Source organism: Zootoca vivipara, chromosome 1, assembly GCF_963506605.1.
Source record: "Zootoca vivipara chromosome 1, rZooViv1.1, whole genome shotgun sequence".
NCBI lineage: Eukaryota > Metazoa > Chordata > Lepidosauria > Squamata > Lacertidae > Zootoca > Zootoca vivipara.
This window is the reverse complement of record NC_083276.1, coordinates 29,575,173-30,100,074: the sequence shown is the minus strand read 5'-3', so window position 1 is coordinate 30,100,074 and position 524,902 is coordinate 29,575,173. Positions and strand designations below refer to the sequence as shown.

The following is a 524,902-nucleotide window of genomic DNA, read 5'->3' as shown; positions in this document are numbered from 1 at the left end:
GTCTCACCAAGGCATGCATTCTTTTTCTATTACATGGATGGTGAGCAATGGACAGAATATTCACTTAAACATGAAAGAATTCGTATCTGATGAAGTGTGCATGCACACGAAAGCTCATACCAAAATAAAAATTTAGTTGGTCTTTAAGGTGCTAGTGAAGGAATTTTTTTATGAAAGAATTTAGTGCTCATTATCCCTCACCACTGCACACCATTCATTAACATATACTACTGGTCGCCATTGAAGACAGGGCATTGAAGGTTATTAAAAACATGTTTTATTATACTATTCATATAAAAATAAGCACACACAAAGTACCTTTCATCACTATAAAAACAGAATGCAATGTTAACCTATTTCCACCAAGTTATATACCAGGAATGGGGAACCTGTAGGCCTTAAAATGTTGGCTGGCCTCCAGCCACAAGTCGAGGTGGATTTAGGGGAGCACAGCCAGTTCAGTCACACTGGGCACAGAGCCTTAGGGCACTGCAACTATGATATAGAATGGCAGGCAAGAGGCAGGGTGTGTGTGTGTGTATTTTGGCATCACACAGGGCACTGCTGAAATTTGAGACCAAGGTCCACCACTGCAGGTCAATTCTAGGAGCAACACACGAAATAAAATGAGATACTGACTGTAGGAATAAACACCAAGTTCTCAAAATATTTTATTACTGCCCAACACATTCTGAAAACAATAAATTTCTTCTGGGGCGGGGGGGGGGGCTTAGTTTTGAGCTATAAAGTCTTAAATGGCTCAGGACCACAACACCTCAAGAACCATCTCTCCCCTTATGAACCGACTCGTATCCTACAATCATAATCTGAGGCCCTTCATGTGCCTCCTCAGCGAGGTCTGGAGGGTGGCAACACTGAGAATTGGCCTTTTCTGCGGTGGCCCCCACTTGTTAAATGCCTTCTCCAGGGAGACTCCCCTGGTGTCTTTGTTACATATCTTTAGGCACCAGGCAAAAAAAATATCCTGTTCTCCCAGGGCTTCAGCTAATTAAACAATCCATGACTTTTTAAAATGTGGCGGCAGGGGACTGGTTTTTTGGTTTTGTTATTATAGTATGTATTTTTGTGTTTTTAATATTGTAAACTGCCCTGTGATGTTTGGATGAAGAGCAGTATAGAAATTAAATTAAAATTTATTATTTTCCTCCGATTTATTCCAGCTGTTATCCAGCAGCGTCTGGAGTACCACAGGCTCCCCACTCCTGTTCTAAGTGGTCAGGATTCACATCCTTTACCAGAACTAAAACTGAACTTTAATTACACGAACACGAGTCACTCAAAATTCAGTTTTTCATCAACACAACTTGCAGTAACAAAACATCCTGCATTTTAGACATTTGTTCACAGGACAGCTTGCTAAAAAAGATCTGATCTGATACAGCAGGGTTAACAATATAAAGCAGTTTCTTTAAAGGAAAGTTTGCCCACGCACAAGGTTAAATGGAACAAAAACTGAATTGAAGCATTTTCATGTAGCAATTTACTCCCATATCAACTAGCAGTAAAGTACTTCACCTTAATTAGCTGGCCCCACTACTTCAGTGGAGAGAAAAATTATTGCAAGTACTGTACTCTGTTTTGTTCACAACCTGACAGGAAGAGCAGAGGTTCCTGCTCATTGCAAAACAGCAGACCATAAAATTTAATAGCTGAGGAACTCCTACCTTTTTGTTTTCCATAGTTAGAATAAAAGCAATATACAGAAATCACATTCTCTGGAACTTTGTTGAGGGGGGATGACTGACTCAGCACCATTTGTGTCCAAAGCCTGCAGTGCATTTGGATACACTCACTCCAAATTACTCTCTCGTTTCTGTATCCAGCCCTGGGAAGAAAGATGGTCGGTAGAACATCTTATCCCTACAAGGCTGGTTGGGTGTTTTCAGTCCTGGGTCATTGGTGCCTCTGAGCACGCACAAAGTGCCTTTCTTAAACCACTTATCTGTGGAACCTGACATAGTTCTAGTTACAGGTAGGTAGCCGTGTTGGTCTGACGTAGTCGAAACAAAATTAAAAAATTCCTTCCAGCAGCACCTTAAAGACCAACTAAGTTTTTTATATATAAGCTCATACCAAAATAAAAAACTTAGTTGGTCTTTAAGGTGCTGCTGGAAGGAATTTTTTTATTCTGTGGAACTTGAGTCATACTCCTGTTTCAGAATATTAACTGTTAGAAAACAGCTTTGCAGCACTTACTTGTGGAGAGTGTGTGCCAACTTGGAAGATGCTGGGAATTTCCCTTTTAAAGATCTCACATTGTACTTTCAAACTAGTCTTCTTCACATCTGACTGAACAAGCCCTTGGCACTATTTGACTCAGCACTATTCAAATATGGTAGTCTAGAAAAGGTAGCTCTAAAGCAAGCTAGTTATGACCCGCAATGCAAGTTCTTTGTGCAATGAGACTAAACTTGATACACACAGAAGGATGGATTTCACTGACTTGCCTGTTAGCAGATTGCAAACTCCTTTGAAAACAACCTGCATTCAGATTCGTAATCTTTCACTTCAGTCAACTGTGATTGGGAGTCAGTTGAGTGCTGCGAGGGGAAAACACTTTATTACCATCCTCAACTGCCACTCCCAGTCAATGTACCCATGCAGTGCACCTTGGAATGTGGTTAAGTAACACTACTTCCAGCAAAAGGATTGAGTTCCTTCAAATGTAACTTTTTTCTCCCCAAAGCAAGTGCTCTAAGATAGCGTTAGAAGTGCCATGCAAGCTCTATTTTAAGGTTGTTGTTGTTGTCCACAGCTGGAACTAGGCAGCTTGGAAACCTGGTAAACATACACCATATACACATGGTACAGGGGGAAATGCACAATTGTGCTGAATTTCATACAATCCATACAGAATCAACTCCGGTTCCAAAGCAACAAGGATACTAATCAGTCCTCACTCCCTCATAAGACTTGCTGCTAGCATAAGCACACCCGACATCAAGCTGCTAGCATTCCTTCAGCTAATTTTATTAACTGACCAATCAGATGTGCTAATCGTGTGTGCAATGGCTCCATCCACCAAGGCCAAGAGCAATCAGGTTTGCCATCCCTGACTTAACACACACACATGCTGCTCTTCCTTCAGTAGAGAACATGCAGAAAGTGTTTGTTTTAGGCAGGGACTAGGCTGAGACCTAGGGACGCAGGTGGCGCTGTGGTCTAAACCACAGAGCCTAGGGCTTGCCGATCAGAAGGTCAGCGGTTTGAATCCCTGCGACAGGGTGACCTCCCGTTGTTCGGTCCCTGCTCCTGCCCACCTAGCAGTTCAAAAGCACGGCAAGTGCAGGTAGATAAATAGGTACTGCTCCAGCGGGAAGGTAAACGGCATTTCCGTGCGCTGCTCTGGTTCACCAGAAGCAGCTTAGTCATGACCCACATGACCTGGAAGCTGTCTGCGGACAAACGCCGGCTTCCTCGGCCTATAGAGCGAGATGAGCACTGCAACCCCAGAGTCGTCCGCGACTGGACCTAATGGTCAGGCGTACCTTTATCTTTAGGCTGAGACCTAGTAAACATGGTCTCCCGGTGGAGTACAGGGTCAGGTTTAAGGTGCTGGTTTTGACCTTTAAAGCCTTATGCGGCCTAGGACCCTCGTACCTGCGGGACCGCCTCTCCCGGTATGCCCCGCAGAGGATATTAAGGTCCACAAATAACATACTGGAGATCCTGAGTCACAAGGTGGTTAGACTGGCCTCAACCAGGACCAGGACCAGGGCCTTCTCAGTACTAGCCCCGACCTAGTGGAACGCTCTCTCAGGAGACTAGGGCCCAGTGGGAGTTGTCATCTTTTCGTAGGGTCTGCAAGACAGAGCTGTTCCGCTTGGCCTTCGGACTGACTCAGTCTGACCCCGGTGTTACCCTCCCCTAAGGTTTTATCCTACAGATATTTAAATGAGATTCCACTTGTAGATTCCCATTTTAAAATTGAATTTTAACATTGTATTTAATCTGTATTTTAATTGAATTGTTTCTTTTATGCTTGTTTTGATATTTTTGTTGTTAGCCGCCCTGAGTCTTGACTGGGAAGGGCGGGGTATAAATATGATGATGATGATGAAGAGTTTTATGCATTCTAATACGATTATCCAGAGAAGTATCTTTTAGTATCCTAAAGTTTTAATTAACCCTGATTTATGGGCAAAGGGGTTACCATGCTTTGCTCTACAACTTGAAAACCATTTAATGTTAAGAACTAGGGATTCTGGAGCTTGCTATTTGGGTCAGTATGATATTCTGGGTAAAGCTTTGAGTTTCGTTGTAGGGTTCTAGGTTCAAGTTCCTACTTAATCGTAAGCATCTCTTGGTGGGGATGATAAATGAGGTAAGAGTTATTATACCTGTACGCTGAAGCGCAGTACAGAAATGATTCTAGTCTTGTAAAGATAAGACTTTCACCCAGGCCTTTTTAATCCTGACCTATAAGACTTGATCCTGTTTTTACTAGATTTTTCTTTTATTGTTTTATGCTTGCATTTTTGTACACCGCTTCAAATTAACAGTTTAGAAATGCTTTTTAAAAAACAAACAAACAAATAAATAAAATAAATAATCTACTTAAGTAACAGATGCTAGAAGGAAATAACTGATTAAGTAAATTAATGTATAAGCTTTTGAAAGATTTACAGACACACTGGACTGGAGAGCATGTCTCCCCCCCCAAAAAGAAACTTTTATTGAGAAAACTTGACAAATCCCCAACTCTAGTTCAGATAAATCTGTACAGCTTTCCACTGCCCGTTCTACTCAGCTTCAGTTACACCACAAGAGTTAGGAGCGAAGCCATGTCAAGCTACCACTAAGGCTAAAGTTTAATGGCTCTCAAGACATCACATAACCCATCAAAAAAGGTCATTTCTCATTGGCAAAGAAGTGGCAAATTCAAAAGAAAGGCCAACAGGATACAAAAAAGATGCTTTTGCTTGGAACTGTAGAAAATTTGCTATGAGAGTCTAAAAAGAGGAGCCCAAAAGTACCCACTACATCTTCCCACTACAGTTTCTATTTATTAACTGTTTCCAAAGTGAAAAAAGATAAGCAAGAAAGGTCTTCAGCTCTGAATTTAAAAGCAGCACTGGACACTTGAAGGCAAAACTCACAACAGCAATTTTGGGCAGTGGGAGAAGAGACATTTTACAAGTTCCAGACTGTCTGATCAGTGTAGTTAGCTCTCAACATTTAGGCTTAAGGAAATTTGCAGAAGGACATTTTCCCTCCTCCTTCTCCACTGGCCACTACCAGTGTCCCCTGGTTTCTCAGTGTGGAATGGGGAGTGGGAGGGTGGCTGAGGGAGGGGAAACAAGGATAGAAAACTTCCCCTCCACAAACATCCTTAGAATTCAATTGATTCCCCGACTTCCCCTGTTCCCCTTGTGTATCATCCTGTGTTGTTCAAGAGGGGGGGCCCAACCCTACCAAGGGGCTTTTTAGGGGACATACCGGTAGGTGCCTGCAAGGGAAAGGAGGGGACATTAAGATTTATTTGTGAATTTAAGTTGGGACCCAAGACTTATCTTTTTTTTTGTGATACATTGATCTGAAACTTGCTATTTTTTTAGTCAGGGATGATATATTTGTTGCTGCTATAAGCCCTGAAACTTGTGGAGCACATAAAAGGCACAAATGTCTTAAAAATTGAAATGACACTACAGCTCATCTAAAGTTTCTCCCACTGACTCAGCTGCCTGCCCTTTTGCATCCAAATAACAATAACCATGGATGCTGGGTTATAAGCATCTGGATAGAACTTACAAGTTCATTAAAATGCAGGTCTAAGATTGCCCCAACTTCTATCTTTGGTAGAAGACAGGGTTTTATATCGCCCATGAGGGTGAGGGAGAAGAGACCTATCCCCCTCCCCTAAGGATTAACCCAACTGTGTATTCAAGTATTCAACAAGCTGGTGCCTCTTACTATTAAAAATGGCTTTTCACAGTATCCAAGATGCTTTTCAAGAACTGCTTCATTTTAGAACAAGGGAACCAATGACTTCAGAGAATGGGATAGGATGAAAACAAGAGCATTTGTAGATAAAGGCTTTCTTCTGTGATTTAAACAACACAGCTTTTTTATTTTCCAACTGTCCTTCCTGCTCCTACACATAAAAATATCAAATATTCTGACAGACAAATGCCACTGGCAGTTCCTTCTCCGCGCCAAAAGTGTAGCTACTGATCAATTTGCAACAATATCTGCTTCTGGGATGGTTGACTCCGAGTGGCTCCCTCTCAAAACTCTGTGGTAAGAGATAGAATGCTGCAAGTTTAACAAATTGCATGTATTCAAGTGGCTTAGAGGATCAATCTGGTGACATATGGGAAGAGGTCACCTGACCTCATTTGTAAGAGAGAGAAAAAGACAGCATAAGAGCCAACCACAGCTGTCATGACAGTTTTATTTCATCCCTGTCCAAGAGTCCCCAAAATCACAATTCCCACCGTCTTCCATGTCTATCCAATAATAGTTCAGAAGCATCCTGACCATGTTCTATACCAGCATTCCACCCCCCACCCCCCGGGGAGCCATTGCAGAAAAAGCTCCGTTTGGCAGGTCAACCCTGAGGTGGCTCGAAACAGCCATAGTTGGGTCTCTGTTGTTCTGATGGGGTTTAAAAGAGGGGAAATTGCCCCTATTCAATCAGCTTCTTGGCCTTGAAGAAACGACGCAGATAGAAGACCTGCCAGGTAGCCAGTCCAATGAGGCAGAACATCGAAAAAATGCTGAAATATAGTACCCGAATGTTGGTAGATTCTGGAACGAACAAAAAACAAACAAACCAAAAAGCTTGTTACTCAGAACAAATGGCAAGAATCCCTAAGCCAGCCCTCCAATGCCTTCAACCCCACAAACCACCTAGTATCTTTTCATCTGAACTATTCATATAAAACTAAGTACCAAAAAGATAAGCTCTTAGTACTGCGGGCCAAGTGGATCCAAAAAGGCTCAGCTTTCATTCAGTTTTTTAAAAAGGCAACTCAAGATCCTCTCTCATGGCTACTGAAATTTGAAAATTGTGCAGGCAGAAATTATTACTACCGTAATACTGTTCACAGATGGAGCCTGTCTGCCACACATAAATATTGGTTCCTTCACTATAGAATTTTTATACCTCTGCTGCCAACCTCTTGCCTATACCTCTCTTTCTGTATTACACTTTCCACTGGAAGGGGGGGGGGAGTCAAAATTCTACAAAAGCTAATAAGCGTAAAATACACACTGAAGTTGTTTATACAAATAAATACAAAATATAATTTTGCCCATTATATTCCGCACACAGAATTTGAATTTTCTTGGGGCCAGATAAGAACAGTCCTGGCTGCAGATGATAACAAGAAAATAACAGAATCCCACATGAGTGTAAAGAGAAGGGAGTGCCATGACTGTAGTAGATTTGGTGGAAAGGGGGCTTATGGGCACAGCAGCATTACAGTTATGGTGGTGAATATGTTTATAAGTTGATAGATGATGCATCAGACAGCCTTGTCTACACTATAAAGCAGGTATCAAGTAAGCATCATGGCAACATTATCCCCAACCATATGCATTAGTGAGACAAACATACCAACAATACTACTCCCTGAGTTGGAGTACGTACCATTGGTGTCCCGCATCTCCTCTTCCCGCTTCTTCATGTAGGCAAAGTCATTGACAATAGACTCTGAAAGATCCTCCAGGCGTCGCAGCTCCAGCTCCAGTGGCTTCAGCTTCTCTACTTTAGCAATCTGTAAAAAAGAGAGACAGAGAATGAAAATCACAGCCAGAATAAGACTGCGTTCACTTGAAAAGAGAATCCTGATGCAAACAGTCCTGTCTGTGGCATAGTCTCCAGCGACAAATTCAAAACCAAACTAACCAACCACTTGCACCACAGAGAATGCATATGAAAGAATGGGGAGGGCGGAGGCAGAGCCTTGAATAGACATCCTCATCTGCTGTTTGTAACCAGGAGGATGTCTTCTTGTTCATTTGCCTCTTTTTCAGTGCCTTGACATGCAACTCCCCTCCCGGGTAACCTGAAATAATAATCTAGAAGCCTTCACAGTAGATTTTTGAGGTTAACAAAACCATAGCTTTTCAGCCAACAGAATCTCCAATAACCTTAATTTCCCAGAGATATTAGGAACTTTTCCAGTCACAAAACCAGTGACAAAAACCACTTCGATAGTTTCTGGTTTTAAAACAAGCAGTATATAAATGCTATTAAATAAATAAACAAACAAACAAACAAACAAACAAACAAATAAATAAATAAATAAATATTGAAACACCCCCCAATCGATAATAATTAAGACACCCACATCTGCATTCCCAGGAGGAGAGATACATGCCCCAAACAACCTTTCAACAAGATGGTAGCCTCTCCATATAGCAAATATGGATGTCTACCCAAGTGTTTTCAGTTCTTTCATTTGCATTCTCTATGGTGCAAGTGTCAAATAGGTTTGCATTTTACACTATACTTCTTGACAAATTTCAAGAGGAGGTATTTTGGAGGAGCACAAAATGTTTGGTGAGAGGATTTTCATTTTGCTGCTCCAGGTGGACAGCACAAGAAACATTTAATAAATTTTGTAGATTAATTAAGAACAGAAATGCATGCATTGCTGATGAGGAGCACACCTTTTACTTATCAAACTACAAATGCCTGGGCAAATAAATCAGCATTTGAAACCTCACAATGTGGGACAGTTGCATCGCTAAGGGCCATTATTCCAGAGTAGGGGACCTACTACAGAAAAGGCCCATCTATACATCCTTTTACTCTAAACCCTGGTGGGGGCAGTGAGCAAGCCCTACCCTACCAATCTTAAGGACTGAATTGGCTTGCATTGAATGAGGAGCTCCTGCAGGTATCTGGGCCCCAAGCTTTGTAAACCAGCACCAGCACCTTGAATTGAGCCCAGGAGCATATAGGGAGCCACTGCAGTGCTTTACTCCCAGCTAAATGGGTACAGGACTGCAGCCAAAGATTAATTTAATCTGGTATCACCAGGCCCATGCAGAGCTTGTCTTAGGCCCGGGTCAGTCTTGGCATGACAGAGGCTCCTGTCAGGGCTCCCTGGCCCTCTTAGGCCTCCAAGGCCCAGGGCAAGCGTACCTGCCTGCCCCTGTGCCTCCCACATGGGCCTGGGTATAACCCCTAATTTAAAAATCCACAGTTTTGTTGCTACAACAGAAGTAGGAAACACATTGACCTGGCCTCCTTTGCCACTACAATACTGGGAAAGAAGAAAAATGGACATACATGGTAAAAAAAGAGAGAGCATTCTGTGTTACAGATGAGGATTAAGGATGGTGCCTGGCTTGAGAATGTTGAAGGCCACTATTCTGTATTTTTTCTATTTTATATTGTTTTTTAAATGGAGCAAAGTCTCTGAGGCTTACCTTACCCAAGTAACCTCCACTGCACACAGTTGGACTTACTTCTGAATAAGCATGGAAAACACATCTCTTTTAACTTTTTTGCTTACATATTTCTCCAAGTTGCACCATACATCCCTGTACAGGAAATATCCTACCAAAGGTTTGGTAAACCCGATCCCACCCTCTAATGTCTGGCCAGTGAGAGTAAAGGCGCTAGGATGATTCACAAGCAAGGGAAGCAGAGATTTCCTGTTTCATTTCCCTCCATTGCATATAATAACCATTTAAGGAGAAGGGCAATGTATCCGTACTTCCCTCCTTTGTCAATTATTTAAAAAATAATTTGTTCTACTTTGTCCTGATTTTTCTGACTTGTGAACAATAGCAGTGGGTGCACTGCATTCAGCTTGGTGGCCTCTAGGCACTTTTAAATTAATTTAAAAAATCTTTTAAAAAATTAAATTAATCAGCATACTCATCTGTAGCACAGAAAACAAGTCTCATGCGGCCAGAAAAGCTATTTGGGAAGAGCAGCATAGTTGGAGGGGCTATATCCTAATACAGTAATGGATTTAACATTTCCACAAGTTCAAACTGAAAGGGACAGGTAGGTAGCCGTGTTGGTCTGACGTAGTCGAAACAAAATTTAAAAATTCCTTCCAGCAGCACCTTAGAGACCAACCAAGTTGATGGACTTCCATTTCATGTGGCTCAATACTTAGTTGGTCTCTAAGGTGCTGCTGGAAGGAATTTTTTTTAACTGCAAGGGGTTTAATGTAGCTGCAGTGGAGCTGAGCAGTGACAGTACATCACAGCAGGACACAGGAGGAGTGGGTGGAGCTGAGGAGAGGGGCAGAACCTGAGAGGGCAGTGGGCCAGGTAGAGAAATGACATCAAGGTCACTCACCCCTGTAACAGAACAAACAATAGGACAGTAGATTTACTACAATGGTGACTGTTCATCGCAAGGCCACAAGGGGGCAATCAAACCCTGGGAGACAGCAAACAGCAGCTTTTCATAATTTAGCTAAATTACTGGATTAAGTAATCCTTTCACTTATGTTTTAGTTCTGAATGATAAAATCAAGGTTTAGGAAGCTACATGGCCATAGCTCTACCAAGCAGAATTTGACAATTCCAGGAGAACTTTACAAATTCTGTCAATTTTTTGTTTGGGTTTGGTTTTTCATAAGCAATGATGCAGAAAGGAAAAAAAACCCTAATGCTCTGTTTAGCAAGAGAAAAATACTGAAAAGCTGAGAACAGTTTTTGCACAAATCTCAACATCCTGAAAAGTACCTCAATTCATGAGGTCAGCTACTAGCCTCTGCCCTATCGCCCGTATACCTTGTCGCAGTTGCCTACTGGACTCCAATTGTCTGTTAAACCAACTCTCATTAAAGATATGTTTTAGGATTACGGTAAATGGCCGTGAAAAAAATCTACACTCCTAACATATGCAATCCATACACCAATTCTCCTGCTGTTTTCTGCTAGTCCAAATGGACCCCCAAATCAGCACAGTCCCAGACCTCTGCACTCATAATTTATTTTATTAAGTGCCCCCTCACTCCCATTTAAGTATACCAATACAGTGGTACCTCGACTTACGAATAACTCGACTAACGAATGTTTTGAGTTACGAATGGGGCTCTGCCCGCCATTTTGAATGTGGTTTAGATAGGATTTTTTTGACTTACGAATTTTTAGATAGGATTTTTCCGATTTACGGATCCCCCCCCAAATAGGCTTCTACTTACGATTTTTTCGACTTACGAAGGTCTGTTCGGAACGGATTAAATTCGTAAGTCGAGGGACCACTATACAAGGGAAAACAGCATTCAGAAGCACCTTTCATCTCCAACAACAAAAATGAAATAGGTTTCTGTTTTGACTCTCTTAACAAAGCATGCCAACAAGGCATGAGAGCAATGGCCCTTCCCTGATGCTGTCTATCCCAGTATACTGCCTCTGAAGATGGGAAACTTTATTTAGTGACCATATGTTATTAGCCATTGGTAGACCTATCCATGAATGCATTCAATCAGCTGTAAAAAGCTATATATGAAACAATAAATTGCTCCCTGCACCGAGATAATCTCTTTCTACATTGGGGGAAACTGTGAATACAGCAACCATGAAATGTTTATTTTAGACTGGTATCATGCTCCTATCCCAGTCTGCGCAGGAAAGGAACTGAAATTTAAGAAAAGGGTCCAGGGCCATCAAAAAGCAGTATAAAAAGGGAAAGGTCATACCTTAGTACTCTGAACATATGAGAGTTACTTTCGTCTGGATTGCATCAAATGAAACTGTCTTATCCAGTCAGATAGTACTGACCCATATAGTCCTGTATCAGGTCTCTGAGCTCTCAGGCAGGAGTCTTTCCTAGCACTTCCTGCCAGAGATCCTTTTAATTGGAGATACCAATTCAAGACCCTCTGTGTGCAAAGAAAATGCACTACTACTGAATTATGCATTACCCTTCGCATGCACAAGTTTCAATCCCTGGCATCCCTAGAAAGACCTTTTCTGAGCTTTTAAGAGAGCCATAAATACTTGGCTAGATGGATCCGTAGTCCAACAAAGTACAAGGTAGCTTCATGCAATGTCAGCAGTGTTAGGGGCAGTATTTTTCCGAATGCTAGTTGTTTGAAACTGCAAGCTGAGGGAGTTCTGTTCAACTTGGGTCCTGCTTGCAGGCCTGCCGAAGACATCTGGCTGGCCACTCTGAGAGAAAAAAATGCTAGATATCCTGTTTTCCGAATAAATTCAGCTTCATAGCTAATAAATTCCTTGCCAAGCAGCAGATTCCTCCCTAAAATGTGTTTAGCAACTTCAAAAAAACTGTTCTAGATGAGCGCTTTACTCAGGGAAGCCCTAGGAATCAGGGAAACTGGGAAAACAGCATTGAACTGTAAGCCTCAAGGCCACATACAATTGTCACGTGAGTGTCAGGAAGAGAATCAAGAGGCACAGGCAGCAAAAGCAGAGATGTACCTCCTCGTAGTTCTTTGCTTCTACTCCATGCTTCATGTTCAAGGTCACGAACTGGTCTGGCATCCGCCCTGTTCCTGGAACTGCAATGAAAGGATTCATTGTATGAAGTGCTCAGGCTGCCAGTAAATTCCCAGCCACCCGCTCCCCAATACACAGCAGGGAGGGATTTGCAGCTCTCCTCCTATACAAGCCTCGGGACAGCTAAAGAGGCAGTCCAACTATGCCCAAAATCACAGAAAAATCTACAGATAGCATTGGCTAAGGTAGGAACTCTGAGAAGTAATGAGAACAAGCTGCAATGAAGCATGTGGAGCGTGCAAAACACCAGGCACTCTGATTTCCTGCTCTTCGTTCCACTCTCTAGCAATAAAGAAACATGGGATCAGTTTAAACAAGCTGGTAAGAACTAAGTGCTAATTCTGGCCAAATAGAAAAGCGAGTATAAACCTGAAGTGGTGTATTAGACTGAACAGATGAAAAATAATAACACAATGAACAGATTTTTCTAAAGTTAAAGATCACCTAGCCAAATACTGTATAAAAACCACTGTGGAATGGAAAATCAGAAACAACCCTTCTGATTCCAATAATACCTGATTGACCCCTGCCCTCCTTCTTACCTCCCTTCTCCTTATTCAAATTATTCCTTCCCAACCCCAAACTTTAAAACTGCCACAAACCTGGTTATGAGTATAATAGTTCCCAAGCAACCAGGTCTGGTCTAGAGGGTCTCCCCTCTGCAGTTTACCACTTGATAATCCAGTTCAACCACTGCAAATGCAGGAAATCCAGTACTACAGTGACCTCAACAGGCAGTCATCCAGTTTCTAACTAAGGAAACCCCACCTTCCTCTCAAGCAGTTTGTTCCACTGCTGAAAGCTCTCCCCAGTGAGGTCCGCTTGGTGCCTCTACTGACATAGTTTTAGTACCAGGTAATAACATAAAAAATTTTCTCAGACATTTGATAGATTATGAAGATGATGTTGTGTCTGTTGTTTGTTTGCTGCCAAAGCTTCTGGAAGCTGTTATTTTTTTGGGGGGGGGGTTGTTGTCCATATTTTTCATGAAATGCATATGCTTATTTCTGAATGCATTAATATTACAATGTAATTTCATGTTTGTTTTTAAGTATGTTTCACTTTGTTTGGAAGCCTCTGTGTATTAAAAACAACTTACAATTCTACTATATTATTATGATAAAGATAGCAGTTTCTACTGTTTGGAAGTTCTTCCTAATGTTTAGACAGAATACTTTATATTGCCATTTTAGCTACCTGCTTTGGAGTCTGATCTCTGAAACACCACCAAATAGTTTTGCTCCATCATCTATGTCAGTGGTTCTCAAAGGGTGTAGTGCGCTACACTGGTGTGCAGGAGAGGATGGCAATTACAAAATAGTTGTGTCCTGTGTTATAAATCAAGCACTGCTAGGAGTTGTTTCTTTTTGTTTTCCAATGTATTTCTTATCAATAAAAAATTCAGTGTGATGTGAGCAAATTTATATTCAGGAAGTATGGCGCAGAAGAAAATTTGAGAAACACTGTACAATGTGATAGCCATCCTCAAGTATCTGAATGGCACAATCCTTCTTAATTATTTCTTCTCAAGGCTAAACATACCCTAGTCCTTCAACCTTCCCACAGAGGACTTTATCTCCAGGCCCCTCTTCACCTTTGCCATCCTCCTCTGGATAAATTCCAGTTTGCTGATATCCTTCTTAAACTGCAGTGCCCCAAACTGCAACTATTTATTTCTTAAGAAAAAAAAGGGGGGTAGAACTGCATGCATTTTCCCCTCAGGCTCTCAGTTCCTAGATAATTATGTTCTTAGCACTGATAATAGGTTCTGGACCTAGCAACATGCACCAGAGCTATACCCATGAGCCCATGATCTAGCCAATCAGTTTGTCATTCTGGTGTTCACATTCAGCATGACAGGCAATGAACACACTGTGGAGAAAATAGCATGAGGCTGTTCTCCTCCTCTCCCATTTTTTTAAATTAAGGAATATACTCTGTTTTGCAACATATGCAAACAGCCTGCCTTCCCCAGACTTTAAAAAAAGCTAGCTAACCAAACTCTCTATCCACCAAAGAGCCCCTAGCTAGTGCATTCACTTCTACTACCATGTTAGAAATTGGCCAGATACCAGGCCCATTTTGTGACTGGTGCAGGTCCAATTGTACCATGTGGAGATCTCTGGATGCCAGGTTGGCAACTGACATCTCCATCTGGCTTGCCCTTCCAGCTTTCTTAAGCGGGTAAGCAGAAAAGCTTATTTATTGCATTTATATCCCAACCTCTTTCTCCAAGGAGTATATGGTTCATCTCTCTCCTCAGTTAATCCCTACAACAACCCTGTGAGGTGGGTTAAGAGGCTGCGACTAGCTCAAGGTCACCTGGGGAGTTTAATGACTGGGTGGGGATTTGAACCCTGATCTCCCAGGTCCTAGTCCGACACTAACCACACCACCATACTGGCCTCCTAGAGTACTTCTGAAGGGTTGCCATATGTCTTGAATTTCCTGGACATAGTCAGAACACTGCAGCTGCAAGCAGTGTCCGGGCAGAAATCGGTGAAATGTCTGGGGAAATCGGCAGTGTCCTTTTTGCTGATTTCCCTCAGAAATAGCTCAAAAACATCCCATTTCTTTGTGATTTTGCTTAACAACTTTTCTGTCCGGATTTTCACTTTTTGAAATATGGCAATCCTAATTTCTGCTATGGGACAACTATATAAACTAAGCAGGTAAATAAATATGGAGAAAGCAAAATGCCACTTAGAGAAGGATCTGAAATATTTTCCTTGAAGCTTGAATTTGTTTTAATCAGGATTGTTTTATTTGATGTATTGTAAACTGCTTTGCTTTGAGATTCCCCCCCCCCTTTAAAATATGAAGTGGTATAGAAATTAAATAATAAGAATAAGACTAAATCCCACTGGGGGGAAATGGTGCCTAGACATTCTGCTGTGGCAACTGTGACCTAGGTTTAAGCTGCCATTTGGAGATGGCTTATACACCTGAGTTTCTAACACTGTTCTACTACTGGGATCAGATACATTAGGCTGTGGTCCCACCTGGAAGGTACCAGGTGTTGGCATTGCTACAGTATCTTTAAGGAATGGTCACCAGAAGTTTCTGGATCCTATCTGCCAACTTCATGCAGCCAGTCGGCAACTGCTGGTTACCACAGGAGGAGAGAGTACTTTGGGGCTTAGATCCTGCTTGCAGGTTTCCCACAGGCACCTGGTTGGCCAGAGTGAGAGCAGGAGGCTGGGCTAGATGGACTACTGGCCTAATCCAGCAGGCGCCTCTTATATTCTTACCATTCTTCTATGATTCTGCCAAGAAAGGTAGAATTATTTCAGTGTCCCAATTCACAGGCAGGTGGCAGCACAGCACAGTATATGAAACGCAATGTGGGGGTAGGGAAGAGAAATGCTCCTCTTCACTGGATAGAAACAGAAGAGTACTTTCCATGGTGCTGCTCCTGACAGCTTCCAAGATGTCATAAATATATATGTAGTTTTCATAATGGTAAATGAGCAAGGCATTCCCCTGCTACACATGCCACAAGAATCATTGTTTCCAGTTTTTATGCAAGCTTTGAATTTCTGCTATAGCCATGGAAACTAGTTTACATAGTGCATTTGAAAAATACTAATTTCAGTGACATAAGTGAACTCAGCACCAGACTATGAGGAACGTCCATAACTTGCAGAAACCCTGGTAAAGCTTTGGGTCCTTACACTGAGATGACAGGAAGATAGGAAGAACAGCATATGGACTATATACCTAACTCGTAACATAAAAGTAAGAATTGTCAGGATAATAAATTTTAAGTGCTTAGCACTCATATTGGATATGCACCATACAAACATTTTAAATAACAGAAATGACAAAGCACCCCAATTGACTTCAAAGGTAGAGAAAGTACAGAAATCAATACCACACTGACTTAAAAGTGATTATATATATACTTTGCTTAGGAAAACAAATTATGTTCATTATAAAAGTGAGAATAAGCAAGTAAAATATACTTGACTGGCTAGAATGCATAATAAAAAACCAAATGGTCACTTCCACTTTAGAAGATAAAGTGTTTTTCATGCTACTATTACACATTCTAGTCTCCCTTAAAACAATCTCCCTTCAAAACATAAAATCACACAACTGTAGATTCTACAATATCCCTTACAACCATAGAATCACATTACTGTAGAGTTAGAAGGGACCCCCAAGGATAATCTAAACTAATCTAATCTCCTGAAATGCAGGGATCACTGCCAATGCAGGTTTTATATGAAAAGTAGTTTACACATTATAGCCAAATGCTGCCCACAACAGTCTGGAATTTATGAACTATATAAACATCAATATGGGATAACTATTTACACTGCAACAAGGCAACCTACAGATCATGCAATTTTAATTGCAAAGTTGTTCCTCATATCAGAACCAAGAATCCACAGCATCTAGTCTCAGTATCTGCTTAGAGAATTGGACTGAATCCAAGCTCATAATAAAATTAGACTGTGTTGGTTAGACAATGTTATGAAATATGTCTTGACTCTCATTCAAAAAAGTCACTTAAATATACTTAAGGTTTGATGGTTAGAAAACAATTTCTGGTTATGGGTCCTGTGGGAAGGACCTTTTTAACAAAGTCTTCTACTTTTAACAGCAAAATAAATAGATACCAGTAAATAAAGGGTGAACAAGAGAATGAAATGAATGTTCCAGGTTAGACTTTCAACATGTGCTTGTTGTTAAAAAAAACTTAGATCATTAAAAGTCATTCTGGTGTGGAGGATACAAAATAGCAATAAGGCAAGTGTCTGGCACATGCTATATATTCCAAGCTTCCACATACAATACAAGAAACAGAGTGGCATATGAGGCATATAAATAATATTTTTATTTATTTTATTAATACAAGCATAGAATTACACAAGGACAACTTTGCTGCCCCCAAAGCAGAGTGTGTGACGCAAGGGAAGAGCTCTGGGATAACAATTTAGCACTCACAATGGGGATCTCCCTAAATCTTGCAAGCCAGCTCTTCCCTCTGCTGGGGTCCCTGCGCAAAAAGCTGTGCCTTTCGCTTCCTCTTCCTCATTTTTGTGGCCAAGTGCTTGAGAAATCACAGTTGCTCAGGCCTCACCTGGCCCAACTGCCCAAATGTTGCAGCTCTGCCTTCTCAAGGCAGCTAAAACCCTACAGCCATTGACCACCACAGGATCTTCAGCTACTCTGCAGACAACATGTCAAAACTTCTTGATGCCAATAATCTAATAATACAAAGAACTGTAGAGATTATTTCTTTATGGGCACTCTACTACACTGCATTGTGCTGGTATAGGAACTACCAAGGTTTGAGATGAACAGGATGCTGCCATTAGTTATCTTGGGACACAGACAATTCAACATCCTTCAAAAGGCAAAAACAGTCTGTAACAACCTCTTTTTAAACAACGTATTTAAAAAGCATTCTGATAAAATCCTATATTCACCTATATTCTTCTGTTCTCTCTCTTTCCTTTAGCCAAGGAAAATACTCTTCCCCTAAAAACAGCAGTGAATTTTACTCCAACAGACATACCAATGACAAACTTAGTTGGTCTCTAAGGTGTGGGTTAAACCACAGAGCCTAGAGCTTACCAATCAGGTCAGCAGTTCGAATCCCCATGACGGGGTGAGCTCCCATTGCTCGGTCCCAGCTCCTGCCAACCTAGCAGTTCAAAAGCACGTCAATGTGAAAGTAGATAAATAGGTACCGCTACAGTGGGAAGGTAAACGGCGTTTCCGTGTGCTGCTCTGGTTCGCCAAAAGTGGCTTTGTCATGCTGGCCACATGACCTGGAAGCTGTACGCCGGCTCCGTCGGCCAATAACACGAGATGAGCGCCACAACCCCAGAGTCGGTCACGACTGGACCTAATGGTCAGGGGTCTCTTTACCTTTACCTTTAAGGTGCTACTGGAAGGAATTTTTTTATTTTGTTTTGATATATGCTCACTGGTAAGTATGTTGTTAGCTGGTTTTAACAAGTCTTCTGATTTACCTGTTTGTTTTTATGTGTTTCTTTAAACTTTTATTGCTGTTCGTATTTTTAGTATTTTGTTGCACTTGTGTTACTGTTAACACAAATAAATAAATCTCTGCGATTCAGAACATTAAGTACATCATGGGCTCATAGCACAGAAGACATATATATGACCTAGAAGTTCCAACAGTGACAGTGGAAGCAGGAAGCTCCCTTGAACCTCAACAAGATGACCACTGTCCATTTGTGTTTAGAAGCAGCATTAAATATGCCTGGAGGTGTTGTGGACTATTTGCCCTAAAGTTCAACCCATATCTTCATGAGGAAGAGGGGCAAATGCGTCACTCCCAAAGGAAATGTCAGCTCTAAGACTTGTTAAGCAATTGCCCTCAAGATCTGGGTACATAATCAACGTCCTGCACACTTCCCCTTCTTCCTCTCGTGACAGAATATACCAATGCAATGGGCCCTCAGTCATTATAACTAAGTGCCACGTCTCTACAAGAAAAGGGTTTCTGGCTGGTTTAGAGATGCTAGTAACTGATTAACGAAGAAACTGAATTCCATCTCCAAGGAGTGGAAAGTGAACAAGCAGGGGTGCATGGACCAATAGAGCAGGGAGCAATAAGACTTAACAATGGCTTTGAGGACACACACAGCACAGAAAGAGTATTAGCTAAGTGAGGGAATGATAAAAGACGAAATGTAATATTCCCTTGCCTCTTGAACAGAAAAATCAGTGTACAGATGGTGGAATCCCTCTTGGGTGTCTCATATGAATAGGGAACAATGGTGTTAATTTTTACCTGAAGCAGAAAAGAGAATCAACTGCAGTGTCTGTGCTTCTTCCTTTCCCCTCTCTGTTTACTGGCTAGAAACAGTTGGTTGTGCCAGTGCCCTCTCAATGTCAAGTGTGTATAGGCTACAGTGGGGAGAATTTGGGCCCTCTCCTAAATAAAATTCCAGTTACTGCACATCTCTATCTGCTGTGGAAGACAGCAAAGCACTTCTTTCATGAAGAGACTCATAAGACTTCTGTCATAGCCAACCAGTCCTCTTCTATGATCCTGTTTTTCTTGTGTCTCATTCTGGATTATAAAATTTCCTTTGGGTGGGCAATTGTGATTTCAGCACTGCTCAAATGCAAACACTTCTGGGAAGAAATGCAACAACTGGCATTCATGAGTAATTTTAGGAACTGACTCCCTTGGGATTAAATGTTCTCTCTCAGTCCAGAAGACCTCAAAACACTTGGCAAAGCAGATACCCCTGGCCTGTGCTCAACGTTACCCTTTTAAATGGATCCTACAAGAGATGGATGAGAAAGTAGAGAAGGGGCATACCAGGAGCACCAAACAGGGACTATCAAACTTACCCACAGGGAGCTTGCTCTCAAAGCAGGCTTCAAACATGTCATAATCCTCCGTGGTGAAAGCAAATTTGCCCTTAGTTGCATCCTCCTTGACATAGAGAATATGACCAGCTGAGTCAGTAATCTGTAGGAAACACGAAAAATAAGAGAGGCAAAGTAGTTAACATCCAAGTTCTATGTTAAATTATATGGGGGGAGGAAGAGAAGACAAAGATCTTCCTAGAAAACTTAAGACTTCTGTGCTTTTCTTGTCCCCACCATAGGTGAAGAGATTTTTGCTAAATTTTTAATTTCAAATTCATTTATGCTGTCTCCATCATTAGCCTCTGGCATGTTAAGTTGAAGACATTCCCATAAAAGCATCCACTAAAAACGAAAGTCAGAAGATTATGTGGGAATAGGAAGGGGGGTGAACTCATTCACTTTACAAAACATACATTATCAGCAGCTCTGAGTAGACAGGTTTTGGGTTTACAGTGACCAGACAATAATTGCATAATTTATAATTGTGTAACTAACAGCTCTAGGAGACAGCACATTTGTATGCTCCCCCACTGCCAAAGGAGCAAAACATAAAATAAAGCAAGCTTTAAAGGCCCCATGAGAGCATGTTAAAAGTCATGCAAGGCCTTGTTTACCGCAGTAATAGCTTCTCCTCAAACATGGTTCTTCCATATAGAAGTGACTGATGCATGCACACACAAACTAGTTCCTTTCCACCATCAGATGGGCCATGTCCAAAAATATATCATGTCAGCTCTACTTTTCTCTTCATCTGGCACAACAAGATAGTTGCCTACATACTGCCAGGCACGTTGCCCTAAGTATACCTAGTATGGGCAAACTGCTTAAAAGTCAGCCTACACAATTGTGGGGGAGCAGCCATTCAGGGAGGGGGGAATGTTCTACCACAATACTCTGGCATTATGCACAGTAACATCATCATCCTTCACAAACACAGCTTTTCTCCCCATACTGCCAGCCTGAACAATAAGCACCCACACGAGACTGAGAGCAAGTAGGATGAGAGCCATTAAAGAACCTCCATCACGTAACCAACTAACACATTGGGTACATTCTTCCAGAACGGAAAGCCTAACTGTTAATTATCACCACAGTGATGAGCTATTGAAACACGTGAAAAAGGCATGACAAAGAATCACTGTTAACTACAAATGATAAATCCCAGTCAACAGCTGATCTGAGACTAAGATCTTCAAGCAGAATTTTGTCTCTGGAAAATAAACTAATGTGTGACCATTAATAACTTGTCTACCCTGACAAGTTAAGGTGCTAATGTGAGCAGCTGGTAAAAAAAAACACCCAGACTTTAAAACTTTTTATTCTGGATGAGCAGAGCAGGCCAGATGTGGGGGCAGCCAGGTACACTTGCCCCAGGTCTTGGAGGGGTATGCTAACTGTGGGTCCCCACCAGGGACCAACTGCTTTTTTGCTTGAATTTATAACTTTATTCTAACAAGACTCCCACCCCAGGCCTCAGAGAAAATCTGTACATGCCTGGAGCAGAGGATATTTGTTCTGTAGTTATTTCATCAATTGCCAAAGTCAGGACCCCAACAAAGGCTGCTGGCATATAACACCCTATTGAATCAGTGTGGCCTTGTGGGGGAAGGAATGCTTAATGTACAATCTCAAACTAAGTTAAGACTTCATTGACCAGCATGCTAGACCACTCCTGGATAATGAGTATTTGGGTGGGGGTGCAACACAGGCATCATTAACAGCAGTTTTAGGTAATTAATGCTAAGTCATGGTTTGTTTAGACAAATTGTGGTTTGTTTTGATGTCTGAACCCAGTCCAATGTATTAATTGTGGTTTGTTTGCTAGCCATAAACTATGTGAAGCCATGGTTTGTCACTGGCTTATGAAACATGATGTGTTTTAACTCCTTTGGCACAATGGGTTAGTGTGTCTGGCTGTTAACCAGAAGGATTGTGGTTCGGGCCTACCCAGGAACAGCTGTTGGGCAGAATTTCTGCATTGCAGGGGGTTGCACTAGATGGCCCTTGGGGTCCCTTCCAACTCTACAATTCTATGATTCTAACTATATTTTGGTCTATATTATGTCTAAACCCAACAGCTTTGTTTAACCATTATTGGTTTGCCAACCTCACTCCAAGCTACAGAGCCACAAGGCAAGAATAGTTGGAAAACAAACCAAGCTTTGGAGAAACAAGTCATGGCTGATTTGCTAATTTACAAAACAATTGATGCTTTGTGGCATTTATGGGTAAAAGCAGCCATTGTGTAGTAGCATCCAACTCCCTCCCACCCACCCGCAAGTACATGTATAGTGCTGCACTTCTGAAAAATGTACTTTCATAAGCATGCTGTTTAATTTTTATATGTTTACAATTTTTTGTTTCTAAGTCTCATGAAGGAAAGCATACACACGGAGAGAGGCACAGGAGCAAATGGACATCAGACAACATGGTGTAAAATGTACTTGTATAAAACTAACATCAGAACTGGGGCACGGGGGCAGAATCCACCCACCTATGAAGCAAGTGCCTTTTTACAAGAGATACAACTAATTTTTAAAAATACATTTTAACTCCCAGAATCTTTCTGACAGCTTAATAACTTCCACAGCAGGAAGCATTTGTCCAAAAGAAGATGGTGAAGAACCTGGAAACCAAGTCTTATGAGGAAGGGTTGAAAGAGCTAGGCCTAGGGTGTGTTTAGCCTAGAGAAGATGGAGGAGGAGGGAGGAGGAATGTGATGGTGGTCTTCAAATATATTGAAGGGCTGTCATGAAAAGATGGATACTTATTCTCTGTTGCTCCACAGGGCAGGATTAAAAACAACAGATGAAAATTCCATGGAAGCAAATTTCAGCTAACTTCCTAACACTAAGAGCTTTAAAAGAGTATTAGACAAATTCATGGAAAACAAGGCTAGCAACAACTATAAGCCATGATTGGCCATGTTTTACCTCTACTGTCAGAGGCATTATACCTCTGAATATCAGTTGCTGGGAATCATGGGTGAGTAGAGTGCTGTTGTGTTCGTGTCCAGCTTGCAGGTTTCTCACAGGCATCTGGTCAGCCACTGTGAGATAAGGATGCTGGACTAGCTGGGCCACTGCTCTGATCCAACAGGCTCATCTTATGTTATTATTTGTTCAAAAAGGGAACAGACTACCTCAGATGATGGGCTCTCTTTCACTGGGATATTTAAACAGAGGGTGGAGAGCTATCTGTCAGGGATGCTGTAGTTACACCTTATGTAACAGAACCTGCACTGAACAGGGGCTGGGTGAGATCACTTTCAGGGTGCCTTCCAAAACGTGTTTATTACATTTATATACCACCTTTATCTTCCAAGCTCAAGGTGGTATACATGGTTCTCCTCCCCATTTCATCCTCACAACAACCCTGTGAGGTAGGTTAGGCTAAGAGATGGTGATTGGCTCAAGGTTATCCACAGAGCTTCATGTCTGAATGGGGATTCGAACCCTGGTCTCCCAGGTCATAGTCTAACCCAGGCATCCCCAAACTTCGGCCCTCCAGATGTTTTAGACTACAATTCCCATGTTCCCCAACCACTGGTCCTGTTAGCTAGGGATCATGGGAGTTGTAGGCCAAAACATCTGGAGGGCCGCAGTTTGGGGATGCCTGGTCTAACCATTACGCTGAACTGACCCTAATTTCATCTAAATTAGACTACAGTACTACCGGTATGATGAAGGAAGGGAATATTAAAAACCAATAATGTTTTTGTGTGTGACAGAAATGCTGTGGAACAAAAACAAATTCCAGGGTTACATCCGCTTTGTTTGTTTCAAAAGTACATTGCCTCTTTAGCCACTATTTTGCACCTGGCTTTGGTTGGTGACCATTAGTATTCTAGTAATAAAGCAAAGTAGATCCTGCCAGCATGAAATCTACCCACCACTAATATACAGAAACCTGGGCCACAGGACTTTCTGCTTGGTTTTATGCATGCTGACTCAGACATAAATAAGTCCCAACTTCAATGTGATTTATTCCAGAGGAAGGGTGGTTAGGAATGCAGTCTCTGTTGCATGTAACAGACTGTGTATCCCAAAACTGACACGTCACTCTAGCAGTTGCAATTATTCTTCTCCAGACTGGTCATACTGCGTGGTATCCAAGACCAAAGCAAAATCCTTTTCTTGGTCAATTAGGACAGATCAACACAAGAACGAACCTGGGGATGCTGCTGAAAACCAACAGCCATATTTCAAGGGCCCTACATTATTGGCTACTATCTAACTCTATGGGAACACACAACGTACCAATAATTTAACATGGGCCAAGTTTAACTAAATTAGTACCAGGATTGCTCAAAATGGGGCTGCTCCATATGCTTTGTAACAAATTGTTTTGCACTTATTAGTTTTTGCAGCTGCTTTTGAATATATCAGAATGTCACAGCCGTGTTAGAAACTCAGATATAGAAGCTAGGCGCTAAATGGCACCTTAAGCCTAAGTTGTGGCCACCACAACAGAATGTCTATTTGCCAGCAGGTTGGACTAGATAACCCTCAAGGTCCATTTGAATGCTACAATTCTATGATCTCAACTACACTACTCTTACCACAATTCACTTGTCCCAGTATGTGAGGAGAAACACACACAGTGGAAATTGTATTAACTACCGGTATGTACTAAGGCAGAGGTTTTTTTTAACTGTGGTCATTGAGTTCCATTTGTGTGGCCTGTGGAAAAGCTGCGGGACAGTCAGCTATATCTGTACTCAGCCCTGCACTTACTTTCCTTGATGTGATGATGGAGGACTAAGATGCCCAGCACAGGGTCCATGATTCACGCAGCAGTGCAGAAGCACAAGACGTGTCTTTTGCTGTGCACGAGTCAGCAGGCTCAATGGAGATGCCAGTTGCCAACCTGGCAGCGCCCAGAAATCTCCACCACATGGTTGCAACTGGACTCCCGCCAATACCAAAACGCACCTGGCGCCCGGGGAATTTTGAACACCGTGTCTGAGAGCCCCCAATTTTCACAGCATGGGGATACACCTGTCTTGGTAGCATCACCGCTGTGGTGAAAGCTATAAACCCTTTCATCACTGAAATTCATCCTTCCTTCATCTGGCAGCCTAACAACAACTCTGTTTTCTGTTTCATGGTGTGGGGTGGGAATGCTTTCCTCCTCTTGAAACTTGGGCTGGAGTTCTTCAGTCCACTTCTTATTCTGAGGATGCAACAGCCCCCTCCGATTATGGGCTGCAAGCACGGCATGCTCAAAAGCAAAGGACTACTGTACTAAGGAGGGCAAAACTCAGCGAGGGCGGGGGGGGGGAAGAGAGAGAGATGGGAAGTTAAAAGAGCCGTCGTGGGTACGACGTGTCACAGAAGTGTTTCCTCAAGAGAGCAGGGGAGGCCTGCGAAACAGCCTGTTGCACGCGCACGGAGGAGCAGCCTCCGAGCCACCTTCCTCCCCCGGGAGGGCCCGGAGCTGAGGCCTAGTTCCTCCTTCCGCCTTTCGGCGTTATCAGGAGAGCCACGCAAAGCTGACGTGTCCTTACAAGGGAAGGGCCTGGAAGGCAGCGGAGCCGCCGGTAGCGCCCCGAGGCCTACGCAACGCCTCCGCCCGCGACTCCCCGCCCTCTCACGGCGCGCTGTGAATAACACGAGCGGGGGGTGGGGGTGCGGCCGGCCGGCCGGCCAGCCTACGCCTACTCTGGGTCAGCCGTCCGGTGTCCCACCCGCGCGAAGCCCCCGCTTTCCCTCTCCCGGGCTGCACCTTGAGGTTGGCGGACGGGCCGCTCGACGAGCCCGGCGGAGCGACGACCTCGTACTCGCCGGTGACGAGCATGTCTCGGTGGATCTCCTCGCGCAGGCATTTGCGGGCCTTGCCCGGCAGCTGGAAGGAGATGGGCCGCACGGGGCCCGGCAGCAGGGCGAGCAGGAGGAGGGCGAGCAGGGGCGGGAGGGAGGCCGGCCTCGGGGGAGAACGGCCGCCGGGGAGCGACAGCGGCAGCAGCAACGGCAGCAGCATGGCGCGAGTACGTCCGAGCAACACAAGGCCGGGCTTTCTGCCTCCGCCCCCCCCTCGCGCGCCGCTGCCGGCTCCAGGCACGTGACCCGCCGCCGCTTACGTGACGGGAGGGAAGAAGAGAAGGAGGCGGCCGCTTCGCGCCCAGCGAGGCATTTGGGAGAAGTCTTAGCGGCCCGGCCTGGAGAAGCAGGGGGCGCTACTGGCTCCAAGATAGTGGGGGTTAAATTGAGCCCCAGGAGCCCCGTTTTCACCGTCATTTCAGGGCTGGGGCGCGAAGAGTTACCCTGAGGAGGGGAGCTGCCTTTGAGTACACGTAGTGTACCTTATATGTGGCCTTTTCTTGCTACAGGATTAAGCCGAGGTTGGATGGCCATCTGCCATGCATGATTTAGCTGAGATTCCTTCCAGGCTTGGACTAGATGACCCAGGGGACCCCTTCCCAACTCTGTGATGCTATCTATGAACGTTGCCTCTGTATTTGGAGTATATGCCGCTAGATCAAAGCCAGTAGGTGGGCGGGTTGCCGAATCTGCCTGTGTTGGTGCTGTAAGATGGTGCTCCTTACTCACTTACCTGAAATAAAGTCTTACTTAAAGCAACAGGATTACTTTTTACTGGATGGGTTTAGGATCAGCATTGCCAACCAGACCTAGTTTGTCTCTGCATACCAGCTGCTGGCAAATCAAACGTGGGACGAGTGTTGTTATTGTTGCTGCTGCTGCTGCTGCTGCTGCTTCTTCTTTCTTCTTTGGTGATCACAAGTAAGATTGTCTTCCATAAACACGTGTAGAGGCCAATTCTGGATCCACACGGCTTGCCACAGAAGGGACATTGGTAGTACACACTATAGTTTGTGCCACCATTGGAAAGGAAATGGCATCTGTTGAAGTCAAGGGATTGCCAGTTTGTGATCTAGAAAAAGCAGCCCGTTTAACAACACCTGCCTAGTGTTGCAGTCCACTAACATACACAAACCTAGCTCTGAAGAGGAGCTGCAGTCCTGCCTGCCATAGCAGGCAGAAGGCTGTGTGAGAAGAGGACTCCATAACACCAAGACTGAAGTCAATAAGCTTGATTCGCATCTTCCTTAGCAATCTTTCTATGAAGAGCTTGTTCCATAAAGTAGGTGCTACACACTACTGATTCTTACTCACCATCTTATGTTTTTAATGTGTCATAGCATATCAATATACTTCTTTTGCATCTAGTAGCCTCTTTTTGCATAAGCAGTACCCACTCCTTGCATGTATGTAGTTTTTTTTTAAACTAAGTTAAGCCAACATTCAGAAGAAGAAAATTATTAAGATAGTGTTGGCAAACATATGTCTATAACTTTTATCAATAAAGTGTGAAATTCTGCATTGACCCTGGGACGATTAATATACAACCTAAGTTTGTGGATTATATATATGTAATAGAAGAACAAATTTCAGGCTTGTGAATGGCCTTTGACCGTGCATAGAACCTTTAATGTAAACCGAGAACTGGGATCTACCGTATGTGCCTAAATCCTTACAAGTCCAGGCCCTGCTCATAAAACCCAGGCACTTTTTCATGGCATATGAATATTGTGCAAGCCCAAATTTATGTACCCCACCATGTGTATAACCAGACACCAGGACTGCATGTGAACTACACTTTGCACTGGTTATTTGTTCTAGGCTTGGCACAAGGAGTTTAAAAAAGTCATAGTTGTCCAATCGTACAAAGTGTATGTGCATATGACAGGAGATATGTATACAGTATGTGCAGCCAGAAATCATCTTTGAAGTTTCTGTTCATAGCCAAACTGGCAAGTTGCTATTCGGCTTAAAATAAGCTTGCTTATTCAGCCATGTTAACTTCAAAGACATCACCAGCTGCATATGCACATGGCTTTGTAGGATGTTGGCCAAATCAACTAAAAGCAAACATGAAAATAATTTCTGTATTGAAGCAAACTATCATCAATCCATTTCCTGCACCTGGTGCAAGGTTAGATTGGTTTTGATAGGGAAATGAACATGGTAGTATCTGGTCTAAAAGATACATATTAGGTCAGAAAGAGAAGTGTAGAACTCGACACATCTGAGGATCGAATCTTCAGTCTCTCCACTGAAGATGCTGCAAATGACTGAATACCGGTAAGTAGCTAGTCATTCATGCTTTTGCTGCTCTTGAGCTAACAAAGGTCATGGTTTCATTTTTATAATAATTCGTGCTTTCAGGACTTGGGACAATCTTAATACAGCACGTGAAGAGAGATAACGTGTTCCAGCTATCATGCTCCCAGCTGTCAGTCTCCTCATTCAAGGCCTTTAATAAATTCTTACTTCTAGCCTTCAGCTTCTGAAAAGGAACACCCCAGTTCAGATGGGCTAGCTGCAGTAGTAGACAATTTGGGAGACTAAATTATTTCACTCTCAGGAACTGAGAAGAAATAATAAAATTGCCTCCCTAAGAAGGTAGGATCAGAATACAAGTGATTTATGACTTCATTACACACACACCCCAAAAAGCCACAAAAACTTCTCAAAACCTTTATACAGAAAATTTACAGGTTGAGAGAAAAGCAGGACCAAAATTTAACAGCTCCAATACACAGGTCTGTTGTTCCTTCAGGCCTGTTTCCAGAATCTTAACACAGAAGATCCCAAACTCACTTTTTCTAGCATTAACCTATAATTAGATTACTTCTGGGTATGTAAAGAACTGGTCCTCAACTGGTGGGTGGGGATTTATGATTGAGAATAAGCTCCACTGAACTCAGTAGGATTTACTTTGGAATGGACATGTCTGGGATTGTGCTGTCAGACATGTTGCTTGGCAATTACAGTGGTACCTTGGTTCTAAAAGAATCCGTTCTGGAAGTCCGTTCCAAAACCAAAGTGTTCCAAAACCAAGGTGCGCTCTCCCATGAAAAGTATTGCAAAATAGATTAATCTGTTCCAGACTTTTAAAAACAACCCCTAAAACAGCAATTTAACATGAATTTTACTATCTAACGAGACCATCGATCCATAAAATGAAAGCAATAAACAATGTACTGCAGTCACACAATCAATCAATCCATCAATCAATCAGTAGCTGAACGCAAAATAAATAGCAAAAACAGACCTCAGCGTAACACTCAAAACAGAAGTGTGGCACTCAAAACAGAAGCGTAACACTCAGAACGAAGCATGTTCAGCTTCCGAATTTTTTTTTACAAACTGGAACACTTACTTCCAGTTTGCAGTGTTTGCCACTGTTTGGGTTCCAAGTTGTTCAAGTACCAAGGCGTTTGAGAACCAAGGTACCACTGTACAATAAATGGAACCCCATCTCTCTTTTTTTTTAGAAAAAACTTTATGTCATTTAAAAATACATACATAAATGTTCAAAAGAAAACAAGACATTAAAGTAAAAATACACATAAACAAACTGAATAAAAATAACATCATACTCAAATCATAACTACATTAAATCATATCATAAACAAAATTTAATAATGTTTAAATCATATATAAACCAAAATTTTACAACATTAAAGAAAGAAAGAAAGAAAAGAGAACAGAAAAAGGGGAGGGAAGAAGAGGATCCCAATCGTTAAACTTATAAAGGTTTGGGACCATTATACAAGGAAAAGATAGGGGATCCTACGCCCTCTATTCCCCCCCACCCCCCTTCTAAAAAGAATTGACTTCCAATCACCCTGTACTCTGGTCTGCAGATGTTCTTTATCATTATTTACACACGCCTTCTTCCTATTATTATTATTTTTTTAATTTTGATTTCATGTGCCTTTTATATTTCTGCCAAGAGATTGCTTTTTTCTATCTGTCTTTTTTGATATTGCTTAAGCAAGCTCCAATTTTTTTCCAGACTCTCCTCCTTTATACCTGGTTACAGGTAGGTAGCCGTGTTGGTCTGGATCGAAGTAAAATAAAAAAATTCCTTCAGTAGCACCTTAAAGACCAACTAAGTTTTTATTTTGGTATGAGCTTTCGTGTGCATGCACACTTCTTCAGATACAGTGAAATGGAAGTTTCCAGGCACTTATGTAGAGAAGGGGTGGGGAGGGGTGGGGATGGGGAGGGGGGATCACTCAGAAGGGTGGTGGAAATGGGTGATTGACTGACTGATAGCTGTTGATGACCGCAAACGACTTTTACTCTACCTGCTCTTATTGATAGATTTTGATACATTATCATCTTTTCCACCCAATCTTCTTTTTTTGGTATTCTTTCGCTTTTCCAATTTATTGCGACAAGTAGTCTGCCAGCCACTGCCGCGTGCATAACTAAACATCTATCCTTTGCCATTATTTCTTTGCTCAATAAACCTAACAAAAACATTTCAGCTTCTTTTTTGAAAGGATATTTTAAGATTTTTTTCAGTTCATTGTATATGTCGTCCCAGAATTTTTTGATTTTTTTACATTGCCACCAGATGTGTATTTGTGTTCCCAATTATTCTTGGCATCTCCAACATGTACTACTTACTCAAATCTCCAACATGTACTACTTACTCAAATGGAACCCCATCTCTTGGATGTTTACTTGGCAGCAGTAAACTTGGCTGATCCATTGGGGCAAATGGAACACTGCCAAACCAGTATTGATTCCTCCAAGGCCACATGCCTGCCTTCTTACTTACAAGTAGTGGGAGAAAAGGTTTGGGAGCCACTGGCCTAGACAATGGAGCAAATACAATACTTCAAAATCAGGACATATTAATGCCTTGTATCTGAAAGATTCCCTAGTGCTATTATCCTTGTTGTGGGGCAGGGGTTGAAGGAAGGGGGAAGTTGGCTTGATAAAGACTGAGTCAGCACAAGACCAGTGTGCAAAAAGGTAGGAATGGGAAGCACTGAATGAGCACAGGAAGTCCCCTTTCCTCCCAGCACAAGAGGAAGGCACTTGTCCTGGTCCCCCACCCCACAAAAAAAAAAAGCAGACTGGCACATGGAGTGAGGCAGTATTAATATCTTTTCTAAAGTAAGACTTCTGCAGGATTTGGTGCCTCATCCAGACCACAGTAAGTGTGACTTAGACCAGATGTGGGTACTTCTGCATTCTGAAGTTCCGTAAGAAGGGCTAGACTCACCAGCTTGGTTGGTTTGAGGTTCAAAATGCCCTCAAGGACATGGAAAAAAAGGAACTTGCTATTAATATGGCACCATGGATTAAGGCCATCAAAAACATTTTGCAAAGGAGGCATGTTAGGCAATAAGGTGGTTTGACACAGGAAAATGGCCAGCATCCTTGGTTGACTTAGCATAGCCAGTCTTTTGATCTGTGGTGCTTTCCTGAAGAAGAGCTTCTGCTGATATGGGAAAATTTACATAGGTAAGTTGTTCCACTAATGCCTGTGAAGGGTCCCTGTGTTACCGGTAATAAGCACTTGCAGGAGTCAAATCGACTATCTAAACCAGGGGTCTCCAAGCTTTCCTTGCCTCGGGCCGGTGTCTCCAGCGATGATTGCGCGGAAGGCGGGGGAGCGTGTGCCTGTACGCACATGCACACACTATTTCCGGGTCGGAGGAGCACTGAAAATAGCTTGTGCACATGTGTACGGGCCTCCTCCGACCTGGATGTACACTGGAAATAGTGTTTGTGCCGTGCCAGTAAGAGCGGGCAGTGGCGGCGGTTGCCATGGGCTGGATAAACAAGTCCCTCGGGCCTTATCCAGCACCTGGGCCATAGGCTGGTGACCCCTCATCTAAACCCAGAAGACAAGTGTGATAAATGCAGCAGGCTGGACTCCACAGGCAGCCTAGGTGTGCGTGTGCAGTGCACACATTATTTTTATTCATGAACTAATCACCCGCTAACACAGCAAAATAAAAAATAAGTGAACAAAGCAGCAGATATAACTACAAAATAAAAGCTAGAAACAAATAAAGTCAAATAAAAAGCACAGGGTGGTCAGCCAAAGGCCTGCTGTAACATTAAGTGTGTTAATTACTGTTGGAATGCCATCAATTTAGGAGTCAGGGCTCGTCCACCATTCCGCCTGTCTTGTGCCTAGAAAGCATGGGCCAGAGCAGTTTTCCGCTTGACCGACACTTTCTAGGCATGAGTCTGAGCAGTTTCCCCTTGTCCCACTCCTTTCCTGGGGAAATCCCTCTCTTTAGTACTCAATCAGAGCAAATGTCAATATGGAGAAAGCCCAAATTGCCATCTGCTCCAAGAGGGAAAGCAGTTGAACAAGAGGAAGTGTGGATTCATGCTGGTGTGGTCTTTCCCATACACTTCCTAGGGCTGCCAGTGCCAGCTAACCAGAAATTGCTCTTTGAGTAATCCAGGAGCCAGAACTGTGATCATTCATAGCTTGTGTAGAGATCCACAATTTTGGTGTATGTGCAAAAGAAGCTACTGTATTTACTCGAAGGTAATGCACACCTTCTTTGGCCAAATTACGTCGCAAAAATTAGGGTGCACATTAGATTCGATGCAGTGTTAGATTCACATAAATACGATATATACATGCTTCTGGACAACAGCTCCTTTTCCATGCTGGAGGAAGACAACACCAGCCAGTCCATGGAACTTTAGCCTAAAAGCCCATAACTTCATGTTAAGTTGGCTCTGGACCGAAGTATACAACGGGGGGAGCTAGGATTGGGCAGTGTGTCCCTGAAAAATATCTATTTTAAGAACTGCAGAGAGAAGAAAATTCCACCAGCTGCTGAATTCTTAACACTGCAGCCCTGTAATGGGAAAAAGCACACCTTTCACCGCATGCAACTTCCACGGCAAGCATCTGTTAAGAGGACTTGTGTCATTTTAAAAGAGTCAGCACCCAGCAACCATGCACTGGTACTCCTCCTCCTTGGGTCATGGAACATTCCCTAGAGGTCACTACTACAGAGATACAAACCACAAATGGGCAGAGGGAAACAAAACTTAATTTACTCAGGGCTGCAAAAAAACACTGAGTGTTAAAAATCCTTTTTTTCCCTTAAAAACACACACAATAGCACTTAAATGAAAGAGTGTTATAGCACTGATTAAATGTTTTTATTATCCCAGCCTGTACTGGTATTGAATTTGAAATTGTTTTTACATGAGTTTTTATTGCTAAATTACTTTGGGAAGCAATAAATCAATCAATAAAGGGGCAGAGGAATCCAAAAAAGAGCTTTGTGCCATGCTGGATGTGGTGGCGACACATTGGGCTGAGGGGTTACTCTGCCCAGCTAAAGCAGCCTCCCATTGGCTGCCACTGGAGTGATGGCACAGGATGCCAGTCAGGCTGCCAAAAATCAATCCCACCCTTCCCCTTTATGTTGGAAGAACTGTGGAAAGCTTGGTTCATTTATTCATGTTTGGTGGGAATGCCCCCATGTTCAAAACTTTGGGAATAGAGTATTCTCCGTTATATCCTCAGTTACAGGCCAACCCCCTTCTCCAAATCCTTCCTTCCAAGAAATGTGGTTCCCCTTCTTTAACTACCGTATGTTAATGACCAAAATCAAGACCTTGTTATTCCAACAGCTCAATATTCTCAGTGGAGAGGTTACCTTAAGATGGAACACTGAATGTGTAAGTGTATGTCTAGAGTCTGAGACAATGGATAAAAGAAACACCAGTAGATGTATACTGTATCTGTTTAGATGTAGATGAGTGTTCAATGGTTATTGTATTTGTTTAAAAACCAACAAATATTGTTTTTCTGATTTTATTTTTTAAGATTCACTCCACCAGTGTGAAGTTTCTCCTTCTACCCTGCAAAAGTGCGGGCAGGGCATTCCAGAGGCGGCAAGGGTTTGAGGCAGAGGGACAGTATTTCTCAAAATTGGGGCAGGGGAGTAAATGGTTAAACCTCACCTTCCCCAAGCACAGTGTTCCAAAAACCCACACAAAATGCAGCAGGCCACACAGTTAATGTCATGTGCAGTTAAAGCCCTCAGTGACCATAACATTGCAAGGTGGTAGCCTTTGGTCTGGCTAGGGGAGACTTGGAAACCTCTCAAGTTACCATTGATACAGAACTTATGAAGAAGAGCTTGTGCCCTGATGGCAGGTAGCATACAGACATCCTGATGGCTGCTTTTTTCTTCAAATCTGAGTCAGCCAGACAGACCACTGAAGCTGTGGGGATTTCCAGGGCAATTATCAACACTGAATTCCCCTTGGATGCCAACATAGACAGGGTGCTGTTCATTCATATAATGGGCTTCTGCTTCCCCTTTGTGCAGAAAGTACCAGATGCCATAGAGAGTTTATTTTGGGGTTTAGGGATCAAATTGGCTAATAAGTTATGTGCAGAAGGCAATAGGACTGAACCATTCATATTCTCCAGTTCCTCTTTATAATATTGAAGGACCAAAGCTTATGCCACCGTCTAGTGAAAATAAACTAAAATAAATGAGAATCTCTACAGATTCTGCTTCTATTCCAGGGCTTTGTTGTTGCTGGTATGTTGTTTTTATGCTCTTAAAATTTTAAACTCTTGGCTACTTTTTATAGCGTGTGTGGTATTGTATTTTACTGCATCTCATGCTATCTGTAAGCTGCCTTGCATGTCGATAGAACCATGCAGTGGAGTATAGATTTTATAAATAAACAGGAACACCATCCTCACAGCAAAACAAACATGATATTCACACTTTCTCAAGCAGAAATAGCAGTTTCCCAGCAACTGCATTTAGTAGATTGAGTGCTGGGAAGCAGCAATTCCTTCACAATGGAAGAACTTGCTAGGTGACATTGTATGGGTGAATTAGTGATGGTCGTGAGGTCTGTTTTCTCCCCTTCCTCCGGGAAAAGTGTAGTGCCTGGAAAGACCCTTGGATAAATTAGGCAGTACTGTATGAATAATTCTATTGCTGCTTTTTTCCACCAGCAAATGTAACTGAACATTTGAAATCACAGGACCCAGTTGGTTGCAATTTTTTGTTTTTTTTAGCACTCTGACTGATACAGGCTGGGAGACAGACAATAGTTTTGTCAATACCACCCCTGCCAAAAATTGATGTTTTTTTGGGGGGGGGGGAGTCATTGCATGTGGGACTGACACTTATCTTACTTTCACCTGAAGTAAACAGATTTTGCAGGTATTATTATTTCAATCCCCACCCCCCTAAAAAAAAAAACACCTCTGTTTGACCAGAGATAAGAGACAGTTGCACAAAGAAATGTGCATATTCACCATGGGAAACGATTCCCTTCAAGGAAAGACTAAAAAGAAGTTGGGGCTTTCAGTTTAGAAAAAAAGATGACTAACTGGAGAACAGTTACAGGTAGGTAGCCGTGTTGGTCTGAGTCGAAGCAAAATAAAAAAATTCCTTTAGTAGCACTTTAAAGACCATGGAGCCACCTGGGATGAACAAAGACATTGGATTCTTATCTCATTATGCATGATCAAGCTTTCTTTAGCGCCTCAGCCCTTGCTTTTTCCCCCGCAGGACCAATTGCAGTCATCAGCAGTCGTTAACAGCCATCTACAGGTTTACCACTCCCATCAGCCCATCACCCATTCCCACCCACCCCACCTCCACCCTCTGTATATACATAAGGGACTGACTTCTGCTTCAAGTGTATCTGAAGAAGTGTGCATGCACACGAAAGCTCATACCAAAATAAAAACTTAGTTGGTCTTTAAGGTGCTACTGAAGGAATTTTTTTATTTAACTGGAGAACAGCAATGGACAGAGCAGCATGAAGAGTTAATAGGGAGTGTGTGTGTGCATGTGCTGGCACACACAAAAACACACAACTAGAGCCTGAGGTCATCTAACTCAGCACAAGAATTTCTATACCTTTATAAACAAACAAACAAAAAGGCAAATTCATGGGACTGTAGCTATTATCTGATACACAAGCTGCCAACAATGGTATGGGAACTTCTGTGCCATGCCTGCTGTCACACAACTGTCAGTAAAATATGAAGGATAGTAATTATGTGCTGCCTTGCTCTGGGAACCAGCAGTGTTAATATTGGAAGTAACAATATTGGAAGTAACTCCGTCATCTGACTGTTTCACTCCTTTAAACACCTGTGTGAAAAACTTCTCAATTTCACCAACTGTTGCCTCTATCATTTCACCCTCCTGTTCTGACAATCCTTCATCCATAATGTTCTTCAAAGTCTGTGTGTTCTCTTTAATTTCACTTTCCAGTTCATCCTTCTCTGGTCTGCTTTCATTCACCATTTCATCAAGCTCAGCTCTAATCTCTTTTATTTGCTCATCAAACAACTGCTGAAAAATGCCAAAAGTCAATGGAATGTCCAACGATGTATTTGCCGTACTGAGTATTCTTGATCTTATTAACAATTCAGTCTCTATCTTAAGATCTTCACAGTCTCCCCCTTAAGAATTTAACAGCAATGTCTAATAATAATAATAATAATAATAATAATAATATTTATACCCCACCCATCTGTTTGGATTGCCCTAGCCACTCTTATTAAACCACATTCCTTTCCCACAGAGGAAATGTGATGTAGAAGAATTACTTTCGGTTTAAAGGCAACACTTTTGTTGGGAAAACGGAATTAAAAATAAAATAAAAATGAAAATTCTTAGCATTAAGAACTCCCTTGATAATTGTTAACTTTCTTGGTTAAAACAATTAGAATATGCTCTTTGTTCTGAAGCCTTTAGTCTTTTAATGATCAACTCTTCTTAAAGCCAGAAAGTAGCTCACACACCAGATATAAATTTCAACCAGCAGACAGAGAAACCTCGCAGTTGTAAATTATACCCATCTCAAAGATTATTAAAGAAAGGGAGGCTTTTGCCGACCTTATGCTCTTCAGGACACTTATGTGGTTTTTGGGCATGATATTAATTCCTCTGCTCTAAGTCACTCACCCTGTCCAGATTCCAAGGAGTTGACAGTTTCTCAGTCTCCTGATGTAGTAAACAACTTTTTCAGAGCATCTGAATTTAATCTCCTGCTCATTCTTATCTCTAGAGTGAATTTGATAGCCAAGATTTATGCCTTGGCTATCATCAGTCATCATGTAATAATCTCCATTGGCCAGCTACCAACAGAAGATGTTCAGTCTGCCATGTTCCTCCCCTAGAAATCCCTATCCTATATTTTTAACTGACAGTGATGTGGGATTCACACGGCATCAGTAGTCATGCTGCTGCAGGTAAAATATGGTTTGGGTATGTCAGCTAAGAAATAAAATCTCTTATGATTTCAGGGGCTGCATGACTTTGCTAAGTGCTGGAACTATACAGCTGGGAATGGCTATCTCTATCATACTCGGCTTGTGAGTTTCTGAAGGGGCATTTAGTTGGCTACTTATGAAGATAGATCTTTTAGTCCAATTCAGTGAGACAATTATTGGGTTCTTATGACACTCTCAGTAGTAGACCCATACTGCTGAGAGGGCCCAGCCTCCCCACCTCCAAATTCCAAATACCACAGAGGCTGGCCCAGTCCAGGCAAGTATGGTTGCAGTAAACTCAGTCACCCAAAAACTTCATATATACTTACTGTTCAGAGAGAAAGCACTGATTTCAGTGGATGGAAAACAACTAACAAAAATAAGTAACTGACACCCAATATTAGAGGCAAGGAGTACTAATAATGTGGTAGGAACAGATGTAGACTGGTTGTACTGGTATTTGTTGGGTGTGTCTGATTCCTCTCTATATTTGGCTTCTAGATAATGCACAGCGTGTCTTTCTATGATTTTGCACTCAGTCATTCTGATCTTTTTCTGAAATAACACCTCAAATTAGAATCTGGGCCATAGGCTATTGAAAAGAAGCTAAAGTCAAAGTGTTCAGAGTACAAGCCTGACGTTAGATACACAGCCATATATAGGCCCTTAAATCAGCTTTGACCTGGTTTTCCAAAGCCTGATCATTGCTCCTTTGAAGGCATTGAGAATAGTGTCCAGCATATCTGAAAATCAGCTTCAAGCATATTTACATGCTTTAATGTGGATCTGAATATCTAATGCCATCTGTAACCTGGACATTTTCACCTCATTTTCTTGTGTAGTTATTCTGAGTTTTCAGCAAGATGTAATTTACAGCATTACCCCTTCAGCAAAAGGCATTTTTCCATTCCAAATAGGTGATATCTCAATTGCAGATAATCAGGGGACTACAATGATTAAAACTAGCCACTTCACCACTGTCATTGCCTCAGATTCCAGTAGCTTTGAAACCTGTTTTTATAGGTTTCAAGCTGTGTATTTAATAAAATTCTGATGTAGAGACAGGAAAAATCATATTAATTTGGAAACATTCTGTGTGCGTGAATCTGCAGTAGTCATTTTCCCCATTTGTATTTTATACAACTTGAGTTTATCTCCGGTGTTTATTAATCATAAATGGCTATGCACCATTTAGTTACCCTCCCCATCTCCTGGGTTCATGCACAATTGCCCTAGTGACAGATTGTGCTCGAATGCTCTGGCAGCCTGTGCTACTGATGGCAATGCCCTGAGCCTGGCTTTCTCTGTCTCCCTGGAGTCCCTATGCAGACGTAGGCGAACGTCACTGCCTGCTCTAATTTTATCCACGCTTGATGGAGGAGACTAGCTGAGCAGCAGGGAGGCAGCTATTTTGGTTTTCTCTGTGGTTCTGGGTTATATAAAGCATCTAGCCATGACCCACATTGCTTTGGAGCTGCCTTGTTTCCTCTCTGGCTCTAATGCAGCTAATCAGCACCATATATTTCCACACAATTTTCCTCACAGATGCTGAACAGTATTCTGTGCGTGTGTGGCACTTGAGTGCTATATGCGTATGACTTGGCTGATGCCACTCTTTTATGGAAAGCAAGGAAGCTTTATTTTTAAAACAAAAAACCCACACACAGATGGAATCCTTGTCCCAGCTATCTACTGGGCACAATTTGTGTGGTGAGTTACCAGCTGCCCATCCTGTGCTTTGGAAAAGGTAAGCTAACACATGCAATAAAATATCAGTTAACAGTAATCTAAACTGAGAGTATTTTTGCCATTTAATTTTCAGTTAATGTTTAAAAACACCAGACAAAGCTAGGTGTCACAAGATCAGACTCTCCAAAGTCTCAGTCTCCTTGGTTAGGCTAAAAGGTACATCGCCACTATCAAATTCTTTCAGCTATCTGATTATGGAAATAAGAAAGGTATATTGGGAAATGAATCCCAAGCCGGAATTAATGAATCCCAAGCCGGAATTAAGATGAATCCCAAGCCAGAATTAAGATTGCCGGAAGAAATATCAACAACCTCAGATATGCAGATGACACAACCTTGATGGCAGAAAGTGAGGAGGAATTAAAGAACCTTTTAATGAGGGTGAAAGAGGAGAGCGCAAAATATGGTCTGAAGCTCAACATCAAAAAAACCAAGATCATGGCCACTGGTCCCATCACATCCTGGCAAATAGAAGGGGAAGAAATGGAGGCAGTGAGAGATTTCACTTTCTTGGGCTCCTTGATCACTGCAGATGGTGACAGCAGTCACGAAATTAAAAGACGCCTGCTTCTTGGGAGAAAAGCAATGACAAACCTAGACAGCATCTTAAAAAGCAGAGACATCACCTTGCCTACAAAGGTCCGTATAGTTAAAGCTATGGTTTTCCCAGTAGTGATGTATGGAAGTGAGAGCTGGACCATCAAGAAGGCTGATCGCCGAAGAATTGATGCTTTTGAATTATGGTGCTGGATGAGACTCTTGACTCATCCCATGGACTGCAAGAAGATCAAACCTATCCATTCTGAAGGAAATCAGCCCTGAGTGCTCACTGGAAGGACAGATCGTGAAGCTGAGGCTCCAATACTTTGGCCACCTCATGAGAAGAGAAGAATCCTTGGAAAAGACCTTGATGTTGGGAAAGATGGAGGGCACTAGGAGAAGGGGACGACAGAGGACGAGATGGTTGGACAGTGTTCTCGAAGCTACGAACATGAGTTTGACCAAACTGCGGGAGGCAGTGGAAGACAGGAGTGCCTGGCGTGCTATGGTCCATGGGGCCACGAAGAGTCGGACATGACTAAACGACTAAACAACAACAACATTGGGAAATGGGTTTACCTGAGCCAATGTGTAACCATCAGGAGATTCAATACACATCTAATTACTACAACTAGTTTCCTGCTTGGACCGTTGTATTTTTGACTCACTCTGGGAAATCTGGACCCTCTCCATGGCATGGAGCTGCTATAGAGAGCATCAAAAGAACACATGAATTGTAGGATCAGACCAAATGTGTCCATGCAAAATATCGTAAGCTTTTCCAAGGAGGCAGGACAACAAATTTAACAGTAGGCACAGTAAAACAATTCTCACTTCCAAATGAAATCCCAGATAACATTTTAAATATAGAGAATGCACACATGGCTTTTTCACATCAGTTCATATTGAAATATCTTACTAATCTTCCAATGAAATTCAGATTTTAGCTTTCTTGTCTTTCTGGAAGACGGGAGAAGGGGAACACCAGTTACAAGCCATCATAAAACAAATGTATCACATTCACCAAAATGATTTCCAGGGCTTCAAAATAGCCTTTGCTTAAGAAAAAAAGTACTCCATTAACCAATAGTTACAGTATGTTTTTGTTATAAAAATAGAAATGAATGAGACATATGCTTTACATGTGAGTTGCAAATGTTATGTGTATTTATGAGCTTTGTTCCTGTCACATAACTCCCTGGGCCTAGGGGCTTCTTGGATTTCATCTCTGGCAAGGATCAGTCTTGTCCCAATTACAGTTCCAGTAATTTCCCTGGCAGAGCCTATATTCCCTCATGAGATATTTAAGAGTACATATGATAGTTCAATACCATTTGGGTGTTTTTAAAGGGGCAGCTACCGGAATATCACTTTCTCTGTTCATACTATGGTAAATTGGCATAAGGGCAATTTGTTATTGTCAAGCTCCTAGAATAAACAGAAAACCCTCATATCTGCTTATATGCTCACAAAATAAAACAATTGTATCCCAATCTGCCAGCAGCTAGGTGAGAAATGACCAGAGAATCAAGCTGTTTTCAGGTTAAGAAAGCTGGACCATTACCTTAAGTGGCAAAATAGTGAGTTGTGCTGTAAAAAATAAAAATCATTTCTGGACAGAACACAAAACTGCACAAGGCGGAGTGCAGAAATTTTAAAAATGCCTTCTGCGTATAAACAAATACAGCTCATCCCAGCACTTTTCATTACATGTATTGCCTATGTAAAAAACAAACAAAAAAACCAAATAGATATACAATAAAAGAAAGAAGGACAAGGACAAGGATTAAAGATTAGGCAAAAATAATCACTGATGGGAACAGAATGTGAAGAAAGACAAGACTATGTCCCAGACTGCCAGTGCCAGAGGCTATTTATCAAGGTCCTAACATGGTCCTAAATATTCAGTAAACTGCCTGGCCAGGTATCCTCTCTATTTTATGTTTGTGCATTGCGTGGTTCTTTAATGGGTGTGACTTTTCCAACTGCCAGTGTTGAATTTAATTTTCTTAGCACCATAGTACTCCAGTTTGATGAAATCATTTTTCTTTCATTTATTCTAATATTGAAAATGTCTAGTTCTTATCCAATTTAGATCTGACATGTATACACTAGGTATTGCAAACCTTTCGTTTAAAGATGAACATACCATATGTTGAACAACACCACATGCTTGTCAATCTACATTTATTACGTTTCTCCACTGTGATATAAATCTGCTAATAATCTGCTAATAATCAAGTAAAGGACTGAATGTGTATAGCCAGGCTTTTGTTCTTCTTATTATTATCAGCATAGCATAATATGGCACTTTATGTCATGCCACAACATACCATTCATTTCTTACATCCCCAAGATAGTTGTGTGCAGTGGGAGAAGGGGTGCACATTTATTGACCATCAATCTGACACAAATTAAATTAAAAGTTGCACTGAGTGCAACTTTTAAACCCTTATAGAAGAAACAGCTATATAGATCAGGCATCCCCAAACTTTGGCCCTCCAGATGTTTTGGACTACAATTCCCATCTTCCCCGACCACTGGTCCTGTTAGCTAGGGATCATGGGAGTTGTAGGCCAAAACATCAGGAGGGCCGTAGTTTGGGGATGCCTGGTATAGATTATCACTTTCATCAAGGCTTTATTTTCAATGTGGAACAAAAGTCATATTCATAAATGTTCTTTTTCTGGTTAACCTCTGTAAAATTCTAAAATGCTATTTGCTAGAGCATCAAAACATGCCACTTACTAAACTTCCACATGCATAAAAATGGGGGTGCATGAATGGAAAGTGGTTGATACCTAAACTGGATGTAATTATTTCACAAAAGGGAGCTTGCTCACAAGGGCCATCATATAATGCTACTGAATAATGTGATAATTAAATGCTGACTGCTACCCTCAAACCATCTAATTAAGGTATCTTTTACTAAAGTATGTGGTGCTTCTGAGGAAGAGATAGTCTGCAAGTGGCAACAACCGTATTTATAAATAAGAAAGAAAGGGGATGCGTATTTTTAAAACCACAAGGTAATACAGAATGCATTTTACAGAGTATCAGAGTCATATGATAATATTCATCCGGAAAACCAATTATCTCAAGAGAGCAAAAGAAATGAAGAATCACAACAATGAACAAATAATAAAACCTATAAAATCTACATACAGGTGGGAAAGAAGGAAACACCACAGAGCATATCAACACAGCAGTTATCTCTAAAGTAAACATGCAAAACAAATGGTGGCTTGTTATTTCAATCTATGGTTAAACCTTATTTCTTACACTCATCACAGACTGGGGGAAAAAATCAATTGCAGGTGTGACTTAAAGAGAAAAATCACTGAATTAAAATACATTTTTAAAAATTGTCAGAACCAACCCAAGACATTTTGCTGCCTGAAGCAAAGGAAAAGATGGCGCCTCCTCCCTTCCCCCTCCACATACAGAAGCCAATGGAGACCAGCAGCTCAATCATACTTCAGCACTAGCAATAGGACAGCATCCTCCACAGCACCAAAGGACAACAGGTTACGGTAAGCTAAATGGAAATGGAGAGCCTATCTTCCATTGCTGCTCCCTGCCCTTGAACACCTTCTGCCTAAGACAGCCTCCTCACTTTGTATAATGGTAGGGCCAACATGGCTACCTTTTATTTTTCCAAGTTCACATACCATCTCTGAAAGCCTAGGACGTAGGTACATCAAGAGTTCATTGCTGTAAGATCAATTGTAAAAAAGGTAAAGGTAAAGGTACCCCTGACCATTAGGTCCAGTCGTGACCAACTCTGGGGTTGCGCGCTCATCTCGCATTATTGGCCGAGGGAGCCGGTGTATAGCTTCCAGGTCATGTGGCCAGCATGACACAGCCGCTTCTGGCAAACCAGAGCAGCACATGGAAACGCCGTTTACCTTCCCGCTGTAGCAGTTCCTATTTATCTACTTGCATTCTGACGTGCTTTCGAACTGCTAGGTTGGCAGAAGCTGGGACCAAGCAACGGGAGCTCACCCCGTCACAGGGATTCGAAAGATCAATTGTATCATACACCAAATAAGAAATATTTATTTTTACCACCATTGGTTGTTTCTACGTGACTGAACCAGCAAAATGCCAGAGATTTAGCAAGTCTGGGAAAAGATTAGGAATTACGCAAGGAAATAATAGTGATGTCATATGAGTAATTCACTGTCTGCTCCAGTACATGCTTAAATCCACTGATGAACAAGATTAACAAACAAGATGACTGAGATGTTGGACAATATACAGTATACTGCATAAATAAGTGACTTATCACATATTTGCCTTATGGGAACCCTCTGTGAGAAGAGATTTAAAGACTGAAAACAAACACATGAAACTCTAGGAGCTTGGAATTTCATATGGAGCTAGGGTTAGCTAATAAACACAATAGCTAATAATCTGTAATCTTGAACAGAACAAAAACACGTAAGAGAAGACATTTGACTGGAAACAAATCAGCCTGGCCTACTTTCATAACTTTAGCAGAAATTTACAGACATCGCCTGGTAAAGTTTTTAACGGCATTGACCTAAGTGTTACCACCTGTTCATATCTGCAGATTAAAAGCACAACAGCAGGGAGCAGTAACAAAAACAAAAGTGACACCTCAGTAGGGAGAGATGAATGGGTTTTACCCAGTGAGAAACAATGAGTAGAAGTTGGTGGGCTAGTATATGATATCATACTATTAGGATAAGAGACACGATTTTACCCAGCTGTCTGTATTCTGCTAATGGCTTTTGTTTTTAAGTATTGCTACCTACCCAAAAACTTTAGGATAGGGCAAGCTGTCGGTCCAAAGAAATAAACTGGCTATAATGTGTTTAGGTGCATATCTAATATTTTGGAACATTTAATAGGTGCTTCCCTTTTCTAAGGCTGGATACTTCTCTAATTCAGCTCAGAATGCACAATTGTGTACCTGCACTTCTGGGTTTAAACTATATCCAGAATACAGCCACTATAATATTTCTGTCAACCTACTTCAAAAAGGATGGAAGTGATAGCTGAGATTTTTATTTATTTATTTAGATGCATTTGCATTGCCAGTGGAGGAAAGAGAAGTGCAGAGTAAGGTAACAAGCCCAGACTTGTCCCAAATAAGATAGGACAAAGGTGATCAATCAGTAATTTCTAGCCTTTGCATAAGAAAGAGAGGAACTAATGTCAGATGTTCAGACACCTGCATTTGATTAAAAGTGCAGCCTGATCCTATTCATGTTTGCTTAGAAGTAAGTACAATGGAGTTCAACAGAGTTCACACACACCCCAAGCTAGTGTTCAAGATTGTATTTCCCTATGTCAACAATCACTTCCTCTTTTTTTACAGCAACTTATCACTATTTCAGAATTGCTGCCTATCCTTCCACGTCACTCTCCTGAGGACATGCATTACAGACTATAGTTTTGTAACATATTCATTATGATGAAAGGGAGTTCATAGACTGCCGTGAGAAATTGCTGTTAATTCCCACCCCACCCCAGGTTCAAGGTGAGGGAATCCCCATATGTAAGTACTGGTACTATACTACTTATTAGCAGATAGGTGTGGTGCAAGAACAAGTCTGAACTGACCCTGCAGTCTTTTAGCAGGCAGATGATATAGACGTAAAGAAAAACTTAAAGCAACAATGACAACTGAAATCTGAGAGAATACAGTGGTATTTGACAGTTCAAGCAGGCATATGGTGCAGGGAATTACCCAAAATGGGCCAGTGCCCAGATGCCTGTACTTCAAAACCGATACGTTATCTCCCTTCCCAACAGACAGTATTCAGTCACTAGTTTATCAGTTGTCATAAATGCCTAAGTATATTTACAACAGCATTTGGAAACGCCATCCTAGTATTCTTGGGAATTACTTGTAGGTGGGTCTTCCGTAATCAGACTAATAAATTTAACTCCAATTCAAATATCATCATGAGTCAGCCCTTCAAAATCCAAAGTTCTGAGTTAAAAGGGAATGATATTGTAAAAATAATGAATATACACTCATATTATTTGCCACCTGCTATATAATCTTTTTTCCAGGGTCTAATTCAGAAGCATTTCTCCACACTCATGAGGGCTAGAAGCTTATATGAAGCAAACCTTGGATTTCAAGATTATCATAACTGTAAGGACTGGAGTGCTGAAGCTAACACAATTATTGTGTTTACAGATATAATCACAGCAAATAAAAATGTTCACTGGGATTTTAACTACTGGGCTCCGCAATGTTGATTAGACAAAGGCCATTATAAAACCAAAATACTGTTTTAAGAATTTTTAGGTCATATATAAAAAAATTAAATGTTCATAACTGTATATATAAACAACATGTCTGAAATCCCACAGATCAGGTCCTGAACAAATTGACCTCAAATATTTCTCTGCAAGGTCAAAGTGGGAAACCTCTCCATTGTCTCTTTCCTCACAAATCCTGTCTTAAGGGCACATTCAAGATATGAACAGTGTGTGAGCCTGTGACCTGGATTCAGGAATTAAATACAGTAGTTATAATAACAAAATATGGTCTGAAGCTCAACATCAAAAAAACCAAGATCATGGCCACTGGTCTCATCACCTCGTGGCAAATAGAAGGGGAAGAAATGGAGGCAGTGAGAGATTTTACTTTCTTGGGCTCCTTGATCACTGCAGATGGTGACAGCAGTCACGAAATTAAAAATGCTTCCTGGGAGAAAAGCAATGACAAACCTAGACAGCATCTTAAAAAGCAGAGTCATCACCTTGCCGACAAAGGTCCGTATAGTTAAAGCTATGGTTTTCCCAGTAGTGATGTATGGAAGTGAGAGCTGGACCATAAAGGCTGATCGCCAAAGAATTGATGCTTTTGAATTATGGTGCTGGAGGAGACTCTTGAGAGTCCCATGGACTGCAAGAAGATCAAACCTATCCATTCTGAAGGAAATCAGCCCTGAGTGCTCACGGGAAGGACAGATTGTGAAGCTGAGGCTCCAATACTTTGGCCACCTCATGAGAAGAGAAGACTCCCTGGAAAAGACCCTGATGTTGGGAAAGATTGAAGGCACAAGGGAGAAGGGGACGACAGAGGACGAGATGGTTGGACAGTGTTCTCGAAGCTACGAACATGAGTTTGACCAAGCTGCGGGAGGCAGTGGAAGATAGGAGGACATGACTAAACGACTAAACAACAACAACAACAACAAAAGAGTGGCCAAAACCCACATAATGCAATCAGGTAACATGCCAGACAGGAGATAAACAACACACTCAGATTTCTCTTATAGACCACCTTTTCTGTGATGTAGGTATGTTGTATCTGGGGGGTGGCCTTGGGCTACACCCCTTCTGTGATGTATGTATGATGTTTCTGGGGGTGGTATTGGACTCCAGGGCAGGCAATTTAAAATGTCTATATAAGGGCTTGCACGCATGGCTCTGGGTCCTCCTCCTCTCTCCTGCATGTGGGGGAGCACCCTGTTGCAACAGTTTGTAAAGATCAGGCTTACCAGCTGCTTTGCTTCTCAATATTCTGTGGTTGGTCTCTGTTATTTTCTCCTACCGATAGAGAACCTACAAACAGACTTTATATTGGCTCTTGGGTACCCCATAAGGAAAAAGGAGCAGTTTTTTTTTTTACTTATATCAACATTATACATACCAAGTGGGCATAGCTGCCAAGTTCTCCCTTTTTTTAAGGGAAATTCCCTCATGCTGAATAGGCTTCCTCGCAAGAAAAGGGAAAACTTGGCAGCTATGCAAGTGGGTGGCGTGATAATTTTTCATAGGTCCAGCTTTGACTGATTGGTATTTCTTAAACAGGCAGGCGGCAGAATTGACGGGTAGATATATCTCAGCTATATAAATATGGCAAAGTAACAAAGAGCGCTTTGTTACAAATAGTAATTTAATACTGCTTTTAAATTGTGCTGGATATGTCAATAGACACACCATACTGGCTGCTGCCATTGACAAATGCTCAGAAATTGGCTGCTTTAACCTCTTACTCTCTATTGCTGAATTGCTGATTGCTGATTGCTGAAACCGAGTTTGTAATGTATAGAATAATGCATTGACTCTGAACCATTGATTTAACCAGGAATTTCCAGCGGTGTGTGTGTGAAATAGGTATGTACCGGTATGCTTCAGGGCCATATAGTGAGTAAATTTTAAAGTAATTCTTGAGTCTCTTTAAAAAACCCACCTTGGCTCATGGATTTGCCATACAATTCCAAAGCAGCCGTGTGAGAATATAGAATATAGAACACTTGGACAGTGTCTCTCCTCCATACCCAAACCCAGTATTCTTTGATAACACTTTAAACTACTGGTTCAATTCAGAACTAAGCTGAGAGGAGCTGACCGATGGCTATGCATTCCAGCAAAGCAATGCAGATGTTAACATTTGTATTGTAATAAGCAAAACAGTATACACCCTCTTCATATACATAAGAAAAAATATATTAAATGGAATATAACAGAAATATCAGGTAAGCTGCCATTGCAGTGAGATATTGTTGGACTCCAGCTCCCAACATTACCTAACTTCTGGATATCCACCAACATCTGAAACTAAACAACAATTTTTTAAAAAATAATATGACTACTAATTATTTTGTCAGTTGGGGCACATGCTAAAGCCGGGTTTATTTATCTCTTATTTTTATAGATACGATTTGCTTTATCTTTTATTAAAGGCACGAGGACAACGCTGAATTATTATTTTTTGGGGGGGTGGGGGGATGGCAGGGATCACGGCTTGCGTTACGCAAGAAATAGCAGAAAAGACTTGAGTCGAGTGCCGCGGGGGTTGCTGTTGATCGGTGCTTCAGACTTGGGTTTCCCTTTTGGTGCGTGTGCGGCAGACAGCGCGAGTGCGCTTCCTCACGTTTCGCCGCTTGAGGCAGACACGACAGGATCCACCCCCTGTCCGTCCCCACAACGAACGTTTGCCGGGTTCGACCTCTGGTCCAGATCTCCGAATATTGTGAGGCGGACACACCATTCGCACACGCAAGGAGGGAATTCCGATTTCAACCCCCCACCTCCACCAGGCGCTCCCGGGGCGTCACTTCGAGACACCAAAGCCCCTGGGATCTTAAAAATCAAAACAAACCAGCTTCCCGCTCGGTCTCTCGCTGCGGGGCCGCCGGCACCTCGCCGCCCTCAGCCCTCGCTTTCTAATTACAGCTCCACCCCAAAACAAAACAGACCTTCCCGCTGCCATGGCAACCGAGCCCTACCTTCCCTGCTGCTTTGGCGACGGAGCCCCACCTCCCTGAGCTGCTATGACAACCGGGAGCCTCCCCTCAGCGGATGACGCCGCAGTCTGCGTGGCTAACGATTTCTGAAGGGGAAGGGAGAAAGAGCGATGACGTTGCGGGGCTCGTTTCCGTGGTTACTACGCGCTGACGTCGGTGTGTTTTGTGAGCGCCCAACGTTCTTGCCGTCGCCAGAGCAACGTCAGTTAGCCAGCCAAAGCCCGGCAACAGGGACGGGATTGGCCGATGCGCCGGAGAGGAGCTCTGCGATTGGTGGGGCGCTTTGCTCAGGCCTGAACAGGTGGGCCTACCTGGCCCTGAATCTGCAACTGGAGTCAGACGGGGACAGGAGAAGGAGGATGGAAACGTTCGCACGGAATCTCTGGGCTGTTGGGGGAAAGCTATTTACATACGGGGAGAAACAGACCTCATTTGCGTCTTGAGGTTGTGTGTATCATTGTGGTACCATGCACACGTGTTTATGCACCTCCAACTTTTCTATAAAATATCAATTTTATTCCCCCCCCAAAAAAAAACAACACACACACACACACACACACACACACACAGTTATGGTCATTAATTTTTATCAGTGCCATAAAATGTGGGACACATGTATAAGTACAACACTTGTGTGTTGAGGAATGGATCCTTAAGAATTAGCACCAAACCTGCAACTAGATTGTCATGTCTGATGATTTTGTATGATAGATTATTGCTACATCAATTGTTGTTTCCAACTGTATGTGTGTATACTGTGAACATCATGCTAATTGTCTGTGGGGGAATGGTGAACTTCTTTTAATATGGTAACATCTATATATTACGTTTAACATATTTTTTATGTGTCTGAAAAGGGTGTATACACATGTGAACATCTGCATCACTTTTATTGGTGTACATGTTTATGGCTGGTTACACGCCTAAAAGTCTTGCATGACATTCTGTGTGTATCTGTATTCATTCCTCAACACATAAGCGGACCTATGCAGTTTAAAATATTGCTTGAATAGCCATTTGTTTAAATTATTGTTCTGTATTGGTTTTGAATGTTTTATGTTATTGTACACCACCTTGAGGTTTTGCAAGAGGGCAGTATATAAATACTTTTGTAAATAATCAACAAACGTGCATCCATGTATATTCATGACCCTAAGGAGGAGATCATTTTGTGCTCTTAACTTGACCGTATCTTTTTCATGCTGAACCCTTGCTGTTTCTCCTCACTCGTTTCCACACACCTGTGCTGCCCAGTGCTTCCCTGCACTTTTAAGGAGCAGCTGTACATTGCTATTTCCTCTGTCCAATAACACCAATAATTTTGAACTATGACAGGTACTATGTGTAATCAATACTTTATCCCAGTAGCACAAATGCAGCTTTCAAAGGGTAGGTAAGTTTTACTGCATGTCCGGTTCCTTGCTGCTGTGCGGGTGGAGCGCCATTTGTGGGTAGCATATCTGTTTCCTGCTTGGCCTAGGGATGGGCACTTACCTGTATTTGATTGACGATCTTTCCAGACAAATAAATATTACTCAGGTGTTGTGCAAGATTGAGACAGGTTTTCTTCAAGTAGCACTTCCGTTGCTGGCTCATTACACTCCATTTGTGAATTTAGCACACGTGCAGATGCTATGCAGAAATTAGCTACACTTTTGGCTTGTGTATCTTGTAATATGTCTTTGATAGTGTATCCATTTAAGTGCAACACCACATCCAACTTTAATAAATATTACTATGTTTCTGAGGATACAAACGTGGCACTATTCTGTCTCTTTTTTATTCCCCCATTGCTCATACTTCCAAAACCTGACCTCTAGAGAGGGACATCAGACATGGTACTACTTAGAAATAATCCTACAGTTCACTTGTTATTCTAAAGACACAGGATTTATAGGCATATAACACAAGCTGTAGCCACAAGTTATACATCATCATTATGATAGCACATTTTCAAAGCTTAGCAGGGTCTGCTATGGTTTCAACTTGGAAGGGAGACCACATATTGAGATTCCTGCATTGCAGGGGGTTGGACTAGCTGTCCCTCAGAGTCCCTTCCAACTCTATAATGCTATGATTTTATAAGAAGACATTTAGATGTATTGTTAGAGACATTATGATCTGAATACCAATTGCTGGGAATTGCAAGTGGGGAGAATGCTCTTGTACACATTTCCAGCTTGTAGGCTTCCTCCAGGCATCTGATCAGATGCAAACTGGGCAGGCCATTGGCCTGATCCAGCAGGTTCATCCTACATTCTTACAGCAAAGTGTATACAGATCCACACCATAGGTTGAACTCAGCTGCAGGCTGCATTTGGGGAAATGAGATTTCATAATAAGGGATAACACTGTTTCCATAAGGCTAGCCATCTGTTATGGCAAAACCAACAAACCATCTTTGGGCATCTTAAAGTCTAACTAGTTTTTTTATGGCACATGTTTTCACAGACTGGAGTCAATGAAATATCACGCAACAACAAAACTGGCTAGTTTTTAAGGGCCATAAGACTCTTCATCATTTTGTTTTTTAGTAGAATGGCTTACAGCAGTATTTCTGTGCTTGAACACTCATATCATGACTTTAGAAAATAAAAAGTGATGAAACACTGAGGACACACCCTTATGTACAGAGAGAAGAACCCTTTTGTAATATTATTATGCTGGTGGGGAAGGCTATCAAGTTTCTGACACACATCTGTCTTTCCCAACTTTTGAGGGTCACCGTACTGGACCTGTTTGGAAAGGTATTCACAGTGAAGAAAACCTGCTTGAGGAGCTTGAAAAGCTGTTGGCAGAAAACAGGCATGTGACATCACAGGCAATTGTGATTCTTTGTCTTGCTGCAATGATGGAAATCAGAAATGGACAACTTGCTGGGGAGAAAAGATAACACTGTAAATTTTTCAATATCCGTTTCTGCTAAAAATTGCTCCTCTTCCCACCACCTTTTATTGCCATAGGAAAAGGATACAGTATTCCCATACAAACAAAACAAAACAAACCAGGTAAGATTGCAAGTAGTACGGTAGACTGGTGTTGCCATCACTGGGTTAGATGCCAGTTTAGGAAGTTAAGTGGTACAGCAGGTTTAACTTGCCTCATTACACACCTGGAAGTTTTTGAAGATCTGTGTGAGCTTTCCCTGAAAGTTAATCTCTGGGAACACCCAGCACGTGAAATACTGTAGTTACTCCCTTCTCAAAAGGGGTGCATTGTCAGTAAACCTGTGGACAAACGCCAGCTCCCTCGGCCTGAAGCGAGATGAGCGCCACAACCCCATAGTTGCCTTTGACTGGACTTAACCATCCAGGGGCCTTTTACCTTTTTTTACCTTTACCTACACATTAAATAGCTCTAAAGTTTCCTTAAGACAGGAGTAGCCATCACTTCAAATGTGAATGCTTAAGCCAGAACAAGCAGAAATAAACAAATGTTGTTTTGCTTCTGAACTGATAGAAAACTCCCTGTCTTACTCACTGCAGTAATGTTGCTAATGTGTCTGTCTGAAGTAACTGCAGAATGTCAAGGTCCATACATTAGGTGGTTCTAGTGAGTAGACAAGAATGTGGGTCTCGATATAGCCCACAACTTTTGTTTCTAGAGCCTTTGCAAAGGCAAGAGTGGGGGCAGTTCAAGATGACCAACAAATTTCATTTTGCCCCTTAGAAGGCAGATCCTCTATAGTAGATGCAGCTAGGTAATTACATCATGCTGCTTTTTGCTTGATAGCCCAGGCAAATAAAAGTATTTTCAATTGGCATCTGAAACCCAACAATGCAGGAGGGCAGACACACCTTGGAGGGGACATTCCAGAGCCAGGGCCCCACCATGGAGATGAACCTTCTATGTATCCTCTCACCCTGAATCCCGGGGGGGGCAGGGGGGGACTATGAACATGTTGGTGTTAGAATTGATTGTGGTGGTGGGGTCCATTTGCTGTTCTGTCTCAGACAACAAAATGTCTTGACCAGGCTCTGTTGCTTATAATATCCCAGATAATCCCGAGTATAATGATAACTTGTCAAATTTGAGACTTCTGGTGCTTTGAAAATAGGTTGACTAACTCACTAATTTAGCTATCCCATGCAAGGCTACTGTATTGAATGGGCCTGGGGCTTCTTCTCAGTGTGGTAGATGGAAACAGCCTTCAGAGCTTCCAGTGTCCCATGGGACAGCTGAAAGGAACAATGTATCTATGACTTCCTTTCTGGGCATACGGATGTTCCTGGAAGTACTGTACAGTTATGTTGTGCATGAACTCATGACTGGCACTCAAACATTAGCTCTCTTATAGTGAAGCATCATTCCAAGACTGTAGAGCAGGGACTGGGAATCCATGGCCCTCCATATGTTTTTTTCAACTACATCTCCCACCCCCTCAGACCATTGTCCATGCTTACTGGGGCTGATGGGAGTTGGAGTCCAACAATGTCTGGTCTCGAGGGCCACAGTTTTCCCAAACGCTGCTGAAGAGGGCTGAAGACAGTTTGCATCTAGTTGTTTTAAGTTGGCTTCTGTGTCAGCAAACAGCTCTTCCAATTATGAAGCAGAATAATTATTTCTGGATGTGGCAAAATAAAAGAAGCTTTTCTGAAACAGAATAAATAGGGACATCTGAATTGAGGACTATGACCTATATTTTGCCGGAAATACAGACACCAAAGAACTAAGAGACTGCTTGATAGCATGTCATAATGCATTTTTATCGTTAAATATTAGCTTTAGATAAATAACAGCAGCCCTCAGCATCAAATCTACAGGAAATGTTAACAGCAGCTAAGCCTTATCTTAACAGTCACAACTTTTAAGTTGGCTATTTATGGCAGGAAATAACAAAGCAAGCAATAGCTCAGGAAACGTATCAAAGCTGCACAGTAGTTTAAACTGGTTATTGATTATTGGTAAGGTACTTCATCTTAATTTTTTAACTGCTAAATATTTTCATAACTCGATTCAGTGCTGTGATTAAGAGTAAAATAACCTGGGAATAAGAGGTCTTATGTAAAGTAAGATAAATTTCATTCTTGGATAGCTGTGACTAAGCTGACATAGGTTTTGGATGCAACTTATTTGATTATTAGACTGGATCCACTTAGAACCGTCTTCTAAGTTTGATATAATAGTAGTACCATTGCATTTATCTTCCTGATTGGAAGGTGAGGAATGACACATGGATTTGCAAAAAGTGGAGCCCTCAAATGACCTTTGTCCATTAAAAATAAATGGACTGTAAGCACATTAGGAACATGCAGTCTCATCATACAGCCCTAGTGCTGTAAATTACACTGAATACCTCTGTGTGTAATAATGGGCTGGGGTTTACAGTTTGATCCTATGGGATTGTGTTTCAAGTTCCTATTGTGGTTCTAGAAAGTACAGTACTCCTGCTGTTTCCTGTATTTGGAACAAGAAACTATCATCTTACAAGCATCAATCAATTTCTGTAGCATGGGTAGCATTTTATTCATGGGAATATTCCAAACATGCTCAGTGCCCTTGAGTTCCATGGGATTTGCACCTAAGCAAAGGTACATAGGTTTGCAGCTTTAATGTACAGGTATTTGAAAATCCCACCGATTCTTGCTTCCTGGTCATTTGTTTCACTTGCCATTTGGGAGGACCATAGTCAGAAATAGTGGAAACATACCTAGGGCACTGGCTTGAGAAACACGGTGGTCAGTTGCCAAGAAAAAAAGTATGAAAAGCTACTGGAGGCAGGAAGGATAGTTTCCTGATATCTCCCCTGGTGGCTGGAGGGCATGTGATATGTTTTGTGATATGTGATATGTTTTGCAGGGCAGAGCCATGTTATGCTTTGGGCACACTATCATTTTTTGAAATCTTTAAAGACTGATTTCTGCGTCATAAATATGATGCTTGTGATAGCCTCTTGTGATAGCTTTATGGTACAGCCACTTTAACATGAAGAGTTGGTCCTAATGTTGTAATTCTGCATCATGATATTCCACAGCAGTGCACACATTCCTGATGGTGACAGCTGTCAAATGTCTTCACATGCTGTGGAAATATAATGTGGTGTCTGTAATATGACAATGAAGAGGACAAGTCATTACACACAGAGAGGCTGTTTCAAGTGGTTTTATCTGACAATCATAGCGTACAGAATAGGCCTTGCTGGTTACAAATATGGACTTTGCGCAAAACAGCAGCAGTTACCCACACATGCACACACAAACATATTTCCATTTCTTTCTTGTCTGTTATGAAAAGGAAACCTGTTTATATGTAATTGGACTGCCCACGTCCTGCTTTCCTACTGTGTATGAGCAGCACAAGTAAATGACACAATACGGTACTACCTATTGTCCTTGGCTAGAAGGTTTTAAAGACACTGCTTCTAATATTTATTTATTTTGGCAGTTCACAGGAAGAGGGGGCAAAACACATCTTGTCTGAGTACTGTATCAAGATAAATGGTAAATAATGTGTGACTCCTTTTAATTCCTTAGGCTATGAAAGTACTGAAAGATGTCACTGGAACATGGTACAATCCATTTGCTTTAATAATGGCTATTCCAAGCTGAAGCACCATTTAGTTTCAGGACACTACAGGAAGGAACTGAGAACTGAGAAAATAATAAGGCAACAGACCAAGTAACTTGAAATCCATGTTGTCTTATTCCTGTGCCAAGTGGCAGAGATTTTGGACTGGGGGAAGTCTTGGGCAAAGCACTACCAATGGCTTCCCTTAACCTAGAAAAGGCAGAGTGGGTAAAATTATCGCAGAATGCTCTGCTCATTTCATAGTGAGAAAATGGCACTGAGGTTGTGCTGGTCTTACCAAATCTCTAACTTCGCCACCCTCCACAGCTACCTCTGCCAAGTATAGTTTTGCTATGATAAGAAGCCTACCTCCTTAATGAATGCTCGAGCTTCAGAATTAAGCTAGCTGGCAAAGTGTAGGCAGGTATAGCCAGACAACTTTAAATGTTTTAATTGCCTGGTGAGTGACATTTGTACACATCAGCAGGCATTTATAAAGTATCTCTGTGTGCAAAGGTTTACCTCCCTAGAGAGCATCAGTCACTCACTCCACCTTCACTTTTGCTTTTAATTGTTATTTATGCCACATCATAACAGGTCTCCTTTGCTCTCTGCTTAAACAAAATGTCAGACTCGGGCAAGCTTCCAGCCAAGGCTACAAATGATGTAACCTGTAGCCCTTTGAGAACTTTTTAAGGGGAAGAAGAATACTAGAGGGCCAGGGGGGGGGGCTTTGGCTACTTAAGGGGCTTTTTGATCAATTTGTATGTCTCACAAGTTTGTTGTTTAGTCGTTTAGTCGTGTCCGACTCTTCGTGACCCCATGGACCATAGCACGCCAGGCACTCCTGTCTTCCACTGCCTCCTGCAGTTTGGTCAAACTCATGTTCGTAGCTTCGAGAACACTGTCCAACCATCTCATCCTCTGTCGTCCCCTTCTCCTAGTGCCCTCCATCTTTCCCAACATCAAGGTCTTTTCCAAGGATTCTTCTCTTCTCATGAGGTGGCCAAAGTATTGGAGCCTCAGCTACACGATCTGTCCTTCCAGTGAGCACTCAGGGCTGATTTCCTTCAGAATGGATAGGTTTGATCTTCTTGCAGTCCATGGGACTCTCAAGAGTCTCCTCCAGCACCATAATTCAAAAGCATCAATTCTTCGGCGATCAGCCTTCTTTATGGTCCAGCTCTCACTTCCATACATCACTACTGAGAAAACCATAGCTTTAACTATACGGACCTTTGTAGGCAAGGTGATGTCTCTGCTGTTTAAGATGCTGTCTAGGTTTGTCATTGCTTTTCTCCCAAGAAGCAGGCGTCTTTTAATTTCGTGACTGCTGTCACCATCTGCAGTGATCAAGGAGCCCAAGAAAGTAAAATATCTCACTGTCTCCATTTCTTCTCCTTCTATTTGCCAGGAGGTGATGGGACCAGTGGCCATGATCTTGCTTTTTTTGATGTTGAGCTTCAGACCATATTTTGCGCTCTCCTCTTTCACCCTCATTAAAAGGTTCTTTAATTCCTCCTCACTTTCTGCCATCAAGGTTGTGCCATCTGCATATCTGAGGTTGTTGATATTTCTTCCGGCAATCTTAATTCTGGCTTGGGATTCATCCAGTCCAGCCTTTCGCATGATGAATTCTGCATATAAGTTAAATAAGCAGGGAGACAATATACAACCTTATCGTACTCCTTTCCCAATTTCTCACAAGTTTAACAGTAAGCTTTTATCAGGTTAACTAGACCACAGAGCAGCATTTGAGTGAATGTCATGATGATAGTGATCGTAATACCACCTGCACAGATAATTTATTGTGATATAGTAGAAAATTTTTATAGAGTGGGACATCTTTGGAGAGACTGATGATGGATTTATTGTTCTGCCTCTGACGTTTTATGCAGCTCAGGGGTCTTGCTTTAGGCTCATATATACAAACACCAGTCAGATTTGCACAGTATGCATACAGCCATATTCAAACACTCTCCTGTTTCCCCTAAAAGCTTTGCAGAAGGGTGGGAGAGACTACAAAGGGGACTGTTTTGTTTTTTTAGCTTCTCCTGCATCTGGGCAGAGGAGATTGGAAACAAAAAGGTGTGCAGCTTCCCCATCTTTCCTGAAGTCTGAGCAGGACACAGTGCAGCTGGAGAGTCAAGAATGGTGAAGGTGCTATGGGAGACACAGGGAGGGCATGGTGGGGTGGGTGGGAATATGTCTTGTTAGGCAGTAGTAAACATATTTCTATCCTTGTTTTCATTGTCAACGTATATCACGGAGGGGATTTTTCTGCTTCCTGCTCCATCACCTGTGCTTTCTCTGTCATCTGAGGTCACGCAACTGCAGCTGATGCTCGCAATGTATGCAATGCTGTGACGAAACCACAAACTCATAATATGTACATCAAGTATTCCTGATATTAGAAATATATACTGGATAGGTGTAATCCTTTTAACGTTTCTTATTTATAGAATCATTCAATGGTAGAAGGTCTCCAAGGGTCATCTGGTCCAACAAAACTATACAAGCACAATTTAGTAACCTGTTCTAGTGGAACTGTTTCTTTCCTCCTGCACTATTTTACCAAATTACCACCCATAGCTGCCAAGTTATCCCTTTTTTAAAGGGATTTTCCCTTATGCTGAATAGGCTTCCTCGCAAGAAAAGGGAAAACTTGGCAGCTATGTTACCACCAAGCAAGCAAAACAAAACAAAACTTCCACTCAGCTCTGAAGCTCACTGGGTGACTAGCGGTCAGTCACTTATCTCTTATCCTAGCCTTGCTCACAGGATTGTTGTGATGACAAGATGGGCAAGGGAAGAAGTACGCATGCTGTCTTAATAAAATTAAGTAGATTAGGGCTTTATTTTGACTACTATGCACTTTGAGTTGATCTAGTTTGCAGACAGCAATGAAACACATGGAGCTGATGAACTGAATAAGAAGTATTTTAATGGCTTGTACAAATATTTATTTACAAATTAGTTTTGTCCTCAGACCATTCCCATCCGTGTCCAAACTGAAGGCTGCTACTGTTAGTTATTCCCAGCAATGAGCACATTTGGCAAAGGTCTGAAAAATCAAGACAGCTGTGAGATTTGGAATGTGGTCATTTTACTATGTGAATTATTCTCCTTCACAGTCCAACTGGGTGAGCAACTGCTTAAACACTCAAGGCTTGGATCTAACCTTATCATGCTCACTGTCCATTGCTGCCCTAGCTGATTCTGTTTTAGTCTACTGAAGCTATTTATGTTCACACACCTCTTTGAAATAGTTTTGTAGTGCAGGGGTTACTGCAGAGTTGTCTGTTGGTGCTTACATGATTGGGATTACCATATGTCTCTTATTTTAGAAGACACTTTATTTTACAAAAAATGTAATTGGCAATATAAAATTGTCATGTTATTGCTCATCTGCTCAGCCCCATTCTCAGGTCTGTTTCTTGGTCACAGGAAACTGTGGCACTGTAGTATGATGGAACTTTGAGAACTAGCTTTTATAAACCAAAACATTTATATTATACTAGCTGGCCCGGCCACGCGTTGCTGTGGCTTAGTCTGTTAAATGGGTCCTCAGGGTCCCCCTTCAGACTCCTCTGTTGGCTCCACTGTGGATTAGTATATTAAATGGGCCCTCAGAGTCCCCCTTCAGACTCCTCCCCCATCCCCCATGGCTCATCCCTGTGATTGGCCCCACCCTGTCCCAATCCATTACCTTTTCCGCTCCCTCCTCCCCCACACCCCACCCAGGGGAGCCCCCACCTCTATTCGGCCTGGTTTGCAAACCTCTACTTGGCCTAGTCAGTTCTCCTGGCTGGACAATGCTGGGCCTTGTTGCTGCAAAAGGCCTGTTTTCAGTTGGTTGCCGTAGAATTTTGAGATGTGACCGATTGTCTGCAGCCAATGGAGACGCTGCTTCTCCGTTCTATTTCCCAGCATGCACTTTCGTCTGAGTGGGGAGGTTTTGAACATGGGGTTTGGGGTTTTTACGTGGCCCAGGTGTGACATTTGTCTTTGAAAACGGTCTGAGCTTGCTATTCCAGTCACACTTGACTTTGTGTTAGAATTTGAACGCAATCGGTCCAGCGGTTTTGTTGAACAATGGAGAGGAACACACACGCCAGTTTACATTTATATATATATATATATATATATATATATATATAATATTATTATATTATATTATTATAATCCAGTGAGCATCTCTTTTACCTCAGCAAAGCTTGAGATAATATTTCAGCCATGTACTGTATCTATTTTTGATATGTTGATAGCATTACATACCTACTTTAAAGGCTGCTTTCAACATGGCTTTTTTGCAGTCTTAAGATACATCACAATGCAGCTTTAGACTGGAGGTTATATGAGTGCCTCTTTAATTGCTGACCAGAGTTCAACTGACTGGCTGACTGGATTCTTCCAGATTTGTTCATCTCTGTACATCCCTGTACAGCTTGATGCCAGAGATCCTTTGACGTAACAGGAATTGTGATTTTAAATGTGGAGTATGCTGATTGGTGTGGTGTATACATTTCTGAGAATTGCTCTACCTAGCGCTTGGGACTTAAGAAAAAGTTATAGAACTGAAGTCTGTGTGATGACTTGTTCGTCATGTTGGACAAGTTACTTTCTCTTGGCCTCAGTTGCCCATTTGTGTAATGGCAATAATAAGGCCAGACCTTCCTAGTCTGGAGCAAAGGCCATGTGACAAACCATTTATGATTTCAAAGGAAACAACTAACAACGTGAGGTCAAAGATTAACCGATGAGCTATTTGAACAACAAAATCATATACCGTACTGTATTTGCTTTACAAAAGGATCCTTTGTCCTTAGACTAGATTTAACCTGGGAAAGGAGCTTGTCCTCCTGTTTTGCTCATGATGTGGTCTTGATGGGTGAGCTGGCAACAAACACCAGCAGGCCTTAAGCAATTTCTAGCTGGTGCAAGAGGAGGGCTGCGTTTCGTCCTGAGTTTGGGCTTCTATCTCTCGGGGGCCTGAGCCGATTTATGTAATCCGGGGAGACAGAAATCGCCCCCACGGACCTGTCTCGCCCCACCCAGGAGAAGAACCGCTCCACTCCCCGGGGCGAGGCGCCTAAGCTGCTGTCCCTGGAGCTGACGGGGACACCTCGAAATAGCAGCTGGCCTGATTTCCCCGCCTCGCCTCCAGGGCCCAGATCCCTCCCCGCATGGCTGCCTTTCTGGCCTATGAGCTCAATCGGCAGGATCGGGCTGGGCGAAGCTCCTCCCTTGCCTAGAAACTGCGCCGGGGAGAGAGAGCGCTTCTGTTTGTTGTGACCAACGCGCCACCCGGCTCGCCTTGCTGCGGCGGCGGCGGCCACGCCAGCTCCTCCCCGTTGGCTCCGGCGGCGGGCGAGTGCGGTCTGGCTGGCTGCCTTGCCGCCTCGCTCCCTCCCTCCCTCCTCGCCGGCTCTCTGGGCTTCCCTGCAGAGGACAAGCGCGGATCATAACAAATCCCAGCTCCGGGAAAGGAGAGAGCCTCCTCTACCTGTTACCGCAGCTCCCTGGCAGCCTCCCAAGAGCCCCTACCAGCCGCCAGGGACGGGCTGGGCGCATCCCAGCAGTCCCGGCCGGGTCCCTCCTCCCTCCTGGCAAAGCACTCTGTTTCTGGGACATTCCAGTAATGGTGAATAGCCGGAACCCCCCGCGCAATTTTCACCATTATCCTGGAGAGAGACTTTTGCATCAGCCAGTCACTTCTTCTAGTGAGAGCCCCCGGGGAATTAAGTCAGTGTCTCGTGATCGCGGCAATAGAGAACGTGCAGAATATTCCATAGCTCCGTGCTCTCTCTCTCTGACTCTCTCTCTTTCTTCAGGAAGGACGTTAGGTTATATTTTCCATACATAGGCGCACGTGCGGTATTCCTTCCCAATCCAAAACTGCACGCAGAAACCATTCGGAATCTCGGAGACAGGAATTTTATTTGCAGGAGCAGTAAATATAGGTTCCCATGGTAATAACTGCGCGGTTTAGGTTGCATACCATAAACATCACTTTATTTGCTTAGTTTTTGCTGCATAGAAGCGGCTAAAAGAAATGTTGAGTGAAAGTGAGGCCCCACTATGGGAAGAAAAGCCTCATGCGGGGATTGCTTTGTGAGATGTAGCCTCCAGTCCGAAAGAGTGTTCTGTCTGGGTAACTTAAAACCTTGCTATCTTATCAACACAGCTGTTTCAGTAAAAAAAGGGGGGCTTCTGAACCTCTTAGTGGTTAATCTGGTGGTATTTCCAGGTTAAACTGGAAGTCTGGGTATCCTACTGTGATAAATCCAGTGCCTGCAAGGGGAGCCTGAGTCTATTATCTCTTGCTTTAGTCTGTTTTATCGGTTAAAGTATATAGTAGTTGAGAGGATGAGATGAGTTATGAGCTGCATATAGATTATTAGTTCAAATCGTAGCACTGCTATGAATTTGATGGGCTGCCTTAGATCACTGGCTATGTTTGATCCTCTGCACTATCTATATTATTATTTTAATTCATTAATTAAAGTATTTTAAGCCACTTTCTAGAACTACTTTCTCACAAAGTAATGAGCAAAGGAGTGAGAGACAAATTACAATACAGTATAAAAATATAGTCAAACATGGGTGTAGCCAAGGGGGTGGGGCGGATAAAAATCAATACAAATACTTAACTGAGGTTCACCTCCCCAACAAAAGCCTGCCCCTGCCACAAAAATCCTGATTATGCCCATGTAGTCAAACAAATGAGAAGCTGCTCTGGAGACCCAAGCTGTTTATCATAAGTTGAAGGCAATTGTAAAGAGGAAGGTCTTTGGGAACAGAAGTTGAATGGTTTGGGGATCACCACTGAGAAGGCCCACTATTGCATACAGCAACCTAACTAATCTTGACTGTGGTAGATCTTAGCATACTGACAGGATTATATCAGTGAAGGTGATCTTTCATACAATCTGTCCCCAAGCCATTTAGGGCTTTAAATTGTAATATTATTATGTGGATAATAATTCTCAACTGTGTTTATAATGATATGCAAGAATCCTTGTGATCATCTATGTGAAGAGCTCTGAGCACAAGGAAAAGTATGAAATTCTTATTCCTGGAATTCAGCGGCAAGACATTTGCTTCATAAGGCCCATTAGAATACATTCTGGTGGTTCCAAGCAAGTCACAGGAGGAGTCCACCTGGAATGAACCTTTCTCTCATAAGCCCCTACGGTAGCACCTAACCTACAGTTGATGACCTCAATAATGACCTAAAACCATTCTAGAAACCCCTGAGCAGTACTGTGTTGAGTAAATGGTACATGAACTGAAGTGTTGGTTTCTTCACATGCATTTTTTTGCATGTAATTACTAGAAGGTAAAATGCTGACACAACTGAAATGAATGTAAGTTTTGTAACTGTCTGTAGTGGAGGCAAGGATCGTCCCTTGCATGAACTAGAACAACCTTTGTGAACTGGAATGGGAAAGCCTTTAATTAGGGCTGCCTATCATGTTACAAATTCCAAAGATAATGAACAAGCGATAACAATTATGGAAGGCTAAGACAGATTTATATAATACATGGGTTTGCAGTCCACATGATAATATTTTCTAAAATTTCACAATGAAAAGTTACCTTAAAATGTCCTTAATGTGTGTACCAGTCTGAGCATATGCATGTTTACTTGGAAGTAAGTTCCAATAAATTCAGTGAGACACTTGTGGGTAAGTATACATAGAATTGCAGCTTGAAATACCGGTACTGAATTCAGGGTACAGGTAGGTAGCCGTGTTGGTCTGCCGTAGTCAAAACAAAATAAAAAAATTCCTTCCAGTAGCACCTTAGAGACCAACTAAGTTTGTTATTGCTATGAGCTTTTGTGTGCATGCACACTTCTTCAGATACCAAATTCAGGGGAATATAATTTTCTATAACAACGCTTCTAAAGATGAATAAAGTTTGAAAGCACATCCAAGTGCAAGTAGATAAAAAGGTACCGCTCCGGCGGGAAGGTAAACGGCGTTTTCGTGTTCTGCTCTGGTTCACCAGAAGCGGCTTAGTCATGCTGGCCACATGACATGTACGCCGGCTCCCTCGGCCAGTAAAGCGAGATGAGCACCACAACCCCAGAGTCGTCCACGACTGGAGCTAACGGTCAGGGGTCTCTTTACCTTAAAGCAATATTGAATTCTCTTGATCCTAATAAGTGAAAGGGCAATAATGAACAGTTATGTGCACTTAGAAGTTAATCCTATTAAGTTCTGTGGGGTTTACTCCCAGATAAGTGGGTATAGGATTTCATTCTCACTAAATTTTATTCCTGTAGTGTGATGAGTAATATTGATATTAGAAAAGTTTTGTTTGGTTGTAAATGTAACTTTCTTAAACGTGAATAAACATAAAATAGAGATTTGATGGTAGTGCCAATATTAACATTTTTAAATCCTTATAAGAAGAACTCACCAGGCCCAGAGATGTGGGTAACTTAAGGCAACAGGAAGGCAAAGGGCATTATGGGCAAGACTGCTCATCTCATTTCTGAGACAGTAATGTGAGAATAATGACATGCTGCATGTGTGAATATGATGAGGACTGCATTGTCTGTATCCAGAAGAACAAACCTTGTCCAGAATAAATAAATATTATTCTCATATGATCACTGCACTCTTTGGACAGCAGAAAGGTAATTATGTACCTGTAGTCCAATGCAATTAAAAACTAACCTGTGAGTAAAAATCTGTTCTGTATCGGATTTAATCACCTTGGCTTTATGCTGCATATCATCACCCCTGTTTCAGAGTGGGCAGGCAGAGGACATACTTTTGAATGCCATATCATCTAAAATTTAGAAATTCCAGATTCTCCTTGTGGAGATGGTGGGCAAAATTGCATCTCTGTCTCTTTAAGCTGTCACTTCAGTGTCTGGTCAGCAGTTAATGGGCAGAATCTGCATGCAGAAGCCTTTGCTGCGGCTCTTGCTGCTTTTACTCTCCACTCCCCCTGCCGTTGCTACCACAGGCACGCACCATCCCTTGGCCTCAGCCCTGAAGCGTTCCCGTCAGTTACGCCCCCTTTGCACAGGATGTATGCCATATAAGGATATTTACGTCAGGGGTTCCCGAGCTTAGAGCAAACCATTTTGGGAGAGGGAACCGACAGCCCCTTTCCCTGACTTTTAAAGGCTGAGACCCGCCGCCAAACTTCCTCATAATCTCCGCGACGCTTTGGAGACGACCTTCAGCTTGTTTTCAGAGAGATTCTGCTAGTGCCCAGGCACTTCGGGCCGTCTCAGAGGTCGTTCGTGACCGCCGCTGCTCCCCTCCCATGAGGGTTGGTTTCGCCCGTGACGTCGTCTCATTCACAAGTCCTGGCCGTAGCGAATAAAAGGCGGAGGTGCCGCGCTTTACTCCAGCAGCAGTGTGGCTGAAGCAGGCAGAAGCATAGAAGCGGCTGGGGTTTCTAAATAACCCATTCGCCTAGCCGAGGACTCGCTCAATTCGGATACTCATCTGGGAAAGATATACCACCCTGAAGGGCTTTTACACCCCCAGATTAGCCGACATGATGTATCAGGGTTTCACAGCTGACTACGACGCGTCTTCCTCCCGCTGCAGCAGCGCTTCTCCGGCTGGGGACAGCCTCACATACTATCCCTCACCAGCGGACTCTTTCTCCAGCATGGGCTCGCCTGTCAACTCACAGGTGAGGAATCGGGGAGCTGCTTCGGGCTCACGGGGTGTCGGGTTGGGAGAATAGCTGCCTATGTCTGCTTCTCTGTCGCTATAGGGTTCAATGACAGGACCCGAGCAGTTCCTAATGTTGATAGCCGAGGCTTGGGAGAGCTCCCCTGGCCCGTATAAGATGCATGCTTTTCTCTTTACTTTTCGATATATGCTACATTGTATGGTGTGTTTCCAACACCTCTGCGCAGGGAAGGCAGTATTGGCCATACAGTATAGAAAAAGAGAAATGGGGTGGTGGTGGACGAATCTAGCTCCTGTTTGGTGATATAAATGATGATGGGGTTGGGGGGGTGGAATGGATCTTCGCCCGGGAGGTGTTCTGCAGCGGGTGCGTAAAGCGGTTTCATTGATAAATCGCGGCTTCATTCAGGAGACTCCGGAGCGGCGCTTGCGTCAGCGCAGACGTCAGAGATATTTATAACAAGCCCCTGTTCATGTGTAGTCTGATGATGGCAGCAGCAGCGTCCGAGCCAATCTGGCCCCAGGGACTGCAGGCCCAGCTCAAAATAGCGCACCGGCCTCTGGGGCTTAGAGCTGTCATAGCGTGCATCGCATTTCTCTGACCCCCTCCCTCCCAACTTGGTAACTAACAGGGTCTCTTTTTGTGGTTTTCCAGGACTTCTGCACGGACCTAGCCGCCTCCAGTGCCAACTTCGTCCCCACCGTGACTGCTATTTCCACAAGTCCAGACTTGCAGTGGATGGTGCAACCGACTCTGATCTCCTCAGTGGCCCCTTCCCAGAACCGAAGCCACCCCTACGGGCTCCCTGCTCATCAGACCGGTGCCTACTCCAGGGCTGGGATCGTCAAGACGACAGGAAGCAGAGGGCAAAGCATCGGCAGGAGGGGCAAAGTTGAGCAGGTGTGTGTTCAGCTTTTGGCTGCAATGAAGCCCCTAGAAACCAGGAGAAGAGGGAGAACGCGAGAGAGGGCTATAGTTTAATTTACCAACAATATCGCCTTAAAGACCAACTAAGTTTATATTTTGGTATGAGCTTTCGTGTGCATGCACACTTCTTCAGATACGAAAGCTCATACCAAAATATAAACTTAGTTGGTCTTTAAGGTGCTACTGAAGGAATTTTTTTTATTTTGCTTCGACTCAGACCAACACGGCTACCTACCTGTTACCAACAATATATTATTATAGTTCAAAGCCTATTTCTGGATAAACGGGGTGGACATTTGGGACATCAGATAGCTGTTCCCTTTAAAGGAAAAGGGGCATAAAGGCAGTTTTGCAAGCGGGTGGAGATCCTTCCCCCCCTTTCAGATCCGTAGCAGTATCTGGGTCGTTTGCTCCATGCAAGCGCAAGAGTTGCTCCTGTGATCCGAAGTTAGGGAGCGCACTTTCTTGTCTCAGGCACTGTATACTGACGGCCGCCCTTGTTCTCTCTCCGTAGCTGACACCAGAAGAGGAGGAAAAAAGGAGGATCCGTCGGGAAAGGAACAAGATGGCAGCTGCTAAATGCCGCAACCGGAGGAGGGAGCTGACGGACACGCTTCAAGCGGTGAGTATCTCCGACCTGGGCTAGCCGGCGGGACCTCCCTGGCCGGCGATCCTGCCCTGCCCTGCCCTGTCCTTTTGCTTTCTCTCCCGCCCGGAGGAGACTTTGGCTGACTCGCCCCTCCCCTTGTGTGTGTCCCCAGGAGACCGACCAGTTGGAGGAGGAGAAATCCGAGCTGCAGACCGAGATCGCCAACCTGCTCAAAGAGAAAGAGAAGCTGGAGTTCATCCTGGCCGCCCACCGCCCCGCTTGCAAGATCCCGGAAGAGCTGCAGTTCTCCGAGGAGCTGGCCGTCTCCACGCTGGATCTGCTCGCCGAAGCCCCCGTGGCCAGCTCGCCCGAGTCCGAGGAGGACGCCTTCGCCCTCCCCATGCTGCACGAGCCGAGCCGAGCCGCGCCGGTCAAGGAGAGCAGCGGCCTGGAGCTGAAGGCCGAGCCTTTCGATGACTTCTTCGCGCGCTCCACCCGCGAGACTCCCCGCTCCGTGCCGGACATGGACCTGTCCGGCTCCTCTTCCTTCTACGCGGCGGACTGGGAGCCCCTGGGGGCCGCGGGCCACGTGGACCTGGAGCCGCTTTGCACCCCGGTGGTGACCTGCACGCCGTGCCCCAGCACCTACACCTCGTCCTTCGTCTTCACGTACCCCGAGACCGAGGCCTTCCCGAGCTGCGCCGCCGCGCACCGGAAGGGCAGCAGCAGCAACGAGCCGTCGTCCGACTCGCTCAGCTCGCCCACCCTGCTGGCCTTGTGAAGAAGGGACGCGAGATCCCCGAGCCGTCGCTGCGGGCCTAGGGGCATCACCACGGCGGAGACCGAGCCAACCCGCCCTTGCTGCTGCTGCATGGGGCTTTAGGCCGCAAAGGAGCCGCTCTCTCCTTCCTGTGGAGCTCCGAGATCCCACCCGAGGCCTAGGGAAAGACGAAGCCCTCCATTCCGGAGGTTTGGTACGGGCAGCCCACTTGGAGGGAAATGACTTTGCTGGAGGGGCTGCCTCGCAGCCTGACGCCAAGCCTGATACCTCTTCCAGAGATGTAGCAAAACCGCATGGAATCTGTCTTGTCCCCCATCAATGAGAACTAGTAGTTTCGTAGCATGTTCAACATGGCTGGGTTGGTGACTCCCTTCCCTCCTCTTTACTATTCACTAGCATTAACTAATCTGTTGGTTTAATGATTGGAATTCTTAATATGGTGCTGGGTATCTTCAACTCGTATCTAGTGCAGCTGACTAACAATAACTACTGTGTTCCTGGCAATATCGTGTTTTGATGACTTAGCAATGACCCAACTTAACTGCGAAAAGATACCGTTTTATTTTCTAGTAGATTAATAAATAGCTATGTTGTCCATGTACTAAAGTTCTCCTTGTACATCAATGTTCATTGTAACTTTAACTGATCATACATTGTTGAAGTGGTCTGAATGGTTTGACATAAGTTTTCCATGAAAACGTTTTTATTGTGTTTTTAATTTATTTATGGATATATTTAATTTTTTATTTTATTTTTTTCTACCTTGAGGTAATTGACATGTGGAAAGTGAATTTGGATGACATTTAAGCATTGTTTGCTTACTGTTCAAGACACTGTCAATAAAAGCATTTAAGTTGAATGCTATAAAGACTCTGGAGTCTCTTTACTGTAAAACCTCTCAAGTAGCAGGCTTCAATTAAGCACAATCCATGTCCAAATCTGCTGTGGTTTGCTGGAAGGGGTTAGATGCTGGTAAATGGGACTAGCATAATCCTTTGTTTAAACACACACTTACTGGTATACCCAACTTCTTAGTATATGGGTTTGTTGCACCTTTATTCATCAGTTTGTTTAAATAATTGTTGTTCAGCCCACTAGTATAGGCATACACCAAATTTTTAACACCCAAATTTACTAGGAAGTAAATCCTCACTTTGTTGAATTGGACTTGCTCCTAGGTAAATGTGCATAGGTTTGCCACCTCATACAAAGTTTCTATACATTTCAGGTGCACTCTTGAAAAGGAACGTGGGTTCAATTATCAGGAATTGGAGGCAGTGAAATATCTCAATCATACGGTGGAGAAATTACACTTCCTTTAGGCTTGTGATTATTTCTATTCTGATAATTGCTTTTTCGTCACATCAGACTTCCTGTTTCCTTCTCCTTGAGTATATCTGACTTTGTTCTTTTATCTTCATTGTTTCCTACATCTCTGCAATGTTTCATTTTCCTCTGCCTCATGTCCTTCATCACACACAAACACGTGAGAAAAGAGCTTTCTTCTGTTGCTTGTTGTGGAAAGGTGAAATGATGTTTTATTGAGTTTTGTTCAGGTGCCTACCACAAAATGGATAGCTGAGTGCTGACAGAACAGTTGCATCAGCCCAATAATCAGTTTAGATAAAGTTAACATGCCACCTAAAACTTCACTACTGAGAAACAAGAGGGGAGTCAGTTGCTTGAAACAGCAGGAGTGCTCTAGCCTATGGGAAGTCTGCAAACAGGACCCCAGTGCATCTAGTTGGCTGCTGTGAGAACAGGATGTTAGGCCACTGGCCTGATAGAGCAGGGCTTCTGTTAAGAGGTAGCAGCATGCTTGGGGAAAAGCCACATGCTTTGCAGAAATACACTTTGTTCTAAAGAACCTTTGTAAGGTGCCCTTCCAAGCAACCCAGTAGAATGTCTATAGAAGATGACTGGAAAAGAAAATGGGGCGTGAGAGGGCAGCATGGAATGGAATATCCTGGGGAAGGGGGATCGCTGGCTGTTTCTTGTTCTGAACAGGAATGCTATACTGAGTAGGTCTTCCTTGCATATTTGTGGCAAAAGCTCTTTTGTGGCAAACATTGCTTTCAGACACATGATCCCTGTGGATGTGAGGCATGCTCACTGAATTTACCCCAAGCCCAACAAAGGACGGCTCATTTTAAAGAGGCTGATATGGCAGACAGCACAATCCACACCTGCAACTGTAATGCTAACCCACTGTGCCAGCTGGTACTTCCTAGCCTGATATCGTGTCTACAACTCTGCTTTTGGCATGGAGAGAAACTGCTGGACACACAGTCGTAACAATTACTACTCACATACATATGTACTGCATTACATAACAGGTGTGCATCGAGTTTGCTGTGTGTTGTATCACAAGTAAGAAAAATTGGGTCTCACATGATGTGGAGATGAGCAAGTTTCATCCCACATCTAAAAGAGTTCAAAGTTGACAGCTGATGGTACACATTAAGGCTCTAGAAAAGGTGTTTTTAGTGATACAGTGCATATTCTCTAGAACAGATACTTGAAAAAAGATTAAGGGAACATGACAGACCCAGTAACATGTATGTGGAGCTAGAACTAACAGCATGCTAATAGTTGACAAATCATATGCAAAATGAAATCTGGTACCCTAACCACAAAAATGTTAAATGAAAGTCACATACTTATAATTTGCTCTGATATTACCATTATGGGGGAAAACCATATAGCTCAGTGGATAGAGCACATGCTATGTGAAGAAAATCAATGTGATACATGTACTCTACAATCAATTCCATGGCATCTGCAGCTTGAAATATTTGGTTGCAAGTGATGTGACAAAGTCTCTCCCTAATACTATGGAGTGCTGCTGCTAGTCAGGGAAGTTGGATCAAACAGCAGGTCTCCAGAGTCTTAGACACTCCGTCACATCACTTGAGACGGGGATGCCAGGGAATGAACTCAGTAACAACTGGGATGGATGAACATCTAGCCTCTTGACAAATAGTCTCTGGCATAAGAGAGCTTCCTATGTAGTACAGGAACTCTGATGCTTTCTTATTACAGTATTTCCAGAGGGATATATGCTTAGAGCTGTCCCTGAAAATGAATAGGGAAAATAATTTTGTGTACACATCAAAGATTCTGGAAGCTTGCACCTGTATACTGGGCCAGGTTAAGTGTTCTACAAATTTACAAGGCCCTTGTGTCCAGGGTATCTTAAGGACTGCTTGATGCCTTATATCCCAATCGCTAAGGTTTTGGAGGGAGTCAGTTATTTCCCTTGGCTCAGACACTTGACATAACCACCAGGAACTACGCCTTCAGGATTGTGGCTCCTGTTCTGTGGAACTACCTCCCAGCTGATAATAGGCAGGTTCACTTTTCTGAGGAACTTCCAGCGCTTAGTGAAGATTAAAAAAATAAAAATCAGAAACACAGGAATGTATCCAAGAGCAAGAAATGGTATGTGACGGAGCTGAAGGGGGGAGCGAGAACTTTATAATTCTGCTTTACTGTGTCTTACAATTTACTTAACAAAACTCTCTCCTGAAGAACCGTAAACAACATTTATAAAGCAAGTGAGATTGGAAAGTGGGAAATTTATTGAATTAATATGGTTTCTTAAATAAATAAACTGTGTGAGTTGAAAATATAAATAATCAAAGTATGTATTTTTGGATTCGCTTGGAATGTGGTTAAAGATTCCTTAAAATATGGACACCAAAGAGAAGCAATCTTATTAGTGGCTGGAAACTTGTCAAGAAACTTCTGAGTTATGACGCAGTTATAATTTATATTCCGCCATATTGGAGATAAAGCCAGCTATGATATTAGTCAAAGGGGGAAAGAGCCATAAATAAGACATTAGATGTGTGTTTATAGTTCTGACCTGGCAAAATCTCCCCTGAAAAGGCTATATTGAGGAGCGATCTGGAGAAATCATCACAGAGGCTTTAATATTTGATTTATGGGAACTGTTCGAAGATGGCGGCTGCTGGCTGTGAGAAGGATCTTTGGATCTCTGGACGGACTTGGCAAGATATCAGCGTGTGAAGAGACAGTGCTAATTCACAGAGGAAGCATAGGCATAAATTCACACAGAAACATATATGGTTTGGTCAAACTTGCTTGCTCAAATAACTCAGGGGCTTGAAAGAAGATTTTAATAGATTATTGGACAAGATCTGGACTATATTGATTAGAAATGCAGTGACTATAAGAGGACTAGGCTTTCTGAGTCTGAAGCATGGGAAGTCAAATTTAAATTTGTATAATTTGGCAGAAGATTTGGATTAATTGTTTAATTGATACTTGTGTAATTTGTGTAATTTGAAAATGGGTTAGATATTTAAATTGGAAAATCTAATAAAATAAATAAATAAATAAAACAAATCTAATAAAATATTTAAAAAGTAAAAATAAAAGTCAGAAGGCATTTCAAGCAAGCTTATTAAAAAATCTTCATTGATTTTATGCTGTATCCCTTTTTTACACCGCTTAGAAGCTGTGGTACTAAATGCTATCTAAAGATAAAATAGATAAATTAAAACAATTAGGGTGGGGAACCTTTTTCAGCCTGAGGGCTGCACTCCTTCCTGGGCAGCCTGCTCTGGGAGCTGCATGCCAATGGCGGGTGGAGGCAGTGGCAAAAGAGAATGGAGCAACAGTGGGTGGACTCTTATTCTTGTACAGCAGGCTGCACTCCAGCTATGCAAAAGTCAGAGACATCTGCACCCACATCTCTCCATCCACGCAAGCGTGATGCATTATCACAATTCATAAAATACACTCCAGTCAGGCAAAAGCACTTGAGGAGGGTGCAGAGGAAAGCCAATGGCAGGTGTAGTCTGGTGAGAGGGATGGGCAGGGCATAGTCCTGAAGGCTGGGCCCAGTGGCCCAGAGGGGTGCCTCTGGCCCCCAAGCTTAAGGTTCCTCATAGTAACCCCTGCCTATAGAAGTAATATTTGAGTGCAGATAAAACTGCTGTCTCCGTTCTGGTAGGTGATGGCTTCTCCATCAGCAAAAAAGAAAACCTCTTTCTAAGAACACTCAGAAACTCACCTCTTTGCCTGTGGAAATTGGTGGTGCTGCAAAACTCTTTTAAAGGTCTCGCTACATGCTTAGTTTGTACAAAGAGCTGAGTACCACTTTAAGAGCACTTTAAGTAGCACTTTAAGAGCAAAGTGCTAAAAAAATAGTATTATAGAAATATTTATTGACTGAAATATTTGTAGCACTAGCAAAATACCAATGAATACCAGTGAAAAGTACCAATGATTACTGTACATCTAAGTAACATGACAAAACCATTGTTAATTTTGCTTCCAAACTGGCAGGGAGTGAGAAATTATAGATGCCTACAGAAGAAATGACAATAAATGTTCCACATTTGTGTGGAACTGAGAACAAGTCTATTCCTGGCCTGGGGAGGGAAAGTTGGAAAAATGCTCTCCTCAGAGCAGATGCATCTAATAAACTATGATCATTGTGACAGAGGTTGTGGGCTGAGTTAGAATAGAATGTATTTTACAATAATTATATAGAATAATAATTAAAAAATCACATGCGCCTTGTACTCTAAGCATTTGAACCTGCTTATTTCTTTACAACTTCTCCATAACACATGTGCAACACTGGGAAATATTCTATCCAAACTATCAAGGATAACTGCATATCTTGGTATTTTTATATTGAGAATAGAAATACTTATCATGTAAACCTGTAAAAGTAGCTATGTATTTTGCATGGGACAAAGAATATGGTTATTGGATCAAAGCTAGATATGTTTGATTTTCCTGCTTGCAATCCTTGTGACTCTACTCCTATGTTTTAGGGAAATATAGCAAGCCAGGTACTACAGTAGCATTCATGTTTATTCTACTTCTAAGAAAATAACTACACAGTCCAAACACTGGTTAATAAAATGATCATTTATCTAAATCACACAGAAAGCTGAATAGAGCTGGAAGCAATTTTCCTGTCATGGAATTTTATCTTGGACCTTGAAAAGCCAATTTTCTAGATTATAATATTTTTCATTATCTTTTAGTGGCCCACAATGTAAGAAAATAGTGTAATCATATATAATTAACAATGAGAAATAAGGGCATAATAGAGTTCTCATTCATATAAATGCATTAAAATGAAACATGACCTTATGAAAATCCCATGAAGAATATCCTTATAAATTATATAAAAATATTTTAAAAACAAGAGTTTCTACATTCTTTGACATATGTATTATGGAACTATCATGTGGTTTTGCTTTTCTGACAGCAACCTTTCCATTCCTCTAACGTGCTTAAATGTGTATTTTGCTTGAAAGAATGGCTTTTGCAGTATTTCAAACAATTTAGGAACTTGACATGGAACAATAATTGCAGCTGGGTTAGACCTATTTCTAAATGACCAATTAAAACATTGGAAGCTGAATGTATCTCCAAAATGCCCAGGACAGGTTAATGCAGGGGTCAGCAAACTTTTTCAGCAGGGGGCCGGTCCACTGTCCCTCAGACCTTGTTGGGGGCCGGACTATATTTTGAAAAAAAATATGAACAAATTCCTGTGCCCCACAAATAACCTAGAGATGCATTTTAAATAAAAGGACACATTCTACTCATGTAAAAACACCAGACAGGCCCCACAAATAACCCAGAGATGCTTTTAAATAAAAGGACACATTCTACTCATGTAAAAACATGCTGATTCCCGGACTATCCGCGGGCCGGATTTAGAAGGTGATTGGGCCGCATCTGGCCCCCGGCCCTTAGTTTGGGGACCCCTGGGTTAATGGATCTTTGTCTATTGTGATGGATAAGAGAAAACTGCATCTGCTAAGCAAATAAAATTACTAGATTTGCATTTCTTTCTTGGACTGTTTTTGTGCATAATGGCTCTTCCTCCTCCACCCCACCTATTGGATTTCCTCTTAAGCTTAAACATACCAAGCAATGAAAAAGAAGGAACCCATGAGGTTTTTAAAAAGTCATTATTTGTTTATTTTATCTAACACATTTCATGCTGTGTTTTAAGTGTTTCCAGGACAGTCCCAGCTCTTCAAAAAATATACATATTAAATTATCTAAAACATTTGAATAAAATAATTCAAAAACAAGAGGAACAAGGTAAACAACCTGATCAATAAAAATGGTGCATTATTGATTAGATTTTAAAATATACATAATACATATAATAAAATATTAATTTAAAAGCCAATGCAATTCTGGGCTGCATCAATAGTAGTATAGCATCTAGATCAAGGGAAGTAATAGTATCACTGCATTCTGCTCTGGTCAGACCTCACCTGGAGTACTGTGTCCAGTTCTGGGCACCACATTTCAAGAAGGATACTGACAAGCTGGAATGTGTCCAGAAGAGGCCAACCAAAATGATCAAAGACCTGGAAACAATGCCTTATGAGGAATGGCTTAGGGAGCTGGGCATGTTTAGCCTGGAGAAGAGAAGGTTAAGGGGTGATATGATAGGCGTGTTCAAATATATTAAAGGATGCCATATAGAGGAGGGAGAAAGGTTGTTTTCTGCTGCTCCAGGGAAGTGGACACGGAGCAATGGATTCAAACTACAAGAAAGAAGATTCCACCTAAACATTAGGAAGAACTTCCTGACGGTAAGAGCTGTTTGACAGTGGAATTTGCTACCAAGGAGTGTGGTATGCTTTGATGGTGTTTTCTGCTTGGCAGGGGGTTGGACTGGATGGCCCTTGTGGTCTCTTCCAACTCTATGATTCTATGAAAAGTAAGCTCATCTTTTATGAGCATTGTTTTCTAGGAGGCATTTATCAGTAAAGAATTCTTTTTGACAAGTTTGGCATAAATCTACAGGTATATTTGTTGGTATAGCCACTTTATGTGGCTAAAAAGAGATATAAGGTAATTTTTCTCATGGAAGATATACTGTACTATGGGTGCAAATCCAGATGCAGCTGCATTAAAATCAGGTTTCACTTGCACATGATGCTGATTAAAGGGACAAGACAGCTTTCTACAGTCTGGATCTTGACAGGGAGTTTAGCTTGCAGAATTCTGTCCAAGGCAAACAGGAACAATGGTTTGTGGTATACAAGTGGGATCGCAATGTTGTTTATAGCACAGTGTGCAGATAGAGTGGCTCCTGAAAGCAAAGAAAGATGTATGGGGTTGGCAACTACCTACCTCATTCACAAAATAGCTTTATTTAAGAAGTTTTGCTGCTGGCATAAGAGTGCCTCCAACGTATCTAAATGTTAAGCTAGTGAAATTTTCATGGTGGGGCATATTGGGCATTTTTGAAGGCTTCTCATTTTGTTTATAAAGCTGGAGGGGGGATGAAAAGCATTTTCTAATGAGTGGTTTGTAGCAACATGAATTGCACAAAGAACAGATAGCAATGATCACCTGAAAGCAAAAAAAGTTACAGTTGATTTAATCCTTACTGTTCTATTTGTATTTCATTTCCCGCTGAACTCACTCCTCTATCCTACACCCCCCCCACCCTGTATGTATGCTTGCCAATTCAGAATTACAGTTCATACAGTTCATACGAAGCGGACTGTGGTTCATGAAAACTTATTATGCCATAATAAATATGTTAAACTTTAAGCCGGTGCCACAATATTCTTTGTTGCTCATGCTTCGCCGGACCAACAAAGCAGCCCTTCGGCGGAAGATGGAACATCGGAAGAGCCGTGGACCAGTACGTTTCCCAGGCCTGCCCTGCTCTTACAGCTGGGAAGCGATTGTAACCAAAAACCGGACACTGAAATTGTGACAGGAAGGTGCACAGGAGTTCCCTTGCCCCTTTGATCCAGAGCCGGGGGTGGGGAGGACCCCAACGAAGCCATTTCCCGAGCTCTCCGCAAGTTCCAAGAACGGAAGAGAAAAAGCAAAGCAAAACAAAAGGGAATTCCAAGCCGTGCTTAAAAAAGAACAGCGATTGATAGGCACTCCGCTTGACCCCGGCCCCGCGCGCCCCGCCTCCGCCCTCCGCAGCCACAGCGGGTTTCTCCGACTCCCACTCCGGCCCTCTGCCCCAGTTCCTAAGGCGCCCCGCTCTTGTTTACTGTTTGGTTTCTAGGGCGCTTCGCGAAGCACGTCACGCCGTGACGTCGGGGAGCCCGCAGAGACGCTGCGAGCCGACGGCATGACGGGGTGTCTTCCGGCCGCGACCATATATGGAAGTGGAGGCACGTTCCTTTGCCTATCCTCCACTCCCTCGCGCCGGCGGGCGCGAGTTGCTCGGTCCTGTTTCGGGAAGGTTCCAGAATGGAACGCATTGTTGCCCTGGTAACGAAGGAGCGGCGGCGCGCCGGAGTTAGCCGAGCTCTGCCGGCCTCCCCCGATGAAGAGAGTCGCTGTTACAGCCTTGCAGGCAAAGCCTCGCATTTGCTAGAACCAGCACAGTGGAGATTCAGACATAAGCAGAAGTGCTTTATTGAGTCCGGGAAGGGGGCGGGATGCTCGACGCAGGGATTAGGGTTTTGGATGTCTCAAAAGCAAATAGGTAAAGCCTTCCAACACAAGGGTGTCTCCCTTCCTGATGAGTGTGCTTACTCGCCGACATACGAACCAACCCGTAGGGGCTGAGGTCCATTCGCCCCCCCCTAAAATATTTGATGGGGCTCCCCCAACCTAATTGATGGGCAATGCCATTCAAATAGTTCGGGTGTCCTGCGTCTTGTGATCGATTATGTGGGTTGGGGGCTTACCTGCCCCCTCTTTATTTAAGTTGGCACCCATGCGCCACCAGTGCTCTTTCTTTCTTTCTTGTTTAGAAAAAAAGGTGCTGGCACTCGCCATGAAGTTGTTACCGTAAGTTCCACACTTTTAACATCTGAAGGAAAAAGGTGTCTCTACTGCATACCGAGTACCCCCAGAAATAAAAAGCACTGTGCACCGCTGAGGTCTTTGGGAGGAAGCAGCATTCTTCATCAACAGGCCCACATTTTGGAGCTGCAGTGCTATGAAATGCAGGTGGTTTCCACGTGCCATGAGGTGGACTGAGGCAGCTGTCTCTGGTGGCAGAATCCAAAGGGTGCCGTCGTCGTGGGAGCCCCCTGCCACCAGATGAATGGGCTCCAGCGAGATTCTTCAAGAGCCCCACAAGGTTTCCTATTTCTTTTGTTTGTTTGTTTTTTGTCTCATTTATAGAAATAATAAAAATAAACCTAGAAATAAACCTAGAAACTGTAAATATGGCTGCACCAGAGGCGGTACTTTCCTGTTTTGCCTCAGTTGGCATCATGGGACAGGCTGCCTCTGGCAAGTTCCCTACTTAATAAATGTACTTCTTTTTCCCATTTTCAGTGCCCTGTGTTTTTAGAAGTGCTAACCGTATTAGTGTTGATACATTTGCTGCCCTGGGCTCCTTTGGAGGAAGGTGTGGGATATAAAACTATCAAATAAATAAATGCCTCTGTCATCTTCTATTTGTTGGTTGCAGTTTACCTACAGCACCCACCCACGCTTCCTTTGCATTTCTACTCTGGTTACATATCTACTTCCTAGTAAAAGGTAAACTCCCTTGTTAACGTAGTCTGGTGACAATATCCCTAAGACGAGAACTTAAGCAAGGGAGATTGTTTCTGTGCACGTTGGCATGAATTGCATAACCTAATAACACATAATTCCCTGTTAGCCATGCAGGTGTGAGACGGAAGTGGTATATTCCTCTTGGATGCACACTTAATGGTTAATTACTTTGTGGAAGCCAACACCTCTCTGGTGTTTGGGCACGAGACTTTCAGCATTAGGAGACCTTGAAAACTTCTGTCATCTAGAAGGAATTGAAATCATTAACATTTCTCAGTATGAAATACCTAACATAGAAGTAAATCCCACTGGCATTACAGGTGAAACTCGGAAAATTAGAATATTGTCGAAAAGTGCATTTATTTCAGTAACGCAACTTAAAAGATGAAACCAATATAGGAGATAGATGCATGACATGCAAAGCAAGATATGTCAAGCCTTTTTTGTTGTTGTAATTGTAATTTATTTTTCGACAATATTCTAATTTTCCGAGGTTCAGCTGTACATGGGCTTTCCTCATTTGATCTGTGAGGTGGGTTAAGCTAAGTGACACTGAATGGCCCAAGGTTATTCAGAAAGTTGAACATAGGTCTCTGTTAATGGCATAGGAGCAGGGCCGTCTTAAGCATATACCTGTATGGCGCCGTGGTGCAAAGCTCCCTCCGGCGCCCTGCCCGTTTCCCAGAGTTTTTTTTAGGGAGGATGGCGCTGCAGCTGGGCTGGAGGAGGCGGGCAGCAGCTGGAGGGCGGCTCCTCTGGCGGGGAAGAGGCGGAGGCTGGATGCGGCGCCTCCCAGCTCAGCTGGCTGCTTTGTGCTGCGGTGGCCACGGCAGACAGAGGCTCCGGGTGCAGCGCTGCTTCGGTGTGGCATGGTGGAGGCCGGCAAGGCCGGCGAGCTGATGCCGGGAGGTGCTGCTTCCAGTCTCCACCTCTTCCCTGGCGCCCTCTAGAACTTGGTGCCTTGGTGCCCCGAGCCACTAGCCTCTATGGGAAAGATGCCCCCGCATAGGAGCCAACTCCTAGGGACCAAGGGGTTTTTACCACTCCAGTATTATATTTGAGGGGGCCAGGGCCCCCCAAAGTTGATGGGCATTGCCACTCAAATTATGTGTGTGCACTGTGTAATGTGATCGATTATGGGGGGTGGGGTGGAGCTTACCTGAGGGGACCCCCCACATATTTTATTCAAGTTGGCACTCCCTGGTTAATGACAAGAAATGTGTTATGGATCAGGGTATGATAAAATAGTTCTCCATATTTTCTCCTCCTGGAATGATTTTGTCTGTGTAGCTATTCCCTATTTACTATTTATTTCAGTTGAACCTAATCATTTTTCATGCTCAGTTAGGACTTCTGTGAAACACACTCAAAAAGTGTGTTATACATACAAAGCTGTATGCATAATCAATATAATAAATTTGGTTAAATATGACATGTATCAGTTACAAGCACTGAAAATTGCTCAGCCCTAACTCTAAAATGAAATTGTAATGTCTGAAAGCTCAAATGAGCTTTAATTCTTTTTCACACAGTATATACTTTGTAATTTCCAGATAGCTTATTATAGCTATAGGGAAGCCAAAATACTGCTCCCCCAAAGGGGCCACAGTCCAACAAAGAGCTAAACACACTTAAGACTATTGATCTCAGCTCTAGGATAGTGAACTCTGTTGGATTGTGCCCAGGGTATTTTCTCCCTTAAGATCATGGTGTTCACGTGGCTCAGAAATGCTGTGTGCTGAGCAGTTCACACACTATTTTTAGCATTGATGCTGACAGCAATTATACCGTAGGTACAAAATAGGAGGGAGAGTGTCCTGAGAATGACAGAGAATTTGTATCTCATGACAAGGCATGTGTGTGTTGTGATTATTCAATTAGAATAAATGTAATCCCCTGGGAATGTTGGAGCCTACCAAAAGAGGAAATGAGGTAATTGAAAGGGGCAAGGAGAGAGACAGAGAAATGAAGGTTGCTATACAGCAAGTGTGAGGAATCTTAACAACTTCCATCAGCCAGTGGCCAGGGATGATGGCAGCTGTAGTTCAGCAGCATCTGGAGAGGCAAAGATTCCCTGTACCTGACCTACAGTAATTATATTCAAAAATTTGAAAAATAAAGAGATATGATGAGTGGCTGAAAAATAGAGCCATCCAGGATTCCTACTTAAGGCTGCCACGTTCACAGCTAACAAAGACTGTGTACACATTACCACATATTCTGTCTTAACTACGCTCCAACTACTGCTGTTTGTACACATGGTCTTAGCCAAAATCCATAGGTATCCTGTATCTCCTTGAGAAATACTCCCGTTTCATAGGCGCCAACTCCTAGGGGCTGAGGCCCTTTCAGCCTGCTAAATATTTTTTTTGAGGGGGCTGGGCTCCCTCAACATTTAAAGGATTTCATTTGCACAACATCAGGACATCGTATGATGTTGTGTGGGGCACCACAATCTTCTGGAGAAGCTGGTGCCTCTGTTCTGTTTCATGTGCTTTCCCTCAAGCGAGCTTCCATCCAATTAGGAAATGGAAGACATAGTTGAGCTGAGATGTATACATTTCATTCAGCTGTTGTGCATGCATGGATGACCAGTGAATTGGAGTTCAGTGCAGGGAAACAGACTACTGGTAGTTGATGAGTATCTGGTGAAAACATCCTTGCCCTCTCTGTGGTGTGAAAAGCAACATAAAGAAACAACTTTAAATGAAATTGGGATGATTTTGCTGTGTTTCAAGGTGCTAATGTGCACATAAAAGTAAAGGTAAAGGGACCCCTGACCATTAGGTCCAGTCACGGACGACTCTGGGGTTGTGGCGCTCATCTCACTTTACTGGCTGAGGGAGCCGGCGTACAGCTTCCGGGTCATGTGACCAGCAGGACTAAGCAGCTTCTGGGAAACCAGATCAGTGCACACAAACACTGCTTACCTTCCTGCCGGAGCAGTACCTATTTATCTACTTGCACTTTGATGTGCTTTCGAACTGCTAGGTGGGCAGGAGCAGGGACCGAGCAACAGGAGTTCACCCCGAACCGCCGACCTTCTGATCGGCAAGCCCTAGGCTCCGTGGTTTTTAGACCACAGCACCACCCGCGTCCCTTAATGTGCACATAGCCGGAGTTAAAGTCCCTGTCAAGTCCCTTTCCCAAACTACTTTCCACATACAGCCAGCTTAACACAAGTACTTTTGTCTGTATTTGCCTCATAATTTATTGTTTCTGGGATGCTTGTTGCATCATGCAGTAGCCACTTCTTAACATTAATTTAGTCCCGTGCATTCTCAATTGTGCCATAATGAGTGTAGTTTAATTACTGTTTGCTTTGATAGCTGTTATGCCCTTAAGGCAATTTCACACATTCTGAGAAACATGATAATGACTAGCTTTGAGTACTAACCCTAAGCCTTGTTTAATGTTTTAAAAATTAAGTGAAACACAGCTATAAACATGTGAATTTGTAATAAATACTTTGCCTCTGATTAGCACTTTCTATCAGAGTGCCTTGGAGGGTTTGTGGGCATTAATGAAAAGCATAACATTCTCTGATCCTTCACAGAGATGAAAAGGTTTTAAGGCACATGCCATAAGTAATTAAAATTGTTCTGTTGCTTTCCCCTCCAACTGGGGCAGTGCCATGACTCTTGGCATGATCTCTGCATATTTGCTTTCTCCCCACCCCATGGCAGCTTGTATAACTTCAAAAATGTAAATATTTTAAAAATGGAAGAAGTACATGCACTCAAAACGGCATGTACATATACACACTTATTTGCTCAAATTCTCTCCATGCCCCATTGCTGGTTTGGATGAGCACACAGCAGCTTAAAAATGATTAATTATTATTATTTGTTGTTGATGGTGATTTTCTTGTACCTAGGGAAAGGAACATTGGAGTAGTGTGAGACTTCTTTCTGATGACAAAATCCTACAAGTGCACTGCTCTGTCTTGTTGGAGAAATGTGCACTGCCGTGCAGAACAGAATATAAAAGAACTATATTTGTGTGCTAAATCTTTAAATCCATGTTGCTTTTCCACCCCTGGCGGCGTTGGCAGGGAAGAATCACCATCTAGATATGTCTTTAGGCTGTGATCCTGAATGAAGTTAAATGTATATCAGTTAGCACTTTGTTTGTGAAGAGGGCAAGGTGCATTTGCAAACATTCAGCATTATTGTTGGATATTAACCCGACCAGAAGAGTAAGCCATAGTCCAGAGACAAGGAATTTTGCATGGGCGAGAGATGAATAAATAGGTACAGAGGGTCACTGAGTGATAAGTCCAGAAAAACCAAGCAAACTGAAAATGTGAAGAGGTGCAACAGAGGGATGCCTGCACGACATACATTAGAAATGACATATAAAGAAGCATGATTGCATAGATAAGGTGTGGTGAACCTTTGGCCCTCCAGGTGTCACTGAACTGCAACTCCCATCAACCTGGATCATTAGTCATGCTTGCTGGGGCTGATGGGAGTTGTCGTTCAGCAGCACCGGGAGGGGCAAAGCTTCTCCACACCTGGCATAAAGGTAAAGGTACCCCTGACCATTAGGTCCAGTCGCGGACGACTCTGGGGTTGCGCACTCATCTTGCTTTACTGGCCAAGGGAGCCGGCGTACAGCTTTTGGGTCATGTGGCCAGCATGACTAAGCCACTTCTGGCAAACCAGAGTAGTGCACGGAAACGCTGTTTACCTTTCCGCCGGAGCGGTACCTATTTATCTACTTGCACTTTGACATGCACTTTCGAACTGCTAGGTTGGCAGGAGCTGAGACCGAGCAATGGGAGCTCACCCCGTCGCAGGGATTCGAACCGCCGACCTTCGGATCAGCAAGGCTTAGGTTCTGTGGTTTAACCCACAGCGCCACCTGCGTCCCTACACCTGGCATAGATGATGCCTATTAGAATCATAGAGTTGGAAGAGACCACAAGGGCCATCCAGTCCAACCCCCTGCCAAGCGGGAAACACCATCAAAGCATTCTTGGCATATAGCTGTCAAGCCTCTGCTTAAAGACCTCCAAAGAAGGAGACTCCACCACACTCCTTGGTAGCAAATTCCGCTGTCGAACAGCTCTTACTGTCAGGAAGTTCTTCCTAATGTTTAGGTGGAATCTTCTTTCTTGTAGTTTGGATCCATTGCTCCGTGTCCGCTTCTCTGGAGCAGCAGAAAACAATCTCTCTCCCTCCTCTATATGACATCCTTTTATAGATTTGAACATGGCTATCATATCACCCCTTAACCTTCTCTTCTCCAGGCTAAACATACCCAGCTCCCTAAGCCATTCCTCATAAGGCATTGTTTCCAGGCCTTTGACCATTTTGGTTGCCCTCTTCTGGACATGTTCCAGCTTGTCAGTATCCTTCTTGAACTGTGGTGCCCAGAACTGGACACAGTACTCCAGGTGAGGTCTGACCAGAGCAGAATACAGTGGTACTATTACTTCCCTTGATCTAGATGCTATACTCCTATTGATGCAGCCCAGAATTGCATTGGCTTTTTTAGCTGCTGCATCACACTGTTGGCTCATGTCTAGTTTGTGGTCTACCAAGACTCCTAGATCCTTTTCACATGTACTGCTCTCAAGCCAGGTGTCTCCCATCCTGTATTTGTGCCTTTCATTTTTTTTTTGCCCAAGTGTAGTACTCTACATTTCTCCTTGTTAAAATTCATCTTGTTTGCTTTGGCCCAGTTGTCTAATCTGTTAAGGTCATTTTGAAGTGTGATCCTGTCCTCTGGGGTATTAGCCACCCCTCCCAATTTGGTGTCGTCTGCAAACTTGCTCAGGATGCCCTCAAGCCCATCATCCAAGTCATTGATAAAGATGTTGAATAAGACTGGGCCCAAGACAGAACCCTGTGGCACCCCACTAGTCACTACTCTCCAGGATGAGGAGGAGCCATTGATGAGCATCCTTTGGGTTCAGTCAGTAAGCCAGTTACAAATCCACTGAATGGTAGCATTGTCTAGCCCGCATTTTACCAGCTTCTTTACAAGAATATCATGGGGCACCTTGTCAAAGGCCTTGCTGAAATCAAGATAGGCTACATCAGGCATCCCCAAACTTCGGCCCTCCAGATGTTTTGGACTACAATTCCCATCACCCCTGACCACTGGTCCTCTTAACTAGGGATCATGGGAGTTGTAGGCCAAAACATCTGGAGGGCCGCAGTTTGGGGATGCCTGGGCTACATCCACAGCGTTCCCTTCATCTACCAGGCTTGTAATTCTATTAACGGATGTCAGACATATACTGCCTGCTCATGCATATGTCCAACCTACTAGTAGGCACAACTAGTGCCCTAAAGCATTTTTTGAAGCAGAACAGAGAAGTTCTTTCTCAGGAATATGCCGTGCCATGCCATATCATGCTTGCTTGTTTAACCCGTTTGTTTAAAACTTTCTTGTCCTACATTTCAATGAAATGTTTTCTAGGTGACCTATAACATACATTTAAACTAGTACAGTAATAAAATTATTATATAAAAACAAGTGTTTTCTACAAGTAGTGAACACCTTCAGAACTAACAGGAAGCTAGTTTTGAGACCATTAAACCCCTGGGGATAATACTGCTTCAGCCTGGTGCCTAAAGGACATCAAATTTGGTGCCAGGCAAACTGGTTATGTGAATGTGTTTGATAGCAGATGAGAAGGCCGTGCTCAATGGCATCCACTTTGCCTCAGAAACTGGGAACAGCCAGAGTCAGAATAGTCACAGAGCATTTCACCTCCTCTTGATGAAGAGGGCTGTTTTCACACTGACCCTCCTCTCTGGAATTGTCACACACACACTGATATCCAATAACAGTCAAGGGGCTGGGAAAGAACAGCAGGTGACCTCTGCTCCTGCCCTCCCAGCATCTGCTGCTTAAGGTGGTTGTCTCACTTGGCCTAATGAAGGCGAACCTTGAATGAAGAAGACACTGGGTTTGGCTGTGCAACCCCTCTGTTCAGATCTCTGCACAACCTTGATGCTTTCTCAGTGACGGCAAGAATAAAAACCTGATTCTAGAACAACATCTGAAAACAGATGACGATACCAGTGCAGGAAGTCTGGGAGCCACAAAGGGAATGTTAGGTTGAACAAAATAGGCCTACTTGGTGTTATACATAATAATTGTTTTAAATTCATTACGCCCCCTTTATGTTGGTCACAGATAGTACCACATTGGAGGGTATCTTTCAGAATCCTAATAATTTAGTCAAATAAACATGGGGATGGGTGAGATGAGAGGATGATAGGCTAATGGGAGAAGGAGAGATAAACTAGGGGAGAAGTGGCATGACCTCCAGTCATTATACGGTAGTACAGTCCAAAAGGACTGAAAGCTGCACTCTGACCACCTCCAAGATAGAACTAACTCTCTGTTCCTTGGCATGAGTCATGCTTTCCATCATTTGTCTTGGAATCTCATCCTTTTGGATTGGAAGCCCTGACTTCTGTCCCAGATAGCTGAGGGCAGAGTTTCCTACCTGTGCTGTTCTTTATATGATGAATGCTATGCACATGCCAAAGTGGAGGACTTTATTCTAGGGTCTATTTCTAATTTTAACTATGCTGTTGCTTTTGCATCCGATTCCTTAATTGTCTCAGCAAGTCTGCTTCCTGCTGACAGCAACATTTCTGTTTTCTCTTTTTGGGCTCCTTAAGGATTCTGATGAATTACAACAAAATCTCAGCTCCAGCAGAAAGCAAAGGGAAGTAGAAAACCCCTACTATCTATCCCATATATGGGCAGTCAGTGCTCTAAAAGAATCTCTAAAGTGCTTTGCAGGCAGATTCATTCACATCTGCTCTGTCCTTGATGCCAGATTTGATGCAACTGTCCAGAGCACCATGCTTCCATAAGAAAGGGTAGGTATTCATAAGAAAGACGAAATAGAATAGGATGCACAGAAGTTCCATATAACACCAGTCCTAAAGGATCTTCACTGGCTCCCGGTACATTTCCAAGCACAATTTGAAGTGTTGGTTGTTGTTGTTGTTTAGTCGTTTAGTCGTGTCCGACTCTTTGTGACCCCATGGACCATAGCACGCCAGGCACTCCTGTCTTGCACTGCCTCCCGCAGTTTGGTCAAACTCATGTTCGTAGCTTCGAGAACACTGTCCAACCATCTTGTCCTCTGACGTCCCCTTCTCCTAGTGCCCTCAATCTTTCCCAACATCAGGGTCTTTTCCAAGGATTCTTCTCTTCTCATGAGGTGGCCAAAGTATTGGAGCCTCAGCTTCAGGATCTGTCCTTCCAGGGAGCACTCCGGGCTGATTTCCTTAAGAATGGATAGGTTTGATCTTCTTGCAGTCCATGGAAAGTGTTGGTACTGACCTTTAAAGCCCTAAACAGCCTCAGTCCAATATACCTGAAGGAGCATCTCCACCCTCATCATTCACCCTGGACACTGAGGTCCTCCTCCAAGTATCTTCTGACATTTCCCTCACTGCAAGAAGTGAAGTTACAGGGAACCAGGCAGAGGGCCTTCTCAGTGGTGGCACCCTCCCTGTGGAACACCCATCAGATGTCAAGGAGATAAACAACTACACAACTTTTAGAAGACATCTGAAGGCAACCCTGTATCGGGAAGTTTTTTATTTTTGATGTTTTATTATGTTTTTATATTTTGCTGGAAGCTGCCCAGAGTGGCTGGGGAAACCCTGCCAGATGATAATGTTGATGGTGATTCCATTCATTCTCATAGGGGCAAACCTAGAAGCTGTTTCTGGGAGACTCCTGTTCAACACCTTGGTCATTGGTCTGTGGAGTCCTTCTGGGTTCTGTTCTCTCTCCCATGCTATTTAGCATTTATATGAAACTGCTGGGAGAGGTTGTCCAGAATTTCAGGGTTCGGTGTCACCAGTATGCTGATGACACCCAGCTCTATTTCTCCTTTCCACCTAAATCCAAGGAAGCTTTATAGGTTCTAAATCAACATCTGTCATCAGTAAAGGACTGGATGAGGACGAACAAGCTGAAACTTAATCCAGATAAGACAGAAGTGCTCTTGGTCAAGTAGGAAGGCAGAACAGGAAATAGGGATTCAGCCTGTGCTGGATGGGATAATGCTCCCCCTGGAGACACAGGTTTGCATTTTGGGAATGCTCCTGGACTCAACCCTGAACATGGATGCCCAGGCCTATGCGGTGGCCAGGTGTGCATTTGTTAGTGCACCAGCTGTGACCATTCCTTGAGATGTCTGATTTGACCACAGTTTCATGCCATTTGGAGTGGTGTAATGCACTCTATGTGGAGCTGCCTTTGAAAAGTGCTCAGAAACGTCAACTGGCTCAAAGAGCTGCAGCCAGATTGCTAACTGGGACTAGTTATAGGGAGCATATGACTCACTTCCTCTAACAGCTCTGCTAGGTACTGGTCTGTTTCTAGACACAATTCAAAGTGCTCACCAGCACCAACAAAGTCCTATATGACTTAGCTCCAAGCTATTTGATAGAGACTGTTTTCCCTCATATGAACGTGCCCAGATTTTGAGATCTTTGGGGGTTAATAGCAGCAGTCATAATGGGAGGAGACAATCTGTACCCCAAAGGGCTTATCATGTTGGTTTAAGGCAAGATTAAACAAGCGTAGGAAAGAAAAGGCATGTATTGTTTAGGTGAAAGCAAAAGGAGGATGTTTTGAATGGTAATCCATAGTTACTTGGCAATTTAGCAGACACTCTGGGAGGAATGATCTTTAAGAAGGAACTGTTAGAAAAGGTTTTAATAATGTGGCAACTTTATGAATTTCCTGGGAAGAGGTTTTCCCACACATAACACGGTAAGGAAAATGAGGAAAGCTTGTTGGGATAAGGAACTTGTGGCCCTGCAGATGTTGCTGGACTATCCAAATCCCATTATCCTTGCTCACTGGCCATGGTGCTTGGCAGAGGCGTAGCAAGCCCAGGTGGTACCCGGTGCAGTTTTTTTTTTTTTGTCACGCCCCCCCCCCCACGCAGCTCTGGCAAAAAGTGAAAAACATGAATTGCAAAAAAACTAGAGCTTACAGAACAAAACCAACTTCAGATATGAAATCAGCATTGAAAGAACATATAAGAACAGTTGAAAAATCTCATGCAACAGGAAAAAAAATGTTCCCCAGTGGGGGGCGCCACCGAGTGTCATCCCCCCTCCAGGGTGGCCCCCGGGGTGACCCGCCCCCATCGCCCCCCCCTGCTACGTCACTGGTGCTTGGGCCTGACCGGCGTCAAGAGTCCAACATTTGGAGGGCCCCAGGTTTCTCACTTCTATGAGGAAGGTTAGGCCAAGAGGCAGTGACTAGACTAAGGTCATTGGGCCAGGGATTTGAATTTCATGAGTGGGGATTTGAACCCTGGTCTCCCAGGTCCTAGTCCAGCATTCTAACCACTACACCTAGCTGACTTACTTTAGCATTACCGGTATGATTTTGATCTTGAATTATCAAAGCAGCACCTACCCACAGTCCAACATTCTACAGGCTGTGGCTATGTAAGAATAAATCAAATCAGTAACATAAAACAATACAATTATTGCTACCTTAGATCAGGGAGGCTCAGAGTACAGTACTTTGACACTGCAATGTGGGAAAGGCAGTCAGGTTTCTCCCTAGTTGGTAATCAAAGCTTTGTACCCAACTTCCAGGCAAAAAGAACATCAGTTCCCTTTAACCAGAAACGTCACTATAGGCATGTGCACATTAGCAGCTTAAAAACAACGAGATTGTTCCCCCACCCCAAACCAGAGGTGTAGTGGGGAGCTGGGGGCTGTGGTCCCAGGCACACAATTTTGAGGGGCCACGAACCAAACACCCCCCCCCCACAGGTGCTACTGCTGGCTTCCACGAGGATCCCTGTCTTGATGGGCTCCGCCCCCAGCTTCCCATCCTTCCCTGCCTGCCACCAGGGGTATCTTAGCCCCGGAGCGTGGCCTTGCCTTGCTGCCGTGCCCTCAGCTCCCTTGCTGAATGACCACCCAGCCAGCGCTCACTCACTCCTTGCTTGATGCACTCACCAGATGGTCAGCAGGCATGGAGGGAGGTGGGCAAGGGGTGACCCCAGCGCAGCACAGTCCAGCGTTCATCTTCACAGGCCTATTCCAGGTCTCTCACCACCAGATCAGACCCCATAAGTATATATATGACGTTAGGATTTCTTTTGCCCCATCGTGCATCATTTTACATTAATGAACAAACTATTTATTTATTTGTTGGTTTTTATACCATACAATAAGCAAAGTATTCAGGGGGGGGTGAACTTAATACATTCATAAAACAATATAAACATACTTAACATCTGGACAATGCTAGACAATAATTGATGGTTGAGCTATATGTAAGAGAAGAATCTCAAGTTTCTTAAAATTAATAGTGAAGGACTTGCTGAATCTAGGGAAAGACACACCAAGCACCCTATTTATTGTGGAAGGAAGGTGAACACTGTGTGGCACCCTTAAAACGTATCTCTGATGGAACATAAAGATTGGGGCAATATCATTCCACTTGTTTATGTTGCCTCAGATTTGCCATTTTAATACCCATTCCCAATTTTGAGAGGTCGTTTCGAAACTCCTTGCAATCCCTTAAAAGAGGGTTCAGGCTTTAGTGATCTCAAGCCTTAGAGGTTTCATGCTGTGGAGACCAAGGGGGTCCAGGACTGCTAGACCCCTGTGTCCCTAGCAGAGAGAATGATAGGTTCTGAAGTATCTTCCACCGTTAGGGCAAAACTTTGTCATTAGCATGTAACGTGTTCATTTCCCTTCTCCTGCATTGTGGATGAGATATGCTTGGATAGTTGGTTGCTTTGGGGCACAACCCCACAGGTTGGTATTTGCAAACGGAGTGATTTTACAGAAGCCACAAATGCTATGATGTCTGGCGTCAGGCAGTGCATAGGTGTGGTATTCCTTGTCACACAGAATGTGCTGACTCCAAACCAACTTGGCATTTTTATTGCTTTAGTGCTCTTAGAAAACGATTGTGGCCGAGTGCTGGAATGTGGCAGGGGCCTGTTACATAAAGGATGAAGCAACTTCTCTGATCCAGTGGTTGCCTCCAGCCAGCCCGATTAGTGGTCTGAATAACCTGTGTTTCAGAGAGAAGTGTGTGCAAATAGCACATGAACAATTCGCCCCTCCTTTCTTTCATTTTCCACGCCTTTCCTGAGTATTGCATCCACTGCTGTGAAGCTTCTCAAATTGACCCCTCACAGCAACTCTACTGCTGTAGTCCTTTACCTATAGCCATTATCTCAGTCTAGCCCAAAGTGTCAATTCTGTACAAATTCAGATCTTGCCAATTATGACGATTGGTTTAACCACCTTAACATTATAATGAGATTGGGTGTGTGCATGAACTTGATAACCTCACATTCTCTTCCAGCCCTGTGATTGAAACAGTGTAGTAGTCTGCCAAACTGGTTGAACTTGCAGGACTGCCAGCTATTATCTTTAATGGCTCTGAATCCTCATTGGCCTATCATTAAGGATCAATGAATAGAAGGTCCACCATAAGAAAATCTTGCTGAATGAGGCCAATGGCCCATCTAGTCTGACGTCCTGTTCTCACAGTGGCCAAGCAGATAGATGCCTGTGGGAAACCCGCAAGCAGGGCCCAAGCGCAAGAGCACTTTCCCTTCCTGTGCCTTCCAGCAACTGGTATTCAGAAGCATTGCTGCCTCTGCCCATGGAGGCAGAGTTTTCGACACATTTCAAGTCACCTGAACCATATAAAAGTTAGATCCTGTTATTAGTCACCTTAACTCAAACCTCCACAAGTAGGTAAACAAAGCAGCCCTTTGGAAACTAGCAGCTTAGCTGCTTCTTGGCAGACTGACAAGTGAGCCCACATACATGGTATCTTTTCTGGCCTCAGTCAAAAATGAACTCCCAGTTTATCTCCCCACATAGTTAATCCTTTACAAAACATAATGTGCTTGCAGCAGAATAACGTGGTTGCACTCACCTTTCCCCTTACATTGCAACCATTTCTGAAACAAATAAACTTGATTAAATCGCCAGCAATGTCATGCCCTCCAAGTGTCCCGATTTTCCAGGGACAGTCCCGGAATTACGAAAGCCATCTCGACTTCTGATTGGGTCCTGGAATGACCCTATATCTCCTCCCCCAGTACCCCCACTGCTGAGCTCGGACAGGAGGATGAGCCAGCGTTTGTCCTGAATGACGGTGGCTGTGAGAGAGCATCCCGTGGCCTTTCCATGACTGCTGCCAGCCTCCTCCCTTGGGCAGTTTGTAGCGGCTGCTGGAGAGTGGGTGAGGAGGAGGAGGAGAGACTCAACCCTGTGTGATGTGCTGGCTTTGAGGGATAGGCAGAGGGCAGGGCCCCCCTGGGTGAGAAGAGAGCAGAGTGCAAGGAATCTTGATTTATTTATTTTTTAAAATGCTTTGTGTGTCTGTGCCCCTTTCTAAAATTTATTTATTGGTGTGTGCTTTTCTTTTTGTAAATCTGCTAAAGAATAAAATAAAATTGGGATTAAGGGGTTTTCTCACGACGGTGGAGGGTGTTTGTGTGCTGTGTCCCATTGCTGTAGTGGTAGTGGTGACACGCGGCCTTCCTCTGATAGGAAATGCTCTGCGAGGGTGTGGGGACACACACACACACACCAAAAATAGTGAGTTGAGTAGGGTCAGTTGTTGGGGAATGGGAAATGTCCCTATTTTCACCTGAGGAATGTTGGAGGGTGTGCAATGTTAAAGAATAGAGAAAATTGCCAAGAATATTTACATAAACAGAGTCAGTTAACATCCTATATAAAAAGAGAATTGGATATATCAGGTCTTGGTGTGGACTATTTTGTGTTGAAAACTAAATTAAATAGGTAAAGAGGGCAGGGATAGAGAATGTGTGCCCCCTCAGATGTTATTGGACTACAGTTCCCATTGTCCATGACTATTGGTTGTGTTGACTGGGGCAGATGGGAGCTGGAGTTCAACCATATCTGGAGGGCCGCAGGTTTCCCATCCCTGCCCTCGAAGCATCACTATGCAGGCAAAACAGCAGCTTTCCTAGACGATCTCTGGGATTGCATCATTTCTCGTCCAGCTTTTAGACATGTACTTGACCTGCTTCAAAAGCAAACACAGCCTTGCTCAGAATAAACAGATTTGGGTGTTGGCATAGAACAGGCCAGGTTTATGCTTGATGGTGTCATTCCGGGCAACTGCCAACAGGTCACCATAGGAACAGCTGGATTATTTTACAATTCCGTTGTAAAGCCAATTCTCCTAAGGGCGGAGGGAGAAGGGAGGGGAAAAGGGAGCATGATTGCAGAAACCGTAAGGAGGAAATAGTGTGTGAGAGAGGTCAAAATCACTCTTTATCTGCTGAATAATGCTTACAAAACGCAGCCCTGTCACTTCCAAGCAAGAAACTGGGCATGGACCTCCTTGCTGCAATGGAAGGATTAGTTCCCATTACAGCCCACACATATCGTCTGAGCAGAAGGCTGCTTTCTGTCAGACATTCACATACCTTCCAACATTTCTCCAGTGAAAATAGGGACGTCCCATTCCATAATGTTACTTTTACGATTTATATCCCACACATCTTACCGGGTTGCCCCAGCACTCTGGGCAACTTCCAACATATATAAAAGCATAATAAAACATTAAACATTAAAAAAACTTACCTATGCAGGATTGTCTTCAGGTGGCTCGTGGGTTGGATAACTCCATACCCTCCAATATTTCTCCAATGAAAATAGGGATGTCCTAAGGAAAAATGGGACATTCCAGGATCAAATCTGAGCCTTATGAGGAGCGCTTGAAGGATCTGGGTATGTTTAGCCTGGAAAAGAGGAGACTGAGAGGAGATATGATAGCCATCTTGAAATATCTTAAGGGCTGTCACATGGAGGAGGAATTATGCTTGTTTTCTCCTGCTCTGGAGGGTAGGATTAGAACCAATGACTTCAAGTTGCAAGAAAGGAGATTCTGACTAAACATTTGGAAAAAAACTTTCTGACAGTAAGAGCTGTTCATCTGTGGAACAGACTCCCACGAGAGGTGGTGGACTCTCCTTCCTTGGAGGTTTTTATACAGAGTGTGGATGGCCATCTGTCGTGGATGCTTTAGCTGAGATTCCTGCATTGCAGGGGGTTGGACTAGATGACCCTTGGGTCCCTCCCAACTCTATGATTCTATGAATTCAAAAACAGGGATGGCTTCTCTAAATCAGGGACATCCCTGGAAAATAGGGAGACTTGGAGGGTCCATTCGCAAGCACATTTTTAAAGGGTGCCTCCCAATGAAATCCTGCCTTTAGGAGCTGCTGGTAAGTGGTTGTCCCCGAAGTAATGCTCTTCTGCAAGCATTCAACTTTCTTTCATAGTCTCCAGCCATCTTCTGACCTAATCAAAAGGCTTGGGATTATCTGGAGAATGCTTTTAGCACAACAGCTGGAGTTACTGCTTCACGTTGACAACAGAGAGTCTGACGAGGGCAAGTTACCCCTCTGGAAATTGCTTCACATTGATTGGAAATGGAACATGACACCAGAAGTTATGCTATTGCAAGTGCTTCCCCACCCACAACTTACTCTGGTCATAGTGACTTGAATCTTCCCAAGTTGAGAGGGGGGAATTGTTTGGGACTCCACAAATTTATTAGCACAAAGCAATCTGTTCAAATTTCCTCTTTCCAGCTAATTTCAGTTCACATTAATCCCTTTCCCAAAAAGTTCACATGCAGTTCGCAGTTCAATTCAAGTTCATTCAAATGATCCTTTGCATTTTTTTCTTTAAGCTTTTAGAATGTTGCAAACTGCTGTGCTAAAGTGTAAAATATAATTATGAAGACTAAGAAAACATCCAAACATGTACACAGCAGAATGCAAATGGTTTAATTTACTTCCCCCAACCATTACATTTTGTAACCTTAAAAGCCCAAAGAGTCTAAGGAGAAACAAGAGAATGAACATGAAAATGAACTAGAAATGATTCAGCGTTCCATCCCAGAATGAACTTAATTCATGTTCACTTTACTTGGCAATTATGGAACCACTCTCAGGCATGGCTCAGAGATTTTTAAAATAATTCACGGGACTTTGTTAAGGCGAACAAGTTCATTCCATGTACTGATTGTTGTTGTTGTTTAGTCGTTTAGTCGTGTCTGACTCTTTGTGACCCCATGGACCATAGCACGCCAGGCACTCCTGTCTTGCACTGCCTGCCGCAGTTTGGTCAAATTCATGTTCGTAGCTTCGAGAACACTGTCCAACCATCTCATCCTCTGTCGTCCCCTTCTCCTAGTGCCCTCAATCTTTCCCAACATCAGGGTCTTTTCCAAGGATTCTTATCTTCTCATGAGGTGGCCAAAGTATTGGAGCCTCAGCTTCACGATCTGTCCTTCCACGGAGCACTCAGGGCTGATTTCCTTAAGAATGGATAGGTTTGATCTTCTTGCAGTCCATGGGACTCTCAAGAGTCTCCTCCAGCACCACAATTCAAAAGCATCAATTCTTCGGCGATCAGCCTTCTTTATGGTCCAGCTCTCACTTCCATACATCACTACTGGGAAAACCATAGCTTTAACTATACGGACCTTTGTCGGCAAGGTGATGTCTCTGCTTTTTAAGATGCTGTCTAGGTTTGTCATTGCTTTTCTCCCAAGAAGCAGGCGTCTTTTAATTTCGTGACTGCTGTCACCATCTGCAGTGATCAAGGAGCCCAAGAAGGTGAAATCTCTCACTGCCTCCATTTCTTCCCCTTCTATTTGCCAGGAGGTGATGGGACCAGTGGCCATGATCTTGGTTTTTTTGATGTTGAGCTTCAGACCATATTTTGCGCTCTCCTCTTTCACCCTCATTAAAAGGTTCTTTAATTCCTCCTCGCTTTCTGCCATCAAGGTTGTGTCATCTGCATATCTGAGGTTGTTGATATTTCTTCCGGCAATCTTAATTCCAGCTAGGGATTCATCTAGTCCAGCCTTTCGCATGATGAATTCTGCATATAAGTTAAATAAGCAGGGAGACAATATACAACCTTGTCGTACTCCTTTCCCAATTTTGAACCACTCAGTTGTTCCATATCCAGTTCTAACTGTAGCTTCTTGTCCCACATAGAGATTTCTCAGGAGACAGATGAGGTGATCAGGCACTCCCATTTCTTTAAGAACTTGCCATAGTTTGCTGTGGTCGACACAGTCAAAGGCTTTTGCATAGTCAATGAAGCAGAAGTAGACGTTTTTCTGGAACTCTCTAGCTTTCTCCATAATCCAGCGCATGTTTGCTATTTGGTCTCTGGTTCCTCTGCCCTTTCGAAATCCAGCTTGCACTTCTGGGAGTTCTCGGTCCACATACTGCTTAAGCCTGCCTTGTAGAATTTTAAGCATAACCTTGCTAGCGTGTGAAATGAGCGCAATTGTGCGGTAGTTGGAGCATTCTTTGGCACTGCCCTTCTTTGGAATTGGGATGTAGACTGATCTTCTCCAATCCTCTGGCCATTGCTGAGTTTTCCAAACTTGCTGGCATATTGGGTGTAGCACCTTAACAGCACCATCTTTTAAAATTTTAAATAGTTCAGCTGGAATATCATCACTTCCACTGGCCTTGTTATTAGCAGTGCTTTCTAAGGCCCATTTGACTTCACTCTCCAAGATGTCTGGCTCAAGGTCAGCAACCACACTACCTGGGGTGTACAAGACCTCCATATCTTTCTGGTATAATTCCTCTGTGTATTCTTGCCACCTCTTCTTGATGTCTTTTGCTTCTGTTAGGTCCTTACCACTTTTGTCCTTGATTATGGTAATCTTTGTACGAAATGTTCCTTTCATATCTCCAATTTTCTTGAACAGATCTCTGGTTTTCCCCATTCTATTGTTTTCCTCTATTTCTTTGCATTGCTCATTTAAGAAGACCCTCTTGTCTCTCCTTGCTGTTTTTTGGAAATCTGCATTCAGTTTCCTGTATCTTTACCTATCTCCCTTGCATTTTGCTTGCCTCCTCTCCTCCGCTATTTGTAAGGCCTCGTTGGACAGCCATTTTGCTTTCTTGCATTTCCTTTTCCTTGGGATGGTTTTCGTTGCTGCCTCCTGTATAATGTTACGAGCCTCCATCCATAGTTCTTCAGGCACTCTGTCCACCAAATCTAAATCCTTAAACCTGTTCCTCACTTCCACTGTGTATTCATAAGGGATTTGATTCAGATTGTATCTTACTGGCCCAGTGGTTTTTCCTACTTTCTTCAGTTTAAGCTGGAATTTTGCTATAAGAAGCTGATGATCTGAGTTACAGTCAGCTCTAGGTCTTGTTTTTGCTGACTGTATAGAGCTTCTCCATCTTTGGCTGCAGAGAATATAATCAATCTGATTTCGATGCTGCCCATTTGGTGATATCCATGTGTAGAGTCGTCTCTTGTGTTGTTGGAAGAGAGTGTTTGTGATGACCAGCTTGTTCTCTTGACAGAACTCTATTAGCCTTTGCCCTACTTCATTTTGAACTCCCAGGCCAAACTTGCCAGTTGTTCCTTTTATCTCTTGATTCCCTACTTTAGCATTCCAATCCCCTGTAATGAGAAGAACATCCTTCTTTGGTGTCATTTCTAGAAGGTGTTGTAGGTCTTCATAGAATTGGTCAATTTCACTTTCTTCAGCTCCGGTAGTTGGTGCATAAACTTGTATTACTGTGATGTTAAAAGGTCTGCCTTGGATTCGTATCGAGATCATTCTGTCATTTTTGAGATTGCATCCCATTACAGCTTTTGCCACTCTTTTGTTGACTATGAGGGCCACTCCATTTCTACTACGGGATTCTTGCCCACAGTAGTAGATATGATAGTCACCCGAACTGAATTCGCCCATTCCCTTCCATTTTAGTTCACTGATGCCCAGGATGTCGATATTTATTCTTGTCATCTCATTTTTGACCACATCCAGCTTACCTCCATTCATGGTTCTTACATTCCAGGTTCCTATGCAATATTTTTCTTTACAGCATCGGACTTTCCTTTCGCTTCCAGGCATATCCGCAACTGAGCGTCCTTTCGGCTTTGGCCCAGCCACTTCATCAGCTCTGAATCTACTTGTACTTGTCCTCCGCTCTTCCTCAGTAGCATGTTGGACGCCTTCCGACCTGAGGGGCTCATCTTCCAGCGTCATAACTTTTATATGCCTATTGTCTTTGTCCATGGAGTTTTCTTGGCAGGGATACTGGAGTGGCTTGCCAGTTCCTTCTCCAGGTGGATCACGTTTAGTTAAAACTCTCCACTATGACCTGTCCATCTTGGGTGGCCCTGCATGGCATAGCTCATAGCTTCTCTGAGTTATTCAAGCCCCTTCGCCACGACAAGGCATTGATCCATGAAGGGGATGTACTGATTATTGTATTCTTATTTTAGAGAGGGGTGCTGGTGGGATTTTCTGCCTTAGGCGTCAAAATAATGCAGCCAGCCATAGTATGCATCTTTATTTGTTGGTGGTGTGTGTTTACTGTTCCATCTCAGTCAGGAAACGTCTTGAGCCAGTTCAAATGTAGTGTGCGATGCAAGCAAGCATTCTCCCCGTTTCTGCTTTGGGCAGGCTGAGGCAAGCCTTGGATGTTCTCGGAAAGATGTAAGGAAAATCACAAACAATGGGCGGAATCCAATGCCTTTGTTTTACGGGGATTTTTGTTTGTGCAGTGTGGCTTATCCTTCTCATGTGCCTCCGAGCCCTCCACAAATCTGCTCTGGAGGATTTGGGGGAACCCTCAGAACATATTGGGGGGTGTGGTGGGAGGAGAGGGGGAAGTTCCATTGTGTAAGGGTAAATCCTTGTGCTAACAGAAGATACTTGATTCTACTGTGGATACAACCCACAGGATATTTGGAATTCCTCCAGAGGGCCGCAAATAGGCTGGGCAGGACCTGCGGTTGGCTGGTGGGTCTTCTGTTCTGCAAGCTTTCTTTAGATATATACCAACAAGCGTCAAATGAAAACGTGCAGGGGAAACAGGTCTGCTTGTAGTCCTTTTACACACCGAACCAGTTCTGTGTTAGGCTGATTAGAACTGTAAAAGTTTTGCTATAAGATTTTTATCAATTCCCATTAGATGCTGGTGTACTTTCTTGAATCCTGCATTGAAGGGGGTTGAAGACCCTTGGGGTCCCTTCCAACTCTTATTATTCTCAGACCCTCCGATTCTTCGAATACAGTACTGGCTTCCTAGTAAAGGAGTAGTCTGCAAAACCATGCAGTGGTTAACATTGGCCAGTAGATGGTGCAGTGGGTTGAAGATAAACTTTTGACAGCAAGGCTCCCTGCCAAGTTCCTGTATAAAAGCTGAGAAACATTTGCTAAATGTTGCCTGTGGAGGGTGGTACTGGATATACGATGCGCCTCCAGATAGCTTGGGGTCTTGCATATCTTAGCTGCTGTTTCCCCTTGTATCACCTTTACCAACCCTGCCACCATACTTGTGGTTTACATTAGCAAGCAAGGAGTAGATTAACATGGAGATTGGCATAACGCTTGAATCAGCACGTCTGATTCGGAATTGGCCGCCAAGCAAATGATCTGATGTATTTATTAGATCACGTAGCCATTTGCCAACAGCTGGTTCCAAGATCCAGGGATCATCATGGCAGAGGACCCAATCCATGGCAAAGGATGAGGACACTCGCCATTCAAGGTTGCCAACCCCACACCCCCTCAAAGTCCTCTGGAGGGCATTTATGAAATCCAATTTTGCCAATCTGTGCTGGGAAGCCAGAATGGCTGAAGACAGCTTCTGAAGCACCAACTTTCCCTTAAGGAACAGCAAGAAATTCCACAGCAACTTTGGGAAGTTTATTCCACTGCGGAGCTGTTGTTATAGTTACCTCATGTTGCTTCTTGCCTTATATTCAGTTCTGCCTCCTTTTTTTAAGAAAAAAATTGTTTTTTTGTAATACACAAAGAAAAAGGAAAAACACCCATTACGCCTATACTGTACCATACAAAAAACAAATAGACTAAATACAAACCAACTCAAAGACACAAATGACTTCCCGTCTACTTAATTCAGGTACACAAACTTGTTGCCAATACAAACTGTTATCATAATTTGACTGCATCTTAATTTATCTTAAGTCTCACATCATTCTTAAAGCTACTACTGAAGTTAATCAATTCAAAATAGTTTTGCCTCCTCATACATCTTTAAATGTTTGAAAATCTACCTCCTTGATCATATTTTCTTTAGGGCCTAGGCTAAACATATTCCAAAGTCCTCAAAGGACTTTGCCCTCAGGAAGAAAATGGATGTACGGTAAATCTTTCTTGTTTACGGACTGTCTTCATGAAATGTGACCTGCAAGCTGAACACGAATGAGACCCTTACGTTGAAAATAATGGATACAGGGTTTTTGTTCATACAGCCTAAAGTGGTATTGGGATTGGGGTTTGTTTTTTGTATAATAGCACCACCATATTATGTCTTTCTGCCTTATCAGCCTACATTTTAGGTCATGGCTATGAGGGTCTGGGGCTGTCCCACTCCCATCAGCCCTGGCAGCGTAGCCAAGGGTCAGGGATGTGTGGAGTTGGAGCTGAATAGCATCCGGAGGACTAGAGCAGGCACCCCCAAACTTTGGCTCTCCAGATGTTTTGGACTACAATTCCCATCATCCCTGACCACTGGTCCTGTTAGCTAGGGATCATGGGAGTTGTAGGCGAAAACATCTGGAGGGCCGCAGTTTGGGGATGCCTGGACTAGAGGGTCCCCCACCCCTATTTTAGATGTCCTACAATACTATCAAATTTAACTTTTTGCAACAATAGTGTGGAATGTTTTCTACATCATCCTTGTAGCAGGCGAAGCAGGGTTGTTTCAGGGAAGGCAAGGGGAAAGGGAGTGAAGGACGTTCATACGGTAGTTCTTACTAGGATGATTGTGCTATCTGCAAGAACTGCTGTTCTAAATAACCACTTTGCTGATCCTGAATACAGTTAAGCTTTATATAGAATTATTGCAGGCAATCTCTCCTGCATTTCATGACCATTTGGGCTCACTGGCTGTTATTACTATGTTTTTAACAAACAAAAAAATATGCTGCTTACTAAAGCAAAAGATCTCTACGCAGTTTAAATAATAAAGCCATCAAAAGTACCAATAAAAACAAACATTAAAAAACAAATTGCATTTAAAATATAAAATAAAACCAGTAATTATAAGACACTTTCACTCATTTAAACCATGCATCAAGACAACATGCTAAAGTTACATGCCAGGGTAGGATTGCTGAAATAAAGAAGCTTTTTTTAAAAAAGCAGGGGCAGAAAATAATACAGTGAAGGTGCCTGCCTAATATCAGTGGGCAGGGAGTTCCAAAGTGTAGGTGCTGCCACAATGAAAGGACGAGTTTATTGCAAATGCAGAATGGACATTAACGTGTGGCACCTGTAAACGTGCCAGTTCTGCAGATCTAAGTGGTCAGGTGGGCATATATGAGGCGAGGTGATCCTTCAGGTAAACTGGCCCCAAGCTGTTGAGGGCTTTATATACTAATAGTAGCACTTTGAATCTGACCTGCTAATAAATCATCAACCAGTGCAGATCTCTGAGCTTGGGGGTTGTATGCTGACAGGGTCTGCACTGACTGAAGTCTCCAGACCAAGCAGAAGGGAAGCACCACATAGAAAGCATTCCATTAGTCCAGACTGTAAAGTTTCCCTTTATATCCACCACGTATATATGATTGCTGCCAGAAATTAATATAGCACTTCGTTGTGTGTCTGGTGTAGTCTATGAAAGCTTATGCCACAATGCATCTGATAAGACTCAAGGCTCTTTGTTGTTTTTCGAAGACAAAATCCAACATGAAATCGCTAAACCAGAAATATGTTTATTTCTGTTTCTCCATGGCTGAAACAAAACAATGGTTTCCTCTCCCACTGCAGGTGTTTAAAATAGCACAGCAAAGTTCGGAATATGGTTAGTCATTAAGGTGCCACAAGGTTGTTCAGTATTTTGTTCTTATGAGGGGCCTGTATGGCAGCATAGTTCCCACAATTGAGCCTTCTCCTCAGAAAGTCCATCGGTTCTCCATGCATTCCTCCTGCCCATTGAATTAGAAAGTTACCTGCATAAAGTGACTGCAGCGACATTTTTCCTTTCCTTTCTAGCCTCCTGGCAAAAAGGTAGCTGTGTTTGAGCTCCCAGGGAATTTGAGCCAATGTCTGCAGACAGCTCTGGAGATTGTGGCAATTGTTGATTCTCTCCTATCTGTTGTGTCATAGTAGTATACGGGGTGGCGGGGGTGGGTGGGGTGCTGTCGTCTTTTTTTATGGCAAGGACCTCCAAGGCACTACTGTATATTAAAACCTAATGCAAACAATACATGTTACATCACATTTGACCATTGCTAATTCTCAGCTGGTGCCTTGTACACATGGGTAATAATATCATGCTGAAGTTAGCCCAGACTCCATACGATCTGTCTCCCAAACCATGAAATTGAGGAAGTGTCACAAGAAATATGGCTCTGTTGCTACTTCCTTTGCTCTTCTTGGTAATACCTAGTACAGGGGTCAGCAACCTTTTTCAGCCATGGGCCGGTCCACCGTCCCTCAGACCATGTGGTGGGCTGGACTATATTTTGAAGAAAAAAATGAATGAATTCCTATGCCCCACAAATAACCCAGAGATGCATTTTAAATAAAAGCACACATTCTACTCATGTAAAAACACCAGGCAGGCCCCACAAATAACCCAGATATGCATTTTAAATAAAAGGGCACATTCTACTCATGTAAAAACACGCTGATTCCCAGACCGTCCACGGGCCGGATTGAGAAGGCGATTGGGCCACATCTGGCCCACGCACCTTAGGTTGCCTAACCCTGACCTAGTATAAGACAACATGTTATCACAGAACCCATGGTGTGTACATGCAATTCCCAGGTAGTCAGCAATTCATGCACTACTAGCCAGACCCAAACCAGCTTAATTCAACAAGATGGCGGCCTCATGTGCTTTCAAAGCATAATCTAGGATTTTATTGTATTGTGCTTTTAAAGGGTGATGTTAACAGTCCGGGTGGTTGGACTAAGACCTGGGTGACCAGGGTTCAAATTTCCACTCTTCCCATGGGCAGGGGAAGCAGCTTCCCCTCCCAATCAAGTAAATAAATAAAAATACTTAACTGACCAATTGTGTTGCAGATAACTCCATTCTGCCCCTCCTAACATAAAGTCTGCCTCCTCCCCCAATAAATCCTGGCTATGCCCATGCCATGACTCTGCCATTTGACTACCTGGGAATTGCATGTACACCACCATGGGTTCGGTGATGATAAAAAGCTGGAATGTAAGAAAACTAATTTTGAAAAATAAAAATAAACCAAGATAAAAGCAGGTTTATAAAACAGCACTTGGCTAAAATAAAACAAGCGAGTTAAAATAGCTCAGGAAGAGTGAGGAACCTAGGAAAATCATTTTTATTCTTTAAAGCAGGGATGGGGAACTTCTGGCTCTCGAGATGTCTGGACTCCAATTCCCATCAGCCACAGTGGTCAGGCTTGATGGGAACCGTAGTCCAGCAGCTGCTGGAGGGGCATAGGAGGAGTGGATGAAGAGTTGGAAGAAGATCAGAGAAGTGACTAGCTCCATCCAGATTCTATGCTACTTTATTTATTTCATAAGATTTATATACAGCTTGATTGTAAGCAACCTCAGAGCTGTTTACAAAAAGATAAAACCATAAAATTACCAATAAGAAGAAATAACAAAGGCTACGATAACAATGAACTAAAAACAGATTAAAACATGCTCAGCTTCCTAAATATCTGGGTAGGCTTGTCTAAAGAAATAAGTTTTTAGCAGGCACCAAAAAGAAAAGGAAAAAAAGTGTATAGTGAAGGTGCCTGTCTGATATCAAAAGGCAGGGAGTTCCGAAGTGTAGGTGCTGCCACACTTCAAGATCTAGTTCTTACAAATGCAGAATAGTTCCATCTCCCCGACCACTGCAGTACAGTATTATGCCAGCAACATAGCTATCAAAACTTAACGGACACCCCTCTCACTGCATTGGAATAAATGGAAACTTCCAGAAACTTTGATCTTGCAGTGCTCATCAATATATCTTCTTCTGGATTGCAAAATGCTTGTTCCCATTGCACAGACACCGGTGCAAATGTATTGTGTCCAGTTGTATGAACCCCGTTGTGTGGGAAGGTGTGAAATGGTTTCTGCTATCACTACCTGCTGACTGTTGTCTTCCGTGCATGACTAATGTGGGGTTGACATCAGTCATCATCAGCATGATTGGCAGGTGACAAGATAGTTTCCAAGGGCTCTGCGGGAGTGGCTGTTGTTGTTGTTGCTCTCAGCTCCCTCCTCCATTGCTATTACTGTGTTTTTGACTTAATTGCCCATAAATCTTACACCATGTAGGCCCCAGGGTTGTAGCAGCCATATTAGATGAACCCATAGGGCTTGATCAGGTTTGCCTAATTAACATTAATTTTTATTAGGTTTTAAATTATCAGCCAAGGACACCAGCAGTTCTCTGGCTATAGGAGAATACCACTTAACAAACCTTAATGAACATCTATTATAGGAGTTTTATTTATATCATTTCCAAGTACTTTTATTAATCACTTTTGGATACATATATCATTCTAGGGGGAAAGTATCAGCCCAACATTCCCTATGTATCCTTGGCATTTGTTGCATATATGGAAGCACTGGATACATATTTCGGTATTTAATCTTTTCCGGAGATTGCACACGTGTAATTGAAGTGGAATGCACTAGGCATGGAAGCCACAATCTGCACCCACAAGGCATCATTTTCAATACATCATCATGTTGCTGCTGTAATACAAGAACCAGGACACAGCTAGCTCCCTGTGTGAAAATGAGGTGGTAAAGTCACCTACTGAGGACTTTCCCACTTCAGTATAAAAGTGTAAATCAAGCTTCAGTTTAAATGTGGGCTGCAAATGGCTGTATCTGCTCAGAAACTAGCAAAACAGAATAACACCCCCAATCCAACCCACACCATTTCAAATGTCAAACCATTTAAAGTCACTGCACCCCTATTAATACATTCATTGGAAATAAAATTCTAGGCTGGGGTGGATCAATCCAGACACCTTGACATAACAAGCAAACTCTGTAACATTGTGCCAACGTGTCAGGTCCAGAAAAGACCCCAAAAATATAAACAAAAAGGAGACTAATTAGTCTACCAGTATCCCAGGTGAATGAAGTTGAGAAAGGAAATAAACATTAGGAAGGGAAAGCTAATTGGGGATAAGCAAGATCTTTTAGCTTTTGACATGTGGAATGCTGCTGTTACAAAACAAGAGCACTTACTTCTAAATAGCTAATTTTATCTTGACCCTTTAACTTGAACCCTACACAGCCATTCCACATGACCTGGGCCTAATTTTTGAAAAGAACAGAAGCTGTGAGTCATGGCATAGAGTCTGTATGTTGATTTTGAGCGTCCGTCTTGGAAACTCTTCTATCTTGGTAGGAAAGGCTGTTCCTAGCAGAGAGATCATCCAGCTTGGGCCTCTTGCCACTTGAAAATGAGACCAGTGCGATTCAAGTTTTTAGAAGTATTGTGCGTGCATCCCCATTAGCTTTGGGGCTGTCGTTTCTAGAAAGATCTGGTGACGAACACTGAGCGTTTCATACACTCTATACTTTGGCAACGCTGTGAAGAGAATTCAAGATAAGTCTGTCCTGCCAATTGCTGAATTCCTAGATTGCTCATCATTGCTTACAATTGATCTTCCACCAACAATGGTGCAAACAGCTACAATATCTTCAACTCTGTAACCAAGATAGTTGCAAGCTGATTCAAACACACACGCACACAAAAATGTGCTAAATCGTTCACCATTTCTATGTAGACAATCAGCTGCCTGAAACACAACCTTGATAAATACTGGGGGAGATTTCCAGATGGTACTGGATGGTATACCTTCCCCTCCATAATGTGGGGGCAGAATATTGTGTTGCTGGTGCAGGTTGCATTGAGTAGGGTAGCCACAGCAAACACAATCGCCATGTAAGGGGTGTGAAATGGCTGTCAGAGGTCACTCAAACACCAGCAGCCCTTACTGGATTGCTTTAGGAGCATGTGGATCCTCTTGGAGAGAGACATTATTATTATTATTATTATTATTATTATTATTATTATTATTATTATTATATTATATTTCATCTATGAATTGTTTCCTATGGGACATTTCAAAGTGATTTACAGTATAATAAAAACATATATGAAATTCTTACATATGCAGGAAACCCGCAACTTGCACACGTTTAACTCATGCACATTCGGGGTGGGGGGTGGAAAGAGGGTGGGCATCCAGGAAAAAGAACTTTGGCAATCCCACCCACCATTGAACCCAGTGTGTTTCAACTATTTTGGCTTTAGGCACTATTCCCAGAACTTAATCCCAGCATAAGTTAAGAGTCGCCTGTATAGCTAAAATAATGTCACGTGTAAATAAACAGCAACACCATACAATTATGTATTATAAAAAAGTTTACAACAACAACAGGCACAAACATAGGTAAAGGTAAAGGACCCCAGGACGGTTAAGTCCAGTCAAAGACGACTATGGGGTTGCGGCGCTCATCTCACTTCAGGTGGGGGAGTTAGTGTTTGTCCACAGACAGCTTTCTGGGTCGTGTGGCCAGCATGACTAAACTGCTTCTGGCGCAATGGAAACGGCATAAACATAAAATCTGTTCAACACAAATACCAACTGGGATCATTACTTCCATTGATAAGGCTTGTCGAAAGAAGAACGACTTTAACAGGTGCTGAAAAGATATCTGTATGAAGCAGTGACTCCTGTCTCCAGTGTCCTTGTAGCTTCCATGATGTGCGTGATTGTGGCAGGCCTTTTTATGTCACTGCAGTTGTGCAAATCAGAAGTCGAATAAACAGAGAACTTGGGCACTGAAAATGCTCTTTGCCTCCTCCAAGGTCAGGGTCCACATTCTTTTCCTTAAAATACTTTCCATCTCTTAGTTAGGTAACAAGTTATTTTTCAATGGAGTTTGATTTTCAGACTTGGATTGGTGAGCATTGCAGAACAATGCCAAACACCCAAGTGCCCACTTAGTAAATGCCAAGCATCTATTTTTCTGCTTTAGTATTTTTACAGAAACCAAGTGCTTCTTTTCACTTTTGGTCTCTTAATGATTTGACTATCTGAGTCTTTTGTCTCAGGAAACCAAAAGAGAAAAGAATGGACCTTCAGGCAGAGCTCAGCCCTAGAAACTGTTTTGAGTGATGAGACTCCATGAGTGCACGCAGCTGTGTTAATAATCATTTTTAAAGCTTGTTGCTTTGACTTTGCATAGAGAAACACACATGCTCCTCCAGCATAATGGGAAGAGACTTCAAAGGACATGGTTTCTATGTAGGCGAGGACCCTGGTACTTCTCTTTTTAGAAACTAACCACCAGAAGAGAGTTAAGAGAACTATTTTTGAAGGCAGCTCTGCTGGTGTGGGTACCGCATCCAGGGCTGAGGTCATGATGGGTTCATGGTTTCTTAGACATTAAATGGTGGTTTCGCGAGTCCGACAGTGGGAGTTTCTTTATACCACTTGAGTGTTTCGGGGAGGAGGACTAGAGAGCACAGTATGTCGCTTGTGCTATCTGCAGCAGCCAAAACCTGGTGCTGTAATGTCTGAGCCTGAGCTTGGAAAAGACCCCGATGATATCACCCTACAGAATTGCTAAGAGACAGAAAATGGGAAAGGAAATGTTCAAAAGTTCTTTCCAAGTTCTGCAAAGCAAGAAGATTAGCACAGCTTTCATCCATCTCATGATTCAAACTGAAGAATTATTTCAAGGCACAGCAACCAGAAGGGCTTTTCTTCTTTCACTCTCTTTTCTTTGTTCTGCCTCTCTGTTCTCAAGGTGATCACCTGCCTATTATTTTATGGTCATATGGACAAGAAAGAATGAACTGAACCACATGTTGTGGTCAGGCATGATATCTTGGCAGTGCCAAGGCAGTCAGCAACTGCTTCGCCATATTCAGTGCTGTAATGTGAGTTGAGCCAGCCCACATACCAAAGGGTTGTGAGAACCAGGCCCAAATAAAGTTTATTTTCATTGACCAGGTTAACAACAGTGGTTCAAAACAAAATGGGTGGAATTCAACACTGCACTTTTCCAATAATTCTGGCCCTGAAAGTAATGCAGCTTGTCAGGTAGAACTATGTTCACTGCTCATCTCAGTTGTGTGGGCATAGCTGCCAAGTTTTCCCTTTTCTCGCGAGGAAGCCTATTCAGCATAAGGGAAAATCCCTTTAAAAAAGGGATAACTTGGCAGCTATGTGTGTGGGGTCTATTGGTGAAAGAGCTTGTTCGCATCTCTTCACAGATACACTCTTACTGTTACCACCATCATTTATTGCCTCCTATGAATTCTGGCATTGCATCTGGGCAGAGCCCTGGCTCAATTTTAAGCCTTCCTCCATCTCTAAAACCAGAATCTGTTTGAGCATCTAGATCAGGATCATGGATCAAGCAACATGTGAACCATACAAAATTAAGTCAGTTCCAAATATAAGTCAATTAACCACCTGAGCAAACTGTGTGATGTTCTTTATTTTTTGCTTGGATGTAGACAGTCTTAAAAGTTCCACTGAATTTCACACCTGAAGCAAAAAGTCAGAATGTGGATTCTTGAATAATCCTAGTAGTCCCCAGTTTGTGCTGTTGGGGGAAGATTACGGTAGGACGCAGCAGGTGTTTACCTCCATGTAGCCCAGCCAAACTCCAGCCACCAACAGCACAAACTGTCGACAGGCTATCTGTGGTGGTATTCCTAAGCCAATCCAGGCCTTTCTGCTGTACTAGCCTAGAGCTGGCCCTGCACAAATCAAGAAAAAAATGCTGCCACCCACCTTCTTCCCTGGCCAGCAGTGCCTGGATCCAGCAATGGCTCCCCATTCTGTTCACCCAGTTGCTCCCCAGGTGGAAGTCAGGATTGCTCCCTGAGACTTCGCTTGCTAGAGCATTTTGAAATCTCAGGCCTTTGTCTTTAATTTACAGTTCCGGTAATGCAGTCTTAGGAGGAAAGACTTTGATCTGGTTAATTAACAGCTAAGCAGGCAACAAATTTCAGTGGCGCCATTAAAATGATGCCTTCTTTGTTGTTTAGTCATTTAGTCGTGTCCGACTCTTCGTGACCCCATGGACCAGAGCATGCCTTCTAGATGCCTTCTACTGAGGACTAAATTTTAGATCACACGTACCAAAAAAAAGTTACCCTTGGCCCCCCCCCCCAGATATTAAACATGACATTAAAAGTTATGATAATTTTTATTACAATTTGAGAACAGATATATATGCTTCAAGGGGGAAAATATTGTGCTAAAAATGTGCTTACCACTGAATTTTACTTATTTATTTATTTATAAAAGTGATTTCCCCTTATTTCCATCTAACAGAACTGCTCATCGTGGGCCCTGATACTTACTCATTTGCTTGGCCTCAGTCATCCCATCTCAGCCAACCACTGTTCAGTAACTAAAGATAGACCTTTTAAGTGGTCTGCAATGTAATCATGTTCCACTGCTTCACAATAAGCCTTTAAGGAAATGGAAAGTGAGGATATTCAGCCTGTTAACCCCCCCCCCATTGCCATTTTGGAATGGTCTGTTACAGGATCAGAGGGGAGGGGAGGGGAGGGAGGCAGACAGACTAACTGTCTTATCTTGTGAACACATTCATTTGCATGTCAAACCTGCGGCCCTCCAGATGTTTTGGACTACATTTCCCATCTTCCCCAAACACTGGTCCTGCTAGCTAGGGATCATGGGAGTTGTAGGCCAAAACATCTGGAGGGCCGCAGGTTTGACATGCCTGAATAAAGGTAAAACAGCCATATAGCCTTGGATCCTGAGTTTCCTTTCTGCAAATGGACTACTGGCAACATGAGAACGGGCCTTCTCTGCAGTGGCCCCCCGTCTGTGGAATGCCCTCCCCAGGGAAGTTTGCCTGGCGCCTTCATTATACACCTTTAGGCCTTTGATTGATTTGATTGGCATCCCATACCCTTTTAAAATGTGACTCTTTTTTTGGGGGGGGGTTGTTATTGGGTTGCTGTTTCTATGTTGATTATATATATTGTGGTTTTATGTTGATCTTTTCTGTGAACCGCTCTGAGACCTCCAGGTATAGGATGGTATATAAATTCAAATAATAATAATAATAATAATAATAATAATAATAATAATAATAATAATGGTTTTTACTGAAGGGAGTTGTGGGAGTCCAACAACATGCAAGAGGTCACAATTCCGACTGCAATGGCTATTGCGTAAAAAAGAATAAAGCGTGATTAAGAAAACTAAATGGGTAGGTATGCTTCACCTCAATGGAACATTTAAAGAAACAGTTCTTCTAGATATAGAACAATGGCAGAATTTGTGAGGCATGGTTTGGGGGATGAGTGGAGACCAGGGTGAAATCCTTCCCTTTTCAAGGCTGGAAAATGAGCTCTGGAATAGAAAAAAGTGTGTGTCACACTGATACAGTAGAACAGGAAGTGAAACATAAAAACCACCTTCCTTCCCTCTCCCCAGTCTGCTGAAGAATTCACATATTGCTCACAGCTGAAACAGGAACTTGGTTCTTATTGACAAATGCGGGGCCTTGTCCTTCTGTCTGAAGTTTAAAATTATATTTGTGGCTACTTATTCCTATTCAAAGGCAGCTTAAGAGTTCGGCTGTCTCTGTCTTCAGCTTCTTAAGGTATCTACCGGTAAGTACTGCAGCCTAGAGCAATTTCCCTGGGGAAGGCTGCCTAAGAGGAATTCTGCATGCTCACCTGGCCCGCCAGACCCTTTCAACTCAAAGCCTGGCCAACCACCATCTTCTAGCTCAGGAGACAAAGGTCTACGTAGCTGTCCTGCATTATGCTGTACAGTAGTGGAAAGGATCTCCAATGAGCAGGGGTCCCCAGGCCCCTTTGACTGACAGAACCACCTCCCACAATTCCTATTATTTTTGCGCATGTTCAAGATGCCCTTGAATGAATGCTTTTACCCCTTTGTAGCATTGACACTGTCTTGACCCTGTGGCTTCCCTGGATTCTTCTACATTTCTCTTAAGTATGAAGGGGATTGTACTTGAAATGCATGCTTTAGTAAAGTATTTTTCCAGTGAAGCATTGTGCCTGTTATTCTTTTTCTGTAGCTGCAAGCAGAAGTATATTTGACTAATGTTGCACTCTGGAAGTCACTGGGACATTGATGATGATGGGTTTCCTCCCCCCTCCCATTCATCTAATGGGAAGTTACGAAAGGAAAAAAAAAACATGAATGAGGGGATGATTTGAATGAACTGAGTGTTTCTGCTCAGTTCAGTGCTTGCCTGACTAAGGAGACAGAGCTGGTGACTCAAAGCCTGTGGAGAGCACTGCAGACAGGGCAGGTTCATTTGCAAAGCTTGACAGCACAATGGATAACCAGACACTCTGGGTGGCTTCCAGCACATATAAAACCATAATAAAATGTCAAACTTTAAAAACATCCCGATTCAGAACTGGGTTCAAATGTCTTCTAAAAGTTGTGAAGTTCTTTATCTCCTTGACATCTGGTGCAAGGGCATTCCACAGGGCGGGCATCACTGCCCAGAAGGCCCTCTGCCTGGTTCCCTGTAACTTCACTTCTCACAGTGAAGCTGGACCTCAGTGTCCAGGCTGAATGAAGGCACACTCCTACAGATCTCCTACAGTCCATGGGTCCTTTACCTTTTTTTTTTACCACTGTGCAGTGGCACAGAACTGTAGAACCACCTTCCTGACGTCACTGCAGCTTACCTAAATGGGGCTGGGGCAGGATGGTGACATGGCTGGGGTTACACGGGTGCCCCAGCAGAGCCAATGCAGCTCTCTTGCTGGGCCCACATAACCCTGGCGTTGCGTCCTCTCTGCTGAACCCCAGCACCATCCGGGTAAGCTGCAGTGATGCCAATTTTGGGAGAGCTGCTCCACCCCATCCTGCCTCAGGCTACAGCTGTACTTCTCTAATGTCAATTGAGGTAACAAAATAAAAAAAATTCCTTCAGTAGCACCTTAAAGACCTACTAAGTTTTTATTTTGGTATGAGCTTTTGTGTGCATGCACACTTCATCAGATACACTGAAACAGAAGTAGCCAGACCCTTATGTATATTCAGAGGGTGGGGGGTGGGGGTGATGGGAATGGGTGATGGGCTGATAGGAGTGGTAAACCCGTTGATGACTGTTAATGACTGTTAATGACTGCAATTGGTCTTGGGGGGGGGAAGCAAGGGCTGAGGTGCTAAGGAAAACTTGATCATGTATAATGAGATAAGAATCCTATGTCTCTGTTCATCCCAGGTGGCTCCATGGTTTTAAGCTTGCTAATGAGTTGCAATTCAGCAACTTCTCTTTCCAGTCTGTTTCTGAATTTTTTCTGTAATAAAACAGCTGCTTTGAGATCTTGTATAGAATGTCCTGGGAGATTGAAGTGTTCTCCTATTGGTTTCTCTGTCTTGTGATTCCTGATGTCAGATTTATGTCCATTTATCCTTTGGCGTAGGGTTTGGCCTGTTTGTCCAATATAGAGAGCTGAAGGGCACTGTTGGCATTTGATGGCATACACAATGTTAGAAGATGAGCAATTAAATAGTCCTGAGATGGTATGTTGGATGTTGTTGGGGCCAGTAATGGTGTTGTCCGGGTGTATGTGGCAGCAAAGTTGGCATCTGGGTTTATTGCAGGCTCTGGTACCAGTGTCCATGTTAAGTCTGGTGGTTGTATTATTGTGGGTGAGGAGTTGTTTAAGATTGGGTGGCTGTCTGTAGGCAATGAAAGGTCTTCCTCCCAGAGCTTGAGAAAGGGAGCTGTCATTGTCCAGGAGAGGTTGTAGATCTCTGATGATGCGTTGTACTGTTTTAACTTGGGAGCTGTATGTGATAACTAGTGGTGTTCTGTTATTTTCTTTTTTGGGTCTGTCTTGCAGCAGGTTCTCTCTAGGTATCAGTCTGGCTCTGTTGATCTGTTGTTTAACTTCATCAGGTGGATATTTTAGTTCTAAAAAGGTTTGCTGTAGATCTCTTAGGTGAGATTCTCTTGTCTATAGAGTTGGAACAGATGTGGTTGTAACGTAGGGCCTGGCTGTATACGATGGATTGTTTGGTATGTTTGGGATGGTAGCTAGAAGCATGTAGATATGGTTGTCGGTCAGTTGGTTTTCGGTATAAGGTGGTGTCTATACGTCCATCCTGTATTTTTAGTATTGTTAGGAAGATTATTCAAAGGTTGTATTTTCCTCAGAAAATCTGTGGTGTGACGTACGTAGCTGGGAGCACTGATGGCATGTGGTTTCAGAACAGAGTCCATATAGCCGGAAACACCCACTGTAATGGTGCCAATACCTGAGATGATGGGGCGTCCTGGATTTCCTGGTTTGTGTATTTCAGGTAGAAGATAGAAAGTTCCTGGTCGAGGTTCCGCTGGTGTGTTTGTGAGGATCTGTTCCTGGATGTGTGGGGGTAGCTCCTTAACAATCTTGTTCAGTTCTTTTTTGTATGCTTGTGTGGGGTCTGAGTCCAATTTCATGTAAAAAGCGGTGTTGGAAAGTTGTCTGTGAGCCTCCTGGATGTAATCAGTTTTGTTCATGATGACGACAGCTCCACCTTCGTCCGCCTCTTTAATTATAATGTCTGGGTTGTTCCTGAGATTATCTATGGCTCTCCTTTCAGCATGGTTTAGATTTTGTTGTAAGCGATGGTGTCTTCTGGTCACATCCGTTTGGATTCTGTGGTGGAAGCAGTCGATGTACAGATCTAGTGTGGTATTGCGTCCATCAGGAGGGGTCCACGTGGAGTCCCTTTTTGTGTTACATTCTTTTCGGTGGCAGTTGGTGGTCAATGTTCTGTTCATTAATGCGTTTGGAGGGTGGTGGTTGTTCCCCAGGAAGTTGAGAGGTGTTGTGTTGTGGGGATGTTTTTTGTTCTACTTTGTCTTGTTCTTGTGTGTGATGAAAGTACTCCTTCAGGCGTAAACGGCGGAAAAATGCTTCCAGGTCCCCGCAGAACTGAATCATGTGTGGGGATTTGGCAGGGCAGAATGATAGTCCCCGTGAAAGGACGGGTTCCTCAGCTGGGCTGAGTGTTTGCTGTGAAAGATTGGCAGTGTTGTTGATCTTGTTTTGATTAGTAGCTTGTAGGTTGGAAAGGTTGCAGAGTTTTTTATTTTTCTGGTTTTCCAGTTGAGGGTGGTAAATGGTTTGTTTTTCCTTGTGGAACTCCTGCCAGGCTGGGTGATTCCTGATAGAGTTGTCCAGTGCAGAGAGAGTTCTTCCTTTATTAGCTTCTGTTTAGAATACAGAACGCCGATAAGATGTTTGAGCAGCTTCTTTGATAAAGTGTGGCATAGTTTCTTAGCATATTCTGTAGGATAAGTTGATTGAAGAGGGTTCTTAATCCTAAGACCCTTAGGTACAATGTCCAGGTTCTTGCATTTAGTCAAAAAGAAGATGTCAGTTTGTACCTGTGCCTGTGTTTCTTGGTGAGGTTGATGGACTTCCATTTCAATTGAGGTTTAAAGACTGTCTCAAGGCAAATCTTAAAAAATGTAGTATAAACACTGACAACTGGGAAACACTGGCCTGTGAGCGCTCCAGTTGGAGAACAGCCTTTACCAAAGGTGTCATGGGCTTTGAAGACACTCAAACTCAGGATGCAAGGGAGAAACGTGCTGAGAGCAAGGCACGTTTGGCAAATCCACACCGTGATCAACTCCTGCCCGAAAACCAATATCCCCACTGTGGAAGGACGTGCGGATCCAGAATTGGCCTCCACAGTCATCTACACAGACTCATTGTTAAAACCGTGTTTATGGAAGACAATCTTACTCAGCTACGAGTGATCGCCAAAGAAGAAGACATCCATAGATGCTGTTATCTTACAGCTTCCAGATTTCCCTCCGACTCTTCTACCCTCTCATTCCAAGTGGCTTCTACCATTTCTCTCACAAATATCATCCTAAGTGGGCTGTGGAACACACCTGCCTCTGAGTCCCTTCAGACCTTTCAAGGAAGATCCAGCCATTTCTGGGGTATTGGGAGTGATTATCCAGCAAGCACTCTAGCAAAAGGTGCATCTGGCCTGCTTAGCCTCTGACCATTAATGACCAACAACAACCAATATAGCAGTCCTCCTGGTCCCATAAACACCTCTCCTGTCCAAAAGTCCCAATGTAGGGACCAATTAGAAGAGACATGTCTTTTGCTAAGCACAGAATGGGGAAATGGGAGCCCGAACAGCAGTCATTGGTGGCTATGAAAGCGGTCAGGCCTGTTCGACACTGAGTGAGAAATTCAGCCTGATAATCCTGCCAATCCCAGGTCAAATGCTAATGTCCCCTCTCCAAACTTCCCGGCAACCAGTCCAATAACAGTCTTCAAAATGTGCAGGTTCTGGGCTCTCGGTACCAGATTAGCTCTTCTGCTTCCTTTAATTTAGAAAGGTCCTGCAGAGCTGGACAGCTGCCAGTCAGTCTGTCAAGACGGGAACTATTTTGGGAATTTTTATGATGGAATAATATTTTTTCGGTAAACAAACGGAAAGCTGTTATACAGGGACCTTCACCTCTCAGCTCCCGGTTCACCTCCCTCACTGCTTCAAAGCCACAGTGGTTGCACTGTCCATCACGGAGAACTCCCCTCATAGCTCTCGTGGGGACAAAATAAACAGCAGCTTTTTGCTCTCTTTTCATTAACTCTTCAACACAAAAATGCGAGTAAGCCGGGGGGGGGGGGGGAGAGGAGGGAGCCTTTCTGGTTGAATGGGCAGAATTAAGCATTTGCCCACTGGATTTAATCTTTCAAAGTACCTCAAGACATAGTGGCATAGAGCCAGCAATGGGAACTCTGCAAATACACATGCAGCATGCTCTGTTTGCCATTTTAAAAATCACCACAACTCTTCTTTCCCACTTTGCCATTCAGCACTTTAGCTTTCAGTAGTGAAGCCTAGCCAAGAACAGACGGAACAAACAGGATAGAGAAGGGGAGTGTTCTGCTCTGTTGGCCCTGGTCATGTGATTAGCCAAATGGAATAGTCTGACAATTGGTTTCAGTGGGGGGGGGGGAGCGGGTGGACTGAACTGTTTGTACCATGATTTTAAGTCCATTCTGGTTCAAGTGGAAACCATCTTTTTGTACAGGTCTGGCTTGTTCCAAGATGTGTATATTTAATAATAATAATAATAATAATAATAATAATAATAATAATACCTTTATTGTCATTGTACAACCTGTGTACAATGAAATTAAATGAGCCTCCCTCCCCCCAACACTCAATCTCTTATCAAACAACACACCACCTCACAAGTTAATTTTGCTATGTTATTTTTCGTTCAACAGCCTAACAGCTCACAGATAGAAGCAATTTTTTTGCCTGTTGGTACGGCTGATTATACTTCTATATCCCCTGCCCAAGGGTAGAAGATTAAAGACGTGATATTTCATTCCCCCCCAAATTATACCTATTGGTAAAGGGCAAATCCAAATTATTTTGTCGGGAGGGGGGGGAGACCATGGCAGAACCCCCACTTCCTAAGTCCTGATGGATTCTTGCTGATAAGCCCAGGAGCCTGGGGTGATTCTCCCTCTCCCTCCTCCTCCTCCTCCTCCTCCTCCTTCTTCTTCTTCTTCTTCTTCTTCTTCTTCTTCTTCTTCTTCTTCTTCTTCTTCTTCTTCTTCTTCTTCTTCTTCTTCATTTCAGTTTTTAAAAAGCATTTTTATTTATTTTAAAATATTTATATACCATTACATATCAGAGAGGTTTACAACAATCATACAGTACATGAAACCATACAATGATTGAAAACCACATTAAAAAGTGACTCAGAAATCAGCTATTATGGAAAGATGCATTCTTAATTGTCTGCTTAATTCCCTCCCACTGGGAATTGATTGCCTTCTTAATTCCCTCTCACTGTTTTCTATGGAAATGAAAACAACTACTGGTGCATTGGCTACACAGGGCCAGCATTGGTTTTTTTCCCCTTGGGGGGGGGCTGTTATAGGAGAAAGCTTTGGATCTTGTGCACCCAATGCTTCTTTCATCCTGCCCCTTCAGTCCTCTTCCCAGTCCTACAACCACAAGAGCATTCATGGCAGAGGAAGGTCAATCAAATGTGCAATTTGAAGGTATCCATTATACAGCCATAAAAGGCAATATTTTATGCAATTGTTTGCACACATGGGTATCCACAGGGGAGGGCAAGAAGAGAATCATCCTCTCCCCTCTGGTGAACCGTAATTTTCGAATCCCCTGCTTTCCTGTCTTAAAAAGTGTAGAACCTGGTAAATGAAGGAAAATGTGCATGCTTATCTTGTTTATTGCTTTGAAATTTGAAAGCCATCCTGGGTATTTGACTGAAGGGCATTTGAAGAAGGGAGGGAATATTATTCTCACTTCTGTTTTATACAGAAGGCTTCAAAGTATAGTGAATATCTTAGCCAAGGTCTCAGACTAAAACTTACCGGTATGTGCAAAAACCTGCTGAATTCCTGCCCATCACCTTCTACACCTTCTACAAGTGATAACCCACCAGGGAACTTCATTTTCAGGGACTGCACAAAATTCCAATCATTTCAGGCTCTTCCTGCTTTTGTCCTCATTTTCCATCTCACTTCCCTCTCACCTCCTTGGCTTCTGTCCTCTTCATTTTAATTTGCAAGAGAGAAAATTCCAACCCCACCCAATTTTTCTGTCTCACCTGAGCTAGTCACATGCTCCCCTAATTATCTTCTCATAGATTCCCGTAAGACACATCTCACAAGACCGATATTCTTTTTCACTTTGCATGCCTCTGTACAATTCTTACATTTAGGGTTTCTCATGGGGACATGGAATGTGTGACCTTCTGGATCACAGTTTCCAAACGTGGCTCTCCAAATGTTTTTGGACTACAATTTCCATCATGGGCGTAGAAATAACTAACTGGCCAATCACTTCAGTTCTGCCCCTCCCTAACAAAAGTCCTGCCCCACCTCCACAAAAATCCTGGCTATGCCCAGGATTCCCATCATACCTGACCACTGGTCTTGCTAGCTAGGGATGATGGGGGTTGTAGTCCAATAACAGCTGAAGACCCAAGTTTGGGAGGCACTGCTCTGGATGTTGCTGAAGCACAAGACCCTTCAACCCTGACAAACTGGCATTGTTGTCTGGGACAGATGGTTGTTGGAATCCAACAACATCTGGAGGACCCCAAGTTGCCCATCCCTCGTGTAATGTGTGACAACTTTACATTGTGTGTCAAATCTCCATAGCCATGTATAGGATCATCATATTGCAACCCACGTTCAGGGATCACACAGCTTGTAACTTGCAAACGGCTAAGAGTTTCGTAACATGTGAAGCAGCCCTAGGGGTATCAAATTCAGTGTGTTCATATAGCTAAATAACTAGATTTCTTAGTCATGTCTTATGCCTGCAAAAAAACAGAGCAAAGCCATGGCATGTACTGCACCTTTAAAAAGTTATAATTCTGTGTTTTCCAGAAGATAAAACCAACTGTGTGAAACCAACTTATGATCCTTTCCCCCTTTTGCTGTGATAGTTAGCTGCACATAAAGAGAGAGGTTCCCCCGCCTCACAGACTTCGGCCTGCAATGACCCGTTAGTCCTGTGTTATTTATGACTTTATAAGCTGTTCCCTTGGAAATAATGGGTGTAGTATCCCAAATGTGGTCTATGATTTCATTGTAGGATCAGGACGGAGGAACAGATGGTTTCTTCCTCCCTCCAAGCTCCACCACCAAATCTATTCTTTCATATCGGCAGAGTTGTGGGCAGGTGGCCTGGAGTACCTTAGGTCCATGTGGCTCAACCGTGTAGTAAGGGACAAGAAGTTTTACAATCTAGAAAACTGTGTTGTATTATATTTTTTTGTAGGGTGGGGGGCAGCATTGTACACGAACACTTGTGCAGGGCTGCTTAACCCTCCCCCACATTGATCCCTTCCCCCACATATACACTGAAGTTAGTATTTTCCAATGAATCACTTTGAATAACAGTTATTGTCCTGGAGGCCTGTGCCTTTACATGAATGAGCAGAAAGCACACTTCTTAAAAGATACCAGGGGACCCTGACATCAGGCCGCAGGGAGTTAAGTAAGCTTGATGGGAGTTTGCTTACAAGCACAGAAGCCTGCGCTAACAGCCCTGCTTTGTGTCATTCGGAAGCACAGGCTCCAGCCCTTTCCGATTTCTCACCTGTCCAGACTGGTTGAGAGAGAAAATGTCTCTTTATTGAGGGCTGAGAAGAAAACCCGCACCTATTGCTTATTCCCCTGTGCAGTGTTAACCCTTCACTTCCAGGGAGTCTCAACAGGATATCCCTGGACCATTAACACTGTGTGTATTCAGCCAAGGATCTCTCTGGTGTTGTTTTATTTTTATTTATTTTTTAAAAAAACTGAGGTATAGTTAACCCTTCACTCACTAGCACAGAGCTTCCTTGGGAAGCTTTTCCTCAGGGGTCCTCAGGGGTATTATTCTTAACCTTCGGCTGATTTTCACCCAAGTACAAGTGGATCCAACAGTCAAGAAGGCGGTTTCTGCACATGCTGTAGAAGGAAGTGAGGGGCACGTGGGGCTTGTCAACCTGGGAAAGGTAGTCCATCTAGGAGATGGAAAACTCTTGATCCTAAACCTTGTGGGATATCTTCGGAAGATAAGGCTAAGAAGTAAACCCTATACAATCTGGAACAGCGTCCCTAAGACGGCCGGATAAATAGGGCCTTGTACACCTCTTTTCAGCAACTCCTGCAGCCAAGCTGGTGTATCACTGTGTTTTCCTTTGGACTACATCAGTGGGGCTGAGAGGGGCGTCTTGTTATCTAGGCAGCCCAGGACCTCTATACACGCTCCCCAGGCATGTGCCCCAGGTAGGTCACTTCAGTGCGGTTAATGCAGCAAAAACATGGGAGGCAGTACAGTGGTACCTCGGTTTACAAACACAATTGGTTCCGGAAGTCTCTACTTAACCTGAAGCGTACTTAACCTGAAGCGAACTTTCCCATTGAAAGTAATGGAAAGTGGATTAATACGTTCCAGACAGGTTCGCGGAGTACTTAAACTGAAAATACTCAAACTGAGGCATACTTAAACCAAGGTATGACTGTAGTTTTGATTAAGGCTGGTATATAAATATATTTTAAATAAAATAAAAATAAACCACCCTGCTCACTCACTTCCCCCACCCTTCCCTGGCTTTCCAGTAGCCATTTGCCCTTCCTTAAAATGGCTTTCTTTGAGAGTTCCTTAATGGCAGAAAACTAACCCAGTATACTCTTCTACAACCCAGCAATTAGCCAATATGGAAATGTAAAACTGAAAATTCAAAGTATGTTGCTGGTATCTTGTATTGGGCTTACAGAGGCTACAGTAGACATATGTCAACTTTTGGTTTCCACTGAGTTCTGCACTGAACTCCCTGCTGAAGACTTGACTTGAGTGAAATTTAAAAAGTTCCACAACTTAAGGAGACGTTTCAGCTTCCAGAGTAGCCTGTTGCTGTAAAAAACAAGAGTCCTGTGGCACCTTCAAAACAAACTGATTAAGGGGTAACTTTGTGTGTAATAAGAGTTCACCTGAGGCATCTCTTTATGGATGTTGGTCTTGGAAGATGCCACAACTCTGTTATTTCAGAGTGTTCATTTGGAGCTGATTCAGCGCATGCCCTGTGCCAGTACAGTGTGGTGTAGTGGTAAGAGCATCGGACAAAGACAAAGGAGACCAGAGTGCTAGTTCCCACTCAGCCACGAAATCTCCCTGGGTGGCCCTGGGCCAGTCACTGCCTCTCAGCCTCACCTACCTCCCAGGGTTGTTGTGAAGATAAAATGGGGAGAGGGAGAATCATATGCACCACCTTCCCTCATATAAATGTAATTTCAAAAATGAATCCCTAAGCAGCAAGCAAGGTTCACCACACTCCTTTCACTCCAAAACAATGGCTGTTGTCTAGGAATCCTGTGCTAGCTGTTCCCTCTTTCCTCCTTCCTCTCTCCCTCTCGCCTTTTTCAGTGTTTCAATATAAAACCAAGCGGCCGGTGCCAGCTGCACAGGAGGTCTCAGTTCCGATAAACAAGCACTGTCTTTTCTTTACCTGCTTTGTATCCTACTCTGAGAGAGACCAACAAGGCAAGCACCGCCTCGTGAACCCTTCCTTCTCCAAGAAGCCGGCGGCTTCCTCCGCCCTAGCTTATGCAACCTTGCGGGCTGCCACCTTTCGTCACCCAAACAAAAGGTGCTGCGCCTTGGCTTGAGCAACGCCTCCGCCACGTGGGAAAAACCTGCACCCATCACGGGGTCGCTGCCAGGCAGCTGCAGCTTTTGTTACCAAGAGGAAAACCTCCCCGTCCTAAATCCCCGAATAACTAGGTCCCCCCCCCCCCACCTCTGGAAGGGCGGAGGAGATATTATTATGGCCGCCTCTTCTTCCCTTCCTCCACGCCCCCTCGAGGGGGTTCGAGGCCCCCGCTTGGCTTCCGCGCTCCATTTCCCAGCCAGCTACAATTATAGAATTCTAAAGATGGAAGGGATCCGAGGGTCATCCAGCCCACCCCCCTACAAACTACAATGCAAGACTCGAACCCACAACCCGGGGATTAAGAGCCTCATACAGTACTAGCTCTACCAAGCGCGCTAGCCAGCCGGCCCTCTTCCCCGCTTCCCACCCTGCTCCCTCCCTGCCTGCTTTTCCTCTGATTTCTCGGAAGAATTCCCGCCTGCTGGCCTCCTTCGCCGCCGCTGCCCGAGTGTTGTGATGTTGTTTTCCCTTCGTCGCTATGGGCGGGGAGTTCCGACCGGGAGCGAAAAAGGGCGGGAGGGGGAAGGGGGCGTGATTCCGGCCCCGACGGGGTGGTGGAAGGGGAGCACCGGGGGACGGGGAGGCTGCTTCCTTTCCCGGGAACAGGCTCTGTGGGGTGAAGGGGCTTCTCCCCCCTTGTTTTTAACACTTTATTGTTTATGGAACTTAACGCTGTTTGCAGGAGCAGCTGGAGTGGGGGAATTAGGAGTAACCTTGTTCAGACCTTTGTCTGCAACACTATAGACCACCTGGCATGGATCTTGTATATAAGACATCTCTTATATACACTGGGGTTGTTGTTTTTTAGATTACTTTGGCGTTACCTATGGGTTTGTGCGTTTTTCTCTTTCCTCCTTTTGTACTTTGCAAACATAATTCAAGGAGGATAAAGCTATTAGTGGCTACTATTAGTCATGCCATCTGTCATGGATGCTTCAGTTGAGATTCCTGCATTGTAGGGGGTTGGGCTAAATGACCCTCGGGATCCCTTCCAACTCTGTGATGCCTATGCTCTGCCTCTAAGGTTGGAGGCAGAAATGCTTCTGCATCCCAGTTGCTGGAATCCATTGAAGGGGAGGGTGATCTTGTGCACAGACCCTGCTTGTAGGTTCAGCCATTGTGAGAACATTTTGCAATGATCTTTAGTGCTGATACACTGGGTTTCAACAGAAAGCCTCTTAATTCATTGGGCTTGTTGTTGTTATATTTTATTTTAATCCCACTTTTCCTCCAAGGCAGTCAAGGGGCTTAGATTATTTTCTCTCCCTATCCCCATTTTAACACACTGAGGCAGCATTCCCCATGTAGTGAGGGTGAAAGTGTATTTCTTGTGGGATTTCTGTTAAAGGCACAGCTGTTAAAGGCAAGGAAAATGGAACCAAATAGATTTGGCTGGTTTTAAGTGATAGGGCAACAGAGAGCAAATTATGGGCATGCATGCACATTTTATTATAGAATCAATGGAGACTGAATACTTGCTTTTTTCTATGTAGTCACTGGAGACACTGGCTTCTTTCTGAAAGTAAAAGCTCATTGCAGATTGATTCTGCATTGCCCACAATGTGTCCATTTGCAGACAGATGAAAACAGATGTAAGAAGTCCTAGCAAGCAGAGGTATATGTGCACCTGCTCAAGGATGTTGTAGGTACGGTAGATGCATACCAAGATTGCAATCACATCTTCCTTCTTCATTCCCCTGAGGCATGTGCCAGGAGGAAAAGGCATGGATAACCTAATCAAAGGGAGAGACTTCAAAGTCATATTAAGTAACCACACCCACTTTTGTGGACAGCATATTAGAGTTGTAAAATTTCTGGAAATTTTGAAGCCATGAGGAAACCCCCCCCCCAAGTGCCCAAGTGGGTTTACTGGGGGGGAGAATTTTTTGGGAAATTATATATATATATATATATATATATATATATATATATATATATATGCGCACCCCTTTGTGGGTGAAGTCAAAACTGTTGGAAGGTTACAGCGCCTGCTGTGGCAGTAGAGACTGATTCAGAAGAGACATGTTTCATTGCAGCTGGGGCAGATGAAGGCATCTGGTTGTGCTGCTGCAGATGCTCCTTGGCGTTTCTTCTGTCTGTGCTCCACTTAAGCAAGTCATTCCTTCTCTAGTCACTGCTGTGGATGCACAACCTGACTGTCTGTCTCCAGGCAGAGCTAGAACACTCTTTGTAGGTTGAAAGTCACTTTGTTGTTTTAGGAACATAAAAGGTATTATGTATACATAACTTGGTTTGCCATAAAAGTTATCACATTTGGTATATTAAAAGTATGCTTTTAAACCTCAGGCAGGTAGGACTGATAGTGTGAGGCTATAGACCTAGAGGGAGCTCCAGCTGAGAGCCCAATCTCTCCAGCTCTCAACTGCCATTGCTGAAGCCACCAGAGGGGAAAACAGCAGCAGACCTTCTTCCACAGTGCTCTAGGACGTGCTGAACTGAGGCATTGGAGCAGACCATTCAAGGAGAGAGGTGGAGCCAAAGAGGAAGAAGGCTTGGAACAACTTTGATGGACTGACATGGCCAAATGCACAGTTGAATGGATAGAAAGAAGGAAGATCGCCTGAAGTCTGGCCTGGAAGCACTGCAAGAGGACTGTTCTGCAAATGATTTGGCAGCCTAATGTTCCTCTGTGTACACTGCTTAGAGATGTACACTGCTTAGAGGTGTTTTAAGTATTAAACGGCATCTAAATGCTTTTAAATAAATAAATAAAAATGAAAGGCACATGAAGATAAATTCTCGTGCAATGCACATGAAATAATCTTTTCTAAACCACCTTCAGATGACTTTGTCCGGAAAGGATGCATATTAAGGGATTTAAAGAAAGAAGTTGTATTTATTATATGTTTACAATAAACCGATAAAGGAGGTAAGGCCGTCAGCATTTTAAGTCTTTATTAGCCATCATCACTATCTATGAATGAAGCAGACTCAATCACATGTGATGCTCATCCTAATTCCCACCTGACTTGCTGTCATAATTTTTCCAGTGGTGGTGGAAATCTTTCTTGGTCAGAATGCTGACATTGTCTAGACATTGTTTATAGTGCAATTGGATTCCAGGGGTTTTAGAACACTAATCGCCATTTGGAATCCTGCGTTGATCGTGGTTGGAATGGGTGGAGCTGAATCGCAATAACCGCAGTACCACTGGGGAAACGAAACTGGGTGGGAGGGCAGAGCTGCCATAGGTAGGTACATCATTCGGTCAAAGGATTTGCAATCTAACTGAAAGCAACGACATAACAAGTAATACGTATAACTAATACTTGGAGAGGAGCAGAATGAGCGGAACAAAGGCTTAAGAATACACACACATTATTTAGTCGTCAAGATATATAACCTAGCATTTCAGTTACAAAACTTATGTGTCCATCTGTCAAATACACGGGAAATACTCTGCTATGTCTCTTGATGATTTATGGTCCAATTCTATGCATGTGTACTTGGAGGGAAATTTGTTTTCAGTGGAATTTACTACAATTCAAATGTGTACGAATGAATTATTCCTATCGCTTACTGCCTATTTTAATATTCTCCCTCGTCCCCCATAAGCACTTTCCCCAATAACAAATAGGATCTTCATACATTCTTTATATCTTTTATTTCTTCAGGATGTTTCATCTCACTCCACCACTTAAGCTTTTTGTCATCCAGACAGAACAAAAATGCATTTAATAATAACAACACTGGAAAAGAAAAAGTCGATAAAATTTTGCTTTTGGTGATATTTTATGGAAGAGAGCTTTTGTCCCACTCCCAGCCTGTTGTTCACGCATTGAAACTCCTGGCTATTCCCAATTGGTTTGACCTTGGGCAAATGGTAATTTTTCTTTGTCAGTCGCTGTAAATGCAGCCACTGCAATCACAGACTTTTCTTTCCAAAGGAATAGTTTGTTTGCCCTCCAATTTCCCACCCTTTCATTGATGTTGCCTTTTAGTAAAGTTTCACCTGCTGGTGAAATGTTAGATAATTGATGGATCCTTACTACTCTTTTAAACCAAACAGAACGATGCCTATAAAATCGCCATGTTTCTTTCATGTTTGCATAAACCAAAACCTGAACTGGGAAGGAGAGCTTCCTGTCCCAAGAGAGAAAGAGCTAAAGATGTGGGAGCTAAAAACAACACTCAGTAAGGCAGGGATAGGGAACCTCTGACCCACCAGATGTTGTTGGATCACAACTCCCATCATCCCTGACCATTGGTCTGGAACTGATGGGAGTTGAAGTCCAACATCTGGAGAGCCCCATCCCTGTAGAAATGGACTCCAATACTCTCAACCACTCTCCTTATCACTTAGAATGATGCTGAAAATGAAGGGAATACAGTCAAGTCTATATTTTTATTTTTTAAAATAGTACTTCCTTGTTGAACTTTGGAGTAGTCTGGCCCCATTACTGTGCTATTGTAGGTGTCCATTGGGGCTGGTATGATGGAGATAGTTCCACATTACATGGAACCAGAGCCAATGACAGACAGAGCCAACTCTAGTTTTCTCCTCAACTTAAGAGACAGAGGAGGAAGAGGAAGAGGAGGAGGCTAGCAGCCAGGGCCACCCCATGGATTGGTTTTAAGTTAGGCAGTGAGGTGGGGCTGAGGGCAGAGGTTGGTGGGGCAGTAGCCCATCAGCTCCAATGGCCCAGCTGCTGATTATTGCTGGCAAGGGCAAGATGGCAGTGGAGGTGGGTTCGAAGGGGACTGATATGACCCTATTCCACAATTTGTAACATTTAGCGGCAAGATATCCCCCCCCCCAAAAAAAGCAGTACTGTATCTGTTAAGCATCTGCTCAAGTTCTGATCTTAACAAGTATTTGCATGATTTTCTGATCCTGGCCCTAAATGAGTGCTTGGGTGCCCATTTCTTTCAATTTCCTGTCACTTAACTGGCATTTTCCTCTCATGCTGCAGCCTTATTCTGCTCCTAGGATAGGGAGCATGCTCTTTGACCACCGTGCAAACAAACGAAGGCTGCAGATCACATACCCGTAGGAAGGCAGAATATTTATGCAAATTTCAGCAAGATGGCTTATGGAATATGCATATGACTGGGGTGCCTCTTGCTTCATATGAAAGGCGATTTGGGTAAGGGGATTATATTCAGGCTAAAAGCTACAGAACGAAGGGATTACCGTAACTAACCTATATGTGCATTTGTTTCCCATTCTGTAGAAACAGATTCCAGATTTCCACTGTCTTTTTTTAGTCTCTCTATGTCATTTTAAAAATGCATATATATGTTTTATATTTTTGAAATGTTAAGGTGCAATCCAATGCACAATTTATTGGGAAGAGGATTGGCCCTCAAATGTTCTAAAATGGTTATTTATGTGTTTTGTCTATTGTTTTCCTCAAATAAGAAATTTAACAAATATTTTTTTGCTGAGGCTGCATTTTTAATTATGATACCTATATCTTGATCCTGAATAAAAATGTAAACACTGGGCCTGCAGTGTCTGTTGATGGAGCCTAGCTGCACACTTCCTAGGTTGGAGCTGGTAAGGACGATGATGGGGGGGGGGATATGGAATGGAGATAAATGCATCTCAAATATAATCTGTCCTTTGCATATTTACACCCACACAGAAAGTGCTCTTCTACAATAAAGCAAAATTCCCCATTTCCTATTCAAGCCTGGCTACTGAAAACTGGCCCAAACAAAAGATGCTTAAAATGTGCCAGGAGGATACACCAGAGAGAGAGCTTGCTTTTTTTAAGGGTTTCAAGCCTCAAGTACACAAACCAATCAAGTTTATGACATGGGAACAGCTGCCTGTGTTAACTTCCTGAACTCTTCTCACTAGAAGATCCAAAGATGCGTTGTGCACATGGAATATTTCTGTCATGTTTCCAGGGGATCATTGGTGACATTCAGTGCTGTATATTTACTTGGAAATAGAGTGAAGGGGGGAAATCACTTAAACTAGACAGGAATGAGGTGAGATAGGTGAGTACTTGAGTACTGGAAAGTGGTGAATATAACACCAATTTTAAAAAAGGAATCCAGGGGGAGTCTGGGAAATTACAGGCCAGTTATCTGAATAACTGTTCTGAGGAAACTAGTGGAAAGCATTGCTAAAGGATTACCAAACATGCAGAAGAATAAGTCTTGCTGAAGCAGAACCAGTGTGGTTTCTGCAAGGGTATGTTTTGTCTCACTAATCTTTTTGAGGGTGTTTTTTTTTTAGCCTTAGAGCAGGCATCCTCAAACTGCGGCCCTCCAGATGTTTTGGCCTACAACTCCCATGACCCCTAGCTAACAGGACCAGTGGTTGGGGAAGATGGGAATTGTAGTCCAAAACATCTGGAGGGCCGAAGTTTGGGGATGCCTGCCTTAGAGGGTTGTTGTTTTTTAGAGTGTCAACAAACATACAGAGGTGATCCAGTTGACTATGTGTACTTAAGTTTCCTCTAGAATGCTAGTATTTTGGGGGAGGGATTCAAGTGCATGCCAGAAATTTAAATGTGTGCAATTAATTATCCATTTTTAAAAGTGCCTTTTGCAACTAGGAAAGTGACAGGGAAATGCATTGAAAGCTGTGGGGTGGATGAATGATTAATGGGAAGATGAACAAATATCACACAAGCAAATTGGGATAAATGTTGGTTGTTGTGTAACCTGCCCACAAACAAATCAGAAAAAATGCTCCATAAAGACTCACCATAGTCTAATCTTTGTGTAAGCTTTGTGCAAGCAAGTCAATATGAATGCTCAGTAGGCAGGCTGTCTGGGGAAGCCCATAGGCATTCAAAATGCTTCTGATAAAGTACCTCCAGCATCCTGTTCTCTTGAGTACTACTGAATATACTGAATAAGCTTAGCAGTCATGGTATAAGTAGAGGTCCTCTTATGGTTAAGGAACAGGAAGAAGAGAGGAAGAATAAATGGACTGTTCTGCTAATGGCTGGTAGAAAGTAGAGTCTCCTAAGGATCATTATTGGGATCCATGCTGGTAACCATCATCTAGAGAGTTAAGGGTGAGCAGTGAGGCAGCCAAGTTTACTGATGATACCAAGTTCTTCAAAGTGGTTAAATCTACAAGGGATTGTGAGGAACTCCACAGCATTTGGTGGGCCACTGTGAGAACAGGAGACTGGCCGAGGTGGGCCTTTGCCCTGATTCAGCAGGCTTGCTCTTGAGATAAGTCACCATAAATTTAAATACATTGCAAGTCCCCTATGCATGTAGATTGTTGGATATTAAAAGTGTGTTGAAAGGTGCAGGGACCTACCATAGCCTAGACCAGTGTTTCTCAACCTTTTTTGGGCCAAGGCACACTTGTTCCATGAAAAAAATCATGAGGCACACCACCATTAAAAAAGTTAAAAAATTTAACTCTGTGCCACCCTATATTGACTATATAATTATGACTGTAAGAAACACTTGCCAATTGCTGTGTTGGTTGCAATCTCCTGTAATAAGGCTTCACAAGCCGCTGATTTCTCTGCCAGCACAATCCTTTGCTCAGCAAGTTTCAGGTTGAGCTCATCCAGCCAGCTTCTTTAAGTTTGTCTAAAACCACCCTCCCGTGGTGGTGGCTGTTGAGAGCTGCGCTCACCCCGCGTCGTGACCCGGCCGGCTTCCTTTCCGGCGGGTCAGTGTTGTGTATTGGCGGCCGCCAGGCACGTGACAATGCAAATTGCCCTTCTCGTCGCCGCACGTCGCGGCACACCAGCCAGCGTCTCGCGGCACACTAGTGTGCCGCGGAACAGCGGTTGAGAAACGCTGGCCTAGACATGGAACCAGAACTGCATATTCCTATATTCAACTTTACATGGTTGTTCACATACGTGTTAGTTATTTGTTTAAAACTCAACAAAAACTTTTTTAAAAAAACAACAACTACTACTGCAGATTCCTGATCTCTTTGCTCTCAAAGCACACCAGGAGGCTGGTTATCATCTATAACAGGGTACAGAACCTCTGGCTGTTCAGACATTGAACTACAATTCTTAGGCAGTACTGGCAGGGGCTGATGGCAGTTGCCATCCAACAATAGATGGAAGGCGACAGGTTCCCTATCCCTGATCTGTGTAGCATCTTGCTTTGGACATGCCCTGTAGGACATATATCTTTTTTCTATCCCTTGGCTGCGCGTGTCTCCTGGCATCACACCGGCGCTCAGAACTGCGTGTTGTGCTTTCTGGTTGGATGGCGAACCACCTCCGTGCTGTCATCCATACCATGAAGACGAAGACTTGCGCTGCATCATCATCAAGAGCCACTAGTGAAGCTCCCCGGCCGCCCCTTCCCCAGCCCCGCGCTTTCTTTCTAAAAAAAAAAAAAAAAGGGAAGGAGATGCTGGGGTTGAAGCCCGCCTGGAAGTCACGCCCTCTGACCTGGAAGCCCTCTCGCAGCCTTTCCCCAGCTATGTTACGCAACGAAAAGTTGCAGGCAGGCATTCTGCACATGCTCAGAGTCGCCCACTCGCATTATGTATGCCTTGGCTTGCGTCTGCGCCGCTGATCCCCGGCTCTGAAAACGGGTTCCGGGGCTGAGATCCGGCCTCTTGCCTTCTGCAAAGAGGACAGTCGGAGGCGGCGGGAACAGGCGAGCGATCCTCCGCGCGCTGCCCGTGCAAGTGGTCCCGCCCCCCCCGGCCTGCGCTCTCCTCCTCTGCGGTCCCCTCTTCTCCTCCCACCTTGACGTCTGGAGCTGGCAGCCCGGCCGGTTCCGCATTCCCGACCCCTCCCCGCAGCCCAGGGGCCGCTATATAACTGGGGCTGATGCAACCCACCCAGCCGTCCGACAGAGCCTGCGGGAGGGACGGCGAGGGAGAGAGTCGACTGGCAGTGACGGCGGCGGGGGCTGCAGCCGCCCAGGCGTCCCCGGGGCCGCGGAGACACCTCCCGGGACCGGACTGCGCTCGGCACGACGGGCCTGCAGAGACAGGCCGACAGCCGCTCCCGGAGCTGGGCGGCTGCAGGGGAGCTGAGCGCGCAACCCGCCTCCCGCTGCAGCCGGGCCCCGGGGGCACCTTTGCCGTCAGCTCGGTGGGTACGGAGATGGAGCGGGCGGGCGGGCGGGCGGGCGCGGGGGTTGGGGACCGCGGGAGCTCTCTCTCGGAGGCGGCGCCTCGGACCTGACTTTGGGCAGATCCGGCTGGGCCTGCCTCTGCTCCGGAACGCAGCGCGCGTGGAGCGCAAGCTTCTCCCGGGGGTCGCAGCCCTTTACGCATCGGCCGGGGTCCTTTCGTTACCGGATTGCGCGAGCCTTACCGCAGCCTTTGGCCGTCCTGCCCTTCTGATAGTCCGGGTGACTAAAGAGCGGGACTTCCCTGCAGCTCCAGGGCATTCTGTGGGTCAATTGGGGAATTATTGTAACATGATCTGATGGCTTTCGTGATTGAAGGCAGAACCACGGGGCTGTAGTTACTCTGGATTAATTGATGCGGAGTTATTACAGCATGGATGCTTGTGTAGGAAGCGCAAGGATCCGTCGGAAGTTTTCTCCCTTGCTGGCTTCTCCTTCGGGTGCCCATGGGGTGCTCTCCTAGCACCTCATTGTGACCCAGAATCTTGGGCTGGAAAAGGACCTGAAGGTAGACTAATAAAACTTGAAGCACCAAGGCCTATGTAGGAGCATCTTAAAATAATCAGTTGGTAGATTGGAGCAGGCTTTCCCAACCCAGAGCCCTCCAGATGATGGGAGTTGCGGTCCAAAATGTATGGAGGCTACCAGGTTGGGAAAGGCTGGACTGGAGCATGGCTAGGGAAACTGGCCCTCCGCGTGTTATAGAATCATAGAATTGTAGAGTTGGAAGGGACCCCCATTCGACATCGAGTCCCAACCCTCTGCAGTGCAGGAATCTTTTTGCCCAATGTGGGGCTCGAACCCATAACCCAGAGATTAAGAATCACATGTTGTTTGACTCCCAAGTCTTATCAGCCCCAGCCAGTGTGGTCAGTGGCCAGGGATAAAGGGTGCTGTAGCCCAATCTGTGGAGGATCAAACTTCCTCATCCCTGGAATAGAGTGTGCTGCAAGAAGAGGGCATGGGGTGTGTGGGTGTGCATGCTTGATCATGTGTACATGCATGCATAAGGCGCCCCAGGTCAAAGGTGTCTGGTGGGTGCAACATGGCTTACTTCAAGAGCTGCTTGATGTTAACTAAGTGAAGACAGCCACACTGTAGAAAAAAGTATTTTTGGTGCAGTTTTAATGTTTCCTTTTTAACATAGTTGCTGTTAATCCCTTTTTTGTCTCCCCTGTCTCTCTTGCACCCTTAATGTGGGGAGCCCTCTCTTATTCTGCACAACCACAGTTTATTTGCTGTCACTTTCTGCTGCCCCTCCTCTTTTCCCCACCCATCTGCATCCCCACATCTCTCACCTCTCTCCTTCCTTCTGATTTTTTGCTCTGCTTTGTCTGCCCTGTCCCAAGCCACACTCTTTACTAAGATGCCAGAGAAGCACACCAGGCCCTCACTCCCCCAGCAGTTTCCCCAGGAGCCTTCGATAAAGGTGGGCTCTGTAGGCTGGCTCCAACAGGCAGGGAAAACAGACATGAGTGTGGACAGTTTTGATGGGCTTGGTGGCAGCTTTTCTGTTCCCACAACAGTATGGGAAAGACTTCAAACAATGAGCATGTTGAATTTGCCCAGGGGGCTGTAGATAGGGAAGGGTAAGCCAGGGACACTGGCCATATAATCAGGAGCAGTGTAGAAGTGCCTGCTGTCCTGTACAGTTCTGTTGTCACTGTTGTTGTGTGTTCCTATTATCGGCTTCTGCCATGAGGCACAGTCACCCCCCTCTATTCGCCTATCTGTGTGAAGCTGAATGGATAGTGTGAGTAGATGTTTTGCCTCTGGGGCTGGGCCATCCTTGGGTGCCCCGCTGTTACTTAATCTGAGGCAGTAGGATTAGGCCCTGCCTAGAGGAGCTACAAAAGCAATTTCTCAAGCTTGCAAGTTTCACAGCTTTGGGCACGTCTGTTACTTTAGCCACGCCTTCTCTGGCATGTTAAGGAGGGCATATAGGTTATGGTTTTGCAGACTTGCATGAGGCACATCTTCCTGGGACAGCCAGTTTTCAGTGTCAGTGTTTCACTGGCTGCTACAGAAAAACTGAATGAACTAGATGGACCTTTTGATATGACCCAGGAAATTGTTTCTTATGCTTTAAAGGAGATTCTGAGTCAGCAAGGTTTTTATGCACATAGAGCAGTCTTGCTGATGATTCTGAATGCATTGAGATGCATATAGGGCCCAGATCCACAAATGGGAAATAATAATAACAAGTGCATAATTTTGGCTTAGGACAACCTTCCCCAGCCTGCTGACTTGGACTTCCATCTCAGACCAGTATGACCAATAGTCAGAGGATGGGAGTGCAGTCGTTCCATCTGGAGGGCACCAGGTTGGAGAGAGGCTCTCTTAAGTACTGCAGTATGTTTTTTTGGTTGACGACTGGGACCAAGGGATTTTCATTCTGTTTTGCAACATGGAGTGATGGTTCTCTTCTGCAGACAGCTTGTTTTCTTCTTCACTTCATTGGTCTGTGCAATGTGATAATGCAAAATAAACTGATCTCCGCTCCATCTGAGCTCTTGTAGTTTTGCTACCCAGGGGATTGGTGTTGCAAATGTGCTTAGTCCATGGATGTTCCTTCTTCTTCCAGTTCTCTTAAACCTGCAAAGGAAAGGAGTCTCTTGCGTCTTAAACAAGCAGAGGCAGTCTTCAGCTCGCTTTAGCAGTTGGGCATAAAGTGGGAATTCAAGCCGCAATCCTCTGCTCCACTCCATACAGCAGCTCTCTCTTTCCTCCACTCCCTGCCTCTGGTTGTAGAGAAATAGGTTGGAGATCAAATTGAGAGGAAGGAGAAATACCAAGAGAGAAAGAGAGAGAGAAAAGAGCAAGCAAGAGCCACATTATGTTTCCATTTTCCTTTTAATGAAGGCCCTGTGGAGGTGTATTTGAAAACACAGGGTCTCCTATGCCCTCAAGGTGGGTGAGAACACTCTCTTGGCTGGTTCCAGGGCCATATGCAACGTATGGTGGCCAATGAAACGGGGCCTGGCTCATTCTGTTGCTTGTCTTGGCAGCTTGCTTCATGGCTTGTATTACCAGCCCTGGAACACAACCACTGCCAAACTCTCTCAGTGTGTGCGTGTGTGTGTTGGGGCTTGGAGAGCTTAGCAGAGACAAATGCTTCACTGAGTCAGGCTAGGAATTTTTCAACTTGTTTCTTGAAGCCTGCATGAAAATTATCTGCAGGCTTTTGCCAGAGATCTCCACTGGGACTCTGTGAGCCTGTGGGGGCGTCTGGGATACCAGTTGTTAGGATGTCAGATTCTTTGTGTAGTTTCTGACAGTTTAAAATGCCCATTTGCGTGGGTGGGGGAGACAGGACATAGGGCTTGCAGTCCAAATCCGCTCCCCCCCTTTTTTTTGCGAGGGGCAACAGTTGGCTGTCTGGGGATTACTTGGCGTGCACTGGAGGGTTTAACGAAATTCCTGGAGAAATGAAATGCAAATTGGCTGCCTTTTGCCCTGTAACCTCTGACATTTTATGCTGCTATTGCCCGCAGGGAATATCTCATCCCTTTCACAAATGCTTGCAACTTCCTCATTGCAATATGGTCCACATCACAATGGTCTTAGCTCAAGTAAGATGGCACTACCTGCAGAAGAGACAACCTGGTTCTCCACCCAGGATTTCGTCCTCCTTCCTCCTTTGCTGGCATCCTAGGCTGAGCTGGTATATTTGCTGATGCTTAAATAATGATGCTGAATGTTGGAAGTTTCAAGGCAGATGCGAGAAAGTACTTCTTTACACAGCACATGGTTAAACTATGGAACTCGCTTCTGCAGGAGCCTGTCATGGCCACCAACTTAGATGGCTTTAAAAGAGGATTAGACAAATTATTATTATTAATTATTATTTATACCCCACCCATCTGGCTGGGTCTCCCCCGCCACTCTGGGCGGCTTCCAACAAATACCAAAATACATTAAAATATCACAGATGAAAAACTTCCCTAAACAGGGCTGCCTTTAGGTGTTTTCTAAATGTCAGGTAGTTGTTTATCTCCTTGACCTCCGATTGGAGGGCATTCCACAGGGCGGGCGCCACTACCGAGAAGGCCCTCTGCCTGATTCCCTGTAGCTTTGCTTCTCGCAGTGAGGGAACCGCCAGAAGGCCCTCGGCTCTGGATCTCAGGGTCCGGGCTGAGCAATGGGGGTGGAGACGCTCCTTCAGGTATATAGGACCGAGGCCGTTTAGGGATTTAAAGGTCAGCACCAAAACTTTGAATTGTGCTCGGAAACGTACTGGGAGCCAATGTAGATCTCTTAGGACCGGTGTTATGTGGTCTCAGCGGCCGCTCCCAGTCACCAGTCTAGCTGCCACATTCTGGATTAATTGCAGTTTCCGGGTCACCTTCAAAGGTAGCGCCACGTAGAGCGCATTGCAGTAGTCCAAGCGGGAGATAACTAGAGCATGCACCACTCTTGTGATACAGCCTGCGTACCAGATGGAGCTGATAAACAGCCGCCCTGGATACAGAATTAACCTGTGCCTCCATGGACAGCTGTGAGTCTAAAATGACTCCCAGGCTGCGCACCTGGTCCTTCAAGGGCACATTCAGGACCAGGGAGTCCCCCACACCCGCCAGTACTTCTTTCTTGTCAGGATTCAAGAAGAAGGTGATTGATGGCAACTAGCTATGATGGCTGGACAGGGCAATCATGTAGTCATGCAATCATGCTTCTGAATACCAGTTCCTGGAAACCATAGGAGGGGAGAGTGCTCTTGCACTCAGGTCCTGCTTCCCACAGGCATCTAGTTGGCCACCGTGAGAAGAGGATGCTGGTTTAGATGGGCCATTGGCCTGATCTAGCAGGTTCTTCTTCTTCTGTTAATGTGTTCAACTTCAAGTAAGTCTAGTAAGTAAGTCTAGTAAGTCTAGAAGTAACTTGTTTCCAACCATTTAACTAAAAGGCTTTGAAGAAACGTCCTCTACATTACTTTTGACTCCAGGGTTCAGATGGCTCTTAGGGAAATGTCCCCAGATGCTTCCTTCTTGCCGGTATCACCACTGCCCACTTGCTTGCCCTCTCCAACTGGGCCCTTGCAGAGGCTGGGAAAGTGCAAGACAAGAGGAGAATGTAGTTGTTCCAGTTGCCTCACTCTTGTCCCTGCTTTCATTCTCGGAGATGCCAGATGAACAGGCAACCACAGCAAGGAAGACTAGGAGGCTCCAGGTGTTGGCAGTGAGACCTTGCGAGGGTTTAGGGAGCCTGGGAAGGTGTATGACAAGGACATTGTGCAATGCTGGCTGTGCTCTAGATACAAGGAATGGCCTTGGAGAACTCCTATAGGCAAGAAGACTGCATTAAGGTTTTGTATGTCATGGCAGCAATGGTGGTAGGATCTGAAACCTGGGGGCTTTCTGTACCTATGAGCATGTTTCCTTAAGTTGCAGTTGGGTCTGAAGCCTGTAAACCTTGGAGTGAATATTGGCTCCACCTCCTAATCTGCTATAAGTATCCACCCCTGCCTTAGCAATGAACAGAAAACCTCTGAGCCAGCCCCAGATTTATTTGGCATGAAGCTTGGTAGGCAAGGACCTCTTTCTTTGGATGCAGATGAGGTAGAAAGCAGTTGATGAACACTGAAAATTAAACTAAGGTCTATCAATATTTCTCAAACTTGGGTCCGCAGCTGTTGTTGGACTACAACTCCCATCATCCCTGACGACTGGTCCAGCTAGCTAGGGACGATGGGAGTTGTAGTCCAGCAACAGCCGAGGACCCCAGTTTGAAGAACACTCACAGTGCCTCTTTGCAGGCAGGCATGTTCTCCCCTCCATTGTACACATAGACCTGGCCAATGTGGAGGGCTGGTTCTGGTGGCTTCAGACATTTGTGCAACCATTCTCTCTTCCAATAGAGAAGAGGGGTGAGGTAGATCGTGCATGTGCTCTAATAGGAATGTGTGCTTGTTGCTCCAATGTGTGAAAATGTTCTACAGAAGGCATGGGGGAGCCTGTGGCCATCCAGATGATTTTGGACTCCCAACTTCCATCTAGAGGTCAACAGGTTCCTCAACTCAGAATTAGGCCTGAGTTAGCAAGGTGAGCAACAAAATCTTTTCTGAAACCTAGGCGACTTGGAAGTTCTGAGGTTCCATCTGCCCTGAGCTCAATTATGAGAAAGGGTGGCATAAAAATACCATTAATAATTCAGCAATAACAGAGGCCACTTAAAAATATATATGAGAGTATTTAAATTAAAATTTCCTTCTTGCACACTGGAAAAGTTACCATTCACTTCCAGAATAAATTCTAACCTGGAAAGGGGATACTCATATTTTTCTGCCTCCAGATGATTCTGTTTGTGGGCAATACTCTATTAAAAGACTTGTTGTCTCCAAAATGGGTTTTTCTATCAGAGGTGCGTGTGATGATCCTCTTGGGGCCAAAATAGACATGACAGCCACAGGTCCATGTGTCAGAAAGGAATCTGGTGCCAGATTGCTGTAAAGGTGGAGAGGGACACAACTGAAAGGAAGGCATGAGGTGAACCCGCCTCTCTATTTCCATTCCAAACCACTTTTTAAAATGGCATTTCCACAGCAGGAATGCATTCTGGAATCCAGGGCCTCATGAAGAGGTTTTAAAAGGCAGTTTTGGTAAGAAAAGCACAGGCAGACTTCTGATGTGTTTTAAATTAGCTGCCATCCCATAGGGATTGCGTAGAAAGCTGCCCTTATACCGAGTCCATCTAGTTCCATATCGTCAACACTGACTGGCAGTCGTTCTCAAGTCTTTCGCAATCTTACCCGGAGATGCTGGGGATTGAACTTTTGAGACATTTTGCATGCAAAGGAGGTGTTCTGTCACTGAATATGTGGTAGAGCACATGCCTTGCTGTTAGGAGACACCAGCTCCAATCCTGGGCATCACATTTGAAAGGATCGACTGGCAACAGAGCTGACCCACCCATGAGGCAAGGTAGATTTTTATTCCCTCCTTGTTCCCAATGTAGCTCTTCCCTTACTGCTTCTTCCCTGGCAGGGAGAGGGGCGCCATCTTGTGATTTGCTTCAGGCGACAAAATGTATTGAGCCGGCCCTGACTAGCAGGTGACGTGAAAGACCTTCTTTTCCTTCAGATCCTAGAGAGCTGTTGCCGGTCACAAGCAGGCAAGATGAACAGCTAGAATGGCCTGATATATGACACTTTCCTACTGTCCTTAGCAGGCTTCATGCTATACAAACCAAGATGTAAGTGGGCTAATATCAATAACTGCCTTCCATATGGCAGAAGCAATGTACTGTGAATTAACTCTGGACCACCTTTATGGCCAGATTTTCTTTTCCCCACACATTTTAATTACTTTTAAGTTATTTGAAATTGCCAGTATGGCAGGTTGTGAGATACTTTGTGTGTGTGTGTGTGTGTGTGTGTGTGTGTGTGTGTGTGTGTGTGTCTGTCTGTCTGTCTGTCTGTCTGTCTGTCTGTCTGTCTTGCCAACCTAGCGAAAGTGAACAGACAATCTGAGGCAAATCAAGATTCTCAGTTTCCCTCTACACTACAGGAAACAGGGCCTGCATTTCAGCTGGCAGGAAAGAGTCACACATGCATTCCACCCCCCTTCCGTGTTTTACCACATAATTAATTAAGGGCTTGATGTTTCTAGGCCATAGCTGTCAAGTTCTCCCTTTTTTAAAGTGAAATTCCCTTATGCTGAATAGGCTTCCTCGCGAGAAAAGGGAAAACTTGACAGCTATGTTCTAGGCAGATAACAAAAATGCCCTGAAACCTGGGGTGGGTCTACATACAGGTAAAGCCTGCTATAAGTCAGAAATTAAAGTGTTATAACAAAAGAAAAAAACATGCTGTCACAGAGGAGGCGCTGCGCTCACACATGCTATGGAAAACCACAGAGAATTATTATTTTTGCTCTCCAGCACCACCTGGTGTTGCATGTTTATAACGCATTCAAAACGCTGGGGTTTTTTTTAAAAAACTAATGTAGCTGAGACTCTGGTCATAATCATCCCCCCACCCCTGCAATTTTTTGCAAGTTTCTCTGTAAGAAACGTGAGATGTTAACAATATGTTTAAGGAGTTCTGAACAGGCCCAGAATTCAAGTACAGCGTTCTCTCCCCTTGCCTTACTTTAGTGGAAAGGTTAGCTTACTGCAAATCCTATCTCCTCCCGATTTCGCTAACGTGGCAAAACAGCACAATTCTATCCTGAGGGAGCATAAGGGAAGACTCCTCAATGGAGACGGGCCTATTGGGCAAGTGGGGCACTGCCCCACCAAGCTCAGCCAACCCCCGTCCACCATGGCTCCTTGGCCTCCATGTTGCTTTTGTAGAACTCTGCTGAGAGGAGGATTGGGACAAACCTAGTCAAATGCGGGCCCATCCAGACTTCCCTTTGTTTCTAGGCACAGGCCCGCACTTTAAAGCTCCGTATCTGATTTTCGGCTCGGTGCCTTCCCTGGGAAAAGCAACAGTTTCACTGCTAAATCGAAGGAAACAGCAAATAGGGTTTCCCGTGGATTGCCGTTTGCAATCCAGCGGTAAAACGTGGACTTTCCCAAGGAAAGTACCAGGAAACAACAACAACAACAAAGACACACGCTTGGACACATAGCTTTAGAGTGCGTACTTGTGCCTGGAAAGCACAGCGCAAAAGGAAATCTGAACGAGCCCTTTGGAACCAGAATTAGTTGACTTTGTCTGTCCTTGGGTTTAGGTCTGCTTGCCATTGGTTCTGGCTCCACCTACTGTCAACATCCCTGCCTTATGCCTCCACGCCCCCCTACTGCCATTGTTCTGGGGTTTTCCAACCCACCTACCTCGCCCCACCAACTTGGCAGGGGGCAGGAGGAGGAGAATTGGGGGAAAGCCCTGTTGCGAAATCCTTGTTTGGGCTTTAGCTAGCAGGACCCCACTAGCTGTATCCAGCCCATAACATCTTAATCCAGTCTGTGCCCTGTATGTGCGCTTAGCCTCCACAGAAGCGCAAATCTCATATATAGAGTTCAAAGAGAAACGGCGGGGTTTGTAAACTGCATGTAGTAGCACACAGGGGAGGGAGGAGATCACCTGCATGATTCTGGATAAATCATAGAATCATAGAGTTGGAAGAGATCACAAGGGCCATCCAGTCTAACCCCCTGCCAAGCAGGAAACACCATCAAAGCATTCCTGACAGATGGCTGTCAAGCCTCGGCTTAAAGACTTCCAAAGAAGGAGACTCCACCACCCTCCTTGGTAGCAAATTCCACTGCCAAACAGCTCTTACTGTCAGGAAGTTCTTCCTAATGTTTAGGTGGAATCTTCTTTCTTGTACTGTAGTTTGAATCCATTGCTCCGTGCCCGCTTCTCTGGAGCAGCAGAAAACAACCTTTCTCCCTCCTCTATATGACATCCTTTTATATATTTGAACATGGCTATCATATCACCCCTTAACCTTCTCTTCTCCAGGCTAAACATATCCAGCTCCCTAAGCCGTTCCTCATAAGGCATTGTTTCCAGGCCTTTGACCATTCTGGTTGCCCTCCTCTGGACACGTTCCAGCTTGTCAGTATCCTTCTTGAACTGTGGTGCCCAGAACTGGACACAGTACTCCAGGTGAGGTCTGACCAGAGCAGAATACAGTGGTACTATTACTTCCCTTGATCTAGATGCGATACTCCTATTGATGCAGCCCAGAATTGCATTGGCTTTTTTAGCTGCTGCATCACACTGTTGACTAAAGACAAGTTTGATTGCTATCAGAGAGGTAGCAGGTTTCCCCAAGTTAAAAAAGTTTTTTATTTTTTTTAAAAGGCTACAAGAACACAAATGTGAGGAAGTGGGGGAACCCCTCTCCTCCCAAAAAACCCTTCAAAAATGGCTAAACTTTGTGTTCTGGGGAATACGAAGATAATTCCAAAATATGAATGGCGGCAATATGACACCCATGGTGGTGTCTGTAGAATTAGTAATTGCCTGATTTCTAGACATAGCTGCCAAGTTATCCCTTTTTTTAAAGGGATTTTCCCTTATGCTGAATAGGCTTCCTCGCGAGAAAAGGGAAAACTTGGCAGCTATGTTTCTAGAGGGCAAAAGTGTATTTATCATGAACACAGTTGATAATAAGAAGAAGCTGAGGCTATAATCCTAAACTCAGGGCCAGCTTACCTATAAAGCAAGCAGAGGCAGCCTCCTCAGATAGCAGAATCCCACAGAATAGCACACTCATGGGTGCCCTTGCTGTGGCTGCTGGAGAAGCGAGGCAAAAACGGTGGCAGCAGCTTCTGGTGAGATCCTGCAAGATCTCCGGAAGATCTCATGCAATCTCATAGGAAGCCTGCCGCTGTTGCAGGACCCTAGAAAGTGAGGCTTTGGGGGGGGGGGCAGCACCTTCCCGTTCTGCCTCAGGTAGCAAAATGGGCCGGCCCACCTCTGCATGGGAGCAAGCTGTATTTGAACACCATGGAACGTGAATGCAGAGAATTGCGCTGAGACAGCTGCATTAGATCTAGTGACTGATAACAGCTTTTTAGTCAATAAAGTATTGATTTTAAATTATCTATGAATTAATCAACTTATTGTTATTCATTTGCACCCCTCCATCCTAAAGTAGCAGGGCACATTACAACAATGAAAACGCAATGTTAAAAACAATGTTTAAAACACCTTACAAGCATAGAAAGAAAGTGAGCCTTAAAAATTTACAACTTGCCGTGACCCTGGGAATAGTCTGTTAACTGACACTTCAGTTAATTATTTATTTAAAAAATGAGAAGGACCACCTCCACCTGGTGGCTGCCATCTTGAACCTCATCTCAGAGTAAGAAATCCCCCGCTCAAACAGAATTATACAATTGTTTTGTTTTATTTTGAATCTAATTAATAGGGTTAATGAAGATTGAATGGGGGTAATTAACTGTAGGGGAATTGATTGAATTTTGGAGTTGGATCTGTGTAAGTGATTAATTAGGGTTGGACATTCCCCCCCCCCCATTGGACCTTGGCTTATTTAACTTAGATTAGTGTGCTGTCAAATTTTTTGAATCTCCATTTTGGCGTAAAAGCCATTTTTAGACTAGCGTGTTTGTGAAGAGGCTTTGATTACTTCTATCATCCACCCTGCATTTTTCTCAAACCTGTTTGTAATCATTGTAAATTCTAATTGAAAAGGAGCTACTGATTTGGGGTGGAGGGTTGAAAATTCATTGATAAAAAAATACTTGATTTGAGGTTAATTGGGTGGACAGATTTGGTTTGCCTTCTGTGAAAATTTCAATTCCAGTAATCATTTCTAAATGGGCATATGCAATTTTGTACTTTATGGCCCTGTGCCCCAAATCTTTTAAGTACCTACGGTAGTTGCGCATTATTTCCAGTAAATAGGATTATGTTGTTTGTGTGCTTAACTCTGGAGGTATGTTGACCTGAGCTGTATTGAAACTAATGGCACATCAGTGTGCTTTGTGCTTAATTTTTTGCTGGATTCTGCCCGGTGTCCTGAGGTTCTATGAAATGCTATTTATATGTAGTGTCCAGTGGCAACCCTTAAAATTTGACTTTTCTTACCTCTTCTATGTTCTTTATAAAGTGTTGCATGTATTCTCAGTCACATCAAATGGCATTAATGGCAATTAATTTTTATCAAGTAGATCCTGTGATGCTTTCGGCCAGTCAGCAGGCCTCTTTCTTAATTTCAGACTAATTTTCTTCTTTCTAAAGAAGAAATACATCACTCTGTGTTTCTTATCTTTTACTCCATGTGGAAAGTTAGTTGTTCCCTTTCATTTTCTTATATGGAGATCTTTTCTCAGTCTCCACATAGAATCACTATTCCTAGCCATGAAGTTAATTTTTATTTCACTTCCTGTTTTCATTGTAGGTTTTTAGCCTAAGTTATCTAAGGTGGTATTTTGTGAGAAATGATCACTAATCTTCCTGTGGAGGGCTGCTCTCAGCAACGTAGCCAATTAGGATATATGGGAAAGATTTTTTTTGTTTCTGTGGTGACACCCTTATATTTACCATTTGCATTCAGGTTGATCATTTGTCTTACGGGTTTTATCTAGAGAGACACAGTACTTCCTAGTCTTAAGCAATCTGTGTAACTAACTGGCTAACTTCTTTCTTGCCATTCTGCCTTCCTCCTTAAGCTCATAATTATTGCTGAGTTCTGCATTAGACAATCATTGCCTCCTGTCTGTTAAAGCGTTAACTTCATAAAGCTGCTTTTATTGCCCTTTGGCATAGGAGTCAATAATTACCTCTTTTTTTCTGTCCACTGACCTTCTTCACCCTTTACTTAGCAGTGATAAAGGCTTCTTGCCTTACGTAAACATATGCAAATATCTAATTTTCCTGACATTGCATGTTAGATTACCTTGATAAAATGTTTTCTTTTTGTAGCTATTTCCCTGTGAGGCAGGTAGGAATTCTTCATGTTCCTCTAGATCAGGGGTGGGGAATCTTTGGTCCTCCAAAATGTTGCTGAGCTACAACTCCCACCAGCTCCAGCAAACATGGCCAATGGCTAGGGAGGATGGGAGTTGTAGTTCATCAACACCTGGAGTGCCAAAGGTTCTCTATCCTTGATTTTCCTCCAGAGTTTCTGGGTGACATTCTAGGAAGATGTCTCTGCCACATTGTGTGCAAGGATTCCAGTGTGGTATAGTTTGCATTTCCTGATACCAGATATTTAAGCAGAGACAGACAAATCATGCTGTTCCTCATCTACACTCTCTTTCCTTAAGATTTCAGAATTATTTGTTTTGCCTTTTTGGATTATCATTGCTCAGATTCCCATAGTGACGTGCGGTTTTCTCTTTCTCTTCTCCAGGCTGTGGGATTGCATAGCCTGCTATGATGCCCGGGCAGATTCCAGATCCATCCCTCACAGCTGGCGCTCTGCCTGGCCTTGGCCCCTTGACGGGGCTGCCTGGTACCACCTTGACAGCGGAAGAGCTGAAGTATGCTGACATTCGCAACATCGGGGCCATGATTTCGCCACTACATTTCCTGGAGGTGAAACTGGGCAAGAGGCCCCAGCCAGTGAAAAGTGAGGTGAGTTTCAAAAAGGGCCTGTTTCTGTATGCTAATTCCTTTGTGCTGTCCATAAGGAATGGTGTTCACAGGCCTTTCCACACACACACACACACACACACACACACACACAACAAAATTAGAATCGAAAAAGTCAGCTACCATGAACTGTAACTCTAGCTCCTAGTACAACTTTGAAAGCAAACATAGCTGCTGATTTTGCAAGTGTGTGTGCTGCACACCTCTAGTTTTGTTAAACCTTTCTTTTTTTCCCTTTTTCTTGTTATTGTTGAGGTGTCGGCCAATGGAAACTGGGGCACCACTGACTGCTGTTTTTATACTGACTGTTCTTTTTATACAAGAAGCTATGAATTTTATGATGTTTACTTTTTTAATTGTACTCATCTCAATCTCAAACCTTTATTGGCATATAGACAAAATTCCTAAAAGTTCAGTGCAATAAAATCACATGTGAAAATTGGCATTTAACATTTAAAATATTCTTGTATAACATTCATGGATCCTCATTCCGTGCTTCAGAAACCTGGCTACAATTTCCATCTTATCCCCGTCCTGGATAAACATTAGGAAGGCTACTGTACATTCATCTGACTACCACTCCCTGCTAACAACCAACTGATTAATGAACTTGTTGGTTTAACAATCAATCCCTCTTCCCAGAGAGCTCTGTGAATTGTAGCTCTGTGAGGAGAATAGGGGTCTCAGTACCTTTGCAAATTACAGCTCCCAGAATTCCTTGAGGGAAGCCATGACTGTTTAAAGTGGTGTCATAGTCATAGCTGCCAAGTCTCCCGTTTTTCGCGGGAAACCCCCGGATTTTAATTCGTTTCCCGCTATCATCCCAAATAGAGAAAAATCCCGGAAATCCCCCGGATTTCCTACCTGGCAGGGAGGCTCCATTTCGGGTGCCGCTCTGCCCATGTCTGGGCACTGGAAATCGGGCAGCGCCGGCACCGGAAGTTGCTCCTACTCATGTCCAGACATGCATAGAAGCAACTTCCGGTGCCGCAGCGCTGCTGATCCCGCATTTTTCAGTGGGAGACTTGGTGGCTATGGTCATAGTGCTTTAAATGTGTGGTATGAACATGGCCTTAAGTTTGTATGAAAAGCCACAGGGAACGTGGGGGTGTGGAGGTGGGGGCTTGTTCCAAAGGTACTTGTGAACCTATTTAATACAATCTTGCATTTCATGTTCAGTGTGTTTGGGTCCATACATTGGCTGCATTCAGAAGCCAGAAGTTGTGGTTAAGCAAATTAGTGTGTGCCCGAGCTGCAGGCTTGTGATTCAGTTCACACTTTACTTCTCCCTAAGTCGAGTGGGGAAACAAACCATCGATCAAGCAGGGAAACAAGCCCTGGATTGGCTGGCTTGGTGCCGCATCTTAATTGGCCATTATCCTTTGTTTCTTCCAGCAAAGCACCACCATGGAGCCAAGAACAAACCTTGGCCTCAGATTGTGGTTAGTTTGAAGATAATGCGGAGCCAGGCATGGTTTCTTTCTCTTCTAGAGAAAGGGAAGAGCAAGCAGAAGACCTCGAGCTGCATGCAGAGCCTAATTTGCTTAACTGTGATTTATGGTTTAATGTTGAATCCAAACATAGCCAGCCTCTTTCTCAAGATATTGCAAAACTGCTTTAAGGAAATATTGTTCCATCCTACCAGCTTTCTGCAATTAATTGTCAGATTGCTCAACAAATCCTTAATCAATAAAGAGCTAATGTCACAGCCAAGAGTATGAGCTGTGAGCCTGGAAGTCCCAATTTAAATCTCACCACCTCTACTAACTCCTCAGACAGCAAGCTAGTAGCACCGGAATAGCTCTAGAGCAGGCACCCCCAAACTGCGGCCCTCCAGATGTTTTGGCCTACAACTCCAATGATCCCTAGCTAGCAGGACCAATGGTCGGGGAAGATGGGAATTGTAGTTCAAAACATCTGGAGGGCCGAAGTTTGGGGATGCCTGCTCTAGAGGGAGCCAGCATGGCAGAATGATTAGTGGGTTGAACTTGAGCAACTGAGACCCACATTCTTTAGATGTGCTTCAGACCTATGTATTCCTCTCAGCTATTAAGTTCACTTGGTGAGCTTCAGCCAGTCATGTATATCTCAGCCTAACCTACCCTACAGGGTTGTTTTGAGGACAAAAGAGGGGAGAGGGAGACCATGCATGTTGCCATAAGCTTACTGGAGGTTGAGTAGCATGTGTATAATAAAATGGCCCTGTAGATAATCCCATGTATGTAATTCCTACGGCATTCAGTGGAATTTACTCGCAAGTAAGTGTGCATAGGCTTGCATCATTAGTCAAGCTTAACCATTTATTAGTCAAGCTAGGGGTATTTTTAGTTTCAGCCCCACCCCCAATCTCCCTCCTAACACCTGTAAGTTATTATAAAAAGATGAGGGTTGGTATTTCTTTCAAGTAATTAGTGATGGCTTTTACTTATGCAACTCAAGAGTTTTCTCACCCTCAAGAGAGCTATCATTTCTTCTGTTATCCTCAAAATGGCACATGCACTGAGGATTTGGGAAATGGTGTAGTTTGTATTTATCTTCTAAGCCAATTAAATTTAATCACTTAATCTTTTGATAGCCTTGGATACTTTCTGTTGCTTCTAAAGGCTCCATGCTCTAGTCTGGAGAGAGCATCCCTAAGCCAACAAGAAGCCCGGCTGATGCCACTCTTCACTGATGCCATTCAGGAAGCTTGGACTAGCCTGCTGGAGATGCAAAGAGTTTAAAATGAACAATATGAATATTATTTATTTTACAGTTAGTGTAATGTATGATTCTTTTGATTAGCAGAGGAAAAAGGTAGATTACTTTGCTCTTTCCTCAAGAGTTTGGATACCAAATAGACGTTTTGTTCAGGAGCGGAGGTTAAGACTTCTTTTTTGTACTTTACGAATTAGCAAGTGCCATAAGTACCAGTGTTGGAACTGAAATGAAAATGAATTTGCCGCTCCCAGTCACCAGTCTAGCTGCCGCATTCTGAATTAGTTGTAATTTCTGGGTCACCTTCAAAGGTAGCCCCACGGAGAGCGCATTGCAGTAATCCAAGTGAGAGATAACTAGAGCATGCACCACTCTGGTGAGACAGTCCGCGGGCAGGTAGGGTCTCAGCCTGCGTACCAGATGGAGCTGATAGACAGCTGCCCTGGACACAGAATTGATCTGCACCTCCATGGACAGCTGTGAGTCCAAAATGACTCCCAGGCTCTGCACCTGGTCCTTCAGGGACACAGTTACCCTATTCAGGACCAGGGAGTCCTCTACACCTGCCCTCCTCCTGTCCCCCACAAACAGTACCGTTACTTCTGTCTTGTCAGGATTCAACCTCAATCTGTTAGCCGCCATCCATCCTCCAACCGCCTCCAGGCACTCACACAGGACCTTCACCGCCTTCACTGGTTCTGATTTGAAAGAATGGTAGAGCTGGGTATCATCCACATACTGATGAACACCCAGCCCAAACGCCTTGATGATCTCTCCCAGCGGCTGCATGTAGATATTAAAAAGCATGAGGGAGAGGACAGAACCCTGAGGCTCCCCACAAGTGAGAGCCCAGGGGTCTGAACACTCATCCCCCACCACCACTTTCTGAACACGGCCCAGGAGGAAGGAGCGGAACCACTGTATGACAGTGCCCCCAGCTCCCAACCCCTCTAGACCAGGGGTTCCCAACAAAATTTTCTCGAGGACCCCTCATCGAGCCGCTATTGTGACAAGGACCCCCATTAATTCCTAATCCTAAAATTAAAAAGTGAGAGCCAAATTAAGAGTCTTTTCATATTTTATATTTATACGTTTTTTACAGTTACGATTTAGGTTCAATGGACACTGACAAGATCGGTTCGAGAGTCACTGACTTACTTGCTTGAACATCAAATGCACTATCTTCCTCTTCATCTGTAGGCCTTTGTCGTTTTAACAAACCACTTTTTAACCAATGGTCCATTTTTAACTACGCAAACTGTAGCTTCCGCGAAAAACAACGCTTTGGTTACACTACTGTTTTGCAAAGAGGCAGCGCGCGCCAGGGAGGAGGGAGGGGAATGGAGAAGACAGGGTACCTGCGCAGTAGCGCACAAATGAAGCTGACGCGCGCAAAGCATCTTGGGGAGGTGAGCGTTAGTAGAATGCGCGCGCTGCCTCTTTGCAAAACAGTAGTGTTTGTAAAGCGCCACCTAACGGCATACAGCAGAACTACTGCCTCTATCTAATTCTAGTTTTGCGCTAGACTCTGCTCATGCAGGAAGCGGCCAAAACAAAAAATCTGTTATCATACGAAATATATTTAATATATATTTTTTTCTAATAGCATCTTGCGGACCCCTCTGGCATAGCTCGCGGACCCCTGGGGGTCCGCGGACCACCTGTTGGGAACCACTGCTCTAGACGGTCCAGAAGGATGTTATGGTGGATGGTGTCAAAAGCCGCTGAGAGATCCAGCAGAACTAGGAAACAGCTCTCACCTTTGTCCCTAGCCCACCGGAGATCATCAACCAGTGCGACCAGGGCAGTTTCAGTCCCATGATGAGGCCTGAATCCCAACTGGAAGGGATCCAAATGGTCCACTTATTCCAGGCGTGCCTGGAGTTGTTCAGCAACCACTCGCTCAATCACCTTGCCCAAGAATGGAAGATTTGAGACTGGGTGATTGTTGGCCATATTGGCTGCATCTAAAGATGGTTTTTTCAGAAGCGGTTTAATAACCGTCTCTTTCAGTGGGTCTGGGAAGGCTCCCTCATAGAGAGAAGCATTCACCAACCCACGAAGCCCATCGCCCAGCCCTTCCCAGCTAGCTTTTATAAGCCCGGATGGGCAAGGATCAAGGAGACAGGTGGTTGGTTTCACTCGTCCAAGCAGCCTGTCCACATCCTCGGAGGTAACAGATTGGAATTGATCCCACGCAACTTGACTAGACAGAACCCTAGTACTCCCCTGCCCCGGCCCTGCTCCCATGGTGGAGTCTACCTCTTCCCAAATCTGAGCGACTTACATTGCAGGAGATCATGTGGCCTGTACTGGGCCCTGATGGAGCAGGTGGTTCCACTAAACTGCGAACCACCTGAAAAAGTCTCCTGCTGCTGTTTCCTGCAGATGCAATAGAGGCGGTGAAGACCTTGTCTTACTGTTTATAGCAGAGAATTCCCCCGGAGGCAGGTGACAAGAACAGTAGCCATAGTCAAAAGTCCTCAGTCAAAAGCTTCTTTATTTCTTGACTGGTCACGCAAGTATTTCTATTGCAAATATATACAAACTATTTACATGCCTTCTATATCTCTCCGGCTCAGTATAAACTCAGTGTGTGTGCTTTCCTCGTGCTGGAATTGCAGCCTGCAACTTCCTCCCTTTATTTGCACCTCCAGCTGACACCAATCAAGCCAAGAGTGCCACTTCCACACACTAAAGAAAACTCTGGAACCCTCTTTAAAGCTTCCAGGGACTTTCATTTGTCTCTTGAAGAATGTTTCCCTAACAAATAGTCCAGGGAAGACTACAGTGACCTGGTATCAAAAGAGGACCCTGTGGAAGAACAACCCCGTGGTTTTATAGCTAGGGTTCTGCAAGCCTGGACTGGGACTTAACCAAAGAGCTACATGCAAGAGGCATGTACCAAGGTTTTGTCCCGAGCTTCTTTCAAGGAGGCTGTTGCATTGCCTTTTCTACTTTTTTTGTCTGGTTGTAACGGTGTGCCTGTGCCTTTCCCTTTAGCTAGATGAAGAAGAAGAAAGGAGGAAAAGGCGCCGAGAGAAAAACAAAGTAGCAGCTGCTCGGTGTCGGAACAAGAAGAAGGAGAGGACAGAATTTCTGCAGCGGGTGAGTAGCTTCGTCCTCCTCTCCTCCCTCATTTTCTCACTGCCTCTCCATAGCTTCATTCTCTTGTCCAGAGCATGCTTTTAAGATGGGTAAAAATATCTTGAGGAAATCCCATTTCGTTGGAAGCCCTTGTTTTACTCCTCTGCGTGAGGTGTGAACAATTAGGGCACCAGTAAGGTAGACGTGGGTAGGGACGCGGGTGGCGCTGTGGGTTAAACCACAGAGCCCAGGACTTGCCGATCAGAAGGTCGGCGGTTCGAATCCTCGCGACGGGGGGAGCTCCCGTTGTTTGGTCCCAGCTCCTGCCAACCTAGCAGTTCGAAAGCATGTCAAGTGCAAGTAGATAAATAGGAACCATTACAGCGGGAAGGTAAACGGCGTTTCCATGTGCTGCTCTGGTTTGCCAGAAGTGGCTTTGTCATGCTGGCCACATGACCCGGAAGCTGTACGCCGGCTCCCTCGGCCAATAATGTGAGATAAGCGCGCAACCCCAGAGTCAGTCACGACTGGACCTAATGGTCAGGGGTCCCTTTACCTTTACCTTTAAGGCATGCATTCAACAATTTAAAATACTCATTTTACATCCTTAAGATATCAATGACTTCCCTCCTTCTCTTCCCATGGTTCATTTTACATATCATAAATCCCTGCATATTTTACAAGAACTATACCAATCAGTATTCCATTATTGCATCAATCAAAACTTATTTACACTGTTGAATTTATCTTAATGCTGCCAGCATTTTTAGCTGTACACAATTATTTCTCATACATTCAATGAACGTTTTCCAATCTTCTTTAAATGTATGTTGTTCTTGTTCTCTTATTCTATGTTAAGTCTTCAGGTTGTGCATATTCTGTCAACTTAAGTTACCATTCTTCTTTGGCTGGGACCTCACTCGTTTTCCATTTTTTGGCTAACGAAACACGGGCTGCAGTTGTAGCATACATAAATAACCTTTTTTTAACACCTGGGAATTTCAGTCTGAATTCCAACAGAAAGGACTCTGGGGTTGTTGTTGTTTTGGGGGGGGGAAGTACTTTTAAACATTTTTTCCCAATTCATTATGGATCATTTCTCTCTTTTTTTCAAATAAATTTTTATTCAATTTTCCAATTAACAAATTAAAATAAAAAAACAATATTTTATACAACACATCTTATATTTTCCTCTTACATCTTGCTCTGCCGAGCTGTGACTTCCCCCCTCCCTTCATGCGGGTTTCTTGTTAACTCCGTTTTTTGCAGTTCCTTTTTAGCTTTTTTAGTCAATTCGTAGGATTTATTTCAATCCTGCAAGTGTTTTTAAAGATCTACAGTTTTTCTCCATATAGTCCACATATTTACTCCAGTCCTTTTGAAACCTCGTCTCTCCTTGGTCTCGGATCTTGCAAGTCAGTCTAGCAAGTTCAGCATAGTCCATCATTTTCATCTGCCACTCATCGATTGTTGGTAATTCCTGTAGTTTCCATTTTTGGGCTAACAATGTCCTAGCCGCGGTTGTCGCATACATAAACAGTACTTGATCTTCTTTTCTAATCTCTCCTCCTATTATTCCTAACAAAAATGCTTCCGGTTTTTTTGGAAAGGTATATTTAAACATCTTTTTCAATTCATTATATAACATCTCCCAAAATCTTTTTACCTTATCGCATGTCCACCACATATGATAAAATTCACCATCTCTCTCTTTGCATTTCCAGCATGCTTTATCACTCATTCTATACATTTTAGCTAATTTAACTGGTGTTAAATACCATCTATACATCATTTTATATATATTTTCCTTCAAGGCAGTACATGCTGTAAATCTTAAAGTTTGGTTCCATAATTTCAACCACGCGTCATATTCAATATTATGCCCAAAATCCTTTGCCCACATTATGGATCATTTCTCAATACTGTTTTACCCTTTCACAAGTCCAGCCCTGCAGTCATTGTTGGACTACAACTCCCATCACCCGTGATCGTTGGTCATGCAGGCTGGTGCTGATGGGAACTGCAGTCCGACAATGTTGGCAGGGCCACCAGCTCCCCGTTGTTGCAGAAAGAAGCTGGAAAGGATCCCTGCATGTGACAGTTTCTGTGCTTTGTGTGTGTGTGTGTGTCAGGTGATGCTGGGGCTTCTGAACGCATCGGTCAAGCAACTTAACACCCCCCCCCCCCGTTTCTCTGCTTAGGAATCTGAACGCCTGGAGCTCATGAATGCTGAGCTGAAGGCCCAGATCGAGGAGCTGAAACAAGAGAGGCAGCAGCTGATCCTGATGCTGAACCGCCACCGCCCCACCTGCATTGTGCGGACAGACAGTGTCAAAACCCCAGAGAACGAGGCCAACCCGCTGCTCGAGCAGCTGGAGAAGAAGTGAGAGGGGCCTGGTGGGCCAAAAGAACGTAGGCGGCAAAAAAGACAAAAAACCCGGGACCTTGGAGTGTCTCTCTTCCATGTACTGTACGAAGGACTGCGCACCCGAGATGGGTGCAACCAGAACACAGTGAGCTTCCTTGGGGATTGCACACGCCAACCAAATAGAGGGGATGGAGGAGAACGACCACAACAGAAACGCTCAGAGGGGGAGCTGTAGTTGGCTGCAGTTGTAAGGCTCAACACAAGGGGGCGTGGCAGCTGCTGCTGAGGAGGAGGATTTCCCAGCGCCCCGTCAGCTACCCATTGCGGAGCATCTCAAATCTGGAATGTTTTGGGGGTAGGGATGATGGGAGGTGGCGCTGTGGCTTCCCCGCCATCCCTCTCCCTACAGCTCCTGGTTGGCAATCAACATGGACACAAGGTTTGAACACTAGTAAGAACTAGGGTAGGAGGAAGCTGGAAGTAGGCTAAGCTGCGCAAGCCTCTGCTCCTTTGGGACCCTCCCTCTGCCCTCTGTGCTCTCCCCAGAAAGAAACCAAGAACGGCAAACACTTGACACAAGTCCTGCCTCATCGCTGGGCCTGCCTGTGGCACTGTGGCGCTGGCGCCCCCCACAAGCACACCCTCAGTATAATGTTTACAGCCCAGCTGTCCAGGCCATGCTTTTTAAAAAATGCACATTTTTACACTTTTTTATATTTTTATAAAGTTTTGTTTTTTATACAGCAGTCTCTATATGGATTTATATAATCACTAGATGTGATCCCATAGAAATGTATGTTATTCTGGTCTCTTTGTTACAAAATACATATGCCACAGTTATCTCCATTGTGTTACTTGTTCGGCAACGGGCCTTCTTTTCCCTCGGCATGCTGGGAAATGGGCCTGTGCCCTCCCCGTGGGCTCCACTACCATGTCCATCCATGTATGTCCTCCTTCATAATAGTCCTGTATCTCTCAGTAAATGTTAACTTTTACTTATCCACCTTCCATCATGCCTTCTGCTTTGTTCTGGATCTTGCCCCGTTAAGTTTTATCGCGCGTGAGGGTTTTGTGTACACTTTGTGAAGTCGGCTGGTGGTGGCTGCTGGCGGGATGGCCTGACCCTAATCAGGTGGGGTTCATTTGCAGCAGTTCATTTGCAGACACCAAGAACTAGAGGCTTTCAAGGAGAGCAGGGTCATTCAATTGGGAGATAAGGAATGCTGAGCTGAAGAGGGAGCTGGCACTCTCTCAGACATCCCTTTGTCTCAAGTGCTCCCTTCAGATTCCCCCCCCCCCCCCCGGATATAGTGGGGAGGGATTTTGGCCACAGTCGCACCAGCTACTAAGGAAAAATCAGTGTCAGTCTCAATTGTTTACATATCTAAGTGGTGCTGTTGCATCCTTAAGCACATGTTAGCCAGGGGGTAGCCAGGGTAGTGCCCATCCACTCCCACCAGCCCCAATGGACAGGGGTGATGGGAGTTACACATTTGGCTATAACTATGCCTATATTTATACCTGCATACATAAATGTATTTGAATCCAGGGAAAGCTGAAAGTGACTGTGCATGGGAGTGGGGACTGCTTGACACACTTCAGCGGGAGGCAGACAGGAGGGCAGCTCACATGTCATACTTTCTTCCTAGGTAGGAAGGAAAGTGTACGCCTGTCATGTGTGTGAAAAGCACACTGGTGCCCATTTACTACAATTAAACAAGTTTGGAGGCTGCAGCGTGGAAGTGGCTTCCAGAATGTTAATTGTGGCAAAAGAAACCGTTCCTTAATTTCATTTTTCACACGGGATGGTGCATGTGGCTCTTTCTCCTCCTCCTGTGTAAATCTGCTTTATCGTATGCGAAGCAAAGCTGATGCTTATTTATTTTAAATATTTCTAGCCTGCTTTCCCAGCACTCGGCAAAACCATTCATATAACTTATATACGAAATGCAAGTTAAATTCCAGGAGGACACAAGCAACACAATGCCTTTTGCTTGCTACATTGTCAAGCGTTCCATTGTTCATAATAGTCCAAAAGGGAATCTTGTCGCCCTCTGGAAATCTGCACATTTACTATTGTGGACTAGAGTCTATGTCATCAGCTGAGTAGCAATTTTCAGTTAGTAGGTATATAAAAGGGGAAAGATAGCTTTAACCTGGTTCCAGGCTTGTTTTTTGTATTTCACTTCCGTCTGCCCTCACTGTCCAATGTTTTCTTACTCCCAGGTATGAGGAGCCAGTGGCCCCCCAACTCCCATCAGCCCTAGACCCTACAATAGATGGTCAGGCTGATAGGAGATGCAGTTAAGCAACACCTAGAAGGCCATGGTTCCCCATCTTTATGCCATAATAATTTTGTCTGTCTTTGAAGCTGCCGGAGACTCATACATTATTCCAGCAAGAAACTCATAACAGGGCAATTCCTCTGGAATTAATAAACCCAGAGAGCCTACTGACCCCTTTGCAAGGTCTTCATAAACACTTTGCTGAAGTGGAGGAGGCACCTGCAGAGAAGGCCCAAGCCTTTTTGCAGTAGCTGCTTAAACTTCCTGGAATGAGGGTCGTTGGACTAAAGCTCTGGAAGGTGAAAGGAAAGGTAAAGAACCCCTGGATAGTAAAAGTCCAGTCAAAGGCGACTATGGGGTGCAGCGCTCACCTCTCTGTTCAGGCTGAGGGAGCCGGCGTTTGTCCACAGACAGCTTTCCTGGTCATGTGGCCAGCATGACTAAACTGTTTCTTGCACAATGGGACACTGTGATGAGTGCCAGAGCGCACAGAAACGCCATTTACCTTCTCGCCGTAGCAGTACCTATTTATCTACTTGCACTGGTGTGCTTTCAAACTGCTAGGTTGGCAGAAGCTGGGACAAAGCAACGGGAGCTCACTCCGTCGCACGGATTCGAACCGCTGACCTTCCAATTGGCAAGAGGCTCAGTGGTACTTTAGACCACAGAGCCACCTGCGTTCCTCTGGAAGGTGAAATGGGATGCACGGCTATAAAGAGGCTTCAGCACCTCCATTGCCAGTCGAAGGAAGCCCTGTTCTGCCAAGCCGTCGGTAATTTTACTACTGTCGGAACAGGAACGAAAACATTAAAGCCAGTTGTTGTGTCCGTCTATACTTTTTTTAAAAAAAAGAACTTGTTGAACTATAGCTGTTGTTGCCCTCCTAATTCTTGCTAAAGCGCTGTGTGCGTGAGGCGCCTGTCCTTCCCAATTAGCAGCCCCTGCTGAGAGGGCAGGGCCTGGCATGTTCCTGAGCAGAGCTAGACATATCACAGGGCAAAGAACAGCTGCACTGGGCCCCTGCCAGTGCTGCCACTTTGGCACTCCTGCCCGGGCCAGTTGCTACAGTGCCAGGTGTTATGAGTGGGCAAACCACTAAGCTAGGTGCTCCTTGCTGCCCTCGGCACCAACTTGGCTCCCAACAATCCTTTTCTGGCAGCTCTGAAGCAGAGAGAACAAGGACGAGCTCTTGGGATGAGTCTTTGCCACTGGAATTAAATCAGAAAGAACTAACACCATCTCTGGGTGACTGTGTTCTCTCAACGACTAGCACAGAGGAGAACAAATGCAAGGAGGTCTCCTCCGCCTACCTGCTGTCTGCCAAATGCTTTGGACTACAACTCCCACCAGCCTCAGCTGAAACATTTAAAGCAATTCCCTTTCAGTTGCCCCATTCACGATATTTCAGATAGCCTGTCTCCTTGATTTATTTTCTCTGATATCCTAGCCAGATCACCCACCCAATTCATATTTCCCTGAATGAATTACCCAGCTAGAAAAAGACTGGGGGACTACGCCACATGGCCACACTTAGCAATGCTCCCTGAATCCAGAAGGCTGTTGCATTTCTGCTTGTAATAGAGCCTTTCCAGGAAAAAATGTGGCAACCCTACTTTTGGTTAGTTAGTGTGACTGACTATAGCTGGGATTCCAGGCACTGGTAGTATTACAGATGGTACAGCATGTTCGGGCATCAAGGGATGCTGGTGGCAACACTTCGCCCCCGCTACGTTCGGTCCCTGGCCAAAGTCACCAACTTCAGAAAGACACTCTCTCTTATTCTGCAGGCATCCAATAAGCATATAGATCTGGCTTTCCCTGGAGTCACATGCCCAGGTCCACAAGAGCTCTTGTTTTTGCAGTTGTGAAGTCACTCCCAAACAACAAAGCAGAGTCCTCATGCCTTTAAGTACTGTGTGGCAGGCGCAAACCCAACAGGTGTAGTGCTTTGTATAATTGGGTCTGAAAGACTGTGTGTGCCATTGCCATGGGTCATGAAGCAATCAAAGGCACAAAGGGGCTCTGCCGGGCCTTGCTAGTCTGGACTTGGCTGCTTTCATAAAAGGTAAAGGGACCCCTGACCATTAGGTCAAGTCGTGACCGACTCTGGGGTTGCGCGCTCATCTCGCATTATTGGCCGAGGGAGCCGGCGTATAGCTTCCAGGTCATGTGGCCAGCATGACGAAAGCCGCTTCTGGCAAACCAGAGCAGCACATGGAAATGCCGTTTACCTTCCCGCCGGAGCGGTCCCTATTTATCTACAGTACTTGCAATTTGATGTGCTTTCGAACTGCTAGGTTGGCAGGAGCTGGGACCAAGCAACGGGAGCTCACCCCGTCACAGGGATTCGAACCGCCGACCTTCTGATCAGCAAGCCCTAGGCTCAGTGGTTTAGCTTTCATATAGCCACATAAATAATGACAGGGAAGCTCAAAAGGGCTTTTCGTGTCATGTGTGAAAAAAACCTTAAAAGGTGCTTGATACAATACAGTACTTTATTTTTGCTTTCGTGTCTCTTAGTATGGGACTGAAAAGCCCCCTGTTCCCCCCACCCTGCTGACTCTTTTCAAACTGATTCCGACTAAACATCAGGAAGAACCTTTTGACAGTAAGAGCTGTTCAACAGTGGAACAGTCTCACTTGGACTCTCCTTCCTTGGAGGTTTTTAAGCAGAGGTTGGATGGCCATCTGCCATGGATGCTTTAGCTGAGATGCCTGCATTGCAGGGGGTTGGACTAGATGACCCTTGGGTTCCCTTCCAACTCTACAATTCTATGATTCTATGATCAATAGCCTACTTCAGTACAAGGCAGTTTCCTATGTTGATCCTGTGATTGCCCATTGCTCTCAAGAGTCTCAGGCAGAGGAATTTCCCATTACTTGTTGCCTGACCATTTAACTGGAGGTGCCAGGATTGAATCTGAAGCCATTGATACACAAATCATGTGCTCTACCGTTGAGCTATCTGCTAGTCCCATGCTTATTCAGTTTGGGGGCCTTTTTGTTAGCAGCATGTACTGTTATACAATATATGTATTCATCAGTATAATTATTTAGGTGGTGCACAATACAAATTAAAAATGCATTTATAGAATCATAGAATCATAGAGTTGGAAGAGACCACAAGGGCCATCCAGTCCAACCCCCTGCCGAGCAGGAAACACCATCAAAGCATTCTTGACATATCCAAAGAAGGAGACTCCACCACACTCCTTGGTAGCAAATTCCACTGCCGAACAGCTCTTACTGTCAGGAAGTTCTTCCTAATGTTTAGGTGGAATCTTCTTTCTTGTAGTTTGAATCCATTGCTCCGTGTCCGCTTCTCTGGAGCAGCAGAAAACAACCTTTCACCCTCCTCTATATGACATCCTTTTATATATTTGAACATGGCTATCATATCACCCCTTAACCTTCTCTTCTCCAGGCTAAACATACCCAGCTCCCTAAGCCATTCCTCATAAGGCATCGTTTCCAGGCCTTTGACCATTTTCATTGCCCTCTTCTGGACATGTTCCAGCTTGTCAGTATCCTTCTTGAACTGTGGTGCCCAGAACTGGACACAGTACTCCAGGTGAGGTCTGACCAGAGCAGAATACAGTGGTACTATTACTTCCCTAGATCTAGATGCTATACTCCTATTGATGCAGCCCAGAATTGCATTGGCTTTTTTAGCTGCTGCTAAAATTTAAAAATGCATCAAACCAGTTATATAATCAAAAATACAAACAATGAGCACTAGACCAGCAAATCAAACAATGCAAAGGTTATAAGCCAACCAACCTCCATTTATAGTAGAGAGACTCATAATGTCAGAGGTTGCTAAAAAAAATTCTTTCCTGGCATGCTCCTGTGCCTTTAGTACCAACCCAGAATGCAGGTGTTATTGTGGAGAATCTTTTCCCTATCTCTTCACATCCAGGCCATAAAAGGTATCACATGCTCAATTTTGGCATGTCATAAGGCTCTTAAAAGTGCAGGATCAGAACCAGTAAAACTGTTGGAAGCTTTAATTCTGAACCATAAGTATTAGCAGTTTTTGCCACATTGGTTCCAGAAAACAACAGATATCACCTTACCTTTTTTGTATCTCAGTCTAAGTACATGACTCTAATAATTTTCCTATAAATGTCAGATTATGACTCCCAGAATATGAAATGTAGCAAGTAAACATTTAAGAGATGCTGAATTGCCTAACTTGACTGGCAGGGCACATATTCCAGGAAATCCTTATCCTTCCCTATTGAATTGCTTGGTTACCAGAAAGTAAGCCTGACACTTAAATTCTCAAGCATAGCCAGTGATAGCTGTGGTTTCAAATGTTCCTACTGCCCTCTAGTGGTGTACATCCAGAAAGACACCCAATGACCGTCAATTTGCTAAGCCAGATTTGCTTCCTGGTTCACCCAAGGGCAATGGTTGCATAAATTGAGTGACCCTCGGGAATAAAACGGCGACAGAGCTCAAGTACTCTTTGAAGCATCAGACTCAAGGCATTCCCTCCCTTCTAATTTCACCACACTATATAAGAAGTAAAAGTAAGATGCCATTCTGGTAAATCCTGTAGCAAAACAATGAGTGGTATTCAACTAAGTTTTACTCAGAGTAGACATTAATGAACATGACTTAAGTTAGCGCCATCAATTTCAGTGAATTTACTCGGAGTAAAACTTAGTTGAATACCATCCAATGGACCTTTACTCCAGTAACGAACTAGTGGAGGATTGCTTCTCCTGCTCAACTTAGCATACCCGTAACAGGACAAATTCTTGCTTTAGACCAGGCATCCCCAAACCTCAGCCCTCCAGATGTTTTGGACTACAATTCCCATCTTCCCTGACCACTGGTCCTGCTAGCTAGGGATCATGGGAGTTGTAGGCCAAAACATCTGGAGGGCCGCAGTTTGGGGATGCCTGCTTTAGACCAAAGGAATGAGAAAACAAGTTTCCAAGCTTTGATTTAGGAGGATAATTTACATCGGTGGCAGGGAATCTGTGGTCTTCAGGACGTTGTTGAAGTCCCAAGTCCCATCAGGACAAACAGAGAGGATGGGACTTTCAGTCCAACAAGATCTGAAGTGCCACAGGCTCCTCACCCCTGATCTATATAATATATGATGATCTGCATATATAAATATATATATAAATATTTTGACCTTGGATAGAATGGAAATTGTGGCAAGGTGGAAAGTCAGCAATGTTGCAAATGTGATAGGGTTATGATGGAATATAGCTGATATAATAAACCTGACAACCATCCAGGAGAGTTATATCCATTTTAACATTATTATTATTATTTATTTGTATTTATATCACCCTTTACCTGGAGGTCTCAGGGCGGTATTAGTGTTTTCTTAATGTACTTGCTTTTTTTTGAAAAGGGAGACAAGCACAAAGGTGAAGACAGCAAGTGAACCATTATTGAGAATCAGCAACCTATGAGGGTAGCAATAACTAGAGGAAACTCTGCCGAAGATTAAAAGAGCCCAACAATGTTGAGGAAACTGAAGTGAAGCATTTTAAGCACTGTGTGAGCCACTGGAAACAAATGAGAGAATCTGTTTACAGGGCAGCAGCAACTTTTAGAAAAAAAGTCAGATGGTCATGTGAAAGATAAAGGAATATAGTCCAAGCCCTGTAAACACAAAATTTTGCAGATGGACAATCTTTCCCCTGAGATCAGCATATCACCTGCTTTTGAATAGGCACAGAACGGTATCCATGCCGAGATAGTGGCTGGTCCAAGGTCATCCATTGAGCTGCATGGCCATATGAGGATTCGAACCCTGGTCTCCCAAGTCCTAGTCTGACAACTGCTTCTTCCAGTTTAAGAGACACTGGGGCAGCATACTGGGGCAACATGGCCCTGATCATTTGGACTGAGGGATAGCTCAGCTGGTAGAGCATGAGACTCTTAATCTCAGAGTCATGGGTTCAAGTCCCACGATGGGTGAAAGATTCCTACATTGCAGTGGGTTGGGATATATGACCCCAGTGGCCTCTTCCAGCTCTACAATTCTGTGACCTGGCTGAGAAAATATGCTGGGAAAACTGCATGTATCTGAAAAAGCTGGAATGCACAGGATTGAAGTGATCCTAAACTGTTCTGCCGACTGCATGGATCAGTAGTTCTCTTCCGCCATCTACTGGCCGCTTTGAAATACTGTATTGTGTGGCATTTCTACAGAGCAGCTAGGGAGGTGTTTGCTGGCCTGATATTTTCCTTTGATTTGCTTATAAACAAAAGGCCATTTACTTTGGCTTGATACCGGTGACAGGAACACACAGAGTACCCCAGAACACAAAGGTAAAGATCAGTTTTGCTCTATTTGCTTATTGGGCTGGGTATGCGGATGACACCCAGCTCTACCTCTCTTTCAAATCAGAACCAGTGAAGGCGGTGAAGGTCCTGTGTGAGTGCCTGGAGGCGGTTGGAGGATGGATGGTGACTAACAGATTGAGGTTGAATCCTGACAAGACAGAAGTACTGTTTGTGGGGGGACAGGAGGTGGGCACGTTGGGGGGCACTCCCTGGTTCTGAATGGGGTAACTGTGCCCCTGAAGGACCAGGTGCGCAGCCTGGGAGTCATTTTGGACTCACAGCTGTCCATGGAGGTGCAGGTCAATTCTGTGTCCAGGGCAGCTGTCTATCAGCTCCATCTGGTACACAGGCTGAGACCCTACCTGCCTGTGGATTGTCTCGCCAGAGTAGTGCATGCTCTAGTTATCTCTCGCTTGGACTACTGCAATGCGCTGTATGTGGGGCTACCTTTGAAGGTGACCCAGAAACTACAACTAATTCAGAATGCGGCAGCTAGACTGGTGACTGGGAGCGGCTGCCGAGTCCACATAACACCGGTCTTGAAAGACCTACATTGGCTCCCAGTACGTTTCTGAGCACAATTCAAAGTGTTGGTGCTGACCTTTAAAGCCCTAAACGGCCTTGGTCCAGTATACCTGAAGGAGTATCTCCACCCCCATCGTTTTGCCTGGACACTGAGGTCCAGTGCCGAGGGCCTTCTGGCGGTTCCCTCGTTGTGAGAAGCCAAGTTGCAGGGAACCAGGCAGAGGGCCTTCTCGGTAGTGGCACCTGCCCTGTGGAATGCACTCCCATCAGATTTCAAAGAGAAAAACCACTACCAGATTTTTAGAAGACATCTTAAGGCAGCCCTGTTTAGGGAAGCTTTTAATATTTAATAGATTATTTTAATATTCTGTTGGAAGCCGCCCAGAGTGGCTGGGAAAACCCAGCCAGATGGGTGGGGTACAAATATATTATTATTATTATTATTATTATTATTATTATTATTATTATTATTTCGCAGGGCTGCATTGCGGAGACAGCCCATAACAAGGGGAAATGCCTGGCATGATAAACGTCTCAGGTAAAGTGCTTGGTGTCTCCAGTCAATGTATCTCAAGTATTCAGGCTGATAAAGGCCTATTTCTGAGACCCTAGAGAGTTACTGCCTGTCAGTCAGAACATACAACAATGGACTAATGACCAGGCGTAGCTTATTGCAGCTTCAGATGGAGAGTTTCTTGCTGTTAGTTCTGAAATGGACATGACTGCTGAAGCTGTGTTTCTTCTTGGTGTGTTACTGGGTTGGCTAACTTTACAGGAGGGGAATCAAACCCCTATGGCAGCAGGATGGGGGCAGGCATGTTACCCGGAGATGATCAGGAGAGATTAATGGCCAACAAGCACAGTATCTGAATGGGATCCCTCTCCCTAGTGCTAAAGAATGTTTCGAACCAGGTGTCTGTGTGGAAAAGTCTGCAGTTCTAGCATGAGACTGAAAAAGGCACGCAGAGAACAGAGCTGGGCTCTGCCAGGATCTTAAGGCAATAAACTTGGGGACACCCGGCAGAGACTTTAATACTGTGCCTCAATAATGTTATATCCTTGTTGGCACCCGGGCACGGGGGTGGCAAAAGTCCTGTAGGTGTGCACATACCTGGGCATCACACCTTGCCTCCATCACCTTGCTCCATCCTCATCCCAACGAAAAACAGCTCTACAGCTGCTGCTGAGAGGACCCCACTACCTCTGCCACACAGGCCCCTCACAAGCCAGCACTGCTGTGGAGTTCCTTGGAAGCTTCTCAGGAGGTAGTCAATAAGGCAAAGGAACAACGAATGAGCTTCCCTAGATGGTAGTTTGCTCACTGCCACGGAAGAGTCTCCTGTGATATCCTCACGGGTATGTTGGGTGTGCTCTTTGCTACTCGCTCGCTCGGTTAATGTGAGGCCACTGCGAAATTCCCCATGCACCTGGTGCCCTGAATGAACCGTGTTTTCTAGAATATGCTGCAGCAGCAATGTGCTGGAGGAGCTCAGCGGCAGATGAGTCAATGTGGGAAAGAGTCCCCTGGAGGCAGAAGCTGCGAAAAGCTGCTGGGCTTGGAGACTAATGGCGGGAAGCTTCGTACCACTTTAACCAAGGTACAGGTTCTGACCATGAAACTCGGGGGCGAACCAAACGTGGTGCAGATTACATGCAGGTAATTCACAGGCATGGCTTTTGTTCTTTAAATAGAAAGCTGCTGTGGGCATCCTTCCACCTCAAAAAGAACCATAGATGGTTGTACATGAGGAAGGGGCTAAACCTTTTTCTCATTGTCATATTCCAGACAAAAATTCCCTCTCTGAAGTTCCCATTGGCTCCAGAATGAAGGAATCCCTCATAAGAATTTAAGAAGAGTCTGCTGGATCTGCCCACTGGCCCATCTAGTCCAGCATCCTGTTCTTACAGTGGCAAGCGAGATGCCTAGAAAAACTCCTTTACTGTCAGGAGAAGGGATCCAGAAGTTTCCTCAGGACCACAGCGGGGGGAGGGTGTTAAAAAAAATGCCTCCCTGTGCACTGCAATCACAGTTCTGCATGGACAGTCCTGTGGCAGCTGTTTAAATAAAATATATAAAAAACCCACCAAGGAATGGGGGACAAATTTATTTTCACACTTCCTGAAACAATATGTGAACCGAACACAAATGTCCTTCAAGCTTCTCTGAATTTGCAATGCAGTCTACCCCCCCCCCAAATACATGCAGAAACGTGTATTTGAGGGGAAAGTGTGCATAAAAACTCATAGCTGGTTGACTGACCAAACTCAAAGAGCTTTGTGGCTGAGTGGGGATTTTAACCCTAGTCTCTCAGGTCGTAGTCCAATGCTCTAAATGCGGTGCCACACTGGCTGCTTACAGGTGTGGTTGGGTGAGGTGTTGAATGCAGGAGAGCATTCAAAGTTGCTATTCCTCATCTGAAGTGATATAGTTATGAGGATGTGGGTGGCACTGTGGTCTAAATCACTGAGCCTCTTGGGCTTGCCGATCAGAAGGTTGGCAGTTCAAATTCCCGCGATGGGGTGAGCTCCCTTTGCTCTGTCCCAGCTCCTGCCAACTTGGCAGTTCGAAAGCACATCAAAGTGCAAGTAGATAATTAGGTACCACTCCAGCGGGAAGGTAAACAGAGTTTCCATGCACTCTGGTTTCCGTCATGGTGTCACGTTGCGCCAGAAGCGGTTTAGTCATGCTGGCCATGACCTGGATAGCTTTCTGTGGACAAACACCGGCTCCCTTGGCCTGAAAGCAAGATGAGCGCCACAACCCCCTAGTCGCCTTTGACTGGACTTAACCTTCCAGGGGTCCATTACCTTTTTACCTAGTCATGAGGAGAGACTATAGCTCCTCATTCCAACCTCACTGTATTACAGGCCTCAATCCTTATCTTTTCAGCAGGGAAGGAATATACAGTATTTATACCTTGGCTGCTCTCAGCCATCCAGGAAGTTATCTTGTGAATGTCTCAGAAACAGGGGTCAAACACAGCCAGGACAGTCTGTTACCCTTTTGTAGAGAAACAGTTGGGCATGAATGAGGAAAGTAATTTACCTTGGGCTATCAAAGGTTTCACTGTGGCTTGTTGTCTCGGATGAAGCTTCGGGAACAAACTCTTTTGCCAGTAATACTCACCTTGCGCTGATGTTATCACTGTTCCACAGAATGAACTTGCTGAGCTGTTACTTGTGGTTCCTCTGGGGAAACACTCAAAGCTCCCTGACAGACCAGCCTTTGCCTGTTGTTTGGTAACTGCTTTCCCATTAAATATATAACCATATCAGCGTTGCTCCTGTCATGAGACGCCTGTATGTTGGTGAAAACTACAAACCTGCTGCTTCACAGGAGGTTTCCTTGCCCAACAGAGAACCACTCCTTGGTGGCCAAAGAGTTTGCAGGGGCATGGCCAAGGCCATTTTGGTTTTCTCCTCCAGTCTTCCTCCTTTTCCAATTAGACCAGGCATCCCCAAACAATGGCCCTCCAGATATTTTGGACTACAATTCCCATCATCCCTGACCACTGGTCCTGTTAGCTAGGGATCATGGGAGTTGTAGGACAAAATATCTGGAGGGCCACAGTTTGGGGATGCCTGAATTAGACCAATCTTCATGATGTTTGGAGGCTCCTGAACCCCTCAGGAAAAGGATCAAACTTCTGTTTCACATGCATGTGTCAAAATGACTTTCCCCCTTGACCGCTTCATAATTAGTTCCACGTTTCCTGAACCTATTAGCGACCTGCATTATTGGCTCTGTTGTTAGCTCAGATCACACATCATTACTTTTGTCTCTGGCCTTTGTCCTTCATCTGGTTAGATCCTTCTTTGGCCAGCCCCCACATTTCTAAAATCTAATTTTAAAAATTGGAGAGGAAGAAGGTCAAGCATATGGTGTGGTTAGAGCTGCCAGAGCAAAACTTCAGAAATCAAACAGCAGAAGTGTAACCCTCTCCCAGCAAAATCAATGTGGATTAAGAAGTGCTTAGCTTTCTTGCTCAGTTGCGCTGCTTGGTTTTTCTTCGTTTGAGGGATTTGCATGAAGCAGCCCAGGGCTCAGCGACCGGAGAAACAGAAGCCTCTCTCGACTATTTAAGATTGACATACCAGTGACGTTATGGTAAGGTAATCTTTAGACAAACAGAGAATGTGAATCACTGAGTCTGTTAATTTGTCGCTTGTCATGGAAGACTCGGCCCACACAATTTTCATTAACTGTTGTTTATGTTTCTATGCAAATCATTTGCTGTCACGCAGCCTAAACTACCTCATCAGCTAATTTGCATTAAATGTCAGGCATGAAAAGCTTCACACACAGAGAGGGGGGGAGAGGGGGGGTCTGGCTGCTATGGATTAAAGAATTAGTCTGGGTTTATAATACATTTTTAAAACCAGAATTTTGTCAGATGCTAATGAAGGTGGTTGGACATATTGGGGTGGCTGGAGTTTTTGGGGGGAGAGAAGATGTAAGGTTGCACTTATGCTCTTTGTAATAACATTAATAGTAATAATTTTATTATTTATACATCTGGCTGGGTTTCCCCAGCCACTCTGGGCAGCCTCCAGCAAAATATAAAAAATAATAAAATGTCAAACATAAGAAACTTCCTGTGACTGGGCTGCCTTCAGATGTCTTCTAAAAGTTGTGTAATTTTAGACTCACAAAGTTTCTGCAAAATTTACAGGGAGAAATGCCTGGGTGTAAGCTGTAGACGGACTGACCTTCCAAAATACGAAGTTGGACAAGGAACACAAGGAGAGGAGAGGAAAGTGTGTGAGAGAGAGACAGCAAGAAGAGAAGCCACATATTAATAACATATTTAGAAGGAGATGGGAAATAAGTCTTCTTGGATTCCCCCGAATGGTCTCCCAACTAGGATAACTGTGCACCACAGTGTTTATAACATGAAATCTTCTTTCCATTCTCCCATTATTCAGCAATATACTGAGCAGAGAAGCAAGTACTTGAACAATAATGCACAGCTGCTATGGCCTCCCTAAGAAAATCCTTGTTTCTTGCAGCTTGTACAGAGGTTGAAACCTAGGCTGTACCGTAGTTTTAATCTCTGTTATCCTAACACAGATAACAGCTTCACCGTTGCTGTGATTAAGATCATGAAACCCAGAAAGCCCCATGGGGAGAAATTGAATCCCACACCTGGGTCCTTCAAGCAATCTTGTGCCAAGCAGAAACAGACATTGTGGGGTAGGACCTGTGGTGATAAGCCTCTTGTATTTAAGAAATCGCTGAAGAGGATCATACCTCTAGCAAGTACCGAGAGCATTTAAAAATGGGCGAGTTCTGCTGGCATGTTATTAGTCAATGGAGGACCAGTGGTCTGGGGTCATAGGCCCCTTACTATTTCTGCAGCAGGGTGTCTACGTATCTCCAGCATCCTAAGTCGGCCAAATCCGCACGAAAGGTGTCATGGAAAAATTGGCTCCCCACCACTCATTCCCAGGTGGGAAATTGACCTGAAATAAATGGACAGAGACCAGGCTAAAATCAAAAACTCTTCAACAAAGGAGATCTTTTGCTGACTGCTAGCAGGACACATCTTACAGGCAAAGAAAGATAGCTGCATGTTACAGCCACACACCTGCCTCTTAAATACAGGTAAACGTCTTAAAACTGGGGTGCCACAGGCAACACTGGCCTCTGTCCCTCTTTCCTTCCCCTGATGATCACTCCCTTCCTCCTCTGATGCCCACTGTGTTATGTTGTTGTTGTTTAGTTGTTTAGTTGTGTCCAACTCTTCGTGACCCCATGGACCAGAGCACGCCAGGCACTCCTGTCTTCCACTGCCTCCCGCAGTTTGGTCAAACTCATGTTCGTAGCTTCGAGAACACTGTCCAACCATCTCGTCCTCTGTCGTCCCCTTTTCCTAGTGCCCTCAATCTTTCCCAACATCAGGGTCTTTTCCAGGGAGTCTTCTCTTCTCATGAGGTGGCCAAAGTATTGGAGCCTCAGCTTCACGATCTGTCCTTCCAGTGAGCACTCAGGGCCACTGTGTTATAATGGTTACCTAAGAACATAAGAAGAGTCTGCTGGTTCAGGCCAACGGCCCATCTAGTCCAACATCCTGTTTTCACAGGGACCACCCAGATGCCTGTGAGAAAGGCATCAAGCAGGATCCAACCAAATCAGCACTCTCCTCTCCTTTGGTTTCCAGCAACTGGTACTCAGTTCCCAACCACTATTCCACTCTTACTCATGAGGGCATTTCCAGATAGTAGCATTGGCTGATTGCTTTTCGGTTGCAGGGTTCCATATTATACCCAATGCTATTTAAAATCTGTATGAAACCATTGGGAGTGACCATTAGGGGATTTGGGGCATGATGTCACCTGTACATTGAAGACTCACTTCTCTGTTTTTTCTGTGACATCTGAATCAGATTTGGCTGTGCGAGTCCTTGGTCGGTATCTGGACTCAGTGGTGGGTGGGATGAGAGTCAATAGACGGAAACTGGATCCTTGTTAAGACAGAAGCTCTGTTTATGGGGGGTTTCCAGGTCCGGTAGCTTGCTCAGTAACTTATTTGTGATGGGGCTGCACTCCCAATGAAGGAGAAGGTACATAGCCTGGGAGTAGTACTAGATTCATCATGGTTGCTGGAGGCCCAGGTGTCTGCAGTGATGAGGAGGGCTTTTTACTGCCTGTAGCTGGCGCAGCCTTTCCTGGACAGGGACAAGTTGGTCACAGTGGTGTGTGCACTGGTAACTTCAAGGGTGGATAATTTCAAGGTGCTTGTGTTGGGCTACCTTCAAGGCTGGTCTGGAAGCTGCAGCTAGGGCAAAAGGCAGCAGCTAGATGACTTTGTGGAGCAGCCCATCCTCAGCATAGGTCACCAGTGCTGTTAGAACTGCTCTGGCTGATGAAGTGTTGCTGGGTCAGGTTTAAGGTCTTACTTTCAGTTTAGAAGACCCAGAACAACCCAGGACCAGGACCACTTTGCTCCCCGTTCAGCTGCTGCAGCCTTGTGGCATATGGAATGCTGGGGCTGGCTCACCTGTGTCATTTTTCAGCTGTCCTACTTTTCTTCTGGCCTGCTCTTAGCTTTCAGTCCTCATCCAATTAGCAATGCATATGCAGAGTCAGTGGGATTTTTTTTTCTTTTTCAAATGCGGACTGTCCCACATGATAGGTATGCAAATAAGGAGTCTACTTTTAGATTGAATTTAACACTAAAAAAATAATAATACAACTTAAGCTTGAAAAAACCAAGTAAGTGTGATAACAGGCTGTCCAGGCGTTGCATTTTAGAACAGCCTTTCAATTATTCTTCAAATGGGACTTCTTAGAAGCAGAGTGTGCTTGGCTTAGCTTCTTTAAAAAGTGTCAATTGATGCAAAGGATAGAGATATATAAATATCCAAATATCTTAAGTACTTGCTTCCAGGCAAAGACAAGAAATGGAATTTCTATACCAGGAAAGATTCTAGAGCAGATCATTAAGCAAACGGTCTGTGAGCACCTAGAAAGAAACAGTGTGATCACTAAAAGTCAGCATGGGTTTCTGAAAAATAAGTCATGTCAGACTAATCTGATCTCATTTTTTGACAGAATTACAAGCCTGGTAGATGAAGGGAACGCTGTGGATGTAGCCTATCTTGATTTCAGCAAGGCCTTTGACAAGGTGCCCCATGATATTCTTGTAAAGAAGCTGGTAAAATGCGGGCTAGACAATGCTACCATTCAGTGGATTTGTAACTGGCTTACTAACCGAACCCAAAGGGTGCTCACCAATGGCTCCTCCTCATCCTGGAGAGTAGTGACTAGTGGGGTGCCACAGGGTTCTGTCTTGGGCCCAGTCTTATTCAACATCTTTATCAATGACTTGGATGATGGGCTTGAGGGCATCCTGAGCAAGTTTGCAGACGACACCAAATTGGGAGGGGTGGTGAATACCCCAGAGGACAGGATCACACTTCAAAATGACCTTAACAGATTAGACAACTGGGCCAAAGCAAACAAGATGAATTTTAACAAGGAGAAATGTAAAGTACTACACTTGGGCAAAAAAAAAATGAAAGGCACAAATACAGGATGGGTGACACCTGGCTTGAGAGCAGTACATGTGAAAAGGATCTAGGAGTCTTGTTAGACCACAAACTTGACATGAGTCAGCAGTGTGATGCAGCAGCTAAAAAAGCCAATGCAATTCTGGGCTGCATCAATAGGAGTATAGCATCTTCTAGATCAAGGGAAGTAATAGTACCACTGTATTCTGCTCTGGTCAAACCTCACCTGGGGTACTGTGTCCAGTTCTGGGCACCGCAGTTCAAGAAGGATACTGACAAGCTGGAACATGTCCAGAAGAGGGCAACCAAAATGGTCAAAGGCCTGGAAACAATGCCTTATGAGGAACGGCTTAGGGAGCTGGGTATGTTTAGCCTGGAGAAGAGAAGGTTAAGGGGTGATATGATAGCCATGTTCAAATATATAAAAGGATGTCATATAGAGGAGGGAGAAAGGTTGTTTTCTGCTGCTCCAGAGAAGTGGACACGGAGCAATGGATTCAAACTACAAGAAAGAAGATTCCACCTAAACATTAGGAAGAACTTCCTGACAGTAAGAGCTGTTCGGCAGTGGAATTTGCTACCAAGGAGTGTGGTGGAGTCTCCTTCTTTGGAGGTCTTTAAGCAGAGGCTTGACAGGCATATGTCAAGAATGCTTTGATGGTGTTTCCAGCTCGGCAGGGGGTTGGACTGGATGGCCCTTGTGGTCTCTTCCAACTCTATGATTCTATGATTCTATGTTTCCCAATAATGTGAGAATTTTAATATCAAATATTGTCTCCTTTGCTTGCTTACTTGCAAATGTACAGCTTTTTTAAAAAAAATATTAAAAAATCAAACTGGTTTTTTTTTTACCAGTACTGAACATTGCATTTTATTATCATTTTACTTCATTTCTATAAATATTTATATTGTGCTGAATCATAAAGATACATCACAGCCATTTACAATTGTGATGGCCTCTACAAAACATATTTTTTCCTCCTCTCCTATCATACGGCTCCTTCACAATTCATCTTTATATAGGTTTCCGATATGTCAGGAAAATTCCTGGTTTGGGGATGTAAAAATGGCGTTGGGGGCAGTTTTGCCAAATTGGCATATGTCAGGCAAACCCTGGATGTATGGCAACGTGACAGAAAAAGTAGTGGAAACAGCAGGGGTGTAGCTAGCCGCTCTGGCACCTGGAGCGGCGGGGCGAGCCACCCATGGGGGTCCCTGTTCGGTTTCTGATAATTGGTTCTCATGAGAAACTTACAGATTCTTGCTTCACACAATTAACTCAAGGCAGTGTCAATTTACTCTTGGCAGAAAGCCAAGGTCTGCCTGGCCTGGCAACAGCTCTCTGATTGGTTAATGACCAGCACTGAACTCTGTTATCTAGGAATGCTAGCACAGTTGTTTCTTGTTGGGTGTTAGGAGTAAGAGTGCTGCGTATGGTTGGAGAGAGAGAGAGAGAGAGAGTAAGGATTTATTTTGCTTTGCTTTGTATGCAAGAAACTCTGCTGGTTTTATTTTCTTTTAATAAATCCTGTAAATAGTTATTCTGCGTCTTGCCGACTAGTCATTTCCACCTCAACTAGCTTCTGCGCTGTGCAGGAAAACTCTGCTACGTTTGGGCTAAAGCCACTAGAGCTATGCCTGACACTTCAAAATTCTAAGAGTCCCGTGGTGATCCGCCGAAGGCGGTGGCGTGGTTATCTGCTCACAGACTCCGCCTGGTGAACGCAAGCCCCACAATGCCGTTTTGGGCAGCATGGGCGTACCCAGGATCAAAACTAGGGGGGGGGGGCAAGGGGAGGGGCCAAGGCACGGAAGGGGAGGGGCCACAAAGTGGGCGGGAACAGCGAACTCGCGCTCCGCCGGGCTGTGCCCCTCCCTAGAAGCAGGGCTGGTGGGCGGAGGCGGAGCCCAGCTCAGCGGAGCGCGAGTTCAGCGTTCCTGCCCGCCGCGCCGCGCTCTCTGGTTCCCCGCCGCGCTTGGCCTTGCCAGAGGGCGCGACGGGGAGCTGGAGGGAGGGCGCAGCGCGGTGCGGCGGGAATGGCGAACTCGCGCTCCGCCGGGCTGTGCTCCGCCTCTGCCCACCAGCCCTGCTTCTAGAGTAGGGCAGCTGCCCTAACTTGCCGCATGGTGGGTACGCCCTTGTTGGGCAGTGTGGGGCTCCGTGCCACCGCGTCACTCCGTGCCACCCCCCCCCCCGTGGTGTGCCATTTTGTCACCTCTCTCAAGGATGACACCTGGGGCGGATCACACACCCCTTCCTGCATCCCTGGGAAATAGCTCCAAAAACTAAAAACACCACACTATTTTGTGGTGAAGTTTTCCCCCCAAAGCTCAAAAATTTGTGTCTCTTCCCCAAAAAGATTCTCAACAATTTGGTGGTTTCCTTAAAAAAAAAAGCTCAGCAATTTGGGGGTCTTCCAAATAAAAAGCCACCTTGTGGGTGTCAGGAATTTTACTTTTTGAAATATGGCAAGCCTATCTTTATACTTAATGGGCTTTATTGTTTCACCTCCGCTTCTGAAGTTTGCAATGTAGCCGAAACCACTCTTTCTCTTTTGCTAACTGCCTTAAGTTATGCGGGTTTTTTTTTCTTTTCAGACTATTTTGATTTTCCCAAAGGTTTTTTCTCTCTCTCTCATTACTTTTGATCTTCGGAGTTTCCGCCCACGTGACTTTCAGTTGAGTCCCTTGCAGCTTCCGAGAAACCACAGCAGCTAAGCTCTAAAGAGAGGGAACTATCAGAGTGAGCTGCAAACTCTTAAAGGACATGAATGTAGACACTGGGATAGTGTCAAAGAAAGTGACCAAGAAGTCAGAAGGAGAGAGAAAGGAGGAAAGAGGAAAAGTCAAAAGAAAAGGGGAGGGGGATCACTAAGGCCCCCCCAGGAAGCAAGGAAGGGAAGACCACAGGCAGGGGGAGCTGTAAGCCATGCCCCATAGCTCTGACAGCAGCGACTCCAGCAGCTACAGCCAGTCCTCTTCATCCAGCAAACAGGTACAGTTTGGGCAATTCCTTTTGAGTTAATTTCATGGCCGTCTCTCTCTCTCTCTCTCTCCCCCCCCCACCCCCAGCAGGGCTCCTGTGCCTTGAGCACAAAACACAGAAGTTCAACAGATGCGGGATCTCCTAGCATGGGGAAAAACTTTGCCTACAGGATTTCTGCCTGTTTATGCTTAAAAGCACCAGAACAACGCCAGAAATGAAATATGAACTCCAATTGATACCGTCTTGCCACTTTGCCAAACTCTTCGGTTCGTCTCGTGTCCTGAAATAGAGAGGAACAGAATGAATGAGAAACATTCAGGGCTGTGGGGATTTTTGCAGGACTTTGAAGGAACTGATGTAGGGACAAATGCAGGAAAATGCTATCCAGAAAAGCTAAACCAAAGATAAGAAGCTAGGCAATAGGGTAATACAGAACAGTTAAAGTTAAAGCAGTGCAGGGACAGAATGAGGGAGCTTGGTGATACTCTTGCAGAAAAGCATCACAAGTCTCATTGATGGCTATCGTAGTAGAATAACTGTTTACAGATAGGTGGCATAAAATGTCCTCATCTGCTTGCACTGCTCAAACCTCTGCTGGATTGTGCTATTCTCCATGGGGTGAAGTCACGGTCCCTAAAAGGAAGAAACTTTGGAGGAGAGGTCATAGAATCATAGAATTGTAGAGATGGAAGGGACCCTGAGGGTCATCTAGTCCAACCCCCTGCGATGCAGCAATCCTGCCCATAGCCATCCCTGGGTGGGCCTGAACTATCACCCTTCTGGTTAGCAGCCAGATGTGCTGATCCATTGCAGCCCTCTCAAGAAAACGTTGAAAGAGTTAAGATGCCTCCAGCACCACAACCACCCAAGATGCGATAAGTTTTAAAATCCTAAGATGGAGACCAGATATTTACTTTGCTAGGAACAGGTCCTTAAAACTTGAACAAATCTGTGCAAGGAGTTCATAGACTCATATACTAAAGGAAGTAGGAACCCTACAAGAATTATTAAACACAACACAGTAAGAGATTATCCAAGGAAGGCATGAAATTACATCATTGGACATGATGTAAAAAATTTTTTAAGTGAGGCAAAGGACAGAGACATGGGTGAATCGATTTTTTTTATCTTAACATTTAAGATAAATGTTAGGTTCATGGAACCTAAGGCAGCATATGTATGATTCCCAGGTAGTCCATCACCTATTGAGAGATACTAAGTAGGCCTAAACTGGCGTAGCTTTGTAAGCTGGTTGTCTCATGTGCCTTCACACTATATCCTAGGACCATAGCTAGGTTGGGATTGGTAGGTCGGGAGACTTTTACATAAAACCCAATACTGTAGTTCAGGGATGGGGAATTTGTGGCTCTTCAGATACTGTTGGACTACGGCTCCCATCAGCCCCAGCCAACATGGCCAATGGTAAGGAATGATAGGATTTGTAGTCCAGCAACATCTGGAGGTCAACCTTCCCTGCTCTAGAATGTAAGATGAACACCCCAACTGTATACTGATATGTATTTAGAGTTCCAAAAGGGTTGTTGCTCATCTCTGATGTCTCATGTAATTAACTTGCTTGTTTTCCTGATCCTTAGATGCACTTACTTCTCCTGCATTAGGAATTGGGGCAAATTTGGGGAGGGAGGGTCCTCCATCAAGCTGATACAGTACTGAATCTGCCATGGAGACAACGGAGGAGGAGAGATAATTGATGAGAAAAACGCTTCCTTCTGCTTTCTATCCCAACATTGGCATTCTACGCAACATCCTTACATGTATAGATGTTAAGATGGTGTTCCTGTTGTCATACCTTGTATTGCATGATTCCCCTCACCCAGGAATCTTCTGATGATATGAGAAAAGTACAAAGGAGAGAAAAGAATCGTATTGCAGCCCAGAAGAGCCGACAGAAACAGACACAGAAAGCAGATACCCTGCACATGGTAAGAACGTCCATCCGCTACCCACCTTGATTTCTCTGGTATTAGGCCTATTTCATGCAGGTGTGGTGATAAAATTGTTCCTGGACTGTACCACCACAGACTGCAGGCAGGCAATTGTGTGGCTGACTGTGCCTTGTTGCAAAAGCTCCTTTCATATACTGTATTGGTAATTCAATATTCATTTTTTCGTTGCTTTAGCAATCTGCCCTATACAGCCCTCACAGGGAAAGAAAGGCTCTCTCTTCTTGATTTATGGGAGTCTAGCAGGCATATCCTCCTGCCAACCTAGCAGTTCGAAAGCACCTCAAAGTGCAAGTAGATAAATAGGTACCGCTCCGCCGGGAAGGTAAACGGCGTTTCCATGTGCTGCTCTGGTTCGCCAGAAGCGGCTTTGTCATGCTGGCCACATGACCCGGAAGCTGTACGCCGGCTCTCTCGGCCAATAACGCGAGATGAGCGCTGCAACCCCAGAGTCGGTCACGACTGGACCTAATGGTCAGGGGTCCCTTTACCTTTAGCAGGTATATCACCAGAACCGTTCTCCTTAGTATAGTTCCCGCCTGCCCCCCTTGTTCCTATATCAGCAATGATGTCAACTGATTTCAATACTTTTATGCACTTAATAACACAGATACCACAAATTATCCATAGCATACACCCTGCATCCCATGGTATATTGTATATGCATTGAGGTGAGCTTATGTATCCCTATACCTTCCACAGTACTGCAATGCTAGTAAGCAGCAATCACACATATCAAACGCTATATCTGCATGTAGAAATCAAGATACAGTATAATGGAGAAAAATTCTCACCTAGCCTTCTCTCCGATATGCTAGTTTTATGTGGGCAAGTAGTTTTTCTTTTTCACCAGAAAGCATCCAAGCATGCAATTCCCCACCTGTTGTGGTACATTCCAAGTACAGATCTAGTCCACTCATTGCTCTTCTTTTCTGTCTGAACTAGGCCTGTGACTCAGCTCTGCACCAGATCACTCACATGTATGGCCAATGTCTTTTGTTTGTGGCTCCAGAACTGCTGAAACTGACCACAGTTGCAAACACACTGGCTTGGCCTAAGACAGCTTCCAACGGAACAATGGCAATTTCTCTCTTATCTCTCTCTCTCTTTCACACACACACACACACACACACACACACACACACACGGCTCAGATTGGCGGGAGCATTCAGTGAGATAAGGCAGAATCCAATGAGGCTGCCTTTGGAAAGATATTTTCAGCAGTGTGTCATGCCGCCAATCATAATTGCAAACAGGACTTTAAAGGAGAGCAGCCTTGTTCTCTGTACGAAATGTTTCCCAGTGTTTTTGCACCTACAAGGAGAGAGAGGCCCCCCTCCCCTTTATCGTCTGGTGAATTTCCCCATTGCGTTGTCGCTTTCCCCAGCTGCTGAAAGAAACAAGTGAGACTTTCCTTCTAGGGCAGTGGCAGGTTTCCTGTGGCAGGTGGTTTTTCTACTTCTAGATGACAGTTATTGACCCCCCCACCCACCCCCACTCTGTATCCTTGAGGCCTGAGCCCCGCTCTCTCTCTGGTCAGGATGTCTGTGGCCGAGGAAATACGAGTGTATGAAAAGGGCTTGGTGACAGGCAGTGGGAACCTACAGGCGGCGGAGGATACACTGCTGTCATTTCTCATAAGTCGCCGGCTGGGGAGAGAGTGCGGCCAAGGACTGAAAATGTCATCCGCTATCAGCGCGGGGCCGGGTTCTCTGCTTGGGTTTGCCCAGAACATGAGTTTACAGGAAGAAAACGTCAGTCAGTCAGCCTGGAAACTCTAGAGTAGCTAGCGAAAAAAGGCTACGAACCCCACCCACACAGACCCTTTCCCACTATCACTTCTTAGATACAGTACTGCAGTAAAAAACAGAGGCCCGCTCGTTTTTATTTTTATTTTTTAATCCTGCTGGGTTGCCCCAGCCACTCTGGGTGGCTTCCAACAAAATATAAAGGAATACGGCAAAACATCAAACATTAAAAGCTTCCTGCTTTTTGCTGTGGATCTCTTCTTTCTACAAATGTACCTATGGCCTATTTTGCATGTTTTAAAGGGCTCCAGGTGATGTACCTTGTAGAAAGCCATACTTTCTAATTTTCCTAGAATGTAATATTACATTTATATCCTGCCTTTTGTATAAGTAGCTCAAGGGGGCACACTTGGTCCTCCCCCCCCCATTTTTATCCTCATTTATCCTAATGAGGCTTATGTTAGGCTGAGAGACAGGGACTGGTGAATGGTCATCCAGTGAGTTTCATGGCTGAGTGGGAATCACCCGGTCTCCCAGGTCCAGATGGATGCTCTAAACTTGGCCCTCCAGCTGTTTTGGGACTACAGTTCCCATCATCCCTGACCACTGGTCCTGTTAGCTAGGGATGATGGGAGTTGTAGTTCCAAAACAGCTGGAGGGCCAAGTTTGGCCACCACTGCTCTAACCACTACACCAGAGGTTCCTATTCTGTGGTGCTCCCTTTAATGCCTCTTCCGAAACAGAAGCCTCCTTTCCTCCCCAACAGCCTGGATGTTCTCAACATGAGTGGTTGTTGAGAGGGCACCAAATAAGCAGGGCTATTGCAATTGGTACAGCAGGCACAAAAAATAATAATTAAGTGGCCTGCAAAGGCCCTCAGCAATTTTCAAGTGGTCTACAGAAAACAAAGTTGGGGAAACCACTGCCCTGTACCACACCAGCTCACCGGATGTACCAGTATGTATTCACATGGAAACCCATAGCATGGCCCAAGTTCTGTACACATCTGCATGGGCCGCAGTTCTCTGTTGCAATTCCTGTGACTTTGGTGACTGAAAAAAACAAGTGTCACTACAATTGTGGGAATTGGCAACCGCAAACCTCAGAGATAATCACTCATCTGTTGAGGATAAAATAATTACTGGATGCCCTCCCTCCTCCTTTTCAACTTCTAGCTCTGAAGAACAGAAGCAAACTGAGTTGCACAGGAGTAGCTGGGGATACACCTCCCTGCCAGGAAAGATGAAAGGAAACAATTCTGGTAATCTAGATAGGGCTGGAAGGCAGCTAAATCATTGCCGCCCCCCTCCCCTTTCTCTTTCAGGGCCAAACCAGACTTGACATTGCCTTTGCTTTTAGCGGATCAGGTTGTGTTTTCCCCCCCCCCCCCAGCAAAGACTTGTTTATTGAGCAGACATTTTACAATTAGAATTCCATTAAGAGTTTCACTTTTGCAGCTTTAAGCTGTCTGACAAAAGAGCACCCCGGCCTGTTCTTCAATTTTTTTTTAATGCAAATAACACTAGTTGGGGGAGGAAGTGATAATTATCTGGATCTTATGGGTGGTATTTAACCATTTCCTCCCCTGCTTCAGTTCTGAGGAAAAGCCCTCCTCTGAAGCTGCTATTTGCATTAAAAGGAAATTTCCCCATTGTGGCCTTAGAGATGAAGAAAGGGATTGCTTATCACAGGACACAGCAGGATGCAAGCTAAGAACCTCTTTCTCCCTTGAGCTGCAACTATCAACTTGTTTTTCATAATGCCCACTGTTACAGCTAGTTTCTCGAACTGTCCTAAACTCATAATTAACTAACCATCCTCCACCAGTGGCTGATCTCGGGGTCTCAGAATTTCAGCAGCACCCTGTACGGTGCAAAAATTCAGTGCCTCTCCGCCTCTCATGCTGCACTCTAAATCACCACCTCTGTCCAGCAGGGGCCCCCTGCTGAAAAAGTTTGCTGACCCCTGCTATAGGCCCACCGTGGAGAAAGAAAATGGGGCAGTCCAGTGGCCTAATTTTATGTAGGTGACATGGCGAGTCCACTGTCCCTCAGACGTTGTGGGGGGCCCAGACTATATTGGGGGGGGGAATGAACAAATTCCTATGCCCCACAAATAAACCAGAGATGCATTTTAAATAAATGGACACATTCTACTAATGTAAAAACATGCTGATTCCCGGACCATCCAGATTGAGACGGCGATTGGGCCGCATCTGGCCCCCAGGCCTTAGTTTGGGGACCCCTGGTCTATAGTTTCTAACTGATTCCCCCCCCCTTTTCTTTAAAGGAGAGTCAAGACTTGGAGAGGCAGAATGCTGCTTTGCGCCGGGAGATCAAGCAACTGTCAGATGAACTGAAACACTTCTCCGCCATGCTGACTTCCCACGAGACTCACTGCTCCATCCTCCATACACAGCCCCCAGCACCCTCCGAAGTGCTTTTCACGCCACTCCCCTTTCCCCAGGCCCACATCAGTGCCCCATGTTTCCAGCTCTGAGAGCAACTTCTAGGACTGGGAAAAGTTTGCAGACTTTGTGCCTGGACAGCAGGAGGAGGAGGAAGAGAGATGTACTTTACCACTATGGACCATTTGGGGGTGGTATTCCCATATATCTGTTGGCAGGTGCTGTCCTGAATAAGGAGTAAAGTGTCAGTAGGATTTGGCCTTTGTGAAGAACCTGTGACATGTGAGACTCCCCTGTAGGGTATTGACTGTGTGATTTAATCTACAGTAACCACTATCAGTACTGTTCTGTTGTTTGCACTGATCTTCTTATCACAGAGCCTTGTGTGATAACCCATGTTCTGTTGTAAAATGTATACTAGTGGTTCTGTGGACATAGAACGAGAACAAAAGGTGCTGTTCCATTATTTTTTTTAATAAAGATCTCTCTCTCTCTCTCTCTCTCTCTCTCTCTCTCTCTCTCTCTCTCTCTCTCTCCCTCTCCCTCTCCCTCTCTCTCGTTAGTTAAGCACTTCTATTGTTTTACTTGATGGATGGCGGCTGCCCCTCCCTGCCCCCCCTAGCTACACCCATGTTAGGGAAGGTGGGGTGAGAAGCCTGCTAAATTCCTGATGCCTGCTTGTGTGTATTAAGCAGCTGCTCCCATTCCCTATCTTACTAGTTTTCTCAGTGATTTTTGTGATCTGAGGAGGATTCGAGGCTGTGGAAATTCTGAGCCGCAGCATTCTTTGGTAGAATAACATCCACACTTGGTTTTTTTGTCCAGAAAGGGTCTTGTGTGAGAAGCTTTGATAAACAGAGAACATATTGTTCTCCTGCCGTGGAGCAAATACTATTGTTGCATAAAAAAAATGTCCTTGGGTTGCCATAATTCCCATATGGAATACGAAAATGGCAACTTTGGGCAAAACTAAAAAAAAAAGCTCTTATCACCAAGGTTTTCCCTCCACACCCAACCCAGTGATCTCTCATTTGCCTTGCATAGTAGATATGAAAAGCAGGGGTGGATCTCTCTAAGGCTCTCTAACTGGCCCTCAAAGACTCTCTCCAGGCCACACCCACTTCCCAGTTGCACCGCCTACCAAATTTGCTTTGCCCCCCCCCAGTGCTTTCTCTTATTTCGTCATTGAACTCTGATCGGTCCTCTTGCTTCCTTCGAAGGTGAAGAGAGAGGTGGTGTAGACACTGACTAGCCTACTGTAAAGGTAAAGGGACCCATGACCATTAGGTCCAGTCGTGACCGTCTCTGGGGTTGCGGCGCTCATCTCACGTTATTGGCCGAGGGAACCAGCGTACAGCTTCCAGGTAATGTGACCAGCATGACAAAGCCGCTTCTGGCGAACCAGAGCAGCGCATGGAAACGCCGTTTACCTTCCCGCTGTAGCGGTACCTATTTATCTACTTGCACTTTGATGTGCTTTCGAATTGCTACCGGTAGGTTGGCAGGAGCTGGGACTGAGCAACGGGAGCTCACCCCGTCGTGGGGATTCAAACCGCCGATCACGGCAAGCCCTAGGCTCTGTGGTTTAACCCACGGCAAAATTTGCATTCATTGCTCTGCCCTCTTGAGGCTCTGGCCCCACACATCCCTGGCATGTGGCCCGTAGAACATTGCCCAGAAGGGATTGTGGCCCCTAGCTATAAAATATACAGTATTCCCCGCATCTGCCCAGAATCATGGGGACAAGTGGGGATGGAAAGCCCCATGAAATGTCCCTTGGACCTTTGAAATACCCATTTATAGTAGAGGGAGGGGAACTATAAGGCACTCATACAAAAACTACTAGTGGGAAGCCCTGCCTAAAAATATTTTTTTAAAAAGCCACTTCAGGTGGGCATATTAGGAAGCTGCCCTATTTGGTCCATCTAGCAAAGTATTGTATACGGTAGGTACATTGACGGACAGCCAGTGACTCTCTAGGATTTCAGACAGGAGTCTTTCTCGGTCCTACCTGAAGTTTGTTTCTTTGCTTATTTATATATAAAAATAATTAAAATACCACTGTAGCAATGTAAGGATTGAATCTGGAACCTCTTACAGTGGTACCTCAGGTTACAAACGCTTCAAGTTACAAATGCTTCAGGTTACAAACTCTGCTAACCCAGAAATAGTACCTCAGGTTAAGAACTTTGCTTCAGGATGAGAATAGAAATTGTGCTCTGGCGGCGCGGCGGCAGCAGGAGGCCCCCATTAGCTAAAGTGGTACTTCAAGTTAAGAACAGTTTCAGGTTAAGAACGGACCTCCGGAACGAATCAAGTTCTTAACCAGAGGTACCACTGTATATTCAAAGTATGTGAATACACTATTAGTGATGGCCCTTCCCCCTATTCTGAGGCAAGTATTCCTTGTGGGATTAGAAGCCAGAGATCAGAGTTAAGAATTTAAGAAGAGCATGCTGTATCAGGCCTACGGCCCTTTTGGAATTCGTAAGGCGAGGCCTTGTATAGTAAGCAATGCTCATACTGAATGAAGAGGCTGTTGCGATGTCATTGTGTAATGCCAGGAGCCCAAGTATCAGGAGATCAGATGGATTTGAACTTCGAGTCAATGGAGTAAAGCAAGCAAGCAAGCATACAACGAGTTAAAAAACCCAGGAGACTGGTCAGTGTGAGAATAAAGGTAGAGGGAATGTAAAGAAGGTGCAAAACTAGGGGGTTAATTTCCCTGCTGGAGGAGCAAATTTGGAATCTGTGTCAATGGTGGAGGGAGGAGTTGAGGAGGACTAGAGGAAGACCCTACTGCAGATCTTATCCTAACCACATTCTCTAGACTAGAGAATAAGTTCCCCTGATGCCAGGATGGCCAGCTTTCAAGTAAGCATACAGTAGTACAAAATGCAGCCTTTGTTGCAAATGCTGACATCTATTGGCTCTAAGGAGAACTGCAGTATTAACAACCAGAGTGCTGAACTTTTAAACAATGGAATCCTACACTGTAAGTACACCTTAACTTAGAATCAAGTCTCACTGAGTTCAGTGGAGTTCACTCCAAAGGAAGTGTGTATTTTTGATTCAACACAATCTGTTTAGATAATGGTTACTTGCAATCACATGATTTTCATTTGTGACATTTGCTTTAAGTTTCAATTTCATTATAAAAAGGGGGGAGGGATCAGGTAATCCCAGATACGCAGAAGACCCATCTCACATATGTGCATGGGGAGATGAGCTTTTGGTCCTTCCTCCATCATGCAAATTAGAATGCCAGCTCAGCCTGTACAAACTGCAAATACAACAGCAGGATGAAGAGTAGTTAAGATAAGTAATTAGTAAATAGCCTGATTATTTGTTCACCCCCTAAAACATGGACATAAAACCACTTTCGGCAGCTAGATCATATGGGATTTTCCCTTTATTCTTTTTGAGCAGGGCAGGCCCTACCATTGGGTAGAGTCAGGCCACAGTGGGGCATAGATGGGGCCAGCAAGGTGTTGCAGAAGAGCGCTGTGGGTTGCCCTGCACTCCCTGCTGCCCCACCTCTGGTGCAGGATGCGGCCCTGTCACGAGTGTGGAAGTGAAACCCAACTGCAAGTCCAGCTGACTTCTGTACATGGAATGTGGGCCAATAATCATCTTGTCCTTCACCTCGAGCAGCAAAATGTCTTGGGTCAGCCTTGCTTATATACCTGCTTTCAAGTGTAAGAGAGAATTTCCCTAATCCTTGCAGCTCTAATGGAAGAGGAGTCTCTGCTGATCTCCTGCTAGCTCTCCCCATTGTCCTCTCCATAAAGAATCCCAATGTTTTGACTCATTTCTTCATAATCACTGACCACTGGGTTTCCTCACCTTTACAGAATGTTCCTGCACTAGGCAGCCTGACCTGAGGTAGAAAACAGAAAGATAAATCAGATTCGAAGTGGTAAAGGCAGACAGATAATTCTAACCCTCTAAATAGTTTATTGGTCTGAAACACAATAGATTTATCTGCCTTTATGGTATTCCATTTCTGAACACTCAAGGCAGCTCTCGGTACAACAACCATGTAATAAAATAATGCAGATGAAACTACTACTACTTTTTTTTTTACAATAATTAATTACCTTCTACACCACCACCAACTCCTTCTACATACCCTATTAGTGAAAGGTTTTGTAATAATCTGTCAGAATATTTGAAGAGCCCGTGCTGAAGAACAAAATGACATAATCGCAAAAAGCTGGAAGGCAATCAATCAGGTTTCTGCGGTAATTCTGGTCTAGAAAAAAAAGAGAGCAGCACTAAAGTGAATCCTTCATCTCACTTATCTTCAAAAAAATCCCCACTCCTCAGCTGCAAAGAATTTCTTGTTTTACAATATGTGGCTTGTTGGACTTTAATCACATTATGCTGCTTCCCAGCCTACTCCCACCTCTGGCCTTTTCCTTCCACTGAGCTCCCTTGGAATTTCCAACACATTCCATCACCACAAGAAGCTCAGATCACGCCAGACCAACAAACTACCTACCTGATTGGCAGTAGGTTCAGGAAAAAGGAAGCACATATAACGCATAGTGAATGTACCAATATAAGAACATAAGAAGATTCCCCTGCTGGGTTAGGTCCAAGGCCCTTCTAACCGAACATTGTATTCTCACAGTGGACTATCAAGTGTGACTCCAAGCAACTAGGATTCGGAGGTGTTGTGAAGAATGCAATGTCATGCTAAGATGATTGCTCCATCAAGGCAAGCATTTGGGCTTGCATGAAGGAATGACCAACCCCCTCTGTTCTCTTGCTATACACTGTTCCAGGGGTTCTCCTGAAACCCCACCCCCAGGAAATTGTGCGTGCTTGAGGAGGGAGAGGCAGGAAAGCCCTGTTGAGGAAGTGGAAGTCCTTGCACATAGCCACTGATAGCCTCCCCCACCCCTGTGAATTTGTCTAAAGTCCTTTTAGAGCCTTCAAATTTGGTAAGTCTTTGCCAAATTTAATGCCATGAGATGGTGATGAAGGCTGCTAACTTAGATGTGTTTGGAAATTGGGTTGGAGATGAATGAACACTGCATCAGTGGCTTAGAGTGAACCCTCCATGTTTGGAAGCAGTATACCTCCAGCTTCCAGAAAGTGGGATCAAAGACAATGGCTGTCATATTCACATATGTGTGCTTTCCTAAGGTAGGCCGCTGTTGGCGGCAGAATGCAAGATGGACCTTGACCTGAGCTAGTGAGGCAATGTTTATGTTCTTATCTTGAGTATGCACTCTTAATTATGTGCAGGGAAATAGGCTGACCACCTCACGAATGTTTTACAACCTTTACCCCTGCTTCATCACATCCTGCCACTTGGCTCAGAGTTTGTACTCTGCACAGCTGCTTAGCTCATCAGCATATGTATATAAGTTGTTTTCATTTAATGGGGCATCTACCCTATTTTTAACCTGGCCAGATGTGATCAAAGTCAGGGACACTCCCATCAATCACCCAATCACCTTCTTTCAAAGTTTGTAAGGAATTTATATCACTATTCACCAGCACTATTTTTCTAGAAAGAGGTGCTGGAACTTGCCATGAACACCACCCTTGTTCTCTTATAATGGCAATGGTGCCCACCTGAGAGGCGCCGGAATTGAGTTAAGCCAAGTTCTGGCTGAAAAAAAGCCCTGCTGCTCATGTTCTTTCAGGCTGTGTGCATCACACACGATGCCAGCATTTGCCCTATCTCTTTCTGAACATTTCTCTATTTTTTTCTGAACAAATAGTGATGTAATTCCTTTGAGCTGAAACTATTGTCAGGTATAAGCTACCTTCTAGGACATTCCCTACTGCATTCCTACTGCAGCAGGAGTGAGAAATGTGTGGTTGGAGAAGCCAGCCACTGAAGCCATGCCATGCTTGCCTCGTTGTTGTCGTTGCTGGTAGCCAGAGATTGGTTTTTTAACCCTTTCTGTGCTGTGCTGTTTTTTTCTGGTGCTTTGGCAGACTATGATTGGATGTAACAGCGTTCGTTTTTTAACCCGTTCTGTGCTGGGGTTTTTGGTGCTTTGGCAGACTACCGTATGTCGGTGCTGCATGTTAGTTCCAGCAAAGGTATTATTCATCATTTATTTCTGTTCTCTTTACCCCCCAAAAGCTCAGCAGCTTTGGGGCATCCCCCCAAAAGCAAAGCAACTTTTGCACCCCCCCAAAAAACCCTCCAAAACTTTGGTCAGCAGCTCCCCCCAAAAACTCTGGGCACTTTGTGATAAATAAGGGTTTTTTAGTTTGGTTTGGTTAAATAATTAGTTTTGGGTTCATTAAATACAGTTATATATTACAATTATACATTTTTGTTAATTAACTATAAATATCACGAAATTATGGTTTTTTTCTCAAAGTGACACACCAACCGAGTTACGCTCGGGGTTTTTTTCCGAATTTTGACACACCAAGCTCAAAAGGTTGCCCATCACTGCCCTAGGAGCTGGTGCCTCTGCTGGAGGGCATCAGGCTGGCGAAGAGTGTCATTAAGTTTCCAGTACAAGCGCTTCATGTCTTTATTCTAGAGGAGTGCCTGGATGAGCAGCTTACAGTTCATAATGCTCTGTTCTAATATTTCTTCCAAACAGCTTCAGCAAAACTCACAAGATCTGGGAAACCAACACAGATAACAGGGAAATATGTTTGCATGAGCATTCTCTAGCACAATCTACACTCATTTCTCCCTCTCATGGCAATGCCCTTGCAGGCTGAGCTGGGAGTCCTTTTGGCCTTGAGATGGTAGTGAGGGGAGAAGTGTACGCTTTTTCTTTATTCGTGGGCCTTAGAAGCAATATTTTGTTTACTTGCACAGGAGATCCTGATTAAAAGGTCTGCTACCCAGGGAAGCACAAGTGAGTTTTGTTTGTGCCAGTCCTCTGGAGCAGAAAGAGTGCTATTGACTTGTTGCATTTTCTCCTCATGCCCACCTGTCATTTTATATCTGTCTGAGCACAGGGTGCCCTGGAGTATATGGCTGAAAAACACTGGGTATGTGCATAGTGTTGATGATGCGCTCAAATTGCAAGCCTTTGGCATAAGACCCTTTCCTGAGTGTAGAACACAGTGCAATTTAGGGCATGAAAATAATAATAAATGTCTCTCCACTTAATTTGAAAGCACAAGGGGGAGAAGGAAGGCCATGGGCGCAGCTGTGTAGGGCACATCTGGTTTGGCTACAGGTCAAGAGTGAGGTGATTCTGTGCTGCAGGGGCCTACAATGTGTTTTCTTGGCTCTTGAGTGTGTTATTTGTCCTTAAAGTCACAAGAAGTGAATTTAAGTTCAAACATCTGACATGAAAACTAAATAATATCCTAGTTTAGGAATAGGAAATGATGCTTGTGGCCAAGCTAACCTATCTATGATGGTCACTGGACCTGCTATTGAGCATTCTGCCTGATTTTTTTGCTGAGAGGTTACACAACATTGGCTACATTCTGATTTCTTTGAGGGGAGGTCAGACACCCTCCAGTGCTTTCCTTACTCATCACTTTCCTTACTGCAAAAAGTGGGTTTGTTGCATAAGACTCAACCTTACATCCCAACAAAGCCAATAATAGGGATGGCTGGAGACAAAAGTAAGTGGGGCCATCGCTTGACACACAGTCTCTCCTTACCCAATGGGCTTTGGGGAGAGGGGAGGGACAGGCCACTTTTGCCAGAGGCCTGAATCATACAGTAGTAGAAGGCTTTCACTCACACCTCCTCCCATCACTCTGTCCATTTTGGCTCCCCCCCCATTCCCTCCATGCTTCTCCCACCTGCCTTCAGGCTTCAGGTTCTCAACCCCTGGACTAGGGAGTTAACCATGGGTGACCAAAGATTCCACACAACTGGGATTAAGTAACGAGTTTTCTGTCACAACTAGAAAGAGGGGTCTAATCTCACTAAAGTAAATCACACAAAGAACCAGGCCTAGAATTTTGCATTTGAAATATGCAACCCTAGACTTCAGTTCCAAGATGCAACACCTGCCCAAGATGCATGCAAACCAACCCAATATGCATGCAAAACCATTTTATAGACTTGTTACAGTAGAACATGTTAAACCTGTCCAGCTCATAAATCGTTCATATGCTATTATTGTGCTTGCATGCCAGATGAAGTTTGAACTGACTGTTTAATACTGGAAAGGTAATTGACCTTTCTTACCTGCAGAGCCTATTCCTCATGATGTTTATCCATTACAGCTAGTAAAATGCCTTTCCAAATTGGTTCTAGCCCATAAATGAGCTATAAACAGAGAATGCATCAAACTAATGCCATTGACATTAGTTAATGGTTTTTAGGGTCCGTAGTTGGCTTATCAACTCTGAATTTATATATTTTAATCCTTAACTTCTTGCAGAACCAGCTACCTACAAATCACAAATGCTTCTCTACAGTGGCGTGCACTGAAATGTTGCATAGGGGAACAGTTAGGGCCAGAGGCGCCAGCTTATCAGGGCGGTGGGGGGGAGGGAATGTCGCACACACAACATTGTGGTCTCAGACAGAATGCTGGAACCCTGCTGCCTCCTTCCCAAAACAAGGACTAGCTCAGTCCCCCTAGTCTAGCCTAATCTATTGGATAGCACTCTATGTTAGAGAAGCACTCTATGCCTCCAGCGACAGAGTTTGCTTCTAGATTACCTGTTCAATGAGCATTCAGCCTGATTTGTTTGCAGAGAGATTTGATTATGTGCTGGCTCTCTAATGAGCATTTATCCTGATTTATTTGTGTGGAGATTGGATGATGTGTTATCCTACACCTTCCAGTGCATTTTCTGTTTACTTTCCTTTTCAATATAAGTCTGATCTTTCGGGGAAGTGGGTTTGTTTTGCAAGCGCTCCCAAATCAGCTTTAATTGTGCAGTGAGAGTTGGCCAAGATGCGATTGAATCTCACCTGGCGGGGGAAAGAGACAGTCTGCAAGTGCCCAGACTATGTACTTTATTCATCTTTTATGTACCCCTTCCAGAACAAACTCAACACAATTTATCAGGGCAGATGAACCACCTACTAACCGTACCTCCATCTTCTCTGGATTCAGTTTGAACTTACAAGGCTGCAACCCTTACTTCCTAGATTGTGTATTAAGTTCCACTGAGATCAATGACACTTGCTTCCAAATAAATATGCTTAGGACCACAGTGTAAAAGATGCCGAAAATGTCCGCAGCTGCATTTGATGCTCCTCCTCCCCATCACAAGAGCGGGAGAACATGCTCTTTTGTTTGCATCAGAAGCCAAGTGTTATGTTTTGCAGTAGGAGCTGACCCAGTTCTCTGCTGAAGCTGTTATTGACTTGTCGGTTGCTGCTGCTCTCTTTGTACAGAGCCCTAGTCCCCCAACTGAAGGTGCTTGTATAGCATTTCACTCAGTTTTTATGAAACTCTGTTCTATGATATAATGCCCTTTTGCAAAAAGAGCAAGTGCTACCGACTTCAACTGAGGTCAGAAGGCTCTTTCCACCATTGCACTACAATGTTCTGCTTTATGCTGCTGAAAAGCTGTATCAATGGAATTTCTTTTCGGTGCATAACTTACTGCAGTGGTGCAGCTAGGGAATTTTAAACTCTGGACTCAATGGTCGGTGGGGGATATGGGTGGGGCTTTAAGACAGCCATGTTTATTACTTCACCGTGAGCATTTCTCTTCTCCGCCTCCTCACCATGCTTTACAAGTGCTTCTACATTTTTGATATGTTACAGCAAAAAGGAAACAAATAACAGTTTGCCAGCCCTGGTTAAAGGTAAATAAATACTCTCAGCATGTGCTGTTTTTCACTCTGTATTCACTTCCGTCAGAGCACCATCAGGACCACAAGAACAAGAGTTTGTTTCTGCTGTCCTGATGCGAACTGTATTAACTTGGGAATCAGCACCACATTGTTCTAGAAAGGGATAATATATTTTAAAACTAAAAATAATGCAATGAGCATCTGTTACTATCTACATGCACAGAGCCGGCTACCCTCTCCCTTAAAAGGTTCCCGCGCTCTGGGCGCGACGGTTGGAACGGAAGGTGGGAGAAGAGCTTGGCAGGCCCACCCCTACCCCCCTTTCCCGGAGGCTGCGGGATTCTCGCGCAGGGAGCAACGCTAACGACGCCGCGCGGCTGCAGACTCCCGGACGGGACCGTCGTGGGGCGCCTGCGCCACTTTCTGTGCCCCTCCCCAGGCTTTTTCGCGGGACTGAGAGAGTTTCCATAGCAATAGCAGGAAGCAGCGCAGAGGGGCGGGGGGCAGGCAGCCAATCCGCGCCCGGAGGGGCGTGGTGGTGGGCGTCCAGGTAGCTCCTTCCAACGCGGGCCGAGGTGGTTTCTGGCTGACGCGCCTCGGTGGGCGGGGCGTGGTGACGTGTGCCGTGGAGGCAAACCTTGAGCTGGCAACATGAGCCACGAAAGGTGAGCGTAAGAGAAAGTCCGGCGAGGCGTGCGCGTGGGGGGCGCTCTCTGCACCGGGGTTGTCGGTTGAGGGAAGAGCGAGGGATCCCCGAGCCCGCGCTGGTGGCGCTTGCTGCCGCTGGTGTCCCGCAGTCGGAGGAGGAACTTGTCGCTCAGCGCGCACTTCCTCGGCCGCTATGGTGAGCGGGGAGCCGGAGCTCGGGGAGAAGCGGCCGCCGGGGTACCGAGCCGAGCCCGACCTGCTGCAAGAGGCGAAGTCTGAGCTGGCGGACGCCGAGACGCCCAACGGGTCCGCGCCGGGGTCTCTGCCGGAGGTGCGCCTGACGCGGCGGCGCTGGGCGATCGTGTTCCTCTTCAGCGCCTATTCGTTCTGCAACGCTTTCCAGTGGATTCAGTACGGCAGCATCAGCGTCGTCTTCGCGCGCTTCTACGACGTGACCCCTTTCGCCATCGACTGGCTCTCCATGTGCTACATGATCGTCTACATCCCGCTGCTCTTCCCGGTCGCCTGGCTGCTCGACAAGAAGGGGCTGCGCCTCATAGCCCTGGTGGGCTCCGCTCTCAACTGCGTGGGCGCCTGGGTGAAGACGGGCAGCACGAAGCCCCACCTCTTCCCGGTCACCGTCCTGGGACAGGTCGTCTGCTCGCTGGCCCAAGTCTTCATCCTGGGCATGCCGTCCCACATCGCTTCCGTCTGGTTTGGGTCCCGGGAAGTCTCCAGTGCCTGCTCCATCGCTGTCTTTGGTAACCAGGTAGGTAGCAAAATATTCGGGTACGCATTAAGCCACGGGTTCCCAAGTTATGATCCACAGATCACCAGCTGTCCAGTCCACAAGCTTTACTCAGATCCTTCATAGTGTATCTGAAAATGGGAGATGGTGCATCCGTTGCCTTTTACTACAGTATTTGCATTGATTTTTAATTGCATTTGTATTGCATTTGTATTTCTTATATTGTACTTTGTTGTGTTGCAGGTTGAAGTTTATAGAATTCAAATTGTGTCTTTCAAAACTTAGCTACAGTTTTTTGTTTATAAATGTATGAATCTCAACGTGATTAAACTACTGTACAGCAGTTCAGCTGCAACAGCCACAACTAATATAAAACTCAAATATCTACAATCAGGTAATGCCAGGGTAAAAAGAAAGGGAAAGTGCCCTGTTGTCAGTGGTCACTTGATCTCTACAGGGATCTCTGGTCACACCCACACCTTCCATTTAAAGCACATTTAATGGGGGCCCGTTTTTGTATTAGTCATTCTGCATTCGCCACCAAAGCAGCCACTATGTGTCCAGGTGCCTCTTTCAGTCTTTCAGATCAATTGAGCAAGTTGTCATGTCATTGCAGTGACAACACCATCAAAATAAATAAATTAGGGGGGGCACAGAAGGGACAAAGTACGTTGAACCTTCTCCAACATATTGAAACGAAAGAAGCGATCAAAAATACAATTACAAATCATACAGCATCTAGCACCATTATAATTGCTACAACAGACAAGAATAATTGAGTGGTCCACCAATATTCTTAGCAGTGGTCCATGGGGAAACATGGTTTGAGGACCACCAAATTAAATAATACTAACAATTTCCATCTTGTTCAGTAGTGCAGGGTGGGAGAGAAATAGATGAGGGGGGTTAGAGGAAAGGAGGTAGTCATCTGATCTTGAGAGGGCTCATCCATGTTTTTGCTTGCCCCATGCCTAGAAAGGACATTCCAGAGCAAACCCAAATTGCTATTTGCCATTGACCCATCTGGAGTTCTTGTTCCCCTGCCAATCAGCTAGCATCACACTGATCGGTGGGTGTCAGCTGGTGGGCAGGGGTGGTGGTGTTCAATTATTCATTGGTGGTGTGCACTAGTTCCCTGCAGAGAACTGGTGTTCACAGATAATGCAACAGGATGGTACACTTAGTTCATCAGCTGGTCAGCAGGGTGGTGTTGGTGTTAAATCGTGGTTAGTTTGCCTGAAAAAGTCACTTTGCATTGAAACCTCTGTGATCAGGAAGGGGGTTGAATCGAAACTCCGGCAAAAATACCCCCCCCCCAATTTTACCAATGTGCTTTGATGTTCCGACTTTGGGACTTCAAAACACCAAATAACATGATGCCGTTGTGATATCAGATGATTTACAGGCAGGCCACCCATCTCTCAGATTTGGTTTGAGAGACCAATCCTGATGAGGACCTGGCCTGTGGAGCCAAACAGGTTCCCCACCTCTGATCTACTTTGTAGGCTAAAAGCTTGCTAGCATAAAGGATTCACTAACCAGTGGAAAGCAACAGTGGAGAGAGGGCACTGACTCCAGCTTCGTGGGGCAAGGTGTTCTGTGTTATTGGTGCATCCACTAAGAAGACCCTACCACTTACTCAGTGGTGACTGCTAATCCCTGGACCCATTTTCCTCCCCTTCCTCTCCATATCTGCAGAGAAACAGTGGAGGCTTACTTTAGAGGTAACATAAACTGCTACCCTATGAGCACTTACGTGGGAGCAAGTTCCTTTTAACTCATTGGGGCTTTTCTCTGATAAGAAATGTACAGTATACAAAATTCCACTGTCAGAGATGTACAATTTAGAGGAAAACAGAAAACACCTGTATCAAAAGTAAGCCAGCAGATAAAAAATTGCCTTCTCTTTTGCAATTAGAATTATGGTTTCATTTCTATGTATTGCAACAAACAATAGAAGTTACTTGTGAAACCTTAAAGATTATCAGGTTAGATTAATACAACTCCCATCCCTGCTCCACTGTTTCAAAATGTCCAGATAATTATGTGCCTCTTGTATCTGACAGCACATTCCTTTCAGTGGTAGAACTTAGTCTGCAATCTTATGCCCGTGCCCATTTAACTCAATGGAATTTCATTCTGAGTAGACATGTATAGGATCGCACTCAACCAGAATATATTGCAGAAGTTCTGGAACTTCACTTCAGTTCATTAATCAGTACACTAATCACAACAGCTTAGCAAACATGTTTTATTGTGACAAAATCTTATATGGGCAGGAGTGGGTTTATGTCACAGTAACTATACACCCTTTCCCATGTTTACTTAGAAGTAAAGCCCACTGAAATTACTTTCTGACTCTGGTAAGCAAGATTGCAGCAAAATGTGATTAGTTTTAAAGGTGCTACACATGACTGTTAATGAGAGGTTTAATAAACGCCCATCCCTGTTGGGGGAAGAGTATCTGGCCAGACCCTGACTTGTTGTATTCAAAGGTTGAAGTAAATCTAGATGTAAGACATGTGTTGCTATACTTCCTCAGGCATGTGCATAGCTGGTGCACCAGCCTAAATTAGGCATAAGTGCCTAAATTAGGCATAAGTGATCCTGGCACATCCTGGGCATCCTGGTGCGAGGCAGAACCCAGGAGGATGCTCAGGCTGTGAGTCTGATTCTTCAAGGTGAGTACTACCCCATCCAAAACAGGCTGAATCCCTATTCCAGAGTCTGCATCCTTCCTGACTGGGAGTGCCATAGCTGTCAAGTTCTCCCTTTTTAAAAGGGAAATTCCCTTATGCTGAATAGGCTTCCTTGCGAGAAAAGGGAAAACCTGACAGCTATGGGGAGTGCATGTATCTTGTTTAAGCTTCCATTTATTCATCCTCATCCAGCCCATTACTGTCCCTAGGGATGTGCTTCTGCTAAAGTTCAGTACAGTGATACCTTGGTTTACAACCATAATCCGTTCCAGAGGTCCGGTTGTAAACCAAAACAGGTTGTAACCCAAGGCACACTTTCACCAATGGGGCCTCAAAAGAAATAATGGTTGTAATCCCCAGAAATAGGTTGTAATCCAAAAAAAAGGGGCACACACTTCAGGGTTTGACGGGGTTGTAATCCAAAATGGTTGCAAACCAAGGTACCACTGTACCTTTCCTAGCAAACAGCAGAAGTCTAGAACAGTGTTTCACGCTCTTCGAACAGCATATGGTGGTTTTCCAGATTTTTATTGTTACTGAATTTTCAGAACTTTGTTATGAAGTTAAAATAACAATCCAGTTATTTTGTGCAGTCCCCCCTTTTATTTTACTTCATATGTCTTACTGGTTTCCAATATATATACTGTATATTTAAACCAACATTTATAATACTGCATGATTGTAGTAAAACCTCTACTCTGATAAATATTAAAATTATCAGTAAAGACAGTAAAAAACAATTAGTGGCTCTCTTGTGATACAGTACTGGCAACAGATCTGAGCTCTATACTTCCCCCTCCTTTCAAAATTGGCATTGTTATCAAAAAAGTGGCTTCCTGGGCAGGGGGAAATAAAGGAAATGTACGTGTACATCAAAGTACAATTGTCTCTGGTGAGTTTGTTTGTGCATGTGGCGGAAGTGTTCAATGTTCTCTATTCTTCCACGGGGTAGACATTGTGGAATCCAGCAGATGCTCTAGGCCAACAACTCTCATCATCTGCGACCACAGCATTGGCTACCCTTGCTCTCGTGATGTCTCCCTAAATGCTGATTCTGCTGCATCAAAGGGAATTCCCACACACGTTTGCCGCTTTTAAGAGGGAATCGCAGGTCTCTCCTGCCTTTGCATTTGTGGTTAGCCTCACTGTGAAACTAAGACCTTCAGTTTAAATATAAGATCATGCAAATATCCCTCCAACCCTCAAAGTCTATGGGTTGAATTCAGCAATATGCTCTTCTGATCCTTCTGTCAGTGCAAGTGTTTTAGCTAGCTAGCTAGTTGAAATGCTCTCCTCCCCTTCCTGCCCACAGCAAGCCAGTTTGAGTGGGTGCCTGAGAAGAGGAGATTTGGGGAAGCAGAAGTCCTTGCCAAGGGCTCATTAGGTGAATCACACTCTGTTAAACCATCTGTTGTTAAGATAGTGAGGACCACAAGGCAGTTTATACTAAAAAACACAAAAATTGCATAACATAATAACAAACAAAAGCAGTATGAAAGCCCATGTTTCTGTCAGAATAGGTAGAGGCAGGTAGGTTTTTAATGTTTGATATTTTACTGTTGTTTTATAATTTGTTGGAAGTGATGGTGAAGATTGCTGTACACATTTGAAAGGAGACAAGTGTGCTTCCAGTCAGGTGGGCAACAAAACAAACAAACAAACAAACAAACAAAGCTACTTTATAATCGCTTGTATTTGGAACATTTTCTTTGCAATGAATGGCCACCATAGGGGATGTATTAGTACTCCTGCAAACTTGATGGATCCTCTTACATGAAAATCTCTCTTTATTTTCCTACCAAGCTTGCTGCTCTCCAGTTGTTTGACCTAGACAGAATATTATTGATAGCATCTCCTGTGCTCAATCATTTTATTTTCTAAAATCAGGATATTACGGAGCTGAACAAGAGCAAATAAAATAAGTTTCCCTCCAGCTTCTGTATAAGAATGCTCTGTGTTCAGGTTCTCCCCCTTCACAGGTGTGGATTGCTGAAGGCAAAAGGGAAGTGCCTGATGCTGATATTGCACAATAAGAAGATGCCTTGGCTTTCAGGCAGTATTCCTGAGTTCTGCATATGCAGAAGATATATGCGTAATAATGGCTGTGATCATTAAAAGTCAGTGTCGTTGGAAGCAAATGTTTCCATATGAAGGTGATGGTGAAGATCGCTGTACACATTTGAAAGGAGATAAGTGTGCTTGTCTCACCGGACTGAAATTGCATGTCCTTAAGAATGATCTCTCACAACAAGTACCATTGATGCATTTTAAATGGCTCTTCATAGCAGAGACACTTAACTTTGTAAAACTGTTTGAGCTGTTAGAGACCTAAGCAGCTGAACAGTTCCTCTGTCAGAGTTGTCTTGAAATGCACACATGCAGAGAGAGAGAGAGGGAGGGAGGGAGGGAGAGGGAAACAAACAAACAAACAGGTCAAATAGAACTCAAAGATAGAACCTTTCTATGGGATTTGAGCAGGGGTCGGCAAACTAAGGCCCGCAGGCCAGATCAGGCCCAATTGCCTTCTAGATCTGGCCCATGGGCGGTCCAGGAATCCCTGCGTGGCTCGCCAGTACGCATGTTCTTTCCCTCTCCCTCCCTCCCTCTCCCTCACACTGCGGCGCTTTTCTCCTCGGGGACAGAGCAGTCTTGTCCCATGCTGGGCGCCATCTACGGCGGGAGTGAAGGGGGCATGTGATGCCAGCTGTTGCTGCATTTTCCTCCTCCTCCTCCCACCTCTTATCTCCCATTTTGCTCAATTCACTACATTATAATTGCAAAGCCCTGCAGCGTACTGTAGTGTTGGCACCAAGTGCACCAGAACCAGTCACCCTCCCTCCCCCAAATCCACTTCTGCTGATACTGAACTTGTAGAACATACAGTAAGTAAAGCCTGAAAGGAAGTGATCTTCTTTGCCAACAAGTAGTGACTGAAAGTGCTGGAGGAGATTCTTGAGAGTCCCATGGACTGCAAGAAGATCAAACCTATCCATTCTTAAGGAAATCAGCCCTGAGTGCTCCCTGGAAGGACAGATCGTGAAGCTGAGGCTCCAATACTTTGGCCACCTCATGAGAAGAGAAGACTCCCTGGAAAAGACCCTGATGTTGGGAAAGATTGAGGGCACAAGGAGAAGGGGACGACAGAGGATGAGATGGTTGCACAGTGTTCTCGAAGCTACGAACATGAGTTTGACCAAACTGCGGGAGGCAGTGGAAGATAGGAGTTCCTGGTGTGCTATGGTCCATGGGGTCACAAAGAGTCGGACACGACTAAACGACTAAACAACAACAAAGTTACTGAAAGAGAAGGAATCAGTGGATTGCCTTTCTATCTTTCACAATTTTCCCTGGTTCAGGTAGCCCAAGATACGCAAGATAACATCTAATTACCAACATTTATTCTAAAGGCTTGTCAGCTAGCATGTTTGCCCCATTCTAAATAATCCCCACTTGTGCTTTTTTCATTGTTTAAGTTATCACACGATTTCTTGGAACGCACCACACACGATGTTGCAAGAGGGATCTATGAGACTCCTTTTGCTTCCCTGCTCTCCAGCTAAGTATCTTGACCTTAAACCCAGAATGCAAACACTGAGATAGGGAGACAATGTGTTTGGGTTGCCATTGGGGACGTGGTATGTTAGACACATCTTTCAGACTTTGCTTTTGTTTCAAGGACAAAAGTCTGGATAGTATCTCTTATGAAATGTTTGATGCGATATCACAGAGTACTGTTCCTTGAGCTGTTCATAATGTTTTTAGTAGCCCTCTGCCTTTCAGCTACGCTGTCATTTTGTTTAGAATAATAATTTGTCTGGTACTGTAGTTTTTTCAAAGAGAAAGTTTGCTGTGACCTAACATGTTTGACTTATGTTTGGTGGCTATCCAAAGAGGGCTTTGGTGCCACATTAAACTAGATGTAATTTCTGCAAATGAAGCCATAAATGGTAATGGTGTTCGGCAGAGACTGCCTTTAAGTTCTTGCATATTATATTATATTATTTTATATGTTATTGAACTGATAAAATATACACGGGCTGGAAGGGTGGCCCTGGACATTTTGCCACTGTAGGCGAAATGTCCCGCCACCTGACATACACACCCCAATCCAGGCCCCCTCCCTACCCCCAGTGTTGTGCCCACACTGTTGCCGGCCTCACCACCACAATTGCACCCTTGTCTGCAGCTGCACCCTCACTGCCTGTACGATGCAGCGGCAGTGGTGAAGGTGCACCAATAGCAGTGAGGGCAAGGACGTTGTAGCAGCAGCATGGGCAGTGGGCTGGCAGTGGCACAATGGCAAAGCACAGGTTGGATCTACTGCCTGAGGCAAATTGCTTCACCTCCTCGCCGGCTTTGAGGGTTACCGTATATGCTGAGCCAAAGAAAAGTGCATTGGATAATTGCAATATGCTTTTCAGAACATTCACACATACATTTGTAGTGTCCTTATATTATGTCCCTCACATATTGTGACTATAAATTCCTGCTAGCCAGCTAGATTAACTCATCCTAAACGGCCTCGGTCCAGTATACCTGAAGGAGCGTCTCCACCTCCATCGCACTGCCCGGACACTGAGGTCCAGTGCCGAGGGCCTTCTGGCGGGTCCCTCGCTGCGAGAAGCCAAGTTACAGGGAACCAGGCAGAGGCCTTCTCAGTAGTGGCACCCGCCCTGTGGAACGCCCTCCCACCAGATATCAAAAAGAAAAATAACTACCAGACTTTTAGAGGACATCTGAAGGCAACCCTGTTTAGGGAGGCTTTTAATGTTTAATCGATTATTTTATTTTATTTTTCTGTTGGAAGCCGCCCAGAGTGGCTGGGGAAACCCAGCCAGATGGGTGGGGTATAAATAATAAAATAATTATTATTATTATTATTATTATTATTATTATTATTATTATTATTATTATTATTATTATTACCTTGCTGCTTTAACTTTGCCCTGAATGTGAGCCCAGGAGGGGCAAAAGTCTGCATATGAAAGACAAGTTTTATTTGAGTATTGAACTGAACTAGGATGTGCATTTGATTCTGGCAATGGAGGGAGACTGAAATGAGCTGGGCAAGGGTTTGGCAATGGAATTTTCCCAGGAAATACCAGAAAACATTTCAAAGAGAAATATATAATATAAATAAATGAAGGTGGCCAAGGAACAGTAATGCCTAATCTTTGCATAGTGTTCAAAGTGCTTCATGAGCACTATCGAGTTGCGAATGTTACAACAATCCTGCAAGGCAAGTCAGTTTTATAGTCAAATATTCTATTTCCAGAGTGCAAGGTGGCCACATCAGCACCCATGTGTGAGAGGAAAGTATCTACAGTATAGGCTTGTGGGACCCCTGAAATGCACAAAAATACAACAGATCTTAGTATTGGCATCCTCTTAGCATCAGTGGTACATTTCTTGATGTGCAATATACAGTACTTTTCCGTGTATAAGACTAGGTTTCTTAATTTAAAAACTAAGTTCAAAATTGTGGGTCATCTTATACACGAATACAATTTCCCCCCATTTTCTCAATTTGGAGTCCCCCAAAATAGGGGGTGTCTTATACATGGGGGCGTCTTATGCACAGGAAAATACGGTACATTCTAGCTGAGTTTCTCTTGTTGTGGATTTTAACAACTCCAAAGCATCCTGGAGAGCTTTGATCTTCTTTGCTTTCCCTTCTTACTCTTGCCGTGGTGGGTGTTAGAATCTGGATTCTTAGGTGAGAGCAAAAAGGAGATTTTATAGGACAACAAGGCCAACTAGGGCTCATTATAATATTCATTTGCCAAAGATGCCCGCTGTAGCATAAATGGAAGGTGAAGGGATTCATTTTTATGCTTTATTGCCTGTGAATGAGATGAAGATGAGATGGGAGGGGAAGATTGTTAGGAAGATAAGATGGGGAGGCAGAAACAAAAGCAGGGTGTTGGTCTGGATCTCCCACAAACCCTTAACCAAGAGGTGGCAAAGCTTTAATGTGAGGGGGGCAGGGGAGGCCATAGTGGTTTGTGGGACAAACCCCAATGCAACCATATGGCTGAATGAAGTGGAATGTTCTAATTACAGGAGGCACTCCAGATTTGCCATTGACCATTGAATTGCTTCTAAAGTCCAGGGGAGAAAGTGGAGTGTGTGTTTTATTCCAGCAGAGGTGTGGCTCCTGAAGAAATGACTGGGTTTGTAAAACTAGATGCCAGCCTGAGGGGGAATGAAGCAACACTGAGACACAAATAGACTGCATACCACTTTCTCTAGCACATCTGTTGGCGCTTAGCTTGGGCCTGACTGCAGTGCACTTATTTTTGGGATTGGTTGCATTTATGGCAATGACACATCCAATCCCCAGAACCCACATGTACCAGGGACTTCCTCTCCTCTGCTCAAGGCTGCTGTCCATACATATGGCTGACAGTGGGATTTGTGGAACAAGCACCGTTCTGGTAAGGCTTCATCACATAGCTGCAGGCATTACCATTTTGTATGAGTTTTACATGGCTGAAATATCTCCCTGGTGAGGAGGAAATAGAGTGTAGCCATGTGTCGTCTGCCCCTGTGGGTCTAGTAGTAGCCAGCAAAACAGGTGTGATTATTTATTTTACTATATCTTAATGCTGCTTTTCAGAAACGTCTTTGTTTCCCAAAGAAGTTCACATTAAAAAGAGAGGGAGGGAGGGGCATTGCTACCAGGCTTACAAAGACACAGCAGGGAAGGGGAGAGGATGGGAAAAGTAGAGGAAGGAAATAAGGTCTTTAAGGCCAGAACAAAGTGGTGAAGAATAAGCAGGCATTTCTCTCTAGTTGAGTTAAGGCCATTTTCTTTTTATTTATTTGCTTGTTGATATTTCCTTATTGAATAGTCTTTTGGGGGCTCTTGTTCCTTGGTTGATGTAAAGCAAGGTCCCAGTGCAGCTGGCATTTGGAATGGAGCATCCTTTCTGCTTGCAAGGGGATAGCAGGTGTTCTGCAACTGCTCCTTCTCTGACTGATGGATGGGACCCTCTTGGTCTCCCCTTGGCCATGACGCTGTTCCTGGGAGGCAGGAGGAGGAGCTTCACAGCATCTTCCCATGCTGCCTTCAGCTGACCCCGGGCAACTAATTTAAAAAAAAATGTTACTGCTATCCTTTGTTGGGGGTTTGATTCTCAAGTTCACTTTGGCAGGTTTCTGTGTCTTAGCAAATTGTGGAGAACTTTTGAAATTCAGGTGACTGGTATTGCTAAATGTGTTTGTTTGATATTCCAACTACATTGCTCTGTTCCTACCTTGCTCTGGAGTGTCCCTTTGATCTGAGTGGTGCTTACTCACGTATGGTTTCCCCACACTTGGAAACCTGTTTGGTTCCTGAGTCTCTCCTCCTAGACAGTAGCCATTAGAAATCAGACCCTGAGGCTGTACTTTTAGGTCCACTTACCGGTGAGTGAGCTTCATTGAACTCGGTGGGAATTTTCCATTTAAACATGGGTAAGATTGCACTGTTAAGGAAAAAGAGACTGTAGGATAAACATTAAGCCAGTTTGACTTAAAGGCCGCAGGTTGGACCTGCAACAATCCCTCCCTGCAACATGCTCCTTGTCCCAGTCAACCAGTTCCTTGTCCCAGTCAACCAGCCTTCTTCTCTTCCAGGTCTCTCCATTCCCTTCTTCCTCCCTTTTGGCTTTCCACCCTCCCCAACAGTGAGTCAGCACTTAATGTCCAGTGAACATGCTCAGCCCTCATTGGGATGCTTTTGAGTCCCATCTCTTTAGTCCCCACCCCCCTTTGTTTGTATTTGTGCAAACTTTGGTGCTTCCCCAAGTCGGCTAATATTTCCTTTTTAGTATGTGGTTGGTGCAATTTTGATGACAGAAGTGATGGCACACTTGCTTGAGTGCTGGAAATAAAGGAAGATGCTGCTCAGTGACTTGAACCTCCCAGATGAGTTGTGACCAGGTCAGAAGTCCTTTTTGAAAGTGCCATGTCATTGGCTATTTGGTCGCAAGACGTGTTCGCATTTCCAGCTGTGCTTTCTTATGTGTTGATACAGGAGTTATACCTGCCTTTCTTTTGTTACTCTGCAGATTTTTTTAGCTGATGACCATGCTCCCTGTGGTATTCTGCTTCCCCCCTGAATAGCTCCATGTTTATGCATTTCTGCATGTGGTTATTTCAGATGTTCAGTCCATAAAGGCTTACTACAAACTCTGCCAAAGCTGTTTTTTTCTTTCTTTTTTAAGGAAGTTCAGATTGCTTTTCTAAATGGAGTCCTTTGTGCTATATTAGAAAACAATATACATTATTTGTGTGTGGTGAGGTTGAGTAAGTCTACCGTATTTGTGTTTTGTGCAAACCAGCCTGGAAAGGAGGGTGGAGGATTGTGGTACTTGGAGGGTGTCCACGTATTGTGGACCCTGAGGGTGTCCATCAGTGGGTTTGCTTGTACCACTGGTCATATACTTCCTCCACTAAGGCAGTTCTTACATGGGAAAGGATCACGTGCCCACTTCCATGTTTATTCGAGGAAATGCATCCACTTAAACACACGAGCACTGTATTTTTGGTTGGGGTTGCCCTCTATCTATACTGTGGTCCACTGGAAATCACTCCCAACACCCCAACTCCAATGCCTATACAGTCATACCTCGGGTTAAGTACGCTTCAGGTTGAGTACTTTCAAGTTAAGTACTCCGCGGACCCGCCTGGAACGGATTAATCCACTTTCCATTACTTTCAATGGGAAAGTTCGCTTCAGGTTAAGTACACTTCAGGTTAAGTATGGACTTCCGGAACCAATTAAGTACTTAACCTGAGGTACCACTGTAATTAAATAAAGGGGGGGGGAGGATCACAGATATCTTACACTGGGTGTCTGGGGGAATAAACCAAATGAAAGTATAATATGTCTTTGTGTTTGAGTAGAGCTGAAGCATGACTGGAGAAAATGGGCCAAAGTGCAGTGGGGTGTCAAGTAAGGCTATATGCACCACTTGAAAAGAGAGGTGATGTCTCTTGCCTTTGCATTCATTTCCTTCCAAAAATCCTGAAAGGCCTGGCAGAGCTCACTAATTCTTTTTCTCACTGACAGACATTTCAGGCTCATTTTAATTGTAGACAAAAAGTTTTCTGGAATATCCTTCTGGGTTGCCAGGCTGTGTGAGTCTTTGGCTACTTTGAGGAAATAATGCTTAAACGTTTTCATTTTGCTTTTGCATTTAATAAAGGAATAAGTGAAAAAGTAAGGTTGACTTTAATGTATCCTCCACATGCAGCTGCTGGGTGACCTTGGGCTAGTCACACTTCTTTGAAGTCTCTCAGCCCCACTCACCTCACAGAGTGTTTGTTGTGGGGGAGGAAGGGAAAGGAGAATGTTAGCCGCTTTGAGACTCCTTCGGGTAGTGATGAAGCGGGATATCAAATCCAAACTCTTATTTAATATAGTGCTTCTATCTGCTTTTCTTACTCTTTGTTTAACAATGTTCACAAAACATTGGGTAGTAGTCAACTGACTTTTACTTAGAGTTGACCTGTTGAAATTAATGGAGCTCTGGTCAGACCTCACCTGGAGTACTGTGTCCAGTTCTGGGCACCACAGTTCAAGAAGGATACTGACAAGCTGGAACATGTCCAGAAGAGGGCAACCAAAATGGTCAAAGGCCTGGAAATGATGCCTATGAGGAACGGCTTAGGGAGCTGGGCATGTTTAGCCTGGAGAAGAGAAGGTTAAGGGGTGATATGATAGCCATGTTCAAATATATAAAAGGATGCCATATAGAGGAGGGAGAAAGGTTGTTTTCTGCTGCTCCAGAGAAGCAGACATGGGGCAATGGATTCAAACTACAAGAAAGAAGATTCCACCTAAACATTAGGAAGAACTTCCTGACAGTAAGAGCTGTTTGGCAGTGGAATTTGCTGCCAAGGAGTGTGGTGGAGTCTCCTTCTTTGGAGGTCTTTAAGCAGAGGCTTGACAGCCATCTGTCAGGAATGCTTTGATGGTGTTTCCTGCTTGGCAGGGGGTTGGACTGGATTGCCCTTGTGGTCTCTTCCAACTCTATGATTCTATGTTAACATTGTTAATTAATTTCAATGGATGCACTCTGAGTAATGCTATGTTGAATGCCACCTGCTGTATCCAAATTAAAAGTTGTTCTTAGAGCCTGTTGTAGTTTTCCTGCCAACTATATTGGAAACTGTCTCTGAACCACATGCAAAGTGGAGGATTGCCCATCATGATAGTGAAGAAATCTGACCAAATTTATTTTATCCTAATTGTGTAACCACCAGCTGAACATGTAAAAACGGAAGAAATGACAAGAAGAATATTAAATTTCAGGTTTGCTCTGATCTGCTATTGCAAGGTTTACCTCGCCTGGGCCAGTTCACTCCAGCAGAGATCTCTTCGTGGGCTGGATTGTGTGCGCGCATGAGTGCGTGTGCCCGCGATTTCCAGCGTCTGCATCTCTGCAGAAGCAATTTCCGGCATCCGACGCTGCAGAAGCAAGTCCCCGCTCCGTGCTGCACCAGTTTATCACAGCGCACAGGGACTCACCGAGCGGGTGGCTTGGTTCAGGGGCGGCTCGCGGACCTGTTAAATGACCCCTGTGGGATGCTTGTGGCCCATGGGCCTTAGGTTGCCTACCCCTGTACTATTGCATGCTGGATACCTAGACTGTGGGAGGAAGTACCGGTAGCTGGCATCAGTTTTAGGATTTGCTATAGTTGTAGATCAGGGATGGGGGACCTCCAGATATTCCATGGACTCCAACTCCCAGCCAGTGTGGCCCGTGGCCTTATTTCCCTTTCAAGTAAAGACTCAGATCTGTATGCTTTCCTCACAGCTATACAGAAATTAAGCTGGTTGTCTTCTTTTGGGGACCTTGGGAATTAGTGGGGCCTGGTTTCTGGGAGATCACTTGAACAGAGTGACCTGAATAGAAGCGGCAACTTTTAGTCGTGGTCTAAAACATGGCACAATAGTTTATGATGCCACTGAGTCATCAAATAGTCTACTCTATCCTTGGGCAAGGCACTTACCTTTGAGTTTGTTTGTTTCCAATCCACAAAGTGGGTGCACTTACCTATTTCAGGATGAACGTGATAAGCACTTTGAAGTGTTCTCACACTGAAAGTGCTAGGGGCAAAATTCTTGGAAATCTCTTCTTAATTGTCCCATGCATTGAAGTGGGATATGTTGTGCATTATTACATTGTAGCATGATGTCCAACTCCCAAGGGACTGCAATCCAGTATAAAAAAACTGGCAGTGATCTACCCATTGTCATTGGAGGGAAGGGCCAAAGTTGTGGAGCTATTTTTAGGGGGAGGCCAAAGTTGTGGAGCTATTTTTAGGGGCCAGCATTACATTACATTACATTACATTACAAGTAGTAGCACCCGCTCTATGGAAAGCCCTCCCACCAGATGTCAAAGAGAAAAACAACTACCAGACTTTTAGGAGACATCTGAAGCTTTAGGGAAGCTTTTAATGTTTAATAGATTATTGTATTTTAATGTTTTGTTGGAAGCCGCCCCGAGTGGCTAGGGAAACCCAGCCAGATGGGTGGGGTATACATAAATTATTATTATTATTATTATTATTATTATTATTATTATTATTATTATTTGGTGATCACTTTCTTTCATCCTGCGATCTACCTGATAGACATCCCTGCTTTCAGTTGTGGCTCTGTCATTCACGTCAATGACCTGAGTTTCAGGAATCTCTGCCCACATGTGTCTCACCATGATAGTAGTCAGCTCCAGAGCAGCCCAGGTGTGGAATGATAAGAGGGACTTTCAGGGCGAATGAAGATCTCCAGCAAACATTGCGGGAGTTAATGATTTGTAGGTTTAGATGGTATTATTGGTTTCACAATTGAAAACAAGTTAATATATTGAAAGGTCAAACATGACACAGTCCATAATTTGAATTTCTCCACCATAACATGAGGAACTATTTAGTTCTCACAATTTATTTTGTAACGCATTTGTCATATATGTTTGTAATAACAATTATTTATTCCAGTTTTCCTAAGTCCTGCTCCTGTAATACCAACAAAACAGAAACAATGTCTTCTGGATCTGTGTTTAAACTGCAGTCCGTGGAGTTGGTAGTGACAGAGCAGGGCACATTAACCTAAATATGCAAGTCAAGTCTTCCATGTAGAAAAGCAAAGCTTTGATTCCACCTTCATACAAGATAAGCGAGACACAGCCATGCAGTCTGAACAGCAGTCACAAATGCTCAGAGTCTGGCCTGAGAGCCCACCATACCCTGTAAAAGAGAGAATACGTTTTTCCAGTTCGCTTAGTCTATTTAGAGTAGACTTCTTGTGAAGGAATGCCGAGTTAGACAAAAAGGTGGGACCTGCCACAAAATACTACAATGTCTTTTTTATCTCACAATAGGAATGTTTATAAGAAGAGAAGAGTCTGCTAAATTAGGTCAATGGCCCATCTAGGCCACAATCCTGTTCTCATAGTGGTAAACCAAATGTTTTGGGGAAATGCAAAAGCAGCACTTGAATGCCACAGCACTGCCTACTTGCGATTCCCAGCAACTGTCCAGCCAACCTGCTACAACCTCCCCCAGCAGACCAGCCACCCCCACACCAAATTCCCAGTTTCTATTTCTCAACATGAGTGTGCTTAGTCCTTATTGGACAGGCTCCCCCTCACACCTAAGTTGGCCGATACCTCTCTTTGGTTTCTCAGTACCCCGTTTTTGTTTTTTTAAAATCTTTATTAAATTTTACACAAATTATCCAGATACCGTAAAATATAAGCAGATAATATAGAAATAATATAATTTTTTTAAACCAAACCAAACACACCTATTATTAACAATATACAACTTTAAAAAACCTACCAATAAGTATCTAAATCATAACCTCAATCGGGTAGATGATATATCCATATATTGTCAAATAAGATAGTTTCTTTTATATTCACATACAGTCATACCTTGGTTTAAGTATGCCTCGGTTTGAGTATTTTCAGTTTAAGTACTCCGCGGACCTGTCTGAAATGGATTAATCCACTTTCCATTACTTTCAGTGGGAAAGTTCGCTTCAGGTTAAGTACACTTCAGGACAGGTTAAGTACGGACTCTCAGAACCAATTACACTCATACTTCGTGTTAAGTACGCTTCAGGTTGAGTACTCCGCGGACCCATCTGGAACGGATTAATCCACTTTCCGTTACGTTCAATGGGAAAGTTTGCTTCAGGTTAAGTACACTTCAGGTTAAGTACAGACTTCTGGAAACAACTGTGTTTGTAAACCAAGGTACCACTGTATATTCTTCTTTAGGTCGACTTCCACTTGTCCTCGTCCCGGGTTACATAGTTCATATACAGTAATACTGCTTTCCTTTACAATCTTTCTAGGGATCTCAACAGAATATTAAAAATAAATCCAAGTTTTAATTTGGGGGCACTGCTTCTTCACATAATCTCCGAATTTCCCCCAGTTTTGTTTGAATTTCTGATTACTGCCCCCTCTAATCAAATTTCTCAGTACCCCGTTTTAGCTCAGTTTCTGTTGGCACTCACTACCTGAGTTTGCTCTTAAAGGGCTGTGATGTATTAACTAAGCCCATTCTCCCTGTGTCACAGCTGGGAGAACTGACATGCTGGGATGTCACAGCATGTACAATATTAGGTTCATCGGTATTTTTTAGCTACAGAGTTGATATGAAGTACCTATTCTTATCAACTCGTATGAATATCTTTAAAAAGGATACTTAGTTTAGGATTTCCTCTCTGAAAAGGCTTTGTATTTTAAAATTTAGGAAACAATTTAACCCTGCTGTGTATTTAGGGCGGCGATGTAATTATATATAAGGCTGAGGCACAAAGTGCCTTACAAGGCTCGGAGCAAGAAGATTGCATCCTCGTGCAATGAGCCCTGGTTGAAAGTCCTTTGCTGTGTAAAATTGTGAGAGTTCACAGGAGGCAGCCTAAAAAACTTCCTGACAATGGGGAGGTCATCTGGGCTTAAACCTCACAACCTTTAGAAAACACTTTAATACATTTTTATTCTTTTAAGCCTTTTAAGAAAAGCCTATTCTTTTATGCTTTTAAGCCTTGCTTAAGATGTCAAAAAGTTTTTGCTTATGTATCTTACTCATGTTGATGTTCTATAATTTTATTATTGTTATGGTTGTTATGGTCCTCTGTACACTGTTTGGGGTTTTGCTCAGCTGAATAGGTATATTCACACACAAATTGGTACGAACTGATGTCAATTTGAGAGGAGGCAGTTAACATAAGGGGAACCCTCCTGGATTCAGCCAAAGGCTCATCTAGGCCAGCATCCTGTTTTCATAGTGGCTAACCAAATGACTATGTGAAGTCTGTTAGGATATGAGTGCAATAGCATTCTTCCCACTTGCGATTCCTAACCATTTGTAGTTGAAGACCCACTGCTTCAGTCCTAAGGACTGTATTTTACTAGTGCCTGGCTTCAAATGAATGTTGGGTGGGGTTAATACATTTAGTCTTAAGACTGTCTGGCCAAGTGTATCCAAATGCTTGGATATTTGTGCATACTTCGCCAGCTTAAACTGTGGAATTTGGCTTTAGCTGGTGAAGCTAGCATAAGCAGAAATGATAGCTGTAGAGTTCTGAGCCTTTATAGGATTTGTTTGAAGGGACCTCAAGGGTCCTCTAGTGCAACCCAATGCATAATGTTGTTCCTGTCAGGATAAGTGGTGGTCCTGAAGTGATCACTTCTTATGGCTTTTGGTAAAATATGAGATGAAGTAGATTTAAAACAACCTCCTCCATAGACCATAGATAAGTTTACTGGACTAGATAAGTGTGAGAGATGACAAACGCCATCTGATGATGCTTTCTGTGTTTAGCTTGGCATTGCAGTGGGTTTCCTCCTGCCTCCAGTTCTGGTTCCCGATGTGGAAGAGAAGGAGAAGCTGGCCTATCATATTAGCATCATGTTTTTTATGACTGCGGCTGTGGCAACAGCACTCTTCATCTTAGTAGCTTTTGGTAAGTAGATTGAAGTGGGATACAGTTTAAGGCTGATTTATAAATCAGGTTTGGACACTGTGTGAACTCCGGAAATCACGAACTTCTCTTTTTGACAGCTGCTTCCTGTAAATATGTACTGTCTGGAAATAGTAAATCCATAAGACAAACCTCTAGGTGAGAATGATGACTAAAGTTGGCACCAGATAGGTTTACTCTTTTCTGAAATCTGCTTCTCCTCTGCTAATCAGCTAATCACCAGGGCTTGCAAAGTGCCATACACATGTCATGCAAGCGGTGGTGATCAGTTGATTGCCGAAGCTTCCATGGCTTCCTCGCCATACAATTATCTGATCGCTCACAAGGGCAAAAGCAGATCATGTGACATCAGGTGATTGACAGGCAGAGACCCATCTGTCAAAATTGGCCCATGGGATGAGGGAAGCAGGTTCCCAGCCCCTGCTCTGCAAGGTTCTTTGCCAATGCCCCTATGTTTGTTCTGCAGTCAAAAATAATTATTACTCAGGGACTTCACGATGTTGAATTACAACAAGAAGATGACTTACTCCCGGAGAATAACAGATGTCTAAAATCATGGCCTAACTTTGCAGCTGCCCCTTACTTATCTAACATCACTAACGAAGCCTATAGATGGGCCTTTTCTAGAGCCTGTTTTGAGGCAATGCCCTCAGCTGTGCTGTACAGCAAATTTATGCGGGTACCAATTCATGAGCGCCTGTGCCCTTGCATGTCCAATAAGGTAGAATCTGTCACTCACATCCTTTTATTCTGTGAATTTTATAGTGAAGAACGAGCTCGACTTATTTTACCCCTTTTATCAAAATTTATACCCTTAAAATATTATTTGGAATTCTCCTCCGAAATCTTACTAAAATTCCTTCTGGAAGATTCCTCAAGTCCAGTATCATATGATGTGGCCAAATTCTGCACTTTAGCTATTAAGAAACGTAAATCTCTTCTATTGAATAATACACTGCAAATTCCTTTTGTGTAACTGTTCTGCTTCTGGTGATGTTATTGCTGATTTTTTGTTTGGAATTATGGTACTTTGTATTGCTGGCTCTTGCTGTAATAAAACTGAACTGAACTGAACTGTTCTGCAGTCGGGCACAGCGTCCAATCCATTCCTAACTTCTGGTTCTGTGTTCTTTCCATAGTGTTCAAGGAAAAGCCTCCGCATCCTCCGAGCCGGGCCCAAGCCTTGATCCACACAGCATCACCTGAGGAATATTCCTACCTGCAATCTATTGTCCGTCTGTTTCGCAATGTCAACTTTGTGCTTCTAATAGTCAGTTATGGTAAGGTTCCTTTCCTGCTCATAAGGAGCAGCCAACATGGCAGTTTCTCCGTCATTCATTCGTTTTCTTTAATTCTTAGGCTGCCTTTGTACCATACAGTACTCAAGGCAGCAAGCTTAAGTATAAAACAGCAACTCGTTTTGTAATAAGCCATCCTTTAAAAAACGACAACACAGAAAACATTCCAAATCGAGTTAAAGATAAAATTAAAATTAATTCTGCTTTTAGAAAGACACATACCAAAGCATCTAATTTCATTTAAGACAGTCTGCAACTAATATTTGTGTGAGGAAATAGCACAGTCAGGACCACATCCCATGATCAGTTGTGATTTGTGTCCCCCTTTCTGTTAGCCCCACCTATGTAAAAGGTTGTAACTTTTTACTAAGAAGAAAGCTTCCTTATAGTTTGTCTTCACAGAAGACTCTTGCTGCTGTCAGCACCATCATCAAAAAGCGCTCGTCTAATTTCTTCATGTGTCAGTATTGAAGGCACAACGGACATTTCTCTTCCACTTCACTTTATGCCACTACAGTGGTGCCTCGCTAGACGAATTTAATTCATTCCACGGGTCTTTTCTTATAACGAAAAATTTGTCTAGTGAAACCCATTGGAATGCATTGAATTTTTTTTTGAATTTTTTTTTGCCCATAGGAACGCATTAATTGAGTTTCAATGCATTCCTATGGGAAACCGCGATTCGCTAGATGAATTTTTCATAAAATGAATTTGTCTAGCAAGGCAACCTCTGCTCGAAAAATCCTTTCGTTAAGCGGAAATTTCGTTAAGCAGGGCATTCGTTAAGCGAGGTACCACTGTACTTTAAATGCTACTCCATAAGAAACAGTTTGCTAACTTTGATTAATAATAATAATAATAACAACAACTCTTGGCACGTGCAGTTTCATATTTTTAACTCAATCAATCCGTTGAATATGAAGGTAGAAACTGGAAACTCTATTTGCCAACACAGTACAGAGGGATAGCTTTAAACACAAGTATTTTTCTTCCTAATTTTGCAAACACACACACACCAGAAAACCTTTAACAAACCAGCAACTTAGAGGAAATAAAAAGGAAGGGAAAGTTTTTGAACCGTTCCACCCATTCCTTCCCCACAAACTACTTCTAACCCTTCCCATTGGAGTTCCAGCCCCATCTTCTGCAACATTTGACGGACTGTTGACTGTGTAGAAGCAGCGAAGAAAAACACAACAACTGGCTGTAGAGAAGTCAACAGTGCTCAGTGCTGCTCTTGAAAGACAGCCTTCACTCCACACACCCCCCACAAAAAAACCTGGAGACCCAGCTATGGCCCATGACCCATGAGTTAGCTACCCCTGATTTAGGAGGTTTTGTGCTTATTTAAGTGTGCTTGGACAATTCTCCCACTTTTGTACATGGTAAAGAAAAGGGGGGGGGGGAGAGAAAACGTGTTGCTTAGGAAGCCTTCCAGCGTGCCTGGGGTTTTTCTTCACTTGTGCTTTTCTGCTTTAGGGCAAAACTGGAAGCTGGCTCTAGTGTGCTATTTCAAGCACCCTTGCTTTATGTCGCAACTGTGCACAGTTGCACTGAATTGGCACATTTGGAACATGAAGAAACCTCCTTTGAGGAAGCATCTATAAACAGGGAGGAGTTGTAAAGTTCTGTGGAAATGTGTGGGTGGGGTTGAACTGAAGAGTCCTGCTTGCAGAAGCCCTAAGCAAAGACTTTCACTTGCACAGTGGGCCTGCCCCTCCCTCCTCCTGCACACACACCTTGCCCCAAAATTGACTCAGGAGTTGGGTGGGAGTACCCCCGGGGACAGCATGTGGAAGGCAAAGAAGGGGAATTATTCTGTCTGACATGCTGAAATGCTTACCCAGACAGAATCAAAGGCTCATAATTCCTCCCAGTGTCTTCGGCTCAACAGAAGTCTCAGTTATAGGCCCTAGCACAGCAAGAGTAATTTGATGGCTGTGTTCAGTTCTCTCTCCACAGTAACAGAAAAGATTTGATATGTCTCCTGTTCTCTATGGGTTCTCTCTAGCTCTAGACAACAACCACCTTGTTTGTTTATTTGAGGGATCAGGGTATGCAGTGTTGTAAAGACAGCCCTCTCATTGCTCTGAGAGCTCTGGCTCCAGTTCTGCTATGTAGCCAAAGGAATGATTGGGTGGTTTGGCTTCCTGGCTGAAAGAGATGGAGCAATTTTTGGGGTGTCTTTTTTCCCTTCCTCCTGTGCACAGTGCAGAAGATGTCCTGAGCGGGAATACAGTTTGCAGAGTGTTCCTGCTTCTCCCTAATCCGTTCAGATCCAGTATTGCACAGTCTTTTGCATTCAGGCATCTTGCTGCTCTGAGCATCACAATTAGTTGCTAGAGACAGTCCTACTATTGTTCTGCATTTGAATTCTTTTGAGGAAATAAAGACGCAAGACTTTCAGACAGAAAGTCTTCTCTCTCTTTTTTGTCCCTGTCATTCAGTGGAACGGAATTCAGAAGAAAGAGGCAGGGATCACTTACGGATTAAAGTAATGCCAAAAGAAGGATGGAAATGGATCTTCCTGAGAGCATTTCTCACATTTAGGCCATTTAGTTATGAATAGTATTAAATTTGTTAGTTGCTTTATCTTGCCCAGGACAGCCCAAAGTAACTTATAACCAGTTATTATGTGTTATGATTTGTGTATTCAATTTATATCCTGCCCTTCCTCCCAGAGTATCCCAGGGTTTTTCAAGTCTATAGTTTTGAAAACTATTCCTTTTAACCTCTTTCCCAGCCTCCTTTCACAGATAAGCAGGTTGAAAACATCCAAAACAACCAAATATTTCATATGTCTTAGACTATATGGAGGCAAGGTGTCACTTATCTCTCTCCCTCCAGATAATCATTCCACAGCTGCACTGCTATAGCTTCTTGTTGTTGTTTAGTCGTTTAGTCATGCCCGACTCTTCGTGACCACATGGACCAGAGCACGCCAGGCACTCCTGTCTTCCACTGCCTCCCACAGTTTGGTCAGACTCATGTTGGTAGCTTCAAGAACACTGTCCAACCATCTCATCCTCTGTTGTCCCCTTCTCCTTGTGCCCTCCATCTTTCCCAGCATCAGGGTCTTTTCCAGGGAGTCTTCTCTTCTCATGAGGTGGCCAAAGTATTGGAGCACTCAGGGCTGATTTCCTTAAGAATTGATAGGTTTGATTTTCTTGCAGTCCATGGGAATCTCCTCCAGCACCTATGGCTGCTGCTATGGCTACATTGGACTTAAATGTTGCTAGGTGTGTGTGGGGATTGTGGGGGTGAATCTTGCTTTGGATTAAACTGACAGGGAGCAGGTAGGTGTAGCAGTAGCATGCCTGGAACAGGGATAGCTAACTCTCAGTTCAGGGGCTTCATCTGGCCTCTACAAGCAATTTTTTCCACCCTTTCCCAAGACTCTGCCAATGGTTCAAACTCTAATAAGGTTCAAACAAACAAACAAACAAACAAACAAACAAACAAACAAACAAACAGCACTAGGGGAGAAAGGGAGATGACAGAACTTTCTCTAATGAGCAGTTAGGTAGGCATTCATTTTCTCATACAAATTAATAGGACATTCCTTTTGGCTTCCAAATTTATCATGAAGCTTTTCACTGAAGTCACGCATTGGTTTGGGGGTATTTTGTTTTCTGTTTTTACAGCAATGACAGCTTAACAAATAGGGCTCTGCATGCTTCCCTATAAAGTCACACTAAAATCTTGTGATGCTATGGTCTTGTGACAAGAGAAAGGATGTGGTTTTATTTGAACAAATGACATGAAATGAATTCCAGAGTCCTGATTTCTACCAGTCCCCCCCACCATCCACCCCGCCAAGACTGTGTCATTGGCCTTAAGCGTACCCTTCAATTCATCCCATTTCTCTGTCAAAACAGTGTAGCACAAAGGACAAGGTGTGCTGCTGCCTACGTTCAGGGTCAGGTGGTCCCCTGGAATGTGTCCTGTCAGCATCTTGCCTGCCTTATCACTTCCTTAGTGGTTGGCTTGTTGATTGTTTGAAGAGTGTGCCAGAGTGATTGCAATCGACCTTCCTCCTGAAGAAGACAAGAGTATTCAAAGTTCACCGTCATGTCTCTCGGCTGGGAGTTATTGACTTCCTTCTATGTGGTTTATCGCCCTGTTGTAAATAACAGGCTTTCCATTCTGCATCCGGTATGGCAATGTTAAATATTCTGCAGTGTGTCATTTCTGCCACAGCTCTGCTGGCAGAATTTGGATTCATTGTAAGTGTGGTCAAACTAACAGTCCATCCTACTGAGATGGTGATGATGGTGATGATTGATATTACCGTCCACACTGAGCAGAAGCGCAGTGAACTGTCACTGATCTCTTGGACGTGATCATACAAAAGCAGAAAGAAAAAATGTATGAGGATCGATAGCGATGAAAGGTTTAGAAATCACTGCTGTGTCTGCGGCAATTAATTCTACTGTGGGCAGAGGCCAATGATGAATCTGTGCGTTTGTGCATTTCGTTATTGTTCTGACAAGTCCCCTTTAGGAATCCAAACTGCTGCATTGTGCTTTGGGGATGCTGAAACAGTGTTTCTCTTTGCTCATTTGTCTCCTTCCCGTTAAACAGGGGAACTGAAACGCAGCGACAGGCTGCGCTAGAGATATTGGTGGAGCTGTGAAGAAACACCACACTGTTTTAGAAGTATGAATGGTGACAGCAGCAGTGGCTGGGCTTGTGTGGAGAGCTGGGCTGCAATAAAAGTGTACATCAGAGGCTGTGCCCAGTTATTCAGGTGGTCTCCTCTAGAAAATTGTGAAAGAGGAATTGCGAACTGCATCCCTCTCACCTGTGCTCTGGGTTTTTCACTATCTCTTCCCCCGCTCCAGCTCCTACCTGGTTAATGAGACAGCAGCTTTGATGTGACTGAATGATGCTTGTTCCAAAGTAACGTCGTCTTCTAGTCATTGTCCCGTCTGTGCGCCTGCATTTCAGTATTTCTTAAATCCCCCCCGTCCCAATAAATAAACTCAAGTGTACAATTGCAGGAAGAGGAAGGGGTGTTGTGTGTGTTCAGGAAATACCTGAAGATTAGTATCATGACTGTGGAGACAACAAAGCTGCTCTATGTGTGTTCATCCAGACTTTAACAAGGGTTCAAACCCCGATTTAGCTTTGACCTCACTGGATTTTGTGATTGAGACCTGGCTGTGCTGCTGTGTGTGTCGTAATCAAGGGCACGCTATGAATTTGCTGTCTTGTTATCTACCTTCCAGGCTTAAACACAGGCTGCTTCTATGCTCTCTCGACCCTACTCACCCGCATGGTGCTCAGCCACTATAAGGTAAGTGACGTTCTGTTCAGCTGTCATGGCACTGGCTTGCCCTTCAGGACACTGGCTCTTGCTGCATAATAGATGTCTGTGATCCTCTCTTGTGGGGGAGCCTTAAAATGAAGAACGAAGACAAGAGTCTGAGAACATGAGGCTGAAAATAATTTCTCAGCCTCTTAATTCCATGTATGTGAGCAATCAGTCGTTTTCTGATGCTCAACGGGAAAAGGAAGAGAGGCATTCGAAAAATCAAGGCAGATTTCATGCATGCGTATTCCAAGCAGAATGTCATTTTAAGCCTTGTGTGTGGGAAAAACGCTCCTGATTTTGTGTACGCATGTGGATCAGGAATATAATACCACCTCCCAACAGTGTCTTCAAAGCCTTGTAGTGCTGATAATGCCTCCAGATTCTCCCTAGTCAATGCCCACTTTTGCCGCTGGCCTCTTTAATCATTGGCATGCGGCCCTTGGGAAATTGTGCATGTGAGTATGTGGCCCTCAGGCTGGAGCAGGTTCTCATTCCATTGCCTGAAGGAAGATTCTCACCTAGTGAGCCTCACTGCTGGAGTGGAGCCCTGAACAGGGTCTCTCTGGTCCTAGCCTAACCCCTGGGTCCTGCGTACCACATCGGTTTTCAGTGCTCTTGGTTCCACCCCGAGGTCTCCTGATGTCCCTCCAGCTGTTTGCATTCTTGAAAGCAAACTGCTCTGCGGATTTGTGTGTTTCTGCAGGATGAGCAGCTGAACGCTGGTCGAATTGGCCTCACCATTGTAGTGGCTGGCATGGTTGGAGCTTTGATCACTGGCATCTGGTTGGACAGAACCAAAACCTACAAGTAAGTCCTTTATACCACCCCTATTCAGCGGGTAAGTATAGGGGGAAACTCTGCAGGAGCTGCTTCCTGCTTTGGAAGAGCTTTGGAGCTATTTGGCTGAAATCCTTGGCACACGCGCCTGCGACGTCTACTGTTTGCGGTGTGCGGCTGTGCTTGTCCTAGCTAAATGAACTGTGCATCGGAGAGACTAGCAGAAAACATAGCATTTTGTTTATTTTATTTTTTTAAAGGTTGGTAGGAGGAAGAGGCGGGGATCACAGTTTGGGGTAAAGGCTTGCCAAGAGGGCCAAGAGCATTTTCATATATTGTAGAAAGGCTGGTTTAAATGTGTAGCATCCCTAAGGTATTGCATTGATTTACTTCCTAAGATATGTCTGTAGCTTTTTGAATGTGTTTCTAGGGAAAGAGAGGTGGGTAGCTAGAGTAAAGGGGAATTGAGATGCACCACAATATTCCTCTTAGGTCCAGACTAGATGCTCTCTTGGCAGATGTGTGCTGACACAAGAAACGATTGCTGGGCAGGAGGTAGGGATGCTTATCTCCCCGGCCACTGATTCTCCCCTGCAAATGTATTTAGTTATATAAAAATGTGTTTCCTGCTTTTCTGGGGCCTTCATACCACTCAAGGCAGCTCACAGCAATTAAAGCCAACTATGAAAAACAACCTCATGACCACTAATACAGGATAATGAAAACTGAAGCAATACAAGTTTTTATCTGATAAAACAAATGCCTTACCTCAGCAGGAAGATTTTCTTTGATAAGGCAATGAAAGGGAGTGAGAGTGCCCACAAACAAAGTATTGTGAGGAAAACCAAGAGCAAAGACAGATCTCAAAGCATCTTTCAGGATGCAGGAGAGGTAAATAATGGACTGGAATTGAAAAGTTGAGTGGTGAAGAGCTAGGAGGTGGGAATTTTGCAGAAGGCTGCGGGTTGTCAGGGTGTCTTCTGTTTTGCAAAGCTAGAGCTATGGAAAGTTTGGGACCTAGGAACAAAAACTTTTAATTTTCTGCCACTGTGGTGTGTTCAAACAGTCCTTAAATATCTGGGTCTCATAAATTTCTTAAGTATTTCTAAAGGTATTTTTTTTATATAAAAAAATTACCCATCGTGCAGCACAGAGGTTGTCACTGTCCCTCTAGCTGCACATGCTATAATTCAGTGACCCTGTATAAGGAGACTTCCTATATCTTCACAAGTGTTGTGACACTAGTGGTGTGACTCAATCCAGGCCTGCTCAAGGCATGTGGCCTTGCTGATTCGTACCTCCCAGAAGGCAGCTGTGCCACTACATGGAAATCTCCGCCAAAGGGCTTTCTGTCTTAAACAGCAGCAGCCAACGGGCTAGTTTTTAGCACTGCTTAACATCATGCTTTCTATAGAGGCTCTATACTGTACATAGTTAAGCTGGGATGACAGAAGGAACAAGTGAAGAAGATAAGTGTGTGGAGGAGGAAGGAGGCATTATTACCTTGGCAAATATTAGACTTTCAGGGGAAGGATAAAGCCCTCCCTCTGCAGATACCTCCCTCACCCCAACTTTGGTGCAATGAGGTGAACACTTGGTTTATGCTTCCCTCCGTATCAATCAATCAATCAATTTATTGTATATAGCCAAAGGCCTTCACAATGAACAACAAAGGGATTCCTCTAAAATCACACAACCTAACCAGTAACATCTACAGCATAAAAGTCTGCAGCATGAAAACCAACAGCGTAAAGTATGATCCATTAACATACCTAGACTGGAGCTTCTTAGCTGCCAAAGCAAATACGGCTTCCAGGTGTGTAATTTGTAGATATTTATTGGCTAAGGGTTCAACTATCACTTCCTGGGGGGGATCAGCCTGCTTCCCGCAGTAACATGTAAAACTACCCTGAAACAGAGGTGAGTAAAATGAACTTTTTTGGGTGAATTTAGCTGCTAGGAGTGACGTGTTTCTGCTCATCTGATTTAACAAGGATCCTGCAAAGCCTCTTGCGGTTTTTACCACTTATGGATAAGAATTAATCCATGCACACACAAGCACAAATGCTATAAATCTCCTAAAGTACAGGAAGAGGTTTTTTAAATTATTATTATCATTTGAGAAGGAAGCTTTTGAGAAGTTGCATGTTTTAGCTTGACAGGGGGGATTTAAGGCAACTGTTGCTGATCTGCCCTTTTTATAACCGCGAAAGGTACCCACCCCTCCTGCCAAGCCATTCTCTGGAATGCAGGGTACTTACAGAGAGTGCTTTTTCAGAGTGAAGCAAGATAGATACAATTTTACTGTATCCTGGTTATCCCTGATATAACAGCGTGGCAGCTTCTTGTCGTTCTGTGCATGTTTGCTCTGAAAATAGCAGGCTGCCCTCCCATTAAACGTTAAGGATATATCTATGACCCAACGCAGAACGGTAATCGCTGAACTTATATATACCTCCTACCACTGTAAACGGTAACTCTGTACTTCAACAGCCCTGCTGAGTTATTGCTCTTCCACAGTTGGCTAGAAGCAAATTGTGGCTGCCCTTAATCTCACTCCCTTTAATAGCAAACTCAACTGCAGGAGTGCCTGGCGTGCTATGGTCCATGGGGTCACGAAGAGTCAGACACGACTAAACAACAACAACTGCAGAGTGCTAACTAGGTTTGGATGACTCAGTCTCAGCCTCTCTTGTCCTCTTCCCATATTAAAGTACATCTCTCCCTGTTCCCTAGCAGATTTTTTAAAGGCAAAATCCAGGGAGATCCTAAAAATCTGTGTGTAAAATGTCTCTCACCATCCGTGCTCCACCCAAGGAATACTTAGCAAGCGCACTGAAGCCCTGTTCTCGCTCCTGTTCTTACTTTAATACTGTAAAGTAGCTAGGATCAGCTTCAAAGCTCTGCCATATATATATATATATATATATATATATATATATATATATATATATGTAGGCATTGCGTGCGCAGAGGTCACAGCCTTTCTCCGTAACCGCTGAACTGTAATGTAACAAATTTGGCCACAACGTTCCATGCCCATCAGTGAGGGATCTGGCATAATTCCCCCCCCCCAAAAGCAAACCTTTCATACCTAAAATAATGATTAAACACACAAAAAAGTGGCGCCCAAATTAGACGTCACCAGCAGAAGCTCTGAAGACTCCAGCAGCATCCAATAGAAAGGCAGATCGCCCACTGCTGCCTCGAAAGCCGTGCCACCAGATGACATCACAAAATTCCACAGCAACCAACTTGTCACAGTGGCCTGGGTGGGCTACTTCAGAGTAACGACTCCACACAGCTCTGCATTTTATCCTTTTATTGGTGCTGTGTATTTACAGTGCTAAGGGCAGTTTTATTTACAGATAGTGTTGCATGCTGTCAGTCTTCCTCAGTACCTCCGAATGGCGATTCGCGCGTTTCCCCTCAGCAAAGTAATCTAGGCATGCTGAATCTCCGCCCCCTGCGCTTTTTACGCAATTCCGGAGTAGCTGGGATTGGCCTCCTCCCTACCGTCTCCCTGCTTCCTTGTTCCTTTCCCCGGCGGTGCCTGTGCTCCACTAAGGTACTCGTGCTCCCTTTTCCACTTCCTGAATCGCCACTCGAAGTCTCCCCCTCCCTGCTGGGGGAGGAGCTTGTATTCAGTATGGGAGGGGGCTCCCGGTATCTCTTATCCCTCACACAACTGAAAACAGGAGGAGAACAAGGAGGGCAAGAGGAATGATGGCGGCGGCGGCGGCAGCAGCAGCAGCAGCAGCAGCAGCAGTGTTTCTCCTAAGAGAACCAGGCAACCACCATTTTGTTGTCCCTACAGTGACATAGAACTGCAGTGGGGAAGCTGGTCCAGGCTCATGCATGAGGCTCTTTTCCCTGTCTCTCTGACTGAGGTAGATAGCTTAACAATGCAGTAAGATGCAGTGCAAAGTTCAGGGGACTGTTGCAGGACCCACATTCTACCTCTGCTCTTGCACAATAGAACTTAATTTTTGTTAAGATGTAATGAAATACACATTTTAAAACATTGAATACAATGTAAGAGCAGTAGCTTAATTCTGATTGTGGTTTTGTTTGTTACAGGCAGACAACTCTGCTGGTTTACATCATGTCATTTGTGGGCATGGTGGTTTTCACGTTTACTCTGGACCTAGGCAATATCTGGGTGGTCTTTGTGACGGCAGGAATGCTGGGGTAAGTTTGCTTCTTCTCTCACACCCAGGGTGAATTTTCTCTTCTTCGAAGGAGTTTCCCTCTGAAGGCATTTGGTGGCTGCCTCTGAAATGGAGATGAAGGTGCCCCTTCTTTCTCTCTCCAGTGGAGTGAAGAGTAAGAAAGTACCACGAGCAATGGATACCCAGGCAAAGTGAGAACTCTGGGATATGCATAGCAGCCAACATATCCTTTCATGTCTCTGCTGACCATTAACATTTGCATTGCAGAGCGTGGTTGAATGAAATGCTATGGGCAACAGCTGCTGGTGGGGTGGGGTGCTGTTGTTGACCTGGCTTCCCAGTGTGGAGGTTGCTGACAGTAAACTAAGAGGGGGAGTGGTGAGGCGTCTCGGAGGTTGGTGCAGTGTAGGTGCTGTCGCATGGCCAATCAGACGCTTCTGCTGCTGTGTCTGCACTGCACTGACTTCCCTGCAGCCTCACTCCCTCCCCTCTTGATTACCAGCAGTATCCAATAGGAAGCAAGGTAAGCTATGCCATTCTGCTCTGCACCACCAGCTGCTCCTGGCCATGGGGAAGCAAATAGGGTTATGCCTATGAGCCTGAAGTGGGGCTTGGAGAAGCACCCTCACTTTGAAATTGCATGGCCCAAACGTTGCAGCTGCTGATGCTTTCGTCCCTGCCAATCTTTCCTGGCAGTTTCTTCATGACTGGGTACCTACCACTGGGCTTTGAATTTGCGGCAGAACTGACATACCCGGAATCGGAAGGGACGTCATCGGGCCTCCTTAATGTAGCTGCACAGGTGAGTGCGTACTCAGAAAATATAGCAGGTAAACAGACTCACTTCTTAGCTTGGCTTTGCTGATGTACAGGAATTCTGTTGATGAATCCAGCTCTTCAAGGTGGTATCATAGAATTGTAGAGTTGGAAGGGACCCCAGACATTTTCCAATGCAGAAATCTCAACACGTGGTCACCCATCCAGTTTGAAACCATACTGGACCCTGCTTAGCTTTGCCAGTGTGCTAGATGGTGCAGTGTGGCCGGACTATGCTGCAGTAGCTTTCTTCAGTTTCTTCTTTGTAACTCTTTTTTTATCTTGTTTTAGATATTTGGAATAATTTTCACCATTAGCCAAGCACAGATCTTTGAACATTTTGGAACTCAAGCAGGAAACCTCTTCCTCTGCAGCTTCCTGCTTGTCGGCACTGTTATAACTGGTAACTACACACTGTCCAATCAATTGTCAAAACTTTTTCAGGTCCTGCTTCCTACAACTCTTGTATTGCCACCCCAGCTTAATGTACTGAAGTTTAGGGGAGGACTGCAATGTTGAATCACTTGATGTGGTTATTTTTAACCTAGGCATGGCAAATCTGTCAAATTTGGTTCTTCCAGTTATTTTCTTTTTCAATCTTAAACTCAGTTCTGCACATTTCTGGAGCATTTCATTATTATTATTATTTTAATCCTCATGATCATCAGTGTCTTAAAAAATAGAGGATGGTTTCTTAGCCAAAAGTCTGTCTGAGATGCCTTTGAGTGAGAATTTATCCTAATAAACACATTTTTTTTGTATGCAGTTTTGACTCATTACACAATTTTGCAAGTAAAATAGCCGTGTTTCAGTTTGCATCTATGTTCAAGAAGTGTGCATTAGGTACCTTTCTCATTAAAATGCAAACAAAATCCTCTTTCTCCAATAGCCCTATTTATGCCAACCTAGTTGTTTTGTGTCCTTCCATGCTGCTGTTTTAATAATTGAATTGATATCCTGTTGTATTTTTATTGTGTTATTGTGCTTTTAATCTGGAAGCTGCCTTGGGGACCTGTTTGGGTGGCTAAGAAGTGGAGTAGATTTAAGAAGTGGGATAGATGTTCTAAGGTTTAAAAATAATTTATTTTCCACCATGGAGAGGACAGACCCTGTTCCCTACTTCAGTTGTGCTTTCTGAGTCGTAAGCCATGTTCCTCATGTCACCTTGCCTTGAGCTCCATTGCTCTGTGAAGAGCTGCTTATGGTCAACACACAGTGCCTTCCTGACTCTGTATTCTCTTCCTCCAATGCCCCAGCTTTCATCAAAGCAGATCTCCGGAGACAGCAGGCCAACCTGCGCGATGAACAGACTGTGAGTAAATCATATATTTATGCTGGTAGCTTATGGCCAACCATCCCCACCTGTGAGTCTCCTTTCCTATTATCGTGATGAATAACTGTGCCAGCTTGAGGGAGTATTGTTGCTGCCTCAGCTGTGCCAGGTTTGGGTCGTTAACGGTTGAATGCTGTTGGATTCTCCTCCAGGAGAAAGTGTGGCATATGCCTGGGACCAACTGTGAGTACTGAGAGAGACATGCTGGCAATCTCTCTGTTTGAGGGCATACATCTGGTGCAGCACTAGCCAGACCAGTGTTAGGCTCATTGTAACCTTAAGTAAATGCAAGTACAGCTGCTTAAAGAAAGGTGAAAGATCATGGGTAATATCCAGGGGTGGTGTCCTACTCGCACAATGAACTTCACTTGTGCACACTGAACCTACTCTCCTACCTGCCCACTATGTGCCCCCAGAATGTGCCCCGGAGGGTTCCCCAAACCCAGTGAATGTTGGCGGACCCTCCAGAGCAGATTGGGAGGGATGATGGAGGCTCTGGCTGATCTTAAATTCATTTAGGACTGGGGAACCTGTAGCCTTCCAGATGTTGCTGGACTGCAACTCCCAGCATCCCAATTGTTTCTGAGAACATAAAAAGAGCCCTGCAGGGAGTAGATGGGCTTATGCAATCCATGGGACAGTCTGCAACAAGATAGAGGGTGGGTGTGATGGTGCTCACAGTGTAAAGATGTTCCTGGGCACACTGTACGATGGGTGGGCGATCCTGGCTTTCAGCAGAGGAATGGGCTATTGATCCCTTCCAGCTCTAAGATTCTGTGCCTGTAAGCTGACCCTTGTGCACAGGAACCGGATGGGCATTTCTGCTTTCCATAAGCTTTTCCTCCAAAGTTCTCCTTGCTACTTTTGTTGTCTATATTCTGACTATTTTATTTTTGTATCTGGCATATATCTTTGGCAAAGTTTTGTAGCAGACGTGCAGTAGTACAGGTGACTCTCAACTTACCCTGGGGTTACATTCTGCGGATACTGAGTAAAGCCAAGAAAACACATGACCAAATCACATCGGGTTCAAAGGCAGGTGGGATTGCCAAAGTTTTTCCCCTCCTTTCTGCCCTCTTTTTTTAAAAAAATTTTTTTGCCAGGTGTGTAAAACACAAGTTCAATGCACGGAAGTTGCAAGTTACCTGTACTCAATACTTCAAAACAGACATACAGCGATATTTAGTAAAACCTGAGTCATCAATAGGCTTTAACTCTTCATCAGAAGACAGTTCTTGAAAAGGCAAACAAAACTAGCAAATTTCAAATAACTCCCTAATGCTTTTTTTTATAAATATTTTTTTTTAGTTTTCCAATACAAACAGCCAATTAACATAGTCATATTCCAATTAAAAACAATAAACTAAAAAAGAGCCAAATTGTAGTCCAAATTATTAATTAATAATTTTTTCTGAGTGCCATCTTGTTTCTTCCTTTCTTTATCAAGTCTTTCAAGCCAAATAAGGCTGCACAGTTGAATATCCAATTATAAATAGTCCATCTGTTCTCCTCAAAATAAATTAGGTTTCTTAATGAGGCTTGGCAGAAAAACCAATTGTAAGTATTGTGGGGGGAAAAAGTTCGTACGATACCTCCTTAATCCAAACACCATGACGAGAATCTCTTTGAAGTTCAAACCTTGAAGTCCTAGCCAGGGACTGTACAAATCTGCAGGTTTTTTCTCAGTCTTCTTTGGTCCAGACTATGTCTGTTTATTGTCCAAATCTGATTATTTTATCAAACTGATTATTTTATCAAACAGATATTCCCGACTATGGGAGTGGCATCGGAGAGTGCCAGCCGTGTTGTGCTCTGTGACCTGCCTCTTGCACAATGCAAGCTGGCAATCTCAGACAATCTGCGGGTCTTCGAGACAGTCCTCCCCCACCCTGGGGAGTCTGCCAGGGCTAATTACCCCCATATCAGCCCTGAATTTCTGGTATGGCTGGGGTCCGATCGTATGTCAGCCATTTCCTACCACCGGAAACAGGAAGTTCAAATAACTCCCTAATGCTTAAGCTCCCCACACTCGATACAGAGAGAGTTATGTGAGTCTTCTGTGTAAAGCCAAATACTGAAATATTTAGTTCATGTAGCGAACCGTTTTTCTGACAGGGTACCTGTGCTCTAGACAGCTGCGTGGCAGGCAAGAATTCAGCAACTGAACCTTTTCCTGGGATACAGGATAGGAAAGACTTGCCTGCTATGCAGTTGTTAAAAGGGACAGACTCTCTACCAGGAAAAAAAAGGCAATTCTAACTCTGAATCAGGTCATGCTGAATTGGGTAAATGAAGGATTCTCTTCTGCAATATATAATGAAGATTCTGGTCTTGGATTCTGATTTACGGAGTTACAAATATGATTAAGCCAAAAGAGAGGAGTTTCCTTTAATTCACATTGTTATTCTGATTTTTGTTTTTCTTTGGGGGCGGGGAGGGTCTCTAAAAAATGTGTCATCACTGTCTTACCAGGAGAAGGAGTGACTGCAGAAGGAGTGGGGGGATTTACTTTCCAAATATTGCTGAATTACAGCTCCCATCAGCTCCAGCAAACATGTCCAATGACCAGTGATGATGGGAATGATAGCTCAGCAACATCTGGAGGGCCAAAGGTTACCCACCCCTGTGCTATAGCATGTTTTGCTTGGCAGCAGCCCAGGCAACAATGGTATCAATGCTCCTCTCTCTGTGGCACCCGTTCAGGCTATGGATGCGTTCCTTTGCCCAGGGTAATATGGAAAGGTAATGTGATATGGAGAGCATTGTTTTCACTTTGAATTCATTTATTCTTTCAAATTTAAAACCCACCCTTCCTCTCCAATGGGAGCCCAGGGTGGCTCACAATAATAAAATGACCTGCAAACAATGAAAAACACTAATACATATTTCAGAATTGGCTTTGTTTACTTTCCAGTGATGTTCTGATAGTACCAAATTTGATTAATGACACAGCATTGTAGCACCATCATGTTTGCTGCATGATCCCAGATTGCTAGGGATAACGTTGTAAAAGAGGAGGGAAAACATGGTGCTGAAGGAACGACAGAGAGGTGGAGCTCAGTGGTTTTGAGAAGAATCACAAGCAAAAGTGAGAAATGCACAACTGGTTTTTATTTTATTTTATTAAGGGGGGACACATTGCTCCACATGAATATATAACTTTCAGGCCCCAAAATGCTAATGTGAACATTTGGAGCCTCCTTAAAGTGAAACATCTTGGCAGAAGAGAAGTAAGCTAAAATAAATGAATTTATTTAACATTGAGACTACATAATTCTTCAGGGATTAGGTTAATCAGATCTCCTGCTGCCTTGGAACGAGTACAGGGCTTATAAAGCTGAACATTCTGTGGAATTTTTAGTGATCAAAAGGCTCACGCGCTTTCAGTTCTGCGGAGTCTCACCAGCTTATTCCATCACTATTCCCTCTCTGACTGTCTGTGCCTCCTTTTTTTGTTTTTTGTTTAATTCTGCCCCTCTTTGGGATTGTGACATATGGCTGTTGTTACAGAGACTCCAGGGCAGTAACAGTCAGATAATGAATTATGGACATTGTACCTTAATCCCATCATTTCCCATCCCTGCTCAGTAATTCTCAGACTAAGGTAGGAGAATCATACTAACCTGCTTATACAACTCTTTCTGTGAGATGGCACTGGCACTAAACCAATGGCATGTTGCAGGGCCAAGATGTGTAGAGAATGGGAAAGGGCTGAGTGTGGGGAAAGGCACACTCACTGGATCCAGCATGCTGGATTTGGGTTATGATGCAAATTTGATCACCCACCAGCCAATTGTCAAAGGGAATGTTAAGTGCTCCAGTTAGAAGAGCCACTGGATTGGTGCCTTTTTGTGTAAAATAACTATTGCAATTCTCAAAGCACTTTGCTTTGCAACGTTAATTCTACGCCTTTGCCTGAAGAGACCTTCATGTTGTCGCTAAGTACATGCTTGAATATGCTTCATCTGACTATCTATCTTTCCTTAAACCTTACCTTCCCCTTGTTGAAAATGTGTGCTCGCATATTTATTGCTCACCATTCTCAAGTTTGTTGGTGCAGAGGCAATCACTGGATGCAGTAATGAATTTCTTAATGCTGGGCTGAATTCTGAAGCAGTCAAAACAAGAACGGGTAAAAACATGGTGGGGAGGGGGTTGGCTGCAGGAAAGTGCTAGATTTACGATTATTTAAAAATTCTATCCATGGCATTTGAGGGGGTTATATATATGTGCAAGCTCACTTTAGAGTAGCGAGCAATCAATATGTGAACATAGATGCATCTTTCAAGGTGCCATTCATGTGCAAAGGACACCCTGAGATGAAAACATGCTGCACTCCCACGACTTTTAGCATTGCTGCTTCAAAATGTAACATGTTTACATACCGGCTGTCTTAAGCCATTATTGTGCCTGATCCATTACTTGCAGGATGGAATGATGTTTTGATTGTTTCAAAGACTCTGAAATCCTTCAGGTATATTGCTGACTCAGTACACAGGCACCTTACCTGACATTAGTAATGGTAAATCAGGACCAAACAAGATGCAAGATCGGAAATGTATGAATGCATTTTTGCTTACCGTTCCCCAACTCCCATTTGGTATCCAGCACTTGGGGCTTTTCCTAGGCCACATCACCTCATTGGCTACACCCCTCACTGGACCTATTCTGCACCATCTCCAGTTCTTCTTCTTGGCTGGCATACCTTCAGCTGTAACAAGGCCTCTTGCTTACCTGGAGGGAGGAGATGTATGTGCAGAAACCTCTTAACATTTGTGTGGCTGGAGTGTGGCCTACTATAGGAAGATAAGAGTTGCCTTGCCAACCTCTGGCATGTGCCCCCTGGAAGGTTGTCGAAAAGAGCAGAGCCAGCCCAGCAATGAGGCAGAGTGAAGTGTCTCAGGTGGTGGAAGCGCAAAAGGATGGCTTTCAGTTTCACAGGCCATCTTCCACCATGTCCTAGGTTACTATCAACAATAAGTACAGCCCTCCTGTTGGCCTTCTTCCTTGGGGTGCCTGGCTTCTGTGCTGTTAGCTTTGGCAGGCTTAAGTCCCGGACTCCTGGGGCCTTCCTGTGGAGAAATGTGGCAGAGTATACCTAGAATGCCTCTATGCCCTTATGAGTCTAGTCAATGGTACTCAGACAAAGAGCCTGAAGATGGCGTAGGAGTAAGAGCTAAGGTCTTTGTGTGGCAGGCCCACACTTAAAGGCCTTGTCATTCTAGGATGTTCTCTGGAGTTCCATGGCCTCCTTCCCCCTCCTCTCTGAGGCTTTTTATATCCTCCAGGTTTCCCCAACCTTCATTCAGGCTTAGGCCCTGCAGCCGGACTCCTTCCCTCCCATCAAGCAGATGAATGACAGGGCCCTCCCTGCTTCTTCTTGCACAGACGGAGCCTTTAGTTTAGGCAATGTTTCCTCAGCACCAAATGGCTTTAAATCCACACCAAGTAATCATTGGGACAATTGCACTATGAGCCAGGCGTTTTGAGACGCATTATAAATATACCAGTGTGTTAGCCTTTTGAGACTTGGGCCTGGGCATTAACACCTAGAAGTAGGTTCCTAGCTGGTGGCTATTTATCTACTGCCATTTTGTGCAGTTTATTCTGGCATCGCTGATCAGTTCCACCAGCATGTGATAAAGGAATGCAAAGATCTGTAGGCCCTGACTTGTGAGGCAGATGGGGATTTTTGTTTTACTTCTGCTCAGCTAAGCATGGTCTGTTCTAATCTTTGTAACAGACTGTGCACAATTGTTTAATATCTTTTTTTTTGGGGGGGGGAGAAGTGGGCAAATTGGGGAAGTCTGATATAGATCACCAGATTAGGGTTGCCATATTCTGGCGATCAAACCCCCTCCCTCGCCATTATTGAGGCGCCCTGCCATCCCACATCTCCCTTGCTCGCCCCCTCCCTGCTGCTAACCCCTTTACTATTTATACCCCACACTTCTTACTGGGCTGCCCCAGCCACTCTGGGCAGCTTCCAACATATATAAAAACATAACAAAACATTAAACATTAAAAAAACCCACTTCCCTATATAGGATTGCCTTCAGACGGCTCAGTGGTTGGATAACTCTATAACCTCTAACATTTACACGGTGAAAATAGGGACAGCCTAAGGAAAAATGCGACATTTCGGGATCAAATCAGAAACCAGGATGGCTTCTCTAAATCAGGGACGTCCCTGGAAAATAGGGACACTTGGAGGGTCTGTGAACCTTATTGTACCTCAGTTGTAACAATGTTCACTGGGTTGCTATTGGAAATTTGTATGACTAAGCCATAATTATTGTTTGGTGAAAATAGAGAGGCAGCCTTGCATACATAACCATTCCCTCCACGAAAGGATCAGTAACCTTCAGCAAATGGCTGGTCTAGTTGTCATTTATTTGCCTCTCCAGGCAACTGCAAATATTCACCTGTCCCGGAAGAATGTAAAGGCTTGTGGCGTTTTGAAAGACTCCACTCTTTGTGGGTAGGTTTATCCCACACGGAGACACTGCTGTCTCCTATGAGGCATCAATTTCCTGAAGATTAACTATGGAAGGCAAGTTGATCACAGGTAGCAGCGCGTTCGGCTTTGCTCTCTGCCAAGTCCTGATGAATGATCTACCTCCATCATTCTCTGTTCTGTGGGATCTGGGTCAACAGTACTCTTAGAGCACAGCAGACTCATTCCTTCTCCCCGGGAAATCTTGGGATTTCACTGTTTGGCGAAGGCAGTGGGGAGGATCTAACAGGGGTAGCCAATGTGGTGCCTTCCACATTGTGGTGTCTTCTTGGATTCCAACTCCCATCATTGCTGGCCAGTAACAGTGGTGGCTGGCACAACATCTGGAGGACATCACATTGCCTAACCATGCTCCTCTAACAAACCATTTCTACAATTCCAAGGATTCTTTGGGTCATGACAGTTAAATAGTTTCCATATATTTCTACCCACTTTGTATGTGCATATGCCCTTACTGTTAGGAATGGATAACTTCATTAGGCACCAGCAAGCTTCCTTGTGGAGAGGTGGAAGTGATGAGGCAGATGGTGTGCGTGGTCAGGAGACAGAAACAAGGCAAGAGTTTGTAGCTTGTAATTGGCTAAATCTACTGTACCACTTCCTTCTCTGCAGATCCATCCAGGATTTTTAAATACTTGTTACATGAATAAGAAGTATTAGCTCCTGCAGCGTGGATGCAGATACGACTCGAAGGGCACCCCTGGTGCAAATGTATCATTGCAGCCTTCACAAACCTGATGCCCTCCAGGTGTTCCGGACTACAATTCCCATCAGCTCCTGCCTTCTCAGATGGGGTACATTGTATCTGGGATTGTACTGTTTTGATTAAGGCAATGAGTAGACTTAGAAATAGCATCACAAATGGTAGTGCTGAAGGGCAATTCTGGGGATTGATACTCCCATCATTGTAGAGAGCAGAGCTCTCTCAAGCATTATTCTCCCCTATGAAATTCACTTTTCATAGCTAAGGGTGAATTCTTTCTTCCTAACTTTGCTTTGTAACCTTTTTTTGAGCAGCAATAAGGATTAGGCACTGCTGGTAAGAGAAAATGGAATGTACTTGTCCTTCTTTGGTACCTCTCCTTTCCTTTCGAGATATTTGGACCCAAAGCAAGAGCAGCAATGCTTCTCAGGAGCATATATTCATAGAATCATAGAACTGTAGAGTTGGAAGGCATCTAGCAATGCAGGAATATGCAGTTGTCCTAAACAGGGATTGAACCTGCAACCTTGGTGCTGGCAGTGGGTTCCTGCTGTCTGATGCCTTTGACCACCCCCTAACTGTGCCCCTTCTCTCTCTCTGACTTTCAGAAGACATTGGGAAAAGTGCCTCAAACCAGTATTGTGCCACTGTATGAGGAATCAAAATTCTAATGGTGGGAGATTGAGGACCAGCTGCCACCACCACCCACCTCCATTCTCGTCTTTGACATCTGTACCTCCCTCTACACTTGGTGTAGTCTAGCATCTGAGGGCAATCTAGGAAGCTGCTGCTGGAAAGGAGTGCACAGGACTTGAGTCATCCTCACCTGGGCCAGCTCCTCTGTCCTGGTGGCGTGTCCTGGTGCCCTTTCTGCCAAGGGACCAAAGGCAGCAGTTTCTCAGCGGAAGATAGCTTGTCTTGGCCATTGCAGCCAAATCACTGAATCCAGCGTTTCTTCCACTGCATGGATTGAGAGCGACCATTTGTTAATCCTGTTATGTGTCCAGCAGATCTACTGAATGGGATATGAAATGGATCCAGAGGAAGATCCTTGCTCCCCAGGGAGAACAAGAAAGCACTTGCTCTGTGAGCAGCCCAAACTGAAGCGCAACCCGTGATTTGTCACTGGGGAAAGACCTCACTGGGAAGCTTTCTCCCCTTCAAAACTTCCTGTTGGTAAACTGTATTTCAGTAAATCAAGCCCAGAGAAGATTCTTTTTAAAGTAACGGACGATAGTTTTGAAATGAGAATGCTCTCTTATTACCCAAAATTATGGCAATACTCCAGAAATGTTATGGGGAAATCGTTTTTAAAGAATATTCGAAAAGGACAGCTTGTCATAGGTTGCTTCCACACTACAGCTTTTTAGTATTATTTGAGATATTGCTTTTCCACAAACTGTCTGGAAGCAGCAATAAAACAGAGGTTCCAAATAGACCTCTGTAATATTTACTCACAAGTAAGTCCTATTCAGTGAGCCCCTACAATGTTTATTAAACGTTTACTCTTCCTGGAGGAGGGATGCATAAATTTAATTACTGGTTTCCTTGTATAATTTTATTCTATAATTAAATAACACTGTTTTCAAAGAAAGAAAGAAGAAAAACAATGTGAGGAAAGCAGTAACTAAAGCCCCTGAGCATAAGCTAACCAAAAAGTATAATGTATCACTAATTGTCCCAGCAGTGCTGGACGAGAAGCAATTAAACTTTGTAGGAAATTTTAATCAAAGGTGTAGGAAGTCTTAAAAACCTTGATGTTTTGCCAGCACACACAGGACAAGCAGTAACTGCAATTGCATTTTATTGCAGGAGGCAGGAAAAATGTCATAAAACAGGTCTGAAAAAAAAACACAGGACGACAACACAGGAAACACTGGAAACGCAACAATTTGGCAACAAATTGCCAAATTTGTTAAGGATGGCTGTTTCAGAGAAATGGGCCCGTGTTGGAAGCAATCACTGTATGCAGTGGCTAGCTTTGTGGTTTATGGAAATTATTTAAACCAGTTATATTTCATGGAAATTTACCTTTGATCAGGGGAGGAAAAGTGCAGTTTAATTTACGGACAGAGGATGAACCTTGTGTATTTTGAAATGGTTATGAGCTGAACCATACAGAAATCCCCCACCCACCGCCATGCATATCACGATCATCTGAGACCGAGAAGTGCCAGTTCCAAATTAGAGTGCAATTTCCCCTCATTTTGAAGGCATCAAGTTCTACCGAATCTTAGTTTCCTTATGTTTGTTCAGATCATGTTGTATAGTATCTGTTGCCAATGTATTGGGAATTTGGGCTTGGTTTATGAGCTAGGATGTGTCATGCTATTATTTGGAAAGCACTGTGTAACTGTAAAAAATATATATGCATTTTTGTGGACATTATCTACATAGTGCTACCTCAAATACTGTTCTAAAACCAATGAGCATTTGATAGTTTTAGAACAAATGCACAACACTCAGCTCCCCCCCATAGCACTTCTACATTGGACAAGTATCCTTATCATTTAATCTCATTCACAACAAGGCCCCCAAACTCATCTGAGAGAGCCAAGGCAGTCCCAGGTTCAAATCTCTGCTTGGCCATGAAGCCTAATTCATGACCTCGGGTCCTCCATTCTCTGTTAAGTCCAATCTACCTCTCAGGGTTGTTGTTGTGAGGATAAAACAGGGAAGAGCTCCTTGAAGGGTTGGATACAAATAAAATAAATGTGATGAAACTGATCTACTCACCCTCCTGTGTCTCTCTGGGATCTCAGGGATTGTCCACAACTTGGTCTTTCCTCTTTCCACTGAATGGTACTAAACTTGTAGCTTGATGGAGGTAAGTTGTATCTGCTAACTTCTTTGTTTGAGATCTAGCTATTCATATCCAGGCAATGTATAGCCATTCTTCATAGAAACAGGGGAAGTTAGCACTCAGGCTTTTACATTAATTGGAGGTAAGGAACCATAGATCCAACGCCTGACTTTGTATTATCCTCATTCAGGCCTGGACACACTGCTTCCATTTCCTTATCCAGGGAAGTCTGTCTAGTAGTGCCATAGCCTATCTGAAGAGGTAGGTTCTGGGACTGGCAAGTTCTTACACATGCAGCAGTTGTTGTTGTTATGGTGAAGCATTAACTTCCCAATCCCATGCAAAAAAAAAAAAAACCAACCATGCTGCTCTTATTTTTTTCTGGCTTATTGGCCAACAACCCAAATGTGACCCGTGAAACTAATTCACTTGATTGCTTTGTTCATCACCTTTTGCAAGCTTGAAAAGGTGGATGTTAGAAACAAATTGCAAGAAAGGCACTAGTGCACCTGTTTTCGAATAAATCTGTGGCGCAACAAGGTCAGAGGGGCAGAAGATAGATCTGTATCTACTGATAGGTCTCTGAGTGGTCTGTAGTAGATTGGAATGGATTTCCAACTCCTTATTGTTGACAGTAGCACCAAAATCTCTCCCCCACCCCCACCTTCCACAATTATACTGGGTAACTTTCTGGGTAACCAGAAGTGGATTTTTAGCTCTTTTTCAGTTCTGTTACTCAAAACAAACTGAACTTAATTCTAAGGGTATGTCAGTAGAGGAACAAATGTAAGCACTGAGGGAAATGAAATGTAAAAAAACACACAATCTAAGGTGTTGAAACTTGAACTTATGTAAATAATTACAGTGATTATTCACAGAACAGTATTGATGATAACACAAAGATGCTGGTATTGGTCACGTAATTAGCACTTGAAATTAGCGGGGTAAGAACCCACTAACTTGCTTCAAGCCACACAAGTGATAAATGTTAACAACTTGCTAAATTACAATTAATTGGTTTCACGCTGGAGTCTTCAACATTTCTTTGTTTACAAATGATCCTTTAAGGCCAGTAACAGTGTCTGAGATGTTAAAATATTCACTGAGCAGTTTCTGATTACTGCCCTTTCTAATGCCATTATTGTGCCTATTATTTTGGGTGTTGGGAGAAAGTAACATTGGGGGGGGGTGCTCCTCTGTGAGTGGGCGCTTTGGGTTCAGAGTCTTTTAAATAACTAGTGCCCTGGCACAGTCTGGGAATGCCTACGCTAGTCTCTTAAGTTCAAAGAGTTAGGGTACAGCAATGTTCTGAAAGCATCATTCATGCTTGAGCTGACACCAAATGCCTTGTTTACTTAGCTATAAATGGATGCCTGACCCAGTGAGCTGATGCAGATCAAAGGTGGCTATACCTGGAAAGAGGCCAAATCCCTTTCGTCTGCTTTCATAAAAGATTTTTAGAAACAAATACCACCCAAGCCAGATGCCTCAGTTAAGGATCCAGATTATGTAGGCTACAGCTGATTTCTAGCTCCATCCTGCCTCTCTGTGACCTACAATGGTATTGTCTACGTTTGTTCTGGCTTTTTTTTTTTGTTGCTGCTGTTGTTGCATGATTGGCTCACAGACATTCTCAGATGTTCACCTATGAGCTTTTGGAGCACTATGTATACCTGATGCACCTTCCAGGTTTGTTTTTTTTAGTTAGTCCCTTTTCTGTGCAATGAAACATACAGTGCAATGTTGCGTATGCTTACAGTTTGGTCGAGTATCAATGCAGGGGATATCACTCAGCCTGTGAAGGGTTCAGCTGCCTCTGGGAATCTCTTTCACCAGTGTGAAAGAGCATTTACACTTGTAAACCAAGGCATTTACATAGCTGAGGCAGATGCTCCTGGAATTTTGGCACTCTGGGTCATTGCCTAGTTTGTCTCTAGGTTGGGCCAGCCCCACACTAACCTATAACAAACCTTAAGAACGTAAAGAATGTTTAGCAGTACTTTCAGCTTTGCTCCAAGTTGGGCTGCCTGGAATGCAACTTTCCAAGAGCTGTGGAGCCTCAAAAGATGCTGAGGGAAATGACCCCCATTCTATATTTCGTATGTAAGTTAGATGCACTGCCATGGGAGAGCTAAAATCTCGCCCTCCTTTTGTTCCACCATATGCTGAACAACCTAAGAGTAGCACATTAAATGATTAAGACCAGCATTACTATTTTCCAATTTTTATTTTCAGTTTCAGTAGCTTAGTATACTTATTTGCATTGCAAATTACTTCAGCTGGACTAAATACTGAGCAGCTGGACTAAATACTGAGCACCATTACCAACAAGATCAGAATCCCAATTTCACCTGTTAGCATGCACTTAAAAAAAGGGAAAATCAACCCTTTAGCATTCCTTCACCACCCTGATTGAAAGGACAACTTAACTTACAAAGATTTGGTTCAGCACCAAAATGAAAACGGGCAGCCTGACCCTTCAATTAAATAGGTTAGTATCTCACCATCCTAAGATACCTAGAATGCAGGGGATATCACTCAGCCTGTGAAGGGTTCAGCTGCCTCTGGGAATCTCTTTCACAAGTGTGAAAGAGCATTTACACTTGTAAATCCAAGGCTGAGGCAGATGCTCCTGGAATTTTGGCAATCTGGGTCATTGCCTAGTTTGTCTCTAGGTTGGGCCAGCCCAGCACTAACCTATAACAAACCTTTAAGAACGTAAAGAAGAGCCTGCTGGATCAGGCCAATGGCCCTTCTAGTCCAGCATCCTGTTCTCACAGTGGCCAACCAGTTGCCCGTGGGAAACCCACAAGCAGGATTTGGGCACAACAGCACTCTCTCCACTTGCTGTACTCTAGTAAAGAGAGGCGTATGTATCCTCATCTTTGTGACTTCAGCAGCAGGCATTCCAGTTAATAAGACAACATTTTAGGAGGAGGTGACCTTGCCTTTTTTTGTATCAGCAGTGAGAATCCCATGTCTCTACATGTCTCTTCAAGTCCCCTGTTCTACATGGCTCCTACTTCTATCACCCCGAAACTATGCAATAGTATTTTTTAAAAAACTAGCTTGCTATGCCAAGCTTCATTTCCAAGCCTGAGGTTTGGTCTAGCTCTTCTCATAAGGCAGTCAAGGACAGTACTACCGATACAGAAGTTGCCTGCTTACGCTTGAATTTAGTGTGCCAAATGGAGACTTGAAGGAAGTACACAGCTACCTTAGGAAGGAATGAGAGGACAGGTGAGGGGAATAGGGAGAAGTTATCTAGAACTATAGCCTATCCTGTTAAAGGGGAAATTGCCAAAGCAGATTCCCCAGAACCTAAAATGAATACAAAAAGTCATGGTACCTCTTGCTAAGGAGTGAGGCTGACAGGCAGACAGACAGAAAACCTGATATCTCTCCTTTTCCCTACCAGATAAAAAGAAGCTGCAGTTCTGCACAATTTTTGCCTGTTTATTGAAAAACCATGCTTATGGACAAACACACAGCTACTATGTGCCATGATGACTTTGGTCTGGCCTCTTCCCACAATACCAGTCTCCACTGGATTTTGGGCAGCACTATGTTTCCCCTCTCCTGCAAAGGTGATGGGGGCAAGATATCTATAGCCCTCTCTTCCCTTCCCACCATCAGAACTGAGGATGCTTTAAGAATCAGAGTTGGAAGGTACCCCCAAGGGTCATCTAGTCCTACCCCCTGCAGCGCAGGAGGGCACCCTCCACCAGGGAAACCCACACCCAGTTTAGAACAGCTCTTCAGGGCTCCACGTCTGCCGCTGGTCGCAGGTCAAGTACTGCCTGTTCAGATCAAAATCAAACTAAAGAAAGGATGACTGAAGTCCCAAGAACGATCTGACCACTTGCAGGGTACGGGATGAGGAGGGAAAGTCAAGGAGGCAATGTGGTAGTAGACACTGGAAGATGGCTGGGAGGCTGATCCGACAGATATGGGATCCATAACTTCAGTTCCGTTTCTTGAGCTGCGATGTTGCTTCTACTTCGAGATATTGCAGCCCAATCAGCATACCCAGGATGGAGAAACCTGAGACAGATGGAAAATGAGAGGGAGCAGAGGACATTGCTACCTCTTCTATATCTTTAGGAGATGCTAGTTGCATTTGGTTACTAAAACCCCCGTTTCAGCTCTGTTTGGTTTTGAAGCTTACTTGTTGGCTTTGGGCATATCACTGTCACTTAGCCTGTCTAACCAACCCATCACAGGGAAAGTGTGAGGCTATGTTTGTGATCTTCTTGGGGGAAAAGCAGGCTACAGCTTTAACAAGCCAAGCACCAGGCACCAAAGAATGGGCTCTACTTACTTGCCACCATTAGGGGTGCCAAGACACCGATTGTAGCAGCTGCTGTGCCATAAATAAACACTTCAGAGAGGAAGTGGCCAAGGGCAAGGAAGAAGGTAAAAAGTGTGATGTTATAGAGGCTGCAAGAGAGAACAAAAAAAATGAGAATTATTGCAGGCCACAGAGAGATGCCGACAAAGAAATGAAGAGTCAAGGAGTTAAAACACCCAAAGCAAACACACTCAGTTTTTGCACTATGTCAGTGATAGCCAATATGATGATGCCTTCAAAATGCTGTTGGACTCCAACTCCCATGAGTCCCCGCCAGCATGGCCAGTGGTCAGGGATAATGGAAGCTGGAGTCTAGGAACATCTGGAAAGCACCACACTGGCTATCCGGTAATACAGCTACATGCTAGACCAGGCACCCCCAAACTTCGGCCCTCCAGATGTTTTGGACTACAATTCCCATCTTCCCCAACAACTGGTCCTGTTAGCTAGGGATCATGGGAGTTGTAGGCCAAAACATCTGGAGGGCCGCAGTTTGGGGATGCCTGTGCTAGACTGGCTTCTGCATTTCTTGGAATTGACAGAGAGCCTCTTGTTGCTCAAATGGCAATTCAGACCAGCTGGTTCAGTCCATCTTCCACCCACTAGTCACCACATGGGATATATGGCCTTCCCCAGGCTGATTAATAGGATTAACAGCATGGATGGCAAGGGGTGCACCAACTTCTGGTAGTTGGTATTGCTTTGGTTAAAGCAAGATGGATAAAAATCAACTGGGATTTTTTTATTTAAAAAGTTTTATTTTAAAAATTATAGTGACTTTGAGAATAACCAAGTTTGAAGTGACCCTCGATTTACCATCAAAATGTAGACACATACAGCACAACCCTATATGTCTTCCCAGAAGTAGGTCCCACCAACCAGCATTACTCACTCACCTGTGTGGTGAAAAATTACTTTGGTATTATCTAAATCCCTCTTATTATTAAGGCTAAAATGACATCACAATTGGAAAAGAATTGGGGACAGGTTTCAGACTTGCCGCGTAACTCTGGGGAAGCAAACGGACCGAGTGCCCATTCTCCTTTAAAAGTACACTTCACCTTGTCGAGTGACACAGTAGTACAAATAGCTCCTTCTCAGCATGCAGTTCCTTGCCACTCTGGAAAATGGGAGATGAAGCTGCCAACTTCAATGATTAAAAAAAAGAGCTATTGTGGCTTTTCACACATTATTCCTGTTGAGCCAACAGAGTGGGAAGGGGATGAGCTGGCTTATATCTCTGGAACAGACTCCACAGCTAAATTCTGATCAGTTATGCTTGCACAGAGGGTAATGGGGACAGCATAGTGCTTTGAAGTCATGGACATATTACTAATGAATGAGGACGAAATGGCTACATTTTACTTTAAGTATGTTTGCAGCCCTGGCAGTTAAAAAAGAATTGTAATTAAAAAAACCTTGCCCTGTGAAACCTAATCTGTGCTTTCAAGTCCACATCTTTCTCTGTAAATAAGTGACATTTAAATTGTGTTTGCAAATGTATTATTTCAATCATTGTGATTTTAAATAAATATATGAAATAGAAACGAAAACCCTGGTATGTTTATATACTGTATGCCATTTGCTTTCCAGTCCTAGGCGATCAAGTTTGAAACCCCCAACTCGAGCCATGATGCTTACTGGGTAACCTTCGGCCACTCACAATCTTTCAGCCTAACTTCCTCACAGGGTTGTTGTGAGGATAAAATGTGGAGGAGAGAAATGTGTATGCCAGCTTGAGCTCTCTGGAGGAAAGGTTGATCTAGAAATGCAATAAATAAAGCAGATCGCGCAACTAAAATTAAACTGCAAATTGTGTAAATGGCCAGTTTCGTGTAACTGAGGATACTTTAACCAGGACTGGGATGATGGAGGGAAAGGGGGAAGAATGGTCTTGATCCTGATGCTTATAAACATGTCAGTCTTACTGATTTCAGTACAACTTAACTTCTTGGTAAGTGTGCTTCACTGTCACTTTGCTGCATCTGCCAGCAGAAGAGGAAGGCAAAGGAAGGGAACCCTGTCAATGCAGATGAAAGAGTGATGAAAATGCAAGCAACAAGGGGGTGGGGGGGTATATTTTTTAAAAATGTCAAGAACAAGGCAGTCTATTGCAGAGGACCGAAAGCTATGGTGGGTGAACCCAGAGCTGTGCTTCCTTATAGAGGTCCCATATGCCCAACTTGCTATTTTTATAAATTTCTTCAAGCAACTATCCAACCAGATCTCAAATGCTCCTTTATATATCTATATATATAAAGGTTACCAGCTTCAAATGCTCTTTCCACTGACAGTTCAAGACCAAGACAGTAGACTGTTGTCCCATCTTAAGCCTCCTGCAGAGGCTCTCCTGACCTCTCAGACAACCAAACTAGGTCTCTTAGCACACACAACCCCAAGCTAATGCTGAAGTCAAGCCAAATAGAAACATCAGCTCAGCCCATTCATGCATATGGCTTTCTTGGAAATCACTGACACAAACTGTATGAATGGAATAAAAGTTCCAAAAACAACTTCCAACAGAAGATGACTGAAAGTGTACTTGCGAGCTATCCAAACACCACCAAAAGATAGGGCGAATACCTAATTAGAGTGTTTCCACTTTTGATTCCAGACCTCTAATCAAACATGTGCTGTAGAATAACTACCAACATTTTGATGTTACATCAGTATTATGCTAAACAGTCTTTCCTTCATGCCTGTGCGAATGAAGCATTTCAAGAAAATAACAGTTGTTGCCTCAACTGCACAAGCTACATGATAAAAGAGTTTAGGATAACTGTGAGGGGGTCAGGCAGTGACACCATGAGGGTCTGCGCCAGCCAGATTACAGCGATGCCTCGCAAGATGAAATTAAATCGTTCCGCGAGTCGTTCTGTATTGCGAAAATTTCGTCTTGCAGTTTTCCAATTTAAACAAATCAAAGCATATATATATATATATATATATATATATATATATATATATGCAAAAAAATTCGTCTTGTGAAGCACGGCCATAGAAAAATTCCTCTTGCGAGTCAACAAAAAGATCGCAAAACGCTTTTGTCTTGCGAGTTTTTCGTTGCGCGAGGCATTCGTCTTGCGAGGTATCACTGTATTCCCTCCTCTCACATAACCAACACCATCAGCCATGTGAGAAGGAAAAAGAAGGGCTTGGGGAGAGTTTCATTTTTATTTGCTGGTATAAGATGTGTAAAATTGTAAATCGGCTCTAGCGCCTTGGCAAAATGGCAGTATAAAAACCAATAAATAAAACAAACAAACCATTGCCCTCCAGATAAGTGTTGGACTACAACTCCCATCTTCCCTGACCAATGGCCATGCTGGCTGAGTCTGATGGGAGGTGGAGTCCAACAACACTTGGAGGGCCACGGGTTACCAACCCCAGCTATAGGGGAATAGAGAAGAGTTACTGTGGCAGCCAAGTGTGTACATGATGGGGAGGTGGGTAAGACAATGCCCCCCATAGCTTTTATTGTACATACGTCTTGTTGCGGATATCAATGGCACAGTAGCAGCGAATTACAGAGGAGAGTAAGGTCCAAATACCAAAGGTCCGAGCCTGGAGGCCATTTACTGTGTAGAGATAACAAATATAGAATTACTAGGGTCTGTTGCCCCTGCTTGCTCTGCTCAATAACCCCACTGACTCCTTTGTCCACCCCTCCTCCCTTTACACATGACCAACCCCCCTTTATGCTCGCTGACCCCTTACCCATCCCCTCACAGCTCCCTCCACAGTTCAGCCCAAGCCCCTCTGCTCATTGCTCCTGCCAGCCCACACCACCTTTTAAAGGAGGGGTCAGGGGCTTCACAGAGCAGTTTGGCAGACTCCAATGTGATGGCAGGCAGGTGGCCAGGGAAACCTGTTTAAAAACGGGGCAGGCACTTCACCAAGCAGTTTAACAAACCACTCTGTGAAGCACCTGCCCCTCTCCATTAAGCCTTATTGCAGCCATGTTTAACTGGTGGGAGGGGGACAACCATATGATAAGCGCTTTCCAAAGTGGTTTGAAAAATCGCTCTGTGAAGCACATCCTCCTGTTTAAACAGCTTGCCTAGGCTGCCTGCCACCAAATTGTCTACCTGCCTGCCATCATGGTGGAGTTGACAAAGGCAGCCACATGAACTGCAGCATGACAACTGTACATTTTTATGTATATACGGGCGGGGGGCAACTATCTTTTCTGATACTCTCCCAGTCTAGGCAAAGCTAAGCAGTAGGCATGGATAGGGCTCAAGACTAATGGAGTTGGAAAGCGTCGTAGGGGTCAAGGTCTTTCCCAATGATGGAGTAATGCTATTATCAATGCGCGAGGGAGCAGGGAAAATGCTACTGGCAGTTAATTAAAACTACTCATTTACTTGAAGTTTGGTTTACTGGTACTTCAGCTGAAGCCAGCAGGTCCCTGTCTCTACACATAAGGGTATATGGTTGTGTTTGGGATGGAAGGACTAGTCTTAAAAAAATGTAGATGAGCTATTCAGCATTGGACAGGAATGCATGTATAGCTTTGGAGGGGACAAAAATCTAGAAAAGGTGGCAGTGAATTCAAAATGGTATGGAAGAGCTTAATAATGTGCTAGGCAGTGTTTAGGGAAGCTTTTAATGTTTGATGGATTACTGTATTTTAATATTTTGTTGGAAGCCGCCCAGAGTGGCTGGGGAAGCCCAGCCAGATGGGCGGGGTATAAATAAATAAATCATCATCATCATCAATGGGTGTCTATGCCTCTATCATAAGGTCCATTCTTCATAAAAATAAAATAAAAAATACCTGCACTTGCTGGGCTAAGAGATACATTTTACTAACAGTTCTGGTTAGTGGCTTGAATACTGTTCAACAGTGATTGTCCACAATAGGAAATTTTGCTGGGATGATGTCATCTGGGTGGTGGAGTGCCAGCAGCACAGTGTTTTTAAGATAAGATATCTTTATTGTCATTGTCCCCTTGCGGGAACAACGAAATTACTCGGTTGCTATATCCACTCAGATAAAGCATTCCGCATAATCCAAAATTACAAAAAGCTAATTAAAAACAGTAAATATACTACAAAATAACAAGTAAAATAAGATGACTTCAAAGTCCGGGCTTTCCATTTAAGGCCAAAATTGCTCTAGAGAAGAAACTGTTCCTGAGACGGCTCGTTCTTGCCTGCAAGATAAACCAGGCACCCCCAAACTGCAGCCCTCCAGATGTTTTGGCCTACAACTCCCATGATCCCTAGCTAACAGGACCAGTGGTCAGGGAAGATGGGAATTGTAGTCCAAAACATCTGGAGGGCCGAAGTTTGGGGATGCCTCATCTTCTGTGATAATGCATTATGAGGTGACAGAATATCACTACAGGTGAAAGGGAGATTAATGGAAAGGGCTTTAGCTCAATGGCAGAGCACATGCATAGTACTTTGGGTTACAGACGCTTCAGGTTACAGACTCTGCTAACCCAGAAATAGTACCTTGGGTTAAGAACTTTGCTTCAGGATGAGAACAGAAATCGCGTGGCGGCTGCGTGAGGCCCCATGAGCTAAAGTGGTACCTCAGGTTAAGAACAGTTTCAGGTTAAGAATGGACCTCCAGAATGAATTAAGTTCTTAACCAGAGGTACCAAAAGGTCTCAGGTTCAATCCCAGGCATCTCCATGTAGGAGTGGAAAATTCCTAAGTCTGCAACCCAGAAGAGTAAGAATGCCAGTAAGAGTAAATCACATCGAGATAGGTGGATCAATTTGGTATAAAGCTATGTTCCTAAGGGCTGTCTGACACATTCACAACTATGTGGTCTTATATTTATTTCACCACATACACATGCTCCAGAAAGCTATAATGGGCCCCTGCTCTCCATTTCATGTACAAATAGTGAAACAAACATGAGCTGCTTTTTTTACACATCATTGAGGTTTTGGTATACCAAAGGTACACAGAGTGTTTCACCTAAATTTGTAACACGTTTAGTGGCCTTCAAGCTGTCACTGTTCAAGCAAAAATAGCACTAGCCACCTCTAGAAGTTTAAGTAAGCAGAAGGTGGGTTATTTTGAAATTTGAACAAAAAAATTCAGAGCTCAGGCAAGATAACCCAGGATTAAGGTTCCAGAATTTCTTGAGTGCAAAAATGACAACCTGTGCACCTTACCGAGGCTCGGTTTCCCAGTGTATAGTTTCTCAGAGAGGAAACTGTGATCTCTGAAGCTTTGCACTGTGTTCCCCATGGCAATAATGGACACCATAACTAGCCAGCTACGGAGTACATTCAGGAAACGGCTCATCTTGAAGTGTCAAAACAGAATCTGCTAATGGGAACAAAGACAGAATCCAGAATTCACAATGCTTCCATGCATCATAATTCAGTCACCCTCCTTTAATTATGTCTGTAACCTTTCCTCCTAAAGTAGTGTAAAGGGGCTTCATAAGAATCACAGCAAGGGCCATAAGCTTATTTTATCATTCCCCTTCATCCAATTTGTCCTATACGATTGCATTCCATAATAATTACAAAGATGGAAATCTCACACGCATCGTCCACAAAACCACTGGTCTGTCTTCCAGAGAGGACTGGTAAGCTAGCTGTCTTTACTTTGATCCTCTGCATGCTGCCTTGGGGTTAAACCACAATGGACGGGGGTGGGGGCTTATTTCACAGTAAATGCATTTAGGATTGGCTATTGGAGAGAGGATCAGCCTTGAGAAATCATTTTATGTTCAAAATCCTAATTTAAACTACAGCAGAGATAGCTGGCTGCTCAAGGGGGGAAAAAGGAGCACGAGGCACAGTTGGTTTTACTATTAAGATGATTAACTTTGTGCCTATACAGTATACCGGTAGCTATATCCAGTTTAGACGATTGTTTTTAGGAATGATGATTTTAAAAGCTAACTCGCTTCTTTGCAGCCTTGTAGTTGGCCCTAGTATTAACAATTCTCACCCCTCTCCCACTGAAGGGAACAACGTTTGTACCTACAGTACAACGTTTGTCATATTTAGGAATGCCCTCAAGATATCAACCCGCCCAAATTCAGTTCCCACGCTGCAATGCCACCTGCTCGCTTGCCTCCAAACCTACCCGCATCCACATCGCGCCTCTTCGTTATCCTCCACCCCCAAAATGCAACCCCACCCATCAATGGACACCCTACAGTGCCTTACCTGGTCCTCAGCCGCAGCAGCTCTCCACCCTTCCTCAAGCAGCAGCAGCAGCAAGCACCAGTCCCGCCTCCCCGCACTCTATGCAATGATTAGCGCACTGTTGGAGCTTGGCTTCCCCTGATTGGCCGCTACGCTCATAGCTAGACCTCTCCTCCGCGCCACATGGAAGGGTAAGCGACTGCGCCAATCACATGCGTGGAACCCTTCTGAGGCGCTGTGACGTTTTCATCAAAGGCGTGGTTAGAAGAACCGACGGCGCTACGGCTCCTCGGTTCTTTTTCTTTTTCTTTTTTAACAGAGGGAATCTTGCAATACGCCATCTTAGCAGAGGCATAGGCGAACGAACGGGCGAGTGTTCCTCTGTGCGCATGCGGGCGGGGAAGGAACCCGGGCGGGGAGCCGAGAGGCGGCGCTTGCGCAGACGCGTCTTCGGCGAGGGAGGGAACGGTTGCCTGTTGGTTGTTGTAGTAACAGGAGAAGCGCCGGCGGGAGCCGCGGCTACCGGGCCCGAAGGGAGATGAAGCAGCAGGTAGGGCGCTGGGGGAGCCCGGCAGTGACGGCGCTGGCAGCTGCAGAACTTGCTTAGGCAGGCGGCTTGTGCTTGGGCGGCGGCAGCATCTCCTCTCCTGCTTAACAGGAAGGACCAGGCGGCCGGGCGTGGGGGACCTGCCTTGGAACCGAGGGCGAGGGGCGGCTCTCGCCCCAACACCTCCCTTTTGCCTAAATAGAGGTCCAGGCCAGGGCGGCCCGGATGGCCGGCTGAGCAGCAAAGTTCGCGGAGTTCAAACCGGTGATTCCTGAGGGCCACATGCAGGACCGCCTTTTCCCTCACACTTTCACCCCCGAACCCACTACAGACCTGGGATGGGGGCCCCGTTTGTGGGGGAAACGCGTCCTCTGGGAACGGTGTGCGTTTCAAGTTGGGGCTGAGAGACGTCGCTACCCACTTGCAGTGTCTCCCCCCCCTCCCCGCGGTGTCCCTGCACCTCAGTCCGTAAAGCTGCCTGATTACCTGTACAATTAAACATCTTATTTTGAACAAACTCCGCTGGCAGAAAGCACTTTTGGGTTGCGGAGCGATGTTATCCCACTGTGGTGTGTGTTGGAAGGGATTTGAGTTTCATTTTGAGGAAGGAACTGTAGGAAAGCTTGCCTCGGGCTACCGGGAAAAGAGCCCCAAAGTCACAGTAGGAGAGTGTGAACCGAATAAAAAGTTGATAAAGAAACGGTGCTGAGCTGAATCTGAGTTGAACTCTGACAACCGGCGCCTCTCTCAGCTCTCCCCTTCCAGTCTATGGTATACAGTATTGCATAATCTGTTAAACCGGTAGATTAGAGCCGGTGAATTAGTGGGCAGTACATGTCAACGTGTCTGGGATAAGGATATACTGTATGTAACTATCAGGTTGTGACTCGAGTGGATGTTTAAGGTGCTGATTCCCATAGCAGTACAAGTAGTGTAACTCACCTGGAGGAGGAAGGCAATCATAGTACAGCCTTCTGCCAGTTATTTATTCATTGCCCTCCAGTTATTTATTCATTGAATTTTATCAGGTACAGTATATTTATAAACCTCTGAGCATCAAGATACAGTGGTACCTCTGGTTAAGAACTTATTTTGTTCTGGAGGCCCATTCTTAACCTGAAACTGTTCTTAACCTAAGGTACCACTTTAGCTAATGGGGCCTCCCGCTGCCGATGCACGATTTCTGTTCTCATCCTAAAGTAAAGTTCTTAACCCGAGATACTACTTCCGGGTTAGCAGAGTCACTAACCTGAAGTGTTTGTAACCTGAGGTACCACTATAATGCCATGCACTATACAGAAATAAAAATAAAATAAGAAGAATAGATAAACATTCTCAAAATGCAAGAGGCACTGTTGCAATTTCTGCATGAAATGCCTGTGAAAATATGGCTTAGATCAATATTAAAGGTGGTCTGTTGGAGAGTATTAATTATTCATATTGGTATCCTCCCCTTTCTCTAAGAAGCTCAGGGTGGTGTATCATATTTTATCCACTCAGCAATATTGTGAAATAGTAACTTGGCTCATAAGCATTGCGGTTAAGGGGGATTATTAGCTATGTTCGCAATACCCAGATTCAGCACTCTTGTCATGACACCACCCTGACTTTCTTTGTAAGGGAGGAAATAATGCCAGGATACTCCATATCTGCAGTTTACTCAAAACAGTCATCATCATATTATTATTATTATAGAAAACAGCACTGGTGGATAGGTTTACTGATTCTACGGGGGAGAGTTTGAGAGGCCACTGTTTCTGGGCTGTATGAAAACGTCCACAGGAAATGCCCGTTGGAATGGCTCGGGACTTGGAAGAAATAGATTCGTCCTCAGAGGAAGAGGAAGCGGAGGAAGGACCAGAGTGAGTTAACATGGCACCTGAATAACATTGAAACTGTACATCTTGCATCTCATCATCCATACTTGGAAGATTAATTCTCGTTGTTAAAAAAGAGGGGGGGCTGTTGGTTGGTTACAATGCATGAAAGATCAGTATTCAGCTCGCACCTGAGTATTCTTTTAGAGCCTGAAAAGCTGTGTTCTGTAATTCTGGAGTCAGGAAGATGGAATGAATACATGAACATCTAGTCCAGTGTTTTCTACTCTGACTGACTGTGACTCTCCAAAGTCTTTCTTGCTCTCTGATCCTTTAGCTGCATATGCTGGGAACTGAACTTAGGACCTTCTACATGCAAAGCACTTGCTCTATTGATGCTGTGCATCAATAGGAGTATAGCATCTACATCAAGGGAAGCAATAGTACCACTGTATTCTGCTCTGGTCAGACCTCACCTGGAGTACTGTGTCCAGTTCTGGGCACCACAGTTCAAGAAGGATACTGACAGGCTGGAAGGTGTCCAGAGGAGGGCAACCAAAATGGTCAAAGGCCTGGAAATGATGCCTTATGAGGAACGGCTTAGGGAGCTGGGTATGTTTAGCCTGGAGAAGAGAAGGTTAAGGGGTGATATGATAGCCATGTTCAAATATATAAAAGGATGTCATATAGAGGAGGGAGAAAGGTTGTTTTCTGCTGCTCCAGAGAAGTGGACACGGAGCAATGGATTCAAGCTACAAGAAAGAAGATTCCACCTAAACATTAGGAAGAACTTCCTGACAGTAAGAGCTGTTCGGTAGTGGAATTTGCTACCAAGGAGTGTGGTGGAGTCTCCTTCTTTGGAGGTCTTTAAGCAGAGGCTTGACAGGCATATGTCAAGAATGCTTTGATGGTGTTTCCTGCTTGGCAGGGGGTTGGACTGGATGGCCCTTGTGGTCTCTTCCAACTCTATGATTCTATGATTCTATCACTGAGTTGTGGTTAGGGTATAAATAAAATTATTATTATTACTACCATGAGGCAGAGTGAGACAGGTGCCTCAGGTGGCAGATTGGAGAGAGCTCTGTGTGTGTGCCTTTCCTGTATCCACTAAACTAGGCCCCTGCCCTCAGGGTGCTGTGGAGAATGTTGAAATAAAATTAAATGGCTTGCTGAGCTATTGTTTGTGTAACAGACTCCGGGGAGGCAACTTTTTGCCCTTTGCAAAATGCCTTTGGCTGGCTCTGGCTTCTTCCTGAATGATTGTCTTTAATTATCACCAATTTCTATGATCTTGTTATTGATCTTCTTCAACAGATACTGCCGTGACTTACTAATGGGTCCTTTGGTGGTTGCCAAGTGGTTGCCACTTTCCCCAAGTGTTTTGGAGTGCATGGAGAACTCTGAAAGGTGGAGGTTATTCTCTTACCTGTGCAGTGGTTTGGGAAAAAAACTTTGTTGTTTCTTATCCAAAGTACAAGGCAAGTGAGATAAAACCCTACTTGCTAGAGAGTGTGTAGGGTGGTGATCTGTGCATCTGTATTCATGTTTAGAGAAGATGAGAAACATCAAGTGATTTCTTAGCTTCTCCAAATTGTTTGTACTTGAACATCCATCTAACCTGAGAGCCTGGGCAGCTCTGGATCCGTCAGTGCTTGCAGGTAAATAGAAGATGATACTGAAATACAAGAGGTTTGGGAACCTTATCCTGTTTCATATGCTGTGCTTGTAGAGGTCTGAATCTTCTAAAATGTTAGCCCTGAGCCATAGAGGAATGGTACAATAGAGGAGAAATCTGTTGCTAACCAGTCATGCTACTACCCTGTTTCTCATATTTTAAGACATACCCATAAAATAAGCCATAGCAGGATTTTTAAGCATTCAAGGAATATAAGCCATACCCCGGAAATAAGACATAGTGATAGGCGCAGCAGTAATGCCGGCCGCGGCAGGAGGAGGAGGAAAAAAATAAGACACCCCTTGAAAATAAGCCATAGTGTGTTTTTTTGAGGAAAAAATAAATATAAGACGTGTCTTATAATATGACAAATAATATATTACAAATATCAAGTGGCAGCAATATCTATTCCTGAGTAATCTGTGTGGCGCTTCTATCTCAGCTTCTCGCTATAAGATCATTTACATAGCATTAAGAATTGAAAACTGCTTTGTTTTCTCTTCCCTCCCAGTTCCTTTTTACTTTTGTAGTATGTTTATTGGATTGTAGGCTAGAGGGCAGGTATACTTGTTTTTAAATATCTGTACAGTGTTTAGTAGACTGTAGGTGTTCTAGAAATGATAATTAATAACTTGATCTGGTCACTTGAACAACCTTACTCTCTCAGCTGTCTTTTATTTGACTACTGGTATACACTCTGAACACTATTTTTTTCTAAGGTTGCTATTTTAATTTATTTAAATATGTAAGTAAGAGTTTTGCCCGTGACTTGAAAGGGACATGGACTGCACCTCAGATCAGGTGGGAATGCCCATAAAACATCTCTGGTATCTTCTCTGTCTCTCTGTCTCTCTGTCTCTCTCCCTCCCTCTCTCTCTCTCTCTCTCTCTCTCTGTGTGTGTGTGTGTGTGTGTTACATCCTGCTAGGGATTCTCTGTATTCTTCTTAAGGCCCAAATCTTCCTTCTTGCAACCAAATCTGCTTTGGCAGGCATTTGCTGTTTTGTCTTAAATACCACACTGTGCACAGAATAGCGTGGGATCAGTGCAACAATTATAGGGATCTCCAGTCTGCATGTCCAGACCTCTTTCTCAGTATATTTCAAGCAATACTGAGTTGGTTGCAGTACATAGATGTCTGGATTATTCTCTAGGTAGTGACTACTGTCCTCCAGCATGTTATTCCAGGAAACTGAGGGTCATGAAAAGGGTGAGTGTTAGTGTCTGAGCTGTGGTGTCCTTAGTGTAAATCCTCAGAACAGGAATTAATCTAAAGTACCTTCCTTCAGTCTCGGCTCTGTTCCCACTTACATAAGGTGTTAGAGTAGGCATGAAAAATATTTGACTTAAAACCTTTGCTTGACCCAGCTCAGTGTTCAGGGTGAACAACCTGGGGCATCAGAGGACACAAAATTGTTCTTCATACTGACATGGTGATGTGAGATTCTAATAATCCAAAGAATCCTGTGTAAAGGAACTTAAGGGAAAGGAAGTGTACAACTGTAGAATCACCTTCAGTGATTGACTCCTTGCAGTTTATGCAGATACATTAGATAGAATTGTCCTAGACTTGGGCATGTGTTCCCATGAAGGCAAATGGTTATTTTTGTGAAGGGTCTGTAATAGCTTATTTGCACTTGTAAATATTGAAAATATGTCATAGAATCATAGAACCACAAGGGCCATCTAGTCCAACCCCCTGCCAAGCAGGAAACACCATCAAAGCATTCTTGACATATGCCTGTCAAGCCTCTGCTTAAAGACCTCCAAAGAAGGAGACTCCACCACACTCCTTGGTAGCAAATTCCACTACCGAACAGCTCTTACTGTCAGGAAGTTCTTCCTAATGTTTAGGTGGAATCTTCTTTCTTGTAGCTTGAATTCATTGCTCTGTGTCCGCTTCTCTGGAGCAGCAGAAAACAACCTTTCTCCCTCCTCTATATGACATCCTTTTATATATTTGAACATGGCTATCATATCACCCCTTAACCGTCTCTTCTCCAGGCTAAACATACCCAGCTCCCTAAGCCGTTCCTCATAAGGCATTGTTTCGAGGCCTTTGACCATTTTGGTTGCCCTCCTCTGGACACGTTCCAGCTTGTCAGTATCCTTCTTGAACTGTGGTGCCCAGAACTTTAGACACAGTATTCCAGGTGAGGTCTGACCAGAGCAGAATACAGTGGTACTATTACTTCCCTTGATCTAGATGCTATACTCCTATTGATGCAGCCCAGAATTGCATTTGCTTTTTTAGCTGCTGCATCACACTGTTGACTCATGTCAAGTTTGTGGTCTACCAAGACTCCTAGATCCTTTTCACATGTACTGCTCTCAAGCCAGGTGTCACCCATCCTGTATTTGTGCCTTTCATTTTTTTTTTTTGCCCAAGTGTAGTACTTTACATTTCTCCCTTTTAAAATTCATCTTGTTTGCTTTGGCCCAGTTGTCTAATCTGTTAAGGTCATTTTGAAGTGTGATCCTGTCCTCTGGGGTGTTAGCCACCCCTCCCAATTTGGTGTCATCTGCAAACTTGCTCAGGATGCCCTCAAGCCCATCATCATAAGCTTGAGAGCTCTTGCTAAGCAGCATGCTGCATATACCATAATAATTTGCATGCTCCATCTATAGGTGGCAAATATTAAATGTTGGTGGACATAGTGTACTGTATATGCTGTGCACTATTTTTAAAAATTCTGAAATAATTAAATGTGGCCAGAGTGCTGAAATGTTGATGTGCTGACAGCACTACATAGACTATCAAGCATCTTGGCTTCCTTCCTTGTGTAACATATGCTTGAATGGCCTGCTATCACATTTACAGTTTACAGCAGTGATGTGAGAACTGGAAATCTCTTAAAAACAACAGTAAACTAAAGCTGCTGTTTTTAGGACTGTTAAGGCAGCAGCTGAAAAGTACACTCACTGCTTCAAGACTGTAAATGCATTGCTTTGTATTTGTAGCAAGAAACATTCATATTCTTGGTCTACTTGTCAGTTTAAGTACCTGTATAGTATACTCTTAAACAACAGCATGCTTTTCTTCATGTTTTAGGAAAGGCAAAAGTGCCTATTTGCAACTGAGTCCTTGTATATCCTAATTTTCCTTCCTGTTCCTTAATGGGAGTCTTGAACTAGCATGTGTTTTTGTATCATTTTGTTCTTGGGCAGAATATAAGCCATGTAGGAGATCTCTTAATTTACTGCTCCCCACCTACCAGTTTATATGTTATTTTGGAGAGAAAAGGGGTGAAATTGGTGTGAGGGGAATATCTAAGCGTTCCTCCTTTCTGTTTCTAATACTGTATGTCTTTTAGCACAGGGCAATGCTGGAAGATGGGTATATAATGACTCCTATCTTAATAGAAACTTGTTGTGAAGTTTTTGGTGCATGCTGTATGGTTATCAGACCACCCAAATATCCAAATTTTAATTTTATGTAATAGAAATATTGATAAAATAAAAGCATTTCTGAGTATGATGACTTGCTTAATTTGTAAGAATTTGCTTGTACATTGCCACATACTATACCCTGGCTTTTCTTCTTCCAACTCCACTTTTTCTTATTTTTCTATGCAACATTCTAGACTGAATTAAACCTTTTGCTGTGTGGTAACTGTACAAATGTCAACATCTCTGTGTTTGAGCTGAGGTGTAACCTTAGTGTAGTAATGTGTTGCCATTTGACTTGCTGAGGTGTTGCCTTAGCATGGGTTGCCACGATACCTGGCCAGTTTATAACTTGAACTGCACTCGGAAAATGTAAGGTTCTGTCTTGGAATAATTCTTTGAACATTGTAGCCCAATCTAATGCTACATAAAATATCAAAATCATCTCTCTTTCCCTCATAAGCATTTTAATGCCTTGCTTTAAATGTTGGATCAGAAAAAAGGAAAAGAAAAATTGCATTCTCCTCAACTGCTAAAGTTCAATGTATTATTGGTAAGAATAGGAGATAGCCAGGTTTTAATGAGATGTGTATATTTTAGCTGTACACTTCAGGAATAAATGTTTGTCATAAGAGTGTTAACTGCTACTTTTATGTTTCTGAATCTTGAAGCTTATATTTACTTTTAAATAGTTTTGATCTACATAGGGGTTGCTGTATGCAAGTATTCTGACTCTCTTCATAATTAGCATTTTCCTGTATATGTTCATAAATGTGTTTTGCTGTTTTAGGGAGCACCCATGCATCACGTGGACAGGTGGATTCAGAAGGATCCCAATCCTGGTATTTCATGCAGAAGCTATTCTAACCAAGGACAGTTACATCCGCTTGATTGGGGGTAAATGTGGTTTTATGCAACTCATTATCTCAGCAAGAGTATATAAAATGAAATTACCTGTACAGTATATGATTTCTCTTCTTGTCATATAAATAAATGAAATGGCTCTTGACATATTACAGTTATGTGGTGCTTTGACTATAAATAAATAAATGAAAACAGTCAAGTTACAACCTTATAAGTTCCTAAGAGAAGAATTTAAACATGCACTTAAAATATCTGTTGAAAACAACAGGAGTTAAAAAGTGCTTAACATTGTTTGGAAGTCGAAAAAGTTCATAGGCTCGTTCTTGTGCAGCAACAGTAAATTAGCTGATTAAACAAATAGGTGGAAGGAAGAAAGAAAGAAAGAGGGAGGGCCAGGGTGAATTCTGCAATTTACCCATATTGGTTTTGCTGCATCCCTTTTAATAATAATAACAATAATAAATAAATAAGTAGTAGTGTAGGATTAGGGATGCAGGTGGCACTGTGGGTTGAACCACAGAGCCTAGGGCTTGCCGATCAGAAGGTTGGCGGTTCAAATCCCCACAACGGGGTGAGCTCCCGTTGTTTGGTCCCTGCTCCTGCCAACCTAGCAGTTTGAAAGCACGAATTGCAAGTAGATAAATAGGTACCGCTCCAGCGGGAAGGTAAACGGCATTTCCGTGCGCTGCTCTGGTTCGCCAGAAGGGGCTTAGTCATGCTGGCCACATGACCTGGAAGCTGTACGCTGGCTCCCTTGGCCAGTAAAGCAAGATGAGCGCCACAACCCCAGAGTCATCTGTGACTGGACCTAACGGTCGGGGTTAGGCTTAATAGAATGTGTCAATTTCCCTAACACTGTTTCCCTTTGGCAGCCTTTGGCACCCAGTTAAATATAATGTGGCTGGCGTGGTGTTACTAATTTGTGATACTTTCTTCACAGAGCGCTATCGCTTGTCTTTTAAGATTGTGAGAACAGAAAGTCGCCTGGTGCGGAGCATTTTGTCAGCTCATGGATTCCGTGAGGTATGTTTATCAGGACTTGTTAATATGAAGAGACTGAAAGTCCAATTAGGTTTCCCTGCTCTTAGAGCCAAGAGACAGATATAGTTCAGAGCGTTGAGTGTGTTAAGGTACAGCTGTTCAAACAAAAAGCATGACAAAGCACACTCCTGCATTTGGTAGCTTGTCATATACAGTCATACCTTGACATCTGAATGCTTCGACTTCTGAAGGTTTCAACTTCCGAAGTTGATAACCCTTGGAAGTGCTTTCACCGCGCGTGCCTGGGCAGAGCGGCGTGTGCGGTCGGCGCATGTGCAGAAGCGCGAAATCACGCTTGCGCATGCACTGTAGCGGCACTTTGAGAACCGAAAACCTTGACTTACGAAGATGGCCGCAGAACGGATTGTCTTCGTAAGTCGAGGTACCACTATATACTGTTTCTAATATGATAACTTTATAATGTACATTCTTTTTGTATAGTGTGATATTTTAAAAACTATAAATTGTATACATACCAGAAGAAACAAACTTTGTGGAGGTGGATTAATGGCAGCTTTGTAAATTGTTTTTGTTTTGGATAGCATCCTTGGAGCGAGATATAATAAATGTATAAATATCCTCTAGCAAAATGTGTATGTTAAGAAAAGTGCTTATGTAGCTGGAAAATATTTCACTCAGGTTGAGACATTTGTCTTATTTTTTTTCTGGATTAGAAAGCACGTAGACCTCAGTTTTTTAATCTAGTGCCTTGATTGGTAGGTAATATACTTTCCCCCAACTTCCTTGTCATGTCTAGGTACACCCAAGCAGCAATGAGTATAACCTTATGTGGACAGGATCCCATCTGAAACCCTACATTCTACGAACCCTCACAGATATTCAAAAAGTCAACCACTTCCCCAGGTAAGGGGATATGTGATGACTGCATAGAAATGCCTCTATAGAAGGGTGAAAATAAGCAGTGTGACTTGAATATTATGCTTCAGGCTCTCTTATAGCTTATGTAGAAATTTGGGAAAATTGGGATTTATAAATTCCTATCCCCAAAGTCCTCATGCTCAGTAAAGCTTTCATAAGAACACTAATAAAAATAGTTTCTAAATTAAAAAATAAAATAAAATCCCTTACCATGAGATACTTGCTCAAAGAGTTGCCTATTATTGCTTAGAATTAATGGATCTCTAGGAAAATTGGAATGAGGAACCACCACCAAGAAATCTTTCTGTAAGCTTGGTACATTCATACCATCCTTTAGAATTCCTTCAGTAGGAGAGAGTCAGTGATCAGTTGGTGACTGCAGACCCTTATGTTGTATTCAGACTGACAGTAGCAAGAGAGCAAGCTAGAATTGTGTAAGATCCTTGTGTTCCTTAAAACTTGTTACAGGTAGGTAGCCGTGTTGGTCTGGATCGAAGTAAAATAAAAAAATTCCTTCAGTAGCACCTTAAAGACCAACTAAGTTTTTATTTTGGTATGAGCTTTCGTGTGCATGCATCTGAAGAAGTGTGCATGCACACGAAAGCTCATACCAAAATAAAAACTTAGTTGGTCTTTAAGGTGCTACTGAAGGAATTTTTTTATTTTCCTTAAAACTTGTGAGTGTTAAGGTAATTAATTTTCAAAGATCCTCACAAAGAGGCGACATCTGAAAACTGCATGTACATCTCTTCAGGTCTTATGAATTAACTCGAAAGGACAGATTGTACAAGAACATCATTCGCATGCAGCAAACCTATGGATTCAAAACCTTCCACGTGCTCCCTCAGACCTTCATTCTCCCTGCTGAATATCAAGAGTTTTGCTGTAAGTGACTGACTCAAAAGTGACCAAGTATTAAGTAAAGCTTGGAAGTGTTTTTCATTTTATGATCTTTCTGGTGCTCCAGGCGACAAAATGTATGTCAGCTTTTGAAATTGAAACTCATGATATTTCAATGACTACCCTAGATAAAGTCCTCTCTTAACCCTTTGAATCCTTGCAATGGAGGTCTTTAATGCATTGGGAAAACCTGGGAAATAGATACTTAAATGTGGGACATCTCTGTTCCTCCATACTAAGGCACATGATTTTGAGTCTTAAGCCTTATTTTTTTTAATAAAAAAAAAATCATGAGCCATTTCAGTGTAACAATTGACAGGGGGCCATTCCCGAGCTCTGTGCTTACTTTAATCTGGTTTGCACATAGCCATAAGCCAAACCATGGTGCACAGGGAGAGAATTGTGTCTGGTTTTCTCCTTCCCTCCTGCTGCTGCTGCTGCAGTACTTTGACCTAGTGTTATGTCCAAACATGGGCTCACAAAATGTGATCAGTAACCAAAGTTTGTACTTGGCTTACTGCTTATGGTTTGGGAGAAAACAAACCATGAGCCTGGGTTTGGACATAGTTCTAAGGCAAACCATGGCTTAGGTGCTGGTAGTGCAGCAGGAGTGAAGCGGCACATGTTTCCCTGTGCAGTGGCACACTTGATCATTTTGGCATAAATCACAGGGGAATGGCTGTAGCTCAGTGGTAGAGTATCAGTTTTGCATAGAGGAAGTCCCAGGTTCCATCCCTGGCATTTGCAGGTAGGACTGGGAGAGAACCCTGTTGGAAATCCTGGAGAGCTGCTGCTGGTTAGGGTGGACAATACAGATGTAGATGAACCAATGATCTCAGTCAGAATAAGGTAGCTTTCTATGCTAAGTACAAACCAGGCAAGCGAATTTTCCAAATCCCATAATTGCTATGTGTTGCTATCTGTGACCAAACCGAGTATAAAGTGAGGAGGAAAGATGCAGAATGAAAAGACACCTGTGGCAATTTTTAGCAGTTCATATAAAGAGGCCCGTAAGTACTGCTGAAATTCCATTCAGTCATTGCTGGAAGCTGTGGCAGTGTCTGGTAAACCTTTTGGTATAGCATTTGATAGTGTTTGTGATTTTTATTCTTTCTCAACCAGGTTCCTATTCAAAGGATAGGGGACCCTGGATAGTGAAACCTGTGGCATCTTCTAGAGGACGAGGTGTCTATTTGATCAACAATGTAAGCACTTAAATATACCAAGCTTGATAAGTCGCTTGCATCTTTGAGCAAGTGATAACGTTTCATGATAATGTTTTGACCTCCACATAAATGTTCAGACTGTTAGGAGCAACACACTTAGTATGGTACTGAGTTGCTGCACTTGTCCTGTTTCCTGTCACTTATATCAGTTAAGCAAATTATTAGATAGTTAGATATTGCTTATTTGGTTTGTCAAATGCTGACAACAGAGTGTAGACGGAGCAAGCAAAATAGCTGTTACTGTTTTGGTTGTTACTTAACATGTGCAAGAAGTATGAGTCTTGGATACCAAGGAAGTAGTATATAAGACCTTTGACTTGGGACATGAATGTTTTAAAACTGTGAGTGAATTTCCTGGGTGAAATTCAATGTTGTGCTCTTCCAGTTGTTCGCTTTGTGCAAGTATTCCAGCTTGCCAGATGGAACGAAACCCTCTCCCATTGTGTGCTGTTCTGGGGGTTCTCCTGACTCCCCAAGAGCCTTTTTTTTTGAAGTGGGAGGTGCTGTGGGAGGCGGGGGAAAGTTCCATTGTACAAGCACTAACTTTGTGCAGGGCTTCCCTTGACAGGACTCCCACGATCTTGCCAGAGAGGTTATAGGAATATCTTTTCAGGGGTGTATCCAGTAAAGAGGGGTAGATTCAGAAAAACTTTGTAAGCCTAGGAGCAGTTATGTTCAGGTGGTTGCTGTTTAAATGTGAAGCTTGTATGTTTTCTGTGCATTCTCACCTTCTGAACTGAGATCACTCGTTTGTTGGCTAATGCTACTTCTTAACAGACACATCCCCATTCTGGCAAGTGGAGATATCTTGAGGTTCATAGTGCAAAAGTTAGCATGCTTTTAGGGCAGCCACAGAATGATTAGAAGCAGCTATCAGATGGTAATGGGGTCATTTTGACCATACACTCATATGTTAGGCTAGTTGTCTGTATGGTGAGGCAAACGTTACCAAGCACTTGATCAGAAATCTGGAGAAGCAAGGGTGTGGTGACTGTGGTGACATTTTTGCTACAGGTAACTAGCTCACCTGAGTCTATTGCATTCAGCACAGATTAGCACTTGGTAAATAGATTTCACCCATGGAGAACAGTGTAGCAGATTCACTGTTGACTGTTTTAAGTGCTTTGCCTATCACTAGTCGTGAAAGGAGCCATAATGGATAGGAAAAATTGTGTGTGTGTCCCCTATAACTAATAGGCAAACTATAAAACTGAACAGTGAGTCACTGCTTTCACTCATATATCTCTCTCCCTTCCACATATTGAAGGGGCCAGTTTGTCTCATATGTTCTCAGCCTGGCTCCTTTCCCATGGAATAAGGCAGCTGCTAGCCAAGTACATGAAGCAACTGTTTCCAGAGCTGCACAAGACTTTACTCTCTGCTTCAAGGAAAGACATATGTGAACAAAGGGTCAGAACCCGGAGAAAGACACTCTAAGCTTATTTCCCATAATATCTGGCTCTTCCAGGATTGTTAAACCCACAGATCTGTCAAATGTCTTACTTCTCTAGAGAGTGCTCTCTAGAATCTCATTCTTAAATCGCCTTAATCTCCTGCAAATAATAGGGGATGCTTTTGTTTTTGTGTGTCACACTAGATAAACACAAAGTTTTCCAGTTGACTGTAGTTAACTTGTTCATACCCAAACTTATTTGAATAGTGGTTGCTACATAGGAAAGCCACTTTAGATTTTCTGTATTGCTGTTAGAAACCATATCCGTGTTCTGTGCTTTCAGGATGTTGCAGCCCTCAGACATGCAGTCTATAGTCTATTCCTGTCATAATATGAACCCTTGATCATGACTTTATCACATTAGCTTTTACTACTGTATATTGAACTGTCACTAGTATCATAGTTGTTGCACACAGTTCTTTTCTGTGCTCACACAGTTCAAAGTCTTGGACAGAATTGCCTAGTTTGGCATTTGGACTGTGGTGCAGAAAGCATGATGTAAAGAAGTTGTTTTCTCTGTTGATGATGTGCAGCCTGAATCCTATGCATGCTTACTTAGAAATTTGTCCCACTGTGTTTAGTGGAGGTTACTCCTAGGTAAATCTGCATATGATTGCATCTTTAGTTCCTATTACAGAGTCCTCATTCACAGCAATGTGGTCAACAATTCCAGTTTTTGCTGGAAGGAAAGAATAATATTAAAAACTTGAAAGGGAGAAACACCACCACTTAATTCTGATCCAGTTTTGATATGAGAGGGAGCCCTGTGATTGTGTAGAATCATAGAATTGTAGAGTTGGGAGGGACCCCAAGGGTCATCTAGTTCAACCCCCTGCAATGCAGGAATCTCAACTAGATCATACAGCCTTTGCTTAAAAACCTCTAAGGAAAAAGAGTCCACCACCTCTCGTGGGAGTGTGTTCCACTGCCAAACAGCTGTTACTGTCAGAAAGTTCTTCCTGATGTTTAGTTGGGATCTCCTTTCTTATCACTTCAATCCATTGGTTCAGGTCCTAGCCTCCAAAGCAGGAGAAAACAAGCTTGATAATAAGCTGCCTTCTGTTTTGCTCTCTGATGCATTTGTATTATATGAAGATGGATAATTTCTGAAAATGTTGAACTTGGTGTTTGATATTTGCATATCTTTATATACAATAACAAGGATGCGTTCATATAAAGACAACTTAATTCATTCCAGAAGTCCGTTTTTAACCTGAAACCATTCTTAACCTGAGGTACCACTTTAGCTAATGGGGCCTCCCCCTGCCACTGCGCCACCAGCACACAATTTCTGTTCTCATCCTGGGGCAAAGTTCTTAACCCAAGGTACTACTTCCGGGTTAGCGGAGTCTGTAACCTAAAGTGTTTGTAACCTGAGGTACCACTGTACAACTCCCATCATCCCTGACAACTGGTCCTGTTAGCTAGGGATGATGAGAGTTGTAGTCCCAAAACATCTGGAGGGCCAAGTTTGCCTATGCCTGTTTTAGGGGGACAAATTTCATTCAGACAGTGGTTTGTGTGTATTTAAGAGGATAAATGCTCCCTTTTCACTTTTTGCATTGCCAATCATATTTTTATTTACTCGCCCCACATGCCTCCTGAATCTGTCCAGGGTTCATACACAACCCCCTGGAGCTGAATTCGGGAAAGGGCCTGAGGGATGTAAAGTTCCATTGAGCAAATCCTTGCACAAGTGGGACAACTTCATTGGATACGATCCAATAGCTTTTGCCACAGCATTTGGTTAACCTAGTAATCAGGCAAACATTCCCTGGCATGCAGCAATTGGGGACAGTCTGTTAGCATTCAGGTGTCCTGTTCCTCACTCCAATGTGCTGTCTGTTTCTTCTGTAGCCAAGTCAGATTTCCCTTGAAGAGAACATCTTGGTCTCCCGCTACATCAACAACCCTCTACTCATAGATGGTGAGTTTGTGTCTTTTCTTTCAGGAGATGTATGCGGAGGCTTCAGAATTTTATTTATTGATTTTTTATATTTATAATCTACATTTCTTCCAAGAAGTTCAAGGCAGCATATGTGGTTCTAGCCCTCTGCCACTTTCTTTCAATAACCCATTATGCTGAGAGATAGCAATGGGCCCAGTGACTTGATGAGCTACAGAACTGAGTGGTGATTTGAACCTGGCTATTGAATAATAGGAAAACAATTCTGTTTGATTCTGTTGTGAAGCATTCACCCTATTAAAAATACAGTAGTGTCATCCAAACGCACAAAGCATCACTGTTCAGAAATACTCACTGGAAATATCTGATCCCTTGACCCTGTTGTTCTCAACTCTTAGGTAGGTTCCATTTTTGAACAATTTGTGGCCACTGATCAGTGTTGTTCCTTTTTCAGATTTCAAATTTGATGTGCGGCTGTATGTTCTGGTGACGTCCTATGACCCCCTTGTCATCTACCTCTATGAGGAAGGTCTGGCCAGGTAGGTGTCGGTTCTGTGTCCCATGCTGTAGAAGGCAAATATTTTGCTCCACAAAGTTGAAGAGTCATGTGTCTTAATTTCATTTTGCGACTGTCTCTTAAGATATTGAAGAGGTCTCTTGGTAATCCTACTCAACTTTTGGAAGTTGGGAATGATGAATCAATGCTTATAAAGTATCTAGATAAAAAATATTTTCTCTCATTATGAGTGCATTTCCATCCCTTTCCTGTCCTATTCTCCTCAAGCCCCAAGTGTTAGGGGCAGTCTTTGGTGGAGAATCTGCTGAGCTTAGCTACTGGCTGAAATTCAAGCAGCCTCAGCAATGACAGGGAATTATGGAATATACCGTATTTATCGTGTATATTTGGGGGGACTCCAAATTAAGAAAACACCCCTTAGCACTACCCGTGTATACGATGAGCCCCAAATTTAAACCTAATTTTCTGGTAACCCCCCCCCTAGTCTTATACATGTAAAAATACGGTATGTATCAGTGAATGAAATGCCGTTTCCTGACTGTGGCCTTCAGGTGGCAGTAGTGGACTTTAAGGCTTTCATTGCCTTCCAAAGTTTTTGTCTTTCCTGAATTTGTGAGTATAGGCACAAGGGAAAGCTTTCATGACTTTGGCGCCATCAGGTTACAACTCTCTTTGTCCACATATTTCCGTCTCTGGCCAAAATGCCAAGAAACCTATACTATAGGAACATAGGAAGGTGTTTTATACCAGGTCAGGCATGTGTCCTACCCATTATTTTAATTGAAAACTTGGTTGGAAAAGTTTAAACATTCCACAGCCTTTCTTCAGTAGCTATATTAAGAACAAGAGGCAGTATGCAATGACTTGTAGGAAGTGGCACAATACTGCATGTGAGATAATATGGGTTGAAAGTAGAATGTTGCTCCCCTTGTACTGAATTTAGGAAGAAGTTGTGGTGTCCTTAGTACGTGTTATGGTACAGTGGTCCTTTCTTGTTTGATATGGGCAAATGGGTTGCAAACTGTGTCATATATTTTGACTTGTTCCAGAGCAACTTTCCATTCTAGCTCTGGGCCTCCTTTGCAGGTAACAATCTGATACTTTAAAGTGGAAGGTATATTTGTGATGAACCTCTTTTGTCCCTACTCCTACTAATGAACTTGGCATTTGTCTCTTATCGCCTCACCTGAAGTAGATTTATTTATTACATTTTTCAGAAATTATTGTTTCCTAAAGTGGCTCACATCAGTAAGAATAAGAGAGAGGCCCTGATATTAGGCAAACAAACCCTCAAAAGTGAAAGGAGTGAAAGGAAAAGGTAGAGGAGGGAGATCAGTTCTTCAAGGCCAGAACAAAGTGGTGAACTATATAAGCAGGCATTTGTTTTTATTCATGCTGATCTTCCCTTTGCTGGTGTTCTTGCTTGAATAGCAAATGGTGGCTCTTGTTTCTTTGGCTGATAGATGGGGCCAGAGTGTTCTTTCCTCTTGCTTCTACAGTTCCAGGGCAACAGGCAGCTGGAGCTGAGTGTTCTTTCAGGCTGTAAAGGGGGAAGCAAACTCCCTGCAGCTGCTTCGTCTGTGGCTGATGGATGAGGCCAAGTTGGTCTCCCTCTTGCCTTGATGTTATTTCTGGGAGGCAAGGGCTGTGGCTTCCCAGTGGCCCTCGGTCCTCTGGTCAATGGCAGAAGTCTCGGTATGTTTCCCTTCTGCTCTCCAGTCTCAGAGCAGTTCACTTATCAAATGAACGTACTTAATTGTGAGCTGATTTTTTTTGGGGGGGGGGAATCAACTTTACACTTGAATATCACAGCACAACAGGCAGCTTCTGTGGTGCATCTTAAAACAGCCCGTTGTACATGATCAAAATAAAGTGCAAAAGGCTTGGATGCATGCTGGTAATTTTTTGTGTAACGCCCCTTTGCAAAGTGAATGTTGTTGCCACCTCCTTTTGTGTTCTTTAGCAGCCTGTGCCCCTTCATGTTTGCTGGTTTCGGATTGTGCGCATACTTCTGACAGCAATGAAGTGCCAGTAGGGGGCACTCAGGCACAGGTTTTGCAACTTTCTTCCTCAATTTAGTTTTTCTTTGTTTGGAGTCAAAGGGAAAAAGTCAGTTAGTTTAAAATATCAAGTTTTAAAGGGCTATATTTTGGGGCCTAAGCTCTTCCAGGCAGACATTTGTAGTTGGACCAGTGCAGAGAAAACGCAGAGTCGTTTTGTGGAAATACAATGGATTGAGCAGAAAACCAAATGTGCTTCAGAGGGGCCCCAGAAGGAGAAGGGGTGGGAAAAGAACGTGGCTGCGCAACTATGCTCTGAAACGAAGGAGCAGGCAGCAGAACCTTGTAGTGCCTGACAGTGTGCTGCTTTCCTGTTCCCTAAGCCCCCTAGTGCCCTCTCCTTTGGTAGTCCTGCTTGCTAATTAGCACTGGCTCCATGGAGATATTTACCTTTTCTCTGCTGGATTCCTGTGGTTTCCAAAGAATTCAGGTACTTACTGTGAGCCAAGGAATTTACATTACCTCATAGACTGTGTTGTGGCCAGAGCCTGTTACAGCAGCCCAGTCCCCTTTGCAGTAACCCCTGCCTGGCAGGCCCTTGATGTTTGGGGAATGTAGCTAACTTAAGCAGTGGGGGGATTGCAGTTGGTCTCATGATCCTCCTTTTTCTCTCCCTCCACCTCCCAGGTTATAGCAAACATATCAGTTTTGAGCAACAGTATTTTGTACTTCTTGCTACTACTGTACTGAGCATGCCTCGATCAGTTAAACTAGTATGAAGCAGAATACCACCATTGGTTTCCTACATCAGGCACCCCCAAACTGTGGCCCTCCAGATGTTTTGGCCTACAACTCCCATGATCCCTAGCTAACAGGACCAGTGGTCAGGGGTGATGGGAATTGTAGTCCAAAACATCTGGAGGGCCAAGGTTTGGGGATGCCTGACCTACATTGAAGAGCGTTGGGCTTATTGGCAGGATATAAGAATGTTGGTGCTGTCTGTTTTGTGCATGTGAAGTAGTAGCTAGAATTTGAAAATGGTTCTTCATTTTTTTTGTAAGTAGCTTAGAAACTTTTTTGTAGTAAGCAACTAATAATAATAGAATCATATTATTGTAGAGTTGGAAGGAACCATGAGGGTCATCTAGTCCAACCCCCTGCAATGCAGGAATCTTTTGACCATTGTGGGGCTTGAACCCACGACCTTATGATTAAGAGTCTCATACTCTACAAGTAATAAATTATGTACCCATTAGGAGATCATACAGATCTTACTGAAGAAGTATGGAGAATTTGGAGTGGCATTCAAAATGGTACACTGGGCCAAGTTGTTTGTGTTTATATACAGTGTTTCCTCCTGTAGGAGCCCAGGGGGTGCACAGCAATGTTACAATACAAAAATCAAATCTAAAACAAGAAGCCTAATATAACGCAGCCAGCCCACCATACCAGCTACTGGCTTCCAGGGCTTATTTAGGTTCCCACAGCTCAGATGAATAAATACGTTTTGTTGACATCTGAAAATTTTCAGTGTGGGAGAAAGATACTTCCTCGTAGAGGGAATTCCATAACCAGGGTGCCACTACCATGAAGGCTCAGTCTTTGGCAACCAGCTTACAGGCTATACCTGGTTGTAGAACCATTAGCAGGACCTCTTCTGCTGATCTCAAAGCGGGAGTCAGTTTGGAGACCAACAGACTTATGGGGAAGAGCTCCCCCCCTTTAATTTCCTTGGCACGGTTTATATACCATAATGCCATTTGTGTGTCCTCATTCCATTTAAGTTCCATCATTCATTTGCAATGATATTAGATTTTCCATAAAACTTTGAATTGCAAATTAATTTGCATCAAACTTTAGTTTGCATTGGAAACTTTTCTGATGCCCCTGAACACGATCTGATTTGACGTGCTTATTTTACTTTTATTTGGAACACTAGGCTAAAAATGCTGAAACTGCCAAGCTGGCCTAATAAATTATTTGCATTTGCTATCTCTCAATTGTCCCTAATTAACTTAAGAAACAGAACATTTTTTGGTTGAAAAATAAAGCACTGACAAATTTTTCACTCCACATTCCTGTTCATTTGTGATCCCTGTGTCCATATAGAGTTAAATGGTTTAAAAGTCATTTAAACTGCTTCCTGCATTGAGGATAGGGTCCTTCAATCAATTAGTTCACACAAGTCCAATTATGTGACACAAACAGAAAAAATAATTACGTAATCAGAGATAGTTCCTGTTACTGATGTTGGCATAACAGATAATGAATTCAGTCGCACTGCTGTTTCTAAATGTATGTGTTTTTCCTGGATAAGACTGCAAATAGCCCATTGCAATTTGGTAGTGGAAAAGAGACTGTGAAAAAGAGACAATAGCAGTTTCTGATATGGTGTGATGAGGGATGGGTTTGGGGAGGAAGCATGGAAGTTGGCAGCTAGCTTTCATCAGCTGTATAGGTGAGGGGAGAAAAGTAATATCTAGCCATTCCCCAATCTCTAGATAAAAGATGATGGGACAATTGGCCTGCTATGCTTTGAATTATTGTTGTATTCTTGGTTCTTGTTTTGTAGGTTTGCAACTGTGAGATATGACCAGGGAGCAAAGAATATTAAGAACCAATTCATGCATTTAACAAACTACAGTGTCAACAAGAAGAGTGGTGACTATGTCAGGTACTGCACTTACATTTTGCTGAAGAGTTTTTGAGTCTTCGTTTGTCCAGAGAAAAGCACAGCCATGATATTTATTTATTTAAATATATTTTTATCCTGCCCGTTAGACCTCCCCCCCCCCCGCAAAGTAGCTTACAGCAGTTAATATATATAATACACTAAAGCACTAAAAAAACAAAACTAGTATTTTGTTGTGGCTGTCTTAAATTGATGCAGACACTGATTTAGAGACCACCTTAACCCAGTAGATCCCTGTGGTCTGCGGGAAGGTTTATTTTGCAAGCTTCAAAGATCTCAGCCGCCCACTCTGCGGTAACTTGGATCAGTCTTTTTTAGTGTGGCTGCCTCTGTTTTGTGGAACAGCATTACTGTTGAGATATGACAGGCATCCACTTTTGGCACTTTCAAGAAACAATTGAGGACATTCTTGTTCCTACAGGCTTTCCCAGTTGAATAAATGGGCATTTGCCATGAGTCTCTATTTTGTATTGTTTTAGTTTTGTTTTAAAGGTATTGGCTCTTTCGTGTGTGTTGTTAACTTTTTTTTTTTTGCTGTTTTTATTGTACATTGCCTTGAAATGCTTGCCTAGAAGGTGATTAATAAAATAATAATAATGGTGATTATGATCTATGATTCTATGTGCTGCTTGTAAGACTTGACCCAAATTGTTTATTTCTGTTAAACATTTGTCAGCAATTGTTGTTGTTTAGTCGTTTAGTCATGTCCAACTTCGTGACCCCATGGACCAGAGCACGCCAGGCACTCCTGTCTTCCACTGCCTCTTGCAATTTGGTCAAAATTAATACAAAAACCCAAAACTTGTAAATTGACATTTAAACAGAAATTGGAGACATTATACTGAAGTTCTTGAAAGTTTGAAATCTATTTCTTTGGTTATAGCTGTGATGACCCTGAAGTGGAAGATTATGGGAACAAATGGAGTATGAGTGCAATGCTGAGGTATCTGAAACAGGAAGGGAAAGATACTACAGGTGAGAAGAGAACTGTTACCCCCAGAACAGCACACGATAGGATGAGAGGAGGGATAATTCCGTTTTGGCAAGCAAAACTTCTTGCTCTGATGGAACAATCAGAAGAGTGTCAGGTTGAATACTTCCCATGTGTCTTTTGTAAACACACTATTCCCTAGGTAGTTTTCACTTTATTAAGTGAATGCCTTTAATTCTGGAATTCTATATTTTATTGGACAGTTTCTTTTCCTCACATTTGATTGATTTACTGATAGCATCATGAATGAGCAATGCAAATTAGAAATTCTTTTTAGCAACAAGTTATTTGTTGTTGTTTAGTTGTTTAGTTGTGTCCGACTCTTCGTGACCCCATGGACCAGAGCACGCCAGGCACTCCTGTCTTCCACTGCCTCCTGCAGTTTGGTCAAACTTATGTTCGTAGCTTCAAGAACACTGTCCAACCATCTCGTCCTCTGTCGTCCCCTTCTCCTAGTGCCCTCCATCTTTCCCAACATCAGGGTCTTTTCCAGGGAGTCTTCTCTTCTCATGAGTGGCCAAAGTATTGGAGCCTCAGCTTCACGATCTGTCCTTCCAGTGAGCACTCAGGGCTGATTTCCTTCAGAATGGAAGGAAACAAGTTCTTAGCATTAATTAATTAATTTAATGACTAGCATCAGTACCAGTGTTGTCAAAATTCTTGTTTAGTGGAAGGAGACTGGTGAACTCAAAAGTGTGTAATGCATGGAATAATCCATGCTGTTTGAAGCAGGCATTGTCTTTGCAATAGTAAAGAGTCAATGGCTATGAGAATATATGGTTTTCATTTTCATGTGAGAATTGAAATTGCTTACAATTAATATATACACAGGTGGTTTAGCCAGACTAAGACGTGAGCATTCTGATGTACTTTAAAAATTTTGGATCAACTTTGTGTTTGTCTGAAATCTTGAAAGTGATACGATAGTCTGCAACAGAAATGGACAAATTATTTATTCATGTGGGGTCACTAGTCTCCAGACAGTGGTCTTGAGGCCAAGAGAATATTTTTTGGCACAGTAGCTAGGTTCCATAATTAAACTGATGCTTCCTAAAGGTTTTATGTAGCTTTTGTACTTGGGTATAGAAATACATACAAATGTGTACAATTGCTGATAGTCAAGAAGAGCTATAACATTAAAGTAGAATACCTTTCTTGAAAAGCAGCAAGTTTACAAACTTTTTATTTTTCTGCAGAATGAAAGTGTAGGCAAATATATTAGGGGTTTCATTAAAAAATAATGATACTGTAGGGCTAACAGGGACTGAAACTAATTGCCCTGGGGGCTGTCATTAGGTTATCCTAGTTTAGAAGAGGCACAACTTGCAAAAGTTGTGGAATTCTGTCCCCACGGAGGTTCGCCTGACACCTTCATTATATAGCTTTTGTTGTATGCTGAAGACACACCTCTTTACCTTGGCCTTTACCTCTTGAGTTATGTATTTCGAAGACCCACTCTAGTTGTGATTGTAATTAGTTTTAAAGTGTTTTAATGCTGTGTTTTATATTGCTGTAACCAGCCCTAGGACCTTCTGATGGAGGGTGGATAATAAATCTAATACAGTAATTAATAATCGTTATAATATGCAATAACACTTTACATTGTACCGTAAAACTAGAATATTACTTTACTTGGTTTTAATTCTTATACTTTGGTTGGTATTTATGGTGTACCTATAAGCAAGCCTCCTAAATCCTTCCTACAAGTTTCCTTTAAATTTCTCTTGTGGGTGTGCTCTTACGAACTTTCTGTTTGCTGGCTGCTGTTGATGCTCATTTTCTCATGTGTCTTTGTTGCAATATCACAGGTTAACAATCCTCATATCAAATTTCTCATTCTTTTTTGCTTTACCCTTTTCTCCTTCCAGCTCTGATGGCCAGTGTAGAGGATCTGATAATAAAGACAATACTTTCAGCTGAACTGGTAATAGCTGCTGCCTGCAAAGCCTTTCTCCCACACCGAGGTGTTTGTTTTGGTAAGGAAATGAAGGCACCTCATCTGTTGTATGTAGTTTCTCTGAAAATGCAATCCTATATGTGTTGAGTCAGAAGTAAGTTACATTGACTTCAGAGGAACTTTTACTTCCAGTTAAGTGTGAAAGGATTCCAGCCTTATGGTGGAATTCAGTATAGCACTAAGTGGGGTATGCATGGGGGTGGGGACAGGGTCTGCTCATGCAATGGGACATACCCAGTGTGTGTGATGTCAAGACGTCATGTGTGTTGCCCAGCCTTGGAACCTGACTTCCAGTGAGACAGGAAGTCAGGTTCTGAGACCTCACAAGGCCTCGGATGTGACTTCCAGTGCTTCGCGAGGCACTGGAAGTTGCAACGGGGGCCCTGCAGTGTGGGTGCTGAGTACCCATGACAATTTTTTGTGGGTCCTCAAGCACCCAGAGCCCCCTATAGTTGGCACCACTGCCCTCAACCCTCCAGACTAAATTTAAGGGGTCCACAGGGGTAAGCCTCATTGTACAAGCAGACCTCATTCCTCACATCCAACAACTTAGTTGAATCTCCCCCTTCAGTGTTTCTTCTTCCTCAAGTCATATTTTGATGGGGGTCAGGGTAATTTGCCCTTCATACTAGATCATTAATGGACAAAGAATGGGCCAGACACCCTCTGTAGACCATATGAAGTTGTAAGCAGCTGTTCTTTGAATGATGCCACACATGGTCACAACATGGGTGGCTGGTTGTGTTCGTTGCTTGTGTACGTCCACTGTGGCATGGGCTGCTGTCAAAGAACAACTGTAACAGGTAAGCTGCTTTGTTTTTCTTAGTAATGTAATATGGGCAGGATGCCAGCAATTAAATTAACATGCAAGGTTTAAAATGCAAGAGAATATTCATCTGTTCAGTGCGCGGATGACCTAGAGGGTGCATTCCACTAGTAAAAGTGTAACAGAAAAGCACTCAACTCATTAATGGCAGCAGCTGTAAGATGGAAAACTTAATCCTTTTTTAAAAAAAGAAAAGAAAGGAAAAGCATATTTCTTGTTCACAGTTTGAAAATGTGCATCAGATGTCTCCTGAAATAGGAGGGCTTCAATGATGCTTTAAGAACAGAAGAAATTGAATTGGGGTCACCCCCCCCCCCTTGCTCCTTGTGATCTCTTGGGTCTCTCTGCTTCTCATGGTATTTTGTTTCTTTTTGTCTTGCACTTGGTTGCTTTTGTATCCTGGTTTAATTTTAGGGGCGGGGGAGCAGTCTAGGTTGGTGATTATTGAACTAGTTCCTGGTGAGTGTGATATTGCCCAATGCTTTCTCCTAACCCTGGTTCCTCAGTTGGTGGGGAAGGATCACTGGCTCTTCCCCAGGACTTGAGTTGAAAGAGGAGCTAAGATATGCTTTGACTGCATTCTTGCCAGGTGCATGTGCAGAGCCAAAGCAAGCCTCCACTTCTGCCTCTCCTCCCTGGCTCTGAACTTGAGGAACATGGTGGAGACATGTGGATTTGCCTCTGCCGGGCACTCTGAGCTTGGCAGATGCTGCTGGAGCAGAAGAACTTGACACATCTCTGACTTCCCTTGCTTTGAGATGAAGATGAAACAGGGAAGTTTGTTTCTGTGTTTACATACATAAATAATTTTACTTGTATGCCACCTTTCCACAGCTTACAACATGAATATATATATAACTACAACATAACAAAAGTAGTCATAAACTATAAATAAAACATTAAAAAATACACAACCACATAAATCACAAGATCTAAAATGAAGATACAAAAAACGAACAGCAACAAGTCCCCCAACCCTCCCTAGCCCAAGAGGGTGTTCAGCAGCCTCAGCTTTTGTAGCTGGGGTCAATCAAGGCCCTGCTCTCCCAGACCAGGTGGAAAAGGCCTGCAAGAAAGGAAGCAGATCTTTCTGGCTGTTTGTTGAGTACTTGTAGGGTCCAGAACGAAAGCAAGGCTCCACAAACCTCCTCCAGTAATAAAGCAGTGATGAGGCTTCTTGTATGGCCGGGAATGCCTCACACTTCTCCCCAGCTCCAAGCTTGGAGCTAAAGAGGGAAGTAGAGGATGGTAACTAATTTTGTACTGCATTTGAGACATGCAGCATTAGGTCAAGGACAAGATCTCTCCTATTGGAGGAGGGACATAATATTGATGAAGACTCAGGCTTCCTCAACCTCGGCCCTCCAGATGTTTTGAGACTACAATTCCCATCATCCCTGAACATCGGTCCTGCTAGTTAGGGATCATGGGAGTTGTAGGCCAAAACATCTGGAGGGCCGAGGTTGAGGAAGCCTGATGAAGACAAATATTTGAAAGCCAGCCATACACTGTCCACCCTGTCCCCAATTTTATCTCAATTATTAAAATAATGACTCAAATGTAAGAACATAACATATTTCCTTTCTGGATTAGATCAACAATCCATCTACTCGTAATACTCACTTTCCTCCAGTGGCTAACCAGATGCTCCTGGAAGCTCAGAAACTGAGCGTAATTGTCATTGCTGTCTCCTGTTGAGTATAATTAGAAATACGCTGTCTTGAATATTTCAACTATTATGGCGATCTTCCATGTATTTGTCAAGTCCTTTTTAAAGCTATTTAGGTTAGTGGTTGTTGCAGCCTTCTGTAGCACTGAATTCCACAATGCCTATCATTTGCATTGGGTAGCCCAGGGCTGTAGTTGAAATTAATGAAAAAGATGAAATTACTGTCCAATACAATGTCCACTCTCTCATAATGACACACTACCCCAATGATTTTAGTTCTTCTTTCTTAACACACACACACACACACACACCCCACACACACACACCCCCCACACACCGTTTTCTCCAGCTTTGCAATATTTTTTGTACAAAGTCAAACAGATCTACTCACAATATTTTAAACACTGGGGAAAACAGCCTTTTGGAGCTCTTCAGAACTTATGAAGCACTGTACACTTGGCTCAGATCCTGATCTAAGAATAAATTGCGTCTGAACAGTGTGCCTAGAAATCCCAATGCTGTGGATTTCCCCAAATGCCAAATGGATAGCTTTGAATTGTTAACTTCTGTTTCCACCATTAAATTTCATCCAGCACCTGGACCTCACTACTGTCAGGCTGGGATAAATACACTGATGGTAGCTTCAAAACTGTGAATTGCACTATCTGTCATCCATAATGATGCAAAAATGACTAAGTGAAGATTCACAGAATGCTTGCACTTCTTGCACAAGCATGCCTCTTTCACAAATTTAGCATTTTAGAGAGAAAGTGTGTTGCTTTCATTTGGGTTTTTTCTGGGCTTGTGTTTGGATGGTCATACCACATGGCGGCGATAGAGCTCACATCTGGCAGCGCTTTTGAATGGAGTTATGTGCTGGCAAAGATTGGAAGACTTGCTGGCAAGAAACCTGGGAATGTTTCCAAAAAAGCAACGGATGGTACCAGTTTGTGCCTTCTCCCACTTTCTAGTACCTGTTTCTCAACCTTCCCTTTGGCAGCAACCTATTGCTTCCTGCAGCCTTATGTGTAAATACAGGACAGATGCTGCAGAGCTGGGAATTGTAGAACCCAGAAGCATTTCATTCCAGTAATCTTGATCATATCAAGGGTTACTATTTATTATGGCTGCTCAGGCCTAAAAGTGAAGAACCCTCTAGCTCAGGGATATAGATACTAGAGCTCTGAAGCTTGATATCATATAGTTACTATCTCAATTACATTAATTCATAACCAAATCTGTAGAGTAGGGAGCAATCTTCTTGTTGCGGTAGCTGATGTGCATGGACTTTTGCCCTCCCCCTCGGAGAAGAAAGGTGTAAAGCAGTACTAAGCCTCATGCAGGGGATCTTGGTGTCAGCAGGAGTGTGCGGGCAAGGAGTCCAGAGTTCCCTTGCTGCTAAAGAAGAAAGGTGGATGTGTGATAAACAGCAGCTAATCAGAAGTCAGAATCCTGTTGCAGAGTGTGGAATGTGTGTTGGGGGTTATGGAAATAGGGATAAAAACTCCATGGGCAGTATGGATGAATGAATGGGAAAAGCCAGCATCAGTGATTCCAGCATCCAGGACAGGGGTTCAAGTTGCTGTTTTGGTATCTGCCTCAGATATCAGAATGCTTGCGGCCAGTCTTGTTTACTAGCCAAAGTTGAGGTTCACCATCAGCCTTCTGAGTTGGCCTGTTCCTCACTTAGAAAGTTGTGCTCGAGGAGTTTGTGGTTCTAGGACAGTGGTGTGGAGCCAAAATTTGCCAAACTTATGTAGGCTGCGTTGGTTTTTTGCAGCCAAGACTTTAACTTGGGCACTGTTTGAATTTGACTATTGTGCTGCTTTCAAAAGGGGTCGAATACTCTTGGGAGTAATCAGTTGCTTCTGAGTGTCTCTGATACCCTGTCATACTGCCTTTGGCAGGTAAGTTGCCCAAATCAAACAGTGCCAAAGGTAAAACTGGCTGCAGAGGGAAGTTCTTTTGCAGTCATGGCTTGAATTTTGCACTGTTTGCAGCCTTTGCTTTATCTGTCCCTTGTCTGATGTCAGATGTTAAACAGCTGGCTTGGCTGAATTGGGCAGGCTTGGTGGGCCTAGGTAGATCCACAGGCCAGAGGTTCCCCACTGCTGTCCTAGGACTACTGATAATTATATGTGAGGTGTTCTTTTTCCAAGGCTAAATAGCTTGCTAAGCACATTAAGCACAGCTTACAAAAGTAACATGCACAACTTTTCATATCATTTGCACAAACATTGTTGAGGCAGGTGATTAACCTTTTTCACTTTTTTGATAAAGAATCCATGGCCACCTGTCATGGATGCTTTAGCTGAGATTCCTGCATTGCAGGGGGTCGGACTAGATTAATTACCCTTGGGCTTCACTTCCAACTCTATGATTCTATGAAATGGTGTGCATATTCAGCTCTCTAGTGTAACAGCTGTCGTTTGCACTATAAAACAAATAGCTGCATTTGAAAGTGACTCTAATTAATGCCAAGAAGATTTTAAATGTACAAACTACATAAACAAATGCATATTAAACAATGTGCATAAATCCTTAGTTTGCATAGTTCGTTTTTGCTTCTACAAGTCATGGGGCCGGGTGGAGAGTTCTATGCAGGACCTGCCTCCAAATTCTATGACACCAGGAGTACCCATTCAGACTTTCCCCCAGAGATTGCAGCAGGCATTGCTTGCATAAATTCTTTTTACAGATGGGCAGAAATGTATTGTTTTAATTACAGTTCACATGTTTTATCACAATGTGGATTACTGTATCCATTGGCAAATTACACATGTGCACTGTAGTTGTAGAATAAAGAGAACCAAAACTATAGGATTCCTAGTTACCTTTTGGTGATTTCGGCTTTTCAAACAGTATTTTCCATTTTTACTTTTTCCTGTGATCAGAATCTTGGGGTATTATGAAAATACAGTCAAACCTCGGTTCCCTAAACAGCTCCATTTTGGAATGTTTCAGCTCCTGAACACCGAAAACCCAGAAGTAAATGCTCTAGTTTTTGAACGTTTGACTGTAATTGAATAATTATTTGCTGGTTATCTACAATGCGAGTACTGTCCTGTCCTCTCTAGCTCCTTTCCACTCTTTTGTGTATTATGCTACCCATTCTGCATCTACCAGACCTTGCAATATTCACATTTTCTGATTTGGAGCTTGTATAGAGTTGCTTTGGAATCTTCTGTTTTATTTTCAAGCACCTAGAAGTGGTTGCCCATGAATTTAGGGCCCTGTTAATCAAAGTAGGAGATTTCTTCTAAAATCTTAAAGGGAAAACATGGGGGCGAAATATTCCTATTTGGCTAGTAATATTTGCTCCTAAATCCCTTGGAATCTATAGCTATTAATCCTTGAATCTTGAGGCATACAGTAGTCTCTCATCATACATAGAGTTAAACTTTGAACAGCCAAAGTAACCTCGATTAGTATAATGTATTTTTATCTTCAGTGAGGGTTATTTCCCCTTGTAAACGCTAACCAGCTTGACATTGGGAGATACAACTTAAATTGCAGCCCTAGGTGGTCTGGCTGTAGCCTCCCTGGAGATTGCAGGTATTATGTATACATCCTGACCAGGCATTAATTTGGCAGGTAGTCTGGAAAATGCCACTGCGCTGTATTCTAATGTGAAAGCTGTGTTTAGCATCTGCATTGAGTGGAAAGAGGTTCTGCATTTTGAGGAAAAAAGGACAACTTGCAAGTGGGAGTTGGGATAAACCAACTTCATATAGGATCAAGCCCCTTAATGTGGTAAATATAGTTTTGGGAGATGATCAAAAAGCATTTTTTTCCTGTTTGGCAGAACTAACTTCTCCCCATTTGTACAACTTCTGGAGGGTTACAGAGGCATCTATGAGTTAAACAAGGGAGAGTGGGAGCTTTCAGCACTCCAAGCAGACCATTACAGAAGTGATTCAGCAGGAGGAGGAGGCAGGAGACTGGCATATTCCGGTCCAGGCCTATTAAAGGTTTCATTGTTTTGACTTCTGGAGTCTGCTTCTGGGTGGGCATCGAAAAGCCCCATTATGGCATATATTGAGTCCTGCGCTTTGAAGCACTGAAATTTTTCCCTGGGGGGGAAGGGAAGAGATGGTGAGAAGGCACTAAGTTCATTTTCTGACTCATTCACCACTGCTGCACCCACAGCATAGATCTGGTGCAAGTATAATCCTATCACAGTCCCATATCTCACTCTCATAATCACTGATATAGGTAATGTAGCACTATAAACTACCCAGAGAATGTTAGTTATTGAGCAGGAAAGCAACAAATGGGGGACTGAGCACCAGAAGCCTTTTAAAGCTCGTATGAGCCCATAAAAACTGAGAAATTGTTTTACATTGCTGAATTGTAACCCATTCGTTCTCTGTCAAAGCGATAAAGAAACATGCAGAGGCTTAGGGGTTAGTAGTTGTTTAAGAAAAATGCAACAACTTTTGCATACAGTAGGTTTATTAGTTAAGTAGAGTGAGCTCAATATATGACTATAATAACTGGGGAGAAGGGGAGAGCAAGGAAAGGTATTTGATTTATTTATTCATTAAAGGTGTTTTAATACAGACATACAATCATATCCCCATGGCACTTACTTAAACTAAGCTGTCATTTTCCAGTCTTGGAAATTAGAGAACACATGTGGTTCAGTAAAAGATTAGAGTATGAAATTGTGTCATGATCGTAGTGCTGAAATTATTCACCGAATGATGTATGTTCTTTTAAGCTGAAGTGGCGAATGGAACAAATGACTGCAATGTTCTTCCCCTGAAAACCACCATAAAGAAAGTATTGGGAGCAACTATTTAAAGCCTTGGCCCCTAATCTGCAGAGAAACTCAATGTTTAATTTATTCTATGTCAGGCAAAAAGGTGTGTGTGTAGAAAGCTTTTATTGTGTGGTCCTTTTCTGCCACACTAGAGTTGGAGTAGATGTTGCTCTGAACCCCGAAAAAGACCAAAAGTGCTTTCAAGACTTTGAATGCCCTACACAGTTTTCTCACAGGGTAAGGTAGCCTTCCCCAACCTGGTGCCCTCCAGATGTTTTGGATGGTAATTCCTATCAACCCTAGCCAGTGTATCCAGGGTGATGGGAGTTGTAGCCCAACATGTACGAGAACACAAGAAAGCCTGCTGAATTGGACTAGTGTCCTCTCTAGTCCAGCATCCTGTTCTCACAGTGGCCAACCAGATGTCTGTGGGAAGCAAACAAGGAGGACCTGAAAGTAAGAGCAGTCTCCCCTCCAGTGGTTTCCAGCAATTGGTTTAGGAGCATGCTGTCTCCGACAGTGAAAGAGGAACATAGCTGTCATGGCTAGTAGCAAATGATAGCCTTATCCTTTGTGAATGTGTCTAATACTCTTCCAAAGCTGTCCACGTTGGTGACCATCACTGCCTCTTATGAGAGTGAATTCCATAGATTAATTATGTGTTATGTGAAGAAGAACTTTCTTTTGTCTGTCCTGTATCTTCCAACATTCAGCGTTATTGGATGACCCAATGTTCTACCACTGTGAAGACAGATGCAACTAATTCATTCAGCTTCTCTGCAGTCTCCTTAACCCTCTTTAGCATACTCTTGACTCCTATAATCTAAAGGTCCAACTGTCTCACTAGCCTGTCTCATGCTGCTCAATGTATTTAAATTGTTTTATTTATTTTTAGCAATGTGCTCCCTGGATTCTTTTTTATCATCTGTTATTGTCTGTTTGCACTTCTGTAGCCAAAGTTTGTCTTTCCTTTAGCTCCCATTTGTACAAGAGTGTCATTTTTTATATTTCTAACAGCTTCTTAACTTGTGAAGCACACTGGCAACCTACTGGCCTGATAGTACTTTTCCTGGTCTGTGGTATATATTCCAGCTGTGCATCTAATAATGTGATTTTAAATAACTCACAAATATTTGGGGGGATTTGCATCTCTTGACTTTGTAGTTGGGGCACAAACTAATGATGTACCTAGGAGCACCCCAAAACTATATACCTGCTGTTTCAGAGGAAATGCTATTCTAACCAGAGCTGGTTGTTGTTGTTGTTTAGTCATTTAGTCATGTCCGACTCTTCGTGACCCCATGGACCAGAGCACGCCAGGCACTCCTGTCTTGCACTGCCTCCCGCAGTTTGGTCAAACTCATGTTCATAGCTTCGAGAACACTGTCCAACCAGAGCTGGTACGCAACCCAATTCCTGCACCTGGGAAACACCCATCCAGAGGGACTCGAAGTCTTGTCAGGATTCAGTTGCACTTCATTAGCCTTCATCCAACCCATGACTGCATCAATGCACCAGTTTAGGATATGCACTATTCTCCTGATTTAGATGTTACAGAGAAATAGAAATAGGAACTTTGAAATTTGGGTTTCAGTATTTTTATAAGGACAAGTATTAGTACTGATTTCCCCCACTCTCCTTATTGCACGTTACTTCTAGAGGCAACCAGGATTATTTCTTTTTAAGGGGAAGAAGATCTCCCTAAATATTTCTCATAAGGATCTTGACGGTCATTTTGCGAACTCCTCTAAAGGAGCTCAGGGGAAAAGACGTTGCCTTCTGAACTCATATCAAACCATGCAGAAAGGCTGTGAATGTGAAATAGCCATTTGTTGTTTGTAGATTCTGGTACAAGTGGAACGTTAGGAAAACATCTGAGGAAACATGATCTTCAGTTTGCTTCCATTTTCCCTTTTAATGTCAGTGGTGCAATATGAGCTGTCAGGGCTGATGTTGCAGGATGAGAGGAGATATCCCAGAGCATTGCCCTCCTTTAATCAATCTGCTTTCTTTAATCCCTTTACAAAGGGAAAGCGACACTGTGAAGCTTGGCTGTGTCAAGCAGCTGTAGAGAAGGTGCCTGGGTTTCTTGAACGGTGCATAACTATCCCTTTTCTTGGAACGCCACGGCTGCTCTCTGTACTTTGCATGAGCTGGGGTGTTCTTCAGAATGGTAGCAAACATTTTATGATTGCGATCAGAATGTGATGCATCTTTCTATAAAAATTAGGCCTGCTATAGGCCTTATGTTAGGGAATAGTGGTGCGAGTTCAAAAATACAAAGCTGTAGGGTCCAAAGAGTTTACTGTGTGGATATGATGCCAGAAGAACAATGTATACTGAGATAGGACAGTGCCGTGTCCTCCAGGTCCTTTTGGACTCCAGTTCCCATAATCCTTGATTACTGACCATGATGACTAGGACTGATGGGAGTAGGAGTCCAGCAGCATCTGAAGGACACTGTGTTGGGTATGCCTTTCAAACACAAAGGAGCAGTTATGATACTGCCTAATAAATGTGGGGTGTGTGGGTATAGGTGTAGGTGTAGAAAGAGAAAGAGAAACATGAAAACTTCAGAAGGGGAGAAAACAGTGTGATGAAGAAATGAATAATGAAGCATATGGAGAAAAAAACTGAGTTTAGGAAAGACTGACTTTCCTAAAAGGGAAATAGCTGTATTAACCTACATATTAAAACATGAGTTATCTCTGGGTCTAGAGGACAAGGGTGCAGCTACTGTTTACAACTTTTTGAAGTTACTATGAAGTTGCTTTTTACCAGAGAGCGAGTCTCTTGCTGAGAATTGTGAACAATCTGTTGCATGCTGTGACAAATAAAAGGTGCAGTTCCGTCTCATAAACTGAATTTGGAAAAAGAACCTGAGTATTTGGAGTTTTGTAACAGCCATGGAAGGAGGACTCAAAACACAGAGCATTTGAAGACCTCTTACTCCAGTGCACAGGAAAAAAGAATTGGGTAATACAAACATCTGTTTGTAGAGTATAAAGACCTCCTTTGTGTGCTTTTTTCCCATGGGAACATCAATACAAGTATTAATACATGTGCCAGAAAGGCTGTGTTCCTCAAGGTATGAATGACAGCTCAAGTGTGTTGTGTTCAGCTTGTGTATGTGACTGGGCAGAAAGAGAACATAAAGAAACCATAATGGGAGTTGGGGCTTTATTAAGAGAAAAGAAAAATATTTCTAGCATTCTGCAAAGGTTGAAAGGAAAGTGTAATACTAGGAGGAATACAAAGGGATACAAAGTAGGCTCTGGTATTCACATTCTAGGGCTTTGTTCCAGAACAAAGGCAAGGAACTTTTTTCTATTGAGGGCTGCATTTCTGGGGGGTAATTTGTTGGGGGTTGTGCACTGGTGGTAGGCAGGGCCAGAGCCAAAAGCAATAGCATTTGCAGCCTTGCAGGATTGCATAGCAGAGTCTCTCTCTCTCTCTCTCTCTCTCTCTCTCTCTCTCTCTCTCTCTCACACACACACACACACACACACACACACACACACACCACTCTTCCAGGATCCATTTCAGCTTTCCTCTCTTTTCTCCTCTAGTAACATACAGGTCAGAACTGATTGCAGGTTTCTTCCCCCCCCCTCAGTTGAGTGTAAGAAATTCCTATAGCCGTGTCTGTCTTGCATATGTGTGTGCATGTGCATGCATATACTCTCTTTCCCTTCCTGCACTGATGTGAGAACTAAGGGCATTCAATGGAAGCCTTCTTGCAGGGAAGGAGAGGAGCAAGGCCAAAATTTGAAGCCAGCTGAGTGAGGCATGGGGCTTTGGGAAGGAGGCAGAAGGCTCTGGCAGGGTCCTAGAGCCCCCCCCCCATATCCTTCCCAGAGCCCAGCACCTTGCTTACCTGGCTTTGGGAAGCCAGTGTGAGGGCTGTGACAGGTGTGTGTGTGTGTGTGCACACGCATCAAAGACCTCAAGGGCAGCGCAGTCTTAAGCGCTCCCGGCGCCGTGGTGTTCCGGATCCTCCGGCGCCCTCCCACCCCGTTTCCCAGTGTGGTGGGCGCCGCGCGCAGCGCGGGTGCAAGAGGCGTTGCTGCGCGGCAGGCGGACGGGCAGGCGCAGCTGCGCGGCGGACCGGTCGGCCAGCGGGTGGGCGCAGCTCGCGGCGCCCTCCTGGCGGGCCGGCGCCATGGTGCCCTGCGCCACCCAGCCTGCGCGTAGGGCCGGGCCTGCTCAAGGGTGTTGGACCGCCCTGCTCCAACCCTTTGTCTCAAAATGGAAAATTCAAGACTGAGCAGTAGTTTTCCAAGCCAGAGAATCTTAACTTTGACTTATTTAGTAATGGCTTCACAACCACCTCCTTTAGACATATGGGCACCCTACCATTCTTTGGAGAGGTTTGCAGCACCTCTGAAATCCATGTGCCCAGCCTCGTCCTTGCCAACCTTAACAGCCAGGGAGTACACAGTGGGCCTTAAACCTCCAAGTAGCTTATCTATGTGTTTTGTTTTTCAGTTGCACAAGCTAAAAAGCATTATAACTAGGCATGGGGGAGGAATTAGTTCAGTCTGCTTTCCATCACCCCTTCATTCTAAGCAGAGCCTACAATCTTGGACAGGACCACTGACTGAAGTTGCAGGAGCATCTGTCAGGAAAAGTATCTTGGAGTAGATTGTTCCCACTGGTCCATTGCCCACTTCATAGGCTATATATATATTTAAGGTAAAAACCTTTCTAAAGGTAAAAATACAAGGTATGACCAGTGGCAGGCCTCAAAAATGGGGGCAAAATATTGGTTGTAAGAGCAGCATGGGTAAACTTAATTGTCTTCTCTTGACTCTCTCTTTTCCCCATTTCTAACTCATACTTCTTGTTGGTGTAGGCTGCAATGATGTCTGGATCACTTAATTTTGCAAATGCTTAGAAAAACTAGATTCTGATGTCTGAAAAGATGGGGTTCTGGAAGACATGCCTTGTTCCCACCCCCTTTATTCTGCTGCCATTATTCTGCATTCCCTTTTTGAAGCTTTCTATTTCATTAGGGCTTTTCCTGAACTTTAACTGGACAAAGGCATGCAGATGCCTCTATTGTGGGACTGGACTTGTATATTTCTAAAAACAAAACCAGGAAGCAGTGACAAAATACAGCACCAGTACATCTTCATTCCAAAGCAAGAGTCAGTATCTTAAAGGTGGAGCAATTGTGGCCACAGAATATTCAAAACTGGCCATGGTAATCTGTATCACACTTTTAAAGAAATGAGCAAGCATCACCACATTTCTCATGTGGTAAAATATTCTATATTTATCGACAGTCCCTTGTTTTGATGTTGGGTCGATTCCTTGAAAATACAATTGCGCCACCACGAAATACTTTGTGTGTGTTTTGTTTCAGAGCTTTATGGCTTTGATGTCCTCATTGATTCTTCTCTCAAGCCTTGGCTACTGGAAGTGAACCTGTCCCCTTCTCTGGCCTGGTAAGGAGTTATTGAGAAAGATGGAATTTGAAATGACTACCATGTGTTGAATATTATTGATGGCTACAACTGAATAACCACTTTATATACTACGTTTTAGAGGAAAGGCTCCCCAGGAGGCCAGAGAGCATTCTGGATTCAGGATATGCAGTTCCTTCAGGGACATGGGATAAATTAACTGGTTAACTGGAGATACAATTAACTGATTGCCTTTCCTGTTTCTTGTTGGATAGTGATGCTCCTTTGGACCTGAAGATTAAAGCTAGTATGATTTCAGACATGTTCACACTTGTAGGTGAGTTGAGTTTCAGTCCAGTGTTTTGTTGGCTTAGGATGGTGACAGCGGGTTAAAAGTGGGCATGCCATGTTTGTATGGTGGGTGTGTATATATGACATTAGAATGGTATGCTGTAGAATAGTAGAGGTATTTGTGAAAGGCAGGATTGCTATAGCTGAAAAGTATATAAACTGAGAGAAGCGTAGGTGTCCTTAGCTGTGTAGTATGAAAGAGTAATGAATAGTGGTGAACAGGGTGTGTGGGGGCGGGGGGAATGCTGTTGAGTGCCTGACATCTGTATGATGCTTTGATAGCCTGAGGATCATTGGGTAACTCTAGAATAATTATTGCCTTTGTTGGCATGGTTCCTATTAAAATAAGTAGGTAACAGGAATGATAAAGAGATGTGAAGGGGTGGTGGAGGGGGAAAAAAGGGAACCTGATTCTTGTTTTTGTTTTTTCCTTGGGCCTTCACATGTCCACAAAGCATTGTACCAGGGGTTGCTAGCCCCCAGTTTATGGGCCTCACCCAGCCTACAGGCAATTTTTTTCTGGCCTCCCAAGGCCCACCAATTTTGACTGGAAAAAAGTTGACACAGCACAGATGCAACTCTCCTCCTTTCCTGTCATCCGATAAATCATTTGATGAGCAGAGAGAGGAGATAAACCCCCATCATCAGCTGATCTGTGTGTTTTGAATTTGGTTGCATTTCGGTGTTTCCAAGTACTATAGTGCATTTAGATTTCGTTTAGATGGAGAACTTTTTCTGACTGGAAGGCTATATCTTTATCTCCCCCACCCCTGGAGGGCTCGTTGACCTGTTAGCCCTGCCCACCTGTGAGTCACCTGATGGCATAGTGACATAATTTGATTCTTTGTTGGGACTTTAAAGCAAATAGGGGTTCCTCATGCAGGGATTTTTACAAAAGGCTTTTAGATACCCTTTCTGTCCTGCATTTCTCTTTCAAACCATAGTGGCTTGAAGGAGAAGTAGCACCAATGTGTGCGCTGGTTGGAGGAGCACTCACTGCCATTCATTAGCTGATGAGTGAGTGGTAAGGTTGCACTTTACTCAAGGCTTTCAAATGCCCCCCCCCCCTGTTTCTCCTTCAAATCTTCATGAATTTGCAGAGTGGGGGGCATTTGCGCCTATTCCACCAGCTGATGCGTGTCACTGGTGTACCTTCAAACACCCTCTTTTCACAGTTCTTTCACTGGAGGAATTAAGCTGCTGTTGGCTATTGATACAGAGTTACTAAACTAATCTATAAATTAAGTTTTTTGTGGCCTATTTTGCTTCCTCTCTTAGGCTTTGTTTGTCAGGATCCAGGTCAGCGGTTCAGCCGAACATCATACTTTACCCCTGAGGGAAGGAGACACCCTTATCAGAAACCTCAAGTAAGGAGAAATTTGAGAAAGTAGCTTAAAGATAAAAACCTTCTCTTCTGCTATTAACAGATTTTGAAGACAGGTTTAAGCAAGGATGATTGCCATTTCATTTATTCATTCTTATCTGATGACTTTGTGATTTCTTTGATTGTTTTGTATCTTATTACTTCATCGCTGTGTATGGCTTCTATACTGCTGGAAGTGAAATTGACCTCTAGATGCTAACCATTCCCCGCACCCAATCCTTTGCTATTTTGATGATGATTATGGTGATTACATAGTGCCATCAGTGTGCATGGTGCTTTGGAGTACATACAAGAGGGCAGGTCTTTGTTCCAAGGAACTTATAGTCAACACAGGGAAATGAGAAGAAAATGGTGAACTGGTCATCAATCTGGCATTGTTTCATTTACATGTGCTTTTGCTTTAGTCTTTTCAAGCAGAAGAGGAAGTTGGTTTTAAACATTTCACATTCAACACTATTGTGTGCTGCATGTATAATCCTAAATGTCTTGAGTATATATTTAAGAGGTAAAAATGTAATGATGAGGATGAAGCAAAAGCAGTTGACATTTTACACAGATTAGAAATGTACGGTAGATGGGTGATAGTTGTAATATCCTGCTTGCATGATGTTCTTCCACTCATGCAAATGTGTCTTCCCTTTCCTCTCCTCACTTTAGCTCACACCCTCAAAATCTGCTTCATATACTTGAGAGACTCTCTGGAGCAAATTGAGGAGGGAGAGGCATAGGAAATCTGGTCATAGAATCATAGAGTTGGAAGAGACCACAAGGGCCATCCAGTCCAACCCCCTGCCAAGCAAGAAACACCATCAAAGCATTCTTGACACATGTCTGTCAAGCCTCTGCTTAAAGACCTCCAAAGAAGGAGACTCCATGTCTGCTGGTGTGAAATTTATGACATGCTACATGAGCAGAGTTGCTCCCAGGATTCAAAGGGGAACATCAAATCATTATTCTTTGTCTTTCTCTTGTAGCGCCCTGTTTCTGCACAGTCCCGATCAACAAATGCCAAATTGGTAGGTATTGGGCTATTATGTTTCTTCATTTACAAACTTCCATTTGTCTGTTTCAAAATTTAAAGTAATATATTTATTTCATCTGCAATGACTTTTAAGACACTATAAAGGAATGGTAAAGAGGTTCAGGGGAGAGAAATGAACAATGCATATGGAATGGCAGGAGCTGCAGGCAGGTGATAACCCTCGGTGTGCCTGCCTGCCTCTCTCCCGCACTTACTTTTCCTAAAATTGCACCCATTTGTGTCAAGTGAATCCCAACTTTGTTTCAGAATAAAGCACAGACATTAAACAAGATTATGTAGGCTCGGCAAAATATGCATAAGTTACTGCAACAAATTCAAAATTTAGATTATTTTGATAGAGTGTATGCATATTTCTGAAATATGGAGAAATACCAATGTAAGGGAGAAGAAAGACAAGAAAGGATGTACTAAGAGAAGAAGAAACCTTGGAAATTGGAGACTGGGTGCTCATAACTGACTTTATGGTAGCAGAGGCAAGCACGCACAACTGTTTGGTGTTATTTTCATACGAAGCATCGTAGAGTCAAAGAGGAGGTAATAGACACATCTTGTTCAAGAGAAGAAATGGTACTTTCCCTTGATTACTGGTATGCTTTAAAATGGCAGAAGATCCATACTATAACTGGCTGGAAGGATTACAGTTTATTATTATTTTTAAGTGATGGGAAAGATTGCTGAACTAGATAAAGTTTTGGTCTGATCCAGAAAACCTCTTTTATGTTTATCCATAAGCCTGAGTTACTTACTGATAATAGGTCTTCTTTTGTCTAGGTTTGTATGTGTCTCTTTTGAGGCAAATCCACTTTGGGGTTTTTTAACTCTGCTTTTCTGTTTTAAGAGGAATATAGCCCATATGAAATAATGGGCCATATTGCTAATATTCATATCTTTATGGAGATGGATCAAGCTGAGCCTTTAATCTGTGGTGCAGCTGAACTTGGTTTTAGCTTCAGCTGCTTTGATCTCAAGGTTTTAAAAAACACTTTAGGAACTTATTATCTCAAGGTCTTTTAATACCTTTTGTTTTCAGCCTTGGCAGTGCAGCTAGGTCAAAAATGTCTTGCCTGGATTTCATATTCTGCTTCCCCCCCTTTTTTTGTTTGTTTGCATTTTGTGCTTGCCCATAACTAACTCAAACAGCCTTGTGACGTGAGATAGAGCTGAATGCAGGATATGCAATCTTCTGGCTCAGTAAAGATCTTTAGCTGTGGTCATTTTAACACTTGGAACTAGTGTAAAAACAGATGAGCTACATTTCTTTTCCTTACTGTAGCTTCATCTCCTAAGCAGGTTACTACTACAAGACATGGGTTATCCAGCAATTGAGAGTTGGAAATGTTACCCCCAGGTACCAGAGCCAGGAATATGTGTCATGTTTTGCCCATAGAGACAGAAGCTGTGAATGCTGGCTCCTGCTACTTTGGGGTGTGGTTCTGTGGTCAAACACTGGGAATGTGAAGTTTGGCTTTGGTATCAAATGGGGTGTGGACTTGCTATAGTTGGAGGCAGAGAGTGTGAATCCTGGCATTGGTGCCCTTGGATTTTTCTGCCTCTTGAGTGTGACTCCTGGTTCTGATGCCTGGAGAGTGATGTCTCTTGCTGGGCAAAGACTTTGGTATTTGAAACCCCATTAAAAATAATTGGAATAAGATTAGAAGGAGGGAAAATGCTAAAATCAGGTTTCTCATTGTGATTCTACAGCGTTCTCGGCCGCTGTCTGCCAGTGATGCTGAGATGAAAAACCTTACGCCCTCAGCGAAGGAGAAAACAGTAGGAAGGCATTTTGGCTCCATGCTGGGGCTCTCCATGGAGGAGGTAAGGGTTGTCAGTTACTGTATTCGCTCACTGGACATGGTACATGTGCAGAAGAAGGGAACAATTAGTCACCATGAATGGGTGCATTTGGCTACTAGATGCCTCTGCCTTGTGTCAGCAGACTGAGACTGGCATCTTGGCAGCATAGCTGGGGAAATTAAGTGGCAAAGAATAAAATGGTTTGTATTTTAAAAGTGGAACTGTTAATATTAAGCCCATAACTAAATGATTCACAGGGATTATGTGTATCTCAATGCATTCTATCCCGAGGTTAACCCTTTCCATTATTTGTTTTTATTTATTTGAAATATTTATTACTCACCTTTTATGAAATTGATGCCAGGTCAAATTACAGCAAGACGACAAAACCAATTCAAACCTAAACAACTAAAAAGTACTAATGCCTTTCATTGCTTGTTCTGATTCCAGATAAAAGTCTTGCGTCGAGTGAAGGAGGAATATGAGCGAAGAGGGGGATTCATTCGTATATTCCCTACGCCATTAACTTGGGACACTTATGGGTGAGCAAAAAAATCTAATTTTGATCATTTCATCCTGGAATGATAGAACACATTAGGAGGTAGAAGATGCAAATGCTAATTTATTACCACCTTAGTTCACTTTCAAAGGCCATAAATTTAAATTTCACTTTCAGGGTCCTTTTGCATATCAAACGCTATTCTGTTGCCTTTTGTGTTAGCTAATTCTTACCAGCTTCCTTTTACCTTTTCCTCCATTCCTGAAAGGTGAAGCTGTTTCCCCCTCACTTTTCATGATAAGCTTTCACTCTTTCCTCACTGAGTCTTCCATTTTTAAATACTCCTAATCTGAATTTAATCTGACTCCCTTCCTCTTGGTTTTTCAGATCCTATATGGAGCACAAGACGACAATGAACTATATGCTGGCCTCTCGCCTTTTCAGCGACAGGTAGGAAAGTGGTTCTAGGAGTCTGCAGTACAGAAGGAGACCCATAGGAGGAAAGAGAGAAATGAAAGTGAACATGAAGAGCGGATTGCTTGTAGACAAAGTACTGGGTCCATTGGGCAGTTGCTTGTAGAATGCGTTTTGGCTCTTAGCTCACTAGCTGGAGCAAACAATAACAGAAATAAAGTATTTCACAGGGTTATAAAGAAGGCAATTCTCAAAAACATAACAATTACCTTGGCTGTTCAGATGAAAGCCCTCCTCAATGGGTAGCTAGCTCCTGGAGGTTCATCAGAAGAGCCTGCTGGATCAGACCAATGGACCACCTAGTCCATCATCCTGTTCTCACAGTAGCCAACCAGATCCCAATTGGCCAACCAAGCTGATTTGGGGAGTGAGGAGAGAAGGCGAAAAGCCTTGTTATGGAAGCCTTTCTGCAGGACTTTTGCTGATGGGATTCATTAGGCGAATCCTGCCTTGGGCTTTTAATGTATCTGTTTTACATTGATGTAGTATAATTGTAATGTAATCACAATATTCTTTTTTTACTTTCTGCAGAGGGTCAAGAAGATGCCTAATTTCTAAACGAACTCGGTAAGCAGCTTGTATAGGCAAGTTATTAAAGAAAAAAGGTTGGTTTTGTATTTTTGACCATGCAATCATCTTAGACTATAGATGGGACTCCTTTTGTGGATAGAAGGTTGTTTTCAAGGCTAATTGCTGTGTTTGGGGTAGTGACAAATGTTCCCTAAGCGCTGAGACATCCAGTAGGAGGCCTTTTACAGAGGAATTGGTTTTTGCTTTTTTGGTTTTTTTTGCGGTGGGGGCTGTAGTTGTGGAGGGAAGTAGTAACACTCTGCTTCCCATTTTCTGTGATCCTCATACCCTGGCCAAATATTCCTTGCATGGGAAATAGTCTTAAAAATGTGTGTTAGGGGGTTCCCTCTTTGGTGGTCTGTGTTGTTTCTTTGGCTTTCAGTATCGTGGGACTGCTTGTTGCTCTGCCATTATGAAATGGTTGTGAAAGCTGAATTAGTTACTTGCTATTATTGTTTTGCTAAGGTCAAAAATTAATGTTCTTATGATTGCATAGTTAAACTCTCAACTAGCTGTTTTTTATGGTGAAAACTGGTGGTCCTAAGTATTGTGTGTATTGTGGATTTTTGTGATTTTCAGTTACTACCAGTACTTTAAACTGTATGTGGTGGCCAGAGACCATCCATTTTGTGTGTGTGTGTGTTCCAATACTGTGTATAAAAAGTCAGAGGAGAATTGAAAACAGAATGTCAAAAGCATAATAATAATCTAACAACAACAACAACAACAACAACAACAACAACAACCACAGCAACTTATTCTTTATACCCTGCCCATCTGGCTGGGTTACCCCAGCCACTCTGGACGGCTTCCAGCAGAATATTAAAATACAATGATTCATCAAATAACGCAAGCTTCTTACCTGGCCTATGTGGTTTCTGACCAGGAGTTTTTCCAGTTACTTGGTTGTAGAAAATAGTTGTTTCTTTAACCAATCTCTAAAAAGGGAGATCAACATATCCTACCTCAGAACAGCAAAACATGGACATGCAGGAAATTGCCCCTTGGCATTCTAGACCCAGAGGGAAGTTCTTTCTGTGGCCCTGAAAACCCTATTGAGTTTTCCAGTTCTGCTTTTTCAGTAAGCAAAATCGGCTATCAGAGATTATGATTTTATTCTAACTTGTGTTTTCCAGAATATATATATATATATGTAAAAAGGGCATGTGGGTGTGTGTCCACTTTTCACCGAAACCGCTTGACCGATTGAGGTGAAAGTTTGACACAACATCACATGCCAATGTCCGAAGGACCTTAGAAAGTTACCTAAGACAGATGTCACACCTGGGCCAGGTAAAAACCCCAACCCCCCTGTTCCAGAACACACAACTCACCCAAAAGTGCATGCTGGGAAAAAGAACGAAGAAGCAGCATCTCCATTGGCTGCAGACAACCGGTGACATCATAAAATTTCACAACAACCAACTGAAAACAGGCCTTTTGCAGCAACAAGGCCCAGCATTGCCCAGCAGACTGAATAGGCCGCACCATTGCCCAGCTGGAAGAACTGACTAGGCCGCATCGAGAGAACTGACTAGGCCGCAGCATTGCCCGGCCGGGAAAACTGACTAGGCCGCACTATTGCCCAGCCGGGAAAACTGCACCATTGCCCAGCCAGGCAACAAACTAAAAATGGGCCTTTTACAGGGCCGTGCCTTTGGGTAGGATAAATGTGTCGGGGCGGGTTGGGGGGAGTTCACATAACACGCGTGGGTAGGGGAGTCCGGGTTGGGACAGGGCAAAATTTTACAGAACACGTGTATTGGGGAAATGATTGTATGTAAAATGAAGGGGGACACTGAAGGTGAGGGGACTCTGAAGGGAGACTCTGAAGGTACATTTAACACAAAAAGCCACAGCAACATGTGGCAGGGCCAGCTAGTTAATTATATTTTAAAATAGTGTGGCCAGTCCCTGCAGAAAGCAGAGCTTGAAGTCACTCCCTGTCAGTTGATGGGCAGAAAACTCAAGTTAGTGTAATGTACAGAGATTTGTCATGAAAAACAATAAATCTTTTAGGAAGAAAGATATAGTTATAGTTTTGTTGTGTACTTTCTCTTGGTGGTCTTATAAAGAATTATTGTAGATGTATAGATATTTACAGATTAAGCAACAACAGTTCTTTGAGGCTATTAATTAACATACCAATAGATCATGGATAGCTCAGTTGGTTAGAGCATGCTGCTGATAACGCCAAGGTTGCAGGTTTGATCCCTGTGTGGGACAGCTGCATATTCCTGCATTGCAGGGGGTTGGACGAGATAATCCTCAGGGTCCCTTCCAACTATACATTTCTGTGATTCTATGATCCCTGGACACTGGGCGGAGTGGCAAAATAAACTAATACCTGTGAGATGTTTTTTGGTTTCTCTATTGTTTGCTTCACATTTTCAGTAGGCTGTATGTTTTAAATTGTGGTTGTAATTTTTTTAGTGATAATTTGATTGTTTTATCTTTTTTGTAGACTGCTTTGAAGTCTTTTCTATAATCAAGCAGTATATAATTTTAATGAAATAAATAAATCTTGCATTTTACATTGTAGTGTGCAGTGTGTAGTTCAATGAGTAAGCACTTGTTCTGTAGGTTGTCTATTCTGGCTCTCTTTTGATTAAAAGAGAACAACTAAATATTTAGCAAGCAGAATAATTCAAAACTAAGTAGGACTTAAAAGGAAATTCCCCATAATGTTCTTTGTATTCTGCAGTACAGGAAAGTAAATCATTAATATTAAAGAGTCTTCACACATACAGCGAAGCTGAGAGAGGGATGCATTTCCATTCATTTCAAAATTCATCCCTAGAAAAGCCTCTCCTTCTCTTTTGCAGTTGGTTCTTTAGGCACAAGACACCAGTTTCCAAAATCAGTTTTTCCAGGCAGAAAATTGCAGAAGCCTTAGGTTTCTTGCACTTTAACTCCTCCTAGTTAACAAGATATATCATCAATTGACACAAGACAGAGTTCAAAGGTGCAGTTTTTAAAATCACACAATTCTTGCTCTTTTACTCTTTAGAGGCCTTGACTTGCAACGTGGTCATCTCGCCGCCAGATGTCTCAGGACCGAGTCCAGGTAATAAAACTACTCACTCCCCCCCTTTGGATTTACATATGGCTTCACATACCCTTTGATCCCAACTAAGCAGTATTTTAAAGCTTTATAAACGGGCTAGCTGCAAGCTCTTGTCCCCTCTACTCAGCCTCAAGTACAGTCTCTGCTTCATAAAATTCACACATCTCAGCAAGATCTCAAAAGGATACAAGTATCATAACTTCCTATTTTCTTTTTATAATTCCAGCATTGCAGACAGTAGAGAATATTGCCAAATCTCGGAGAAACCTTATGAAACATTTTTATCAGCATCTTCCACATAATTCCATGTATGGAGAAGCACTGAGTTCACTAGGCTAGGATCTTTCGTCATATTTTCCCCCAAACTATGATTCTTTCAGTCCCTGCCCTCCTCAAAGGCCATGTTGGGGAATTCTCAACCACCTGTGAACTCTGCTTCCCCTCAGCTTTTGAATGCAGACATCTTTCTGCTGAAGGGTTCCACTCTCACAGTTGCTGAGTTTAGCCAGTATTTCTGCTCTTGGTTCATCTAACCTTACAGGCTGTTCCAGTAAGACCTAGGAAGTCTTCAGTCACAGAATTATAATTAAAAAGTATAACCAATTCTATGAAGACTTACACCACCTTCTAGAAATGACACCAAGGAAGGATGTTCTTCTCATTATAGGGGATTGGAATGCTAAAGTAGGGAATCAAGAGATAAAAGGAACAACTGGCAAGTTTGGCCTTGGAGTTGAAAACGAAGCAGGGCAAAGGCTAATAGAGTTCTGTCAAGAGAACAAGCTGGTCATCATAAACACTCTTTTCCAACAACACAAGAGACGACTCTACACATGGACATCACCAGATGGGCAGCATCGAAATCAGATTGATTATATTCTCTGCAGCCAAAGATGGAGAAGCTCTATACAGTCAGCAAAAACAAGACTTGGAGCTGACTGTGGCTCAGATCATCAGCTTCTTATAGCAAAATTCCAGCTTAAACTGAAGAAAGTAGGAAAAACCACTGGGCCAGTATGACACAATCTAAATCAAATCCCCTATGAATACACAGTGGAAGTGAGGAACAGGTTTAAGGATTTAGATTTGGTGGACAGAGTGCCTGAGGAACTATGGATGGAGGCTCGTAACATCATACAGGAGGTGGCAACGAAAACCATCCCAAAGAAAATGCAAGAAAGCAAAGTGGCTGTCCAATGAGGCCTTACAAATAGCGGGGGAGAGAAGGCAGGCAAAATGCGAGGGAGATAGTGAAAGATACAGGAAATTGAATGCAGATTTCCAAAAAATAGCAAGGAGAGACAAGAGGACCTTCTTAAACGAGCAATGCAAAGAAATAGAGGAAAACAACAGAATGGGGAAAACCAGAGATATGTTCAAGAAAATTGGAGATATGAAAGGAACATTTTGTACAAAGATTACCACAATAAAGGACAAAAGTGGAAAGAACCTAACAGAAGCAGAAGACATCAAGAAGAGGTGGCAAGAATACAGAGAGGAATTATACCAGAAAGATACGGAGATCTCGTACACCGCAGGTACTGTGGTTGCTGTCCTTGAGCCAGACATCCTGGAGAGTGAAGTCAAATGGGCCTTAGAAAGCACTGCTAATAACAAGGCCAGTGGAAGTGATGATATTCCAGCTGAACTATTTAAAATTTTAAAGGATGATGTTAAGGTGCTACATTCAATATGCCAGCAAGTTTGGAAAACTCAGCAGTGGCCAGAGGATTGGAGATCAGTATACATCCCAATCCCAAATAAGAGCATTGCCAAAAAATGCTCCAACTACCGCACAATTCCGCTCATTTCACACGCTAGCTTAAAATTCTACAAGGCAGGCTTAAGCAGTATGTGGACCGAGAACTCCCAGAAGTGCAAGCTGGATTTCGAAGGGGCCGAGGAACCAGATACTAAATTGCAAACCTGTGCTGGATTATGGAGAAAGCTAGAGAGTTCCAGAAAAAATCTACTTCTGCTTCATTGACTACGCAAAAGCATTTGACTGTGTCGACCACAGCAAACTATGGCAAGTTCTTAAAGAAATGGGAGTGCCTGATCATCTCATCTGTCTCCTGAGAAATCTCTATGTGGGACAATAAGCTACAGTTAGAACTGGACATGGAATAACTGATTTGTTCAAAATTGGGAAAGGAGTATGACAAGGCTGTATATTGTCTCCATGCTTATTTAACTTATATGCCGAATTCATCATGCGAAAGGCTGGACTGGATGAATCCCAAGCCAGAATTAAGATTGCTGGAAGAATCATAGAATCATAGAGTTGGAAGAGACCACAAGGGCCATCCAGTCCAACCCCCTGCCAAGCAGCAAACACCATCAAAGCATTCTTGACATAAGCCTGTCAAGCCTCTGCTTAAAGACCTCCAAAGAAGGAGACATGCTGATGACACAACCTTGATGGCAGAAAATGAGGAGGAATTAAAAAAGAACCTTTTAATGAGGGTGAAAGAGGAGAGCGCAAAATGTGGTCTGAAGCTCAACATCAAAAAAACTAAGATCATCGCCACTGGTCCCGTCACCTCCTGGCAAATAGAAGGGGAAGAAGCTGGACCATAAAGATGGCTGATCGCTGAAGAATTGATGCTTTTGAATTATGGTGCTGGAGGAGACTCTTGAGAGTCCCATGGACTGCAAGAAGATCAAACCTATCCATTCTTAAGGAAATCAGCCCTGAGTGCTCACTGGAAGGACAGATCGTGAAGCTGAGGCTCCAATATTTTGGCCATCTCATGAGAAGAGAAGACTCCCTGGAAAAGACCCTGATGTTGGGAAAGATGGAGGGCACAAGGAGAAGAGGATGGCAGAGGACGAGATGGTTGGACAGTGTTCTCGAAGCCACCAACATGAGTCTGACCAAACTGCAGGAGGCAGTGGAAGACAGTAGTGCCTGGCGTGGTCTGGTCCATGGGGTCACGAAGAGTCAGACACGACTAAATGACTAAACAACAACAACAACAAGGAGATCAAAGTTTACATTGCTTTAGAGCAGGGGTGGCCAACTTCCAAGAGACTGCGATCAACTCACAGAGTTAAAAACTGGCAGTGATCTACCCCCTTTTTGGGGGGTTCAGATCAAAGTTGTTAGGTTTTTTTTAAGGAAGGAAAGTCCTGTTTTGGGGGGTTCATGTAAAAGTTGTTGAGCTTCTTTAGGGAAGAGAAAAGTGACATTGAGGTTTCTTTTAGGAAGGAAAGCCCTGTTTCTGGTGGTTCAGGTCATTTTAGAGGTGCAGGGCAAAGATGTTGAGCTTTTTTTAGGGGAGCCAAAGTTTTTTAGCTTCTTTGGGGGGAGCCACTGATCTACTGGTGATCTACCACAGACGTCCATTGATCTACTGGTAGATCACGATCTACCTGTTGGACATGGGAATAATAGTTAATATTTCTTACACACCTAGCTTATAGTGTCTGATCCAGAGGTATTCTAAGTACTGTACTTTTAAAATTATTTATTGAATTTGCACACCATCCTTCATCTGAAGATCACAGGACAGTTCACAACATCAAAAGGAGAACACCAAATACATAGAAAACAAAAACAAAAATATAATTCCCTCCCACAAACAGAGGCAATAGAATATTTAATCAGCCAAAGGCCTGATAATATAGAGAATTGTTTTAGCCAATCTGCCAGAATATTGTCGACCCCGCCAGATGTTCCTCTTTTATGGAAGTCAGATGGGTCGTTCTGTTAACCGAATGCCCTCCAGTCCACTTTTTCATTTGACCCACCCTGGTTCTGCTTGTTGCCTTCTGGGTTTAGGGGTGGAATAGACATTCCTTTTGAGGTCATCTCAGTTATCTAGGAATTCCTTTTCACTGTGTGAGGTATTCTTTTTCTGTGTTAAAATACACTGTCTTGTATCTGTGTCTGTGTGACATAATTTTTTGTGTGGAGCATGGTTTACGGACTTTGCTTGTGTTAGGGGTGGAGGGGGTCTCCTTAGCTCTGTCAGTTTGATCTGGAGCAGGGGTTGCTAACCTAAGGCCCCCGGGCTGGATCAGGCCCGTCTGGGTTGTGGATCCGGCCTGCTCTGCGAAGCCAGAACACGCCACAAAGCAAGACTCCCGGCAATGGCTATGGGAGGAAGAAGCTGAGCGGCGGCTCTGTCAATCAAACGCTGCACCTGGTTTACCTCAGCACCATTTGAATGGCAGAGACATCCCCGAGCCACGCTGAGGTAAACCAGGCTGGCGCGGCCTCTTCCTCCTGTGGACCAGAGAGCGGAGCAGACGAGCTCGCTCTGCCTATCCATGAGAAGCAGCAGCAGTGGTGGTGGTGGTGGCAGCAGCAGCAGCCCCTGGGAAGGTAAGCGCAGTGGCTGGGGTGGGAAGGAGGACAACTTGCCCCCTCTCCTCTTCTTCCAGCCCCCCCCCCCCCGCGCCGCTTCTCCAGCCCGCCACAAGGTCTGAGGGACAGTGGACCGGCCTGCTGCAAAAAAAAATTGCCGACCCCTGATCTGGAGAGTGGGATGGCTCCTCCCCCTGGAAGAGGAGGCAATATTTTTCAAAGGGCGCTGCCTATATTCTCTAGTGGGAAGAGTCATCCGGTTAACCGAATGTCCTCCAGTCCCCTCTTTAAACAGAAAATCACAGTAGTACAAATTTCTGGTTTTTTTGCCTGGCGTCTACTTGATTGTAGAAAATGGTATTTTATGTAGCTTCCTTTGTTTAACCGATGCCTACTGCTTGAGGTTAGACTTATGGTTCTTCAGAACAGCAGGGCATGGAAGAGCAGGAAATCACTATATGTTCTAGGCTCCAAATATATCAGAAGCACAGAAAACCACTTTTTAAAAAGCTTCTGACCCTGCCTTTTCACAGCAAAATCCAGTCTTTCACGGAGAGTGATGACAATTTAACTTTGTACATGTTGGTCACAAGTAGCAAGGCTTGCACTGGCTAGTCAGTGATGATGTCATTTTGAGCTTTCGCTTACAGGAAATGGAAATTAAGCATCATTTATACTGTGTTAATAAGTATTTGTTCTTTTCCCTGGTCCTACAGTTTTCTACTGTTCCTTAGCTTGCGTTAATATATTGTTTTATATTTTGAATTTTGTGGGCCACTCGTGAGTGGTTCTCCCTGAAAACCAGCATATAAACTAATTAAATAAATTTTCACAACTCCACAAAGCATAGTTTGCCAGAATATCAGGCATCCCTTTTACCATTCATAGGTCACATGCATTTAACATTACTTATCCAGCAGGATGAAGAAGTGGGAAGAAGATTTGGGAGGTTTTAATTCACAAAGGAAATGTCACAGGCTAATTCTAATGAAGTTTTAGAGTGAAAAGATGAATAATTGATAAAACTTTAAAAATCCAATTAGCTTCCTTCACAAAGGGCTGGCTCACAGAACTACCAAACCTGGGATCTTTAAAATGCATTATATTGCTTCTCCAGATTCAGAGTGATTGCTACAACATTGTATGGCACTTGAATCTATTGAGTTAGCACAGTGGAGCCTGTTGAGGAAACCTTAAGAGAATAAGATCCCTGCTGGATCAGGCCAAGCAGAAAGTCTACCATTCTGTTCTCAGTGTGGCCAGCTAGATGCTTTCATAAAGCCCACAGGTGTACCAGCACTCTCCCCACTTGTAATTCTCAGGTATCCAGTAGTGGAGAACTTCATTGTAGCCACTATATGAATCTTGCTTTTGCTTGCCTTTAAAAAGGGTTTTTCAGCATTTCTAGAATTGTTTTGCCTCATGTCAATTGAGTCTCAATTCCCACAAGGGGGTGCATGGAATGAATTACTCCTTTGCATTCACAATAGCAAAATATACCTGTGCTGTGCTGGCTGGTGACTATCTCTGTTGGGGTGTTCTTGGCATCTGGAATCGCAGAGAATGCCCCTCCTAAAGTTTTATTGCCTTTCCTGGCATACCATTGGACATATTTCCTAAGCATACAGCTTCTTAGTGGAAAATAGTTTGCTTTTAAGAGGAAAGGAAAACGCTCGGGGATTTTTGGTTGAAATCTTTTTAAAATTCTTCTAAGGCAACCCTTCAGTATAGGAAAACAAATCTTAAAAACAATGAGTCCAGGAACTGATGGCTACTGCCATGGCCTAATGGTGCCCTGATTTGATTAGGATTTCAATGTTCAACAGAGAGGCTGAGTGATGTGGCATATATCTTATAGCTGGTGCAGTACTATAATGGCAGGAGTGGTAAAGATCCTTCTTCAGATCCTTGTTTTAGATTCTTGTTCAGCTGTGCACTGATGCTCATAGGTAGTCTTAAATAAGTTTTTTTCTTTTCTTTTTAAGGATAACATGCTTCACAGAGCTGTGAGGTTGCAAGACTGTTCAGAAGTAGAGTAGGATACAAATGAAACAAATAAGATGTATTTGGGCAAGAGATGTCCTGGGAGTGGTTGGATAGGCCTCCCTGGTATTAGCTTTCATGTGCACAAATCCAAGGAACTTAATGCTGCATAATCATTGTTTCTTGTTCAGCCAGTTTCCTTCCCCCACCCCGCACCCCGGCCCTCCAGCTACTATCCTGTGTGTATAGTTAATATAGAAGCCTAGTGCACATCATGGCTTGTTACACATGGTTCTCTGAGCCCCAGTAAATACACATGTACACATACATCCCCACTGCTTTGAAGAACGGAATAAAAACTTTGGCTCCCGCTAGTGTGACTGTGTGTGTATTCAAAGAGTATTAGTTACAGGTAGGTAACTCTGATTCTTCTGTACTCCTCGTGATTGGATAATTCTTAGAAGTGTAACAGTGTACTTGTACTAACTCAGTCCTGTTTGTCTGGTGGTGTGGGAACAGTATACATTCACTACAGAGACCAGCATATACGTTTATCTGGATATACCGTAGCTAGGGAGGAAAGGCATTGAGGAATCTTGTTGTTCTTGTCTTTTGCAGTTTGAATCTTGCTGGAGAACTGGGTCTGGACATTATGGATTGTAATGCTCAGCTTCATGCTGCTCTGTATGAGCGGAAGCTCCTGTCACTAGAGGTACGGAAACGAAGGCGGCGTTTTGGCAAACTGAAACCAGGAAATGCAAAACTGTCAGGTACATGCGAGTCCTGCCTATTTCCCCATATTATAACATTGGTGTCTGGGTTTAAAGGGTGGTTAGCACGGGTGGCGCTGTGGTGTAAACCACTGAGCCTTGGGCTTGCCAGTTGGAAGGTTGGCAGTTTGAATCCCCGCGACGGGGTGAGCTCCCGTTGTTTGGTCCCAGCTCCTGCCAACCTAGTAGTTTGAAAGCACGTCAAGTGCAAGTAGATAAATAGGTACCACTTTGGTGGGAAGGTAAACGGCGTTTCCGTGCGCTGCTCTGGTTTTGCCAGCAGTGACCCAGTCATGCTGGCCGCATGACCCGGAAAAACCGTCTGTGGACAAATGTTGGCTCCCTTGGCCAGTAAAGCAAGATGAGCACCGCAGCCCCAGAGTCGTTCATGACTGGACTTGAATGTCAGGGGTCCTTTACTTTTATCTTTAACTTCTCTTGCCATGTGTAGATCTTGACCATACAGTATTTGGGCTAAAAGAAAAAAGACTGTGTACACCAGATATTTCCTGTATTGGTGGTCAGTTGCTAGCATGTATTCTATGAGTACACATGGTGCATATGAGAGCCTGAATTTTTCTGCCTTACTTTACTTATCCTAAAATGTTGAGAACTGGACACCTGTTGACTTTTGACAGGGACTTCACAGTCAACTGACTTTGTCCTCAAGTCAGAAATGGAATGTGAAGAAGAGGAGGAGATAGTGGAGGAAGATGAAGAACTGGAGATGTCTCGGGAGGAAATAGCTGGCTCTCTTAGGAACATGCAGGTGAAATTTAAGCCAGATTTGCATGAACAGGTGGAGCATCCAAAAAAGGAAAAGTTGTCAAAGGAGTCTGAACAGAAACCTATCCGTGAAGCGCTGCTGCTTCAAGCCAAAACAGAACCAATGCCAAAAGATACTGAGCTTCCATTTAATTTGCTACAGATTTTACAGGAGAACAGTAATCTAAGGTAGGAGTTTTCATTAGATTTATTTGACTATCATTGTGGCAAATATGAGGACAAGCATGTAAACCAGATAACTTGTCCACTTGTGAAAAGGCATGGTTTTGTACCACACCCCTGGTTTTTAGGTTGTAGAAGAATTGCTCCATAAAACATATGCTTTGGCCTCTTAACCTCCCCTAGGCTGATGGATGGATGTTACCATTGATGCCCAGCATTCACTTAGTGCCCCAAGTGTACCAGATGCTATACAGAATACTAAAATAGTTTGTATACTTGTCCAGTTGGCTTATGCTGTTTGCCTGCTCGTGGGCAAAAGTAAAGACAGTGTTGATAAGAAGCAGTGAGAATGAAGTAGGGTGTTCAAATGGTTCAACAGAGAACTTCCATTGCCAGTGTTGCGGTAGGGGTAGAGTGAGAAATCCATACTGGTGACACAGTTCATGATTTGCTTGTTTGTTCTACTTGTTCCTTTGCTGCTTCCATTGCTATCTATTCTTAGCTAACCCACTGTAGGAGTTAGGTAAATTACTTTTTGAAGCATGATAAAACAAATGTATGGTATGTGGTACAGAGGATCAGAAAGGAAGAACAGTTGAAGTTCAAGGCTCACCTTGAATAACTTTCACAGACCCCCTTGGGATTTAGAGAGAAATGGATTGCCAGCAAAATCTTAGTGTACGTTTCACACCACCAAATGCTGTTTCCCCACCTCCCACCCCTGAGGTTTTGTTTTTGAGATAAAGCTTCCCTGTTTGAGACTTGAGTTAGTTTTTCTTATTTAGTCTGCGAAATATGGGAAGTCTCCTTTGCATAGCACTTTTGAGGGAGTTTTCCTGTTTTAGTGGACTAATCAAAACTACTCATGAGAAGCAAAATAATAACTTCAGAACATACTAGAACCATGACGACGATAAATTGTTTCAAACTTATCTTAATGTTCATGTGGGAAGTACTCAACCCCACTTTCTGTCCTACTGTAGCCTCCTGTGGTATTCTAGTGAGAGAATGAGGAACTCTGATATCCAGACATGTTTTTCTGTCTATTTTGAAAAATGAGCTAGAGTTTTAACTTGATTTTCTAAAATGGACTGCCAGCAGCAAATTCTGCTGCCATAGATGCTGCTTTTTCATGTCCAGGTTGGCAACCAGATATGGGAATTTGGGGGCTCTAGTTGCTGGCCAAGATTGTAAAATGGTCCTTTGCCCTGTGTACTGAGGGGTTCTTTGTCGAAAAACAAAGGTGTTTATCTGTACTTCTGACTGCTGTCTGTGCCTCTCTGCTTCTACAGCAAAGTTCAGGCTCGCAGGGCTTTCTCTGCCTATTTGCAACGTGTGCAGCTGCGCCTGATGAAAGAGGCTGGGGATCAGGTCCATAATCCTGCCTGGGCTGCCAAAGAGGATGAGCAGATGGTAAGAAATTGTTTGCTTGCCCTCCTCCTTTCAGGGAGGAGCCCAGCTCATCTTACTCCACGTTCCTGAATTACAGTTAGTGTGAAGCTGATTCCCATCAGCTTGAGCTAAACAGCTAGATGCTGTTAACTCATCCTGCTTCTGTTACTGAAATGACTTGAACTCCTCTCTGAACCAATGTAGACTGTTGGTGTGCAGAGCAGGCAGAAGAGGTATACATTGGACTCCAGGGTAGAAGAAGCATTTTTGAATATTGCTGAGGTGATGGCCACCTCTGATTGCCAGCCTTTATTTTATTTTTTGCATAGCCTCCCTGAAGCTCACTTCTTACTTTAAGCTCTTTGTATGTCAATCGGTTTCCAGGTATGACTTTGAGTTGTCTGCCAGTTTCCCCAGACAGTAGCTAAATCACAGAGGCAGTTGCCTTACAGTGCTTATTGACTCCAGTCCACATTTCTAGTCCTTGCCCTCAACTGGCTGCCCACATGGAGACACTGTGAAAATCCTGTATGGGTAGAGAGCCAATCTAGCTCATAGATTAAAACCATTATGTCAGGAATTGAGAATACAGTGGAACCTCTACTTACGAATTTAATCCATTCTGAATGCACATTCGTAAGTAGAAACATTCGTAAGTCAAAACGATGTTTCCCATAGGAATGCATTGGGAATGGATTAATTCTTTCCGGGGCCTTTAAAAAAAGGCACTTTAAAGGCCGGCGGGAGGCAGCGATGGGCCCGATCCGGCCCTATGGCCGGATCCACAGGTGGGGAGGGTGGCGGTTGCGGCGGCGATGGTCCCGATGGCCGGATCGGCAGCTGGATGGGCCGCGGGAGGTAGCGCGAGGGGCGGAAGGGGCTTGACAAGCCCGGCAAGCAGTGCCCGCCGATCTTTGGCTCTGTGCTGTGTAACAGGCGGGGGTGGGGGGGAAAGCGGAGGATCGTTCCTCCGCTTTCCCCCCCACCCCTGCCTGTCACACGAAGATCGGCGGGCGCTGCAAGGCCGCCTCTCCTGCCTTCGGCTTCTTCGCTCAGAGCGCAGCCGGAGCCACCATGCGGAGGAAGCTCCGCCCCTCGTCCCTCGCTGCCCTGGCCTAGGCGCCCACTCGGTACTGCTGCCCCGCCGGGAGAGGCTCCGCATTGCTGCCGCTGCCCGCAACGTGTCCGCACGAGCCCAAGTCCCAGACGGCTGCCCGCGGGTGCCCTGGCTCAGCCTCCGACGTTGCCAGGACTGCAACTCCCATCACCCCGCTGATAATCGCCGTCACCTCTCCCAGCGGGGTGATGGGAGTTGCAGTCCTGGCGACGTCGGAGACTGAGCCAGGGCACCCGCGGGGCTCGCGCGGACATGTTGCGGGCAGCGTTGCGGAGCCTCTCCCGGCGGGGAAGCAGTACCGAGCGGGCACCTAGGCCAGGTCGGCGGCGAGGGGCGGAGGGAGCTTCCTCCGCATGGTGGCTCTGGCTGCGCTCTGAGCGAAGAAGCCAAGGGCAGGAGAGGCGGCGGCGAGGCCCCAATCCCGCGAGGCCGGTCTGCCGGCCTCGCAGCAGTGGCGCTGGTGGCGAGGGCCCGATCCAGCGGCGGTGGCGAGCGCAGGGCAGCGAGGCCGTTCGGCTGTCGAAAATTTTGTAAGCGCGCCACCATTTTAAACTATTTTTTTGTCTTCGTAAGTAGAAAAATTTGCAAGTACAGTGGTACCTCGGTTTATGAACACAATTGGTTCCGGAAGTCTGTTCATAAACTGAAGCGTTCATAAACTGAAGCGAACTTTCCCATTGAAAGTAATGGAAAGTGGATTAATCCGTTCCAGACGGTCCGCGGAGTAACCGTTCATAAACTGAAGCGAACTTTCCTATTGAAAGTAATGGAAAGTGGATTAATCCGTTCCAGACGGGTCCGCGGAGTACTTAAACTGAAGCGTTCATAAACTGAAACATGGGTGTAATTGGTTCCAGAAGTCTGTTCATAAACTGAAGCGTTCATAAACTGAAACGAACTTTCCCAATAAAAGTAATGGTCCGCGGCGTTCATAAACCGAAAATTCATAAACCGAGGTGTTCATAAACCGAGGTTCCACTGAGTCATTCGTAAGTAGGGGTTCCACTGTAATCAGTTTGCCTCAGTGGAAAATGTTACCCTTGCTCTTTCCAAGTGGAAAATTGAAACTGGTTCTCTGAGAGCTGCTTTGTCTGCTATGCTGTGAAAAATAATGTTTAAAATAACAGATCAAACCAGCCTAATATAATGCTAGTGAGAGGCGAGCTGTGAAATTCAACGCTTTGGCTATGAAGCAGTTTACTTGCATGCTAGCAGGGCACCTAACCAAAAGTAAATCCAGAATGGAGACAGAATACGTTTGAAACTAAACACTCACAGCAGGCGTCTTGCTCTAGCGCTCACTTTAAAGTGAGGGTACCGTAGTTCTCCGTGCCATTGGCTGATGGCATAGTAGGAGGAATTGGTGTGGTTTTTGAGACAAAGTTGGTGCAAGGCACAGAGCATAGAGAGTGACCAGAGGTGGTGCCAGAGATGCATGAAGGTGACAATAATATAAGTGGTCAGAGTTTTATCTGAAAGCCTGCTGTCCTTAGAGAGATGCACTTTTGTCTGCAGTTACTTTCAGCAATCATAGATTATGTTAGAATCCCAAGGCTTTTGCTTTGCACCTTTTTGTCAATGAGTTTGCTTTTAGTTATGGACTTTTTGCAACCTAATTTCTCTTATCCTCAACCCAAACAGACTTTGAAAATTGTTTCTAATAGAGTGGTGTATATGAAGATAAACAAATGGGCTCACTCTTTGATTTTATTTCTTGGTGGCAGGAACTGGTTGTTCGCTTTTTAAAGCGAGCAGCCAATAATCTTCAACAGTCTTTGAGAATGCTGCTCCCGAGTCGGCGCCTGGCCCTGTTTGACCGTAGGCGCATCTTGGCTCATCAGCTAGGTGAATTCATCATCTGCTATAATAGGGTGAGTGGCATGTGCCAGCTCAGTTCTAACGCAGCAGAGGATTTATGCAGATGATCTAGAGCAACACTCCTTGTTTTGTTTTATTGCTTCTAGGGTTGGCCCAAATGTTTCAGAGGAGGAGGGAAAGCAGAAGCATGAGTCATTCATATTCCTGCTTTCTATCCTACTGTAATGATTAAGTAGAATCTTTTTGCATGTTACCTACGGGTGATCCATGAACTTCTGGAGCTCACAGATGGTATTGTGAAATTCTCAAATTTTGTTACTCATATTACAGGATAAGCAGAAGCTTCTGTTTTTTAGCTTTCCCTTTCCCTGTTTCTTCATAATGAAGTGCAGGAACCTACATTTATGTCTTGCTAATCAGGAAGTATCCACGTTCAAATGGCAAAATGCATGCGCAGCCCTGTCAGTTGTGAATTGCGTAGGTGCATTTTACACTGAAACAGCCCCTCTCTCCTCCTGCTCCTCAGGTAAAGCATGTGCATTATGTGTGTTTTGCCATTTATACTTGGCACTTTTTTTTTTACTAAAGAATGAATTAGCTTTTACTGTATTGAATAGTTAATACCCAGCATCTGGGTAGTGCAGAAGAATCTGCATTTTTATATTTTCAAAGTATTAGAATTACTTTCACAATCAGGATTTTTTAGGGGTACATTTGTACTATAAAGATACACAGTAGATGGTAAATCAGTTTATAAACATACATGATTTATTGCAGCAAGAACAGATCAGTTAGGATTTTAAGAAACAAATGTTTAAGCTACTAAACGTCTTGAGGCACAGATGTGTTTATTTCACAATTTGGATTCAAGAGAAATTTATTTCACTCAACTGAGATAACTGTATATACATTTTGAATAAAAGCTCCTTGTCTTGAGCAAGATAAGCAAAACTCATCTTGTTACTGAAGTCTGTTACCATGAAGTTACATTCCAGTGGTAAGAATATTGTCTTCAGTCCTGTGCCTCAGGCATAGCCATGCTGCTACAAGTGCATTTGAGAAGCTATCACTGGCTACCTGAACTAACAGATCATGTTTTGGAGTTTTTGGAGTACAGTACAGGAGAAGATATCATGGAATACTCACTGAGGTCTCATTTAAAAGATAACCTTTCTAGCACAGAAGCAAATTCAATGCAGATCCCAAAACTTTCTCTAAGAACACAAAAATAATTATATATCGATTATAAAAATGGAAAGCAGAATTCCTCCCTACACAGTTGTAATCAGCAAAAGATTAAAAATAACTATGATAACGACGCAGATGGTCAAATGCTAGGAAAACAGAAAAGTGTTTGCCTGGTGTTGAAAAGATGTTGGCACAGTGAGTCTCCCTGGAGAAAGCATTCCATAGGGAGGTGGCCAAAATGCCCACTCTCTGTACCACACTCCAAACTTCTATTGGAGCGTGGATTTGCAAAAAGACCTCTGATTATAATCTCAGGGTCCAGGTAGGCTCCTGTCAGAGGAGGTGTTCATAAACTATTGGGATCCTAAGCCGTATAAGTCTTTATAAGCGAAAACCAGCATGTTAGACTGGACTCAGCAATATACTGGCAGCCATTGCAGCTAGACCAGATCAGTGTATATGATTGGACACTGTGTTCCATGTCAGCAGTCTGGTCGCTGAATTCTGCACTAGTTTCCAAACTGTCTTAAAGGAAGCCTCACCTGTAATGCATTGCAGTAATCCAGCCTTTATGTTACGTAGAACATAGACCCTAACAGGAAGCCTTTATGTGCAGAAAGGCTTGTTTGAGAGGTTACTTAATTTTACTTATTTCCAGGAAACAGATCAAATGGCTCAGAGAAAGTTAATGAAGAATCAGGAGGACGAAGAGGAAGGGGTAGATGCTGAAGGCTTTCACAAATTTGTTGCTAAAGCAAGGTATGAATTTACTTTAAAGCAGGAATAATTGTGCCAGGCTCTCGTACCTTGAACTGCAGCAGAGGGGGAGTTGTTGGCACTATGCTCAGTGCTTTGGGAGGCACTGAGGGCTGGCAAAATGCTTCTTTCACCCCTCCCTAGGTGGGAAAGAACCCTGGATTTTGAGGCTTTCTTTAGCTGCATATGCCTCTTCTATGAGCAGAATTTTCAAATGCCACATGGCAGCTGATATGTGGGGGATAAATTCTGCAACGGTAACAGGCATGTGCAGCCAAGGAAAGCCTGTGAAATGCAGGCTTCTTTCTTGTGCTCCTCAAAGTGGTGATGGCGGAGAATGAAGGGGAGATGAAGGGAAGAAAGAAGCTTTCTGTGGCTGCTTGTGCCTGTTCCCTGGGCAGAATTTGAATCAAGCTCATAATCCAATGAATGGGAGTTAAATGCTGCTGGGTTGGCTGCTAGTGCCTGTTCCTTGCTCAGAACAGGCACCTATAAGCCAATGCAGAATCAAATTCTACCCTCCCACCAATCAAGCTGTTTGATAAGTGGGTGTGGTTTGGGGGAAATGGCCTCTGTCAAGATTGGCCTGTGGCCTGGATATTCTCTACCCTACCCATATGTAGGGCTTCTTTATGTGAAGGGATTTATGTGAGTTCAATTGTACATGCATAGAAACTCCCCTCTTGTGTGCTGTCGAATGCACAAAGGTTGGGAGCAGCAGGCGTAAGCCTGTGCTCCTCCCTCTGTTCATTATTGAAGCAGGTGAGGTATTTGACCTATCATTGTCTTCAGTTAGTTTTTCCTTCTGTCTCTCTCTCTCTTTCATAGAATCAGAGTAGAGTTGAAAGGGACCCCAAGGGTCATCTGGTCTACCCCCCTGCAATGCTGATGCTTCAAGAGTCTCTCTGTATCTATTTCAGTTCTGTCACCACATTGTAAAAGCTTGCCACTTGCTCCTTTTCTACTCTTTTCACATCTTAGCGAAAGTGATCTTGAGGAGGTGTTGACTTTTTACACACACAAGAATAAGTCAGCAAGTGTCTTCCTGGGAACAAATCCTGGAGTTACACAGAATGCTACCAGCAAGTTGAAAGGTAAGGCCAAAGAAAGTGAGCATACTTTTTGCTGCTTATCATTGTTACTGATAATTTCCCACAGAGAGATGGAGAAACATAGGCACAGTATTTTTTTAAACACTCTCCCCCCATTTTCTCATTTTATATACATTTAACAAAGAAGAACAAAAGTATACAAAAGCAATCTACATTTCTTTCAGCTTCAGCTACATTTCTTTCCTCCTTTCTGTGGTTACATATTTTATAAATTTTCTCCACTGCATATAAAAACATAGGTGCAGTACTTAACTTAGTCTCCCTAGGTAATGTGTGGAAATACCAAATTGACAATAATTTTTGGTGCTGGAATGGATTTGTGCTTGTAATATACTGTCAAATTATTTACCATATATTAAAAAGCGGTGGTGGGTAACACATTGGAAAGTCTTGTTTCATACTGTTCTTCAGCAGAGTTATAATTGGGATTCCCCCCCCCCCCCCCAATTTCCAAACTTCATTTCAGATCAGCCAGAAACAGTGGAAGAAGCTGCAAAACAGCAACCTGAAACCCCAGTAGAAAAGGAAAATGTGGCAGAGAAACTGAGAAGTGACCAACTCAAAGCAACCAGACTATCCAGTGAGTGAGAACAATGGAGAGGACTAAACTAGCAATACATAACATTAGGAACAGGTGCTGGATGTTAGGGTCTGACAGAATTTTATGGCTTCTTTTTGAATTCAGACACATTTATAATTGGTGGCTACAGCGATAAATGGTATTTGTTAACAAATCTTCCACTGACATTAATATTTATAACAGAATAATCAGTCAGCTGACATGCTAAAAATGTTACAGGTAGGTAGCCGTGTTGGTCTGCCGTAGTTGAAACAAAATAAAAAAATTCCTTCCAGTAGCACCTTAGAAACCAGCTTAGTTTGTCATTGGTATGCACACGAAAGCTCATACCAATGACAAACTTAGTTGGTCTCTAAGGTGCTACTGGAAGGTATGCTAAAAATGGTCATTTCCTCCCAAATTCTAAACCCGTAATCTAGAGTTAATCATGGTCAGAATTCTTTGCTATATTTCCATTGCGGTGTCAGTAACAATGGATCAGTCAAGTGGAAGGTACTCAAGTCCACTGTTGGAGAACTTGTGGCTCTTTAGATGTTGCTGGACTCCTTATCAGCCCTAGTCCAGCATCTTTTTTCTCACATTGTTCAGCCAGATGCCTATGGGAAGCTTGCAAGCAGGACCTGAATGCTGCAGCACTCTCCCTACTTGTATTCAGAGGCAGTTGAGAAAGAACATAGTCATCATTTTATAAGACTCATTTGAAAAATTCAGTTGTAGAAAAAGCATGTTATGGAAAATTGTTGTGTAGTCTGCCTTGTATAATATCTCATGTCCTTTGTTTGCATAAGATGGAATGCAACATAACGCTAAGTGGGGCATGCAGGGGGCAATGAGGTTCACTTGCGCAACAAGACTTTTCTACCCTCTTCTTTCCCCCCATGACCCACTAAACCTGTTATGGGTTTCCCCTCAACCTTCCAGAGCAGACTCGTGGGACTTGTGGGGGAAGATGGGGAGCCCAATAGCACAAGCAGATCTCATTCTGCACAGTCAGTAACTGTCCTTCTGCACAATTTTGTAAAAGGCTACTCCAGTGTAATTGTGAATATAGTGGTACCTTCGTTCTCAAACACCTTGATACTCAAATGCCTTGGTTCCCAAATGTCAAAAACCTGGAAGTAAGTATTCCAGTTTTCGAATGTTTTTCGGAAGCCAAATGTCCAATGCAGCTGTCGGCTATTGTTTCCGGGACGCCTGCACCAATCAGAAGATGTGCCTTGGTTTTCGAACATTTTGGAAGTCAAATGGACTTCTGGAACGGATTAAGTTTGGTGCTTTTGTTTTTGTTATTTATTTTGCATTTTTTGATTTTGGAGGCTTTTTTGGTTAATTTGTTTTTGTGACTGTGTGGAACCCAGTTCAGCTATTGATTGATTGATTGTGTGACTGTGGAAATGGATAAAAGCCCCCCATCCAAACAATGACTATCATCAGTGCAGGTAAAATTTTTTTTTTAATTTTTATCATCTACAATACTGTCTTACTTATTTTATAGTACAGTACATTGATTATTGTTTTCGTTTTATGGATAATGGTCTCATTAGATAGTAAAATTCATGTTGAATTGCTGTTTTAGGGGTTGTTTTTAGAAGTCTGGAATAGATTAATCCGATTTGCAATACTTTCTATGGGAAAGTGCTCCTTGGTTTTGGAACGCTTAATTCCAGAAGGAATTAAGTTTGAGAACCAAGTTACCACTGTACTAAATTTGCGTTTTACTTCAATGTTCTGATCAGATTGGATATGTCTTTTTTTTACAAAAAAAAAATAGGGATGCCCTCTTCGGCAGAAGATGAACAGAAAGCACCGCAACCCAGCCTCCTTAGTACGTCTTCCTTTGTTCCAAGTGCCATCCTTCCACAAAGCATCAACTCCCAGCTATCCTCTCATCCTGCTGCCTCAGATAATGCACAGGTGCCTGATCATCGCCCAGGGCTCTCTTTTTCATCTGGTTCTAGACTGACTCCTTCCCCTTCTCTCCAAAGCACAGCACCTGACATCTGGTCTAACACAGCAAAAATTACACCCCGCCTGTCCTCAAACAATGCAAGCTTACACCGTTGTCGGTCTGGCAGTTACACTGCCAGCCCCTTCTCTTCCTTTCAGAGTGCTTTGCAGATCTACAGCCAGAGACTGTCCCGACCATCTTCTGCAAAAGCAGGTAAACCATATCTGACTGCTTAGCTGGCACCGTATTGTAATATTTTTATTGTCTAGCAGTATTCAGAATAGCTCGAATTGGCACAAAGGGTCAGAATGTGGCTATGCAAGCAAAAAAAACTCATGGCTTGCTAAAAATAATAATAATACAGCTAATCAGATTCAGAAATTGGCCTCTAGTTAAATCCTAGATTAATAATACATGTGTGAAATTATTATTATTATTATTTTGGCAACTTCCAGAAATATAGGATCATTTTGCCTCTCCAGTTGGCACATGACACGGCTTGGCAGTGATCCCCGGCAGTCCAGGAAGTGATGATTAAAGTTTACGCATGTGAAACTGCTTAGGGCAAAGTGTAGGGCAGCAACAGAAAGTAACCTGCATTGAAGTATGAATGGATGACTCAGATTAATAACTCTTTTCTTAGAATAATTCTGTATTTGTTCTGTGAAGTAGCTATTCTGCTCACATTATCAGGCAATATATCTCTCAGTTGTCCCAGAACTTTGTCACTAATGATACACATGAAGGGTTTAAATATGGAGACTGGTGCCATTTTTGGTATGGCATATTCTCACATCCTTGGTGCTTTTCAATTGCCAATTGGGCCACTAGCACCTGAGAGCTTCTTGCATACATTGCTTCTTTTTCCTTGTCAGTTTCTACGTTTGGTAGCTTTTCATGTTGGTGGCTTGCAACTTTCTCACTTCAAAATAGTACTGCAGCATTTTTTTAACAGTGGTATTTCTAGGTGTTGTATTCTGCACTTCTTTCCTGCATTCACATTTTTGTGATGGTTCCTCTCTTTTCAAGTGGTGAGGCCTTCCTGAGACCTCACTACTGGGGAGGCCTTCCTGAGACCTCACTACTAAATACTGTGGCAAAGATTTTAGATATCAGTAGGAAATAATGTCAGTAATTGCCAGCTGTTTACGCCATGCTCTTCCTGCATCTGCTGTCATATTGGGACTGATTCTGCCCCTGAACCACCATCTAGGAGAAGGAAAACTTCGATCCTAAACCTCTGCTGCATTCTTCTTTGGGAACAGAAAATGCTAAGGAGTAATCTCTACGCATATCCGGAGTGGAGTCCCTAAGATTGTTGGATGGTGTTGTATACCTCCTCCTGGCAACTCCTGCAGCCAAGCTGGTGCCAAACGTTTTACTGTGCTTTCCTTTGGACCTCATCAGCGATGCCAAGAGGGGGGTCTTGTCATCTGGGCAGCCCAGGACCTCCACGCTGCTTGTGTCACTTTGGTGCTGCTAATGCATGTTTGACTTCACTCCCGGAGGCACAATCCATTGTCTCTTTAGACTGATGGATGCCAACATAGTGTTCTGTATTAAACCTTCTCTAGAAACAAAGGAAAAGAATGGAGATTTAAACTGTTTTGTGCACAAAGGAGGGTGTGCGAAGTTGGAATCAGCCAGAGAATTTAACAGTAGAAACTGCAACACAGCCATTCAGAGGAGACTATATCAGTAGGTTCTGTAGAAAACACCATGGTTTTAATTGGTTGTGCAGATGTTCATCTCTTGCCATTTTCAGACACACAAGGCAGATTCTTTACTGTCTAGTACAAAGTTTTGCAAAGTAATTTTTTTCACCATCTTTAGCAGATTCAAGGAGTCACAGCCCAAGCAAACAACGTGGTGGATCTGCCAGAGTTAACAAGGATGGAGATGACTCTTCTGAGAGCAAGCAGTACAGTCATGGTCTTGTTACAACAGAACTGCAGAGACTGGCAGAGAAGCAGGCAGCCAGGAAGTACTCTCCTTCTAGTCACATCAGTCTCCTTACACAGCAGGTACAGTGGCAACAGTAGTCTATGGAACGAAGTCTGTGCATGAGTGAGAGAGAGCTTGGACAGAATGTTTTCGCTAGTTAATGGTTTTTAATGGATCTTGGGCAATACCTGATCGCATCACTTTAAAATGCTCATTTTGTTTTCTCTCGGTCTGTAAAGAGTCTTGTCAAGGGCAAAATGTTGTAGGGAAATAATTTCTTTTTGAATTAGACTTACACCAGAGGATACTGGAAGCATTACATACAAAATGTAGATGCACTTTTGCTAGAGGCGTAGCGCAAAAGAAAACAATAGTAGAGCAAAATAAAAAAAAATCCTTCAGTAGCACCTTAAAGACCAACTAAGTTTTTAGTTTGGTATGAGCTTTCGTGTGCATGCACACTTCTTCAGATACACTGAAACAGAGGCCACCAGACCCTTATGTATATTCAGAGGGTAGGGGGTGGGGGTGATGGGAATGGGTGATGGGCTGATAGGAGTGGTAAACCTGTTGATGACTGTTAACGACTGTTAATGACTGCAATTGGTCTTGCGGGGGGGGGAGCAAGGGCTGAGGTGCTAAGGAAAGCTTGATCATGTATAATGAGATAAGAATCCTATGTCTTTGTTCATTCCAGGTGGCTCCATGGTTTTAAGCTTGCTAATGAGTTGCAATTCAGCAACTTCTCTTTCCACTCTGTTTCTGAAATTTTTCTGTAATAAAACAGCTGCTTTGAGATCTTGTACAGAATGTCCTGGGAGATTGAAGTGTTCTACTGGTTTCTCTGTCTTGTGGTTCCTGATGTCAGATTTATATCCATTTATCCTTTGGTGTAGGGTTTGGCCTGTTTGTCCAATATAGAGAGCTGAAGGGCACTGTTGGCATTTGATGGCATACACAATGTTAGAAGATGAGCAATTGAATAGTCCTGAGATGGTATGTTGGATGTTGTTGGGGCCAGTAATGGTGTTGTCCGGGTGTATGTGGCAGCAAAGTTGGCATCTGGGTTTATTGCAGGCTCTGGTACCAGTGTCCATGTTAAGTCTGGTGGTTGTATTATTGTGGGTGAGGAGTTGTTTAAGATTGGGTGGCTGTCTGTAGGCAATGAAAGGTCTTCCTCCCAGAGCTTGAGAATAGTAGAGCAAACTGTTATAAAATAGCCCAGTATCTGATCTTTAATTCTGCTGTCATGAAAGCAAGTAATAAAATTATTGAGGTTTGTTTGCACAGTTGGGAATTGTGGATGAAGGAGAGTCTACCAACTGTTGAAACTGCAAATAAGGGAGGGAGGGGGTGTTCCCTTCTACCATGATTTAGTGTGGTTAGCCAGGTCACAGGAAGCTTCAGGGAGCTGATTTACTCTCTCCTCATCCTACATCAGTGATGGGCAACCTTTTGAGCTTGGTGTGTCAAAAAACCGAGCATAACTCAGGTGGTGTGTCATAAAAACCATAAATTCACGATATTTATAGTTTAAATAACAAAAATGTATAATTGTAATATATAACCGTATTTAATAAACAAAAAACCAATTATTTAACCAAACCAAAAAACCCAGAGGTGCCCAGAGTTGTTGAGCTTTTTAGGGGGAGCTGCTGATCAAAGTTTTGGAGGTTTTTTGGGGGTGTGTGTGCAAAAGTTGCTTTGCTTTTTTAGGGGGATGCCCCAAAGCTGCTGCGCTTTTTGGGGGGAGGGGAAGAGAACAGAAATAAATGACGAATAATACCTTCGCTGGAACTAACACGCAGCACCGACATAGTCTGCCAAAGCGCCAAAAAACCCAGCACAGAACGGGTTAAAAAATGAACGCTGTTACACCCAATCATTGCCTGCCAAAGCGCCAGAAAAACAGCACAGAAAGGGTTAAAAAACCAATCTCTGGCTACCAGCAACAACAAAAAAGGATCTGGGTTTTAACAGCGGAGACAACGGGTTTTAACAGCGGAGACAAGCTGTAGCGGAGACAAGCTGTAGGAGGAGCGGGAGAAGAAATGGGGGGGAAACAACAACAGCAGCGTGAGTGCTCTGCGTGTCACGTCTGACACGCGTGTCATAGGTTCGCCATCACTGTCCTACATTCATGCAGATGAAGTAGGAGCAGAAATAAATCCTATAGTTACCCCACACCAACCTGAACTTACCAATAAGTGGACCTATCTTTTTAAAGCAGCAGGAAACTTGCTCAAACAGCCTTGGATCTCCCCTGTCTGGGCGAAGGATCCTTCTGGAGGAAATGAATAAACTACTGTTTTGAGAGGATAGATATAGCAGCTAAAAGAGAAGGGATGGTGTGAGGCAACAGCAGTGGCATCTTCTGCTGCTCCTTTCACAATTCTTGGGTGGCGGGAGTTCTCCTTTCTAGTGTGGTGAAGCAGCTATATTACAAATAGGAATAAAGGCAACTAAGGCGATTGATTAGCACTGGTATTTGGTAGCGGTTATGGAATTAGGTGCCCACAAGAATGTGCAACTTTATATGGAAAAGAGTTACCATTCCTGAAGGCTAGTCTGCTTGCTTGGAACTGGTGGTGTATCTGCTAAAGTGCTCTTGCTTCTGTTTTTCTGTGCTAACGAGTCTGTTCCTTCTCCTTCCTTTCACTCCTTCTGTTTCCTATTTTTCCTCCTTTTAAACAAGATAGGGTTTTCTATATAGAAGCGATTAAAGTAGTTGTGACTGAGCAGTTTGCAAGTAATGTTTCATCGTTTTCGGCTTCAGTCCTAGACTCTCCATTAATGATCCTAGTCTTCTGGTCTCTAGTTGGTCAAAGTTGTGGGGTATCAATAAAAGTTTTGGCTCAAAATTTAATTAATTAATTAACAACAACTGTTTAATAATCTACCTCCCTTAATTAATTAACAACAACTGTTTAATAAGCTACCTCCCTTTTTGCTTAGTAAGACTTATGGTGATATGCATTTGGGGGTGCAGATTCTTTTCTTTTTTAAAAAATTACCGGTACCTATCCTTTCTGTACAATATGCTGTGCTGCAGTATCTGATCAGTGTAAGATATTTATGGTAGTTTTATGTATGTGTTGGGGCAAGAAGCAGTAGCCTGTTCCTATTGTCTCCTAAGCTGCTGTGCTTGGTGGTCATAGATGGCAAGTAGGCTGTGTTGAATTGACATAACTTGATAAAGAGAAGGGAGAATTTATTAGGAGCACTGGCTGCCCTTGTCCATGAACAAATGTGTGAGAATTTAGGGCTGGCTATCACTAGGAACAGTTCCAGCTCTTCCTTCCAGAGAGTTTGATCACAGGCATAAAACCAGACCACCCAAGTGAGGGAATGAGATGTATCTTTCTTATCTAAGCCAGCCAGTGCTCAAATGTTGAAGCCAGGTTTCCTGCAAATGTGATGATCTATCCCTAGGACGATGAGCACATATTCCTTTCAAGTTTTATTTTATTTATTTTATTTCACAATATCTATATACTGCTTGATTGTAATAAAATCTCAGAGTTTGCAGAAAGAATGAAACAATGAAATTATCAGTAAAAAGCAGTTAAAGACAAGTATTTAAAATATTCACATGTTTTCATTCTGGTAGGGAGATAATTAGAGGAACAGGTCATTCCTCAAAGAACTATACGGAGTGCAAATAACCTACTGCTGTGGGTTTAGCCTTCTGCTAGGTACCCGTCATTTCAAAACCTGACCTGTAGTTTTACAGTGTGATTTTGTCTGACCAGCACGTTCTGGGTAGAGATTGGACCAATGGCTGTAAAAAGAAGGAGGCAGGTGAATAACATAGTTTATGCTGAAATGATGAGACAAATAATTTCTAATGACATCCCAAAGTGCTCTGTTTTCTTCTACATTGTTTTGGCTTTACATTTTTGTCACTCTTCTTTGTTGAATTATGTGCTTCTAGTAATACTGGCTTGCAGCAACTTCAGTAAGATGTCTCATGTTAGGAAATTTATCTTTAGAAAAGTAATTTCAAAGTTTTCAGACCCAAGTGCTGTTTTTCACTGCAACCTGGAACTTGAGACTTGCTTTATTTATTGAGGGGATGCCCATGTTTCTCCTTCCCTGCCTGACACCCTCCCCACTGTCTTTCTTCTCCTCTGTACTTTGTGACTTTTTAACTTGGTGAATATGACCCACCTGAAGTCAGGGCATGACCCATTTCTAGGTCATGACCTACCAGCTGAAGACCAGAGATTTAAAAGAAGAAAGGTGTATTTGGAGCACCACCATTCCTGCTGTATTCCAGCTGCAGCAGCTTTTGTGCAGTTGGAATGGACCTTGTGATTTGAAGGAGGCCGCCAGTTGAACCAAGCTGAGCTTCAAGGAACTTTTGTTGTGGGAAGGATTATTCTGTGATCATCAAACGTTTGGCACATCTATGCCCTATTGAAATAGCTCCCACTGAGAAGTTTTGAAGCTGAGAGTACTTAATTCAGAGCCTGACTTTTTAGTAACGGCAAGAAGCAAGTAACCATCCACTGCAGCACAAACTACTTTTTTTTATTGTTAAATGGATGCATACGCTGGAGAAACTACAAACGAATCTGCAAGTTTGTCAGGTTTCCCAGGAATGTCTTTGGCAGGTCTTTGTCTGGAACGTTTTCTGGAGACTAGAACACTTATGCTTTTTATGCATGTGCATATCCTGTAAGCTGGTAAGCTCAGCAAGCAGGGAAGGAATGTCATGGGCCTTTAGCCAGATCAACTTTGGTACACACACAGATTTCACACCTCTCTAGCCCTTTAGTCTTTGCTCTCATTTTCCTCTGGCTTATAGTTGTAAATACAAATGTATAAACGAAATGAACTTGCCTAAGGGTAGATCTGTACTGTATGGGTGTGGCTGAAAATGAGCCTCAGTCGACAACAGAATGGCCTTTTTTTCTCCCCAAGAGGCTCCCTATCCACAATTGGATACTACAAGTCTTAAGGCCAGGGAATAGTGCACCAGTGCATTTATACCCTCTCCTCTGCCCCCGTTATTGGCCATAAATACACTTCATGTTAACTTGCCTGACTTTTCTAGTAGAAAAATTGGCCTTGAGAGATGAGAGGCACTGGATGTGGGTTTGAGGGTTCTTGGTGACACAGAGTACCTTACATCAGTTTAGCCTGTTTGCCTAACAGTGACCCTATCTGGACAAGGATAACTTGACTACTATAATCCAAACTACAGCCCAATTGGATTCTAAACCAGTCAGTGTTGGATTGTTGCAATGTGTTATTGTGGGGCTGCTTTTGCAACCTGTTCAGAAGCTTCAATTAATGCAGAATGTCCAACTGTTGACAAGTTCAAGGCAAACAGACCACATAACACCAATTCTGTTTGAACTTTACTGTCTGCCTTTATGCTTCTGAGCCCAATTCAAAGTGCAGGTTTTGACAGTTACAGGTCAGGACCCCAATATCATCTGGAATACCTCTCCCAACATCAACCTACCTGGACTCTTAGATCTTCATCTTAGGCCCCTCTCTGGGTCCCTCCTATGAGTGAGGCCAGGGACAAGGAAGAGGCACTTTTCAATTGTGGCTCTTCATCTATGGATTGTTCTCCCGAGCAAGGGCTGGCCTGTGCCTTCTTTGACATCTTTTCAGCACCTGCTAAAGACTTGCCCTTTTAAGCAGACTTTTGATAGACTAGGATGATATTGTGTATTATTAACATACTGCCAAAGCTTGCTGTATTGTAAGTCCTTTCAAGAACTTCATATAACAAATAACTCATTTATTCTACATTGTTGTCATCATCATAATAATAGTTTCTTCCATTTCATGTGCCTGAAACACTGCAATCAGTTTTCCTTCCCTTCCTTACATCCCACCCCCAACTTTTCTAGTAAAAGAAACCCTTAATTTGTTCAGGAGTTTTCTACTTTGTTCCTTATTTGTGATTTAAGAATTGCAATTAAAAAGACCTGTTGGCATTTTTTTAATAAAAAAGAAGGGGGGGGAGTGATGTCGTCATATATCCATGACAGTCTGAAAGTTCATTAACTGAATGGGAAAGACTGTCACTATCAGATAATTCAAAGCAGAGCTGCTGTACAGATGCATAAGTATTACGGGCTACCCAAGGAATCCACCAAGCTGGCAGGCTAATTATAGCAGCTGAAACAAATCAGGGCATGGAGGAGTAACTATCAAAATGAACGAAGCTGGTGGGCTGGTTCAAATATGCCTTGTGTGCTCTCCTTTGAATCCATTGCCTGTATTTAATTCTGCTGTAATTTAAACACCTGTCTACATGGAATGTGTGAAATGTCCTTACCCGGCCACACTCAACTGTTTACACACCTGCCTTACTTGGAAAGACAACTTTAAAATAAACGGTGTTTTGATATTGGAGGGAAAATGCAACAAGGTAGCACATATGGGGGAGAATAGGATAGAGTGGTGAAACAGCTGACTAAATGCACATTGATGCTGGTGGGAGAGATCTTATTTTAGCTGTCTTCATGCAGCGCTTCTTTACTGGAAATAAAATCTTATGCATTACAGGCTTGTGTGCATCCACAAATGCACATATTCTCCACTATGAAAATACAAATTCTTCAGCCTGATTACATTTGCAAAGTGCACATTTTAATGCTGCTTTAAATTTTTCAAAAATCTTTGCGTTTTTTGTTACGTTGTAGCGGGAATTGGGCAGGGCATTTTCTGAGCTGACTTTTTGATCTCCTAGTTCCAACTAGAGCCACTCATAATCTTGTAATATAAATTTGGGTTGCAAGATAAAGCGACCAAATAAATAAATAAATAAATAAATAAATAAATAAATAAAGGTCACTACAGCTTGCTAGTTGGGTTTTGGTTAAGTTTGCATCTTTCATTTATGTGTTGATACAGCAGCTGCACAATAGGTGGCAGAATGTTTGCACCAACAAAGTAGAATTAAGAAGGTGTCAGAAGAGTTTAGCAGGGATACCCTAGTAGAAAGAGTGAGAGTGCTCTTCAAAATCACACTATCGTCTTAATGTTGTGGATTTTCCTCAAACATACTGAATCTCACCAAGAGTCCACCTAACTCTTACTGTCTTTCTAATGGCAGAAGAATGATAAGAGGAAATATTTGTAGCTACTTGGCTCTTAGGGAATTTTTTTAATTTCTCCAGAGGTTCATCTAAGATGAAACATTGCAGAGGTGGGGCAAAACCATGGTGTCTATTAACACACAACTTATTTTTGCTCCATTGATGCTTTAGGAGCTTTATCTTTTGTTTTTATGCTGTGGTTTTGAATAATGTTGCAACAAGTCCTGAGCTCTTGGGACAGGGTGGGGTTGGATTAGAATCGAAGAGAACACAGTTCTGTTCATAGACTATTCGTGTCATTCATCTTAACCATTACAGTGATTAAAGGAAAGGGATAAACTCCAAAGAACAATGACGCCATATTTATAAATAGTTTCTTTTGTTGTTACATTTTTATCCTGTCCTTTCTCAGTGGAATTCAAGGTATCCTACATGATAACACCCCCCCCCCCAATCCTCTGAGGTAGGATAACTTGAAAGTCGTGCCCAGCTTAAAATCACCCAGTAAGCTTTGTGGATGAATGTAGTTTTGAACCAGGGTCTTCCCAGACTTAAATACAACTACCTTTCCACTACCCTGCCCTACCCCACTCACTATCAACATATAGAGACAGTATCGGTTGGATCAGGGATTGGGCACCTGTGGCCTTCAAGTTATTATTGATTCCCAATAACCCCAGCCATCATTGCCAGTAGTCAAGGATGCTGGGAGTTGTGGTCCAACAGCACCCATGTATTAGACAATGAAAATACCTTCACTCAAAGAACTTCCTGACAGTAAGAGCTGTTCGGCAGTGGAATTTGCTACCAAGGAGTGTGGTGGAGTCTCCTTCTTTGGAGGTCTTTAAGCAGAGGCTTGACAGGCATATGTCAAGAATGCTTTGATGGTGTTTCCTGCTTGGCAGGGGGTTGGACTGGATGGCCCTTGTGGTCTCTTCCAACTCTATGATTCTATGATTCTATGAAATGTATTATCATCCAAACTTCCTCAAGTCTCATAAAGTGATTTCCCTTTTTTTTCTTGTTTGTATTTAGTTAACAAATTTGAATCTGATGAATGGATCTATAAACAGAGGAAATGTAACTTCTCCCCGTTACCGATCACCTCTCAACCAAGGAAACTCATTTTGGGCTTTTCAAACACACACCGGTGACATTAGTCCTGCATCTTTGACAGTGAGGTAAGTTAAAAACATTAGACGGAGAATACTAATACAATGTGCGGAAATGCATTTCAATATTACTAGTTTGCAAGGCAACAACTGAAATGTAGCTGCAGTTTGAACAGGTATGATAGATGGGAGGTGCCATTTGATTCCACAATGAAACCTGAGAATGAGCTATTGATATTTATACAGTGCTGAGATGGTGCAGATTAGGTAACAGTATAAGCTGAAAATGGGCTGTATATTTTCTGATAGTAAAATTTAGAATCCCTTTTCTCTTCCATGGAAAGTCTACTCAAAGGGAAGTGTCTTCCCTATCTGCTTAGGAACGAGGCAAGCCAACTGACTGAGGCACTTGGCCAATGGGAAAGACAAAGCCTTTTGGGTTGTCTGCCTCTGAGATGTCAGGCAGATTTCTCTTGGGCTCTTGTAGCCTGAACGTTTTTGTGTGTTCTCAGTGGAGAGGGAGGGTGCGTAGAATAGCAAGAAAGGCAGAATTTCCACAAGTTTTTAGTTGGGTTTTCACCTTTTTTTTACCTCTTTACCGTTTCAAGAGTTTATTTGACCTCTATTACTATTTGTACAGGATAGGATCTTCCTTTTCCTGAAATATTCAAAAGAATGCATGGCTTCAATAGAGAATAAGCCTGTCTAAATTGTGTGCATGCACATATTTTTGAAAGTTCTGTAAGTGAATTAGCAATAATAAATGTTCCTAGTATATGGAGGTGGTACACCACATAATACGTGTATTTTCTAGTGCTGTTTCAGCTTGTGAAATTGAGCTCATGAAATGACTGCTCTGAAGCAGAGAAATGAAAACAAAAAGTTTTCAAGCCTGAATCTAATGAAAGGGGAGACATATTTGGGGCCGCTGATTTGGTCTGTGACCAAGGTTTGCTAGTAAACTGTTTGAAAAGTAATTCTGAGGTGTGAAGACTCCAGAAGTGGCCTGGAGGCTATGCTCCAAACAGACCTATTGACTGAATTATTCGTGTTCTTTTTGAATCTGAAGATCCCTCTCTCCACTATTTAGAGTTTCAATAATATTTCATTTGTTACTTCTGTAAGTCCCTGGTGCTTCTAAAAGTGTGATGTAAGAGGTTGATTATGTCAAACTTACTCCAAGCATACTGGTCCTGCCCTTGGACACTGAATTACAGAGTTCAGTGAATTTCTTGTGCTGGGCCATGGGTCCTGTTGGAAGTCTGCCAGACACGAAGATGAATTTTACACAGGCATCAAAACATGTAACTAAAATCATGGAAAGTTGAGCAACATTGGATTACTGAAGCTACTTGGATTCATCTGTCCATTTTCTAAGCATTGGCCTTCTACATTTAGAAAGTGCTAATTCTTCTGGCAGATCCTCACTCCTATGTTTCTTGCTGTTTGTTTTTATTTCTGTGTTTTTAGATTTGTAGGAACAGTAGATAAAGGGTGGTACATTTGTGCCTTTATGCCCCCCACCAATCCCCCACCCAAACTATTCAGTTCTTACAGAAAGCAGAACTAGAATGAGACACCTCCCTGTCCTCCAACAATACGTTTTTATAAGCACAATTTCAATTTGTAAGTGCCCCAATTTGGTGACTTATTCAGCGGCCTCACAGTTTTTATCCCTCTGAATTTAAAGTATGCAGCCTTCTGTTGTTGTTTCATCCCTCATCAGATTGTTGCTGAGCTACTGTAACTCCTTTACTGTCCACTATCCTTCGCTGCTTGCATTGGCCCCGACACTCTCTGTTCTCTGGCCACATGCTCTTGACATGGCAGACATTGCAGCTGCCACATCTTCTGATTAACTAGAAGAATCCTAGCGTGGGAGAAGCTGTGGAGTTTCTATGAAAACACCCTCTCTGTTCCTATTTTAAGCCCAATACAAAGGAATGGCTGTGATCCTAAACACAATAGGGAGTAAGTCCCATTGAGCACAATAGTAGGAATTGCTTCTGAGAAAACAGATAATGGTTTTTGTGTGTGTGTGTGTGTGTGTGTGTGTGTGTGTGTGTGTGTCCTAAAGTGTCCAGAACCCAACGGTTTTCCAGAAGTCACAGCTTTGGTTGGTTATAGTTCCTTCACCCTAAATTCATCTTATTCATTCTCTGCTTTTTGCTATACTACCTAGTGCTACCCCTACTAGAGGAAAATATCCGTTTTTATGGCCTTCCTTGCATATTCTGTAGCCACCAATTACGTTTATTCCCTGAGGAAGCTTTAACCACACAGTATTTGAAGAATGACCTTAGCTCTGTGTTAGAAATGGTATCATGTTCAATCTCCAGGATCCTCTGGCGGGACTGGGAAAGCCCTGGTCTCAACCACTGGAGAGTCGCTGTCAGTCAGAGTAGACATTCCTGAGCTAAGTGGGCCACTGGTCTGACGACTGAAGGCATCTTTTTATGAACTGTTTCTCTAGAAGGATTGTCCATCAGAGTCAAAGAGCATTGAGACAAGTTGTTCCTGGGCCACCACAGGGCATAGCCACATGACTGTAGCCTTAAGGGATGGATAGCAACCCATGGCTTTTGACTCAGTGGGGCTTATCCACTCATGCGGTCAAATACTTACTTGCAACTATAGCAGCATGACTTGCACTGCCTGTGTATTGGATTTACCATACTGGAGAAACCTTTGTTGGCAGGTCCAGTTGTACCTCCACCTCTTCTGAAATAGTTCTGAGCCCATTATTGTGGAATGGGACAGTTTTGTGGCCAATTGTCTTTTGCAGCCTCAAGTCTTGGCTTTGTCAGCTTGGAGCCTCAATGCAGGAAGCTTATATCTCTCAGTGGTTTGAGGCCTGATCCTGCAACCTCAGATTTCCAGGCACTAATGAGCAGTTAGTTTTCCAAGGTAATCAGGGATATTAGTTGCCAGAGAGTTGGGTAGAGTGCAGCGAGTTCCAAGAGCCACTTCTGGCCATGTATTCTGAGTTAACAACAATTGCTCAAGCGATGGGTGGAAAGAGAGGTGACAGAATGTTATCACCATGGCTTTCATTTATGGTGGGTAACATCTACTTGGGCACTTGGTAAACTTTCTTCTCTGAGGTCTCTGTGCTGCTGTACATATTAGTTCTGCACAGAGCAGCATTATGAACCTTCTAGAGATAAGACGCTGAAAAAAACCTTGGCATGGAGGTCTGCCCCAGGGCAAGGGTACTTGGCTATGAAGGCGGGACTCTTGTCTTCCTGCTCAGTTTCTTTCTGATTGCCACAAGTAAGGGTAATATACATGTACTATATTTTTGGAATATGTGGCACCCAGATAATTAACAGCTGATTGTCACTCCTCAGCTTACTTTCAGGGTAGCATTCTTTTCATTCCCATTGTCCTTATGCTTAGCTTTTCTTGGCAGCTTTGTTCAGATCACAGCTGTAAGGGATGAAAATCATACATCTTCCCTTTCACTAATTCATCCTAGTTATCAAAAGTTAGTTTACTTCAGCTTCACCTCTCTTAAATTTTCCTCTATTTATTTTTGGGTTCATAGCTTTAACTATTTTTACTATTTGGTATCTGAAGAAGTGTGCATGCACACGAAAGCTCATACCAAAATAAAAACTTAGTTGGTCTTTAAGGTGCTACTGAAGGAATTTTTTTATTTTTACTCCTTTGCCAACAACTTAACACACACACACACACACACACACACACAGAGAGAGAGAGAGAGAGAGAGAGAGAGAGCATTTTGGGTATTTAAAACATGTTTAGCCCACTTTTTAGCTGAAAGGGCTCCAGGGCAGCTCACAAGAATCACTAGTAAGAAAGTCTCTGTCCTCAGACTTACAATCTAGACATAATCATACCTGCCAAGTTGCTGTCGGAGAAATAAGGGACCGGGCCGGAAGTAGCAGACCGGAAATAGCGCTGCCGCCATTTTTGAACCGGGCGGAGCATGCTCAGAAGTGACTCTTGATGCTGCTTTGCCCAGTTCCAAAATGGCCACCGTGCCAGAAGTCGCACTGCAGCCATTTTGGAACTGTGCAGAGCAGCATCAAAAGTCGCTTCTGAGCATGCTCCGCCCAGTTCCAAAATGGCCACCGCGCCAGAATAAACTGGGAAAAAGCAAAAAAAAAATACATTTTTTTCCAGCTAGGAACAGCTGGATAACGGGGATTTCCCGGGGAATACAGGAGACTTGGCAGCTATGGACATAATACATAAGGGGAAAAGGGTTGGATGGGAAGAGCAAAAAAGAAATTTCAAGCACCAACACCTAAATTTACGGTTCAGGTGGTCTGATGGAATGACTACAAGTAGGTGACAATGAAGGAAGGCCAAAGGCAGCTGAATTTTCAGCAGATATCATATAATATTTGTGCTTCCCTTCTTTCCCTCTACTGGTCAGTCTTTCATATTATTATGTTAGCTTTTTGGTTCTAGATGACAATATTTCAAGTTAGGTAATGCATCATTGTTTTCCATCCCAGTGCAATCTGTATCTGATGAAGGTTCCTTTCTACAGATGTTTATGTCACAGTAAATTTAGTTGTCTTTTATGAGAATCTCTATATTAACCTTTGCTGGATCTTTTTGCTGCTCATAAGCTTTCCACTGAGATTTTAGTTTGCTTCATTTAGTCATCACATTTCTTATCTCCCAGACTATGGTTTGGAGCTCTGGGAATGAACCTTGTGCTCCTTTCTCTTCTTCTCACATGCATGTCTTAATAGAATACTTTCTGGTTTGGCCACAGTCAGCTTACTGGTTCAGACACAACGGCAAAATTTTGAGCAGGATTTCCAAACTAAGATTGCAAACTCTGACTTGATCAAGCCAGGCATTCCATTAAGCCAAGCGCTAAGGGCAAGAGAGACCTCATGAGTCCAGATATTGTTCCTGCCCCTCCAAACCAAACAGTGATTGAATACAGTCATTAAGTTGCTTACAAAGAGTGTTCTTTTTATTGCCAGTGGTTGACATAGGGCTTGAGTGTATGGGTTTCCCCCCCTTTAGTTTCCACTTTTGCTTCAAAACTGAATCTCCCACCCCTATTAGCTTCCAGTACAAATGAAATTAAATTGTATCAGTTGGTTCTGGCTATAGTGCACATACTTGTAACATTGCTGAGTAAATTTGATTAGGAATGGGCTGTTGGTTTGTCAGATTATGCTGATACTGCAGCAACTGCCATACATTTCTTTGCTGCTCTGTTTGCAAATAGATACAGTACTTGAAGGAAAGTGTGTGCATGTGTTAGTGTGTGTGAGAGAGGGGGGGAGGAGGCATTTTCCATGGTTACAATAGTACCTCGACTTACGAAGACGATCCGTTCCGCGGCCGTCTTCGTAAGTCGAGGTCTTTGGTTGTTGAAGCGCCGCTTCTGCACATGCACGATTTTGCGCTTCTGTGCATGCGGCGACCCCACGCGCTGCTTTGTGCAGGCGCAGAACGCGCACGCATGGCGCACATGGCGCAAACACTTCTGGGGTTGTTGACTTCGTAAGTTGAAACCTTCGGAAGTCGAATCGTTCGGTTGTCGAGGTACCGCTGTATATAGAAACTACCAGTTTGCTCCCCAAACCTGATACACTCAAGAAAAGAAGGGGGAAGGGAGATTAATGCATGTTATAGTGATTTAATCCACTCTATTTGCTGTTAGATTCTTGGCTTCGTTTTATTAAAGCGAGCCCCCTCCGGCCATCGGTTGTGTTCCTGTTACAAAATATTTCATAAATATTTAAGTTTCTCAGATTTTCTTTTTTTAAAGAAACTTTCATCGTACAAGCCGAAGGACAGAATGCGTTGTTGATGTGAAGGGTTGCAGAAAAGAGAAGAGGGAGTTAGGCAGTTATTTGCAGAAAGTGAACATTGCAACATTTTGCTGCTCTTCAACATCTGAATTAATTTAGAGCTTGTTCATATTGCTTCTGTTTTAGTCATTTTGTTGTTTAGTCGTGTCTGACTCTTTAGTCATATAAAGTACTATATTATATTGTTGTTGTTGTTTAGTCGTTTAGTCGTGTCCGACCTTTCGTGACCCCATGGACCAGAGCATGCCAGGCACTCCTGTCTTCCACTGCCTCCCGCAGTTTGGTCCGACTCATGTTGGTGGCTTTGAGAACAATAAACTATATTATATGCTACAGTATATAAATATGTATACAGTGGTACCTCGGGTTAAGAACTTAATTCATTCTGGAGGTCTGTTCTTAACCTTACAGATAGGTAGCTGTGTTGGTCTGCCGTAGTCAAAACAAAATAAAAAAAATTCCTTCCAGTAGCACCTTAGAGACCAGCTAAGTTTGTTATTGGTGTGTGCATGCACACTTCTTCACTTTTATTTTGTTCTTAAGCTGAAACTCCAACATGAGTCGGACCAAACTGTGGGAGGCAGTGGAAGACAGGAGTGCCTGGCGTGCTCTGGTCCATGGGGTCACGAAGAGTCGGACACAACTAAACAACAACAAAAACCCGAAACAGTTCTTAACCTAGGGTACCACTTTAGCTATTGGGGCCTCCCGCTGCTGCTGTGCCGCTGCTGTTCTCATCCTGAAGCAAAGTTCTTAACCCAAGGTACTATTTCTGGGTTAGCAGAGTCTGTAACCTGAAGCGTCTGTAACCTGAGGTACCACTGTACTGTACTATATTATATATTTATACTATATAATTATACTGAATATGTGCTTAGTAATATGAATTAAATGCCTCAAGTACAAATTGCCAGTTTGTGTGACATTGGCACTATAAATTTCTACACCGCCCTTCATCCAAAGATTGAAGAGGGCAACCTTGCATTCAGAGAGGTGTATCATTCCCATTTTGACAATAACTCCTTTGTTTCTGGGTCATATGACCTCAGGTACTTTAATCAGTAGGAGCCTTTTGTTGTGTAAAAGGTCTCAGATTCGGCTTTACCAGTGCCAACTTCACTATCTTCCTTGAACAAAAGCTGCTGGAGCTTACTCTAGTTATTTATATGCTGCTCTCTAGGGAATATACCCTCAGCTGCTTTCACTATAATGCTCCCTACTCTAATTTCATAACCTCAGCCTTAAGTTGCTGTACTTGGTTCTCAAAGCTCTGATGTTTGCACCTGGCCAATGTATATCTTATTTGATCTTGGTGCAAACAGCTGTATGGTGCACTTTATACTGAATGCAGTAAACTAGGTTTCTAACCGAAATATCTCCCCCATTTCTGTTGCTAGCTATGTGGCAAGCAGATTTCTAGAAAGACAAGTGTAGAATTTGACACCAAGCATTTTCATGGCAGAAGCCAATCTGTTCAGCTTAAAACACCTGGAGTTGCTTTATCATCATCATTTCATCTCCATTTGTTCTCCAGTACATCAATTCAGGGACAATATGTCACTCCTAGACTTTGTTATATAGGAACATTGATTTTGTGACCTTGGACACATATATTCAGTCTGTTGAGATCCTGTAATCTTATGCCATTAGTTCACTTTTGTTTTGCCTTGTTTTCCATTAGAACATCAGAGAGGGATATGAAGTAAAGAGTTAAATCACCTTCTCTGCCTATAAAATAACATAAGAAGAGCCTGCTGGATCAGGCTAAATGCCCATTCTGTCTAGTCCAGCATCCTGTTCTCACAGTGGTCAGTGGGAAACCAGCTAGCAGAACCCAAGGACAGGAGCATTCTCCCCTTGTGTGGCTTCTGGTATTCAGAAACATTATTGACTCCAAGTGTGGAGGCTTGTGCATCTGAGATGTTTTGTCCGTTTTAAAGATGGAGACTGAGAGTGAAATTCTTTCAGCTGATCTAGTATTTGAATCGATATCTTGATTTATGCAGAAGTTAGTAGGATCGGAGTTGTCCTTGCAACTCATTGTGGCTGTTCTGAACAACTGTTAGGAGGTTGTGTGTGGAAAAAGATGCCTGTGTAATCCTGAAGAATGAAAGCAGGAAATATGTGCTACTATGTGCATAGAAGTGTCAGCTATTGGTGCATTACTAATAAGCAATCCTATCTTGTCTCCTCTACTCGCACCTGTGTCTTTGTTGACATACTCACTTCTGGGTTTTATCTACTACTGGTGGCAAACCTGTACCTTCATGGCCCTTGCACTAGGTGTTTCCTGTTGGAAGTGAGACCCAGAGTGCAGGGAAAGTGTTGCCTGATGCTCCTCTTGCTGTTCAGTTTCTCACTATCACCTGCTTGGATGGGCTTGGAGGCTGCAAAACATGCTGAAGTGGTTAAGTTTCCCACAGGCTCCTCGGGAAGCTGTGGGGGAAGAGTGGCTCCTGCCTGATGTGTTTTCAAAGTGAGCCGAGTCTTTGAAGTTTCGTTTTAGCAGCTGCCAGGTATTTTTGCCTCAGCCCTGTGCAGTGTTTCTGAGCCCAGCCTTCATATGCTGCATTCTTTGCTGCACATGCCAGTGTTTGCAGATGGGGGAAGGGAGGAAAATAATTAGCCAAGCGGGTAAAAGGCTTTAACCTAGTTCTACGTTTAAAATTCTTTTGGCACAAGCCCTCTCTTGCTCTTCTGCTACTTCTCATGTGACTCACTTGAAATCTTTTTCTAGGTGTTTACTAATATTTACTGGATTTTTTATATATATAAAAAGCTTCCCTGGTTCTGCAGTTCAGGTTTGTTAGTGCAGTGTTACGATACTTTTTTCTCTCTAAAACATGAAGAAAGTCGCAGATACATTCCTTGAAGGTTTAGAGGATCAATCTTGCTTTAAAGATGAGAAATAACCTTAGCTGACAGAGAATGGCTTCTTGGAAAGTTAGAGAGGATCTGGCTGCCAGAGATTATTTCTGGGAAAGACTGATGTCTTGGGGCAGCCTTTTCCAATCTAGTGTCCTCTAGATATTTTAGGCTACAACTTGCTTCCCTTCCAGGCATCATGGCCAGTAGTCATGGATTCTAGGAGTTGTAGTTCAAAACATCTGGAGGAGCACCAAGTTGAATAAGGCTGCCTTAAGCCTTGGCGTATTTGGGGGCTATGTGAAACCAACTTACACTCCTGTCTACTGTCTACTACTGAGCTTTGTGATTTCCATCTCCCTCATGCTTTTCATCTTCACTTTTCTCTATAGAACAAGGTATGCTACTGTGAACCTTCAGTTTTAAGCCAGGACTGTGTAACAAAGGTAGTGATGTAAGTTGCCACTGTGGAAATCTGAGGCATGCAGTTACTTCTTTCTGTGAAAATTCTGATGGTGTGAAAGTAGGTACTACCTACCTGTGCTGTTTAATTGAGTCGTATTAATAACCAGTGACTGGAGAATCCAGAATTAATTCCTTTCTCTGCTACAGTGTTATTGTGAAGTTTGTAGGCCAATATACCACTAGAAATGTACTTTAGATCTACTCTTTTGTACAATTGGATGAATAAACACCTCTTTCAGCAATCTAGCACTCCAGAAAGAGCTGTTATTGATGCATTGGACTAGCTTTCTCCAACCTAGTGCCCTAGGTTGTGGGATTCCAGCTCCCATCAGCCCAGACAGCCTATGGTCAGGCATGATGGAAGTTTTAGTCCAACAGCATCTGAAGGGCCACATAGGATACCCTGCTCTACTGTGTCCCAACCAGAGGACCACTTAGGTTTTACTTTGCCTCCTTAATGTGGTCTCAAATTTAATATCGTTTTCTGGCTAAAGTAAAATTGCATGTAGTGCACATGGCAGCCGTAAGAGCAATTCTCCCATCTGTGGAACAGTTTTCATGTGTTTTGATTGAGTTTATGTAATATACCAATAGATGAATTGTGTTCATGCTCTCCAGATAATCTGCTTTCCCTGTACTTTGCATTTGTTGGAATACTTTGAATTTGGAATTGTGGCATGCATTATCTACAGAGGCACCTCTTCCTCTTCCCCAAATAATGGAATAGCAGCAGTTCTCTCATTCATGCTAATCTCATCACATGTATTCTTTATCATTAAAATGTTCCAGCAGGCTGGGCCCATGTGCAGGTGCAGGAGCATGTGCAGGCATCCAGAAGCCAGGACTGCTTCCTGTTCAGTGCACCTAACCATTTGGCTTTGGCTAATTGAAAGAGAGGCTGCTGTGTGCTCTCTGATTCAGCTAATCCAAATCACACAAAGGGGATAAGCATTGCTGCCTTTACTACCTCTTCTCCTCTGACCTAATGTGTTGTGATGGGATGGAGGCACTGAACCTCTTAACCAGATGACCCCTCACTTTCCTTTTGACTTAGTTCCCATATGTTTTCCCATTTGTTTTCAAAGCTTGATTTTCTATGAAAGGAAAAGAGGGAGGAGAGGGGGGGGGAATGAGACACTCAGCTGCCAAATATTTCCCAGCTCATAGAGGCCAGTGTTACAGTACTCTTGACACAGGTCCAGAGATGCTACTTTGGGCTAAGTGAAAGTCCACTCTGCCAAAAGTTAGATATTTAATAACTGGCGAATTCTAGTTGTTCTGAACATGATAGTGTGGGTAATGTCAATTGAATCCAGAAATAGTTTAATCTGAATGTCTTTAGATTTTACTTACACAGCCCTTCCAGTGTTCACCTCTTCTACTGTTTCAGTCCATCTTTGCCAGCTAATGTTTTGGCAGACCTACATCATGCGTGGCCACATTCCTCCTCTAGACCACCATGCTTGGCTTTGGTCAATTGCTTCAGGCTAAATTTCCAAAAGTGTAGCCTGCGCTGTGAGGATGTCCTGCCTGAACTCTAGGAGAGCATTCTGATAACCTTTCAGGTGGCACTCTCCCCTTGGATTGTGAGGCAGGGCCAAGCTTCTGTCAGCAACTTCTCTAAGACGAAGGGTGCCCTGAACCAGCAATAGCTCATCTTGGTTCTGCACGCCATGAGGTTGTTTGGGTTCATCTTTTTCTTACAGTGATTTCCTCCCTTTCCTCACTTATTCAAAGTCCACAGAAGAAAGACCTTCAGGATTGGGAGGGAAAGAAACTTGTAGATCACTGCTACTCCGTCTTCCACCCCTCCCCAAACGTAGGGAGTGGAGCCGTGGTATTTCTTTGCACAGGCAAATACCAGGCAAAGCACTGATTCTTTATGGTCGTGATTCAACACCTGGAAATTCAAGCCATTGTACCAGTGCCTCATTCCAACAAGTGCTCCAGAGTATACTTAATAGAGGGGTCTTCTTTCTTTCTTTCTTTCTTTCTTTCTTTCTTTCTTTCTTTCTTTCTTTCTTTCTTTCTTTCTTTCTTTCTTCTAAATAAAATTAAATAAGCCATCCTGGACCTGAAGTAGATGAACTAGTCACTTGGCTAGCAGTGCTTCAGGATGGAAATGCTGAAATCCTTTTTGGCTTCTATAAACAAGAATTTGTAGCATTCATTTATTTGTATAAGACATATTTCCACATTCCTTTCAGATATTGGAATAACCTTTGCCATTTTTACTGCATTGTATTATGCTTTTGCCTAACTTTGGCTCCATGGCTGTTTCCTAAGGTCCTGGTACACACCTTAGGATGCAGGGAACATGTCTATAGATGCAGGGCATCTATATCCAGTTGGCTAAAGGAAAAGAGCTTGACCAACACCGAGGCCGTACTTTCATGTCTTAGACACTTGACTGTGTTGTGAACTGGACAAAGAACTCACTGATTCCCAGGCAATGCCTGGAGCACTTAGGGCTTATCCTGGACATTGCACAGTACGGAACGTTCCTCGCTGATAAACAAAAACACAAGATTTTTCAGTTGTCAGTGACAAGACAGGAAAGCATGACTATTATGACCTTGGCTCAAATAATAGACATGATGGTCATGTCTCTCCTCCAGACCTCTGCAAGAGCTTCTTTTACCACTCCCAGTGTACATAAGAACATGTTGTTGTTGTTTAGTCGTTTAGTCGTGTCCGACTCTTCGTGACCCCATGGACCATAGCACGCCAGGCACTCCTGTCTTGCACTGCCTCCCGCAGTTTGGTCAAACTCATGTTCGTAGCTTCGAGAACACTGTCCAACCATCTTGTCCTCTGTCGTCCCCTTCTCCTAGTGCCCTCAATCTTTCCCAACATCAGGGTCTTTTCCAAGGATTCTTCTCTTCTCATGAGGTGGCCAAAGTATTGGAGCCTCAGCTTCACGATCTGTCCTTCCAGGGAGCACTCAGGGCTGATTTCCTTAAGAATGGATAGGTTTGATCTTCTTGCAGTCCATGGGACTCTCAAGAGTCTCCTCCAGCACCACAATTCAAAAGCATCAATTCTTCGGCGATCAGCCTTCTTTATGGTCCAGCTCTCACTTCCATACATCACTACTGGGAAAACCATAGCTTTAACTATACGGACCTTTGTCGGCAAGGTGATGTCTCTGCTTTTTAAGATGCTGTCTAGGTTTGTCATTGCTTTTCTCCCAAGAAGCAGGCGTCTTTTAATTTCGTGACTGCTGTCACCATCTGCAGTGATCAAGGAGCCCAAGAAAGTAAAATCTCTCACTGCCTCCATTTCTTCCCCTTCTATTTGCCAGGAGGTGATGGGACCAGTGGCCATGATCTTGGTTTTTTTGATGTTGAGCTTCAGACCATATTTTGCGCTCTCCTCTTTCACCCTCATTAAAAGGTTCTTTAATTCCTCCTCGCTTTCTGCCATCAAGGTTGTGTCATCTGCATATCTGAGGTTGTTGATATTTCTTCCGGCAATCTTAATTCCGGCTTGGGATTCATCTAGTCCAGCCTTTCGCATGATGAATTCTGCATATAAGTTAAATAAGCAGGGAGACAATATACAACCTTGTCGTACTCCTTTCCCAATTTTGAACCAATCAGTTGTTCCATATCCAGTTCTAACTGTAGCTTCTTGTCCCACATAGAGATTTCTCAGGAGACAGATGAGGTGATCAGGCACTCCCATTTCTTTAAGAACTTGCCATAGTTTGCTGTGGTCGACACAGTCAAAGGCTTTTGCATAGTCAATGAAGCAGAAGTAGACGTTTTTCTGGAACTCTCTAGCTTTCTCCATAATCCAGCGCATGTTTGCTATTTGGTCTCTGGTTCCTCTGCCCTTTCGAAATCCAGCTTGCACTTCTGGGAGTTCTCGATCCACATACTGCCTAAGCCTGCCTTGTAGAATTTTAAGCATAACCTTGCTAGCGTGTGAAATGAGCGCAATTGTGCGGTAGTTGGAGCATTCTTTGGCACTGCCCTTCTTTGGAATTGGGATGTAGACTGATCTTCTCCAATCCTCTGGCCATTGCTGAGTTTTCCAAACTTATGTTCCAAACATATGAACATATAAGAATATAAATATGAGATACCTTCCCTCACACATCTGAAGGGTGATGATCGGAGACCATATCTACCTAACACTGGACTTGTAGTTGAACTCGCATAAGCAGTCATTCAGATTTAGTCAGAATTAGAGAGTCCATTGTAACAATGGTCCAACGGGAAGCCCACCTCGGAGAGCATGTGGCTCAACAGACTTGATCTCAGTTGGAGTTCTGCCCAAACATAAAATGGTTAGAGCTTGTAGGTGGCCCTACAAGCATCCAGGAAGAAGGGGTGTGTCGTTCTGTTAGTGCTTTCTGTCAATCTGGTGGGTTCTGCTAGATGGCTGACTGGTTCAGTAAGACATCAATCCAGGAGTTGGAATGTGCTCTCAACCTCAAGATGTTCGGATATTTGGTATGCCAGTTAGTCTGACTGTTTCTGGACCGTTTTGCCTTCACAGAGATCCCGTACTGAATTTATAGAGATCATGCCAACCCCGGCAAACAGCGCCCACCGATCTTCGGCTCTGTCCCCCGATGCGCTACGGCTCAGGGAAGCAGAAATCCTCCGCTTTCCCCCCACCCCCGCCTGTCACACGAAGATCGGCGGGCGCTGCTTGCAGGGCTTGTTAACCCTGACAAGCAGTGCCCGCCGATCTTCGGCTCTGTCCCCCGATGCGCTACGGCTCGGGGAAGCAGAATTCCTCCCCTTCTTCCCGCTGCCGCCAAGCCAGTCCCCGAGCCGAAGTGCGGCGCGGGAGGGGGCTTTTCACCGTTTGCCTCCCCCTTGGGGGAACGCAAACGGCGAAAAGCCCCCGCTGCTGGCTGGCTTGGCGGTGGTGGGAAGAAGGGGAGGCAACCCGGCACAAAGCCGGCTTGCCGAGGCAGCCGCCGCCTGAAACCAGGCAGCGGCTGCTGAGGCAAGCAGCTGTGTGCCAGGCGGCGGCGGGAGAAGCGGCTCCTCCTTTGTGCCTGGCACAAAGCCGACATCGGACGGGGCTTCAGAGAGGCGCAGCACTTCTCCGAAGCCCCGTCCGATGCTCCCGGGTGTCCATGGCGTGGTGGGGGGGGAGAAGTGGGGGAACTGATCTGATCCTCCACTTCTCCCCCCCTTCTTCCCACGCTACAGCCCTTTGTGTTCTGCTGGTCTCTGCTGGTTGCCCCTCACCGGCAGAGACCAGCGGAACACAAAGGGGAACCAGCTGCAGCGCAGGAAGAAGGCAAAGGAAGATCAGCTGAGAGGCGCTTCTTTGCCTTCTTCCCTTGCTACAGCAGGTTCCCCTTTTGCTAGACGAATGCCCCTTTCGCTAGGTTTTGCGATTGGAGGTTTTTATGGCCACACTTCGCAAGACGAAGCGGCGGCCATAAAAACCTCATCGTCTTGTGAGGCAACCTCCGATCGCAAAACCTATTCGTATAGCGGAAAATTCGTCTTACAGGACATTCGTCTTGCGAGGCACCACTGTATATTGCCTGCAGCAGGAGTGACTTTGGGAATAGACTAGGTCTTCTATAGCAAGTTGGGACTGAAAAGAGCCAGTCAGGACATGCAGTAGGGATTTGGCTATCAATCTAGGTCACTAGACTTAAAGGGAGAAGATACTGCTGTGTTACACCTGAGGCATCAGAATCTGGCTAGGTTCAAAACAGAAAGCTAGAATAGAAAATGTTCACTGTTAGCACCACAAAAGCCCCCCCCCCCCCCGGCATTGCTAGGTATCTTGACTCTTCCAGCCGCTAGGCTTTTTTGGCCTGACAAGTCTGAAAGGGATTGACATGTGCCTATATGTACACACCAGCAGTGTTGTAAAGCCTCAATTTGCATTCCGTGACTTGGGGTTTAGAGGATAAGCAAGGTCACTAGTATAGAGCAAGTTGATAATCTAAGCCTCAGAGGTTCATGGCTAGGTGCAACAGTGCTGCTGCTTCTCTCTGGCGATCACTTGTAGCCAAGTAAAATTGTCTTCCATGAACATGTCTTAACAGTGAGTCTGTAAGTGACTGTAGAGGCCAATTCTGGATCCACACGTCCTTCCACAGTTTCACAAGCATACAGTAAAGTTTGGTAGTACAATAGCTTTGCAAACAAACATTTTGATGTTCTGTTCCTCAAACACTGCACTTCAATCGGGAGAAAGCTGCACATAGCCTTGATGTAGTCATAGTGCTAAATGTATGTGTCTGTGGATGAAAACAAAAGATTCTGTCACAAAAGACATAATATAATGAACATACCAGTGAGGAAGCATGTAGAGCTGACAGACTAAGCGTTGAGGAGCGTCATGGTTCCCCCCCCCCAGTTAAACCAAGTTCCAGGAGTCATTGAGTCATGTAATGTGCTTTTTAGGGGCTTCATATTCCAGGCCCTCTCAATCTCCCACCTGTTCTGCACAAAACAAGTGTGCCTGGCGTAGAGTGCAGTACTGTAGCCAGGCCCACAAACTCAAACTTCAAAGCAAACAGGCAGGCTTCTATTGGCATGTATCACATTGCAATTCACAGCTGAGCTCCCTCTGTTGATGGCCAGGTTGTAACAATGCTTTTGTCCTTTGAAAAGGTGTCTGTTTATTTGAAGACCTTACTTTTTGGTTGGCTATTATACTAGTGTGATGAATGAGACAATACCAACTACAAGCATCATGAGCCAGTTCCATGTGTAGTCTTGCCTTTACCAAGCTTCCTTGGCCACCTCCTGTGCATTTTTCTGCCTCCTAATACACAGGACATCCTCATGTATTTAATTGGTCTGGTCAATCTCATTTGGGTACGTGAAAGCACTTCGTATAAAATTACAAAAACATGATGGAATTAGGCATCTAGGAATTTCGGAGTTACTGTTTTGTTTTTGTTTTTTGGTGCTATTTGAATTCTTGTATACCTGTTTTGGGGACTAAAAATGGACTGTTGATGCCCTTCTTCTTGGTGCCAGAGTCTACATATTCTTTTCTAATCTCTATAAGATTCCTAGGTTCTAGGCAAATTATTACAGTAATACTGCATGTTGCTCTGTAATCATACTTACTCTGTCAGCACCATGATTCCCTTTCAGTCTTGTATCTTCTGTATCACTTTCTAAAATCCTATTTGTTCCTTTTGTGCTTGGAGAAAGTGGATATAGCACTTTCCCAGAACATGGCTAGTATTGTGCTATAAATGCTCTTCCACAGTTATTCACACATTCGGGTCTTTTATCAACAATAAAAGAATTTCAAACCACCATTCTTTCAGTATATTCAAATAAGAACCTTCTTGAACAAACTGGAGCAAAATTAGGAAATTAGGGAACAGAAAAAAGAATGTGAGAAATTGACCAAGAAACAGCAAGTTAAATGGTTTCCCCAGTATACTAGATGTTGACATAAACATAACACAGTAAAATAGGTATATTTTAAAATGGGTCCAAAATTTGCATATGGAGATTCTGGAAAAAGTATAGAGTTCTTTTTAATTCAGTGTAGGCTCAAATTTTACAGTAGCCACAAATTAGAGAGAATTCTATCAAAATTGTATTTCTGGGGCATTGGTCACAGGGATGGCTGAGTCAAAATTTACTTATGGTAAATGTCTGTTATTGAGGAGTAGGAAGGAGAGCAAACCCCCACCACACTGATTGGCTGAGTTTGCCTCATCTTTCCAGAGACAGGCACACAAGGCCTTCTAGGTTGTAATTTTTATTTCTGTGCTTATTGAGAATTCTTTGTAGGGACCCAGTTGGCACTGATTATTTTTTTCCTGGTTGTTGATATTATTACAGTATCCTAGAGTTCCTGTGCTTGGTGTGGGGGGAGAGGAGGGCTCCTGTGAAAGAGTATTTTGAGTAAAACGTAAAACTTTTTAAATGGAACCTTTCTTACTGCAGGGCCCTGGAGGCTGACAACTTTGCCTGGGAAGGAGATACAGAGAACTGCATACGCAGTAAATTGATAGGAAGCCAACCAGGGCTTCCCAGGGCCTCGCCAAGTGCCGGCAGCTATCAGCTCCATTTTGCCCTGCAGCAGCTCCAACAGCAGAAGCTTCAGTCTCGGCAGCTTTTGGACCAGAGCCGAGCCCGGCACCAGGTAACTTAAGATGAGTGAGGCCGTCTTGGAAGATGTATCATTGTTAGATTCCAAACCCATTCCGAATAGATTAGTGTTCAAAATAAAGCACCCATACCCAATTTTGTTCAATTGCACAATTTATGCTGGTATACGTAAATGAATTTTGATTCGCATAGCTGCTTCCCTGTTTCTTCCAATTCCTACAAATTGCAAATGGCAACGGAGAGCTTTAAAGAGGAATGGCCCTGTGCAGAAAGCCACTCCATCTGATCACAAGCATTTACAGGAAATGCCGCCTACAAACCTTTAGTCTTTTCTTCATCATTAGAAGCCATAATTTTAAAAAATCACAATCCAGGTTTTTTGTGTGATTGTGTTATAATTACAGCCCCACAGACTTCTCTCAGACTTGAACTAATAATTTTAAGTGGATAAGGCACAGAATGGAAGCAAATTAATAATCTCTCCCCATATTTGCTTATTCTGAAACAACATTCACTCAACTGCACATCTTACACGCTATTACTTAGCCTTGCTTTTATAAGCATATTTTCTAATCCCCTCTCCCATAAACCCATAAGCATTAGGTACACAAATAAGCTGAATAATAACTTAATGGCACAGTTTCACAACAGATTCTGGAAAGCAAACATATGGAAAAGATCCCTTGTAGTTCAGCAATCCCCGCTTGGTTGTTAGGACCCACTGTGTACTGTCCCTCCATTTGTACTCCTTCCTGTACTAGCAGAGCAGAAATAGTCGGCACATTTTTTTTATCTTTTATCCAAAGGGCTCCACGTGGGCAGTGCTCAGCTCAGGGTAGCCCTTTGAGCAAAGCTGTGTCTGTAAGGGGGTTGAAGGGGGCCGTGCTGCCTGGCTGATCCCTCTTCTAATTGCTGACATTGAGATGATGTTGTTCTTGGCTTGGGGCAAAGCCATTACTCAGGAGTTTCTGTTAAAGTGATTCTTTGTTAAACCTCTGCTTGCATCCCCCGCACTCCTCCTCCTTTCCTCCAAGCACAGCCGTTCAGAGTTGTAGTTACAGAGATCTTTGCCATGCCGCAGGCTCAGGCAACACTGAAGTTTCCATTATTGAAGAAAGGGGGTTGTTCAGTGACAGAGGCTCTCACAGCACACACTGTAGGTTAATTTAGTTAAACATAAGATCAGTATAATTTAAATGTCGCAAAGCAACAAAATATAAATGATCTGGCTTTGCCCTTAGTAACCAGCAGGGTTTGCCATAAATCTACATGCTGACATCAGGCTGCAGCAAAAGTCCACATAGCCACTGCCACCATAACCTATTAATTCATTATATGTACCATTCAAGTTTCGCAAATCATTAAGTAACAGTTTAAAGCATGAATTAAATAGTATAAAGAAGATGTTATAATACATGTGTAATAGGTTTCGATGTACAAGACCAGAATTCGTTCCCTCTTTGCCCATGGCCTTGTATAGCCCTGGGCAAGTAGCTTTTTCTTTAACCTCAGTTCTTTAAATTCTAAAATTGGAAACTTAATTATTGATATCCCAGGGTGGTTGTGAGAGTAAAACACATCATTTCTATAGAAATTGGCAGATAAATGCTCCGTAAGTTATTAATAATGTTCAAGAATTAATTTCCTCTCACGAAATAATAATATGCTTGGATTTTAGGTGGGTCACGTGATAAATTCATCTTTTTCTTTGTTTTTAGGCAGGTTCCCTTTCAGGTTTTTTTTTAAGCTTAGTCCAAATATGCTTTATCCGCGGTGTAATAAACCAGGATGAATTATGTTCCCTTTCAGTTTTGAAGAGATCCTGATTATTTTCACTACTTCATATTCCATTGTAACAATAGGGCTGCCATGTTGGCCACTGAAGTGTAGAGATTGTTCAAAGTTGCTTTTCCTTGCTTTTGAATTATCTAAATCACAGATGGGGGACCTCAGGCCAGGGGAGCAAATGCTTCCCTGTAGCACTCTCTGTTTGGCCCTTAGGACTCTCTCCAGACCATATTTCCTCCCCAGTCACACCCCACTTCCCATGCTATATCCCTTATCAGCCCTGTTGGACTGGAACGCGCCCCTTTAGTTGATAAAAATCATCCATCCTTGATTTAAATTGTTCAAACTGTGTGTCCTACATAAGCTTATTTCTCAAACTGTGTTTTTGATAAGATTTTTAGGTGAAGCATCCTGCTAAAAGAAAAAGAAAAACAGTGCACCAAAGCACACACTTTCCTGGCTTAGTTTCTGCTTTTGAATATAAATCACAGCAGGCATTCAATGACTACATGGAATTCTCTCTCCATTCCCCTTCTGATCACTCTCGATCTGTTTTTACTTTTCTTTTTTTAAATAATTTTTTATTAAGAATAAAAATTATTCTGCTTTTTCTTACTGCTATCCTCATTCTTAACTTTCTTCTCATTCTTTAGTGTGTTCCTAGGATGGTTTACATTTGCCATTTTCGGGGTCCCTTAGCCTTTGGTCCACAGTGCCATAACTTATTTTGGAAAGAACTTCAGTCATACACATAGAAAAATCATGCCAGGAATGTATTTAATGTATTTTTAGTGTAACAGCTGAGAAGAAGGAATGGGGGTTGGCTTTTCTGGCTCATAGCTTGGGAACTCCTGGTTCAATCCTTTCTTCGGTGTGTGTTCCTTCCTCCACTTTCCCCCCTCTTTCTTTTTTCCATTCCCTCTTTATTTCTTCTCATAAATCATTGATCCTCAAAGAGAAGTTTTTCCCCATTTTGAGTTCTGTATAATGCCTAGGATATAAATCTCAAATGGAAGCTGTATCCATGCAATCTGAAATGGAGAGTGTAAGTGAGAATTGTTGTTTTGCATTCTTCAGACAGGGCTATTGGAAAACAGCGGGTTATCTGGCAGTGGGAGAGTCTGGGTTATATTGTAAAAGCTTGCTTTTGTTGCTGAGTTCTGCAAGAGCCCTTTGCAGAGGAAAGATCCACTGTGTTCTGCAGCCAACAAAATTGCTTCTGGTTCTTAGAGCACTTAGGATATTTCTGCATCAGAATGCCTCCTGTTGCAGGGGAACAGCAGTAACTCAGTTTCAGAGCATGTACTTTTCACTCCCGTAGACGGTACTGAACTAGATGGAGCAATGTCCACCTTGAGAGACTTCTAGAAAAAAAGCAATTAAGAAGTGACATAGTAGAAGTTTGTAAAATTGGGCATGGCTTTGAGAAAGCGAATAGATTTTCATAACACTAGAACTCACTGACATCCAATGAAGCTGAATGCTTGAAGATTCAGAAACAGATAAAAGAAAGTACAGTCATACCTCGGTTTAAGTACACTTCGGTTTGAGTATTTGACTCTTCAGGTTAAGTACAGACTTCCGGAACCAATTGTGTACTTAAACTGAGGTACCACTGTACTTCTTCGTGCGGCGCATCGTTAAACGATAGAACTTGCTCCCACAGGAGGCAGTGATGGCCACCAGTCTGAATGGCTTTAAAAGAGGATTGGACAAATTCATGGAGAAGAGGGCTCTGCTCTGCCTCCACAGTAATACTTCTGGACACCACAAGAGGAGACGAGTGCTCTTGTGTTCCAAGCCTGCTTGTGGGTTTCCCACAAACATCTGGTTGACCACTGTTTTGAGAACAGGATGGGCCATTGGCCTGATCTAGCAGGCTCTTCTTATATAGCTGCTATTGCATCTGTGGCTGTGTTTCAATCAATGCCAGAGTTCTGATGGCATTCAGGGGAAGAGTGAGGTAGTCCTACTAAATGAAAAGAAAAGTAGAAGTATGAGTCCTCCTATTGGGCTAGGCATGCAGGGTCTTCAAGGCATTTCTCCTCCGGGGGAGGAGCTGCCCCACCTTCTATACTAACTGGCAGAGCAAAGGCAAACTCTTCAACCCCCTCTTAAAAAAATCGATTAGATCCTTCTGAAGACTTTTGTAAGGACAAAACTGACGAATCGCAGGAAGAGCAGCAGAATTCCACTGCAGAATTAAAGAGTACAAGAAGAGACAAACAAGGACTCTAAACATTATGTGCAGTATGTAGGATGCTGGCAAAAGCTGTGACTAGCACACCCTAATCCAGAGAGCAGCCACACAGGAAGGAGAGCTGAGTGCAATGTGCTCCAACCCCACCTTCAAACAGAAATTCTCTCAGTAAGTAAAATTTCTGGTTTTTGCTGAATAGGTTTGGAGCCTATTCCTAAGGCAGATAGAAGAGAGCAGTACCCCCTGAGCCAAGTGGACTTCCTCTATAAAGTCCTACTATGGCAAAACCCTCTGGAGGACTTTCCGGCCAAATGCTGCATCAGCTGAGAAAAGTTGTCTCTATTTTCTAGTGTTTTACAAAAGTATGCAGTGAAGCCCAAGTAGTTACCTTGCAGATATAAAAAACGGGAATCACCTCTTGCAGGCAGTCAGAGTGGCGGCCCTCCTCAAATAATGCACAGTTGTTTCCCACGGGGTGCAGTGGAGCAGGGGGCTTACCCAAAGCAACATGCAAATGAACAGGAAGCCATAAGCTCAAATGGAGCACTGGCCAAGGCAAATAGTACCCCGTTGAGATTCCAAGTGGGGAATCTATGAACGACCTTGGAAGACAAGCCAGCCGCTGGAAAACAGAAGGGTTGGGAGAAGGGAAAGATTCAAAAGAGAGGACAGTGAAAGGCAGGTTACATTAAGATTTGATAGTGGTGTGAAGAATTTTAAACTCCGCCCCATTGGTTGGAAGCAGGGAAGATTAATTCAAACGGCAGTATTTTCTATAGCCCGATGTACATAGAACTTACTACTCCAAGCTCAGATATGGTAATCTATAAACAATTGGCGTTACAAATTAATTCCTGGGAAGATTCCATTTGGCTGTCAGTTTCTATAGTCTCTGCCCATTACCGGTATTTGTTTCTGGATAGTTAGGCCTAGAATATTTTCCAATATATTTCACATGAGAAATAACATAAATCAAAACAATACCAGTCCAACTTAACAACTTAATGCTTGTTGGAAAAGTTCACATTAAATGTGATACAATCCATGCTGCAGAATATCTGTTTCCCTCTGGATTGTTTTATTCAACAGCTAGTTGATTGTTTTCTTCAATTTTCTGGGCTGGCAAACTACTGTTTGCTGACCACGAAATGCTAATTATGTTAGCAGAAAATCTGGTGTGTGTGTCCCCCTCTGAGATTGTTCAAGGGGAGCAGTAAGCAAACTAAATGCATCACTTTAGCCTTAGAGCAGGACTCTGATTTGTCAGTTTAAAAATGGATGTGTAATGACAAATGTTTGCATTGCATTCAACACTCCTTAGTGTTGCTTGGGACAACTCATAGAATAATAGAATTTGTAGAGCTGGAAGGCACCAGTGAGGATCATGTTGTAGCCCAACACTCTGCAATGCACAAATCTTTTGCCCAATGTGAGGCTTGAACCCACAACCCTGAGATTAAGAGTTCGTGCTCTACCGTCTCAGCTATCCCAGGCCCTGTTGATGGAGAAACATGGGCAGCAAACTAATAGTTCTGTACGTATCTGACTTTTTATGCCTGAATTGCTCTTGCGTCCTTCCCTCATTGCACCTGATCCATAGCAGATGAAAGCTTCTTTCTATTTTTTCTTCTCCATTTATCTGCGTCAAGATTTTCCCAGCTCTGGCTTCTTTTGCTGTGTGGTCAAACCTCTGACTTCACTTGCTGCTGTCTTGTTTGTAGAGTAGCTTCCCCTGGCTTCCTAACACACACTAAGGGGGTTCACAGTGGGATAGCTTTCTTTGAAGCTGAATCCAGAAGCTCAGGTCATTCTGTATGCTGGCTAGAGTGTAGAACAGCCAGGATTACAGCACACCAGAGAAACAAAAGCCTTTTGGATGTCTGCTGCCCCCAAGAAAAACAGTCCTGACCTTTCTTCAGCCTCTGACAGTCATGCTGTTAGAAGCTGCTTTGTTGACTCTTCCCACTGGGTGATAGAACTCCTCGTCTGCATGCAATTAGAGAAGATGCAAAGGCAGCACTGAGCAATAATCTCGCAAACATCAGGAATTTTAAGGCTCTAAAGATTGGAGAAAAGCATAAATTCAATTACTTTTTCATTGCACAGTGAACTATAGAACAAGGTGTTTGTAAAGTTAGTATTGCATCGTAAATTTCAAGTAGAAATGGTTTGGCGGGACAAACCATTACCTATTCATAGAAGGCAGATTAAATCTACGTTTCTTTCTTTCTTTTTTTGCTAGGCTCTGTTTGCTAACTTCCCAACATCCACCATCAGCTCTATGACCCTATCAACTAATTCTGGTGCCCACAGGACATCAAGTGCCATTTCTAGCAGCCAGAAAGTACCGAACCTGAATAAGGTGATGCCATCCCAGAGTGCATCTTCAAACTTGATCCCTAAGCCCCCAGCCAGCCATAGACAAGCAGTTATTAGGAAGGTGGCATCTCAGAGGATTTCCAAGTAAGTTTGTGTTCCTGAAACAGAACTCACTATTGAAAGGTGTTGATGGAGAAACATGGGCAGTAAATGACTAACTTTTCCTTGGGGGGGGGTATCCTTAGTGTTTAATGTAACTATTAGATACATTTTAAGAACATTTTTTTTGTTTGATGAAGGAGGGGAGAAGTAACTTAAATACCGTAAGATGAATTGCTATACACCAGTGATGACCAAACTTGGCCTCCCAGCTGTTTTGGGGCTACAGTTCCTATCATCTCTGACCACTGGTCCTGCTAGCTAGGGATGATGGGAGTTGTAGTCCCAAAACAGCTGGAGGGCAAGTTTGACCATCACTGCTATACACTATGGCAGCCTTCCTCAACCTTTGGTCCCTAGGTGGTGGTGGTCTACAACTCCCATCATCCCTGACCACTGGTCCTGCTAGCTAGGGATGATGGGAGTTGTAGTCCAACAACATCTGGGCGCCTAAAGTTGAGAAAGGCTTTGCTATGGCATACAGCCAGGGTGGGGAATCTATTTTACCCCAAGGGCCTGATTCACACTTGACCAACCTTTTGGGAATCCGAACATCACAAAACAAACATGCACAAAATAAATTCACATGCACCAAAAACGCAGAGGAACAGTGCACACACACAGCAGGCATGCAGGCACACAGGTCCATGCACTGTACACACACACACACACCATCACCAGCCCTCCTCTCCAGGGGTGGAGGTGGCTAGCGAAATCCCTCTGCCTGCTCTTTAGACAGTATCACTATAAGTCTGGAGGTAGATTAAAACTCAGCCTTGCTTCCTAGCCCCACTCCAACGTTGGAGTGGGAATAGGCAGAAATTCTATCTTTTTAATATTAAAGAGCAATCAGAGCAGTTACCCACAATTTTAGCTCTGTGGTGCTTAGTGCTAAAATCGGAAATAAGAGATCTGCCTGCCTGCTCTTCATTTCCGATCTCCATATGATTAGTAGGTGTGCAGCACACAGTGGGACAGACATGGCAGGCTGTCAAAAGTTCCCCACTGCTGGCATTCATCCTGCTAGGGCCTCTCATTGCACACTTCACTTTCTGATCATTGTTTCTTTGTCATGGATTTCTAATACTGGGGTATTAATTTTGAGCCAAGAAAACTTTGCATTTCTGTATTGTGATGTATGCTTGTTCTGATCTATGTCTGTGTTTGAAAAAATAATGTGTAATTTAGCCACTATCCTGTATCTTTCTTACTTGTATTTAATGCTACAAAGAAAGCTTTAAAAACAAATTATCTTAAATACATATAGAAGTGTATTCTTATCTCCCTGTACTGGTGATATGGTTTATTTCCTGCAGTGCGATAGGCTGCTTTTGTTACTTCTGTAGACTCCTAACAAAAACCTTAACTGTTGATGTTTTAAATGTGAGAACAATTTCATATTGTATTGTCCTCAGTTTTTAGTTTCAGTATAGTTTCTGGAGAGGTATTGAAATCATTGTTGCTTGTAAACTTGTCATCTTTCTATTTTTATGGAACTCATTAAGTTGGAGTCTGACTTATCTTTCCTTGACCATTTTGTTATTTTGTGCTCCATCATGCTGCTTCTTGCTTGTCTCTTTTCTAGACTAAACAATCTCATTATTCTCAGTCTCTCATTATACAGAAGCCTCTCCAAGCTCCTCGTAAATTATATTATCTATCTTTGGAGATATTGAGTTGCATTATAAATCTTTATTGTTTTAAATTGTGATGTTTGCTTCGCTGCCCCCAGTCTATAGGACTAGGCAGCCTTCACATCAGGTGAAATATGTGTAGCTGCAGTGATGGATACAACAGTATGCAGCATCCTCTGAAGTAATAATGACCCATATGGATGGAAGGACCATCCTTTTAAAGGGCTTCTTTAATCCTTAGGATGGTGCCTCCTCTGGAGCACATAAGCACAGCCAGAAGGAGGAGCCACCAATGTTTCCTGACCAACAATGTCTCACATGTCTATCAGTCAGGCCAAAATCTGTATTAAGAGACCCACTCCTTAGTATAACCATTCTCCAGTGGTTTCAAAATTGTATTTATTGCATTTAAATTATATGAATTTCCCTAAAATGCACAGTTGTGTACACTTTGTATATCAGCATTTTTGTGTGCATCTTTTGAACTTAAACTGCATTGCAAAAAGTGGCACAGCACACAATCTGCTTAATAACTACATTCTGATCTTCTTAAAGACACAGAGTTTTGAATTTGATCTGATGTGGACTAAAGAAAATCCTTCTCCATCCCTGCTGCCCTGGTTATGGTTGTTTGGAACCTTCTAGCACTTAAGCATACTCATATTTGGTAGCCTGGTGTATCCAACTCTCCACCGCAACCCCACACAATGTGAATGTGTGTCTGCATGGCTTCTCTTGTAACCAGGTGTCTATGTAGCACAGTTGTTGTTTGAAAAGTACAAAAGGGGGAAATCCCCAACAATGAACAGGTATGGCCATTGCCTCTTCTGTTTCCTACAAGAGTGTAAGATGGAGAACTGTGTTCACTGACAAACATTGCAAATGATTCCTATGTGCCAATGTACTGTGAGTACGAACAAGAGCCCAAAATTCCTTCCCTGACCATCCAACTCTGAGATTATTGTACTGCACAGAGCAGTGTCATTGTTCCTTTCTTTCTGGTCACAGGTTTTTTGATTATTGTTCTATTAAAATGATTGCCCCTTCAATTTTTATACATTAAAATGGGATCCAGGTGTTAATTAAATTGGTCAGTTCAACAAGTACAGATAGCCATACCTGTTTCAATAGTCCTGTGCTGATAATAGCTTTGGTTTGACTCTCCCCGTCCTGGAGGTGATGCATGTTAGTTCAGGTGACAAGCCTTTTCAGTGAGTTTGTCTGCCAAGCAGCGAGATGTGTTATTTGAAGATGCCGGTGTGCTGTACTCACATATTGGCAGGGAGAATGTTTATCCTTGTGAGATGGAATTGCAGCTCCTTGGACAGACTTGACTTTACTGCGTTCTTGTGGTTTCTGCTCTGTGACAGGCATAAGTGTGGGAAAACCGGAAAAAGCTCAGCATCAAAAATGCATAGAAGGGTGAAAAAAGTAAAAGATTCCCTCACAATTTCAGAGCATAGTCCAATTACTGGAGGCTGCAAGGAGCCATTCCGGAAATACTTTCTGAGTTGCTGTTCAGACTCTAGCACAAGTCTCCAAGTCTATTCTTGCAATTTGTGGGATCACATACTGACTTTTCTCAGTTACACGGAAATGAGAGCTCCCTATATATTCCAGAACAACGGGGGGGATTGGATTGACCACATCCAAACCTCTTTCACTGATCTGTGTGTCCTTTTGTATTGCCCAGTTTGTCTTTCTTACAGGATCAGGGGGGGGGGGGGAGAGACAGCCCATGTTCTATATGCAAGAGAGATTCCCTTTTACTAAAAAACAATTCAAACGAAAACTACTTCTTAGGTGCTTCAAGTCTTATGCTTTCCATTGTTCTTCAGCCATTTAATACACACCATTTGTTCTTTGTTGATATTTCCAGCCTTTTGAACTCCACTGTCAAGAATTCCATTACATCTAAGAATGCTAAGAGATTTTATGTTTGGTCACCCCGCCCCCCGCCCCCACCCCCACCCCCCAAATCCTTAACAGGAAGGGATTAAGTTCCAAACAAACTCAAACTTCAAGTTTTTAATCTACGTTTGTAATATTTTTCCTCTGGTGTGGGGGAGGAATATACTAAACTGTGCAAGTTCCAGTGCAAGGTATTGAGATAAGGAAGAGAACATGCAGTTCAGAACAAGCTGCCTCAGGAGGTTGTGGAGCATGTGTCTCCATGAAGCTTCTCAAGGAAAGGTTCAACCAAGATATTGGCCCACATGACTCCTTTGATCTGTTCATGTTAAACCATTTTGTATTCTGGAGGACAAACTTACTTTTGTTGTGTTCTAGTCTTGGTAATTTGCAATGCCACTCTATGCACATTTACTTGCAAATAATCCTGTGTGTTTAATGGAGGCCTATTCCCATGTAAATATGTGCGATGTTGGATATATTTCTATCTATATTATCTCAAATCTGCTGCCTATTGCCTTGTCTTTTTGCCATTTCATCATAGGTACAATATGCTACAACCATTGAATCTCTCTTCAATGGTTTCTAGAAAAACTGTCTTTGAGCAATAAAGAAAACCTAAAATCTGAACCATCTCATTATTCCAGTCTCAGCTGGACCACATATGATCTTTAGAAGGAAAGAGAATTACTAGAGATATTTTAAAATTGCTGAATACATGATGGATATCCTAAAGATGAATATTTCTAATTCAGCAATATTTGAATAGCTTGAGAAAACCACTTCCGCTAACACGGAGGTGGGGTTGTGGGCTTGGCCCGACAGAACTCTCGCGATGGGGGCTGAGATTTCAGCCCTCTCGCGAGGGGGGGAATTCCCGCCACGTCATAAGCAGGCTGGCCAATCGGGTCAGCCGGGGCGGGGCTTCCAGTCCTTTTAAACCGGGACGGGGCGGGAACGCATCCTCTTTCGCCCCGGATCCCAGAGCGATAAGTGGGCATATTTTTCCCACCGAGGAAGGTAATAAGAACTAGACAAAGAAGGCTCATCTCTTGCTATATATATTTTGCATCACTTCCTAATTTGTAAGAGTGAATTGCTTTTTTAAAAAAATATAGGAAACATTATAAAGACATGCAACTTATGAATTAAATGTTTGGGGACTTTGGTGGATTATAAATGTTTATTTATTGAAATATAACTCTAAATTGGTATGTTTCTCAACATAATGATAAAGATAGTCCTGAGGACTTCCGGTGACGGTGCCCTAGAGAGCGGGTCGGGAAGAAAGAGCTCCGCGATCGCAGGAGCAAAAACGGCGGACAAACAACTATTTGAGGGGGTAGGCGCCTGGAATCCCCCTCTATATAGAAAGCAAGGGTACGGGTCCCTTGCGGAGGAAAGAAAAGCGGCGTGAATTGCGGCGGAACTTGGTAGCGGCACCTTAAACGGGTGAAAGCTGCTGAGAGGAGCCACACGCTACGACGTTAACAGCGGCTGCATAGCTACAAGTGTCCGTTGTTCGCGGCGCCCCAAAGACTCGCCTAGGAAGCACCAGATCTCTTCGACAAAGAAGACAAAAGAAACACCGCTCCGTGAGTTCACAAAATAACTGAGAGGGTTTGACAATTCACGGGCGGGGATTAAAGTCGGAGAAACTTCTTAACATATTGCTACAGTCTTGCGGCTGACAGCCCTGTGGGGGAAGGAGAGAGGCTAGAGAAGAAAAGATCGCGGACTGTAACATTGGGGGCTACATTGTAATTGCTGAATAACTGAGTAAAAAAAAGAGGGAGAAGAGCGAACCCCAGAGTTATGGACTCACAAACTTTGCTTTAAAATGGAGATTTGGACTCATGCCAAGCCACGCTGAAGGGTTCTTTTCCGGCTTAGAAGGAAAGACGGGGAGAGGAGGAGGGGAGAGGAGGGAAAGGAGACGTGACTGCTAGCACAACTAAGAAGATCAAAGAGACGGCTGTGGATAGTAACCTAGCGACAGATCTGGGAAGGTCTGGAGGCTATAGATTTACAAACTGACTGACTGCTAACTAACAGCCAGACATAAGAGCGGAATTGTGTTTTTTAAAGACCCCGCAAAGGCTCTATCCCCCTCTATCCCCCCCAGCCCGGGTCCCATCTCCCCAGTTTGATAAATCCGACCCAATATAAAAAGATGTGTGGCTAAAGGTGGGGAAGGGAGCTCCCAAACTGAGAGAGGAACAGGTCTCTGTCACAACACAGAAAGATTGTGTAACAGCTAAATAACGACAGAGAATGCCTTTAAGGAAATATAAAGAGCAGCAAGGAAACACGACAGCAATGGCAGGAATGCAGCAGAGAAGGCAATCTATATCAACACCAGGGGAAAATGATGCCTTGGCAGACTTGAAAGAATTAATTACAGGGATGAATAAATCCTTGAATGAGAAATTGGACTCTGTTGAATTTAAGATCGCATCTGTTGAATCCAAAATGACATCAGTTGAATCTAAGATCGAAGGGAATTCTAAATTGATCGAAGACCTGTCTGGCCAGATGAAAGAACTTTATGACAGAAATAAAGAATTGGATAAAGCAGTAAAGGACTTGAATGTGAGAATGAACAAACAAGACGATACAATAAAGAAAATAGCAACGGAAAATAAGGAGATGAGATCAGCGAAGGAGAAAGAAGAGGAAGAAATAAAGAAACTGAGGAAAATGCAAGAGGAACTAGCCGATCAAATTGCTCTAACTGAAATGAAGCAGAAGGAACTGATTTTGAGGATGAGAGGCGTGCCAGAGACAGCCAACGAACAGATAGAAGAGAAAATAATCAAAGGTTTGGCAGATTGGCTGCACGTAAAGGAGGAAGATCTACTGCTTGATGTGGAAAAGATTTATAGAATTCGAGTGGACAGAGCCAAAAATATCAAAGGCCCAGGAGACTGTATGCTATTTCTGAGTTCTTTGCTCTTGAAAGATAAGATTCTACAAAAGAAAAAACAAGAGAGCTTGATAATTGAGGGAAAAACTGTAGCCATTTTTAAAGAAATTCCAAGAAGACTTAGACTTAAGAGGCAGGCTTATAAGAATGTAACAGAGATCTTGCTTAAGCAAAAAATTTGGTTTGTTTGGGAGTACCCTGAAGGAATCACCTTTACTTTTAAGGGTAGGAGGAAAACATTTAGAACAGCTGAAGAGGCTGAGAGGTTCTGCAATAGGAACAGGAAAGAGTTACTCAAAGAGGGGGAGGGTGACGGAGACAACTCGGGTCAACTGAATGGTTGAAAGCTTGGGAACAAAGTGCCTTAAAAGCTTGATTTTGTATTTGGGATTTAACGATATTTTCCTCCTCTTTTCTTTTCCTTTTCCCCCAACCTCTGTATTTTCCATATAGAAAAGAGTACGGACACAACTCTATCAACCCTTCCTTGGCAAAAAGCGGTTCTTTGTTCTTCCTCTTATTTTTGAAGAATTTAGATTAGGAAATTTTAAATCAACTTAATTAATAAAGTAATGGATTTCAATATAATTTCGTGGAATATTAATGGTTTAAATAATAAGTGTAAAAGGAATAAAATTGAGCGTATATTAAAGAAGGGTTCTTGGAATATTATTGGTTTACAAGAAACCCACATTTCCCAAAAGCATGAAAGAATATTAATTAATGAGAGATTGGGAACAGAATTTACATCATTAAATAGGAAAAAGAAAAGTGGGGTGGTAATTTATGTTAAACAAAATATCAAAGCAGAAAAATTATTTCAGGATAATGAAGGAAGGATGGTAGGTGTGCGTTTGTACTTACCAGAGGGGAACATAATAGTGGTGAATATCTATGCGCCAAATGGCTGTAAAAAGGAATTTTTTAAAGCATTGGGAAGGAAGATGGGAGAACATATAGGAGATGAAGGAATAATTCTATTAGGAGACTTTAATGGAGTAATACAAACTGAATTAGATAGAACAAGGACGGGTAAAAAAGATAGAGGGAGGCTACCAGAGGTTTTCTTTAATATGATACAAAATTATGAATTAGAAGACGTTTGGAGGAGAGATAACCCAAGTGAGACAAAATTTACGTATTATTCTAACGCAAGAAAATCAGCTTCTAGAATTGACATGATATGGTCCACTCCTGCTATATTACAAAGAGTAGTTAAAAGTGAAATAATGATTAAATCAATTACAGACCATAACCCAATTATGATGAAAATAAAGGGAAAGAATAGGAAGTTTAATAGATGGAGAATGGACGAAAGAATCCTGAATGATGAGACATTTGTTAAAAAAATGAGGGAATTATTAAAGGAATTTTTTAAGAACAATATATCAGAGGAGGTAGATTTAAGGACTACGTGGGACGCAGGTAAGGCCTTTGTTCGAGGCCTATATATTCAACAAAAAAATAAAGTTAGAAGGGAAAGAGAGAAAAATTTGGAAGAAATTAAGAGACAAATTAAGGAGAATGAAAGAGAATTGGCATGTAACCCAAGGAATGAGGCCCTAGTGATGAGAATGAAAATCTTACAAAGAGAGCTTTCAGTATTAGTGGGGGAAGAAATTGAAAATAAAATAAGATGGAGTAAGCAAAAAACATTTGAATGGGGAGGGAAGACAGGGAAATTATTGGCATGGAAATTAAGGAAAATGCAAAAGGGAAGATTGATTACGGGGATAATAGATAAAGGTGAAAAATTGACAAGAATCGAAGATATTCAGAAACGCCTTATACAGTATTATAAAAAATTATATGAGAAGGGGAATATTAATGAAAAGAAGCTAGAGGATTATTTTTCAAAGAAAAAAGAGAAAATAATTATGAAAGAAGAAATAGACTTATTAAACAAGCCAGTGTCTCTGCAAGAAATCTATGATGCCATTAAAAAAGCAAAAGTGGGTAAGTCCCCGGGGACGGACGGCCTGCCCAGCCAGCATTATAAAATATTCAAGGAAGAGCTCGGAGGGGTATATCAGAATTTAGTTAATAGAATTATGGAAGGAGGGCCAATACCAAGATCTTGGCAAGAGGCCTTTATTACTTTGATCCCGAAGGATGAGGAAGAATTTAAACAAGTCGGAAATTTTAGACCCATTTCGCTCCTCAATGTAGATTATAAATTATTTGCTGAGATCCTTGCGAGTAGATTAAAAGGAATTTTGAACAGGATTATAGAACAAAATCAACAAGGATTCTTGCCGGGTAGGAAAATGGCCAGGAATGTGAGGATCCTCTTAGATTTGGTAGAATATTTGGATTGGTCGCCGGGCAAGGGGGCAGCCTTTGTTTTCCTTGACATAGAAAAAGCCTTTGATTCTTTATCGTGGGAATTTATGAAGGAATCGTTAGCTAAAATGGGAATTAAGGGGAATTTTTTGGAGGTAATCAATTCGATCTATGATAGTCAATTCGCAAAATTAATTTTAAATGGGGAGGTAATGGAGGAGTTCGAGATAAAAAAGGGAACGAGGCAGGGGTGTCCCCTATCCCCCTTATTATTTATATTGTCTATTGAGTTTTTATTGGAGGATATTAAAGAAAACAGGGAAATTAGAGGAATCAAAGTTAAAAAGATAATATATAAAATTTATGCCTTCGCCGACGATATGATAGTGATGACAGAGGATCCAAAAGAATCAATTATGATTTTAAAAAAGGTTTTAAAAAGATTTGAAGAAGTATCGGGATTGAAAATTAATGGGAAGAAAACTAAAATATTAGTCAAAAATATAAGAAAGGAAGGAATTGAAAATTTAGGGATATCAGTGGATTGGGAAATAGTTAAAAAAGTTAAATATTTGGGAATTGAGATTAGTGCAAATAATATAGAGCTTTTTGAAAATAATTATGGGAAAGTCTGGAGGGATATTAAAAAAGAGATGGAAAGATGGAAAGACTTAAATTTATCACTATCAAGTAGAATAGCTACGATCAAAATGGTAATATTGCCTAGGATTCTATTCCTATTCCAAATGTTGCCTATAGTGGGAAAAAAGGAGGTATTTGATAATTGGAGAAGGGATCTGAGCGATTTCATTTGGCTAGGGAAAAAGGCAAGGATTCAGTATAGATTGCTCACCGACGTTAAAGAAAGGGGAGGATGGGGGGTCCCGGACTTGAGGATCTACTATGCATCTGCATGTTTTTGCTGGCTTAGAGATTGGTTGGTACTAGAGGACGAAGAAGTTCTAGAAGTAGAAGGTTTTAGGAATGTTACGGGGTGGCACACATATCTTTTGCAGGACGACACAAAGAAATTTAAACAATTCCCAGATCATGTAATTAAAAAATCAATCCTCAAAGTTTGGCGAGAATTCAAGGATTTATTAGAACCTAAAATACCCTGGTGGATCTCCCCCTTGGAGATGACATCAATGGGAGGCAGAAGCAAAAATGGGAGATGGTTAACGTATAAAGACCTAATAGAGAAAGATGGAGAACAATTAGTGTTAAAGCCCTACGATCAAATCAAATCAAGCTGTACGAGCTGGCTACAATATATGCAATTACAAAGTTTATTTAAAGAACATCAAAAAATTGGCTTCGGGAAAGAGGAATCTAAATTACAGGAGTTGGTATTGGGGAATACAGTTAAACCATTATCGAAGATTTACAAATTCCTTTTGGAATGGGAATTGAAGGATGAAGCAATTAAATGTGTTATGGTTAAATGGGCCCAGGACCTAGGAAGGCCAATTTATATGGCCCAATGGGATAAATTATGGAAAGTTACAATGAAGTTTACGGCTTGTGCTAGAATAAAAGAAAATATGTTTAAAATGGTTTACAGGTGGCACCTAACACCAGATAGGTTGTCTAAAATATATAAAAATGAAGAAATAAATTGTTGGAAATGTCAAAAAAAGGGGGGAAATTATATGCATTGCTGGTGGGGGTGTGTCAAGATTAAGGAATTTTGGGGGAAAGTTTATGAAGAGTTGAAAAAAATGTTAAAGACCACCTTTAAAAAGAGTCCAGAATATTTTTTATTGAGTCTGGTACCTGAAAACCTCCCAAAGGACAGGATAGATATTTTTCTTTATTCTTGCGCAGCGGCAAGATTACTGATTGGGCAAAAATGGAAAAGAGAAGAGATACCCACAATTCAAGAGTGGCAATTAAAATTAATTGAGTTCATGAATCTTGATAGAATGACAGCGGCAATTAGGAATAAATCGAAGCAAAGTTCCAAAAAGAAATGGGAATATGTAGAGGAATATTTTAAGAAACAAGATATTAAAACAGAGTTGGCGATCTGTTTCGACTAGCTGACCACAAGGAATTTGAGTGGGAAATTTGATAAGAAGGGAATCTAAATTTAATGTTTTGTTTCAGGGGAGAGTAACGCAAGTAGTAGAGAAAATTTAAAGGAAAGTGATGTGTTAAAGTTTTGGAAGTTGTTTTTTTTTTATTGATTATGGTGCAAATGAAATGTATATTTCTTTTTCTGTATAGATTTTAATATTAATAAAGATTATTTACCTAAAAAAAATAAAAATAAAAAAAAGGAAAAGAGATAAAGATAGTCCTGTGACACTAATATTCAAACTCATTGGATTTGTATTCATCTTCAGGCTTCTAGGGTAGGGAGTTGCTGCAACTCAGAGCACATTCCTTGTCAGGATGGTGCCTCTCTCTAGATCAGTAGGCAGGCTCAATGTATGAGCAACCATCTCACCAAGAGAGAGGCTCTATCACCCTGATGTGCCCCAGGCGCTGAGCAGCTGTTAGAAACCACGGGTGCTTTTTTGGACCTCTGGTATTTGATAAACATCTGTCTAGGCTCCTTGATGAACTTGAGGGCAAACCTCTAGGAAACAGTTGCTGGAATCCAGACATCAATTCTTGATGAGATCCAGGTGCTTGCAAAGTACTGAAGTGCCAAGTCATGGAATTTAGGGCGAAACTGGTGTCATTAAACAATTTGGGAGCAGGTTAGCTAAGGGGTCGCCCGGTAAGTGTGATTCTCAGATGGGGTACTGCTGAGAGTGCTGCATGCCCTAGAGGTGCACTTCATTTTTTACTAGAAACCAAGTTTTCAGTGTTGCTTCTCCAACCCCCTGGAGTCAGCTGCCATTGGAAAAAGACCTGGGCATGAACTTTGATTTAGACAAATGAGAAAGTGAGTGAAGTGTGGAAGGAGATAAAGAAAAGTGAAACAGCAAAAGGCTAACCATGGGTAGGAAGAGGAGTGCTAAAGAGAGAGAGAGAATCTGGAAATTAGGGGAAATGCAGCTGTCAGGAAACAAAGGAGGAGGCAGTGACCTATGATCAAGTGGAAGATCAGCAACTCCATTGGAAAGTATATGTTTATCTGCCAGCAGAACATCTAAGAGCATGTGGAATTTGGGGATATTAAATTAGTCCAAGCTTAGAGGTCAGAAATAGAGAAATACATCTGAGTCATCTCTGCAAAGATTGTAATTTTAAGTATAGCAATGTATTAGGCTGAAAAAGAGGTAGAGGGTAGGGCTCAGAGATAGAAGGCAGTTCTTAATGCAGCAGTGTTAATTCATAATGCTGCAGTGAGCAAAAATGTAATGCTTTTCACCTGACAAAATGCCTTGGGGCTACTTCAGATTTTAATTTTCGGATGGAAAATGACCCAGCCTAAGTCTAAGTTATGTCTGAATATGAATTCAATAATGGAACTTGTAGATCTTTTGAGCTGGGTCTGTAACTTCTTCTAGGGCTATTTTTTCATTTAAAAAAGTAAAATACATAATCTACTACATTACATATGTGTATATCAAGTTCTCATTACATCTGCAAAGTAGCAAAGATACGGTCCAATATATTACAGTTTTCATACAGTGAAAGTAATTTGACCCATCCATTCTGTCCCTATGCTGAATCTGTTTTATAACTGTATATATTTTTTCATTTCTTCCACTTGTCAGACTGAAAGTATTCTTTTTTGGGGGGCTGGAATATTTTATTCTCAATGTCTACTGCATGCAGGTTTTTTGTTTTTTGTTTGCTTCCATGAATTAATTAATAAGAAAGAAAAGCACTGTGCAACCCACCAAAATTGAAGCTGCTTGCTTCACTTACTCTGTCTCTGTGTACTTCTATCTCTGTGTTAAGTTTATAGGGATATTGTCAGCCAAATGATGGGTGCTGCTTGAGTAAGGAATGGTCTTGAAGTTCTGAGGAAGACCCATGTTTTCAGCTTCTAACTAGGAAAATGGAGAAATCCTGACAGGCATTGCATGTGACACCTTGCTGTCAGTCTTCTCAACATGTACTTGAGCTGTCATGAAAATGTACTCCTTTCTGAATTAAATAACTGAATTGGTACATACAGCATTAATTGAAAATCTTTATGTAGCCGGGTTACCCTTCACATTGCCTCATTTTTTCATGATTTCTTTGTTTTGATATTCACTGAACACAAGTCCTGGCAAAATGAAACATTCCTGGAACCAAAGCACTACTTTATGGAAGAACATCTGAATTGTTCATAGGAAATTGATTATGGATTCTGCATGAATTATTTGAGAACTGAATCCATTTTGAGTAGCCCAACCATCTCTGAATGTAGAATCCTCCAGATGTTTTGGACTCCAGCTTCCATCGTCCCTGACCACAGATCATGGTTGCTGGCGCTGGAAGTTGGAGGGAAGTTTATATGAACAGCACCAGGCTGGGGAAGAGTTGGGGCAATAACACAACCCTGTTTAACACCTGATCCCACTGTGAATGGTTCACTTTGAGAGTCATTGTTATCTGCTATTGTTGCTGTCATATTATCATGGAGGAGCCGAATGATGTTTACAAATTTATCTGGGCAACCAACCTTCAGAAGGACAGTCCACAGGGCATTACGATTTACAGCGTTGAAAGCCTTAGTCAGGACAATAAACGCTATATACAGGGGTTGGTTTTGCTCTCTGCATTTTTCTTGAAACTGTCGAGCGGTGAAAATCATGTCCACTGTCCCCCTAGAAGGCCGAAAACTCTTTTGGGATTCAGGAAGGGTCACCTCGGATATTGTTACCAGACGGTTTGCTAAGATCCTTGCAAGAATTTTGCCGGCCGCAGGTAATACAGAGATGCCTCAATAGTTTCCACAATCAGTTCCGTCACCTTTTTTAAAGAGATTGATAATTTTGGCATCTCTAAAGTCTGCTGGGATTTCTTCTCTTTCCCAGATTTTTTCAATGAGCTTGTGAAGTTGTTGTGTAAGTTCAATTCCACCCACTTTGAAGATTTCGGCAGGTATCCCACCCAACAGGTCCACTGGCTTTGTTGTTTTTCATTTGGTTAACAGCTGTACACAACTCTCCCATATTTGGAGATACTGCAAGCTCATCTCTAACTTGTTTTTGTGGAATTTGTGAGAGTTGTTGGTAGTGTTCTTTCCAGCGCAGTGCAATAGCTTCTTTATCTTTTAGAAGTGTGTTACCGTCTGCTGAGTGTAGGGGGCATATGCCATGATTTATTGGCCCATAGATGGTCTTTGTGGCTTTAAAGAAACTCTGTGCATCATGAGTATCAGCTAAGTGCTGGATCTCTTGAGTTTTTTTAATCCACCAGGTGTTTTTTAGTACTCTTTAGTACTCAGCCTTATTGTTGGCATAGGCTTTTTTTCTTAGTGGCACAGTTTCTATCTCTTTGCCAGATCTGAATGGCCTTCCTTTTCTTGTCAATCATGTGTTCAATCTCACTGTCATTCTCATCAAACCAGTCCTGGTGTTTCTTGGTTTGGTATCCAATAGTTTGTTCACAGGCTGCAATAATGGATGTTTTTAGCTTAGTCCAGTGTTCCTCAATGTTGTCAGGGAATTCTGAAAGCAAATGGTCCTTAAGAGTCGTTTGGAAGCAATCCTGCTTAATGGGGTCTTGAAGGGCTTGAGTGTTCATTTTGCGCCTTGGTTTCCTTCCTTGAAGCCTGCATTGAGGTATAATCTTGATAGCCATTGTGGAGCGTATTAGTTGGTGATCTGTCCAGCAGTCGTCAGCGCTCGTCATAGCTCTGGTAAGGAGCACATCACAGCGATCTTTAGCATGGACAATAACATAGTCTAAGAGGTGCCAGTGGTTTGACCGAGGATGCCTCCATGAAGTTTTTAATTTATTTTTCTGTCGGAAGAGTGTGTTGGTAATAACAAGGTTGTGTGCTGCACATATCGTCAAAAGTAAGATTCCGTTCTGGTTGCTGTTGCCAACTCCTTCTTTCCCAATAGTCCCAGGCCACAGATCGAAATCTCGCCCAACTCTTGCATTAAAATCACCCAGGAGGATAATTTTATCTTCCTTAGGTGTCTCTGATAGGACGGTATCCAGCTGAGAGTAAAATTTTTCTTTAATGTCTTCATCGGCATCCAGTGTTGGTGCATAAGCGCTTATAATAGAAGCCTGTTGGGTTTGTGCTATACTCTGATTCAGTGTTTGTGCTAGGTATATACAGTGTTGATACATGGGTTTGTGCTATACTCTGATTCAGTGTTTTGTCTAGCAGGGCAACCTCCACAGAAGGGCATCTGAATGGATTCCAGAATAGCCTTAACAGTGCTAAATCCTGTGAGCCACTCACAAACTCCAAAGGTGAGAGAACTAAGGCATTGCAGCCAACCTTTTTTTTTTTGTTTTCCATTTGCATTGTAACTTGTCTGCCCTGACAAGAATCATAGAATTGTAGACTTGGAAGGGACCCAAAGGGTCATTTTGTCAACCCCCCTGCAATACAGGAATCAGTTTTCAGCCATGACATCAGTTAACATGAAATGTCATAAAATAGGGTTGCCATATTTCAAACAGTGAAAGTCCGGACAGTTTCTGAGCATTTTTTGCTCAAAATTGTTGAGCTTTTTAGGCCAAAAATATATATGCAAATTTTTAAGCTACTTTTTATGGCAGACTTTAAGAAAATAGGGCCTATCCACTCCATGCTGCGGAAAAGGAGTAGTCCTTGCTTGTGCCAGGCATACGTCATGTTGGGCGGAGCTTTTTCTGAATTTTTAACTGAGGAATGAAGAAAGCACTTTTAACTAAAGTAGGGGGAGTGTTTTCTTGTCCTGAATCCATATTAGTGCTGGAAGTTTCCCACCCCTGAAAAGCTCAAATACAAAAATGGAACATCTCCAAGCCAACTTACTTTTTTCTGTCATGCTGGTGAGTATGTTGAAATCCCCTTCACTATATGGAGTACACACTCAGCTTCTCATGGTGTTGCAGTTTGATTTCGCATCAGGTAATTGTCATCTTTTCTGGAATTGATGGGCGATAAGCCAAGTGGAAAAGAAGCAGAGGAACCTGCCCCACACTAAGCCATTTCCCCCCCATTTTCCAGGTCTTTTGGAAGCTTCCCCACACATTATTTTCGCCAGAACTAGACCTTTGTCCAGCCGATCCAGAGCCACTGATACACTTGTAGGGCACAGAAAGAAAAGGCCAGTGGAGGGAGGGCCAGCTTAAGGTAACAGAAGACTCATCTGCGCCTCCCAAATATTTTCCTTCCATAATTGAGTAGAGTAAAAGGGGCATATTCACCCCCCACGAGAACATGTGAGGGTGGGACTTTTTGTGAAAGGGAAATGACTAGCCATAATAAAGACCTGTAGCAAGTCTGTTCATAGTAATATGTCACTTGCCAGCATATTCTAAGAAATAAATAATGGATTCTATATGCTCTCGCTGTTTGAGCTAAGCAGCCGGACCCTCGTATATTTGCCGCTCACGTACATGAAGGCTTATGATTTTTGCAAGTTTTTGCCCTTGTGTTACAGTCACATTTCCAACCATAACTCACAATTTGCCAATACCTTGAATTGTACAATAAAATCTTTATTGATTAAGTCAGGGCTTTCAGCAATGTTCAGTTACCTTCACTAGTTTCTTCTCAGCTTTGCTTTCTTTTATATCCATTTTCTGTACACTCGCGGTACTCTGTAGAATGCAGCCCCCTTCAAATGAATGGAAATTTTAATTGTTGCACTTGTTTTGCTTTCCAAGTCTTCCCCCAAAGTACTATTGGGCGACAAAAACTCATCTCCCTGGGAGGCGCGTGGGACAATAAGATCCCCTATGCAAGGTGGGCAGCCTCATAAAGAAGCTCCCTAGAAGGCAATGGAGAGAATCTTCTCTAGGTGAGCAGGGACAGCTTTCCAAGGCGTCACCTGGGAAGGCTTCTCCCAATCGGATTTTAATCTGAGTTTGAGAAAAATATGGAGTGCTTTTGATTCTTTTATCTCTTTTTAGGCAAATGTTACTGAGCCCCTGAAGTTCATTTTCAGAGTGGAGCCTAGTGAATTTTGGCAGCATCTATAATCCTGACTATTTGCAGGTTTTCCATCATCTATATTGTAGGTTTAGGTTCCCAGGGCTTCTATAAAGACAGAAGAGTTCTTAAGTGTGCATCTTTTGTGTTGAAAACTCTGGCCCCTGAGAGCCTTGGCTCTTAGTTTCAGAAAGCTCCTCATTGTCAGCAATATCTTTAAATCCTTCAGCAGGAGCAGCTGGAAACAGGAATCCCTCCAACTTCTGTGCAGTGATGCATTCCTTCCTGCACAATAGTAATCCCTTTTAATTCCGTTCCTCATTTTCACCTTCCTGCCTCTCTTGCTTACCAAAACTGACAGCGTAAGTTGTCTTGAGTTTGAAACCTCCCTTCCAATGGCATTTCAGGTGGGAGGCTGCAGAACTGGCACTGTAACAAATTTTTGTGCATCAACTTTTCTTTCCAATTGTGGGGAAAATAACTGGAGGATGAGTTTCAGTGGAATAATAGCATGAAGGTGAAAAGGTTAAGAAGCCCCTCTGCCCTTTGCCAGTTTTCCACTTCAGATTGCAGCCTCAGCAACTTCATAATGCAGAGAGAGAGAGAGAGATAGCGCACAAATACCCTAGTGAAAACTGAACTATGGAACTGTATGTAACGTGTAATTCCACCCTTAGGTTTTCTTAGTAAGCAGTTACAGTTCTAAAATAAACCGTCTTTCACAATTGCAACTGTTTATTCAATGACCATATTTTCAGTTGAAGTTGATTGAATCCCGGCAAAGTTGAAAGCTGCTTTCTCAAAACTCTTCTCAAGAGAGCACCTGGTGTATAATGTCAAACACTGTAGCCACCTTCCCCACTAAATCTGAGGGTTGGTGCTTGCTTCTAATGAGTAATTAACAGATACTTTTAATCCTCAGCCAATAAGAATGACCTGCCCCTCGTACTTTGAGTCAGCCACTTTGTCTTTGTTTTACAAGAGGAAGAAGATGTTTCCTGTTATCTGCTGGTTTTATGCAACAAAGAGTCAAAATAATCCAAGTCTACAGAGTATTTCTCTGCTGTAGAAAACACTTTTGGAACTCTGGAATGAGAGAAAAAGTAGTGTGTCAAACCAGCTCTCTGAGTCGAGAGCAGAGTAGGATGAGTGATTTGAGATGGAATAATCTTGGACTATACAATTTCAGCCTGCAGATAAGGTTCATTGTTTTTAATGATTCCCTCCATTTTTTCAACAAAACATAACACGATAAGCTGGCACATTTGAGAGAGAAGCTTAGCATATCTCTCTTGATGATGTGTTTGTTTATTGCATGGGTGACAATTCATCTTGATCTTGTATATGTGATATTGAACAAGGGAATTCCAGACCCACCCCTTCCTTGTACATTCCCCTGAACCCTCCGAAAAGCTTTTGCACTTAAAAATTACTTACTATTTGATTGGGGCTATTTGCCTCTCCTCCAACAACCTCCAGGCCTTCACAGAGGGTTCTCTGACCCTCAGAGACATTTGAAGGGCTGCAAGAGACAATAACATGGCGAAGAGGGCCAATAATTCCCTTGCCCAAGAATCCCCTAGCATTGGATAGAAATCATTGCCATATATGTTTAATAAATTGTATGATTTCCCCCTTCTTCAATTTTTTAATACATGCCCTTCTTAAATCTTAGCTCATCTGTAAGCTCCTTAAGCAGCCACAATGTCTGCATTTGGGCCTTCAATATTTCACCTTTAAGAAATTCCCATCCATCTTGGACTCCCTTCTCTTTGAGTATTTCTGACCTTAGGATCTCACCCAGTGGTTTCTTAAGCTGTTTGAAATCAGCCTTCTTAATCAAGCTCAGATAGTGGTTCTGTTATGCACAGAACATTTTTCATGCATGACAATATTCCCCAAAGGTCACTCCTGTGATCAAAATATCAATGTAGGGCAAACCAACATGAAGTTACATCTTTGGCTACTCATGAATCAGGCATAGAGCATCTGGAAATGATTAAGTATCTGTGTGTGTTAAGATGCCTTTTAATGTGTGTGGGTATGGCGGAGTGTGTGTTGGGAGCTTGAAAACCAAACTTGCAATGTGTGAAGTGGCCTTGGGATGTCCAGAATCCTCAAAGCCTATGAACTGAGTAGGACGGGGAAAGGCAAAGACTCATTCATTAGCTCAAACAGTTATTGCAATATAGCAGGGTTTAACTCCAGCAAAAAAAGAAAGAGAAAGTGAAAAAAATATGGTCTCAAAATAGATTATTTCCATAGCAGACTTTAGTCACAGATATACATGTTTTTGCATACTAGTTTTAAAGCAATGTGGGGTTGAAATAGAAGTTTTATCTTAACTCTAATGCTACTGTTACAAGGCCAATAATTTTTCTGTGAGCACTGGCATTTGCAGTATTCCTTAAGTTAAAGTATAAATGCTTACCATGCACAGAGATGGAGCTGATAGCATGGGAATTCACTTTATTTGATACTGTACTGAAAGTTTCTGTTCAGTGACCCAGCTTTTAATTTTTAATAGCTAATATGCTTGTTCTGTTGGATCAGCCATTGCTCACAAAAACTTCAATTTTGGCCCAGATATCATTCCAAATTCCATGGGTTTGTGTGATGCTTGACACATCGTCTTTGTAAAATGCTAATATTCTTAGTGCTACTCAAGGTAGGTTACACAGAGCAATCAACTGATTTTAGTAAAACTTGCTACATGTGTAGCGCAAGCTATGAGCGACCATAGCTCAGTGGCATAGAGCATCTCCTTTGCATGCGGAAGGTGGCAGCTTCAGTCTCCCAGGAAATAGCAGGTACCTGTTTCCCCTAGAGCAAGCTTGCACTTACTGTGAGAAGGCGGTCATGTGATTGCTGATCCCTGCCAATCATGTAGATTATTATAGAATAGCAGCGCCTATTCTTCAGTCTGCACAGCAGGGATCAGAACCACCACAGCAGCATTTCGTCTGCCTGCAGCTAACACTATCTGGAATTATCCTGTCTGGTTTCGTAACTTGTGTCAAGGAAGACTCCTGTATCCTGTGGCTCGTGCACATATCTCTGGAACCATTAACCAGCTTTCCTTTGTCTCCCTTTCAGCTCCCGGTTGCACTTACTTTCTGAAGTGAAGGATTAATCCTTAATAACGGGTGGACAGACAATCCAGTGCATCAGCATGCAAGGAGGAGATGAAGCAGGGATGAGTGCTCATCATTCCACACTCCTAGCAACACCCAGATTGACAGCAAGACCTGTCGCACACTCCAGAATTTTCCCCACTGAAAGGAGAGCAGAGCAGCTGAGTGTTTCTGGAAGAGCTGTTGGAGCCCTGACTTGAGGCTTTCTAGTTCCGCTGAGCTTCTGCTGCTTAAGCCTCAGGCCTTCCTTTGCATTTTATATCACATCTTCCATCAACTAGTCAAGCTTATGACTCACATAAGACAGGAGCTCTTAATGGTGTCTGTATTATGTATCCTGAGGCCCAGGTTTCTCCATCCACTCAGTCATTTTGACTCACTTTGAGAACAATCAAGGTTCTCTATCAGGTACTGGGCAGCTTTCACCACCAGTGGCATGAGAAGCTGAAATGCTGACTTGACTATAGACACTTCTGCTGGCTGCTATCTTGAATTTTGGCAGAAAGCCATAGAAATGCTCAGTCTGAATAAAGTCATTCATTTTGTTTGTTTAGCTTAAAATTTACATTTATTATGCTGGGTAAAAGTCCTTCCAATTAGTTGACATTTAATTTTACTGCAGTGGAAGGCTTTATTATTATTCATGCATTACGTTGATTTTCCCTCTCATTTCTTTACATTTCTTATGTTTCCATACTGAAGTTGTGTTTCCAGAGCCCAGACTGATCCCACTAATAGGGTTCTGTCACTTCAGATCAGCTGCGTGAGCATGGAAACAGTACATTATTTATCATTTCCACACCATTCAGCATTCTAAGTGTTTTACATTTATCCTGTGAGGCAAGCTGGGCTTGGAGAGAGTCTTGCAAACCAAACAAATATCTTACTCAGTCACAGAACAGGAGTTTGTCCCTGTTCATTTTTGTCCAAACTGGCCACTTTGTTCATTACACTGCCCTCACTACTTGCAAGCTTAACAGCAAAATCCTATGCCTGTCTTCTCAGGGTCACTGTGTTCAGCGGGGCTTACTCTCAGGGAAGTTTACATAGGCTCACAGACTAGTTATGAAACTGTTCAGTATTGGGGTTTCTTTCTAATTTTTTCTCTCCTGATGTTGACTGAGAAAATCAGTTTGCACTCCCCACCCAGCATAACAGTCCACACCATGTAGGAATCTTGCCATCCCAAGGAACTGCTTCTTACATGCTAGAGCTACATTGTACCATAACTGGACAGATAGAAGGGGAAACACGTACTTGGGCAGACTCTTAATGAATATTTTAGTACTGTCATGAATGTCCAGGGAGAAAAGGGCAGCATCACTCAAGTTTTCTCCTTATGGTATTCATAAATTATTGTCTCCATTCCCACATAAGTGGGTTGGAGAGTTAGCCGAAGCTGTGGACTAAAATGCAGATGTTTCCTAAGTGGTTTGTCACATGGTAAACAAGCTGTTTTAAGTGCTAAAACTGTTCATGGTGAAGATCCCCTTGGAAGACATGCTGCTTACAGTACTACCCTTAGCAGCAGCCATGATGCATGTGACGATAGTAGACACCTTCTGCACTGTGAACATTAGTCATCAGCTCGTGTCTTCTGAGCTACTTACCGTTGGGAAGAAAAGATCACCACAGCAGAGCCAAACATTCTCAAGGATGTAGAAGATGGCCTTTAAACCATTTTCTCATGAACCGATTTCTCCCTGGTCACAGCCTAGCTAACATATCAGGCAATGGTGATTAATGTATTATGGCCAGACATAGGAACTGGCTACAAAGCTGAGGCATGGATACAGATTTGCAGATCAGGTTAGTAAGCACCCCAATCTCCAGCTCAATCCTCTTTGCAGATCCATGGGAATTTGTTAGAGACCCAAGGACAAAACGCAGGTTCAGCAAAGAAAAATGTTCAAAAAAACACACCAAGACTTGACATTCCTTTCGAATGACCAAGCAACCCTACAAGGTCTGACAGGCCAATAGATTTAAGTGTAAGGGATCAAACACCAAACATGCAGAAAAAGGCTCATCCTAGTCATTGTCTGAACTTACCCTTGCCTAAAAGAAAGGAAAACGTTTCACTCCAGTTGACGTCAGACAGCCATGTTTGCCATTAGAATCAGAATTGTATAGTTGGAAGGGACCACAAGGGTTGTCTAGTCCAACCCCTTGCAATACAGGGATCTTTTGCCCAATGTGGGGCTCAAACACATTGTCCTGAGATTAAGAGTCTCATGCTCTACTGACTGAGCTGTGCTGTCCATCATGGGCAACAAGTAGTTACCACCTTCAAGTTCATGTAGTGATAGGTTCAAACAGTCATGGAGACATGGCTGAGATTGTGTCCTTTGACTATGCTTTGAGTTTGCCCAGAAGCAGAGGGACAATTTTCTGGTGTCACCAACCTCCAGAAAGCTACAATACATCAGCATAGGAAAAACAAGTCTTCTGGAATCAATAGATCACATCCCAAATTGTTTATCCCTTGATGGTAAAACTCATTGCTTATGATACTGAATGGGGCAGGGAAGGGTTTAGTTCTTCATTATGCTGGGAGATTCCAGACTAGGCCCAAGGCTCTGGAAAGGGTTGATGGTCCTGGGAAAAGGCTGAACAGAGCAACTCCACAATTTGCTGATAGAGAAAGGAGACTGAGGATAATGGGAATGGGTAAGTCTCTGGCCATGAACCGTGCAATAAAAATGCAACCTCAGCATGTGAAACCCAAAATGTGTATCAGCTAATCTATGCTGGTGGGGGGAAATTGCGCTGGGCCGCTAATGTGTTTTCAATTAGTTTCTGCCCAGAAGGATAACATCTTGCTATTCAACAGCAGGATCAGAATTGGGGGGGGGGGGGGCTGAAAAAATAATACAGGTCAATGAGACCTAAAGAGAAATCAAAATGCCAAAAGTTAGGCAATGAGTGGGCACGTATCCTCTTATCCAAGCATGAATTTCCCTGTCACAGGCACTCGGCCAAAGAATGCCTGTATGATGGATTGACAGCAGCCCAGCTGCTCTAACTACAGTTTTTCACATCCCTTTTAAAAAATGCTTGAAATTATGAATTAAAGCAAGTATGGTAGAGAATGAACAGCGATAGACTTGGGCTACAGGAGCTTGGTTGGGGTTTAATTGAAAGGGCTGCAGAGGCGATGGCACAGATCACTCTCCCAGTTCTAGAAAAAGTGCATCTCAATCTGGATGAGCTCAAACTGGTGCCAGGGTAAGGGCCAGATGTGCCCCCCCCTGCCCTTGAAGACTACCTATGAAAAAGCGTTGGGCGGGGGGAGGTCCACATGTATTTTTTATCACCAGTATTTATCTGGCTAAGGATCAAATGAAACAGACTAGCAGCAATTGCATGGCGGGCTTAAAAAACAAGCAACTTGGAGGCACACCCACCCACCCCAATCCTTATCAGGGCCTTGACACTTTTGCTCACCTCCTTGCTCCCAACTCTTGCCTGTCTGCACCAGCTATTAATATTGGGGAAAGCTTTTTTCCAGTCCAGATTACAGGTGTGGAAACCCTAGCCTGGCTCAGGACCACAGTGAGGGGCAGAAGGTTAATCTCATTGGCAGGCGAGCTTGGTACTAAGCTGATGTAGATGGGAGACCACACACGAGAAAAGCAGAGGAGTGAGCATAAACAGCAGAGTCACTGCGATGGAGTGGGGCTTGTGGTGGAAAAGGAGGAAATGCAAGCAAGGAGAACTGGATTATTGCAGATCAGTCACAGCCCCTCACTTAAGTATGTGAAAATGAAACATAAGTAGAAGGGCAAAGGACCAACAAGAGCAGAGTTGGCCCCCTTTTTATTGGCCTCATTCCTGAAAGAGGTCAATGGTAGAGCACATGGAACCAGTCCCAGGTTGAATTCCTGATCTCTCCACTTAAAACGATGTGGGATAGCACAGCTGCAAGAGACCCCTGCCAGAGACCTTGGAGAGCTGCTACCAGCCAGAGTTGGCAGCCCCAAACATAATAGGACAATGAAGAATAGCTTTGGTATAAAGCAGCTTCACAGGAGAGCAAAATGTGGTTGAAGTAAACAGCATCATTATCATGTTCATGGTAAAGTGACCTGACTAGTTCACCAAGAACCAAAATCAACCAAATGTTCATGGTAAACTAAGCGACTTCATTCTCGGCAGAAAACAAGCTCAAGTTCTCTATCTGCTCTCCAATCCCTCAGACCACAGCATGAAAGATCTCTATCAAGAACAGCAGGCTGTCGGAAAGGAGCCAATTTTGGCAGTTCTGGTGCATCTACCCATTCCCCTCCTCTGACCAAGCAACTGGTTTGAACAGAAAATTCCCAATTCCAAAAAATATTTATTTATTTATTTTTACAATAGTTGAGGTTAATACTTTTTAATAAAACCTTGGCAGGTATGGCCTGGGCCAGGTCCTTGTGCAAGAGATGTGCAGATTTCCTTACAATACCTTAGCCACCACAGCAAGTGCAGGGTCCTTTAGAGATTACTTTGAAGAATCCTGCGTTTGCTGCCCACTCTTACCCAGAGGTATTTGAGCAGGGACTCCAGGAGGAGAGAAGCTGTGAGAATTCGCCATAGTCAAGAGGTCCTCTCTAAAGTGGTCGTTCTGAGAAGTTGAGACCACTGACTCCTGCACCCATTTGTATGTAGAATAATTATGTCCAATATGTTCTGGTTCTAAGAAAGTATTACGTTCCTTCATAAGGAAATCTTCGTTACTCTGTAGGAAAGTCTGGGCTCGCAGAGAAGCAAATGGTGGGATAAGAAGTCCCATTGTTCCTGCCAAATGTCCACAGCTCTGCTAATCGTCCCCTCCTTCAGTGAATTTTTCCTCATTTGCTTCTTTCTGTCCACTAAATGTTTAGCCGGTATGTGTGTCTTCTTCCCTGGCCTCCATACTGCAAAAGTAACTCCCAAAGAAAAAGAGAGGCATGAAGGCAGAGAGGTGGGTGTTTTTTTTTTAATTAGAGGTCTTCGTAGTGGGTAGATTGTCCTTGACTGCAGTGTAAGAAAAGCCAGATTACAGTGCCTTCCTTCAAGTACGTACTTGTTTCTTTTTGACCTGGGAGCAGAGAACGGATCGTTGCAATTTCTCGGCAATGGTTGACATTGGGTCCCTTTCAACTGCATTTGCAGGATTTCACCACCATATTGGAGAGCTGCTCAACTTTGGGGGTCCTTCCAACGTAGTACAGGATTGTGAGAGGCTCTAGATCCTGAGGCACGCAGCAAGGGGAGGCAGATGCTTCAGGATTCAGTGTATTGTATAGGCCAAGTACCTGGAAAAGCAAGCAGGGGAAAAACAGGAATCTGTTTAGGCCAAAACACAAATTGCCATTAGGCAGAAAACATGCTTTCCCTTCAATGATCTTAAACTGTGTAGCTTACCACACCCAGCTCCGCCACTAACATATTTAACAGCTTGTTAGGCAATATGGTTATTAATTTGCAGCAGCTGAGTGAAGCCCAGCCTGAAGTAAGAAACACGAGTGCAGCCCTGTAGCACTCAGACCTCGACACTGCATTTGAATAAGCAAAGCCTGCTATTTTAAAAACAAAAAACCCTGGGTGTAACCATCCTATGGCCCTGTTTGAATTTCAAGAAAAACAGCTGAAAAAAATCAACTTGCTTTGGCCAGCATCTCCAGATCATGCTGGATTTAATCCAGTCCCTCTCGGATATCTACATTCTCTCCCAGCTTTTTGAATCCTCTACAAATCCAATGAGGTCTCTCTCTGCTCCATCTCATATATTGCCAGAGAGAGAAAGAGGGAGTGCCAGATCAGAGCCCTGGGAGACTGACAGATTCTTCCGCCTCCTCCTTAGTCTTGGATCTGAGCCACTCTTTTAAACATCTAACCTTAGAGCAGTGTTTCTCCCCAAAGGCTGCTGCTTTTCATGCAAGAGGGGTGTTGGTGATTTATGGGGGGAAAGAGTCACAATCTGCTTTTATCCCTGCTAAAAATGCCTCTCTACTGAGGAGTCTGCCTTACTGTAAAAGAACAACAATTTTCCTCGGCCTACATAACCCTGCCCAATGCTAACAATGATGGCACACATTCTAGTCCTCAGCTTCTCCCTAAACTCTCATAAATCATTCATTTTAAGGTTTGAAATGACAAGGGTTACGGAATTCGCCTCTAATGGCTTCTCCATAATGGACACCTTTGACTGTTTTTTCACAGCTTCACCGTGCTGCTGGCACACCTGCATATTACTAGAATTTGACCAGTGAAGGGTTTTCCTCCTTCGGGAATAGGAGCCAGAACTTCCCTTCACTCCTAATAAACAGATCCTCTTACACTGTGTCTTTCCTTAATTATATTTAAACCTTGCCCTGCCCTGTGGGCTCAAGGCAGCTTATGGCAGCTTCATCTAGGTCATATCTATCCCAATAGGGCTCACAACCTAAGTAATAGCATTTTACTGAGCTGCATTGGGGGGAAGAATTGATGTTTTTGAATTATGGTGCTGGAGGAGACTCTTGAGAGTCCCATAGACTGCAAGAAGATCAAACCTCTCCATTCTTAAGGAAATCAGCCCTGAGTGCTCACTGGAAGGACAGATTGTGAAGCTGAGGCTCCAATACTTTGGCCACCTCATGAGAAGAGAAGACTCCCTGGAAAAGACCCTGATGTTGGGAAAGATGGAGGGCACAAGGAGAAGGGGACGACAGAGGACGAGATGGTTGGACAGTGTTCTCAAAGCTACCAACATGAGTCTGACCAAACTGCAGGAGGCAGTGGAAGGCAGGAGTGCCTGGTGTGCTCTGGTCCATGGGGTCACGAAGAGTCGGACACGACTAAACGACTAAACAACAACAATTGGGGAAACTCTCACAATGGCCTCTCTCCATTATAAAGTTTTGCCCTTTCCACATGCTCTAGGAAATGTCTCCCTTGAGACCATAGCACACCATCTGTCATGCACTGGTTTTCTGTCATTTTAGTCTGAGGTTATGACATAACATCAACTTCCTTTAAAATCTTGCTGCTGCCAAGTATATTGCCAGAAAAACACTACCCCGTCTTCCATAGGGCTCTCTTCAGGGATTTCTCTTGTTGGGTCATCAAGGAACAACGGAAGCTGCCTATGCTGTACAGATGCCAACGCAGCTTGACTGAGCAGCTGAGACCAGCCACTAGGGATAACATAGATCTCCTCTACAAAAAGCCACAACCAGGAAATGCTTGCAGTGCTTAGAAATAGGCATCTCTGCAAACTGCACTATGGATTGTAGAATCTACTATGCCACACAAATTCAGGGACATGTACCAGAATCATTGGGGGCAGGGAGTCTGCGGCCTGCACAGGTGAGAGCAAAATTTAAAATATACAACATCTGACCTATCTCAGAAATCAGGATGGGTTTGGATGGAAGGATCCCACTGACTTTTATACGCCTTGCCCTTTCCCAGTTTTCGTTTCCTACTTTGTAGTTCCTACACATCCTGTACCTTACTACATTTATTATGCATATGACTCCTTCCCCTCCTCTATTCCGTTCCCCACCCAAAATATTCCAACTGGAACAGAAGTACATTTATGGTAACTTGCATAATTCATCCCATTTCCAGTATGAAGAGGACATGAGGAAACATGCCAGAGGCAACCAGGTATATTCAGCAGCACAAGAAGAGACAGCCTCAACCAAGACGCATCAACGATTATTCTCAAGTTTGCTCAAAGGCGCACCCATTCTACAGAAAGGCAACTACTGAGGTTGCCATTTGCCAAAGGCCTGAAAGTGAGTACAGAGCTGAGGTGGTAGCTGAACCCAGGACTAAATCTAATTCTCATTCCATGTGAAACTGAATACCTGGGTAGAATACCAACTGCTAGCAAACCACTCTAAACTTTGGTACTGATTCTGAGTGTCTGCAGAGTGCCTTTCCATCAGTCATGCCACACTTCAACATGAGGCAGATCAAAGTCTTGAGCATTATAAAACAAGAAAATAAAAAATAGCTCTAAGAATTAGGAAATGCCATTTCTCTATACAGATTTCCTTCAAACTCACACCCCGAAGGCCTTGTGTGCCTTCTACCGGTACTGGCAACTTCTGTAGCTAAATGTATTGCTATGCTTTCCTTTGAAACACATCAGCGAAGACGAGTGGGGTGGGGTGGGGTCTTGTCATCTGGGCAGCCCTGGACCTTCCTACACTCAGCCCAGGCTTGTGACCTGATGAACTAACACAGCAGTTTGACTTCAACCTTGGAGGGGCACTCAATTGTCTCTTGAGACAGGCGGATGCCAACAACAGTTCTGTGAGCTACTAGAAACTATGCTTTTTTTTTAAGTTGGGGGAGACAGAGCTCCCAAATTCTAGGTTCCCTGCTAATATTAAGGAATTGATGTACCGTGCTGTGAGTTGTGTCTGCACTGCGGAGGTATGGGCAAGGTCCAGAGCAGAAGTTGGCGAAGTATCCCTTGGGTTCGTGGACCCATTTCCAGCCCAGGTCTTGCCGAAAGTCAATGTAGAGGCGACGCACACAGCAGTTTTCCTCCATGTTCCTGGAACAAAAAGGTTTGAAATGGAATCAAGGGCTTTGGAGAAAGAGGAACTTCTCCTCTGCACCATAGTTTTCACTTGTTGCTGGAGGTGCTGGTAGCCCAAACAAGCAGTAGGCCAGACTAGTGACCTAGCAAGCTGGATTTGAAGTCTACCAGCTAAACATGGCAGCCCAAATTAAGTTTTGCTGCCTGACTGGAATTGGTTAAATTTGTAACTACTCGCCTAACAAGTCCATCGGCGAAAGCTCTGGGCAAGGACTTCCTATTGCACAATGGAGTGTTCCCCCGGCCCCCCTCCAAATGGCTCTGGGGGAGGGTCAGGGGAACCACCAAAACAGCACATGGGGAAGGAGTGTGGGTCCTGTGATCAGGCAGGCTGAAATGCCTAGAGCAGGATCAGAAGTGTGTGACCCTGAATTCCTATTTCACCACAACTGAGGGAAACATGGCATGCAATTGAGCTCTGCATGTGCAAAGCAGGAAATGCGAAACTCAAAGGCATCCCTCATTGTCAAGCACCTGGCATGGCCACAATATTTGACTGAACTAGCCACCCCTGCTTTGCATCGGGCTTCCAGAACGTTTCCCCATCCCAGTGCAAACATGAAAACAAAAGAAAAACTAGCCAATTGCCAGCCTTGCAGCTGCCGAGCAAACAGGTGGAGCCACAGTTAACCCCAGGGGGTGAGGTGGAAGGGAAGGAGAGGGATCCATCGCTTACCTAAAGCAGTAATTGGTGTCGAGCGCCCTTTTCTTCCTCTGGCTTCTCAGGGCGGGGCTCCCAAGCCGGTGGGGGGGCAGCATCATCAGGATCAAGTGGGGGTTGTGCAGGTCCTTCTGCTTCTTCAAGCTCCCCAAGTCCCCGCGCCCCACGTGGCTGTCCTCACTCTCAATGCCTGAATGGGAAAGGGGAAGGGGATCAGCAAAACCGCATGGCTGCTCTAGAGTTGCAGCGGAAAATGTTGGAACCCATGAAGGATGTTTAACAGGAGGGCAGCTTGGGAAACTCTCCAGCAGCCTGGCCCCTGTGAGGTTCCTCTGTAAGGACTGCCGCCAGCCTTGCCAGGAGAAATGAGGTGTCCTCTTAGCCTGAAACCAAGTGTTGTGGGTCATTTGCTTTATAATTTGTAAACCGATGGTGGAGCCATTAATCTGCTCCTCTTGTTACTGGTTTCAGTCTCAAGAAAGGCCGAGGAAGATTAATGGCTTAAGGAAGATGTCAGATGACTGGAACTGTGCAGCAGAAGGAATATCCAGGACGTGAAGCCTGTGGGTATTGTGGCCACAGCCCAGGGCCCAAAGCCAGGCAGCTGCTAATGTTGAACCTAACTCAGCCCCTGGCTGCCTGTGCCACCTCAGGCCAGATGCCCAAATTCTTCATGCCCACATCATGACAGCTGGAAACGAGAGTCAAACCAAGAACACATCAGAACCAAGTTTTCCAGAGAGACTTTAACTTCAGCAATGTATCTGCTTCCCATACCTTTATGAAATAAGGCATATATGCAGTGGTGGGCCTACATTTTGGGGGCCCCGAAGCCTGAACTGTCATGGGGGCCCCTTCACAACCAGCAACCAAGAGGCGGGGTAACCACTGTTATCTTCTTCATTGCGGTTGTACCATGGCAGATTACCACACCTTGACAACATCTGTGTGACTGACTCTTAAAACATTGGGACTGTTGACATATATACAAAAAACCAAACAACCTAATCCATTTAAGTCATGCGACTCAAATTGGGTCTTACTGGACCTAAAAAATTTAAGCAATGTGGATTAAAGTTGCTTTTGGGGCCCCTCCAGGATTAGGGGCCCAGTAGTTTCATAGCAGATCCACCCTTGATTATACCGTTTCCCTTCACTTTAGCATTCTGTGCCAGTTTCTCTGTCATAGCCTTTCCCCCAAAGAGTCCTGGGATCTGTTGTTTGGGGGAGGTGCTTAGAATGCTGTTAGAATAATTTATAATAATAGTAATAATTTATTACGGTATTTATACCCCACCCATCTGGCTGGGCTTCCCCAGCCACTCTGGGCTGCTTCCAACAAAATATTGCCTAGCATCCCTCACAGAACCACAGTTCCCAAGATTCCCCACAGAAAGAAGATTACTATTAAACCCATGCATTTGTGCCTCCACACTTCTGAGGTACCCCCTGCCCTCTTATGACAACCCGCTACACAGGTTTATTGCTAAGAAACACAACAAAACCCACACAGAAAGAATGTTTTAAAAACACTCCAATGTAGATGGGATTAATTTCTCCTGGTAGCCCATTTCGCTGCTCCCCCCTCCAAGCTCTCCCTTGTTACCTTTGAACTTGATCTCCAGCACCTCATGCAAGTTCTCCAGGATGTCGCCATTGGACTGGAAGGTGTTACATGGGCAGTGGATGCTGATCTCTAGTCCCAGGTTAGATTCTGTTGGGAGAGAAAGAATTCATGAGAACTAGCAACTTAATGTCCCTGCAATCCAAACGGTTCTTTGGCAATTCCATTTCCTTTGTCCCACCAGTGTTTAATTTCTTTGGAGACAACAGCACTGACATTCTCCTATGTTTTACATGCAGCGAATATGGACTTTTTGCCCAAATGCTGCATTTTCCTAACCAGCTCCATGTTGCTAACCAGCTCATGTCCTGACATCATCCAGGTTCCTAAACTTTGCTCCCCAACATTGGCTGCCAGTGGCAGGAATAGGAAAATGCATAATGTAATGACATTAAGACAGGGAAGATGCTATGGAGAGATATTGGGGGGGGGGCAGGTAAGCAGACCCAGGTTGCTCTTTGGCAGCAATCTCGAAATTTGATTCTATCCACATTCACATGACAGTTTATTCAATTTTTGCAACTTTCCCCTAACTTTTAAGTTCTGCATTACATCTGAGCTTCCACACCACATAAAAGCCATCGCTAGAACTATAGTGGAATATACTGCAAGTTTAGTGCTCATAACTATGTAATTTCCTTCCAGAAAAAAAATCAGTCTGCAAATATTATGAAAATGACTGCTAAACTTGCACTATATTCCATTATAGTTTTGCCATGTTTCACTATACAGTCATACCTCGGTTTGCGACCGCAATCCGTTCCACGGAGCCGGCCACTCCCCGAATTGGCCGCTCCCTGATGCACGCTTCTGCGCGTGCGTGAAGTGTCAATAGAGCGATTCTGCGCATGTGTGTGCTTTGCAGAGCGATTCTGCGCATCCGGGCGCCACGGAACCCGGATGTAAACACTTCCGGGGCCGCGGTGGTCGGAAACCGAAGCGGTCGCAAACGGAGGTTTGACTGTAGTTCCAGAAGCAGTTTTTATATCATGTGAAGGCTCAAATATAATGTGGAAATTAACATTTAAGCAGGATTTTCCTGAATTATGTTTATAATAAGATTTAGAGCCCAATCAGAAAACACACAAAAGAGAGGACTCTTGACACTCAAGGCTCCAGACCTCTGATAATTTGGTGGGAGAAATCCCACAGAACTGATTTCTAAGTAAATATGAACAGCGTTAGGCTGCACTACTCTCCTGTCCTTGCCTTTATATAAATGGTTGAGACTAACAAGAAACTTTCTTTTTGGAATTCTGTACCACAGGTCAGAAATGCCACAAAAACAAAACAACCACAAAACCCTAAATGCTGCAACTGGGGTCTTTGTTGGGAACAGTAACACAGGTTTATCCATTTTACATACGTAATTTCGACCTTGAATTTGCATTGCATTGTCATGGAATCTGAAAGTTCTGGCAAGGGGTGGGGGGAAGAAGCAGTAACCAACATATACTGCGCAAGTGGACATTGCTAGCTGCAGTCAGAGGAATTGTCTAAGGCTCTCGAGGATCAAGCTAGAAGCAGCCATTGGCTCTCAGCACCTGTCTAATCTTCCCAGCTGGTGGCAGCTGCTGAATCCCACATCTTGAATTCTATAGCTGCCAGCATTTCTCCTGCTATTCTCTGATGAATGCCGAGCCCTGCGCCAACTGTTATATTGCACAAGCCGCAAAGCCCTGGGTTAGGTACCTGCTGCTTGTATCTCCAAGCGTCACCTACATCAAAAGCTATGCGACGTGCATGCTACTATTCAGATTAACAGCTTTGCACTACCAATGGTTCAGTCCCTGGACTCTGGCCAAGAAAAATATAAGAAGCGTAAAATCGGCTTCTCCTCCTAGAATTTATTGCCTGCATACCAGCTTTGACTGGCATCAAGATACGACTGTACCTGCAAGGACAGGCCAACTATGAATCAATATTCTTGCCTCAAGATGCCCTCATGCCCAGCAGCTTCTTGTGCTAAACAGGAGCAAATTTCTTGCCAATTCCTCTAAGACAGAGTAGACATCGGCTCAATGTGTGTTGTATGAATGTGCATTTGGGTTTATCATGGGGTGACAGATTTTGCCCAATGTTGTAGCTGACCATTGGTGCACCCCCTTGCATGAATTCCACCTTCGTAAGGGTGTGCCAGTGCAACAAGTGTGCATGTAGACAGGGGCGTCTCAAGCACGTCGGACGCCCTGGCATCATGGTGTGGAGATCACTCCGGCGCCCCCGCCCCGCTCCATTTCTTGCCGCGGTTGGTGGGCAGGCGCAGTGCGCAGCATGGTTTCCGCACGGTGCCCCCGTACCGGGCCAGCGCCCTGGCGCCCCGTGCCACCCAGAATACCCCTAGAGCTGGCCCTGCATGTAGACTAGAGCATGGCCTCTACATGCTAAATCTGAAAATGGAAGTGTTACAGCGGTGCTGGTACGACAGTGGTGAAGCCTGCCAATGGTGACATCTGACAGGATCTCTGCTTCAGGCTCTTATTTTTTCTGAAATGGTATGTCCCCTCAACTTTCCCGAACATTGTTGATTTAAAACAAACAAACAAAGAGTCATGATGTCACAAAAACATGGCAACTACCAGTGAGGGCTTACATTTTTCTTTTAACCCACAGTGCCCTGGAATGACAGAACTTCAAGGGCACGGCATTTTGAGAAAACAAAGATGGCAGCTGCAGAGGGGCCATCTGGTGGCACTTTGTCAAGATCTGATGGCACTTTGTCAAGACCCCCTCACAACCCTGGCACAGCTCTGAGGGGCTTGTGGTACCACCGAATCAGTGGCACTGGCTTACTGACAGTCTCACGCCAGCAACCTCCACCTGCAGTCAGGATACCAGTTGCCCATGAGACCTTTGTGGCTGGGTTCCCCCACCCATCTGACCTTCCCAACTTTCCTTGGGCTAGTTTTGTCTACCCTCTGTGCAATTCGTTGTGCACAACAGCAGAGTCAAGCAACAGAGTTGGCAGTAGCTTGGCAAGAACAGCCACAGAAGCAGTGGGGGGCCACTCTCAACTTACAAGTATGGGACTCCCTTACAAGTCAGTTGCCTTGATTTTTTGTAGCATGGACGGGATTTCTCCCTCTGATTTTGGCCTTTCAGTCTGTTTATCTAAGAACTGGAGCAGGTTAATGAACTACTTGAGAAATGGACAAAACTATCAATCAGCGAACTCTCTGAACAGCATTATTACTTAGGATGATGGAAATCCAGTGAAGTGTTTTGCTCAAAAGCATCCTTCCCCCAGAGAAGTTAATTACTCATATATCTGAAGCTGCTGAGAAATCTGTCAGAATGCTTACCTCCTCACAAAATAGAATGAATTGATGACAGTTATTACTGGTTAAATTTAGACTCTTTTGTCTGCTTCACAGATGCTGTAGTCACTGAGTGAGCATAATAATAATAATAATAATAATAATAATAATAATAATAATAATAATTTAATAATAATTTATTATTTATACCCCACCCATCTGGCTGGGCTTCCCCTGCCACTCTGGGCGGCTTCCAACAAACATTAAAATACATCAAATATCACAGATTAAAAATCTGCATCAAAATGGTCATTTGCATGTCTGAATGGCTTGTAGAGCTGTTGGACTATAACTGGAAAGACTCGGGTTCAAATGCCCACTCAGCCACCAAGTCAATAGGTAACCTTCAACTGGCCATTCCCTCTCAATCTAACTTACCTCACAGGGATAAAGAAGAAAGATATGAGGATAAAGAAGGAGGTTTATGCTACTCAGAGCCCCTTGGAGGAATGGGGAGGTCGAAATAAATATGACTGAATGCCACAGATTTCATGCCAAGTGCAATGCCTTTCTCTGAGGTCAATATCCTCTTTTTAGCACTCCCTATTTTGATTTGTATTCCCTTTCCTTGATTAATTGCAAATATGTACTATATTTCTTGTTCTCATTTACATTACTTATTAACTGAGTAATAATAAACTTCACAAAGCCATTTACACCAAATTATTATTAAATTATCAATAACAATTATACAACAAAAATGGGAAATAAATCTTGTCTGAAAGCTTATTTCTGCCGCAGCTTGCCTCCCCCTCGGGGCAAAATATAACATCTTGCATTCATTTTGTTGGGGTAGACAGACAGAGGGTCAGGAAACTCTAAAAGAAAAATGGACAGTGGAAACAATTTAAACATTCTGCTGTGAATGGCGAGTAGTTCACTCTCGGTGACGAGTAATTGACAGACATGTCTGTGTGACCACCTGATCCAGACAAAGAGGGTCCCTGAACCTGCTTCCTAATGCACTCACCTCTATGCAAAAGCCATTCTCGCACTGTGTCCGTGACATCGAAGGACAGCCACTCGGGGGAGCCCCGCGTCATCACATTCCGGCCACTGAGGTAGCGCTGCTTTGCAATGTGCTCATCAGGCTTCAGGATCTGCATCGGGAGGAGACACGCAAGACCCCCTGCTCAGTTCAGCAACAAGTGTGTCTTCCCAAACTAGAACGGACTAGGACAATCCTCTCCATACAAACATTTGCACGCTTCCTGTGTGTTACCAATTTGCTGGATACGAAGGCGATGAAGCCCAAGAACGCATCGAAATAGTTGCTGCTCAATGCAGAGGAGAATCCCTCCGAGTTCTGTACATTCTTTAGACAGGAAGAAGTGAAAATATACAGGAGGACACACGAGGATTGACCGGGTGTGATGAAACGCAACAAGGAGGCCAGTCAGAAACCGAAGGCTGATCTGCTGCGCAACAGCTAGGCAAGTGGCAGCTAATCGGATGGAAAACTGCTGGAAAATTCCACATGTGCTGTCTCCTTGCGCATGGGCCAGCTGGTCTTGTGCCACTGCTTACAGGATTCTGCTTCCAGCGTGTCACCACAAACACTCAAAAAGCAATGCTGGCAAAGAAGGTACTAAGGGTCCAACTAAACATCGTACAGGCAACTCCCCATTTATGTGAGGGTTACGTTCCAGGATGATGGGAATTGTAGTCCAAAAACAGCCAGAGACCCAACTTTGGGAAACCCTGAGTCCTAATGTATGTAAGGAAATAACAGAGCATTGGAACATATACAATGTTCCAACGCTCTATTGTTTCTTTAATTACATCAGGCTATTCCCTGAAGTACAACAGTGTTTGTTTTAAATGCGGGAGTTAAATAAGATGTAGAAAACAAATGTGAAAATGGGAGGAGGATGGAGATTTACAAAACACTCCCCTAATGCTACAGCTTTGCACATTTCTTCCCCTCCCACATTTCTTTTTTGGGTGCAGAATATTGTAACACCATTATGAGAAATAACATTAAATGGTGTTCAATAACAGAGGATCCCAGTTGTTAGCATTTATATTTTGGGGGTGGGGCGGCAACTAGACACTTCACTCTGCCCCAGCATTGAGCTTGCTCACCTGAAAGAGTTCAATGCGCTGCTCTGTGCGTTTCGAACTGAGGTTTGGCACTCGCAGGACCCGAAACTCAGCCCGGAAGAGGTTGGTGCTGTTCTTCTCAGCCGAAGACACGTTGAAACGGAACAGGTTGGAAGTTACGCCTTTCGGGCAGTAAGTCAGTTCATCTTAAGAGAAAAAGAAGGAACCGAAATAACCTATTAGCCAGGATGGCCCATAATCCAACAGATGAGAGGATCTCAGGCTCATAAATTCAGCACTTGGTGACAGCGTTATTAATAGCTGAGATGGTCTAGCTGCGCCTTGATTCTTCTCCCTAAACTGTAGATGCTTTTGCAGGAGAAAAATCCCCATTGCCTTCAGCATTGTCATGGTAGACAGTGGTTTTGCTATGCTGGCCTGAAGGAATCAGTGGTAGCTGATGCCAGGGGAGGAGACTTACTGCTGGTGGAGTCAATGGCAGGCAGAGCCAACTAATTCTCATTTTATTACCACCCCTTCCCTGCTGGTTCTGCCTGGGCAAGACTGAGACTAAGCAGGAGGAAACTGACAGCCAGGGCCACCCCCTGTTGGCAAATGGGGGCAGACTGTGTTTGGTGGCACAGTGCCCTGCTCACTCTAAAGGACCAGCCTCCGCTGCAAGGAATAAACCATGGGTAGGCAACCTAAGGCCGGGGGCTGGATGCGGCCCAATCGCCTTCTCAATCTGGCCCACGGAGGGTCCAGGAATCAGCATGTTTTTACATGAGTAGAATGTGTGCTTTTATTTAAAATGCATCTCTGGGTTATTTGTGAGGCATAGGAATTCATTCATTTTTTCCCTTCTTCAAAATATAGTCTGGCCCCCCACAAGATCTGAGGGACAGTGGACCGACCCCCTGCTGAAAAGGTTTGCTGACCCCTGGAATAAACCAACAAACCATATGTTAAATTCAAGAACTTCATTGAATTACAATGCACTGAATTACAATGGCTCAATAAAACATATCATTTTGCCCATAGCTCCGTTCCTGGCAGTAGCTCAGGGGTATGGATGGTCTCCCGTGTCTCACGGAAGAATCACTTGGATACACATAACAAAGGTGAGGGGAATGCACCATCGCAGTCTCCAATAGGCACTTGACCACCCAAGTTCACTACCAGACTGGAAGAGGAAACAGGGACACCCAATAAGAAGACAGTGGTTTCTACAGACTTGGGGGATTCCCTAGGTATGCACGAGTATATATAGTTGTACATATGGCACAGGATCGCCATTACTTTGGAAATGCAAATCTTTCACACTCTTACATGCTTACAGCCACAAACCCTGTTGCAGAACCAATAAAACCACAGCAAACATGCTTAGGGCATCAAGTGTGAAATAGTCGCATGTAGTCACCAAGTCACAGGTAGTGTGGAAGGTAGCTGTGGCTTCTACTGAGCTGCTATTCCTGTAAGTGGATTAACAATTCTCGGCATCAAGGAACAATGAAGCCCTGTGTCCCAAGCACATGACATTCACTACTAAAACACTGGTTGCATTTTAGTTTTCTCTCTCTTATACTGCCCATTCGTTTGTTTCTTTAAACCAGGGGTCAGCAACCTTTTTCAGCTATGAGGAGGGGCTGGACTATATTTTGGAAAAAAAATGAATGAATTCCTATTCCCCACAAATAACCCAGAGATGCATTATAAAGAAAAGCACACATTCTACTCGTGTAAAAACACCAGGCAGGCCCCACAAATAACCCAGAGATGCATTTTAAATAAAATCACACATTCTACTCATGTAAAAACACCAGGCAGGCCCCACAAATAACCCAGAGATGCATTTTAAATAAAAGGACACATCCTACTCATGTAAGAACACACTGATTCCCGGACTGTCTGTGGGCGGGATTGAGAAGGTGATTGGGCCACATCCAGCCCCCGGGCCTTAGGTTGCCTACCCCTGCTTTAAACTCATTCCATCCCCAATGCTTGGGACAAGCAACAATTGTAAAACTTATAAAGGATAGATGTTTACATGCATAGGAAAGCAGGAGTGAAAAACCTGGAGTTGTTGGTTTTTTTGAGGGGTGGAGGGTAATCTGTCAAGGACCGCATGCTGGTGGGAGACAAGGCTGTGGGCAGGATCAGAGGCAAAAGTGGATGGGGAAACTCCTTCCCTCCCACCTTCCCTCCTCTCTCTCTCTCCCTCCCTTCCTCTTTCATTCCTGCCCATCCAGCTTCTGGGGGATGGCTAGATTGTTTGCAAACAGCCACATGAATTTGGGCAGAGGCTAAAGGCTGCAGGTTGCCTGTCCCTGTAGTAAAACATGGCCAGTTGCACCCTGGCCACCAAAGTCGGACTGGAATATTTAGAAAGACCAGGGGAGGGTTGGGCGAGGTTCTTAGTTCACACACATGCAGAGGCGGCTTCCCCAGAGGCACACAGCTGTGGTGTTCTCAGCTGCCTTTGACAAGCATGCCTGGCCCTTTGGGAAGCCTGCCACGCTGAGGCTAAACATGGACCGCAGCCACCCGTTCTCTCTTTGCGATGCACTACTGTCCCAGGGATGAAATGCAGGGCGTGTTTGTGTGCATGTGTAGGGAACTTCCTCTTTTATCACCATCTGGAACAAGGATGTGAGGCTGCTCCTAAAATATCGGGTCTGCTTTCCTATCAGAGCTAAGCTCTCCTCCTCCTGCTATCTCACTTCCCCTGCTGGACCAAAGTCCTGGAACAGGACAAATACTTGCAAGGTATCTGGTGGATGGTTGGGAGCCAGAACAGTTTCCTGTGTGTGTAAGCTCAGATTTGCCTGTATCAATCCTGAAACCCTCCATGGAATAAGGCTCTCCCTGCTTCCTGAGGGAGAAAGACGGGGAGGAGACTGGCTTTGGCTCTGCATTCATTCTGAATCACCACCTGGCAGAGGGACAGAGCCATGGGAAAGTTGAACATCAGCCACCCCTCTTTTTTTCTTTTCTTTCAAGACATGGGGCCGAATCCATTGCTCAGGCAAGTGGCTGGAGCACCACAGACTTCTGCAAGGCAGATCACTGCTTTCGCTATGGCTAAATTTCAACCCCATCTTTCTCCCTGTGATCCAAGTTCAGCGGCGTCTCTTGGGATGAAGACAACTTGGTCCCAAAAGACCAACAGAGGTGACACCTCTGCCCATGGAGTCTGTGGCTCAGCTCTTATCACTGTATTGTGGAGATACACAGTAACAGACTGAGCACGTATACCTGCCCGGTAGACTAAAGCCATTTTGCCAGAGCAGCCCAGTTCTACCTGGCAGCACCTCTCCACCAGCTTCTTCTGAGAGTCTCGCCACCCCTTCCACCTTTGTCTTGGCCTGTGCTTTCTCTCTCTACACCCAAGTACACTGCTCTAGCATTTGGAATAGGCTCACCTTGGGCCAACCACTTTTCCATGTCTCACTGCTTCCTCCTTTCCTCTAGATAGCATTCCCCATGGCTTTAAACTTCATGAGCATCAGCACAGCTGCATGATGCATGGCAGGGAGAAGCCCAGCAGCTGCCATGTTTCCTCTCGCAGCAAATGAAGGGGGGGGCATATCTATTACAAAAGGAGCTTGACAACCTCCCCTCCATTTCCCCAGCTTCTTCGTAGTGATTTACGGGTTCCAACTTCCTATTTACGGCGAGTCTAACTTTAATCAAGAGCATCTTGGGGCAATGGCATGGTCCTTCTGCATCAGATGTGTGGAGTCAGTGGACATCCAGATCTTGATGGGCTACAACCAAGCCATGCTGCTTGGTGTGATGGGAGCTGGAATCCAACAGGATCTGCCGGGTCATAGGCTCCGATTCACCATAAATGTAGATCCATTATTAATGGTTATTGACACCTTTCTTTCCCTCATCCATTTAGATGAATTATTCTGACTTTTAAAAAAAATATCATGACATTAATCATGTAACTTTTATGCAGTGCTTTGGTCAAATGAATATCGGGAATCATTCACTTCGACAAATGAATCTAGCTGCATTGGCACCTTAATACCTTATTCCAGCATGAAACAACAGGACTGGTTCACATGTTGTTGTTTTTTGCAGTCGTTATACCCAAATACTTGTGGGAATGTAATGTGTGAATATGTTACTGTATATTCCTGAATGGCTTCGCTACCAGTATGCAGGTAGATAGAACAGAGGAGATGCTATGTGCCCCTGCCACTCGATAACATTTCAAGCAGTCTCCTCTAAAGCTCCCATTTGGTTTTGGGTGCAAGGACTTCCCTGGACCCATTCACAACAGCTATATTTTCCCAAATTGTTTTCAGAAGGATCATTCAGAGAACTGATCCTGAAACTGGAGTGAGCAAATTGGCTCTGGGTTTGGAATTTACATCATCAAGAAGAGGCAGGACCCACTGAGCAAAATACAGAAGTGGGTTAATGGAGCGAGAAGGAGCTGCAGAAATCTCCTTCACAGCTGGCGGGAAAGTTACTGCTTCCTAAGATTTTGTTCAGGACATTGTAGTCCAGTTGCTCTCAATGGCTGGATCTTCCTCAAGTCTTCTGTTTTCCCTACTGATGTAATCTGGCTCTGTACACAAACAGAATAACAGAACCAGGTTTTAAACCAGCAGGGTTGGTTTGCTTTCATGGGAGAAACAGAGAGCGCTGAGATGAGTTTTACACTCTTGTCAGATGTTGAAAAAAAATTGGGTCCTGACTGCTCTTCCCTGGAGAGTTGATGTGGAGCAGCTGGATCAACTGTCAAGGTGTTTAAGATGTGCTCTTCCACCTACTGCATGCTCTACCGGCGTATTTGAAAATAATGTTGAAGATTACAAAACTCCAGCCAGTCTCCAGTCTAGGTAGGCGCTGCCCCTCTGGAACTTCTCGCTGTACTGGGAAGCTGGGCAAGAATAACAATACAGATGATGGTTGGCTGTCATCGCAGCAATGGCATTGCAACAGCAGCGCTAAGAAAAGCTGATACCTCCTGACGTGACTCCACATCTGCATAGGCTCAGCCTCTAGGACTCCACATTACCACCCCTCCATGTGAGGAGACACAGATGCACAACATCTGCTTAGCATCTGCATCTTTGTGGAGCCTCCTGAGCACCTTCTTTTTCCCTGCCACTGATAAAGAGGATCTGGCTGCTCTACTGTGCTTCCTTCCTGTTAGTAGCTCAGCCACCATCTCCTCTGCATCTGGAAGAGGCTGCCCTGTTACTCCAGCTTTTCCCACCTCCTTTTCCTCATCCTCCATGCTTCCCCTCGGCTTGCTCTCTGGGCCGCCCCCAGTTGTTCTTCTTAGACTCCATTTGGAGACTTGGGGTAGCACCCAACCATAAAAGATCCTACTCCTTCTCCACCGCATGCCCTCAACACAGGGAGAGGAGAGGTGGGGGAATTTAGTTTCTGCAGTCAAAAGTCCATGCACTAGCATGCATCTATTTTGTTGGATGCTGGCTTTGGTTCCCCTCTTGAAAAGGAAAGTGCGTAGGTTCACATGGAAAGCTCTCTGTGTAAAGTGGCCCCTCACATGGTATGGCCACTTCCACCATGCTAACACAAACCCTCTTTGTTGAGGTGGGGATAGTGCTGGTTGGCAAAGCTGGTATTGCCCAAACTGTGTGGGGAGCCACTTGGTAAAAATGGTTTCCTGCCTGGAAAGACATCCACACTGTTTTGTTTTTGTGCAAAGCTCCTGCGTTACTCAGATCAGGCGACCACAGTGGTGTGTTGGGGCGGTGGACAGAGTGGATCTGAGCCAAAGGGCTTCAGTGGCTGAACATTTCCCCTTACATTCCCCTTACGGCTGCAAATCTAAGTGTGGGTTGAACAGTTGTGGCTATGCCTGATCATGCCCACCCCTCCTTGCCACATGCCCGCTTCGCCAAACATAACCCAAATCCACTCAACTCGGCTTACCTCACTTTGCCTAGTGTTCATGTACCGGTATGTGTGCATGTACCCCACAAGGAAGAACTCTTGCCCTGTATTTGTGGTGACCGCTACTCACATATGGAACATTTTAATGTATCTGCTCAGCCCTTCAAGGATACGTTTTGGCTTCCAAGCCTCCTAACGCTTTTTCTCTCCCAATCCTGAAGTACGTCCCTCCCCGCTCTCCCTCTCAGTCTCTCTTTTCCCACTTCCTTCCACCCCTCCTACTTTAGTTTTCTAGACATTGGCTCTGTTTCCTGTTCATTGGCTGGATTTGGGGCTGATGTTATTCCAAGACACTGAGAGCTGGCTCAGCTCTGGCTTGCCCTGGTGCCAACGCTGCTTCGGCTTCTTCACCTGCTGGGAGGGGGCTCTTCCACAGCAAGTGCCTGCCTTCCATAGCTCAGGGTTTCAAAGCAAGTTAGCCTTCTGCCAGCCTTTTCCTGGGGCGCATTTACTCAGATGCCAGGCTCGCTTTCTTCAATGGGACTTGCTCCCAAACTGTGCACAACATCGAAGCCCGTATTGTTTGGGCGCCTGCCTTTGAGCCACATTTCCACATCTCCTCCAACCTCTTCCCATTGATCAACATCCTGAAAGATACTCCTGCCATCCTCCTCCGGTTGCTGCCTTCGGCACCCCTCCCTCAACAGCACTTGGCCTCATCCTTCTTCCCACCCCCAAACCGCTCTGCTGTAATTCAAGAGCCCACGAGGACACCTAATGGCAGCAAAAGGAAACATGGCTTTTGCCAGGATCTCACAGCCCCCAGATGATTGGAAAACCTGCCTATGCACTCTAAGCGTTTGCCAAGATTCCAGGCCCAGTTTTGAAAAGTGTTTACTGCGGGTACAAAAAACATGGATACATATGAACAAAAGTCAATGTACAGAGAGCGCACAGCTTACATGTAAATCAGCCAGACCCACACTTCAGTACATCTGCCACAAATTCACAGCCAGATGCATTTCATTCTCTCACTCGAATGCTTCCCCCCCACTTCAACCTGGACACACAAACATTCCTTCCTGACTCATGGCTGCTTAGGATATACGGGTGCATCCAAAACATACACTGGCAACACACACAAGTCTTTGCAAAGACAGACAGTGCATCTAATGCTAGATTAGCTGAATAGCTGATAATATGTGTGCAAGGCTGTCCATATGCAAGGACAGCAACAGCACAACTGCCTTGGCATACACTCACAGCACATGCACTGCAGTCAGTGGTGCAATGGGCAGCTGTTGCCAACCTCTTGGCTGGACAGGATTCTGCATCCTAGAGAAAAGGCATTTCAGCTGCCAAGGCACTGCCTTCCTGATTTCAGCAGCTCAGGCAGAGAAATTCTCTCCATCCCTGCAACCTGGAACCCCCAGGCATTTATGAGAACCAGAATAATCCAGGGAACCAAGCCTTGGGTCTTCAAACCTGGGTTCAAATCCCAGCGTACCCATGTAACCGTACCACTCTGCCTCAACTTTCCATCCCTAAAATGGACTTAAGAGTAACCCAAGTCAGATGTGCTCACCCAATCCTCTCCCCACCTTGGAGCTTTTAGTTGCATAGAAACATCTTTTCCAAGCTACCTGGGCAGCCTCTGAGGATCTGATTTTCCACTGTGAATCTTAGGCATCAACCCCCCCCCCAACAAAAGCCCTTTCGGGAACACAGGATTCAGGACTTACTGTGCTCCGGGAAGCCTTGGATCATGTCAAACTTGTGGATCTCCTTGGCATAGTACTCAGACTCGGTGTTGTCCTGGGAGCAGCTCTCCTCCTTCTCCTCCTCCATCTCTTCCAGGAGCTCCCGGGTGCTGTTATACAGAGCCAGGATCTGGTAGGGCACGTGGCTCGGCCCCAGAGTCTCCGGGGGGCTGGTGAGGCGCAACTTGCTCAGGATCTGGCCCCGGATGGCCTCCACCCTCTTCTTCTTGATGTGCTCCAGGTCCAGCGTCGTGCAGGAGGACAGCGACAGGCTGACGGTGGCCAAGCTCAGCAAGGAGAGGAGCAGCAGAGCCCTGTGCAAGTGCATCTTCAGGCGCGGTGACGGCAGGGAGCGGGGAGAGGAGGAGGAGGAAGCGGCGGCGGCAACGGCGGCGGGACGCCCCCTCGGCGGAAAGCGCGCGCGCGCAAAAGGGCGCCGACGACGAGGCGGATCCTGCAGGCTGGCGGCGCTCGGCGAAAAGGTGCATGAAGGAACTCCCCGGCCGCGGGAGCGAGGGGGGACTTCTAGGAAGAAGCGCGGGCAGCACTCGGGCAACAGGAGCGGGAGGAGGGAGTGGATCGGCGCCTCGCCCTGCCGGGGTCCCTCTCCATGAGTCCGAAGGCGCACAGCGGCCGTCGAGGGGGGTCCAACCGCCGCGCCTGCGCGCCCCCGCTGCACCCCGGGCTCACAATTACGCGGGGCGGCTCGGCTCCGGAGCCAGGAGCCCTGGAGGCGCAGCCGGGAGCGCACGTGTCAGGCGTGCCCGGGAGAGCACTTGCGGCGGCCGGCGCGCCCCGCTCATGCCTCCCGCTTAGTCGCCATTCCCCCGCCAGCCGGGCCGAAGCGGAGGCGCTTCACGAGTTGCGCCTCGGCTTCATTGGCGCCGTCGAGGAAGGGAGAAAGCGGGCGCCGTCGCGGGAGACCCGCTGGCGCTGGCTGAGCTGGTCGCCGGCCGGCTGCCTGCCTGCTTGTGCTTGCGTCTCTCTCCGCCGTCTCCAGGTGCCAGGCGGCCGTCTCCTTCCCCTTGGTCCGCCTCGCCCCTTCTCCCCACGGCTCCCCTCGAGCTCGACGGGGCTCCCCGGCGCCGATCCCCCTTCGCGTCTCTCTCTCTCTCGCGCCCCCCTGTCCCGCCGCCGCCTCCTCCTCTTCCTTTGCGCGCCCTCACAAAACACACTGCCTCTCTCTGCTCCTCTCGTCTGAAATTTTATACCTCCCTCCCATGACGTCTCTGGGACGGGCAAAGGGGGAGCGAGCGAGGGAGCTCTCCCAGCCCAGCCTGCGCGTCCAGCACAGTTCTAAATGTGTTAAACAGGCGCGTCCTGTGGAAAGGCCCGCGGGGGAGGGGGGGATACGTGCACACAGGCATATTGACGCCCACGTACTGCGCTGATTTAGGGTGGGGGTGCTTGTCTCTCCAGGCCCTGTTTCTCGCGCATGATCTGCGGTTCCGGGGAAAGGGGGCATCACAAGTTTTCTCATGTATGCTGCCAACTCCCCCCACCTCCGAATGAAAGGTTGGCCAGAGAATTCCGCTTCTGACCGCCAGATTCATGAATCCAGACCAACCACCCTCTCACCCGATGGTGGCCGCCCCCGATGGGAGCCTCAACCCCACGCATTTGGAGAAGCGCCCACAATTCTGTCCGGGTCGTTACCAGCAGATAGGGTTTAAAGGATGTGTGAATGGTGACAGTTGCACCCCGACCTTCATTGCAGAGTTTTACAGGATTGGGGGTGGGGGCGCAAGAAGTCCCCCTGGTTCAAACGGAGTTGAGTTCTTGGTGCGCTGCTGAGGACCGCAGCCTTGCTCGCAAGGAAACTTGACGGAAACCAATGGGATGATTGTAGGATGGATGGGTTGTGGCCGAATTATGTAGTCCGAGTCCGGATTTTTCCCTGGGAATGACCAAATGCCAACAGGGGGGGGGAACCTTGGTATCAATCCTTCAATCACTTTTCTTGCCAATGTCTTACCTGAGAGTAAGCCCCGTTGAATTCAATAGGGCTTACTTCTGAGCAGACATGGTAATTACGTCTGTGCCAGAAAACAATAACTTCGTGATGGAGAGACATCAAGGTTTGATCTCGCAAAACTGGCTATACGCAATCTGGCGAGTTTATTCCCCCGGTTCTGCTTTCCTTTTTAAAATATTGTACACCTTCGAAGGGGAGGTTGTGAGTTGAGGGAAGAGGCTGAGGCTTGTGCACTTCTTAGACCTGATCAAGGCGGGCCCCGCTTCATTTATTTTACAAACATCTCCGGAGGCTGAGAGTCAAGAGTAACGAAGGCAAGCGAACGGTGCCCTCTGGCGGACAAGCTGCGCCGGTGAAGTGGCTGCCAGGCGTCCTTGTTTATATTTGGAGCGATTTCCAAGAAAGCTTGTCCCTGAGCCGAAAAAAGTGTGGGTTGGGTACTTGGCGTAGTGTCCGCCTCCCAGTTATTTCCAGCTACTAAACAGCACATCGAAAGTTAAAGCTTACCTAATGTGACCTTTCCATCATATGAGAAATCTTTGTAGTTGCTACAGAAATAGCACACCTGTTGCACGGTTTTAGGAACTCTTAGGGTGGAAAAATGCCAGAAATTATTTCTTTAGAAAGAAATAAGCACAAGTGAGATGCATTTGTTTTAAAATATTTGTATGACACTACTGTAAAATAATGTTCAAAGTGGATTACAAAATGCAGCATAAATGAACAACAAAAGCATGATAAAATTTAGTTTAAAAGAAAACAAAAAAAACACAAATATGGGATGGAGGAGGCAGGGAGTCATAAGTAATAATTCTGTTTATTCTTCATTTTCCAAAATGAAGGGCTTAATAGCGCCTTAATTATTAACATGTTCCATCAACTTTTTGGACTAGAGCCCACTTTAACAGATGCATCCGATGAATGTGTTCAGCTTCAGTGTGATAGAATACCCTTGGTCTGTTGGTTTGTTTCTGCTGCAACAAGCCAACAGCTGGAAATGGCTCAAATGAGAAGTGCTGGCTAGCCCTTGAAAGCTATACTTTGTGCTTAGGAAGCCTGGTCTCTCCAGAAGTCCCTTTTATTGCACATTCATGATGATTGGTGCTCACGATGCTATCATGGTGGTCATATAAACAATCCTTTTTTCGATAGTTTGCTTCTGTGAAGTTTTTTGGGGTCGGTCACAGCGCTTCGTTTCCAGCCGACGCCTATTGCACGACTTTTGAAATCCTGTAACTTTTAATACCACAAGTGCTCTGGTTTGTTATTATTCAGTCTTTTTTCTGCCCTAGCCCCGCCTGACAGGGATGATGTGACAAGCATTACGGAAGCCTTTAAGAACAAACTAAAGCAATGTCCTTCCACCACGAACGCCCCTTTGTCTTGTGTCCATAACAATGTTGGCAGAAATTGAATACATAATGCACGTGTACGTGGAGTGTGTCTAAGGTAGTTTCTCAGTTTCTAGGGAGAGGCACTCGGGACTGGCTTACAGGCTCTCCTTTCTTCGTCGTATTCGCAGTACTGTAGATTTCAGGGCAAAGCCCCGAACCATTCTTGAGGATTGTTAACCGGAGAGCGATCAATTGCATGCAGGGACTCTCAGGCATCCGGGCTTGCCAGGCGCTTCCGACGTTAACAAGCGGACAAAATATTGCGGCTCCAGGAGGCGCTTAGCTTGTTGTTTCGGGGTGGCGGGGGAAAGTTGCTGCCGGGTGAGATCCGGGGAGATGGAAGTAAAGGGCCCTCCCTCGCTCCCCGCGTGCTGTTGGACTACAACTCCCACCGTCTTTAGCCAGTTTAGCCAAAGGTCAGGGATGGCGGGAGTTGTAGTCCAACAACCTCCAGGGACCCTATAAGGTTGAACAGCACGGGGGCTGTGGAGGACTACAGAAAAGGTTGCGGTCCCTTTAAAGGGAAATCAGTGGTTGCTAAGGACGCGCGCGGGGGCGGGACTTTCTCCAGGAAGTGAGCGGCTCGGTCTGAAAGATGGACGACGACTTGGAGCTGGACGAGGAAGTCTGCAAGGGGGTAAGAAGACGAAGAAGAGCGGGTCCGAGTTGCCATGGCGACGGAGAGGCCTACCGGCTGTCCTAACGTCCGGCGCTCCACGCGCTGCCTTTTGCCCTGTTCCCCCGATCTGCCGGAGGGGAGGACCGCCAGCCGAGGGCTTTGGTTGCCCGAGGCAACAGCCCTCCTGGTGGCCCCTTCCCTGTTTTATAGCGGAGAGTGGGGGGTGGTGGTGAGGTGTTGATGGGCTGCAACCCCCAGAGTCGCTGGCCATTGGTGGGAGCTGGAATCCAACAAACGCCTCCTTCACTCCCATTGGCTTTCTTTTAGGAGCCGCCATATATATATCAGGCATAGGCAAACTCGGCCCGCCAGATGTTTTGGGACTACAACTCCCATGATCCTTAGCTATAAGGACCAGTGGTCAGGGATGATGGGAATTGTGGTCCCAAAACATTTGGAGGGCCAGGTTTGCCTATGCCTGCCATATATGAACTTCCCTAAAGACTGACTGTGTAACCTGCTAGCCCAAGCTTGATCTGTACATCTGCCTCCTTGACCACGCATGTTGTGACTGAAGCTCCCCTTTTGAATCATTCTTTGTCCTCCACGTAGGTAGTAGCAAAGATGGGCCGACGAGCTCACCAGGATTTCGCCCCAGAGGAAAACCATCTTAGCCTGACCAACTCTCCAGCTTTGCAGGTAGGTGCAACTGGATGGGTCAACACCGATTGTAACCTGGGCTTAGTTTCACATCAAACATGCTGAATGACTTGATCTAGGGTAGAAGACTAAGCGTCAGGTTATTATAACCAGGATCTTAACCATAAGTCAAACTTGCATAAGAGTAAGAACACAAGAAGAGCCCATAAGAAAATATCAGACCAAAGTCCAATCTAGCCCAGCCTCCTGTTTTCCTCAGTGGCCAACGAGATGTCTGTGCGAAGCGTACTAAACCACAATGATTATATCTCCTCTTCTGCTTCCATTTTAGTAGATGATTAGAACAGTGACTTGGGGGTGGACGAACGGGACTTTTGTAGGTAACATCTATTCAGCTGAAGTTTTCATTAAGGCAAGATGGGGAACTTGCCACCCTCCAGATGTTGAAATTCAGTGCCCATCATCCCTTAACAATGGCTGTGCTGGCTGGGGATAATGGGAATTGGAGTCCCACAACATCTGGAGGGCCAAAAGTTACCCACCCCTGATTTAAGGAGTTCTCTTACACTGAAAAAGTAAGGATTAGCGTTCTCAATTGCTCCAACAGACATTTCTTTTCCATAGCTATGTGGTAGTGGCCCAAAGGGCCATAATGAATGTGATAATGTAAACCCCTATACAGTGGTACCTCGGGTTACAAACGCTTCAGGTTACAAACTTCGCTAACCCAGAAATAGTACCTCAGGTTAAGAACTTTGCTTCAGGATGAGAACAGAAATCATGCTTTGGCGGCGCGGCGGCAGCAGGAGACCCCATTAGCTAAAGTGGTGCTTCAGGTTAAGAACGGACCTCCGGAACGAATTAAGTTCTTAACCAGAGGTACCACTCTAAATCCTTGAATATGCTTCTAATAGAGAAGTTACGGTAACCTGTTGCTTTAGGAAACTGATGATTTTGCAAGATGCCATCCCCCACTGGGACAGAAGGACAGCTAATATGCAAATCACGAAGATACACCTCATAAGCTAGAACATAAGTTGATACATGGTGCAAATGGCTACACATAACACAGGTTCCCAACATGCATACTAACACAATGAATATAACTGATCACAGTGGGAATCAAAGCTTAGTCAGCAATGCTTATTGCACATGCGTATTAAACATGAAATGAGGTAATGATACATGATTGGTGAAAATTGAAATCCTTTGTTTGAAATGTTATAAATACCCCTGCCCGGACCTTTGGGCTGGGTTGCAGTTTTGCGAAAAGATTCGACTGTAACCTATTGCTTTGCAGTAAACAACAATGGACTCCTAACTCCTCTTGTCTCTGAGTTTTATTGGCGTAGCTCAGAAGATAAGACATTTTTGGCTTACAACAGTTTTACTGTGTCTTCATGGCTAAATATGGAATTATGGCACCCTATCTCAGAAGCAGAGGAGCTGAAATATTTGGGATGTGCCAGGACCTCCTTGGAAAGTAGAAGAAAAATCAAAATCTGGCTTCTGACTGGTCTGTTTGTTTGACAGCAAAACACTCCACCAGGAGCCTTTTAGGAGAAAACCAGCCAACAACATTACTGGTTAACTAACTCATAGTGAATAGCCATACCTCTGCTGCAGATTAGACTTTGTTGTTGGTGACATTCTGGCCCTCAGCCTACTGCAGTACCTGGTCTGTTTTCTCTGTCTATATGTTCTCTGGTGGCTGAATCTCTCTTAACTAGTGCATGTATCTGAAGCATTGGTTGCCTTATGAAGTTGGACATTCTATACAAGATCTCAAAGTAGCTGTCTTATTACAAAAGAATTTCAGAAATAGACTGGAAAGAGAAGTTGCTGAATTGCAACTTATTACCAAACTTAAAACCATGGAGGTAAAGGTAAAGGGACCCCTGACCATTAGGTCCAGTCGTGACCGACTCTGGGGTTGCGCGCTCATCTCGCATTATTGGCCGAGGGAGCCGGCGTATAGCTTCCAGGTCATGTGGCCAGCATGACAAAGCCGCTTTTGACGTGCTTTCGAACTGCTAGGTTGGCAGGAGCTGGGACCAAGCAACGGGAGCTCACCCCGTCACAGGGATTCGAACCGCCGACCTTCTGATCAGCAAGCCCTAGGCTCAGTGGTTTAACCACAGCGCCACCTGGGTCCCCTAAAACCATGGAGAGACCTGGTCTAATAGAGACATTGGATTCTTATCTCAATATACATGATAAAGCTATTTTTAGCTATCACACCCCTTGCTTTTTCCTGTAAGACCAATTGCAGTTGTTAACAGTCGTCAACAGGTTTACCACACCTATCAGCCAATCACCCATTCCCACCACCCTTCTTACTATATATAAGGGCTTGGTGAATTCTGTTTCAGTGTATCTGAAGAAGTGTGCATGCACACAAACAAAGAGGTCCGAAGGTTTTGATTCTGGTTTTGACTAACTGCAGTTTAGTGTTACATCTGAAAGCTGACCTATGGTTTGTTGAAACCAGACAGCTTCATAAACAAACCATAGTTAAGATCAACCACAGTTTGTCAAGTTTGGATGAAACAACAAACTGGTTAATAAAAAATAGAGGTGAAAGCTTCTGATCTCCTTACATCCACACTGGAGGAGGGTAGTCATGAGTGCATGAGCCCAAAATTCACTGAGGCTTGTCTTATTAGAATGAAGCCACAATCCATTATGATTCCAACCAGATCAATGGCAGAATCAGTCAAAAAAGTATTATGTTGTACATAATTTCATACATATGTTATAGGGATGCGGGTAGCGCTATGGTCTAAACCACTGAGCCTCTTGGGCTTGCCAATTGGAAGGTTGGCGATTCAAATCTGTGCAATGGGGTGAGCTCCTGTTGCTCTGTCCCAGCTTCTCTTAACGTAGCACTTTGAAAGCATGCCAGTGCAAGTAGATAAATAGGTATTACTGCGGTGGGAAGGTAAACAGCATTTCTGTACACTCTGGCTTCCATCACAGTGTTCTGTTGCACCAGAAGTAGTTTAGTCATGCTGGTCACATGACATGGAAAGCTGTCTGTGGACAAATACCAGCTCCTTGGCCTGAAAGCGAGATGAGCGCCGCAACCCCACAGTTGCCTTTGACTGGACTTAACCATCCAGGGCTCCTTTGCCTTTTTTACCTTTTACATATGTTATATGTTACATTTTAGATGGACTTTAGAATCTTAAGGTATACCTAAGAAAGTCATGTGTGAAACGGTCCCACTGTGCTATTCTGCCAAAGTTTTGCTTTTTGCAATGTATCAGAGAGTGATGTCATTTTATTATTTGTATCTCAGACTTGCCATCATGGGAACTGTCCACCCTCTGCAGTGCTACAGTTTGGTGCAAACTTGCTACACGCTATGATTGTGGACAACGAGCCACAATTGAGGAGCAGCGTGTTATGCAATTGTGGTACATAAGACCCACACATCGAGTCACATCATACATATATGGCAATCTTCACTTGCTATGATATGACATTGCTGTTCTCCATCCAGACTATTGTAGTTCACACATGCAATGCACTGAGCCAGTCTTAGTGCTTAGCTCCTTGGGAGTGACTTCACTGCTAAATATCCTTTCATATCTACTCACTAGTTCTTGGACTGAAATATACTACTGTGTCCTAGTCATAGTTCACCTTTGGCTGGTGGGAGACATGTACCTTCCATCAAAAGAGGATCAGAATAGGTGAGCATTGCCTGTTCCACTCAGGTTTCTGTGTAATGGATCAGTGGTTCTCCTCCTGAAGCTACCCAATGGCCTGCAAAAGTGTTGGGCTTCCAGCTGTTCCCTAGGAATATGGCCAAATTCTCCAACAGGAATCTGGAAAATGTAGTTGAACTCATGTTCCCTAATTAGGCCGGCTTATTTCGAATGAGCTCTGGCCTCATTCAGCCTGGAGCTCCCCAAGGCCTTCTCGTCAGCCCCTGGCACCCTGAATAGCTGCCTAGTTATTTTCAGCCTGCTGGGGTTATCTCCTTATCCTCAATAACATTTTTCATCATCCTCACCAAAATAACTCTCTTAAGCATCTTTTATTTCCCAGCCCTTTTCGTTTTAGTTTTCGCTGTTAGTTTGCATTGATGATTGCTGAGTGTTGAGCACAAAGCCATGGGAAAGACTTATATTAAAATTCTATTTCCACACATTTATTTCATTCTTTGAATAGTTTCCAACTTGAGCCCACTGAAGGAAGAAGGAGGGAACCATTGGCTGAACACTGTTACACCACACATCTCTCGCCTCCTAGGACACTGTGGCTATATGGTTCTACATATGCCCCCTGAGGGAGAGGCCTGGGATCATTGGATCCCGGCAGCATGATGTGTGGGAAAGATAAAATTGCAGCTTGCTGTCAGGAGTTGTGTAGTCAAATTAGCCTATAAGAAGGATATTCAAAGGATTTTTAACCTGAACTCCACTGAGGTGTTTCAAGTTGCAAGAGACTCCAGATTTGTTTTCAGTGAAAAAATGTGTTTCATGTACAAACATGGTAGAAAAGGCCACTATCACACAGAGTGATCAGCAAAGGAGGTATATTCAGATTCCTATACAGTAATGGCTTCCACTGAAACAAATTGACACGATTGGAAGATATAATAATTGACCCCGTTCAGTTTCAGTGAGAGAATTTGCAGATGATACAAAATTGTTCAGTGTTATAAAAAAGATGCTGGACCTCTTCAAACTGAGTGAATGGGTGTAAAAAAAGTGTAAAATGATGCTTGTCAGGGCAAAAATATTAATCTCATATATATGTTCATGGGGTCTGAACTAGCAGTTATTGACCAGGAACAATATCTTGCTGTCATAGCAGATAGCTTGATGAAAGTTGTAGCAGATGTGAAAAAGGCAAAGGAATTGAAAATAAAACTGCTGACAGCATAATGCTGCTATACAAATATATGCTTTAAGTGCATCTGGAATACTGTGTACAGTTCTCACCTCAAAAAGAAAATGGTAGAGCTGGAAAACATTTGGAAAAGGGCAATCAAATGATAAAGTGGTTAGAGCAGCTCCCCTATGAGGAAAGTTTGCAATGTTTGGTACTTTTTAATTTTGAGAAAGGCAAGTAAGAATTGGCATGATAGGCATTTATAAAATTATACATGGCATGGAGAAAGTGGATAGAGAAAAGTTTTTTTCTCTGTGTGCCATAATACTAGAACTCAGGGCTGAATGCTGGAAGATTCCTGAAAGATAATGAAGTAATTCTGCACACAGTGTGTAGTTAAACTATGGAACTTGCTCCCTCAGGAAGGAGGGATAGCCACCATCTTGAATGACTTTCAAAGAGGGTTAGCTAAATTCATGGAGGATAAATCTGTTAATGGCTGCTAGCCATGCTGGAGGCTATAATTTGCCTCCACAGTCAGAGGCAGTAGGGGAGAGTGCTTTAGTACTTGGGTTCTACTTCTAGGCATTTGGTTGGCCACAGAGAGAACAGGATATTGGACTAGATAGGCCATTGGCCTAATCCAACAGGCTTTTCTTATATTTTTAATTTCTTATATTCCAGTCTTGCAATCTCTTCCATATATTGACCTTGTTCTCTCCTGGCCTTTTTTTGTGTCTCTTGACATCTTTCGTTCATTCGGCTTCTTTCCCTTTTCTTTCAAGAGCTCAAATCTCTGCCATTCCTAGAAAAAGCTACCTTTGATCCCACTTCTCCTTCCACCTATTGCTCTGTCTCTCTCTTTCCTTTACACATTTTTCAAGTATATAATTTATAACTCTTTGTGACTTTTATCCTCCCAGGTCTCTGCTTGATCTTATTTTTTGCTTGTTTCACTCCTTTGAAACTACTCTCACCAAATTACCTTATACAAAGATTTAAGGGCTGTTTATTGATCTGCCTGTTGCCTTCAACCCTCCTTATACCATTTTCTTGGCTCTCCATTTTACAGTTTCAGGGTTCTGTACACTCCTCATTCCTCTACCTCTCTCACCACTCCATTATTATTTTCAGATCCTGCTCAAGTTTATTTGAAAGTATATCCCACTGAATTCCATAGGAGTTATTTCCAAAGTAAGTGTTCCATAAGATTGCAACTTTTGTCTCCTGGGTTAAACCCGCCAGAATATTCTTACTACACTTGGAAAGCCTGCACTTGAGTGCATAATGTACAATTCTAAAGTCCTAAAAATGTATTAAAATCCAGCATACAAAATTAGTGTGAAGACAAAAGAATCATTTTCAACGATCCCCTTAATGACTTGGATCAAAAGAGCTCCTTAGGGCCATGCGAGGGGTTTCTGCTACCTAGTAGAATTCACTTTCTTAAAACATGACAAACTGCTTTTTAAACTTTCCTCATTGCTATGTCACATGGGGAGACGGCTATTCAGTCTAAAATGGGTTTTAGTTTGATTTCTGTACACTGCATAGATATATTTTTTTATGAGTGTGCCATATAGAAATGAAATTTTAGTACTAATTATAATAATATACAAATGCCCTCCTTTCTTCTCTCTGCATGCATATATACAAGACACATGCACACCGTCATTCCTGTTCCTGACTTCTCTTGTCCCCTTTGTGCTGATGTCTACTACATCTACCTTTCTACTCATGGGAACTCATTTCCTGCTGGCCTCTGATGGGAATTGGGGAGGGGGGCACCCTAAAACTAATGGCCTGAGCTGTTTGACTGCATTGCATCCCTTTGTCTTACCCTTTTGTCACTGAAACCGTCTCGCAATATGAATAATATACAGGGGAATCCCCACTTACGCAGGGGCTCCGTCCCCAGCTGCTGTGCATGTCACCGGGACTCATGTGAGTGGGGATTCCCCTGTTCTGTCCCCGCCCCTGCCCACCCCTTTCAACCCCTCCTTTCAGCACTGAAAACAGCACACATGTCAGCAGGAGTGCACATGCTGATCGCACACAAGTGGGGAGACATTGGATGTTGCTGAACTACAACTTCCACAATCCCTGGCCATTGGTCATGTTTGCTGGAGCTGATGGGAGTTGTTCCCCACACCGCAAGGAAAACTTGTGAGGCAGTTTTCATGGTGGGCTATACGCTGTGTGAGGAATAGGATAGAATCTGGTGTGTGTGCCGCCGAAGGATTGCCTTAACTGTTGGGCTTTGGAAAGGGTTGCACTTATAGCCATCTGAGCTTCCTATTCCCATTTTAGAAAGGATTGCTAGTACTCTTTTCAGTGAGATGGAGCAGCAGGATAGGCGTGTTGCCTGAGGATGTGACGTACATATGTGCAATTTACTTATGGGCAGCGAACAAAGAATATTATTAGAAACTTCCATGTAAAAGGGTTTGTTTGTTATTTTAACAATAAATAGGTTGCAGTGCTTGCATATAAGACAAATAAATGTGATCCCATGAGAAGGTTTTGTGTATATTTTGGTGGTATATTTTGGTAGGATGACAAACTATGTGTAGGCCCTTTTGTGTGTGTGTGCATGTACATCCATATGTGGTATGTTTTCCTGAAACATCCCAGTTTGAAATGCTCCTTTTTTGGCACTACAGCCTCTTGGTTTTGGCATCTTAAGAATCTGGAGGAATCATTTAAAGATCAGAAAACTCCATTCAATGCAGCCCCTGAAGGCTTCACATTTTGTGACACAGTCATTCCAGTCGCCTGAGCTCTGTCGCTTGCGGATGAGCCCATATAAGGAAGCTGTTTCCTGCGTTCCAAGCTATCCGTTTGTCCCTCTGCCCTTCCACGCCCCCATTGCTGGAGAAAGCTGGTATTTGAAACTGCAGCTCTCGGCTCATTCCTTCTCCCTGTTTATTTTTGGAGAGTTACTATTTCTGCTCCTCTTAGGGAGCTATGTTGGGTCGTGCCCCCTTCTTCCAGCAGGCAACGGACCCCAATGACAAGTATTGTCTGTTTCCCACAGTCACAAACATTACATCAAGAAACAATTCCCCCCCCCTCACCTGTAGAAGATGCTGGGCCTTTCCACCAGAGTTTAGGTCGCAATGGCTTTTGAGAGACCCTCAGGATCTATTCTATTCCCTTGCTACTTTCTGGAGGGATCTAGAATGTTCTCCCCCACCCCCTTTAGCAATGAAAAAGCTGAAGTGACCTGAAGACTTTACACCTCTGCAAATGTTGTTAGAGTTCGTGATAGTCAGCTCAAACATGTATCAACAACATGTGGTAATCCTTGCAGGAGTGGACAACAGCTGGGGGATCAACTGTTAAGAAAATAAGAAGAGTCCTGCTGGATCTGATCAATGGTCGATGTTGTTCAGCATCCTGATTGTAAGAATGGCTAGCTGATGGGAAGGACACCAGCAGGCCATGAACCCAGCAGCCCATCCCCTAGGATAGCTCAGTTGGTAGGGCACGAACAGGGCTTTTTTATATAGGAAAAGAGGTGCCGGAACCAAAGTGTTTTAAGGGAAGGACACCGCAACGCTGCAGAGGTGCTGGAACGCACAAAAGAGGTGCCAGAACTCAGTTCTGATGAGTTCTGGCTGGAAAAAAGCCCTGAGTGTAAGACTCTTAATCTCAGGGTTTGAGCCCCACATTGGGCAAAAGATTCATTCATTGCAGAAGGTTGGAGTAGATTACCCTCATGGTCCCTTCCAGCTCTATAATTCTGATTCTATTTTCATATGTTTTGAATATTTAGGTACCACAAATTCCACTTTCTTTTGCCAGGCTGAACTACTGCCAGCTAATTTTATTACATGATCCCAAATTCTAGGATTTGGAGGGGGGGGGAATCCAACCATTGTCTCCACACTCTTCATAACTTTATAAAACTTTGTCACATGATTTTCCCCATAGTAGACTTTTCCACTATGCTTTTAAACCTTTCCTAATAGGTAAAAACGATTCAACGACTTATCACTGTGGTTGCACTTTTGTATACTTTCCCCAGTGTTATGGCATCCTTTTTGAGATGTGGCAACTAGAATTGGTTGGGCTGAGGCCAGGTCCAAACATGTAGCAGAATGAAGTGGGAAAGTGTTGAGGTGGTAGAATGGATTGTATCTGTTTAGATTGCACAAGGGCAATCATAATTTTGAATGCTCCCCCACATTTTTTTTTTAAAAAAAACTTCAAATAGAAAATGAGAACAGTCTGGCTAGAACATGTGCTAGTTTTCTTATTGTGGGGGAATGTGGAAGAACCTTCAAAACTGGAACCCTCCATCTCTGGTGGTACATTTCATTCTCTCACCTTGTACATATTTCAGATGGAAGAGGGAGAGAGAGAGAGAGGTTTGCCTTGGGTCACCTGGTGAGATTTATACCAGGGATGGATTGGTTTCTTAGTCCCTGCCCTACACTAGCTCTTTTCAGGTTATGAGGTGGGCTTGCCAAACAGGTGTTGAAGGTTTTTGAATAAGTAGAACAATTTCTCAGTGATGAAGAGACTAGGGTAGTATGCAAGTCCTCAGAGAGTTTACTGTATATACAGGTTTTCTGTGATATGCCACATCAGAATTTGGAATGAGAAATTTGTTTTGTAAATATTGGTGCAAATGTGTCTGCTGTGGATTTGGCTAGGGTTGCCTCATTCTTCAAAGCCTAATCCCAAGGGAAATCCCACTTCCACAAATTTAAGCAGTTACGTTTGCCTTTATTGTATAAATGTTAGCTGAACTTGTACCATTTATATTGTCTGCTTTACAGTATTTGCTTAAATTATTATTATTATTATTTTGAGTGTGTTTGACTGTTGTTTTGTTATGAATTGTAAAGCCATCTTGGAGGTTCCATTCGTAGGACAGAAGGGCGGGATACGAATTATGATTATATAATAAAATAATAACCTAGGTTTTCTTTCCTGTTTCTCCCTCACATTGCTTGCTGCCTACTGTCAGCATTCGCCAGTGAAACCGGAAAAAATGCGGCAAAAAGTATGGTATGGCTCGGTTGGCGTCAGCGCTTCCAAGTGAGTGCAGTTTTGTTTAACTCAACAATGATTGAAAGTGTGCTGTTGTGGTCACAGGGGCAGTTTCATAGAATAGCAAATATATTTCTGGTTGTTGCTCCTTAGGTCTTTACACCCTCCTAGATGCATTTCCTTAGGCTGTTAAATTCCATTTCCTCTGACATCAGTGACTGCAGAGAAGATGCCCTTCATACTTGCCCCAGCAAGTACCAGATTTCTTCTGGTTAGTGCGACAGAGCTGGCAGAGATGAACATCCTCAGCAGTTTTGGCATACCAAAAGGAAGAAAATGACAAATTTCTGTTAGTTTTATTATTTATTTTATCACCCTTCCTTCCCAAAGAGTGCCCAAACTTAATGCTTAAGTTTGAGTATGCTACTGAGGACATTTTATTTCTTACTAGATGAATAGTTGGTTAGTTTTCTGTTAAAAACAACAACCCTCCACATACCAAGTTTTAAAGAAATGGTGAAGTGCATATAACTCAGGTAAACACTGTGCAAAGCTCCCCCCCCCACGATTAACACTGGTATTTGTTTTGTTTTGTTTAATCTTGTGCCCTGCTGTGCTATATTTAATGATTTGTATGTTTTAAACAATATGTATACTGTAATTGGTTTTTTTTAAATTGTGGGGTTTTTTTCTACGTTTTTAGCTATTCCTGTTTCTCTGTACAGTATGAGCTGCCTTGAGTCCCATCAGGGTGAAAGGCAGGGTATAAATAAACATATAATACTAATATCCTGAAATTCAGCTTAGAGCAGCCATCCCCAAACTTCGGCCCTCCAGATGTTTTGGACTACAGTTCCCATCTTCCCTGACCACTGGTCCTGTTAGCTAAGGATCATGGGAGTTGTAGGCCAAAACATCTGGAGGGCCGCAGTTTGGGGATGCCTGGCTTAGAGCAAAAAAAGGTTACATAGGTGTGTTAATACATTTTGCCTGTAGCCCCATTCACTCAGAGAGTGCAAGAAAGGTGGGTGAGGAGGACTGAAACGAGTGATCAGGGCAAATTGTTTCACAGAACAAGAGGAACAATTCAAAGCATGTATGAACAGCAAAGCGAACAAGGAATTGTGGTCTAGTTGCCCTCTATGTAGTTCACCCACTCTTCTCAGAATACTGTTAGCTGAAGTCCTAATATACCGGTATATTATTTCTGCGGCAATGACAATCTCCAACCAGCAGAGGGCACTCCAATTCTGTTCTGAAAGCTGATGGACACAGAGGCGCTTCATGACATCATTACCTTTTGATAAACAGACTTACAGTAAATGGCCCGTTATGTTAGCTCATGCATTATATTTATAAGACACAAGGGGAAAAGAGCATGTGCTCGCTGAAGAGATCATCAGGTGCCTGACAAAGAGTACTCACGTTAAGAAATTTGAATGGAATGAAGGGAGGACGGCAGTGAGAGACTCACCACGACATCTTTCTAAAAACACAGTAGTTCTAGAGATCTCTTTTATGGAGTCTGTTACAGTTAGTATCTGTTCCTTTCTCTGATCTTGTTTAAAACAAAAAACAAAAAAACCCAACCGATATTAAGCTTAAATTCCTGATTTCTGTTAGTTTCCATACATGAAACATATTATGTTGTCTTTGTCTTAAAGTAAAAATATATTGCTGGGAGCTATCAATACAACCACTTACTTGCTTTAGTCTTAATTATGTCTCTCCTAGGATAGTGGATAGGTCTCTATATTGCTGTACAGTCATACCTCGGGTTGCGAACGCTGCGGGTTGCGCGTTTGCGGGTTACTTCTGGGTTTCGGCGCTCGCACATGCGCAGAAGCGCAAGATGACGTCACACGTATGCGCAGAAGTACCAAATCGCGTCATGCGCGTACGCAGTCGCAGCACTGTGGATTGCGAATGCTGCGGGTTGCAAACGTGCCTCCCGCACGGATCACGTTCGCAACCTGAGGTATGACTGGGGAATTGGGACCAGAGGAGTACAAGACCATCATGAAGGGCATTTCATGAAGTCCCTGCCTGCACCCATCAGAGTCTTCTCAAAGCACCCTAAACAGCTTAGCCTAAATAAAGGACACGTTTTACTTCGTTGTGGTTGAACCCTTAAAATAATATGCAAACTACTGTTTTTAAGCATAGCTAATGTAGAGTAGTGCCTAGGAGTCTGAGGTGCAGTTGGAAAATCTGCAGTAAGTTGAAATATTGACGCCTATCATAAACTCACCCAGATAAGCCACTTTCCATCAGCAAAACTGGGATACTAATATTTACCAACTTACATTTGTGTAATAATGATTACAATAACATAATGTATGTGAAGCACTTTGAATAAATGCTATTGTTGTTGTTATTGCTGTTGCAATTGAATTTTTATACAAAATCACACTGATGCAGAATTCTGAATGATTCATCCAGAATCATTGGAAAGAGTGAAAAGGAATTTCACAGGGATATTATATGATATATTTTCCAGCCCCATCAGCACAGAAAGCACAGTGAACAAGAAAGGAGGAGGGTGGGATTGACAACTAGCATGAATAATTAGATTGACAACACAATCCTATGCTTGTCTACTGACACATGCAAGTATATATAGGATAGTAGCCTAATTACCTCATTTGGGGGCCAGAAACTTGCCTGTACAGTACTAAATTACGTACTAGAGATGTTGTTGTTATCCTGCTTTCTCTCCTCAAAATAGGCTCCAAATGGCTGACCGTAATATAATCACAATATAGATTGATAAAAGCAACACAGTAAATAAAACTCACCATTAAAATGTGCAGAACTTGAAAATCCAAGCGCAGTACCCAGCAGCTAGAACAGAGCAAAATGATTAAAGAGGAATCAGCCAAAAGCACAGGAAAATAACATCTCTCTAATGGGTGCCTGAATGCACAGAACAGGGGCATCAAACCTTGGGGAGAAATTTGATGTGTTTTGATTTACATTCAAGATATGAGCCCCTGTAAGGTGGAGGGTGGGGGCTAGAAAGAAATGTTTCTATAAGGGATGAATATTTTTCCTTCCTGAATAATCTAGGCAAGATGATTATGTAGTTAAAACATAAGAAACTGGGTGGATCAGGCCAACAGCTGATTTAGTCCAACATCCTCATCTTACAGATGCCTATAGGAGACCCACAAGCAGGATTGGAGCATACTGCCTGCTACTGTGGAGGTAGAACCCAGCCTGCTTCGTGGCTAGTAGCCATTGACAGACTTATCCTCCGTTCATATGTCAAAGCTTCTCTTAAAGCCATTCAAAGTTGGGGGCCATCACTTCCTCCATAGTTTAATTATGCGCTTCATGAAAAAGCACTTTCTTTTGTCTGTTCTGAATCTTTCAGCGTTCAGCTTTTCTGAATGTCCACAAGTTCTAGTGTTATAAGAGAGAGATTTTTTTTCTCTAGCCCACTTTCTCCATGCCATGTACAGGTGAAACTCTGAAAATTAGAATATCATCGAAATGTGGATTTATTTGAGTAATGCAACTTCTTCTTCTTCCTCTTCTTCTTCTCTTCTTCTTCTTCTTCTTCTTCTTCTTCTTCTTCTTCTTCTTCTTCTTCTTCTTCTTCTTCTTCTTCTACAAATGCTTTCTTCTGGAAATTCCACAGGAATAAAACAAATAGTTACAATAATACAAAAATAAACATTGCTATTACATTTCATTAATTACATTCCATTTACAATTGACCCGCCTAACGACAAATATTTACAATTACAACAAATAAAGGCTTGACATATCTTGCTTTGCATGTCATGCATCTATCTCACATATTGGTTTCACCTTTTAAGTTGCATTAATGAAATAAATGCACTTTTTGACGATATTCTAATTTTCCGAGTTTCACCTGTATGGTTCTTTGAAATCATTTCATGTTACCTCTTGCTCACCTTTTCTCTAACTGGAAAAAGTCCCAAATGCTGCGACCTTTCCTCATAGGGCAGCTGCCCCACACCCTTGATCATCTGGCTTGCTCTTTTCTGAACATTTTCCAGCTGTACAGTATCTTTTGGGGGGTGCAATTCTCCATATCAATACTTCCAGATTGTACCTCAAGAGCACCTGTAATTCAGAAGTGTTTTGAGAGCTCACTCTGCAGATGGTTAGAGGGAAGTCTTTGGAAAGCTCTGAAGTGAAAGAGACATCTATCAGTGGCAGCTTTGGGTTCTGAGCTAGCAATAAGTGGTTGAGGCTGACAAGGCTCGGAAGTCTTCAAGCATTTAAGCACCGGAGGCTTAGCACCTCAGAACTGGAAACCGAACTGGAGACTGAATCCTTAATTTGAGGACTCTAGAGATGTGAAAATCTGCTAATCACAGATGGAAATTAATTTGATTTTAATAGGATATTTTCCATTGATGATCTAATTTTTTATAGTTTCCCATCCCACGTCTTCAGAACAAGTTGGGCTCTGAATTCAAATTATTAATAATGCCATCGTATTTTCTTTGCACATAGTGACTCTAAGAATTGATAAAATCTCAAGAGTAACTCCTCTCATGCTAGCAAAAGCTTCTATTGCCAAGGTCAGGGTTGCAAATGGGATGTTTATTTTTGGCCACCCCAGTAAACATTCAGTAGAGGGGGTTATGCAGAGATACCGCCATATAATTTATTTATTTTAAAAATGTACTGCTTAACATAATAATGTGGTTGACATAAAAATAAAAAAAACCAATATGGCAAATTTCAATACATTTTCTTAAAGATAAAAATGAGATAAAAATAAAGCATAAGTGTATTATCACAAATAAAATCGAACCATTAAGACATTAAAAATTAAGAGAATTATGCTGTTCATGGCTAGCATCCTGTAGGAGCCACTTCCACTATTACAATGGCTACTGACACCTACATACTTCCTGGTTCATAGAGAGGTTTCTCCATTCAACATTTTAAATGGGAGGGAGCCAATAAATGTTCCCTTTGGATGTTTGAACCAGCCCATAGTCTAAGAAGGGGGCTTGCTGGTGGCACTGCCATGGCTCCTGAAGCTTAGCTACCTTGAGATGAAAGCCTTTCCCTGTATGCTTCCACCTGTTGATGTCCTTGCTCGGGGACCGGGAGAGGCGGGGGGCACAGGAAGCAGAGTGAGTGAGCAGAACTTGGAAGGAAGGAAAGGAAGTCTGATTAAGTTTTGTCTCGAAGTGTCTGTTTTTGGGTTTGTCCCTGCATTGATCTGCAAGGGAATGAGGCAAGTAATGGCCCCTTGGGGACCTTCAGGACTTTCTTCTCAATGTCAGCCGTCATTTTCAATCACCCTCTCCCTCCCAGCCATTAATTTTGGCCCGGGATCATGGGGACTTGTCCATCTATCACACCTAATTGACACTAAATGATCTGTCAGTTTATTGATGAACGGCAGGAGTGGAATTGTCACAATATATTTTACTTTCTAACAACTCCTCCTGACAATTTTACCTTGTCCATCTCACTCTCCTCACATAAATCTCCATTGGCCTCTCGTTCCTTCACTTGGGCTGCTCTGGTGCCAGCCGCCTCCATGCCATCAGCACGCATCAAGGGCATCAAGATGGCGGGAGAGCTGCAGCGTGTGGGTTTAGATTTTTTTCCTTCTTTTTATAGAGTGGATGTTCCAGGAATGCTAACTGGCTCCTGTCCTCTTCTCCTTCAGTGTCATTGCTGGGGTGGTTGCCTTTTCACAGCCAATTCTTATGTTGAGACCCAGCAAAAAAGCAAAGTCAAAGGGAGAAGCAGGAGACTTACCTGTACAAAGGTGGCTGTAGGGTAAATTTAGCGTTCTGTTCTCTGGGTTTATTTGTTCTGTTAATCCTAGAGGTATGTGGATAATCACAATTGGTTGTTGCTTTTCTACTTTTTATCCAGTAAAGCTGGAAGAGCAGGATATTTACAAAATGGGGGCAGGGTAGTAGGGTTTTGTTACTCTGCTTTTTTTCTTATAAGACCTGATCATTTCGAGACATTGTTTTCTAAGTAGAGTAAGTCAAACAGTAGAGCTGGAAAAAGGTGCAGAAAATGGCAACCAACATGATAAAGTGTATGGAGTATGGCAGATGGTTACTTTGGGGGCTATTCAGCTTTGGGAAAAGGTGAAGAAGAGAGGACATAATCAAGGTGCGTAAAACAATAGAGAAAAGATAAGGAGAGGTTTCCCCTCCCTCTCTCATAATACTAGGCCTGGGGTCATCCAATGATGCTGAATGGTGGAAGATTCTGGGTGGACAAGGTATTCCTACCCTTTGGGGCCTGGAGACTCATGAACACCACAAAAGAGGCATTTCAGAGAAGAAAAATGGGCGATGCTCAGAATCATCTGCAAAAACCTTAAAGAAAACACAGGCAAAAAAAAAAAAGACAACTCACCACGCCAAAGTCAGAAAAACTCTCAGTTAGAAAAATAAAATAAAATTGGTAAAGGCACAGGGCCTTCGCAGGTGACTAAGGACATTATGGTGCCCAAATGCACCACATTTGGGACCCCAGGAATAGACAAATGGAAATGCTTCACGCAGTGAACTGTAATGCTGTGTAATTCTTTACAAGATGCAGTGATGATAGTCAAATTATGTGGCTTTAAAATAAGTTAATGGAGATAAGGCTATCAATGGCTGTTTATTTCCAGTGTAAGAGGCAGGATGCCTCTGAGTACCAGTGGCTGGGGAACATGAGCGAGAGAGTGCTGAAGGGCAGGGCTTTGGCACATAGGCCTTACTTGTGGGTTTCCCAGAACATCTGGTAGGCCATTGGGAGAACAAGATGCTTGACTACATGAGTCTTTGGTCTGATCTATCAGGGATGTTACAGGTGAGTGGTATAATTTTTTTATGGGCTTTAACGCAGCATCTGATGTAGAGCTTAATACTATGAGTCGGGATCTGAATTGTATCCAGTAAAAGAGCTCATGTTGGAGGCTGCTATGCCACTAATTATAATTTTGTGTTTATAATGTGAATATTTTTTGTTCCATCATAAATCTCCTTTGTGAAAAAGAATAAAGTTGCAAACGTCTGAAAGTTGGCTGCTTTGTACTTCGTTGAATTTCGCTGCTGCCACTGCCCTCTGACAAAGGACCCTGGAAGTGATATATACTAGCACCACCATTCCCGGGATCAGAGATTTTGCTAGGTGGAATATGGCTGGTGCACACCGTGCTGGTGCTAATAATGACAGAGCTGAAATTTTCCCCAGATTTTCACAAATATCATTGGCAATTCTAGGGTGGGGAAATTATTTTAACTTGTAAAGATTTCATCTTGTTCTCACTTGATCTCACATTGATATCCTGTACTCAAATCTGATTGGCTATGTAGCATAGCGACATGATCCTGCTTGATATATAATCTTGATTGGCTAGGGTCACCAATGTGGTTAATCCAGGAAGCATGTTTCCTGCATTCAATTGTGTTAGTGATGCAGTCACGTATTCAAATCCACTTCCTCCTGCTCACTATGTGATCCCAGGGTGGGGTTGAGAGAGCAGAAGCAGACATAGAAAACAATAGTCCTCAATATGATGATGATGATGATTTTTAATGTATGTGTTACCTTTCAAGACAAAAGATAGCTTTCACCAAAACTATAATATACACTATATTAATAACACAATATAAAACCAAAACATTACAGCATTAGAGCATTAAAACAACAACAGTTAAAACAATAGAGCACCACATATGAAAAAGCAGTTTTGAAATAATAAATGTTTTCAGAGTCTCTGTAAAATCCAGTAAAGTAGGGTTTTTTAAAAAGTGAATATTCACACATTCAAAGTATCTTACAGGGAAAAGACTATTCCACCCAAACTGCTGTTTTACTTCCAAAATCAACACTGGAGAAAATTCATAGTAATCCTACTAAAACATACACTTATAGACAACCTCATGTAATTTAGGCAGTTGCAGCTGGGTCTTCAGCACTGCACTAAAATCACTCCCCCTCCCCCCCCAAATTTGGAGCAGTCTGTACAAAACAAATTTATAGTTTTTAGCAGATATGTCTTGGAGCTAAAAACAATAATCCAGGTAAAAGGAGAAATAGTTGCTGCTCTTAGCCACTGGAAATTCTGTCCTGATTCTGTAGTTTGAGTCTCTAGCAGATTCTGTCCACAAGACCATACCATAAGGACTGAAAACCTGGCCTTGCAAAGAAGTTTATGCAAGAAGTAAGATTCTGTCCTTTCTCCGTCCCTTCAGCCAGTGGCAATCAGTGAAAGCTCCCCGTGTTTTCAGTAGCTTTGTTTGGAAGTGGAGAGATTTTGAATGCTACGAGCCTAACAAATTGCTCTGTTTTCCCTTTGATGAATCCGCTCTTCAAGAATAAAATGTCTGTGAACATCAGTACTTTCTTTTCCCTTCTGTTCTTCTAGCAAGAGGGCGTCTTCAAGGGGCTTTCATTTTGCGGGTCATTCATAAAAGAGAAATGGCATAGGCAGGCTAGGAAGTATGTTCACTGCCATGCTGAAACATCCCCTTCAGCTGTGATGACAGAGCTTCTGCATCTGGACCTACAGCATCTTTGATATTCCAGTCCTTGGCTCCCTGCAGAGCTCTGTCGATCCCCATCCCTCACAACTAGCACTACTGGGTCGCTCTGTCTGTGTATGTAACTCTCCAGAAGTGAAAAAACTAGGCACTATATTTCCTGGGTGTCTACATTGGTCTTCTGTTTTTGGAGTTTTCGAAGTAACATGACTCTTTGAGTACAACACTACTTGTCGCAGGGTTCAGGACAGTCAACTGTGGTTTCTAGAATTATTGCTGAAAGTAAAAAAATTTTTGGAGATCGAGATCATATTTTGAATGCAGAGGCACAGTCTGCAATGCATAATGGCTCAGCTGCTCTTGAAGTTGAACAGAAGACAGATATAACTATTGAGGGGAGTCTTTTAACGGAACGAGCAGTTGAACACTGGGCGGGGATGATTGAAGGAAAGTCCAGAAAACATGAGATCTCTTTGTATTTTTCTGCCGGGGGGGACGGACGGACGAACTGCAAGTTACACCATATGTACAGCCACAGTCTTCTTTTTTCTTTTTTCACGGAGGTGTGGGGGGAGCAAAGCTGTGAGGCATTAAATGGAAATGCTGTTGTAAGTTTAGTCAGAAGGGGGCAAACTTTGCAAAGAAATATGCACAAACTCCAATACAGTTGCAGCCTTGGCAGTCTCTGTTCTACGGTACTGAGTTCGGCCCCATCAATACTTATTCTCTATGGATGAATTGGGTATTAAGGGTTAACCAAAGTGGACTGGGGGCTGTGACAGAGTCAGACGATAGTATGGCTTCCCAGCTTAAAGAATACAGGTCTGGTAGGAAAGAAGAAGGCAGAATTGACTGCTGCGCAAACACTCAACTCATTCCATTTTCTTAATGCACCTTTTGCTTTTACCAAACCTCAGAGCTATTCATGTGTTGCTCACCTGAGTTATAATCTCATGGGTCATTCACCTTGTTTTGCCTCTCTCTGAAGCAAATATGCTGCCTGATTGTGTCTTGTTTTACCCACACTTTGTTTTTTGACCACATCCAGTCAAGGGTGACGGGATGAACTTATGGTACTTCTGCAAAGAAAACAAGGTTCCAGCATGATATTGTTTACCTTCTTTTTTTAGAGAGAACTGTTAGTGTCAGCAGGTATTTTCCCAGAGGTGTATATTCTGAACATAATACTTGCAAGTAGTAATGGCTGGTAAAGGAGTAGGTTTCAGGAAGATGAAGGCGATGTCCTTCAGTGTGTTCAGATTTCTCTGCCTAATCATTCTGTTTCATATATTGCTCTGTGATGTGGCATGGGAAATTTCCCTGCATTTTATTTTTCCGTGGGAAAAATTCCATTTCATAAATTCATTTGTAACAAAGAGTGTATTGCAAGATTAACTGTTTCAAAGTTTTTACCTTTTGTTTACCAAATACAAGTAAAACATTCTAAAATTAGATCACTCAGGGGCATCAGAAAATTTCCCGATGCAAACTGAAAACTACTTACGCAACTTACAAATGTGTAATTCAGAATTTTCTGGAAAACCTGTCTCATTGATGGTCCAATCACTCTTCGACTACACACTCCCATATCCAATATATTATCAGAGTATGTTATTTCCCTGTTCTTTACCAGCTTCACCATTCATATGCAATTTATTCATTTTATGTTGCATGCCTGTACAATAGGCTGACCTCCTGGTGCTCAGCTGTATGTACTGTACTGTACCACAGCAAGGAAGAATAACTAGGGCCCACATTGAGCTACGGATATTACAAAACATCAAGGGCATTTGCCCACATTTGTCCCACTTATGTCCCCTGTTAAAACAGGTTAACGGTGTCTAATTAACCACTGAACATTGTCATCCTGCATGAATATAACATCCTTGCTCTTCTTGGAAGCTGGCTATTTTATCTCCATTAAATCTCCACAGTATTCCATTAAATAGGAGAGAAACATTTTAGCAGAGATGATGTCTACATTAGTGCTGCCTTTCACCCTTCAGCACTTGACCTCTGAGACACTGGCACTTATGGAGGAGAATTGCCTCCTCGCCCAAAATCTGGTGCGTAGCTTAGGGGGAAAGAGAAGAGGGGAAGTATCAGTGGTGTATATGAATGTGTTTAGAGAAGCTATTCCTATTTGGAAAGTATATCCTCTGACAGGCTTGACAGAACCAGGTGTTGTATTCATCCGTGTTGCTTCCCTCCCCTATCCCAAAGCCTCAGGTTAGGTCATCCCTCTGCCCAATTGTTTACCACGTGAGATAGGTTAGGCTGAGAATCCTTTTCAAAAGCTGGGCTTTATTTCTGAAAAAAACTTTTGAACTGGGGTTCCCTGTGTTCAAACCCAAAATTCTACCATCAGCATTCTGCCGGCTGGTTCTCTTGTGTGTTCACACAGTGACTAACACATGACACTGGAAACTATTTTTTCCTTTATTTATTGACAGGATTTGCGTTCTGCCCTTCATCATAAGCAATCTCAGGCCAGATTACAAAGTTCACAACATTATAACATCCTAATACACGCTAATTTTGACCTATAGATGGAAATTTAGAAATAATCACTATAATTTAAACTGAAGTAAAATAATCTCACCATACTAGAAAAGTCTGTGGCCAGGTGGACTCTGTGCCTGCTCAATCTTCTCTCTAGGATCTAGTTGTTGAGGGACAACTTCAAGGCCCCTCACGATCTTCCTTCTTATGGTCCTTCATCTTTAAACTAGACTTTGGACTAGAAAGCCCTTCAGAGGATGCCTTTTAACGGATGACTGTCCTTTGACAGCCCTCCAAACCAAGAACTGTTTTCCATAAAGCAGAACACCTGGCCACCCTAGTTAGAAGCATAGCTGCCAAGTTATCCCTTTTTTAAAGGGAATTTCCCTTATGCTGAATAGGCTTCCTCGCGAGAAAAGGGAAAACTTGGCAGCTATGGTTAGAAGCTCTGCGGTGTAAGAAAATGAGTCCTGTGCCATACTGTCTCACATTAACAAGAAATAGTGGCAGTTGAGGCCACATTTGATAACATTTGCCACTTGGAGACATTGCCTGATTCTATAAAAGCTAAGGAGACAGATATTTCCAAGCCCTTTAAAGTACTGCCTCTTGATTTTTTTGGTGGCAGTCCTTCCTTGCGGGCAGAACATGTAAAGGAAAGCCCTGTTTTGTTCTTGGTCATGCTGTGCCCCCACTCTAGGAAATGAGAAAAGAGTATTTCCCAGTACACAGAGTTAAAAAACTTCATCCTGTGAAATAGTCAAAGCAATCAGTAAGTGATGGAGTATCTGCTAAAAAGAAACCTGGCATTTAATTAACTTTTCAAAGTGCTGGTTCAGCAACCTCCATGTTTTACATTTTGAATATTGAACAAGCATCCCTAATCGGATCTGAATTAGTTCTGGGCTTGCTGGGGTGGAGAACGAGCGAAAGAGCAGCCTGCCATCTCCCCCGCCCCCTTGTCGCCCTGCCTTCTCCCTCCAATTTCACATTATTATTATTATGAACTCTGGGTAATTCAGCCAGATTTTGCCCGAACCACAAGACGTCTGGTCCAGCCTTTTCCAGGGCCGTGTAAGGCAGCTAGGTTAAATAGTAAATTCTTTATTTATGAACTAGGGGCAGCCAGGAGAGCCTCCTCTCTCAAGTGTTTGTACCTGTCACTAGTCTGGCATAATCCTTCTATAAGGATTGCAGATTCTATGCTTTTAAATTGCTGTTGCTTTGGGCTAGTGTTCAGGGGCAGTTTTACAGGCAACAGAGAACCCAAGTGAAAACTGTTTTGCCACAATTTTGTTGTGACACACCTTGTACAATTGTTAATACCTTTTTGTTCAGTAGCCCATCATTTGATTTGAGCTTTAACTCACTCCATCTGCTATTTATGTTTTTAACATATAATTTTTAGAATACTGTATCTCAGAACATGCTCAGTGACTGCCTTCCATTACTTAGCAACCCCCCTACAAAGGACATTGCTTTTAAAAAAGAGCAGCTTTCAGATGTTACAGGAGAACAGCAATGTCTACATGTGAGGTGAGACTTGCACAGCCTCTCTTCATCTCTTCATCCCTTTAGTGCAAAGTGCAACACATAAACTTGCGTATCATCTCCATGCAGTGAAATGCATTTAAAAAGACAACAAAAGGACTTGGACTCCTTGGCAGGTTTTGAATAAACATCCACAATTTATTAGTAGAACATAGGACAGATGGGGCAATGATACGTACACTTTTATAACATGCAGAGAATAACATGTGTAAACAAATCAGAGGGGGGAGCTGATGGAAGACTCTGGAGGGTGGGAGAGGGAGGGAGAGGAGGGCATGAAAAGGGGGGGGGAATGCAATTGGTTATATTGATTGATAATGTGTTTTGTTAAATTTCTTCAATAAAAATATATTTATTTATTTTAAAAAAGAACTTAAGAAGACTTCTGCTGGATCACACTAAAGGCCCATCTAGTCCAGCATTCTCTTTCCACAGTGGCCAACCTATGGGAAGCCCAAAAGCAGGATTTGAATACAAAAGCACTCTCCCCTCCGGTGGTTTCCAGAAACTGGTACAGTGGTACCTCGGGTTAAGAACTTAATTCGTTCTGGAGGGCCGTTCTTAACCTGAAACTGTTCTTAACCTGAAGCACCGCTTTAGCTAATTGGGGCCTCCTGCTGCCGCCGCACCCTCAGAGCACAATTTCTGTTCTCATCCTGTAGCAAAGTTCTTAACCTGAGGTACTATTTCTGGGTTAGCGGAGTTTGTAACCTGAAGCGTTTGTAACCCGAGGTACCACTGTATTCACAACTATGCTGCCTCTGACAGTGGAAATAGAAGACAGTCATCACGGCTAGTAGTTACTGATTGCCTTATGCTCCATGAGTTTGTCTAATCCTCTTTTAAAGTCATCCAATTTGATAGCCATCACTGCTGTTGCTGCTTCATCATCACATGAAAGGCCTTGTTGGGCCGTAGAAGTGGAGGAAGTTTCACACTTCCCCCCTTGCTTTTTAAAACTTGCTGCACAGAGGGTGCTACAAAAAGTCAGACTTTAGTTCACAGGCTTCCATTTAGGTTTCATGAGCATCCTGAGTTAGATGCCTTCATCAACTAAAATACCGACTATCCGACTTTTAGAAGACATCTGAAGGCAGGAAAGTTTTTAACGTTTGAAGTTTTATTCTGTTATTAATGTTCTGTTGAATGCTGCCAAGATTGGCTGGGGAAACCCAGTCAGATGGGCAGGGTAGAAATATATCACCATCACCACCACCACCACCATCATCATCATCATCACCACCACCACCACCACCACCACCACCTTTTACCAGGATTACATTGAAATAAACTTTTGCTTAGGAGAGATTTCAAAAGAGTTGCTGAAAGCCCATTTCTCTACTGCTGCTTCCTTGCAAATATTCCTATACTCCTTTCAGCAATGGCCTTTTCTTGTCTTTCAGGTCAAAAAAGAGACCCACAGAACAAGAAGTGGAAGAGTAAGTTTCTTGCTTCACCATGCACTACATTTCTGCATAAATGTCAACAGAATCAGCCAAATGTGACATCTTTTTACAGTGGTACCTCTGGTTAAGAACTTAATTCATTCCGGAGGTCCTTTCTTAACCTGAAACTGTTTTTAACCTGAGGTACTTTAGCTAATGGGCCTCCTGCTGCCGCCATGCCACCAGCGCACGATTTCTGTTCTCATCCTGAAGCAAAGTTCTTAACCCGAGGTACTATTTCTGGGTTTGTGGCGTCTGTAACCTGAAGCGCTTGTAACCTGAGGTACCACTGTATTTTCTTTTCTGTTTGTGGCAGTAGACCTTCCTAGTTTTTTGCTAATGCAAACGTTTAGTTAGCTTTGCTTGGTGAAGATTGGAACATATTCTTCTTTAAGTGCTCAGAAGGACTAGTTTAGTCTGACTTCTCAATACTTCCTGAATCTTTAGATTATGAAGGCATGATTTGCAAAAATCCTGAAAAAATCCTGTCATTCCCAATGTTCTGAGTTTGTACATCACATTGTCTACTCTACCCTCTATTCACAGGGGGCTGTATCCAATTCTGCCCCTCCACTTTCAGATAACTCTTTTTTTTTCTCCAGTTAACACTTTTGTGAGTGTTACTGGGTGGAGGGAATTTTCACAATTTCCCCTTTCTCTTCCAGCCCCTCACATCATCTTGCCCTATTCTGTTTGTCTTTGAAGTTGTGCACAGCAGGCAGTAGAGTGAAACAGGACTTCAGGAGACATCATTTTATAGTTATGCCTCTTTCTGGTTTCTTCTAGCCATCGCCTGAGACAGCAGAGCTTAGAGGCAGAGGATGATGAAGAAGGTAAGATCCTGCATTCCTAACTGAATTTTTAAAAAGGATTTTAGGAGCTCAGCAGAAAATTTAGGTTTGCGCAAATGAAGTGGATTAAAGGGCTTTGTTACCCTTAGAATCATAGAATCATTGAATTGCAGAGTTGGAAGGGACCCCGAGGGTCATCTAGTCCAACCCCCTACAATGTAGGAATCTTAATTCAAGCATTCTCTTACCATCAGAAAGCTCTTCCTGATGTTTAGCCGGAATCTCCTTTCTTGTAGCTTGAGGACATTGGTTCATGTCCTCCCTCCGGAGCTGGAGAAAACAAGCCTGCTCCTTGTGTAACAAATCCATGTTCAAAAAATATATGGACATTTGTGGTTAGAAAAAATATAGGCTATTGAAAAGTGTGGAATGAACAGATGGTTAAAAGGAAGGTGTATAAACACCTTGCAACCAAACCAGGATGAATGCTCAATAAATAGATAGTTTGGAGGAACTCTGAGGTGCCTACATTTGTGTTCTGGAAGCCTTTTCAGTTAACATTAAGTTGGATAGAATCTTCCCTAGCAGAGGTATCAAGTGAATTTAAGATATATGTGTAAGAAACAGTAGTGCCTCGACTTACGAATTTAATCCGTTCCTAAGGCACCTTCGTAAGTCGAAAAATTCGTAAGTTGAAAAACATCATTGGAAACGCGATTTTCCATAGGAAAGCATTGGAAACGGAAAAAATCGTAAGTCTAAAACCCTATCTAAAAATTCGTAAGTCGAAAAATCCCTATCTAAAACCGCCACGGTTTTTCCCCAGATGTCGAGTAGTTCGTAAGTCGAGGTACCACTGTAAAAGGTATTTCTTCTACTACAAGGTGCAAGAAGCATAGCAAGTGACTTTCTCCGCTACCAGGGCCATAGTGCTTTTTGTGCTTGTGCAGGCATGTTCCATTTGTGGAACTCTGTGGGAGGGGAAGAGATCATTCAGCATCCTCCTCCTTCCCCTCTTTCCTTCCCAATGCACTTGCAGAGGCAGTGTACAGCAAAACACAAAACATAAAAACATTTTACTGCAGCGTAGAGAACAAAAGGATGTAAGAAGAGCCTGCTGGATCAGGCCAGGGGCCCGTTTGATCCAGCATCCTGTTCTCACTTTGGTCAACCAGATGGTGATGGGAAGCCCAAAGCAGGATCTGAGAGCAACAGCATGCTCCCCTCCTGGCCAGTCACCACCGATTCAGGACAAGATGAGCGTATATGTGAAATTAATACTTTTTCGCAGAGACCAAATGCTTCAGAATCACTGAACCAGCATCAGATTCACTTTTGGTTGATGAAGACTTTTGGTTGCCACCTAAAAAGTGAGCGAATAAAGCAGGCATAGGCAACCTTGGCTCTCCAGATGTTTTGGAACTACAACTCCCATGATCCCTAGCTAACAGGGCCAATGGTCAGGGATCATGGGAGTTGTAGTTCCAAAACATCTGGAGAGCCAAGGTTGTCTATGCCTGGAATAAAGTGTATTTGTTTCAGAGTAAATACCTGCCTAAAAGTATCCAGAATGTTGAAGACAGGAAGCAGCTACAGGAACTGTGCCTTTGCTGCAGAACTGGAGAAAATGTGATAGAGTAGCATCAGAGCCTAGGGGCAGGAAATGGGGAATTAATAGCTTTGGCATTAAATAAGGCAGAAATTGTCTATAGAACTTGGATATTTCCCATTTATCTGTACCACTTACTGTTCCTATGCCTGTTGAACACCCTCATTTGCCTCCTCAAGGCAAGCCTTTCACACACCCCAAGAACAATAGTGAGAAGTCTTACAAAAATACCTCTGGAAATAAAGAGTCTGGCCCATTTGGCATCCTGCCTGCCTGCAAAGGATGGGCAGGTGCAGCCCTGCAATGTTCCTTCTGCTGTTTTCCTTCCAATAGAGACTGTGGTTTTCCACAGCTTCCTGACTGGGCTTCTGCTATGCCTGGTTCACCTAGGAACAGTTTTATCAGCCAAGAGAAACAAGAGGAGAAATGCTCAAGGGCAGCAGGAAGCCTGGCAGGCAAGGACATGTTTTCTGCCAGTAGGTGCTACGTTTAACTTGAAATGACTAAATCTCAGTCCATGTGAGAATTGACCTGCAAGGTTAATGTCCTCAAACACAAGAATAAAATCACCCACCCAATCTTGCCTACAAAGAGAAGGGAATTTCACATATGGGATGAGGAACTGATCAATATGTGCTCATTCTCAAACAAAACAATGGGGTGACATTTGTTACTTGAGAGGTGCAGGAACCAGCTCACACAACCAATGAAGTGAAACTGCCAATACATGCAGTAGTCCACACAGGCAGGTATACTTCCTGGGTGGCATAATTCTTTCCTATCTCCTTCTCTTAGAATGTAACTCTTTGGTTGGGGTCTGGATATTTTCTGTGTTCAGAGAGCATAGCATACTTCTAGTGGCACACAAATATTTTTCAGCACTTGCTTTTAGTAATAAAATACTGTGCCAAGAATACCAAAATTCAGAGCTCGGAACAATATAAGATTGTTCATACAAATAAAACTGATTTACAAGCCATATTCCCAACCTGTTATTTCCACTTCTGCAGAATTTACTTCTGCATTTTCTAATGTGCTTCCATAGTCATGAAAACTAGGACCTTTCTTAAAAATAAAAGATTCTCAGAAATACAAATTCTGTCCCAGATACTGGGATTCACTAGGGAAGTCTGCACACATGAAAAAATGAAGACAAACAGTCTTCATAGAAGCATCAAGTTGTAGAGTTGGAAGGGGCCACGAGGGTCATCTAGTCCATTTCCCTGCAATGCAGGAATCTTTTGCCCGATGTGGGGCTTGAACCCACAACCCTGAGATTAAGAGTTTCATGCTCTACCAACTGATCTTGTCAATACTTTGCTTCTTTGTGTGCTCAGGCATGTGTGTAAGTATGAACGTACCTAAGCAACGTGTGCTAAGTCAGTAGGCAGCGTACCTCTGCTACTTTTGCCTTGTTTCTATCCAAGTCCTCTGGCTCTGAGACTCAAAGAGAAGGTCTGTGGCTTACTGCACCATGGGAAGTCTGCTTTAATAGGATTTAATATAGTGACAACCTTAGGAATAATAAACTCTTGCAAGCAACAAAAATGGTTTAATTCCTAAAGGACAGGCCTGGTTGAACCACTTTTGGCCAGGGGCAATTGGGGGCTTAATATTGTGTATGTAGCAATCTGGGTGAATTGAGAGAGAGGCATTTAAGGGTAATTGCTCAATTTTCTATCCATGTCAACAGGGAAAATAGGCAGAAGTGGCTGAGCTCAGCACAGTAATAGAGCTGGATGAGATGGAAGATGCCAGGCTGTTAGGTGAATTGGAAAAGTGCTATCTGTTGAGCATCTCCTTCCCAGAGCTAGGTGCTTCTTCTAAGCTCAGGCTGTTCTGAGGACCTACATAAGGGGGTAAAACAAGGATTTTGAAAGGGGTGGTCCCTGACCCTTCTCTGGGGGTTGAACCCAGTATTTTGCTTTTGTTTCCCTTCTTGTTTTTGTAACTGCAGGTAAGTGGTCAGTTCCTGTGTGGGTAGTTCTGGACCACACTAGAGGTTATTCTTCCTTCTTTCCAGACGCTTCCCTCTGATTCCCTGTAATATCCAACTTCATCCTTTTCACAAGTGTCCCACTCTCTTATATGCTTTTTGAGAAACAGAGCCAAGAGAATGCCTAAAAAAAAAGTAGAAAGAAAGAAAAGGGATTCTGTTTTTTTTGGTTCAGTTGACCCCAGGAATGTAATTATGGGCAGGCAGGCCTGGTACCTCATGTGAGTGCTGTTTTGCCCCAATGCAGCCATTTTGTTATTTTGCTGAAGTCAACGGTGGCCACTCACTTCTCCAGAAGCAATTAAAGCACTGTGCTTCGGAACAGGGTTAGCATAGAAGCAAAACTTCTCCCATGACATCAATCTGTGTGCCAGGTATTGGGGGCGGGGGAGGCAGATTTAATGTCTTTGATGAGTCTATAAATTTCTTTGCAACATTTAATTTCTTACATGTATGTACACAAGGGGCCTGTGATGAAATGTTGCACTGTAGAGTGTTTTCAGTGTTCCACTCAGTTGGCCATGCCCCAGTGGCGCAACAGGCCAGTGTGTCTGGCTGTTACCAGAAGGTTGGTGGTTCAAGTCCACCCCAGGATTCCTGCATTGCAGGGGGTTGGATCAGGGTCCCTTCCAACTCTACAATTCTACGATACTCAATCCATTCCCCCTCCCACTTGGTTTTCCTCTTTCCTCCCCAAGTCTTTCAGGACGTTCAGTCCTCATTGGGATGATTTTGGATACACACACACACACACACACACACACACACACACACACACACACAAGCCCCCCATTGTAAATATTTTACTGTACTTCTGAAAACTGGATTTCCACCCAAGTCTGCTGATACCATGCACCATCTTATGCATGGATAGTGTCGTTTTGCCTATATAAAGACCAGCTCTTCAAGAATTGAGCTTGCGGTTAGGATATATTATTGCATTTCCTTCCATCATGGAACTCAAGGTGGCGTGTTTAGGGTTCAAAGGCAGACTACCATCCAGGTACTATTACACAGACCCAGATCTGCTTAGCTTCAGCAGAGCTGCTACCTTAGCTGCCTTCATGCCCTGTTGTGCCTCCTCTTTGGAACAAATTGGCAATGACGACTGGTGTTGAGGCGGATGCAAAAGTTTGACCCCTTTCTTTTTTTGCCCATAGGAACGCATTAATTAAATTTCAATGCATTCCTATGGGAAACCGAGATTCACAAGACGAATTGTTCACAAAACAAATTCGTCTTGCAAGTCACCATCAGATTGCAAGACGCATTCATCTTGTGAAAAATTCGTCTTGCAGGGCATTCGTCTTGCGAGGTACCACTGTATAATTAAGTATTCAACTGCGCAGCTTTACTTAGACTTGAAAGACTTGATAAAGATACAAGAAGAAACAAGAAGAAACAAGATGGCGCTTGTTAATATGACGCAGCACGAAAAAATGAGAATTCCTCCCTTTTTCGAGGGAAGTGGGAAATACTTGCTAGCTGACTTTATAATGACTTAAGACAACAATTTGGGATAACATATAATGCATCTGTTTTCAGAATTTCTTCATTATGAGCCAGAGAGAAGGCTAAATGGATGTCTAGCAACCCCCTTCTAGGGCCCAGAGGGGGAGATTGTGTGGTCTCCAGGAAAACTGATTGATCGCCAAATGACTTATATCTGTGGAATACAGTTCATTTACATTGCAGTATTGCAAACAGTATGCTCAACAATGGAAATCAGTAACAACTTAACAACGTAGAAGTTACTGCATCATTAAATCTCAAACAACAGGCTTGGACAACAGCCGTGATTGGAATAATTTAACAACTTGGGAGTTGCTGCGTTATTAAACTTCAAATGATAGACTTGGACAACAGCCCGGATTGGAAGATTGTAATGAAGTCAGGAAAAGCTGTGCTGGCAAATAGACAGTTGATAAAATATATATACACAAATAAATGGATGAAAGGATATATGATTTCTGACATGATTGAGAATCGCATAGCCAGGGACGGAGAACTTTAAACTTTAAGATCGGAATGTGGAAAATATGAGAACATCAAGAAGAAGGCAGGAACGAAGATACTGGAGATATACTTTAGAGGTACAAACTATGGGAAGCCTAAAAAAAATTAATAATTAATAATTTGGATTGTAATTTGGTTGTTTTTTATTTTAGTTTATTGTTTTTAATTGGATCATGATTTGATGATATGTTAATCAGCTGTTTTAAAATGATTTTTTAAAAATATATAAAAAAGAGTAGTTAGAGATCAAAGGATGTCACCGGAGAGGCAAGCAGTGAGGATACTTACAAAGAGAGCTGTTACCTTCCTTGACCTAAGGTTGATCAAAGGGAATAGATTGTGGCAAATTTATTAAATACATACATGCAATGACATGGCATATTGTGTAGGCACCAGGCATTAGTGTGGTGCTGCTCTTTTGGAGTCCCTTTCTTTACAGAGGGGCTTAGTATTTCTCTGGAAAGGCCAAAGTCGTACAATGCACACTGTTGGAGTAATGTTGATGGGCAATGGTAAGCATGCCTGCTTCAGAACGGGCTTTTGGCATGCAGTGCTTTCCTGGCACAATTCTGCGGAACCCTAAATATACAGTCCTATTGACAGCTGTGATTGTTGAGTCCATAAGTGTAGTTGACGGACTAGGTTTACCTAAAAGACCCTTTAAGAAAAAGCTCTTGAAATATGATTACAGAATTGAGACACCATCATTTGAAAGTGCCTAAGGCAAGCTTCTTTGAAAATTGCAGCTGTAGAGGGACAGCAAGAGAACCGCATAGCCCTTGATTGTAGCGTTGTTCCCTCAGGACCTGCTCCCCCCCCCTCCCAGTTTCTCATCTGATAGGAGTGAGAAAGAAAGCAGCAGTTAGGCTCTTCGTCTGTCTTATGAAAATCCGATTCCAAGTGGCTGTGATCAAACCCAGTTGGCTGTCAGCTGTGGTGGCCTCATGTGCAGGGAGGGAGGGGGCTTCTGAGGAGTTTCTGGATGTGGAAATGTCATGAGTGCTACCGATCAAAGCTGCCTTTTTTAATAAATATATATAAGATTTTTTAAATAAAAAAACCTAAGGAATTTAGCATAAAAGAAATGTAGTTTGTCTTGTTTTTGCAGTGGAGCATGAAAGGGATTAAATAGAATCAGACATACCTGCTCCCTAACATAATTCAATGAGAGGCTTATAAGAAACTTCTTTCTTGCCTCATATTAAGGCAAAAATCACCAAACTGGCTTTACAGAAGGAAGTTTTCTATTTCTTCCATACCCTGTGCACTCTACTCAATGTGCAAAAGACTAAACTGTAGGATAAAACTGTATAATAATGATCACCTCTTGAGTTTTGTTTTTTAGAAATGAATGTGGGCAAGAATTACAATGTCACATGTATGCGTACTTTGAAAGGATGGAGCAATCCAAGTAGTTGTGCTGAGCATGAAATGACACACAGATGAACAAGGAGAAGCATTAAGAACAGCATTTATCCTAGGTGATAAATGGTCCATCTCACCAGTTCCCCTATCACCAAAGGCAGTTAGTGCCACATTCTAGTGAGGAAGTCTATAGCACAACCTTGGCATGATCTAGTATTGGGCAACGTAACATGTCTGAACAAGTTGGACCTGCAACAAAATGTTGCAGAGTGGAGTTCAGTATGTCTTAAATACAAATAGATACTGAAGGCAACAGGCATGATCCAGTTGTAAACCAATGGGAATAAGATCAATGAACTTAATGAATAAGGCCTTTTGATTGCTTACGATCAAAATGGTCTATACAGCACGGGTCTGCCCTTGTGGCTCGATGGAAGTAGAAACTGCTTCACATGTACTACTACGTTGTCGTTTTTATGAGGATATACGTTTGACTTTTATTACACCTGTTTTGCAAAAGTCCATGAAAGAATCCAAACACCATAGTTTAAAACTACTGGTAGAGGACAAGAATCCCAAGACTACATTAAATGTAGCCAAATTCTGTGTGTCTGCAATCAATCACAGGAAGCAAGTGGTATCCTATAATGATCAAACCCCTAAATGTTAACTACAGGGGGTACGCTAATAATTAATTTTATATTTTATATTTAAATCCTTGTTATATTCATACTGTCCTTTGTATTTTTGATATGTTTTATGATCTGTGATATTGTGCGTGTGGATGCTGGTCTACGACCGTATTAATAAATTCATTCATTCATTCATTGATCAAAATGGTCAAGACACCTGCAGCTCCACTTGTTCATTTCCACCATTGGTATTCTGGCAGTCAGGAGTATGGCCACATTCCTTTCTCATCTCTCTTCGAGTCAATTCACAGGACCAAATTACAGTAGCAACTTAAAAGGGCAGTTTTGAGTCAATCCATGTTGATTTTGGCACGAGTCACTTGAAGTCAATCTATAATGCACAATGAGAAACCTGCTTAAAGGGGCTGAATGATGGCAGCGAACCTACAGTAAGTTGAGTTGCAGGCAGGGTGTGGGATGTAGCACATGAATGAGCACTGAGTTCTGGACTCTTGGTGTTTCCACACTCACAACATGGTGATTTGATCTCTTAGGTTTGTTTTCTGCATGGAGCTTTTGCGTTCCTATGATGATTTCTCCCATCCTTTTTTCGTTTGGTGACACAGATGTTTTGGGGCTGAATTGCAATATGAGTTCAGATACTCAAGAAGGTGCACTGTAATATATCATAGTTTATTTCTTGCCCCTTATTTTGCTTGTCTTGTGGTAATGCATGTTTTAAAATCCCGATGCCTTGTCTATTTAGTTGGGATTATTTTTTCCAAGACTTTGCTCTTAATTAAAAATCAATTTAATCACTTAGTTTCTCAGTAATTCTTTCAGCTCTGTGAGTGCTTTCTGCTAACTCACAATCTGTTTCAGAGATTTGAACCATTTGTACACTCTGTAAAATTTCCACACACACCCCAATTGCTTACCTTTTCCCACTGTGACAATAAACAACTGATGCCTAACCTCAGTCATTGTCTTTCATTTTTAAAAATGGAATTTGAAGAAGCTTCTGATTCAATTATTCATATCCAGTGCATCAGTCGATTTTTATTTTTATTTTGGTAACCAAAAACATTTGGGACACAGCACAAATGCTATACCTACTTATATTAGAGTCTAGCAAAATAAAACATTGAGACTTCTGAAAATTATTTTTTAGAATTTGTTCTGTGACAGTGAATTCCAGGCATATTTTGTACATTAGCATACTAAAGTCCAGGATTTTGCTGATATATTGGCTTGTATGAGTATACGTCTTGATTTAGTTGCAGGAAAATATAATATGTAATATGTTTGTTGTTTCACATAATTAAAGATTAAAGAAAAGTGCATTTATTTTTAAAGCATGCCTTTTAGTATTTTAATGGCATTTTTGGCATTGATGGCATTTGTTGGCATTTTCTGGTGTTGTTGTTGTTTTAATTAATGGGGATATACCTTTATTTTGATTTTTGGTTTATAGGCACTTCAGCAGCAGCTTCATTATTCATTTTTTTCAAACTGGTATCCTATACAGTAAATGATACTGTATTTGGGAGTTTAGACACATTTTTGGCTTCAGAAATACTGCATTTAGTTATATTAGTACAGTATCCTGTTCTCCGATGCTCCAGCTGTTGTTACTGTTTGGACCAATTTGTGTATATCACTTGGTGATAGATGAGAAATTGCTTTTTGTTACCTACAGCTTAGAACTAGCTGCTCCAGAAAGTAATAATTTATGGCATCTACAGATGTAATCTTTGCATCATGCCCTCAGGCGACATTTATACAATTAATATGAGGACAACTGAAATCTGTTCTGTCTATTTTCTTTTTTAGCATCTACAGGCAGTTACATTCCACAGTTGTTATCAGTACGATGTGCAAATGGCCAGCCAATCAAAAATTTTCACATCCGGTATTTGTTTATTAAGGCAGAGTTTCTGGGGAGAAAAATTAACTGGTTCTAGAATCTGAGCCTTTAACATACACAGCTAGTTAACTATTTGGCACAGAAGCATGAGCAGAGTGATCCTGTATACGCTTCATGTTGGGACAAGAGATACACGGCAGCTACACCAGTGGAATGACCATATAGCCAAATTCATGGTCAGCCTAGGAGAGAAGGTGGAAAACAGCAGAAAAAAACTAAAACAACAGAAAAACAGCATGGATTCCCACAACAACCCTGCCAGTGTCCACCAGTCAAGCGCAAACACATATCAGTCAGTATGTAAAAGTCTCTGAAAAGGTCCAGAACCTTTTACCTGCTAACCTGTGGGACGTGGTACAACCATCCAAAGCCCACTGTGATATGTGTATGTGAGACATTTTAAGAATAAAATTAATTGCCTCCTCCAGGACTTCAACTCCACCTTTTACTGCAGGTGAATCTAGCGAAATATATGGAATGCAATCTTGTCGTTGGATGAGTCTCAGTTGATTGATTTTATGTCATTTATATCCTACTTTTTCTCCAAGGAGCTCAAGGTAGCATCCATGGGTCTCCCCCTCTCCATTTAATCCCCACAACAACCCTGTTAGGCTGAGAGGCAATGACTGGTCCAAGGTTACCAAGGGGGCTCAGGAAGGTGATCAATGTCTCTTGAAGAGATGGGGGTGATCTTCAGATACCTGCAAGGGACAATAGCAAAAATGCTTCTGAAGAAGTCTTTCCTAGGACCTAGAAGGTACCCATCATTTTAGCCCAGTGGCGTACGTCCCTTCCTGGCCAAGGTGTGGACAACCAGATTCAGACTCTCTTAAATTAAACTGATTTCCTGGATACATTTCAGTCAGGATTCAGGCCAGGTTTAGCACAGAAGAGAGTGTCAAAAGAGAGACAGAAGAACGTGATGCTACTGAATCTCAGCGGCTTTTAGTGCCATTGAACATGGTGTCTTTCTGGAGCGAATGGCTGAGTGGGGAGCATCCAGCCTTCAGGCTGTCAAGCAGGGCTCCCTTCTTATGATCTTATATTAACGTTCAGTATGAATGACTCTAAATGACTAGATGTTGACTGACCTATGGACTGGAGGCGCACAAATGTTGCCCCCATGTTTGAGAAAAGGAAAAAAGAAGACTCAGGTAACTACCAAGCAGTGAGATAACCCTTGGGGTCCCTTCCAACTCTACAATTCTATGGTTCTATTTAAAAGGATAGCCGAGAAGTCAGTCTAAGTGAGTTCACCAGCATTTTCTCTTTCTCTCTGGAATATTCTCAACACAGAGGCAATAGAATAGTGCAACAATTCTTTTTCTATACCGCATAGTGGAAGGGAAGTCAACCTTGCTGCAGGGTGGTGTGTTTGCTGCTTCCTTGTCTCCCCCACCCCAAATCATAACAGGCAACCAAATATCAAGGTTTAGATGATTTAAGAGACAATAAAATGCAGCTTGCTTTTGTTTTCTCCTAAAATTATGGCCTTTATAAAGTGGTGTTCTTTGGCACTACACAGCATAGGGCAAGGGTGATGAGATGGTGATGAGATCATCCCAAAGCTTCTTAGATAATTTTTGGCTGTAGTCAGCATGTTGGCATAGTTGCAGCTGTTCGTAAATGCTTTCAGGAAGTTGGACCCGCCCCCTTTTGTTTTTCCTTGATATCGCCGTATTTTTAGGGCTATGACTTTCCTTTTAATGACAATGTTTGAAACTCACTTCTCTGTGAATGGCATCACCAATGGGTAGTGTGACCTGATGTTGGAAGAGTAAATTGTAACCCTCCACCATCTATGCCCTGGCCAGTGGTCCAGAGAGGCTGGGGCATCTATACATGCCTCATTGGTTTGCTTATTACCTTCAAAGGAGAGAGAACTCAATCTTGTTTGTGTGTTCCACAGAAGCTGCCTCCATTCCTTGTTCCTTGCATTTTTTTGAAGACTCTAGCCTGTTGCTTTCCACTTCTCTATTTTTATTCCTCCTTTTTCTATTTAGAGGGGGAAAATTATCGAATTGAGATGCACTAATTAAAGCCATTTTCTGGTATTTGGTTACTGGCGTGTTTGATGTCTCTCTGACAAGACCATGAAATGCATGGGGTGTCCACAGGGACAGAATTTGCTGAACACGGTGCTTTGTAAATGCGGGGACACAGTGTCGCAGCAGCTCATGAATATGAAACGCCCATGATGCTACCTCAGTGGACTCGAGAACACAGATGAATCCTGTCATGTGCTAAATGAGACCAATTTCTTTCACTTAACTTCATCTTCAATCAGATACCTTCTTCCATTTGCCTGTTTAAAATTCCCTAAACGTGATGCAGAAGGTAACAGCATTCAGTAAAACAAAGTTTTGCAACAGCAGAGAAATTAGAATGGTTTCTGGCTGAAGTTTTCTTCTGTTAAAATATAGAACTTAGCTCACTTCCTTTGCTTTTAAAGCCTCATAGTGCTGTGTACAAAACAGGGAGGACCCAGAGAGTTGGCCTTCAAAATCTCACTTTCCACATGCTCTGCTCTTATATAGTTTTGTATGTACACAGCACTAGAGGTGTGCATTCTTGCATTATTTGGATACAGCAACTTGCTAGTATTATACTTGGAGGAGTTCCCATGCTGAATTGCTTATTGAAAATGGCAGGTCAATAAATGGGAACTAAGTGTGGCATAGCACAGCAGAGAGCATTATTTTAGGGCTTTGGATAATTCCTGAGAACAAACTAGGTCAGTGTTTTTCAGAGTTGTAGGATTCCCAGGGAAACTCAATCCACCCATTTCTTTTTACTCTCTCTGCAGCATTGTTCCCTGCTTCTCATGTGGCCCTTTTCCAGAGTCTAGCATCACTATTTGAGAATGTGGGAACTAGGTTGAGGGATTACAATTAAGTGCAATTCCCATGTTGAAATTTCCCATCTATAGAGACTCATTTCCCTAGCTGAGATGCAGTCATCAGGCATCTCTTTTTCTGCCTTCAGAAACTTGTGAATTTTCATATGACAACAATGGGGAACATTGGGGATACAGTTACTGGTCAACAGGTCAAGGGTTGCCTGAGGCAGAATGTTTGGCAGGACCAGTGGTTTCAGGGAGTACCTGCGTGAGTTACTATAAAGATTTTAGAAGCAAATGCTTCTAAATGAAATGAAACTAAATTGGGGGGGGGGGTGATTTCTTGTATTTGATCAGCATCTCTGATGGTATGCATCTTGTACTGTTCTCTGCATGCTCTTATCTGAACTATGTGGATTAATCTGTAGGGAACTAATTTATGAAGGTACTTCACCCTTGAGAAATGTTTCTTAGATTTAACAGGAATAGGTTCTATATGTTTTCACTAAAACCTCTAGCAAAGAATAAGGCTGACTTTTAAATGCTGTCCTTGTGAAAGCCTCTAAATGTAACTTTTGAGCTGCCGAACAGCTCTTTATTGCTAAAGCTTTACCAGCCCTATATGTGCTAACACAGGGGTAGAGAACTTGATCTGACTGGTGGGCCACTTTTGGCAGGTGGGCAGGGCCGTCCAGCAGTCAATCACCTGACATCTTCCTTAAGTTTCAAAGAATTTGAAGTATACTCTAAGTGCACTCCCGATTCTTGCAGCCACTGCTTGAATTCAAACCATAGTTGCAAATATTCTTGTCAAATGCAGGGATTGACTTCATTTGGAACTCCCAAGTGGAACTAACCCCAGTGGGGACTGCATTTGGGGGCAAATTTAAGAGGCATTCGGTGCAAAAACTGCTTGCAGTGGAACAATCAGGTGGGCATCCTAAGACTCCCAACTGTTCCTTTGCAGCCAAGGCTTTACCTACCTGAACCCTGCTATCATATGGCAGCAGGTTTGGGGAAAGTTGGTGTGGCTCTGGAAAATGGCCTGGCAGACCAAATTAAGATGCCTGGCAGACCTAATCTGACTTGCGGGCAAGAGGTTCCCCAAGTAATAATGCATGATAATAATGCCCTTTTTCCTGCACATTTAGATCTTTTTTAAAAATAAAATAAAATCACACAGGGTTCTATTTATGTGTGTTTTTTCCAATGAACTAGATGAATAAGTTAAAAGACATAAGCTTTACCTGAAAGAAATACACCCTACTTAGAAATAAGCCTTACTTAGTTTAATGCTCTTTGACGCCTCATCATTCTTGGTATTTCCTCTTGATTTCATGATTCTGATCCTCTAGTTTCTTAATTGTATTAAGCCTTTTAGCTTGGCAAAATGTGAGTTAACAGCACATAGTGAAATCAGTTTGGCCTTGGCTGGCTGCCAATTTCAAGCAAGTACAATATTCAGTGTATGCTGCAGAACTTGCTATACTAAACGGGTGGCATGAAGGGGTCCCAAGTAATACCTTCAATCTATGTTTTCTGAATAGGTGCTGAGCTTATTGTGCTCAGAAAGTGGTATTTAAAAGGCAGGTTTCTCTGTGCAAGAACCAAGTCCTAAAAGGGACTTGACTGAGTATGCAAAAATAAGGCCACCAGATCCCCTACAGATTCAGGTCTTAGATTTGTTTCCAGCTTATCTTTCACCACTTTTTATTTCTCTGTCGTTCTTTTGTGGCCTGCTCAGCCAGAGCCTCTGCTGTGAAATGAGCTTATGCAAATCTTCCATGGGCATTGACAGGCCTTCCTGTGCTACAGCACTGAGGAGGTAGCCACAGAGTATCTCTGTGCTGTTTGGCACAAAGATGGCACCTCCAGTGCTCTGGTTCCTTTATCCAAGTTGCTGTGAGCTGAAAGCTGCTCCATTGAAGGCAACAGGTCCTTGAGTGGTTGGGGAGCTGGAAAGCACAACTCTGCAGAGATTGTCCAAGCTGTCGCCATCTCTTGCTTTAGCTTGGCTCTGGCTTCAGTCTCGGTTTCATTCAGCCCCTTCACCAGGCAGCCACTGTGTGGGTTGCTCCAAACAGCCCTCGTTGTCAAGAGTCCGGGCTAACCCTTGCCCTGCTGCAGATGGACCAGCACTGCCTCCGCCAGGGTCAGGGAAGCCTGCAGGGATGCAGAGCAGATAGGAAGATGGGACCTGTGCACTTTGGAACTGGCAGAGGGCTATAAGGGGAAACATATATTTTTTTAAAGACCCAGTCCTGGACCCCAGACTCCACAGGCCTTTCCAGCTCTTGAATATTCATTTCAGCCTGGGCAGAGCTGGAAAGAGTCAAATGCTTAGTTAGAAAGCACAGTTGTGGATAAAATTGGAAGCAGCCTTTTCACTGCCAAGGCGCCATCTCCCTTTCATTTCAGGCAGTGGAGTAAAGGATCACAGTAGAGCTTTGCCCAGCCAGTTTCCTGAGGAATGTATGATTCTGGAACAGCTTTCAGAATCAGAACAAGTCAGGGATGGCCAGCATCTTAAAACCAGAGGAGGCGCATACTTTAGAGCCTAGCTGCTCAAGGGCTAGTTCACTGGAAATGGAAATGCAGTGTTTATGGACTATTTCATCATACCAGGGTGCCCAAAATGTCTGGCATTGAAAAAGAAAAATGAAATCCACTATTCAAATTCAAAATTAGAATGCAGTGAAACCAAGTCTAGTGTGAACTATCCAGAGCTGCAGATAGTCAACACGTTCTGGTAGGCTGGATGCTGCTTGCAGGCAGCTGGCTGGCCAGCTTGGGGAAGGGCCAGTGGCTTAGCAGTAGAGTACATGCTTTGCGTGCAGAAAGTCACAGGTTCAATCCCTGGCATCTCCAGGTACGACTGGCCAAGATCTCTTCTGAAATCCTTGAGAGTAACTGCCAGTCCATGTTACAGGTAGGTAGCCGTGTTGGTCTGACGTAGTCAAAACAAAATAAAAAAAATCCTTCCAGTAGCACCTTAGAGACCAACTTAGACCAACTTATGACAAACTTAGACCAACTTATGACCAACTTAGTTGGTCTCTAAGGTGCTACTGGAAGGATTTTTTCAAAAAAAAATTTTTGCCAGTCCATGTAGATAGAACTGAGCTGGATGGACACAGGCAGGTACTTGCATAGAACTATAAATATTTGCCTAGGGGAAATATAGCTAATTTTATCACTCTCACTCAGAGACAGCCTAATTCACAAAACATTGAGCCATGTATGTAGGCAAAGCGTGAGGATGCGTCTTGTCACTTGAAGCCCAGCAGTCCGAATTGTCACATATATAGAATAGAGATAAGGGGCAGGTGGGGCTCATCAAGCTGAGAAGGTAGCCCACCTAGGAGATGGAAAACTCTGATCCTAAACATAAACCAGGGATTTCTTTGGGAGAAGAAAAGGCTAAGGAGTAAACCCTACACAAATCCAGAGTGGAATCTCTAAGGCAGTTGGATGGCGCCTTGTATGCCTCCTTCTGGCAACTCCTGCAGCCAAGCTGGTGCCAAATGTATTGCTGTGCTTTCCTTTGGACCACCAGCAAGACTGAGGGGGGAGGGTCTTGTTGTCTAGGCAGCCCAGGACCTCCATATACACTACCCAGGCTTGCGCCCTAGGGAGGTTACTTCAGTGCTGCTAATTAAGCAGTTTGACTTCACCCCCAGAGGTGCACTCCATTGTCCCTTGAGACAGATGGATGCCAACAACAAGACAGAGATAATCCCGATCATCTTCTATTTGCTGTCTGAGCTCATATGCTTTGCCCCATGACTGCAAGAACATTACTCTGCGTAGTATTTGGCAGTTTGTCAAAGCAGTCAGGCTATCCCTCAATCTTCACAGAGAGCCTTTTGCTTTTCTTTCTTTCTTTGGATCTGTATACTCCTCCCACTGGAACACAAATCCATCCATTTAATTTTAAAGAAGGTGCAGCAGCCACATAGCTTTTTACCCTGCAGTATGGATCTCTGGTGTTTTCGGAGATACAATGTACGAACATACCAGGCTGCTTTACACTGGTGTCCATTGGTTTATCTACTCCAGGATTGTCCATTCTTGTCAACTGCTCTCCAGGATCTCAGGCAGAGGTCTTCTCCACCATCTGCTATGTGATCATTTTAACTGGGGGCACCAGGAAGTGAACCTGGACATTTTGTGTGCAAAGCATGAGCTATGACCCCTCCACATTACTTTCACACTGAGAAAACTAGGGAAAGTTTTGGTAGTTCTGCAGCCTTATGACTCCTCCATCCCTTGCAGATATCCCAGTGATTCCTGACTTGGAGGAGGTACAAGAGGAAGACTTTGCCATGCAGGTTGCAGCCCCACCCAGGTAACAGCAAGATCACAGTTGCCACGGAAATCCTTGTGCTGAACTGGTAGTCATAAGTGGACCCCACTCATTTGGATTTTGTTGTGATTTGCTTGAGCAGTTACATGGTGTTGCTATGAATAACAGGTGGTTATGATAAACTCTGTTGTTTTCATATGGAGAGAGAGAACAGCTGCTACGGACTCTGAATATGTGTGTCAACCCAAAAAATACGAACTTTTTATTAAGACCAGGTCTGTGTTTATGATGGCCGCTTTATTTATTCATTATATTTCTTACCTGCCCTTCACCCTAAGATCTCAAGGCAGGTTACAACTAAGGAATATACAACAATAAAGCAAGTAAAACCATTCCAAGTGGAACATATGGATTCTGGTGAGGGATGTGGCGTGCTCTTATTTGGTTCCTTGCTCTATCCCCAATTGCAGCGTTCAGGTGAACAGAGTGCTGACCTACCGTGACCTAGACAATGACCTCATGAAGTATGCTGCTTTCCAAACTTTGGTGAGTGCAGGCAGATAGAAATCTATATTCCCATAAACCCCAGGGTGTCCCTTTTTACAGAGAGACTGTTGTGATAGTGCAGCATGTGAATAAGGTGAGCATTCTACTGATAGCACCATTCTGGAACACAAGATGTTAAGTGCCTGTTTGGCAGATCTGCATGGTATATGCTCTGCAGTGTCTGCTAAGGGATCTTTGGGCGTTCATCTTCACTTCCCACTTTAGTGATCTTTACTTAAATCCAGGGTCCATCCCTTTGTTATAATTCCTTTGGTGGAGCTCCCTTCCCTCCAGAAGGAATAAGCACACTCTGTTTTATACTTTGAGCCAAGGCATGTGGATAACTGGAGAATTAGAAAGCTCTCATGCAGTTCTAGCTACAGAGCCTTCCCAAAGTGAAAAGGCTTTTCCAGATGGTAGAGTGCCAAAATTTCTCTTTGGATTGGTTTTCTCATCCAGATGCTGATGCGTTTGAACAGCTTTGCTCCATTAGTGGCAATGTAAGTTATCCAGAAGCAGGACAGATGTGTCCAATATGTGCGTTTCCGTTATTGTTCTTGGAACTGAATTACGTTTTTATGCACTCCCACAGGATGGAGAGGTTGACCTGAAGTTGCTCAGTAAGGTTCTAGCTCCAGAACAGGATGTACGAGAGGTGAGTTTGCTCTGGAACAAGAGGAGAACTAGACCATTATTTTTGCTCAGCAGGAACAGGAACATAGGAAGCTGCCTTAAACCAAGTCAGACCTTTGGTCCATCTAGCTCAGTGTTGTCTGCTCTGACTAGCAGCTGCTCTGCAGGGTTTCAGTCTTTTCCAGCCCTACCTGGAAATGCTAGGGATTGATTCTGGGACCTTCTCCATGCATAACATGTACTACTTTTTTTCTGTTTGCTGCAATACTCTCCTGTTGGCAGTTTTCTACCCATACAGTCGTACCTTGGTTGTCAAACGCCTTGGTACTCGTACGTTTCAGCTCCCAAACTATCGAAACCTGGAAGTGACTGTTCCGGTTTTCGAACTTTTTTTAGAAGCCAAACATCCGATGTGGCTTCCGCTATTGTTTCTGGCGTGCCTGTGCAATCGGAAGCCGTGCTTTGGTATCCGAACGTTTCGGAAGTCGAACGGACTTCCGGAACACATTCTGTTTGAAAACCAAGGTACAACTGTATATGCTTCCTGTTCTTAACAATGCAAGCTTCCTGTTCTTGGGATTGTGGACTATTTATTCTTTAAAAGTAAATTTATACTGGTTATCTACCAACAGATCTACCCACCCTAAAGGCCCGATTACAACATTGTGCCAAACGTACAATGCAGCAAGTGTTTGTGTATATAGGAGGATGAGACAATCTTTTAGGTATCCTGGTTCCAAGCTATGTAGGACTTTGTACACCAGTACCAGCAGCTTGGACTTGGCCCTGTAACCAGTTGGCAGCCAGTGCAATTCTTTCAGCAGCAGTATAATATGATGGAAAGATCCTGCCACAGTGAGCTGTCAAGCCACTGAATTTTTGTATTAACTGCAGCTTCCAGGACAGTCTCAAAGGCAGCCCTGCATAGCGCCCATTACAGTAATCCAATCAAAATTAACAGTGCATGTACAACTGCTGTCAGACTATCCCAATCCAGAAATGGCTATAACTAAGGTTGGTAAAAGGCACTCCTGGCCACTGAGGTCAGCTGGCCCTCTAGCTCCTTGCCCTAACTCTCCTAATGACCTGTGGCTTCATGTAGATGTTAAATAGCATTGGGGACAGGATAGTACCCTGCAGCCCCCCACAAAACAATTGCCAGCGGGCTTGTAAAATAATTGCCCAGCGCTACTCTCTGATACCAGCCTTGGAGGTAGGAACTGAAGCACTGTGTAACAGTGACCCCAGTGCTCATCTCATGGAGACAGTTCAGGAAGATACAATGGCCAATGGTATCAAAAGCTGCTGACAGACCAAGTAAGAACAATAGGCTCCACCTGTCCTTCTCTCGATAAAGGTTATCCATCAAGGCGACCAAGGTCAATTCAGTCATATAACTGACCAAACCCCTGTTTGGAATAAGTCAAAACAATTGATTTCATCCTAGAGGACTTGCAATTACTGTGATCATGTATACAGTATAATTTGCAGTGATATATAAAATAGTGGCACCGCAAGTGGTGTGGATTAAAACACACCTTGTCAAACCTTCAGGCTTTCTAGTAGAGTTTGGGTTTCTGCTATGAAGTAGCTTTTAGACAAGACACAGCATTCTTTCTGGCATTTGAACTGTGTAGCAATGCTTTGGGACATTTCTCCGCTTAGTATTTCTCCTTTTCTTTTTTTGGTAGGATGATATCAGCTGGGACTGGAATCATCTCTACACAGAGGTGGCCTCGGAGCTTCTGAGCGAGTGGGACTTGGGGCAGGCTGAAAAGGAGGAGACCCTCGCTCCAGTTAAGAACACTTGAGCCTTGGCTGTTGAGATCTGACAGTCAGGAGTGCCTCCTTTGCTAACCAGGCACAGCTGCCAACCACACCGGCACAACTATGGATTACTAATGCATTATATTTTGAACCCATGCTTTGTATCTGAGGAATCATTTTAATAAATAAACTTGTTTAATAGCAAGAGTTTTGTTCATGGTGTGTTTGCGAGGGCTCCAACCTCATCAGTTAATCAGTTTAATTGGTTAAAAAGGGTATTACTATTATTAGTACAATCTGATCAAGATGATGAATAAAAATACTTACAAAAACAAGATCTTGTCAAAGCTTACCACTTTGCAACAAACATAGAATTACCATTTCTCCTATGAATCAGATCAGTTAATTTGTCCATTTTTGCCTTCTCCAGATATTTCACCAGTGATTCCCATGCAGCCAGACCTTTTGGACCTTTTCACAAGTTTGTACTGGGATTAAAAACCTTTTGAGTTACTAATTGGGCACAGCATTTAAAAATATTTTTATATAAGTACATGTGACGAATTATAGATTGACTTCCCAAACCTGCAATTTATACATATCTTGATTGACCTAAAGGAAGTATGTTTTTTTTTCTTTCAGAACTATTATGTATTCTTCCTAAAATATTTACGGTATGCAGATTGAATTGATAATTTGACAAAGGTTTCTTTAACTGAGTGACAACCCTAGCATGTGCTCTAAAACAATTTGGAATAATGATGAGTGCATGCACATAAAAAAAGCACCATATATCACATTCTGTCTTGAGCTTTGTTTTACACTGAAACGCAAACTGCAAGCAGAAGTTTCCTGTTATGAATTGCACTGAAAGCCCAGATCCTTGCTCTCTGCTTGTTTCCCCCAAAGCAAAATGAGTGAGCACCTCTTGCTTTTATCAGCGTCAGCCCTTCTTTTTTGGTGGTCCTGTGCAAACAGACAGGACAGCAAAAATGAGGCCATCAACGGACAAAGTAGGAGCTTCTGCATATTCATGGGACTTTGCAGGTATGTGGAAAAATATTTGTAAGAATAGAGAAATCCTTCTCAAAGCAGGCTGAAGACATACTACTGGCCCCCTCCCAAATAGGTATAAAGCATTAGAAACAGTTAAATGCCCTGCAAGTGAGGAAAGCAAGGCTACAAAAGACCCATCTTTTCCTGAAAGGGAGAGGAGACAGAAACAGCCTTTGGGGGAGCTGTCCATCATCCAGTTCTCTGAAGGTTCTGGTGGAGTGGTCTTTGACATTCAGGAAGTGCCTCTCCTTTGCTAACTAGGAAGGGCTGTTGTCATGATATGATACCATGAGGGGAGGGACTTCCCCCTCAGCCTCCAGACCAGCCTTACCTGCTTAGCAGTGCACAGGGCTTAGTTGGAGATCATCCTGAGCGCCAGTAAACCAGCACCAAAGTTGAAAGCTTGGGATCTTTTTACTATTCTCTCCTACCTCTTCATTCCCTAGGTAGAGAGCGGATAGGAGGGGCCAATATCTCCCTATAAAAAAGAAAAAAAACAAGTCTCTCAGATGGGGTGAGGGGAAGGAGGTGAGCAAAAGCCCCAATACATTATTGCTCTATTTAGAATCATAGAATTGTAGAGTTGGAAAGGGATCCAAGGGTCATCTAGTCCAACCCCCTGCAATGCAGGAATCTCAGCTGAAGCATCCATAATAATAATATAATTATTATTTATTATTTATACCCCGCCCATCTGGGCGGCTTTCAACAGAAAAATAAAATAATCAATTAAACATTAAAAACCTCCCTAAACAGGGCTGCCTTCAGATGTCCTCTAAAAGTCTGGTAGTTATTTTTCTTTTTGACATCTGGTGGGAGGGCGTTCCAAAGGGCGGGTGCCACTACCGAGACTAGTCCATGGGGACTAGCTGAGATGATTTCTGTGCTGCCAGCTCCCCCCCCCCCCCAAGACTAAAGCACTCATGGTCAGGGGTGCTTACACATCATGGTAGTAGATTTAAATCGCTGTATTGCTCAGTGATAATTTTTGCGGAAGGAAAGCTGACTTCCTTGTGGGGCCCCCCAGATTCTTGCTTAGATTCCCTTGGAAGTTACAGCAGTGCTTGCTCTGAACCCAGAGCTGTCAAAGTTCAGAAGAAATTTCAGAAAAGGACCATTGACTGCTGCTTATTCCTCATTTATGAAAGAACGAGGCCAACCCCTGTGGTGGAGTCAGGCTTCCTGTGAGGTGCTCTGTTGGCATCATTTGTTATATTAATTATAATAGTGCTTTAAGAACTCCTGCCATGAAGCAGGTCCTGAAGTCCAAGATCTACTGATGCTCTGCATTCTTAGCACTGCTGGGATTTTTTATTATTATTAAGCTCTTTGCCCCTAAAGATCTGAAATGGGGGTGGATGACGGCAGAGAATTGGTGTGTCCTCCATCTGTATACACGCATGCATGTATAGACGCGTAGTAGAAAAACCATCATTGTTCACTGAGCACAGAAAACTGCTTGGCATGGGCTGATCTTCAGTGATATTCGTCCCCCATCCCGCTGCCTTTTCTTTCACCAAGACCCACACGTAGGCTAGCATCCACACCCCACTTGAAAAGCCTCTCATTAAAATTCAGAAAAACAAAGTGGCTCAGTCCCTTGGATGCACACCTGGAAACCTTGGAGATCTACACAGACAAAACACGCATTGCGATTCTTAATTATAAGCTGTGGGACTTACTGGGGTAGGAATACTTTCTTCCTCATCTTCTAGGGTCAAACTCAGGCGTGCTCTGCTTTCCTGTTTAGCTGGCGTCCTGCTGTGGTTGCGCTTGCTGTTGTTTGTCACTCCCGATTCTTAGCGTTCAGAAACCTGAAGGGAATCTCTACCTTGAGAATAAGGGCAGGAGGCCCCAGCAGCCTCAGGAGTGGGTCATTGCAGTGGACTCTGCAGCTCCCTTGACACCCTGTTCTATATGTTCTGGCTGTGCTTAGCCTCCCCTCTACTGCACAGAAGTCTGCTTCGTTTCAACATGAAAACAAAGGAACTCAGATACTGGGCAACTGTAATGTGAAAGGGAAAAGGAGCTGTGAGCCCAGGGTACTGTTGCATTCCGTTACAAGGGAGTGCTCAGCTGGTGTTTCAGGGAGACAGACCTGGAATGGAGGAGCAAAAGGCTGCTTCTTCCGAAGGACACACAAAATCAGGGAGAGCCGTGGATCTAATCTCCATGCTGAAATGTGCAGAATATGTCCCAGCTGTGTTCATTCATTGTATTCTGCATCTTCTTTTGACTTGATACTGCCCCTATGTAATATTTTTGTAATATTTTTCAGCCCAATGCATTAGAGAGAGGAAGAAGGTATATGGTCCCTTGTTTGACAGGGATAGGAGAAGTTAACCTACCACCACAGCCCTTCCCACAATAATCCAAAATTCTGCTCAGTGGTACAGCATGTTCTCTGCATGCAGAAGGCCACAGGGCTGATACAGGAGAGCATGGAAGAAATTCTGCCTGAAACCGGGGAAAGCCATTTTTTGTCATTGCAGACAGCCCTGTGCTACATAAACGATTGATTTAACATGGCATAAAGCAGCCTCCTAGGTTCCTAAAAACCCAGATGCAGTCCAAATTAATTATGTCAGTTATGTGCAATTAATTCAACACATCACCCTTCAATTTGGAAGCAAATGCATAGCACCCTGCTTTTCAGATTCTCCAGCCGCCATCAGTAGGAGAAGGGGTGTCATGATTTGCCCATCTTCTTCTATCCCTCTCTGCTAGGTTTCTTCGGGATCTTGATTTTGGCAGCATCACTGACTTTGGAATGTGGCTGGGAACTGCTGCTTCCCCTTTCACATGACCTGATACTGTCCCAGGATGAGCTGTGCATCATCGCTGCTCTCTAAGCAACTGGAAACAATGAGACAAAACTGGAGGCTCCAACAAGTTCTCAGCCATGTGCTGGAATGCACCCAGGTGTCCTGGCCGGGATAGAGCTGCATGGCAAGCCCTGATCTGTAAAAGAACTCTCTGGAAAGTATCTGCATGTGTTGAAAATCCCAGAGCAAAATGTTCCGTTTTGTAAGTACTCTCAGTTGCACTGAAGTTATGGCATCAGTGACATATTTCATGCAAGCTGATCCCAGCACTCGGCATCTGTTGAAATCAGCATTGAGGTTTCTTAAAAGGGTAGCAGGAGCAAAGGATCTCAAAATGTGGCTTTGGGTGGCATTAAACTAAATTTGCACAAGTGGAACAACTTCCGCTTCCACAACAGGACTCACCGTACCATCCTCAGATCTGGGGTGGGGGTGGGGAACCCAACAGAACAAATTTATCGGGTGTAAATGGAGGAAGAAGGAAGTCCTGTTGCACAAGTAGAAATCATCCCACTTCCACAAAACACTACTTAGCACTATTTTCAGTTATACAACCTATAGTCACTCTGACATATTAGGAGTATTTTCATATTCTTGCTTTTCCCCCCCTGCTGCATGATCTATTTCAGGGCCATCAGCCGTAGGCAGACACCAATCACAAGGCTTCTGTGAGCTGTCCTGGGGCCCTGACTCAGGAATCTCTAGGCTACTGCACCTCTTTTGAGCCTTCGGAACCAAGTGGCATGTCTTTCCGTTAGCATCCTGCATGCCATTCACAGACTTTGCTTCCTTCTTTGCCCCTTCTGGCTGCTTCTGTCTTGGATTCTTGGTCTTGTAATCTTTTCCTCAGTTTGTACCAATTACGCTACTTGCATCTGCCTCACCTAGCCCGGCTACCTTTCCAGAGCTGATCTCAAGTTTGCCCTTCTGACTTAACCATTCTTTATTACCCTAGTCAGATTCTCTCCTTGACTGCAGCACAAGCTAAACCTAGCTAGCTCAAAGCTTTATCATACCAGTGATGATCACTTGCCCTCATGCTAGGATATTCATGAAGGCAGGCCCCCTGAGTGAGTTTATATGTCCATGTTGCACTATTCATGGGGCAAGTAAACAATTGACAAGATGAAAACTGCTGGTGGCCATCACTGTGCATTAAGTAGCCAGGTGTGGTTGCCCTCGTGTAGCGAGTGTCCCAAAATCTTCTGTTGTCAAGTTGGAGAGTCACTGTGTGACAACCACAGAATAGAAGCATAGAACCATAGAACTGTAGGGTTGTAAGAAACCATAGAACTGTAGGGTTGTAAAAAACTCCCTCTGCAATGCAGGAATATGCAGCTGTGGTACATCACAGTGAATGAGGCTACCAATTTTGTATATTGACTTGCCTTAGGAGTTCAATATTAAAATTATCAAATAAAAGTAGCAATTTTATAGTAAACGCTAGATATGCGTTGAGGCTCTATATCTACAAGAAATCTGGGGAAAGGGGCTAAAAATCAGGGAGATTTCTGAGCAACTTTCACAGAAAAGACTCTTGCCAGCTCAGAACCTCAGGAAAGGCTACATCATTAAGTGAGACAAAATGATTGGAGGTTAGGGAGGTTGCTATGTTAATAAGTTGGAAAGACTCTGATGATTCCTCATGTGGAGCTTCTCGGGGAAAGCAGAATTAATTCATGGCATATGCTCCCAGCATCTGCTGCGGTGGCCTGGAGTGGCGGGATCACAGGGCAAAAGAGTTAGAGCCAAATTTTTGCATTCCCCCGATCCTTTTCTGCCTTGGCATGCAGCCTGTATTCACTAGGTAGATGGGGAAGCCAGAGTTGCAGCCGAGTTGCCCTAGAGCACAACATGTGGCTTGAGGAAAGAAGAAGACTCCTGAACTGAAAGGAAGGCTCTGTGATGGTTCCCTGAATTAGTAGATGAGTGCCCCTTTTAGTTACCTGTGCAAACATACTGCGTTATACATTTGATCAGAATCCTCAGTCAATCGCCACTTCCTAGCACAAACTGCTGCTGGGCCTTGATTTGTGGCTATTGCTATTATTCTACCAAGGAAGTTAAAGCTGGGCCAAAATGTTTTGCTACCTGAGGCAAAGGACAAGGTGCCCCCTATCCCCATTTCAGGTGCTGAAGACCATTGAATCTTACTTCAGCACATGCTGACATGACGGACTCCTCAAGGTGCCGAGGGGCAACAAGAACGCAAGGTTCCAGAGTGCACACAAGGCTAAATGCTTTTGCAGTGGCCTTTTGTTAAAGGCACTTGATCATGGCCAGGAACACAGGAAGCTGCCTTATAGTGAGTCAGACCAGACTGACAGGTAGCAGGTGTCCAGGGTTTCAGATAAGGGGCATTCCCAGCCCTACCTGGAAATGCTGGGGTTAAGTCTGGGATCTGCTTAGCAGATGCTCTACCACTCAGCCATAGTCCTTCGGGGTGGCTTTTAAAAGTGGCAACCTGAGAAAACACATACAATTCCTTCTCTCTCTCCAGTCTCCTGCCTTTCTTCACTCTTTAACTGTGTTTTCCTGCAGGCCTTTCCAGAGCAGCTCCAAGGGAAGGCTACACAACCTGTTATCAAGGTCCATCTCCTGTCACTTTCAAGACCACTTCATTACCCCTTTATTATTCCTCTTCTTCTGCTTATCGTTATTAATAATCACTCTGGATTGTTACAAGTGCTGACAGCTGCCCCTTGTCTATTCTTTCTGTCTGTTTTAATCCTGCATGCTTATCTGAAATAAAACCTGATCCCTTTTTTTAATTAAAGAAATCTGGTCAGCCTACTCTTCCCCGTGCAAAGAAAACGCTGATTGCTTCTCCTGATACATAGGAAGAGATCTTCAGGCTTAAAGGGCAGGCAGATGGGCAACACAGTATGTTCCATAGTTTGGAGAGGGAGGACATCTCGATGGTCACCGCCAGGACCAGGCAATAGGTATGCCTATTTGCACCCTTGTTCACATGGTCAGTGGAGGCTGGGAATGTGATCCCTGATGTCTACAGAAATGTTAGGAGGGTCTTCTGCAAAGGCTGTTTATATGTAGTTCCCAAATGGGTGGGGAGAGCCTGTCTAGTGATTATGTTTACTTCAGCTATAGGAAGCTGCCTTATTCTGAACCAGACCATTGGTCCATCCAATTCAGTATTGTCTACACACGGACTTGCAGTGGCTCGCCATGGTTTCATGTAAGTAGCACTCCCAGCCCTAACGGCAGATGTCAGGGATGGAAGCTGGGACCTTCCCCATGCAAAGTAGATGTTCTGCCACTAAGCTACTGTCCCTTCTTTCACAGTTCTTAGGCATGCCATCAAGGTGGAACAGACTTGCTTTCTGTTGCTCCAGAGGGCGAATCTAACACTAATGGGTGGAAATTGCAGAGAAGCAGATTTTGGGTTACATTAAAAGAAATGTCTTCATGGTAAGAGCTGCTTGACGGTGGAAAAGATTGCCACAGGACATGGTAGCCTCTCCTTTGCTGAGTGCACGGCCATCTAATCCAAGCTGCTGTAGGTGTATCCTGCACTGCAGATTATGCAGCAAGCAGAGATCAGACCTTCCTGTTCTGAGATTCTTTGCAAGTGAGGTCCCGTCCAACTCTCTGGTTATTTGTAAGTAAACATTTATTTTTAACTGTTCAGCCCCAAGCCCCTCAAAACAGAAAACAGGTAAGCAGAAAACAAATCAAAATACAAAATAGAAGCCATTAAATTTGAACAGGATAAAATAACAGCATCCGCCACATAACAGGAGATAAGCTGGGGCTGGAACAAATAGATCACCATGAAATGTCTGATGGAAGAGGACGGCTTTCACCATCCACCAAAAACAGGCAAGTGAAGTGGCCCAAGGAAGGGGGTTGCAAAGCCCAAGAGCCACCATGGAGGAGGCCAGTCCCATGCATAGCCACCAACCTAATTTCTGACAGTCGTGGTACATGGAGCAGAGCCCCATCCTTGAAGATCTCAACTGGTGGGCAGTATCATATGGGAGAAACAGGGCAAACCATTTAGGAGTTTAAAGGTCCTAAAGGTTCAGAGGTAAGTTGGGAGCCAATGCAAGAACAAGGATGATGTACTCCAAGCAACTGGGCCTCACCAACATCTTAACAACTCTCAAGCTGTTATTAGCTCCACAATGGCGCTAATAACACAATTAAAAATACTGCCAGGTTGTGATAAAAGAAAAACGCACAAAAATGATGTATAGCTGGTATCTGACACCTGGTAAACTAGCAAAGATATGTAAGTCAGAATCGGATGCCTGTTGGAAGTGCAAGGAGAAAGAGGGTACCTTTTTCATATGTGGTGGTCTTGTAAGGGCAAAAGCATTCTGGGAAATTATTTATAATGAGTTGAAAAAAAATGCTTTTTAAAAATGTTTATTTAAAAACCCAGAAGCTTTCCTTTTAGGAATAATAGGTTCAGAGGTACCAAAGAACAAAGGAAGTTATTCATGTATGCTACCATGGCTGCAATCGACAGGTAGATCCCCGGATGATCGCAGCCGATCGCGGGATCCTTATCGATCGCGGGATTAAAAGCAATGTGTAAGGAATGTTCCTGCTGTCTCTACATAGCCTCCAAAGGGCGGTATTTTCTAGGCTGTTGGCGACGTTAGTTGGCTTTATGGTTTTGTGCTCGTTAGCACCGTAGTTAATGGATAGCCTCCCCCCCTAAAAAAAGCTCAACAACTTTTGGCTCTCCCCCTACAAAAGCTCCTCCTCTCTCCAATGACAATGGGTAGATCACTGACCTTTTTTTATACTAGGAGTAGATCGCAGTCTCTTGGGAGCTGGATGTGCCTGATATATATGAATAAATGATATATATATAAATGTAAAATGTCCATGTTGGTGTGTCTCCACTTTTCTCCAAAACCGCTTGACCGATTGCGTTGAAATTTGGACACAACGTCACATGCGAATATGTGAGTGTTTGCATACACTTTGCGTAGACAGATGTCTCACCTGTGGCAGGTAAAACTCTGTTTTTCAAAAACACAACTCCACACAGCGCCATCTATTGGGCGTCAACGTAACAGACACTATACTACATGCACCACACAGCGGAGGCTGCTGGGAGTGACTACCCCACAACTCCTTCTCCAAGGGTGGGGGCCAGATCCTGACGTCAGCAAACATAGAATGCTGGAACCGCCACCACAGCGACTCCAAGGCCACTCATGCTCCAAGGCCTACGGCCGGATCCTGCCCCTTGGCCCACTGGGACCCACCAGGAACATGAGCTATACGGGGGGGGGGGGGAACGCTGGTGGATAGTGGGCGGCTCCTGCTCCGAGGCCAATGCCCGGATCCTCCCCCATCGACCGCTGGGTCACGCCAGGAACATGAGCTATACGAGGGGGGGAGAGGGAACACCAGCGGATAGTGGAGGACTCCTGTTCCGAGCCCGATGGCCGGATCCGGCCCCTTTGCCTGCCTGCCAAGGTATGCAAGGGGGTGGAGAGGGAATGCCGACAGAGAGTGCAGGAGACCCACAACTTTCGGAGACCCTCAATGGGTCGGGAGGGGGTGGGGGTGGGATTTACCAGAATGCCCTTGGGGGACTATGAAACAGGGGGCCAGAGGGGCTTTCTCAATTTCACTACAACCCTCCTATCTGTGTCTTATCTACAAACGAAACGCACGTCCATTCTTAGCCTCAGCCACAGCAACGCATGGCCGGGTACAGCTAGTATGATATATAAATACTGGCAGGTATCTATAGCAGGGCTAATACTAGCTTTAGATCTGGAAAATGGGGGCAGCGGGTGAAGAGGCAGAGGCAGATGATACACTTGTCTCTAGCACTACAACATCTATAAAAATCTGAGTTGAAAAGTTTATTTAACGTTAAGTGTCACTAGACCTGATTCCAGATCTCCTGTCTTAAGTGGTTTGGCTCTGGAATATGCACAGGGGGAGGGAACTGTGCTCAACCCCCACTTTGCTCCCTAAATAGCAAAACTGATGACTTGCATTATAAACTAAGTTTCCATATCCCTTAACACCACAAAATGTTGCCCGTGGGCACAGTTCACGCATTCACCTGCCAGCTACTGAATGCTAAATCAGGGAGTAAGGCACAGGCAGGTGTGAATCGATGCTAAATTACGGTGAACGACTACGGCAGAGATTGGAGATCTCCGTGCATCAGAATGTGTGTGGTTTATATATTGTTCTGTTCCTGCATACTTCTACGTTCAGCATTTAAGCATATGACACCTGTCCACATTGCAGTCTGATCACCAAGTCTTTTGTATACGTGTGTTTGTCATCTATTATTGACACCTTTGTTCTGTCTATACCATATCAGACAAATTATTTTTTTCCCCTTCCTGTTGGTTCTGCAGATCTCTGGGCCCATCTCTCTCCCTTGCTTCAATCCCCTTGTTCTGCTTCTGCCTTGCGCATATGCACCAGTGCGTGGCTGAGGTTGGAAGTATTTATGGCAATTAAAATGTTTTGCCTGGGAGCTGTTTTGGGGCTTTTTTTTTTGAAGTGAGGATTTTTCAGACTTCAAGGTGTTAACAGCCCCCTCTAAATGGTTTTGTTTTTTAATTGCAGCAAATGACTGCTGAGCCATTAAAACATGCGCCTCTCTCTCTCTCTCTCTGCAGTTGTTTCTAAGCCCTTGCAGTCCTCCTTCTATTTATTCTGTTTAATTCAGTCAGGTAGCTTCGGGGCAATGAAGATCAATACTTTACTTTGATAGAAAAGAGTCAGGTTTGAAACACAGAGATAAAACTGACACATTTTGTATAAATTTAATTAAAAATGCACCTTTAGTGGCTTGTTGCAAGCACAAAGCAAACCCCTCCGCCTCGCTTCCTTTCTTTCCTTCTCTTCCTCCCTTCCTCTCTCTTTCCTTTCTTGTTCCTAACAGGAAATCTTGGGATCGGCCTCGCCAACAAAGCAAAGCTTATTTTGTTGTGTTCTCTCTCCCTCCCCTCCCTTGCTTTTTTCCTCCTGCCTTGAAAGTTTAGCATTCAGGGAGATGGAAAGCATGTGAAATTCAAAACAGACCTTCTGCTCTCCCTCCTCTGCTTTGGTGTTGGTGGCGAAGGGAGAAGGCTCCCAGGTGATCATGGGGCAAGGGCCCTTTTGTGCAAAATCCCAGCAGACTAGTCACCCTGGGGCACTTTCCATGTGGCTCTCCTATGGCTCCCCAACCCCCTACTCCTGGCTTTGTCCAGAGTCCCTTTTGTGAGAGCATTACAAGGCAGCATCTCTATTTTCTCTCGCCCCAGCCTTTCCTCTGCCTAACTCTCCTGCCAGGGAGGACATTTGTCTTGTGTTTTATAATCTGGCCCTTTCACCCGCTTCCCCTACATGTCTCTCTTTCTCAATCCTGTTTGGCTCGGTTCATTTTTCACATGAGTGGCTTTCCTCCAAGACTCCCCTCTGCTCTTGCCTCCGTTCTGCTCAACACCAATAAAATACGCACAACACAGGTAGGACAAGGTGCCAGGGGCTCAGTGTGACAAACAGCTCACGCACCACTCAATAACCATGGCTGTAAATTTCCCTCTGCTCACCTTCCTCAAGCTGGGAGCCCAGTGTTCATGGCGGTGCTGGTGGAGGGCGTTGTAGCTCGCTTAGGTTCCTGAAGCAAGCAGAAGGACACAAGTGGTGCCTGCCTATGAGCCAGTGTTTGATCCAGCCCTGCCCTTTGCAATACCACTTACTTACTTACTTAGTTAATAAATGTTGCACAAGGGTATTTGCCTGACACTGGTGGAACAGAGGATTTAGCTGTTCAGTTACAATAGGGAAAGTAATTAATGTGGGACTTTCAAGCAACACCACCAGTACTTTTCAATTGCTAGGGATGTACCTCAAATATATCGTATTTTTCGCTCCATAAGACGCACTTAGTTTTCAGAGGAGGAAAGGGGGAAAGCCCCATTTTTTGGGGGGATCAGCTCACAGTTGTGCAGCTCTTTCTATTAAAAAAAAAAGCACAATCTGCTTTTTGCCCCTGGGCAATTCGGCTCCAGGGACCACACATTCGCTCCATAAGACGCACAGACATTTCCCCTTACTTTTCAGGAGGAAAAAAGTGCGTCTTATGGAGTGGAAAATAGGTAATACACATGCTCTGAATTGAACAGCTTTGGAATTTCAGCCTAAATTTTGTTTTTAATTTGGTTCTTTTGCTGCTGCCCTTCATCACAGTAGATTTATGGTTCAAATTTAGAGGCAACTGTATTCTGCAGCTCTGGGTGCCACCGGCACTCTCCTAAGTACCAGACAGCCTGCTTAAAGCACACATGTAACTCATTTCCCTCCTCAAAGAATTCTGGGCACTGTAGTTTGTGAAGGAGTGCTGGGAATTGTAGCTCTGTGAGGAGTAAACTGCAGTGCCTCCCATTCTTCGAGGAGGGAAACAACACTTTGGAGGTCCGGAGCTTCAAGGAGGTTAGGTTGGTCTCAACTTGGGCCAGGGTCTTTTCAGCATTGGCCCCAACTTGGTGGAACGCTCTGTCACAAGAGACAGATTTGACATCTTTCCGCAGGGCCTGCAACATGGAGCTGTTCTGCCTGACCCCTTATATGGGATTTGGTTTTTAATTTTTCCCTTGGCTTTTTTGCTGGCCCATGTAGGACCAGCATGGATAGCTGGCTCAGGTTTCCTCCTCTGATGTTTCCTCCCTTTATGGTCCTGATTTATGGGCTACTAATAAAATGAGCCTGCATTTTAAGCTGTATTTTAAGTCAAATTTTAATTAACTGTTTTTGTTGTTGTTTTTCTATTACGTTTTATTGTATTTTTGTTTGGTGTTAGCCGCCCTGATCCCGGCCCTGGCCAGGGAAGGCGGGGTATAAATAAAACTTCTTTATTATTATTATTATTATTAAACATGCTTCAAATGTGTTTTCAAGGTATAGTGTGTACGCAGCCTGTATAACTCCAAAGAGAATTCTTACCAAAAGCTTGGTGCGATGTGAGTGGGGCAGGAGCTTCTTCTACTCCTTGTCTGACCAGATCGAAACAACACTGTCTTAATTTTTTTTTGCTTGGAAGGTTATTAAAGATATTGCTGTGGTTGTGAGGGGTAATCCTTTTATTCAAAAACACTGTAAACGCCCATCACATACCAATATTTCAGATCTAACAGTGCTGCTTTACCTCTTAATTTTGGTAGGGAGAGTCCCAATCTTATGGTCATTTTCACATGGAGTAATTGATTTTTTTTTGTTCTCCTTATGTCCCCTAACAATATACTAACACACACACACACACACACACACAGAGAGAGAGAGAGAGAGAGAGAGAGAGAGAGAGAGAGAGAGAGAGAGATTGAGACTATTGGTAGTAGCAAACAGAAGCAAAGTACATGATAAAATGGCTGTCTAGATGAGCCCTTGATTATTGCATACTGAACAGCCGACTTTGTGGTAAAAGCAATCAAACAGCAGCTTTGAAACGTGCCAAGTTACAGCGCCACGTCCCCTTCAACTTTACATCCGTCCACACAAAACGAAGTACAGTAGTGAGAATCCAAACTGGGTGCAATGAATCTCACCTGAGCGTTGAACTCCTCATATGGCCTTGAGCAGGTCGTGATCCCTCACTGCTTTGGTTCCTCATCTGTAAAATGGAAACAGCAGTGACCTATCCTCCAGGATTGTTGAGAAGGTGAAAACACAATAAAACGGCTGCTAGCCAATATATACTGATACAGTATACACACAGAGAGAGGCATTTGAATTACTGTACTGCTTCCTATTTTGCCTACAGTATTTCATTCACAGACAAGATAAACATGGTGAGGGGAGAGCGGCCATGTCTGTAGGCCTGCTCCAGTAGGAGATGACTTGAGATTGCGCTCTCCATTTACAAATGAAGGCAGCAAGCATCCTCAGGATAACTGTCCCAGCAGAACCTGCTTTAGATTGACAAATATTGTGGGATAACGACAACATGGGGATGGTGTCGTGTGCATGGCACCCACCAAAAGACACGCCTGTATCCAGCACGGAATGCACATCGCCATGGAGTGTGCTCCCACCCTTAAAGGACGTTACTTCCCTCAAAGAAGCTTACAAACCGTATTTCCCTCCCCACCAAAGAGCTACAATTCCAAGTACTGTATCCTTAACAATCACGTCTTCCAGGATTCTTTGCAGGGAAGGTCACATGCTTTAAATGGGTGCGTATGCTGTTCAGAGGGGCTATTTGCACAACAAACGCGAGACAAAAACAAACAAGAACATTTTGCAGGATTAAAAAGTTGCAGCCTTTCCATAGGAAGTTACGGGATATGTATGCACTGGTTGGAAATGACCGACCACCCCAAAACGTTTGCTAGGTGCAAACAGTATTGAAAGCTGGACTGTGTATGACTGCCCTGATAGCATCCTGAGCAAAAATCACCCTGCAGATGTAATGAAAAGGTTGTTTGGAGGGGCCCTTCAGTGCCTCCAAAAATGTCTGGCCTGAGAGAACAGGTATATTTTCAAAGTCATAGTACATGATTGCCAGTCATGGATCCCTGTAGGGGTTTGTGATGAGTTTATGGGCAGAAAAGTGTCCCCTGGCCTGGACTATCCTGACGCGCGTACCTGACTGTTACCTGAGCGCAAAGGAGCCCAGGTGCCCTACCTCTGTTCATCAGAGGCAGCGATGAAGGCCGAGAGGCGGGCGGGGATGGGAAGTGTGCGCTGCTCATCGCCGACTGCAGGGCTGCCATAGCTCACCGACTGAGGCCTTCAATCCCCCAGCCAATGCAGAAATAAAAAAGTTTGCAAGCAGGCAGACAGGCTCTGCTCTGCTTTTTCGGGGGCTGGTAATTGCAGGCACGAGTCACTTTGTGTTTGGGTGGGGCGGGGCGGATAAAAAATGGCAAGCGGTAATTGAAACAGAATTGGGAATCAGGACCCTCCGGGCAGCACTTGTTGAAAGAAGAAATAAAGATCGCTTGGGTCACCTCTTTTTGTAATTTGCGTTTAATAATCGTTCCGGGAGGTACGCACAAAGGGAGGCCGCTCCCCGCCTCCCGCTGCCGCTCAGCCCTGTCGGCGGAGAGGAGGGAGGCCTGAAAGAGAAGCCGCCTTTCAAGTGCGGGGCGGGACCAGCCTTGCATCTGCCGGCTCCAAAGGACCGAGGCTGGGTTCCCCCGGTGAGGGGCGGCCGGCCCGCCTGGGTCTAGGCTGACTGAACCCACAAGTGGGCCTCGGCCCCGTTGGGTCTGGCTGGTGCTTTGGAGCAGAGGCCGTGCCAGCTGGTAACGACTCCGGCTTGCATTGAAACTCCAGTTAAAACGCGTTTTCCTCTCTTCCTTCCTTTCTCTCTCTCCCGTCGCTTTTTGTGGCTCCTTTCCCCCGGAGTTGATGCTGTTTTGTTGCTCTCTCCTCTCCCTGGTTTGTCTGCGCTGAGGAGTCTCTGCAAAAATACAAGGGCCCTCTTTGAATCGGAGTTTCAAAACTCGGGGCAGTCAACACCCTGGGAAGAAGCTGTAGTGAATTTGTCACTAGGTTTAGTACAAAGTGGTGGACGTGGCAAGGGGAAAGGGGGAGGTGAGCGACCACAGATTTGAAGCACATCACCCACCACCCACAAGAAAAAGAATATTGAGAACTGTGGTTTGTTGTGGGTGCTATGATCTGTAAGGGGTAAACTACAGTTCCCACGAATCTTTGGGAGAAGCTGTGTAGCCCAGCGATCCAACATTGATCTCAGTAAGAAGTAAGTTTGGAGTACATCTGAGCATACACAGAATGCATGTCACCCCAAACTGAAATTTATAGAAAGATTGGGTCCCTGGCACTTTGCATTTGAGAAATGAATCACTAGTCAGATTGATATCGGTGCAAATGTGGGCATCCACATGGAGGGGGGGCAGTTTCCATCCTACTCCACAGCCCAAGCAGCTGTCCATCTTCTTTCCTAGAGTCTAGTGCATCTTCTTATTCCTTTCTTTCTTTCCTTCTTTCTTCAATCTGTTCATTTTGCCCTCCATCTTTTCGAAGAAGACTCTAATGATAAAATACAAGATTTTAAAGGTGGGGCAAATCCATAAACTACAACTACAATGTTTTTTATTTCCCCCATAACTGAGGGAAGCTTGCTGTGCCAAAGTCCGAGAATCTCTGAACTAGGCAAGCCTTCATGGGCCATCTGTCCCCAGATGGTTTAAGTCAGTCCATCTCCCGGGTACATCTGTTAGCCTCCAGAGAAACAGGGAAGATTCAGGATATGATGGAACTCCTGGTACTATGTACTGACCAAGTAGGCCAGGCAGAACTAACGTGCTTTATATTTGTGTACTTGTTCGTTATCAAACCTTTCTTTATCAATTGAATCTGTTGATGTCATCATCCTGAGCTAGGGCGGTACATCTTCCAAATCCCTCTGACTAGAGCATCCCTTTTTACCCTATTTAACCTGCCTTTCTCATTTCCCTTCTGTTAGTGATGGTTAGTGATTCTTGATTTCATAGTTCTTGCCTGCAGCCAGGAAGAAAAACAGCATCTGTTGGCTGCATCTGAAGATGCCAACCAAGTTAACATTAAGCCCAAAGGGCTGTGCTTAAAGGACCATACTGCTGCTGTCAACTGCCAAGACTGAGGTGGGATGGGAAGGGAAGGTAGATTTATCTTCAAATTTTCAGTGATGGCTATATAGGGAAGCTCAGGCTTTCTTCCCATTTAAAACCTGAAGAAACTATGCTCGTATGGGATATAGGTAAAGGTAAAGAGACCCCTGACCATTAGGTCCAGTTGTGACCGACTCTAGGGTTGCGGCGCTTATCTCGCGTTATTGGCTGAGGGAGCTGGCATACAGCTTCCAGGTCATGTGGCCAGCATGACAAAGCCGCTTCTGGCGAACCAGAGCAGCACACGGAAACGCTGTTTACCTTCCCGCTGTAGTGGTTCCTATTTATCTACTTGCACTTTGACATGCTTTCGAACTGCTAGGTTGGCAGGAGCTGGGACCAAGCAACGGGAGCTCACCCGTCACGGGGATTCAAACCGCCGACCTTCTGATCAGCAAGCCCTAGGCTCTGTGGTTTAACCCACAGCGCCATCCACGTCGCAGGTCGTATGGGATATACTGTGTATTAATTAATTACGTATCTGTTTTGGTTTTTAAATCTACATATTTCACATGTTCTAGCCATAGCCTCTCAACTCTCAGTATATTGAAATTATGACCACCTGTTCTCTAACTTCCCTTTGAACTAAATCTGAGTTGTCTTGGCCAGAGACACCTGAAATTGATAAAAATCACACCCACTCTTCTTCCAAACGGCTTAGGGCAAGGTATTAGCTCCTTACCCTCCCAATTTTCAAAGCAATCTTGTGGGGCTGGTTAGGCTGAAACGTTAGGGACTTGTCCAATATCATCCACTGAGCATCATGGCTATGGTTGAATAGGATTTTAACTCTGATCACTCCAACCTTAGCAATCTTATGCACCACATTGTACAGGCTCTCCATAGCATGAGCCAGGACTGACAGCCATAGGCTGCTGACTAATGTTAATAAGATTCCCAGCTTTCCCTTCCCATTCCTGCGCCTTTCAGTATTGAGGCAATGTTTAGACTGGAGCGCCTAAAGGATTTTATAAATGTGTGATGTCAAACTACTTCAAAATGAAGTTTTCCCCTTGGGATGACTTTTATCAAAAGTTCAGGGCTGTCAGATATTTGTCCTTGCCTTGACTTTGGTCAAATCCACACCATATATCCACACATCGCTTCCCCCAAAGAATCCTGGGAACTGTAGTTTGTCCCTCACAGAACCACAACTCTCGGCATCCTTAGCAAACGACAATTCCCAGGATTCTTGGAGAGAAGTCATTTGCTTTAAATGTATGGCGTGGATATGACCTTTCTGTGGATACGTGGTACCTATTAAACTTTCCTTCACTTTCTAACAAAGATGTAGGTAATATTTAGGTTCTTAAAATTATTATTGTAGTTAGATTTTCAAATTATGTAATTCTTTGAAAGGGGAGGGACAACCTGGTGTGTGTGAGGGCAAGGGCAACATGAGTTGTCACATTATTTGTGGTGTTTGGCCTTGTGTGGTTGGTGCCAATGGAGGCCTTCATCCTGTTGCAAATTGCAAGTGTGAGGGTGTCTGATTCCGATCACGAACATAGTGGTGATGGCAAAGAATTAAAGCTGTGTCATTCTGCATCATGGCTCTAAACCAGCTCATTCTTCCATGCCTTCTAGTTCTTAAAAAAACCCAAAACCTACGCAAAGAAAGCCTTGCATTTCAAAACACAACACCTCCAAACCTCCCAAGAGTCTCAGAGAAGAAGCATTGCTAAGCCTAGTAAGTTCCGAAAGAACAAAAGTCAAACGGCTTTCTTACTGTTCTTGGAAATACTGTGTATGCTGTGCTAGTGGTCTATCCTTATCGTTGGATAGATTTACAGCCTTCTATACTTTTGCGTCATTAAACAGCCTCATTCTAAGTATCCTCATAGAGGTGCACACTTCCCAGTTTGAATACAGGTGGGAGAAGGCCTAGCAAAACTATAATAAATGTGTTAACAAGCACACACAGGCAAATATACAGTGTGTGTGTGTACGTATACACAGGCAATCTGGCCTGTTCCTCCCGATCCCATAGCTCTCTTCCTCCCATCTGTTTGCTGTATAATTCCTTGCTAAAGTCACTTTCTCTCCGCAGCCCGCAGGCCTGGGTGCAGAGATTTGCTCCCTCCTTTCCCCAACAGTCCACTGGGCTTGTGAACATGTGTTTCTGGGAGGCAGACACCAGCTGGCTGGGGGGATATTTGCATATTCAGCTAAAACTGCCAGAGCTGAGCTGGGAACGCCTAGAGGAGCCCGTGGCAGGACAGTGGAAACAGAGAGGCTTTGGTCAGCTAGAGGTCAAGTGGAACAGATTTCCAAACCAATGGCCAGATGGCGGGTGGAGATGGGGGAAGGGAAGGGCTCAAACTTTTGCACCAGATAAATAAACTGTTAAGTGAACAGCGGACCAATGGGCTGCAACCAAGGAGTGAGCAAATGTACCTTCGAGAGCAAAACTAATACAGTAGCATGGAGCTTTCAGGTTTATTTTTTCTGTTAGTTTACAGGCAAAATGCCTGCCAGTCTGCAGGGGAGAGGAATACAGGGAGAATTTTCTTTTTGGGGGGGGGGAGACATAGAATTGGGAATGGGTGGGGGATCATTATGTTGCTTTGCAGTCTTCACATCAGGACACATCCCATAGCATCCCTGGAAATGAAAGTTGGACCACCTGTGGGGCCAGGGGTAGGAAGATGCTTTTGTACCTATCACAACTGTGGCTTCAAGTGAGGTAAATATTTATCATATGTCAGAAAGTTCAGAGCCCAGGGAGTGGTGGTGGTGGGGCAACCATGAGTGGTCAAAGAGAGAAGAGGGGAAAGACTGGGAAGAGGATGTGTCAGCAGCTGGGCATAGTGAGCTGGGAGAGTCTGTGGCAGAGAGAAGTCCAGTATCGGAGGCAGAAGCTGAAGCAGGGGAGGGAGGCCAAGAGGCAGAGGTTGAGTCTGGCTGGTGAAGAGCCACAGGGGCTTCCCCCTCCTGCTACGGCAAGCTCTTTTCTCCACTTGTCTCCCAGAAGCAGAGGAGGCATGGAAAGATTCCCCTCCCACAGCGGAGTTTAGTGAAAGCAAAAGACATCAGGTGATCCCATCACAGATCACCTGCGACCCATGCAGTTTGGCCCTCGTAAACAGCAGAGCAGAAAGTGGCTGTTTAGATTTTGAGGGCCATCTCCTTTCGCTCACAGTGCTCTCTTTTCCCAAGATGCACCTCTTTGGTAACCTCTTCCTCTACTATGACCCATTTCCTTCCCACACTATGGGCAGTTGCTGCAAGATGCCTGGCTCTTATTTGTTTTATGAATCCCCAGCTTCCATAAGGGATTTTCTTTTTTTAAAAATTGAGCTAGAATATATCCATAACCTTGCAGGACAAGGACATCCGCCTGGCTGCTGGTACACACGCTGCGTTGTACTTCCACTGCATCCCCCACCCAGCCATTACTCTTCATTCCCCTTAAGAAAATAAAACATTCTCCCACAATAATGGGAGTCCAGGCAGAAATCCTTTGCCTCGTCCCCAGCTGGGGTTCGGTGGGGTTTGGGCTAATTTGGGAATAAGAGACGGTAGAGAGGAGGCAGATCAGCTCTTTGCATCTGATTCATTTGCAGGCTGGGATGCAGGAAGGCAGGCTGGAAAGACAGAAGGTGCTTAGGGAGCTGCTGAGAGATCAGGTGACTTAAGGGCCATGCTGCAGATTTCCCACACGCAGGTAAATTGCATTTCGGACACATTGTGAACCGCACCTGGAGATTCTGGTCAGCATGCTTATTTCACACTAGGAATGGGGGGAGAAAGTCAATTCATTATGCATAAAAAGCTGGCTCTATCAAACACACACTTTCCAAAGCAATGTAAGAAGTGAAACACAACCATCCTTCAAAATTTGCATTCATTCAAATTTTGCAAAACAGTTACCCAAACCAAACTTTTTCACACAAATGCAAATATTAGGGGAAAGTGTGCACAAAAGTGGAGATACTAGTGAGAATAACATACAAAAATGCATTATATTGATGGAAATTGCTTGCAGAGAATGTGTACATTAGTCAAAACTCCATGTGTTTATTTGGATAAATTGCCACTAAAATGCGGAAGAATTTTCACAAGGATTTTTAAAAAACATATAAATAAAAAAGCAAAATGCTGCAAAATATGAGGAAGTGGATTTACCACTGGAAAAAGCGAGAAACAGAAAGAATCCAAATTGACAGGTACTCCCACCCCTATTTCACACTATGAATATGTGCTAGAAAACTAGATTAGGTGTTGCTACTAGCCAACACAAGAAGCTCACAGCTACATATGTGCCCTCCCTCCCATTTTATTCTCATAACAATCCTGTGAAGTCGGGACAGGGTGACCAAATCAGTGAGCTTTATGGCTGAGTTGGGATTTAAATCTGGGTCTCCTTGGTCATAATCTATTACTTCACATTTTCACTCGGTTAGTCATTACACTGCATATGCAATGAACAAAAAACTCACATTTCAAATGCTTATTAAACATGACAATCTTCATATCTTTCACACACAAAAGCCCAATTCAATGCTTTTTGTGTGTGTTGTTTACATGGAAATACTAATGCAGTTTTCATAAGACTGCAGCCTGAAGAGGAGAGCAGCAAGATGCCTCTGGACTGTCAGTATTTTGTGGGACGGAATCGAGCACATACAAGAAGTATAGGTTTGCACAATTGAAGTGGAATAAAGCAATCTGTCTCCCTTGCGAAACAAATCCACCCCCCCAAAAAAAAACCCCTCACTTTTTGCAGTTAGGAAAGTGATGGGGAATTGTATTCAAAAGTGTGGAATGAATGAATGATTAATGGGAAGACTTATAAACACAGCACCAGCAAATCATGATGAATGCTCATTGCCAAATAACCACCCCATCAAACAAAGAAGAATGAATGCTCAGTAAAGCCGGAACATAGTCTAACCACCACATAAGCTTTGTGCAAGCAAATCAGGATGAATGATCAATAAACAGGTTGTCTGAAAGAGCTCTCACTTCAGGACCATCTAACACATGGGAGAATAAAAAAGGCACATTTGTTGAGGATACATGGACCAACAAATTCATAGTAGATAGCGTGTGTGAAAACTCCTTCCTCGGGATCTGGCATGCTATGTCAAAGAAATTTTTGAAATACTTCAGAACGGATCTGCCCATTTACATTTGGATGTGCACAGAGTTGGAGTTACAGTGCTAAAGCTACTTTCTGAACCGTACAGCTTTGTAGAGGAACTCAGGAAGAGAGGAGAAGCAGTCTCCCTCCAGCAATCACTAGAGGTCTCTCTCTACCAATGAGTTCTTGTCTGGAGGGCAAGAGGAGAAAAACACACTTGCTCTCAATAATTTCTTCATTGGGCACTTGACATCTCGCAGCTTACTGGAGAGCACAAATCCAGCTCACCTATAGAGGTCTGTATTTCTGTGGTTCAGTGCTCCTCTAGATGCAAACTGACAGGGAATGCCCTGCATCGTGGCTTGCAATTGCTCCATAACTTCCGCAGCCCACTTCAGCACCTGAAGTGAACGAGGGCCTTTTTGCACAGTTTCATGTACGATAAATGCGTCTTTGTTTCTCATTTGTTGCATGTTTCCTCCAAGGTTGTGGAGGGACACAGCATTTCCCCACCTCTCAAAGCACAATGTTTTGTATTTGGGGATGTGCAATTGCTCATTCATTGTTATTATTTTCTGTGACGTGATTAATGATGAAAAATACAACTCACCCACCTGCATGCCTGCACAATTTTGGGGCTGTGCACTCCCCTGTTTTACAGCTACAATAAAAAGCACTTATCTAGTAAAAGGGAGAGTTCAGAACTTTTGTTGAGTTTTCTGAAAAATATGTGTAATCAGCTTTTTTTTTTAAAGGGAGGCCAATAGACTCCTGCAGCAATGCTAATTGTTATCTCTCCCACCCCCATTACCTGCAGACAGGTGAGTTTGTTACTGTCACTGTAAAAAAAGGTTTCTAGAAATATACTGCAAGAGTCTTTGACCCTTAGTTGACTCTTTACTTATGAAATGGAGACATACAGGGAGGGAGCCAGGGGCTTGCCCAAGACTTAGGGGTCAGCAGAGGGACAGCCAAGCTTGCAGGAAACACCCAATGATCCCCTTTTAGTTTAGGAGCAACAACAAAATAACTAATGAGATCTTGATAAAGGTTTATAAATGGTACATGATGTGGAGAAAGTGTCCAGAGTTTAGGGTCCCCCCTCCCTCTCTAATACTGTACTTGGTGTCATTTTATGAAACCGATTGGCAAGAGATTCAGGATAGACAAAAGAAAATACTGGTACTTCATTGCACGGCACATAATTTTGCTGTTGCAAGATGTAGCAATGGCCATTATATTAAATGGCTTGAAGAGGGGATTAAGCAAATTAATGGAGGGCTGGGCTAGTCATGATGGCTAAACAAATCAGTATTATTGCTCAATAAATAGCTAATGTTGCCTAACTGCCCCAGAAACAAATCAGAACTCTTCTTTGATAAACAGCTAAAGTTGTGTAACATTTCCACAAAGAAATCAAGATGAACGGTCAACCTGCAGGTCACTGAGAAGCGAACCTCATTTGGGCTTACAGAATGCAACATGGTCTAATTCTTCATATGCATAGCAAGCCATCTTAACTCTTCATTTGCCACATTTGAGTCCACATGGCCGATTTCTGGGCATTAATTTAAATTGATTCTATATCACTTAACCAGAAAGAAATGCAAGGGGTATTCCCTCCTCTCAAAAAAAATTGCAGGCAATATTTTTCCTGGGCTATCCTTGTGTTAGGATGCAACCCATGCAGATGGCCAGTCTGCCCTAGTTCCTCTCAGCTCTTTGATCCATAAAGGGCTGAGATGGTCTAGCCTTATAGTTTGCAGGCCTTAGAGCTGTATAGAGATATCAAAAGTGCCAAAATAGCATTTTCAGTCCCTGCAGTCAGCACCTTATTTAAGTGCTTTAAGAAAGTGATCTTGCTAACGAAGCAAGTTTTATAAGGGATTTTCTAGGAAGTTCTTTCCCGTGCAGATAACTTTGTTATCTTGTCATCGTCGTGAAAACCCGCACCGCCGCCATCTTTTGTGCCACCTAGTCAGCAATTTCTTTGGTCGCCATTTGAATCCCTCGCAATCATCATCAATCTATCCAGCCTGCCACAAGGCTGGAGAGGATCAATCTAAGAGCCAAGGAGAGTGGGCTGTTTGCAGATCTTTGGGGGCTCTCGGGGGAACCTCACAGCGTTTTGATGAGAGTGAGCGTGGCAGGATGCTGGGGTGATAGATTGAAGAAGATGAGGCCATTGCTTGGTTGAGAGGTGATATGCAGCAGCTGTGACAGGTGCCTATGTCTGTCCCCTGAACCTGCAATCTCTCCTAATAGGGAAGATTGAGGAGCCCAGAATGAAACATGTCATGTCCAAGAGAGATGGGGAGGCAGGTGGGGACTCCAGGGTTGCAAGCTGCAGAAGGGAGATGAAGGGAGGGAAAGAAGCACTCGTGGCAACGCAGACACTCATCAATGTGTTCTTTGTACGCTTCCGAAATGGCAACGCTCTTGTCAGATGGTGTTTTAAAACTTGCAGTTTGTTTGGTGAAATTGAAGGAATTAAAGTGAGAAAAGGCAAATCCATGGCTGAATGCCAAAGAGACATGCTTCCAAGAGAGTAACATCAAATTCAACGGGATTTTCTTCCAATCAGACGTTGTTTTGGATTGAGGTATGATTCTTCTGGTTCCTGGGGATTTATCTGCCAATTCTTCATCTAAGAAATCTCCTTTTCCGTTAGTAATTTCAAGCCAGAGAGAAATTAAATGGGTATACCTTTTTGTTCTGTATGAATCAGATAATCTACCTTTAATAATTACAGATGGAAATCAGGGAGTACTTCATTCATGGGATTCATTCTTGGAAGGGAAGCAGAGTTGCAACCCTCTTTCTGTGAACAGAAGGTCCTTCCTTTCATGGGATGACTACATTGGATCCCACCCAACGTGTTAAACTATTTGTGTTGTAAAATTCTAAAGCAGTTTCCCTGGGAAAGATGGCCACACTTCAGCCTCAAACACTGCAGTTTGAGTTTTTCTAATGACACTTTCGTAGACATTGTTTTTCAAGGTTCCATAACTGAAAGTAAGCTATGCAGACAGCATGAGCAATTGTTAAATCATTTCCACCTGTCGATATGTGGCTCTCTGTGGCTAGTGCACATTAGTTTATTTGTCCCCTCCCTTTTCAACACCCACTGCAGTCCATTCCCCCTCTCTCAAGTGAACTGTGAAGTCTCAGTTAGTTACATACATTGCACTCAGTGTTTGTCCAGACGCTTTCTTCTCCTGAAACATGCAGGCAACTTTATAATTTCTCTGACAACTGCATATCTCTTTTTGCAGGGCACTCTGGGTATGCTCAGAGGCTGCTCGTTCTGGTGCCACAAAAGGGCTAATTACTGCCTGCAAGTGTGTGTCTTATTATTGCAAGACATCAATGGCATTGTAAGCTCAGAGCCTCCCTGCCCTGTCACCAGGCAAGAAGGAACCTCACACAGCTTGATTTATTGAATGAGGACTGCAAAAGAAAAGAAAAGAAAAAGACACTTCAGGCTGAGATGTATAGGCTCCCTGTTATACCAATCAATTCCACTAGAGCCATTGTGGTTTCTTAAAGGGCAACACACAGCTATGTTTGGTTGATGGGCAATGCACGAAATGGATGCACCTCAAATCTATCAAACTGCCACCCTAAGCGCTCAGATGATACGGTTCTTGGTGAAAATAGTTTATAGTGATTGCAGCATTAAGTTGATTAAGGCTTTGGGGTTTTGATAAACTGCAAGTATTACTTCTTCTTTTTTTAATGCTATGGTGGAATCTAGTCCCTTTCCAATTGAGCACTACTTCCAATGGACCTACCTGACTGAGGTTCAGCGGAAGTAGTGGGAAAGGTGGGTAGAGGGCCCTGTCTCTTCTCTATCACTTACTTTGCATTTCTGGTTACAGAGCCATTTTGCAACTCAATTCCTTTTCCTAAAAATAAGAAATAACAATTAAAAACAGTGACCACCCTGCTCCTCCCCACTTAATTAATTGTTTCATGAGCTTGTTTGGTCCTAGAATTAGTTGTCTTCCATCCAATACTGAAATCACCCATTTAAGCACAGGAGTAAACTTTTCATCCAATGTGTGCATCCAATGTGCTTCTGTTTTTTATTATTATTATAATTAGTTTAAGTTTTTAAAATTATTGTTTGAGATCAATTTGATTTAACATACAGGTAGTTGTGCAAGACCTGTGATAATAAAAGGAAAAATTCTCCTTCTTGATTGAGTGGGCAGATTGCAAAAGACAATGGACTTGTCCACACCAGAGCTTGCTATATCTTTGCAGCTGTTTGCGTTCCCATTTAATCTGCATCATCCCCCAAACTGCAACAACCCAAGACAGTGATAATCCAACTACTTGGGGGAAAATCGGGCTCCAAACTACTCTGCTCAGGTTTGCAGAAAATTTGTTCCGGTGTTTTGGGGTAGATGGATCAGTTGTCAATTTCCGCTTCTCCCCTTTCCACAACCACTACTTCCTCAGTGCTTTCAATTCTTTTCCAAACTACCCCCCCCCTTTTGATCCCTCAGATTTGCACAATCAGAAAACTGCACAAGCACACCATAGTAAAAATTTCTAGGGGCAGGAATATAAAGGAGGGAAAGGTGAAGCATGGGAAGGAGAGAGAAAGCATACTTAGTGCCTCACACAAAAACACAGAGAGCAGCTGAGACATATACTGAATATACCATCACACAGAAAGCACCCTGCTCTCTCTCTCTCTCTCTCTCTCTCTCTCTCTCTCTCTCTCTCTCTCTCTCTCACACACACACACACACACACACACACACACACACACACACACAGAAAGTGCCCCATACAAAGCAACAAGAAGTGTGCGCACAGACACAAAATCAGAAAATAATAATAATTCTACACTATATAATTCTACATTACAGTGGTACCTCTACTTACAAATTACTCTACTTACAAATGGAGCTCCATCCGCCATCTTGGCTGTGGTTTAGATAGGATTTTTTCTACTTACGAATTTTTAGATAGGGTTGCTTCGACTTACGAATTTTTTCTCCCAATGCATTCCTATGGGATTCGACTTACAAATTTTTTCGACTTACAAATGTGTGTTTGGAACGCATTAAATTCGTAAGTAGAGGTACCACTGTATATGTTGGGCAGCAATCTGAAAAGTGCGATTTTGAATTGGTTTTCTTTATTTTCCATCATGATCGTAAAGATGAGTCAGGAGCATAGCATATATATAATTCTTTTGGTCCCTCAGATTTACATAAAACCAGAAAACTCACACAAACACATTTACAATTGCCTGACTGCGCACTCTTGCACAATTTAATGGCAATAAAAAAAACAACCCAGAACGAAAATATGGTGCATGTGCAGCTATCTGTTCACATGCCCTATCAGTAATTAATTGGCACCATGGAATCAAAAAATGAAAAGCAATGCCTACTGGTATGAATGGAGGGCGGGAATGAAGTTGCTCCTCATATATAAAGTCAAATATGTGCAGATGCAGATCCCTCTGGTCTAATTCAAATGGGGGAAATGAAGATTAACAGCTGAACGATGTTCAGATGTAGACAAGCCCATAGGCACTGCTGTTTTTAAACAGTTCCAAGTCAGAGAACCTTCCAGATCTACTGCAAGTCACCTCAAGATCCAATAGTAGATCCTGGTCTATCTTCTGCCATGTACGCTAATCAAGAATTATGCTGCAAATATGTAGAGGCTGTGACATGAATACTTTGTGAGTCTTGCAAGGTTATCATTCGTACATTTTTGGTTAAGTTACCATGTTTTGTGTTTCTTTTAAAGGGGAGCAAATTTGACCAGGCTGGGGCTGATTTAATCACTGTCAGCTAATTCATGTAACAAAAGGTGTATAGATAACCAAATCATTTCATTAGGATGCCATTCCAACCCTTCTCAGCAACACCTAAAACCATCCCACTTTTTTCAACAGCTGCCATAGAGCAGAGGCGTAGCGTGGTGGGTGCTGTGGGTGCCGTGCCCCCCCCAGGCACAATTTTGAGAGGGGGCGCAAACAGGCACCCCCACAGCAGGCTCCTTCATCGGAGCCTGGCTCTGCACCAGAAGGAGCTGCACCTTGGCTGCGGTGCTTGTGCCTAGCGCAGCTCTGCCCCCAGGTCAGGCCTGACCCGATAGTGGAGAGCAGGGGGAGAGGGAGCAGCAAAGCTGCTGCCCGCTATCCTTGGCCATGACCCAGCCATAGCAGCACCGCTGCAGAATCAAGCCTGACCAGGTGGCAGAGAGCAGAAGGAGAGTGGGCAGCAGCTTCTCTGCCCCTCTCCTACCATAAACTGTGGTGCCTGGGAGGGTACCCTCCATGCCACGTCCCTTTTGGGGGCACGCCCCTGCACCCACCCTGGGCAGCGCGGGCATACGCTCCACCGCTGCCATACATCTTAGGGCTTATCCACACCTCCATTTCCTCTGCTGCTTTCTCCCTGGAAAACCTGTGGTTTAGTGCCGAATCAGAACAAACGGCAATTGGGATTTTCTCATGTTGCTGTTTGTTCTGATTTAGCGCTAAAGAGCAGGCTTTCCGGGGGAAAGCAGCAGGGCTAAGGCAAAACTGCTTGGACCTGTGCCTAGAAAGTGCGGGACAAGCAGAAGTGTGAAACAAAACTATCCCACTTTGTTTTTTGTTTTGTTTTGTTTAAAAAACTTATTCCACTTCACTACCGTCATTATGCAGGTGACTTATTTTTAGGTGCCATGAAAGGGCACCAAATGGTTAGTTATTCCTGTATTTTTACTGCAGCGAGGGAGGTGGAGAGATGCTTGTGGGATTTTCTGCTTTAGCTGCCAAAATAACTTAGCTGGCCTTGGGCAATATGCGCCCCAACTTGATGGGCGAGCCCAATAGTTGCTGCTCCACCATTTCTCCTTTAGGAAGAGTTGGGTACTGGTGGTGCCTTTGTAACCTGTCTTTTATAGCATTGCACATAGCTCTGACCACTATTGCTTTTTTAAAGGCATGCCCAGGAGCTCTGAGCAACAGCACGTTTCCTAAACGATTCATGTTTTGTGTGCTCACAGCTTATTTCCCTCATGTGCTCACCTGCTGTTTGCCCCTTCACCTTGGTGCATGGACATGCCTGCCTGCCTGCCTCCCATTTATAAGGCAACCTGTTTCTTCTGCCAAGAAAGTGCAGTGCCATGGGAAAGAATGGTGCAGTGGACGAGCTGCTGTGTTGAAATGTAAGGACACCAGAAATGTAATATGGATGATTGGCTTCCCAAATTGACCAGACGAAATCTCAGGCAGTTGTACATATTATAAAACAGATTTATTAAAACATTCATTGCAATAAATGGTGGCAGTGAGAATGAGTTTCTCATTCTGCCCGACCCATGGGCATACACAGAGTGCTTTTATACCTTTTTTGACAGAGTGAAGTGAAGATCAGCCTTTCTGCAGTACTTCATCAACCAATCAAGAGAGAGCACCCCAAGATGCAAAGTCACCCGCCCAACTCTACTAGGTGGCGTTATGTACCTGGTACCTTCATACACGTGTCTATGTGGAATTTTACAGGCACAATTGTGGTTGTGCTCTACTTAGAATTTGCGGTGGGCTGCATCCTCTTGCTCTTGTGGTTTATGCTAGAATTTCTTAGAAGTGCTGTGTGTGGTTAGATCTTTGCATTAGATGTGCAAACATGCTGTGCCTGTTTGCTTTCTATCAGAGGCAGAGAGATTTAGAATTGAATATACAAAATGGAGTTCTTCTTGCTCTCCTGCGTGGCCTGACCAGGATTATTCTGGCCCTGGTCATTGCCACCCTATAATACTAGAATTTTACAGCAGATAAACTGCTCTGCTTGAGGGCTGCAGGCCCCAACAGGCTGTGAGGCAGGTGGCCCGGCTCTGCCGCTGAAGTCTATTCATTTTAATAAGAGGGACACCCTGTGTTATTAAGAAGAGTGTTTATTACTGTCGCGGTGTGCTGACAGCAGCTTCCATCATTGTTAAATGGCAGGTGTGGGGAGGAGGGCACGGAGCTACATACGCTACTCTGAAAGACTGGGGCCCTGCTAGTCTGGGGGGTGGGAGTTGCAAGAGGCCCTTCCGGGCTCCCAAAGACTCTTCTAGCTGTGGAGCAAAATAGGTGTGCCTGAGAGATGCAGCTTGTCAAAAGGGACAGAGTTGTTAGGAGCAGTGGTGTAGCGTGGGTTTCCAGAGCCCAGGGCCAGACAGAGGGGTGGGTGTGAGGGAAACGGACGGAGTACGCATGCACATTCAACTGCCTAACAGCGTCCACATCACCCAAGAGATCACAGCTACAAAGGTAAGAAAAGAAGAGTTGTTCCATTGTCTGGAGAGGTCATTTCCTGGTTCGTATGGAGAAGCCATTTTCAATGGAGCTCAGCACTGTATTGAGGCAGCACTGGGTGTTGAAATTTTGTGCCCTTAACCATTTTGCACCTGGGGCAATCGCCCCTGTGGCCCCTCCATGCTAGACCACTGCCTTGGGAATCACTTCCAACTCTACAACTCTACGATTCTATGATTCTATAACCATGTAGCATGGTAGATGGACATGATTGATGACTCAGACACTACTGTATTCAGTTCACTGGGATGCACACCTGTCATTCCAGTTGTGAAGCTCAGGGGGATCCGTTTTCCACTGCTGCTGTAGAATTTGCTGCCTGTCTTCCCCATTCTGTGGATCTGCTTGGGGCTTCTTATTACATTACAGTAAAAGTTTCCACTTGTAGTTTGGCCCGTATCTTCATGTTCCAGCCATTATAGTTTCCTGAGTATCTAATCCTGCCTAAATATCAGCAGTATGTATAAAACTTTATGAAAATAGTAAAGTCCAATGATTAGGAGCCTGAGTGATGATCTTGTTTCCAGTTCAAATCCCAGCTCAGATATGAACTCAATGGGAAGCATTAGGCAAAGCCACTGTGGATGTCAAGTGCCCAGCCCACGCTGCATTTGTAATAAAGGTAAAGGGACCCCTGACCGTTAGGTCCAGTCACAGATGACTCTGGGGTAGCGGCGCTCATCTCGCTTTACTGGCCTAGGAAGCCAGCGTTTGTCTGCAGACAGGTCATGTGGCCAGCATGACTAAGCCGATCCAGTACAAATTTGCCAATAGTACAAGGACTGGCAAATTACTTCAGTCTGACTTTGAAACTAGTTCTCACAGCTTTGCCTTACTGAATTCTGAAATTCTGAATAATTTAATACTTTGAGAATAGACAATTTATGACTAAAAAGTGCAACTGAGAGTCAAACAGTCATTTTACCACACATCTGTACTTGAACTGTAGCAAAATCCTTCCCATCTTTGGATTATGGCTCAGGTGTGCAAGAGGCAGGAGAACTCATTCCAGAGTAGTTTACAGTCATACCTCATGTTGCGTCTGCTGCGGGTTGTGTTTCTTCATGATATGAATGCGGCGGACCCAGAAGTGTTTACTTCCGGGTTTCGCCGCACGCGCATGCACAGAAGCATTCTGTGTGCTTTACACATGCACAGAAGCGTTCTGTGTGCTTAGTGCATGCACAGAAGCGCAGAAGCACTCTTTCGTACTTCTGCACATGTGCAGAAGCGTTCTGCACGCTTCATGCATGCGCTGAAGCACTCTATTGTGCTTTCGCACATGCGCGAAAGTCCCGCTCGGGTTGTGGACTTTTCAGGGTGTGAATGGCACCCCGGAATGGATCAGATCCATAACCTGAGGTACCACTGTAGTTGCCTTTAAGGGCTCAAAGAGGCCTCAATTTCATAAGTCTATACATACCGGTAGCATTAAGTTAGACAGCAGATGGGTTGTTTTCTCCAGCCTTTTTCCAGATGTTTTGTTATATGTAAAGCTGCCTTTGAAGTCAGTTTGAACATATTACACCAGTCTTGGTCCGACTGCACTGGCTGCCAATTAGTTTACAGGCCCAATTCAAAGTGCTGCTTTTTAACCTATAAAGCCTTAAATGGCTCAGGACTGCGATACCTCAAGGATCGCTTCTTCCCATATAAACTGACCTGGACTTTGTGATCATCATCTGAGGCTCTTCCTTGTGTGCCTCGTCCACAAGAGGTCCGGAGGGAGGCAACATGAGAATGGGCCTTTTCTGCAGGGGTTCTGTGTCTGTGAATGGTCTCTCCGGGGAGGCACCTTCATTATACACCCCAAACAATCTTACTCGGCTCCGAGTGATCGGCAAAAAAGAAAGAAGAAGACCTTTAGGCCCCTGGAAAAAATGTCCTTCAACCAGGCACTTTGGCTGATTAACATTCTACGGCCTTTGTTGTGTATTAAAGTAATAGCACAGCCAAGTATGTATTGTAATATAATATATAGAGTTTATTGTATTGTATTGCAGAGTTTATTTGAATGCATAAGTTCCAGCGGGAACGTATATCATTTGCTGGTTCAGAGTGCAGGATTTGGATCCGCTGCTGGATTGGTTTACGCTGGAGGGAATCCTTGCCATTGGTTCCCGCCAAAATGTATCTTTTCCCTGCTAGTTCTCTGTTACTATTTAAGTCCCAGTTTTCCCCATTCCCTGTGTTCTGGCTCTTACCGGTACTTGTTCTTTGAAGTAAAGAGATGTTGTACCAGATCCTCGCCTCCTGTTCTTATTTGCACTGAGCTGAAATCACTGAAGACCCACTACACAACAGCCTTTTAAATGTGTTTGTGGGAGGCTGGGTTATTGTTTCATTTTTGCTTTAACTATTCATTTTGTGCTTATATCCTGTATTTTTATCTTATGAACCGCCCAGAGATCTTCAGATGAAGGGTGGTACATAAATTTAATAAAGCATATAGCTCTCATAAGCACTTATCATCCCTTATGCTGGCTGGGGTTGATGGTAGTTGCTGACCAAAACATTTGGAGAGCACCAGCCTCATGTGCTGAAATGAACCTGAAAACTAGCAGCTAAAGGCCTGACTTCCTTGTCTGTCTCGGCCCTCTCTGTTTGGACCTGTTGATAGAAACATCTTATGGTCACTGGTCTTTTTGCTGAAAACTGCTTTAGTTACTGGCACTAACCTTCTTCCCTGGGGCTCTTGTCAACCAGGCATGACATTAAGGCTCTTCTAGGTCTTTGTAGGATGTGCAAGGTTGATGGGGACCGGCGCATGTCACTCTAGGCCACTTCCTCATCACCATAACTCTAGGGTGAATAACAAGAAGCCGAGAATCTGCTAGCGCAGGCTCTGGCACGGCACCCTTTCACTCTTTTATTTGCCCCAGAGATTTATGCTGCCTATCTCCCTTCCCTTTGTCCACTGGCCGGGCCCTATAAGTCATGTCCCCTGCCTGACAGGTCACATGGGCTATGCTGCTGCTCTGTCAGAGTGAGTGATGCCAAGGAGTGATTAAAAGAGTAGAGGGGTGAGAGGTCAGCAGCAGACGGCATGATGGGAGTGTGGAATGTAATTATCAGTCCTATGACATACTGCTGGGGGCCTTAACGGATCAACACACATTGGCTGGGGGTGGGGAAGGAGGTTCTAAGGAATGGATGGACAGAGGAAACAGCAGAAGGAAATGTCTGGGGTTTTTCCTCTCCTGAACCCACCCCAAGCAAGCATAGGGATTGAAAGGGATATTCCCAAACGTTCCATGCAAATCTACAGGGTTTGTAAGCCATTTAAACAGTTTTCTGGAAACAGGGCTGAGGAGTAACACCATCAAGAGACCATTATGACATTAATGTTATGGACTACAACTCCCAGCATCCCTGGCGATTGGCCATGCTGGCTGACGTGAAGGGAGGATGTAGTCCACAACATCTGGAAGGCACTGCATTGGCGGTGCTTGCTTGTAAAAGGATCCCTCAAGAGCTATACTAGATGGCTCAAGACACCCCAGTTTGGCTTGCCCTGCAAGACCCATTGCTACAACTGGTCTACGGTGGAGTCATATGAGTACTGCCTTTTGTGTGGTAATTACAATTATCACAGTAGTCTAGTTATTTGAAGAAGAGGAGGAGGAGGAGGAGGAAGAAGAGGGGTTTGGATTTGATATCCCGCTTTATCACTACCCGAAGGAGTCTCAAGTGGCTAACATTCTCCTTTCCCTTCCTCCCCCACAACAAACACTCTGTGAGGTGAGTGGGGCTGAGAGACTTCAAAGAAGTGTGACTAGCCCAATGTCACCCAGCAGCTGCATGTGGAGGAGCGGAGATGCGAATCCGGTTCACCAGATTACGAGTCATCCGCTCTTTTTTTTAAAAAAATTATTTAATAATTTTTTTCAATACAAACAACAACCGCAAAAGACACATACAACAAAAACCATAATATCAATAATAACACAATTTGACAATTCAGATTTGAATACATTGATATACTTATGACTATACCTTTTTAACAATATTTTCCCACCACTCTCTCCTTCCCCTACTTCCCACCACTATCCGGCTTATCGCTTAAATATTCGTTCCAGATTTCTCCATATTTCTCCATTCTTATTTTGCGTTGACATGCAATTCGTTCGTATGTACCGTAGCTAATCTCTCCATATTATCAATCCATGTGCTCAGTGGAATCTTTTTGCGGCTCTTCCAATTCATCAAAACAAGTTTTTTTTGCTTCTAATATAGCACGGTACATCCATTTTTTTTTTGACCCCTTAAAATCTCCCACGTTTCCGGAATATAATTTAAAATTGAATTCAGTTCCCCTAAATAACAATTTCTTTTTATTACTCTTGCTATAAATATCCTCACCTTGCACCAGAATGATCGCTCTTAACCAGCTACACCACACTGGCTCTCTGAAGGGTTTGTTATCTGTCGGAGTTATCTTTTTAACATCTGCAGGTCAAATGAAAAGGGTTTTTTTCTCCAATATGAGCTTATTTATGTCATGAATGGGGTTTCCCATTCCAGAATTTGGGGCCCAGATTGAAGCACTCATATGGTGTTTTTTATGCTTAATATTGAAGTGCTACAATTTAGACTATACTTCTCTGTAGACGGTAAAAGATTTATCTGCTTTTTATGTATTTATTTAAAAGCACTTAATAAACGGCTTAATACCTAAGCTCTGTGCCTTGTTGTTGTTGTTGTTGTTATTGTTGTTGTTGTTGTTCTTAATATCCTGCCTTTTCCCCTAACAGGGACTCAATACAGCTTACAGCTAAAATAGCTCTTACTATGAATAACTCTTACTGTCAGAAAGTTCTTCCTGCTGTTGTGTTGGAATATCCTTTCTTATAACTTGAACCCATTGGTACATGTCCTACCTTCCAGAGCAGGTGAAAACAAGCTTGTTACCTCTTCCATGTGACAGCCCTTAAGATATTTGAAGATGGCAATCATATTTCTTCTCAGTCTCCTCTTTTCCAGGCTAAACATACCTAGCTCCTTCAACTATTCCTCACAAGTCTTGGTTTCCAGATCATCTTGGTTGCCCATTCTAGCTTATCAATAGCCTTCTTAAACTGTGGTGTCTAGAACTGGACACAGTATTCCAGGTGTGGTCTGACCAAGGCAGAATAGAGCCTTGGACACTATACTTCTGTTGATGCAGCCCAGAATAGCATTAGCCTTTTTTGCTGCTGCATCATACTGTTGACTAATGTTAAGCTTTTGTTTTACTAAGACCCCTAGATCTTTTTCACATGTACTACTGACAAGCCAAGTGCCCCCACCCCATGTTATACTGGTGCCACTTGTTCTTCCTGCCTAAGTGTTAGTTTTGTTAGTTTGGACCCAGTTATCCAGTCTGTTCAGATCATCTTGCATCCAAAGGCAACTTGAAATGCAGTAAGGGGGAAACAAATTCACTGCGTTTTAAGCTGTTAATGTGAAGATACCATAGGATTTTGGGGGGAAACTGTATTGGATAACCATACAAAAGTGGAAAGATATTGGACATATCCTGGATTATATGGGACTTTGGTGTGATGCCATAGAGCTCTTTGTATATTGATTGTCATGTAGTCCTATATAAACAGATCGGAGATGGATGGATCAGTCCGTTTCTGTTCTGTTTCCCTTGTACATTTGTCCCCCTCTTCGTTCATTCTGTCCCAATTCTGCATAAATGTGCTGGGTTTAAAAAAACAAAAAGCAAAAACAACAACCCCCACCCTACTAAATGTTCTGCAAGGTGGTCCAATAATTGCCTCCTCCCACCACTTTAAACATTCTTTTCCTCAAACAGTTTTTTTCTAGGTTCTTGGAGCATCTAGAAAATACAGCTACTGCCATTTGCCTTAAAGATGCTGCTGAAGATGCTCCTTGGACTCTGGAAGATATTGGAATGCCCATGGGAATAGACATGTTTTCTTCCAAACAAGGCCCTTAGAAGGGGAGGGGTGTCATAATCTCCCATCACTCCCAGAGTATAAAGGGGATTTTCACACTGATATTCAGAGCACCTGTACAGCAGTAGAAAACTTTAATCTAAATAAAGATGTTCTTTCTGGCTTTAGACAGTTTGTCAAATCATTACTATAGGGGAGCAGTGAATGGTTATGTTCAGCATTTGTTTATTCCCTTCACCCACCTGGCACCCTCCAGCTGGGGCTGATGGGAACTGTAGTCCAAAACATTGGGATAGCACCAGGTTGAAGGCTGCTGCAGTGAATGATAAAATAGCATTGATCACATTGGTTCAGTAATATCAGCATATCTGTGGCTTCTCTTACATATATAGCTGATTAGTTCTGTGCAACTCTATAAATCATTTCTCAGTTTAACAATAAAAGGGATTAATGTGCATATCACCAAAAGAGATCGCACATACCTATTGCAACACATCCTTACATAATCAGTGTTAGATTTGGAAGTAGGGCTTCTTTCAAGAAGTTTGGCAGCAGCTGTGTAAGACCTGGCAGTCTTATGCTAGGGAAGGAACCAAACGTGCCAAATTGATTACTGTTGAGTATTGTGCATGGGGCTGCCCTGGAAGCTGCAAGGTGTGCAGAACGTCATGGGCAGAATTTTAATTGGTACACTCATGTGAAATCCTATTATACCAATTCTAAAAGAGCTGCATTGGTCACCTATTCACTCTCAAGCACAATTCAAGGAACTGGTGCTGGCCAGAAATCGCTTTTAGGGCTGCCATTACTGGGATTTCAAAGGCGGAATTGATGTCCAAATTGCAATTTAATGCCCAAAGCGATGCTTTGTCCTGGATCTTAGTCAAGTCAATTGAAAATTATTCGTAAAAGCTCAACAACTTTTCAGGTGTCCTGGTTTTTACTGTTTGAAATATGGCAACCCTAAGTTAGACTATTGGTCGATCTAGCTCAGTATTATTGACACTGACAGGCTTCAGGTAGGAGTCTTTCCTGGAGACCACAGGGATTGAACCAGGCACCTATCACCATATTATTGTAATTTATAATGCTGTGACTCATGCATTCCCCGCCCCCAATCCACCTGGGAGATCAGCAAGCTGAGAGATAAGATAAAAAGGAGCAGGGAAAATATAGAAAATAAAGAATTTACTAAAGAGCAGGTTGAGGTTTTTAAATTCGAAATCTGGGTTCAAAGCTGAATCTCTGATCTGTGAATTTAACTACACTAACTCATGGACCATCATGAGTAATAAACACTAGTGGAAATAGCTCAGTAACAAATGAAATAATTCACAAAAGTAAACTGGCATACACTTGCAGAAATGAATTTTGGTATACTTGAAATCCATTGCGAAAGCAAAACACAGCATCATGTGACTGATTCATTATTATGATTATGTGTGGTTATGTGTGCATTTTAGACTTCTCTCATAAATACTTGAACCACAGCTAGGCTACAACATTATTTGAAATCACTCTAAGAAGTCCATATATATACATGCACGTGTATAAGTATGTGTGAAACTTGGTACAAGATGAACTGATAAATTACTCCAGAACTGATAAATTGCTCCAGAAGAGAGTAGAAGAAAGTTGGGTGAAGGGGTAAGAGGAAGGAAAAGCAGCCCAGGAGATGAGTGAAATGTAGCCCTGGAAATGGAGATCAGGGGTGCGAGGAAATGAGACATGGCAACGAAAGGGATTGGATAAAAACAGGCAGGGAGAATGAGAGCAATTGACAGGAGTGGAAGCTGCTGTGGGGAGGGGAGGTAAGAATGTGAAAAGGGGGAGGTGTGAGAGTCCCAGTGAAAGAGAAGACAGCGTGACTGTGCCTGATCTACACTGACGAGTACCAATGTTAACTGTCACCTCTCATCTCTAAACTAAATCACACCTGGAATTGGAGGCAGCGAGGAACTGATAGTCAGTCTCAGCAAGACGACAAGTCAATCAGAGTGGAGATGCGTGGAGAGACACCAGCTTTATAGGGCTCAGCGCATTCATTCATCCCGGGATTTACACCTGTCAGCTTCCTGGAGGGGGGAGTGATGGCATTCACTTCAACACCGCTTAACATGGGACAGCAGTGACATGCCCTCCTTCTTGAAGCACACCTGTTTCTGTAGTTGCCCTCTTCCCTTCATGGTCACACTTTGCATCCCAAAGACCAGGGATGGCAAAACTGTGGGCCTCTGGATGTTGCTGAATGACAGTTGCCTTAATCCCTGACCATTGGGCATCCTAGCTGGGGCTGATGGGAGTTGGAATCCAACCACATCTGGTGGAACACAGCTTTGCCACTTCTCCCTAAGAATATTGACTAAGTATTTAAGACAGGATTGGCCAACCCTTTCATTCAGTAGGCTCAGGCAGTCTGCCTCAGGTGGCAGATTGTGGGGGTATATTTATGCCAGTTGTCAATTATTCAGTTTGCAAATGGTACCTGCAACTCAACATCACTGTGCAGAGAACTCCAGTTCTATGCGTCAGCCAACCACGACTTCTTCAGGAGATACCATTCCACCTTCTGCCATTTATTAAAAAAATTATCCCCAACCAATACTCAGTATTGTGCGGTCACTGTGCCTTCTCGGTAATTGAGCTGGGTATATGTCTGTCTGTCTGTCTGTCTGTCTGTCTGTCTATCTATGATCTCGCCCCTTTAGATTTCCCCCCTATCAATCCCTCCCAGTGCCAGATTTCTGTCAGCTTTGGGTTTCTTCAAACTGATACCTTCTCCTTGTTTCTCAAAAGCCCTGCTTTATCTACGTAAGCATCACAGCAGCACCTATGTTCCCTATTAGCAAACACATGATGGTTTTTGCCACCAGGAAGGATGCTATTTGGATGTTCTGTCTCATGCATCAAACTATTTTGGGCCTTCTCTGTTTTAAACAGTTGAAGGGAATATGAAAGATGATCCATTCTGCACACATCCATTTTTCTGTCTCACTATACTATCTTGTCGAATAGGTTTCACAGGGTGTTTTTTTTTAAGCACTACATAAACTTCTCAACCCTGTTTGACCAGAAACCAGTGGAGACTGGTCCATTAGGGGAAAAAATAGGGAACTGCCCTACCAACTTCATTCTTGATTCCTTCAAGCCCACAAGCCATATGACTTACGACGAGTCCTGACTGTCTGCTCCCACCTCAGTCTGTGTTTTGCTTTTGTAGAACTCAGTAGGAAGGAGGACAGAACCTAAACCCGAGTTGGTTGACTGTGCCTGTCATTGGTTCTGATTCTGCCTACTGTTGGCCTCCCTGCATTCTGCCCTATGGGTTCTTCTGGTGGTTACCAGCCTCTACTGCCAGAAACCACAATAGGACAAAAACAAATGAATGAACACATGTATTGCAAACAATGATGGCTCTGTCAAACCAGCATAAACCTCCTGCAAGTGAATCATCTGTCCACAACTTTGTGTAAGTCAGGAATGGCACAATATGCTGTACTGGAGAGGTCCTGAAGCCCTTCCCTGAAGGACTCTTCCTAGTTCCAGTTTATAAAGATGAGACCTGGACCATTCCAGGCTATGGTTCAGATGGTGACAGTGAAGGTAGTTAATTGAAATGACTGGTGATTCTAAGCAGCTTGAGTAAGTCCTCTGCTCTGCCACCATGTAACTACTCTGCTGCCTGGAGCTGTTGATATTTATTAGAAGAGAGAAATCAATGCCAGGCTGAAAAGCAAGCACTACCTCCCCAAATTCCCACAGTTACAAATCCTCTCCCTTTTTAAAGGCACCCCAGATCAGGACGCTCCCTGCTGGCTAAATCCTGGGTACCAAAGCTGGTGTTACAAGCTTTGAACAGCCTGATCTCTTAATCCAGCTGTGCTCATTCATTTGAAACTGAAAGCAGCTCCTTTTTATGTCGTCCGCTTCTCGGCATTAACTTCTCTTTGATGTAATTCTCGCTTCCGATGCTCTTTCCCTTCATGGGGAAGATTAGTGTGAAATTGGCCTGCTTCTCTAGAGACTGCAGTGTTAAGCCTCCAATACTGGATACTTATTGGAAATCTTTAACCAAAGTGGGCAGCTGGTAGGGGAGCCGAGGGGACTGCATCTAGTGTTTTGGACTTCACGCTACTTGACAAACTGTGGCACAAGAAACTGTGAGTACTGATATGCAAAATCCTACCTTTTAATCACACTTTGCAAATAAGATCCAAGAGCCCTGCAGGTTACCCAGAAGACATACTGACTGACCCACAAAAAAAACCAAGACACATATCCCCAACAACTGCCACTATAATATATTGCAAGCAGACGTCCAATTTGCCATTGTGACCCCTAAACTATAGAATTCCCTGTTTCTTAAGACTTTGCTCTGTACCAGCCATTTTCTCTGGAATTGCCATCCTTTGTTCATTCACTTTTCATAACGCATCCAGATGACATTTCCCCCAGATGGTCGCATTTCAGTGTTTTCTGTGTTGTCCTTATACACCTGTGGCATTCTTTTCACAATAAAATATAACTGCAATGCCAGTTTTTCTGGTGTGAACTGGCAAAACATTAAGAAGGCTTCCCAGGGCTCTGTGACTTTAATTAAAGATTCCTGTTCGCATGTACAACCCATTTTATTGCTTCTTGATTAGCGTAGCTGGGAGATTAGTGACGAGTTGCTTCTTAATTAGTCAGTATTTGTTCCTTAAGAATACTGATTTCTCTCCATTATGTTTTTCTTTTCATTTTTTAAATGGCAAAATAGCACTATTTTATTAGAAAACTTAAAAGGGGGAAAATAATTAAAGGAAACCCACAATTGTGCAGGAAAGAAGCTGATTAATTAAAGGCCAATTCATGACGAATCATCAAGATATGTTGAGAAACGAGCAATATAATACATAAATCCTGCAAGAAGGAAACATTTAATTAATGTTGCAGGAAACTTAAACGATACCCATTTTTAAAGTAAATATAGGAGGATGTTGGGATTCAGGAAGGGCATTGCTGGATTACACAGTGCTGTATTAAAAGCTGTGCAAATTTATCATTTTAATTCCATTTCCATCTAATTCCAGAAAAGCAATGTTTCATCTTTGGGAGGGAAGTAAATACCTATTTAAGGTATCCCTTTAAGATGAAAATCCCCTGCCCTGATCTCTGAGCTGTGGGTTATGAGGATTCTGTAGGGAAAGGGATGCACTTGGCAAATGCTCAGAGACACTATTATTTATCATTCCATCTGTTCCAGGCCATGCTCTGACATGGAAAACGGTCGCTTTCTCCTGTCCTTTCCATTGATGTCCCATGGAACCTCAGAGTTCTTGGGTAGTTCTCAGACCAAATGGAGATCTGCTTAGGTTCAGCAAGGTTGCTGCATCTTGTGCCTACAGACCATATCCTTAGGTTTGGTTCAACTTATGGGCAGATAGACTCCTGCTGCCTGCCACTACTCTCCTTTGCCCCTTCTTAGGCCCACGTTCCTTGCATATCTCCAGTGCCACAGTCTCAGGAACAGCCTAGAGCACCCTCCCTGGGCTCAGCCTTGTGCTTCCTCTTCCTTGGACATCACCCCTCCCTCTCCCAGGTTCGCAAATCACTCCTTCCCATGTCAGCCAGCAAATTGGTTTATCCTCCCCCCATCTCGGCTTTCATTACCTTGCCGAAATGAAGCGATATCTCCTCGGTGGAGGCTTCCCGTCGCCGCAGCCGGTACCCAAATCATGAGAGCTGGCATAATAAATGAAGACAAAGTGCCGGCGGTCTGGGCCATCTCTCCCACTGCACCACCAGCCGCTGCCAGCTTCATTATTCGCTTAAGTTGCCGGAGAAAATTACTTAACCCTGACCCGTGTATTAGGGGCCTGTATTAATGCCGCGACAGGCGCCTCTTACAGCAAAGAACAATTTATTAGAGCCGAAACAGGCTGCTTTTCTCTGTCATTTTTCCAATCTGAGCTTTGAACACACATCATTAAACTTGTCTGACTCTCTCCCCTTCTCCATCATTCCTTTTTTATTTTTTTTAAACAGAAAGTGCTCTAGAGAATGGAGATTGTTCTGAACCTGCTAACAAAGTGCCTCGGACTTTGCCCCCTCCCATCTCCCATGCTTCCTATCCCTCCCTGTACCTCCATCTCTGTCTAATTTGTGTCTACTCCATTCCACACTTTCTTTCCTTTGTATTTCATGTTTTGAAGATTCTCCCTCACGGTCTCTCTCTGCTTTCCCATTCTGCCTTGTTATGGAAGGTTTCACTGAGGCATTTGCAGAACCAAGCTGAATCTTAGCGAAAGCCTAACCTTGGGAGTTTTACCATTGTATTTCACTGTTACAACCCAAGCCTATGCATATTTACACAGAAGTAAATCCCACTGAATTCACTCATAGGGGGAAAATGCATGAGATTGCGTGAGTAGGGAATAATAGGGTCTTAATAGGACTGGGGGAGATATTTGATTCAGTTTGCATTTAAAAGCAAACCCATCTACCTAATTCACATTTTCTGAAAAATATGCAAAACAAAGCATAGTCTTCCTTTAAAATTCACACTTTTCTGAATTTTGCAATGCAATTTTCCAGTCCTCCCATCAGATGTCAAACAGATAAACAACTATTTGACATCTGAATGCAGCCCGGTTCAGGGAAGTTTTTAATGGTCGATGCTTTATTGTGTTTTTAATATTTTTGGGGGGAGCCACCTAGAGTGGCTGGGGCAACTCAGTCAGGTGGGCAGCATAAATAATAATAATAATAATATGTTTTGCAAATATGTCCTTATTGTGTAAAATTGCACACCAAAAAGTGTATATTGGGAGAAATTCATATGAAAATGATGGTGAATTTTCATAAGGACTTCTTTTCAGATATGGAAATGTCAAGACTGGAAAATGAGAAACTGAGAGAAACAAAAATTGACAGATTCACCCAACCCTGATCTTCAGCCACATCTTTGATGTCTGCATCAGGGCCAAACTAAATTTACATAGTAGCCAGGTGAGTATGTGGGCTCCCAGTGACTGTGGACACTTCACTCTTCCCTATTTGTTATGCTACACCCTCTCATTGAGCTAAGCCATAGCTCATGATTTAGCTGTGTTCAGATTTATCAGGAGTTTGATAGAAATAAACTGAACTAAACTAAAACTGGCCTGTTTGGCACCCCATGCTGAGCCAAACCATGGCATAGTGTGAATGCACAGGCTTTTATAAAAGACACTGTGACCACTCCTCCAGAATTTTTTTAAACAACAACAACAACAACAACCTGCATTTTCCCCTGACATGAACTCAAGCTGGCCTACAGATAAACTAAGAACAATTAAAAAAATATAGGGGAATAAAAAATGAATAGAATTAAAACTCTCTACCATATTTACTTGAGTCTAATACACCACCAAATCTAAGGCACACTTCAAATTTCAGAAACTTAAAACCAAAAAAGTATCTCCTGGCAAATGTAAATGTAACCGGCTGATTATCACAATACCATAATAATACCACAATATCATATTCTGTAATCACCTTAACATGAGACACACATAACGCCCAAATCAGTCACATAATATAAAAGTCTTACAAAGTCGAAACCATATATAGTGAATATTAGGCCCAAAATCAATCAATGCTTAGACAATCATAGAATCATAGAATCATAGAGTTGGAAGAGACCACAAGGGCCATCCAGTCCAACCCCCTGCTAAGCAGGATACAGCCATTCCAAGCATACCTATGTGCCATAGACTGGCTGGGTGGAGAGGTGGGGAGCACCAACTGGGGAACCCCCAGGGGAAGAAGGCTCAGAGCCAGAGGACTGGTGGTGAGACAACAATGAGTGGTCAGAGGGATAAGAGAGAGCAGACTGGGAAGAGGAGGTGTCAGGAGCTGAAGAAGTAACAGGGTTTAGTGAGCAGGAAGAGGCTGTGGCAGAGGGGAGTCCAAGCTCAGTGGCAGAAGCAAAGGGATGTGTGTGTCAAGAGGCAGAGATGAAGCAGGGTGCTGAAGAAGCCAGGGAGTCTTCCCCACTTGCTGTGATCAGCTCCCCTCCTCCCGGGTCTCCCAGAACACAGAGATGAATGAAGAGGGTAGAGCGAAGAGAAATAAGACAAAGGAGCCCCAGATTGCTGGGAAAGGAACCGGCGGAGAAGCCTTAGAGAGCAGTGGGAAGATGGGGACCTTCAGTCCTCGCAGCTGCCCCATTGAGGCAACACCTCCTGGGAAGAGTTGCTGTGATCACCAGGCCTACACTGTTTTGGTTTCTTTGAATGAAGAGTTAACTTCACAGACACCGGGTATTTTATTGCTGACCTACTCCTGACTCCAGCTCCTGACACTCAGGGGGTAGCAGGACCAAGAGAAGGGTCTGCCTTGAAAATCTCAGAACCCAGGCAAGGTTTGATATCCAAAGGGGTGGATGGGTGAGGGAAGCTGAATCTCCACCTCCCACACACGTACTTGTATTCGCATAGTCCTTTTCTCCATTAGCCTTGGTCAGTGAGCCAAGCTGGGGCAGGGGCAGTATAAGACAGAGGAGGGGAGAGTTGCTAGAGACCTAAGAAACAGTTCAGTTAGATAGGAAGGGTTGTTCTCATATGCAGCGAGGCGGAGCTATAGCATGAACCTTGGCAGCAAAAGCTGCTGTTTTTGCTGCTGCAGCTAATGTGAATTTCTAGGATTATATGTCCACTCTTAAAAACGATGCTTCTTACCTTGCTTGGTTCTCCAGTGATGCTTCTTCATTCCTTTATCTTATGAGCCACTCTCTCAATTTCTGAGCAATTTTCTTTATGTATCTATATGTTGGGCTGGTTTTAAATTGGATCTGTCTTCCCCCTTCTTCTCCCTACTACAGTCATACCTCGGTTTAAGTACGCTTCAGTTTGAGTACTTTCAGTTTAAGTACTCCGTGGACCCATCTGGAACGGATTAATCCACTTTCCATTACTTTCAATGGGAAAGTTCGCTTCAGGTTAAGTGCGCTTCAGGTTAAGTACGGACTTCCAGAACCAATTACACTCATACCTCGGGTTAAGTACGCTTCAGGTTGAGTACTCCACGGACCCGTCTGGAACGGATTAATCCACTTTCCATTACTTTCAATGGGAAAGTTCGCTTCAGGTTAAGTACGCCTCAGTTTAAGTACTCCACGGACCGTCTGGAACAGATTAATCCACTTTCCATTACTTTCAATGGGAAAGTTCGCTTCAGGTTAAGTACGCTTCAGGTTAAGTACAGACTTCCAGAACCAATTGCGTACTTAAACTGAGGTACCACTGTATTCTTCTTTTAACTAGGACATGATCCATCACCTCCTACACCTCTACCCCTTGACCGGGTTCATTTTGTGCTGAATACATTGCAATACTTCCAGTAATTAATGCAGATGTGACCCCCCCCCCCACACACAACACACAGATATTCAGTGGCCTGCTTCTCCATGGACCAGACTCAGCACACTCATGCTAGTCTCATTAAACAACAACAACAAACCCTCCTCTTATAGCTGGCGCACCACTTTCTCTCATTTTGTCTTTTTCCTACAATTTCTTCAGCCTCTTCCGCAAGGCCACAGCAAAAAAGCTGGCACCCTACTTGAGTTATTCCTTAGTGCTATTCTTTAACTTACTATAAATAGCTTTATTCTTCCACTTCATCAATATCAGTCTCTTGGCTACCATTACATATGATCCCTTTTAATAAATGGATTGACAATATAACATATATAATTTATGAACAGACTGCTTACAGACGTAGGCTTTGTTTGGATAAATATGACAATATTTGGAATGAGTTTATACAAAATGCAGCAGGCTATTAATATTTACATATGTATTAGGAAAATAATATCAAATTTAAATAAGAAAGTATGGGTTAGGTTTTTCGTATATTGTTTTTCCCCACACATTTTTGTCCTCCTTTTTCTTTAACTTTCTCTTTTTCTTTGCATCACTTTCTTTCTTTATAACATAAACCTTTTCAATAAAATATTAATACCAAAAACTTACTCTAAATAAAAAAATCAATAAATAAAAAATAAGTAAAAAATAGCAATGTATTATACTTACAAAAAAATAAGGAAAATGTGAAGCAATACCATACTCATGTATTCAATAAGAAGTAAATGTGATCCCACCTTTTAGAGATCTGGTCAGTGAGTACTACGTAAAACACAGATGATTGGCAAACTGTTGTGTTATGTTAATATCTGATTTACTGTATTTAAGTATTTTAATATATATTAAATAATTATAATTTAACCATGCTGGACTAGCTGTAGTTGGGTTTTGACAACTATGAGTTGGGTCTTTTGTTGCACTGATATGCAGCCAAATTCTCAACCCGGCTTAGCTGAAGTACTAAGATATACAGGTACGGTACTTCAAGAAAGGTGCTTATTGAGGGACTGGTGCGGCTCATGAATGCAAGTGTTTTTGCATAAAAATGCCAATCCATTCTCAGAGTCTCAGTGACTCTTTTGCGAATAAACAAACCTTCCTACCTGGACTTCAGTCATTTTCAAGGCCTGACAGAGGTGCACTTAATGCATTTCACACAGATGCACACCAACAATGAAAGAGAGGTTCACAAGTGCTTCAAGTATCATGTATCACAGATGGAGCCCAGGCAGACCCAACCACCTCACTTGAATTGTTGGGGTACGTTGATATTCTGAAATATGGGAAGCAAAGTCACACAAACTTGCTCTCTCTTCAGAACCATTTATCTCCAGTGGAGATACACAGAGATACATTCTTGTCATCATCACTTCCACTGATTTCTGACATGCATCTTCTACCACCTCTCCCAAGGGAAAGAGCCGTAGCTGAGTAGGTAAGTTACAGGCTGGTTAGTTTAATGTCTTTTCTGGGAAAGCTGGTGGAAAGCTTATATTCATGAGATAATTGCCAAGCATATGGAAGAACAAGGCTTTCGTAAGCAGAAAGAGCAGGGTTTCTGCAAAGAGAAGTCCTTTCTCACTAACCTTTTAGAGTTCTTTGAGAACGTGAACAAGCATATAGATAAGGGTGATCCAGTAGACATTGTGTGCTTGGACTTTCAAAAAGTTTTTGATAGGGTCCCTCATCAGTAACTGGTTAAGGAACAGGAAGCAAAGAATAGGAATGAATAAATAGATAGTACTCACAGTGGAGGGATGTAGAAAATGGAGTCTCCAAGGAGCGGAAATGGGATATGTGCTTTTAAACTTCTCCATAAATGATCTAGAGTTAGGAGTGAGCATTGGGATAGTAAAGTTTGCTGATGATCAAATTGTTCCAGGTGGTTAAAACAAAAAGGAATCAAGATGCTCCAAAATATATCTCTCTGTGCTGGGTGAATGGGCAGTAAAACGGCAGATGCAATTCAATGCAAGCAAGTGATACACATGGGGGTGGGGGGAATTCCTAATTCTGTAAGTTAATGGGGTCTGAACTGGTGCCTGACTAGGAACGAGTGGATAGCTTAGTGAAGATGTTAATCCAGTATGGCAGTTGTGAAAAAGGTTAATTCAGTGCTGAGGGATATTAGGAAAGAGATTGAAAATAAAGTTATTGTAGACCCAGAAGAGGTTCAGAAAAGGGCAACAAAAATAATCAATGAGTTGGCATAAATGCCCCATGAAGAAAGGTTACAACATTTGGAGCTTTTTAATTTGGAAAAAATGAGAGTAAGGGGGATAGGCTAGAGCTCTATAAGATTATGTATGGTTTGAAGAACGTGAATAGAGAGAAGCTTCTCTCTGTCATAACTCTAGAACCTGAGACCATCCAATGATGCTAAATGAAAGAAGAATAAGGACAAAAGAAAGTACTTTTTCGCACAGCTTACAGTTAAACTGTGGAATTTGCTCCCACAAGGTGATGTGATGGTCACCAGCTTAGATGGCTTTAAAAGAGGATTATTAGACAAATTCATGGAGGACAAGGCTATCAGTGGCTACTAGCCACAATAACTATGCTCTACCTCCTGGGCAGGGGCTGCTCTCACATTCATGTTCCATTTCTGAGCTTCCCCTAGGAAAGCTCATCACTATGTTCTTCACCACTAGGAGAACAGGATGCCAGACTAGATGGACCTTTGGTCTGATCCAAAACTCTCCCCAAGTTCTCATGTAAAACATATGCTTTGAATGCAGAAGGTCTCCACTTCAATCCCAGGCATCTCCAGGCAGGGTTGCCTGAAACCCTGGAGAGCTTCTGCCAGTCTATGTAGACAATACTAAGCTAGATTGTCTGACTTGTTATTAGGCAGCTTCCTATGTTCCGTTGCTGAATCCTCGGCCAGAAACTGCAAAGGGGTCACCTGGTACTAGGGGCAGAGGAAGACAGTATCCAGCATGAGATGGAATGGCTGTTGCTGGAAGCCCCTCCCAAATTCCTCACTCTTTTGCTGCTCAGCCTGCTAGCTCTTCCAAGTTCTCTAATCACCTTCCTGCTGTAATGAGTCTCTCATCTCGCTGATGGAAATCAGGGTATTTGGTTATGAAAGGGACACTGTTAATAACACGATCTCCCTCCCTCTCCAGCCCCCTCCCAGCTTTCCACACAATTCTCTCAATTAACGATAGGCAGAAATTAATTTTTCCCCGGGACTGAAACAATTGCCTAGTGGAGGATTGTCAGCTCAGATCCAGATAGGAACCTTTCCCAGCAGAGCCCAGAGAAAAGAGGAGAGACCAAGGCGATAAGCGAGGCCCTATCAGCAACCACAGGACGCCGTAATACAAATGTTATCCTTAGAAATGTATTTAAAGAGGATATGTTTATAATTCGGAAGAGATTGTCAAACCGCTCTCTTTCCCCTCCCACGGCAGCTCCATCCTAACGCTTGCTCAGCTACTGCCTCCTCTTTGCCATCAAGCTCTCTATTGCCTGCACAGGGCTGGGCAGCGATCATGGCCAATGAACTTTCCTTTTTGACTTCCTGCCCACTGGATAGAGGAACATCACAGGGGCAGCACTTGAAATGGGCAACGATAAACCTTACTGCCTCACTGCTTCCTGATCCCAAAAGGCAGGGGAAGGAGGTGGCAGGGTGCATTTGAGGAGGTCAGGGTAGGTTTCACACAGGGCTTCCAATGGAAGCAGTGTCATAAATGACAAGAGAGGTTTCTCTAGTGAATTGTCGCATAGCAAGCCAAGCATATACATGGAAGGATACAATCTGAAGCTGTTTGTCAAGGAAAATCCTGGTTCTTTCCAAGTTTGGAACCATGACCAACTTGATCCCAAGAGCATTCTAAAATAAGATGCACTGTGCTTCAGGGAACAAGCACTCCAGAAGAGAGTTCTGCATCATCTGTGGTTCTCTTAGAAGACTTTTTAGTGACTGAGGGATGAACTGTGAAGAACAACTACTTATCACCGTCTGTTCTGCAGGACTCCGTATCTATCAGTCCTGGGAGTCAAACAGAATTGCCAGCTGAACTGAGGGCCATTCTTATGGGTTCTCCATAAGTGTCTCCTTCTCTTCAAGTGTTGCTTTCTCCACTAGGTGAGAACCTGGCATGGGCCATCAAATCCATAACTTAGCTAGGCAGTTAGATGAAGTGTTTCTGACAATCCTGTATCCAAAGACTTCGGAAACTTCTTCTTCAAGGCGGCGAGGAAGAAGCCAGAGGTGCAATTGTTGCTTTGTCCAGTCTTCAGTCCTTCCTTCTCTCTCTCTTTCAGCTCTGTCCTTCTCAATACCCAGGAAAGATTAACTCCTCTCCATGCGCGAGAGAAAGTTATTATCATTAATGAAGAATTAAAAGGGAGCGATTAATAAAAGGGCCTTATCTGGTAACGAGGAGGAGTCTGGACAATGGGAGGAAGATGGAGAAAATGAAAAACAATAAATATGAAGTGTAAAAGGAGGCGAGTGCTGCTCCCGCTCGTTAGATCACAGCTGCATCTCCTGAGGGGGGAAAGCTCCAAATTGCTAATTACTGCCTCTGAAAAGACCTCTCTCTGATATGTTTGCCGCTGAAAGGCTCCCATTAATGAAGCAGCAATGATGCCGTTTCCCTTTGACTTGCCTTCAATTCCCTCTCTGAGCTTCCTCCCAAGCCGGGAACAATGAGGCCCTAGGAGCTGGCAGCTCCCACAGGCCTCGCAGAGACTAGGCCGGGGGCAGCGGAGTGAGGGGAGCTGAGCCGGCTGTGAAATATGGAGGGGGGAGATAAGGCAAAGACAGAGGAAAGAGGCTCACTCCCAGGAGCCCAGGGAAAATTTGCAGTTATTATGAAGGAGATGAGACAGATTAAAAGCCCTTGTGTTCTGCACTGCCCTTTTATTTAGTGGCTTCATCTCGGAGATGAAAGAAGTTGGAAATGACTTTCTCTGCATTTTGCTGCAAGAAGCTTCATGGCACTTTTTTTTTTACTTTATTCCTCCCTTTGTCTCTTGTTCCTTCTATCTTTCTCTTTAACCCCTGAAAGGTTAGCTGAGAAGCACCAGGGGTTGCAGAACATTCACTTAGCCAGAGCAAACCAGCTCATTTTCCCTACCTGAGCTGCTAATAAAAGGTTAGGCCTTCACAGGAAAGCTTAGCTGAGAGAAAGGCTAGCGATGGCCAAAAAGGCCTGTCCCAATATACTCATGTTGCTCAGGAGGGCTGAATGGTAAGAAAGATGCAAGCAGATGGCGCCTGTCTTAAAATACGTATATAAAACATACTGGTATATTTACTAGGGGAAAACCTATTGCAAATAGACACTGTTTTGTACATGTGTAATATAGTATTGGGAATTATTAGGATGCAAAGGACTGGGAATGTAGTGGAAGAATAAATGTAATAATTAGGTGTGCCATTTTCAAAGTGGTTGGGTAAATGTATATGAAATACATCAGAAGCAGGGAATCAGTTAGGGAAGCAATAAGGCTAACTGACAAAAGTGTAGAAGGGTTATTAAGGGAACATAGGAAAATCAGAAGCTAAATGAAGTCTAGCTTTAGGAGGAAGTGCAAAGGGATGGCCACATTTGAGGTTCCTTCTTTTCTTTCTGGCAGTGTCCCTAAAGAACCTACTGCTGTAGTGATGATAAAGGATGCACTTCTGGAGTTTTTTTTAAACAAAAGCCAATTCAAAAAGTGAGAAGTCGCCAGATGTCGACACATTTTCCAAAACAGTAATTATTATTCTCTAGGGAAGGGAATCCAAGTCAATATAACAGAATTTACCTGTCCTAAAGGTCAGTAGTCACCCAGGGAACCATAACAAAATCATCCAAGTCAAATTAAATGGCCAGCTTGCTTTACAGCTTGAAATACAAAATGTTTGCTTGAATACTTAATTCTAATAATGGGTTTGATTTGGTGGTACTAGGCCTAGAAACCTGCTTCTGAAATAAGTCTTTGGTACTGGAACCTGAAGCCATTTTTAGAAGTGAAGAACTCTTAGCTTTTCTCATAACACAGTCCAGGACAGAGCCTTTACCTGTTTTAAAAGATGGTAGCCAGAAGAAGTATAAATTGGGAAATACTTCAGTATATTTTAATGCCGCTATCTGGGATAGATTTCTGTGTCACCAAGGAAACCTGTGTAACCTATGTCTCATATGCATTATCTATAATTATAGATAATTTTATCTGAAGAAGTGTGCATGCACACGAAAGCTCATACCAATGGCAAACTTAGTTGGTCTCTAAGGTGCTACTAGAAGGAATTTTTTATTTTGTTTCGACAACGGCAGACCAACACGGCTACCTACCTGTAATTTTATCTGCATATGCAAGCAGGCTGGACAAGTGAAGCTCTGAACATGTTAGAGCAGGGGTTGTCATCCTGGTCCCTACCACCCACTAGTGGGCGTTTCAGGATTCTAGGATGGGTACGGTAGGTGGTAGGGAGCTCTACGGCATAATCTGAATTCTCCTTCCATCGAGCACTGGTGTGTGCTAAGGAAATTTTTACCATCAGAAAAGATGCATTAGTGGGTGGTAGGTATAAAAAGTTTGACTACCCCTGTGTTAAGAGTTTCTGTTCTTCAAAAATGAGTCCTCTCAGCCAGATTTCCTCTCTTCGACACATTATCTGAATCTGTGGATATAACTTCTTCACTTACCCATGATGTAAGGTGTGTAATCTTAATATGACAGACTGGGGGAGAGCATATGGGGCCACATTGACCATTGAAGTTATGATTTCTATGCACAGGTCAAGATCAGAAGGAAAAGAGAGTCCAAACAAAGGATCTGCCAAAGCACAAATCTTAAGTGAATCAATATAAGAATGTCAGAACTTCAATATGGAGAAATGCTACTTTCAGTTATATAAAGGCTAGAGGTCAGAGAGCTACTCACTGGTATTTTCATAAATAAGAACTTCATAAACTGTGGCAAGACACTGTATACACTAGTACGGTAAATCAGGCAGGTGAATTGAAGGTTAGAGGCATAGATGTAGGTCACTGACATGATTTCTACACACAATATGGTTCCTCAATGAGTTGTTGCTAAATGGATCCATGTGGAAATATGCAGCGTGGGGGTGAAATTCAGTAGATTGGTTTTGGCTATAGCAACATAAGCAGTGGCCTGGAGCACTGCAGATATGCCCTGCAAATGAGGGCAGAACCAATGGCCACATAAGGTGTAGTTCCTATGGTCCAGAAGGGTCAATAAGGTACCATAGCTGTGTTTGTGGTGGCAAGCAATAGAGGTACCATAGCTGTGTTTGTGGTGGCAAGCACAGGTTACTGCCATTAGTACAAGAATGTTACTAGCTACCCTTGTGCAAATGCAATGGTTCAGGTCCCAGAATCACAGTCCTGATATTATTACTCCGGGACCAAAGAGCAGTTAGGATTGGGGCACCGAGTAGTTAGTTTGTTCCTCACAAACTAATAATAATAATAATAATAATAATAATAATAATAATAATAATGTATTATTTGTACCCTGCCCATCCAGCTGGGTTTCCCCAGCCACTCTGGTTGGCTCCCAACAGATTAAAAACAGAATAAAACATCAAACATTAAAAACTTCCCTAAACGTGCCTTCAGGTGTCTTCTAAAAGTCAGATAGCTCTCTGGAAGGTGTGCTGCCTTCATTGAATTGTCAGGAAGCAAATGCCATATTTAGCCATTCTTATTACAATGTGGTCGGAGGATTTCTATGGTTCTATGGAGGGATCGGGCATGAGATTAGTCACTTATATGGAAATCACTCCATGAGAAATAGCTTTGACATGCACCCTGGATAATAGGGTCATTCTTACCTTCTAAGACAATTCCATAATAAAAAGTCTATAGTTTTTATGTGGTCATAAAAGATATATATATATTTGTCTAAAGTCGTTGTCCATATCCATTTTGTATCCTTGATATTTGCAGATGTTAATGGTTCATGTGTTTTAACGTTATATTCCTGTAGTATGGGGATTAATAGCAGGACAACAAAATAGGATTTTGTGAGCCCTTATGGTCACCACCACTGTATGGCTTGAGTATCTCATTGCCCTTGCTACATTTGAACATACTGTATTTTATACAAATTCCAATTTCGTGTGGATACCTATCTGGACATTTTGGAAGGCTCATATCATTTTTATATAAATTAATTGTTAATGGTTACTGTATTGCTAATGGGAGCTGATTGGTTTTCCTCCCTCACATTTTCTGTCCTTGTTAAATTTGTTACAAAAATTCATTAAAAATAAATAAAAATGTATCCAGTTCACCAATTCCATGTGAATACCACCAAATAAAGTGATGAGCTGCCTCACAACTCAGGGCATTCAAATGCAGCCACCCCCCCCCCCCCGTCTAGTGCCTTTTTGATTTTTCAGACTACAACTCTAGTTCAAATGGGTAATGGTCAGGGATGATGGGAGCTGCAGTCCAAAATCCTTGAGCAGCCTGTTGCATTTCCATGCAGGCCAATAAGGAATGTCTTTCCCTTCCTCTTTGGCAAGCGGGCTGTCCCCAACCCATGCTAGTGCACTCACTTCCCTACATGGAATTCCTTACTGCCAATGGTTAGTAGGTGACTCATTAAACACAAGGCTGACTTCCCACCACCTTTTCGTAAAGTCATGCTGGCTAAGAGTGCAATTCTACAGTGGGGGAGGAAGTGTGGTATCCCCCACCTGTTCCCAGATGTGATTGTTTTCACTGCCCCTATGTTATTATACTCTTCTCTACATCAATTCAAATCTTCTCACAATTGTGTAGACTAAACTTACCATTCTAAACTTCAGGTTTGTGCTGAATGCGCGGATAAGTTCTTTATTAATGCCTTTTCTCTACTGAACCCAAGGTGATGTACATCACACCCCACCCCCGATTATTCTCAAAACAGCTCTGTGGTGTATGTTAGACTGAGAGTAACTTGCCCAAGGTCACTCAAGGAGCTCCATAACTGAATGGGGATCCGTTAAATATATAAAGCCCCAAATAAAGAACAGTACCAACTTATTCTACATAGGTGGAAAAGACAAGGGCCTGACTGAATGCAATAGTCTGCCCTGGACACAAAATCTAAAGTGAAAAACCCACAGTCCTCATGTTCTGACATCTGGAAGCAGATGTACGGAACAATTTTTAAAATATTTTTTTTTTTTGCAGTCAAGCAGGTCTAGTCAGTGCCTGCATAGGAACATGCTCTGTACCCAGATCTGAGTACCCAGAAGGAGGAAAAACACAATATAAATGGAACGAAGAAAAAAGGGACCGCTTGGGCTGATGCTCACTTTGCATAGCCATAGGACATCTAAGCACAAAATACACGCATACCTTCTGAACTGCGAAAGAGGCACGCGCGTAAAATGCGACGTTTGCCTCTCTACTAACGTACGTAGTCTGAAGGAGCAAAAACGAGAAGCTCGTGGCATCTTAAAACTTATTATGCCACAAGCTTTCGTGGACGACAGTCCATTTCACCAGACGGGAAAATAAAGCCTCGGGGAGGACCAAAAGTGCTTTCCACATCGCCACCGCTGCCGATCTAGACTCGCGGGTGGCGTGTTTTGTCCTTGGGACCCAACACGCAGTTGCTGGGCGTGGAAAAGCCCTTCTCGAGAAGGACAGAGTCCCACCTCCCTCACAGGGGGATGTTGCTGGGATGGGGTACCGCTTTCCAGCTCCGCGCGGAAGCCACCCCAAGGATGTCTGGACATGACAGGCAAGTGCGGAAGAGGAGGAAACCCGATCAGCGCCGTCCCCTCCGGCTCACGCCTCAGCCGAGGCACTGCGGCGTCCGAGAGAGAGCGAGAGAGATGCAGCTGCTGCTGGTCACGGGCGTGACGTCACCGCTTCTGCAAGGGGAGGAAGTGACATTCAGTCCCCACCCCGTTCGCCCGCAGGTCTCCGCTCCGAGAACCGGAAGTGGCGTGTGGAACGGACTCGGCGCCGAGTTGGAGAGGCCTACGGAAGAGGCGGCTGTAGTGAGGGGTGGATGAGGCCTGAGAGGCCGTCGCGGGAGCCAGGTAAGCCGTCGGAAAGGGCCGGGGGCCGAGCTGCGGAAACGTGCAAGGGAGGAAGAAGGGTGGGAGGCCGGCCGGGCTGGTTAGAGTGAAGAGGCCCTTCGTGCTCCAGGGGAGGCGGGGTGCGGTGGTTGTTTACGGAGGCGGCCGCCGCGCAGGAAAGACTGTTGGGCTCCCGTCGAGTCCGCCCATCTAGTCGTCCCGTCGACGCAGGCAGAGACACGAGGACAATAGGCCCCTTTCCTATTGTTGCTCACCATTCGCTGGTATTCGGTGCCATCCTGCTGAAGAGGGAGGCAGTTTTTGAAGGAGAAGGTAAGCAGGGAAGTAGCCTGCATTGGCTGTCAGCGGCCATCCTCCTGGGTTTCAGGCAGGGGCCCTTGCTAGGGAGCGAACCTGGAGCTGTTTCCCTATTAGGGTTCAGGCAGCAGCTGGGATAAGAATGAGGGTTAGGAAAAAGGAATAGCCTCTCCTGTTTCCATTCTCTCACCAAACCCTAATGCAAAGTGGCAGGCCAGGTGAAATGGATGTAAGAGCAAGAAAGTGTCTGTTAGGCAAGTTAGGAACAGCATTGCAAACCGAAAATTATTTCTTGACTTGTCCTTTGTAACAAGTTTGCTAGCCTTCTCTTTTTTGATACTGTATGTGGTGTGCTTTATGGATGGTCACGTACGTGTAGTGATAGAAACAGTTCTAAAGACTACGGGTACCAGATGGAATCACAATCCCACCACACACTTCCTCCATGCAGCTTAGGGTGGTAAACATGGTTTCACTTCACTTATTCTTGCAGTGAACCCATAGGATATATTAGACTGATATGTGATAACTCTTGTTGTGTACAGTACTTCATCCAGGGGAATCGTACAGCTTGGTTATACAGTACAGCTGAAATGGTTTCATAAGGCTCCTTGGGCCTTAGTTCCTATTTGTCTTGGAGAGATTGAACAGAGCTTTTCTTTCCTGTGAGTTTTTTTGGGGTTAGTTTTCTTTCCCCATGTTTTCTTAAGTAGAAAAGTATTCTTGGTGTGTGTATGAGGCAAAGTACACTTTAGTACCTGTAGCTGGAAAGGTGAAGCATTTTTTAAAAGGCATGCCACAATTGTGGTATACTGTACAATCAAAAACAGTTTTTGGTAGACGTGCATTGGTTACTAGGCTGAAAGTACATGATGTGAATTTTATGGTCTGACATGATGGCTAGTTCTAATTGTTTACTTTTATTTTGGCAGACATTGCCCATGGATGAATTGGTGCATGATTTGGCCTCAGCCCTTGAGCAGACTTCTGAACAGAACAAGCTGGATGAGCTGTGGGAAGAAATGACTCTTAGCCCAAGGCAGCAGCGACGGCAGCTTCGCAAGAGGCGAGGACGCAAACGGCGTTCAGACCTAACACACCAAGCAGAGCATGCTTGTTGCTACAGTGGAGCATCTGAATCCAGCCTGGATGAAGTTGTTGAGGACTGCCGGGAAGTGCTGACTGCTAACTTCAGTGACTCAGATGACATGGCAGTAGCCAAACGCCATCCAACACTCAGTGCGACTCTGAGAAGTAAGCAGCACTCGTGGCACGAGTCGGACTCATTCACTGAGAATGCACCTTGCCGGCCGCTAAGGCGCCGTCGAAAAGTTAAGCGTGTGACTTCAGAGGTGGCTGCTAGCCTCCAGCAAAAACTCAGAGTATCTGAATGGAGTTATGAGAAGGGTTGCAGGTTCAAATCTGCTAAGAAGCAGCGCTTGTCACGTTGGAAGGAGAATGCTCCTTGGACATCATCAAGCCGAGGACTTTGTGAGTCAGCAGAGACCAGAGCCTTCCTCAACAAAGGGGGAAGAAGTGAGAGGATGGAATGTGAAGCAGATGAACAGAAACAAGGCTCTGATGAAAACATGTCAGAATGGTGAGATGTCTAGGCCTTTCTTTTGTATCATGTAGCTGCGTAGTGCAGATTGCTATAACATATTTTATTTCATTTAACAAATTGTGAGCTACTTGGAGCAAAATCCTCCAGAGAAAGGGCATACAAATTAATGGTACATGCTGATGATTGCAGTAGAGTTATGAATCATAGAAAGGGACTCCAAGGGTCATCTAGTCCAACCCCCTGCAGTGTAGGAATGTCAACTAAAGCAACCAAGACAAATGACCAATACACCTCTGCTTTAAAACCCACCCACAATCTCACAAGAAATAGAACCACTGAAGAAATGGAACCTTTAATGTTTTGATTTTTTTTTTTAGTAGCAGTTGTATTCTTTCCATGCAGGACATTAGCTGAGTTTCTTGCATTAATTTATATCACAATCCTGTGCTTATATACTCAGAAGTAACTTCCACTGTGTTCAATGGAACCTACTTTCTAGAAGGGTATTTAGGATTGTTCAAAGCTTTGTGCTGTCAAATGCCTTTGTTGCCATTTGTAAGGCTGACAAAGGCATATTTTGGAGGGACAATAGTAAAATTGTAGCCAACCAATGTTCACAGGAACAGTAAATTAGTACAGTGGTACCTCGGTTTATGAACACAATTGGTTCCGGAAGTCTGTTCATAAACTGAAGCGTTCATAAACTGAAGCAAACTTTCCCATTGAAAGTAATGGAAAATGAATTAATCCGTTCCAGATGGGTCCGTGGCGTTCATAAACCGAAAATTCATAAACCGAGGTGTTCATAAACCGAGGTTCCACTGTACTTCTATTAGTAGGGCTAACAAAATTGATTTAGGTATTTTAGACGTGAGGAAGGTAGTTGCTGAATATATCTTAACTTCCTTTTGTTAACGCTAATTAGATTTTTCTTTGTAGTGCTTGATTCTAACTAAAATACCATGCTGAATCACCACCTTAGTTGCTGCATTCCATGGCTTGTTAAATACTAGACTTATCAGACCACCCACTTGTTTCCCTCTTTGTTGTTCACTTATTTTCTCCTTTGATGGGCAGTTTGTTTGGTGATAGCCTGAAGTAGCTCTTGAGAGCCCAGTTGAGCTAATGTATTAGAAGTGGCCTGGGGGGGGGGAATCCCTACTCCTAGAAGGCAAGTGACAGAGACAGAGTGTCAGCCTCCCCCACCTCCTTCAGCCTGGCCTGACCTTCTGCACCCCCTCTGTGCCTCTTGTTTTCTTATTTTTATAGAAAATCAATATCCTTCCTGACACAAACAATAGCTCAGGAGCAGGACTAAATGGGGGAGAGCTGAGATCTGTCCATCACCTCTCAATTTAACTCTTCCAGGCTATTTAATTATAGGCATGCTTTGCTCCAGGTGTTTGCAACAGTGCAATTGCTAAATGAGGGCCATTTTAACAAAAGATTGGATGATCAATAACTCTATAGCAGTAGCTTGTCGGATCAATAGCATTCATTATTTTGTGGTTAAAGTAAGTAGCCTCCATTGTAACTGGAGGTCATTAATCAGCGCTTACTGGACTGCAAGGCCTATACTAAAGGATAGTGTGCTTTGCCATCTGTGTGCAGGGTGAAGAAACTCTGGTTTCCTTGCATGAACCTTTCAGCTGGAGCTACAATAAGATGGTTGGCTATAATTCTGTAGACCTGTAACAACCATCTAGTGATTTATTAATTTAGTTTTGTTCCACCACTGTACCTTGGGAATTTGGAGTAGGTGATGGTGCTTCTAAAACAGAGTGTTATATATAAATTGTAAAATAAATACAATACGGACTCCTTACAACATGCCCAAACAAGAAGGTCTTGGCTGGAAGATTCCCCAACACTGTCAAGTGTTAGAAATCCAGATATATAAGTTAATTACCAAATGGCACCTTAAACCTAGGTTGTGGTCCCTGCCACAGAATGTCTAGGTACCATTTTTTGTGGGGTTTATTTGTAATTTACTATTGTTGTTGTTCATTTCTATGCCGCTTTATATTTGAAAGAAAAAAATCTCAGAGCGCTTTACAACATATTAAAACATTGAATAAAACAATGCAGAATAAAACAAATCCAAGCTTCAAGGAAAATATTTCAGGTGCTTCTTTTAAGTGACATTTTGCTTTCCCTATATTTATTTACTTACTTAAATTTTATATAGCTGCTCCATAGTAGAAGTACTCTAGGAAGCCTCTTTAACAAAAGGCTGGTATTGAGCTGATGTCAGGCATTATGTTCCCCATTCCAGTGTGTAATATGTTTGCATTTCCTGGAGAAGTTACAATTGATGATGCAAATTTGGAGTGGCATTTCTTATAGCTCAGACTATAGTGGTTAAGAGTGTCAGAATATGACCTTTGGAGATCAGGGTTCAAATCCCCACTCAGTCATGAAGCTCACTGGGTGACTTTGAGCCAGTTATAGCCTCTTAACCTTCCTCGCAGATCATTGTAAGGATTCCGAGGATGGGGTGAACCATGTACTCCTTGGAGAAAAAAGGTGGAATATAAATGCAATTTACACTCATTTGCTGGTTAAAATTCAAGTTTCATCAGTTAGAGTGACAAAATGACTGTAAGGCTGAGAAATTCTGTAATGTTGCCACTGCTCATAAAACATGTCTCATATCATCATTCACTTTGCCTTGCAAACACCCAATCAGTTGTTCTCATTTTCTTTGTACTCTTAATTATTCTGTAACAGATTGCTGGCATGTCTGAAGGAGAATATAATTTCATTCCCTACAATTATTTTTCTTTGATTACATCTTCTTATTTGCTCATTGTGTCATGATTGAACAGTGCCAAATAACTGCAGAACCAACATTCTTCATTCCATGACTATTGAAGGAAGTATGTAGAACTGCCTTTGAACACTTCTTGAAAGCTAGTAACTGAGAGCAGCAAACTAAATGGAGTGTATTTCACCAGTCGTGAAGCAACTTCACTGGTTTCTGGACAAAATAGAAAATGCTGATGATTACCTTTAAACCCTTAAATGGCTTGAGATCTAGCAACCTGATCTAGCTACTTTCTGCTGCATGAGACTGCTCAAAGGCTATTATTTTTATTGGATGTCATCCTCTGAGTCTCTCCCCACAACACTCATGCATACTTTGAGGCTAGATGGGCAGCAGCCAGAGAAAGGGCTTTCCTAGTGTCAAGTCTGACATCTTTTCTGGCCCCATCTGAAGACCCTTTTATATTTGCCCAGGCCTACAATAACTGGTTTTATTGCAGGGTTAGCCAACATGATGTTTTGAACTACAAGTCCCATGAAACCTGACAATTGCCCATGTTGGCTGGGGGCCTGCGGCTGATGGGAACTGTAGTCCGAACCATCTGAAGGGCACCATGTCAACTACCCCTATTTTCTTGATTCTTCTGGTTTTTATTTGCTGTTATGCTCTGCTGTTTCTTGTACCGTGTTTCTCCAAAAATAAGACACCATCTTATATTTATTTTTCCTCAAAAACAAAACAAAACACTATGGCTTATTTTCAGGGGATGTCTTATTCAACTTTTTTCTTTAACACAAAGGAAATTCAAATGCAATGGCAAGTATTTTTTTGGGGGGGGGAGTAATTTAGTCCTAATCCCAATAGTTTAACCTACAAGGATGGGGTCTCCCTGGAGCCTGGTGAACAGCCTAGCAAGTCCTCTGTCCAAAGTGTTGTGTCAAAGTGGTGAAAGAATATAAAATACAGAAATTAAAAACCGTTTAGTCATGGGAGGGGGGGGGAGATACCCACTTCACTACCGGTACTGACAATAGGTGAAGAAACCAGCTGCTGCTGTTGGATCCCGCTGGCTCGGGGCTCCGCATGGCGTGGCACCACTGGCGCCGGCACTGCTGGGTCCTGCTGGCTCGGCATGGTGCTGCTGGGCACTTTGTCGGCATTGCAGCAGCAGCCGGTTCCGGGCGCTGACCCGGCAGGCCTCCTCCTCTTCCTCTTGCCACGGCCGGCGTTGCTGCTGCGCCTATCACTATGTCTTATTTTCAGGGTATGGCTTATATTCCTTGAACGCTTAAAAATCCTGCTACGGCTTATTTTATGGCTACGTCTTATTTTCGGAGAAACAGGGTAGTTTAAATCATGAAATGTAACACGTTCCAAGTGAATTTTGTGCTTGTCTTTTCCTGTGCACCACAATAATTGAATTGTTCTAATCCCAGTATTAAATCAGTATTCTCAGAAGCCAGTCATTTTACAGATATCTATATTACTTATTTTCAAGTTGAATTTTGGTGTTCAGGAGAGTACCATCTCTTAACAGAAATCAGTGACCAAATTGAAAGCCTGGTGTAATTGGCAGCTGCTTATGTGCTTCATATAATTCTTTATTATAATACATGATGCCATTTGAAAGAGAGGGTAAAATATTGTATGTTATGTCACTGGAACAGGCCAATAGTCCAGCATCCTGTTACAGTGACCAAACAGATGCCTGTGGGAGGCATACAAGTAGGACCTGAATGCAGCAGGACCCTGCCTACCTGTGATTCCCAGAAAACTGGTATTCAGAAACATACTACTTCTGACAGTAGAGGTGTTAATACACAGTATTACCATTACTATATTCTTCATTATGACTGTAGGAGAAAAAGAAATATAAAGTATAAAGTAGCTAGATATCATTGGCACACATTAACAATTTTTATCTTGTATATTTGTATTGTGAACCACCCTTCCTGTACAGATGAAGAGCAGGATACAAAATTAATTTATAATAATAATAATAACATTTACTCTCCCATAATTGGGTAACTGAAACACCTGTTTGCTTACCCTCACCTGGTTTCTTTCCTAGTAAAAGAGCATCTGCAGGAATATTAATCAATGTCTCTAAACTAATTTGCTTTTTAGGATTGCTATATATCAAAACCTTTTATAAGATTCATATGTGATACTCATCTAAATTGATTGGCCACCACTGTGCTGCTCATTTAAGTGTCTCCTGACATCCCATGTGTGGGTCAACCAGGCTGTAAAGATGAATAAAGCAATACCATTATTGTGAGCTGTCTAGAAAGTGCTTTGAGACCCTCCTGCAGTGAAGAGTTTTTGCAAAGTGGATTATATCAATTGCATTTGTGCTTAATTTTCTCTGTTCTCTTTTCAGTGAAACCAGCAGTGTGTGCAGCAGTAGTGACACTGGCCTTTTTACCAATGATGAAGGTCGCCAAGGTAACTATATTCTTATGTTTCTCTTCTTTAATTTTATGCTTAAAGTATTTATACATTTATTTATTTATTAAATTTGCATACTGCCCTTCATCTGAAGATAACAGGGCTGTTCACAACTTAAAAATACAAAATGAGAACACAAAGTGCATAATAAAACAAACCAATAACACACCCAACACATTTAAAAGGCCATAGAATGTTAATCTATGGCCCTTTAAATGAGGAGGCGCTTGAAGAAGGTCCTTGGATGACAATCGCAGACTAAAGCTTATTCCATAATAGATGTGTTAGTCTTTAAGCTGCCACAAGAATTTCTGTTAATTTACATCAGGCATCCCCAAACTGCGGCCCTCCACATGTTTTGGCCTACAACTCCCATGATCCCTAGTTAACAGGACCAGTGGTCGGGGAAGATGGGAATTGTAGTCCAAAACATCTGGAGGGCCGAAGTTTGGGGATGCCTGATTTAGATAATGACTCTTGTTCAGTATCAAAACACTCCTCTTTTGCTACTCCATGTAAACTTTCTAAATCATAATAAAACTGGAGAGCTCGCAAGCTGTCAGAGAATATTTAGCAGCATCCATGTTGAGAATTAGACGCGGGTGACGCTGTGGGTTAATCCACAGAGCCTAGGGCTTGCCGATCAGATGGTCGGCGGTTCAAATCCCTGCAATGAGGTGAGCTCCCGTTGCTTGGTCCCTGCTCCTGTCAACCTAGCAGTTTGAAAGCACATCAAAGTGCAAGTAGATAAATAGGTACCTCTCCGGCAGGAAGGTAAACAGCGTTTCTGTGCGCTGCTCTGGTTTCACCAGAAGCGGCTTAGTCATGCTAGCCACATGACCAGGAAGCTGTACGCTGGCTCCCTCGGCCAGTAAAGCAAGATGAGCACCGCAACCCCAGAGTCATCTGCGACTGGACCTAATGGCCAGGGGTTTCTTTACCTTTATGTTGAGAGATATTAGAAAAAAATGGCCAACTGCTCTCAGCACTGTGCTTTTTTGACGTGTAAGGATGAAGTAGAAAAGACCACTACTCAGAGTTAATGTCCTAATTAGATAAGTGTTAGACAATAGAAGTACCAGAGAATATTGGGTTCCATGTATTCTTAATTGGTCTTGTAGAGAGAAAATGGTATGCCTTTTCTAAATGCTTATGTTTTGTGTTTGGTTTTGTTCAGTAAACTTGTAATTGTTCTTCTGTTGTAACAAATCTAAATATGCCTTCCTTCAAAGCAGTAGTTTTCTCATGGGGCAGTTGCATTGTCTCAGCATTGAAATACTGTGTGTATTTGAGAAAATGTGACCCCCTCCTTTTGTGAGTCCTGTTTGGATTCCCCACCCCCCACAGTTTTTTGAAGGCTGAGGGGGTCTTCCTCTAGCTTTCAAATTCAGGTTGATTTTTTTTGGTCTACGTATATATAGTTGTATCATAAAGCTGTGCAGTTGCTAACAAAATATTTCATATCATAGACAATGAGTTAACAATTAAACGTGTTCTTGGGCTCAAACATAAAGGACAAATTCACCTTGGAACACAAACAATAATGATGATACATTTTGTAATACATGAAGTATAAAGTAACTTCTGCGTTCTAGGTACACAAGCGAACATGATGGTTCTAGCGAGGAATATTCATACAAGTGAACACTGCTTATTTCATTGTTATAGCTTGGAGAGGACCAACACTGTTCAAATGATGTTGATTTTTGGAGTGTTGGATCAGCTTTTCCCTTCTCTTTTAGGTGATGATGAACAGAGCGATTGGTTCTATGAGGGAGAATGTGTCTCAGGATTCACGGTCCCCAACCTCCTGCCCAAGTGGGGATCTGACCGCCAGTCTGACATGGAACGAATGGATTCCAGCATTGAAAAAATCTCAGATACAACATTCCTTCTGCCCTCTCGGCCTGCTACGAGAGGTGAGATCCTTCAGTAAATGTTGTGGAGATAGTTGACACAGTTGAAATGCTTGCGGGTAACCTCCGGTTTTGTGTGAGCAGACTCCTCTTTCCTCTTCCTGCTTGTAGCTTTTAAAATCTGCTGGGGATGATATGGAGCTAGAAGGGGAGGAGTGAGGTTGTGCAAGTGGAGGTTCATTGTGCAGTCAGACAGACACTGTATGTCAGTCAGGTTCCTTAATAAATGTGTGAAATTTGTCACTCAACATGTAGCTGAGAAGCAAATACTAATTTATTGTGGATAAATGCAGGCTAACTTAGATAAAGGTGTTCTGACTATGTATGATTTTGCCTAGTATCCTAAGTAGCTTGGTCAATACCTTCATCTTTCAGTGCTCTCAGTGTGAGAATACTACTCACTCAGCATGCATTACAACAGTGTCAGAAGAGGGTGCTTTAGCCCATGCTGCCTTCTTGCCATATGCCTATGGTCTATCTTCATATATGTTATGTAAATAGAGAGAAATATAGAGAGCATAACAACATGCCCAAGCTCCACAAAATATTGTAGGTAGATTTGGAAATTGGAATGCAGTCTAGTTTCTTGTTTCTGTGTTACAACTAACTGTTTATTGTGGTCTTTGTTTTGATAGGGTTCTGTCTTCAGCATTCTCTTCTTTTCTCTCCCCACCCAGGGTTTCATGCCCGCTTGAACCGTCTTCCCAGTGTTCCTACCCGCTGCCTCAGGAAGGGCCGTAGGAGGCTGGTGAGCAAGGTATTGCTTTTTTGAGAATAGTAATTTGTTGGTGACTGCTTCATCACTTGCAGGAGATCTACCTGCAGGTGAAAGTGGACCACGCAACAATTTGCCCAGCCACATTCTCATTCTTTGACCTGTTTTCAATTCAGTTCGGGGTTGTATGTTCCTACTTGTGATTTTTTTTGCCCCACGTTTTACTTGGGGAAAGACTTCAGAACCCTGCGGTATATCAAATCCAAACTCTTCTTCTTGTTCATTCTTGCTATAATCAATAGTCCACTCTTTGTGTTGTTTCCACCTTCAACTCTGCCCACCTGTAGCAGAGAATCACAAAAACAGAAAACTGGGGAATCTGAAAACCAGATAATAAAATAATCATTAGGAGCTGGAACCCTTCCAATACATAATGTTTAATACTTATTATTTAATGAGGGTGAAAGAGGAGAGCGCAAAATATGGTCTGAAGCTCAACATCAAAAAAACCAAGATCATGGCCACTGGTCCCATCACCTCCTGGCAAGTAGAAGGGGAAGAAACGGAGGCAGTGAGAGATTTTACTTTCTTGGGCTCCTTGATCACTGCAGATGGTGACAGCAGTCACGAAATTAAAAGACGCCTGCTTCTTGGGAGAAAAGCAATGACAAACCTAGACAGCATCTTAAAAAGCAGAGACATCACCTTGCCGACAAAGGTCCGTATAGTTAAAGCTATGGTTTTCCCAGTAGTGATGTATGGAAGTGAGAGTTGGACCATAAAGAAGGCTGATCGCCGAAGAATTGATGCTTTTGAATTATGGTGCTGGAGGAGACTCTTGAGAGTCCCATGGACTGCAAGAAGATCAAACCTATCCATTCTTAAGGAAATCAGCCCTGAGTGCTCCCTGGAAGGACAGATCGTGAAGCTGAGGCTCCAATACTTTGGCCACCTCATGAGAAGAGAAGAATCCTTGGAAAAGACCCTGATGTTGGGAAAGATTGAGGGCACTAGGAGAAGGGGACGACAGAGGACAAGATGGTTGGACAGTGTTCTCGAAGCTACGAACATGAGTTTGACCAAACTGCGGGAGGCAGTGCAAGACAGGAGTGCCTGGCGTGCTCTGGTCCATGGGGTCACGAAGAGTCGGACACGACTAAACGACTAAACAACAACAAATTAAAGACAGAAAATAAAGCTTTGATTGTTTATGATGGTTCCAACCAAAGCAGGAACATGTATATAATTTGACTGCAATTTTTATATGACTGCTTAGCTAGAGAGAGTAGAATAAATAAAAAATGCAAGCACTCCGAGAAAACCAGAGGTGCACTGCTCGAAGCTGTAGAGACAAGTTGAAACATGATCCTGCAGGGGGTAGGCAGGGAAAGAAGGAAAGGAGGTAGGAGCAGACCACTCCCAACACCTCTCCTAGGAAAGAGCATGAAATCCTTTTCAGGAGCTATTTTACAAGTGGTTCAGAAGAGGAACAAATTTATCTTTGGGTTTTTCATGAGTTGACATTTGGTCTGATTCAGCAGTAAACAGCAGGTTTTCCTGGGGAAAGTGGTGGGACAGAATACTTTCTCGGACCCTTGATGATCAATCGATACAAAATACTTGACCAAATCACAGGACAAACAAAAGTTTGAATGGGCCTTAAATTTGCTTCATGTGTTGGCGTATGTCAAAACTTGCCAATAGTCGTGGTAAAGCTAATTTTAAGAAGTTAATAAGCTTCAGGAAACTGGACATTAGGACAGTGCTGATGAAAGGAGGGTGGCTGACTATAAAAGTGCAGTATGGAAGAGCCAGTTGTAAGGTGCAAGGAAGAAACCCTGAAATGAGGAAAGCAGTATTATTAGCTGGGGTGGAAGATTTTGTAATACTTTGTAATACATAGTCACTGGTATATGGTGTAGAACGTGTTGTATTTAAATGCTGAAAGGTAATGGCTGTTGACTGCAGGGCTTCTGGTTTTGAGTTATGCATCATAAGCACTTCTTGTCATACTTGGCATTTGGTTGTATGGTAAAGCTGGAGTTCTGCAACCTCTGCTTTCTAAGCTTTATGGGGCTGGTTGAATATAGTTTGCAAGGTTTGTTGGGGGAAGCTAGACCCTTTATATAGTTTACTCACCTGGAGCTCTCGCTGAAGGAAAATTAATCCTTGTCTGAGTGGAAGTCGGAAGCTCTGTGGCTTGGATCCAGGCATCTCCCTCTGTAAGCATAATTCCTTGTGTTTGTTGACAGGACTCTGATGTAGATGCTTCTGGAGGCAGAATGAGGCAGGGTGTGTCAATTTTAGCCAATTTCCTCTTGCACCACTTCCAACACTAGAGTGTAGGGTCTCCCAAACCTGCATAGCAGATAATTGGAGAGATGCACAAAGGGAAGGGAGAATGGGCAAAAGTTGCTTCCCGCCTTCTGCCTGTGGAATTAGTGAAATTCCACTCAATGTAACTCCAGATCTAGTCCTGTGCATTGGGGGTTTGTGTTCATAAAGCCTATATGTAAACTGGTTCATCTGTATAGGAGAGTGGTGTCCCTTCCTTTTTTGTTTTCTGTCTTTGACAGATTTTTCACACCCCAGCTCTATTAATCTTGCTTACCAGTAGTTAAATACTGTTGAATTGCAGATTTAGTTATGGTGAATACAGTGCCTTTGACTAGGCCACTGGTAAGAGCCTAGGGCCCAAAGCTTTTAGGAGGCACTTCTAATGAACCAAAATAAGAATAATATTTACTTGTTTAATTTATCTTCATCACCTTAAAGGGATCTATGTCATTTGCAGTGGAGGTCACTGCTCTCCTTCCCCCATTCTCTTCTAAATTGTAATAATAAATAATGAGTTTCATTCAAAGCTCCCCGCCAGCGAGATGCTAATTACCCAAAGTACGGCTTGTAATTTACACAGTAATAAACCGTAAATTTAAACATTACGGCACTTTAAGTTAATAATTTCTCTACTGTAACAAATAGCCTATCTTTCACCCCTGCTGCTGCTTCCCCACAAACCTTGCATGTGATAGTGTTCAGAGTTCCTGGCCATAAGCTACCCATTGATGATCAGATCCTGATCCCAATCTTCTGGCAATTTGTTCTGTGTGGCAAGCAACCTCGTCCACAGAACTGTGAGTTTATGCAATTACAGGACACTGAGCTGAGTTTCTGTAAGCTATTTTATCTACTAAGAATATACCATTACCCCCTCTGCCTTGGGTATCTTTGCTTTTATTCATGTGAAATAATAAGTCTGGGGGTACCAGAAATGACTGCAAGCTGCCTCATGTGATTAATCACTTGTGAGGGATGGGTAATGTTTCAGATCGGAGGGCTGATCTTGGATGAGTGACCACATTTCTTATATTCTAATCCAGTCCTAGGTTTTTGTTATTTTACATGCACAAACAAGAGCAGACTAATCAGTTTTTATATGGGACTTGTTCATTTACTCAAGATTGTTAAGTAGTTCTGGTTAACACAGGTAGAACATGATGTGACGTATATACACTTCAACCCCCCCCCCCACAGCGCCACTGAACCACTTCATCTGTTGACCCTAATGAACTGGAGCAGAAAATAAGTGAATTAAGACTCTTGTGGCTTTAGGTCAGAGCTTTTAAATAACCAAGAGCAAAGCGGGTGGTCCTAATCGTTCCTTTCCTACTTTCCTTCCTTTCCTGCCCTAAACAGAGCAGAAAAAATGCAAGCCAGTGAAAGAAACACAGAAGGAACTTGAAGCAAGAGGAAATAAAATTTTCCTCACTATTTGCACAATAACTTTAATAGGGATGGTGAATGTATGAAACTTTAACATGTTCATGTGAATGTTTGAGATTTTATCTAGGAGTAAAATTTCCTGTTCTTAAATCACTCCCAGCAATATTCAGACTGAATCCATCTTGTGCTTGAGACATTGACCGTACTGGGACTTCTAGCTATAAGCTTATTGGACAGTTCAGTAATATTTTGGCCTTCTGGATAACTATGTCATAGGAAACAGAGAGACAGTGTTAGTTCTATGCAGTGTAGGAAACATGAATTTCCATTACATTTTTTCTTATCAGCATGAAGGTTAATAATAATAATAATAATAATAATAATAATAATAATAATAATATATTATTATTATTATTATTATTTATACACCACCCATCTAGCTGCGTTTCTGCACTCTGGGCGGCTTCCAACAAAATATTAAAAATACATTAAAACATCAGTTATTAAAAACTTCCCTAAACAGGGCTGCCTTCAGATGTTAACTTCCTGCAGGGCTGCTGGAGCCACACTTCTTGATTGCTCAGAGGGTAATGCATTTATTCTGACCCCATGTGAACAAGAATGCACTTATGAGTGTGTCATGTGTGTCTGTGCTGCCTGATTTTTGGAGGGAGAGTGCCTGAGGCTCATATTGCATGTGATAGCCATAGACCTGTTTGCTTAAGCCTGAGTCTGCCCCCAATCACACATAGAAATGGAGATAGCAGACCTAGTTTTAAGAGCATATGGGGCACATTGGTGAGAGGAGCTGAACCTGCCTTTCTGCTGCAGCTTACCTTCCTGAAGTCCCTCTCAGCCAAATTTTCTTCAGTATCCAGCCCTGACAGTCCAGGTAACACACTATAGAGGATTAGCTGGGGGACGGTTCAGCTCCCAATACCTGTGTGCCCCTCTTCTATTAAAATCTGCCTTTCACTGCATCCTTTTTAAAACCCAATTGAGGCAGGCCCAGATTTAAATAAATAGGCCGTCCATTGTCATCTGCCATTGTAGCCTCAGCCCTCCCCTCTGTCACTTTGTGTTTCAGGAGACCATCATGAGTGCTATGGGCACTGAGAGGATTAGCCACATCATTGGTGATTCCTGCCAAAAAGAGTAAGCAACTGAATGCTGCTGACAGGTCTATAAGTCTGGGGAGGGGAGGGGGAGGCTCATAATACAGAATTTGTCCCTTTTCAACTTGCAGAGAGGATCCTCCCATTTTATTGGAAAGCCATCTCTTTAAGAAGGGATGATGTGCTTGCCTTTCTGTATTCCTGTTGCATTTCCTATCCTCTTCCCACTGTCCTAAAAAAAAGAAAAAAAGGCCAGTGCAGTGCTCCTGTGAATGTAATCATCTTCCTCATTCTTGCACTATGTGAATTGGCAAAATGCACAAGAACCCAGCATAGACTAATAAAATAAACTTCAGTATTAGAAGTACCTGAGCTGCTGGGCTATGGTAGGGAGGTTACCCAAGGTAGTCACCAGCTTCTGTTACTAATGAATTATCTGCATTTCTGAATTAGTATATACCCTCTTGGACATCACTGATGTGGGTGGGTGGATGAGCATGCCTGAAATTTCCCTTTTGTTTATGGAGGTGGTGGTTTCCTTACTCTTGTTAGCTGTTAAGTGTGGCATCCATTGGATTGAGTTTCTCTCATCCGTTGATACCTAGATTAATTCCCCTTGTCTTAAACCTGTCTTTAATGCACCTGCCTTACATGGATGTTTAATCCTCTTCTTTTCTTCTCTGTGCATCTATTTCCCCCCCTTTTCCAATTCTTTTCTCATGCTTCCTCCAATTTCGTCTCTTCTACCACCTCTGTAGTTTCTGGTTGCCGTCAATGGGAATGAGAGATCGCAACCAGGTAAGATGGCTGTACTTTGCTTTTCTCGTATATTCTCACTTGATTTCTGTCTCTAGAAAGAATGAAGTCGTGGCTTCCAATTTCTTCCACGTTTACAGTCTGTGTACAGGGAGTAAGGCCGAAAGACATTCCTTTGGTCAAACACTGTATGCTGGAAGACCTTACTTCACAATGACTCCTTGTATCAAACAGTGCCCTAGGGCTTGAAACTTTTGCCTTCTCCTACATTTCCCCTCTTTCTAGCTGCCTTTCCATCTAGCTTTCTGATTATTTAAAGCATTTTTGGGTGCATTTTTCTATCAGTTCATCTTGAATCATCGATAAAGTGTAGTGGTTAGAGCATCAGACTAGGACCTGAGAATCCATGGTTCAAATCCTATCTTGACCATGAAGCTCAGCTGGTGATTTTTAGACTGAGAAATAGTGACTGACCCAACCTATTTCACAGGGTTATTGTGAGGATGAAATGAGGAGAGGGAGAAATGTGTGCCACCTTGAGCTCCTTGAAGGAGAGGTGGGATGTAAATGTAAGAATAAATAAATTATAAATTTTCATGTGATTTTCCAGAACATAGTGCCCTCTTCCTCTGCCCCTTTTAATTGTTTGTTTGTTATCAATAACAACAACATTCTCTCCCTGTCTTAAAAAGAAGTCTTACTGCATTTGATAGTTGCTTTAACTTGGTTATTTAGCCATGCTGGAACTTTCTTAGCTGTGCTGGTAAGACAGAGAGAAAGCTGGTAATTCCAAGTATATTTAGAGATGGTTTTTTCCATGTTCTGGTTCCCACTGCTAATAGGGTGAGCCATTGAATATTTAAACTTCAGTTCTCCCAATTAAATTTGCAGCATCAACTAACTTACACCAGTGTAAAAGGTTAATGGACTAACTCCTGAATGTACAGAGTTGTTGTTAGTTCAGTTACAATTTAATCAATTAGATGAGGTCTGTGTTCCTCATTTGATAGCCCCCCCCCCCAAAAAAAAATTCTTATAAGCTCAAAAGTGTAGTTTAAAAATCTGCAGTGAGTGACATACTTCATTATGAACTCACAATCCATTCAGAAAGTGAATCTGATTACAGTATGCCCAAACCTTTTCCAACCAGCTGTTCACATTATTTTGAAGTTCCTTGGGTTTTATAGTGAGCATCCAGTAACTGGATAACTTATATGTTTATATTGTTCAAAATTAAAGTAAGAGGGCGTCTATTTTTAAAGGAAATAGTGCTTTTTTGCAGTACACAGTCAATCTAGCAATTTGAATTTCTTTGAAGTTTGGTTGGGAGCAAGTGGTAAGAGGCACTACAGCTGTTTAGAAGGTTGGAATTTGCAGGCTTCCTTGGAGATAGTTGATAGGGTAAAAACTGATGCCTTGTATTGCTGTAGTTTATTGGTGCTTTTCCTTACTATTTATTTAAGTTCTCTGTGATTGAAGATTGAACTGATCCAGCTGTTTAGCAGGGCCTTCCTGAGACTACGCTACAACAGATAGGTTGATGGGGAGTTGCATGTTAAAGTCTTCTCATGCACATGGGAGGAAGCCATTGAGGTTAGCTGTATCATTGACATGTTAGTTTTGCACATGCAGGAAGAATGTGTGTTAGCATCCATGTGGTCCAGAAGGACTGTATCATATGTTCTGTTAATGTTTGAATAGTGTTTAGGGTTTTTTTTTAAAAAGAACCTTAAGTGCTGCTCCCTTGCCTTTTAGAAGAAAATATGTCTCATTGTGGTAAAAGTTTTGTTGTTCTTTTTCTGGAGAAATAAATGCAGTATGCCGTGATCATTGGTACTGGTGAAGCTGATTGCTTCAATTGCTCACATCTCTGTAAAGAACAATTTGTAGTTCTGCAGTTGCGTTTTGCAAATGATCTTCTTGTGATGCTAAAGTGGCATCTATGCTGATGGTTCTCAAGTTGACAATGATCAAAGAAACATCCCGCAGTGAAGGTGGATGTTGATCTCCTTTGTACACAGCTCTATACAAATGAAAACAGACTTAATTGGTAGAGGTTTTCTTACTTACGTGAGAGTGGAGAAAGGTGTTGACTTCTTGACTGGGTGGCACTGCATGAGTAGGTAGGTGTGTTCGAAGTCCAGTTGGTTTTCTCCTTCAGACGAGTGAGCAGTGTGGCCTGCGGTCAGAAATTGGCCTGCTGCTACATATGGAATGCAAGACTCAGATAATGTGAGAGACCAGGTAAGGATAGTTCAGCTGTCTGTATTCAGTTAACGTTACTTCACATGTTGTTAACCAATTCTCTCTTGTTTTTCCAGTTCAATCCACTATCTCCTCTCTATTCTTTGGATGTTCTTGCTGACGCTTCCCACCGAAGGTGCTCACCAGCACACTGCACAGCCAGGTAACCATCACCTTCTGCTTTCATTGTGAGGAATGGTATGGTATCTGTTGGTTTGTGGAGTATGCATGTCAGAAACAAATTGCATAGGTCACTTCCTTTTCTACTTCTTTGGGTTAAAACATTTTTATCCTGCTTTCCCTCAAGAGTCCAAGGCAGCAAACTAAACGAGAGATTTACAACAACTACAGAACTGCACTGCAGCATAAAGCAAATACCATTAAAAATACCCATTAAAATGATAATACTCTGTTGGTTTCTCTATTGAATTTGAATTGATTTTATGTATATGTTGTTAGTGTTACATGTGAACTGGGCCAATGAATTTGGATGACTGATACCTGGACAAGGAGCAGACTTTGTGTTGTGCATTCGAAAGCTCAATAGAATAGCGAGGGAATAATTGAATAGGGAGGTTAAAGAAATTTTCAATGTGAGGAATCTATCCATTATTCAATTTAGCCTGGGAGTCTGAAGAAAATGCTAACTAAAAGTAGAAAATGTAAAAATCTGAAATAGCCACTTCAAATTATTGTCATGGGAGCAGACAACATATATTATATGAAGGATATTTTATTATTTAATCTGGTGCCTCAGTGAGGGATATGTGAGATTAGGAAGAAATTTTCATTTGAGATCTTTGAAGTTTTCACTAGTTCTGGCAGAATGCCATGACTGGTGATGAAATGTTGAGTGGTGTGGGCTTGTGCTACAGGTTCAAGGAGGTTTCATTTGTATTGCTAAAATGGAAAGATTCAGAATTATTTAACAACCCAGACTTGGGTTGGCAAATTCTACTGTAGTATGTAGCTTCATCTTGTCCTTTTTGAGCCATTTGTAATTTTTATCAAACCTATTGCTTCAGTACCTTGTTCACTTTTTTGTCATTTGGCCACATAGTCTGTAGAGGTGTGTGGTTGGAAGTACCTTACGTTATGGCAGGAACTTGCTTTTGTTGTTGTTGTTTAGTCGTTTAGTCGTGTCCGACTCTTTGTGACCCCATGGACCATAGCACGCCAGGCACTCCTGTCTTCCACTGCCTCCCGCAGTTTGGTCAAACTCATGTTGGTAGCTTCGAGAACACTGTCCAACCATATCGTCCTCTGTCGTCCCCTTCTCCTAGTGCCCTCAATCTTTCCCAACATCAGGGTCTTTTCCAGGGAGTCTTCTCTTCTCATGAGGTGGCCAAAGTATTGGAGCCTCAGCTTCAGGATCTGTCCTTCCAGTGAGTACTCAGGGCTGATTTAATGTTCTCTGCAGCTCTTAATCTATTATGATGATGAAAGCCAGTAGCTTAAACTTGGATGAGCCTTGAGCTCGGCTTGTAAATAGCGACTTGTCAAGTTTCTGGTAGTGAATTTAATTTGGTTCCAAGTGATGTTTTAAAGCTTTAGGTCAGGCATAGGCAAACTCGGCCCTCCAGATGTTTTGGGACTACAGCTCCCATCATCCCTGACCACTGGTCCTGTTAGCTAGGGATGATGGGAGTTGTAGTCCCAAAATATCTGGAGGGCCAAGTTTGCCTATGCCTGTGTTAGGTCTTACTTTGTATATCTGATGATGGACATCTATGTATATATGCAGTTAGGTGAGCAAGTAAACATGTTTTGGGACTTGTAATTTATGAGTGGGCCCTGCTAATGGGTGGGAATCAATTCGTCCCATCAGTGGAGGACATGCATAAGGAACTCCACTTTCCAAAATTGGCTTGTGAGGGGCGGTCAGTCTGGAGAACCCCTGGAATAGCATTCAGGGGAAGGAGTGGGGGAATTGTTCTATCAGGCAAGCTGAAGTGAGAGGTGATCAGCTTAGTGCAAGGTGAATTCCTACCATAATTTCCAAGCTTATTGAGGCTGTATTACTTAAGAGATATAATATTCTGGCATATAGCAGAAAGAAAAGCATCCTTCAAAAAGTGCAGCACCTTGGGCCATAGTTGCCCATACTAGCTTTATGCCAAACTAGTCAAACTGCCAGTTCTTATAAGCACTGTCTGCCTCCGGAAAGCCTTTCACAAATGTATTATGCAATTCGAAGCACTGTTATCAGGCAAATTCTGTTTTTTTCACCTGTCTGCCTTAACCTATGTTTTCTTTACCTCCCTAGTGGTTTCCGGTGAAATTCATCTAGGTAGCATAGTCACTGTTTTGTAACCCATTGCTTCATTTAAACAGAGCCGCCAGCCAGATTGCTGAGTGTAGAGCCATGGGTGTGCGAGGAGCGGCTTTTTGGTGTCAAGGAGAAGGCTCTGCATGGAGGGTTCCTTGGAAGATGCAGTTAAAAGGCTGTATAAATTGTAGTATACCAAGACTTTCTTTTTAGCTGTCTGTCTGTGATGTGGTGAGACTTCTCTCACAGTGTCAGAAGCAGCACTGGGAATTCCACACCCATCATTAGAAGTGGTGTGGGAGGGGGGCGGGTTTGGTGACTCTGTTATCATTAGTAGTATAATTTTATTTTGCAAAGCGACGAGAGTCCCCCCACCCCCCGCTTTCCCTCCTTTTTTGCCATCCTCCTTGGGGATAGTTGGTGTATTAATTTGCTGCATTGCCTCCTGGCTGTTCCCAGGCTGTTTTGATTCTTCATCATGGAATTTTAATGGCCTGCCACTTCTTGGGAGGCATGTGAGAGAGCCCATCTCAGGGACTGCTTTCCTTCTTTTCACATGCCTGTAATTGCGGCTCTTTAAGAGCACAAAGCATTTACTAATCATGCCATGTCTGTTGTAGCTTCTGTTTGACAATGCACTTTTTAAAAGTGGAAAGCATGAAGAATTTGGCATTGAGAATATGCTCCTCAGTACCAATGTGAACTGCATTGAGATAGCAGGTTGAACTTACTGCTTTCCATGTATCTAGGTGGCGGAATAAAGGTTCCCTGTCTTCGCTTTTTTAGCCTACAGCCTGGGCAAGTTTTTTTGGGGTCACATTCCAGTGGTACATGGCGCACAAGCAGAAGTGTACATTAGCTATATATTGCCCATGCAGAAGTTGGAAGTTACAATTCTCCATCCAGGCAAGCAGAAGCCAGTGGTCAAAGACATCTCAGCCAGGCAAAAGTACAGAGCATGGCCAGTGATGCCAGAAGAGTCCCAAGTGTCGGTTACATGGCTAGAGAGGGATCATGAAGAGTGCTAAAGCAGAGCCCATACTGTGGCAGCCACAGATGTGGCAGCCATACTGTGGCAGCCACTGCAGCATGATATACTAACAGCCTACATTATGAAACCCACATTCAGAGTTGCATACAGTGGTAATGCCTTTGGTGCCTTTCTGAACCCTTGGAAAACATTTTTTCTTGTCCTGGGTCACCATCTTTCTGGTATGTGATTGTAAATGTAGTTTAAGGAGGGACACCAACTGGACATCCAAACCATCTCTCTATCTGTGTCTGCTGTGCTGCCAAATGCAGGTGCTGCATCATCATAGGTAGCTCCATATTGGGAGTGTGTGTGTGTGTGTGTGTGTGTGTGTGAGAGAGAGAGAGAGAGAGAGAGAGAGAGAGAGAGAGAGAGAGAGAGAGAGAGAGAGAGAGAGAATCACTTTGGTGCTAGTGGCCAGCATAATGGAAAAGAAATACAGAGACCTCTGTTGAAAGTTGCCTGTGAGTAATGTGAACATGTGTGGCAATAGTTCCATGTTGTTGTTTTGTTAAAAGCACATCTGATGCTGACTGTTGGAGAAGAGGGTGGAGATAATCTCCCTAGGGCTACATTTTGGATAGGCCAGTCTGGATGTCAGTCTCTCTAGTACATGTGTAGGGAATTTTTTGAATGAATTGCTTATCATTTGTTACCAGGACACTTTTCTGTGCTGTGCAATGGGTTAATCCTTGCATGCAAAGATGTTGTGTTCACTGGATGGGATGAGCAACTTGTAGTAATTTCTACCTATGATGTGCAGATCAGAATTGGGTGCCCAGCTGGCTGGTGGTGTTTCAAAGAGGAGAAGGATCTCTGTTCTCACTATTATTTTTGACCTTTGAAGGCATCAGAGATAGCCTCAGGTGGTACCTCAAGGCTTAGAAAAAGCACCTTTTATGCATCTGGTATTTGCAGTGGAAACTGTTAAGTACAACTGCAACAGCTGAGCTGAATACTGTCACAGTAGCAGTACCCTTGATAGGAAGTGTGTTCTACTGAATGTTTCCTTCTGCATGAGGATAGCCGAACTAATTATTTTCAAGGCGATCAGTTAATAAGCACATTTCCTTCATTGCATTGATTCAATCCATATATTTTGCTTTCTAAAACAGGGAAAATACAAGAGTCTTCAACTGTATTATCAGTTTGAGGGTCTACAGAGAAGGCCTGAAAATTGAGGCTCTTAGAAAACTCATGAAATAACAAAGGACCATATTTTTCAACTGAAACTTTTCCGTTCTAAAGGGAATGCTTTGTACGGCTGTCTCTCAGAAGGTCAATTGCAATTAACCATAAATTTCAAGAAGGGTGCTTGTTTAATGTGCAGTAATACCTCCACGAACGTCTGCCCCATTGACCGTCCATTTCGGCAAATGTCCGTGGCAAACCTGGAAGTACCGGAACGGGTTACTTCTGGGTTTGCAGCTCTAGCATGCGCAGAAGTGCTAAATCGCACTTCACGCATGCGCAGAGCGGCGCTTTATTGAGTGTCCCTTTCGTGGAGCGTCTGGGGCTCTGGAACGGATCCTGGACTCAGAACAAGGTACCACTGTAGAGGGTTCCTTGAGATGCCTAGTTCCATCTTGTTTACATTATGCATAGGGGGAAACAAGGCTCACTTTTCTGGGGGAGTGGAGGGAGCTTTATTGCCAGCCTAAATATGATGATTCTAGTGTTCCAACCTAATGCTTATTAGACAAGAGAGTAAAACTTCACCTGCAGTTGGGAGTTTCAACCTCTGCAGATCAACCTTAAGATCTGTGTATGGTGTCTTGCTTTATGTGCCTGCCAGTGAAATCAGTTAGGTTGGTGAGTGCATGAAACAAGGCCTTCTTGGTGGTGGCTCTGCAATTGGCACTTAAAAAATAAATAAATAAATAAAGGGACAGTCAATATGGTGTTTGTTGCCTCAATTTTTTAATCATACTTTTTTCTTCCTTTTTAGGCAGACTAATATACATCTCGGACCCCCATGTTCAAGGGACATAAAGAGGAAGAGGAAGCCTGTAATGGCAACAGCCTCCCTTTCCAGCCCAACTTCAGGTAAATTGGCTAAACCTCAGTATAAATCAGGCACCCCCAAACTGCGGCCCTCCAGATGTTTTGGCCTACAACTCCCATGATCCCTAGCTAACAGGACCAGTGGTCGGGGAAGATGGGAATTGTACTCCAAAACATCTGGAGGGTCGAAGTGTGGGGATGCCTGGTATAAATGGTTAATGATTTAGGGGGCTACTGTTTGGGAAGGAGCAGGAAAACACCTTAATTTTAAGAAAGATCTGCCTTTTCAGTGTTCCCCTGTGAGATACGGAGGCTTCCTAGGGCAGGGTTGTATCACTTGCATTGCACAAATGCCACATTTAGTATTGGGTGCAGAAAGTTCTACTCCTTGTGACTGTGGCAGTCAGTTGGGAAATGCCTGGATAATGCCTGATGAATAATCAAAACAGCTTAATAATATTTCCTTGCTCTTCTGCAACTAGCAGGGGCAAAATTGGTCATGCAACCAAGTATAGGTAAAGGTAAAGGGACCCCTGACCATTAGGTCCAGTCGTGACCGACTCTGGGGTTGTGCGCTCATCTCGCATTATTGGCCGAGGGAGCCGGCGTATAGCTTCCAGGTCATGTGGCCAGCATGACAAAGCTGCTTCTGGCAAACCAGAGCAGCACATGGAAACGCCGTTTACCTTCCCGCTGTAGCGGTTCCTATTTATCTACTTGCATTTTGACGTGCTTTCGAACTGCTAGGTTGGCAGGAGCTGGGACCAAGCAACGGGAGCTCACCCCATCACAGGGATTCGAACCGCCGACCTTCTGATCAGCAAGCCCTAGGCTCAGTGGTTTAACCACAGCGCCACCTGGGTCCCTTGCAACCAAGTATATGCATGCTAATTTAGCTCATGTAATTTAGTTTGCAGAACTTGGCCTTCCTTTGCACAGTATTTGGTTTACATTAACATCACTTTTTTAAAAAACACAGAGTTTACCCCATCCTTTTCCAACCTAGTGACCTGCGGCTGTGCTGCCTAAAGTTGATGGGAATTGTAGTCCAAACTATCTGGAGGCCAGCAGTTGCAAAGTCTGGTTGACACAGTCCAACTACTAGTAGTGAAGTGTTTGGAAAGCTTAAAGGAAATAGGACATGGATGCTAGCTTCTCCCTTGTGCCAGTCTCTTGGTACTTTGCCTAAAGAGCATCTTACGCATTGAGAGAAACTGTTTTGTGCTTTGAGAGCTTGCCAGCTCACTTAGGCTGGAGTATTTTCTTAAAGCAGAAGAATCAACATTTCTGGATGAGAGAGGACTATGCTTGTATCCCTAGAAAATGTAGGTTATTGGATTGAAGGTCACCTAATAATAATAATAATAATAATAATAATAATAATAATAATATACCATCCTTCATCCAAAGATCACAGGGCTGTTCACAACTTAAAAATACAAAATGAGAACACAAAATACATAATAAAACAAAAGCAAACCAATAACTCTCACCTCCCTAAACACATTTAAAAGGCCATAGAATATTCATCAGCTAAAGGCCTGGTTATAAATATTTTCACCTGGTCCCTAAAGAAAAAGCATTAATTTTAACAAAAAAGTGAACTCCCATTGATTAGCAAATGCTTGGACAGAATGAGGTAGCCATTAATTCACTAATAAGGAAGATGGCATAAAAGGTTCCATAGAACCAGCTCCTTGGTATGCCAGCACTGGTGCCTTCTTCATTGCCAATCTTAATGTTTTGTTTCCCTATCTCTTGCCCCTTGATGTTTCCAGTCTCTACACAGCTTTGTGTGTGTTCAGTTCAGGCATGCTTCCTCCACTCTAAATGCATATGCAGGCAGATCTCTACTACCCTTGTACTACTTGTACTACTCCTACAGGCTCTAGTAACAAAATAAAAAGTTGGTGTGGGTGGTACGGTAGTAGTAATCTAGCAATGCATATATACCATAGGGCTGGCCCTACAATTAACTACAGTGAGGTGACTGCCTCAGGCAGCAGATGATGCAGGTGTGTATGTAGAGAGGCGACGAATTGTTGAAACACAGAACTGCATGTGCACCTTGTGTCCTGACACAAGCAGAATGTCTGCTCATGGATCTCTCTGCATAGGTGAATGTGCACACAGTTCTTAAAGAATAGCAAAGAGGAGGAGCAGTCGGTGAGGCAGTGAGTAGAATGAGAAGAGTATTGCTAAACATTTGTCCATAGCAGCTGTCTCAGGAAGGTTTTATGGATCCTGTCTTGCACTAAGAAACCAGAAGTGCAGTGATAGTTAGAATAAATGCAGGAGATAGCGACTACTCAGTTGCTATCTGCTGTATTTCTTGGAACAAATTACGTACAAATTATCTGGAGCAGACAACTATTACAATATTAAATATTCCTTCTGTGTTGTGGTTCCTTTTTGTGAAAATTCATTCTCTGAGAAGGCAAAAAAAGGCAGCCCCTGGTGTGCTCTAATGCTATCTGTCTCAATTTCTCTAGCAACTTTTTTACTTTTCCAGGTTTCTTTTAATATAGGGGTCCTTAAATTTTATATGGACTTACTAGCCAGCCATACATTGCGGTTGTTCTCGCTGAAGTTCTCTGTGTGTGCTAGAGAACTCTGAATTTGTGTTGCATGTTGTGCTGAGCTTTGGAGCAGGCAGAAGCACTGCAAACTGATTTTGTGTGTTCCAAAGCACAGCACAGCCAAACCCCTGTGCACCAGCATCAGGCTAGGTAGTGTTAAGAAGGGACCACGCTGAGGACCAAAGACAGGCATAGGCAAACTCGGCCCTCCAGATGTTTTGGGACTACAATTCCCATCACCCCTAGCTAACGACCAGTGGTCAGGGATGATGGGAATTGTAGTCCCAAAACATCTGGAGGGCTGGGTTTGCCTATGCCTGACCAAAGACATGGCCTCAGGCAAGCTGGCAAGTGGTTTGAATTAGATTGATTGTTTTATCGTCCCTTTTTTCAGTCCTAAGGATGTACACAGTATGAACAATACACTGTTATCATAAGACAAAACAATTTGAAACCAGGCTTGTGCACTGGATGCAACTGGATCCTGAACTGAATTAGATCAATTTGGGGCAACCTGGGATTTAGCTAGATTGGGTTGAGGCATCGCTGGATCACCACAGGTCAGCTCAGATCCACCCAGGGCTTTCAGAAGGAAGACATTGTCGCAGTGTAGGGCGGAGAGAAAGAGACATGTAGGCTGCCTGTGTGTATCTCTTCCCCCCAGCCAGCATGGTTAATGGTCGCATACGATGGGGGTTTGTGCCCAACAGTGTGTGGAGGATCACAGATTGGGCACCTCTATTTACAGTCAGCTGAGCTAGAAATGGCCCTCTCCTTTATTAGAAAAGAATGTGAGGGGAGAGAAGAGAGCCAGTATTCAAGGAAGCAAGATATCTTTCTGTGTTTTTCTGTGATACATGGGGCATGCACGTCTCTGGCCAAAGGATTCTTCTCCCCCTGGCATGCTTTCAATCAGCACTGACTTGGACATTTCCTCTCTGACTAGCTTGTTGGACTCAATTTTCTTTCATTGTAGATCTAGCTTCACGTGACGACTTTTTGTGTTGGCAGTGAAAGATTGGTGTGAGTCACCATTCAGGCCCAGGCCTGAGAACGAGGGGGGTTGTACAAGCAAGGATGCCCCATTTGGAATAGACAGTGCCTCCAAAACAGATCTCTGGCTGAGCCCAACAGCTCTCATCTCACTTGTTGACCAGGTCCTGCTTCAGTGAACTCCTTTTATGCAACCCGTGTGCCCCAGAGAGGTGAAGGACACAGCCTGAGCTGGCTCCATCAGTCAGCAGAACAAATGGGCTTGCTCTGCCTAACATCGGGCCATCTCGGATTCCACCTCTTTTATAGAGATGAGTGATGAAGAGAGGCTCGTTCCGCTTTGCCGCTGTATTAATACACATCAGGGGCCAGCTCCCGGCACTAAATCACGCTACTGCATACATCTGTTATCGGACTCCTCACCACCGTGATGAACAAGACTGCAGATAGAGGCTTCCTCATGTCATTCTTTATAGGATTTTCCTAAAAGAATAAATAGCTCAAATCTCTGCCAACACTCTCCCCTGTCATTGTGATGAATTTAGCTTCTTTCTTAAACATGCAGCAACAAATCTTCCTATGTCGTAGACCCCTCCCCCTCCCCACCTACAGAAAGTTTTGTTGAATTTGACTGAATTTAGATGATGATAGTCAAGCCACTTAAGATGCATCCAGTGGTGGCAACGGAAGCTGCAATCTGGAGGGTTGTTTTTTTCTTTTAACCTAATATATATTTAATGGCACCCCTACAAGGTCATGCCCACTTACTCTGGGTTAATCTGGAACTACAATTCCTTGGCAATCTCTAAGAAACGGTTCATACGTGAGAACCCTATGTGACCATCTCACGCTTCTAGAGCAGCTGCCATCCCTAAAAATGGGCTTATTATATATACCACTGTTGCCACTTCACCGTGGAGACCCTAAGTCACACTTGCACAAGGGCTTTTGCAATTCCACGTGCTCCTGGGGCAGTTGTGTGTGTGTGTGGGTCAGTATGGTAACGTTCTCCCTACATTATGCAGGCTTAATAGAATTTGATATTTACCTAGACTTGGAGATCGCCCTGCCCACTCAAAACACCTCCCACATCTACCTGAGAAACAGTTTTTTGTTCCCTTGTTTTAGGCATGACTCATAGCCTCACAGTTCCCCTTACCTTTTAAGAATGTGAGCAGCATTTGGGCCCTCTTACAGCTGGGCTTGCATTTGCTCATGGTCCAGCTGTCTTCAAGGAGGAGGTGGTTTCATTAGTGGCGTTTTAGGCAACATATTCTTGCTTAATTTATTTTAGTCACTTCAGTGGGGATGAATAAAAGCATTGCCAGTTTTCTTTCCACCGCTTTCCTGCATCCTGGGTAGGCACTGCAAGGTGTGCTCAAGCTGCTTCAGTGACAATCAAGTGAACTTCATCCATTTTCTTTTGTGCAAGGCTGATTTCTCTTTTAGCAGGAGAGTTTGGCTGCATTTCTGACAAGTTTAAAATGGTGTTTAGACAGGTTGCCACCTTTATCCCTAAAGTTGTTGCTTCACTTTTTCCACAAGGAAAATGCGTTATTTCTTTCTGCCGACTGCATATTTGTGGCAGATCATGTATTCTTTGAAACATGGGTCTTAGAAGCAGAATAAAGAATTGAAAGCAAGCAAGCAGGTGCAAATTTGTCCAAGCCTGATCACAGAATTTTGGCTGTTAGGGCAGAGAATTCAAATTTCCATGTGATGCAGAATAAACGCAACCTTGGGTATATTAAACACAAAACAGGGACTATTTATTTGGTCAGGTCACTTCCACAGCTAAGAGCAGAGGTGAGTATCTGGATGTTGCTGGACTACAATTCCCATCATCCCTGACCAATGGCTATGCTGACTGGGACTCATGTGAGCTGTAGTCCAACAACATCAGGAGAGCCATGGCTTCCTCATTTCTGGGTTAGAGCAAAAGAAAGTCTCAACTGCTGGGAGCTCTAGTGCTGAAACCAGGAATGGTTTTCAGAAGCTCTGGAGTTACCCACATCATGCTTGAAACTGGCACTGTTCTCCCTTTCTGCCCACCCTCATGGCACCTTGCAGTCTGCATAAAGAGGAGGGTGCATTGATGATGTTTTTGTGTTTTTATTGTGACTGACTGCCCCTTCCCTCCTCAGCAACACACTGGCTATGAGCAGGGCATTTATTGGCAGAGGGTGTGGCTTTCTACATAGCATTTTGAAACGCAAATAATGGAACAAATGAAACAATGCTTGGAATCTACATAGTATTCTAGTCTTTTAGAGCCCTATAAACCTGGCTGAAAGTAAATGAATAGGACAGGCAATCATGGCAGTGGAAGCATACGGTGGGGCTTGGCACCTAACATTTGATGTGCAAATTGTACCTTGCTTTGATGTTACTGTTCATTGTATTTCTCTTTCTTTTTTATTCTGATGTTCCAGCAGCTTTATCCATCCACATAGATACTTCAGACCCAGGCCCTCCTGTGCCACACTCCCAGAGGCACCAGAACTGACTGAACAGGCAGAAGCAATTCATCAGAGACAAGCTGCATTGCTACCACCCCAGGCAGCTTTTCAAGAAAATGCCACAGGAGATGGTCCTTGACTGCACTAGATGGAGGCAGCTCTTCCTTTGTCAACTAGTTGGGCTTTTTAATATGTTGGACTTTGGAGTACGTCAGAATTTTCCTTCTGGCAGTAGTTATCCCTCAGTGTTAGCATGTGACACACACCTCTGTCAGCATGATATGTTTACTCCACTCATCCTGCAAATGATGTTTGTAAATCTATATAAAACACATAATCAGTGTTGGGGGTTTCCATATTTCCAGTGTTCCTGCTATTGCTATGCAAGTATTTGTCGCACACTCTCATTTCTAGCCCCAGAAGCTGCTTGGTGGCATATGCAAAATGGTATTTGGTTATTGCAGGTGCCTGTCTTTGTTGCAAAGCTCTTCATTTCTCAGATACATCTCAGTTGTTAGAAGAGTCCTGTGTTTAATAGAAGAAATTCTATTTGCAGTTCTTTGGGGAAGCTGAGCCTGTGTCTTTTGTAAGCATGAGACCCGAAAAGAAACCAGCAGTGATCCCTGCACTAGAGTTGAGGTTAATAGAGGATAAACTGTTTTATCTGAACTGGGTGACTTGAATTTTATATCGGGAACATTTCCAGAAGCTACGTGTTGGTCAGTATTTTGAGGTTTGCCCCCCCTTTTAATATAGCATTCTTGTTTCAGTTTTTCCTCCTGTATCACTGGGGTATCCTAGTATTGCTTTTAAACTATGGTTCCTTCCTTGCCTGTGTATCCTACTGCATGAGCCAGTGGAACCATAAATGCAAAAATGGGACTGTCATGTCAGGAAGCTTTCCAATATATAACCTTAAAGCGAATGACAATGAAATAGTGTTGGAAACTATTATAAGAATCATTTGAGACAGTAACCTGAACTCCATAAGTTGCTATGAGAATAGCCTTTTAGATGTGTGGTTTCAAAATAGCCTTTGTGGATGACAACCACTTGTTCTGTTGTCTTCAAGCTGGGATATTTCCTGCAGTATAAAAAAGGAATATCCCTTTTTGGCAGTATGTCCCCAGAAGCGCATACTGTGTTTTATTCTACATTTCCTGATTACAGTGTACTCACTATGGTGTAGGTGTGTTATATAGTAGAGAGTGGTGCCTTCTCCCAACAACTCATTCATTGCTAGTATATGTGAACGAGGCTGCAAAATAGTCCCAAGTCCTAGATGCCAGCATCAAATTGAGAAGTCCAGACAACCATGTTATTTTTCTAGCACTACTTACATTAGAGCACATCATCATCCTTCGATTATTGTCTGGAGCCTCCCTTGTGGGGTTCTTTTCTCAAGATGTGCCTCGTGTGTGCACGCAGAGTCAACTATTATATTTTTGATTGGATCCTGTTGGCTTGAACGTATAAGGAGAGGGTGATTTATTCTTGCAGGCTTTCTGTAGGCCAGGCACCCCCAAACTTCAGCCCTCCAGATGTTTTGGACTACAATTCCCATCATCCCTGACCACTGGTCCTCTTAGCTAGGGATCATGGGAGTTGTAGGCCAAAACATCTGGAGGGCCGCAGTTTGGGGATGCCTGCTGTAGGCATTAGGTTGGCCTCTGGAAATGCTGGTCTAGATAGGCCTTTGGTCGGATCCAGCAGGGCTTTTCATACGCTTTTAAAGCCAGAGCAAATGGAATCAGGCTTGCTTCTGTGCATACAGAAACTCTCACGAGAAGCAAATCAGTGTTGTTTCGATATAGATGAAGGGTTAGCATGTTTCACTTATTTTTGCCTTACAACTCATAAAACGGAAAGTGTGATATAGGCACAAGAAAATGTTCTTGCTCTACAAAAATGATATCCCCGGAGAGCATTTCTGGTTGTGTTAATGAATTTTATATGGGTTTATCAAATAATTCAGAGCAGCTCACACATGCCTTACTAGAAGAGTCACTTTAGTGATGCCTTGCCTGTGTCTGAGCCATTTGCACCAACCATGTATCCTAGGCACAAGCTCTGATCTTCAAATGCTCTGAGTCCTAAATGTTCCAAATACTCTGAAATTGACGGAGCAAAGGAGCCTTTTAATCCTGTGTGAATGCACAAGACAAGGATTTATTTGAATGGATCAGTGAAGTCTTGAGAGACCTTGGAGAGCACCACCATTATCAATACATTGCATCTGTGTTACTCATGTTACTGTCTCCTGTGCAAACTCCCATATAAATGAATGGGAGCTACCACCTTGTTTTTTTGTAGCATATCAGACACACCTATGTTGCACAAAAGGTGCGTCCCAAATATCTTGTAATGCTTTTTCTGTGTCTAGAGTATGGAATCAGTAGTTGCTGGAGCACAGGTTAAGGTGGGGTTCAGATGAAAATATTCAGTAACTGAGTTGCATTAAGTGATGATGAGTTGCGCCATCACCAATTACTTATTTTGTTTGCACTTGAAACTAGCTTTCCCCATATAACACTTGTAAAATATAACAAAAACCTGTACCTGGTTGCTTCAAGGTGTCTCAAACGTAGCCCAAACTTGCTAGTGTGTGGCTTTATTACTGAGCTGCTCTGAGATTTTTATTTCCCTTAAAAGAAATAATTTGTAAGAATGTAAAATGCTTATATTGATGTGTACAGTCACTGCTATACTTAACGGGCCACATACTCAAAATAGGATGATTGTTTAGCATGTGAACCATGTAAGCCGGGCCTTATGAATTCCACACAATAATTTCCACAGAATAAAGGGCAAATTCTTCTTTAAAGGAATGCATATTCTTTTAAGGAGAAGAAGCTCGATTCTGTGACTAAAATACATTTATGCAAGTAATGCATATTGTGCCAAGTTCTGACTGCAATGTGGGATATGGATTTCTTTTTAAAACAAATGTTTTACCAGGTGGAGGAGGTGGCAAGCAACAAAGTAGAAGCAACAAGAGGCAGTAAAAGTGTGAACAGAATCTACAGGGCATCTGTAACAGCTGCCTTATTATTATTAAATATGATCACAAAATTGTGGAACCCACATGACCCTGTATATAAGTGTTTGAAAAATTGCAACCTTGTAACAAGTTAAAGATTTTCCGTATTACACTGTGGGTTCTTTCAGACATGTTCTTTAGTCCTTCAAATCACAGTTTGGTGGATTGATGTGTACTTCAGTATTTCTTTTTTATTTTAACCTGTATGCCAAGCTTGTGACATGCCCTCCCCCCAAAAAACATAATGTAATCAGCTGAACATAGTTGCTCACATTGTAACAATTCATTTGGGAGATACAAGTTAGTTTTAACTTGTACGACAAGATCTAATAACCATAGGCTACTAATTGCCTACAACAACAGCCACATCAAAGATGAACTAGCCAATTAATTGGGGCTGGATAAATATTGTGAATGGGGATACACATCCAGATGAGCATCGCCATGAGCAGTGCATGGGATAGGCTGATACTGTGTACATATCTCTTGCTAGATCAGGTGCCATTTTTGTTCTTATCTAATGAAGTTTATTTCATGCACAAGGCTTCTAAACTGATGCATGTTTGGAGAACCTGGATAAAGAAGTGTTTCTCCTTCATGACACCAGAATTTGGAGGCATTCAATGAAACTTTTAGCAGATTCAGGACTACCCCCCCTTCCCCCCAAAAGTCTTTGGACCGTGCAGAATTTGCTGCCAAGAGTTGTGGTGGCCAGTAGCTTATACAGTCGTACCTCGGTTTAAGTACACAATTGGTTCCGGAAGTCTGTACTTAACCTGAAGCGAACTTTCCCATTGAAAGTAATGGAAAGTGGATTAATCTGTTCCAGACGGGTCCGCGGAGTACTCAACCTGAAGCATACTTAACCCGAGGTATGAGTGTAATTGGTTCCGGAAGTCCGTACTTAACCTGAAGCGAACTTTCCCATTGAAAGTAATGGAAAGTGGATTAATCCGTTCCAGACGGGTCCGCGGAGTACTTAAACTGAAAATACGTAAACCGAGGCGTACTTAAACCGAGGTATGACTGTACAGCTTTAAATGGGATTAGACAAATTCATGGAGTGAAATTCTGTCAGTGGCTACCAGGCATGATGATTATATGCAATTTCTGGGATCCGATGCCGTGTGCCAGTGAATATCTCTGGCTCATAAGAGTGGCTTTTCAACAGCTGCCACGTGCATGGTGCTCTAAACTTTCTGTGTGTATCCATGTGCTCTTACTTCTGAATTGGGATCCAGCATGGTTTGGTTTTGCTACCACAATCAGTGTTTGGCAATGGCATGTGGAGAAGCAGTATCTAAAGCAGCTTCCTGCACAGGGCAACTGCCCTGTGCATAGAGCTTCACAGAGCTCACACATGGCAAGATGAGCGTCAGAAACACTCCCTAATATCCCTCACCCTCAACATTGCAGCTTGGCATTGCAGATCTAGGAGCCAAATGCACATAATAGGCTGCTTTCAGTTGTAACTGGATGTTTGCGCTTATCTTTGGCACTTTAGCATTAAACTGGAAGCAATGCTGCGAAAATCTCCATGCTGACCTATTGTATCTGTATAGTGCAAATTGGAAAGGGGCCAGCCCCTAGAGTAATGGAGCTGGATGCATATCACGTTTGGGCCAAATACCATTGACAAGCCCCATGCAGAGCTACTCAGCCAGGGCCTATTTTCTGGCCTAGCCACACTGCTCTGCATATGTAATGTTGCCAAGCACTTATCTTTTAAACAATAGCTTCATGCCTGGGGGAGGCAACCAGTTAGTTGCATTTGTAACCAAATTCCTGAAAAGGAACATAAAAACATTCTTTACAATTGAAAGGTGTGGGTGGGAACTTGCTGTCCACCTATTTCCCTCCCTCATTTGTTTTCTACAGCAGAACTTTAATTTTCACATTTTCTTTGACAAATTGGTTTGTGATGCCAAATGCAGTTGTCCGGTGAACTCATAGGAACTCTGTTTTGCAGGTACTGTACAGGTGAAACCTGGAAAATTAGAATATCGTCGAAAAGTGCATTTATTTCAGTTATGCAACTTAAAAGGTGAAACCAATATATGAGATAGATGCATGACATACAAAGATATGTCAAGCCTTTATTTGTTGTAATTTGTCATTGGGCAGGTCAATTACGAAAGGAATATAATTAATGAAATGTAATAGCAATGTTCATTTTTGTTCATTTTTGTATGATTGTAACACTTTGTTTTATTACTGTGGAATTTCCAAAGGAAAGCATTTGTAAAAATTAAAAATTAAATAAAATTGCATTACTGAAATAAATTCACTTTTCGACGATATTCTAATTTTCCGAGTTTCACCTGTACTACAGTTGGACTTTGTGTTCTTTTTGCAGTATTTTGTGAATGCTTATTTTAATCTATGTAATATGTCAGTCATATCACAATTTGAGATATCCAAGGCTTTGCATCAATTCATGTAGCATTTCTGATTTCACAGAGGAAGAGCTTAGAATAAGTGCTTGTATAGAGGCCTGTTTCTCATGGAGGTGGCAAAACCTCAGACTGAGCTGTAGTGCTACAGACTCCAGTTGGAGGCACTCATGATTGACTGGTTTTTTCATGCCAAAAATGTTCTCTCTATGTAAAAACAACAACAACCATGTACATTTGGGGAGAAGAAAAACTGGATTGTGTCCGGTGCAGGGTGACAAAGATAGTAAGGGGCCTTGGGATCAAGTCCTACATCTAAAGGTTGAAGGTGCTGAGTATTTTTAGCATGGAAAAGAGCCAATGTCTTTAAATATTGATAGATATAAATGATGGAAGAAATTTGTTTTCTGCTGCCCCATAATGTAGTACCCAAACTAACGGGTTCAAATGACAGGAAGGGGGATTTTGACTAAAATTTAGGAAGAACTTAAACTTATCCATCTGTGGAACAGACTGCTTTGGAAGGTGATAGATTCTCCATTACGTTTCCAATATGAAGTTGCTTAGTTACCTGTTGGGAATGCTGTAGCCATGAATTTCCTACATCCCGTGCGGGGGTAGGAGGAGATGCCTTTTTAAGGTACCTTCCTCTTCCTGTGAATTGACTTGTTGACAAGTAAAAGGATTTCTTTTGTGAGGAGAATTCATCGTGTAGGCATTCTGCAGTCTGGAGCAGTAAATTCCAGTGACATGTTTTCCATCTTGCATAGAAAATGGCCTCTTATGTATGAGGGTTTATTGTTACGTATGGTTTATTCTAAGCTGACTCACTCCCTTTTTCTTTCTTTTAACTCCATGAAGCTGCTCACGAGTAAGCTCTGTGGAAACTTGCTAAATGACAACTATTCTGAGCAGGAACATGTCCTGTCTTCAAATGAGTGGGTATCCTCATGCCAGTTTTGTAATATAGCAGGCACTTCCCTTCTACCGAAGTTATACTCCCTGCAATCTCTATAAGGCTTCTTGACTCTACACAGAAGTCACTTGTGGGTGAATCAAGTTTTTGGCAAGTCTTGCGTTCTCAAGGCCTTTGCAAACCCCTTTTGGGGCAAGTGACATGCTATGTTGTGCTTCTGGAATTTATTTTAGAAAATGCTGTTTAGAGAGCAGCTTGCATAATATGTTAAATAAAGATCTCCTGCTAACCATGACATGCGTTCTTTTTAATTGTTGGCAAGTTTGCAACCAGATGTCAATTTCCCCTAGTGCGCAGTCTGAGCATGGTGTGAAAGACTTTAGCAAAAGAGGCATCTCCAACACAATAGTTTGGCACTACAGTAGCTGTATGGATGATCAGTACAGGAGTTGGCATAGTCTATGGAGATTAAGCTAGGGTTGCCATGTGTGGAATTTTTTGGACATAGACAGTGTTTGGTCCTTGTAAACAGCGCTGGGGCGGAAATTGCTGAAAGCTCAACAACTTTTGTGTCCAGATGTTCACTTCTTGAAATATGGCAATCCTAATTAAGGATGAATTATGGTGCTGGAGGAGACTCTTGAGAGTCCCATGGACTGCTAGAAGATCAAACCTATCCATTCTTAAGGAAATCAGCCCTGAGTGCTCCCTGGAAGGACAGATCGTGAAGCTGAGGCTCCAATACTTTGGCCACCTCATGAGAAGAGAAGAATCCTTGGAAAAGACCCTGATGTTGGGAAAGATTGAGGGCACTAGGAGAAGGGGACGACAGAGGACAAGATGGTTGGACAGTGTTCTCGAAGCTACGAACATGAGTTTGACCAAACTACGGGAGGCAGTGCAAGACAGGAGTGCCTGGCGTGCTATGGTCCATGGGGTCACGAAGAGTCGGACACGACTAAACGACTAAACAACAACAAATTAAGGATGATGGGTGTTAATCAGAAAAGCCTGCTTAGTGAATTTGAGGCTGATGGAAAGACTGCTCACATTCTTCTCTACCCAGGTGTTAAGATGTTTATACGTTTTAGGTTATAAACAAGTACTTCCTGTACTTTTTTGTTCTTCTGTATTCCTAACATCCCAAAGAGGTAAGTCAATCTTCCTGCTTTGTTAAACCACAGTTTCACGTGATCTCCCATCTCAGTATCTGATTTGAAGGATCTCTGCAAAGGTGTCTGAAGAAGTGTGCATGCACACAAAAGCTTATACCCAGAACAAACTTAGTTGGTCTCTAAGGTGCCACTGGACAATTTTTTAATTTTTAAAATTATTTCGACTGCGTCAGACCAGCACGGCTACCTACCTGACTCTGCAAACTAGCTTTGCAGTTTTAGCAAACCACAAATTATTGAATTAAGATGAAAGAGGGGGACGGAGTTGGGCTCATGTCTGAACAGACTGTGTGAAGTAATATACTTCTGAAACATCACATACTCTAAAAATTCAGCACACTGCCATGTTTCCATGAATAGCAAAGCAATTGAGCATCTTATTTTAGATGCCAGAAGGACAGGAAGGTTTATATAGGTTTGCCTCTTGACACTGATCTGCTGAACGTAATTGAAGATGGGCTCACTGTGCTCACCTTGAGATTATTTTTATTTGTTACTGTGCCCTTCCCCCCTATTTTTTGTCTTTTGTGGCATTTGAGAAGTTAGTTACATGGTAATAGTAGTATGCACTGACAAGGCTTGTATAAGACAAAAATGGACGTTACCTCCTTACTCTGAGACAGCATTTAATCTCGTAAGAGGAACATGAGTGAAAAGAGGAACTGCATGTGTAATGTTAAAAGGTTCAGTCTGCTACTGGTGGGAAAGAAATGCAGGAACATGAAAAGGATGGTGCAGAGGGCCGTTGCTCAGTGGAAGAGTCCGTATTTGGGTGCAAGAGGCCCCAAATTTGATCCCCAACATTTGCAGATAGAGCTGAGAATGTTCCTTGCCTGGAATCCTGGAGAGCCGCTGCCAAGTCAGGGTTGGTACTACCAGTGCTCTGACTCTGTACAGGACAGCTTCTGATGTCCCCTACGAAACAATTGAGGCCTGTTTTAAATTGGTGATTTCATATTATTAACAACTGGAGCCCTCTAAGCAATTCTAGTATGCAACCTTCATTCACTTCAACCTGGCTGTAGGAAAAGCCCCATTGATTGGAGCAGTGGGAAAGGCATATAATAGTTGTGCTTGGTGGATATATATTTTGCCTGCAAATATTTCTGATTTCCCCTTTTTAATATGGATTCTATTAGTGAAGCCTTATCTGTGTCTGACTGGGACGCAGGTGGCGCTGTGGGTTAAACCACTGAGCCTAAGGCAAATGCAAACATGCAATACATAATCAATTCTTTATGATGTTGGACTTAAGACTTAATTGATTTCCACTTTATTGATTATGTTTTGAAGAGTATCCTCTAAGAGTTGTTTACATTCTTCATATATGTTTTATGTTCTGTTTAGACATCATATAGAGTTGTATGTTTGCATTTGGTCACGTGTTGCTCTGGTTTTGATTCACGGCTGTGTTTGCAACATGAGTTTGTTTGTTTGCATTGTCGGTCCCAGCTCCTGCCAACCTAGCAGTTCGAAAGTGCATCAAAGTGCAAGTAGATAAATCAGTACCGCTCCGGAGGGAAGGTAAACAGCATTTCCGTGCAAAGCGGCTTAATCATGCTGGCCACATGAATCAGAAGCTGTACGCCGGCTCCCTCAGCCAGTAAAGCGAGATGAGCGCCGCAACCTCAGACTCGTCCGCGACTGGACCCAATGGTCAGGGGTCCCTTTACCTTTATCTGTGTCTGAATCATTGACAGCTACCATGCATTTCAGATAATCTAAGTGGGCACATGCGTCCTCGAGTTAATCAGATTTCAGTCACCTGTCCTGGATAACTAGACTTCACATCTTGATGGGATGGAAACATCTTGACTCTGTTGCCCTTGCAACTTAATAAATGAATGGACATGGACCCACAAGGCAAGTGTACTGTCCCAATTTCTAGATTGTCAGTGTTGCTGAATAGTGCTGACATCAACAGCCATGGGCAGCTGACCACCCACCTACACTGGCCCCTGACATATGTAGAATTGCTTCAGAGCATTTTGGAAATTTAGATGGTGGGTAGATCAGTTGCCTTTGAAGGTCATACTGCTGCCACCATCACCACTCAATAATCCCAGTGGGATTCACAGGCAGGAAGCAGCCCACCAGATGGCTTTTTTTTTTTGCTGAGGGCTTCAAACCTGGAGCAAGACCTCTTTCTGAATGTGTTGCCACTTGTAGCTGTCTTGTAATAAGCACAGCTGGCCATTGGGAGATGAAATGCTGAAAGACAGGGCAACTCTTCAGGGCTGCTTGCCAGCATATGTTTCTGCAGAAGCCAGTGCAGGACTGACTACTGCAAAACACGAGTGCATCATGCAGCAGCTAGAGTCAGGTGTGAGAATAAAGATAAATAAAGATAAAATATGCCAGTGTCCCAATGATTTTCATTTGTGAAATGTTGCTGCATATGGCCTAGCGGTGCAAACCTATGGCTTTTGAAATCGCAGCCAAAACCAAGATTCCTGAGCAATACATGCCATATTGGCCCTAGTGATGGAATGCAGCAGGTTGTAAGTGTGAATTAGGAAAAGGGTTTGGAAGTGTGGCCGAAGCATGGATTTAACAGCATTGTGCTATTGACAGCTGTGTGTTCAATCCCTTTCCTATTGATCCCAATACGGAATTCACCAGTTTCTCAGCGGCCATATGTATAGCTGGAGGCTACTTGCTTCTGACTACCAGTCACTGGAAACTGCAGGAGGGGAGAGTGCGCTTGGGCCTTGCTTATGGGCTTCCTACAGGTATCTGGTTGGCCTATTCATAAGACATTTCCATCAAGCTATCCACTGTGAAATCAGGATCTCTTTCCTAGACAGTCATGGCCAGTTCACTCCCCATTTAGCGTATAGGATATTTCTGACCCATGGGCAGACAATGAATTGCTGGACCCATGCCAGATGGCTGCTTCCTGGAGATGCTGTACTCCACAGCAAGAGGTGCAGAGCCTGGGATGTTCAGGAAGCGCTCCTGGTAATAGATCGAGCTGTCTGCTCCCTGGGCCCTGTCCAAGGTCCTGAAACTCTTTCCACGAACTTCCCTT

The 524,902-nt window shown here is 43.5% G+C and overlaps 10 protein-coding genes across 19 annotated transcripts; 7 read left to right on the top strand and 3 right to left on the bottom strand.

Moving 5' to 3' along the window:
* Nucleotides 1–6,398: 6,398 nt before the first annotated feature.
* Nucleotides 6,399–25,872, bottom strand: TMED10 (transmembrane p24 trafficking protein 10). The gene is made up of 5 exons (XM_035108282.2): nucleotides 25,555–25,872; nucleotides 19,807–19,927; nucleotides 12,385–12,464; nucleotides 7,616–7,742; nucleotides 6,399–6,771 (listed from the first exon to the last, which is right to left on the bottom strand). The coding sequence occupies exons 1-5, from the start codon at nucleotides 25,807–25,809 to the stop codon at nucleotides 6,650–6,652; spliced, it is 705 nt and encodes a 234-aa protein (XP_034964173.1). The 5' UTR covers nucleotides 25,810–25,872; the 3' UTR covers nucleotides 6,399–6,649.
* A 38,253-nt stretch (nucleotides 25,873–64,125) lies between these two features.
* On the top strand, nucleotides 64,126–67,775 carry FOS (Fos proto-oncogene, AP-1 transcription factor subunit). Its single transcript, XM_035108269.2, has 4 exons — nucleotides 64,126–64,607; nucleotides 65,265–65,510; nucleotides 66,052–66,159; nucleotides 66,299–67,775. The coding sequence occupies exons 1-4, from the start codon at nucleotides 64,467–64,469 to the stop codon at nucleotides 66,905–66,907; spliced, it is 1,104 nt and encodes a 367-aa protein (XP_034964160.1). The 5' UTR covers nucleotides 64,126–64,466; the 3' UTR covers nucleotides 66,908–67,775.
* A 60,430-nt stretch (nucleotides 67,776–128,205) lies between these two features.
* On the top strand, nucleotides 128,206–150,762 carry JDP2 (Jun dimerization protein 2). The gene is made up of 4 exons (XM_035108255.2): nucleotides 128,206–128,715; nucleotides 141,529–141,752; nucleotides 147,471–147,575; nucleotides 149,756–150,762. Exons 2-4 carry the CDS (start codon nucleotides 141,552–141,554, stop codon nucleotides 149,939–149,941), a joined length of 492 nt encoding a protein of 163 aa, XP_034964146.1. The 5' UTR covers nucleotides 128,206–128,715; nucleotides 141,529–141,551; the 3' UTR covers nucleotides 149,942–150,762.
* Nucleotides 150,763–169,756: 18,994 nt separating this feature from the next.
* On the top strand, nucleotides 169,757–176,654 carry BATF (basic leucine zipper ATF-like transcription factor). Its single transcript, XM_035108240.2, has 3 exons — nucleotides 169,757–170,057; nucleotides 171,887–171,991; nucleotides 176,050–176,654. The coding sequence occupies exons 1-3, from the start codon at nucleotides 169,992–169,994 to the stop codon at nucleotides 176,257–176,259; spliced, it is 381 nt and encodes a 126-aa protein (XP_034964131.2). The 5' UTR covers nucleotides 169,757–169,991; the 3' UTR covers nucleotides 176,260–176,654.
* A 9,836-nt stretch (nucleotides 176,655–186,490) lies between these two features.
* FLVCR2 (FLVCR choline and putative heme transporter 2) lies at nucleotides 186,491–414,782 on the top strand. Of its 3 annotated transcripts, XM_035108203.2 has the most exons (11): nucleotides 186,491–187,299; nucleotides 204,813–204,954; nucleotides 206,112–206,252; nucleotides 211,502–211,569; nucleotides 212,291–212,394; nucleotides 216,445–216,555; nucleotides 217,233–217,338; nucleotides 217,644–217,755; nucleotides 218,609–218,664; nucleotides 222,196–222,289; nucleotides 226,514–229,099. In XM_035108203.2, the coding sequence occupies exons 1-10, from the start codon at nucleotides 186,724–186,726 to the stop codon at nucleotides 222,274–222,276; spliced, it is 1,497 nt and encodes a 498-aa protein (XP_034964094.2). In that variant the 5' UTR covers nucleotides 186,491–186,723; the 3' UTR covers nucleotides 222,277–222,289; nucleotides 226,514–229,099. The 3 variants fall into 3 exon arrangements, 2 of the variants coding, with proteins under 2 accessions (XP_034964094.2, XP_034964102.2); XR_009557326.1 differs by lacking the exons at nucleotides 222,196–222,289; nucleotides 226,514–229,099 and adding an exon at nucleotides 414,773–414,782 and having other exon boundaries at nucleotides 218,609–219,580; XM_035108211.2 differs by lacking the exon at nucleotides 222,196–222,289.
* ERG28 (ergosterol biosynthesis 28 homolog) lies at nucleotides 230,282–240,300 on the bottom strand. 2 transcript variants are annotated; one of them, XM_035108226.2, is made up of 5 exons: nucleotides 240,208–240,300; nucleotides 239,197–239,353; nucleotides 236,547–236,637; nucleotides 233,030–233,148; nucleotides 230,282–232,752 (listed from the first exon to the last, which is right to left on the bottom strand). In XM_035108226.2, the coding sequence occupies exons 2-5, from the start codon at nucleotides 239,327–239,329 to the stop codon at nucleotides 232,673–232,675; spliced, it is 423 nt and encodes a 140-aa protein (XP_034964117.1). In that variant the 5' UTR covers nucleotides 239,330–239,353; nucleotides 240,208–240,300; the 3' UTR covers nucleotides 230,282–232,672. The 2 variants fall into 2 exon arrangements, with proteins under 2 accessions (XP_034964117.1, XP_060128595.1); XM_060272612.1 differs by having other exon boundaries at nucleotides 239,197–239,350; nucleotides 240,208–240,254.
* On the top strand, nucleotides 240,632–358,036 carry TTLL5 (tubulin tyrosine ligase like 5). 3 transcript variants are annotated; one of them, XM_035108158.2, is made up of 36 exons: nucleotides 240,632–240,736; nucleotides 242,429–242,595; nucleotides 248,402–248,508; nucleotides 249,416–249,498; nucleotides 250,274–250,380; nucleotides 251,150–251,280; nucleotides 252,418–252,500; nucleotides 255,832–255,901; nucleotides 256,335–256,419; nucleotides 260,970–261,071; nucleotides 261,973–262,064; nucleotides 263,949–264,056; nucleotides 276,666–276,747; nucleotides 276,981–277,042; nucleotides 278,335–278,423; nucleotides 279,415–279,456; nucleotides 281,184–281,297; nucleotides 281,727–281,818; nucleotides 282,163–282,225; nucleotides 282,781–282,816; nucleotides 285,830–285,886; nucleotides 292,800–292,951; nucleotides 293,590–293,905; nucleotides 295,192–295,312; nucleotides 298,133–298,279; nucleotides 300,073–300,173; nucleotides 301,152–301,264; nucleotides 301,749–301,862; nucleotides 303,634–304,023; nucleotides 305,644–305,834; nucleotides 313,854–313,999; nucleotides 330,975–331,173; nucleotides 337,370–337,590; nucleotides 352,598–352,683; nucleotides 353,429–353,554; nucleotides 357,452–358,036. In XM_035108158.2, exons 2-35 carry the CDS (start codon nucleotides 242,519–242,521, stop codon nucleotides 353,551–353,553), a joined length of 4,104 nt encoding a protein of 1,367 aa, XP_034964049.1. In that variant the 5' UTR covers nucleotides 240,632–240,736; nucleotides 242,429–242,518; the 3' UTR covers nucleotide 353,554; nucleotides 357,452–358,036. The 3 variants fall into 3 exon arrangements, with proteins under 3 accessions (XP_034964049.1, XP_034964072.1, XP_060128570.1); XM_035108181.2 differs by lacking the exon at nucleotides 353,429–353,554; XM_060272587.1 differs by lacking the exons at nucleotides 240,632–240,736; nucleotides 242,429–242,595 and adding an exon at nucleotides 246,658–247,983.
* On the bottom strand, nucleotides 361,824–382,083 carry TGFB3 (transforming growth factor beta 3). The gene is made up of 7 exons (XM_035108132.2): nucleotides 381,326–382,083; nucleotides 373,743–373,906; nucleotides 372,628–372,757; nucleotides 368,323–368,430; nucleotides 366,732–366,906; nucleotides 365,857–366,010; nucleotides 361,824–362,771 (listed from the first exon to the last, which is right to left on the bottom strand). The coding sequence occupies exons 1-7, from the start codon at nucleotides 381,669–381,671 to the stop codon at nucleotides 362,613–362,615; spliced, it is 1,236 nt and encodes a 411-aa protein (XP_034964023.1). The 5' UTR covers nucleotides 381,672–382,083; the 3' UTR covers nucleotides 361,824–362,612.
* Nucleotides 385,266–430,462, top strand: IFT43 (intraflagellar transport 43). The gene is made up of 9 exons (XM_035108145.2): nucleotides 385,266–385,349; nucleotides 385,944–386,030; nucleotides 395,815–395,885; nucleotides 409,789–409,824; nucleotides 410,617–410,663; nucleotides 427,281–427,353; nucleotides 427,782–427,857; nucleotides 428,450–428,512; nucleotides 430,182–430,462. Exons 1-9 carry the CDS (start codon nucleotides 385,308–385,310, stop codon nucleotides 430,299–430,301), a joined length of 615 nt encoding a protein of 204 aa, XP_034964036.2. The 5' UTR covers nucleotides 385,266–385,307; the 3' UTR covers nucleotides 430,302–430,462.
* A 54,867-nt stretch (nucleotides 430,463–485,329) lies between these two features.
* GPATCH2L (G-patch domain containing 2 like) lies at nucleotides 485,330–520,991 on the top strand. 5 transcript variants are annotated; one of them, XM_035108119.2, is made up of 10 exons: nucleotides 485,330–485,465; nucleotides 486,695–487,362; nucleotides 492,477–492,541; nucleotides 494,287–494,463; nucleotides 495,138–495,217; nucleotides 499,986–500,053; nucleotides 500,772–500,811; nucleotides 503,091–503,176; nucleotides 508,261–508,358; nucleotides 514,324–520,991. In XM_035108119.2, exons 2-10 carry the CDS (start codon nucleotides 486,704–486,706, stop codon nucleotides 514,392–514,394), a joined length of 1,344 nt encoding a protein of 447 aa, XP_034964010.1. In that variant the 5' UTR covers nucleotides 485,330–485,465; nucleotides 486,695–486,703; the 3' UTR covers nucleotides 514,395–520,991. The 5 variants fall into 5 exon arrangements, 3 of the variants coding, with proteins under 3 accessions (XP_034964010.1, XP_034964009.1, XP_034964011.1); XM_035108118.2 differs by having other exon boundaries at nucleotides 514,321–520,991; XR_004692121.2 differs by lacking the exon at nucleotides 500,772–500,811.
* The last annotated feature ends 3,911 nt before the right edge of the window (nucleotides 520,992–524,902 follow it).

Excerpts from the sequence above, each read along its gene's own strand:
- TMED10 (XM_035108282.2), bottom strand. The coding sequence starts at position 25,809 with ATGCTGCTGCCGTTGCTGCTGCCGCTGTCGCTCCCCGGCGGCCGTTCT. Across the intron at positions 7,743-12,384 it reads AAGCAAAGAACTACGAGGAG|ATTGCTAAAGTAGAGAAGCT; the intron begins GTACATCTCTGC and ends TCTTTTTTACAG. Across the intron at positions 6,772-7,615 it reads GGAGATGCGGGACACCAATG|AATCTACCAACATTCGGGTA; the intron begins GTACGTACTCCA and ends TGTTCGTTCCAG.
- FOS (XM_035108269.2), top strand. The coding sequence starts at position 64,467 with ATGATGTATCAGGGTTTCACAGCTGACTACGACGCGTCTTCCTCCCGC. Across the intron at positions 65,511-66,051 it reads GGAGGGGCAAAGTTGAGCAG|CTGACACCAGAAGAGGAGGA; the intron begins GTGTGTGTTCAG and ends CTCTCTCCGTAG. Across the intron at positions 66,160-66,298 it reads TGACGGACACGCTTCAAGCG|GAGACCGACCAGTTGGAGGA; the intron begins GTGAGTATCTCC and ends GTGTGTCCCCAG.
- JDP2 (XM_035108255.2), top strand. The coding sequence starts at position 141,552 with ATGATGCCCGGGCAGATTCCAGATCCATCCCTCACAGCTGGCGCTCTG. Across the intron at positions 141,753-147,470 it reads CCCAGCCAGTGAAAAGTGAG|CTAGATGAAGAAGAAGAAAG; the intron begins GTGAGTTTCAAA and ends CTTTCCCTTTAG. Across the intron at positions 147,576-149,755 it reads GGACAGAATTTCTGCAGCGG|GAATCTGAACGCCTGGAGCT; the intron begins GTGAGTAGCTTC and ends TTCTCTGCTTAG.
- BATF (XM_035108240.2), top strand. The coding sequence starts at position 169,992 with ATGCCCCATAGCTCTGACAGCAGCGACTCCAGCAGCTACAGCCAGTCC. Across the intron at positions 170,058-171,886 it reads CCTCTTCATCCAGCAAACAG|GAATCTTCTGATGATATGAG; the intron begins GTACAGTTTGGG and ends CCCCTCACCCAG. Across the intron at positions 171,992-176,049 it reads AAGCAGATACCCTGCACATG|GAGAGTCAAGACTTGGAGAG; the intron begins GTAAGAACGTCC and ends TTTTCTTTAAAG.
- FLVCR2 (XM_035108203.2), top strand. The coding sequence starts at position 186,724 with ATGGTGAGCGGGGAGCCGGAGCTCGGGGAGAAGCGGCCGCCGGGGTAC. Across the intron at positions 204,955-206,111 it reads CTTCATCTTAGTAGCTTTTG|TGTTCAAGGAAAAGCCTCCG; the intron begins GTAAGTAGATTG and ends TTCTTTCCATAG. Across the intron at positions 217,756-218,608 it reads TGTCGGCACTGTTATAACTG|CTTTCATCAAAGCAGATCTC; the intron begins GTAACTACACAC and ends CCAATGCCCCAG.
- ERG28 (XM_035108226.2), bottom strand. The coding sequence starts at position 239,329 with ATGAGCCGTTTCCTGAATGTACTCCGTAGCTGGCTAGTTATGGTGTCC. Across the intron at positions 236,638-239,196 it reads CACTGGGAAACCGAGCCTCG|TAAATGGCCTCCAGGCTCGG; the intron begins GTAAGGTGCACA and ends ATCTCTACACAG. Across the intron at positions 232,753-233,029 it reads GGCACCCCTAATGGTGGCAA|GTTTCTCCATCCTGGGTATG; the intron begins GTAAGTAGAGCC and ends CATCTGTCTCAG.
- TTLL5 (XM_035108158.2), top strand. The coding sequence starts at position 242,519 with ATGCCCGTTGGAATGGCTCGGGACTTGGAAGAAATAGATTCGTCCTCA. Across the intron at positions 281,298-281,726 it reads TGGGGCTCTCCATGGAGGAG|ATAAAAGTCTTGCGTCGAGT; the intron begins GTAAGGGTTGTC and ends TTCTGATTCCAG. Across the intron at positions 282,226-282,780 it reads TCTCGCCTTTTCAGCGACAG|AGGGTCAAGAAGATGCCTAA; the intron begins GTAGGAAAGTGG and ends TACTTTCTGCAG.
- TGFB3 (XM_035108132.2), bottom strand. The coding sequence starts at position 381,671 with ATGCACTTGCACAGGGCTCTGCTGCTCCTCTCCTTGCTGAGCTTGGCC. Across the intron at positions 373,907-381,325 it reads CCAAGGCTTCCCGGAGCACA|ATGAACTGACTTACTGCCCG; the intron begins GTAAGTCCTGAA and ends TTTTCTCTTAAG. Across the intron at positions 368,431-372,627 it reads AGAATGGCTTTTGCATAGAG|AATCTAACCTGGGACTAGAG; the intron begins GTGAGTGCATTA and ends CTCTCCCAACAG.
- IFT43 (XM_035108145.2), top strand. The coding sequence starts at position 385,308 with ATGGACGACGACTTGGAGCTGGACGAGGAAGTCTGCAAGGGG. Across the intron at positions 395,886-409,788 it reads GTTGGCGTCAGCGCTTCCAA|GTCAAAAAAGAGACCCACAG; the intron begins GTGAGTGCAGTT and ends CTTGTCTTTCAG. Across the intron at positions 427,858-428,449 it reads ATGCTGCTTTCCAAACTTTG|GATGGAGAGGTTGACCTGAA; the intron begins GTGAGTGCAGGC and ends GCACTCCCACAG.
- GPATCH2L (XM_035108118.2), top strand. The coding sequence starts at position 486,704 with ATGGATGAATTGGTGCATGATTTGGCCTCAGCCCTTGAGCAGACTTCT. Across the intron at positions 500,812-503,090 it reads GAATGAGAGATCGCAACCAG|TTCAATCCACTATCTCCTCT; the intron begins GTAAGATGGCTG and ends TTGTTTTTCCAG. Across the intron at positions 508,359-514,320 it reads CCTTTCCAGCCCAACTTCAG|CAGCTTTATCCATCCACATA; the intron begins GTAAATTGGCTA and ends CTGATGTTCCAG.